This window comes from Prunus avium, chromosome 4 (assembly GCF_965620075.1).
Source record: "Prunus avium chromosome 4, drPruAviu1.hap1.1, whole genome shotgun sequence".
NCBI lineage: Eukaryota > Viridiplantae > Streptophyta > Magnoliopsida > Rosales > Rosaceae > Prunus > Prunus avium.
Window position 1 is genome coordinate 2,442,663 of NC_142287.1, and position 576,716 is coordinate 3,019,378.

Sequence of the window (576,716 nt, forward strand, 5' to 3'; positions counted from 1 at the left end):
TCCTAATCCGAGTGGTTGGTGTATCCCATAGTTCTAGAGATCGGATTTCACTCAAGACTAACCAAATGACTCCTCCCACCATATTATAATGTTGCCCAAGTTTTGAGCTCGATCTGAAATCAAAAGGTGTAAGAAAATGGACAAGTCAACTTCAAAGGCAGTTCGATCTTAATTGGAGTGGTTGGTGTTTTGGGTAGTTCTGGAGATCGAATTTCACTCAAACTTAACCAAATGACTCCTCCCACCATATTATGATGTTGCCCAAGTTTTGGGCTCGAACCGAAATAAATAGGTGTAAGAAATGGGACAATTCAAGTTCAAAGGCAGTTCGTTCCTAATTGGAGTGGTTGGTGTTTTGGTTAGTTCTAGAGATCGGATTTCACTCAAAACTAACCAAATGACTCCTCCCAGCAAATTATGATGTTGCCCAAGTTTTGGGCTCGATCCGTAATCAACAGGTGTAAGAAATTGAACAATTCAAGTTCAAAGGCAATTCGTTCCTAACTGGAGTGGTTGATGTTTTGGGTAGTTCTAGAGATTGGATTTCACTCAAACTTAACCAAAAGACTCCTCCCACCATATTAGGATGTTGCCCAAGTTTTGGGATCGATCCGAAATCAATAGGTGTAAGAAATTGGAGAATTCAAGTTCAAAGGCAGTTCGTTCCTAATTGGAGTGGTTGGTGTTTTGGGTAGTTCTAGGGATCGGATTTCCCTCAAACTTAACCAAATGACAACTCCCACCGTATATTATGATGTTGCCCAAGTTTTTGGCTTGATCCAAAATCAATAGGTGTAAGAAATTGGACAATTCAAGTTCAAAGGCAGTTCGTTCCTAATTGGAGGGGTTGGTGTTTTAGGTAGTTCTGGAGATCGGATTTCACTCAAACTTAACCAAATGACTCTTCCCACCATATTATGATGTGGCCCAGGTTTTGGGCTCGATCCGAAATCAATAGGTGTAAGAAATTGGACAATTCAAATTAAACCGCAGGTCGTTCCTAATTGGAGTGGTTGGTGTTTCGGCTAGTTCTAGAGATCGGATTTCACTCAAACTTAAACAAATGACTCCTCCCACCATTTTATGATGTTGCCCTAGTTTTGGGCTCGATCCAAAATCAATAGGCGTAAGAAATTGGACAATTCAAGTGCAAAGGCAGTTCGTTCCTAATAGGAGTGGTTGGTTTTTTGGGTAGTTCTAGAGATCGGATTTCACCCAAACTTAACCACATGACTTCTCCCACCTTATTATGATGTTGCCCCAGTTTTGGGCTTGATCCGAAATCAATAGGTGTAAGAAATTGGACAATTCAAGTTCAAAGGCTGTTCGTTCCTGATTGGAGTGGTTGGTGTTTTGGGTAGTTCTAGAGATCGGATTTCACTCAAACTTAGCCAAATGACTCTTCCCATCATATTATGATGTTGCCCAAGTTTTGGGCTCGATCCCAAATCAATAGGTGGAAGAAATTGGAGAATTCAAGTTCAAAGGCAGTTCGTTCCTAATAGGAGTGGTTGGTTTTTTGGGTAGTTCTAGAGATCGGATTTCACCCAAACTTAACCACATGACTTCTCCCACCTTATTATGATGTTGCCCCAGTTTTGTGCACGATCCGAAATCAATAGGTGTAAGAAATTGGACAATTCAAGTTCAAAGGCAGTTCGTTCCTAATTGGAGTTGTTGGTATTTTGGGTAGTTCTAGAGATCGGATTTCACTCAAACTTAACCAAATGACTCCTCCCACCATATTATGATGTTGCCCCAGTTTTGGGCTTGATCCGAAATCAATAGGTATAAGAAATCGGACAATTCAAGTTCAAAGGAAGTTCATTCCTAATCGGAGTGGTTGGTGTATTCCATAGTTCTAGAGATCGGATTGCACTGAAACTTAACCAAATGACTCCTCCCACCATATTATGATGTTGCCCAAGTTTTGGGCTCGATCCGAAATCAATATGTGTAAGAAATTGGTCAACTCAAGTGCAAAGGCAGTTCGTTCATAATAGGAGTGGTTGGTTTTTTGGGTAGTTCTAGGGATCGGATTTCCCTCAAACTTAACCAAATGACAACTCCCACCATATATTATGATGTTACCCAAGTTTTTGGCTTGATCCAAAATCAATAGGTGTAAGAAATTGGACAATTCAAGTTCAAAGGCAGTTCGTTCCTAATTGGAGTGGTTGGTGTTTTGGGTAGTTCTAGAGATCGGATTTCACTCAAACTTTACCAAATGACACCTCCCACCATATTATGATGTTGTCCAAGTTTTGGGCTCAATCCGAAATCAATAGGTGTAAGAAATTGGACAATTTTTGTTCAAAGGCAGTTCGTTCCTAATCGGAGTGGTTGGTGTATTCCATGGTTCTAGAGATCGGATTTCACTCAAAACTAACCAAATGACACCTTCCACCGTATTACGATTTTGCCCAAGTTTTGGGCTCGATCCTTATTCAATAGGTGTAAGAAATTGGACAAGTAAAGTTCAAAGGCAGTTCGTTCCTAATTGGAGTGGTTGGTGTTTTGGGTAGTTCTAGAGATCGGATTTCACTCAAACTTAACCAAACGACTCCTCCCACCATATTATGATGTTGCCCCAGGTTTGGGCTCGATCCAAAATCAATAGATGTAAGAAATTGGACAATTTATGGTCAAGGGCAGTTCGTTCCCAATCGGAGTGGTTGGTGTATTCCATAGTTCTAGGGATCGGATTTCACGCAAAACTAACCAAATGGCTCTCCCACCATATTATGATGTTGCCCAAGTTTTGGGCTCGATCCCAAATCAGTAGGTGTAAGAAATTGGACAATTCAAGTTCAAAGGCTGTTCGTTCCTAATTGGAGTGGTTGGTGTTTTGGGTAGTTCTAGAGATCGGATTTCACTCAAACTTAACCAAATGACTCTTCCCACCATATTATGTTGTTGCCCAAGTTTTGGGCTCGATCCGGAATCAATAGGTGTAAGAAATTGGAGAATTCAAGTTCAAAGGCAGTTCGTTCCTAATTGGAGTGGTTGGTGTTTTGGGTAGTTCTAGAGATCGGATTTCACTCAAACTTAACCAAATGACTCCTCCCACCATATTATGATGTTGCCCCAGTTTTGGGCTCGATCCAAAATCAATAGATGTAAGAAATTGGACAATTTATGGTCAAGGGCAGTTCGTTCCCAATCGGAGTGGTTGGTGTATTCCATAGTTCTAGGGATCGGATTTCACGCAAAACTAACCAAATGACTCTCCCACCATATTATGATGTTGCCCAAGTTTTGGGCTCGATCCCAAATCAATAGGTGTAAGAAATTGGAAAATTCAAGTTCAAAGGCTGTTCGTTCCTGATTGGAGTGGTTGGTGTTTTGGGTAGTTCTAGAGATCGGATTTCACTCAAACTTAGCCAAATGACTCTTCCCACCATATTATGATGTTGCCCAAGTTTTGGGCTCGATCCCAAATCAATAGGTGGAAGAAATTGGAGAATTCAAGTTCAAAGGCAGTTCGTTCCTAATTGGAGTGGTTGGTGTTTTGGGTAGTTCTAGGGATCGGATTTCCCTCAAACTTAACCAAATGACAACTCCCACCGTATATTATGATGTTGCCCAAGTTTTTGGCTTGATCCAAAATCAATAGGTGTAAGAAATTGGACAATTCAAGTTCAAAGGCAGTTCGTTCCTAATTGGAGGGGTTGGTGTTTTGGGTAGTTCTGGAGATCGGATTTCACTCAAACTTAACCAAATGACTCTTCCCACCATATTATGATGTGGCCGAGGTTTTGGGCTCGATCCGAAATCAATAGGTGTAAGAAATTGGACAATTCAAATTAAACCGCAGGTCGTTCCTAATTGGAGTGGTTGGTGTTTCGGCTAGTTCTAGAGATCGGATTTCACTCAAACTTAAACAAATGACTCCTCCCACCATTTTATGATGTTGCCCTAGTTTTGGGCTCGATCCAAAATCAATAGGCGTAAGAAATTGGACAATTCAAGTGCAAAGGCAGTTCGTTCCTAATAGGAGTGGTTGGTTTTTTGGGTAGTTCTAGAGATCGGATTTCACCCAAACTTAACCACATGACTTCTCCCACCTTATTATGATGTTGCCCCAGTTTTGTGCACGATCCGAAATCAATAGGTGTAAGAAATTGGACAATTCAAGTTCAAAGGCAGTTCGTTCCTAATTGGAGTTGTTGGTATTTTGGGTAGTTCTAGAGATCGGATTTCACTCAAACTTAACCAAATGACTCCTCCCACCATATTATGATGTTGCCCCAGTTTTGGGCTTGATCCGAAATCAATAGGTATAAGAAATCGGACAATTCAAGTTCAAAGGAAGTTCATTCCTAATCGGAGTGGTTGGTGTATTCCATAGTTCTAGAGATCGGATTGCACTGAAACTTAACCAAATGACTCCTCCCACCATATTATGATGTTGCCCAAGTTTTGGGCTCGATCCGAAATCAATATGTGTAAGAAATTGGTCAACTCAAGTGCAAAGGCAGTTCGTTCATAATAGGAGTGGTTGGTTTTTTGGGTAGTTGTAGTGATCGGATTTCACTCAAACTTAACCCTAAACCCTAAACCTTGCTAGTCCTCGAGCAAAACAACACAAAACAAAGTTAAAAACAAAACAAGAAGTTAACTAAACCACTTCCGCAGGTAACTCGATTGCATTGAGCATATGCAACAAGCCTTTAAACCTCTAGGCATCCCCAGTAGGAGGAGTTGTGTCTCCTGAGGGTTTAACAGAAACGATACCCACAAACGTTTTACTAACTCTACAAAACAAAGTGGTTAGAAAACTTTACTAAATTTGTTAGTTGTTGTGTGGATACAGCTGCACCAAAATGGATTCAGTTGCATCCTCAACTTGTGATACTCGCAAGTGCACGAGCCGTTCGGTAGTATAGCGTATGTAAGTGCGAGGTCGATCCCACGAGGATTGGTGATTGAATGATTCAATTCATTTTCCCTACACAAAACAGAAATGAAAAAGAAAGGAAATAAATAAAACAAGGAAGAAAGAAAATAACTAACTCAAGTAGATAAGTTCCCAAGTTCAATTTAGATTAATGGATTGATTCTAGCCAAAGTATGATTAAGCCATGGTGTGTGGTCATAACCTTGTGTTCCTAATTCCCTAATTTGATCATTTGTTGTCTAACCTAAAATTAAGCATTAGGAACCCATTAAGCATAGAAGAACATTTTAAACAACCAAGTATGTATCTAATCCCTGTTGTCGAATGTCCATACATACTCTTCCTATTCATAGTTCAATTCGAATTAAAGCATGGTGTATACTCTTAATTCAAACCAAGATAGCTAACATGCAAGCCTAAATGGTGATCAATCATTCAAACTAGCATATTAACTTATAAGCATAATGAATAAGAACAAAAACCATAATTGAAACTTGGAAACTAATTAAACTTGAAAACTTAAGAAAAGAATTTACATTACAAAGAAAAATAAATTACAACTAAGAAGCAAAAGGAAAGCTAGAATTGAGAACTAGAAAGCAAAATTAAGAGAATTTGAGGGAGAGAAGGGAAGGGAGCTCTAGAGAAGTGTTTGAGAGCTCCCCCCCTTGGGGTGTGTTTACAAGCTTAGAGAACCTCCCTATTTATAGGCCTAGGGGAAGTGAAAATCTGAATTCAATATGGCTAATGCATACAACACTTGTTTTATAAAATCTGAAATGGTTGATGCACTTGTATTAGAAAATCTAAATTGGGTGATGCACTTGTATTAGAAAATCTTGAATTGGTTGATGCACTTCACCAATAGATCCCACTAGCAGCCCTAGCTCATCTTCATGTTACCATGACCAAGCTTCCAACCAGAAATGATAGCTCATACCTAGCTCACCATGACCAAGCATCCAACCAGCACATGCTGAGGTCAGCATGACCAGCAACTTCAAGGGCTTAAAACTTGGGCTTCTCTTAATCAAATTAGGACTTTAAGCACTCGAAATTGAAGTTCAGAATGTCTTCTTTCCAGCCATATATCATTTGGGCCAATCCAAGGTCGGAGGAGGAAGTTAAGGCCAAAACAAATTGCTAACTCATTTTGCGCGCTGATAAAATCCATCCTGAGCATGGCTCTGTGTTTGCTAGGTAACAGACTCCATATTTATCCAATGGGGCTGACATTTGAATATGTTATAGTACACACCCATTGGAACAACTTTCATGAAGAATGCTGCCTCATCCGAGCTGTGTAGGTTGCTGAAACAAAGCTTGCAATATGACCTACGGAACTGGACTGGCAGGGGGCTGTAGCCAAAATGAGTTTGTCTTTTAAGCTCTTCATCCATTCATCCAAATTAGGCCTTAACATGCTTGAATTGCATGAATTATGCTCTCTTGCTCTATTTGCCTACAAAACACACAAAGGGAGGCAAATAACTTAGAAATCTAAGAAACTAAGCAAAAGAAGTAAGTAATTAGGGCATGTATATGTATGAAATTATGAGCTTAACATTAGTCCTTAAGCAAAATAAAACAAAAACAAACCTAGAAATGAACATTGTCCTCAATGTTTAAAAATTAGCCACAAGCAATGTCATAACAACAAATGAAGGTATTAAAGCAAATAAAAATAACAAAATACAAAAATAAAATAAAAGAAAATAATTACAAAAACAAAAACAAAAACAAAAACAAAAATAAAAGAAATAAAAATAAAACTCAAAACAATCTTTCCGAACATTTTCTGAAGAGAAATGACTCATGCACATGACTCAAAAGTTAAAACAAAATTTTAGACATTATTTACAAGGCGGCAAAGTTCAAAGCACAACATGCTCAAAGTGTATAGTGTGATAGCCAAATGCAACAAATTCTCCAAATCTTAGTTTTCACACAATTTCAAAAATCATACCAAACACAAATACAACTTCAAATCTCACCAAAGTTGTCCTCTCACAAATGAATCACTCAGAAGAGGGCTACAATGCAACACTCAGTTATAAACATGAGATTAGAGTTAAACCATAAGGGACTTAACTCAAAATAGGAAGATGAAAAACTTGCATTAATATGATCTCAAGAAGGATGCCAAACACTTAAAAGTAAGAAAATGCATGCAATTCAACCATATGACATTTAAGATCAATTTAGGTCTTTATTATAGGTTGTAATGGGGTTAAGGGTGTAAGGTGAGTGAGAAATGAAAGGTATGGATAATACAAAGTCCAAGGAACTCACAATGTAAGAGCATAAAAAAAAATTGTTTACAAGACTTCGAATCATCACGATTAGATTTTTTTTCTTTTACATGATCAAAACTCCTTATACCTTCATTTACAATGGTTTACACTCCTTTCCAAACATCAATGAAACCCAAAAACGAAATTTCAATCAACTACCATTTAATCACAACATTTTTTCTTTTCTTTTCTTTCACCAATTGAGTGAAGTTTCTTTTTTTTTTTTTTTTTTTTTTTTTTTTTTTTCTTTATGAAATATCCCTTCCCAAACTTAGCATGAAAAACACATCCGAATTAGAGCTCATGAGTTCCTTAGAAAGGTAAATATTTGTTTTTCAGGCTAAGGCGAGGAAATATAATTGGTAAAATGAAAGAAAAGGTTTACTTGTAGGCTCAAAATGGTTAACAATGGAAAGTCATGCTTAAGCATGCATAAGGTTAGCTTGAAAGGCACAAACGATCCAAAGAGGGCCTTAATATCATTTCTTAAATGTCATGAAATCAAATTGCATAAGAATGAATGACTTTTAAGTGTTCAACCAAATCAATGAATAATGAGATCAAACAACAACTTTGATGACAAGAAAATAAGAGTATGTGTATAACACTCATGAAATGAAGCACAAGGCTCAAAAGCTCACATTATATGGTTATATAAGTCTAATTTATGCTTGATACAATTCTTTGGGTCATGCAAATCCTTTAATTGGAAAATTATGAAACAAATGGCAAGTGCAAAGAAGGTTTCGAACATATCATGCTAGAACTATGCCAAATTTATTTTTATTTTTTTTTTCAATAAAAAATTTACAAGGAAAAAAATAATAAATAAAATAAAATTCAATTTCATTTAAGTCATGCAAACATTTATCACAATCTCATCATAAGTGTTCGGAAAGTGACTCAAAACAAAACAAGACTCAAAATAAAGAAAAAAGAAAAACAAGCAAGAAATTAATTAAAATTTTTTTTTTTTAAATTTTAAGAAAAACCAAATTTACTTGCTAAACTCCAATACCCCCAAACCTAGAAATGAACATTGTCCTCAATGTTTAAAAATTAGCCACAAGCAATGTCATAACAACAAATGAAGGTATTAAAGCAAATAAAAATAACAAAATACAAAAATAAAATAAAAGAAAATAATTACAAAATAAAAATTACAAAACAAACAAACAAATAAAAAGAAATGAAAACACTCAAAACAGTAAGCCCTAAACAGACAAAACAGTAAGCCCTAAACGGACAGTCTTACGCAAACCAAAACCCAAACGATTGAAAGCCCAACCCAAAAGAAGTTAACCCACCTTGAAACCTAACAACGGTGAAAACCCGACCCACAATGAAATCCGAAGCCCACATGTTAAATTTTATTTTTTTATTTTTAAGAGAACATGGGTCATGATGTCTCGGTTCAGTGTAAGGGACCAACTGACAGGGCGAGACACGTGTTGACGCGTAGAGGCGCCGCAGACTCCACAAGCAAAAATTACGGGCTTATGGAAAGGCGCGAAGACTTTACTGAACGCGTTCGTTCAGAAAAGACACGTCGTGATAAATGAGTTGGGTATGGTTGGAAGGCGAGAAGGTTGTGGGACTCAAGGAATGCTGGAGATTCAGAAAATGCTCAGATGCTGCAATGGCTAGGGTTTGTCAAAGACTAAGTCTATAAGAGGTAAAAAGAAAGGGTAAAAAAAAAACACAAACTCAGAAACACACAAAAGAGAAAAGAAAGAAAGAAGAAAAGCGAGTGAGAAATCAAATGGCCTCTAACTACCCATTTTCGTTGGATCTCAACCTAGCTCCACCGACTCAGACACGAGGCCAAGCAGCGGCACCAGTATGGATGCCCTACTTTTCTTCCGCACGGGGGCCTGTGACAGTAACTGACTCAATACTCCTGGACAACGCTGTTGCCATTGGAGTGGCTAGAAATTTAGTGACTCCTAAAGATATACGTGTTCTGGGGACAAGGGATGACAACCGGGTCGTGAGCGATGCCCTGGCACTAAGCGTGCAGAGTACGGCAACAGTCGCAAGTTTGGGTCATCGCCTACTTGCGAAGTCCCATGAGGTAGAGGTGCTAAAAGGTCAGTTGGCGGCGGAGCGAAGTATGGTTGAAGAGTGTCAGAGTGCTATAAAAAGCTTGAAAAGAGAGAGGGCAAGGATAGTGGAGGTGAATCGACACCAGCTAGAAGTATTACGGGACGAGAATAAAAACCTATCAAAGATGGTAGAGTTGTATTCTCGCGACATGCGAAAGCAGCTGGAGGACCTAGACCGACCGGGTAAACGCAAGCAAGCAGATCGCGAGATACGTTACGCTCAAGCTAAGATTGCGATCTTTGGGAGCTCAAGTGGTGAGCCCCAAGAGGCTGTGCATGAAGCCCAGGAAGAGGACAGCCAGAGGGCCAAACTCAAAGCTCCAATGGTCGAGACACCGAGCACTGTGAAGAAATGATTTCTACTGCTAATTGTTGTTTTTATTTTATTTTGTTGTTTTTGTTTTTGTTATTTTGGAAATAAAATAGTAAAGTTGCAGAAGGAAAAAGAAAACGGAAAAGAAAGCACACTTCCCAAACTTAAATCAAACAAAGACGACAAACGGAAAAGAAAGCACACTTCCCAAACTAAAATAAGATAAAGATGATAGCCGAAAGGGAAAAGCAAAAACACAAAGCTCCAGAAAATGAAAGTAATGGGCAAAAACATAAAACACCAGAAAACACGGAAAAAAGAAAAGTAAAGTGAAAGTAAAGGTGCTCCCCCTTGAAGCGATTAGGTCGAGCATGCCCGGGAAATCCGAAATGGCGTTGGCACCCTCATCAGCATATGTCTATTTAAAGCACGCCCTACAAGCGGATGATACCCTGCATTTCTTCCTGCAAACTCAAGGAAAAACATCAAAAAATCCAGAAACAAAAAAAATGGCATCCTCATGCACTCACCTTGATGACCTCAACCTTGAGTTGTCCCTTGCACCACCGAATGCCCAGACAAGGGCTCCTCCAACTCCTGTCTTTCCAAACTCCACATATCATCACGGCACGGCCTCAAACTTTGCTGAGGCAATACCAAACTTTGCTGAGGCAAGGCCGAACAGAGCAGTGCTGCTGGGAGGCATGATTGGCAGTAAGCTCACACCGGCAGATCATTGGCATATAGCACACAGGTCTGACAAGGTGGCAGTGGATGAGTCCCACACTTATACCGCGCTCCAAGCGGTCTCGGCCACAAATCTGGGCTTGCGCCTACTGGCGAGGACACGGGAGTGTACAGCTCTGAGTGAGGAGGTGGCTGCCTTGAAGGCTATGGTGGCGGACTTGCAGAAGCGGCTCTATTGTGCCACTCAGCATGTGGAAGCACTGCAGAGGAAAAATGATGACCATGTAGAGCTGCTGCAGATTCTACAAGTGCGAGACAATAGAGGCAAGCCATGATGATGATGAAGATGAAGATAAAGAAGATGAAGAAGAAGAAGAAGTTTTTGTTTTTAAATTTTACTTGAATGTGTTTTTTTTTTTATTGTTTTTTTTTTTTTTTTGTAATGTAGAGTTTGGAGTGAAAATAAAAATGTGTTTTAACACTCAGAAATAAACTAACTAACCATACCACATAAATAAATACATAAACTAACTTAACAAAACAAAAACAAAAACAAAGACTCAACAGAAAAGAAAACAAAGAAAATAAAAAATAAAAAACTTAATTTAAAAACACACGAATATACAAGCAACTCACGGATGACCAGTTAAGGGCCTCAGAAAACACAGCCAGGGGATCCGGGAAGGTTGGAGGGGTCACAATGGTCCCGCTTAAAACCCAAACTTCTTAGACACCGAAGGTGTCGCCTAAAGAACTCCTAGACACTGTATTGACAGAAGTGCTCACTGGGGTTACCATAAGTCAGCTCATATGAAAAATCTTTTTAAAATTTTTAAGATAAAAAAAACAAAAACAAATTAAGATAAAATGAAACAACAAACCATAAATGAAAATGAACTAAGTACTCTAAACAAACTCAAACAAACGAAATAAATTGTTGTACTAAAAGAAACAAACCAAGAAACCAAAGAAAAACACAAACAGCACTTTCTATCACCTATTTATCACCATTTGGACAGATTCGTTTCTCTGTTTTTCAGCTTCGACCTGTGTTCAGTTTTTAGGCCATAACTTTCCAACCGCAAGTCCAAATTTCACGTTCTTTATATGGTTGGATTCAGCACAGAAAAATAAAGAACCCAACGCGGACCAAAAGGCAAAAAACAATAACAGAAATAAACAGAATTAAAAGAAGAGAAAGGATTGAAATGCTCCCCCTTGAAGCGATTATGTCGAGCATGGATGCACTTGGAGGTCGACTTCTCCCATTGCTCCACACTTCCCATTCTTACGATTGAGGTTGCCATCTCTCTCCATTTTTATTAAGCTGTCATAAATTGCTAAAACCAACACACAGACTTGAAATGGAATTAAAAGGATTAGGAATGAACAATAGAGAACTAAGTAGACTTTAAACATTATAAATAAATAAAAAGTAGGAAAATCAAATAGAATCAAACAATGTTACCGATCCCCGGCAACGGCGCCAAAAACTTGTTGCTTCGATTCAGCTGCACCAAAATAGATTCAGCTGCATCCTCAACTTGTGATACTCGCAAGTGCACGAGCCGTTTGGTAGTATAGCATATGTAAGTGCGAGGTCGATCCCACGAGGATTGGTGATTGAATGATCCAATTTGTTTCCCCTACACAAAATAGAAATGGAAAAAGAAAATAAATAAAACAAGAAAGAAAGAAAAGAAAATAACTCAAGTAGATAAGTTCCCAAGTTCAATTTAGATTAATGGATTGATTCTAGCTAAAGTATGATTAAGCCATGGTGTTTGGTCATAACCTTGTGTTCCTAATTCCCTAATTTGATCATTTGTTGTCTAACCTAAAACTAAGCATTAGGAACCCATTAAGCATAGAAGAACAATTTAAACAACCAAGCATGTATCTAATCCCTGTTGTCGAATGTCCATACATACTCTTCCTATTCATAGTTCAATTCGAATTAAAGCATGGTGTCTACTCTTAATTCAAACCAAGATAGCTAACATGCAAGCCTAAATGGTGATCAATCATTCAAACTAGCATATTAACTTATAAGCATAATGAATAAGAACAAAAACCATAATTGAAACTTGGAAACTAATTAAACTTGAATACTTAAGAAAGAATGTACATTACAAATAAAAGTAAAGTAGAACTAAGAAAACTTGAAGGAAAATTTAGTAAACTCATTTTGTTACAACAATTGACAACTTGAAAGGAAACTAAGAGAATTTGAGGGAGAGAAGGGAAGGGAGCTCTAGAGAAGTGTTTGAGAGCTCCCCCCCTTGGGGTGTGATTTATGAAGCTTGAAGGCTTCTCTATTTATAGGGCTAAGAGGGAGGAACAACATGATGAAATCCAACACCACCATTCCTCTTTTAATACAACCCATAACTCACACTTCATCTTGTCTATGTTAGTGTGGTTGGAATCAATCTCATCCCATACTTCTTTTGCTGCACCTCAAGCTTTCTTCACATGGGATCAAAGGTGATCAATTGTGGCTGCCTTTTGCTGCCAACCCATGTGGTCTTCTTTTGGTTGTTGAACAAAAACGAGTCTTCTGAACCAGACTTGGTGTAGGAAGGCCAGAGGTTTCAAAACTTATCCAATGGGGCTCAAATTTGGATATGTTATAGTAGACACCCATTGGAACAACTTCTATGAAGAAAGTATTCCCATCGGAGTAGTAGAAGTATGCGTTTTGGGCCTTGCAATTTGGCTGCCGAACAGAGACTGGAATTGACTTCATTTCATTTATGCTTTACATGCATGCACATGCTTTCTCTATAATAACTCCAGCATGCACCAACTTGATCCTTTAGACTTTCATAGCTGGAATGCATCCCCACTTCACTCATTATGTTGGATCCAAAGTCAGTTGCAGCATGGGTGAGGCACATGGCTTAAAGGAGGAGACAAGGCTCAAAGCTGGCAGCTGCAAATCCTGCTGAGCAAGGTTGAGTGTTGGGCGGGCTGAGCACTCCACAAATGTCCAATTGGGCTGAAATTTGGATATGTTGTACTAGACACCCATTGGAACAAGTTTCATGAAGATCTTCACCTCATCCAAGCCCCATAGCATGCTGATCCAAGGCCAAGAAGCTGACCTACGAAATTGGGCTGGAAAGGAGCTGTAGCCAAAATGTGTTTGTCTTTAAGCTCATATTCCTCATATGCCAATCAGCCCTTAACATGCATGGATTGCATCATTTCCTATCCAAAGTCATCATTGTTACCTAAATGTCAATTAACTGAAAGATAAACACAAAAATGATTAAAAGCACAAGTTTAACTCAAAAACATAACCAAATCATAAGCTAGAAGGGTACAAAATGATATACAATTATGAACCGATCAGTTCGTTACTCATTGGAGTGGTTGAGGTGTTGGGTAGTTCTACAGATCGGATTTCACTCAAAGTTAACCAACCTACTCCTCCCCCCATATTATGATGTTGCCCAAGTTTTGGGCTCGATCCGAAATCAATAGGTGTAAGAAATTGGACAATTTATCTTCAAAGGTAGTTCGTTCCTAATCGGAGTGGTTGGTGTATTCCATAGTTCTAGAGATCAGATTTCACTCAAAACTAACCAAATGACTCCTGCCACCATATTATGATGTTGCCCCAGTTTTGGGCTCGATCCGAAATGAATAGGTGTAAGAAATTGGACAACTCAAGTTCAAAGGCAGTTCGTTCCTAATTGGAGTGGTTGGAGTTTTGGGTAGTTCTAGAGATCGGATTTCACTCAAACTTAACCAAATGATTCCTCCCACAATATTATGATGTTGCCCAGGTTTTGGGCTCGATCCGAAATCAATAGGTGTAAGAAATTGGACAATTCAAGTTCGAAGGCAGTTAGTTCCTAATTGGAGTGGTTGGTGTTTTGGGTAGTTTTAGAGATCGTATTCCACTAAAACTTCACCAAATGACTCCTCCCACCACTTTATGATGTTGCCCAAGTTTTGGGCTCGATCCGAAACCAATAGGTGTAAGAAATTGGACAATTCAAGTTCAAAGGCAGTTCATTCCGAATTGGAGTGGTTGGAGTTTTGGGTAGTTCTAGAGATCGGATTTCACTCAAACTTAACCAAATGACTCCTCCCACCATATTATGATGTTGGCCAAGTTTTGGGCTCGATCCGAAATCAATAGGTGTTCCAAATTGGACAATTCAAGTTCAACGGCAGTTCGTTCCTAATTGGAGTGGTTGGTGTATTCCATACTTCTAGCGATTTTAATTCACTCAAAACTCACCAAATGACTCCTTCCGCCATATTACGAAGTTGCCCAGGTTTTGGGCTAGATCCGAAATCAATCGTTGTGAGAAATTGGACAATTCAAGTTCAACGGCAGTTCGTTCCTAATTGGAATGGTTGGTGTATTCCATACCTGTAACAATTGGTTTTCACTCAAAACTCACCAAATGAGTCCGCCCACCATATTATGATGTTGCCCAAATTTTGGGCTCAATACGAAATCAATAGGTGTTCCAAATTGGACAATTCAAGTTCAACGGCAGTTCGTTTCTAATTGGAGTGGTTGGTGTATTCCATACTTCTAGCGATTGGATTTCACTCAAAACCCACCAAATGACTCCTCCCACCATATTATGATGTTGCCCAAGTTTTGGGCTATATCCGAACTCAATAAATGTGAGAAATTGGACAATTCAAGTTCAACGACAGTACGTTCTTAATTGAAGTGGTTGGTGTATTCCATATTTCTAGCGATTGAATTTCACTCAAAACTCACCAAGTTTTGGGTGTTCCAAATTGGACAATTCAAGTTCAACGGCAGTTCGTTCCTAATTGGAGTGGTTGGTGTATTCCACACTTCTAGCGATTGGATTTAACTCAAAACTCACCAAATGACTCCTCCCACCATATTATGATGTTGCCCAAGTTTTGGGCTCGATCCGAAATCAATAGATGTTCCAAATTGGACAATTCAAGTTCAACGGCAGTTCGTTCCTAATTGGAGTGGTTGGTGTATTCCATACTTCTCGCGATTGGATTTCACTCAAAACTGACCAAATGACTCCTCCCACCATATTATGATGTTGCCCAAGTTTTGGGCTCGATCCGAAATCAATAGGTGTTCCAAATTGGACAATTCAAGTTCAACGACAGTTCGTTCCTAATTGGAGTGGTTGGTGTATTCCATACTTCTAGCGATTGGATTTCACTCAAAACACATCAAATGACTCCTCCCACCATATTATGATGTTGCCCAAGTTTTGGGCTCGATCCGAAGTCAATAGGTGTTCCAAATTGGACAATTCAAGTTCAACGGCAGTTCGTTCCTATTTGGAGTGGTTGGTGTATTCCATACTTCTAGTGATTGTATTTCACTCAAAACTGACCAAATGACTCCTCCCACCATATTATGATGTTGCCCAAGTTTTGGGCTCGATCCGAAATCATTAGGTGTGAGAAATTGGACAATTCAAGTTCAACGGCAGTTCGTTCCTAATTGGAGTGGTTGGTGTATTCCATACTTCTAGGGATTGGATTTCACTCAAAACTCACCAAATGACTCCTCCCACCATATTATGATGTTGCCCAAGTTTTGGACTCTATCCGAAATCAATGGGTGTTCCAAATTGGACAATTCAAGTTCAACGGAAGTTCGTTCCCAATTGGAGTGGTTGGTGTATTCCATACTTCTAGCGATTGGATTTCACTCAAAACTCACGAAATGACTCCTCCCACCATATTATGATGTTGCCCAAGTTTTGGACTCGATCCGAAATCAATAGATGTTCTAAATTGGACAATTCAAGTTCAACGGCAGTTCGTTCCTAATTGGAGTGGTTGGTGTATTCCATACTTCTAGCGATTGGATTTCACTCAAAACTCACCAAATGACTCCTCCCGCCATATTTTGATGTTTCCCAAGTTTGGGGCTCGATCCGAAATCAATAGGTGTGAGAAATTGGACAATTCAAGTTCGACGGTAGTTCGTTCCTAATGGGAGTGTTTGGTGTATTCCATACTCCTAGCGATTGGATTTCACTCAAAACTCACCAAATGACGCCTCCCACCATATTATGATGTTGCCCAAGTTTTGGGATCGATCCGAAATCAATAGGTGTTCCAAATTGGACAATTGAAGTTCAACGGCAGTTCATTCCAAATTGGAGTGGCTGGTGTATTTCATACTTCTAGCGATTGGATTTCACTCAAAACTCACGAAATGACTCCTCCCACCATATTATGATGTTGCCCAAGTTTTGGACTCGATCCGAAATCAAGAGGTGTGAGAAATTGGACAATTCAAGTTCAACGACAGTTCGTTCCTAATTGGAGTGGTTGGTGTATTCCATACTTCTAGCGATTGGATTGCACTCAAAACTCATCAAATGACTCCTCCCACCATATTATGATGTTGCACAAGTTTTGGGCTCGATCCGAAATCAAAAGGTGTTCCAAATTGGACAATTCAAGTTCAACGGCAGTTCGTTCCTAATTCGAGTGGTTGGTGTATTCCATACTTCTAGCGATTGGATGCCACTCAAAACTAACCAAATGACTCCTCCCCCCGTATTATGATGTTGCCCAAGTTTTGGGCTCGGTCTGAGGACAATTCAAGTTCAACGGCAGTTCGTTCCTAATTGGAGTGGTTGGTGTATTCCATACTTCTAGCGATTGGATGTCACTCAAAGCTCACCAAATGACTCCTCCTACCATATTATGATGTTGCCCAAGTTTTGGGCTCGATCCGAAATCAATATGTGTTCCAAATTGGACAATTCAAGTTCAACGGCAGTTCGTTCCTAATTGGAGTGGTTGGTGTATTCCACACTTCTAGCGATTGGATTTCACTCAAAACTCACCAAATGACTCCTCCCACCATATTATGATGTTGCCCATGTTTTGGGCTCGATCCGAAATCAATAGGTGTTCCAAATTGGACAATTCAAGTTCAACGGCAGTTCGTACCATATTATGATGTTGCCCAAGTTTTGGGCTCGATCCGAAATCAATATGTGTTCCAAATTGGACAATTCAAGTTCAAAGGAAGTTCGTTCCTAATTGGAGTGGTTGGTGTATTCCACACTTCTAGCGATTAGATTTCACTCAAAACTCACCAAATGACTCCTCCCACCATATTATGATGTTGACCAAGTTTTGGGCTAGGTCCGAAATCAATAGGTGTGAGAAATTGGACAATTCAATTTCAACGGCAGTTCGTTCCTAATTGGAGTGGTTGGTGTATTCCATACTTCTAGCAATTGGATTTCACTCAAAACTCACCAAATGACTCCTCCCACCATATTATGATGTTGACCAAGTTTTGGGCTAGGTCCGAAATCAATAGGTGTGAGAAATTGGACAATTCAAGTTCAATGGCAGTTCGTTCCTAATTGGAGTGGTTGGTGTATTCCATACTTCTAGCGATTGGATTTCACTCCAAACTCACCAAATGACTCCTCCCACCATATTATGACGTTGCCCAAGTTTGGGGCTCGGTCCGAAATCAAAAGGTGTTCCAAATTGGACAATTCAAGTTCAACGGCAGTTCGTTCCTAATTCGAGTGGTTGGTGTATTCCATACTTCTAGCGATTGGATTCCACTCAAAACTAACCAAATGACTCCTCCCACCGTATTATGATGTTGCCCAAGTTTTGGGCTCGGTCCGAAATCAATAGGTGTTCCAAATTGGACAATTCAAGTTCAACGGCAGTTCGTTCCTAATTGGAGTGGTTGGTGTATTCCATACTTCTAGCGATTGGATGTCACTCAAAACTCACCAAATGACTCCTCCCACCATATTATGATGTTGCCCAAGTTTTGGGCTCGATCTGAAATCAATAGGTGTTCCAAATTGGACAATTGAAGTTCAACGGCAGTTCGTTCCTAATTGGAGTGGTTGGTGTATTCCACACTTCTAGCGATTGGATTTCACTCAAAACTCACCAAATGACTCCTCCCACCATATTATGATGTTGACCAAGTTTTGGGCTCGGTCCGAAATCAATAGGTGTGAGAAATTGGACAATTCAATTTCAACGGCAGTTCGTTCCTAATTGGAGTGGTTGGCTTATTCCATACTTCTAGCAATTGGATTTCACTCAAAACTCACAAAATGACTCCTCCCACCATATTATGATGTTGCCCAAGTTTTGGGCTCGATCCGAAATCAATAGGTGTTCCAAATTGGACAATTCAAGTTCAACGGCAGTTCGTTCCTAATTGGAGTGGTTGGTGTATTCCATACTTCTAGCGATTGGATTTCACTCAAAACACACGAAATGACTCCTACCACCATATTATGATGTTGCCCAAGTTTTGGGCTCGATCCGAAGTCAATAGGTGTTCGAAATTGGACAATTCAAGTTCAACGGCAGTTCGTTCCTGATTGGAGTGGTTGGTGTATTCCATACTTCTAGCGATTGGATTTCACTCAAAACTCACCAAATGACTCCTCCCACCATATTATGATGTTGCCCAAGTTTTGGGCTCGATCCGAAATCAATAGGTGTTCGAAATTGGACAATTCAAGTTCAACGGCAGTTCGTTCCTAATTGGAGTGGTTGGTGTATTCCATACTTCTAGCGATTGGATTTCAATCAAAACTCACCCACTGACTCCTCCCACCATATTATGATGTTGCCCAAGTTTTGGGCGCGATCCGAAATCAATAGGTGTTCCAAATTGGACAATTCAAGTTCAACGGCAGTTCGTTCCTAATTGGAGTGGTTGGTGTATTTCATACTTCTAGCGATTGGATTTCACTGAAAACTCACCAAATGACTCTTCCCACCATATTATGTTGTTGCCCAAGTTTTGGGCTCCATCCGAAATCAATAGGTGTGAGAAATTGGACAATTCAAGTTCAACGACAGTTCGTTCCTAATTGGAGTGGTTGGTGTATTCCACACTTCTAGCGAATGGATTTCACTCAAAACTCACCAAATGAATCCTCCCACCATATTATGATGTTGCACAAGTTTGGGGTTCGATCCGAAATTAATAGGTGTGAGAAATTGGACAATTCAAGTTCAACAACAATTCGTTCCTAATGGGAGTGGTTGGTGTATTCCATACTTCTTCTAGCGATTGGATTTCACTCAAAACTCACCAAATGACTCCTCCCACCATATTAGGATGTTGCCCAAGTTTTGGGCTCAATCTGAAATCAATAGGTGTTCGAAATTGGACAATTCAAGTTCAACGGCAGTTCGTTCCTAATTGGAGTGGTTGGTGTATTCCATACTTCTAGCGATTGGATTTCACTCAAAACTAACCAAATGACTCCTCCCACCATATTACGATGTTGCCCAAGTTTTGGGCTCGATCCGAAATCAATAGGTGTATGAAATTGGACAATTCAAGTTCAACGGCAGTTCGTTCCTAATTGGAGTGGTTGGTGTATTCCACACTTCTAGCGATTGGATTTCACTCAAAACTCACCAAACGACTCCTCCCACCATATTAGGATGTTGCCCAAGTTTTGGGCTCCATCCGAAATCAATAGGTGTGAGAAATTGGACAATTCAAGTTCAACGGCAGTTCGTTCCTAATTGGAGTGGGTGGTGTATTCCATACTTCTAGCGATTGGATTTCACTCAAAACTAACCAAATGACTCCTCCCACCATATTACGATGTTGCCCAAGTTTTGGGCTCGATCCGAAATCAATAGGTGTTCCAAATTGGACAATTCAAGTTCAACGGCAGTTCGTTCCTAATTGGAGTGGTTGGTGTATTCCATACTTCTAGCGATTGGATTCCACTCAAAACTAACCAAATGACTCCTCCCACCATATTATGATGTTGCCGAAGTTTTGGGCTCGATCCGAAATCAATAGGTGTTCCAAATTGGACAATTCAAGTTCAACGGCAGTTCGTTCCTAATTGGAGTGGTTGGTGTATTCCATACTTCCAGCGATTGGATTTCACTCAAAACCCACCAAATGACTCCTCCGACCATATTATGATGTTGCCCAAATTTTGGGCTCGATCCGAAATCAATAGGTGTTCTAAATTGGACAATTCAAGTTCAACGGCAGTTCGTTCCTAATTGGAGTAGTTGGTGTATTCCATACTTCTAGCGATTGGATTTCACTCAAAACTCACCACATGACTCCTCCCACCATATTATGATGTTGCCAAAGTTTTGGGCTCGATCCGAAATCAATAGGTGTTCTAAATTGGACAATTCAAGTTCAACGGCAGTTCGTTCCTAATTGGAGTAGTTGGTGTATTCCATACTTCTAGCGATTGGATTTCACTCAAAACTCACCACATGACTCCTCCCACCATATTATGATGTTGCCAAAGTTTTGGGCTCGATCCGAAATCAATAGGTGTTCGAAATTGGACAATTCAAGTTCAACGGCAGTTCGTTCCTAATTGGAGTGGTTGGTGTATTCCATACTTCGAGCGATTGGATTTCACTCAAAACTAACCAAATGACTCCTCCCACCATATTATGATGTTGCCCAAGTTTTGGGCTCGATCCGAAATCAATAGGTGTTCCAAAATGGACAATTCAAGTTCAACGGCAGTTCGTTCCTAATTGGAGTGGTTGGTGTATTCCATACTTCGAGCGATTGGATTTCACTCAAAACTAACCAAATGACTCCTCCCACCATATTATGATGTTGCCCAAGTTTTGGGCTCGATCCGAAATGAATAGGTGTTCCAAATTGGACAATTCAAGTTCAACGGCAGTTCGTTCCTAATTGGAGTGGTTGGTGTATTCCGTACTTCTAGCGGTTGGATTTCACTCAAAATTAACCAAATGACTCCACCCACCATATTATGATGTTGCCCAAGTTTTGGGCACGATCCCAAATCAATAGGTGTTCCAAATTGGACAATCAAGTTCGACAGCAGTTCGTTCCTAATTGGAGTGGTTGGTGTATTCCATACTTCTAGCGACTGGATTTCACTCCAAACTCACCAAATCACTCCTCCCACCATATTATGATGTTGCCCAAGTTTTGGGTTCGATCCGAAAACAATCGGTGTTCCAAATTGGACAATTCAAGTTCAACGGCAGTTCGTTCCTAATTGGAGTGGTTGGTGTATTCCATACTTCTAGCGATTGGATTTCACTCAAAACTCACCAAATGACTCCTCCCACCATATTATGATGTTGCCCAAGTTTTGGGCTCGATCCGAAATCAATAGGTGTGAGAAATTGGACAATTCAAGTTCAACGGCAGTTCGTTCCTAATTGGAGTGGTTGGTGTATTCCACACTTCTAGCGATTGGATTTCACTCAAAACTCACCAAATGACTCCATCCACCATATTATGATGTTGCCCAAGTTTTGGGCTCGATCCGAAATCAATAGGTGTTCCAAATTGGATAATTCAAGGTCAACGGCATTTCGTTCCTAATTGGAGTGGTTGGTGTATTCCATACTTCTAGCGATTGGATTTCACTCAAAACTAACCAAATGACTCCTCCCACCATATTAGGATGTTGCCCAAGTTTTGGGCTCAATCTGAAATCAATAGGTGTTCCAAATTGGACAATTCAAGTTCAACGGCAGTTCGTTCCTAATTGGAGTGGTTGGTGTATTCCATACTTCGAGCGATTGGATTTCACTCAAAACTAACCAAATGACTCCTCCCACCATATTATGGTGTTGCCCAAGTTTTGGGCTCGATCCGAAATCAATAGGTGTTCCAAAATGGACAATTCAAGTTCAACGGCAGTTCGTTCCTAATTGGAGTGGTTGGTGTATTCCATACTTCCAGCGATTGGATTTCACTCAAAACTCACCAAATGACTCCTCCCACCATATTATGATGTTGCCCAAGTTTTGGGCTCGATCCGAAATCAATAGGTGTTCCAAATTGGACAATTCAAGTTCAACGGCAGTTCGTTCCTAATTGGAGTGGTTGGTGTATTCCGTACTTGTAGCGGTTGGATTTCACTCAAAATTAACCAAATGACTCCTCCCACCATATTATGATGTTGCCCAAGTTTTGGGCTCGATCCCAAATCAATAGGTGTTCCAAATTGGACAATTAAGTTCGACAGCAGTTCGTTCCTAGTTGGAGTGGTTGGTGTATTCCATACTTCTAGCGACTGGATTTCACTCCAAACTCACCAAATCACTCCTCCCACCATATTATGATGTTGCCCAAGTTTTGGGCTCGATCCGAAATCAATCGGTGTTCCAAATTGGACAATTCAAGTTCAACGGCAGTTCGTTCCTAATTGGAGTGGTTGGTGTATTCCATACTTCTAGCGATTGGATTTCACTCAAAACTCACCAAATGACTCCATCCACCATATTATGATGTTGCCCAAGTTTTGGGCTCGATCCGAAATCAATAGGTGTTCCAAATTGGATAATTCAAGGTCAACGGCATTTCGTTCCTAATTGGAGTGGTTGGTGTATTCCATACTTCTAGCGATTGGATTTCACTCAAAACTCACCAAATGACTCTTCCCACCATATTATGATGTTGCCCATGTTTGGGGCTCGATCCGAAATCAATAGGTGTGAGGAATTGGACAATTCAAGATCAACGGCAGTTCGTTCCAAATTGTAGTGGTTGGTGTATTCTATACTTCTAGCGATTGGATTTCACTCAAAACTCACCAAATGACTCCTCCCACCATATTATGATGTTGCCCAAGTTATGGTCTCGATCCGAAATCAATAGGTTTTCCAAATTGGGTAATTCAAGTTCAATAGCAGTTCGTTCCTAATTGGAGTGGTTGGTGTATTCCATACTTCTAGCCTTTGGATTTCACTCAAAACTCACCAAATGACTCCTCCCACCATATTATGATGTTGCCCAAGTTTTGGGCTCGATCCGAAATCAATAGGTGTTCCAAATTGGACAATTCAAGTTCAACGGCACTTCGTTCCTAAAAGGAGTGGTTGGCGTATTCCATACTTCTAGCGATTGGATTTCACTCAAAACTCACCAAATGACTCCTCCCACCATAATATGATATTGCCCAAGTTTTGGGCTAGAACCGAAATCAATACGTGTGAGAAATTGGTCAATTCAATTTCAACGACAGTTCGTTCCTAATTGGAATGGTTGGTGTATTACATACTTCTAGCGATTGGATTTCACTCAAAACACACCAAATGACTCCTCCCACCGTATTATGATGTTGCCCAAGTTTTGGGCTCGATCCGAAATCAATAGGTGTGAGAAATTGGACAATTCAAGTTCAACGGCGGTTCGTTCCTAATTGGAGTGGTTGGTGTATTCCATACTTCTTGCGATTGGATTTCACTTAAAACTCACCAAATGACTCCTCCCACCATATTATGATGTTGCCCAAGTTTGGGACTCGATCCAAAATCAATAGGTGTGAGAAATTGGACAATTCAAGTTCAATAGCAGTTCGTTCCTAATTGGAGTGGTTGATGTATTCCATACTTCTAGCGATTGGATTTCACTCAAAACTCACCAAATGACTCCTCCCACCATATTATGATGTCGCCCAAGTTTTGGGCTCGATCTAAAATCAATAGGTGTTCCAAATTGGACAATTCAAGTTCAACGGCAGTTCGTTCCTAATTGGAGTGATTGGTGTATTCCATACTTCTAGCGATTGGATTTCTCTCAAAACTCACCAAATGACTCCTCCCACCATATTATGATGTTGCCCAAGTTTTGGGCTCGATCTGAAATCAATAGGTGTGAGAAATTGGACAATTCAAGTTCAACGGCTGTTCGTTCCTAATTGGAGTGGTTGGTGTATTCCATACTTCTAGCGATTGGATTTCACTCAAAACTCACCAAATGACTCCTCCCACCATATTATGTTGTTGCCCAAGTTTTGGGCTCGATCCGAAATCTATAGGTGTTCCAAATTGGACAATTCAAGTTCAACGGCAGTTCGTTCCTAATTGGAGTGGTTGGTGTATTCCATATATCTAGCTATTGGATTTCACTCAAAACTCACCAAATGACTCCTCTTACCATATTATGATGTTGCCCAAGTTTTGGGCTCGATCCGAAATCAATAGGTGTGAGAAATTGGTCAATTCAATTTCAACGACAGTTCGTTCCTAATTGGAGTTGTTGGTGTATTCCATACGTCTAGCGATTGGATTTCACTCAAAACTCTCCAAATGACTCCTCCCACCATATTATGATGTTGCCCAAGTTTTGGGCTCGATCCGAAATCAATAGGTGTGAGAAATTGGACAATTCAAGTTCAACGGCAGTTCGTTCCTAGTTGGAGTGGTTGGTGTATTCCATACTTCTAGCGATTGGATTTCACTCAAAACTCACCAAATGACTCGTCCCACCATATTATGATGTTGCCCAAGTTTTGGACTCTATCCGAAATCAATGGGTGTTCCAAATTGGACAATTCAAGTTCAACGGAAGTTCGTTCCCAATTGGAGTGGTTGGTGTATTCCGTACTTCTACCGATTGGATTTCACTCAAAACTCACGAAATGACTCCTCCCACCATATTATGATGTTGCCCAAGTTTTGGACTCGATCCGAAATCAATAGATGTTCTAAATTGGACAATTCAAGTTCAACGGCAGTTCGTTCCTAATTGGAGTGGTTGGTGTATTCCATACTTCTAGCGATTGGATTTCACTCAAAACTCACCAAATGACTCCTCCCACCATATTATGATGTTGCCCAAGTTTTGGGCTCGATCCGAAATCAATAGGTGTGAGAAATTGGACAATTCAAGTTCAACGGCAGTTCGTTCCTAATTGGAGTGGTTGGTGTATTCCATACTTCTAGCGATTGGATTTCACTCAAAACTCACCAAATGACTCCTCCCGCCATATTTTGATGTTTCCCAAGTTTGGGGCTCGATCCGAAATCAATAGGTGTGAGAAATTGGACAATTCAAGTTCGACGGCAGTTCGTTCCTAATGGGAGTGTTTGGTGTATTGCATACTCCTAGCGATTGGATTTCACTCAAAACTCACCAAATGACGCCTCCCACCATATTATGATGTTGCCCAAGTTTTGGGATCGATCCGAAATCAATAGGTGTTCCAAATTGGACAATTGAAGTTCAACGGCAGTTCGTTCCTAATTGGAGTGGCTGGTGTATTCCATACTTCTAGCGATTGGATTTCACTCAAAACTCACGAAATGACTCCTCCCACCATATTATGATGTTGCCCAAGTTTTGGACTCGATCCGAAATCAATAGGTGTGAGAAATTGGACAATTCAAGTTCAACGGCAGTTCGTTCCTAATTGGAGTGGCTGGTGTATTCCATACTTCTAGCGATTGGATTTCACTCAAAACTCACGAAATGACTCCTCCCACCATATTATGATGTTGCCCAAGTTTTGGACTCGATCCGAAATCAATAGGTGTGAGAAATTGGACAATTCAAGTTCAACGGCAGTTCGTTCCAAATTGGAGTGATTGGTGTATTCCATACTTCTAGCGATTGGATTTCACTCAAAACTCACCAAATGACTCCTCCCACCATATTATGATGTTGCCCAAGTTTTGGGCTCGATCCGAAATCAATAGGTGTGAGAAATTGGACAATTCAAGTTCAACGGCAGTTCGTTCCTAATTGGAGTGGTTGGTGTATTCCATACTTCTAGCGATTGGATTTCACTCAAAACTCACCAAATGACTCCTCCCACCATATTTTGATGTTGCCCAAGTTTGGGGCTCGATCCGAAATCAATAGGTGTGAGAAATTGGACAATTCAAGTTCAACGGCAGTTCGTTGCTAATGGGAGTGTTTGGTGTATTCCATACTCCTAGCGATTGCATTTCACTCAAAACTCACCAAATGACTCCTCCCACCATATTATGATGTTGCCCAAGTTTTGGGAAAGATCCGAAATCAATAGGTGTGAGAAATTGGACAATTCAAGTTCAACGGCGGTTCGTTCCTAATTGGAGTGGTTGGTGTATTCCATACTTCTAGCGATTGGATTTCACTCAAAACTCACCAAATGACTCCTCCCGCCATATTTTGATGTTGCCCAAGTTTTGGACTCGATCCGAAATCAATAGGTGTGAGAAATTGGACAATTCAAGTTCAACGGCAGTTCGTTCCTAATTGGAGTGGTTTGTGTATTCCATACTTCTAGCGATTGGATTTCACTCAAAACTCACTGAATGACTCCTCCCACCATATTTTGTTGTTGCCCAAGTTTTGGTCTCGATCCGAAATCAATAGGTGTTCAAAATTGGACAATTCAAGTTCAACGGCAGTTCGTTCCTAATTGGAGTGGTTGGTGTATTCCAAACTTCTAGCGATTGGATTTCACTCAAAACTCACCAAATGACTCCTCCCACCATATTTTGATGTTGCCCAAGTTTGGGACTCGATCCGAAATCAATAGGTGTGAGAAAGTGGACAACTCAAGTTCAACGGCAGTTCGTTCCTAATTGGAGTGGTTGGTGTATTCCATACTTCTAGCGATTGGATTTCACTCAAAACTCACCAAATGACTCCTCCCGCCATATTTTGATGTTGCCCAAGTTTGGGGCTCGATCCGAAATCAATAGGTGTGAGAAATTGGACAATTCAAGTTCAACGGCAGTTCGTTCCTAATGGGAGTGTTTGGTGTATTCCATACTCCTAGCGATTGGATTTCACTCAAAACTCACCAAATGACTCCTCCCACCATATTATGATGTTGCCCAAGTTCTGGGATCGATCCGAAATCAATAGGTGTTCCAAATTGGACAATTCAAGTTCGACGGCAGTTCGTTCCTAATTGGAGTGGCTGCTGTATTCCATACTTCTAGCGAATGGATTTCACTCAAAACTCACGAAATGACTCCGCCCACCATATTATGATGTTGCCCAAGTTTTGGACTCGATCCGAAATCAATAGGTGTGAGAAATTGGACAATTCAAGTTCAACGGCAGTTCGTTCCTAATTGGAGTGGTTGGTGTATTCCATACTTCTTGCGATTGGATTTCACTCAAAACTCACTAAATGACTCCTCCCACCATATTTTGTTGTTGCCCAAGTTTTGGTCTCGATCCGAAATCAATAGGTGTTCAAAATTGGACAATTCAAGTTCAACGGCAGTTCGTTCCTAATTGGAGTGGTTGGTGTATTCCAAACTTCTAGCGATTGGATTTCACTCAAAACTCACCAAATGACTCCTCCCACCATATTTTGATGTTGCCCAAGTTTGGGACTCGATCCGAAATCAATAGGTGTGAGAAAGTGGACAACTCAAGTTCAACGGCAGTTCGTTCCTAATTGGAGTGGTTGGTGTATTCCATACTTCTAGCGATTGGATTTCACTCAAAACTCACCAAATGACTCCTCCCACCATATTTTGATGTTGCCCAAGTTTGGGGCTCGATCCGCAATCAATAGGTGTGAGAAATTGGACAATTCAAGTTCAACGGCAGTTCGTTCCTAATGGGAGTGTTTGGTGTATTCCATACTCCTAGCGATTGGATTTCACTCAAAACTCACCAAATGACTCCTCCCACCATATTATGATGTTGCCCAAGTTTTGGGAAAGATCCGAAATCAATAGGTGTGAGAAATTGGACAATTCAAGTTCAACGGCGGTTCGTTCCTAATTGGAGTGGTTGGTGTATTCCATACTTCTAGCGATTGGATTTCACTTAAAACTCACCAAATGACTCCTCCCACCATATTATGATGTCGCCCAAGTTTTGGGCTCGATCTGAAATCAATAGGTGTTCCAAATTGGACAATTCAAGTTCAACGGTAGTTCGTTCCAAATTGGAGTGGTTGGTGTATTCCATACTTCTAGCGATTGGATTTCTCTCAAAACTCACCAAATGACTCCTCCCACCATATTATGATGTTGCCCAAGTTTTGGGCTCCATCTGAAATCAATAGGTGTGAGAAATTGGACAATTCAAGTTCAACGGCTGTTCGTTCCTAATTGGAGTGGTTGGTGTATTCCATATATCTAGCTATTGGATTTCACTCAAAACTCACCAAATGACTCCTCCCACCATATTATGATGTTGCCCAAGTTTTGGGCTCGATCTGAAATCAATAGGTGTGAGAAATTGGACAATTCAAGTTCAACGGCAGTTCGTTCCTAATTGGAGTGGTTTGTGTATTCCATACTTCTAGCGATTGGATTTAACTCAAAACTCACTAAATGACTTCTCCCACCATATTATGTTGTTGCCCAAGTTTTGGTCTCGATCCGAAATCAATAGGTGTTCCAAATTGGACAATTCAAGTTCAACGGCAGTTCGTTCCTAATTGGAGTGGTTGGGGTATTCCAAACTTCTAGCGATTGGATTTCACTCAAAACTCACCAAATGACTCCTCCCACCATATTTTGATGTTGCCCAAGTTTGGGGCTCGATCCGAAATCAACAGGTGTGAGAAATTAGACAATTCAAGTTCAACGGCAGTTCGTTCCAAATTGGAGTGGTTGGTGTATTCCGTACTTCTAGCGATTTGAGTTCACTCAAAACAATCCAAATGACTCCTACCACCATATTATGATGTTGCCCAAGTTTTGAGCTCGATCCGAAATCAATAGGTGTTCCAAATTGGACAATTCAAGTTCAACGGCAGTTCGTTCCTAATTGGAGTGGTTGGTGTATTCCACACTTCTAGCGATTGGATTTCACTCAAAACTCACCAAATGACTCCTCCCACCATATTATGATGTTGCCCAAGTTTTGGGATCGATCCGAAATCAATAGGTGTTCCAAATGGGACAATTCAAGTTCAACGGCAGTTCGTTCCTAATTGGAGTGGTTGGTGTATTCCAAACTTCTAGCGATTGGATTTCACTCAAAACTCACCAAATGACTCCTCCCACCATATTTTGATGTTGCCCAAGTTTGGGGCTCGATCCGAAATCAATAGGTGTGAGAAATTGGACAATTCAAGTTCAACGGCAGTTCGTTCCTAATTGGAGTGGTTGGTGTATTCCATACTTCTAGCGATTGGATTTCACTCAAAACTCACCAAATGACTCCTCCCACCATATTATGATGTTGCCCAAGTTTTGGGCTAGATCCGAAATCAATAGGTGTGAGAAATTGGACAATTCAAGTTCAACGGCAGTTCGTTCCTAATTGGAGTGGTTGGTGTATTCCACACTTCTAGCGAATGGATTTCACTCAAAACTCACCAAATGACTCCTCCCACCATATTATGACGTTGCCCAAGTTTTGGGCTCGATCCGAAATCAATTGGTGTGAGAAATTGGACAATTCAAGTTCAACGGCAGTTCGTTCCAAATTGGAGTGGTTGGTGTATTCCATACTTCTAGCGATTGGAGTTCACTCAAAACTCAGCAAATGACTCCTCCCACCATATTATGATGTTGCCCATCGTTTTTGGACTCGATCCGAAATCAATAGGTGTTCCAAATTGGACAATCCAAGTTCTACGGCAGTTCGTTCCTAATTGGAGTGGTTGGTGTATTCCATACTTCTAGCGATTGGATTTCACTCAAAACCCACTAAATGACTCCACCCACCATATTATGATGTTGCCCAAGTTTTGGTCTCGATCCGAAATCAATAGGTGTTCCAAATTGGACAATTCAAGTTCAACGACAGTTCGTTCCTAATTGGAGTGGTTGTCGTATTCCATACTTCTAGCGATTGGATTTCACTCAAAACTCACCAAATGACTCCTCCCACCATATTTTGATGTTGCCCAAGTTTTGGGCTCGATCCGAAATCAAAAGGTGTTCCAAATTGGACAATTCAAGTTCAACGGCAGTTCGTTCCTAAATGGAGTGGTTGGTGTATTCCATACTTCTAGCGATTGGATTTCACTCAAAACACACCAAACGACTCCTCCCACGATATTATGATGTTGCCCAAGTTTTGGGCTCGATCCGAAATCAATAGGTGTGAGAAATTGGACAATTCAAGTTCAACAGCAGTTCGTTCCTAATGGGAGTGTTTGGTGTATTCCATACTCCTAGCGATTGGATTTCACTCAAAACTCACCAAATGACTCCTCCCACCATATTATGATGTTGCCCAAGTTTTGGACTCGATCCGAAATCAATAGGTGTGAGAAATTGGACAATTAAAGTTCAACGGCAGTTCGTTCCTAATTGGAGTGGTTGGTGTATTCCATACTTCTAGCGATTGGATTTCACTCAAAACTCACTAAATGACTCCTCCCACCATATTATGTTGTTGCCCAAGTTTTGGTCTCGATCCGAAATCAATAGGTGTTCCAAATTGGACAATTCAAGTTCAACGGTAGTTCGTTCCTAATTGGAGTGGTTGGTGTATTCCAAACTTCTAGCGATTGGATTTCACTCAAAACTCACCAAATGACTCCTCCCACCATATTTTGATGTTGCCCAAGTTTGGGGCTCGATCCGAAATCAATAGGTGTGAGAAATTGGACAATTCAAGTTCAACGGCAGTTCGTTCCAAATTGGAGTGGTTGGTGTATTCCATACTTCTAGCGATTTGAGTTCACTCAAAACTCACCAAATGACTCCTACCACCATATTATGATGTTGCCCAAGTTTTGGGCTCGATCCGAAAACAATAGGTGTTCCAAATTGGACAATTCAAGTTCAACGGCAGTTCGTTCCTAATTGGAGTGGTTGGTGTATTCCACACTTCTAGCGATTGGATTTCACTCAAAACTCACCAAATGACTCCTCCCACCATATTATGATGTTGCCCAAGTTTTGGGATCGATCCGAAATCAATAGGTGTTCCAAATGGGACAATTCAAGTTCGACAGCAGTTCGTTCCTAATTGGAGTGGCTGGTGTATTCCATACTTCTAGCGAATGGATTTCACTCAAAACTCACGAAATGACTCCTCCCACCATATTATGATGTTGCCCAAGTTTTGGACTCGATCCGAAATCAATAGGTGTGACAAATTGGACAATTCAAGTTCAACGGCAGTTCGTTCCTAATTGGAGTGGTTGGTGTATTCCATACTTCTAGAGATTGGATTTCCCTCAAAACTCACCAAATGACTCCTCCCACCATATTATGATGTTGCCCAAGTTTTGGGCTCGATCCGAACTCAATAGGTGTTAGAAATTGGACAATTTAAGTTCAACGGCAGTTCGTTCCTAATTGCCGTGGTTGGTGTATTCCATACTTCTAGCGATTGGATTTCACTCAAAACTCACCAAATGACTCCTCCCACCATATTATGATGTTGCCCAAGTTTGGGGCTCGATCCGAAATCAATAGGTGTGAGAAATTGGACAATTCAAGTTCAACGGCAGTTCGTTCCTAATTGGAGTGGTTGGTGTATTCCATACTTCTAGCGATTGGATTTCACTCAAAACTCACTAAATGACTCCTCCCACCATATTTTGTTGTTGCCCAAGTTTTGGTCTCGATCCGAAATCAATAGGTGTTCAAAATTGGACAATTCAAGTTCAACGGCAGTTCGTTCCTAATTGGAGTGGTTGGTGTATTCCATACTCCTAGCGATTGGATTTCTCTCAAAACTCACCAAATGACTCCTCCCACCATATTATGATGTTGCCCATGTTTTGGGCTCGATCAGAAATCAATAGGTGTTCCAAATTGGACAATTCAAGTTCAACGGAAGTTCGTTCCTAATTGGAGTGGGTGGTGTATTCCATACTTGTAGCGATTGGATTTCACTCAAAATTCACCAAATGACTCCTCCCACCATATTATGATGTTACCCAAGTTTTGGGCTCGATCCGAACTCAATAGGTGTGAGAAATTGGACAATTCAAGTTCAACGGCAGTTCGTTCCTAATTGGAGTGGTTGGTGTATTCCACACTTCTAGCGATTGGATTTCACTCAAAACTCACCAAATGACTCCTCCCACCAAATTATGATGTTGCCCAAGTTTTGATCTCGATCTGAAATCAATAGGTGTTCCAAATTGGACAATTCAAGTTCAACGGCAGTTCGTTCCTAATTGGAGTGGTTGGTGTATTCCATACTTCTAGCGATTGGATTTCCCTCAAAACTCACCAAATGACTCCTCCCACCATATTATGATGTTGCCCAAGTTTTGGGCTCGATCCGAACTCAATAGGTGTGAGAAATTGGACAATTCAAGTTCAACGGCAGTTCGTTCCTAATTGGAGTGGTTGGTGTATTCCACACTTCTAGCGATTGGATTTCACTCAAAACTCACCAAATGACTCCTCCCACCAAATTATGATGTTGCCCAAGTTTTGATCTCGATCTGAAATCAATAGGTGTTCCAAGTTGGACAATTCAAGTTCAACGGCAGTTCGTTCCTAATTGGAGTGGTTGGTGTATTCCATACTTCTAGCGATTGGATTTCCCTCAAAACTCACCAAATGACTCCTCCCACCATATTATGATGTTGCCCAAGTTTTGGGCTCGATCCGAACTCAATAGGTGTTAGAAATTGGACAATTTAAGTTCAACGGCAGTTCGTTCCTAATTGCCGTGGTTGGTGTATTCCATACTTCTAGCGATTGGATTTCACTCAAAACTCACCAAATGACTCCTCCCACCATATTATGATGTTGCCCAAGTTTGGGGCTCGATCCGAAATCAATAGGTGTGAGAAATTGGACAATTCAAGTTCAACAGCAGTTCGTTCCTAATTGGAGTGGTTGGTGTATTCCATACTTCTAGCGATTGGATTTCACTCAAAACTCACCAAATGACTCCTCCCACCATATTTTGATGTTGCCCAACTTTTGGGCTCGATCCGAAATGAATAGGTGTTCCAAATTAGACAATTCAAGTTCAATGGCAGTTCGTTCCTAATTGGAGTGGTTGGTGTATTCCATACTTCTAGCGATTGGATTTCACTCAAAACTCACCAAATGACTCCTCCCACCATATTATGATGTTGCCCAAGTTTAGGGCTCGATCCGAAATCAATAGGTGTGAGAAATTGGACAATTCAAGTTCAACGGCAGTTCGTTCCTAATTGGGGTGGTTGGTGTATTCCATACTTCTAGCGATTGGATTTCACTCAAAACTCACCGAAAGACTCCTCCCACCATATTATGATGTTGCCCAAGTTTTGGGCTCGATCCGAAACCAATAGGTGTTCCAAATTGGACAATCCAAGTTCACGGCAGTGCGTTCCTAATTGGAGTGGTTGGTGTATTCCATTCTTCTAGCGATTGGATTTCACTCAAAACACATCGAAAGACTCCTCCCACCATATTATGATGTTGCCCAAGTTTTGGGCTCGATCCGAAACCAATAGGTGTGAGAAATTGGACAATCCAAGTTCACGGCAGTGCGTTCCTAATTGGAGTTGTTGGTGTATTCCATACTTCTAGCGATTGGATTTCACTCAAAACTCACCAAATGACTCCTCCCACCATATTATGATGTTGCCCAAGTTTTGGGCTCGATCCGAACTCAATAGGTGTTAGAAATTGTACAATTTAAGTTCAACGGCAGTTCGTTCCTAATTGGAGTGGTTGGTGTATTCCATACTTCTGGCGATTGGATTTCACTCAAAACTCACCAAATGACTCCTCCCACCATATTATGTTGTTGCACAAGTTTGGGGTTCCATCCGAAATCAATAGGTGTGAGAAATTGGACAATTCAAGTTCAACGACAGTTCGTTCCTAATTGGAGTGGTTGGTGTATTCCATACTTCTAGCGATTGGATTTCACTCAAAACTCACCAAATGACTCCTCCCACCATATTATGATGTTGCACAAGTTTGGGGTTCCATCCGAAATCAATAGGTGTGAGAAATTGGACAATTCAAGTTCAACGACAGTTCGTTCCTAATTGGAGTGGTTGGTGTATTCCATACTTCTAGCGATTGGATTTCACTCAAAACTCACCAAATGACTCCTCCCACCATATTATGATGTTGCCCAAGTTTTGGGCTTGATCCGAAATCAACAGGTGTTCCAAATTGGACAATTCAAGTTCAACGGAAGTTCGTTCCTAATTGGAGTGGTTGGTGTATTCTATACTTCTAGCGATTGGATTTCCCTCAAAACTCACCAAATGACTCCTCCAACCATATTATGATGTTGCCCAAGTTTGGGGCTCGATCCGAAATCAATAGGTGTGAGAAATTGGACAATTCAAGTTCAAGGGCAGTTCGTTCCTAATTGGAGTGGTTGGTGTATTCTATACTTCTAGTGTTTGGATTTCACTCAAAACTCACCAAATGACTCCTCCCACCATATTATGATGCTGCACAAGTTTTGGGCTCGATCCGAAATCAATAGGTGTGAGAAATTGGACAATTCAAGTTCAATGGCAGTTCGTTCCTAATTGGAGTGGTTGGTGTATTCCATACTTCTAGCGATTGGATTTCACTCAAAACTCACCAAATGACTCCTCCCACTATATTATGATGTTGCCCAAGTTTGGGGCTCGATCCGAAATCAATAGGTGTGAGAAATTGGACAATTCAAGTTCAAGGGCAGTTCGTTCCTAATTGGAGTGGTTGGTGTATTCTATACTTCTAGCGTTTGGATTTCACTCAAAACTCACCAAATGACTCCTCCCACCATATTATGATGTTGCCCAAGTTTTGGGCTCGATCCGAACTCAATAGGAGTGAGAAATTGGACAATTTAAGTTCAACGGGAGTTCGTTCCTAATTGTCGTGGTTGGTGTATTCCATACTTCTAGGGATTGGATTTCACTCAAAACTCACCAAATGACTCCTCCCAGCATATTATGATGTTGCACAAGTTTGGGGTTCCATCCGAAATCAATAGGTGTGAGAAATTGGACAATTCAAGTTCAACGACAGTTCGTTCCTAATTGGAGTGGTTGGTGTATTCCATACTTCTAGCGATTGGATTTCACTCAAAACTCACCAAATGACTCCTCCCACCATATTATGATGTTGCCCAAGTTTTGGACTCGATCCGAAATCAATAGGTGTTCCAAATTGGACAATTCAAGTTGAACGGCAGTTCGTTCCTAATTGGAGTGGTTGGTGTATTCCATACTTCTAGCGATTCGATTTCACTCAAAACTCACCAAATGACTCCTCCCAGCATATTATGATGTTGCACAAGTTTGGGGTTCCATCCGAAATCAATAGGTGTGAGAAATTGGACAATTCAAGTTCAACGACAGTTCGTTCCTAATTGGAGTGGTTGGTGTATTCCATACTTCTAGCGATTGGATTTCACTCAAAACTCACCAAATGACTCCTCCCACCATATTATGATGTTGCCCAAGTTTTCGGCTCGATCCGAAATCAATAGGTGTGAGAAATTGGACAATTCAAGTTCAACGGCAGTTCGTTCCTAATTGGAGTGGTTGGTGTATTCCATACTTCTAGCGATTGAATTTCACTCAAAACTCACCAAATGACTCCTCCCACCATATTATGATGTTGCCCAAGTTTTCGACTCGATCCGAAATCAATAGGTGTGAGAAATTGGACAATTCAAGTTCAACGGCAGTTCGTTCCTAACTGGAGTGGTTGGTGTATTCCATACTTCTAGCAATTGGATTTCACTCAAAACTGATCAAATGACTCCTCCCACCATATTATGATGTTGCCCAAGTTTTCGGCTCGATCCGAAATCAATAGGTGTGATAAATTGGACAATTCAAGTTCAACGGCAGTTCGTTCCTAATTGGAGTGGTCGTTGTATCCCATACTTCTAGCGATTGGATTTCACTCAAAACTCACCGAATGACTTCTCCCACCATATTATGATGTTGCCCAAGTTTTGGGCTCAATCCGAAATCAATAGGTGTGAGAAATTGGACAATTCAAGTTCAACGGCAGTTCGTTCCTAATTGGAGTGGTCGGTATATTCCATACTTCTAGCGATTGGATTTCACTCAAAACTCACCAAACAAATCCTCCCACCATATTATGATGTTGCGCAAGTTTTGGGCTCGATCCGAAATCAATAGGTGTGAGAAATTGGACAATTCAAGTTCCACGGCAGTTCGTTCCTAATTGGAGTGGTTGGGGTATTCCATACTTCTAGCGATTGGATTTCACTCCAAACTCCCCAAATGACTCCTCCCACCATATTATGATGTTGCCCAAGTTTGGGGCTCGATCCGAAATCAATAGGTGTGAGAAATTGGACAATTCAAGTTCAACGGGAGTTCGTTCCTAATTGGAGTGGTTGGTGTATTCCATACTTCTAGCGATTGGATTTCACTCAAAACTCACCGAATGACTCCTCCCACCGTATTATGATGTTGCCCAAGTTTTGGACTCGATCCGAAATCAATAGGTGTTCCAAATTGGACAATTCAAGTTGAACGGCAGTTCGTTCCTAATTGGAGTGGTTGGTGTATTCCATACTTCTAGCGATTGGATTTCACTCAAAACTCACCAAATGACTCCTCCCACCATATTATGATGTTGCCCAAGTTTTGGGCTCGATCCGAAATCAATAGATTTGAGAAATTGGACAATTCAAGTTCAACAGCAGTTCGTTCCTAATTGGAACGGTTGGTGTATTCCATACTTCTAGCGATTGGATTTCTCTCAAAACTCACCAAATGACTCCTCCCACCATATTATGATGTTGCCCAAGTTTTGGGCTCGATTCGAAATCAATAGGAGTTCCAAATTGGACAATTCAAGTTCAACGGCAGTTCGTTCCTAATTGGAGTGGTCGGTGTATTCCATACTTCTAGCGATTGGATTTCACTCAAAACTCACCAAATGACTCGTCCCACCATATTATGATGTTGCCCAAGTTTTGGGCTCGATCCGAAATCAATAGGAGTGAGAAATTGGACAATTCAAGTTCAACAGCAGTTCGTTCCTAATTGGAATGGTTGGCGTATTCCATACTTCTAGCGATTGGATTTCACTCAAAACTCACCAAATGACTCCTCCCAACATATTATGATTTTGCCCAAGTTTTGGGCTTGATCCGAAATCAATAGGAGTGAGAAATTGGACAATTCAAGTTCAACGGCAGTTCGTTCCTAATTGGAGTGGTTGGTGTATTCCATACTTCTAGCGATTGGATTTCACTCAAAACTCACCAAATGACTCCTCCCACCATATTATGATGTTGCCCAAGTTTTGGGCTCGATCCGAAATCAATAGGTGTGAGAAATTGGCTAATTCAAGTTCAACGGAGGTTCGTTCCTAATTGAAGTGGTTGGTATATTCCATACTTCTAGCGATTGGATTTCACTAAAAACTCACCAAATGACTCCTCCCACCATATTATGAAGTTGCCCAAGTTTTGGACTCGATCCGAAATCAATAGGTGTTCCGAATTGGACAATTCAAGTTCAACGGCAGTTCGTTCCAAATTGGAGTGGTTGGTGTATTCCCCACTTCTAGCGATTGGATTTCACTCAAAACTCACCAAATGACTCCTCCCACCATATTATGATGTTGCCCAAGTTTTGGGCTCGATCCGAAATCAATAGGTGTTCCAAATTGGACAATTCAAGTTCAACGGTAGTTCGTTCCTAATTGGAGTGGTTGGTGTATTCCATACTTCTAGCGATTGGATTTCTCTCAAAACTCACCAAATGACTCCTCCCACCATATTATGATGTTGCTCAAGTTTTGGGCTCGATCCGAAATCAATAGGTGTTCCAAATTGGACTATTCAAGTTCAACGGCAGTTCGTTCCTAATTGGAGTGGTTGGTGTATTCCATACTTCTAGCGATTGGATTTCACTCAAAACTCACCAAATCACTCCTCCCACCATATTATGACGTTGCCCAAGTTTTGGGCTCGATCTGAACTCAATCGGTGTGAGGAATTGGACAATTCAAGTTCAACGGCAGTTCGTTCCTAATTGGAGTTGTTGGTGTGTTCCATATTTCTAGCGATTGGATTTCACTCAAAACTAACCAATTGACTCCTCCCACCATATTATGATGTTGGCCAAGTTTTGGGCTCTATCCGAAATCAATAGGTGTTCCAAATTGGACAATTCAAGTTGAACGGCAGTTCGTTCCTAATTGGAGTGGTTGGTGTATTCCATACTTCTAGCGATTGGATTTCACTCAAAACTCACCAAATGATTCCTCCCACCATATTACGATGTTGCTCCAGTTTTGGGCTCGATCCGAAATCAATAGGTGTTCCAAATTGGACAATTCAAGTTCAACGGCAGTTCGTTCCTAATTGGAGTGGTTGGTGTATTCCATAGTACTTGCGATTGGATTTCACTCAAAACTCACCAAATGACTCCTCCCACCATATTATGATGTTGCCCAAGTTTGGGATTCGATCCGAAATCAATGGGTGTGAGAAATTGGACAATTCAAGTTCAACGGCAGTTCGTTCCTAATTGGAGTGGTTGGTGTATTCAATACTTCTAGAAATTGGATTTCACTCAAAACTCCCCAAATGACTCCTCCCACCATATTACGATGTTGCCCAAGTTTTGGGCTCGATCCGAAATCAATAGGTTTTCCAAATTGGACAATTCAAGTTCAACGGCAGTTCGTTCCTAATTGGAGTGGTTGGTGTATTCCATACTTCTAGCGATTGGAATTCACTCAAAACTCACCAATTGACTCCTCCCACCATATTACGATGTTGCCAAGTTTTGGGCTCGATCAGAAATCAATAGGTGTTCCAAATTGGACAATTCAAGTTCAACGACAGTTCGTTCCTAATTGGAATGGTTGGTGTATTCCATACTTCTAGCGATTGGATTTCACTCAAAACTCACCAATTGACTCCTCCCACCATATTACGATGTTGCCAAGTTTTGGGCTCGATCAGAAGTCAATAGGTGTTCCAAATTGGCCAATTCAAGTTCAACGGCAGTTCGTTCCTAATTGGAGTGGTTGGTGTATTCCATACTTTTAGCGATTTGATTTCACTCAAAACTCACCAAATGACTCCTCCCACCATATTATGATGTTGCCCAAGTTTTGGGCTCGATCCGAACTCAATCGATGTGAGGAATTGGACAATTCAAGTTCAACGGCAGTTCGTTCCTAATTGGAGTTGTTGGTGTGTTCCATATTTCTAGCGATTGGATTTCACTGAAAACTCAGCAAATGACTCCTCCCACCGTATTACGATGTTGCACAAGTTTCGGGTTCCATCCGAAATCAATAGGTGTTCCAAATAGGACAATTCAAGTTCAACGGCAGTTCGTTCCTAATTGGAGTGGTTGGTGTATTCCATACTTCTAGCGATTGGATTTCACACAAAACTCACCAAACGACTCCTCCCACCATATTATGTTGTTGCCCAAGTTTTGGGATCGATCCGAAATCAATAGGTGTTCCAAATTGGACAATTCAAGTTCAACGGCAGTTCGTTCCTAATTGGAGTGGTTGGTGTATTCCATACTTCTTACGATTGGATTTCACTCAAAACTCACCAAATGACTCCTCCCACCATATTATGATGTTGCCCAAGTTTGGGGCTCGATCCGAAATCAATAGGTGTGAGAAATTGGACAATTCAAGTTCAACGACAGTTCGTTCCTAATTGGAGTGGTTGGTGTATTCAATACTTCTAGAAATTGGATTTCACTCAAAACTCCCCAAATGACTCCTCCCACCATATTATGATGTTGCCCAAGTTTTGGGCTCGATCCGAAATCAATAGGTTTTCCAAATTGGACAATTCAAGTTCAACGGCAGTTCGTTCCTAATTGGTGTGGTTGGTGTATTCCATACTTCTAGCGATTGGATTTCACTCAAAACTCACCAATTGACTCCTCCCACCATATTACGATGTTGCCCAAGTTTTGGGCTCGATCAGAAATCAATAGGTGTTCCAAATTGGACAATTCAAGTTCAACGGCAGTTCGTTCCTAATTGGAGTGGTTGGTGTATTCCATACTTCTAGCGATTGGATTTCACTCAAAACTCAGCAATTGACTCCTCCCACCATATTATGTTGTTGCCCAAGTTTTGGGATCGATCCGAAATCAATAGGTGTGAGAAATTGGACAATTCAAGTTCAACGACAGTTCGTTCCTAATTGGAGTGGTTGGTGTATTCAATACTTCTAGAAATTGGATTTCACTCAAAACTCAGCAAATGACTCCTCCCACCGTATTACGATGTTGCACAAGTTTGGGGTTCCATCCGAAATCAATAGGTGTTCCAAATAGGACAATTCAAGTTCAACGGCAGTTCGTTCCTAATTGGAGTGGTTGGTGTATTCCATACTTCTAGCGATTGGATTTCACTCAAAACTCACCAAATGACTCCTCCCACCAAATTATGTTGTTGCCCAAGTTTTGGGATCGATCCGAAATCAATAGGTGTTCCAAATTGGACAATTCAAGTTCAACGGCAGTTCGTTCCTAATTGGAGTGGTTGGTGTATTCCATACTTCTTGCGATTGGATTGCACTCAAAACTCACCAAATGACTCCTCCCACCATATTATGATGTTGCCCAAGTTTGGGGCTCGATCCGAAATCAATAGGTGTGAGAAATTGGACAATTCAAGTTCAACGACAGTTCGTTCCTAATTGGAGTGGTTGGTGTATTCCATACTTCTTGCGATTGGATTTCACTCAAAACTCACCAAATGACTCCTCCCACCATATTATGATGTTGCCCAAGTTTGGGGCTCGATCCGAAATCAATAGGTGTGAGAAATTGGACAATTCAAGTTCAACGACAGTTCGTTCCTAATTGGAGTGGTTGGTGTATTCAATACTTCTAGAAATTGGATTTCACTCAAAACTCTCCAAATGACTCCTCCCACCATATTATGATGTTGCCCAAGTTTTGGGCTCGATCCGAAATCAATAGGTTTTCCAAATTGGACAATTCAAGTTCAACGGCAGTTCGTTCCTAATTGGTGTGGTTGGTGTATTCCATACTTCTAGCGATTGGATTTCACTCAAAACTCACCAATTGACTCCTCCCACCATATTACGATGTTGCCCAAGTTTTGGGCTCGATCAGAAATCAATAGGTGTTCCAAATTGGACAATTCAAGTTCAACGGCAGTTCGTTCCTAATTGGAGTGGTTGGTGTATTCCATACTTCTAGCGATTGGATTTCACTCAAAACTCACCAATTGACTCCTCCCACCATATTATGTTGTTGCCCAAGTTTTGGGATCGATCCGAAATCAATAGGTGTGAGAAATTGGACAATTCAAGTTCAACGACAGTTCGTTCCTAATTGGAGTGGTTGGTGTATTCAATACTTCTAGAAATTGGATTTCACTCAAAACTCAGCAAATGACTCCTCCCACCGTATTACGATGTTGCACAAGTTTGGGGTTCCATCCGAAATCAATAGGTGTTCCAAATAGGACAATTCAAGTTCAACGGCAGTTCGTTCCTAATTGGAGTGGTTGGTGTATTCCATACTTCTAGCGATTGGATTTCACTCAAAACTCACCAAATGACTCCTCCCACCATATTATGTTGTTGCCCAAGTTTTGGGATCGATCCGAAATCAATAGGTGTTCCAAATTGGACAATTCAAGTTCAACGGCAGTTCGTTCCTAATTGGAGTGGTTGGTGTATTCCATACTTCTTGCGATTGGATTGCACTCAAAACTCACCAAATGACTCCTCCCACCATATTATGATGTTGCCCAAGTTTGGGGCTCGATCCGAAATCAATAGGTGTGAGAAATTGGACAATTCAAGTTCAACGACAGTTCGTTCCTAATTGGAGTGGTTGGTGTATTCAATACTTCTAGAAATTGGATTTCACTCAAAACTCCCCAAATGACTCCTCCCACCATATTATGATGTTGCCCAAGTTTTGGGCTCGATCAGAAATCAATAGGTTTTCCAAATTGGACAATTCAAGTTCAACGGCAGTTTGTTCCTAATTGGAATGGTTGGTGTATTCCATACTTCTAGCGATTGGATTTCACTCAAAACTCACCAAATGACTCCTCCCACCAAATTATGTTGTTGCCCAAGTTTTGGGCTCGATCCGAAATCAATAGGTTTGAGAAATTGGACAATTCAAGTTCAACGGCAGTTCGTTCCTAATTGGAGTGGTTGGTGTATTCCATACTTCTAGCGATTGGATTTCCCTCAAAACTCACCATATGACTCCTCCCACCATATTATGATGTTGCCCAAGTTTTGGGCTTGATCCGAAATCAATAGGTGTTCCAAATTGGACAATTCAAGTTCAACGGCAGTTCGTTCCTAATTGGAGTGGTTGGTGTATTCCATACTTCTAGCGATTGGATTTCACTCAAAACTCACCAATTGACTCCTCCCACCATATTATGACGTTGCCCAAGTTTTGGGTTCAATCCGAAATCAATAGGTGTTCCAAATTGGACAATTCAAGTTCAACGGCAGTTCGTTCCTAATTGGAGTGGTTGGTGTATTCCATACTTCTAGCAATTGGATTTCACTCAAAACTCACCAAATGACTCCTCCCACCAAATTATGTTGTTGCCCAAGTTTTGGGCTCGATCCGAAATCAATAGGTGTGAGAAATTGGACAATTCAAGTTCAACGGCAGTTCGTTCCTAATTGGAGTGGTTGGTGTATTCCATACTTCTGGCGATTGGATTTCCCTCAAAACACACCAAATGACTCCTCCCACCAAATTATGATGTTGCCCAAGTTATGGGCTCGATCCGAAATCAATAGGTGTTCCAAATTGGACAATTCAAGTTCAACGGCAGTTCGTTCCTAATTGGAGTGGTTGGTGTATTCCATACTTCTAGCGATTCGATTTCACTCAAAACTCACCATATGACTCCTCCCACCATATTATGATGTTGCCCAAGTTTTGGGCTCGATCCGAAATCAATAGGTGTTCCAAATTGGACAATTCAAGTTCAACGGTAGTTCGTTCCTAATTGGAGTGGTTGGTGTATTCCATACTTCTAGCGATTGGATTTCACTCAAAACTCACCAATTGACTCCTCCCACCATATTATGATGTTGCCCAAGTTTTGGGTTCGATCCGAAATCAATAGGTGTTCCAAATTGGACAATTCAAGTTCAACGGCAGTTCGTTCCTAATTGGAGTGGTTGGTGTATTCCATACTTCTAGCGATTGGATTTCACTCAAAACTCACCAAATGACTCCTCCCACCATATTATGATGTTGCCCAAGTTCTGGGCTCGATCCCAAATCAATAGCTGTTCCAAATTGGACAATTCAAGTTCAACGACAGTTCGTTCCTAATTGGAGTGGTTGGTGTATTCCATACTTCTAGCGATTGGATTTCACTCAGAATTCACCAAATGACTCCTCCCACCACATTATGATGTTTCCCAAGTTTTGGGCTCGATCCAAAATCAATAGGTGTTCCAAATTGGACAATTCAAGTTCAACGGCAGTTCGTTCCTAATTGGGGTGGTTGGTGTATTCCATACTTCTAGCGATTGGATTTCACTCAAAACTCACCAAATGACTCCTCCCACCATATTATGATGTTGCCCAAGTTTGGGGCTCGATCCGAAATCAATAGGTGTGAGAAATTGGACAATTCAAGTTCAACGGCAGTTCGTTCCTAATTGGAGTGGTTGGTGTATTCCATACTTCTAGCGATTGGATTTCACTCAAAACTCACCAATTGACTCCTCCCACCATATTATGATGTTGCCCAAGTTTTGGGTTCAATCCGAAATCAATAGGTGTTCCAAATTGGACAATTCAAGTTCAACGGCAGTTCGTTCCTAATTGGAGTGGTTGGTGTATTCCATACTTCTAGCGATTGGATTTCACTCAAAACTCATCAAAAGACTCCTCCCACCATATTATGTTGTTGCCCAAGTTTTGGGCTCGATCCGAAATCAATAGGTGTGAGAAATTGGACAGTTCAAGTTCAATGGCAGTTAATTCCTAATTGGAGTGGTTGGTGCATTCCATACTCCTAGCGATTGGATTTCACTCAAAACACCCCAAATGACTCCTCCCACCGTATTATGATGTTGCACAAGTTTGGGGTTCGATCCGAAATCAATAGGTGTGAGAAATTGGACAATTCAAGTTCAACGGCAGTTCGTTACTAATTGGAGGGGTTGGTGAATTCCATACTTCTAGCGATTGGATTTCACTCAAAACTCATCAAAAGACTCCTCCCACCATATTATGTTGTTGCCCAAGTTTTGGGCTCGATCCGAAATCAATAGGTGTGAGAAATTGGACAGTTCAAGTTCAACGGCAGTTCGTTCCTAATTGGAGTGGTTGGTGTATTCCATACTTCTAGCGATTGGACTCAAAACTCACCAAATGACTCCTCCCACCATATTATGATGTTGCCCGGGTTTTAGGTTCGATCCGAAATCAATAGGTCTTCCAAATTGGACAATTCAAGTTCAACGGCAGTTCGTTCCTAATTAGAGTTGTTGGTGTATTCCATACTTCTAGCGATTGGATTTCACTCAAAACTCTCCAAATGACTCCTCCCACCATATTATGATGTTGCCCAAGTTTTCGGCTCGATCCTAAATCAATAGGTGTTCCAAATTGGACAATTCAAGTTCAACGGCAGTTCGTTCCTAATTGGAGTGGTTGGTGTATTCCATACTTCTAGCGATTGGATTTCACTCAAAACTCACCAAATGACTCCTCCCACCATAATATGATGTTGCCGAAATTTTGGGCTCGATCCGAAATCAATAGGTGTGAGAAATTGGACAATTCATGTTCAACGGCAGTTCGTTCCTAATTGGAGTGGTTGGTGTATTCCATACTTCTAGCGATTGGATTTCACTCAAAACTCACCAAATGACTCCTCCCACCATATTATGATGTTGCCCAGGTTTTGGGCTCGATCCGAAATCAATTGGTGTTCCAAATTGGACAATTCAAGTTCAACGGCAGTTCGTTCCTAATTGGAGTGGTTGGTGAATTCCATACTTCTAGCGATTGGATTTCACTCAAAACTCACCAAATGACTCCTCCCACCATATTATGATGTTGCCCAAGTTTTGGGCTCGATCCCAAAACAATAGGTGTTCCAAATTGGACAATTCAAGTTCAACGGCAGTTCGTTCCTAATTGGAGTGGTTGGTGAATTCCATACTTCTAGCGATTGGATTTCACTCAAAACTGACCAAATGACTCCTCCCACCATATTATGATGTTGCCCAGGTTTTGGGCTCGATCCGAAATCAATTGGTGTTCCAAATTGGACAATTCAAGTTCAACGGCAGTTCGTTCCTAATTGGAGTGGTTGGTGTATTCCACACTTATAGCAACTGGATTGCACTCAAAGCTCACCAAATGACTCCTCCCACCGTATTATGATGTTGCACAAGTTTGGGGTATGATCCGAAATCAATCGGTGTGAGAAATTGGACAATTCTAGTTCAACGGCAGTTCGTTCCTAATTGGAGTGGTTGGTGTATTCCATACTTCTAGCGATTGGATTTCACTCAAAACTCACCAAATGACTCCTCCCACGATATTATGATGTTGCCCAAGTTTTGGGCTCGATCCGAAATCAATAGGTGTGAGAAATTGGACAATTCAAGTTCAAAGGAAGTTCGTTCCAAATTGGAGTGGTTGGGGTAATTCATAGTTCTTTGGATTGGATTTCACTCAAAACTCACCAAATGACTCCTCCCACCATATTATGATGTTGCCCAAGTTTTGGTCTCGATCCGAAATCAATAGGTGCGAGAAATTGGACAATTCAAGTTCAAAGGCAATACGTTCCTAATTGGAGTGGTTGGTGTATTCCATAGTTCTAGTGATTGGATTTCACTCAAAACTCACCAAATTACTCCTCCCACCATAGTATGATGTTGCCCAAGTTTTGGGCTCGATCTGAAATCAGTAGGTGTGAGAAATTGGACAATTCAAGTTCAACGACACTTCGTTCCTAATTGGAGTGGTTGGTGTATTCCATATTCGAGTGATTGGGGTAATTCATAGTTCTGGCGATTGGATTTCACCCAAAACACACCAAATGACTCCTCCCACCATATTATGATGTTGCCCAAGTTTTGGGCTCGATCCGAAATCAATAGGTGTAAGAAATTGGACAATTCAAGTTGAAAGGCAGTTCGTTCCAAATTGCTGTGGTTGGGGTAATTCATAGTTTTGGCGATTGGATTTCACTCAAAACACACCAAATCCCTCCTCCCACCATATTATGATGTTGCCCAAGTTCTGGGCTCGATCCCAAATCAATAGCTGTTCCAAATTGGACAATTCAAGTTCAACGACAGTTCGTTCCTAATTGGAGTGGTTGGTGTATTCCATACTTCTAGCGATTGGATTTCACTCAGAATTCACCAAATGACTCCTCCCACCATATTATGATGTTTCCCAAGTTTTGGGCTCGATCCAAAAACAATAGGTGTTCCAAATTGGACAATTCAAGTTCAACGGCAGTTCGTTCCTAATTGGAGTGGTTGGTGTATTCCATACTTCTAGCGATTGGATTTCACTCAAAACTCACCAAATGACACCTCCCACCATAGTATGATGTTGACCAAGTTTTGGGCTCGATCCGAAATCAACAGGTGTAAGAAATTGGACAATTCAAGTTCAAAGGCAATACGTTCCAAATTGGAGAGGTTGGGGTAATTCATAGTTCTGGCGATTGGATTTCACTCAAAAGACACCAAATGACTCCTCCCCCCATATTATGATGTTGTCCAAGTTTGGGGCACGATCCGTAATCAATAGGTGTGAGAAATTGGACAATTCAAGTTCAACGGCAGTTCGTTCCTAATTGGAGTGGTTGGTGTATTCAATACTTCTAGCGACTGGATTTCACTCAAAACTCACCAAATGACTCCTCCCACCATATTATGATGTTGCCCAAGTTTTGGGATCTATTCGAAATCAATAGGTGTGAAAAATTGGACAATTCAAGTTCAACGGCAGTTCGTTCCTAACTGGAGGGGTTGGTGTATTCCAAACTTCTAGCGATTTAATTTCACTCAAAACTCACCAAATCACTCCTCCCACCATATTATGATGTTGCCCTAGTGTTGGGCTAGATCCGAAATCAATAGGTGTAAGAAATTGGACAATTCAAGTTCAACGGCAGTTCGTTCTTAATTGGAGTGGTTGGTGTATTCCATACTTCTAGCGATTGGATTTCACTCAAAACTAACCAAATGACACCTCCCACCATAGTATGATGTTGACCAAGTTTTGGGCTCGATCCGAAAAAAAACAGGTGTAAGAAATTGGACAACTCAATTTCAAAGGCAATTCGTTCCAAATTGGAGTGGTTGGGGTAATTCATAGTTCTGGCGATTGGATTTCACTCAAAACATACCAAATGACTCCTCCCACCATATTTTGATGTTGCCCAAGTTTGGAGCACGATCCAAAACCAATAGGTGTGAGAAATTGGACAATTCAAGTTCAACGGCAATTCGTTCCTAATTGGAGTGGTTATTGTTTTCCACACTTCTAGCGATTGGATTTCACTCAAAACTCACCAAATGACTCCTCTCACCATATTATGATGTTCCCCAAGTTTTGGGCTAGATCCGAAATGAATAGGTGTAAGAAATTGGACAATTCAAGTTCAACGGCAGTTCGTTCCTAATGGGAGTGGTTGGTGTACTCCATATTTCTGGCGATTGGATTTCACTCAAAACTCACCAAATGACTCCTCCCACCATATTATGATGTTGCTCAAGTTTTCGGCTCGATCCGAAATCAGTAGGTGAAAGAAATTGCACAATTCAAGTTCAACGGCAGTTCGTTCCTAATTGGAGTGGTTGGTGTATTCCATAGTTCAGGCGAGTGGATTTCACTCAAAACTCACCAAATGACTCCTCCCACCATATTATGATGTTGCCCAAGTTTTAGGCTCGATCCGAACTCAATAGGTGTAAGAAATTGGACAATTCAAGTTCAAAGGAAGTTCGTTCCAAATTCGAGTGGTTGGGTTAATTCATAGTTCTGGCAATTGGATTTCACCCAAAACACACCAAATGACTCCTCCCACCATATTATGATGTTTCCCAAGTTTTGGGCTGGATCCGAAATCAATAGGTGTGGGAAATTGGACAATTCAAGTTCAACGGCAGTTTGTTCCTAATTGGAGTGGTTGGTGTATTCCATACTTCTAGCGATTGGATTTCACTCAAAACTCACCAAATGACTCCGCCCACCATATTATGATGTTGCCCAAGTTTTGGGGTCGATCCGAAATCAACAGGTGTAAGAAATTGGAGAATTCAAGTTCAAAGGCAGTACGTTCCAAACTGGAGTGGTTGAGGTAATTCATAGTTCTGGCGATTGGATTTCACTCAAAACACACCAAACGACACCTCCCACCATATTATGTTGTTGCCCAAGTTTTGGGCTCGATTCGAAATCAATAGGTGTAAGAAATTGGACAATTCAAGTTCAACGACAGTTCGTTCCTAATTGGAGTTGTTGGTGTATTCCATAGTTCTGGCGATTGGATTTCACTCAAAACTCACCAAATGACTCCTCCCACCATATTATGATGTTGCCCAAGTTTTGGGCTCGATCCGAAATCAATAGGTGTTCCAAATTGGACAATTCAAGTTCAAAGGATGTTCGTTCCAAATTGGAGTGGTTGGGGTAATTCATAGTTCTTTGGATTGGATTTCACTCAAAACACACCAAATGACACCTCCCACCATATTATGTTGTTGCCCAAGTTTTGGGCTCGATCCGAAATCAATAGGTGTAAGAAACTGGAGAATTCAAATTCAACGACAGTTCGTTCCTAATTGGAGTTGTTGGTGTATTCCATAGTTCAGGCGATTGGATTTCACTCAAAACTCACCAAATGACTCCTCCCACCATATTATGACGTTGCCCAAGTTTTGGACTCGATCCGAAATCAATAGGTGTGAGAAATTGGACAATTCAAGTTCAACGGCAGTTCGTTCTAATTGGAGTGGTTGGTGTATTCCATAGTTCAGGCGATTGGATTTCACTCAAAACTCACCAAATGACTCCTCCCACCGTATTATGATGTTGCCCAAGTTTTAGGCTCGATTCGAACTCAATAGGTGTAAGAAATTGGACAATTCAAGTTCAAAGGCAGTTTGTTCCAAATTCGAGTGGTTGGGGTAATTCATAGTTCTATCAATTGTATTTCACCCAAAACTCACCAAATGACTCCTCCCACCATGTTTTGGGCTCGATCCGAAATCAATAGGTGTAAGAAATTGGACAATTCAAGTTCAACGGCAGTTCGTTCCTAATTGGAGTGGTTGGTGTATTCCAAACCTCTAGTGATTGGATTTCACTCAAAACTCACCAAATGACTCCTCCCACCATATTATGATGTTGCCCAAGTTTCGGGCTCGACCCGAAATCAATAGGTGTGAGAAATTGGACAATTTAAGTTCAAAGGAAGTTCGTTCCAAAATGGAGTGGTTGGGGTAATTCATAGTTCTGGGGATTGGATTTCACTCAAAACACACCAAATGACTCCTCCCACCATATTTTGATGTTGCCCAAGTTTTGGGCTCGATCCGAAATCAATAGGTGTAAGAAATTGGACATTTTAAATTCAACGGCAGTTCGTTCCTAATTGGAGTAGTTGGTGTATTCCATACTTCTAGCGATTGGATTTCACTCAAAACTGACCAAATGACTCCTCCCACCATATTATGATGTTCCCCATGTTTTGGGCTCGATCCGAAATCAATAGGTGTAAGAAATTGGACAATTCAAGTTCAACGGCAGTTCGTTCCTAATTGGAGTGGTTGGTGTATTCCATACTTCTAGCGATTGGATTTCACTCAAAACTCACCAAATGACTCCTCCCACCATGTTATGATGTTGCATAAGTTTTGGGCTCGATCCGAAATCAATAGGTGTAAGAAATTGGACAATTCAAGTTCAAAGGCAGTTCGTACCAGATTGGAGTGGTTAGGGTAATTCTTCGTTCTGGCGATTGGATTTCACTCAAAACTCACCAAATGACTCCTCCCAGCATATTATGAGGTTGCCCAAGTTTTGGGCTCGATCCGAAATAAATAGGTGTAAGAAATTGGACAATTCAATTTCAACGGAAGTTCGTTCCTAATGGGAGTGGTTGGTGTATTCCATACTTCTAACGATTGGATTTCACTCAAAACTCACTAAATGACTCCTCCCACCATATTATGATGTTGCCCAAGTTTGGGGTTCGATCCTAAATCAATAGGTGTGAGAAATTGGACAATTCAAGTTCAACGGCAGTTTGTTCCTAATTGGAGTGGTTGGTGTATTCCATACTTCTAGCGATTGGATTTCACTAAAAACTCACCAAATGACTCCTCCCACCATATTATGATGTTCCCCATGTTTTGGCCTCGATCCGAAATCAATAGGTGTAAGAAATTGGACAATTCAAGTTCAAAGGCAATTCGTTCCAAATTGGAGTGGTTGTGGTAATTCATTGTTCTGGGGATTGGAGTTCACTCAAAACAGACCAAATGAATCCTCCCACCATATTATGATGTTGCCTAAGTTTTGGGCTCGATACGAAATCAATAGGTGTAAGAAATTGGACAATTGAAGTTCAACGGCAGTTCATTCCTAATTGGAGTGGTTGGTGTGTTCCACAGTTCTGGGTATTGGATTTCACTCAAAACTGACCAAATGAGTCCTCCCACCATATTATGATGTTGCCCAAGTTTTGGGATCCATCCGAAATCAATAGGTGTAAGAAATTGGGCAATTCAAGTTGAATGGCATTTCGTTCCTAATTGGAGTGGTTCGTGTATTCCATAGTTCTGGGGATTGGATTTCACTCAAAACTGACCAAATGACTCCTCCCACCATATTATGATGTTCCCCAATTCTTGGGCTCGATCCGAAATCAATTGGTGTGAGAAATTGGACAATTCAAGTTCAACGGCAGTTCGTTCCTAATTGGAGTGGTTGGTGTATTCCACAGTTCTGGGGATTGGATTTCACTCAAAACTCACCAAATGACTCCTCCCACCATATTATGATGTTCCCCAAGTCTTGGGCTCGTCCGAAATCAATATGTGTGAGAAATTGGACAATTCAAGTTCAACGGCAGTTCGTTCCTAATTGGAGTGGTTGGTGTATTCCATACTTCTAAAGATTGGATTTCACTCAAAACTCACCAAATGTCTCCTCCCACCATATGATGATGTTGCCCAAGTTTTGGGCTCGATCCGAAATCAATAGGTGTGAGAAATTGGACAATTCAAGTTCAACGGCAGTTCGTTCTAATTGGAGTGGTTGGTGTATTCCATACTTCTAGCGATTGGATTTCACTCAAAACTCACCAAATGACTCCTCCCACCATATTATGATGTTGCCCAAGTTTTGGCCTCGATCAGAAATCAATAGGTGTCCGAAATTGGACAATTCAAGTTCAACGGCAGTTCGTTCCTAATTGGAGTGGTTGGTGTATTCCATACTTCTAGCGATTGGATTTCACTCAAAACCCACCAAATGACTCCTCCCACCATATTATAATGTTGCCCAGGTTTTGGGCTCGATCCGAAATCAATAGGTGTAAGAAATTGGACAATTCAACTTCAACGGCAGTTCGTTCCAAGTTGGAGTGGTTGAGGTAATTCTTCGTTCTGGCGATTGGATTTCACTCAAAACTCACCAAATGACTCCTCCGACCATATTATGATGTTGCCCAAGTTTGGGGCTCGATCCGAAATCAATAGGTGTTCCAAATTGGACAATTCAAGTTCAACGGCAGTTCGTTCCTAATTGGAGTGGTTGGTGTCTTCCATACTTCTAGCGATTGGATTTCACTCAAAACTCAGCAAATGACTCCTCCCACAATATTATCATGTTGCCCAAGTTTTGGGCTCGATCCGAAATCAATAGGTGTGAGAAATTGGACAATTCAAGTTCAACGGCAGTTCGTTCTAATTGGAGTGGTTGGTGTATTCCATACTTCTAGCGATTGGATTTCACTCAAAACTCACCAAATGACTCCTCCCACCATATTATGATGTTCCCCAAGTCTTGGGCTCGTCCGAAATCAATATGTGTGAGAAATTGGACAATTCAAGTTCAACGGCAGTTCGTTCCTAATTGGAGTGGTTGGTGTATTCCATACTTCTAAAGATTGGATTTCACTCAAAACTCACCAAATGTCTCCTCCCACCATATGATGATGTTGCCCAAGTTTTGGGCTCGATCCGAAATCAATAGGTGTGAGAAATTGGACAATTCAAGTTCAACGGCAGTTCGTTCCTAATTGGAGTGGTTAGTGTATTCAATACTTCTAGCGATTGGATTTCACTCAAAAGTCACCAAATGACTCCTCCCACCCAATTATGATGTTGCCCAAGTTTTGGGCTCAATCCGAAATCAACAGGTTTAAGAAATTGAACAATTCAAGTTCAACGGCAGTTCGTTCCTGATTGGAGTGGTTGGTGTATTCCGTACTTCTAGCGATTGGATTTCACTCAAAACTCACCGAATGACTCCTCCCACCATATTATGATGTTCCCCAAGTTTTGGGCTCGATCCTAAATCAATAGGTGTGAGAAATTGGACAATTCAAGTTCAACGGCAGTTTGTTCCAAATTGGAGTGGTTGGTGTAATTCCATACTTCTAGCGATTGGATTTCACTCAAAACTGACCAAATGACTCCTCCCACCATATTATGATGTTGCCCAAGTTTTGGGCTCGATCCGAAATCAATAGGTGTGAGAAATTGGACAATTCAAGTTCAACGGCAGTTCGTTCCTAATTGGAGTGGTTGGTGTATTCCATACTTCTAGCGATTGGATTTCTCTCAAAACTCACCAAATGACTCCTCCCACCATATTATGAGGTTGCCCAAGTTTTGGGCTCAGTCCGAAATAAATAGGTTTAAGAAATTGGACAATTCAAGTTCAAAGGCAGTTCGTTCCAGATTGGAGTGGTTAGGGTAATTCTTCGTTCTGGCGATTGGATTTCACTCAAAACATACCAAATCACTCCTCTCACCGTATTATGATGTTGCCCATATTTTGGCCACGATCCGAAATCAATAGGTGTGAGAAATTGGACAATTCAAGTTCAACGGCAGTTCGTTCCTAATTGGAGTGGTTGGTGTATTCCATACTTCAGGTGATTAGATTTCACTCAAAACTCACCAAATGACTCCTCCCACCATATTATGATGTTGCCGATGTTTTAGGCTCGATCCGAAATAAATAGGTGTAAGAAATTGGACAATTCAAGTTCAACGGCAGTTCGTTCCTAATGGGAGTGGTTGGTGTGTTCCACACTTCTAGCGATTGGATTTCACTCAAAACTCACCAAATGACTGCTCCCACCATATTATGATGTTGCCCATCTTTTGGGCTCGATCCAAAATCAATAGGTGTAAGAAATTGAACAATTCAAGTTCAACGGTTGTTCGTTCCTAATTGGAGTGATTGGTGTATTCCATACTTCTACCGATTGGATTTCACTCAAAACTCCCCAAATGACTCCTCCCACCATATTATGATGTTCCCCAACTTTTGGGCTCGATCCGAACTCAATAGATATAAGAAATTGGACAATTCAAGTTCAACGGCAGTTCGTTCCTAATTGGAGTGGTTGGTGTATTCCACGGTTCTAGCGATTGGATTTCACTCAAAACTCTCCAAATGACTCCTCCCACCATCTTATGATGTCGCCCAAGTTTTGGGCTCGATCCAAAATCAATAGATGTGAGAAATTGGACAATTCAAGTTCAACGGCAGTTCGTTCCTAATTGGCGTCGTAGGTGTATTCCATACTTCTAGCAATTGGATTTCACTCAAAACACACCAAATGACTCCTCCCACCATAATATGATGTTGCCCAAGTTTTGGGCTCGATCCGAAATCAATAGGTGTAAGAAATTGCACAATTCTGGTTCAACGGCAGTTCGTTCCGAATTGGAGTGGTTGGGGTAATTCATAGTTCTAGCGATCGGATTTCACTCAAAACACACCAAATGAATCCTCCCACCATATTACGATGTTGCCCAAGTTTTGGGCTCGATCCGAAATCAATAGGTGTGAGAAATTAGACAATTCAAGTTCAACGGCAGTTCCTAATTGGAGTGGTTGCTGTATTCCATACTTCTAGCGGTTGGATTTCACCCAAAACTCACCAAATGACTCCTCCCACCATATTATGATGTAGCCCAAGTTTTGGGCTCGATTCGAAATTAATAGGTATAAGAAATTGGACAATTTAAGTTCAAGGGCAGTTCGTTCCAAATTTGAGTGGTTGGGGAAATTCATAGTTCTAGCGAATGGATTTAATTCAAAACACCCCAAATGACTCCTCCCACCATATTATGATGTTGCCCAAGTTTGGGGCTCGATCCGAAATCAATAGGTGTAAGAAATTGGACAATTCAAGTTGAAAGGCAGTTCGTTCCAAATTGCTGTGGTTGGGGTAATTCATAGTTCTGGCGAATGGATTTCATTTTAAACACACCAAATGACTCCTCCCAACATATTATGATGTTGCCCAAGTTTTGGGCTCGATCCGAAATCAATAGTTGTGAGAAATTGGACAATTCAAGTTGAACGGCAGTTCATTCCTAATTGGAGTGGTTGGTGTATTCCATACTTCTAGCGATTCGATTTCACTCAAAACTCACCAAATGACTCCTCCCACCATATTATGACGTTGCCCAAGTTTTGGGCTCGATCCGAAATCAATAGGTGTTTGAAATTGGACAATTCAAGTTCAAAGGCAATTCGTTCCGAATTTGAGTGGTTGGGGTAATTCATAGTTCTAGCGAATGGATTTCATTCAAAACACACCAAATGACTCCTCCCACCATATTATGATGTTGCCCAAGTTTTGGGCTCGATCCGAAATCAATAGGTGTGAGAAATCGGACAATTCAAGTTCAACGGCAGTTCGTTCCTAATTGGAGTGGTTGTTGTAATTCATAGTTCTGGCGATTCGATTTCACTCAAAACTCACCAAATGACTCCTCCCACCATATTATGACGTTGCCCAAGTTTTGGGCTCGATCCGAAATCAATAGGTGTAAGAAATTGGACAATTCAAGTTCAACGGCAGTTCGTTCCTAATTGGAGTGGTTGGTGTATTCCAAACTTCTAGCGATTGGATTTCACTCAAAACTCATCAAATGACTACTTCTACCATATTATGATGTTGCCTAAGTTTTGGGTTCGATCCGAAATCAATAGGTGTGAGAAATCGGACAATTCAAGTTCAACGGCAGTTCGTTCCTAATTGGAGTGGTTGTTGTAATTCATAGTTCTGGCAATTGGATTTCACTCAAAACTTACCAAATGACTCCTCCCACCATATTATGATGTTGCCCAAGCTTTGGGCTCAATCCGAAATGAATAGGTGTAAGAAATTGGACAATTCAAGTTCAAAGGCAGTTCGTTCCAAATTGGAGTGGTTGGGGTAATTCATAGTTCTAGCGATTGGATTTCACTCAAAACATACCAAATGACTCCTAATACGATATTAAGTGGTTGCCAAGTTTTGGGCTCGATCCGAAATCAATAGGTGTAAGAAATTGGACAATTCAAGTTTAAAGCCAGTTCGTTCGAAATTGGAGTGGTTGGGGTAACTCATAGTTCTGGCGATTGGATTCAACACAAAACACACCAAATGACTCCTCCCACCATATTATGATGTTGCCCAAGTTTTGGGCTCGTTCCGAAATCAATAGGTGTGAGAAATTGGACAATTCAAGTTCAACGGCAGTTCGTTCCAAAGTTGAGTGGTAGGGGTAATTCATAGTTCTAGCGATCGGCTCAAAACACACCAAATGACTCCTCCCACCATATTATGATGTTGCCCAAGTTTTGGACTCGATCCGAAATCAATAGGTGTAAGAAATTGGACAATTCATGACAAGACCCGACCCAAATTCCACTTTGGAATCCGAGTCGAACCCTGTGTGTGTCCGACACCTGGCGGGTGTCAGGCACAAATGACTAATTTGCCCTTCTTACTAAAATCCAAATTCTTTTTAGGTTTGACATCCGCCGAAAATTTGGCAGAGTCTCCTCTGTAAACTGAATCTTTTCCCAAATTTTCACCTGTTGGAAAGCATACATATAAAAAAGAAAACATCACAACCGCCAGCATGCTTTCAACGTACATCCAAACAACTTAACCAACTAACCGGCCTGAGGCCATACAGAAGATCTTTGGGCAAATCTTCAGAGCAACTAATTCAGAATTTAAGATAACAGTATAAATACAAAAAGAACTCCTACGTAGCGGAGGAGATGGATGGAGGAAAGTGATGGCCCTGTGGTGATGTCCCCGTACACGACTACTGCCTGGGGGCGCAAAACATTGAAAAACGTGAGTGGACAAAAATAAAGTTTTAGAACATAAGGTATCAACATACTAACCCCTCTGTTAAAACATTTAGAAAATTTAATCATATCCATGTTCAATATCCGTATGAAAATTCAGGCATGCAAATCCTCATACATATAGCTGAGCATATATTCAGTGAAACATTAGCAAAATATCTGAGATTAATAAAGGGAAGCAATTTCCTTCCACCTAGGTGTACCCATCATAAATCCGTCAATTCCATAATTTCCGTCAATTCCTCCTAGCAGGTCTCGGTAGCATAAAGTTACTCGAGCCGCATTCCTTGCAAGACTCAGAGGACACTTGGTCCACCCGAGCCGCATTCCTAGCACCACAAAGTTTGAGCGTCCCCGAACTTGTGGGCAATTGTCAAACGCACGCTGACTCATCTGAAGGCAACTGGGATGTCCTTGGACATCATTATAATCGAAAGCAACAATTTATCTGAAGGCAACATTTTTGGGTACCTATGGTGGTTTAAAAACAAAATACATGCCCTTCCTGGAAATTACCATTTTATTCCTCAACCAATCATTCAATATGATTAAAACCTCATTTCTTACTTTCCAAGCCATTTGCATTTAAATATAATAACATATAATCGAGAACATATATATAATTTCATTATTCCTGCTCGGAAAGTAATAGCCATAAATAAATCCTTCAAGATCAAATATTGAAACTTTAATAACATAAAATCCATTTATAAAACAAAAGTCCACTCACTGTGCGTCCGAGTTGCTCTGACCCTTTGAGGGTCCCTCCTTTGAATCAGCTGGTACCCGAGTACCTATTTAAGCCATCATAAATATTAAATCAATAAAATTGCTCAACACAATCAGTAAGTCTTGAGGAGGTTCTGTCGGTTTTGGGATTATGATGGGTTTATGGGACTTCTGCAGAATAGAGAATATTTAGGGAATTTGTTGGGCTTATCAGATTTGGGGGCTCAACAATAACAGACGTGTCGGGAGAATAAAAAGAGATTTTTTTTCTGGTTTTCTAAAAACAATCTTTGAACTGTTTACAAGTTTGCCACCGGACAAATTCCTTCATCGCAACTTTTTCGTTACAACTCCGCTTCGAGCTCACTACGTGTCTAAGAACTCGTTTCGACGTGCTCTGCATAACGATCCAATCAAAATTTTCAAATTCCTTCCCGGTCAAAAAGTCAACTTTCATACCCGTTAAAATATTCCAGGGGCAAAATAGTATTTTTCTAGAATAAAATAATAATTGAAAATTAATTAAGGATCGAGTTGTTACAATTCAAGTTCAAAGGCAGTTCGTTCCTGATTGGAGTGGTTGGTGTATTCCATACTTCTAGCGAATGGATTTCACTCAAAACTCACCAAACGACTCCTCCCACCATATTATGATGTTGCCCAAGACTGGGGCTCGATCCGAAATCAATAGGTGTGAGAAATTGAACAATTCAAGTTCAACGGCAGTTCGTTCCTAATTGGAGTGGTTGGTGTATTCCATACTTCTAGCGATTGGATTTCACTCAAAACTCACAAAATGACTCCTCCCACCATATTATGATGTTGCCCAAGTTTTGGGCTCGATCTGAAATCAATAGGTGTGAGAAATTGGACAATTCAAGTTCAACGGCAGTTCGTTCCTAATTGGAGTGGTTGGCGTATTCCATACTTCTAGCGATTGGATTTCACTCAAAACTAACCAAATGACTCCTCCCACCATATTACGATGTTGCCCAAGTTTTGGGCTCGAACCGAAATCAATTGGTGTGAGAAATTGGACAATTCAAGTTCAACGGCAGTTCCTTCCTAATTGGAGTGGTTGGTGTATTCCATACTTCTAGCGATTGGATTTCACTCAAAACTCACCAAATGACTCCTCCCACCATATTATCATGTTGCCCCAGTTTTGGGTTCGATCGGAAATCAATAGGTGTGAGAAATTGGACAATTCAAGTTCAACGGCAGTTCGTTCCTAATGGGAGTGGTTGGCGTATTCCATACTTCTAGCGATTGGATTTCACTCAAAACTCACCGAATGACTCCTCCCACCATATTATGATGTTGCCCAAGACTGGGGCTCGATCCAAAATCAATAGGTGTGAGAAATTGAACAATTCAAGTTCAACGGCAGTTCGTTCCTAATTGGAGTGGTCGGTGAATTCCATACTTCTAGCGATTGGATTTCACTCAAAACTCACCAAATGACTCCTCCCACCATATTATGACGTTGCCCAAGTTTTGGGCTCGAACCGAAATCAATTGGTGTGAGAAATTGGACAATTCAAGTTCAACGGCAGTTCGTTCCTAATTGGAGTGGTTGGTGTATTCCATACTTCTAGCGATTGGATTTCACTCAAAACTCACCAAATGACTCCTCCCACCATATTATCATGTTGCCCCAGTTTTGGGTTCGATCGGAAATCAATAGGTGTGAGAAATTGGACAATTCAAGTTCAACGGCAGTTCGTTCCTAATTGGAGTGGTTGGTGTATTCCATACTTCTAGCGATTGGATTTCACTCAAAACTCACCAAATGACTCCTCCCACCATATTGTGATGTTGCCCAAGTTTGGGGCTCGATCCGAAATCAATAGGTGTGAGAAATTGGACAATTCAAGTTCAACGGCAGTTCGTTCCTAATTGGAGTGGTTGGTGAATTCCGTACTTCTAGCAATTTGATTTCACTCAAAACTCACCAAATGACTCCTCCCACCATATTATGATGTTGCAAAAGTTTTGGGCTCGATCAGAAATCAATAGGTGTGAGAAATTGGACAATTCAAGTTCAACGGCAGTTCGTTCCTAATTGGAGTGGTTGGTGTATTCCATACTTCTAGCGATTGGATTTCACTCAAAACTCACCAAATAACTGTTAAGCTCATAATTTCATACATATACATGCCCTATTTACTTACTTCTTTTGCTTAGTTTCTTAGATTTCTAAGTTATTTGCCTCCCTTTGTGTGTTTTGTAGGCAAATTGAGCAAGAGAGCATAATTCATGCAATTCAAGCGTGTTAAGGCCTAATTTGGATGAATGGATGAAGGGCTTAAAAGACAAACTCATTTTGGCTACAGCCCCCTGCCAGTCCAGTTCCGTAGGTCATATTGCAAGCTTTGTTTCAGCAACTTACACAGATCGGATGAGGCAGCATTCTTCATGAACGTTGTTCCAATAGGTGTGTACTATAACATATCCAAATTGCAGCCCCATTGGATAAATATGGAGTCTGTTACCTAGCAAACACAGAGCCATGCTCAGGATGGATTGTATCAGCGCGCAAAATGAGTTAGCAATTTGTTTTGGCCTTAACTTCCTCCTCCGACCTTGGATTGGCCCAAATGATATATGGATGGAAAGAAGACATTCTGAACTTCAAGTTTGAGTGCCTAAAGTCTTAATTTGCTTAAGGGAAGCCCAATTCGTAAGCCCTTGAAGTTGCTGGTCATGCTGACCTCAGGATGAGCTATTGTTTATGGTTGGAAGCTTGGTCATGGTGAGCTAGGCATGAGCTATTGAGCTGGTTGGAAGCTTGGTCATGGTGACATGAAGATGAGCTAGGGCTGCTGGTGGGATTTATTGGTGAAGTTCATCAACCAATTCAAATTTTCTAATACAAGTGCATCAACCATTTCAGATTTTATAAAACAAGTGTTGTATGCATTAGCCATATTGAATTCAGATTTTTCACTTCCTTAGGCCTATAAATAGGGAGGTTCTCTAAGCTTGTAAACACACCCCAAGGGGGGGAGCTCTCAAACACTTCTCTAGAGCTCCCTTCCCTTCTCTCCCTCAAATTCTCTTAGTTTCCCTTTCTAGTTTTCAATTGTTATAATGAGATCTTTGTGCTGAAATTTTCCTTTAAGTCTTTCCAAGTTCTACTTTAATTTTCATTGTTATGTAAATTCTTTTCTTTAGTTTCAAGTTTGATTAGTTTCCAAGTTTCAATTATGATTTTTGTTCTTATTCATTATGCTTATAAGTTAATATGCTAGTTTGAATGATTGATCACCATTTAGGCTTGCATGTTAGCTATCTTGGTTTGAATTAAGAGTAGACACCATACTTTAATTCGAATTGAACTATGAATAGGAAGAGTATGTATGGACATTCGACAACAGGGATTAGATACATGCTTGGTTGTTTAAATTGTTCTTCTATGCTTAATGGGTTCCTAATGCTTAATTTTAGGTTAGACAACAAATGATCAAATTAGGGAATTAGGAACACAAGGTTATGACCACACACCATGGCTTAATCATACATTAGCTAGAATCAATCCGTTAATCTAATTGAACTTGGGAACTTATCTGCTTGAGTTAGTTATTTTATTTCTTCCTTGTTTTATTTTTTTCCCTTTTTTTCATTTCTGTTTTGTGTAGGGAAAATGAATTGAATCATTCAATCAACAATCCTCGTGGGATCGACCTCGCACTTACATATGCTAAACTACCAACGGTTCGTGCACTTGCGAGTATCACAAGTTGAGGATGGAGCTTAATCCATTTTGGTGCAGCTGAAATCTACACAACAATAACTCCTCCCACCATGTTATGATGTTGCCCAAGTTTGGGGCTCGATCCGAAATCAATAGGTGTGGGAAATTGGACAATTCAAGTTCAACAGCAGTTCGTTCCAAATTGGAGTGGTTGGGGTAACTCATAGTTCTGGCGATTGGATTCAACACAAAACACACCAAATGACTCCTCCCACCATATTATGATGTTGCCCAAGTTTTGGGCTCGAACCGAAATCAATTGGTGTGAGAAATTGGACAATTCAAGTTCAACGGCAGTTCGTTCCTAATTGGAGTGGTTGGTGAATTCCGTACTTCTAGCTATTTGATTTCACTACAAACTCACCACATGACTCCTCCCACCATATTATGATGTTGCCCAAGTTTTGGAATTGATCCGAAATCAATAGGTGCGAGAAATTGGACAATTCAAGTTCAACGGCAGTTCGTTCCTAATTGGAGTGGTTGGTGTATTCCATACTTCTAGCGATTGGATTTCACTCAAAACTCACCAAATGACTCCTCCCACCATATTATGATGTTGCCCAAGTTTGGGGCTCGATCCGAAATCAATAGGTGTGGGAAATTGGACAATTCAAGTTCAACAGCAGTTCGTTCCAAATTGGAGTGGTTGGGGTAACTCATAGTTCTGGCGATTGGATTCAACACAAAACACACCAAATGACTCCTCCCACCATATTATGATGTTGCCCAAGTTTTGGGCTCGAACCGAAATCAATTGGTGTGAGAAATTGGACAATTCAAGTTCAACGGCAGTTCGTTCCTAATTGGAGTGGTTGGTGAATTCCGTACTTCTAGCTATTTGATTTCACTACAAACTCACCACATGACTCCTCCCACCATATTATGATGTTGCCCAAGTTTTGGAAATGATCCGAAATCAATAGGTGCGAGAAATTGGACAATTCAAGTTCAACGGCAGTTCGTTCCTAATTGGAGTGGTCGGTGAATTCCATACTTCTAGCGATTGGATTTCACTCAAAACTCACCAAATGACTCCTCCCACCATATTATGATGTTGCCCAAGTTTGGGGCTCGATCCGAAATCAATAGGTGTGGGAAATTGGACAATTCAGTTCAATAGCAGTTCGTTCCTAATTGGAGTGGTTGGTGAATTCCATACTTCTAGTGATTGGATTTCACTCAAAACTCACAAAATGACTCCTCCCACCATATTATGATGTTGCCCAAGTTTGGGGCTCGATCCGAAATCAATAGGTGTGAGAAATTGGACAATTCAAGTTCAACTGCACTGCGTTCCTAATTGGAGTGGTTGGTGTATTCCATACTTCTAGCGAATGGATTTCACTCAAAATTCACCAAATGACTCCCCCCACCATATTACGATGTTGCCCAAGACTGGGGCTCGATCCGAAATCAATAGGTGTGAGAAATTGGACAATTCAAGTTCAACGGCAGTTCGTTCCTAATTGGAGTGGTTGGCGTATTCCATACTTCTAGCGTTTGGATTTCACTCAAAACTAACCAAATGACTCCTCCCACCATATTACGATGTTGCCCAAGTTTTGGGCTCGAACCGAAATCAATTGGTGTGAGAAATTGGACAATTCAAGTTCAACGGCAGTTCGTTCCTAATTGGAGTGGTTGGTGAATTCCGTACTTCTAGCGATTTGATTTCACTAAAAACTCACCAAATGACTCCTCCCACCATATTATGATGTTGCCCAAGTTTTGGAATTGATCCGAAATCAATAGGTGAGAGAAATTGGACAATTCAAGTTCAACGGCAGTTCGTTCCTAATTGGAGTGGTTGGTGTATTCCATACTTTTAGCGATTGGATTTCACTCAAAAGTCACCAAATGACTCCTCCCACCATATTATGATGTTGCCCAAGTTTGGGGCTCGATCCGAAATCAATAGGTGTGAGAAATTGGACAATTCAAGTTCAACGGCAGTTCGTTCCTAATTGGAGTGGTTGGTGTATTCCATACTTCTAGCGATTGGATTTCACTCAAAACTCACCACATGACTCCTCCCACCATACTATGATGTTGCCCAAGACTGGGGCTCGATCCGAAATCAATAGGTGTGAGAAATTGGACAATTCAATTTCAACGGCAGTTCGTTCCTAATTGGAGTGGTTGGTGTATTCCATACTTCTAGCGATTGGATTTCACTCAAAACTCACCAAATGACTCCTCCCACCATATTATGATGTTGCCCAAGACTGGGGCTCTATCCGAAATCAATAGGTGTGAGAAATTGAACAATTCAAGTTCAACGGTAGTTCGTTCCTAATTGGAGTGGTCGGTGAATTCCATACATCTAGTGATTGGATTTCACTCAAAACTCACCAAATGACTCCTCCCACCATGTTATGATGTTGCCCAAGTTTGGGGCTCGATCTGAAATCAATAGGGGTGGGAAATTGGACAATTCAAGTTCAACAGCAGTTCATTCCTAATTGGAGTGGTCGGTGAATTTCATACTTCTAGCGATTGGATTTCACTCAAAACTCACCAAATGACTCCTCCCACCATATTATGATGTTGCCCAAGTTTTGGGCTCGATCCGAAATCAATAGGTGTGAGAAATTGGACAATTCAAGTTCAACGGCAGTTCGTTCCTAATTGGAGTGGTTGGTGTATTCCATACTTCTAGCGATTGGGTTTCACTCAAAAGTCACCAAAGGACTTGATCGGTTCATAATTGTATATCATTTTGTACCCTTCTAGCTTATGATTTGGTTATGTTTTTGAGTTAAACTTGTGCTTTTAATCCTTTTTGTGTTTATCTTTCAGTTCATTGAGCTTTAGGTAATAATGAGGGCTTTGGATAGTAAATGATGGAATCCATGCATGTTAGGGCCTAATTTGGATGAATGGATGAAGAGCTTAAAGACAAACTCAATTTTGGCTACAGTCAACTGCCAGCCCAGTTTCGTAGGTCATATTGCAAGCTTTGTTTCAGCAACCTACATAGCTCGGATGAGGCCACATTCTTCATGAAAGTTGTTCCAATGGGTGTATACTATAACATATCCAAAATTCAGCCCCATTGTATAAATATGGAGGCTGTTACCTAGCAAACACAGAACCATGCTCAGGATGGATTTTATCAGCGCGGAAAATGAGTTAGCAATTTGTTTTGGCCTTAACTTCCTCCTCCGACCTTGGATTGGCCCAAATGATATATGGCTGGAAAGAAGACATTCTGAACTTCAAGTTTGAGTGCTTAAAGTCTTAATTTGCTTAAGGGAAGCCCAATTCGTAAGCCCTTGAAGTTGCTGGTCATGCTGACCTCAGGATGAGCTATTATTTCTGGTTGGAAGCTTGGTCATGGTGACATGAAGATGAGCTAGGGCTGCTGGTGGGATTTATTAGTGAAGTGCATCAACTATTTCAGATTTTATAATGGAAGTGTTGTATGCATTAGTGAAGTGCATCAACCATTTCAGATTTTATAAAACAAGTGTTGTATGCATTAGCCATACTTAATTCAGATTTTCATCTTCCTTAGGCCTATATATAGTGAGGTTTCCCAAGCTTGTAAACACACCCCAAGGGGGGGAGCTCTCAAACACTTCTCTAGAGCTCCCTTCCCTTCTCTCCCTCAAATTCTCTTAGTTACATTTTCTAGTTTTCAATTGTTGTAATGAAATATTTGTGCTGAAATTCTCTTTAAGTCTTTCCAAGTTCTACTTTAATTTTCATTGTTATGTAAATTCTTTTCTTTAGTTTCAAGTTTGATTAGTTTCCAAGTTTCAATTATGGTTCATGTTCTTATTCATTATGCTTATAAGTTAATATGCTAGTTTGAATGATTGATCACCATTTAGGCTTGCATGTTAGCTATCTTGGTTTGAATTAAGAGTATACACCATGCTTTAATTCGAATTGAACTATGAATAGGAAGAGTATGTATGGACATTCGACAACAGGGATTAGATACATACTTGGTTGTTTAAATTGTTCTTCTATGCTTAATGGGTTCCTAATGCTTAATTTTAGGTTAGACAACAAATGATCAAATTAGGGAATTAGGAACACAAGGTTATGACCACACACCATGGCTTAATCATACTTTAGCTAGAATCAATCCGTTAATCTAATTGAACTTGGGAACTTATCTGCTTGAGTTAGTTATTTCTTTCTTCCTTGTTTTATTTATTTCCTTTCTTTTTCATTTCTGTTTTGTGTAGGGAAACTAAATTGGATCATTCAATCACCAATCCCTGTGGAATCGACCTCGCACTTACATACGCTATACTACCGAACGGCTCGTGCACTTGCGAGTATCACAAGTTGAGGATGCAACTGAATCCATTTTGGTGCAGCTGTATCTACGCAACAAGTTTTTGGCGCCGTTGCCGGGGATTGGCAACATAGTTTGGTTCTATTTCTTTTCCCTACTTGTTTTATTTTTATTTTTCATTTTCATGTTTTTCTAGACAATTTCAAGTTTTAAAGTTAATGACGTTAATGGACAAGTTGTGTTTGTAGTCCAACAGAAAAGGACAATTGCCCAACAAGCAAGAGAACTGGGTTTAAGTCCCAGCTTACACAACCCATTGGTGCTTGTTGCTTTGAAGCATGGAATTGGATGTGTGTTGATTTTCCTTTTCATTTTAGTTTTTATTTCCTAATCCTTTTAATTCCATTTCAAGTTTGTGTGTTTGTTTTAGCAATTTATGATAGCTTAATAAAAATGGAGAGAGATGGCAACCTCAATCATAAGAATGGGAAGTGTGGAGCAATGGGAGAAGTCGCGACCTCCAAGTGCATCACATTCGACCTAATCGCTTCAAGGGGGAGCATTTCAATCCTTTCTCTTCTTTGAATTATGTTTATTGCCGTCATTGTTTTTACCTTTTGGTCCGCGTTGAGTTCTTTGTTTTTCTGTGCTGAATCCAACCATATAAAGAACGTGAAATGTGGACTTACGGTTGGAAAGTTATAGCCTAAAAACTGAACAGAGGTCGAAGCTGAAAAACATAGAAACGAATCTGTCCAAATGGTGATAAACGGGTGATAGAAAGTGCTGTTTGTTTTTTTTTCTTTGGTTTCTTGGTTTGTTTCTTTTAGTACAACAATTTATGTTGTTTGTTTGAATTTGTTTACAGTACTTAGTTCATTTTTGTTTATGGTTTGTTGTTTCATTTTATCTTAATTTGTTTTTATTTCTTATCTTAAAAATTTTAAAATAAAAAAAAAGATTTTTCATATGAGCTGACTTATGGTAACTCCAGTGAGCACTTCCGTCAATACAGTGTCTAGGAGTTCTATAGGCGACACCTTCGGTGTCTAAGGAGTTTGGGTTTTAAGCGGGACCATTGTGACCCCTCCAACCTTCCCGGATCCCCTGGCTGTGTTTTCTGAGGCCCTTAACTGGTCATCCGTGAGTTGCTTGTATATTCGTGTGTTTTTAAATTAAGTTTATTTTTATTTTCTTTGTTTTCTTTTCTGTTGAGTCTTTGTTTTTGATTTGTTTTTGTTTTTGTTTCGTTAAGTTAGTTTATGTTTTTATTTACGTGGTTTGGTTGGTTAGTTTATTTCTGAGTGTTAAAACACATTTTTATTTCAAACATTGCATAAAAAAAAAAAAACATTAAAAAAAAAATAATAATAATAAAATAAAAAAAATAAAAAAACAACAAAACAACAAAAACAAAATAAAAACAAAAACAATAAAAAAAAACAAAACAAAACAAAACAAAACAAAAAAAGAAATATTCTTCATCTTCTTCATCATCATGGCTTGCCTCTATTTTCTCGCACTTGTAGAATCTGCAGCAGCTCCACATGATCCTCATTTTTTCTTTGCAGTGCTTCCACGTGCTGATTGGCACAGTAGAGCCGCTTCTGCAAGTCCGCCACCATAGCCTTCAAGGAAGCTATTTCCTCGCTCATCGCGGCACACTCCCTTGTCCTCGCTAGTAGGCGCATGCCCAAATTGGTAGCGGAGACCGCGTGGAGCACAGTTAAATTGTGGGACTCCTCTACCGCTGCCTTGTCAGACCTCTGTGCCACATGCAGATGATCTGTCGGAGTGAGCTTGCTGCTAATCATGCCTCCTAGCAGCACTGCTCTGTTCGGCAGTACCTCAGAAAAGTTCGGTATTGCCTCAGCAAAGTTTGAGGCCGTACCGTGATGATATGTGGAGTTTGGGAAGACACGGTTTGGAGGAGCCCTTATCTGGGCATTCGGAGGTGCAAGGGATAGCTCAAGGTCGAGATCATCAAGGTGAGTGCATGAGGATGCCATTTGTTTTGCTTCTGAATTTTTTGATGTTTTTCCTTGAGTTTGCAGGAAGAAATGCTGGGTATCATCCGCTTGCAGAGGTGTGGTTTAAATAGACATATGCTGATGAGAGAGAGCCAACACCATTTCGGATTTCCCGGGCATGCTCGACCTAATCGCTTCAAGGGGGAGCACATTAACTTTCACTTTACTTTTCTTTTTTCCGTGTTTTCTGGTGTTTTATTGTTTTGCCCGTTACTTTCATTTTCTAGAGCTTTGTGTTTTTGCCTTTCCCTTTCGGCTATCATCTTTATTTTATTTTAGTTAGGGAACTGTGCTTCCATTTCCGTTTGTCGTCTTCGTTTGATTTAAGTTTGGAAAGTGTGCTTTCTTTTCCGTTTTCTTTTTCCTTCTGCAAATTTACTCTTTTATTTCCAAAACAAAATAAAGACAAAAACAACCAAAAAAAATAAAATAAATTAAAATAAAAACATCAATAATGCAGTAGAAGTCATTTCTTCACAGTGCTCGGTGTCTCGACCATTGGAGCTTTGAGTTTGGCCCTCTGGCTGTCCTCTTCCTGGGCTTCATGCACAGCCTCTTGGGGCTCACCACTTGAGCTCCCAAAGATCGCAATCTTAGCTTGAGCGTAACTACTCTCACGATCTACTTGCTTGCGTTTACCCGGTCGGTCTAGGTCTTCCAGCTGTTTTCGCATGTCGCGAGAGTACAACTCTACCATCTTTGATAGGTTTCTATTCTCGTCCCGCAATACTTCTAGCTGGTGTCGATTCACCTCCACTATCCTTGACCTCTCCCTTTTCAAGCTTTTTATAGCAGTCTGGCACTCCTCAACCATACTTCGCTCCGCCGCCAACTGACCTTTCAGCACCTCTACCTCATGGGACTTCGCAAGTAGGCGATGACCCAAACTTGCGACTGTTGCCGTACTCTGCACGCTCAGTGCCAGGGCATCGCTCACGACCCGGTTGTCATCCCTTGTCCCCAGAACACGTATATCTTTAGGAGTCACTAAATTTCTAGCCACTCCAATGGCAACATCGTTGTCCAGGAGTATTGAGTCAGTTACTGTCACAGGCCCCCGTGCGGAAGCAAAGTAGGGCATCGATACTGGTGCCGCTGCTTGGCCTCGTGTCTGAGTCGGTGGAGCTAGGTTGAGATCCAACGAAAAGGGGTAGGAAGAGGCCATTTGATTTCTCACTCTCTTTTCTTCTTTCTTTCTTTTCTCTTTTGTGTGTTTCTGAGTTTGTGTTTTTTTACCCTTTCTTTTTACCTTTTATAGACTTAGTCTGCTAAACCCTAGCCGCTGCGGTTCTGAGTTCTGTGCGGCCCTTACTGCTTATCTCTATATGTCGCCGCACCCGTTTCCCAACCCCCTTAATTGCATTTTCACCTTTCACCACCTTCTAGTGTAAAAGTCGTCCCGCTTCACCCAAGAAGCCAATAATTCTGGCTTGGGGGATGTGACAGCTGCTTCTGCGCGGCGACACGTCCCTCACCCCTTTCACCCGTGACTTCCCAGGAACCAAGGCATCAAGGACCACACTTTTTCTGTTTCGTAAATACCCGCCTTCGCACTCCCAATTCACGTTTCATTAAATTAAAATAAATAAATAAAATAAATTAATAACATGTGGGCTTCGGACTTCATTGTGGGCTTCGGGTTTTCACCGTTGTTAGGTTTCAAAGTGTGTTAACTTCTTTTGGGTTGGGCTTTCAATCGTTTGGGTTTTGGTTTGTGTAAGACTGTTTGTTTTCTGTTTCGAGTGTTTTACTGTTTCGTTTTTTTATTTTTATTATTTTTGTTTGTTTGTATTTTTTATTTTGTAATTATTTTATTTCAATTCTTGTGTGTTTTGTGATTTTATATTTACTTTAGTACCTTTCATTTCTTGTTATGACATTGCTTGTTCCTAATTTTTAAACATTGAGGACAATGTTCATATCTAGGTTTGGGGGTATTGGAGTTTACCAAGTAAATTTAGTTTCTCTTATTAAAAAAATATATATATATTTCTTGGTTTTTTTTTTTTTTCTATATTTTGAGTCTTGTTTTGTTTTGAGTCACTTTCCGAACACATTTGATGAGATTGTGATAAATGTTTGCATGACTTAAATGAAAATTGAATTTTATTTATTTATTTATATATTTTTTTTTTTTGTTCCTTGTAAATTCTTCTTGTAAAATAAAATAAAATAAAATAATTCATTAATTAATTAATTTGGCATCGTTCTAGCATGATATGTTCGAAACCTTCTTTGCACTTGCCATTTGTTTCATAATTCTCCAATTAAAGGATTTGCATGACCCAAAGAATTGTATCAAGCATAAATTAGACTTATATAACCATAAATGTGAGCTTTTGAGCCTTGTGCTTCATTTCATGAGTGTTATACACATACTCTTATTTTCTTGTCATCAAAGTTGTTGTTTGATCTCATTATTCATTGATTTGGTTGAATACTTAAAAGTCATCCATTCTTTTGCAATTCGATTTCATGACATTTAAGAAATGATATTAAGGCCCTCTTTGGATCGTTTGTACCTTTCAAGCTAACCTTATGCATGCTTAAGCATGATTTTCCATTGTTAACCATTTTGAGCCTACATGTAAACCTTTTTCTTTCATTTACCAATTATATTTCCTCGCCTTAGCTTGAAAAACAAATATTTACCTTTCTAAGGAACTCATGAGCTTTAATTGGGATGTGTTTTTCATACTAAGTTTGGGAATTTCGAAGAAAAAAAAATCACACAATTGGTGAAAGAAAAGAGAAAAGTTGTGATTAAGTGGTGGTTGAATGAAATTTCATTTTTGGGTTTCATTTTTGGGCCTTCAAAATAAATTGGTGTTTAAGGAAAGGAGTTTAAATCATTGTAAATGAAGGTATAAGGAGTTTTGATCGTGTAAAAGAAAAAATCTAATCGTGATGATTCGAAGTCTTGTAAACAATTGTTTTATGCTCTTACATTTTGAGTTCCTTGGACTTTGTATTATCCATACCTTTCATTTCTCACTCACCTTACACCCTTGGCCCCATTACAACCTATAATAAAGACCTAAATTGATCTTAAATGTCATATGGTTGAATTGCATGCATTTTATTACTTTTAAGTGTTTGGCATCCTTCTTGAGATCATATTAATGCAAGTTCTTCATCTTCCTATTTTGAGTTAACTCCTTTATGGTTTAACTCTAATCCCATGTCTATAACTGAGTGTTGCATTGTAGCCCTCTTCTGAGTGATTCATTTGTGAGAGGACAACTTTGGTGAGATTTGAAGTTGCATTTGTGCTTGGTATGATTTTTGAAATTGTGTGGAAACTAAGATTGGGGAATTTGTTGCATTTGGCTATCACACTACTACACTTTGAGCATATTATGTTTTGAACTTTGCCGCTTTGTGAATAATGTCTAAAATTGAGCTTTTATTGTCAAAACGTTTAAGTCATGTGCATGAGTCATTTCTCTTCACAAAATGTTCGGAAAGATTGTTTTGAGTTTTTATTTTGATTTTGATTTTTTTTTGTTTTTTGTGTTTTGTGTTTTGTTTTTATTTTTATGTTTGTTTTTGGTTTTGGTTTTGCTTAAGAACTAACAAATCTAATAAGTTTTCTAACCATTTTGTTTTGTAGAGTTAGAAAAACGTTTGTGGGTATCGTAACTGTTAAACCCTCAGGAGACACAACTCCTCCTACTAGGGATGCCTAGAGGTTTAAAGGCTTGTCGCATTCGCTCAATGCAATCGAGTTACCTACGAAAGTGGTCTAGTTAACTTCTTGTTTTGTTTTTAACTTTGTTTTGTGTTGTTTTGCTCGAGGACTAGCAAAATCTAGGTTTGGGGGTATTTGATCGGTTCATAATTGTATATCATTTTGTACCCTTCTAGCTTATGATTTGGTTATGTTTTTGAGTTAAACTTGTGCTTTTAATCCTTTTTGTGTTTATCTTTCAGTTCATTGAGCTTTAGGTAATAATGAGGGCTTTGGATAGTAAATGATGGAATCCATGCATGTTAGGGCCTAATTTGGATGAATGGATGAAGAGCTTAAAGACAAACTCAATTTTGGCTACAATCCCCTGCCAGCCCAGTTTCGTAGGTCATATTGCAAGCTTTGTTTCAGCAACCTACATAGCTCGGATGAGGCTACATTCTTCATGAAAGTTGTTCCAATGGGTGTATACTATAACATATCCAAACTTTAGCCCCATTGGATAAATATGGAGTCTGTTACCTAGCAAACACAGAACCATGCTCAGGATGGATTTTATCAGCGCGCAAAATGAGTTAGCAATTCGTTTTGGCCTTAACTTCCTCCTCCGACCTTGGATTGGCCCAAATGATATATGGCTGGAAAGAAGACATTCTGAACTTCAAGTTTGAGTGCTTAAAGTCTTAATTTGCTTAAGGGAAGCCCAATTAGTAAGCCCTTGAAGTTGCTGGTCATGCTGACCTCAGGATGAGCTATTATTTCTGGTTGGAAGCTTGGTCATGGTGACATGAAGATGAGCTAGGGCTGCTGGTGGGATTTATTAGTGAAGTGCATCAACCATTTCAGATTTTATAATGGAAGTGTTGTATGCATTAGTGAAGTGCATCAACCATTTCAGATTTTATAAAACAAGTGTTGTATGCATTAGCCATACTTAATTCAGATTTTCAGCTTCCTTAGGCCTATATATAGTGAGGTTTCCCAAGCTTGTAAACACACCCCAAGGGGGGGAGCTCTCAAACACTTCTCTAGAGCTCCCTTCCCTTCTCTCCCTCAAATTCTCTTAGTTACATTTTCTAGTTTTCAATTGTTGTAATGAAATATTTGTGCTGAAATTCTCTTTAAGTCTTTCCAAGTTCTACTTTAATTTTCATTGTTATGTAAATTCTTTTCTTTAGTTTCAAGTTTGATTAGTTTCCAAGTTTCAATAATGGTTCATGTTCTTATTCATTATGCTTATAAGTTAATATGCTAGTTTGAATGATTGATCACCATTTAGGCTTGCATGTTAGCTATCTTGGTTTGAATTAAGAGTATACACCATGCTTTAATTCGAATTGAACTATGAATAGGAAGAGTATGTATGGACATTCGACAACAGGGATTAGATACATACTTGGTTGTTTAAATTGTTCTTCTATGCTTAATGGGTTCCTAATGCTTAATTTTAGGTTAGACAACAAATGATCAAATTAGGGAATTAGGAACACAAGGTTATGACCACACACCATGGCTTAATCATACTTTAGCTAGAATCAATCCGTTAATCTAATTGAACTTGGGAACTTATCTACTTGAGTTAGTTATTTCTTTCTTCCTTGTTTTATTTATTTCCTTTCTTTTTAATTTCTGTTTTGTGTAGGGAAACTAAATTGGATCATTCAATCACCAATCCCTGTGGAATCGACCTCGCACTTACATACGCTATACTATCGAACGGCTCGTGCACTTGCGAGTATCACAAGTTGAGGATGCAACTGAATCCATTTTGGTGCAGCTGTATCTACGCAACAGGACTCCTCCCACCATATTATGATGTTGCCCAAGTTTGGGAATCGATCCAAAATCAATAGGTGTGAGAAATTGGACAATTCAAGTTCAACGGCAGTTCGTTCCTAATTGGAGTGGTTGGTGTATTCCGTACTTCTAGCGATTGGATTTCACTCAAAAGTCACCAAATGACTCCTCCCACCATATTATGATGTTGCCCAAGTTTGGGGATCGATCCGAAATCAATTGGTGTGAGAAATTGGACAATTCAAGTTCAACGGCAGTTCGTTCCTAATTGGAGTGGTTGGTGTATTCTATACTTCTAGCGATTAGATTTCACTCAAAACTCACCAAATGACTCCTCCCACCATATTATGATGTTGCCCAAGACTGGGGCTCTATCCGAAACAAATAGGTGTGAGAAATTGAACAATTCAAGTTCAACGGCAGTTCGTTCCTAATTGGAGTGGTCGGTGAATTCCATACTTCTAGCGATTGGATTTCACTCAAAACTCACCAAATGACTCCTCCCACCATATTATGATGTTGCCCAAGTTTGGGGCTCGATCTGAAATCAATAGGTGTGGGAAATTGGACAATTCAAGTTCAACAGCAGTTCGTTCCTAATTGGAGTGGTTGGTGAATTCCTTACTTCTAGCGATTGGATTTCACTCAAAACTCACCAAATGACTCCTCCCACCATATTATGATGTTGCACAAGTTTGGGGCTCGATCTAAAATCAATAGGTGTGGGAAATTGGACAATTCAAGTTCAACAACAGTTCGTTCCTAATTGGAGTGGTTGGTGAATTCCTTACTTCTAGCGATTGGATTTCACTCAAAACTCACCAAATGACTCCTCCCACCATATTATGATGTTGCCCAAGTTTGGGGCTCGATCTAAAATCAATAGGTGTGGGAAATTGGACAATTCAAGTTCAACAGCAGTTCGTTCCTAATTGGAGTGGTTGGTGAATTCCTAACTTCTAGCGATTGGATTTCACTCAAAACTCACCAAATGACTCCTCCCACCGTATTACGATGTTGCCCAAGTTTGGGGCTCGATGCGAAATCAATAGGTGTGAGAAATTGGACAATTCAAGTTCAACGGCAGTTCGTTCCTAATTGGAGTGGTTGGTGTATTCCATACTTCTAGCGATTGGATTTCACTCAAAACTCACCACATGACACCATCCACCATATTATGATGTTGCCCAAGACTGGGGCTCGATCCGAAATCAATAGGTGTGAGAAATTGAACAATTCAAGTTCAACGGCAGTTCGTTCCTAATTGGAGTGGTCGGTGAATTCCATACTTCTAGCGATTGGATTTCACTTACAACTCACCAAATGACTCCTCCCACCATATTATGATGTTGCCCAAGTTTGGGGCTCGATCTGAAATCAATAGGTGTGGGAAATTGGACAATTCAAGTTCAACAGCAGTTCGTTCCTAATTGGAGTGGTTGGTGAATTCCTTACTTCTAGCGATTGGATTTCACTCGAAGCTCACCAAATGACTCCTCCCACCATATTATGATGTTGCCCAAGTTTTGGGCTCCATCCGATATCAATAGGTGTGAGAAATTGGACAATTCAAGTTCAACGGCAGTTCGTTCCTAATTGGAGTGGTTGGTGTATTCCATACTTCCAGCGATTGGATTTCACTGAAAACTCACCAAATGACTTCTCCCACCATATTATGATGTTGCCCAAGTTTGGGGCTCGATCCGAAAAGAATAGGTGTGAGAAATTGGACAATTCAAGTTCAACGGCAGTTCGTTCCTAAATGGAGTGGTTGGTGTATTCCTTACTTCTAGCGATTGGATTTCACTCAAAACTCACCAAATGACTCCTCCTTCCATATTATGATGTTGCCCAAGTTTGGGGCTCGATCTGAAATCAATAGGTGTGGGAAATTGGACAATTCAAGTTCAACAGCAGTTCGTACCTAATTGAAGTGGTTGGTGTATTCAATACTTTTAGCGATTGGATTTCACACAAAACTCGCCAAATGACTCTTCCCACCATATGATGATGTTGCCCAAGTTTGGGGCTCGATCCGAAATCAATAGGTGTGAGAAATTGGACAATTCAAGTTCAACGGCAGTTCGTTCCTAATTGGAGTGGTTGGTGTATTCCATACTTCTAGCGATTGGATTTCACTCAAAACTAACCAAATGACTCCTCCCACCATATTATGATGTTGCCCAAGACTGGGGCTCGATCCGAAATCAATAGGTGTGAGAAATTGGACAATTCAAGTTCAACGGCAGTTCGTTCCTAATTGGAGTGGTCGGTGAATTCCATACTTCTAGCGATTGGATTTCACTCAAAACTCCCCAAATGACTCCTCCCACCATATTACGATGTTGCCCAAGTTTTGGGCTCGATCTGAAATCAATAGGTGTGGGAAATTGGGCAATTCAAGTTCAACAGCAGTTCGTTCCTAATTGCAGTGGTTGGTGTATTCCATACTTCTAGCGATTGGATTTCACTCAAAACTCACCAAATGACTCCTCCAACCATATTATGATGTTGCCCAAGACTGGGGCTCTATCCGAAATCAATAGGTGTGAGAAATTGAACAATTCAAGTTCAACGGCAGTTCGTTCCTAATTGGAGTGGTCGGTGAATTCCATACTTCTAGCGATTGGATTTCACTCAAAACTCACCAAATGACTCCCTCCACCATATTATGATGTTGCCCAAGTTTGGGGCTCGATCTGAAATCAATAGGTGTGGGAAATTGGACAATTCAAGTTCAACAGCAGTTCGTTCCTAATTGGAGTGGTTGGTGAATTCCTTACTTCTAGCGATTGGATTTCACTCAAAGCTCACCAAATGACTACTCCCACCATATTCTGATGTTGCCCAAGTTTTGGGCTCGATCCGAAATCAACAGGTGTGAGAAATTGGACAATTCAAGTTCAACGGCAGTTCGTTCCTAATTGGAGTGGTTGGTGTATTCCATACTTCTAGCGATTGGATTTCACTCAAAACTCACCAAATGACTCCTCCCACCATATGATGATGTTGCCCAAGTTTGGGGCTCGATCCGAAATCAATAGGTGTGGGAAATTGGACAATTCAAGTTCAACAGCAGTTCGTTCCTAATTGGAGTGGTTGGTGAATTCCTTACTTCTAGCGATTGGATTTCACTCAAAGCTCACCAAATGACTACTCCCACCATATTCTGATGTTGCCCAAGTTTTGGGCTCGATCCGAAATCAACAGGTGTGAGAAATTGGACAATTCAAGTTCAACGGCAGTTCGTTCCTAATTGGAGTGGTTGGTGTATTCCATATTTCTAGCGATTGGATTTCACTCAAAACTGACCACATGACTCCTCCCACCATATTATGATGTTGCCCAAGACCGGGGCTCGATCCGAAATCAATAGGTGTGAGAAATTGAACAATTCAAGTTCAACGGCAGTTCGTTCCTAATTGGAGTGGTCGGTGAATTCCATACTTCTAGCGATTGGATTTCACTCAAAACTCACCAAATGACTCCTCCCACCATATTATGATGTTGCCCCAGAGTGGGGCTCGATCCGAAATCAATAGCTGTGAGAAATTGAACAATTCAAGTTCAACGGCAGTTCGTTCCTAATTGGAGTGGTCGGTGAATTCCATACTTCTAGCGATTGGATTTCACTTACAACTCACCGAATGACTCCTCCCACCATATTATGATGTTGCCCAAGTTTGGGGCTCGATCTGAAATCAATAGGTGTGGGAAATTGGACAATTCAAGTTCAACAGCAGTTCGTTCCTAATTGGAGTGGTTGGTGAATTCCTTACTTCTAGCGATGGGATTTCACTCAAAACTCACCAAATGACTCCTCCCACCATATTATGATGTCCCCCAAGTTTGGGGCTCGATCTAAAATCAATAGGTGTGGGAAATTGGACAATTCAAGTTCAACAGCAGTTCGTTCCTAATTGGAGTGGTTGGTGAATTCCTTACTTCTAGCGATTGGATTTCACTCAAAACTCACCAAATGACTCCTCCCACCATATTATGATGTTGCCCAAGTTTGGGGCTCGATCTAAAATCAATAGGTGTGGGAAATTGGACAATTCAAGTTCAACAGCAGTTCGTTCCTAATTGGAGTGGTTGGTGAATTCCTTACTTCTAGCGATTGGATTTCACTCAAAACTCACCAAATGACTCCTCCCACCATATTATGATGTTGCCCAAGTTTGGGGCTCGATCCGAAAAGAACAGGTGTGAGAAATTTGACAATTCAAGTTCAACGGCAGTTCGTTCCTAATTGGAGTGGTTGGTGAATTCCATACTTCTAGTGATTGGATTTCACTCAAAACTCACCAAAGGACTCCTCCCACCATATTATCATGTTGCCCAAGTTTTGGGCTCGATCCGAAATCAATAGGTGTGAGAAATTGGACAATTCAAATTCAACGGCATTTCATTCCTAATTGGAGTGGTTGGTGTATTCCATACTTGTAGCGATTGGATTTCACTCAAAACTCACCAGATGACTCCTCCCACCATAATACGAAGTTGCCCAAGTTTTGGGCCCGATCCGAAATCAATAGGTGTGAGAAATTGGACAATTCAAGTTCAACGGCAGTTCGTTCCTAATTGGAGTGGTTGGTGTATTCCATACTTCTAGCGATTGGATTTCACCAAAACCTCACCCTCCCACCATATTATCTTGTTGCCCAAGTTTTGGGGTCGATCCGAAATCAATTGGTGTGAGAAATTAGACAATTCATGTTCAACGGCAGTTCGTTCCTAATTGGAGTGGTTGGTGTAATCCATACTTCTAGCGATTGGATTTCACTCAAAACTCACCAAATGACTCCTCCCACCATATTATGATGTTGCCCAAGTTTTGGGCTCGATCCGAAATCAATAGTGTGAGAAATTGGACAATTCAAGTTCCACGGCAGTTCGTTCCTAATTCGAGTGGTTGGTGTATTCCATACTTTTAGCGATTGTATTTCACTCAAAACTCACCAAATGACTCCTCCCACCATATTATGATGTTGCCCAAGTTTTGGGCTCGATCCGAAATTAATAGTGTGAGAAATTGGACAATTCAAGTTCCACGGCAGTTCGTTCCTAATTCGAGTGGTTGGTGTATTCCATACTTTTAGCGATTGTATTTCACTCAAAACTCACAAAAAGACTCCTCCCACCATATTAAGATGTTGCCCAAGTTTTGGGTTCGATCCAAAATCAATAGGTGTGAGAAATTGGACAATTCAAGTTCAACGGCGGTTCGTTCCTAATTGGCGTGGTTGGTGTATTCCATACTTCTAGCGATTGGATTTCACTCCAAACTCACCAAATGACTCCTCCCACCATATTATGATGTTGCCCAAGTTTGGGGCTCGATCCGAAATCAATAGGTGTGAGAAATTGGACAATTCAAGTTCAACGGCAGCTTGTTCCTAATTGGAGTGGTTGGTGTATTCCATACTTCTAGCGATTGGATTTCACACAAAACTCACCAAATGACCCCTCCCACCATATTATCATGTTGCCCAAGTTTTGGGCTCGATCCGAAATCAATAGGTGTGAGAAATTGGACAATTCAAGTTCAACGACAGTTTGTTCCTAATTGTAGTGGTTGGTGAATTCCATACTTCTAGCGATTGGATTTCACTCAAAACTCACCAAATGACACCTCCCACCATATTACCATGATGCCCAAGTTTTGGGCTCGATCCGAAATCAATAGGTGTGAGAAATTGGACAATTCAAGTTCAACGGCATTTCATTCCTAATTGGAGTGGTTGGTGTATTCCATACTTGTAGCGATTGGATTTCACTCAAAACTCACCAAATGACTCCTCCCACCATATTACGAAGTTGCCCAAGTTTTGGGCCCGATCCGACATCAATAGGTGTGAGAAATTGGACAATTCAAGTTCAACGGCAGTTCGTTCCTAATTGGAGTGGTTGGTGTATTCCATACTTCTAGCGATTGGATTTCGCTCGAAACTCACCAAATGACTCCTCCCACCATATTATGATGTGGCCCAGGTTTGGGGCTCGATCCGAAATCAATTGGTGTGAGAAATTGGACAATTCAAGTTCAACGGCAGTTCGTTCCTAATTGGTGTGGTTGGTGTATTCCATACTTCTAGCTATTGGATTTCACTCAAAACTCACTAAATGACTCTTCCCACCATATTAGGAACACAAGGTTATGACCAAACACCATGGCTTAATCATACTTTAACTAGAATCAATCCGTTAATCTAATTGAACTTGGGAACTTATCTACTTGAGTTATTTTCTTTTCTTTCTTTCTTGTTTTCTTTATTTTCTTTCTTGTTCTTCTGTTTTGTGTAGGAAAACTGAATTGGATTATTCAATCACCAATCCCTATGGAATCGACCTCGCACTTACATATGTTATACTACCGAACGGCTCGTGCACTTGCGAGTATCACAAGTTGAAGATGCAGCTGAATCCATTTTGGTGCAGCTGAATCGACGCAACAAGTTTTTGGCGCCGTTTCTGGGGATCGGTAACATTGCTTGATTCTATTTGGTTTTCCTACTTTTTATTTATAATGTTTAAAGTCTACTTAGTTCTCTATTGTTCATTCCTAATCCTTTTAATTCCATTTCAAGTTTGTGTGTTGGTTTTAGCAATTTATGACAGTTTAATAAAAATGGAGAGAGATGGCAAGCTCAATCATAAGAATGGGAAGTGTGGAGCAATGGGAGAAGTCGCGACCTCCAAGTGCATCCATGCTCGACCTAATCGCTTCAAGGGGGAGCATTTCAATCCTTTATTTTCTTTGAATTCTGTTTATTTCCGTAGTTGTTTTTACGTTTTGGTCCGTGTTGAGTTCTTTGTTTTTCAGTGCTGAATCCAACCATATAAAGAACGTAACATTTGGACTTATGGTTGGAAAGTTATAGCCTAAAAACTGAACAAAGGTCGAAGCTGAAAAACATAGAAACGAATCTGTCCAAATGGTGATAAATAGGTGATAGAAAGTGCTGTTTGTGTTTTTCTTTGGTTTCTTGGTTTGTTTCTTTTAGTACAACAATTTATGTCGTTTGTTTGAATTTGTTTAGAGTACTTAGTTCATTTTCATTTATGGTTTGTTGTTTCATGTTATCTTAATTTGTTTTTCTCTTTTTCTTACGAGAATATCTTTAAAAAATTTATTAAAAAAATAAAAAAAAAAAAAATTTTCATATGAGCTGACTTATGGTAACTCCAGTAAGCACTTCCGTCAATACAGTGTCTAGGAGTTCTTTAGGCGACACCTTCGGTGTCTAAGAAGTTTGGGTTTTAAGCGGGACCATTGTGACCCCTCCAACCTTCCCGGATCCCCTGGCTGTGTTTTCCGAGGCCCTTAACTGGTCATCCGTGAGTTGCTTGTATATTCGTGTGTTTTTAAATTAAGTTATTTATTTATTTTTATTTTCTTTGTTTTCTTTTCTGTATAATCTTTGTTTTTGTTTCGTTAAGTTAGTTTATGTATTTATTTACGTGGTATGGTTAGTTAGTTTATTTCTGAGTGTTAAAAACACATTTTTATTTCATTTCAAACTCTGCATTACAAACAAAGAAAAAAAAAAGTTATAAAAATATTATTAAAAAAAAAAAAAAAAAACAACAACATCATCATCATCATCATCTTCTTCATCTTCATCCTCATCATCATGGCATGCCTCTATTTTCTCTTACTTGTAGAATCTGCAGCAGCTCTACATGGTCTTCATTTCTCTTTTGCAGCATTTCTACATGCTGGTTGGCATTGTAGAGCCGCTTCTGCAAGTCCGCCACCAAAGTCTTCAAGGAAGCTACTTCCTCAGTCAGCGCTGTGCACTCCCGCATCCTCGCCAGTAATCGCCTGCCCAAATTGGTAGCCGAGACCGCATGGAGGACAGTTAAAGAGTGGGACTCATCCACCGCCATCTTGTCAGACCTACGTGCCGCATGCAGATGATCTGCCGATGTGAGTTTACTGTCAATCATGCCTCCCAGCAGCACTGCTCTGTTCGGCATTGCCTCATAAAAGTTCGGTATTACCTCAGCAAAGTTTGAGGCCGTGCCGTGATGATATGTGGAGTTTGGGAAGACAGGAGTTGGAGGAGCCCTTATCTGGGCATTCGGTGGTGCAAGTGATAACTCAAGGTTGAGGTCATCAAGGTGAGCGCATGAGGATGCCATTTTTTGATGTTTTTCTTTGAGTTTGCAGGAAGAAATGCTGGGTATCATCCGCTTGCAGAGGCGTGCTTTAAATAGACATATGCTGATGAGGGTGCCAACGCCATTTCGGATTTCCCAGGCATGCTCGACCTAATTGCTTCAAGGGGAAGCACCTTTACTTTCACTTTACTTTTCTTTTTTCCGTGTTTTCTGGTGTTTTATGTTTTTGCCCGTTACTTTCATTTTCTAGTGCTTTGTGTTTTTGCCTTTCCCTTTCGGCTATCATCTTTGTCTTATTTTAGTTAGAGAATTGTGTTTTCTTTTCCGTTTGTCGTCTTTGTTTTATTTTAGTTGGGAAGTGGACCATAGGAGCTTTGAGTTTGGCCCTATGGCTGTCCTCTTCTGGATTTTCACGCACAGCCTCTTGGGGCTCATCACTTGAGCTCCCAAAGATCGCAATCTTAGCTTGAGCGAAATTACTCTCGCGATCTGCTTGCTTGCATTTACCCGGTCGGTCTAGGTCCTCCAGTTGCTTTCGCATGTCGCGAGAATACAACTCTACCATCTTTGATAGGTTTTTATTCTCGTCCCGCAATACTTCTAGCTGGTGTCGATTCACCTCCACTATCCTTGCCCTCTCCCTTTTCAAACTTTTTATAGCACTCTAACACTCTTCAACCATACTTCGCTCCGCCGCCAACTGACCCTTTAGCACCTCTACCTCATGGGACTTCGCAAGTAGGCGATGACCCAAACTTGCGACTATTGCCGTACTCTGCACGCTTAGTGCCAGGGCATCGCTCACGACCCGGTTGTCATCCCTTGTCCCCAGCACACGTATATCTTTGGGAGTCACTAAATTTCTAGCCACTCCAATGGCAACATCGTTGTCCAGGAGTATTGAGTCAGTTACTGTCACAGGCCCTCGTGCGGAGGCAAAGTAGGGCACCCATACTGGTGTTGCTGCTTGGCCCTGTGTCTGAGTCGGTGGAGCTAGGTTGAGATCCAACGAAAATGGGTAGGAAGAGGTGTTGTGTAGATACAGCTGCACCAAAATGGATTCAGTTGCATCCTCAACTTGTGATACTCGCAAGTGCACGAGCCGTTCGGTAGTATAGCGTATGTAAGTGCGAGGTCGATCCCACGAGGATTGGTGATTGAACGATCCAATTCATTTCTCCTACACAAAACAGAAATGAAAAAGAAAGGAAATAAATAAAACAAGGAAGAAAGAAAATAACTAACTCAAGTAGATAAGTTCACAAGTTCAATTAGATTAACGGATTGATTCTAGCTAATGTATGATTAAGCCATGGTGTTTGGTCATAACCTTGTGTTCCTAATTCCCTAATTTGATCATTTGTTGTCTAACCTAAAATTAAGCATTAGGAACCCATTAAGCATAGAAGAACAATTTAAACAACCAAGCATGTATCTAATCCCTGTTGTCGAATGTCCATATATACTCTTCCTATTCATAGTTCAATTCGAATTAAAGCATGGTGTATACTCTTAATTCAAACCAAGATAGCTAACATGCAAGCCTAAATGGTGATCAATCATTCAAACTAGCATATTAACTTATAAGCATAATGAATAAGAACAAAAACCATAATTGAAACTTGGAAACTAATCAAACTTGAAAACTTAAGAAAAGAATTTACATAACAATGAAAATTAAAGTAGAACTTGGAAAGACTTAAAGGAAAATTTAGTAAAAGGATTTTTGTTACAATCAATTGAGAACTAGAAAGGAAAACTAAGAGAATTTGAGGGAGAGAAGGGAAGGGAGCTCTAGAGAAGTGTTTGAGAGCTCCCCCCCTTGGGGTGTGTTTACAAGCTTAGAGAACATCCCTATTTATAGGCCTAAGGGAAGAGAAAATCTGAATTCAATATGGCTAATGCATACAACACTTGTATTATAAAATCTTGAATTGGTTGATGCACTTGTATTAGAAAATTTGAATTGGTTGCTGCACTTCACCAATAAATCCCACCAGCAGCCCTAGCTCATCTTCATGTCACCATGACCAAGCTTCCAACCAGCTACAATAGCTCATGCCTAGCTCACCATGACCAAGCTTCCAACCAGCTCATCCTGAGGTCAGCATGACCAGCAACTTCAAGGGCTTACAATTTGGGCTTCTCTTAAGCAAATGACGACTTTAAGTACTCCAAATTGAATTTCAGAATGTGTCTGATCCAACCACACAAGTATTGGCCCAATCGAAGCTCGGATGAAGAAGTTAAGGCCAAAACAAATTGTTAACTCGTTTTGCTCGCTGACAAAAATCCATCCTGGGCATGGTTCTGTGTTTGCTAGGTGACAGACTCCATATTTATCCAATGGGGCTGAATTTTGGATATGTTATAGTATACACCCATTGGAACAACGTTCATGAAGAATGCTGCCTCCACCGAGCTGTGTAGGTTGCTGAAACAAAGCTTGCAATATGACCTACGGAACTGGACTGGCAGGGGGCTGTAGCCAAAATGAGTTTGTCTTTAAGCTCTTCATCCATTCATCCAAATTAGGCCTTAACATGCTTGAATTGCATGAATTATGCTCTCTTGCTCTATTTGCCTACAAAACACACAAAGGAAGGCAAATAACTTAGAAATCTAGGAAACTAAGCAAAAGAAGTAAGTAAATAGGGCATGTATATGTATGAAATTATGAGCTTAACACTTAGCCCGAAAAATAAATATTTTACCTTTCTAAGGAACTCATGAACTCTAAGCAAGTTTTTGAAAATGGTTCCGTTGTGTACGGCGCCAAAAACTTGTTGTGTAGATACAGCTGCACTAAAATGGATTCAGCTGCATCCTCAACTTGTGATACTCGCAAGTGCACGAGCCGTTCGGTAGTATAGCGTATGTAAGTGCGAGGTCGATCCCACGAGGATTGGTGATTGAATGATTCAATTCATTTTCCCTACACAAAACAGAAATGAAAAAGAAGGGAAATAAATAAAACAAGGAAGAAAGAAAATAACTAACTCAAGCAGATAAGTTCCCAAGTTCAATTAGATTAACGGATTGATTCTAGCTAATGTATGATTAAGCCATGGTGTGTGGTGATAACCTTGTGTTCCTAATTCCCTAATTTGATCATTTGTTGTCTAACCTAAAATTAAGCATTAGGAACCCATTAAGCATAGAAGAACAATTTAAACAACCAAGCATGTATCTAATCCCTGTTGTCGAATGTCCATACATACTCTTCCTATTCATAGTTCAATTCGAATTAAAGCATGGTGTCTACTCTTAATTCAAACCAAGATAGCTAACATGCAAGCCTAAATGGTGATCAATCATTCAAACTAGCATATTAACTTATAAGCATAATGAATAAGAACAAAAATCATAATTGAAACTTGGAAACTAATCAAACTTGAAACTAAAGAAAAGAATTTACATAACAATGAAAATTAAGTAGAACTTGGAAAAACTTAAGGAGAATTTCAGCACAAAGATCTCATTATAACAATTGAAAACTAGAAAGAGATACTAAGAGAATTTGAGGGAGAGAAGGGAAGGGAGCTCTAGAGAAGTGTTTGAGAGCTCCCCCCCTTGGGGTGTGTTTACAAGCTTAGAGAACTTCCCTATTTATAGGCCTAGGGGAAGTGAAAATCTGAATTCAATATGGCTAATGCATACAACACTTGTTTTATAAAATCTGAAATGGTTGATGCACTTGTATTAGAAAATCTAAATTGGGTGATGCACTTGTATTAGAAAATCTTGAATTGGTTGATGCACTTCACCAATAGATCCCACCAGCAGCCCTAGCTCATCTTCATGTCACCATGACCAAGCTTCCAACCAGAAATGATAGCTCATACCTAGCTCACCATGACCAAGCATCCAACCAGCACATGCTGAGGTCAGCATGACCAGCAACTTCAAGGGCTTACAACTTGGGCTTCTCTTAATCAAATTAGGACTTTAAGCACTCGAAATTGAAGTTCCGAATGTCTTCTTTCCAGCCATATGTTATTTGGGCCAATCCAAGGTCGGAGGAAGAAGTTAAGGCCTAAACAAATTGCTAACTCATTTTCCGCGCTGATAAGATCCATCCTGAGCATGGTTCTGTGTTTGCTAGGTAACGGGCTCCAGATTTATCCAATGGGGCTGAATTTTGGATATGTTATAGTACACACCCATTGGAACAACTTGCATGAAGAATGTTGCCTCATCCGATCTATGTAGGTTGCTGAAACAAAGCTTGTAATATGACCTACGAAACTGGACTGGCAGGGGGCTGTAGCCAAAATTGAGTTTGTCTTTAAGCTCTTCTTCCCTTCATCCAAATTAGGCCTTAACATGCTTGAATTGCATGAATTATGCTCTCTTGCTCTATTTGCCTACAAAACACACAAAGGGAGGCAAATAACTTAGAAATCTAAGAAACTAAGCAAAAGAAGTAAGTAAATAGGGCATGTATATGTATGAAATTATGAGCTTAACACTTAGCCCGAAAAATAAATATTTTACCTTTCTAAGGAACTCATGAACTCTAATTCGGATGTGTTTTTCATGCTAAGTTTGGGAAGGGATATTACATAAAAAAATAAAAATAAAAAAATAAAAACTTCACTCAATTGGTGAAAGAAAAAAAAAAAAAAAAGTTGTGATTAAGTGGTGGTTGATTAAAAATTCATTTTTGGGCCTTCAAAATAAATTGGCATTTGGAAAGGAGTATGAATCATTGTAAATGAAGGTATAAAGAGTTTTGATCATGTAAAAGAAAAAATCTAATCATGATGATTCGAAGTCTTGTAAACTATTATTTTATGCTCTTACATTTTGAGTTCCTTGGACTTTGTATTATCCATACCTTTCATTTCTTACTCACCTTACACCATTGACCCCATTACAACCTATAATAAAGACCTAAATTGATCTTAAATGTCATATGGTTGAATTGCATGCATTTTCTTACTTTTAAGTGTTTGGCATCCTTCTTGAGATCATATTAATGCAAGTTCTTCATCTTCCTAATTTTGAGTTAAGTCCCTTATGATTTAACTCTAATCTCATGTTTATAACTGAGTGTTGCATTGTAGCCCTCTTCTGAGTGATTCATTTGTGAGAGGACAACTTTGGTGAGATTTGAAGTTGCATTTGTGTTTGGTATGATTTTTGAAATTGTGTGAAAACTAAGATTGGGGAATTTGTTGCATTTGGCTATCACACTACTACACTTTGAGCATGTTGTGTTTTGAACTTTGCCGCCTTGTAAATAATGTCTAAAATTGAGTTTTTATTGTTAAAACTTTTGAGTCATGTGCATGAGTCATTTCTCTTCAGAAAATGTTCGGAATGATTGTTTTGAGTTTTTATTTATTTATTTTTATTTTTATTTTTGTTTTGTTTTTGTAATTATTTTTGTTTTGGTTTTTGTTTTTTTCTTTTATTTTGCTTAAGGACTAACAAATCTAATAAGTTTTCTACCTACTTTGTTTTCTAGAATTAGTCAAGCGTTTGTGGGTATCGTTTCTGTTAAACCCTCAGGAGACACAACTCCTCCTACTAGGGATGCCTAGAGGTTTAAAGGCTTGTTGCATGTGCTCAATGCAATCGAGTTACCCGCGGAAGTGGTTTAGTTAACTTCTTGTTTTGTTTTTAACTTTGTTCTGTGTTGTTTTGCTCGAGGACTAGCAAAATCTAGGTTTGGGGGTATTTGATCGGTTCATAATTGTATATCATTTCGTACCCTTCTAGCTTATGATTTGGTTATGTTTTTGAGTTAAACTTGTGCTTTTAATCCTTTTTGTGTTTATCTTTCAGTTCATTGAGCTTTAGGTAACAATGATGGCTTTGGATAGGAAATGATGCAATCCATGCATGTTAAGGCCGGATTTGGGTGAATGGAAGAAGAGCTTAAAGACAAACTAAGTTGGGCCACACTTCTTGTCAGTCCAGTTTCGTAAGTCACCTTGCAGGTCTCATTTCAGCAATCTGCACAACTCGGATGAGGAGACATTCTTCATAGAAGTTGTTCAATTGGGTGTCGAGTATAACATATCCAAAATTCAGTCCAATTGAACATATGTGGAGTCCTTAGCCCGTCCAACACTGAACCATGCTCAGGAGGATTTGCAGCTGCCAGCTTTGAGCCTTGTCTCCTCCTTTAAGCCATGTGCCTCACCCATGCTGCAACTGACTTTGGATCCAACATAATGAGTGAAGTGGGGAGGTATTCCAGCTATGAAAGTCTAAAGGAGCAAGTTGGTACATGCTGGAGCTATTAAAGAGAAAGCATGTGCATGCATGTAAAGCATAAATGAAATGAAGTCAATTCCAGTCTCTGTTCGGCAGCCAAATTGCAAGGCTCAAAACGCACACTTCTACTGCTCCGATGGGAATACTTTCTTCATAGAAGTTGTTCCAATGGGTGTCTAGTATAACATATCCAAATTTCAGCCCCATTGGATACATATTGAAAGCTCAGGCCTTCCTACACCAAACCTGGTGCAGAAGAACCGTTTTTTCCAGCAAAGGTGAAGAAAACCCACATGGGTTGGCAGCAAAAGGCAGCCACAAATTGAACACCTTTGATAATCCCATGTGAAGAAAGCTTGGAGTGCAGCAAAAGAAGTATGGGATGGAATTGATTCCAACCACACTAACATAGACAAGATGAGGTGGGAGTTATGGGTTGTATTAAAGAAGGAATGGTGGTGTTGAATTTCATCATGTTGTTCCTCCCTCTTAGCCCTATAAATAGAGAAGCCTTCAAGCTTCAAAACACACCCCAAGGGGGGGAGCTCTCAAACACTTCTCTAGAGCTCCCTTCCCTTCTCTCCCTCAAATTCTCTTAGTTTCCTTTCAAGTTGTCAATTGTTGTAACAAAATGATTTTACTAAATTTTCCTTCAAGTTTTCTTATTAGTTCCACTTTACTTTTATTTGTAATGTACATTCTTTCTTAAGTATTCAAGTTTAATTAGTTTCCAAGTTTCAATTATGGTTTTTGTTCTTATTCATTATGCTTATAAGTTAATATGCTAGTTTGAATGATTGATCACCATTTAGGCTTGCATGTTAGCTATCTTGGTTTGAATTAAGAGTAGACACCATGCTTTAATTCGAATTGAACTATGAATAGGAAGAGTATGTATGGAGATTCGACAACAGGGATTAGATACATGCTTGGTTGTTTAAATTGTTCTTCTATGCTTAATGGGTTCCTAATGCTTAATTTTAGGTTAGACAACAAATGATCAAATTAGGGAATTAGGAACACAAGGTTATGACCAAACAGAATGGCTTAATCATACTTTAGCTAGAATCAATCCGTTAATCTAATTGAACTTGGGAACTTATCTACTTGAGTTATTTTCTTTTCATTCTTTCTTGTTTTCTTTATTTTCTTTCTTGTTCTTCTGTTTTGTGTAGGAAAACTGAATTGGATTATTCAATCACCAATCCCTGTGGAATCGACCTCGCACTTACATATGTTACCGAACGACTCGTGCACTTGCGAGTATCACAAGTTGAAGATGCAGCTGAATCCATTTGGGTGCAGTTGAATCGACGCAAGGTGTATTCGATACTTCTAGCGATTGGATTTCACTCAAAACCCACCAAATGACTCCTCCCACCATATTATGATGTTGCATAAGTTTGGGGCTCGATCCGAAATCAATAGGTGTGAGAAATTGGACAATTCAAGTTCAACGGCAGTTGGTTCCTAATTGGAGTGGTTGATGTATTCCATACTTCTAGCTATTGGATTTCACTCAAAACTCACCAAACGACTCCTCCCACCATATTATGACTAACCAAATGACTCCTCCCACCATATTATAATGTTGCCCAAGTTTTGGGCTCGATCCGAATTCAATAGGTGAAAGAAATTGGACAATTCAAGTTCAACGGTAGTTCGTTCCTAATTGGAGTGGTTGGTGTATTCCATACTTTTAGCTATTGGGTTTCACTCAAAACTCACCAAATGACTCCTCCCACCATATTATGATGTTGCCCAAGTTTTGGGCTCGATCTGAAATCAATAGGTGTGAGAAATTGGTCAATTCAAGTTCAACGGCAGTTCGTTCGTAATTGGAGTGGTGGGTGTATTCCATACTTCTAGCGATTGGATTTCACCCAAAACTCACCAAATGACCCCTCCCACCATATTATGTTGTTGTCCAAGTTTTGGGCTCGATCCGAAATCAATAGGTGTAAAAAATTGGACTATTCAAGTTCAACGGCAGTTCGTTCCTAATTGGAGTGGTTGGTGTATTCAATACTTCTAGAAATTGGATTTCACTCAAAACTCACCAAAGGACTCCTCCCACCATATTATGATGTTTCCCAAGTTTTGGGCTCGATCCGAAATTAATAGGTGTGAGAAATTGGACAATTCAAGTTCAACGGCAGTTTGTTCCTAATTGGAGTGGTTGGTGTATTCCATACTTCTAGCAATTGGATTTCACGAAAAACTCCCGAAATGACTACTCCCGCCATATTATAATGTTGCCCAAGTTTGGGGCTCGAGCCGAAATCAAAAGGTGTGCAAAATCGGACAATTCAAGTTCAACGGCAGTTCGTTCCTAATTGGAGTGGTTGGTGTATTCCATACTTCTAGCAATTGGATTTCACTCAAAACTCACCAAAGGACTCCTCCCACCATATTATGATGTTGCCCAAGTTTTGGGCTCGATCCGAAATTAATAGGTGTGAGAAATTGGACAATTCAAGTTCGACGGCAGTTTGTTCCTAATTGGAGTGGTTGGTGTATTCCATACTTCTAGCAATTGGATTTCACGAAAAACTCCCGAAATGACTACTCCCGCCATATTATGATGTTGCCCAAGTTTGGGGCTCGAGCCGAAATCAAAAGGTGTGCGAAATCGGACAATTCAAGTTCAACGGCAGTTCGTTCCTAATTGGAGTGGTTGGTGTATTCGATACTTCTAGCTATTGGATTTCACTCAAAACCCACCATATGACTCCTCCCACCATATTATGATGTTGCCCAAGTTTTGGGCTTGATCCGAAATCAATAGGTGTGAGAAAATGGACAATTCAAGTTCAACGGCAGTTCGTTCCTAATTGGAGTGGTGGGTGTATTCCATACTTCTAGCGACTGGATTTCGCTCAAAACACACCAAATGACTCCTCCCACCATATTATAATGTTGCCCATGTTTTGGGCTCAATCAGAAATCAATAGGTGAAAGAAATTGGACAATTCAAGTTCAACGGCAGTTCGTTCCTAATTGGAGTGGTTGGTGTATTCCATACTTTTAGCTATTGGGTTTCACTCAAAACTCACCAAATGACTCCTCCCACCATATTATGATGTTGCCCAAGTTTTGGGCTCGATCTGAAATCAATAGGTGTGAGAAATTGGTCAATTCAAGTTCAACGGCAGTTCGTTCGTAATTGGAGTGGTGGGTGTATTCCATACTTCTAGCGATTGGATTTCACCCAAAACTCACCAAATGACCCCTCCCACCATATTATGTTGTTGTCCAAGTTTTGGGCTCGATCCGAAATCAATAGGTGTAAAAAATTGGACTATTCAAGTTCAACGGCAGTTCGTTCCTAATTGGAGTGGTTGGTGTATTCAATACTTCTAGAAATTGGATTTCACTCAAAACTCACCAAAGGACTCCTCCCACCATATTATGATGTTTCCCAAGTTTTGGGCTCGATCCGAAATTAATAGGTGTGAGAAATTGGACAATTCAAGTTCAACGGCAGTTTGTTCCTAATTGGAGTGGTTGGTGTATTCCATACTTCTAGCAATTGGATTTCAAGAAAAACTCCCGAAATGACTACTCCCGCCATATTATAATGTTGCCCAAGTTTGGGGCTCGAGCCGAAATCAAAAGGTGTGCAAAATCGGACAATTCAAGTTCAACGGCAGTTCGTTCCTAATTGGAGTGGTTGGTGTATTCCATACTTCTAGCAATTGGATTTCACTCAAAACTCACCAAAGGACTCCTCCCACCATATTATGATGTTGCCCAAGTTTTGGGCTCGATCCGAAATTAATAGGTGTGAGAAATTGGACAATTCAAGTTCGACGGCAGTTTGTTCCTAATTGGAGTGGTTGGTGTATTCCATACTTCTAGCAATTGGATTTCACGAAAAACTCCCGAAATGACTACTCCCGCCATATTATGATGTTGCCCAAGTTTGGGGCTCGAGCCGAAATCAAAAGGTGTGCGAAATCGGACAATTCAAGTTCAACGGCAGTTCGTTCCTAATTGGAGTGGTTGGTGTATTCGATACTTCTAGCTATTGGATTTCACTCAAAACCCACCATATGACTCCTCCCACCATATTATGATGTTGCCCAAGTTTTGGGCTTGATCCGAAATCAATAGGTGTGAGAAAATGGACAATTCAAGTTCAACGGCAGTTCGTTCCTAATTGGAGTGGTGGGTGTATTCCATACTTCTAGCGACTGGATTTCGCTCAAAACACACCAAATGACTCCTCCCACCATATTATAATGTTGCCCATGTTTTGGGCTCAATCAGAAATCAATAGGTGAAAGAAATTGGACAATTCAAGTTCAACGGCAGTTCGTTCCTAATTGGAGTGGTTGGTGTATTCCATACTTCTAGCTATTGGATTTCACTTAAAACTCACCAAATGACTCCTCCCACCATATTATGATGTTGCCCAAGTTTTGGGCTCGATCTGAAATCAATAGGTGTGGGAAATTGGACAATTCAAGTTCAACGGCAGTTCGTTCCAAATTGGAGTGGTTGGTGTATTCCATACTTCTAGCGACTGGATTTCGCTCAAAACACACCAAATGACTCCTCCCACCATATTATAATGTTGCCCATGTTTTGGGCTCAATCAGAAATCAATAGGTGAAAGAAATTGGACAATTCAAGTTCAACGGCAGTTCGTTCCTAATTGAAGTGGTTGGTGTATTCCATACTTCTAGCTATTGGATTTCACTCAAAACTCACCAAATGACTCCTCGCACCATATTATGATGTTGCCCAAGTTTTGGGCTCGATTCGAAATCAATAGGTGTGAGAAATTGGTCAATTCAAGTTCAACGACAATTCGTTCGTAATTGGAGTGGTGGGTGTATTCCATACTTCTAGCGATTGGATTTCACCCAAAACTCACCAAATTACCCCTCCCACCATATTATGATGTTGCCCAAGTTTTCGGCTCGATCCGAAATCAATAGGTGTAAAAAATTGGACTATTCAAGTTCAACGGCAGTTCGTTCCTAATTGGAGTGGTTGGTGTATTCCACACTTCTAGCGATTGGATTTCACTCAAAACTCACCAAATGACTCCTCCCACCATATTATGAAGTTGCCCAAGTTTTGGGCCCGATCCGAAATCAATAGGTGTGAGAAATTGGACAATTCAAGTTCAACGGCAGTTCGTTCCTAATTGGAGTGGTTGGTGTATTCCATACTTCTTGCGATTGGATTTCGCCCAAAACTCACCAAATGACTCCTCCCACCATATTATGATGTTGCCCAAGTTTTGGGCCCGATCTGAAGTCAATAGGTGTGAGAAAGGGGACAATTCAAGTTCAACGGCAGTTCGCTCCTAATTGGAGTGGTTGGTGTATTCCATACTTCTAGCGATTGGATTTCACTCAAAACTGACCAAATGACTCCTCCCACCATATTATGATGTTGCCCAAGTTTTGGGCTCGATCCGAAATCAATAGGTGAAAGAAATTGGACAATTCAAGTTCGATGGCAGTTCGTTCCTAATTGGAGTGGTTGGTGTATTCCATACTTCTAGCTGTTGGATTTCACTCAAAACTGACCAAATGACTCCTCCCACCATATTATGATGTTGCCCAAGTTTTGGGCTCGATCCAAATTCAATAGGTGTGAGAAATTGGACAATTCAAGTTCAACGGCAGTTCGTTCCTAATTGGAGTGGTTGGTGTATTCCATACTTCTAGCGATTGGATTTCACTCAAAACTCACCAAATGACACCTCCCACCATATTATGATGTTGCCCAAGTTTTGTGCTCGATCCGAAATCAATAGGTGTGAGAAATTGGACAATTCAATTCAACGGCAGTTCGTTCCTAATTGGAGTGGTTGGTGTATTCTATACTTCTAGCGATTGGATTTCACCCAAAACTCACCAAACGACCCCTCCCACCATATTATCATGTTGCCCAAGTTTTGGGCTCGATCCGAAATTAATAGGTGTGAGAAATTGGACAATTCAGGTTCAACGGCAGTTCGTTCCTAATTGGAGTGCTTGGTGTATTCCATACTTCTAGCGAGTGGATTTTGCTTAAAACTCACCAAATGACTCCTCCCACAATATTATGATGTTGCCCAAGTTTGGGGCTCGATCCGAAATCAATAGGTGTGAGAAATTGGACAATTCAAGTTCAACGGCAGTTCGTTCCTAATTAGAGTGGTTGGTGAATTCCATACTTCTAGCGATTAGATTTCACTCAAAACTCTCCAAATGACTCCTCCCACCATATTATGATGTTGCCCAAGTTTGGGGCTCGATGCGAAATCAATAGGTGTGAGAAATTGGACAATTCAAGTTCAACGGCAGTTGGTTCCTAATTGGACTGGTTGGTGTATTCCATACTTCTAGCGATTGGATTTCACTCAAAACTCCCCAAATGACTCCTCCCACCATATTATGAAGTTGTCAAAGTTTTGGGCCCGATCCGAAATCAATAGGTGTGAGAAATTGGACAATTCAAGTTCAACGGCAGTTCGTTCCTAATTGGAGTGGTTGGTGTATTCCACACTTCTGGCGATTGGATTTTGCTTAAAACTCACCAAATGACTCCTCCCACCATATTATGATGTTGCCCAAGTTTGGGCCTCGATCCGAAATCAATAGGTGTTCCAAATTGGACAATTCAAGTTCAACGCCAGTTCGTTCCTAATTGGAGTGGTTGGTGAATTCCACACTTCTAGCGATTAGATTTCACTAAAATCTCACCAAATGACTCCTCCCACCATATTATGATGTTGCCCAAGTTTGGGGCTCGATCCGAAATCAATAGGTGTGAGAAATTGGACAATTCAAGTTCAACGGCAGTTCGTTCCTAATTGGAGTGGTTGGTGTATTCCATACTTCTAGCGATTGGATTTCACCCAAAACTCACCAAATGACCCCTCCCACCATATTATCTTGTTGCCCAGGTTTTGGGCTCAATCCGAAATCAACAGGTGTGAGAAATTGGACAATTCCAGTTCAACGGCAGTTCGTTCCTAATTGGACTGGTTGGTGTATCCCGTACTTCTAGCGATTGGATTTCACTCAAAACTCACAAAATGACTCCTCCCACCATATTAGGAAAACAATAGCTAAGCAAAGGGTACGGAGTTTGAATGGTGTAAACCGGGCGGCCGGAGCCGTGTGTGGTGGCCGGAGCCGTGTGGAGAAAATATGGAGAGTGGAGAGTGGAGAGGGAGAGAGAGCTTCGGGTATTTTCTCGGATTTTAGATGTACCTTGAATGATGAATAAACCCATATATTTATAGGAGTCTCGGGGCTAGGGTTTCGTAGAGATCGAGTCGGACTTGATAATATCTGAATTATCTCGTTAATTATAAGATAATATCTAATAATCAGGATATTATCCCTTTAATAAGATAATAACCAAATTATTGATATTATCTCATTAATTATAAGATAATATCCCTTTATTATGATAATATCCCAATTAATGATATTATCTTTATTAATTATGAGATAATACCATATAACTAAGATATTATCCTGATTAATTAATTATCCCAATAAATGGTTTAATTAATTAATTTAAGGGATAATCTTCTTTTCCACGTGGCGTGCTCTGATTGGAGACGAAAATATTTGCTCCCACAAATGCCCCCCAGCTTCTGCATGGCGCTTGTGTGGCATGTAGGAGATGAAATTATTTTTTGGACTCTCCAACTGTATCTGGGCTTTCTTCTGCGAGTTGCACTCCTTTTGCAGATCAGGTTCCCAATTAGAGTAGGCTTCTGACTGTTCTTGGAGTTGGATTCCCAGTAGGAATGAGCTTGCGATTCCTTTTTGACCCGGGTTGTCCAACTTGTATAAATACAGGGCTTCTCTTCACTCTTTCTCACATCGCAAACTTAACTTCTCTACCTTCTAGCTTGAGAAAGATCTTGGAGAGAGGAGTTGCCGTGCACAAAGTAAGTCGAGCAAGCAAATATATATTTTATATATATTTTTTCTGATTTTTGGCAGCAAGGTTGTGGTCCAGCATGAGTTGCAAATTCGTGGGCAATATTGACAAAGGCTGGAGAGTTCATGCTGGAGCATGAATTGCAGGTTCGTGGTGCATGCTGAAGCTTGGAGCGACCTGGTCTGGGCTGGAGCTGATGCGACGCAGGCTTGGTGCAGGTGCTGGGCTCGAAGAGAGCATGGAGGAGTTGATTCGTTGCCACCAATTCCTTTGGAAGTGAGGTTGGCAGAGGCTAAGAAAGCGAAAGAGTCATCTGCTCGGGCGAGAGGTTTTTCTGCAACGTCAGCGGCTGATCCCAAGGTGGACAAGTCCAGTCCTGCAGGGGATGTAGGCGTGTCTGATCTGCTCAAGACGTCTGACTTGAGGGCGATGATATCCGAGCTGAAGAGTTCCTTTGCTGAGAAGGATTCCGAGCTTAACTCTTCTGTTGCTGACTTGGCTAGTCGGAAAGATGCTTACTTCCATCTTGAGTGCAAGAATGCCGACATCTCTCACAGCTATGACAAGCTTTTGGCTACATTTCGTGCCTATCATGAGTCTGCTGAAGAATCCAGGTCTGAAGCTACCGTGGATGCGTACAAGCTGGGCTACATGGACTGCATAAATAGAAAAGATCCATTCTTTGCCATTGGAGATGAAGACATTGAGATGCTTTGTCCTGAGCAGGTTAATGCTGTGGACATGGAAGGAGTTGAAGAGCAGGTGGCTGAAGAGGCAATAGTCGATGGAGCAGGAGAGGATGCAGCCGATGAGGCAGTGGCAGACGTCATAGATCAGGCATGTGAAGCTGTTGAAAGCGTGGCTGATCAGGTGGACGCCGAAGAGGCTGCAGATCAAGGTTCCCCTACCGGCGCTTTGGAGTAGATGAAGACTCCTTTATTTCTTTTCAGCTTTTGTAGTCTGCTTTTTGTTTAGAACAACTGGTCTTGTTTGACCTATCTTCTTTTTTGTTTGAACTCGGCCGGTTGGTCACTTTGCTATGGAAATTTCAGTTATTATTTTTTCAACTTCAATTTGCATATTGACTTGAAATTTCAGTACCCTTGTGCAAATAATCTCGCGGGAGAATATTCGCTTCTAGATCCTTCAACCTTCGATCTTCCTTCTCTCTCCTTCTCGATTCCTATAAAAAAGACTGGAGTAAATAGACCACACCCGGGGGGTGTTGGCCAAAGGCCCTCCGATGCCTAAGTTAGTTCGAGTGTTTGTAGGAAAACAATAGCTAAGCACAGGGTACGGAGTTTGTATGGTGTAAACCGGGCGGCCGGAGCCGTGTGTGGTGGCCGGAGCCGTGTGGAGAAAATATGGAGAGTGGAGAGTGGAGAGGGAGAGAGAGCTTCGGGTATTTTCTCGGGTTTTAGATGTACCTTGAATGATGAATAAACCCATCTATTTATAGGAGCCTCGGGGCTAGGGTTTCGTAGAGATCGAGTCGGACTTGATAATATTTGAATTATCTCGTTAATTATAAGATAATATCTAATAATTAGGATATTATCCCTTTGATAAGATAATAACCAAATTATTGATATTATCTCATTAATTATAAGATAATATCCCTTTATTATGATAATATCCCAATTAATGATATTATCTTTATTAATTATGAGATAATACCATATAACTAAGATATTATCCTGATTAATTAATTATCCCAATAAATGGTTTAATTAATTAATTTAAGGGATAATCTTCTTTTCCACGTGGCGTGCTCTGATTGGAGACGAAAATATTTGCTCCCACAAATGCCCCCAGCTTCTGCATGGCGCTTGTGTGGCATGTAGGAGATGAAATTATTTTTCGGACTCTCCAACTGTATCTGGGCTTTCTTCTGCGAGTTGGATTCTTTTTCCAGATCAGGTTCCCAATTAGAGTAGGCTTCTGACTGTTCTTGGAGTTGGATTCCCAGCAGGAATGAGCTTGCGATTCCTTCTTGACCCGGGTTGTCCAACTTATATAAATACAGGGCTTCTCTTCACTCTTTCTCACATCGCAAACTTAACTTCTCTACTTTCTAGCTTGAGAAAGATCTTGGAGAATTTGTACTGCTTGTCGAAGAGAGGAGTTGCCGTGCATCCAAAGTAAGTCGAGCCCATAAAAATATATATTCGTATATATTTTTTGTCTTTTTTGGCAGCAAGGTTGTGGTCCAGCATGGGTTGGAGCTAACGCAATAAGGCCTGGTGCAAGTGCTGGGCTCAAGGAGAGAGCATGGAGGAGCTAAGCCCAAGGCAGAAAAATGGAGGCGCTGGGCTTCGGAGCAGTGGCCAAGAGGCGTTGGGCCTTGCGAGTCGTGGGCTTGAGCTGGGAAGCAGGCCACGCATGCGGGAGCTGGGCCAGGAGGCGCGTGCTGATGCCTCGCGCTGGCGTGTCGTGGGCCGCATGGGTGCGCCAGGTGGGCTGCGACGGTGCTGGGCCAAATGCACTGCTGGCGAGATGGGCTCGAGTTGGAGGGTGCGCTGGGCTGCTCCAAGCTGGGCCATTTCTTTTTTTTTCTTTTTCTGCCAGCTTTTATTTATTTCTTTTTTCTTTTTTCTTGTGTATTCTAACTTGTAGAATTTTCTTCTCTTCTTGCAGTTGTCTGTTGATCATGTCTTCTGAAGATGGTAGGAAGTCAAAGCTCCCTTCTGCTGAGAAGACCCGAGTAGGAGCTACTCTAGCGTCATCTGCAAGGGTCAAACATCTTGTTGGTGTAGATAGCAAGAAGAAAGGTGGTATGCACAACATTAAGGATGTCCCCCTTAAGCCTCTTGCTGATGAATGTGGAGATCGTGATCTGCTCCGTGAAATAGTCCGTGCGCGATCTAGTTCACCTGTTAAGAGGCAAAGAGATGCAGATGTTCATATCCGAAGTTCGGGTCGTTTGTCCCAGTCGAAGAGTGGAGGTCGATCTGGGAGGTCTGCTCATCCACCCAACCACCATGATCCTGCTGTTGAGTCACGAGCAGTCAAGCGTGGAGTTGATTCGTCGCCACCAATTCCTTTGGAAGTGAGGTTGGCAGAGGCTAAGAAAGCGAAAGAGTCATCTGCTCGGGCGAAAGGTTCTTCTGCAACATCCGCAGCTGATCCCCAGGTGGACAAGTCCAGCCCTGCAGGGGATGCAGGAGTGTCTGATCTGCTCAAGACGCATTTTCTATCAAGTCCATCCGCTTGTGCTGGGCTGTTTGATCAAATCCGTCAAGCTGGTGATCTTGGTACCTTTTCAAGTCTTTCCTTGGAAAAACAAAGGGAAGCCACACTTCATCTGCTTCAAAAAGGAGTTGTTTTTGCTGCTGAGACCATTCGGAATTCGTCTGTTGTTGCCCCCTCTTCTGCTCAGCTCAGTGAGTTGGAGAAGAAGAATGCCGAGCTAGTTTGCAAGCTTTCTGCCGAGCAGGCCCGCTATGAGAAGAAGACGTCTGATTTGAGGGCGATGATATCCGAGCTGAAGAGTTCCCTTGCTGAGAAGGATTCCGAGCTTAACTCTTCTATTGCTGACTTGGCTAGTCGGAAAAATGCTTACTTCCATCTTGAGCGCAAGAATGCCGACATCTCTCACAGCTATGACAAGCTTTTGGCTAGATTTCGTGCCTATCATGAGTCTGCTGAAGAATCTAGGTCTGAAGCTACCGTGGATGCGTACAAGTTGGGCTACCTGGACTGCACAAATAGAAAAGATCCATTCTTTGCCATTGGGGATGAAGACATTGAGACGCTTTGTCCTGAGCAGGTTAATGCTGTGGACATGGAAGGAGTTGAAGAGCAGGTGGCTGAAGAGGCAGTAGCCGAAGGAGCAGGAGAGGATGCAGCCGATGAGGCAGTGGCAGACGTCATAGATCAGGCATGTGAAGCTGTTGAGAGCGTGGCTGATCAGGTGGACGCCGAAGAGGCTGCATATCAAGGTTCCCCTACCGGCGCTTTGGAGTAGATGAAGACTCCTTTATTTCTTTTCAGCTTTTGTAGTCTGCTTTTTGTTTAGAACAACTGGTCTTGTTTGACCTATCTTCTTTTGTTTGAACTCGGCCGGTTGGTCACTTTGCTATGGAAATTTCAGTTATTATTTTTTCAACTTCAATTTGCATATTGACTTGTGAACTGCTTGAGTAACCGGCTAGTGTCTTGGCTGTACATTTCCCCTTAGGATTTTTGCAAAAGCCAGGGTCCCTCTTGAGGGATTCCGGGCGTCTTCTGCATTTTTCCGGAGAAAGCTTAGGACGCTTCTGGTCGTTGCCCTGCGTCTCCCTTAGGACGCTTTTTATGGGCAACGGTATGACTATCCTGCCTCCCTTAGGAAACGGATAGGAACCTGGATATCTCCCTTAGGAAATTCCTGGCGCACCCTGCGTCTCCCTTAGGACGCTTTTTTGTGGGTTGCGTCTCCCGAAGGACGCTTCTGATCGTTGCCCTGCGTCTCCCTTAGGACGCTGCTTATGGACAATTGTATGACTATCCTGCCCCCCCTTAGGAAACGGATAGGAACCTGGATACCTCCATTAGGAAATTCCTGGCGCACCCTGCAGCCCCCTTAGGATGCTGCTTTGCGGGCTGCGTCTCCCGAAGGACGCTTCTGGTCGTCGCCCTGCGTCTCCCTTAGGACGCTTTTTATGGGCAACTGTTTGGCTATCCTGCCCCCCTTAGGAAACGGATAGGAACCTGGATATTTCCCGCAGAAAGCATGGAGACCTCCTTTTAAGAAATTCCTGGCGCACCCTGCGTCTCCCTTAGGACGCTGCTTTGCGGGCTGCGTCTCCCGAAGGACGCTTCTGGTCGTCGCCCTGCGTCTCCCTTAGGACGCTTTTTATGGGCAACTGTGTGACTTATCCTGCCCCCCTTAGGGAACGGATAGGAACCTGGATACTTCCCTTAGGAAATTCCTGGCGCACCCTGCGTCTCCCTTAGGACGCTTTTTTACGGGCTGCGTCTCCCGAAGGACGCTTCTGGTTGTCGCCCTGCGTCTCCCTTAGGACGCTTTTTTACGGGCTGCGTCTCCCGAAGGACGCTGCTTATGGGCAACTGTCTTTTGTTGTGGCACATTTTGGAATTTGCAGTAGTTTGCTTCTCTTCTTCAGAAATGTGCTGGGTTCAGTCATCTGCTTGTCGATGAATAGTAAGCCATTGTCAGTAACTGGTGATTGTGGGCAGCCAAATCGGCAGATGATGTTTCTCCAGATGAATCGTTCCACGTCAGCTTCTTTAGTAGAGGATAGAGCTTCGGCCTCGATCCATTTAGTAAAGTAATCAGTGGCGACGATCATCATTTCTTTATTAGCTGGTGCTGTTGGCATGGGGCCCACTAAGTCGATAGCCCATTGCATGAAAGGCCACAGACTGTTCTGTGGATGGTAGACTTCGGCAGGCAGGTTAGGAACTGGTTTGTACCGTTGGCAGCGATCACATCTTTTGACATACTCGGTTGAGTCATGGCGCATGGTAGGCCAGAAATAGCCTATATTTAGAGCCTTCTGGGCGAGTGACCTGCCTCCAGAGTGGTTGCCACACTCGCCGTCGTGAATTTTGTAGAGGACCTCAAGTGTTCGAGGATATTTTATGCAGGTGAGATGAGGGCCGGAGTATGATCTGCGAATGAGCTTGGCGCCTTGCATGTAGTATCTCGCGGCTTTTTGCTGGACCTTCCTAGCCTCGGACTTATCCGACGGAAGATTTCCATTCACCAAGTAGTCGATGATGGGGTCTTGCCAGTTGGGGTCTTCATCGATCTGCATTGAGTCGATTGGCTCTACTTCTTCGATGCTTGGCCAGTCAAGGTGTTCTACCGGGATGGAGCGTTTGAACTGGGTGTCCAGCGCTGATCCTAGGCTTGCCAGCGCATCTGCATGGGTGTTCTCCGCCCGTGGAACTTGTTGGATGGTGAAAGTAGGGAATTCCTTCAAAAGTCCTTGGACTTTGTCGAGGTACTGGATCATTCTCGGATGTTTTGCCATGTACTCGCCTGAGGCTTGATTCGTGATCAGCTGGGAGTCTGAGTAGATGGCCAATCTCTTGATCGACAGTTCTTTTGCTAGGCGCAGTCCGGCGAGCAATGCCTCATACTCTGCCTCGTTGTTTGAAGCAGGAAAGCCTAGTGTGATGGCTTGTTCCAACAAAGTTCCATCTGGGGTGATTATGACGACGTCTGCCCCCGCTCCTTTGTGGTTTGACGCTCCGTCTACATGTAACTGCCACATGTCGTTAGGTGGGTTTGAATCGGTTGGGGAGGTATCGTCTGCTTTTTCCTTGATTTTCGTGACCAGCTTCTCTTTTTCGGCTGTCGGAGTAAACTCTACAACAAAATCTGCTAAAGCCTGAGCTTTTATAGCGGTTTTCGGCCGGTAGAGGAGGTCGTATTGACTGAGTTCGATAGCCCATTTCATGAGTCGCTGAGAGGCGTCGGGGCTATGGAGGATCGATCTCAAAGGAAATTCTGTCATGACAATTATCCGGTGCGCTTGATAGTAGGGCCTTAGCTTTCTTACGGAAACTACAAGCGAAAAAATGAGCTTCTCCATTTTCGGATAGCGAGTCTCTGCGTCGAGGAGAGCTTTTGAAGTGTAGAATACCGGATGTTGTGCCCCCAGCTCTTCTCGGACGAGAGCTGAGCTGACGGCTGAGTCGGACACCGCCAGGTAGATGTATAAGTCTTCGCCTAGTATCGGTTTTGAGAGTAGGGGAGGTGTAGTGAGATAGGTTTTCAAGTTTTGAAAAGCTACTTCGCACTCGTCATCCCACTTGTCCTTGTGTCCTTTCCTCAAGGCTTTGAAGAATGGCCTGCACTTGTCGGTAGATCTCGAGAGGAATCGGTTGAGAGCCGCTGCTCTACCCATTAGACTTTGTATCTCCTTTGTTGTGGCAGGTGACTTCATGTTGAGTATAGCCTTGATTTGATTCGGATGTGCCTCAATTCCTCTTTGGGTGACTAAGTAGCCTAGGAATCGGCCAGACGAGACTCCGAATGTGCATTTGCTCGGGTTCAACTTCATGTTGTATTTTCGGAGCAGGCTGAATGCCTCGGCGAGGTTTGTGATGTGGTCTGCTCGCTGGGGAGCTTTGACTAACATGTCGTCTACGTAGACCTCCATAGTTTTACCGATTTGCTCCTTGAAAATTTTGTTTACCAGCCTTTGGTAGGTTGCTCCGGCGTTCTTCAGCCCGAAGGGTATGACTTTGTAGCAGTATGTACCTCTTTCGATGATGAAAGAGGTCTTTGCTTTGTCGTCTTCATGCATCATGATTTGATTGTAGCCGGAGTAGGCGTCCATGAAGCTTAGCAGTTGATTGCCGGAAGTTGAATCAACGAGCTGATCAATTCGTGGCAATGGAAAGTTGTCTTTAGGGCATGCCTTATTGAGGTCGGTGTAGTCGACACACACTCTCCACAGGCCTTTATCTTTCTTTGCTACTAGAACAACGTTCGCCAGCCATTCTGCATAGGAGACTTCTTCAATGAAACCAGCAGCTAGGAGCTTGTCGATCTCGGCTGCAATGATGGCAACTCGCTCGGGGGCAAAGTTGCGTCTCTTCTGCGCTACAGGCTTGATTGCTGGGATGACGTGTAGGCGATGGCAGATGATCTGGGGATCGATGCCTGGCATGTCGGATGGCGACCATGCGAATACGTCTTTGTTGTTCTGGAGGAAGGCTGCAAGCTCTGCCTTTTCTCTCTGGCTTGTCAGGATCAAGGGGTACTAGCTCGACGTCCTCTTCGGGCTTCCATCCTTCTTCAGGAGAGACCTCCGGACGGATTCCCTCGACTTGGTCCTGATTCTTTGATTGCTATTGGGGAGTAGCTATTCCCTTTCCTTTCTGGTCTGCTCGACCGTCAGGAACGGGATTTGCCTTCTCCTCTGGTTGCTCTACTCCCCTCATATCTGCCTGATTTACAGGGAGGAATTGTGTTTGCTTGCTTCTCTTCAGCCCTTAAGCTGAGCATTTCCTCGCCATTGCTTGATCACTATTGATCTGACTGATACCGCCCCCAGGGATAGGGTAGCGGATTTTCTGATGTGTGGCGGAGGTGATGGCGTTGATCTTGCTGATCCATGGTCTGCCCAGAATCCCATTGTAGGGCGAGACTTCATCAATTACCATGAATGTTTGCGAGCTGATTACAGGTGGGGAGTAGACGTCGAGATCTATCGTGCCCACGGTAACCGTTGTTGCGCCATTGAAGCCGGTTAGTGACCTAGCTAATTTGTTGATCTTTGTCTCTAAGCCCATCTGCTGGATGACTGCCAATTGTAGGATATTGGCTGCACTGCCCTCGTCTGCATGGATTTGATCGACCATGGCCTGAGCGATTTGAATGCTAATGACAAGAGCGTCGTTGTGTGGCAGATCGAGGCCGACTAGATCTTTCTTTTGGAAGCCGATCACTGGATCGTCTTCCGCCGGTGGGAGACTAGTGGAGATCTGGGAGATGATAGTGGCCTGTTTGATTTTCCTCTTCTTTTCCTTGCTGGTCAGCCCAGACTCTTCGGAATGAGCCAGGATTGTGTTAATCCTTATGACTTTTTGAGGTGGCTCCTTGGCGGCATCGCGGTCCTCAATTCGTTGGATGGCCTGCTTCGCGATGAACTCCGTGCAGTGACCTTCTCTCACGAGTTCTTCTAGGTGCGCTTTCCAAGCAAAGCAATTATTCGTATTGTGCCCGTGTGTCGCATGGAAGGCGCAATACTTTCTGGTATTCCTCTTATCCGGATCTCCTTTCAAGGGTGGCGGTCTTTTTACCCAAGGTTTGTCCTTTACTTGGGCTAAAATTTGATGTATAGGGATGGAGAACTTGGTGAAGTTCTCCTTCGTCGTAACGTCTCCTTGTGGGCGCGACTTACGCTTGTCTTTTTCCCTGCTGCTAAACCTGTCGCTTTTTGGGCTTGCCCGCTTGGTCGGCTGATCTTCCCGCTCGGTGGACTTCTTCGCGGCGATTCGATCGTCATCCCAGAGCGCGTAGCGTTCCGCAGTCGCGAAGACCTCTGCCAGAGTCTGGCTGGGAGTGATAGTCAGCTCGCGGTATAAGTCGTGCTCAGCTGGAAGACCTTTCTTGAATGCAGAGGACGCGATTCGGTCATCGCATCCAACGATGTTAGCCTTTTCTGCTTTGAATCTCTTGATGTAATCTCGAAGAGATTCATTGGGCTTCTTGCGCAGGTTGTACAGGTGGTCAGGGTTCTTCTTGATCGTCCGATAAGAAGTGTACTCTTTGGTGAAGACATAAGCAAGCTCCTTGAAACTGTTGATCGACCCGAAGGGCAGAGTATGGAACCAGTCCTGAGCTGCTCCTCGCAAAGTTATTGCAAACACCTTGCACATTAGCGCGTCTTTGGCTTTGTAGAGGATCATAAGGCTCTTGAAATGCTTCAGATGGCTTTCGGGATCGGAATCCCCTTTGAAGCAGGTGAAAGAGGGCGCTGAGAATCGTTTCGGAGGAGTAGCCTGCTCGATTTCGGCAGTGAAAGGTGAGAAATTTGCTCGGTCTACTTCCATGCGTAGTGTATCTTCAAAATTTCCACCAATCTTTAAGTCTCGAAGTCGGTTATTTACAACCTTCTCAACGTCTTCCACACACATGGCCAGTCGGTCACGTGGGCGACCTCGGCGATTTGGACGACATTGATTGACTTCTTCGTTGGTTTGCAAGGGTTGAACTTCTCGGCTGCGCTGCCTAGGCGGTGTGTTGGTAGACTGCGCTTGCGAGGTATTCTCTGTAGCTTGGTGGTGAGAATTGGTTCTTCGAGAGCGAGCAGCGGAGCGCCTTTCTTCACGGTCCTCATTGTGAGGGTTATCTGGTTGACCTCCCTGAGAGCCTAGCATTTCGTGAACATTTCTTTGTGAGCAAGCAGAGGAGCGCCTTTCTTCACGATCCTCATTGCGATGGCCGTCGGGTTGACCTCTCTGGGAGCCTAGCCTTTCAAGAACGTTTCCCTGCGGGCCCAGGCGGGCGCGGATGTTAAGTCGTGGGCCCAGCCTTTCGCGCACGTTGGCCCTTAAATTCAGTCTGGATGGGAGACTTCGTCGGCTCTGAGTGTGGCTTGCAGATGCTTGCGACATGTCGACAAGATGATCGCGTTGTTGTCCATCTCCTTGTCTGCTTGCTCCTGCTCGACCTGCATGGTTCCCATCGAACTGCATATCGGCGTGTCCGTCCGTCATTCTCTCTTCACCCCGTTGTCTAAGGCCAAGGTTTTGTGCCAAGTTTATTTGGTTGAGGAGTTGCCTCATCAAATTGTTTTGGTCGTCCATTCTCTGAGTTAGCTGGTCAACCCTCAGATTAAGGTCTACTTGACTTCGTGGATCGGGAAGAGAGAAGTGTGTGGAGCCCAATTGCACACGGGCTAGGGCTTCATTAGAGATGTGAGTGGGAGCATGCGTCGAGCGCGGAGGCAATGGAGGGAATGGATGAAGTTGCTCCAAGATTGGGCCAAAGTCGGCGGTGGTAGTGAGCCCACCTTGATGGGAGGTTCCACCATGCTCGGCGACAGTGCTATGAAGGTGGCTAGATCCGGCCACGGGGCCTTGAGATGGTACGACGACGGCTAGTGCGGTGGTCCCAGCTGCGAGTCCGGTAGGTGGCACGGTGGTTTGTTGCGGGTTCATGGCGGCTAAAGGTGGTGGTGCCACCATGTCGATCGCGGGATCGTGGGAGGAGTAGCTTTGGGCCGTCACGGATTGAGCCATAGCGGCGGTCTTGCTCCTCGTGCGCTTGCTTCCAACCATGGTTGTTTGGAAGGCTTCGGTGGATTGGAAAATATGAGGAATGGATTCCTTGAGCACGCGTTGAGTATAACTCGTGCTCTCAATGAAAGCACCAAATGTTTATGCAAATAATCTCGCGGGAGAATATTCGCTTCTAGATCCTTCAACCTTCGATCTTCCTTCTCTCTCCTTCTCGATTCCTGTAAAAAAGACTGGAGTAAATAGACCACACCCGGGGGGGTGTTGGCCAAAGGCCCTCCGATGCCTAAGTTAGTTCGAGTGTTTGTAGGAAAACAATAGCTAAGCAAAGGGTACGGAGTTTGTATGGTGTAAACCGGGCGGCCGGAGCCGTGTGTGGTGGCCGGAGCCGTGTGGAGAAAATATGGAGAGTGGAGAGTGGAGAGGGAGAGAGAGCTTCGGGTATTTTCTCGGGTTTTAGATGTACCTTGAATGATGAATAAACCCATCTATTTATAGGAGCCTCGGGGCTAGGGTTTCGTAGAGATCGAGTCGGACTTGATAATATTTGAATTATCTCGTTAATTATAAGATAATATCTAATAATTAGGATATTATCCCTGTGATAAGATAATAACCAAATTATTGATATTATCTCATTAATTATAAGATAATATCCCTTTATTATGATAATATCCCAATTAATGATATTATCTTTATTAATTATGAGATAATACCATATAACTAAGATATTATCCTGATTAATTAATTATCCCAATAAATGGTTTAATTAATTAATTTAAGGGATAATCTTCTTTTCCACGTGGCGTGCTCTGATTGGAGACGAAAATATTTGCTCCCACAGTTGGTGTATTCCATACTTCTAGCGATTGGATTTCACCCAAAACTCACCAAATGACCCCTCCCACCATATTATCTTGTTGCCCAGGTTTTGGGCTCGATCCGAAATCAACAGGTGTGAGAAATTGGACAATTCCAGTTCAACGGCAGTTCGTTCCTAATTGGACTGGTTGGTGTATCCCATACTTCTAGCGATTGGATTTCACTCAAAACTCACAAAATGACTCCTCCCACCATATTATGATATTTCCCATGTTTTGGGCTCGGTCCGAAATCAATAGGTGTGAGAAATTGGACAATTCAAGTTCAACGGCATTTTGTTCCTAATTGGAGTGGTTGGTGTATTCCATACTTCGAGCGATTGGATTTCACTCAAAACTCACCAAATGACTCCTCCCACCATATTATGATGTTGCCAAAGTTTGGGGCTAGATCCGAAATCAGTAGGTGTGAGAAATTGGACAATTAAAGTTCAACGGCAGTTCGTTCCTAATAGGAGTGGTTGGTGTGTTCCATACTTCTAGCGATTGGATTTCACCCAAAACTCACCAAATGACCCCTCCCACCATATTATGATGTTGCCCAAGTTTTGGGCCCGATCCGAAATCAATAGGTGTGAGAAATTGGACAATTCAAGTTCAACGGCAGTTCGTTCCTAATTGGAGTGGTTGGTGTATTCCATATTTCTAGCGATTAGATTTCACTCAAAACTCACCAAATGACTCCTCCCACCATATTATGATGTTGCCCAAGTTTGGGGCTCGATCCGAAATCAATAGGTGTGCGAAATTGGACAATTCAAGTTCCACGGCAGTTCGTTCCTAATTGGAGTGGTTGGTGTATTCCACACTTCTAGCGATTGGATTTCACTCAAAACTCACCAAATGACTCCTCCCACCATATTATGAAGTTGCCAAAGTTTTGGGCCCGATCCGAAATCAATAGGTGTAAGAAAGTGGACAATTCAAGTTCAACGGCAGTTCGTTCCTAATTGGAGTGGTCGGTGTATTCCATACTTCTAGCGATTGGATTTTGCTCAAAACTCACCAAATGACTCCTCCCACCATATTATGATGTTGCCCAAGTTTGGGGCTCGATCCGAAATCAATAGGTGTGAGAAATTGGACAATTCAAGTTCAACGGCAGTTCGTTCCTAATTGGAGTGGTTGGTGAATTCCATACTTCTAGCGATTAGATTTCACTCAAAACTCACCAAATGACTCCTCCCACCATATTATGATGTTGCCCAAGTTTGGGGCTCGATGCGAAATCAATAGGTGTGAGAAATTGGACAATTCAAGTTCAACGGCAGTTGGTTCCTAATTGGACTGGTTGGTGTATTCCATACTTCTAGCGATTGGATTTCACTCAAAACTCACCAAATGACTCCTCCCACCAGATTATGATGTTGCCCAAGTTTTGGGCTCGATCCGAAATCAATAGGATTAAGAAATTGGATAATTCAAGTTCAACGGCAGTTCATTCCTAATTGGAGTGGTTAGTGTATTCCATACTTCTAGCGATTGGATTTCACTCAAAACTCACCAAATGACTCCTCCCACCATATTATGTTGTTGCCCAAGTTTTGGGCTCAGTCCGAAATCAATAGGTGTAACACATTGGATAATTCAAGTTCAACGGCATTTCGTTCCTAATTGGAGAGGTTGGTGTATTCCACACTTCTAGCGATTGGATTTCACTCAAAACTCACCAAATGACTCCTCCCACCATATTATGATGTTGCCCAAGTTTTGGGCTCAATCCGAAATCAATAGGTGTAAGACAATGGATAATTGAAGTTCAACGGCATTTCGTTCCTAATTGGAGTGGTTGGTGTATTCTATACTTCTAGCGATTGGATTTCACCCAAAACTAACCAAATGACTCCTCCCACCATATTAGGATGTTGCCCAAGTTTGGGGCTCGATGCGAAATCAATAGGTGTGAGAAATTGGACAATTCAAGTTCAACGGCAGTTCGTTCCTAATTGGAGTGGTTAGTGTATTCCATACTTCTAGCGATTGGATTTCACTCAAAACTCACCAAATGACTCCTCCCACCATATTATGTTGTTGCCCAAGTTTTGGGCTCGGTCCGAAATCAATAGGTGAAAGAAATTGGACAATTCAAGTTCAACGACAGTTCGTTCCTATTTGGAGTGGTTGGTGTATTCCATACTTCTAGCGGTTGGATTTCACTCAAAACTCACCAAATGACTCCTCCCACCATATTATGATGTTGCCCAAGTTTTGGGTTTGATCCGAAATCAATAGGTTTGAGAAATTGGACAATTCAAGTTCAACGGCAGTTCGTTCCTAATTGGAGTGGTTGGTGCATTCCAAAGTTCTAGCGATTGGATTTCACTCAAAACTCACCAAATGACTCCTCCCACCATATTATGATGTTGCCCAAGTTTTGGGCTCGATCCGAAATCAATAGGTGAAAGAAATTGGACAATTCAAGTTCAACGGCAGTTCGTTCGTAATTGGAGTGGTTGGTGTATTCCATACTTCTAGCGATTGGATTTCACTCAAGACTCACCAAATGACTCCTCCCACCATATTATGATGTTGCCCAAGTTTTGGGCTCAATCCGAAATCAATAGGTGTAAGACAATGGATAATTGAAGTTCAACGGCATTTCGTTCCTAATTGGAGTGGTTGGTGTATTCTATACTTCTAGCGATTGGATTTCACCCAAAACTAACCAAATGACTCCTCCCACCATATTATGATGTTGCCCAAGTTTGGGGCTCGATGCGAAATCAATAGGTGTGAGAAATTGGACAATTCAAGTTCAACGGCAGTTCGTTCCTAATTGGAGTGGTTAGTGTATTCCATACTTCTAGCGATTGGATTTCACTCAAAACTCACCAAATGACTCCTCCCACCATATTATGTTGTTGCCCAAGTTTTGGGCTCGATCCGAAATCAATAGGTGAAAGAAATTGGACAATTCAAGTTCAACGGCAGTTCGTTCGTAATTGGAGTGGTTGGTGTATTCCATACTTCTAGCGATTGGATTTCACTCAAGACTCACCAAATGACTCCTCCCACCATATTTTGATGTTGCCCAAGTTTTGTGCTCGATCCGAAATCAATAGGTGAAAGAAATTGGACAATTCAAGTTCAACGGCAGTTCGTTCCTAATTGGAGTGGTTGGTGTATTCCATACTTCTAAAGATTGGATTTCACTCAAAACTCACCAAATGACTCCTCCCACCATATTATGATGTTGCCCAAGTTTTGGGCTCAGTCCGAAATCAATAGGTGTAACACATTGGATAATTCAAGTTCAACGGCATTTCGTTCCTAATTGGAGTGGTTGGTGTATTCCACACTTCTAGCGATTGGATTTCACTCAAAACTCACCAAATGACTCCTCCCACCATATTATGATGTTGCCCATGTTTTGGGCTCAATCCGAAATCAATAGGTGTAAGACAATGGATAATTGAAGTTCAACGGCATTTCGTTCCTAATTGGAGTGGTTGGTGTATTCTATACTTCTAGCGATTGGATTTCACCCAAAACTAACCAAATGACCCTTCTCACCATATTATCATGTTGCCCAGGTTTTGGTCTCGATCCGAAATCAATAGGTGTGAGAAATTGGACAATTCAAGTTCAACGGCTGTTCGTTCCTAATTGGAGTTGTTGGTGTATTCCATACTTCAAGCGATTGGATTTCACTCAAAACTCACCAAATGACTCCTCCCACCATATTATGACGTTGCCCAAGTTTGGGGCTCGATCCGAAATCAATAGGTGTGAGAAATTGGACAATTCAAGTTCAACGGCAGATCGTTCCTAATTGGAGTGGTTGGTGTATTCCATACTTCTAGCGATTGGATTTCACTCAAAACTCACCAAATGACTCCTCCCACCATATTATGATGTTGCCCAAGTTTTGGGCTCGATCCGAAATCAATAGGTGTGAGAAATTGGACAATTCATGTTCAACGGCAGTTCGTTCCTAATTGGAGTGGTTGGTGTATTCCATATTTCTAGCGATTAGATTTCACTCAAAACTCACCAAATGACTCCTCCCACCATATTATGATGTTGCCCAAGTTTGGGGCTCGATCCGAAATCAATAGGTGTGCGAAATTGGACAATTCAAGTTCCACGGCAGTTCGTTCCTAATTGGAGTGGTTGGTGTATTCCACACTTCTAGCGATTGGATTTCACTCAAAACTCACCAAATGACTCCTCCCACCATATTATGAAGTTGCCAAAGTTTTGGGCCCGATCCGAAATCAATAGGTGTAAGAAAGTGGACAATTCAAGTTCAACGGCAGTTCGTTCCTAATTGGAGTGGTCGGTGTATTCCATACTTCTAGCGATTGGATTTTGCTCAAAACTCACCAAATGACTCCTCCCACCATATTATGATGTTGCCCAAGTTTGGGGCTCGATCCGAAATCAATAGGTGTGAGAAATTGGACAATTCAAGTTCAACGGCAGTTCGTTCCTAATTGGAGTGGTTGGTGAATTCCATACTTCTAGCGATTAGATTTCACTCAAAACTCACCAAATGACTCCTCCCACCATATTATGATGTTGCCCAAGTTTGGGGCTCGATGCGAAATCAATAGGTGTGAGAAATTGGACAATTCAAGTTCAACGGCAGTTGGTTCCTAATTGGACTGGTTGGTGTATTCCATACTTCTAGCGATTGGATTTCACTCAAAACTCACCAAATGACTCCTCCCACCAGATTATGATGTTGCCCAAGTTTTGGGCTCGATCCGAAATCAATAGGATTAAGAAATTGGATAATTCAAGTTCAACGGCAGTTCATTCCTAATTGGAGTGGTTAGTGTATTCCATACTTCTAGCGATTGGATTTCACTCAAAACTCACCAAATGACTCCTCCCACCATATTATGTTGTTGCCCAAGTTTTGGGCTCAGTCCGAAATCAATAGGTGTAACACATTGGATAATTCAAGTTCAACGGCATTTCGTTCCTAATTGGAGAGGTTGGTGTATTCCACACTTCTAGCGATTGGATTTCACTCAAAACTCACCAAATGACTCCTCCCACCATATTATGATGTTGCCCAAGTTTTGGGCTCAATCCGAAATCAATAGGTGTAAGACAATGGATAATTGAAGTTCAACGGCATTTCGTTCCTAATTGGAGTGGTTGGTGTATTCTATACTTCTAGCGATTGGATTTCACCCAAAACTAACCAAATGACTCCTCCCACCATATTAGGATGTTGCCCAAGTTTGGGGCTCGATGCGAAATCAATAGGTGTGAGAAATTGGACAATTCAAGTTCAACGGCAGTTCGTTCCTAATTGGAGTGGTTAGTGTATTCCATACTTCTAGCGATTGGATTTCACTCAAAACTCACCAAATGACTCCTCCCACCATATTATGTTGTTGCCCAAGTTTTGGGCTCGGTCCGAAATCAATAGGTGAAAGAAATTGGACAATTCAAGTTCAACGACAGTTCGTTCCTATTTGGAGTGGTTGGTGTATTCCATACTTCTAGCGGTTGGATTTCACTCAAAACTCACCAAATGACTCCTCCCACCATATTATGATGTTGCCCAAGTTTTGGGTTTGATCCGAAATCAATAGGTTTGAGAAATTGGACAATTCAAGTTCAACGGCAGTTCGTTCCTAATTGGAGTGGTTGGTGCATTCCAAAGTTCTAGCGATTGGATATCACTCAAAACTCACCAAATGACTCCTCCCACCATATTATGATGTTGCCCAAGTTTTGGGCTCGATCCGAAATCAATAGGTGAAAGAAATTGGACAATTCAAGTTCAACGGCAGTTCGTTCGTAATTGGAGTGGTTGGTGTATTCCATACTTCTAGCGATTGGATTTCACTCAAGACTCACCAAATGACTCCTCCCACCATATTTTGATGTTGCCCAAGTTTTGTGCTCGATCCGAAATCAATAGGTGAAAGAAATTGGACAATTCAAGTTCAACGGCAGTTCGTTCCTAATTGGAGTGGTTGGTGTATTCCATACTTCTAAAGATTGGATTTCACTCAAAACTCACCAAATGACTCCTCCCACCATATTATGATGTTGCCCAAGTTTTGGGCTCAGTCCGAAATCAATAGGTGTAACACATTGGATAATTCAAGTTCAACGGCATTTCGTTCCTAATTGGAGTGGTTGGTGTATTCCACACTTCTAGCGATTGGATTTCACTCAAAACTCACCAAATGACTCCTCCCACCATATTATGATGTTGCCCATGTTTTGGGCTCAATCCGAAATCAATAGGTGTAAGACAATGGATAATTGAAGTTCAACGGCATTTCGTTCCTAATTGGAGTGGTTGGTGTATTCTATACTTCTAGCGATTGGATTTCACCCAAAACTAACCAAATGACCCTTCTCACCATATTATCATGTTGCCCAGGTTTTGGTCTCGATCCGAAATCAATAGGTGTGAGAAATTGGACAATTCAAGTTCAACGGCTGTTCGTTCCTAATTGGAGTTGTTGGTGTATTCCATACTTCAAGCGATTGGATTTCACTCAAAACTCACCAAATGACTCCTCCCACCATATTATGACGTTGCCCAAGTTTGGGGCTCGATCCGAAATCAATAGGTGTGAGAAATTGGACAATTCAAGTTCAACGGCAGATCGTTCCTAATTGGAGTGGTTGGTGTATTCCATACTTCTAGCGATTGGATTTCACTCAAAACTCACCAAATGACTCCTCCCACCATATTATGATGTTGCCCAAGTTTTGGGCTCGATCCGAAATCAATAGGTGTGAGAAATTGGACAATTCATGTTCAACGGCAGTTCGTTCCTAATTGGAGTGGTTGGTGTATTCCATACTTCTAGCGATTGGATTTCTCTCAAAACCCACCAAATGACTCCTTGATCGGTTCATAATTGTATATCATTTTGTACCCTTCTAGCTTATGATTTTGTTATGTTATTGAGTTAAACTTGTGCTTTTTATCCATTTTCTGTTTTGATAAGTCCATAATTTCATACACTTGCTTGCCTTCTTTACTTAGTGATTTTGCTTAGTTTCTCTTTATTTTGAGTCACTTACCTCTGTTTGTGTGTTTTGTAGGTTAATATAGCAAGAGATCACATTTGATGCAATCCATGCATGTTAAGGGCTTATTGGGATAAGAGCAAGAGCTTAAAGACAAAACCAAAGTTGGGCCACACTTCTTGTCAGCCCAGTTTCGTAAGTCACCTTGCAGGTCTCATTTCAGCAATCTGTACAACTCGGATGAGGAGACGTTCTTCATAGAGGCTGTTCAATTGGGTGTCTAGTATAACATATCCAAAATTCAGTCCAATTGAACATATGTGGAGTCCTTAGCCCGTCCAACACTGAACCATGCTCAGGAGGATTTGCAGCTGCCAGCTTTGAGCCTTGTCTCCTCCTTTAAGCCATGTGCCTCACCCATGCTGCAACTGACTTTGGATCCAACATAATGAGTGCAGTGGGGAGGCATTCCAGCTATGAAAGTCTAAAGGATCAAGTTGGTACATGATGGAGCTATTAAAGAGAAAGCATGTGCATGCATGTAAAGCATAAATGAAATGAAGTCAATTCCAGTCTCTGTCGGCAGCCAAATTGCAAGGCCCAAAACGCATACTTCTACTGCTCCGATGGGAATACTTTCTTCGTAGAAGTTTTTCCAATGGGTGTCTACTATAACATATCCAAATTTGAGCCCCATTGGATAAGTTTTGAAACCTCTAGATTTCCTACACCAAGTCTGGTTCTGAAGACTCGTTTTTGTTCAACAACCAAAAGAAGACCACATGGGTTGGCAGCAAAAGGCAGCCACAATTGATCACCTTTGATCCCATGTGAAGAAAGCTTGAGGTGCAGCAAAAGAAGTATGTGATGAGATTGATTCCAACCACACTAACATAGACAAGATGAGGTGGGAGTTATGGGTTGTATTAAAGAAGGAATGGTGGTGTTGAATTTCATCATGATGTTCTTCCCTCTTAGCTATATAAATAGAGAAGTCTTCAAGCTTCATAAATCACACCCCAAGGGGGGGGAGCTCTCAAACACTTCTCTAGAGCTCCCTTCCCTTCTCTCCCTCAAATTCTTTTAGTTTCCTTTCAAGTTGTGAATTGTTGTAACAAAATGATTTTACTAAATTTTCCTTCAAGTTTTCAAGTTCTACTTTAATTTTATTTGTAATGTACATTCTTTCTTAAGTATTCAAGTTTAATTAGTTTCCAAGTTTCAATTATGGTTTTTGTTCTTATTCATTATGCTTATAAGTTAATATGCTAGTTTGAATGATTGATCACCATTTAGGCTTGCATGTTAGCTATCTTGGTTTGAATTAAGAGTAGACAACAGGGATTAGATACATGCTTGGTTGTTTAAATTGTTCTTCTATGCTTAATGGGTTCCTAATGCTTAATTTTAGGTTAGACAACAAATGATCAAATTAGGGAATTAGGAACACAAGGTTATGACCAAACACCATGGCTTAATCATACTTTAGCTAGAATCAATCCGTTAATCTAATTGAACTTGGGAACTTATCTACTTGAGTTATTTTCTTTTCTTTCTTTCTTGTTTTATTTATTTTCTTTATTGTTCTTCTGTTTTGTATAGGAAAACTGAATTGGATTATTCAATCACCAATCCCTGTGGAATCGACCTCGCAATTACATATGTTATACTACCGAACGGCTCGTGCACTTGCGAGTATCACAAGTTGAAGATGCAGCTGAATCCATTTTGGTGCAGCTGAATCGACGCAACACTCCTCCCACCATATTATGATGTTGCCCAAGTTTGGGGCTCGATCCGAAATCAATAGGTGAAAGAAATTGGACAATTCAAGTTCAACGGCAGTTCGTTCCTAATTGGAGTGGTTGGTGTATTCCACACTTCTAGCGATTGGATTTCACCCAAAACTAACCCAATGACCCCTCTCACCATATTATCATGTTGCCCAGGTTTTGGGCTCGATCCGAAATCAATAGGTGTGAGAAATTGGACAATTCAAGTTCAGCGGCAGTTCGTTCCTAATTGGAGTGGTTGGTGTATTCCATACTTCTAGCGATTGGATTTCACTCAAAACTCACCAAATGACTCCTCCCACCATATTATGAAGTTGCCCAAGTTTTGGGCTCGATCCGACATCAATAGGTGTGGGAAATTGGACAATTCAAGTTCAACGGCAGTTCGTTCCTAATTGGAGTGGTTGGTATATTCCATACTTCTAGCGATTGGATTTCACTCAAAACTCACCAAATGACTCCTCCCACCATATTATGATGTTGTCCAAGTTTTGGGCTCGATCCGAAATCAACAGGTGAAAGAAATTGGACAATTCAAGTTCAACGGCAGTTCGTTCCGAATTTGAGTGGTTGGTGTATTCCATGCTGCTAGCGATTGGATTTCACTCAAAACGCACCAAATGACTAGTCCCACCATATTATGAAGTTGCCCAAGTTTTGGGCTCGATCCGAAATCAATACGTGTGAGAAATTGGACAATTCGAGATCAACGGCAGTTCGTTCCTAATTGGAGTGGTTGGTGTATTCCAAACCTCTAGCGATTGGATTTCACTCAAAACTCACCAAATGACTCCTCCCAAAATATTATGAAGTTGCCCAAGTTTTGGGCTCGATCCGAAATCAATAGGTGTGAGAAATTGGACAATTCAACTTCAACGGCAGTTCGTTCCTAATGGGAGTGGTTGGTATATTCCATACTTCTAGCGATTGGATTTCACTCAAAACTCACCAAATGACTCCTCCCACCATATTATGATGTTACCCAAGTTTAGGGCTCGATCCGAAATCAATAGGTGAAAGAAATTGGACAATTCAAGTTCAACGGCAGTTTGTTCCTAATTGGAGTGGTTGGTGTATTCCATACTTCTAGCTATTGGATTTTGCTCAAAACTCACATAACGACTCCTCCCACCATATTGTGATGTTGCCCAAATTTTGGGCTCGATCCGAAATCAATAGGTGTGAGAAATTGGACACTTCAAGTTCAGCGGCAGTTCGTTCCTAATTGGAGTGGTTGGTGTATTCCCTACTTCTAGCGATTGGATTTCACCCAAAACTCACCAAGTGACTCCTCCCACCATATTATGATGTTGCCCAAGTTTTGGGCTCGATACGAAATCAATAGGTGTGAGAAATTGGATAATTCAAGTTCAACGGCAGTTCGTTCCTAATTGGAGTGGTTGGTGTATTCCATACTTCTGGCGATTGGATTTCACCCAAAACTAACCAAATTACCCCTCTCACCATATTATCATGTTGCCAAGGTTCTCGGCTCGATCCGAAATCAACAGGTGTGTGAAATTGGACAATTCAAGTTCAACGGCAGTTCGTTCCTAATTGGAGTGGTTGGTGCATTCCATACTTCTAGCGATTGGATTTCACTCAAAACTCACCAAATGACTCCTCCCACCATATTATGATGTTGCCCAAGTTTTGGGCTCGATCCGAAATCAATAGGGGAAAGAAATTGGACAATTTAAGTTCAACGGCAGTTCGTTCCTAATTGGAGTGGTTGGTGTATTCCATACTTCTAGCGATTGGATTTCACTCAAAACTCACATAACGACTCCTCCCACCATATTGTGATGTTGCCCAAATTTTGGGCTCGATCCGAAATCAATAGGTGTGAGAAATTGGACACTTCAAGTTCAGCGGCAGTTCGTTCCTAATTGGAGTGGTTGGTGTATTCCCTACTTCTAGCGATTGGATTTCACCCAAAACTCACCAAGTGACTCCTCCCACCATATTATGATGTTGCCCAAGTTTTGGGCTCGATACGAAATCAATAGGTGTGAGAAATTGGACAATTCAAGTTCAACGGCAGTTCGTTCCTAATTGGAGTGGTTGGTGTATTCCATACTTCTAGCGATTGGATTTCACCCAAAACTAACCAAATGACCCCTCTCACCATATTATCATGTTGCCCAGGTTTTGGGCTCGATCCGAAATCAACAGGTGTGAGAAATTGGACAATTCAAGTTCAACGGCAGTTCATTCCTAATTGGAGTGGTTGGTGTATTCCATACTTCTAGCGATTGGATTTCACCCAAAACTCACCAAATGACCCCTCCCACCATATTATCTTGTTGCCCAGGTTTTCGTCTCGATCCGAAATCAATAGTTGTGAGAAATTCGACAATTCCAGTTCAACGGCAGTTCGTTCCTAATTGGAGTTGTTGGTGTATTCCATACTTCTAACGATTGGATTTCACTCAAAACTCACCAAATGACTCCTCCCACCATATTATGATGTTGCCCAAGTTTTGGGCTCGATCCGAAATCAATAGGTGTAAGAAATTGGATAATTCAAGTTCAACCGTAGTTCGTTCCTAATTGGAGTGGTTGGTGTATTCCATACTTCTAGCGATTGGATTTCACCCAAAACTAACCAAATGACCCCTCTCACCATATTATGATGTTGCCCAGATTTTGGGCTCGATCCGAAATCAACAGGTGTGAGAAATTGGGCAATTCAAGTTCAACGGCAGTTCGTTCCTAATTGGAGTGGTTGGTGCTTTCCATACTTCTGGCGATTGGATTTCACTCAAAACTCACCAAATGACTCCTGACACCATATTATGATGTTGCCCAAGTTTGGGGTTCGATCTGAAATCAATAGGTGCGAGAAATTGGACAATTCAAGTTCAACGGCGGTTCGTTCCTAATTGGAGTGGTTGGTGTATTCCATACTTCTAGCTATTGGATTTTGCTCAAAACTCACCAAATGACTCCTCCCACCATATTATGATGTTGCCCAAGTTTTGGGCTCGATCCGAAATCAATTGGTGTGAGAAATTGGACAATTCAAGTTCAACGGCAGTTCGTTCCTAATTGTAGTGGTTGGTGTATTCCCTACTTCTAGCGATTGTATTTCACCCAAAACTCACCAAGTGACTCCTCCCACCATATTATGATGTTGCCCAAGTTTTGGGCTCGATACGAAATCAATAGGTGTGAGAAATTGGACAATTCAAGTTCAACGGCAGTTCGTTCCTAATTGGAATGGTTGGCGTATTCCATACTTCTAGCGATTGGAATTCACTCAAAACCCACCAAATGACTACTCCCACCATATTATGACGTTGCCCAAGTTTTGGGCACGATCCGAAATGAATAGGTGAAAGAAATTGGACAATTCAAGTTCAACGGCAGTTCGTTCCTAATTGGAGTGGTTGGTGTATTCCCTACTTCTAGCGATTGGATTTCACTCAAAACTCACAAAATGACTCCTCCCACAATATTGTGATGTTGCCCAAGTTTTGGGCTCGATCCGAAATCAATAGGTGTGAGAAATTGGACAATTCAAGTTCAACGGCAGTTCGTTCCTAGTTGATGTGGTTGGTGTATTCCATACTTCTACTGATTGTATTTCACTCAAAATTCCCCAAATGACTCCTCCCACCATATTATCATGTTGCCCAGGTTTTGGGCTCGATCCGAAATCAACAGGTGTGAGAAATTGGACAATTCAAGTTCAACGGCAGTTCATTCCTAATTGGAGTGGTTGGTGTATTCCATACTTCTAGCGATTGGATTTCACCCAAAACTCACCAAATGACCCCTCCCACCATATTATCTTGTTGCCCAGGTTTTCGGCTCGATCCGAAATCAATAGTTGTGAGAAATTCGACAATTCCAGTTCAACGGCAGTTCGTTCCTAATTGGAGTGGTTGGTGTATTCCATACTTCTAGCGATTGGATTTCACTCAAAACTCACCAAATGACTCCTCCCACCAGATTACGATGTTGCCCAAGTTTTGGGCTCGATCCGAAATCAATAGGTGAAAGAAATTGGACAATTCAAGTTCAACGGCAGTTCGTTCCTAATTGGAGTGGTTGGTGTATTCCATACTTCTAGCGATTGGATTTCACTCAAAACTCTCAAAATGACTCCTCCCACCATATTATGATGTTGCCCAAGTTTTGGGCTCGATCAGAAATCAATAGGTGTGAGAAATTGGACACTTCAACTTCAACGGCAGTTCGTTCCTAATTGGAGTGGTTGGTGTATTCCATACTTCTAGCGATTGGATTTCACTCAAAACTCACCGAATGACTCCTCCCTCTATATTACGAAGTTGCCCAAGTTTTGGGCCCGATCCGAAATCAATAGGTGTGAGAAATTCGACAATTCAAGTTCAACTGCAGTTCGTTCCTAATTGGAGTGGTTGGTGTATTCCATACTTCTAGCGATTGGATTTCACCCAAAACTAACCAAAAGACCCCTCTCACCATATTATCATGTTGCCCAGATTTTGGGCTCGATCCGAAATCAACAGGTGTGAGAAATTGGACAATTCAAGTTCAACGGCAGTTCATTCCTAATTGGAGTGGTTGGTGTATTCCATACTTCTAGCGATTGGATTTCACTCAAAACTCACAAAATGTCCCCTCCCACCATATTGTGATGTTGCCCAAGTTTTGGGCTCGATCCGAAATCAATAGGTGTGAGAAATTGGACAATTCAAGTTCAACGACAGTTCGTTCCGAATTGGAATGGTTGGTGTATTCCATACTTCTAGCGATTGGATTTCACTCAAAATTCACCAAATGACTCCTCCCACCGTATTATGATGTTGCCCAAGTTTTGGGCTCGATCCAAAATCAATAGGTGTGAGAAATTGGACAATTCAAGTTCAACGGCAGTTCGTTCCTAATTGGAGTGGTTGGTGTATTCCACACTTCTAGCGATAAATAGGTGATAAGATGGGTGATAAAATGACCCCTCCCTCCATATTATCATGTTGCCCAAGTTTTAGGCTCGATCCGAAATCAATATGTGTTCCAAATTGGACAATTCAAGTTCAACGGCAGTTCGTTCCTAATTGGAGTGGTTGGTGTATTCCATACTTCTAGCGATTGAATTTCACTCAAAACTCCCAAAATTACCCCTCCCAACATATTATGATGTTTTCCAAATTTTGGGCTCGATCCGAAATCAATAGGTGTGAGAAATTGGACAATTCAAGGTCAACGGCAGTTCGTTCCAAGTTGGAGTGGTTGGTGTATTCCATACTTCTAGCGATTGGATTTCACTCAAAATTCCCCAAATGACTCCTCCCACCATATTATGATGTTGCCCAAGTTTGGGGTCGATCCGAAATCAATAGGTGTTCCAAATTGGACAATTCAAGTTCAACGGCAGTTCGTTCCTAATTGGAGTGGTTGGTGTATTCCACACTTCTAGCGATTGGATTTCACTAAAAACTCAACAAATGACTCCTCCCACCATATTATGAAGTTGCCCAACTTTTGGGCCCGATCCGAAATCAATAGGTGTGAGAAATTGGACAATTCAAGTTCAACGGCAGTTCGTTCCTAATTGGAGTGGTTGGTGTATTCCATACTTGTAGCGATTGGATTTCACTCAAAACTCACCAACTGACTCCTCCCACCAAATTATGATGTTGCCCAAGTTTTGGGCTCGATCCGAAATCAGTAGGTGTTCCAAATTGGACAATTCAAGTTCAACGGCAGTTCGTTCCTACTTGGAGTGGTTGGTATATTCCACACTTCTAGCGATTGGATTTTACTCAAAACTCACCAAATGACTCCTCCCATCATATTATGATGTTGCCCAAGTTTTGGGCTCGATCCAAAATCAATTGGTGTGAGAAATTGGTCAATTCAAGTTCAACGGCAGGTCGTTCCTAATTGGGGTGGTTGGTGTATTCCATACTTCTAGCGATTGGATTTCACTCAAAACTCACCAAATGACTCCTCCCACCATATTATGATGTTGCCCAAGTTTTGGGCTCGATCCGAAATCAATAGGTGCTCCAAATTGGACAATTCAAGTTCAATGGCAGTTCGTTCCTAATTGGAGTGGTTGGTGTATTCCATACTTCTAGCAATTGGATTTCACTCAAAACTCACCAAATGACTCCTCCCACCATATTATGATGTTGCCCAAGTTTTGGGCTCGATCCGAAATCAATAGTTGTGAGAAATTGGACAATTCAAGTTCAACGGCAGTTCGTTCCTAGTTGATGTGGTTGGTGTATTCCATACTTCTACTGATTGTATTTCACTCAAAATTCCCCAAATGACTCCTCCCACCATATTATGATGTTGCCCAAGTTTGGGGCTCGATCCGAAATCAATAGCTGTTCCAAATTGGAAAATTCAAGTTCAACGGCAGTTCGTTCCTAATTGGAGTGGTTGGGGTATTCTATACTTCTGGGGATTGGATTTCACTCAAAACTCACCAAATGACTCCTCCCACCATATTATGATGTTGCCCAAGTTTTGGGCTCTATCCGAAATCAATAGGTGTTCCAAATTGGATAATTCAAGTTCAACGGCAGTTCGTTCCTAATTGGAGTGGTTCGTGTATTCCATACTTCTAGCGATTGGATTTCACTCAAAACTCACCAAATGACTCCTCCCACCATATTATGATGTTGCCCTAGTTTTCGGCTCGATCCGAAATCAGTAGGTGTGAGAAATTGGACAATTCAAGTTCAACGGCTGTTCGTTCCTAATTGGAGTGGTTGGTGTATTCCATACTTCTAGCGATAAATAGGTGATAAAATGGTGATAGAAAATGCTGTTGGTGTTTCTCTTTAGTTTTCTTGTGTTGTTCCATTTTTTTTACACTTCTTTACTCATTTGTAGTTTCCATTTTGCATTTGTGCATTTGTGGTGTGTTAAATAAGTCTTCTTTACGTACTCAAATTAGAACTTATAGCAAGCCGACAAGTTCTTCGTGGGATCGACCCCGTACTTACATAATCTATACTTCGATAGATTCGTGCACTTGCGGGTATTTTTAACTGGTTGTTTGCACATTAATTTGTGTCCTTTTAGGAATGCAACAATACTTCTAGCGATTGGATTTCACTCAAAACTCACCGAATGACTCCTCCCACCATATTATGATGTTGCCCAAGTTTTGGGCTCGATCCGAAATCAATAGGTGTTCCAAATTGGACAATTCAAGTTCAACGGCAGTTCGTTCCTAATTGGAGTGGTTGGTGTATTCTATACTTCTAGCGATTGGATTTCACTCAAAACTCACCAAATGACTCCTCCCAACATATTATGATGTTGCCCAAGTTTGGGGCTCGATCCGAAATCAATAGGTGTGAGAAATTGGACAATTCAAGTTCAACGGCAGTTCGTTCCTAATTGGAGTGGTTGGTGTATTCCATACTTCTAGCGATTGGATTTCACTCAAAACTCACCAAATGACTCCTCCCACCATATTACGATGTTGCCCAAGTTTGGGGCTCGGTCCGAAATCAATAGGTGTGAGAAATTGGACAATTCAAGTTCAACGGCAGTTCGTTCCTAATTGGAGTGGTTGGTGTATTCCATACTTATAGCGATTGGATTTCACTCAAAACTCACCAAATGACTCCTCCCACCATATTATGATGTTTCCCAAGTTTGGGGCTCGGTCCGAAATCAATAGGTCTGAGAAATTGGACAATTCAAGTTCAACGGCAGTTCGTTCCTAATTGGAGTCGTTGGTGTATTCCATACTTCTAGCGATTGGATTTCACTCAAAACTCACCAAAGGACTCCTCCCACCATATTATGTTGTTGCCCAAGTCTGGGGCTCGATCCGAAATCAACAGGTGTGAGAAATTGGACAATTCAATTTCAACGGAAGTTCGTTCCTAATTGGAGTGGTTGGTGTATTCCATACTTCTATCGATTGGATTTCACTCAAAACTCACCAAATGACTCCTCCCACCATATTATGATGTTGCCCAAGTTTTGGGCTCGATCCGAAATCAATAGTTGTTCCAAATTGGACAATTCAAGCTCAACGCCAGTTCGTTCCTAATTGGAGTGGTTGGTGTATTCCATACTTCTAGCGATTGGATTTCACTCAAAACTCACCAAATGACTCCTCCCACCATATTATGTTGTTGCCCAAGTCTGGGGCTCGATCCGAAATCAACAGGTGTGAGAAATTGGACAATTCAATTTCAACGGAAGTTCGTTCCTAATTGGAGTGGTTAGTGTATTCCATACTTCTAGCGATTGTATTTCACTCAAAAGTCACCAAATGACTCCTCCCACCATATTATGATGTTGCCCAAGTTTTGGGCTCGATCCGAAATCAATAGGTGTGAGAAATTGGTCCATTCAATTTCAACGACAGTTCGTTCCTAATTGTATTGGTTGGTGTATTCCATACTACTGGCGATTGGATTTCACTCAAAACTCACCAAATGACTCCTCCCACCATATTATGATGTTGCCCATGTTTTGGGCTCGATCCGAAATCAATAGGTGGGAGAAATTGGAGAATTCAAGTTCAACGGCAGTTCGTTCCTAATTGGAGTGGTTGGTGTATTCCATACTTCTAGCGATTGGATTTCACTCGAAACTCACCAAATGACTCCTCCCACCATATTATCATGTTGCCCAAGTTTGGGGCTCGATCCGAAATCAATAGGTGTAAGAAATTGGACAATTCAAGTTCAACGTCAGGTCGTTCCTAGTTGGAGTAGTTGGTGTATTCCATACTTCTAGCGATTGTATTTCACTCAAAACTCACCAAATGACTCCTCCCACCATATTATGATGTTGCCCAAGTTTTGGGCTCGATCCGAAATCAATAGGTGAAAGAAATTGGACAATTCAAGTTCAACGGCAGTTCGTTCCTAATTGGAGTGGTTGGTGTATTCCATACTTCTAGCGATTGGATTTCACTCAAAACTCACCAAGTGACTCCTCCCACCATATTATGATGTTTCCCAAGTTTTGGGCTCGATACGAGATCAATAGGTGTTCCAAATTGGACAATTCAAGTTCAACGGCGGTTCGTTCCTAATTGGAGTGGTTGGTGTATTCCATACTTCTAGCGATTGGATTTCACTCAAAACTCACCAAATGACTCCTCCCACCATATTATGATGTTGCCCAAGTTTTGGGCTCGATCCGAAATCAATAGGTGTTCCAAATTGGACAATTCAAGTTCAACGGCAGTTCGTTCCTAATTGGAGTGGTTGGTGTATTCCATACTTATAGCGATTGAATTTCACTCAAAACTCACCAAATGACTCCTCCCACCATATTATGATGTTGCCCAAGTTTGGGGCTCGGTCCGAAATCAATAGGTGTGAGAAATTGGACAATTCAAGTTCAACGGCAGTTCGTTCCTAATTGGAGTGGTTGGTGTATTCCGTACTTCTAGCGATTGGATTTCACTCAAAACTCACCAAATGACTCCTCCCACCATATTATGATGTTGCCCAAGTTTTGGGCTCGATCCGAAATCAATAGGTGTTCCAAATTGGACAATACAAGTTCAACGGCAGTTCGTTCCTAATTGGAGTGGTTGGTGTATTCCATACTTCTAGCGATTGGATTTCACTCAAAACTCACCAAATGACTCCTCCCACCATATTATGATGTTGCCCAAGTTTTGGGCTCGATCCGAAATCAATAGGTGTGATCGGTTCATAATTATATATCATTTTGTACCCTTCGACCTTATGATTTGGTTATGTTTTTGAGTTAAACTTGTGCTTTTAATCCTTTTTGTGTTTATCTTTCAGCTTTAGGTAACAATGATGGCTTTGGATAGGAAATGATGCAATCCATGCATGTTAAAGCCTGATTTGGATAAAGGGAAGAAGTGCTTAAAGACAAACTCATTTTGGCTACAGCTCCCTGCCAGTCCAGTTCCGTAGGTCATATTGCAAGCTTTGTTTTAGCAACCTACACAACTCGGATGAGGCCGCATTCTTCATGAAAGTTGTTCCAATGGGTGTGTACTATAACATATCCACAATACAGCCCCATTGGATAAATCTGGAGTCCGTAACCTGGCAAACCCTGAACCATGCTCAGGATGGATTTTTGTCTGCGAGCAAAACGAGTTAGCAATTTGTTTCGGCCTTAACTTCCTCCTCCGAGCTTGGATTGGGCCAATACTTGTGTGGTTGGATCATACACATTCTGAACTTCACAATGGACATCTTAAAGTCTTCATTTGATTCAGCCTAGCCCAATTTGTAAGCCCTTGAAGTTGCTGGTCATGCTGACCTCAGGATGAGCTATTGTTTTTGGTTGGAAACTTGGTCATGGTGACATGAAGATGAGCTAGGGCTGCTGGTGGGATTTATTGGTGAAGTGCATCAACCAATTCAGATTTTATAATACAAGTGTTGTATGCATTAGTCATATTGAATTCAGATTTTCACTTCCCCTAGGCCTATAAATAGAGAAGTTCTCTAAGCTTGTAAACACACCCCAAGGGGGGGAGCTCTCAAACACTTCTCTAGAGCTCCCTTCCCTTCTCTCCCTCAAATTCTCTTAATTTTGCTTTCTAGTTCTCAATTCTAGCTTTGCTTTTGCTTCTTAGTTGTAATTTATTTTTCATTATGTAAATTCTTTTCTTTAGTTTCAAGTTTGATTAGTTTCCAAGTTTCAATTATGGTTCATGTTCTTATTCATTATGCTTATAAGTTAATATGCTAGTTTGAATGATTGATCACCATTAAGGCTTGCATGTTAGCTATCTTGGTTTGAATTAAGAGTAGACACCATGCTTTAATTCGAATTGAACTATGAATAGGAAGAGTATGTATGGACATTCGACAACAGGGATTAGATACGTACTTGGTTGTTTAAAATGTTCTTCTATGCTTAATGGGTTCCTAATGCTTAATTTTAGGTTAGACAACAAATGATCAAATTAGGGAATTAGGAACACAAGGTTATGACCACACACCATGGCTTAATCATACTTTAGCTAGAATCAATCCATTAATCTAAATTGAACTTGGGAACTTATTTGCTTGAGTTACTTTCTTATTTTCTTCCTTCTTTCATGTTCTTTGTTTTTGTTTTTGTTTTGTGTAGGGAAAATGAATTGAATCATTCTATCACCAATCCTCGTGGGATCGACCTCGCACTTACATACGCTATACTACCGAACGGCTCGTGCACTTGCGAGTATCACAAGTTGAGGATGCAGCTTAATCCATTTTGGTGCAGCTGTATCTATACAACAAGTTTTTGGCGCCGTTGCCGGGGATCGGTAACATTGTTTGATTCTATTTGGCTTTCCTACTTTATTTTTTTTTCTTAATTGGACAATTTCTTGTTTTAAAGTTAATGACGTTAATGGACAAGTTGTGTTTGTAGTCCAACAGAAAAGGACAATTGCCCAACAAGCAAGAGAACTGGGTTTAAGTCCCAGCTTACACAACCCATTGGTGCTTGTTGCTTTGAAGCATGGAATTGGATGTGTGTTGATTTTCCTTTTCCTTTTAGTTTTTATTTCCTAATCCTTTTAATTCCATTTCAAGTTTGTGTGTTTTTTTTAGCAATTTATGACAGCTTAAGAGAGATGGCAACTTCAAAGATAGGAAGTGTGGAGTAGTGGGAGAAGTCGCGACCTCCAAATGCATCACGCTCGACCTAATCGCTTCAAGGGGAGCATTTCAATCCTTTCTCTTCTTTGAATTCTGTTTATTTCCGTAGTTGTTTTTGCCTTTTGGTCCGCGCTGAGTTCTTTGTTTTTCTATGTTGAATCCAACCATATAAAGAACGTAAAATTTGGACTTACGGTTGGAAAGTTATAGCCTAAAAACTGAACAGAGGTCGAAGCTGAAAAACATAGAAACGAATCTGTCCAAATGGTGATAAATAGGTGATAGAAAGTGCTGTTTGTTTTTTTTCTTTGGTTTCTTGGTTTGTTTCTTTTAGTACAATAATTTATATCGTTTGTTTGAGTTTGTTTAGAGTACTTAATTCATTTTCGTTTATGGTTTGTTGTTTCATGTTATCTTAATTTGTTTTTGTTTCTTTTTCTTACGAGAATATATTTTTTTAAAAATATTTAAAAAAAAATAATTTATTTTTCATATGAGCCGACTTATGGTAACCCCAGTGAGCACTTCCGTTAATACAGTGTCTAGGAGTTCTTTAGGCGACACCTTCGGTGTCTAAGAAGTTTGGGTTTTAAGCGGGACCATTGTGACCCCTCCAACCTTCCCGGATCCCCTGGCTGTGTTTTCTGAGGCCCTTAACTGGTCATCCGTGAGTTGCTTGTATATTGTGTGTTTTTAAATTAAGTTTTTTTTATTTTCTTTGTTTTCTTTTCTGTTGAGTCTTTGTTTTTGTTTTGTTTCTGTTTTTGTGTTGTTATGTTAGTTTATTTATTTATTTACGTGGTATGGTTAGTTAGTTTATTTCTGAGTGTTAAAACACATTTTTATTTCAAACATTGCATAAAAAAAAAAAACAAAAAAAAAAAAAAACAAAACAAAACAAAACAAAAAAACAAAACAAAACAAAACAAAACAAAAAAACATCATCATCATCATCATCATCTTCATCATCTTCTTCATCTTCTTCATCTCCATCATCATCATGGCTTGCCTCTATTTTCTCGCACTTGTAGAATCTGCAGCAGCTCCATATGGTCCTCATTTTTTCTCTGCAGTGCTTCCACGTGCTGATTGGCACAGTAGAGCCGCTTCTGCAAGTCCGCTACCATAGCCTTCAAGGAAGCTATTTCCTCGCTCATCGCGGCACACTCCCTTGTCCTCGCCAGTAATCGCATGCCCAAATTGGTAGCGGAGACCGCGTGGAGCACAGTTAAATTGTGGGACTCCTCTACCGCTGCCTTATCAGACCTCTGTGCCACATGCAGATGATCTGTCGGAGTGAGCTTGCTGCTAATCATGCCTCCTAGCAGCACTGCTCTGTTCGATAGTGCCTCAGAAAAGTTCGGTATTGCCTCAGCAAAGTTTGAGGCCGTGCCGTGATGATATGAAGAGTTTGGAAAGACAGTGTTTGGAGGAGCCCTTGTCTGGGCATTCGGTGGTGCAAGTGAGAGCTCAAGGTTGAGATCATCAAGGTGAGTGCATGAGGATGCCATTTGTTTTGCTTCTGAATTTTTTGATGTTTTTCCTTGAGTTTGCAGGAAGAAATGCTGGGTATCATCCGCTTGCAGAGGTGTGGTTTAAATAGACATATGCTGATGAGAGAGAGCCAACACCATTTCGGATTTCCCGGGCATGCTCGACCTAATCGCTTCAAGGGGGAGCACATTAACTTTCACTTTACTTTTCTTTTCTCCGTGTTTTCTGGTGTTTTATGTTTTTGCCCGTTACTTTCATTTTCTAGTGTTTTGTGTTTTTGCCTTTCCCTTTCGGCTATCATCTTTGTCTTATTTTAGTTAGAGAAATGTGTTTTCTTTTCCGTTTGTCGTCTTTGTTTTATTTTAGTTGGGAAGTGTGTTTTCTTTTTCTTTTTCTTTTTCTTTCTGCAACCTTACTCTTTTATTTCCGAAACAAAATAACGAAAATACAAAAACAACAAAATAAAATAAAAACAACAATAATGCAGTAGGAAATCATTTCTTCTCGGTGCTTGGTGTCTCGACCATTGGAGCTTTGAGTTTGGCCCTCTGGCTGTCCTCTTCCGGGGCTTCACGCACTGCTTCTTGGGGCTCATCACTTGAGCTCCCAAAGATCGCAATCTTAGCTTGAGCGTAACTACTCTCGCGATATGCTTGTTTGCGTTTACCCGGTCTGTCTAGGTCTTCCAGCTGTTTTCGCATGTCGCGAGAGTACAACTCTACCATCTTTGATAGGTTTCTATTCTCGTCCCGCAATACTTCTAGCTGGTGTCGATTCACCTCCACTATCCTTGACCTCTCCCTTTTCAAGCTTTTTATAGCAGTCTGACACTCCTCAACCATACTTCGCTCCGCCGCCAACTGACCCTTTAGCACCTCTACCTCATGGGACTTCGCAAGTAGGCGATGACCCAAACTTGCGACTGTTGCCGTACTCTGCACGCTCAGTGCCAGGGCATCGCTCACGACCCGGTTGTCATCCCTTGTCCCCAGAACACGTATATCTTTAGGAGTCACTAAATTTCTAGCCACTCCAATGGCAACATCGTTGTCCAGGAGTATTGAGTCAGTTACTGTCACAGGCCCCCGTGCGGAAGCAAAGTAGGGCATCCATACTGGTGCCGCTGCTTGGCCTCGTGTCTGAGTCGGTGGAGCTAGGTTGAGATCCAACGAAAATGGGTAGTTAGAGGCCATTTGATTTCTCACTCTCTTTTCTTCTTTCTTTCTTTTCTCTTTTGTGTGTTTCTGAGTTTGCGTTTTTTTCACCTTTTCTTATAGACTTAGTCTTTGACAAACCCTAGCCATTACAGCATCTGAGCATTTTCTGAATCTCCAGCATTCCTTGAGTCCCACAACCTTCTCGCCTTCCAACCATACCCAACTCATTTATCACGACGTGTCTTTTCTGAACGAACGCATTCAGTAAAGTCTTTGCGCCTTTCCATGAGCCCGTAATTTTTTCTTGTGGAGTCTGCGGCGCCTCTATGCGTCGACACGTGTCTCGCCCTGTCTGTTGGTCCCTTACACTGAACCGAGACATCATGACCCATGTTAAAATCCCGCTCTTTGTGTTGCTAATCACGGTTCGATAGTTTGTTTTTACAAAACTAAATAATAATAAAAAGCCGGAAATGAAAACAAATTGTGGGTCGGGTTTCACTTTAGTTTGGGTTTCAAAGTGGGTTAAATTCACCGTGGTTTGTGTTTCGAAATTGTGGGCTTTGGGCTTCAAAATTTTTTTGGGTTTCAGAATTGTGTGATTAGGGTTTACTGTTTCATTTTTTTTTTTTTGTTTGTTTGTGTTGTAATTTTTATTTTATAATTATTTTGTTTTTGTTTTCTTTTGTGATTTTGTGATTTTTTTATATTTGCTTTAATACCTTTCATTTGTTGTTATGACATTGTTTGTGGCTAATTTTTAAACATTGAGGACAATGTTCATTTCTAGGTTTGGGGGTATTGGAGTTTAGCAAGTAAACTTGGTTTTTCTTAAAATTTTAAAATATATATATATATAATTAATTTGGCATCGTTCTAGCATGATATGTTCGAAACCTTCTTTGCACTTGCCATTTGTTTCATAATTCTCCAATTAAAGGATTTGCATGACCCAAAGAATTGTATCAAGCACAAATTAGACTTATATAACCATACAATGTGAGCTTTTGAGCCTTGTGCTTCATTTCATGAGTGTTATACACATACTCTTATTTTCTTGTCATCAAAGTTGTTGTTTGATCTCATTATTCATTGATTTGGTTGAACACTTAAAAGTCATTCATTCTTATGAAATTTGATTTCATGACATTTAAGAAGTGATATTAAGGCCCTCTTTGGATCGTTTGTGCCTTTCAAGCTAACCTTATGCATGCTTAAGCATGATTTTCCATTGTTAACCATTTTGAGCCTACATGTAAACCTTTTCTTTCATTTTTACCAATTATATTTCCTCGCCTTAGCCCGAAAAACAAGAATTTACCTTTCTAAGGAACTCATGAGCTCTAATTCGGATGTGTTTTTCATGCTAAGTTTGGGAAGGGATATTACATAAAGAAAAAAAAAATTCACTCAATTGGTGAAAGAAAAGAAAAGAAAAGAGAAAAATTGTGATTAAGTGGTGGTTGAATGAAATTTCATTTTTGGGTTTCATTTTTGGGCCTTCTAAATAAATTGGTGTTTGTTCAATTCAAGGAAAGGAGTATGAATAATTGTAAATGAAGGTATAAGGAGTTTTGATCGTGTAAAAGAAAAAATCTAATCGTGATGATTCGAAGTCTTGTAAACAATTGTTTTATGCTCTTATATTTTGAGTTTCTTGGACTTTGTTTTATCCATACCCTTCATTTCTTACTCACCTTACACCCTTGGCCCCATTACAACCTATGCTAAAGACCTAAATTGATCTTAAATGTCATGTGGTTGAATTGCATTTATTTTTCTACTTTTAAGTGTTTGACATCCTTCTTGAGATCATATTAATGCAAGTTCTTCATCTTCCTATTTTGAGTTAAGTCCCTTATGGTTTAACTCTAATCTCATGTTTATAACTGAGTGTTGCATTGTAGCCCTCTTCCGAGTGATTCATTTGTGAGAGGACAATTTTGGTGAGATTTGAAGTTGAATTTGTGCTTTGTATGATTTTTGAAATTGTGTGAAAACTAAGATTGGGGAATTTGTTGCATTTGGCTATCACACTACCACACTTTGAGCATATTATGTTTTGAACTTTGCCGCTTTGTGAATAATGTTTAAAATTGAGCTTTTATTGTTAAAACTTTTGAGTCATGTGCATGAGTCATTTCTCTTCAGAAAATGTTCGGAAAGATTGTTTTGAGTTCTTTTTATTTTTGTAATTGTTTTTGTTTTTCTTTTGTTTTTGTTAATGTAATTATTTTTTGTTTTTGTTTTTGGTTTTGCTTCAGGACTAACAAATCTTTTAAGTTTTCTAATTACTTTGTTTTACAGAGTCAGTAAAACGTTTGTGGGTATCGTAACTGTTAAACCCTCAGGAGACACAACTCCTCCTACTAGGGATGCCTAGAGGTTTAAAGGCTTGTTGCATACGCTCAATGCAATCGAGTTACCACTAAAAACTCACCAAATGACTCGTCCCACCATATTATGAGGTTGCCCAAGTTTTGGGCTCGATCCGAAATCTATAGTTGTGAGAAATTGGACAATTCAAGTTCAACGGCAGTTCGTTCCTAATTGGAGTAGTTGGTGAATTCCATACTTCTAGCGATTGGATTTCACTCAAAACTCACCAAATGACTCCTCCCACCATATTGTGATGTTGCCCAAGTTTTGGGCTCGATCCGAAATCAATAGGTGTTCCAAATTGGACAATTCAAGTTCAACGGCAGTTCGTTCCTAATTGGATGGTTGGTGTATTCCATACTTATAGCAATTGGATTTCACTCAACACTCACCAAATGACTCCTCCCACCATATTACGATGTTGCCCAAGTTTTGGCCTCGATCCGAAATCAATAGGTGTGAGAAATTGGACAATTCAAGTTCAACGACAGTTCGTTCCTAAATGGAGTGGTTGGTGTATTCCATACTTTTGGCGATTGGATTTCACTGAAAACTCACCAAATGACTCGTCCCACCATATTATGATGTTGCCCAAGTTTTGGGCTTGATCCGAAACCAATAGGTGTGACCAATTGGACAATTCAAGTTCAACGGCAGTTCGTCCCTAATTGGAGTGGTTGGTGTATTCCATACTTCTAGCGATTGGATTTCACTCAAAACTCACCAACTGACTCCTCCCACCGTATTATGATGTTGCCCAAGATTTGGGCTCGATCCGAAATCAATAGGTGTGAGCAATTGGACAATTCAAGTTCAACGGCAGTTCGTCCCTAATTGGAGTGGTTGGTGTATTCCATACTTCTAGCGATTGGATTTCACTCAAAACTCCCCAACTGACTCCTCCCACCATATTATGATGTTGCCCAAATTTTAGGCTCGATCCGAAATCAATAGGTGTGACAAATTGGACAATTCAAGTTCAACGGCAGTTCGTTCCTAATTGGAGTGGTTGGGTATTCCATACTTCTAGCGATTGGATTTCACTGAAAACTCACCAAATGACTCCTCCCACCATATTATGTTGTTGCCCAAGTTTTGGGCTTGATCTGAAATCAATAGCTGTGAGAAATTGGACAATTCAAGTTCAACGGCAGTTCGTTCCTAATTGGAGTGGTTGGTGTATTCCATACTTCTAGCGATTGGATTTCACTCAAAACTCACCAACTGACACCTCCCACCATATTATGTTGTTGCCCAAATTTTGGGCTCGATCCGAAATCAATAGGTGTTCCAACTTGGACAATTCAAGTTCAACGGCAGTTCGTTCCTAATTGGAGTGGTTGGGTATTCCATACTTCTAGCGATTGGATTTCACTGAAAACTCACCAAATGACTCCTCCCACCATATTATGTTGTTGCCCAAGTTTTGGGCTCCATCCGAAATCAATAGGTGTTCCAAATTGGACAATTCAAGTTCAACTGCAGTTCGTTCCTAATTGATGTGGTTGGTGTATTCCATACTTCTAGCGATTGGATTTCACTCAAAACTCACCAAATGACTCCTCCCACCATATTATGATATTGCCCAAGTTTTGGGCTCGATCCGAAATCAATAGGTGTTCCAACTTGGACAATTCAAGTTCAACGGCAGTTCGTTCCTAATTGGAGGGGTTGGTGTATTCCATACTTCTAGCAATTGGATTTCACTCAAAACTCACCAAATGACTACTCCCACCATATTATGATGTTGCCCAAGTTTTGGCCTCGATCCGAAATCAATAGGTGTGAGAAATTGGACAATTCAAGTTCAACGGCAGTTCCTTCCTATATGGAGTGGTTGGTGTATTCCATACTTCTAGCGATTGGATTTCACTGAAAACTCACCAAATGACTCGTCCCACCATATTATGAGGTTGCCTAAGTTTTGGGCTCGATCCGAAATCAATAGTTGTGAGAAATTGGACAATTCAAGTTCAACGGCAGTTCGTTCCTAATTGGAGTGGTTGGTGTAATCCATACTTCTAGCAATTGGATTTCACTCGAAACTCACCAAATGACTCCTCCCACCATATTATGATGTTGCCCAAGTTTGGGGATCGATCCGAAATCAATAGGTGTTCCAACTTGGACAATTCAAGTTCAACGGCAGTTCGTTCCTAATTGGAGTGGTTGGTGTATTCCATACTTCTAGCGATTGGATTTCACTCAAAACTCACCAAAAGACTCCTCCCACCATATTATGATGTTGCCCAAGTTTTGGGCTCGATCCGAAATCAATAGGTGTGAGAAATTGGACAATTCAAGTTCACCGGCAGTTCGTTCCTAATTGGAGTGGTTGGTGTATTCCATACTTCTTGCGATTGGATTTCACTCAAAACTCACCAAATGACTCCTCGCACCATATTATGTTGTTGCCCAAGTTTTGGGCTCGATCCGAAATCAATAGGTCTTCCAAATTGGACAATTCAAGTTCAACTGCAGTTCGTTCCTAATTGATGTGGTTGGTGTATTCCATACTTCTAGCAATTGGATTTCACTCATAACACACCAAATGACTCCTCCCACCATATTATGTTGTTGCCCAAGTTTTGGGCTCGATCCGAAATCAATAGGTCTTCCAAATTGGACAATTCAAGTTCAACGGCAGTTCGTTCCTAACTGGAGTGGTTGGTGTATTCCATACTTCTAGCGATTGGATTTCACTCAAAACTCCCCAACTGACTCCTCCCACCATATTATGATGTTGCCCAAGTTTTGCGCTCGATCCAAAATCAATAGGTGTTCGAAATTGGACAATTCAAGTTCAACGGCAGTTCGTCCTTAATTGCAGTGGTTGGTGTATTCCATACCTCTAGCGATTGGATTTCACTCAAAACTCACCAAATGACTCCTCCCACCATATTATGATGTTGCCCAAGTTTTGGGCTCGTTCCGAAATCAATAGGTGTTCCAAGTTGGACAATTCAAGTTCAACGGCAGTTCGTTCCTAATTGGAGTGGTTGGTGTATTCCATACTTCTAGCGATTGGATTTCACTCATAACTCACCAAATGACTCCTCTCACCATATTATGATGTTGCCCAAGTTTGGGGCTCTGTCCGAAATCAATAGGTGTGAGAAATTGGACAATTCATGTACAACGGCAGTTCGTTCCTAATTGGAGTGGTTGGTGTATTCCATACTTCCAGCGATTGGATTTCACTCATAACTCACCAAATGACTCCTCCCACCATATTAAGATGTTGCCCAAATTTTCGGCTCGATCCGAAATCAATAGGTGTTCCAAATTGGACAATTCAAGTTTAACGGCAGTTCGTTCCTAATTGGAGTGGTTGGTGTATTGCATACTTCTAGCGATTGGATTTCACGTAAAACTAACCAAATGACTCCTCCCACCATATTATGATGTTGCCCAAGTTTTGGGCTCGATCCGAAATCAATAGGTGTTCGAAATTGGACAATTCAAGTTCAACGACAGTTCTTTCCTAATTGGAGTGGTTGGTGTATTCCGTACTTCTAGTGATTGGATTTCACGCAAAACTCACCAAATGGCTCCTCCCACCATATTACGATGTTGCCCAAGTTTTGGGCTCGATCCGAAATCAATAGGTCTTCCAAATTGGACAATTCAAGTTCAACGGCAGTTCGTTCCTAACTGGAGTGGTTGGTGTATTCCATACTTCTAGCGATTGGATTTCACTCAAAACTCCCCAACTGACTCCTCCCACCATATTATGATGTTGCCCAAGTTTTGGGCTCGATCCAAAATCAATAGGTGTTCGAAATTGGACAATTCAAGTTCAACGGCAGTTCGTCCCTAATTGCAGTGGTTGGTGTATTCCATACCTCTAGCGATTGGATTTCACTCAAAACTCACCAAATGACTCCTCGCACCATGTTAAGATGTTGCCCAAATTTTCGGCTCGATCCGAAATCAATAGGTGTTCCAAATTGGACAATTCAAGTTCAACGGCAGTTCGTTCCTAATTGGAGTAGTTGGTGTATTGCATACTTCTAGCGCTTGGATTTCACGTAAAACTAACCAAATGACTCCTCCCACCATATTATGATGTTGCCCAAGTTTTGGGCTCGATCCGAAATCAATAGGTGTAAGAAATTGGACAATTCACGTTCAAAGGCAGTTCGTTCCCAATTGGAGTGGTTGGTGTTTTGGGTAGTTGTAGAGATCGGATTTCACTCGAAACTCACCAAATGACTCCTCCCACCATATTATGATGTTGCCCAAGTTTGGGGATCGATCCGAAATCAATAGGTGTTCCAACTTGGACAATTCAAGTTCAACGGCAGTTCGTTCCTAATTGGAGTGGTTGGTGTATTCCATACTTCTAGCGATTGGATTTCACTCAAAACTCACCAAAAGACTCCTCCCACCATATTATGATGTTGCCCAAGTTTTGGGCTCGATCCGAAATCAATAGGTGTGAGAAATTGGACAATTCAAGTTCACCGGCAGTTCGTTCCTAATTGGAGTGGTTGGTGTATTCCATACTTCTTGCGATTGGATTTCACTCAAAACTCACCAAATGACTCCTCGCACCATATTATGTTGTTGCCCAAGTTTTGGGCTCGATCCGAAATCAATAGGTCTTCCAAATTGGACAATTCAAGTTCAACTGCAGTTCGTTCCTAATTGATGTGGTTGGTGTATTCCATACTTCTAGCAATTGGATTTCACTCATAACTCACCAAATGACTCCTCCCACCATATTATGTTGTTGCCCAAGTTTTGGGCTCGATCCGAAATCAATAGGTCTTCCAAATTGGACAATTCAAGTTCAACGGCAGTTCGTTCCTAACTGGAGTGGTTGGTGTATTCCATACTTCTAGCGATTGGATTTCACTCAAAACTCCCCAACTGACTCCTCCCACCATATTATGATGTTGCCCAAGTTTTGCGCTCGATCCAAAATCAATAGGTGTTCGAAATTGGACAATTCAAGTTCAACGGCAGTTCGTCCTTAATTGCAGTGGTTGGTGTATTCCATACCTCTAGCGATTGGATTTCACTCAAAACTCACCAAATGACTCCTCCCACCATATTATGATGTTGCCCAAGTTTTGGGCTCGTTCCGAAATCAATAGGTGTTCCAAGTTGGACAATTCAAGTTCAACGGCAGTTCGTTCCTAATTGGAGTGGTTGGTGTATTCCATACTTCTAGCGATTGGATTTCACTCATAACTCACCAAATGACTCCTCCCACCATATTATGATGTTGCCCAAGTTTGGGGCTCTGTCCGAAATCAATAGGTGTGAGAAATTGGACAATTCAAGTACAACGGCAGTTCGTTCCTAATTGGAGTGGTTGGTGTATTCCATACTTCCTGCGATTGGATTTCATTCATAACTCACCAAATGACTCCTCCCACCATATTAAGATGTTGCCCAAATTTTCGGCTCGATCCGAAATCAATAGGTGTTCCAAATTGGACAATTCAAGTTCAACGGCAGTTCGTTCCTAATTGGAGTGGTTGGTGTATTGCATACTTCTAGCGATTGGATTTCACGTAAAACTAACCAAATGACTCCTCCCACCATATTATGATGTTGCCCAAGTTTTGGGCTCGATCCGAAATCAATAGGTGTTCGAAATTGGACAATTCAAGTTCAACGACAGTTCTTTCCTAATTGGAGTGGTTGGTGTATTCCGTACTTCTAGCGATTGGATTTCACGCAAAACTCACCAAATGGCTCCTCCCACCATATTATGATGTTGCCCAAGTTTTGGGCTCGATCCGAAATCAATAGGTGTTCCAAATTGGACAATTCAAGTTCAACGGCAGTTCGTTCCTAATTGGAGTGGTTGGTGTATTCCATACTTCTAGCGATTGGATTTCACTCAAAACTCACCAAATGACTCCTCCCACCATATTATGATGTTGCCCAAGTTTTGGGCTCGATCCGAAATCAATAGGTCTTCCAAATTGGACAATTCAAGTTCAACGGCAGTTCGTTCCTAACTGGAGTGGTTGGTGTATTCCATACTTCTAGCGATTGGATTTCACTCAAAACTCCCCAACTGACTCCTCCCACCATATTATGATGTTGCCCAAGTTTTGGGCTCGATCCAAAATCAATAGGTGTTCGAAATTGGACAATTCAAGTTCAACGGCAGTTCGTCCCTAATTGCAGTGGTTGGTGTATTCCATACCTCTAGCGATTGGATTTCACTCAAAACTCACCAAATGACTCCTCGCACCATGTTAAGATGTTGCCCAAATTTTCGGCTCGATCCGAAATCAATAGGTGTTCCAAATTGGACAATTCAAGTTCAACGGCAGTTCGTTCCTAATTGGAGTAGTTGGTGTATTGCATACTTCTAGCGATTGGATTTCACGTAAAACTAACCAAATGACTCCTCCCACCATATTATGATGTTGCCCAAGTTTTGGGCTCGATCCGAAATCAATAGGTGTTCGAAATTGGACAATTCAAGTTCAACGACAGTTCTTTCCTAATTGGAGTGGTTGGTGTATTCCGTACTTCTAGCGATTGGATTTCACGCAAAACTCACCAAATGGCTCCTCCCACCATATTATGATGTTGCCCAAGTTTTGGGCTCGATCCGAAATCAATAGGTGTTCCAAATTGGACAATTCAAGTTCAACGGCAGTTCGTTCCTAATTGGAGTGGTTGGTGTATTCCTTACTTCTAGCGATTGGATTTCACTCAAAACTCACCAAATGACTCCTCCCACCATATTATGATGTTGCCCAAGTTTTGGGCTCGATCCGAAATCAATAGGTGTAAGAAATTGGACAATTCACGTTCAAAGGCAGTTCGTTCCCAATTGGAGTGGTTGGTGTTTTGGGTAGTTGTAGAGATCGGATTTCACTCAAAACTAACCAAATGACTCCTCCCATCATATTATGATGTTGCCCTTGGTTTGGGCTCGATCCGAAATCAATAGGTGTAAGAAATTGGACAATTCAAGTTCAAGGGCAGTTCGTTTCTAATTGGAGTGGTTGGTGTTTTGGGTAGTTCTGGAGATCGGATTTCACTCAAACAAAACCAAATGACTCCTCCCACCATATTATGGTGTTGTCCAGGTTTTGGGCTCGATCCCAAATAAATAGGTGTAAGAAATTGGACAATATATGTTCAAAGCCAGTAAATTCCTAATCGGAGCGGTTGGTGTATTCCATAGTTCTAGAGATCGGATTTCACTCAAAACTAACCAAATGACTCCTCCCACGATATTATGATGTTGCCCTTGGTTTGGGCTCGATCCGAAATCAATAGGTGTAAGAAATTGGATAATTCAAGTTCAGGGGCATTTCTCTTTCTAATTGGAGTGGTTGGTGTTTTGGGTAGTTCTGGAGATCGGATTTCACTAAAACAAAACCAAATGACTCCTCCCACCATATTATGGTGTTGTCCAGGTTTTGGGCTCGATCCGAAATCAATAGGTGTAAGAAATTGGATAATTCAAGTTCAAAGGCAGTTCGTTCCTATTCGGAGTGGTTGGTGTATTCGATAGTTCTCTAGATCGGATTTCACACAAAACTAACAAAATGACTCCTCCCACCATATTAGGATGTTGCCCAAGTTTTGGGCTCGATCCGAAATCGATAGGGGTAAGAAATGGGACAATTCAAGTTCTAAGGCAGTTCTTTCTTAATTGGAGTTGTTGGTGTTTTGGGTAGTACAAGAGATCGGATTTCACTCAACTTAAGCAAATGACTCCTCCCACCATATTATGATGTTGCCCAAGTTTTGGGCTCGATCCGAAATCAAGAGGTGTAAGAAATTGGACAATTCAAGTTCAAAGGCAGTTCGTTCCAAATTGGAGTGGTTGGGGTTTTGGGTAGTTCTAGAGATGGGATTTAACTCAAACTTAACCAAATGACTCCTCCCACCATATTATGATGTTCAATGGCAGTTCGTTCCAAATCGGAGTGGTTGGTGTATGCCATAGTTCTAGAGATCGGATTTCACTCAAACTTAACCAAATAACTCCTCCCACCATATTATGATGTTGCCCAAGTTTTGGGCTCGATCTGAAATCAATACGTGTAAGAAATGGGACAATTCAAGTTCAGAGGCAGTTCATTCCTAATTGGAGTGGTTGGTGTTTTGGGTAGTTCTAGAGATCGGATTTCACTCAAACTTAACCAAATGACTCCTCCCACCATATTGTGATGTTGCCCAAGTTTTGGGCTCTATCCGAAATCAATAGGTGTAAAAAATTGGACAATTTATGGTCGAAGGCAGTTCGTTCCTAATCGGAATGGTTGGTGTATTCCATAGTTCTAGAGATCGGATTTCACACAAAACTAACCAAATGACTCCTCCCACCATATTATGATGTTGGCCAAGTTTTGGGTTCGATCCGAAATCAATAGGTGTAAGAAATTGGACAATTAAAGTTCAAAGGCAGTTCGTTCCTAATTGGAGTGGTTGGTGTTTTGGGTAGTTCTAGAGATCTAATTTCACTCAAACTTAACCAAATGACTCCTCCTAGCATATTATAATGTTGCCCAAGTTTTGGGCTCGATCCGAAATCAATAGGTGTAAGAAATTGGACAATTCAGCTTCAAAGGCAGTTCGTTCCTAATTGGAGTGGTTGGTGTTTTGGGTAGTTCTAGAGATCAGATTTCACTCAAACTTAACCAAATGACTCCTCTCACCATATTATGATGTTGCCCAAGTTTTGGGCTCGATCTGGAATCAAAAGGTGTAAGAAATTGGACAATTTATGTTCAAAGGCAGTTCGTTCCTAATCGGAGTGGTTGGTGTATTCCATAGTTTTAGAGAACGGATTTCACTCAAAACTAACCAAATGACTCCTCCCACCATATTGTGATGTTGCCCAAGTGTTGGGCTCGATCCGAAATCAATAGGTGTAAGAAATTGGACAATTCAAGTTCAAAGGCAGTTCGTTCCTAGTTGGAGTGGTTGGTGTTTTGGGTAGTTCTAGAGATCGGATTTCACTCAAACTTAACCAAATGACTCCTCCCACCATATTATGTTGTTGCCCAAGTTTTGGGCTCGATCCGAAATCAATAGGTGTAAGAAATTGGACAATTCAGGTTCGAAGGCAGTTCGTTCCTAATTGGAGTGGTTGGTGTTTTGGGTAGTACTGGAGATCGGATTTCACTCAAACTTAAGCAAATGACTCCTCCCACCCTATTATGTTGTTGCCCAAGTTTTGGACTCGATCCGAAATCAATAGGTGTAAGAAATTGGACAATTCAAGTTCAAAGGCAGTTCGTTCCTAGTTGGAGTGGTTGGTGTTTTGGGTAGTTCTAGAGATCGGATTTCACTCAAACTTAACCAAATGACTCCTCCCACCATATTATGTTGTTGCCCAAGTTTTGGGCTCGATCCGAAATCAATAGGTTTAAGAAATTGGACAATTCAGGTTCGAAGGCAGTTCGTTCCTAATTGGAGTGGTTGGTGTTTTGGGTAGTTCTAGAGATCGGATTTCACTCAAACTTAACCAAATGACTCCTCCCACCATAGTATGATGTTGCCCAAGTTTTGTTCTCGATCCGAAATCAATAGGTGTAAGAAATTGGACAATTCAAGTTCAAAGGCAGTTCGTTCCTAATTGGAGTGGTTGGGGTTTTGGGTAGTTCTAGAGATCGGATTTCACTCAAACTTAACCAAATGACTCCTCCCACCATATTATGATGTTGCCCAAGTTTTGGGCTCAATCCGGAATCAATAGGTGTAAGAACTTGGACAATTTATGTTCAAAGGCAGTTCGTTCCTAATCGAAGTGGTTGGTGTATTCCATAGTTGTAGAGATCGGATTTCACTCAAAACTAACAAAATGACTGTTCCCACCATATTATGTTGTTGCCCAAGTGTTGGGCTCGATCCGTAATCAATAGGTGTAAGAAATTGGACAATTTATGTGCAAAGGCAATTCGTTCCTAATCGGAGTGGTTGGTGTATTCCATAGTTCTAAAGATCGGATTTCACTCAAACTTAACCACAGGACTGATCAGTTCATAATTGTATATCATTTTGTACCCCTCTAGCTTATGATTTGGTTATGTTATTGAGTTAAACTTGTGCTTTTAATCCCTTTTCTGTTTATCATTCAGTTCATTGGGCCTTAGATAGTAATTGTGGCTTTGGATAGGAAAAGATGCAAAATTGTGCAAAAACGAGCAGACTGAGTTAGCAATTTGTTTCGGCCTTAACTTCCTCCTCCTAACTTGTGTTGGCCCAACTAATATGTGGTTGGAAAGAAGAGATTCTTAATTGCAAGATGGATTGCTAAAACGTATCAATTGATGAAGCCAAGCCCAATCCATGGGCCCATCAAAATGCACACCATACATTCCAGTCTATTTTCGACAGTCAACTTGCAAGGCCCAAAACATACACTTATACTGCTCAGATGGGAATGCATTCTTCATCCAATTTGTTCCAATGGGTGTCTATTATGACATATCCAAATTTGAGCCCCATTGGATACATATTGAAATCTGAGGAATGGTGGTGTTGGATTTCATCATGATGTTCCTCCCTCATAGCCCTATAAATAGAGGAGTCTTCAAGCTACAAAATTCACTTCAGCCATCCTCCACACTTCCATCATTCCATCAACACATCCAGAAATCATCCTCATACATTCCCACAACCCCAAACACTCAAGCAATCAACCCAACACTCTAAACTGCCCCAAAATCACCAAAACAGCTCCAAAAAACCTCCCTTCCATTTCCCTACGAATTTCCTCTTTCTCAGCCATCAGCACTCACTCAAACTCATCCCAAATCACCTCCATATCCTTCATACATCCTTCTAGACGTGAGAAGCTCTTGGAGAAGCATTGGACACCACAAGAACTTCAGAAAAGGGTTTTTCTACTCTTATGGCATTCATTATGTTTTCCCATTTCTGTTTTAGTTTCTTTTCCATTATGAGTAGCTAAATCCATAACTAGGGCTTCGATGTAACCTAACATGAATATTCTGGGTTTATAAGTTTGAAGTTTGGAGTTTCAAGTTTGATTCATGATTCATGTTCTTACTCATTATGCTTATAAGTTAACATGCTTGTTTGAATGATTGATCACCATTAGAACTTGTTTGTTAACTATCTTGGTTTGAATTAAGAGTAGACACCATGCTTTAATTCGAATTGAACTATGAATAGGAAGAGTATGTATGGACATTCGACAACAGGGATTAGATACATGCTTGGTTGTTTAAATTGTTCTTCTATGCTTAATGGGTTCCTAATGCCTAATTTAGGTTAGACAACAAATTATCAAATTAGGGAATTAGGAACACAAGGTTAGAACCAAACACCATGGCCTAATCATACTTTAGCTAGAATCAATCTTTGAATAGGAATTAGACTTGTTACTTGACTCCTTATAACCCAGAATTGAATTGTTATGGTGATTCGAATGCCCTAGTCTCCAAATCTATTTTCCAACTCCTAAAACCACTCTTTGTTACATTTGTTTACTTGTTTTTGTTTGCAATTTCATTTTGCTTCTTTTATTCAACAATCACAACCACTCTTGTTTTAAATTCTGTTTTAGACATAACCTCCTACTTTCTTAAATTTGGTAATCTAAGTGCATAACTAGTTTTAACTTCTCAGTCTTCGTGGGTACGACCTCGCACTTGTCTTGCTATACAACTAATTGCCCCGTACAATTGCGAGTTAACATAATAATTAACAACAAAGACTCGTCCCACCATATTATGGTGTTGCCCAAGTTTTGGGCTCGATCTGAAATCAATAGGTGTAAGAAATTCGACAATTCAAGTTCAAAGGCAGTTCGTTTCTAATTGGAGTGGTTGGTGTTTTGGGCAGTTCTAGAGATCGGATTTCACTCAAACTTAACCAAATGACTCCTCCCACTATATTATGATGTTGCCCAAGTTTGGGGCTCGATCCGAAATCAATAGGTGTAAGAAATTGGACAATTCAAGTTCTAAGGCAGTACGTTCTTAATTGGAGTGGTTGGTGTTTTGGGTAGTTCTAGAGATCGGATTTCACTCAAACATAACCAAATGACTCCTCCCACCATATTATGTTGTTGCCCAAGTTTTGGGCTCGATCCGAAATCAATAGGTGTAAGAAATTGGACAATTCAGGTTCAAAGGCAGTTCGTTCCTAATTGGAGTGGTTGGGGTTTTGGGTAGTTCTAGAGATCGGATTTCACTGAAACTTAACCAAATGACTCCTCCCACCATATTATGATGTTGCCCAAGTTTTGGGCCCGATCCGGAATCAATAGGTGTAAGAAATTGGACAATTTATGTTCAAAGGCAGTTCGTTCCTAATCGGAGTGGTTGGTGTATTCCATAGTTCTAGAGATCGGATTTCACTTAAAACTAACCAATTGACTCCACCCACCCTATTATGATGTTGCCCAAGTGTTGGGCTCGATCCGAAATCAATAGGTGTAAGAAATTGGACAATTTATGTGCAAAGGCAAGTCGTTCCTAATCGGAGTGGTTGGCATATTCCATAGTTCTAAAGATCGGATATCACTCAAACTTAACCACAAGACTCGTCCCACCATATTATGGTGTTGCCCAAGTTTTGGGCTCGATCTGAAATCAATAGGTGTAAGAAATTGGACAATTCAATTTCAAAGGCAGTTCGTTCCTAATTCGAGTGGTTGGTGTTTTGGGTAGTTCTAGAGATCGGATTTCACAAAAACTTAACCAAATAACTCCTCCCACCATATTATGATGTTGCCCAAGTTTTGGGCTCGATCCGAAATCAATAGGTGTAAGAAATTGGACAATTTATGTTCTAAGGCAGTTCGTTCCTAATCGGAGTGGTTGGTGTATTCCATAGTTCTAGAGATCGGATTTCACTCAAAACTAACCAAATGACGACTCCGACCATATTATGATGTTGCACAGGTTTTGGGCTCGATCCGAAATTAATAGGTGTAAGAAATTGAACAATTCAAGTTCAAAGGCAGTTCGTTCCTAATTGGAGTGGCTGGTGTTTTGGGTAGTTCTAGAGATCGGATTTTACTCACACTTAACCAAATGACTCCTCCCACGATATTATGATGTTGCCCAAGTTTTGGGCTCGAACCGAAATCAATAGGTGTAAGAAATTGGACATTTCAAGTTCTAAGGCAGTTCATTCCTAATTGGAGTGGTTGGTTTTTTGGGTAGTTCAAGAGGTCAGATTTCACTCAAACTTAACCAAATGACTCCTCCCACCATATTATGATGTTGCCGAAGTTTTGGGCTCGATCCGAAATCAATAGGTGTAAGAAATTGGACAATTTATGTTCTAAGGCTGTTCGTTCCTAATCGGAGTGGTTGGTGATCGGTTCATAATTGTATATCATTTTGTACCCTTCTAGCTTATGATTTGGTTATGTTATTGAGTTAAACTTGTGCTTTTAATCCATTTTCTGTTTTGATAAGTCCATAATTTCATACACTTGCATGCCTTCTTTACTTAGTGATTTTGCTTAGTTTCTCTTTATTTTGAGTCACTTACCTCTATTTGTGTGTTTTGTAGGTTAAGATAGCAAGAGATCACATTTGATGCAATCCATGCATGTTAAGGTCTGATTGGCAAAGAGCAAGAGCTTAAAGACAAAACCAAAGTTGGGCCACACTTCTTGTCAGTCCAGTTTCGTAAGTCACCTTGCAGGTCTCATTTCAGCAATCTGGACAACTCGGATGAGGAGACATTATTCATAGAAGTTGTTCAATTGGGTGTCTAGTATAACATATCCAAAATTCAGCCCAATTGAACATATGTGGAGTCCTTAGCCCGTCCAACACTGAACCATGCTCAGGAGGATTTGCAGCTGCCCGCTTTGAGCCTTGTCTCCTCCTTTGAGCCATGTGCCTCACCCATGCTGCAACTGACTTTGGATCCAACATAATGAGTGAAGTGGGGAGACATTCCAGCTATGAAATTCTAAAGGATCAAGTTGGTACATGCTGGAGTTATTATAGAGAAAGCATGTGCATGCATGTAAAGCATAAATGAAATGAAGTCAACTCCAGTCTCTGTTCGGCAGCAAAATTGTAAGGCCCAAAACGCATACTTCGACTGCTCCGATGGGAATACTTTCTTCATAGAAGTTGTTCCAATGGGTGTCTACTATAACGTATCCAAATTTGAGCCCCATTGGATAAGTTTTGAAACCTCTGGCCTTCCTACACCAAGTCTGGTTCAGAAGACTCGTTTTTGTTCAACAACCAAAAGAAGACCACATGGGTTGGCAGCAAAAGGCAGCCACAATTAATCACCTTTGATCCCATGTGAAGAAAGCTTGAGGTGCAGCAAAAGAAGTATGGGATGGGATTGATTCCAACCACACTAACATAGACAAGATGAAGTGGGAGTTATGGGTTGTATTAAATGAGGAATGGTGGTGTTGGATTTCATCATGATGTTCCTCCCTCTTAGCCCTATAAATAGAGGAGTCTTCAAGCTACAAAATTCACTTCAGCCATCCTCCACACTTCCGTCATCCAGAAATCATCCTCATACATTCCCACAACCCCAAACACTCAAGCAATCAACCCAATACTCTAAACTGCCCCAAAATCACCAAAACAGCTCCAGAAAACCTCCCTTCCATTTCCCTACGAATTTCCTCTTTCTCAGCCATCACCACTCACTCAAGCTCATCTCAAATCACCTCCATATCCTTCATACATCCTTCTAGACGTGGAGAAGCTCTTGGAGAAGCATTGGACACTACAAGAACTTCAGAAAAGGGTTTTTCTACTCTTATGGCATTCATTATGTTTTCCCATTTCTATTTTAGTTTCTTTTCCATTATGAGTAGCTAAATCCATAACTAGGGCTTCGATGTAACCTAACATGAATATTCTGGGTTTATAAGTTTGGAGTTTCAAGTTTGATTCATGATTCATGTTCTTATTCATTATGCTTATAAGTTAACATGCTTGTTTGAATGATTGATCACCATTAGAACTTGTTTGTTAACTATATTGGTTTGAATTAAGAGTAGACACCATGCTTTAATTCGAATTGAACTATGAATAGGAAGAGTATGTATGGACATTCGACAACAGGGATTAGATACATGCTTGGTTGTTTAAATTGTTCTTCTATGCTTAATGGGTTCCTAATGCTTAATTTTAGGTTAGAAAACAAATGATCAAATTAGGGAATTAGGAACACAAGGTTAGGACCAAACACCATGGCCTAATCATACTTTAGCTAGAATCAATCTTTGAATTTGAATTAGACTTGTTACTTGACTCCATATAACCCAGAATTGAATTGTTATGGTGATTCGAATGCCCTAGTCTCCAAATCTGTTTTCCAACTCTTAAAACCACTCTTTGTTACACTTGTTTATTTGCTTTCATTTGCAATTTCAGTTTGCTCACTTCCTTTCACAATCACAATCACTCTCACTTTAATTTCTGTTTTAGACTTAACTTCCTAACTTCTTGAATTCGGTAATCTACGTACATAACTAATTTGAACTTCTCAGTCTTCGTGGGTACGACCTCGTACTTGTCTTGCTATACTACTAATTGCCCCGTACAATTGCGAGTTAACATAATAATTAACAACAGTTGGTGTATTCCATAGTTCTAGAGATCGGATTTCACTCAAAACTAACCAAATGACTACTGCCACCATATTATGATGTTGCCCAAGTTTTGGGCTCGATCCGAAAACAATAGGTGTAAGAAATTGGACAATTCAAGTTCAAAGGCAGTTTGTTCCTAATTGGAGTGGTTGGTGTTTTGGGTAGTTCTAGAGATCGGATTTTACTCAAACTTAACTAAATGACTCGTCCCACCCTGTTATGATGTTGCCCAAGTTTTCGGCTCGATCCGAAATCAATAGGTGTAAGAAATTGGACAATTCAAGTTCAAAGGCAGTTCGTTCCTGATTGGAGTGGTTGGTGTTTTGGGTCGTTCTAGAGGTTTGATTTCACTCAAACTTAAGCAAATGACTCCTCCCACCATATTATGATGATGCCAAGGTTTTGGGCTCAATCCGAAATCAATAGGTGTAAGAAATTGGACAATTTATGTTCAAAGTCAGTTCATTCCTAATCGGAGTGGTTGGTGTATTCCATAGTTCTAGAGATCGGATTTCACTCAAAACTAACCAAATGACTCCTCCCACCATATTATGATGTTGCCCAAGTTTTGGGCTCGATCCGAAATCAATATGTGTAAGAAATTGGACAATTCAAGTTCACAGGCAGTTCGTTCCTAATTGGAGTGGTTGGTGCTTTCAGTAGGTCTAGAGGTCGGATTTCACTGAAACTTAACCAAATGACTCCTCCCACCATATTATGATGTTGCCCAAGTTTTGGGCTCGATCCGAAATCAATAGGTGTAAGAAAGTGGACAATTTATGTGGAAAGGCAAGTCGTTCCTAATCGGAGTGGTTGGTATATTCCATAGTTCTAAAGATCGGTTATCACTCAAACTTAACCACAAGACTCGTCCCACCATATTATGGTGTTGCCCAAGTTTTGGGCTCGATCTGAAATCAATAGATGTAAGAAATTGGACAATTCAATTTCAAAGGCAGTTCGTTCCTAATTCGAGTGGTTGGTGTTTTGGGTAGTTCTAGAGATCGGATTTCACAAAAACTTAACCAAATAACTCCTCCCACCATATTATGATGTTGCCCAAGTTTTGGGCTCGATCCGAAATCAATAGGTGTAAGAAATTGGACAATTTATGTTCTAAGGCAGTTCGTTCCTAATCGGAGTGGTTGGTGTATTCCATAGTTCTAGAGATCGGATTTCACTCAAAACTAACCAAATGACGACTCCGACCATATTATGATGTTGCACAGGTTTTGGGCTCGATCCGAAATTAATAGGTGTAAGAAATTGGACAATTCAAGTACAAAGGCAGTTCGTTCCTAATTGGAGTGGTTGGTGTTTTGGTTAGTTCTGGAGATCGGATTTCACTTAAACTTAACCAAACGACTCCTCCCACCATATTATGATGTTGCCCAAGTTTTGGGCTCAATCCGAAATCACTAGGTGTAAGAAATTGGACAATTTATGTTCAAAGGCAGTTCGTTCCTAATCGGAGTGGTTGGTGTATTGGGTAGTTCTAGAGATCGGATTTCGTTCAAACTTAACCAACTGACTCCTCCCACTATACTATGATGTTGCCCCAGTTTTGGGATCGATCCGAAATCAATAGGTGTAACTAATTGGACAATTCAAGTTCAAAGGCAGATCGTTCCTAATTGGAGTGGTTGGTGTTTTGGGTAGTTCTAGAGATCGGATTTCACTCAAAATTAACCAAATGACTCCTCCCACCATATTATGACGTTGCCCAAGTTTTGCGCTCGATCCGAAATCAATAGGTGTAAGAAATTGGACAATTCAAGTTCAAAGGCAGTTCGTTCCAAATTGGAGTGGTTGGTGTTTTGGGTAGTTCAAGAGAACTTGATTACACTCCTCCCACCATATTATGATGATGCCAAGGTTTTGGGCTCAATCCGAAATCAATAGGTGTAAGAAATTGGACAATTTATGTTCAAAGTCAGTTCATTCCTAATCGGAGTGGTTGGTGTATTCCATAGTTCTAGAGATCGGATTTCACTCAAAACTAACCAAATGACTCCTCCCACCATATTATGATGTTGCCCAAGTTTTGGGCTCGATCCGAAATCAATATGTGTAAGAAATTGGACAATTCAAGTTCACAGGCAGTTCGTTCCTAATTGGAGTGGTTGGTGCTTTCAGTAGTTCTAGAGGTCGGATTTCACTGAAACTTAACCAAATGACTCCTCCCACCATATTATGATGTTGCCCAAGTTTTGGGCTCGATCCGAAATCAATAGGTGTAAGAAAGTGGACAATTTATGTGGAAAGGCAAGTCGTTCCTAATCGGAGTGGTTGGTATATTCCATAGTTCTAAAGATCGGTTATCACTCAAACTTAACCACAAGACTCGTCCCACCATATTATGGTGTTGCCCAAGTTTTGGGCTCGATCTGAAATCAATAGATGTAAGAAATTGGACAATTCAATTTCAAAGGCAGTTCGTTCCTAATTCGAGTGGTTGGTGTTTTGGGTAGTTCTAGAGATCGGATTTCACAAAAACTTAACCAAATAACTCCTCCCACCATATTATGATGTTGCCCAAGTTTTGGGCTCGATCCGAAATCAATAGGTGTAAGAAATTGGACAATTTATGTTCTAAGGCAGTTCGTTCCTAATCGGAGTGGTTGGTGTATTCCATAGTTCTAGAGATCGGATTTCACTCAAAACTAACCAAATGACGACTCCGACCATATTATGATGTTGCACAGGTTTTGGGCTCGATCCGAAATTAATAGGTGTAAGAAATTGGACAATTCAAGTACAAAGGCAGTTCGTTCCTAATTGGAGTGGTTGGTGTTTTGGTTAGTTCTGGAGATCGGATTTCACTTAAACTTAACCAAACGACTCCTCCCACCATATTATGATGTTGCCCAAGTTTTGGGCTCAATCCGAAATCACTAGGTGTAAGAAATTGGACAATTTATGTTCAAAGGCAGTTCGTTCCTAATCGGAGTGGTAGGTGTATTGGGTAGTTCTAGAGATCGGATTTCGTTCAAACTTAACCAACTGACTCCTCCCACTATACTATGATGTTGCCCCAGTTTTGGGATCGATCCGAAATCAATAGGTGTAACTAATTGGACAATTCAAGTTCAAAGGCAGATCGTTCCTAATTGGAGTGGTTGGTGTTTTGGGTAGTTCTAGAGATCGGATTTCACTCAAAATTAACCAAATGACTCCTCCCACCATATTATGACGTTGCCCAAGTTTTGCGCTCGATCCGAAATCAATAGGTGTAAGAAATTGGACAATTCAAGTTCAAAGGCAGTTCGTTCCAAATTGGAGTGGTTGGTGTTTTGGGTAGTTCAAGAGAACTTGATTACACTCAAACTTAACCAAATGACTCCTCCCACCCTATTATGATGTTGCCCAAGTTTTGGGCTCGATCCAAAATTAATGGGTGTAAGAAATTGGACAATTCAACTTGAAAGGCAGTTCGTTCCTGATTGGAGTGGTTGGTGTTTTGGGTAGTTCTAGAGGTCGGATTTCACTCAAACTTAACCAAATGACTCCTCCCACCATATCATGATGTTGCCCAAGTTTTGGGCTCGATCCGAAATCAATAGGTATCAGAAATTGGACAATTTATGTGCAAAGGCAGTTCGTTCCTAATCTTAGTGGTTGGTGTATTCCATAGTTCTAGAGATCGGATTTCACTCAAAACTAACCAAATGACTCCTCCCACCATATTATGGTGTTGCCCAAGTTTTGGGCTCGATCGGAAATCAATAGGTGTAAGAAATTGGACAATTCAAGTTCAGAGGCAGTTCGTTCCTAATTGGAGTGGTTGGTGTTTTGGGTAGTTCTAGAGATCGGATTTCACTCAAACTTTACCACATGACTCCACCCAGCATATTATAATGTTGCCCAAGTTTTGGGCTCGATCCGAAATCAATAGGTGTAAGAAATTGGACAATTCAGGTTCAAAGGCAGTTCGTTCCTAATTGGAGTGGTTGGTGTTTTGGGTAGTTCTAGAGATCGGATTTCACTCAGACTTTCCCAAATGACTCCTCCCAGCATATTATGACGTTGCCCCAGTTTTGGGCTAGATCCGAAATCAATAGGTGTAAGAAATTGGACAATTCATGTTCAAAGGCAATTCGTTCCTAATTGGAGTGGTTGGTGTTTTGGGTAGTTCTAGAGATCGGATTTCACTCAAACTTAACCAAATGACTCCTCCGACCATATTATGATGTTGCCCAAGTTTTGCGCTAGATCCGAAAACAATAGGTGTAAGAAATTGGACAATTCAAGTTTAGAGGCAGTTCGTTCCTTATTGGAGTGGTTGGTGTTCTGGGTAGTTCTAGAGATCGGATTTCACTCAAACTTGACCAAATGACTCCTCCCACCCGAGTATGATGTTGCCCAAGTTTTGGGCTCGATCCGAAATCAATAGGTGTAAGAAATTGGACAATTCAAGTTCAAAGGCAGTTCGTTCGTAATTGGAGTGTTTTGGGTTGTTCTAGAGATCGGATTTCACTCGAACTTAACCAAATGACTCCTCCCACCATATTATGGTGTTGCCCAGGTCTTGGGCTCGTTCCGAAATCAATAGGTGAAAGAACTTGGACAATTTATGTTCAAAGGCAGTTCGTTCCTAATCGGAGTGGTTGGTGTATTGCATAGTTCTACATATCAGATTTCGCTCAAAAGAAACCAAATGACTCCTCCCACCATATTACGATGTTGCCCAAGTTTTGGGCTCGATTTGAAATCAATAGGTGTAAGAAATTGGACAATTTATGTTCAAAGGCAGTTCGTTCCTAATTGGAGTGGTTGGTCTTTTGGGTAGTTCTAGAGATTGGATTGAAACTTAAGCAAATGACTCCTCCCGCCATATTATGATGTTGCCCCAGTTTTGGGCTCGATCCAAAATCAATAGGTGTAAGAAATTGGACAATTCAAGTTCAAAGGCAGTTCGTTCCTAATTGGAGTGGTTGGTGTTTTGGGTAGTTCTAGAGATCGGATTTCACTCAAGCTTAACCAAATGACTCCTCCCACCATATTATGATGTTGCCCCAGTTTTGGCCTCGATCCGAAATCAATAGGTGTAAGAAATCGGACAATTCAGGTTCAAAGGCAGTTCGTTCCTAATTGGAGTGGTTGGTGTTTTGGGTAGTTCTATAGATTGGATTTCACTCAAACTTAACCAAACGACTCCTCCCACCATATTATTACGTTTACCAAGTTTTGGGCTCGATCCGATATCAATAGGTGTAAGAAATTGGACAATTTATGTTCAAAGGCAGTTCGTTCCAAATCGGAGTGGTTGGTGTATTCCATACTTCTAAAGATCGGATTTCCCTCAAAACTATCCAAATGACTCCTCCCACCATATTATGAGGTTGCCGAAGTTTTCGGCTCGATCCGAAATTAATAGGTGTAAGAAATTGGACAATTCAAGTCCAAAGGCAGTTCGTTCCTAATTGGAGTGGTTGGTGTTTTTGGTAGTTCTAGAGATCGGAGTTCACTCAAACTTAACCAAATGACTCCTCCCACCATATTATGATGTTGCCCAAGTTTTGGGCTCGATATGAAATCAATAGGTGTAAGAAATTGGACAATTTATGTTCAGAGGCAGTTCGTTCCTAATTGGAGTGGTTGCTGTTTTGGGTAGTTCTAGAGATTGGATTTCGCTCAAACTTAAGCAAATGACTCCTCCCACCATATTATGATGTTGCCCCGGTTTTGGGCTCGATCCGAAATCAATAGGTGTAAGAAATTGGACAATTTATTTGCAAAGGCAGTTCATTCCTAATCTTAGTGGTTGGTGTATTCCATAGTTCTAGAGATCGGATTTCACTCAAAACTAACCACATGACTCCTCCCACCATATTATGATGTGGCCCAAGTTTTGGGCTCGAACCGAAATCAATAGGTGTAAGAAATTGTACAATTCAAGTTCAAAGGCAGTTCGTTCCTAATTGGAGTGGTTAATGTTTTGGGGAGTTCTAGATATCAGATTTCACTCACAACTAACCAAATGACTCCTCCCACCATATTATGTTGTTGCCCAAGTTTTGGGCTCGATCCGAAATCGATAGGTGTAAGAAATTGGACTATTCAGGTTCAAAAGCAGTTCGTTCCTAATTGGGGTGGTTGGTGTTTTGGGTAGTTCTAGAGATCGGATTTCACTCAAACTTAACCAAATGACTCCTCCCACCATATTATGATGTCGCCCAAGTTTTGGGCTCGATCCGAAATCAATAGGTGTAAAAAATTGGACAATTCAGGTTCTGTGGCAGTTCGTTCCTAATTGGAGTGGTTGGTGTTTTGGTTAGTTCTAAAGATCGAATTTCACTCAAACTTAACCCAATCACTCCTCCCACCATATTATGATGTTGCCCAAGTTTTGGGCTCGATCTGAAATTGATAGGTGTAAGAAATTGGACAATTCAAGTTCACAGGCAGTTCGTTCCTAATTGGAGTGGTTGGTGTTTTGTGTATTTCTAGAGATCGGATTTCACTCAAGCTTAACCAAATGACTCCTCCCACCATATTATGATGTTGTCCAAGTTTGGGGCTCGATCCGAAATCAATAGGTGTAAGAAATTGGACAATTTATGTGTTGCTTCGATTCAGCTGCACCAAAATAGATTCAGCTGCATCCTCAACTTGTGATACTCGCAAGTGCACGAGCCGTTTGGTAGTATAGCATATGTAAGTGCGAGGTCGATCCCACGAGGATTGGTGATTGAATGATCCAATTCATTTCCCCTACATAAAACAGAAATGAAAAAGAAAATAAATAAAACAAGAAAAAAGGAAATAACTCAAGCAAATAAGTTCCCAAGTTCAATTAGATTAACGGATTGATTCTAGCTAAAGTATGATTAAGCCATGGTGTTTGGTCAAAACCTTGTGTTCCTAATTCCCTAATTTGATCATTTGTTGTCTAACCTAAAATTAAGCATTAGGAACCCATTAAGCATAGAAGAACATTTTAAACAACCAAGTATGTATCTAATCCCTGTTGTCGAATGTCCATACATACTCTTCCTATCCATAGTTCAATTCGAATTAAAGCATGGTGTCTACTCTTAATTCAAACCAAGATAGCTAACATGCAAGCCTAAATGGTGATCAATCATTCAAACTAGCATATTAACTTATAAGCATAATGAATAAGAACAAAAACCATAGTTGAAACTTGGAAACTAATTAAACTTGAATACTTAAGAAAGAATGTACATTACAAATAAAAGTAAAGTGGAACTTGAAGGAAAATTTAGTAAACTCATTTTGTTACAACAATTGACAACTTGAAAGGAAACTAAGAGAATTTGAGGGAGAGAAGGGAAGGGAGCTCTAGAGAAGTGTTTGAGAGCTCCCCCCCTTGGGGTGTGTTTTGAAGCTTGAAGGCTTCTCTATTTATAGGGCTAAGAGGGAGGAACATCATGATGAACTCCCACACCATCCTTCATCATTTTCTGCACCTCAAGCTTTCTTCACATGGGTTCAAAGGTGATCAGCTGTGGCTGCTTTTGCTGCCAACCCATGTGGTCTTCTTTTGGTTGCTGAAAAACGAGTTTTCTGAACCAGACTTGGTGTAGGAAGGCCACAGCTGTGGCAACTTCAAATCTCACCAAAGTTGTCCTCTCACAAATGAATCACTCAGAAGAGGGCTACAATGCAACACTCAGTTATAAACATGATATTAGAGTTAAATCATAAAGGACTTAACTCAAAATAGGAAGATGAAGAACTTGCATTAATATGATCTCAAGAAGGATGCCAAACACTTAAAAGTAAGAAAATGCATGCAATTCAACCACATGACATTTAAGATCAATTTAGGTCTTTAAGATAGGTTGAAATGGGGCCAAGGGTGTAAGGTGAGTGAGAAATGAAGGGTATGGATAATACAAAGTCCAAGGAACTCAAAATGTAAGAGCATAAAATAATTGTTTACAAGACTTCGAATCATCATGATTAGATTTTTTTCTTTTACATGATCAAAACTCCTTATACCTTCATTTACATTGATTCACACTCCTTTCCAAACACCAATTTATTTTGAAGGCCCAAAAATGAATTTTTAATCAACAACCACTTAATCACAACTTTTTTTTTTTTTTCTTTCACCAATTGAGTGAAGTTTCTTTTTTTTTTTTTTTTTTTTTTTCTTTATGTAATATCCCTTCCCAAACTTAGCATGAAAAACACATCCGAATTAGAGCTCATGAGTTCCTTAGAAAGGTAAATATTTGTTTTTCGGGCTAAGGTGAGGAAATATAATTGGTAAAATGAAAGAAAAGGTTACATGTAGGCTCAAAATGGTTAACAATGGAAAATCATGCTTAAGCATGCATAAGGTTAGCTTGAAAGGCACAAACGATCCAAAGAGGGCCTTAATATCACTTCTTAAATGTCATGAAATCAAATTGCATAAGAATGAATGACTTTTAAGTGTTCAACCAAATCAATGAATAATGAGATCAAACAACAACTTTGATGACAAGAAAATAAGAGTATGTGTATAACACTCATGAAATGAAGCACAAGGCTCAAAAGCTCACATTATATGGTTATATAAGTTTAATTTATGCTTGATACAATTCTTTGGGTCATGCAAATCCTTTAATTGGAAAAATATGGAACAAATGGCAAGTGCAAAGAAGGTTTCAAACATATCATGCTAGAACGATGCCAAATTTATTTATTTAATTTTTTTTGAAATAAAAATTTACAAGGAAAAAAATAATAATAATAAAATTCAATTTTCATTTAAGTCATGCAAACATTTATCACAATCTCATCAACTGTGTTCGGAAAGTGACTCAAAACAAAACAAGACTCAAAATATAGAAAAAAAGAAAAACAAGCAAGAAATTAATTAAATTTTTATTTTATTTTATAATTTTAAGAAAAACCAAATTTACTTGCTAAACTCCAATACCCCCAAATCTAGAAATGAACATTGTCCTCAATGTTTAAAAATTAGGAACAAGTAATGTCATAACAAGAAATGAAAGGTACTAAAGTAAGTAAATATAAAATCACAAAACACACAAGAATTAAAATACAAAAATAAAATAATTACAAAATAAAAATTACAAAACAAACAAACAAATAAAAAAGAAACGAAACAGTAAAACACTCGAAACAAAAAGCCCTAAACAAACAATCTTACGCAAACCAAAACCCAAACGATTGAAAGCCCAACCCAAAAGAAGGTTAACTCACTTTGAAACCTAAACAACGGTGAAAACCCGACCCACAATGAAATCCGAAGCCCACATGTTAAATTTTATTTTTTTATTTTTAAGAGAACATGGGTCATGATGTCTCGGTTCAGTGTAAGGGACCAACTGACAGGGCGAGACACGTGTTGACGCGTAGAGGCGCCGCAGACTCCACAAGCAAAAATTACGGGCTTATGGAAAGGCGCGAAGACTTTACTGAACGCGTTCGTTCAGAAAAGACACGTCGTGATAAATGAGTTGGGTATGGTTGGAAGGCGAGAAGGTTGTGGGACTCAAGGAATGCTGGAGATTCAGAAAATGCTCAGATGCTGCAATGGCTAGGGTTTGTCAAAGACTAAGTCTATAAAAAGGTAAAAGAAAGGGTGAAAAACACAAACTCAGAAACACACAAAAGAGAAAAGAAAGAAAGAAGAAAAGAGAGTAAGAAATCAAATGGCCTCTAACTACCCATTTTCGTTGGATCTCAACCTAGCTCCACCGACTCAGACACGAGGCCAAGCAGCGGCACCAGTATGGATGCCCTACTTTGCTTCCGCACGGGGGCCTGTGACAGTAACTGACTCAATACTCCTGGACAACGATGTTGCCATTGGAGTGGCTAGAAATTTAGTGACTCCTAAAGATATACGTGTGCTGGGGACAAGGGATGACAACCGGGTCGTGAGCGATGCCCTGGCACTGAGCGTGCAGAGTACGGCAACAGTCGCAAGTTTGGGTCATCGCCTACTTGCAAAGTCCCATGAGGTAGAGGTGCTAAAAGGTCAGTTGGCGGCGGAGCGAAGTATGATTGAAGAGTGCCAGAGTGCTATAAAAAGCTTGAAAAGGGAGAGGGCAAGAATAGTGGAGGTGAATCGACACCAGCTAGAAGTATTGCGGGACGAGAATAAAAACCTATCAAAGATGGTAGAGTTGTACTCTCGCGACATGCGAAAACAGCTGGAGGACCTAGACCGACCGGGTAAACGCAAGCAAGCAGATCGCGAGAGTAGTTACGCTCAAGCTAAGATTGCGATTTTTGGGAGCTCAAGTGATGAGCCCCAAGAGGCTGTGCGTGAAGCCCCGGAAGAGGATAGCCAGAGGGCCAAACTCAAAGCTCCAATGGTCGAGACACCGAGCACTGTGAAGAAATGATTTCTACTGCTAATTGTTGTTTTTATTTTATTTTGGTTGTTTTTATTTTTGGTTATTTTGTTTCGGAAATAAAATAGTAAAGTTGCAGAAGGAAAAAGAAAACGGAAAAGAAAGCGCATCTCCCAAACTTAAATCAAACGAAGACGACAAACGGAAAAGAAAGCACAGTTCCCTAACTAAAATAAAATAAAGATGATAGCCGAAAGGAAAAAGCAGAAACACAAAGCTCTAGAAAATGAAAGTAACCGGCAAAAATATAAAACACCAGAAAACACGGAGGAAAAAAAAGTAAAGTGAAAGTTAATGTGCTCCCTCTTGAAGCGATTAGGTCGAGCATGCCCGGGAAATCCGAAATGGTGTTGGCTCTCTCTCATCAGCATATGTCTTTTTAAACCACACCTCTGCAAGCGGATGATACCCAGCATTTCTTCCTGCAAACTCAAGGAAAAACATCAAAAAATTCAGAAACAAAAAAAATGGCATCCTCATGCGCTCACCTTGATGATCTCAACCTTGAATTGTCCCTTGCACCACCGAATGCCCAGACAAGGGCTCCTCCAACTCCTGTCTTCCCAAACTCCACATATCATCATGGCACGGCCTCAAACTTTGCTGAGGCAATACCGAACTTTGCTGAGGCAATGCCGAACAGAGCAGTGCTGTTGGGTGGCATGATTGGCAGTATACTCACACCGGCAGATCATCTGCATGTGGCACGTAGGTCTGACAAGATGGCAGTGGATGAGTCCCACTCTTTATCTGTGCTCCATGCGGTCTCGGCTACCAATTTGGGCATGCGATTACGGGCGAGGATGCGGGAGTGCACAGCGCTGAACGAGGAAGTGGCTTCCTTGAAGGCTATGGTGGCAGATTTGCAGAAGCGGCTCTATTGTGCCACTCAGCATGTGGAAGCACTGCAGAGGAAAAATGATGACCATGTAGAGCTGCTGCAGATTCTACAAGTGCGAGACAATAGAGGCAAGCCATGATGAAGATGAAGATGAAGATGAAGAAGATGAAGAAGAAGAAGAAGTTTTTGTTTTTTGTTTTTTTTTTGTTTTTTTGTTTTTTTGTTTTTGTTTTTGTTTTTTTTTTGTTTTTAAGCAGCGTTTTGAAATAAAATAAAACTGTGTTTTAACACTCAGAAATAAACAAACTAACTTCACAAAACAAAAACAAAAACAAAGACTCAACAGAAAAGAAAACAAAGAAAAAAAAATTTAAAAAAAATTTAAAAAAACTTAATTTAAAAACACACGAATATACAAGCAACTCACGGATGACCAGTTAAGGGCCTCAGAAAACACAGCCAGGGGATCCGGGAAGGTTGGAGGGGTCACAATGGTCCCGCTTAAAACCCAAACTTCTTAGACACCGAAGGTGTCGCCTAAAGAACTCCTAGACACTGTATTGACAGAAGTGCTCACTGGGGTTACCATAAGTCAGCTCATATGAAAAATCTTTTTAAAAATTTTTAAGATAAAAAAAACAAAAACAAATTAAGATAAAATGAAACAACAAACCATAAATGAAAATGAACTAAGTACTCTAAACAAACTCAAACAAACGAAATAAATTGTTGTACTAAAAGAAACAAACCAAGAAACCAAAGAAAAACACAAACAGCACTTTCTATCACCTATTTATCACCATTTGGACAGATTCGTTTCTCTGTTTTTCAGCTTCGACCTGTATTCAGTTTTTAGGCCATAACTTTCCAACCGCAAGTCCAAATTTCACGTTCTTTATATGGTTGGATTCAGCACAGAAAAACAAAGAACCCAACGCGGACCAAAAGGCAAAAAACAATAACAGAAATAAACAGAATTCAAAGAAGAGAAAGGATTGAAATGCTCCCCCTTGAAGCGATTATGTCGAGCATGGATGCACTTGGAGGTCGACTTCTCCCATTGCTCCACACTTCCCATTCTTACGATTGAGGTTGCCATCTCTCTCCATTTTTATTAAGCTGTCATAAATTGCTAAAACCAACACACAAACTTGAAATGGAATTAAAAGGATTAGGAATGAACAATAGAGAACTAAGTAGACTTTAGACATTATAAATAAATAAAAAGTAGGAAAATCAAATAGAATCAAACAATGTTACCGATCCCCGGCAACGGCGCCAAAAACTTGTTGCTTCGATTCAGCTGCACCAAAATAGATTCAGCTGCATCCTCAACTTGTGATACTCGCAAGTGCACGAGCCGTTTGGTAGTATAGCATATGTAAGTGCGAGGTCGATCCCACGAGGATTGGTGATTGAATGATCCAATTCATTTCCCCTACATAAAACAGAAATGAAAAAGAAAATAAATAAAACAAGAAAAAAGGAAATAACTCAAGCAAATAAGTTCCCAAGTTCAATTAGATTAACGGATTGATTCTAGCTAAAGTATGATTAAGCCATGGTGTTTGGTCAAAACCTTGTGTTCCTAATTCCCTAATTTGATCATTTGTTGTCTAACCTAAAATTAAGCATTAGGAACCCATTAAGCATAGAAGAACATTTTAAACAACCAAGTATGTATCTAATCCCTGTTGTCGAATGTCCATACATACTCTTCCTATCCATAGTTCAATTCGAATTAAAGCATGGTGTCTACTCTTAATTCAAACCAAGATAGCTAACATGCAAGCCTAAATGGTGATCAATCATTCAAACTAGCATATTAACTTATAAGCATAATGAATAAGAACAAAAACCATAGTTGAAACTTGGAAACTAATTAAACTTGAATACTTAAGAAAGAATGTACATTACAAATAAAAGTAAAGTGGAACTTGAAGGAAAATTTAGTAAACTCATTTTGTTACAACAATTGACAACTTGAAAGGAAACTAAGAGAATTTGAGGGAGAGAAGGGAAGGGAGCTCTAGAGAAGTGTTTGAGAGCTCCCCCCCTTGGGGTGTGTTTTGAAGCTTGAAGGCTTCTCTATTTATAGGGCTAAGAGGGAGGAACATCATGATGAACTCCCACACCATCCTTCATCATTTTCTGCACCTCAAGCTTTCTTCACATGGGTTCAAAGGTGATCAGCTGTGGCTGCTTTTGCTGCCAACCCATGTGGTCTTCTTTTGGTTGCTGAAAAACGAGTTTTCTGAACCAGACTTGGTGTAGGAAGGCCACAGGTTTCAAAACGTATCCAATGGTGCTCAAATTTGGATATGTTATACTAGACACCCATTGGAACAACTTCTATGAAGAAAGTATTCCCATCGGAGCAGTAGAAGTGTGCGTTTTGGGCCTTGCAAGTTGGCAGCCGAACAGAGACTGGAATTGACTTCATTTTATTTCTTTGCTTTACATGCATGCACATGCTTTCTCTATAATAACTCCAGCATGTACCAACTTGCTCCTTTAGAATTTCATAGCTGGAATGCCTCCCCACTTCACTCATTATGTTGGATCCAAAGTCAGTTGCAGCATGGGTGAGGCACATGGCTTAAAGGAGGAGATAAGGCTCAAAGCTGGCAGCTGCAAATCCTGCTGAGCAAGGTTGGGTGTTGGACGGGCTGAGCACTCCACAAATGTCCAATTGGGCTGAAATTTGGATATGTTGTAGTAGACACCCATTGGAACAAGTTTCATGAAGATCTTCACCTCATTCGAGCCCCATAGCATGCTGATCCAAGGCCAAGAAGCTTACCTACGAAATTGGGCTGGAAAGGAGCCAAAATGTGTTTGTCTTTAAGCTCTTCTTCCATTCACCCAAATCAAGCCTTAACATGCATGGATTGCATCATTTCCTATCCAAAGTCATCATTGTTACCTAAATGTCAATTAACTGAAAGATAAACACAAAAAGGATTAAAAGCACAAGTTTAACTCGAAAACATAACCAAATCATAAGCTAGAAGGGTACAAAATGATATACAATTATGAACCGATCATTATGTTCAAAGGCAGTTCGTTCCTAATCGGAGTGGTTGGTGTATTCCATAGTTCTTGAGATAGGATTTCACTCAAAACTATCCAAATGACTCCTCCCACCATATTATGATGTTGCCCAAGTTTTGGGCTCGGTCCGAAATCAATAGGTGTAAGAAAGTGGACAATTCAAGTTCGAACGCAGTTTGTTCCTAATTGGAGTGGTTGGTGTTTTGAGTAGTTCTAGAGATCGGATTTCACTCAAACTTAACCAAATCACTCCTCCCACCATACTATGATGTTGCCCAAGTTTTGGGCTCGATCCGAAATCAATAGGTGCAAGAAATAGGACAATTTAAGTTCAAAGGCAGTTCGTTCCTAATTGGAGTGGTTGGTGTTTTGGGTAGTTCTAGAGATCGTTTTTCACTCAAACTTAAGCAAATGACTACTCCCACCCTATTATGATGTTGCCCAAGTTTTGGGCTCCATCCGAAATCAATAGGTGTAAGAAATTGGACAATCCAAGTTCAAAGGCAGTTCGTTCCTGATTTGAGTAGTTGGTGTTTTGGGTAGTTCTAGTGGTCGGATTTCACTCAAACTTAACCCAATGACTACTCCCACCATATTATGATGTTGCCCAAGTTTTGGGCTCGATCCAAAATCAACAGATGTAAGAAATTGGACAATTCCAGTTCAAAGGCAATTCGTTCCTAATTGGAGTGGTTGGTGTTCTTGGTAGTTCCAGAGATCGGATTTCACTCAAACTTAACCAAATGACTACTCCCACCATATTATGAGGTTGCCCAAGTTCTGGGATCGATCCGAAATCAATAGGTGTAAGAGATTGGACAATTTATGTTCAAAGGCAGTTCATAATTAATCGTAGTGGTTCGTGTATTCCATAGTTCTAGAGATCGGATTTCACTCAAAAGTAACGAAATCACTCCTCCCACCATATTATGATGTTGCCCAAGTTTTGGGGTTGATCCAAAATCAATAGGTGTAAGAAATTGGAGAATTCAAGTTCAATGGCAGTTCGTTCCTAATTGGGGTGGTTGGTGTATGGGGTAGTTCTAGAGATCCGATTGCACTCAAAATTGACCAAATGGCTACTCCCACCATATTATGATGTTGCCCAAGTTTTGGATTCGATCCCAAATCAATAGGTGTAAGAAATTGGACAAATCAAGTTCAAAGGCAGTTCGTTCCTAATTGTAGTGGTTTGTGTTTTGTGTAGTTCTAGAGATCGGATTTCACTCAAGCTTAACCAAATGACTACTCCCACCATATTATGATCTTGGCCAGGTTTTGGGCTCGATCCGAAATCAATAGGTGTAAGAAATTGGACAATTTATGTTCAAAGGCAGTTCGTTCCTAATCGGAGTGGTCGGTGTATTCCACAGTTCTAGAGATCGGATTTCCCACAAAACTAACCAAATGACTCCACCCACCACATTATGATGTTGCCCAAGTTTTGGGCTCGATCCGGAATCAATAGGTGTAAGAAATTGGACAATTCAAGTTCAAAGGCAGTTCGTTCCTAATTGGTGTGGTTCGTGTTTTGGGTAGTTCTAGAGATCGGATTTCACTCAAACTTAACCAAATGACTCCTCCCACCATATTATGTTGTTGCCCAAGTTTTGGGCTCGATACGAAATCAATAGGTGTAAGAAATTGGACAATTTATGTTCAAAGGCAGTTCGTTCCTAATCGGAGTGGTCGGTGTATTCCACAGTTCTAGAGATCGGATTTCCCACAAAACTAACCAAATGACTCCGCCCACCACATTATGATGTTGCCCAAGTTTTGGGCTCCATCCGAAATCAATAGGTGTAAGAAATTGGACAATTAAAGTTCAAAGGCAGTTCGTTCCTAATCGGAGTGGTTGGTGTATTCCGTAGTTCTAGAGATCGGATTTCACTGAAAACTAAGCAAATGACTCCTCAGACCATATTATGAGGTTGCACAAGTTTTGGGCTCGATCCGAAATCAATAGGTGTAAGAAATTGGACAATTCATGTTCAAAGGCAGTTCGTTCCTAATTGGAGTGGTTGGTGTTTTGGGTAGCTCGAGAGATCGGAGTTCACTCAAACTTAACCAAATGACTCCTCCCACCATATTATGATGTTGCCCAAGTTTTGGGCTCGATCCGAAATCAATAGGTGTAAGAAATTGGGCAATTTATGTGCAGAGGCAGTTCGTTCCTAATAGGAGTGGTTGGTGTATTCCATAGTTCTAGAGATCGGATTTCACTCAAAACTAACCAAATGACTCCTACCACTGTATTATGATGTTGCCCCAGTTTTGGGCTCGATCCGAAATCAATAGGTGTAAGAAATTGGACAATTCAAGTTCAAAGGCAGTTCGTTCCTAATTGGAGTGGTTGGTGTTTTGGGTAGTTCTAGAGTTCGGATTTCACTCAAGGTTAACCAAATGACTCCTCCCACCATATTATGATGTTGCCCCAGTTTTGGCCTCGATCCGAAATCAATAGGTGTATGAAATCGGACAATTCAGGTTCTAAGGCAGTTCGTTCCTAATTGGAGTGGGTGGTGTTTTGGGTAGTTCTAGGGATCAGACTTCAGTCAAACTTAAGCATATAACCAAATGACTTCTCCCACCATATTATGTTGTTGCCCAAGTTTTGGGCTCGATCCGAAATCAATAGGTGTAAGAACTTGGACAATTTAAGTTCAAAGGCAGTTTGTTCCTAATCGGAGTGGTTGGTGTATTCCGTAGTTCTAGAGATCGGATTTCACTCAAAACAAACCAAATGACTCCTCCCACTGTATTATGATGTTGCCCCAGTTTTGGGCTCGATCCGAAATCAATAGGTGTAAGAAATTGGACAATTCAAGTTCAAAGGCAGTTCGTTCCTTGTTGGAGTGCTTGGTGTTTTGGGTAGTTCTAGAGATCGGATTTCACTCAAACATAACCAAATGACTTCTCCCACCATAATATGTGGTTGCCCAAGTTTTGGGCTCGATCCGAAATCAATAGGTGTAAGAAATTGGACAATTTAAGTTCAGAGGCAGTTCGTTCCTAATTGGAGTGGTTGGTCTATTCCGTAGTTCTAGAGATCGGATTTCACTCAAAACTAACCAAATGACTCCTCCCACCATATTATGATGTTGCCAAAGTTTTGGGATCGATCCGAAATCAATAGGTGTAAGAAATTGGACAATTAAAGTTCAATGGAAGTTCGTTCCCAATTGGAGTGGCAGGTGTTTTGGGTAGTTCTAGAGATCGGATTTCACTCAAACTTAACCAAATGACTTCTCCCCCCATATTATGTTGTTGCCCAAGTTCTGGGCTCGATCCGAAATCAATAGGTATCAGAAATTGTACAATTTAAGTTCAAGGGCAGTTCGTTCCTAATAGGAGTGGTTGGTGTATTCCGTAGTTCTACAGATCGGATTTCACTCAAAACTTACCAAATGAATCCTCCCACTGTATTATGATGTTGCCCCAGTTTTGGGCTCGATCCGAAATCAATAGGTGTACGAAATTGGACAATTCAAGTTCAAAGGAAGTTCGTTCCGAATTGGAGTGGTTGGTGTTTTGGGTAGTTCTAGAGATCGAATTTCACTCAAACTTAACCAAATGACTTCTCCCACCATATTATGATGTTGCCCAAGTTTTGGGCTCGATACGGAATCAATAGGTGTAAGAAATTGGACAATTTATATTCAAAGGCAGTTCGTTCCTAATCGGAGTGGTTGGTGTTTTCCATAGTTCCAGAGGTCGGATTTCACTCAAAACTAAACAAATGACTCCTCCCACCATATTATGATGTTGCCCAAGTTTTAGACTCGATCCGAAATCAATAGGTGTAAGAAATTGGACAATTCAGGTTCAAAGGCAGTTCGTTCCTAATTGGAGTGGTTGGTGTTCTGGGTAGTTCTAGAGATCGGATTTCACTCAAACTTAACCAAATGACTACTCCCACCATATTATGATGTTGCCCAAGTTTTGGGCTCGATCCGAAATCAACAGGTGTAAGAAATTGGACAATTCAAGTTCAAAGGCAGTTCGTTCCTAATTGGAGTGGTTGGTGTTCTGGGTAGTTCTAGAGATCGGATTTCACTCAAACTTAACCAAATGACTACTCCCACCATATTATGAGGTTGCCCAAGTTCTGGGCATGAGCCGAAATGAATAGGTGTAAGAGATTGGACAATTTATGTTCAAAGGCAGTTCGTTCCTAATCGTAGTGGTTCGTGTATTCCATAGTTCTAGAGATCGGATTTCACTCAAAACTAACGAAATCACTCCTCCCAGCATATTATGATGTTGCCCAAGTTTTGCGGTTGATCCGAAATCAATAGGTGTAAGAAATTGGACAATTCAAGTTCAATGGTAGTTCGTTCCTAATTGGGGTGGTTGGTGTATTGGGTAGTTCTAGAGATCCGATTGAACTCAAAATGGACCAAATCGCTACTCCCACCATGTTATGATGTTGCCCAAGTTTTGGGCTCGATCCAAAATCAATAGGTGTAAGAAATTGGACAAATCAAGTTCAAAGGCAGTTCGTTCCTAATTGTAGTGGTTGGTGTTTTGGGTAGTTCTAGAGATCGGATTTCACTCAAACTTAACAAAATGACTCCTCCCACCATATTATGTTGTTGGCCAAGTTTTGGGCTCGATCCGAAATCAATAGGTGTAAGAAATTGGACAATTGAAGTTCAAAGGCAGTTCGTTCCTAATCGGAGTGGTTGGTGTGTTCCGTAGTTCTAGAGATCGGATTTCACTCAAAACTAACCAAATGACTCCTCCCACTGTATTATGATGTTGCCCCAGTTTTGGGCTCGATCCGAAATCAATAGGTGTAAGAAATTGGACAATTCAAGTTCAGAGGCAGTTCGTTCCTAATTGGAGTGCTGGTGTTTTGGGTAGTTCTAGAGATCGGATTTCACTCAAATTTAACCAAATGACTTCTCCCACCATATTATGTTGTTGCCCAAGTTTTGGGCTTGATCCGAAATCAATAGTGGTAAGAAATTGGACAATTCAAGTTCGAAGGCAGTTCGTTCCCAATTGGAGTGGTTGGTGTTTTGGGTAGTTCAAAAGATCGGATTTCACTCAAACTTAACCAAATGACTTCTCCCACCATATTATGTTGTTGCCCAAGTTTTGGGGTCGATCCGAAATCAATAGGTGTAAGAAATTGGACAATTTAAGTTCAAAGGCAGTTCGTTCCTAATCGTAGTGGTTCGTGTATTCCAAAGTTCTAGAGATCGGATTTCACTCAAAACTAACGAAATCACTCCTCCCAGCATATTATGATGTTGCCCAAGTTTTGGGGTTGATCCGAAATCAATAGGTGTAAAAAATTGGACAATTCAAGTTCAATGGCAGTTCGTTCCTAATTGCGGTGGTTGGTGTATTGGGTAGTTCTAGAGATCCGATTGCACTCAAAATTGACCAAATGGCTACTCCCACCATATTATGATGTTGCCCAAGTTTTGGGCTCGATTCGAAATCAATAGGTGTAAGAAATTGGACAAATCAAGTTCAAAGGCAGTTCGTTCCTAATTGTAGTGGTTGGTGTTTTGTGTAGTTCTAGAGATCGGATTCCACTCAAGCTTAACCAAATGACTCCTCCCACCATATTATGATCTTGGCCAGGTTTTGGGATCGATCCGAAATCAATAGGTGTAAGAAATTGGACAATTTATGTTCAAAGGCAATTCGTTCCAAATCGGAGTGGTTGGTGTATTCCATAGTTCTAGAGATCGGATTTCACTCAAAACTAAGCAAATGACTCCTCAGACCATATTATGAGGTTGCACAAGTTTTGGGCTCCATCCGAAATCAATAGGTGTAAGAAATTGGACAATTCAAGTTCAAAGGCAGTTCGTTCCTAATTGGAGTGGTTGGTGTTTTGGGTAGTTCTAGAGATCGGATTTCACTCAAACTTAACCAAATGAGTTCTCCCACCATATTATGTTGTTGCCCAAGTTTTGGGCTCGATCCGAAATAAATTGGTGTAAGAAATTGGACAATTCAAGTTGAAAGGCAGTTCGTTCCTAACTGGAGTGGTTGGTGTTTTGGGTAGTTCTAGAGATCGGAGTTCACTCAAACTTAACCAAATGACTCCTCCCACCATATTATGATGTTGCCCAAGTTTTGGGCTCGATATGAAATCAATAGGTGTAAGAAATTGGACAATTTATGTTCAGAGGCAGTTCGTTCCTAATTGGAGTGGTTGCTGTTTTGGGTAGTTCTAGAGATTGGATTTCGCTCAAACTTAAGCAAATGACTCCGCCCACCATATTATGATGTTGCCCCGGTTTTGGGCTCGATCCGAAATCAATAGGTGTAAGAAATTGGACAATTCAAGTTCAAAGGCAGTTCGTTCCTAATTGGAGTGGTTGGTGTTTTGGGTAGTTCTAGAGATCGGATTTCACTCAAAATTAACCAGATGACTCCTCCCACCATATTATGAGGTTGCGCAACTTCTGGGCTCGATCCGAAATCAATAGGTGTAAGAAATTGGACAATTCAAGTTCAAAGGCAGTTCGTTCCTAATTGGAGTGTTTGGTGGTTTGGGTAGTTCTAGAGATCGGATTTCACTCAAACTTAACCAAATGACTCCTCCCACCATAATATGTTGTTGCCCAAGTTTTTGGCTCGATCCGAAATCAATAGGTGTAAGAAATTGGACAATTTATGTTCAAAGGCAGTTCGTTCCAAATCGGAGTGGTTGGTGTATGCCATAGTTCTAGAGAACGGATTTCAATCAAACTTAACCAAATAACTCCTCCCACCATATTATGATGTTGCCCAAGTTTTGGGCTCGATCTGAAATCAATAGGTGTAAGAAATTGGACAATTCAGGTTCAGAGGCAGTTCGTTCCAAATTGGAGCGGTTGGTGTTTTGGATAGTTCTAGAGATCGGATTTCACTCAAACTTAACCAAATGACTCCTTGTTGTTAATTATTATGTTAACTCGCAATTGTACGGGGCAATTAGTAATATAGCAAGACAAGTACGAGGTCGTACCCACGAAGACTGTGAAGTTGAAATTAGTTATGTACGTAGATTACCGAATTCAAGAAGTTAGGAAGTTAAGTCTAAAACAGAAATTAAAGTGAGAGTGATTGTGATTGTGAAAGGAAGTGAGCAAACTGAAATTGCAAATGAAAGCAAATAAACAAGTGTAACAAAGAGTGGTTTTAAGAGTTGGAAAACAGATTTGGAGACTAGGGCATTCGAATCACCATAACAATTCAATTCTGGGTTATATGGAGTCAAGTAACAAGTCTAATTCAGATTCAAAGATTGATTCTAGCTAAAGTATGATTAGGCCATGGTGTTTGGTCCTAACCTTGTGTTCCTAATTCCCTAATTTGATCATTTGTTGTCTAACCTAAAATTAAGCATTAGGAACCCATTAAGCATAGAAGAACAATTTAAACAACCAAGCATGTGTCTAATCCTTGTTGTCGAATGTCCATACATACTCTTCCTATTCATAGTTCAATTCGAATTAAAGCATGGTGTCTACTCTTAATTCAAACCAAGATAGTTAACAAACAAGTTCTAATGGTGATCAATCATTCAAACAAGCATGTTAACTTATAAGCATAATGAATAAGAACATGAATCATGAATCAAACTTGAAACTCCAAACTTATAAACCCAGAATATTCATGTTAGGTTACATCGAAGCCCTAGTTATGGATTTAGCTACTCATAATGGAAAAGAAACTAAAATAGAAATGGGAAAACATAATGAATGCCATAAGAGTAGAAAAACCCTTTTCTGAAGTTCTTGTAGTGTCCAATGCTTCTCCAAGAGCTTCTCCACGTCTAGAAGGATGTATGAAGGATATGGAGGGTATTTGAGATGAGCTTGAGTGAGTGGTGATGGCTGAGAAAGAGGAAATTCGTAGGGAAATGGAAGGGAGGTTTTCTGGAGCTGTTTTGGTGATTTTGGGGCAGTTTAGAGTATTGGGTTGATTGCTTGAGTGTTTGGGGTTGTGGGAATGTATGAGGATGATTTCTGGATGATGGAAGTGTGGAGGATGGCTGAAGTGAATTTTGTAGCTTGAAGACTCCTCTATTTATAGGGCTAAGAGGGAGGAACATCATGATGAAATCCAACACCACCATTCCTCATTTAATACAACCCATAACTCCCACTTCATCTTGTCTATGTTAGTGTGGTTGGAATCAATCCCATCCCATACTTCTTTTGCTGCACCTCAAGCTTTCTTCACATGGGATCAAAGGTGATCAATTGTGGCTGCCTTTTGCTGCCAACCCATGTGGTCTTCTTTTGGTTGTTGAACAAAAACGAGTCTTCTGAACCAGACTTGGTGTAGGAAGGCCAGAGGTTTCAAAACTTATCCAATGGGGCTCAAATTTGGATATATTATAGTAGACACCCATTGGAACAAGTTTCATGAAGATCTTCACCTCATCCAAGCCCCATAGCATGCTGATCCAAGGCCAAGAAGCTGACCTACGAAATTGGGCTGGAAAGGAGTTGTAGCCAAAATGTGTTTGTCTTTAAGCCCTTCTTCCATTCACCCAAATCAAGCCTTAACATGCATGGATTGCATCATTTCCTATCCAAAGTCATCATTGTTACCTAAATGTCAATTAACTGAAAGATAAACACAAAAAGGATTAAAAGCACAAGTTTAACTCAAACACATAACCAAATCATAAGCTAGAAGGGTACAAAATGATATACAATTATGAACCGATCAAATACCCCCAAACCTAGATTTTGCTAGTCCTCGAGCAAAACAACACAAAACAAAGTTAAAAACAAAAAGTTAACTAAACCACTTTCGTAGGTAACTCGATTGCATTGAGCGTATGCAACAAGCCTTTAAACCTCTAGGCATCCCTAGTAGGAGGAGTTGTGTCTCCTGAGGGTTTAACAGAAACGATACCCACAAACGCATTACTAACTCTACAAAACAAAGTGGTTAGTAAAACTTGAAATCAACTAATGAGAACGAAATAAAACTTTAGTCATACCTCCAACACCGTAGAGTTGCCAAGATAGGTGATCAATCAGTGTGTAATGTGGAAGCTATAGCTCAAAGGCACACGGTTTCAAAGCAAGCACACTCAAACCTTGAATAAAGAACATGCTTCGACTCTAATTCTCACAGATAACACTCAATCACTCAGAACCAATGGTTTTATTCTCTCAAACAAGCTTAAGTGAGTATATGAAATAGAAGCACAATATTTGGTTAGATCTCATGAAGGGAATCAAATACTAAGAATAGAGATACACACATACCTACCAGCACCCATGAATACATCCTCAAAGATCAGCTAGGTCTTTCACAAGGTTTGTAATGAAAGGTAAGGTTAGGGGAAATGGAAGAATTGGAAGGAAAAACAGGTAACTTAAGAACATACCAAGGTTGCATTCTTCATTGATCTGCAAGGTAGCATTGACTTATAATGGCATGGCTGCAAACTTCATGGTACCACCTGGCATAGACTTTATTTATTTATTTATTTTTTTTTTTTTTTACACTTAGATCAAATCGAAACACTTTCATCTTCGTTGATTTGATCTGCATCTTCATTAACTTCATTGCACAGAATCACACCATCTTTCATTTAGGCACATGGCAGCAACTTCCTTGCTTCAAACTTTATCTTGGCACACCTTGGTATATTTCTAAGCTATAGGGTATGGCTACAATAGGTGAAGTATCTCAGATTGAGATACAAAGGTAGGGAAATGATGAGGGTGATAGAAGAAAAGGCTTTAAGTGTTTGGCTTCAAGAGGGTTGATGGAACACACATATAGGTAGGGTGAAAAGAAAGCACATCGAATGGTTTTGCACACATAGCCTAGCATCACTTCAATGAGTTCATTCATGAATGAGAGCAAGCACATGATATCTGCAAAAGAGAATCATCCTTAGTATTCAATCAAAATGGAATAATGAGATCATTTAGAGTGAAATGAAGAAAATAAATTGGGATGAGAAATAGAAACACTTTAAACCCTCTCAAGAAAGCAATTGGGCTCAAAATAGCTCACTAGGGTAGTCTCCACTATTCTCCTTCGAGAATTTGAGCATGGTACTTTAGCCACCAGAATTCTAGGAGCCAAAGCTTTGTGAAGTGCAAAATTCTGATATGAAAACCTCAATGGCAGCTCCATAGCATCGATTGTATGACATTAAAAAAAAAATTAGTGACAAATGAACGAAAATTGAAAACACAAATGAATGAAATTTGAAAACCTTCCCCCCAGACCTGAATTGAACATTGTCCTCAATGTTAAAGCAAAGTAAAGATGATTGAGAACAAGTAAATGATAAAGGGAAAAGTTAAGAAAAAGTTTAGAAGAAAAAAAAAAAAAAAAAAAAAAAAAAAAAAAAAAAAACACAAATATACAAGCAACTCACGGATGACCAGTTAGGGGCCTCAGAAAACACAGCCAGGGGATCCGGGAAGGTTGGAGGGGTCACAATGGTCCCGCTTAAAACCCAAACTTCTTAGACACCGAAGGTGTCGCCTAAAGAACTCCTAGACACTGTATTGACGGAGGTGCTCACTGGGGTTACCCAAAGTTAGCTCATATGAAAAAAAATTATTTAAAGAAACAGAAACTTAAAATGACTAAAATAAAAACAAAACAAGTAAAGAGAAAGGATAGAAATGCTCCCCCTTGATGCGATTAGGTCGATTGCTACCAAGCACCTTCTTCTTGAACACATGGGTTGCCTCCCAAGAAGCGCCTTAGTTACTGTCTTGGCAAGACATTATGTGATCAGCTAAGTTGATGGTACAAAGGGAAGTTGATCCACCACATGGCCTGTTTGAATGCCAGCTGAGATTCCCTCATAGAATGGCTTTAAACGTTGTCCATTTACTTTGAAAGTTGAGCCGTCTTTAGGGTTTTGAATCTCCACAGCTCCATAGGGAGAAACATTGACCACGGTGAATGGGCCTTGCCATCTAGACTTCAATTTTCCTGGAAAGAGACGCAATCGTGAGTTAAACAAAAGAACTGACATACCTTTGGAGAACTCTTTCCGTTGAATGTTTCTGTCATGGTAACTCTTGGTTCGTTCTTTGTAAAGCTTTGCATTCTCATAAGACTCATGTCTAATTTCTTCCAATTCATTGAGCTGAAACTTTCTTGCATGTCCTGCCTTGTCTAGATCAAAATTTAACTTCTTGATGGCCCAAAAAGCATTGTGTTCAAGCTCCATTGGCAGGTGACAAGCTTTCCCAAACACAAGACGATAAGGGCTCATCCCAATGGGAGTCTTATATGCAGTCCTATAAGCCCATAATGAATCATTGAGCTTGGCTGCCCAATCTTTCCTTGTATTGTTCACCACCTTCTCCAGGATGTGCTTAATTTCTCTATTGCTTATTTCCACTTGACCAGAAGTTTGCGGATGATATGGTGTAGAGACTCGATGGGTGATGTTGTACTTCTTCATGAGTGCTTCGAATGGCTTGTTACAGAAGTGGCTGCCTCCATCACTAATGACAGCCCTTGGAGTACCAAACCTTGTGAAAATATTATCCTTCAAGAACTTGAGCACCACCTTATGATCATTGGTTTTGGTGGCTATGGCTTCCACCCATTTAGACACATAATCAACAGCAACAAGTATGTAAGTACAACCAAAGGAAGATGGGAATGGTCCCATGAAATCAATACCCCACACATCGAAGAGCTCCACAACAAGTATGCTATTCAATGGCATTTCGTTCCTGCGACTTATGTTCCCCATCCTTTGACACCTATCACACTTAACACAAAAATTAAACGCATCTTTGAATAGAGTGGGCCAAAAGAAACCAGATTGGAGAATTTTAAGTGCTGTTTTCTTAGCTCCAAAGTGACCTCCACAAGCCAATTCGTGGCTATGCCTAAGTATGCTTTCTTGCTCTTCTTCTGGAACACATCTTCTGATGAGTTGATCCGGGCAATGCTTGAATAAGAAAGGTTCATCCCAGACATAATGTTTCACCATGGAAAAGAACTTCTTCTTGTCCTGAGAAGTTAGATCATTTCTAAGAACACCACAAGCAAGATAATTAACAAAATCAGCATACCATGGTTCTTTGACTTGGGCAGCAAATAGTTGTTCATCAGGGAAAGTCTCATTCAAGGGTAGCACAGCTTCTCCTTTTTCTTCAACCACAATTCTGCTCAAATGATCAGCTACCACATTCTCACATCCCTTCTTGTCTCGAATTTCCAAATCGAACTCTTGCAGCAAGAGAATCCATCTAATTAAGCGTGGTTTTGCGTCCTTCTTAGTGAGCAAATATCTAAGAGCTGCATGGTCAGAATAAACAATTACTTTAGAACCAACAAGATAAGAACGAAATTTTTCTAAAGCAAAAACCACAGCAAGGAACTCCTTCTCTGTTGTGGAGTAGTTGATTTGAGCATCATTCAAGGTCCGGCTAGCATAATGAATCACATGGGGGAGCTTGTTCTTCTTTGGACCTAAAACTGCACCAATAGCAAAGTCAGAGGCATCACACATTATTTCAAATGGTAAAGACCAATCTGGAGCTATGATAATAGGGGCTGAAGTTAGCTCCCTCTTCAAGGTAGTAAAGGCTTCCATGCAAGCTTCATTAAACTCAAAAACAGCATCCTTAGCAAGGAGATTACACAATGGCCTTGTAATGCTTGAGAAATTTTTGATGAACCTTCTATAGAATCCAGCATGACCTAGAAAGCTTCTAATTCCTTTCACAGAGGTAGGGGGTGGCAGATTTGAGATGAGATCGATCTTGGCTTTATCCACTTCAATTCCCTTGCTTGAAATCACATGGCCTAGCACAATGCCTTGTCTCACCATGAAGTGACACTTCTCCCAATTCAAAATCAGGTTTGTTTCCTGGCATCTTTTAAGCACTAGAGACAAGTGGTGAAGACAATTATCAAAAGAGGAACCAAAAACTGAAAAATCATCCATAAATACCTCAATGAATCGTTCCACCATATCTGAAAAGATAGACATCATGCATCTTTGGAAAGTTGCTGGGGCATTGCACAAACCGAATGGCATCCTTCTATAAGCAAACGTACCAAATGGGCATGTGAATGTGGTTTTCTCTTGGTCTTCCGGAGCAATGGGAATTTGATTATAACCTGAAAAACCATCAAGAAAACAATAGTAAGCATGGCCAGATAAACGTTCAAGCATTTGATCAATAAAAGGCAAGGGGAAATGATCTTTTCTAGTGGATGTGTTCAACTTCCTGTAATCAATGCAAACTCTCCAACCAGTGATAGTTCGTGTAGGAACTATCTCATTCTTCTCATTCTTCACAACGGTGATTCCGGACTTCTTCGGAACAACTTGTACAGGGCTCACCCACTTAGAATCTGAAATTGGGTAGATGATTCCTACATCGAGTAGCTTTAAAACTTCAGCTCTAACCACCTCTTTCATGTTGGGATTTAGCCTCCTTTGGGCATCACGGGATGGTTTGCTGTCTTCTTCCATTAGAATCCGGTGCATGCACATGCTTGGACTAATTCCTTTGATGTCTGCTATGGTCCACCCAATGGATGTTTTATGCTCTTTTAGAACCTTAATTAAGCTCTCTTCTTCATGTGAGGTGAGACCTGCAGCAATTATAACAGGGAGAGTTTCGTTAGCACCCAAATAAGTATATTTAAGATGATTGGGCAGTGGTTTAAGTTCTAGCTTTGGTGGGGTGATAATGGATGGCTCCAATTTCGTGGATGATGGTCCAAGAGGCTCGAGTGGTGGCCTAAAGGATGGTGGGTATGGTTGAAACACTTCTAAGGCAGCCACCACTTCTTGGAACTCCGGTTCACAAAGATCTTCCTCTTCTTGTGTTAAGACAGCTTCTAGAGCATCATTAGACTTTCTCTGCAAAATTTTGGAAGAAACCTCATGATCCACAACATCAATTGAAAAGCAAGAATCAAGAGAGATAGAAGGTTGAGATAGAGCATTAAGCATTTTAAATTCAACAGTTTCACCCAGAACAGTCATGGAAAGGGTGCTATCTTTCACTTTGATAACTGTGTCTGCAGTGGCCATGAATGGCCTGCCTAGGAGAATGCGATCAACATGATCTCCATTTGGATTGTCTTCCATGTCCATCACTACAAAATCAGCAGGGAGAATTAGTGTATTAACTTGAACTAAAATATCTTCTACAATACCTTTTGGATATTTTATAGAATGATCAGCTAGTTCAAGTCGTATTGAAGTCTTCTTCATCCCTTCTAAGCCAAGCTTTTGATACAATGAATATGGCATTAGGTTGACACTTGCTCCCAAGTCCAACATGGCTCTTCCAACCTTATTGCCTCCAATGTTAATGGGAATGTCAAAGCTGCCAGGATCAACTAGTTTTGGTGGAAGCTTCCTTTGCAACACAGCACTTACATTCTGGTCAAGCTTTACATCTTCATTTGGAGCGAAATTGAGCTTGTGAGTTTTCAAGTCCTTGATGAACTTTCCATATGCAGGAATCTGTTCAATAACATCAAGCAAAGGCAAATTGATATTAACTTTACTCAAAATATCATAAATCTCTTTAAAAGCCTTATCTTGCTTTGCTTTCTTAAGACGGCCTGGAAATGGAATCGGTGGAACATATGGAGCGGGTGGCACGTATCTATCTTCTTGAAGATGTGGTGGCACAAATTTGTCATCTCTCTTATGCAATTGGAATTGTTTGGATTCCTGAGAATCTGATTTGGCATTAGGAGCAGATTGAGAAGTTTTGAGATGTTCCCCTTCTGTAGCCGTGGTCTCCTCCTCTTCATCTTCTACAATCACAACATCATTTGAAAGATTAGAATCAACTTTACTATCAATGATCTTACCTGATCTGAGCACATGAATGGCCTTGGCTTCTTGGTTCTTTGGATTGATCTCGGTCTGGCTTGGCCATTTCCCAGGTGCTCTTTGAGTTATTTCAGCAGCTAATTGGCCTATTTGAACTTCCAATTTGGTAATGGTAGCTTGTGTAGTTTGCTGGAAATTGGATTGGTTGATTGCCATCTGCTTAACTATATCCTCCAATGATGATGTTTGTTGTGGCTTTTGGAATGAAGGGGGATTGGCTTGATTCTGAGTATTCCTCCATGAAAAGTTTGGATGATTCCTCCAACCTGGATTATAACTTTGAGAGTATGGATCATTTCTTGGACCTTGGTTGTAGGAATTTACCAACTTAGCTTTCTCTTGCACAAATTCTGGATATCCAGCCCCAAGTGGACAAGCTATGGTAGCATGGTCAGGAGTTTCGCAAATACTACACACTTCTTTCGGAGGGCTTCTTGAGTTTAATGCAAGAAGAGCATCTAGCTTTTGTTCCAGTTTTGAAATCTGCACACTAGAAGCATCATTAGAACCACTAATAACACGTTTACCTCTTGTATCCGTATGTTGGGTCTCCATTGCTATCTCCTCAAAGAGTTCGTATGTTTCTTCTGGAGTTTTGGTTTTAAAAGAACCACCTGCAAAATTGGTGACTATATTATGACTAGAAGGGGTTAGTCCTTTATAAAACATACGCATTTGAAGCTTCAATGGAATCCCATGATGAGGACATTGGTTGAGCAGCCCATTGAATCTCTCCCATGCTTCGCAAAACGATTCATCATCTTGCTGTGCAAATAACAAGATCTTATCCCTAAGCATGTCGGTCTTTTGCGTGGAGAAGTATTTCTCCAAGAACTTCTTTTGAATGGCAGCCCATGTAGTGAGTGAACCAGGCTTTAAAGAATTCAACCAATATTTCGCCTTATCCTTCAAAGTGTATGGAAACACTCTCATTCGAAGTTGATCTTCTGTCACACCTGTCAAGGGAAAAGAACTCACAACATTAAAAATATCCTTTATATGAGTTAATGGATCTTCATTAGGTAAACCATAAAAGGAAGGCAGCATATTAAGATGAGAAGATTTAAGCTCATAATTTCGAGCTACAGTGGGCAGCAAAATGCTTGAAGGAGATGCTGGAATTGTTGGGATATCAAGTTCTCCCATGAACTCATTGGCAGCCATCTCTTCTTCTTCTTCTTGGTCTGAACTTGCTTCCGAATTTGAAGGTGAAGAACCAGGAAGTTCAGTGTGGAGAGCAATACTTGTAAACGTGGCAAGAGCTTGCTCTTTTGCAGTTGACAACTCTCTTTCTAGACGATTATGAACTTCAGAGATCACCCGGTTGGGTTGCAACGATGGTCCTGCGTTCAAAGATCTGGAGCGTTGGAACGAAGACCTCACTTGTTCAAGGAACGGTCTTTTAGACATAAACTACCTGAAACAGAAAATTAGATTAATTAGAAACACTAAAAAAATAGGGTAACCTTGGGCACATAACCAGGGAAGAACTTTCGTTCAGTCCCCGGCAACGGCGCCAAAATTTGTTGTTAATTATTATGTTAACTCGCAATTGTACGGGGCAATTAGTAATATAGCAAGACAAGTACGAGGTCGTACCCACGAAGACTGTGAAGTTGAAATTAGTTATGTACGTAGATTACCGAATTCAAGAAGTTAGGAAGTTAAGTCTAAAACAGAAATTAAAGTGAGAGTGATTGTGATTGTAAAAGGAAGTGAGCAAACTGAAATTGCAAATGAAAGCAAATAAACAAGTGTAACAAAGAGTGGTTTTAAGAGTTGGAAAACAGATTTGGAGACTAGGGCATTCGAATCACCATAACAATTCAATTCTGGGTTATATGGAGTCAAGTAACAAGTCTAATTTAGATTCAAAGATTGATTCTAGCTAAAGTATGATTAGGCCATGGTGTTTGGTCCTAACCTTGTGTTCCTAATTCCCTAATTTGATCATTTGTTGTCTAACCTAAAATTAAGCATTAGGAACCCATTAAGCATAGAAGAACAATTTAAACAACCAAGCATGTATCTAATCCCTGTTGTCGAATGTCCATACATACTCTTCCTATTCATAGTTCAATTCGAATTAAAGCATGGTGTCTACTCTTAATTCAAACCAAGATAGTTAACAAACAAGTTCTAATGGTGATCAATCATTCAAACAAGCATGTTAACTTATAAGCATAATGAATAAGAACATGAATCATGAATCAAACTTGAAACTCCAAACTTATAAACCCAGAATATTCATGTTAGGTTACATCGAAGCCCTAGTTATGGATTTAGCTACTCATAATGGAAAAGAAACTAAAATAGAAATGGGAAAACATAATGAATGCCATAAGAGTAGAAAAACCCTTTTCTGAAGTTCTTGTAGTGTCCAATGCTTCTCCAAGAGCTTCTCCACGTCTAGAAGGATGTATGAAGGATATGGAGGGGATTTGAGATGAGCTTGAGTGAGTGGTGATGGCTGAGAAAGAGGAAATTCGTAGGGAAATGGAAGGGAGGTTTTCTGGAGCTGTTTTGGTGATTTTGGGGCAGTTTAGAGTATTGGGTTGATTGCTTGAGTGTTTGGGGTTGTGGGAATGTATGAGGATGATTTCTGGATGATGGAAGTGTGGAGGATGGCTGAAGTGAATTTTGTAGCTTGAAGACTCCTCTATTTATAGGGCTAAGAGGGAGGAACATCATGATGAAATCCAACACCACCATTCCTCATTTAATACAACCCATAACTCCCACTTCATCTTGTCTATGTTAGTGTGGTTGGAATCAATCCCATCCCATACTTCTTTTGCTGCACCTCAAGCTTTCTTCACATGGGATCAAAGGTGATCAATTGTGGCTGCCTTTTGCTGCCAACCCATGTGGTCTTCTTTTGGTTGTTGAACAAAAACGAGTCTTCTGAACCAGACTTGGTGTAGGAAGGCCAGAGGTTTCAAACCTTATCCAATGGGGCTCAAATTTGGATATATTATAGTAGACACCCATGGGAACAACTTCTATGAAGAAAGTATTCCCATCGGAGCAGTAGAAGTATGCGTTTTGGGCCTTGCAATTTGGCTGCCGAACAGAGACTGGAATTGACTTCATTTCATTTATGCTTTACATGCATGCACATGCTTTCTCAATAATAACTCCAGCATGTACCAACTTGATCCTTTAGACTTTCATAGCTGGAATGCCTCCCCACTTCACTCATTATGTTGGATCCAAAGTCAGTTGCAGCATGGGTGAGGCACATGGAGGCACATGACAAAGCTGGCAGCTGTAAATCCTCCTGAGCAGGGTTGAGTGTTGGGCGGCTGAGCACTCCACAAATGTCCAATTGGGCTGAAATTTGGATATGTTGTACTAGACACCCATTGGAACAAGTTTCATGAAGATCTTCACCTCATCCAAGCCCCATAGCATGCTGATCCAAGGCCAAGAAGCTGACCTACGAAATTGGGCTGGAAAGGAGTTGTAGCCAAAATGTGTTTGTCTTTAAGCCCTTCTTCCATTCACCCAAATCAAGCCTTAACATGCATGGATTGCATCATTTCCTATCCAAAGTCATCATTGTTACCTAAATGTCAATTAACTGAAAGATAAACACAAAAAGGATTAAAAGCACAAGTTTAACTCAAACACATAACCAAATCATAAGCTAGAAGGGTACAAAATGATATACAATTATGAACCGATCACTCCTCCCACCATATTATGATGTTGTCCAAGTTTTGGGCTCGATCCAGAATCAATAGGTGTAAGAAATTGGACAATTTATGTTCAAAGGCAGTTCGTTCCTAATCGGAGTGGTTGGTGTATTCCATAGTTCTAGAGATCGGATTTCACCCAAAACTAACCAAATCACTACTCCCACCATATTATGATGTTACCCAAATGTTGGGCTCGATCCGAAATCAATAGGTGTAAGAAATTGGACAATTTATGTGCAAAGGCAATTCGTTCCTAATCGGAACGGTTGGTATATTCCATAGTTCTAAAGATCGGATTTCACTCAAACTTAACCACAAGACTCGTCCCACCATGTTATGGTGTTGCCCAAGTTTTGGGCTCGATCTGAAATCAATAGGTGTAAGAAATTGGACAATTGAAGTTCAAAGGCAGTTCGTTCCTAATTGGAGTGGTTGGTGTTTTGGGTAGTTCTGTAGATCGGATTTCACTCAAACTTAACCACATGACTCCTCCCAGCATCTAATAATGTTGCCCATGTTTTGGGCTCGATCCGAAATCAAGAGGTGTAAGAAATTGGACAATTCAGGTTTGAAGGCAGTTCGTTCCTAATTGGAGTGGCTGGTGTTTTGGGTAGTTCTAGAGATCAGATTTAACAAAAACTTAACAAAACGACAACTCCCACTATATTAAGATGTTGCCCCAGTTTTGGGCTCGATCCAAAATCAATATGTGTAAGAAATTGGACAATACAGGTTCAAAGGCTGTTCGTTCCTAATTGGAGAGGTTGGTGTTTTGGGTAGTTCTAGAGATCGGATTTCACTCAAACTTAACCAAATGACTCCTCCCACCCTATTATCATGTTTCCCAAGTTTTGGGCTCGATCCGAAATCAATAGGTGTAAGAAATTGGACAATTATGTTCAAAGGCAGTTCGTTCCAAATCGGAGTGGTTGGTGTCTGCCATAGTTCTAGAGATTGGATTTCACTCAAAACTAACCAAATGACTCGGCCCACCATATTCTGATGTTGCCCAAGTGTTGGGCTCGATCCGAAATCAATAGGTGTAAGAAATTGGACAATTCAAGTTCAAAGGTAGTTCGTTACTAATTGGAGTGGTTTGTGTTTTGGGTAGTTCTTGAGATCGGATTTCGCACAAACTTAACAAAAGGACTCCTCCCACTATATTATGATGTTGGCCCAGTTTTGGGCTCGATCCGAAATCAATATGTGTAAGAAATTGGACAATACAGGTTCAAAGGCAGTTCGTTCCTAATTGGAGTGGTTGGTGGTTTGGGTAGTTCTACAGATGGGATTTCACTCAAACTTAACCAAATGACTCCTCCCACCATATTATGATGTTGCCCATGTTTTGGGCTCGATCCGAAATCAATAGGTGTAAGAAGTTGGACAATTTATGTTCAAAGGCAATTCCTTTCAAATCGGAGTGGTTGGTGTATGCCACAGTTCTAGAGATCGGATTTCACTCAAACTTAACCAAAGGACTCCTCGCACCATATTATGATGTTGCCCAAGTTTTGGGCTCGATCCGTAATCAATAGGTGCAAGAAATTGGACAATTCAGGTTCAAAGGCAGTTCGTTCCTAATTGGAGTGGTTGGTGTTTTGGGTAGTTCTAGAGATCGGATTTCACTCAAACTTAACCAAATGACTCCTCGCACCATATTATGATGTTGCCCAAGTTTTGGGCTTGATCCGGAATCAATAGGTGTAAGAACTTGGACAATTTATGTTCAAAGGCAGTTCGTTCCTAATCGGAGTGGTTGGTGTATTCCATAGTTTTGGAGATCAGATTTCACTCAAAACAAACCAAATGACTCCTCCCACCATATTATGATGTTTCCCAAGTTTTGGGCTCAATCCGAAATCAATAGGTGTAAGAAATTGGACAATTCAGGTTCAAAGGCTGTTCGTTCCTAATTGGAGAGGTTGGTTTTTTGGGTAGTTCCAGAGATCGGATTTCACCCAAACTTAACCAAATGACTCCTCCCACCATATTATGATGTTGCCCAAGTTTTGGGCTTGATCCGAAATAAAGAGGTGTAAGAAATTGGACAATTCAAGTTCAAAGGCAGTTCGTTCCTAATTGGAGTGGTTGGTGTTTTGGGTAGTTCTAGAGATTGGATTTCACTCAAACTTAACCAAATGACTCCTCCCACCACATTATGATGTTGCCCAAGTTTTGGGCTCGATCCGAAATCAATCGGTGTAAAAAATTGAACAATTTTTGTTCAGAGGCAGTTCGTACCAAATCGGAGTGGTTGGTGTATTCCACAGTTCTAGAGATCGGATTTCACACAAAACAAACCAAATGACTCCTCCCACCATATTATGATGTTGCCCAAGTTTTGGGCTCGATCCGAAATCAATAGGTGTAAGAAATTGGACAATTCAAGTTCAAAGGCAGTTCGTTCCTAATTGGAGTGGTTGGGGTTTTGGGAAGTTTTAGAGATCGGATTTCACTCAAAGTTAACCCCATGAATCCTCCCACCATATTACGATGTTGCCCATGTTTTGGGCCCGATCCGGAATCAATAGGTGTAAGAAATTTGGCAATTTATGTTCTATGGCAGTTCGTTCTTAATCGGAGTGGTTGGTGTATTCCATAGTTCTAGAGATCGGATTTCACTCAAAACTAACCAAATGACTTCTCCCACCATATTATGATGTTGCCCAAGTTTTGGGCTCGATCCGAAATCAATTGGTGTAAGAAATTGGACAATTCAAGTTCAAAGGCAGTTCGTTCCTAATTGGAGTGGTTGGGGTTTTGGGAAGTTCTAGGGATCGGATTTCACTCAAACTTAACCAAATGACTCCTCCCACCATATTATGTTGTTGCCCAAGTTTTGGGCTCGATCCGAAATCAAAAGGAGTAAGAAATTGGACAATTTATGTTCGAAGGCAGTTCGTTCCAAATCGGAGTGGTTGGTGTATGCCATAGTTCTAGTGATCAGATTTCACTCAAACTTAACCAAATGACTCCTCCCAGCATATTATATATTGTTGCCCATGTTTTGTGCTCGATCCGAAATCAATAGGTGTAAGAAATTGGACAATTTATGTTCAAAGGAAGTTCGTTACTAATTGGAGTGGTTTGTGTTTTGGGTAGTTCTAGAGATCGGATTTCACACAAACTTAACCAAATGACTCCTCCCACTATATTATGATGTTGCCCCAGTTTTGGGCTGGATCCGAAATCAATAGGTGTAAGAAATTGGACAATTTAAGTTCAAAAGCAGTTCGTTCCTAATTGGAGTGGTTGGGGTTTTGGGAAGTTTTAGAGATCGGATTTCACTCAAATTTAACCAAATGAATCCTCCCACCATATTACGATGTTGCCCATGTTTTGGGCTCGATCCGGAATCAATAGGTGTAAGAAATTTGGCATTTTATGTTCTAAGGCAGTACGTTCCTAATCGGAGTGGTTGGTGTATTCCATAGTTCTAGAGATCGGATTTCACTCAAAACTAACCAAATGACACCTCCCACCATATTACGATGTTGCCCAAGTTTTGGGCTCGATCCGAAATCAAAGGGTGTAAGAAATTGGACAATTCAAGTTCAAAGGAAGTTCGTTCCTAATTGGGGTGGTTGGTGTATTGGGTAGTTCTAGAGATCGGATTTCCCTCAAAATTAAAAAAATGACTCCTCCCACCATATTATGATGTTGTTCAAGTTTTGGGGTTGATCCGAAATCAATAGGTGAAAGAAATTGGACAATTCACGTTCAAAGGCAGTTCGTTCCTAATTGGGGTGGTTGGGGTTTTGGGTAGTTCTAGAGATTGGATTTCAATCAAAATTAACCAAATGACTCCTCCAACCATATTATGACGTTTCCCAAGTTTTGGGCTAGATCCGAAATCAATAGGTGTAAGAAATTGGACAATTTATGTTCTAAGGCAGTTCGTTCCCAATCGGAGTGGTTTGTGTATTCCATAGTTCTAAACATCGGATTTCACCCAAAACTAACCAAATGACTCCTCCCACCATCTTACGATGTCGCCCAAGTTTGGGGCTCGATCCGAAATCAATATGTGTAAGAAATTGGACAATTCAAGTTCAAAGGCAGTTCGTTCCTAATTGGAGTGGGTGGTGTTTTGGGTGGTTCTAAAAATTGGATTTCACTAAAACTTAACCAAATGGCTCCTCCCACCATATTGTGATGTTGCCCAAGTTTTGGGCTCGATCCGAAATCAATAGGTGTTAGAAATTGGACAGCTCAAGTTCAAAGGCAGTTCGTTCCTAGTTGGAGTGGTTGGTGTTTTGGGTAGTTCTAGCGATCGGATTTCACTAAAACGTAACCAAATGACTCCTTCCACCATATTATGATGTTACCCAAGTTTTGGGCTCCATCCGAAATCAATAGGTGTAAGAAATTGGAGAATTTATATTCAAAGGCAGTTCGTTCCTAATCGGAGTGGTTGGTGTATTCCGTAGTTCTAGAGATCGGATTTCACTCAAAACTAACCAAATGACTACTCCCACCATATTATGATGTTGCCCAAGTTTTGGGCTCGATCCGAAATCAATAGGTGTAAGAAATTGGACAATTCAAGTGCTAAGGCAGTTCGTTCTTAATTGGAGTGGTTGGTGTTTTGGGTAGTTCTAGAGATCGGATTTCACTCAAACTTAACCAAATGACTCCTCCCAACATATTATGATGTTGCCCAAGTTTTGGGCTCTGTCTGAAATCAATAGGTGTAAGAAATTGGACAATTCATGTTCAAGGGCAGTTCGTTCCTAATTGGGATGGTTGGTGTATTGGGTAGTTATGGAGATCAGATTTCACTCAAAATTAACCAAATGACTGCTACCACCATATTATGATGTTGAATAAGTTTTGGGCTCGATCCGAAATCAATAGGTGTAAGATGTTGGACAATTTATGTTCTAAGGCTGTTCGTTCCTAATCGGAGTGGTTGGTGTATTCCGTAGTTCTAGAGATCGGATTTCACTCAAAACTAACCAAATGAATCCTCCGACCATATTATGATGTTGCACAGGTTTTGGGCTCGATCCGAAATCAATAGGTGTAAGAATTTGGACAATTCAACTTCAAAGGCAATTTGTTCCAAATTGGAGTGGTTGGTGTTTTGGGTAGTTCTAGAGATCGGATTTCACTCAAACTCAACCAAATGACTCCTCCCACCGTATTATGTTGTTGCCCAAGTTTTGGGCCCGATCCGAAATCAATTGGTGTAAGAAATTGGACAATGCAGGTTCAAAGGCAGGTCGTTCCTGATTGGAGTGGTTGGTGTTTTGGGTAGTTCTAGGGGTCGGAATTCACTCAAACTTAGCCAAATGACTCCTCCCACCATATTGTGATGTTGCCTAAGGTTTGGGCTCGATCCGAAATCAATAGGTGTAAGAAATTGGACAATTCAAGTTCAAAGGCAGTTCGTTCCTAATTGGAGTGGTTGGTGGTTTGGGTAGTTCTGGAGATGGGATTTCACTCAAACTTAACCAAATGACTCCTCCCACCATATTATGATGTTGCCCAAGTTTTGGGCTCGATCCGAAATCAATAGGTGTAAGAAGTTGGACAATTTATGTTCAAAGGCAGTTCGTTTCAAATCGGAGTGGTTGGTGTATGCCATAGTTCTAGAGATTGGATTTCACTCAACGTTAACCAAATAACTCCTCCCACCATATTTTGATGTTGCCCAAGTTTTGGGCTCGATCTGAAATCAATAGGTGTAAGAAATTGGACAATTCAAGTTCAGAGGCAGTTCGTTCCTAATTGGAGTGGTTGGTATTTTGGGTAGTTCTAGAGATCGGATTTCACTCAAACTTAACCAAATGACTCCTCCCACCATATTATGATGTTGCCCAAGTGTTGGGCTGGATCCGAAATCAATAGGTGTAAGAAATTGGACAATTCAAGTTCAGAGGCAGTTCGTTCCTAATTGGAGTGGTTGGTATTTTGGGTAGTTCTAGAGATCGGATTTCACTCAAACTTAACCAAATGACTCCTCCCACCATATTATGATGTTGCCCAAGTGTTGGGCTGGATCCGAAATCAATAGGTGTAAAAAATTGGACAATTTATGTTCAAAGGCAGTTCGTTCGTAATCGGAGTGGTTGGAGTATTCCATAGTTCTAGAGATCGGATTTCACACAAAACTAACCAAATGACTCCTCCCACCATATTTTGATGTTGCCCAAGTTTTGGGCTCGATCCGAAATCAGTAGGTGTAAGAAATTGGACAATTCAAGTTCAAAGGCAGTTCGTTCCTAATTAGAGTGGTTGGTGTTTTGGGTAGTTCTAGAGATCGGATTTCACTCAAACTTAACCAAATGACTCCTCGCACCATATTATGATGTTGCCCAAGTTTTGGGCTCGATCCGTAATCAATAGGTGTAAGAAATTGGACAATTCAGGTTCAAAGGCAGTTCGTTCCTAATTGGAGTGGTTGGTGTTTTGGGTAGTTCTAGAGATCGGATTTCACTCAAACTTAACCAAATGACTCCTCCCACCATATTATGATGTTGTTCAAGTTTTGGGGTTGATCCGAAATCAATAGGTGAAAGAAATTGGACAATTCACGTTCAATGGCAGTTCATTCCTAATTGGGGTGGTTGGTATATTGGGTAGTTCTAGAGATCGGATTGCACTCAAAATTAACCAAATGACACCTCCCACCATATTATGATGTTGCCGAAGTTTTGGGCTCTGTCTGAAATCAATAGGTGTAAGAAATTGGACAATTCATGTTCAAGGGCAGTTCGTTCCTAATTGGGATGGTTGGTGTATTGGGTAGTTCTGGAGATCAGATTTCACTCAAAATTAACCAAATGACTGCTACCACCATATTATGATGTTGAATAAGTTTTGGGCTCGATCCGAAATCAATAGGTGTAAGAAGTTGGACAATTCAAGTTCAAAGGCAGTTCGTTCCTAATTGGAGTGGTTGGTGTTTTGGGTAGTTCTAGAGGTCGGATTTCACTCAAACTTAACCAAATGACTCCTCCCACTATATTTTGATGTTGCCCAAGTTTTGGGCTCGATCTGAAATCAATAGGTGTAAGAAATTGGACAATTCAAGTTCAAAGGCAGTTCGTTCCTAATTGGGGTGGTTGGTGTTTTGGGTAGTTCTAGAGATCGGATTTCAATCAAAATTAACCAAATGACTCCTCCAACCATATTATGATGTTTCCCAAGTTTTGGGCTAGATCCGAAATCAATAGGTGTAAGAAATTGGACAATTTATGTTCTAAGGCAGTTCGTTCGTAATCGGAGTGGTTGTGGTATTCCATAGTTCTAGAGATCGGATTTCACTCAAAACTAACCAAATGACTCCTCCCACCATATTACGATGTTGCCCAAGTTTTGGGCTCGATCCGAAATCAAAGGGTGTAAGAAATTGGAGAATTCAAGTTCAAAGGAAGTTCGTTCCTAATTGGGGTGGTTGGTGTACTGGGTAGTTCTAGAGATCGGATTTCCCTCAAAATTAACCAAATGACTCCTCCCACCATATTATGATGTTGTCCAAGTTTTGGGGTTGATCCGAAATCAATAGGTGAAAGAAATTGGACAATTCACGTTCAATGGCAGTTCATTCCTAACTGGGGTGGTTGGTATATTGGGTAGTTCTAGGGATCGGATTGCACTCAAAATTAACCAAATGACACCTCCCACCATATTATGATGTTGCCCAAGTTTTGGGCTCTGTCTGAAATCAATAGGTGTAAGAAATTGGACAATTCAAGTTCAAGGGCAGTTCGTTCCTAATTGGGATGGTTGGTGTATTGGGTAGTTCTGGAGATCGGATTTCACTCAAAATTAACCAAATGACTGCTCCCACCATATTATGATGTTGAATAAGTTTTGGGCTCGATCCGAAATCAATAGGTGTAAGAAGTTGGACAATTCAAGTTCAAAGGCAGTTCGTTCCTAATTGGAGTGGTTGGGGTTTTGGGTAGCTCTAGAGGTCGGATTTCACTCAAACTTAACCAAATGACTCCTCCGACCATATTATGATGTTGCACTGGTTTTGGGCTCGATCCGAAATCAATAGGTGTAAGAAATTGGACAGTTCAAGTTCAAAGGCAGTTCGTTCCTAATTGGAGTGGTTGGTGTTTTGGGTAGTTCTAGAGATCGGATTTCACTCAAACTCAACCAAATGACTCCTCCCACCGTATTATGATGTTGCCCAAGTTTTGGGCTCTATCCGAAATCAATTGGTGTAAGAAATTGGACAATGCAGGTTCGAAGGCTATTCGTTCCTAATTGGAGTGCTTGGTGTTTTGGGTAGTTCTAGAGATCGGATTTCACTCAAACTTAACCAAATGACTCCTCCCACTATATTATGATGTTGCCCCTGTTTTGGGCTCTATCTGAAGTCGATAGGTGTAAGAAATTGGACAATTCAAGTTCAAAGGCAGTTCGTTCCTAATTGGGGTGGTTGGTGTTTTGGGTAGTTCTAGAGATCGGATTTCACTCAAACTTAACCAAATGACTCCTCCCACAATATTATGATGTTGCCCAAGTTTTGCGCTAGATCCGAAATCAATAGGTGTAAGAAGTTGGACAATTCAAGTTCAATGGCAGTTCGTTCCTAATTGGAGTGGTTGGTGTTTTGGGTAGTTCTAGAGATCGGATTTCACTCAAACTTAACCAAATGACTCGTCCCACCCAATCATGTTGTTGCCCACGTTTTGGGCTCGATCCGAAATCAATAGGTGTAATAAATTGGACAATTCAAGTTCAAAGGCAGTTTGTTCCTGATTGGAGTGGTTGGTGTTTTGGGTAGTTCTAGGGGTCGGAATTCACTCAAACTTAGCCAAATGGCTCCTCCCACCATATTATGATGTTTCCCAAGTTTTGGGCTCGATCCGAAATCAATAGGTGTAAGAAATTGGACAATTCAAGTTCAAAGTTAGTTCGTTCCTAATTGGAGTGGTTGGTGTTTTGGGCAGTTCTAGAGATCGGATTTCACTCAAACTTAACCAAATGACTCCTCCCACAATATTGTGATGTTGCCTAAGTTTTGGGGTCGATCCGAAATCAATAGGTGTTAGAAATTGGACAATTCAAGTTCAAAGGCAGTTCGTTCCTAATTGGAGTGGTTGGTGTTTTGGGTAGTTCTAGAGATCGGATTTCACTCAAACTTAACCAAACGACTCCTACCACCATATTATGATGTTGCCCAAGTTTTGGGATCGATCCGAAATCAATAGGTGTAAGAAATTGGACAATTTAGGTTCAAAGGCAGTTCATTCCTAATTGGAGTGGTTGGTGTATTCCCCAGTTCTGGAGATCGGATTTCAGTCAAACCTAACCAAATGACTCCTCCCACCATATTATGATGTTGCCCAACTTTTGGGCTCGATCCGTAATCAATAGGTGTAAGAAGTTGGACAATTCAAGTTCAATGGCAGTTCGTTCCTAATTGGAGTGGTTGGTGTTTTGGGTAGTTCTAGAGATCAGATTTCACTCAAACTTAACCAAATGACTCGTCCCACGCAATCATGTTATTGCCCAAGTTTTGGGCTCGATCCGAAATCAATAGGTGTAAGAAATTGGACAATTCAAGTTCAAAGGCAGTTCGTTCCTGATTGGAGTGGTTGGTGTTTTGGGTAGTTCTAGGGGTCGGAATTCACTCAAACTTAGCCAAATGACTCTTCCCACCATATTATGATGTTTCCCAAGTTTTGGGCTCGCTCCGAAATCAATAGGTGTAAGAAATTCGACAATTCAAGTTCAAAGGTAGTTCGTTCCTAATTGGAGTGGTTGGGGTTTTGGGTAGTTCTAGAGATCGGATTTCACTCAAACTTAACCAAATGACTCCTCCCACAATATTGTGATGTTGCCTAAGTTTTGAGCTCGATCCGAAATCAATAGCTGTAAGAAATTGGACAATTCAAGTTCAAAGGCAGTTCGTTCCTCATTGGAGTGCTGGTGTTTTGGGTAGTTCTAGAGATCAGATTTCACTCAAACTTAACCAATTGACTCCTCCCACTAATCGGAGTGGTTCGTTCCTAATTGGGTGGGTTAGTGTATTGGGTGGTTATAGAGATCGGATTTCACTCAAACTTAACAAAATGACTCCTCCCACCATATTATGATGTTGCCCAAGTTTTGGGCTCGATCCGAAATCAATAGGTTTAAGAAATTGGACAATTTATGTTCAAACGCAGTTCGTTCCTAATTGGAGTGGTTGGTGTTTTGGGTAGTTCTAGCGATCGGATTTCACTCAAACTTAACCAAATGATTCCTCCCACCATATTATGATGTTTCCCAGGTTTGGGCTCGATCCGAAATCAATAGGTGGAAGAAATTGGACAATTCAAGTTCAAAGGCAGTTCATTCCTAATTGGAGTGGTTGGTGTTTTGGGTAGTTCTAGAGATTGGATTTCACTCAAACTTAACCAAATGACTCCTCCCACCATATTATGATGTTGCCCATGTCTTGGGCTCGATCCGAAATCAGTAGGTGCAAGAAACTGGACAATATATGTTCAAAGGCGGTTCGTTCCTAATCGGAGTGGTTGGCGTATTCCATAGTTCTAGAGATCGGATTTTGCCCAAAACTAACCAAATGGCTCCCCACACCATATTATGATGTTGCCCAAGTTTTGGGCTCGATCCGATATCAATTGGTGTAAGAAATTGGACAATTCAAGTTCAAAGGCAGTTCGTTCCTAATTGGGGTGGTTGGTGTTTTGGCCAGTTCTAGAGATCGGGTTTCACTCAAACTTAACCAAATGACTCCTACCACCAGATTTTGATGTTGCCCAGGTTTTGGGCTCGATCCGAAATCAATAGGTGTAAGAAATTGGACAATTTATTTTCAAAGGCAATTCGTTCCTCATCGGAGTGGTTGGTGTATTCCATAGTTCTAGAGATCGGATTTCACTCAAAACTAACCAAATGACTCCTCCAACCAGATTATGATGTTGCCCAAGTTTTGGGCTCGATCCGAAATCAATAGGTGTAAGAAATTGGACAATTCAAGTTCAAAGGCAGTTCGTTCCTAATTGGGGTGGTTGGTGTATTGGGTAGTTCTAGAGATCGGATTGCCCTGAAAATTAACCAAATAACTCCTCGCACCATATTATGGTGTTGCCCAAGTTTTGGGCTCTATCCGAAATCAATAGTTGTAAGAAATTGGACAAGTCGAGTTCAAAGGCAGTTCGTTCCTAATTTGGGTAGTTGGTGTATTGGGTAGTTCTAGAGATCGGATTTCCCTCAAACTTAACCAAATGACTCCTCCCACCACATTATGATGTTGCCCCAGTTTTGGGCTCGATCCGAAATCAATAGGTGCAAGAAATTGGACAATTCAAGTTCTATAGCAGTTCGTTCCAAATTGGGGTGGTTGTTGTATTGGGTAGTTCTAGAGATCCGATTGCACTCAAAATCAACCAAATGACTCCTCCCACCATATTATGATGTTGCCCAAGTTTTGGGCTCGATCCGAAATCAATTGGTGTAAGAAATTGGACAATTCAAGTTCAAAGGCAGTTTGTTCCTAATTGGAGTGGTTGGTTTTTTGGGTAGTTGTAGTGATCGGATTTCACTCAAACTTAACCAAATGACTCCTCCCACCATATTTTGATGTTGCCCCAGTTTTGGGCACGATCCGAAATCAATAGGTGTAAGAAATTGGACAATTCAAGTTCAAAGGCAGTTCGTTCCTAATTGGAATGGTTGGTGTTTTGGGAAGTTCTAGAGATCAGATTTCACTCAAACTTAACCAAATGACTCCTCCCACCATATTATGGAGTTGTCCCAGTTTTGGGCTCGATCCGAAATCAATAGTTGTAAGAAATTGGACAATTCAAGTTCAAAGGCAGTTCGTTCCAAATTGGAGTGGTTGGTGTTTTGGGTAGTTCTAAAGATCGGATTTCACTCAAACGTAACCAAATGACTCCTCCCACCATATTATGATGTTGTTTCAGTTTTGGGCTCGATCCGAAATCAACAGGTGTAAGAAATTGGACAATTCAAGTTCAAAGGCAGTTCGTTCCAAATCGGAGTGGTTGGTGTTTTGGGTAGTTCTAGAGATCTGGTTTCACTCAAACTTAACCAAATGACTCCTCCCTCCATATTATGATGTTGCCCAAGTTTTGGACTCGATCCGAAATCAATAGGTGTAAGAAATTGGACAATTCAAGTTCAAAGGCAGTTCGTTCCTAATTTGGGTAGTTGGTGTATTGGGTAGTTCTAGAGGTCGGATTTCACTCAAACTTAACCAAATGACTCCTCCCACCGTATTATGATGTTGCCCATGTTTTGGGCTCGATCCGAAATCAACAGGTGTAAGAAATTGGACAATTCAAGTTCAAAGGCGAGTCCTAATTGGGGTGGTTGGTGTTTTGGGTAGTTCTAGAGATTGGATTTCACTCAAACTTAACCAAATGACTCCTACCACTATATTATGATGTTGTCCAAGTTTTGGGCTCGATCCGAAATCAATAGGTGTAAGAAATTGGACAATTCAAGTTCAAATGCAGTTCGTTCCTAATTGGAGTGGTTGGTGTTTTGGGTAGTTCTAGATATTGGATTTCACTCAAACTTAACCAAATGACTCCTCCCACCATATTATGATGCTGCCCCAGTTTTGGGCTCGATCCGAAATCAATAGGTGTAAGAAATTGAACAATTCAAGTTCAAAGGCAGTTCGTTCCTAATTGGAGTGGTTGGTGTTTTGGGTAGTTCTAGAGATCGGATTTCACTCAAACTTAACCAAAAGACTCATCCCACCATATTTCACTCAAACTTAACCAAATGACTCCTCCCACCATATTATGATGTTGCCCAAATTTTGGGCTCAATACGAAATCAATAGGTGTTCCAAATTGGACAATTCAAGTTCAACGGCAGTTCGTTCCTAATTGGAGTGGTTGGTGTATTCCATACTTCCAGCGATTGGATTTCACTCAAAACTCACCAAATGACTCCTCCCACCATATTATGATGTTGGCCAAGTTTTGGGCTCGATTCGAAATCAATAGGTGTTCCAAATTGGACAATTCAAGTTCAACGGCAGTTCGTTCCTAATTGGAGTGGTTGGTGTATTCCATACTTCTAGCGATTTTATTTCACTCAAAACTCACCAAATGACTCCTCCCGCCATATTATGAAGTTGCCCAGGTTTTGGGCTCGATCCGAAATCAATCGTTGTGAGAAATTGGACAATTCAAGTTCAACGGCAGTTCGTTCCTAATTGGAATGGTTGGTGTATTCCATACCTGTAACAATTGGTTTTCACTCAAATCTCACCAAATGACTCCGCCCACCATATTATGATGTTGCCCAAATTTTGGGCTCAATACGAAATCAATAGGTGTTCCAAATTGGACAATTCAAGTTCAACGGCAGTTCGTTTCTAATTGCAGTGGTTGGTGTATTCCATACTTCTAGCGATTGGATTTCACTCAAAACCCACCAAATGACTCCTCCCACCATATTATGTTGTTGCCCAAGTTTTGGGCTATATCCGAACTCAATAGGTGTGAGAAATTGGACAATTCAAGTTCAACGACAGTTCGTTCTTAATTGAAGTGGTTGGTGTATTCCATATTTCTAGCGATTGAATTTCACTCAAAACTCACCAAGTTTTGGGTGTTCCAAATTGGACAATTCAAGTTCAACGGCAGTTCGTTCCTAGTTGGAGTGGTTGGTGTATTCCACACTTCCAGCGATTGGATTTCACTCAAAACTCACCAAATGACTCCTCCCACCATATTATGATGTTGCCCAAGTTTTGGGCTCGATCCGAAATCAATAGATGTTCCAAATTGGACAATTCAAGTTCAACGGCAGTTCGTTCCTAATTGGAGTGGTTGGTGTATTCCATACTTCTAGCGATTGGATTTCATTCAAAACTGACCAAATGACTCCTCCCACCATATTATGATGTTGCCCAAGTTTTGGGCTCGATCCGAACTCAATAGGTGTTCCAAATTGGACAATTCAAGTTCAACGGCAGTTCGTTCCTAATTGGAGTGGTTGGTGTATTCCATACTTCTAGCGATTGGATTCCACTCAAAACTCACCAAATGACTCCTCCCACCATATTATGATGTGGCCCAAGTTTTGGGCTCGATCCGAACTCAATAGGTGTTCAAAATTGGACAACTCAAGTCCAACGGCAGTTCGTTCCTAATTGAAGTGGTTGGTGTATTCCATACTTCTAGTGATTGGATTTCACTCAAAACTCCCCAAATGACTCCTCCCACCATATTATGCTGTTGCCCAAGTTTTGGGCTCGATCCGAAATCAATAGGTGTTCCAAATTGGACAATTCAAGTTCAACGGCAGTTCGTTCCTAATTGGAGTGGTTGGTGTATTCCATACTTCTAGCGATTGGATTCCACTCAAAACTCACCAAATGACTCCTCCCACCATATTATGATGTTGCCCAAGTTTTGGGCTCGATCCGAAATCAATAGGTGTGAGAAATTGGACAATTCAAGTTCAACGGCAGTTCGTTCCTAATTGGAGTGGTTGGTGTATTCCATACTTATAGTGATTGGATTTCACTCAAAACTCACCAAATGACTCCTCCCACCATATTATGATGTTGCCCAAGTTTTGGGCTCGATACAAAATCAATAGGTGTTCCAAATTGGACAATTCAAGTTCAACGGCAGTTCGTTCCTAATTGGAGTGGTTGGTGTATTCAGTACTTCTAGCGATTGGATTTCACTCAAAACTCACCAAACGACTCCTCTCACCATATTATGATGTTGCCCAAGTTTTGGGCTCGATCCGAAATCAATAGGTGATCAAAATTGGACAATTCAAGTTCAACGGCAGTTCGTTTCTAATTGGAGTAGTTGGTGTATTCCATACTTCTAGCGATTGAATTTCACTCAAAACTCACCAAATGACTCCTTTTATGATGTTGCCCAAGTCTTGGGCTCGATCCGAAATCAATAGGTGTTCCAAATTGGACAATTCAAGTTCAACGGCAGTTCGTTCCTAATTGGAGTGGTTGGTGTATTCCATACTTCAAGCGATTGGATTTCCCTCAAAACTCACCAAATGACTCCTCCCACCATATTATGATGTTGCCCAAGTTTTGGGCTCGATCCGAAATCAATAGGTGTTCCAAATTGGACAATTCAAGTTCAACGGCATTTCGTTCCTAATTGGAGTGGTTGGTGTATTCCACACTTCTAGCGATTGGATTTCGCTCAAAACTCACCAAATGACTCCTCCCACCATATTATGATATTGCCCAAGTTTTGGGCTCGATCCGAAATCAATAGGTGTGAGAAATTGGACAATTCAAGTTCAACGGCAGTTCGTTCCTAATTGGAGTGGTTGGTGTATTCCATACTTCTAGCGATTGGATTTCACTCAAAACTCACCAAATGACTCCTCCCACCATATTATGATGTGGCCCAAGTTTTGGGCTCGATCCGAACTCAATAGGTGTTCCAAATTGGACAACTCATGTCCAACGGCAGTTCGTTCCTAATTGAAGTGGTTGGTGTATTCCATACTTCTAGTGATTGGATTTCACTCAAAACTCCCCAAATGACTCCTCCCACCATATTATGCTGTTGCCCAAGTTTTGGGCTCGATCCGAAATCAATAGGTGTTCCAAATTGGACAATTCAAGTTCAACGGCAGTTCGTTCCAAATCGGAGTGGTTGGTGTTTTGGGTAGTTCTAGAGATCTGGTTTCACTCAAACTTAACCAAATGACTCCTCCCTCCATATTATGATGTTGCCCAAGTTTTGGACTCGATCCGAAATCAATAGGTGTAAGAAATTGGACAATTCAAGTTCAAAGGCAGTTCGTTCCTAATTTGGGTAGTTGGTGTATTGGGTAGTTCTAGAGGTCGGATTTCACTCAAACTTAACCAAATGACTCCTCCCACCGTATTATGATGTTGCCCATGTTTTGGGCTCGATCCGAAATCAACAGGTGTAAGAAATTGGACAATTCAAGTTCAAAGGCGAGTCCTAATTGGGGTGGTTGGTGTTTTGGGTAGTTCTAGAGATTGGATTTCACTCAAACTTAACCAAATGACTCCTACCACTATATTATGATGTTGTCCAAGTTTTGGGCTCGATCCGAAATCAATAGGTGTAAGAAATTGGACAATTCAAGTTCAAATGCAGTTCGTTCCTAATTGGAGTGGTTGGTGTTTTGGGTAGTTCTAGATATTGGATTTCACTCAAACTTAACCAAATGACTCCTCCCACCATATTATGATGCTGCCCCAGTTTTGGGCTCGATCCGAAATCAATAGGTGTAAGAAATTGAACAATTCAAGTTCAAAGGCAGTTCGTTCCTAATTGGAGTGGTTGGTGTTTTGGGTAGTTCTAGAGATCGGATTTCACTCAAACTTAACCAAAAGACTCATCCCACCATATTTCACTCAAACTTAACCAAATGACTCCTCCCACCATATTATGATGTTGCCCAAATTTTGGGCTCAATACGAAATCAATAGGTGTTCCAAATTGGACAATTCAAGTTCAACGGCAGTTCGTTCCTAATTGGAGTGGTTGGTGTATTCCATACTTCCAGCGATTGGATTTCACTCAAAACTCACCAAATGACTCCTCCCACCATATTATGATGTTGGCCAAGTTTTGGGCTCGATTCGAAATCAATAGGTGTTCCAAATTGGACAATTCAAGTTCAACGGCAGTTCGTTCCTAATTGGAGTGGTTGGTGTATTCCATACTTCTAGCGATTTTATTTCACTCAAAACTCACCAAATGACTCCTCCCGCCATATTATGAAGTTGCCCAGGTTTTGGGCTCGATCCGAAATCAATCGTTGTGAGAAATTGGACAATTCAAGTTCAACGGCAGTTCGTTCCTAATTGGAATGGTTGGTGTATTCCATACCTGTAACAATTGGTTTTCACTCAAATCTCACCAAATGACTCCGCCCACCATATTATGATGTTGCCCAAATTTTGGGCTCAATACGAAATCAATAGGTGTTCCAAATTGGACAATTCAAGTTCAACGGCAGTTCGTTTCTAATTGCAGTGGTTGGTGTATTCCATACTTCTAGCGATTGGATTTCACTCAAAACCCACCAAATGACTCCTCCCACCATATTATGTTGTTGCCCAAGTTTTGGGCTATATTCGAACTCAATAGGTGTGAGAAATTGGACAATTCAAGTTCAACGACAGTTCGTTCTTAATTGAAGTGGTTGGTGTATTCCATATTTCTAGCGATTGAATTTCACTCAAAACTCACCAAGTTTTGGGTGTTCCAAATTGGACAATTCAAGTTCAACGGCAGTTCGTTCCTAGTTGGAGTGGTTGGTGTATTCCACACTTCCAGCGATTGGATTTCACTCAAAACTCACCAAATGACTCCTCCCACCATATTATGATGTTGCCCAAGTTTTGGGCTCGATCCGAAATCAATAGATGTTCCAAATTGGACAATTCAAGTTCAACGGCAGTTCGTTCCTAATTGGAGTGGTTGGTGTATTCCATACTTCTAGCGATTGGATTTCATTCAAAACTGACCAAATGACTCCTCCCACCATATTATGATGTTGCCCAAGTTTTGGGCTCGATCCGAACTCAATAGGTGTTCCAAATTGGACAATTCAAGTTCAACGGCAGTTCGTTCCTAATTGGAGTGGTTGGTGTATTCCATACTTCTAGCGATTGGATTCCACTCAAAACTCACCAAATGACTCCTCCCACCATATTATGATGTGGCCCAAGTTTTGGGCTCGATCCGAACTCAATAGGTGTTCAAAATTGGACAACTCAAGTCCAACGGCAGTTCGTTCCTAATTGAAGTGGTTGGTGTATTCCATACTTCTAGTGATTGGATTTCACTCAAAACTCCCCAAATGACTCCTCCCACCATATTATGCTGTTGCCCAAGTTTTGGGCTCGATCCGAAATCAATAGGTGTTCCAAATTGGACAATTCAAGTTCAACGGCAGTTCGTTCCTAATTGGAGTGGTTGGTGTATTCCATACTTCTAGCGATTGGATTCCACTCAAAACTCACCAAATGACTCCTCCCACCATATTATGATGTTGCAGAAGTTTTGGGCTCGATCCGAAATCAATAGGTGTGAGAAATTGGACAATTCAAGTTCAACGGCAGTTCGTTCCTAATTGGAGTGGTTGGTGTATTCCATACTTATAGTGATTGGATTTCACTCAAAACTCACCAAATGACTCCTCCCACCATATTATGATGTTGCCCAAGTTTTGGGCTCGATACAAAATCAATAGGTGTTCCAAATTGGACAATTCAAGTTCAACGGCAGTTCGTTCCTAATTGGAGTGGTTGGTGTATTCAGTACTTCTAGCGATTGGATTTCACTCAAAACTCACCAAACGACTCCTCTCACCATATTATGATGTTGCCCAAGTTTTGGGCTCGATCCGAAATCAATAGGTGATCAAAATTGGACAATTCAAGTTCAACGGCAGTTCGTTTCTAATTGGAGTAGTTGGTGTATTCCATACTTCTAGCGATTGAATTTCACTCAAAACTCACCAAATGACTCCTTTTATGATGTTGCCCAAGTTTTGGGCTCGATCCGAAATCAATAGGTGTTCCAAATTGGACAATTCAAGTTCAACGGCAGTTCGTTCCTAATTGGAGTGGTTGGTGTATTCCATACTTCAAGCGATTGGATTTCCCTCAAAACTCACCAAATGACTCCTCCCACCATATTATGATGTTGCCCAAGTTTTGGGCTCGATCCGAAATCAATAGGTGTTCCAAATTGGACAATTCAAGTTCAACGGCATTTCGTTCCTAGTTGGAGTGGTTGGTGTATTCCACACTTCTAGCGATTGGATTTCGCTCAAAACTCACCAAATGACTCCTCCCACCATATTATGATATTGCCCAAGTTTTGGGCTCGATCCGAAATCAATAGGTGTGAGAAATTGGACAATTCAAGTTCAACGGCAGTTCGTTCCTAATTGGAGTGGTTGGTGTATTCCATACTTCTAGCGATTGGATTTCACTCAAAACTCACCAAATGACTCCTCCCACCATATTATGATGTGGCCCAAGTTTTGGGCTCGATCCGAACTCAATAGGTGTTCCAAATTGGACAACTCATGTCCAACGGCAGTTCGTTCCTAATTGAAGTGGTTGGTGTATTCCATACTTCTAGTGATTGGATTTCACTCAAAACTCACCAAATGACTCCTCCCACCATATTATGCTGTTGCCCAAGTTTTGGGCTCGATCCGAAATCAATAGGTGTTCCAAATTGGACAATTCAAGTTCAACGGCAGTTCGTTCCTAATTGGAGTGGTTGGTGTATTCCATACTTCTAGCGATTGGATTTCACTCAAAACTCACCAAATGACTCCTCCCACCATATTATGATGTTGCCCAAGTTTTGGGCTCGATCCGAGATCAATAGGTGTGAGAAATTGGACAATTCAAGTTCAACGGCAGTTCGTTCCTAATTGGAGTGGTTGGTGTATTCCATACTTCTAGCGATTGGATTTCACTCAAAACTCACCAAATGACTCCTCCCACCATATTATGATGTTGCCCAAGTTTTGGGCTCGATCCAAAATCAATAGGTGTTCCAAATTGGACAATTCAAGTTCAACGGCAGTTCGTTCCTAATTGGAGTGGTTGGTGTATTCCATACTTCTAGCGATTGGATTGCACTCAAAACTCACCAAATGACTCCTCCTACCATATTATGATGTTGTCCAAGTTTTGGGCTCAATCCGAAATCAATAGGTGTTCCAAATTGGACAATTCAAGTTCAACGGCAGTTCGTTCCTAATTGGAGTGGTTGGTGTATTCCATACTTCAAGCGATTGGATTTCACTCAAAACTCACCAAATGACTCCTCCCACCATATTATGATGTTGCCCAAGTTTTGGGCTCGATCCGAAATCAATAGGTGTTCCAAATTGGACAATTCAAGTTCAACGGCATTTCGTTCCTAATTGGAGTGGTTGGTGTATTCCACACTTCTAGCGATTGGATTTCGCTCAAAACTCACCAAATGACTCCTCCCACCATATTATGATATTGCCCAAGTTTTGGGCTCGATCCGAAATCAATAGGTGTGAGAAATTGGACAATTCAAGTTCAACGGCAGTTCGTTCCTAATTGGAGTGGTTGGTGTATTCCATACTTCTAGCGATTGGATTTCACTCAAAACTCACCAAATGACTCCTCCCACCATATTATGATGTGGCCCAAGTTTTGGGCTCGATCCGAACTCAATAGGTGTTCCAAATTGGACAACTCATGTCCAACGGCAGTTCGTTCCTAATTGAAGTGGTTGGTGTATTCCATACTTCTAGTGATTGGATTTCACTCAAAACTCACCAAATGACTCCTCCCACCATATTATGCTGTTGCCCAAGTTTTGGGCTCGATCCGAAATCAATAGGTGTTCCAAATTGGACAATTCAAGAACGGCAGTTCGTTCCTAATTGGAGTGGTTGGTGTATTCCATACTTCTAGCGATTGGATTTCACTCAAAACTCACCAAATGACTCCTCCCACCATATTATGATGTTGCCCAAGTTTTGGGCTCGATCCGAAATCAATAGGTGTGAGAAATTGGACAATTCAAGTTCAACGGCAGTTCGTTCCTAATTGGAGTGGTTGGTGTATTCCATACTTCTAGCGATTGGATTTCACTCAAAACTCACCAAATGACTCCTCCCACCATATTATGATGTTGTCCAAGTTTTGGGCTCAATCCGAAATCAATAGGTGTTCCAAATTGGACAATTCAAGTTCAACGGCAGTTCGTTCCTAATTGGAGTGGTTGGTGTATTCCATACTTCAAGCGATTGGATTTCACTCAAAACTCACCAAATGACTCCTCCCACCATATTATGATGTGGCCCAAGTTTTGGGCTCGATCCGAAATCAATAGGTGTTCCAAATTGGACAATTCAAGTTCAACGGCATTTCGTTCCTAATTGGAGTGGTTGGTGTATTCCACACTTCTAGTGATTGGATTTCGCTCAAAACTCACCAAATGACTCCTCCCACCATATTATGATATTGCCCAAGTTTTGGGCTCGATCCGAAATCAATAGGTGTGAGAAATTGGACAATTCAAGTTCAACGGCAGTTCGTTCCTAATTGGAGTGGTTGGTGTATTCCATACTTCTAGCGATTGGATTTCACTCAAAACTCACCAAATGACTCCTCCCACCATATTATGATGTGGCCCAAGTTTTGGGCTCGATCCGAACTCAATAGGTGTTCCAAATTGGACAACTCATTACCAACGGCAGTTCGTTCCTAATTGAAGTGGTTGGTGTATTCCATACTTCTAGTGATTGGATTTCACTCAAAACTCACCAAATGACTCCTCCCACCATATTATGCTGTTGCCCAAGTTTTGGGCTCGATCCGAAATCAATAGGTGTTCCAAATTGGACAATTCAAGTTCAACGGCAGTTCGTTCCTAATTGGAGTGGTTGGTGTATTCCATACTTCTAGCGATTGGATTTCACTCAAAACTCACCAAATGACTCCTCCCACCATATTATGATGTTGCCCAAGTTTTGGGCTCGATCCGAAATCAATAGGTGTGAGAAATTGGACAATTCAAGTTCAACGGCAGTTCGTTCCTAATTGGAGTGGTTGGTGTATTCCATACTTCTAGCGATTGGATTTCACTCAAAACTCACCAAATGACTCCTCCCACCATATTATGATGTTGCCCAAGTTTTGGGCTCGATCCAAAATCAATAGGTGTTCCAAATTGGACAATTCAAGTTCAACGGCAGTTCGTTCCTAATTGGAGTGGTTGGTGTATTCAGTACTTCTAGCGATTGGATTTCACTCAAAACTCACCAAATGACTCCTCTCACCATATTATGATGTTGCCCAAGTTTTGGGCTCGATCCGAAATAAATAGGTGTTCCAAATTGGACAATTCAAGTTCAACGGCAGTTCGTTCCTAATTGGAGTGGTTGGTGTATTCCATACTTCTAGCGATTGGATTCCACTCAAAACTCACCAAATGACTCCTCCTACCATATTATGATGTTGTCCAAGTTTTGGGCTCAATCCGAAATCAATAGGTGTTCCAAATTGGACAATTCAAGTTCAACGGCAGTTCGTTCCTAATTGGAGTGGTTGGTGTATTCCATACTTCTAGCGATTGGATTTCACTCAAAACTCACCAAATGACTCCTCCCACCATATTATGATGTTGCCCAAGTTTTGGGCTCGATCCGAAATCAATAGGTGTGAGAAATTGGACAATTCAAGTTCAACGGCAGTTCGTTCCTAATTGGAGTGGTTGGTGTATTCCGTACTTCTAGCGATTGGATTTCACTCAAAACTCACCAAATGAGTCCTCTCACCATATTATGATGTTGCCCAAGTTTTGGGCTCGATCCGAAATTAATAGGTGTGAGAAATTGGACAATTCAAGTTCGACGGCAGTTCGTTTCTAATGGAAGTGGTTGGTGTATTCCATACTTCTAGCGATTGGATTGCACTCAAAACTCACCAAATGACTCCTCCTACCAGATTATGATGTTGCCCAAGTTTTGGGCTCGATCCGAAATCAATAGGTGTTCCAAATTGGACAATTCAAGTTCAACGGCAGTTCGTTCCTAATTGGAGTGGTTGGTGTATTCCATACTTCTAGTGATTGGATTTCTCAAAACTCACCAAATGACTCCTCCCACCACATTATGATTTTGCCCAAGTTTTGGGCTCGATCCGAAATCAATAGGCGTTCGAAATTGGACAATTCAAGTTCAACGGTAGTTCGTTTCTAATTGGAGTGGTTGGTGTATTCCATACTTCTAGCGATTGAATTTTACTCAAAACTCGTCAAATGACTCCTCCCACCATATTATGATGTTGCCCAAGTTTTGGGCTCGATCCGAAATCAATAGGTGTTCCAAATTGGACAATTCAAGTTCAACGGCAGTTCGTTCCTAATTGGAGTGGTTGGTGTATTCCATACTTCTAGCGATTGGATTTCACTCAAAACTCACCAAATGACTCCTCTCACCATATTATGACGTTGCCCAAGTTTTGGGCTCGATCCGAAATCAATAGGTGTGAAAAATTGGACAATTCAAGTTCAACTGCAGTTCGTTCCTAATTGGAGTGGTTGGTGTATTCCATACTTCTAGCGATTGGATTTCACTCAAAACTCACCAAATGACTCCTCCCACCATATTATGATGTTGCCCAAGTTTTGGGCTCTATCCAAAATCAATAGGTGTGAGAAATTGGACAATTCAAGTTCAACGGCAGTTCGTTCCTAATTGGAGTGGTTGGTGTATTCCATACTTCTAGCGATTGGATTGCACTCAAAACTCACCAAATGACTCCTCCTACCATATTATGATGTTGCCCAAGTTTTGGGCTCGATCCGAAATCAATAGGTGTTCCAAATTGGACAATTCAAGTTCAACGGCAGTTCGTTCCTAATTGGAGTGGTTGGTGTATTCCATACTTCTAGCGATTGGATTTCACTCAAAACTCACCAAATGACTCCTCCCACCATATTATGATGTTGCCCAAGTTTTGGGCTCGATCCAAAATCAATAGGTGTGAGAAATTGGACAATTCAAGTTCAACGGCAGTTCGTTCCTAATTAGAGTGGTTGATGTATTCCGTACTTCTAGCGATTGGATTTCACTCAAAACTCACCAAATGACTCCTCTCACGATATTATGACGTTGCCCAAGTTTTGGGCTCCATCCGAAATTAATAGGTGTGAGAAATTGGACAATTCAAGTTTAACGGCAGTTCGTTTCTAATGGAAGTGGTTGGTGTATTCCATACTTCTAGCGATTGGATTTCACTCAAAACTCACCAAATGACTCCTCCCACCATATTATGTTGTTGCCCAAGTTTTGGGCTCGATCCGAAATCAATAGGTGTTCCAAATTGGACAATTCAAGTTCAACGGCAGTTTGTTCCTAATTGCTCGGTTGGTGTATTCCATACTTCTACCGATTGGATTTCACTCAAAACTCACCAAATGACTCCTCCCACCATATTATGATGTGGCCCAAGTTTTGGGCTCGATCCGATCTTAATAGGTGTTCAAAATTGGACAATTCAAGTTCAACGGCAGTTCGTTCCTAATTGGAGTGGTTGGTGTATTCCATACTTATAGTGATTGGATTGCACTCAAAACTCACCAAATGACTCCTCCCACCATATTATGATGTTGCCCAAGTTTTGGGCTCGATCCGAAATCAATAGGTGTTCCAAATTGGACAATTCAAGTTCAACGGCAGTTCGTTCCTAATTGGAGTGGTTGGTGTATTCCATACTTCTAGTGATTGGATTTCACTCAAAACTCACCAAATGACTCCTCCCACCATATTATGATGTTGCCCAAGTTTTGGGCTCGATCCGAAATCAATAGGTGTGAGAAATTGGACAATTCAAGTTCAACGGCAGTTCGTTCCTCATTGGAGTGGTTGGTGTATTCCATACTTCTAGCGATTGGATTGCACTCAAAACTCACCAAATGACTCCTCCCACCATATTATGATGTTGCCCAAGTTTTGGGCTCGATCCGAAATCAATAGGTGTGAGAAATTGGACAATTCAAGTTCAACGGCAGTTCGTTCCTAATTGGAGTGGTTGGTGTATTCCACACTTCTAGCGATTGGATTGCACTCAAAACTCACCAAATGACTCCTCCTACCATATTATGATGTTGCCCAAGTTTTGGGCTCGATCCGAAATCAATAGGTGTTCCAAATTGGACAATTCAAGTTCAACGGCAGTTCGTTCCTAATTGGAGTGGTTGGTGTATTCCATACTTCTAGTGATTAGATTTCTCAAAACTCACCGAATGACTCCTCCCACCTTATTATGATTTTGCCCAAGTTTTGGGCTCGATCCGAAATCAATAGGCGTTCGAAATTTGACAATTCAAGTTCAACGGCAGTTCGTTTCTAATTGGAGTGGTTGGTGTATTCCATACTTCTAGCGATTGAATTTCACTCAAAACTCACCAAATGAGTCCTCCCACCATATTATGTTGTTGCCCAAGTTTTGGGCTCGATCCGAAATCAATAGGTGCGAGAAATTGGACAATTCAAGTTCAACGGCAGTTCGTTCCTAATTGGAGTGGTTGGTGTATTCCATACTTCTAGTGATTAGATTTCTCAAAACTCACCAAATGACTCCTCCCACCATATTATGATTTTGCCCAAGTTTTGGGCTCGATCCGAAATCAATAGGCGTTCGGAATTGGACAATTCAAGTTCAACGGCAGTTCGTTCCTAATTGGAGTGGTTGGTGTATTCCATACTTCTAGCGATTGGATTGCACTCAAAACTCACCAAATGACTCCTCCTACCATATTATGATGTTGCCCAAGTTTTGGGCTCGATCCGAAATCAATAGGTGTTCCAAATTGGACAATTCAAGTTCAACGGCAGTTCGTTCCTAATTGGAGTGGTTGGTGTATTCCATACTTCTAGCGATTGGATTTCACTCAAAACTCACCAAATGACTCCTCCCACCATATTATGATGTTGCCCAAGTTTTGGGCTCGATCCAAAATCAATAGGTGTGAGAAATTGGACAATTCAAGTTCAACGGCAGTTCGTTCCTAATTGGAGTGGTTGATGTATTCCGTACTTGTAGCGATTGGATTTCACTCAAAACTCACCAAATGACTCCTCTCACGATATTATGACGTTGCCCAAGTTTTGGGCTCGATCCGAAATTAATAGGTGTGAGAAATTGGACAATTCAAGTTTAACGGCAGTTCGTTTCTAATGGAAGTGGTTGGTGTATTCCATACTTCTAGCGATTGGATTTCACTCAAAACTCACCAAATGACTCCTCCCACCATATTATGTTGTTGCCCAAGTTTTGGGCTCGATCCGAAATCAATAGGTGTTCCGAATTGGACAATTCAAGTTCAACGGCAGTTTGTTCCTAATTGCTCGGTTGGTGTATTCCATACTTCTACCGATTGGATTTCACTCAAAACTCACCAAATGACTCCTCCCACCATATTATGATGTGGCCCAAGTTTTGGGCTCGATCCGATCTTAATAGGTGTTCAAAATTGGACAATTCAAGTTCAACGGCAGTTCGTTCCTAATTGGAGTGGTTGGTGTATTCCATACTTCTAGTGATTGGATTGCACTCAAAACTCACCAAATGACTCCTCCCACCATATTATGATGTTGCCCAAGTTTTGGGCTCGATCCGAAATCAATAGGTGTGAGAAATTGGACAATTCAAGTTCAACGGCAGTTCGTTCCTCATTGGAGTGGTTGGTGGATTCCATACTGCTAGCAATTGGATTTCACTCAAAACTCACCAAATGACTCCTCCCACCATATTATGATGTTGCCCAAGTTTTGGGCTTGATCCGAAATCAATAGGTGTTCCAAATTGGACAATTCAAGTTCAACGACAGTTCCTTCCTAATTGGAGTGGTTGGTGTATTCCATACTTCTAGCGATTGGATTTCACTCAAAACTCTCCAAATGACTACTCCCACCATATAATGATGTTGCCCAAGTTTTGGGCTCGATCCGAAATCAATAGGTGTGAGAAATTGGACAATTCAAGTTCAACGGCAGTTCGTTCCTAATTGGAGTGGTTGGTGTATTCCATACTTCTAGCGATTGGATTTCACTCAAAACTCACCAAATGACTCCTCTCACCATATTATGATGTTGCCCAAGTTTTGGGCTCGATCCGAAATCAATAGGTGTGAGAAATTGGACAATTCAAGTTAACGACAGTTCGTTCCTAATTGGAGTGGTTGGTGTATTCCATACTTCTAGCGATTGGATTGCACTCAAAACTCACCAAATGACTCCTCCCACCATATTATGATGTTGCACAAGTTTTGGGCTCGATCCGAAATCAATAGGTGTTCCAAATTGGACAATTCAAGTTCAACTGCAGTTCGTTCCTCATTCGAGTGGTTGGTGTATTCCATACTTCTAGCGATTGGATTTCACTCAAAACTCACCAAATGAATCCTCCCACCATATTATGATGTTGCACAAGTTTGGGGTTCGATCCGAAATCAATAGGTGTGAGAAATTGGACAATTCAATTTCAACGGCAGTTCGTTCCTAATTGGAGTGGTTGGTGTATTCCATACTTCTAGCAATTGGATTTCACTCAAAACTCACCAAATGACTCCTCCCACCATATTATGATGTTGCCCATGTTTTGGGCTCGATCCGAAATCAATAGGTGGTCCAAATTGGACAATTCAAGTTCAACTGCAGTTCATTCCTAATTGGACTGGTTGGTGTATTCCACACTTCTAGCGATTGGATTTCACTCCAAACTCACCAAATGACTCCTCCCACCATATTATGATGTTGCCCAAGTTTGGGGCTCGGTCCGGAATCAAAAGGTGTTCGAAATTGGACATTTCAAGTTCAACGGCAGTTCGTTTCTAATTGGAGTGGTTGGAGTATTCCATACTTCTAGCGATTGGATTTCACTCAAAACTCACCACATGACTCCTCCCACCATATTACGATGTTGCCCAAGTATTGGGCTCGATCCGAAATCAATAGGTGTTCCAAATAGGACAATTCAAGTTCAACGGCAGTTCGTTCCTAATTGGAGTGGTTGGTGTATTTCATACTTCTAGCGATTGGATTTCACTCAAAACTCACCAAATGACTCTTCCCACCATATTATGCTGTTGCCCAAGTTTTGGGCTTCATCCGAAATCAATAGGTGTGAGAAATTGGACAATTCAAGTTCAACGGCAGTTCGTTCCTAATTGGAGTGGTTGGTGTATTCCGTATTTCTAGCGATTGGATTTCACTCAAAACTAACCAAATGACTCCTCCCACCAAATTACGACGTTGCCCAAGTTTTGGGCTCGATCCGAAATCAATAGGTGTGAGAAATTGGACAATTCAAGTTCAACGGCAGTTCGTTCCTAATTGGAGTGGTTGGTGTATTCCATACTTCTAGCGATTGGATTCCACTCAAAACTAACCAAATGACTCCTCCCACCGTATTATGATGTTGCCCAAGTTTTGGGCTCGATCCGAAATCAATAGGTTTTCCAAATTGTACAATTCAAGTTCAACGGCAGTTCGTTCCTAATTGGAGTGGTTGGTGTATTCCATAATTCAAGCGATTGGATTTCACTCAAAACTCACCAAATGACTCCTCCCACCATATTATGATGTTGCCCAAGTTTTGGGCTCGATCCGAAATCAATAGGTGTTCGAAATTGGACAACTCAAGTTCAACGAAAGTTCGTTCCTAATTGGAGTGGTTGGTGTATTCCATACTTCTAGCGATTGGATTTCACTCAAAACTCACGAAATGAATCCTCCCACCATATTATGATGTTGCACAAGTTTGGGGTTCGATCCGAAATCAATAGGTGTGAGAAATTGGACAATTCAAGTTCAACAACAGTTCGTTCCTAATGGGAGTGGTTGGTGTATTCCATACTTCTAGCGATTGGATTTCACTCAAAACTCACCAAATGACTCCTCCCACCATATTATGATGTTGCCCAAGTTTTGGGCTCGATCCGAAATCAATAGATGTTCTAAATTGGACAATTCAAGTTCAACGACAGTTCGTTCCTAATTGGAGTGGTTGGTGTATTCCATACTTCTAGCGATTGGATTTCACTCAAAACTCACCAAACGAATCCTCCCACCATATTATGATGTTGCACAAGTTTGGGGTTCGATCCGAAATCAATAGGTGTGAGAAATTGGACATTTCAAGTTCAACTACAGTTCGTTCCTAATGGGAGTGGTTGGTGTATTCCATACTTCTTCTAGCGATTGGATTTCACTCAAAACTCACCAAATGACTCGTCCCACCATATTATGATGTTGCCCAAGTTTTGGGCTCGATCCGAAATCAATATGTGTGAGAAATTGGACAATTCAAGTTCAACGGCAGTTCGTTCCTAATTGGAGTGGTTGGTGTATTCCACACTTCTAGCGATTGGATTTCACTCAAAACTCACCAAATGACTCCTCCCACCATATTAGGATGTTGCCCAAGTTTTGGGCTCAATCTGAAATCAATAGGTGTTCCAAATTGGACAATTCAAGTTCAACGACAGTTCGTTCCAAATTGGAGTGGTTGGTGTATTCCATACTTCTAGCGATTGGATTTCACTCAAAACTAACCAAATGACTCCTCCCACCATATTACGATGTTGCCCAAGTTTTGGGCTCGATCCGAAATCAATAGGTGTGAGAAATTGGACAATTCAAGTTCAACGGCAGTTCGTTCCTAATTGGAGTGGTTGGTGTATTCCATACTTCTAGCGATTGGAATTCACTCAAAACTCACCAAATGACTCCTCCCACCATATTATGATGTTGCCCAAGTTTTGGGCTCGATCCGAAATCAATAGGTGTTCCAAATTGGACAATTCAAGTTCAACGGTAGTTCGTTCCGAATTGGAGTGGTTGGTGTATTCCATAGTTCTAGCGATTGGTTTTCACTCAAAACTCACCAAATGACTCCTCCCACCATATTATGATGTTGCCCAAGTTTTGGGCTCGATCCGAAATCAATAGGTGTGAGAAATTGGACAATTCAAGTTCAACGGCAGTTCGTTCCTAATTGGAGTGGTTGGTGTATTCCACACTTCTAGCGATTGGATTTCACTCAAAACTCACCAAATGACTCCTCCCACCATATTAGGATGTTGCCCAAGTTTTGGGCTCAATCTGAAATCAATACGTGTTCCAAATTGGACAATTCAAGTTCAACGGCAGTTCGTTCCTAATTGGAGTGGTTGGTGTATTCCATACTTCTAGCGATTGGATTTCACTCAAAACTAACCAAATGACTCCTCCCACCATATTACGATGTTGCCCAAGTTTTGGGCTCGATCCGAAATCAATAGGTGTGAGAAATTGGACAATTCAAGTTCAACGGCAGTTCGTTCCTAATTGGAGTGGTTGGTGTATTCCATACTTCTAGCGATTGGATTTCACTCAAAACTCAACAAATGACTACTCCCACCATATTATGATGTTGCCCAAGTTTTGGGCTCGATCCGAAATCAATAGGTGTTCCAAATTGGACAATTCAAGTTCAACGGTAGTTCGTTCCGAATTGGAGTGGTTGGTGTATTCCATACTTCTAGCGATTGGTTTTCACTCAAAACTCACCAAATGACTCCTCCCACCATATTACGATGTTGCCCAAGTTTTGGGCTCGATCCGAAATCAATAGGTGTGAGAAATTGGACAATTCAAGTTCAACGGCAGTTCGTTCCTAATTCGAGTGGTTGGTGTATTCCATACTTCTAGCGATTGGATTTCACTCAAAACTCACCAAATGACTCCTCCCACCATATTATGATGATGCCCAAGTTTTGGGCTCGATCCGAAATCAATAGGTGTTCCAAATTGGACAATTCAAGTTCAACGGCAGTTCGTTCCTAATTGGAGTGGTTGGTGTATTCCATACTTCTAGCGATTGGATTTCACTCAAAACTCACCAAATGACTCCTCCGACCATATTATGATGTTCCCCAAGTTTTGGGCTCGATCCGAAATCAATAGGTGTTCCAAATTGGACAATTCAAGTTCAACGGCAGTTCGTTCCAAATTGGAGTGGTTGGTGTATTCCATACTTCTAGTGATTAGATTTCACTCAAAACTCACCAAATGACTCCTCCCACCGTATTATGATGTTGCCCAAGTTTTGGGCTCGATCCGAAATCAATAGGTGTTCCAAATTGGGCAACTCAAGTTTAACGGCTGTTCGTTCCTAATTGGAGTGGTTGGGGCATTCCATACTTTTAGCGATTGGATTTCACTCAAAACTCACCAAATGACTCCTCCCACCATATTATCATGTTGCCCAAGTTTTGGTCTCGATCCGAAATCAATAGGTGTTCCAAATTGGACAATTCAAGTTCAACGGCAGTTCGTTCCTAATTGGAATAGTTGGTGTATTCCATACTTCTAGCGATTGGATTTCACTCAAAACTCACCAAATGACTCCTCCCACCATATTATCATGTTGCCCAAGTTTTGGTCTCGATCCGAAATCAATAGGTGTTCCACATTGGACAATTCAAGTTCAACGGCAGTTCGTTCCTAGTTGGAGTGGTTGGTGCATTCCATACTTCTAGCGATTGGATTTCACTCAAAACTCAGCAAATGACGCCTCCCACCATATTATGATGTTGCCCAAGTTTTGGGCTCGATCCGAAATCAAGACGTGTTTCAAATTGGACAATTCGAGTTCAAAGGCAGTTCGTTCCTAATTGGAGTGGTTGGTGTATTCTATACTTCTAGCGATTGGATTTCACTCAAAACTCACCGAATGACTCCTCTCACCATATTATGATGTTGCCCAAGTTTTGCGCCCGATCCGAAATCAATAGGTGTTCCAAATTGGACAATTCAAGTTCAACGGCAGTTCGTTCCTAATTGGAGTGGTTGGTGTATTCCATAGTTCTAGCGATTGGTTTTCACTCAAAACTCACCAAATGACTCCTCCCACCATATTATGATGTTGCCCAACTTTTGGGCTCGATCTGAAATGAATAGGTGTTCCAAATTAGACAATTCAAGTTCAATGGAAGTTCGTTCCTAATTGGAGTAGTTGGTGTATTCCATACTTCTAGCGATTGGATTTCACTCAAAACTCACCAAATGACTCCTCCCATTATATTATAATGTTGCCCAAGTTTTGGGCTCGATCCGAAATCAATAGGTGTTCCAAATTGGACAATTCAAGTTCAACGGCAGTTCGTTCCTAATTGGAGTGGTTGGTGCATTCCATACTTCTAGCGGTTAGTTTCACTCAAAACAAACCAAATGACTCCTCCCACCATATTATGATGTTGCCCAAGTTTTGGGCTCGATCCGAAATCAATAGGTGTTCCATATTGGACAATCAAGTTCAACAGCAGTTCGTTCCTAATTGGAGTGGTTGGTGTATTCCATACTTCTAGCGATTGGATTTCACTCAAAACTCAGCAAATGACGCCTCCCACCATATTATGATGTTGCCCAAGTTTTGGGCTCGATCCGAAATCAATACGTGTTCCAAATTGGACAATTCGATTTCAAAGGCAGTTCGTTCATAATTGGAGTGGTTGGTGTATTCCATACTTCTAGCAATTGGATTTCACTCAAAACTCACCAAATGACTCCTCCCAACATATTATGATGTTGCCCAAGTTTTGGGCTCGATCCGAAATCAATAGGGGTTCCAAATTGGACAATTCAAGTTCAATGGCAGTTCGTTCCTAATTGGAGTAGTTGGTGTATTCCATACTTCTAGCGATTGGATTTCACTCAAAACTCACCAAATGACGCCTCCCACCATATTATGATGTTGCCCAAGTTTTGGGCTCGATCCGAAATCAATAGGTGTTCCATATTGGACAATCAAGTTCAACAGCAGTTCGTTCCTAATTGGAGTGGTTGGTGTATTCCATACTTCTAGCGATTGGATTTCACTCAAAACTCACCAAATGACTCCTCCCAACATATTATGATGTTGCCTAAGTTTTGAGCTCGATTCGAAATCAATAGGTATTCCAAATTGGACAACTCAAGTTCAACGGCAGTTCGTTCCTAATTGGAGTGGTTGGTGTATTCCATACTTCTAGTGATTCGATTTCACTCAAAACTCACCAAATGACTCCTCCCACCGTATTATGATGTTGCCCAAGTTTTGGGCTCGATCCGAAATCAATAGGTGTTCTAAATTGGACAATTCAAGTTCAACGGCAGTTCGTTCCTAATTGGAGTAGTTGGTGTATTCCATACTTCTAGCGATTGGATTTCACTCAAAACTCACCAAATGACTCCTCCCACCATATTATGATGTTGCCCAAGTTTTGGGCTCGATCCGAAATCAATACGTGTTTCAAATTGTACAATTCGAGTTCAAAGGCAGTTCGTTCCTAATTGGAGTGGTTGGTGTATTCCACACTACTAGCGATTGGATTTCACTCAAAACTCACCAAATGACTCCTCCCACCATCTTATGATGTTGCCCAAGTTTTGGGTTCGATCCGAAATCAATAGGTGTGAGAAATTGGACAATTCAAGTTCAACGGCAGTTCGTTCCTAATTGGAGTGGTTGGTGTATTCCATACTTCTAGCGATAGGATTTCACTCAAAACTCACCAAATGACTCCTCCCACCATATAATGAGGTTGCCCAAGTTTTGGGTTCGATCCGAAATTAATAGGTGTGAGAAATTGGACAATTCAAGTTCAACGGCAGTTTGTTCCTAATTATACTGGTTGTTGTATTCCATACTTCTAGCGATTGGATTTCACTCAAAACTCACTAAATGACTCCTCCCAACATATTATGATGTTGCCCAAGTTTTGGGCTCGATCCGAAATCAATAGGTGTGAGAAATTGGACAATTGAAGTTCAACGGCAGTTCGTTCCTAATTGGAGTGGTTGGTGTATTCCATACTTCTAAAGATTGGATTTCACTCAAAACTCAACAAATGACTCCTCCCGATATATTATGATGTTGCCCAAGTTTGGGGCTCGATCCGAAATCAATAGGTGTGAGAAATTGGACAATTCATGTTCAACGGCAGTTCGTTCCTAATTATACTGGTTGGTGTATTCCATACTTCTAGCGATTGGATTTCACTCAAAACTCACTAAATGACTCCTCCCACCATATTATGATGTTGCCCAAGTTTTGGTCTCGATCCGAAATCAATAGGTGTTCCAAATTGGACAACTCAAGTTCAACGGCAGTTCGTTCCTAATTGGAGTGGTTGGTGTATTCCATACTTCTAGCGATTGGATTTCACTGACAACACACCAAATGAGTCCTCCCAACATATTATGATGTTGCCCAAATTTTGGGCTCGATCCGAAATCAATAGGTGTGAGAAATTGGACAATTCAAGTTCCACGGCAGTTCGTTCCTAATTGGAGTGGTTGGTGTATTCCATACTTCTAGCGATTGGATTTCACTCAAAACTCACCAAATGACTCCTCCCACCATATTATGATGTTGCCCAAGTTTGGGGCTCGGTCCGAAATCAATTGGTGTGAGAAATTGGACAATTCAAGTTCAACGGCAGTTCGTTCCTAATTGGAGTGGTTGGTGTATTCCATACTTCTAGCAATTGGATTTCACCCAAAACTCACCAAATGACTCCTCCCACCATATTATGATGTTGCCCAGGTTTGGGGCTCGATCCGAAATCAATAGGTGTGAGAAATTGGACAATTCAATTTCAACGGCAGTTCATTCCTAATTGGAGTGGTTGGTGTATTCCCTATTTCTAGCGATTGGATTTCACTCAAAACTCATCAAATGACTCCTCCCACCATATTATGATGTTGCCCAAGTTTGGGGCTCGATCCGAAATCAATAGGTGTGAGAAATTGGACAATTCAAGTTCAACGACAGTTCGTTCCTAATTGGAGTGGTTGGTGTATTCCATACTTCTTGAGATTGGATTTAACCCAAAACTCACCAAATGACTCCTCCCACCATATTATGATGTTGCCCAAGTTTTGGGCTCGATCCGAAATCAATAGGTGTTCCAAATTGGACAATTCAAGTTCAACGGCAGTTCATTTAAAATTGGAGTGGTTGGTGTAGTCCATACTTCTAGCGATTGGATTTCACTCAAAACTCACCAAATGACTCCTCCCACCATATTATGATGTTGCCCAAGTTTTCGTCTCGATCCGAAATCAATAGGTGTTCCAAATTGGACAATTCAAGTTCAACGACAGTTCGTTCCTAATTGGAGCTGTTGGTGTATTCCATACTTCTAGCGATTGGATTTCACTCAAAACTCACCAAACAACTCCTCCCACCATATTATGATGTTGCCCAAGTTTTGGGCTCGATCCGAAATCAATAGGTGTGAGAAATTGGACAATTCAAGTTCCACGGCAGTTCGTTCCTAATTGGAGTGGTTGGTGTATTCCATACTTCTAGCGATTGGATTTCACTCAAAACTCAACAAATGACTCCTCCCACCATATTATGATGTTGCCCACGTTTTGGGCTCGATCCGAACCCAATAGGTGTGAGAAATTGGACAATTCAAGTTCAACGGCAGTTCGTTCCTAATTGGAGTGGTTGGTGTTTTCCAAACTTCTAGCGATTGGATTTCACTCCAAACTCACCAAATGACTCCTCCCACCATATTATGTTGTTGCCCAAGTTTTGGGCTCGATCCGAAATCAATAGGTGTGAGAAATTGGACAATTCAAGTTCCACGGCAGTTCGTTCCTAATTGGAGTGGTTGGTGTATTCCATACTTCTAGCGATTGGATTTCACTCAAAACTCACCAAATGACTCCTCCCACCATATTATGATGTTGCCCAAGTTTTTGGCTCGATTCGAAATCAATAGGTGTGAGAAATTGGACAATTCAAGTTCAACGGCAGTTCGTTCCTCATTGGAGTGGTTGGTGTATTCCATACTTCTAGCGATTGGATTTCACTCAAAACTCACCAAATGACTCCTCCCACCATATTATGATGTTGCCCAAGTTTTGGGCTCGATCCGAACTCAATAGGTGTGAGAAATTGGACAATTTAAGTTCAACGGCAGTTCGTTCCTAATTGGAGTGGTTGTTGTATCCCATACTTCTAGCGATTGTATTTCACTCAAAACTCACCAAATGACTCCTCCCACCATATTATGATGTTGCCCAAGTTTTGGGCTCGATCAGAAATCAATAGGTGTGAGAAATTGGACAATTCAAGTTCCACGGCAGTTCGTTCCTAATTGGAGCGGTTGGTGTATTCCATACTTCTAGCGATTGAATTTCACTCAAAACTCACCAAATGACTCCTCCCACCATATTATGATGTTGCCCAAGTTTTCGTCTCGATCCGAAATCAATAGGTGTTCCAAATTGGACAATTCAAGTTCAACGACAGTTCGTTCCTAATTGGAGCTGTTGGTGTATTCCATACTTCTAGCGATTGGATTTCACTCAAAACTCACCAAACAACTCCTCCCACCATATTATGATGTTGCCCAAGTTTTGGGCTCGATCCGAAATCAATAGGTGTTCCAAATTGGACAATTCAAGTTCCACGGCAGTTCGTTCCTAATTGGAGTGGTTGGTGTATTCCATAGTTCTAGCGATTGGATTTCACTCAAAACTCACCAAATGACTCCTCCCACCATATTATGATGTTGCACAAGTTTGGGGTTCGATCCGAAATCAATAGGTGTGAGAAATTGGACAATTCATGTTCAACGGCAGTTCGTTCCTAATTGGAGTGGTTGGTGTATTCCATACTTCTAGCGATTGGATTTCACTCAAAACTCACCAAATGACTCCTCCCACCATATTATGATGTTGCCCAAGTTTTGGGCTCGATCCGAAATCAATAGGTGTGAGAAATTGGACAATTCAAGTTCAACGGCAATTCGTTCCTAATTGGAGTGGTTCGTGTATTCCATACTTCTAGCTAACGGATTTCACTCAAAACTCACCATATGACTCCTCCCACCATATTATGATGTTGCCCAAGTTTTGGGCTCGTTCCGAAATCAATAGGTGTGAGAAATTGGACAATTCAAGTTCAACGGCAGTTCGTTCCTAATTGGAGTGGTCGGTCTATTCCATACTTCTAGCGATTGGATTTCACTCAAAACTCACCAAATGACTCCTCCCACCATATTATGATGTTGCCCAAGTTTTGGGCTCGATCCGAATTCAATAGGTGTGAGAAATTGGACAATTCAAGTTCAACGGCAGTTCGTTCCTAATTGGAGTGGTTGGTGTATTCCATACTTCTAGCTAACGGATTTCACTCAAAACTCACCATATGACTCCTCCCACCATATTATGATGTTGCCCAAGTTTTGGGCTCGATCAGAAATCAATAGGTGTTCCAAATTGGACAATTCAAGTTCATCGGCAGTTCGTTCCTAATTGGAGTGGTTGGTGTATTCCATACTTCTAGCGATTGGATTTCACTCAAAATTCACCAAATGACTCCTCCCACCATATTATGATGTTGCCCAAGTTTTGGGCTCGATCCGAAATCAATAGGTGTGAGAAATTGGACAATTCAAGTTCAACGGCAATTCGTTCCTAATTGGAGTGGTTCGTGTATTCCATACTTCTAGCTAACGGATTTCACTCAAAACTCACCATATGACTCCTCCCACCAGATTATGATGTTGCCCAAGTTTTGGGCTCGATCTGAAATCAATAGGTGTGAGAAATTGGACAATTCAAGTTCAACGGCAATTCGTTCCTAATTGGAGTGGTTCGTGTATTCCAAACTTCTAGCAAACGGATTTCACTCAAAACTCACCATATGACTCCTCCCACCATATTATGATGTTGCCCAAGTTTTGGGCTTGATCCGAAATCAATAGGTGTGAGAAATTGGACAATTCAAGTTCAACGGCAATTCGTTCTTAAGTGGAGTGGTTCGTGTATTCCATACTTCTAGCTAACGGATTTCACTCAAAACTCACCATATGACTCCTCCCACCATATTATGTTGTTGCCCAAGTTTTGGGCTCGTTCCGAAATCAATAGGTGTGAGAAATTGGACAATTCAAGTTCAACGGCAGTTCGTTCCTAATTGGAGTGGTCGGTCTATTCCATACTTCTAGCGATTGGATTTCACTCAAAACTCACCAAATGACTCCTCCCACCATATTATGATGTTGCCCAAGTTTTGGGCTCGATCCGAAATCAATAGGTGTTCCAAATTGGACGGTTCAAGTTCAACGGCAGTTCGTTCCTAATTGGAGTGATTGGTGTATTCAATACTTCTAACTATTGGATTTCACTCAAAACTCACCAAATGACTCCTCCCACCATATTATGATGTTGCCCAAGTTTTGGGCTCGATCCGAAATCAATAGGTGTGAGAAATTGGACAATTCAAGTTCAACGGCAGTTCGTTCCTAATTGGAGTGGTTGGTGTATTCCATACTTCTAGCTAACGGATTTTTACTGAAAACTCACCATATGACTCCTCCCACCATATTATGATGTTGCCCAAGTTTTGGGCTCGATCCGAAATCAATAAGTGTGCGAAATTGGACAATTCAAGTTCCACGGCAGTTCTTTCCTAATTGGAGTGGTTGGTGTATTCCATACTTCTAGCGATTGGATTTCACTCAAAACTCACCAAATGACTCCTCCCACCATATGATGATGTTGCCCAAGTTTTGGGCTCGATCCGAAATCAATAGGTGTTCCAAATTGGACAATTCAAGTTCCACGGTAGTTCGTTCCTAATTGGAGTGGTTGGTGTATTCCAAACTTCTAGCGATTGGATTTCACTCAAAACTCACCAAATGACTCTTCCCACCATATTATGATGTTGCCCAAGTTTTGGGCTCGATCCGAATTCAATAGGTGTGAGAAATTGGACAATTCAAGTTCCTCGGCAGTTCGTTACTAATTGGAGTGGTTGGTGTATTCCATACTTCTAGCGATTGGATTTCACTCAAAACTCACCAAATGACTCCTCCCACCATATTACGATGTTGCCCAAGTTTTGGGCTCGATCCGAAATCAATAGGTGTGAGAAATTGGACGATTCAAGTTCAACGGCAGTTCGTTCCTAATTGGAGTGGTCGGTGTATCCCATACTTCTAGCGATTGGATTTCACTCAAAACTCACCAAATGACTCCTCCCACCATATTATGATGTTGCCCAAGTTTTGGGCTCGATCCGAAATCAATAGGTGTTCCAAATTGGACAATTCAAGTTCAACGGCAGTTTGTTCCTAATTCGAGTGGTTGGTGTATTCCATACTTCTAGCGATTGGATTTCACTCAAAACTCACCAAATGACTCCTCCCACCATATTATGATGTTGCCCAAGTTTTGGGCTCTATCCGAAATCAATAGGTGTGAGAAATTGGACAATTCAAGTTCCACGGCAGTTCGTTTCTAATTGGAGTGGTTGGTGTATTCCATACTTCTAGCGATTGGATTTCACTCAAAACTCACCAAATGACTCCTCCCACCATCTTATGATGTTGCCCAAGTTTTGGGCTCGATCCGAAATCAATAGGTGTCAGAAATTGGACAATTCAAGTTCAACGGCAGTTCGTTCCTAATTCGAGTGGTTGTCGTATCCCATACTTCTAGCGATTGGATTTCACTCAAAACTCATCAAATGACTCCTCCCACCATATTATGATGTTGCCCAGGTTTTGGGCTCGATCCGAAATCAATAGGTGTTCCAAATTGGACAATTCAAGTTCAACGGCAGTTTGTTCCTAATTGGAGTGGTTGGTGTATTCCATACTTCTAGCGATTGGATTTCACTCAAAACTCACCAAATGACTCCTCCCACCATATTATGATGTTGACCAAGTTTTGGGCTCGATCCGAAATCAATAGGTGTGAGAAATTGGACAATTCAAGTTCAACGGCAATTCGTTCCTAATTGGAGTGGTTGGTGTATTCCACAATTCTAGCGATTGCATTTCACTCAAAACTCACCAAATGACTCCTCCCACCATATTATGATGTTGCCCAAGTTTTGGGCTCGATCTGAACTCAATAGGTGTGAGAAATTGGACAATTTAAGTTCATCGGCAGTTCGTTCCTAATTGGAGTTGTTGGTGTACGGCATACTTCTAGCGATTGGATTTCACTCAAAACTCACCAAATGACTCCTCCCACCATATTATGATGTTGCCCAAGTTTTGGGCTCGATCCGAAATCAATAGGTGTGAGAAATTGGACAATTCAAGTTCCACGGCAGTTCGTTCCTAATTGGAGTGGTTGGTGTATTCCATACTTCTAGCGATTGGATTTCACTCAAAACTCACCAAATGACTCCTCCCACCATATTATGATGTTGCCCAAGTTTTGGGCTCGATCCTAAATCAATAATTGTTCCAAATTGGACAATTCAAGTTCAACGGCAGTTCGTTCCTAATTGGAGTGGTTGGTGTATTCCACACTTCTAGCGATTGGATTTCACTCAAAACTCACCAAATGACTCCTCCCACCATATTATGATGTTGCCCAAGTTTTGGGCTCGATCCGAAATCAATAGGTGTGAGAAATTGGACAATTCAAGTTCAACGGCAGTTTGTTCCTAATTGGAGTGGTTGGTGTATTCCATACTTCTAGCGATTGGATTTCACTCAAAACTCACCAAATGACTCCTCCCACCATATTATGATGTTGCCCAAGTTTGAGGCTCGATCCGAAATCAATAGGTGTGAGAAATTGGGCAATTCAAGTTCAATGGCAGTTCTTTCCTAATTGGAGTGGTCGGTGTATTCCATACTTCTAGCGATTGGATTTCACTCAAAACTCACCAAATGACTCCTCCGACCATATTACGATGTTGCCCAAGTTTTGGGCTCGATCCGATATCAATAGGTGTGAGAAATTGGACAATTCAAGTTCAGCGGCAGTTCGTTCCTAATTGGAGTAGTTGGTGTATTCCATACTTCTAGCGATTGGATTTCACTCAAAACTCACCAAATGACTCCTCCCACCATATTATGATGTTGCCCAAGTTTTGGGCTCGATCCGAAATCAATAGGTGTGAGAAATTGGACAATTCAAGTTCAACGGCAGTTTGTTCCTAATTGGAGTGGTTGGTGTATTCCATACTTCTAGCGATTGCATTTCACTCAAAACTCACCAAATGACTCCTCCCACCATATTATGATGTTGCCCAAGTTTTGGGCTCGATCTGAACTCAATAGGTGTGAGAAATTGGACAATTTAAGTTCATCGGCAGTTCGTTCCTAATTGGAGTTGTTGGTGTACGGCATACTTCTAGCGATTGGATTTCACTCAAAACTAACCAAATGACTCCTCCCACCATATTATGATGTTGCACAAGTTTCGGGTTCCATCCGAAATCAATAGGTGTGAGAAATTGGCCAATTCAAGTTCAATGGCAGTTCGTTCCTAATTGGAGTGGTTGGTGTATTCCATACTTCTAGCGATTGGATTTCACTTAAAACTCACCAAATGACTCCTCCCACCATATTACGATGTTGCCCAAGTTTTGGGCTCGATCCGATATCAATTGGTGTGAGAAATTGGACAATTCAAGTTCAGCGGCAGTTCGTTCCTAATTGGAGTAGTTGGTGTATTCCATACTTCTAGCGATTGGATTTCACTCAAAACTCACCAAATGACTCCTCCCACCATTTTATGATGTTGCCCAAGTTTTGGGCTCGATCCGAAATCAATAGGTGTTCCAAATTGGACAATTCAAGTTCAACGGCAGTTTGTTCCTAATTGGAGTGGTTGGTGTATTCCATACTTCTAGCGATTGGATTTCTCTCAAAACTCACCAAATGACTCCTCCCACCATATTATGATGTCGCCCAAGTTTTAGGCTCGATCCGAAATCAACAGGTGTTCCAAATTGGACAATTCAAGTTCAACGGCAGTTTGTTCCTAATTGGAGTGGTTGGTGTATTCCATACTTCTAGCGATTGGATTTCACTCAAAACTCACCAAATAACGCCTCCCACCAAATTATGATGTTGCTCAAGTTTTGGGCTCGATCCGAAATCAATAGGTGTGAGAAATTGGACAATTCGAGTTCAACGGCAGTTCATTCCTAATTGAAGTGGTTGTTGTATTCCATACTTCTAGGGAGTGGATTTCACTCAAAACTCACCAAATGACTCCTCCCACCATATTATTATGTTGCCCAAGTTTTAGGCTCGATCCGAAATCAATAGGAGTTCCAAGTTTTGGACAATACAAGTTCAACCGCAATTTGTTCCTAATTGGAGTGGTTGGTGTATTCCATACTTCTAGCGATTGGATTTCACTCAAAACTCACCAAATGACGCCTCCCACCAAATTATAATGTTGCTCAAGTTTTGGGCTCGATCCGAAATCAATAGGTGTGAGAAATTGGACAATTCAAGTTCAACGGCAGTTCGTGTTGTTAATAATATGTTAACTCGCAATTGTACGGGGCAATTAGTAGTATAGCAAGACAAGTACGAGGTCGTACCCACGAAGACTGAGAAGTTCAAATTAGTAGTATAGCAAGACAAGTACGAGCTCGTACCCACCATATTATGATGTTGCCCAAGTTTTGGGCTCGACCCGAAATCAATAGTTGTGAGAAATTGGACAATTCAAGTTCAACGGCAGTTCGTTCCTAATTGGAGTGGTTGGTGTATTCCATACTTCTAGCGATTGGATTTCACTCAAAACTCACCAAATGACTCCTCCCACCATATTATAATGTTGCCCAAGTTTTGGGCTGGACCCGAAATCAATATGTGTGAGAAATTGGACAATTCAAGTTCAACGGCAGTTCATTCCTAATTGGAGTGGTTGGTGTATTCCATACTTCTAGCGATTGGATTTCACTCAAAACACACCGAATGACTCCTCCCACCATATTATGATGTTGCCCAAGTGTTGGGCTCGATCCTAAATCAACAGGTGTTCCAAATTGGAAAATTCAAGTTCAACGGCAGTTCGTTCCTAATTGGAGTGGTTGGTGTATTCCATACTTCTAGCGATTGGATTTCACTCAAAACTCACCAAACGACTCCACCCACCATATTATGATGTTGCCCAAGTTTTGGGCTCGACCCGAAATCAATAGGTGTTAGAAATTGGACAATTCAAGTTCAACGGCAGTTCGTTCCTAATTGGAGTGGTTGGTGTATTCCATACTTCTAGCGATTGGATTTCACTCAAAACTCACCAAATGACTCCTCCCACCATATTATGATGTTGCCCAAGTTTTGGGCTCTATCCGAAATCAATAGGTGTTCCAAATTGGACAATTCAAGTTCAACGGCAGTTCGTTCCTAATTGGAGTGGTTGGTGTATTCCATACTTCTAGCGATTGGATTTCACTCAAAACTCACCAAATGACTCCTCCCACCATATTATAATGTTGCCCAAGTTTTGGGCTGGACCCGAAATCAATATGTGTGAGAAATTGGACAATTCAAGTTCAACGGCAGTTCATTCCTAATTGGAGTGGTTGGTGTATTCCATACTTCTAGCGATTGGATTTCACTCAAAACACACCGAATGACTCCTCCCACCATATTATGATGTTGCCCAAGTGTTGGGCTCGATCCTAAATCAACAGGTGTTCCAAATTGGAAAATTCAAGTTCAACGGCAGTTCGTTCCTAATTGGAGTGGTTGGTGTATTCCATACTTCTAGCGATTGGATTTCACTCAAAACTCACCAAATGACTCCTCCCACCATATTATGATGTTGCCCAAGTTTTGGGCTCTATCCGAAATCAATAGGTGTTCCAAATTGGACAATTCAAGTTCAACGGCAGTTCGTTCCTAATTGGAGTGGTTGGTGTATTCCATACTTCTAGCGATTGGATTTCACTCAAAACTCACCAAATGACTCCTCCCACCATATTATGATGTTGCCCAAGTTTGGGGCTCGATCCGAAATCAATAGGTGTGAGAAATTGGACAATTCAAGTTCAACGGTAGTTCGTTCCTAATTGGAGTGGTTGATGTATTCCATACTTCTAGCGATTGGATTTCACTCAAAACTCACCAAATGACTCCTCCCACCATATTATGATGTTGCCCAAGTTTTGGGCTCGATCCGAAATCAGTAGGTGTTCCAAATTGGACAATTCAAGTTCAACGGCAGTTCGTTCCGAATTGGAGTGGTTGGTGTATTCCATACTTCTAGTGATTGGATTTCACTCAAAACTCACCAAATGACTCCTCCCACCAGATTACGATGTTGCCCAAGTTTTGGGCTCGATCCGAACTCAATAGGTGTGAGAAATTGGACAATTTAAGTTCAACGGCAGTTCGTTCCGAATTGGAGTTGTTGGTGTATTACATACTTCTAGCGATTGGATTTCACTCAAAACTCACCAAATGACTCCTCCCACCATATTACGTTGTTGCACAAGTTTGGGGTTCCATCCGAAATCAATAGGTTTGAGAAATTGGACAATTCAAGTTCAACGGCAGTTCGTTCCTAATTGGAGTGGTTGGTGTATTCCATACTTCTAGCGATTGGATTTCACTCAAAACTCACCAAATGACTCCTCCCACCATATTATGATGTTGCCCAAGTTTGGGGCTCGATCCGAAATCAATAGGTGTGAGAAATTGGACAATTCAAGTTCAACGGTAGTTCGTTCCTAATTGGAGTGGTTGGTGTATTCCATACTTCTAGCGATTGGATTTCACTCAAAACTCACCAAATGACTCCTCCCACCATATTATGATGTTGCCCAAGTTTTGGGCTCGATCCGAAATCAGTAGGTGTTCCAAATTGGACAATTCAAGTTCAACGGCAGTTCGTTACGAATTGGAGTGGTTGGTGTATTCCATACTTCTAGTGATTGGATTTCACTCAAAACTCACCAAATGACTCCTCCCACCAGATTACGATGTTGCCCAAGTTTTGGGCTCGATCCGAACTCAATAGGTGTGAGAAATTGGACAATTTAAGTTCAACGGCAGTTCGTTCCGAATTGGAGTTGTTGGTGTATTACATACTTCTAGCGATTGGATTTCACTCAAAACTCACCAAATGACTCCTCCCACCATATTACGTTGTTGCACAAGTTTGGGGTTCCATCCGAAATCAATAGGTTTGAGAAATTGGACAATTCAAGTTCAACGGCAGTTCGTTCCTAATTGGAGTGGTTGGTGTATTCCATACTTCTAGCGATTGGATTTCACTCAAAACTCACCAAATGACTCCTCCCACCATATTATGATGTTGCCCAAGTTTGGGGCTCGATCCGAAATCAATAGGTGTGAGAAATTGGACAATTCAAGTTCAACGGTAGTTCGTTCCTAATTGGAGTGGTTGGTGTATTCCATACTTCTAGCGATTGGATTTCACTCAAAACTCACCAAATGACTCCTCCCACCATATTATGATGTTGCCCAAGTTTTGGGCTCGATCCGAAATCAGTAGGTGTTCCAAATTGGACAATTCAAGTTCAACGGCAGTTCGTTACGAATTGGAGTGGTTGGTGTATTCCATACTTCTAGTGATTGGATTTCACTCAAAACTCACCAAATGACTCCTCCCACCAGATTACGATGTTGCCCAAGTTTTGGGCTCGATCCGAACTCAATAGGTGTGAGAAATTGGACAATTTAAGTTCAACGGCAGTTCGTTCCGAATTGGAGTTGTTGGTGTATTACATACTTCTAGCGATTGGATTTCACTCAAAACTCACCAAATGACTCCTCCCACCATATTACGTTGTTGCACAAGTTTGGGGTTCCATCCGAAATCAATAGGTTTGAGAAATTGGACAATTCAAGTTCAACGGCAGTTCGTTCCTAATTGGAGTGGTTGGTTTATTCCATACTTCTAGCGGTTGGATTTCACTCAAAACTCACCAAATGACTCCTCCCAACATATAACGATGTTGCCCAAGTTTTGGGCTCGATCCGAAATCAATAGGTGTAAGAAATTGGACAATTCAAGTTCAACGGCAGTTAGTTCCTAATTGGAGTGGTTGGTGTATTCCGTACTTCTAGCGATTGGATTTCACGCAAAACTCACCAAATGACACCTCCCACCATATTATGATGTTGCCCAAGTTTGGGGCCCGATCCGAAATCAATAGGTGTGAGAAATTGGACAATTCAAGTTCAACGGCAGTTACTTCTGAATTGGAGTCGTTGGTGTATTCCATACTTCTAGCGATTGGATTTCACTCAAAACTCGCCAAATGACTCCTCCCACCATATTACGATGTTGCCCAAGTTTTGGGCTCGATCCGAACTCAATAGGTGTGAGAAATTGGACAATTTAAGTTCAACGGCAGTTCGCTCCTAATTGGAGTTGTTGGTGTATTACATAATTCTAGCGATTGGATTTCACTCAAAACTCACCAAATGACTCCTCCCACCATACTATGAGGTTGCCCAAGTTTTGGGCTCGATCCGAACTCAATAGGTGTGAGAAATTGGACAATTTAAGTTCAACGGCAGTTCGTTCCTAATTGGAGTTGTTGGTGTATTACACAATTCTAGCGATTGGATTTCACTCAAAACTCACCAAATGACTCCTCCCACCATATTATGATGTTGCCCAAGTTTTGGGCTCGATCCGAAATCAGTAGGTATTCCAAATTTGACAATTCAAGTTCAACGGCAGTTCGTTCCGAGTTGGAGTGGTTGGTGTATTCCATACTTCTAGCGATTGGATTTCACTCAAAACTCACCAAATGACTCCTCCCACCATATTATGATGTTGCCAAAGTTTGGGGGTCGATCCGAAATCAATAGGTGTGAGAAATTGGACAATTCAAGTTCAATGGCAGTTCGTTCCTAATTGGAGTTGTTGGTGTATTACATACTTCTAGCGATTGGATTTCACTCAAAACTAACCAAATGACTCCTCCCACCATATTATGATGTTGCCCAAGTTTTGGGCTCGACCCGAAATCAATAGGTGTGAGAAATTGGACAATTCAAGTTCAACGGCAATTCGTTCCTAATTGGAGTGGTTGGTGTATTCTATATTTCTAGCGATTGAATTTCACTCTAAACTCACCAAATGACTCCTCCCACCATATTATGATGTTGCCCTAGTGTTGGGCTCGATCCGAAATCAACAGGTGTTCCAAATTGGAAAATTCAAGTTCAACGGCAGTTCGTTCCTAATTGGAGTGGTTGGTGTATTCTATACTTCTAGCGATTGGATTTCACTCAAAACTCACCAAATGACTCCTCCCACCATATTATGATGTTGCCCAAGTTTGGGGCTCGATCCGAAATCAATAGGTGTGAGAAATTGGACAATTTAAGTTCAACGGCAGTTCATTCCTAATTGGAGTTGTTGGTGTATTACATAATTCTAGCGATTGGATTTCACTCAAAACCCACCGAATGACTCCTCCCACCATATTATGATGTTGCCCTAGTTTTGGGCTCGATCCGAAATCAATAGGTGTGAGAAATTGGACAATTCAAGTTCAACGGCAGTTCGTTCCTAATTGGAGTGGTTGGTGTATTCCATACTTCTAGCGATTGGATTTCACTCAAAATTCACCAAACGACTCCACCCACCATATTATGATGTTGCCCAAGTTTTGGGCTCGACCCGAAATCAATAGGTGTTAGAAATTGGACAATTCAAGTTCAACGGCAGTTCGTTCCTAATTGGAGTGGTTGGTGTATTCCATACTTCTAGCGATTGGATTTCACTCAAAACACACCGAATGACTCCTCCCACCATATTATGATGTTGCCCTAGTGTTGGCTCGATCCGAAATCAATAGGTGTTCGAAATTGGAAAATTCAGGTTCAACGGCAGTTCGTTCCTAATTGGAGTGGTTGGTGTATTCTATACTTCTAGCGATTGGATTTCACTCAAAACTCACCAAATGACACCTCCATCCATATTATGATGTTGCCCAAGTTTTGGGCTCGACCCGAAATCAATAGCTGTGAGAAATTGGACAATTCAATTTCGACGGCAGTTCGTTCCTAGTTGGAGTGGTTGGTGTATTCCGTACTTCTAGCGATTTGATTTTACTCAAAACTTACCAAATGACTCCTCCCACCATATTATGATGTTGCCCAAGGTTTGGGCTCGATCCGAAATCAATAGGTGTTCCAAATTGGACAATTCAAGTTCAACGGAATTTCGTTCCTAATTGGAGTGGTTGGTGTATTCCATACTTCTAGCGATTGGATTTCACTCAAAACTCACCAAATGACTCCTCCCACCATATTATGATGTTGCCCAAGTTTTGGGCTCGATCCGAAATCAATAGGTGTTCCAAATTGGACAAATCAAGTTCAACGGCAGTTCGTTCCAAATTGGAGTGGTTGGTGTATTCCATACTTCTAGCGATTGGATTTCACTCAAAACTCACCAAATGACTCCTCCCACCATATTATGATGTTGCCCAAGTTTTGGGCTCGACCCGAAATCAATAGGTGTGAGAAATTGGACAATTCAAGTTCAACGGCAATTCGTTCCTAATTGGAGTGGTTGGTGTATTCTATACTTCTAGCGATTGAATTTCACTCAAAACTCACCAAATGACTCCTCCCACCATATTATGATGTTGCCCTAGTGTTGGGCTCGATCCGAAATCAACAGGTGTTCCAAATTGGAAAATTCAAGTTCAACGGCAGTTCATTCCTAATTGGAGTGGTTGGTGTATTCTATACTTCTAGCGATTGGATTTCACTCAAAACTCACCAAATGACTCCTCCCACCATATTATGATGTTGCCCAAGTTTGGGGCTCGATCCGAAATCAATAGGTGTGAGAAATTGGACAATTTAAGTTCAACGGCAGTTCGTTCCTAATTGGAGTTGTTGGTGTATTACATAATTCTAGCGATTGGATTTCACTCAAAACCCACCGAATGACTCCTCCCACCATATTATGATGTTGCCCTAGTTTTGGGCTCGATCCGAAATCAATAGGTGTGAGAAATTGGACAATTCAAGTTCAACGGCAGTTCGTTCCTAATTGGAGTGGTTGGTGTATTCCATACTTCTAGCGATTGGATTTCACTCAAAACTCACCAAACGACTCCACCCACCATATTATGATGTTGCCCAAGTTTTGGGCTCGACCCGAAATCAATAGGTGTTAGAAATTGGACAATTCAAGTTCAACGGCAGTTCGTTCCTAATTGGAGTGGTTGGTGTATTCCATACTTCTAGCGATTGGATTTCACTCAAAACACACCGAATGACTCCTCCCACCATATTATGATGTTGCCCTAGTGTTGGCTCGATCCGAAATCAATAGGTGTTCGAAATTGGAAAATTCAGGTTCAACGGCAGTTCGTTCCTAATTGGAGTGGTTGGTGTATTCTATACTTCTAGCGATTGGATTTCACTCAAAACTCACCAAATGACTCCTCCATCCATATTATGATGTTGCCCAAGTTTTGGGCTCGACCCGAAATCAATAGCTGTGAGAAATTGGACAATTCAATTTCGACGGCAGTTCGTTCCTAGTTGGAGTGGTTGGTGTATTCCGTACTTCTAGCGATCTGATTTTACTCAAAACTTACCAAATGACTCCTCCCACCATATTATGATGTTGCCCATGGTTTGGGCTCGATCCGAAATCAATAGGTGTTCCAAATTGGACAATTCAAGTTCAACGGAATTTCGTTCCTAATTGTAGTGGTTGGTGTATTCCATACTTCTAGCGATTGGATTTCACTCAAAACTCACCAAATGACTCCTCCCACCATATTATGATGTTGCCCAAGTTTTGGGCTCGATCCGAAATCAATAGGTGTTCCAAATTGGACAAATCAAGTTCAACGGCAGTTCGTTCCTAATTGGAGTGGTTGGTGTATTCCATACTTCTAGCGATTGGATTTCACTCAAAACTCACCAAATGACTCCTCCCACCATATTATGATGTTGCCCAAGTTTTGGGCTCGATCCGAAATCAATAGGTGTTCCAAATTGGACAATTCAAGTTCAACGGCAGTTCGTTCCTAATTGGAGTGGTTGGTGTATTCCATACTTCTAGCGATTGGATTTCACTCAAAACTCCCCAAATGACTCCTCCCATCATATTATGATGTTGTCCAAGTTTTGGGCTCAATCCGAAATCAATAGGTGTTCCAATTTGGATAATTCAAGTTCAACGGCAGTTCGTTCCTAATTGGAGTGGTTGGTGTATTCCATGCTTCTAGAGATTGGATTTCACTCAAAACTCACCAAACGACTCCTCCCACCATATAATGATGTTGCCCAAGTTTTGGGCTCGATCCGAAATCAATAGGTGTTCCAAATTGGACAAATCAAGTTCAACGGCAGTTCGTTCCAAATTGGAGTGGTTGGTGTATTCCATACTTCTAGCGATTGGATTTCACTCAAAACTCACCAAATGACTCCTCCCACCATATTATGATGTTGCCCAAGTTTTGGGCTCGATCCGAAATCAATAGGTGTTCCAAATTGGACAATTCAAGTTCAACGGCAGTTCGTTCCTAATTGGAGTGGTTGGTGTATTCCATACTTCTAGCGATTGGATTTCACTGAAAACTCCCCAAATGACTCCTCCCACCATATTATGATGTTGTCCAAGTTTTGGGCTCGATCTGAATATAGGTGTTCCAATTTGGACAATTCAAGTTCAACGGCAGTTCGTTCCTAATTGGAGTGGTTGGTGTATTCCATACTTCTAGCGATTGGATTTCACTCAAAACTCACCAAATGACTCCTCCCACCATATTATGATGTTGCCCAAGTTTTGGGCTCGATCCGAAATCAATAGGTGTTCCAAATTGGACAATTCAAGTTCAACGGCAGTTCGTTCCTAATTGGAGTGGTTGGTGTATTCCATACTTCTAGCGATTGGATTTCACTCAAAACTCCCCAAATGACTCCTCCCATCATATTATGATGTTGTCCAAGTTTTGGGCTCAATCCGAAATCAATAGGTGTTCCAATTTGGATAATTCAAGTTCAACGGCAGTTCGTTCCTAATTGGAGTGGTTGGTGTATTCCATACTTCTAGCGATTGGATTTCACTCAAAACTCACCAAACGACTCCTCCCACCATATTATGATGTTGCCCAAGTTTTGGGCTCGATCCGAAATCAATAGGTGTTCCAAATTGGACAAATCAAGTTCAACGGCAGTTCGTTCCTAATTGGAGTGGTTGGTGTATTCCATACTTCTAGCGATTGGATTTCACTCAAAACTCACCAAATGACTCCTCACACCATATTATGATATTGCCCAAGTTTTGGGCTCGATCCGAAATCAATAGGTGTGAGAAATTGGACAATTCAAGTTCAACGGCAGTTCGTTCCTAATTGGAGTTGTTGGTGTATTCCATACTTCTAGCAATTAGATTTCACTCAAAACTCACCAAATGACTCCTCCCACCATATTATGTTGTTGCCCAAGTTTTGGGCTCGATCCGAACTCAATAGGTGTGAGAAATTGGACAATTTAAGTTCAACGGCTGTTCGTTCCGAATTGGAGTTGTGGGTGTATTACATACTTCTAGCGATTGGATTTCACTCAAAACTCACCAAATGACTCCTCCCACCATATTATGTTGTTGCACAAGTTTGGGGTTCCATCCGAAATCAATAGGTTTGAGAAATTGGACAATTCAAGTTCAATGGCAGTTCGTTCCTAATTGGAGTGGTTGGTGTATTCCATACTTCTAGGGATTCGATTTCACTCAAAACTCACCGAACGACTCCTCCCACGATACTATGATGTTGCCCAAGTTTTGGGCCCGATCCGAAATCAATAGGTGTGAGAAATTGGACAATTCGAGCTCAACGGCAGTTCGTTCCTAATTGGAGTGGTTGGTGTATTCCATACTTCTAGCGATTGGATTTCACTCAAAACTCACCAAATGACTCCTCCCACCATATTATGTTGTTGCCCAAGTTTTGGGCTCGATCCGAACTCAATAGGTGTGAGAAATTGGACAATTTAAGTTCAACGGCAGTTCGTTCCGAATTGTAGTTGTTGGTGTATTACATACTTCTAGCGATTGGATTTCACTCAAAACTCACCAAACGACTCCTCCCACCATATTATGATGTTGCCCAAGTTTTGGGCCCGATCCGAAATCAATAGGTGTGAGAAACTGGACAATTCAAGTTCAACGGCAGTTCGTTCCTAATTGGAGTGGTTGGTGTATTCCATACTTCTAGCGATTGGATTTACTCAAAACTCACCAAATGACTCCTCCCATCATATTATGATGTTGCACAAGTTTGGGGTTCCATGATCGGTTCATAATTGTATATCATTTTGTACCCTTCTAGCTTATGATTTGGTTATGTTGTTGAGTTAAACTTGTGCTTTTAATTCATTTTCTATTTTGATAAGTCCATAATTTCATACACTTGCATGCCTTCTTTACTTAGTGATTTTGCTTAGTTTCTCTTTATTTTGAGTCACTTACCTATGTTTGTGTGTTTTGTAGGTTAAGATAGCAAGAGATAACATTTGATGCAATCCATGCATGTTAAGGGCTGATTGGCATATGAGGAATATGAGCTTAAAGACAAACACATTTTGGCTACAACCCCTTTCCAGCCCAATTTCGTAGGTCAACTTCTTGGCCTTAGATGAGCATGCTATGGGGCTCGAATGAGGTGAAGATCTTCATAGAAGTTGTTCCATTGGGTGTCTAGTATAACATATCCAAATTTGAGCACCATTGGATACGTTTTGAAACCTCTGGCCTTCCTACACCAAGACTGGTTCAGAAAACTCGTTTTTCAGCAACCAAAAGGCAACCACATGGGTTGGCAGCAAAGGCAGCCACAACTGATCACCTTTGAACCCATGTGAAGATGCTTGAGGTGCAGCAAAAGATGAAGGATGGTGTGGGAGTTCATCATGATGTTCCTCCCTCTTAGCCCTATAAATAAAGAAGCCTTCAAGCTTCAAAACACACCCCAAGGGGGGGAGCTCTCAAACACTTCTCTAGAGCTCCCTTCCCTTCTCTCCCTCAAATTCTCTTAGTTTCTCTTTCTAAGTTTTCAATTGTTGTAATGAAATTCTGAAATTCTGATTAAGTTTTTCTTAGTTTCACTTTACTTTTCATTGTAATGTACATTCTTTCTTAAGTTTCAAGTTTAATTAGTTTCCAAGTTTCAATTATGGTTTTTGTTCTTATTCATTATGCTTATAAGTTAATAGGCTAGTTTGAATGATTGATCACCATTTAGGCTTGCATGTTAGCTATCTTGGTTTGAATTAAGAGTAGACACCATGCTTTAATTCGAATTGAACTATGAATAAGAAGAGTATGTATGGACATTCGACAACAGGGATTAGATACATGCGTGGTTGTTTAAATTGTTCTTCTATGCTTAATGGGTTCCTAATGCTTAGTTTTAGGTTAGACAACAAATGATCAAATTAGGGAATTAGGAACACAAGGTTATGACCAAACACCATGGCTTAATCATAATTTAGCTAGAATCAATCCGTTAATCTAATTGAACTTGGGAACTTATTTGCTTGAGTTATTTCCTTTTTTTCTTGTTTTATTTATTTTCTTTTTCATTTCTGTTTTGTGTAGGGGAAATGAATTGGATCATTCAATCACCAATCCTCGTGGGATCGACCTCGCACTTACATATGCTATATTACCAAACGGCTCGTGCACTTGCGAGTATCACAAGTTGAGGATGCAGTTGAAACCATTTTGGTGCAGCTGAATCGAAGCAACATTCCATCCGAAATCAATAGGTGTGAGAAATTGGACAATTCAAGTTCAACGGCACTTCGTTCCTAATTGGAGTGGTTGGTGTATTCCATACTTCTAGCGATTGGATTTCACTCAAAACTCACCAAATGACTCCTCTCACCATATTATGATGTTGCCCAAGTTTGGGGCTCGATCCGAAATCAATAGGTGTGAGAAATTGGACAATTCAAGTTCAACGGCAGTTCGTTCCTAATTGGAGTGGTTGGTGTATTCCATACTTCTAGCGATTGGATTTCACTCAAAACTCACCAAATGAGTCCTCCCACCATATTATGAGGTTGCCCAAGTTTTGGGCCCGATCCGAAATCAATAGGTGTGAGAAATTGGACAATTCAAGTTCAACGGCAGTTCGTTCCTAATTGGAGTGGTTGGTGTATTCCATACTTCTAGCAATTGGATTTCACCCAAAAATCACCAAATGACTCCTCCCACCATATTATGATGTTGCCCAAGTTTTGGGCTCGATCCGAAATCAATAGGTGTTCCAAATTGGACAATTCAAGTTCAACGGCAGTTCGTTCCTAATTGGAGTGGTTGGTGTATTCCATACTTCTAGCGATTGGTTTTCACTCAAAACTCACCAAATGACTCCTCCCACCATATTATCATGTTGCCCAAGTTTTGGGCTCGATCCGAAATCAATAGGTGTGAGAAATTGGACAATTCAAGTTCAACGGCAGTTCGTTCCTAATTGGAGTGGTTGGTGTATTCCATACCTCGTGCGATTGGATTTCACTCAAAACTCACCAAATGACTCCCCCCACCATATTATGATGTTGCCCAAGTCTTGGGCTCGATCCGAAATCAATAGGTGTGAGAAATTGGACAATTCAAGTTTAATGGCAGTTCGTTCCTAATTGCAGAGGTCGGTGTATTCCATACTTCTAGCGATTGGATTTCACTCAAAACTCACCAAATGACTCCTCCCACCATATTATGATGTTGCCCAAGTTTTGGGCTCGATCCGAAATCAATAGGTGTGAGAAATTGGACAATTCAAGTTCAACGGCAGTTCGTTCCTAATTGGAGTGGTTGGTGTATTCCATACTTCTAGCGATTGGATTTCACTCAAAACTCACTAAATGTCTCCTCCCACCATATTATGATGTTGCCCAAGTTTTGGGCTCGATCCGAAATCAATAGGTGTTACAAATTGGACAATTCAAGTTCAACAGCAGTTCGTTCCTAATTGGAATGGTTGGTGTATTCCATACTTCTAGCGATTGGATTTCACTCAAAACTTACCAAATGACTCCTCCAACCATATTATGATGTTACCCAAGTTTTGGGCTCGATCCGAAATCAATAGGTGTGAGAAATTGGACAATTCAAGTTCAACGACAGTTCGTTCCTAATTGGAGTGGTTGTTGTATTCCATACTTCTAGCGATTTAATTTCACCCAAAACTCACCAAATGACTCCTCCCACTATATTATTATGTTGCCCAAGTTTTGGGCTCGATCCGAAATCAATAGGTGTTCCAAATTGGACAATTCAACGGCTGTTCGTTCCTAATTGGAGTGGTTGGTGTATTCCATATTTCTAGCGATTGGATTTCACTCAAAACTCACTAAATGACTCCTCCCACCATATTATGATGTTGCCCAAGTTTTGGGCTCGATCCGAAATCAATAGGTGTGAGAAATTGGACAATTCAAGTTCAACGGCAGTTCGTTCCTAATTGGAGTGGTTGGTGTATTCCATACTTCTAGCGATTGGATTTCACTCAAAACTCACCAAATCACTCCTCCCACCATATTATGATGTTGCCCAAGTTTTGGGCTCGATCCGAAATCAATAGGTGTTCCAAATTGGACAATTCAAGTTCAACGACAGTTCGTTCCTAATTGGAGTGGTTGGTGTATCCCATACTTCTAGGGATTGGATTTCACTCAAAACTCACCAGACGACTCCTCCCACCATATTAGGATGTTGCCCAAGTTTTGGGCCCGATCCGAAATCAATAGGTGTGAGAAATTAGACAATTCAAGTTCAACGGCAGTTCGTTCCTAAATGGAGTGCTTGGTGTATTCCATACCTCTTGCGATTGGATTTCACTCAAAACTCACCAAATGACTCCTCCCACCATATTATGATGTTGCCCAAGTCTTGGGCTCGATCCGAAATCAATAGGTGTGAGAAATTGGACAATTCAAGTTGAATGGCAGTTCGTTCCTAATTGGAGTGGTTGGTCTATTCCATACTTCTAGCGATTGGATTTCACTCAAAACTCACTAAATGACTCCTCCCACCATATTATGATGTTGCCCAAGTTTTGGGCTCGATCCGAAATCAATAGGTGTTACAAATTGGACAATTCAAGTTCAACAACAGTTCGTTCCTAATTGGAATGGTTGGTGTATTCCATACTTCTAGCGATTGGATTTCACTCAAAACTCACTGGACGACTCCTCCCACCATATTAGGATGTTGCCCAAGTTTTGGGCCCGATCCGAAATCAATAGGTGTGAGAAATTAGACAATTCAAGTTCAACGGCAGTTCGTTCCTAATTGGAGTGGTTGGAGTTCACTCAAAACTTACCAAATGACTCCTCCAACCATATTATGATGTTACCCAAGTTTTGGGCTCGATCCGAAATCAATTGGTGTGAGAAATTGGACAATTCAAGTTCAACGACAGTTCGTTCCTAATTGGAGTGGTTGTTGTATTCCATACTTCTAGCGATTGGATTTCACCCAAAACTCACCAAATGACTCCTCCCACTATATTATTATGTTGCCCAAGTTTTGGGCTCGATCCGAAATCAATAGGTGTTCCAAATTGGACAATTCAACGGCTGTTCGTTCCTAATTGGAGTGGTTGGTGTATTCCATACTTCTAGCGATTGGATTTCACTCAAAACTCACCAAATGACTCCTCCCACCATATTATGTTGTTGCCCAAGTTTTGGGCTCGCTCCGAAATCAATAGGTGTGAGAAATTGGACAATTCAAGTTCAACGGCAGTTCGTTCCTAATTGGAGTGGTTGGCGTATTCCATACTTCTAGCGATTGGATTTCACTCAAAACTCACCAAATGACTCCTTCCACCATATTATGATGTTGCCCAAGTTTGGGGCTCGATCTGAAATCAATAGGGGTGAGAAATTGGACAATTCAAGTTCAATGGCAGTTCGTTCCTAATTGGAGTGGTTGGTGTATTCTATTCTTCTAGCGATTGGATTTCACTCAAAACTCCCCAAAAGACTTCTCCCACCATATTATGATGTTGCCCAAGTTTTGGTCTCGCTCTTAAATCAATAGGCGTTCCAAATTGGACAATTCAAGTTCAACGGCAGTTCGTTCCTAATTGGAGGGGTTGATGTATTCCATACTTCTAGCGATTGGATTTCTCTCAAAACTCACCAAATGACTCCTCCCACCATATTATGATGTTGCCCAAGTTTTGGGCTCGATTCGATATCAATAGGTGTTCCAAATTGGACAATTCAAGTTCAACGGCAGTTCGTTCCTAATTGGAGTGGTTGGTGTATTCCATACTTCTAGCGATTGGATTTCACTCAAAACTCACCGAATGACTCCTCCCACCATATTATGATGTTGCCCAAGTTTTGGGCTCGATCCGAAATCAATAGGTGTTCCAAATTGGACAATTCAAGTTCAACGGCGGTTCGTTCCTAATTGGAGTGGTTGGTGTATTCCATACTTCTAGCGATTGGATTTCACTCAAAACTCACTAAATGTCTCCTCCCACCATATTATGATGTTGCCCAAGTTTTGGGCTCGATCCGAAATCAATAGGTGTTACAAATTGGACAATTCAAGTTCAACAGCAGTTCGTTCCTAGTTGGAATGGTTGGTGTATTCCATACTTCTAGCGATTGGATTTCACTCAAAACTTACCAAATGACTCCTCCAACCATATTATGATGTTACCCAAGTTTTGGGCTCGATCCGAAATCAATAGGTGTGAGAAATTGGACAATTCAAGTTCAACGACAGTTCGTTCCTAATTGGAGTGGTTGTTGTATTCCATACTTCTAGCGATTGGATTTCACTCAAAACCCTCCAAATGACTCCTCCCACTAAATTATTATGTTGCCCAAGTTTTGGGCTCGATCCGAAATCAATAGGTGTTCCAAATTGGACAATTCAACGGCTATTCGTTCCTAATTGGAGTGGTTGGTGTATTCCATACTTCTAGCGATTGGATTTCGCTCAAAACTCACCAAATGACTCCTCCCACCATATTATGATGTTGCCCAAGTTTTGGGCTCGCTCCGAAATCAATACGTGTGAGAAATTGGACAATTCAAGTTCAACGGCAGTTCGTTCCTAATTGGAGTGGTTGGCGTATTCCATACTTCTAGCGATTGGATTTCACTCAAAAGTCACCAAATGACTCCTTCCACCATATTATGAGGTTGCCCAAGTTTGGGGCTCGATCTGAAATCAATAGGGGTGAGAAATTGGACAATTCAAGTTCAACGGCAGTTCGTTCCTAATTGGAGTGGTTGGTGTATTCTATTCTTCTAGCGATTGGATTTCACTCAAAACTCCCCAAAAGACTTCTCCCACCATATTATGATGTTGCCCAAGTTTTGGTCTCGCTCTTAAATCAATAGGCGTTCCAAATTGGACAATTCAAGTTCAACGGCAGTTCGTTCCTAATTGGAGGGGTTGGTGTATTCCATACTTCTAGCGATTGGATTTCACTCAAAACTCACCAAATGACTCCTCCCACCATATTATGATGTTGCCCAAGTTTTGGGCTCGATTCGAAATCAATAGGTGTTCCAAATTGGACAATTCAAGTTCAACGGCAGTTCGTTCCTAATTGGAGTGGTTGGTGTATCCCATACTTCTAGCGATTGGATTTCACTCAAAACTCACCAAATGACTCCTCCCACCATATTATGATGTTGCCCAAGTTTTGGGCTCGATCCGAAATCAATAGGTGTTCCAAATTGGACAATTCAAGTTCAACGGCGGTTCGTTCCTAATTGGAGTGGTTGGTGTATTCCATACTTCTAGCGATTGGATTTCACTCAAAACTCACCAAATGACTCCTCCCACCATATTATGATGTTGCCCAAGTTTTGGGCTCGATCCGAAATTAATAGGTGTTCCAAATTGGACAATTCAAGTTCAACGGCGGTTCGTTCCTAATTGGAGTGGTTGGTTCATTCCATACTTCTAGCGATTGGATTTCACTCAAAACTCACCAAATGACTCCTAACACCATATTATGATGTCGCCCAAGGTTTGGGCTCGAGCCGAAATCAATAGGTGTTCCAAGTTGGACAATTCAAGTTCAACGGCAGTTCGTTCCTAATTGGAGTGGTTGGTGTATTCCATACTTCTAGCGATTCGATTTCACTCAAAACTCTCCAAATGACTCCTCCCACCATATTATGATGTTGCCCAAGTTTTGGGCTCGATCCGAACTTAATAGGTGTGAGAAATTGGACAATTTAAGTTCAACGGCAGTTCGTTCCTAATTGGAGCGGTTGGTGTATTCCACACTTCTAGCGATTGGATTTCACTCAAAACTTACCGAATGACTCCTCCCCCCATATTATGATGTTGTCTAAGTTTTGGACTCGATCCGAAATCAATAGGTGTGAGAAATTGGACAATTCAACGGCTGTTCGTTCCTAATTGGAGTGGTTGGTGTATTCCATACTTCTAGCGATTGGATTTCGCTCAAAACTCACCAAATGACTCCTCCCACCATATTATGATGTTGCCCAAGTTTTGGGCTCGCTCCGAAATCAATAGGTGTTCCAAATTGGACAATTCAAGTTCACCGGCAGTTCGTTCCTAATTGGAGTGGTTGGTGTATTCCATACTTCTAGCGATTGGATTTCACTCAAAACTCATCAAATGACTCCTCCCACCATATTATGATGTTGCCCAAGTTTTGGGCTCGATCCGAAATCAACAGGTGTTCCAAATTGGACAATTCAAGTTCAACGGCAGTTCGTTCCTAATTGGAGTGGTTGGTGTATTCCATACTTGTTGCGTCGATTCAGCTGCACCAAAATGGATTCAGCTGCATCCTCAACTTGTGATACTCGCAAGTGCACGAGCCGTTTGGTAGTATAGCATATGTAAGTGCGAGGTCGATCCCACGAGGATTGGTGATTGAATGATCCAATTCATTTCTCCTACACAAAATAGAAATGAAAAAGAAAATAAATAAAACAAGAACAAAGGAAATAACTCAAGCAAATAAGTTCCCAAGCTCAATTAGATTAATGGATTGATTCTAGCTAAAGTATGATTAAGCCATGGTGTGTGGTCATAACCTTGTGTTCCTAATTCCCTAATTTGATCATTTGTTGTCTAACCTAAAACTAAGCATTAGGAACCCATTAAGCATAGAAGAACAATTTAAACAACCAAGCATGTATCTAATCCCTGTTGTCGAATGTCCATACATACTCTTCTTATTCATAGTTCAATTCGAATTAAAGCATGGTGTCTACTCTTAATTCAAACCAAGATAGCTAACATGCAAGCCTAAATGGTGATCAATCATTCAAACTAGCCTATTAACTTATAAGCATAATGAATAAGAACAAAAACCATAATTGAAACTTGGAAACTAATTAAACTTGAAACTTAAGAAAGAATGTACATTACAATGAAAAGTAAAGTGAAACTAAGAAAAACTTAATCAGAATTTCAGAATTTCAGAATTTCATTACAACAATTGAAAATTTAGAAAGAGAAACTAAGAGAATTTGAGGGAGAGAAGGGAAGGGAGCTCTAGAGAAGTGTTTGAGAGCTCCCCCCCTTGGGGTGTGTTTTAAAGCTTGAAGGCTTCTCTATTTATAGGGCTAAGAGGGAGGAACAACATGATGAAATCCAACACCACCATTCCTCTTTTAATACAACCCATAACTCACACTTCATCTTGTCTATGTTAGTGTGGTTGGAATCAATCTCATCCCATACTTCTTTTGCTGCACCTCAAGCTTTCTTCACATGGGATCAAAGGTGATCAATTGTGGCTGCCTTTTGCTGCCAACCCATGTGGTCTTCTTTTGGTTGTTGAACAAAAACGAGTCTTCTGAACCAGTCTTGGTGTAGGAAGGCCAGAGGTTTCAAAACGTATCCAATGGTGCTCAAATTTGGATATGTTATACTAGACACCCATTGGAACAACTTCTATGAAGAAAGTATTCCCATCGGAGCAGTATAAGTGTGCGTTTTGGGCCTTGCAAGTTGGCAGCCGAACAGAGACTGGAATTGACTTCATTTCATTTCTTTGCTTTACATGCATGCACATGCTTTCTCTATAATAACTCCAGCATGTACCAACTTGCTCCTTTCGAATTTCATAGCTGGAATGCCTCCCCACTTCACTCATTATGTTGGATCCAAAGTCAGTTGCAGCATGGGTGAGGCACATGGCTTAAAGGAGGAGACAAGGCTCAAAGCTGGCAGCTGCAAATCCTGCTGAGCAAGGTTGGGTGTTGGACGGGCTGAGCACTCCACAAATATCCAATTGGGCTGAAATTTGGATATGTTGTAGTAGACACCCATTGGAACAAGTTTCATGAAGATCTTCACCTCATTCGAGCCCCATAGCATGCTGATCCAAGGCCAAGAAGTTGACCTACGAAATTGGGCTGGAAAGGGGTTGTAGCCAAAATGTGTTTGTCTTTAAGCTCATATTCCTCATATGCCAATCAGCCCTTAACATGCATGGATTGCATCAAATGTTATCTCTTGCTATCTTAACCTACAAAACACACAAACAGAGGTAAGTGACTCAAAATAAAGAGAAACTAAGCAAAATCACTAAGTAAAGAAGGCAAGCAAGTGTATGAAATTATGGACTTATCAAAACAGAAAATGGATTAAAAGCACAAGTTTAACTCAATAACATAACCAAATCATAAGCTAGAAGGGTACAAAATGATATACAATTATGAACCGATCAAATACCCCCAAACCTAGATTTTGCTAGTCCTCGAGCAAAACAAAAGGAAAACAAAGATAAAAACAAAACAAGAAGTTAACTAAACCACTTCCGCAGGTAACTCAATTGCATTGAGCATATGCAACAAGCCTTTAAACCTTTAGGCATCCCTAGTAGGAGGAGTTGTGTCTCCTGAGGGTTTAACAGAAACGATACCCACAAACGTTTTACTGACTCTGTAAAACAAAGTAATTAGAAAACTTAAAAAAAAATTGTGTTAGTCCTTTAAGCAAAACAAAAAAAAATAAAAATAAAAACAAAAACAAAAACAAAAATAGAAATAAAAATAAAACAAAAATAAGACTCAAAACAATCTTCCCGAACATTTTCTGAAGAGAAATGACTCATGCACATGACTCAAAAGTTTTAACAATAAAAGCTCTGTTTTTTGTTTTTTGTTTTTTTCAATATTTACAGGGTGGCAAAGTTCAAAACACAACATGCTTAAAGTGTAGTAGTGTGATAGCCAAATGCAACAAATTCCCCAATCTTAGTTTTCACACAATTTCAAAAATCATACAAAGCACAAGTTCAACTTCAAATCTCACCAAAGTTGTCCTCTCACAAATGAATCACTCAGAAGAGGGCTACAATGCATCACTCAGTTATAAACATGAGATTGGAGTTAAACCATAAAGGACTTAACTCAAAATAGGAAGATGAAGAACTTGCATTAATATGATCTCAAGAAGGATGCCAAACACTTAAAAGTAAGAAAATGCATGCAATTCAACCATATGACATTTAAGATCAATTTAGGTCTTTATTATAGGTTGTAATGGGGCCAAGGGTGTAAGGTGAGTAAGAAATGAAGGGTATGGATAATACAAAGTCCAAGGAACTCAAAATGTAAGAGCATAAAATAATTGTTTACAAGACTTCGAATCATCATGATTAGATTTTTTTCTTTTACATGATCAAAACTCCTTATACCTTCATTTACATTGATTCATACTCCTTTCCAAACACCAATTTATTTTGAAGGCCCAAAAATGAATTTTCAATCAACCACCACTTAATCACAACTTTTTTTTTTTTTTCTTTTCTTTCACCAATTGAGTGAAGTTTTTTTTTTCTTTATGTAATATCCCTTCCCAAACTTAGCATGAAAAACACATCCGAATTAGAGCTCATGAGTTCCTTAGAAAGGTAAATTCTTGTTTTTCGGGCTAAGGCGAGGAAATATAATTGGTAAAAGAAAGAAAAGGTTTACATGTAGGCTCAAAATGGTAAACAATGGAAAATCATGCTTAAGCATGCATAAGGTTAGCTTGAAAGGCACAAACGATCCAAAGAGGGCCTTAATATCACTTCTTAAATGTCATGAAATCAAATTGCAAAAGAATGAATGAATTTTAAGTGTTCAACCAAATCAATGAATAATGAGATCAAACAACAACTTTGATAACAAGAAAATAAGAGTATGTGTATAACACTCATGAAATGAAGCACAAGGCTCAAAAGCTCACATTATATGGTTATGTAAGTCTAATTTATGCTTGATACAATTCTTTGGGTCATGCAAATCCTTTAATTGGAAAATTATGAAACAAATGGCAAGTGCAAAGAAGGTTTCGAACATATCATGCTAGAACGATGCCAAATTATTATTATTATTATTATTATTTGAAATAAAAATTTACAAGGAAAAAAATAAATAAATAAAAAATAAATAAAATTCAATTTTCATTTAAGTCATGCAAACATTTATCACAATCTCATCAAATGTGTTCGGAAAGTGAATAAAATCAAAATCAAAATAAAATAAAAATAAAAGCAAGACTTAAACAAAATAAAATTAAAATAAAAACAAGCAAATAAAAAATAAATTAAATTAAATTAAGGAAAAACCAAATTTACATGCTAAACTCCAATACCCCCAAACCTAGAAATGAACATTATCCTCAATGTTTAAAATTTAGGCACAAGCAATGTCAAAAATAACAAATGAAGGTATTAAAGCAAATAATAAAAAAAATCACAAAACACACAAGAATTAAAATACAAAAAAAAATAATTACAAAATAAAAATTACAAAACAAACAAACAAATAAAAAAGAAACGAAACAGTAAAACACTCGAAACAAAAAGCCCTAAACAAACAGTCTTACGCAAACCAAAACCCAAACGTTTGAAAGCCCAACCCAAAAGAAGTTAACCCACCTTGAAACCTATACAACGGTGAAAACCCGACCCACAATGAAATCCGAAGCCCACACGTTTTTTTTATTTTTATTTTTTATTTTTAAGAGAACATGGGTCATGATGTCTCGGTTCAGTGTAAGGGACCAACTGACAGGGCGAGACACGTGTTGACGCGTAGAGGCGCCGCAGACTCCACAAGCAAAAATTACGGGCTCATGGAAAGGCGCGAAGACTTTACTGAACGCGTTCGTTCAGAAAAGACACGTCGTGATAAATGAGTTGGGTATGGTTGGAATGCGAGAAGGTTGTGGGACTCAAGGAATGCTGGAGATTCAGAAAATGCTCAGATGCTGCAATGGCTAGGGTTTGTCAAAGACTAAGTCTATAAGAGGTAAAAAGAAAGGGTAAAAAAAACACAAACTTAGAAACACACAAAAGAGAAAAGAAAGAAAGAAGAAAAGAGAGTGAGAAATCAAATGGCCTCTAACTATCCATTTTCGTTGGATCTCAACCTAGCTCCACCGACTCAGACACGAGGCCAAGCAGCGGCACAAGTATGGATGCCCTACTTTGCTTCCGCACGGGGGCCTGTGACAGTAACTGACTCAATACTCCTGGACAACGATGTTGCCATTGGAGTGGCTAGAAATTTAGTAACTCCTAAAGATATACGTGTGCTGGGGACAAGGGATGACAACCGGGTCGTGAGCGATGCCCTGGCACTGAGCGTGCAGAGTACAGCAACAGTCGCAAGTTTGGGTCATCGCCTACTTGCGAAGTCCCATGAGGTAGAGGTGCTAAAGGGTCAGTTGGCAGCGGAGCGAAGTATGGTTGAAGAGTGCCAGAGTGCTATAAAAAGCTTGAAAAGGGAGAGGGCAAGGATAGTGGAGGTGAATCGACACCAGCTAGAAGTATTGCGGGACGAGAATAAAAACCTATCAAAGATGGTAGAGTTGTATTCTCGCGACATGCGAAAGCAGCTGGAGGACCTAGACCGACCGGGTAAACGCAAGCAAGCAGATCGCGAGAGTAATTACGCTCAAGCTAAGATTGCGATCTTTGGGAGCTCGAGTGATGAGCCCCAAGAGGCTGTGCATGAAGCCCCGGAAGAGGACAGCCAGAGGGCCAAACTCAAAGCTCCAATGGTCGAGACACCAAGCACCGAGAAGAAATGATTTCCTACTGCATTATTGTTGTTTTTATTTTATTTTGTTGTTTTTGTAATTTCGTTATTTTATTTCGGAAATAAAAGTAAAGTTGCAGAAGGAAAAAGAAAACGGAAAAGAAAGCACAGTTCCCTAACTAAAATAAAATAAAGATGATAGCCGAAAGGGAAAAGCAAAAACACAAAGCTCTAGAAAATGAAAGTAACGGGCAAAAACAAAAAACACCAGAAAACACGGAAAAAAGAAAAGTAAAGTGAAAGTTAATGTGCTCCCCCTTGAAGCGATTAGGTCGAGCATGCCCGGGAAATCCGAAATGGTGTTGGCTCTCTCTCATCAGCATATGTCTATTTAAACCACACCTCTGCAAACGGATGATACCCAGCATTTCTTCCTGCAAACTCAAGGAAAAACATCAAAAAATTCAGAAGCAAAACAAATGGCATCCTCATGCACTCACCTTGATGATCTCAACCTTGAGCTCTCACTTGCACCTCCGAATGCCCAAATAAGGGCTCCTCCAACCCCTGTCTTCCCAAACTCTTCATATCATCACGGCACGGCCTCAAACTTTGCTGAGGCAATACCGAACTTTGCTGAGGCAATGCCGAACAGAGCAGTGCTACTGGGTGGCATGATTGGCAGTATACTCACACCGGCAGATCATCTGCATGTGGCACAGCGGTCGGACAAGGTGGCAGTGGAGGAGTCCCACACTTTATCTGTGCTCCATGCGGTCTCGGCTACCAATTTGGGCATGCGATTACTGGCGAGGACACGTGAATGTGCCGCGCTGAGCGAGGAAGTGGCTTCCTTGAAGGCTATGGTGGCAGACTTGCAGAAGCGGCTTTACTGTGCCAATCAGCATGTGGAAGCACTGCAGAGAAAGAATGAGGACCATGTAGAGCTGCTACAGATTCTACAAGTGCGAGACAATAGAGGCAAGCCATGATGATGATGAAGATGAAGATGAAGAAGAAGATGATGATCATGTTGTTTTTTATTTTTACTGTTTTTGTTTTTGTTTTTTTTTTAATGTAACGTTTGAAATAAAAAAAATGTTTTAACACTCAGAAATAAACTAACCAACCAAACCACGTAAATAAATACATAAACTAACTTAACAAAACAAAAACAAAAACAAAAACAAATCAAAAACAAAGACACAACAGAAAAGAAAACAAAGAAAATAAAAATAAACTTAATTTAAAAACACACGAATATACAAGCAACTCACAGATGACCAGTTAAGGGCCTCAGAAAACACAGCCAGGGGATCCGGGAAGGTTGGAGGGGTCACAATGGTCCCGCTTAAAACCCAAACTTCTTAGACACCGAAGGTGTCGCCTAAAGAACTCCTAGACACTGTATTGACGAAAGTGCTTACTGGAGTTACCAAAAGTTAGCTCATATGAAAAATAATTTTTTTTTATAAATTTTTTAAAGATGTTCTCGTAAGAAAAAGAAACAAAGAACTCAACGTGGACCAAAAGGCAAAAATAATTACAGAATTCAAAAAAAAAAAGAAAGGATTGAAATGCTCCCCCTTGAGGCGATTAGGTCGAGCGTGGATGCACTTGGAGGTCGCGACTTCTCCCATTGCTCCATACTTCCCATTCTTATGATTGAGGTTGCCATCTCTCTCCATTTTTATTAAGCTGTCATAAATTGCTAAAACAAACACACAGACTTGAAATGGAATTAAAAGGATTAGGAAATAAAAACTAAAATAAAAAGGAAAATCAACACCATCCAATTCCATGCTTCAAAGCAACAAGCACCAATGGGTTGTGTAAGCTGGGACTTAAACCCAGTTCTCTTGCTTGTTGGGAAATTGTCCTTTTCTGTTGGACTACAAACACAACTTGTCCATTAACGTCATTAACTTTAAAACAAGAAATTGTGCAGTTAAGAAAAAAAAAAAAAAAAAAAGTAGGAAAGGCAAATAGAATCAAACAATGTTACCGATCCCCGGCAACGGCGCCAAAAACTTGTTGCGTCGATTCAGCTGCACCAAAATGGATTCAGCTGCATCCTCAACTTGTGATACTCGCAAGTGCACGAGCCGTTTGGTAGTATAGCATATGTAAGTGCGAGGTCGATCCCACGAGGATTGGTGATTGAATGATCCAATTCATTTCTCCTACACAAAATAGAAATGAAAAAGAAAATAAATAAAACAAGAACAAAGGAAATAACTCAAGCAAATAAGTTCCCAAGCTCAATTAGATTAATGGATTGATTCTAGCTAAAGTATGATTAAGCCATGGTGTGTGGTCATAACCTTGTGTTCCTAATTCCCTAATTTGATCATTTGTTGTCTAACCTAAAACTAAGCATTAGGAACCCATTAAGCATAGAAGAACAATTTAAACAACCAAGCATGTATCTAATCCCTGTTGTCGAATGTCCATACATACTCTTCTTATTCATAGTTCAATTCGAATTAAAGCATGGTGTCTACTCTTAATTCAAACCAAGATAGCTAACATGCAAGCCTAAATGGTGATCAATCATTCAAACTAGCCTATTAACTTATAAGCATAATGAATAAGAACAAAAACCATAATTGAAACTTGGAAACTAATTAAACTTGAAACTTAAGAAAGAATGTACATTACAATGAAAAGTAAAGTGAAACTAAGAAAAACTTAATCAGAATTTCAGAATTTCAGAATTTCATTACAACAATTGAAAATTTAGAAAGAGAAACTAAGAGAATTTGAGGGAGAGAAGGGAAGGGAGCTCTAGAGAAGTGTTTGAGAGCTCCCCCCCTTGGGGTGTGTTTTAAAGCTTGAAGGCTTCTCTATTTATAGGGCTAAGAGGGAGGAACAACATGATGAAATCCAACACCACCATTCCTCTTTTAATACAACCCATAACTCACACTTCATCTTGTCTATGTTAGTGTGGTTGGAATCAATCTCATCCCATACTTCTTTTGCTGCACCTCAAGCTTTCTTCACATGGGATCAAAGGTGATCAATTGTGGCTGCCTTTTGCTGCCAACCCATGTGGTCTTCTTTTGGTTGTTGAACAAAAACGAGTCTTCTGAACCAGTCTTGGTGTAGGAAGGCCAGAGGTTTCAAAACGTATCCAATGGTGCTCAAATTTGGATATGTTATACTAGACACCCATTGGAACAACTTCTATGAAGAAAGTATTCCCATCGGAGCAGTATAAGTGTGCGTTTTGGGCCTTGCAAGTTGGCAGCCGAACAGAGACTGGAATTGACTTCATTTCATTTCTTTGCTTTACATGCATGCACATGCTTTCTCTATAATAACTCCAGCATGTACCAACTTGCTCCTTTCGAATTTCATAGCTGGAATGCCTCCCCACTTCACTCATTATGTTGGATCCAAAGTCAGTTGCAGCATGGGTGAGGCACATGGCTTAAAGGAGGAGACAAGGCTCAAAGCTGGCAGCTGCAAATCCTGCTGAGCAAGGTTGGGTGTTGGACGGGCTGAGCACTCCACAAATATCCAATTGGGCTGAAATTTGGATATGTTGTAGTAGACACCCATTGGAACAAGTTTCATGAAGATCTTCACCTCATTCGAGCCCCATAGCATGCTGATCCAAGGCCAAGAAGTTGACCTACGAAATTGGGCTGGAAAGGGGTTGTAGCCAAAATGTGTTTGTCTTTAAGCTCATATTCCTCATATGCCAATCAGCCCTTAACATGCATGGATTGCATCAAATGTTATCTCTTGCTATCTTAACCTACAAAACACACAAACAGAGGTAAGTGACTCAAAATAAAGAGAAACTAAGCAAAATCACTAAGTAAAGAAGGCAAGCAAGTGTATGAAATTATGGACTTATCAAAACAGAAAATGGATTAAAAGCACAAGTTTAACTCAATAACATAACCAAATCATAAGCTAGAAGGGTACAAAATGATATACAATTATGAACCGATCAAATACCCCCAAACCTAGATTTTGCTAGTCCTCGAGCAAAACAAAAGGAAAACAAAGATAAAAACAAAACAAGAAGTTAACTAAACCACTTCCGCAGGTAACTCAATTGCATTGAGCATATGCAACAAGCCTTTAAACCTTTAGGCATCCCTAGTAGGAGGAGTTGTGTCTCCTGAGGGTTTAACAGAAACGATACCCACAAACGTTTTACTGACTCTGTAAAACAAAGTAATTAGAAAACTTAAAAAAAAATTGTGTTAGTCCTTTAAGCAAAACAAAAAAAAATAAAAATAAAAACAAAAACAAAAACAAAAATAGAAATAAAAATAAAACAAAAATAAGACTCAAAACAATCTTCCCGAACATTTTCTGAAGAGAAATGACTCATGCACATGACTCAAAAGTTTTAACAATAAAAGCTCTGTTTTTTGTTTTTTGTTTTTTTCAATATTTACAGGGTGGCAAAGTTCAAAACACAACATGCTTAAAGTGTAGTAGTGTGATAGCCAAATGCAACAAATTCCCCAATCTTAGTTTTCACACAATTTCAAAAATCATACAAAGCACAAGTTCAACTTCAAATCTCACCAAAGTTGTCCTCTCACAAATGAATCACTCAGAAGAGGGCTACAATGCATCACTCAGTTATAAACATGAGATTGGAGTTAAACCATAAAGGACTTAACTCAAAATAGGAAGATGAAGAACTTGCATTAATATGATCTCAAGAAGGATGCCAAACACTTAAAAGTAAGAAAATGCATGCAATTCAACCATATGACATTTAAGATCAATTTAGGTCTTTATTATAGGTTGTAATGGGGCCAAGGGTGTAAGGTGAGTAAGAAATGAAGGGTATGGATAATACAAAGTCCAAGGAACTCAAAATGTAAGAGCATAAAATAATTGTTTACAAGACTTCGAATCATCATGATTAGATTTTTTTCTTTTACATGATCAAAACTCCTTATACCTTCATTTACATTGATTCATACTCCTTTCCAAACACCAATTTATTTTGAAGGCCCAAAAATGAATTTTCAATCAACCACCACTTAATCACAACTTTTTTTTTTTTTTCTTTTCTTTCACCAATTGAGTGAAGTTTTTTTTTTCTTTATGTAATATCCCTTCCCAAACTTAGCATGAAAAACACATCCGAATTAGAGCTCATGAGTTCCTTAGAAAGGTAAATTCTTGGAGTGGTTGGTGTATTCCATACTTCTAGCGATTGGATTTCCCTCAAAACTCACCAAATGACTCCTCCCACCATATTATGATGTCGCACAAGTTTGGGGTTCCATCCGAAATCAATGGCTGTGAGAAATTGGACAATTCAAGTTCATCGACAGTTCGTTCCTAATTGGAGTGGTTGGTGTATTCCATACTTCTAGCGATTGGATTTCACTCAAAACTCACCAAATGACACCTCCCACCATATTATGATGTTGCCCAAGTTTTATGCTCGATCCGAACTCAATAGGTGTTAGAAATTGGACAATTCAAGTTCAACGGCAGTTCGTTCCTAATTGGAGTGGTTGGTGTATTCCATACTTCTAGCGATTGGATTTCACTCAAAACTCACCAAATGACTCCTCCCACCATATTATGATGTTGCCCAAGTTTTGGACTCGATCCGAAATCAATAGGTGTTCCAAATTGGACAATTCAACTTGAACGGCAGTTCGTTCCTAATTGGAGTGGTTGGTGTATTCCATACTTCTAGCGATTGGATTTCACTCAAAACTCACCAAATGACACCTCCCACCATATTATGATGTTGCCCAAGTTTTGGGCTCGATCCGAAATCAATAGGTGTTCCAAATTGGACAATTCAAGTTCAACGGCAGTTCGTTCCTAATTGGAGTGGTTGGGGTATTCCATACTTCTATCGATTGGATTTCACTCAAAACTCACCAAATGACTCCTCCCACCATATTATGATGTTGCCCAAGTTTGGGGTTCCATCCGAAATCAATAGGTGTGAGAAATTGGACAATTCAAGTTCAACGACAGTTCGTTCCTAATTGGAGTGGTTGGTGTATTCCATACTTTTAGCGATTGGATTTCACTCAAAACTCACCAAATGACTCCTCCCACCATATTATGATGTTGCACAAGTTTGGGGTTCCATCCGAAATCAATAGGTGTGAGAAATTGGACAATTCAAGTTTAACGACAGTTCGTTCCTAATTGGAGTGGTTGGTGTATTCCATACTTCTAGCGATTGGATTTCACTCAAAACTCACCAAATGACTCCTCCCACCATATTATGATGTTGCACAAGTTTGGGGTTCCATCCGAAATCAATAGGTGTGAGAAATTGGACAATTCAAGTTCAACGACAGTTCGTTCCTAATTGGAGTGGTTGGTGTATTCCATACTTCTAGCGATTGGATTTCACTCAAAACTCACCAAATGACTCCTCCCACCATATTATGATGTTGCCCAAGTTTTGGGCTTGATCCGAAATCAACAGGTGTTCCAAATTGGACAATTCAAGTTCAATGGAAGTTCGTTCCCAATTGGAGTGGTTGGTGTATTCTATACTTCTAGCGATTGGATTTCCCTCAAAACTCACCAAATGACTCCTCCCACCATATTATGATGTTGCCCAAGTTTAGGGCTCGATCCGAAATCAATAGGTGTGAGAAATTGGACAATTCAAGTTCAACGGCAGTTCGTTCCTAATTGGAGTGGTTGGTGTATTCTATACTTCTAGCGATTGGATTTCACTGAAAACTCACCAAATGACTCCTCCCACCATATTATGATGTTGCCCAAGTTTTGGGCTCGATCCGAAATCAATAGGTGTGAGAAATTGGACAATTAAAGTTCAACGGCAGTTCGTTCCTAATTGGAGTGGTTGGTGTATTCCAAACTTCTAGCGATTGGATTTCACTCAAAACTCACCAAATGACTCCTCCCACCATATTATGATGTTGCCCAAGTTTAGGGCTCGATCCGAAATCAATAGGTGTGAGAAATTGGACAATTCAAGTTCAACGGCAGTTCGTTCCTAATTTGAGTGGTTGGTGTATTCTATACTTCTAGCGATTGGATTTCACTCAAAACTCACCAAATGACTCCTCCCACCATATTATGATGTTGCCCAAGTTTTGGGCTCGATCCGAAATCAATAGGTGTGAGAAATTGGACAATTAAAGTTCAACGGCAGTTCGTTCCTAATTGGAGTGGTTGGTGTATTCCATACTTCTAGCGATTGGATTTCACTCAAAACTCACCAAATGACTTCTCCCACCATATTATGATGTTGCCCAAGTTTTGGGCTCGATCCGAACTCAATAGGTGTTAGAAATTGGACAATTCAAGTTCAACGGCAGTTCGTTCCTAATTGGAGTAGTTGGTGTATTCCATACTTCTAGCGATTGGATTTCACTCAAAACTCACCAAATGACTCCTCCCACCATATTATGATGTCGCACAAGTTTGGGGTTCCATCCGAAATCAATGGGTGTGAGAAATTGGACAATTCAAGTTGAACGACAGTTCGTTCCTAGTTGGAGTGGTTGGTGTATTCCATTCTTCTAGCGATTGGATTTCACTCAAAACTCACCAAATGACTCCTCCCACCATATTATGATGTTGCCCAAGTTTTGGGCTCGTTCCGAACTCAATAGGTGTTAGAAATTGGACAATTTAAGTTCAACGGCAGTTCGTTCCTAATTGGAGTGGTTGGTGTATTCCATACTTCTAGCGATTGGATTTCACTCAAAACTCACCAAATGACTCCTCCCACCATATTATGATGTTGCCCAAGTTTTGGGCTCGTTCCGAACTCAATAGGTGTTAGAAATTGGACAATTTAAGTTCAACGGCAGTTCGTTCCTAATTGGAGTGGTTGGTGTATTCCATACTTCTAGCGATTGGATTTCACTCAAAACTCACCAAATGACTCCTCCCACCATATTATTATGTTGCCCAAGTTTTGGGCTCGATCCGAAATCAATAGGAGTTCCAAATTGGACAATTCAAGTTCAATGGCTGTTCGTTCCTAATTGGAGAGGTTGGTGTATTCCATACTTCTAGCGATTGGATTTCACTCAAAACTCGCCAAATGACTCCTCCCACCATATTATGATGTTGCCCAAGTTTTGGGCTCGATCCGAAATCAATAGGTGTTCCAAATTGGACAATTCAAGTTCAACGGCAGTTCGTTCCTAATTGGAGTGGTTGGTGTATTCCATACTTCTAGCGATTGGATTTCACTCAAAACTCATCAAATGACTCCTCCCACCATATTATGATGTTGCCCAAGTTTTGGGCTCGATCCGAAATCAATAGGTGTTCCAAATTGGACAATTCAAGTTCACCGGCAGTTCGTTCCTAATTGGAGTGGTTGGTGTATTCCATACTCCTAGAGATTGGATTTCACTCAAAACTCACCAAATGACTCCTCCCACCGTATTATGATGTTGCCCAAGTTTTGGGCTCAATCCGAAATCAATAGGTCTTAGAAATTGGACAATTCAAGTTCAACGGCAGTTCATTCCTAATTGGAGTGGTTGGTGTATTCCATACTTCTAGCGATTGGATTTCACTCAAAACTCACCAAATGACTCCTCCCACCATATTATGATGTTGCCCAAGTTTTGGGCTCGATCCGAAATCAATAGGTGTTACAAATTGGACAATTCAAGTTCAACGGCAGTTCGTTCCTAATTGGAGTGGTTGGTGTATTCCATACTTCTAGCGATTGGATTTTACTCAAAACTCACCAAATGACTCCTCCCACCATATTATGATGTTGCCCTAGTTTTGGTTTCGATCCGAACTCAATAGGTGTGAGAAATTGGACAATTCAAGTTCAACGGCAGTTCGTTCCTAATTGGAGTGGTCGGTGTATCCCATACTTCTAGCGATTGGATTTCACTCAAAACTCACCAAATGACTTCTCCCACCATATTATGATGTTGCCCAAGTTTTGGGCTCAATCCGAAATCAATAGGTGTGAGAAATTGGACAATTCAAGTTCAACGGCAGTTCGTTCCTAATTGGAGTGGTCGGTATATTCCATACTTCTAGCGATTGGATTTCACTCAAATCTCACCAAATGACTCATCCCACCATATTATTATGTTGCCCAAGTTTTGGGCTCGATCCGAAATCAATAGGAGTTCCAAATTGGACAATTCAAGTTCAATGGCTGTTCGTTCCTAATTGGAGTGGTTGGTGTATTCCATACTTCTAGCGATTGGATTTCACTCAAAACTCGCCAAATGACTCCTCCCACCATATTATGATGTTGCCCAAGTTTTGGTCTCGATCCGAAATCAATAGGTGTTCCAAATTGGACAATTCAAGTTCAACGGCAGTTCGTTCCTAATTGGAGTGGTTGGTGTATTCCATACTTCTAGCGATTGGATTTCACTCAAAACTCATCAAATGACTCCTCCCACCATATTATGATGTTGCCCAAGTTTTGGGCTCGATCCGAAATCAATAGGTGTTCCAAATTGGACAATTCAAGTTCACCGGCAGTTCGTTTCTAATTGGAGTGGTTGGTGTATTCCATACTCCTAGCGATTGGATTTCACTCAAAACTCACCAAATGACTCCTCCCACCGTATTATGATGTTGCCCAAGTTTTGGGCTCAATCCGAAATCAATAGGTGTGAGAAATTGGACAATTCAAGTTCAACGGCAGTTCATTCCTAATTGGAGTGGTTGGTGTATTCCATACTTCTAGCGATTGGATTTCACTCAAAACTCACCAAATGACTCCTCCCACCATATTATGATGTTGCCCAAGTTTTGGACTCGATCCGAAATCAATAGGTGTTCCAAATTGGACAATTCAAGTTCACCGGCAGTTCGTTCCTAATTGGAGTGGTTGGTGTATTCCATACTCCTAGCGATTGGATTTCACTCAAAACTCACCAAATGACTCCTCCCACCGTATTATGATGTTGCCCAAGTTTTGGGCTCAATCCGAAATCAATAGGTGTGAGAAATTGGACAATTCAAGTTCAACGGCAGTTCATTCCTAATTGGAGTGGTTGGTGTATTCCATACTTCTAGCAATTGGATTTCACTCAAAACTCACCAAATGACTCCTCCCACCATATTATGATGTTGCCCAAGTTTTGGACTCGATCCGAAATCAATAGGTGTTCCAAATTGGACAATTCAAGTTGAACGGCAGTTCGTTCCTAATTGGAGTGGTTGGTGTATTCCATACTTGTAGCGATTGGATTTCACTCAAAACTCACCAAATGACTCCTCCCACCATATTATGATGTTGCCCAAGTTTTGGGCTCGATCCGAAATCAATAGGTGTTCCAAATTGGACAATTCAAGTTCAACGGCAGTTCGTTCCTAATTGGAATGGTTGGGGTATTCCATACTTCTATCGATTGGATTTCACTCAAAACTCACCAAATGACTCCTCCCACCATATTATGATGTTGCCCAAGTTTTGGGCTCGATCCGAAATCAATCGGTGTGAGAAATTGGACAATTCAAGTTCAACGGCTGTTCGTTCCTAATTGGAGTGGTTGGTGTATTCCATACTTGTAGCGATTGGATTTCACTCAAAACTCACCAAATGACTCCTCCCACCATATTATGATGTTGCCCAAGTTTTGGGCTCGATCCGAAATCAATAGGTGTTCCAAATTGGACAATTCAAGTTCAGCGGCAGTTCGTTCCTAATTGGAGTGGTTGGTGTATTCCATACTTCTAGCGTTTGGATTTCACTCAAAACTCACCAAATGACTCCTCCCATCATGTTATGATGTTGCCCAAGTTTTGGGCTCGGTCCGAAATCAATAGGTGTGAGAAATTGGACAATTCAAGTTCAACGGCAGTTCGTGTTGTTAATGATATGTTAACTCGCAATTGTACGGGGCAATTAGTAGTATAGCAAGACAAGTACGAGGTCGTACCGACAAAGACTGGGAAGTTCAAATTAGTTATGTATTTTAGATTACCGAATTCAAGAAGTTAGGAAGTTAAATCTAAAATAGAATTTAGAGTGAGTTTGAAAACAAATGCAGCAAGATTAAAATGAACTTCGAAGTGAGAATGCTTGTGATTATAGAAAGAAATGAACAAACTGAAATTGCAACGGAAAGCAAGTAAACAAAAGTAACAAAGGGTGGTTTTGAAGGTTAAAACACAGGTTTGGAGACTAGGGCATTCGATTCACCATAACAATTCAATTCTGGGTTATAAAGATTCAAGTAACAAGTCTAATTCAGATTCAGAGATTGATTCTAGCTAAAGTATGATTAGGCCATGGTGTTTGGTCCTAACCTTGTGTTCCTAATTCCCTAATTTGATCATTTGTTGTCTAACCTAAAATTAAGCATTAGGAACCCATTAAGCATAGAAGAACATTTTAAACAACCAAGTATGTATCTAATCCCTGTTGTCGAATGTCCATACATACTCTTCCTATTCATAGTTCAATTCGAATTAAAGCATGGTGTATACTCTTAATTCAAACCAAGATAGTTAACAAACAAGTTCTAATGGTGATCAATCATTCAAACAAGCATGTTAACTTATAAGCATAATGAATAAGAACATGAATTATGAATCAAACTTGAAACTCCGAACTTATAAACCCAGAATATTCATGTTAGGTTACATCGAAGCCCTAGTTATGGATTTAGCTACTCATAATGGAAAAGAGACTTGAACAGAAATGAGAAAACATAATGAATGCAATAAGAGTAGAAAAACCCTTTTTCTGAAGTTCTTGTGGTGTCCAAGGCTTCTCCAAGTGCTTCTCCACTTCTAATGCTTCTCCAAGAGCTTCCCCACTTCTAGAAAGATGTATGAAGGATATGGAGGTGATTTGGGATGAGTTTGAGTGAGTGGTGATGGCTAAGGAAGATGAAATTCGTAGGGAAATGGAAGAGAAGAAAGCTGGAGTTGTTTTGGTGATTGTTGGAGTGTTTGGGATTGTGAGAGTGTTTGAGGATGGTTGGAGTGAATTGTGGAGTTGTGAATCTCAGGATTTGTTGTTTCTTGAATGTGGAATGGATGTGGTATTTATAGGGAGAGGGGAGTGATAAATCTGAATTCAATATGGCTAATGCATTCAACACTTGCATTATAAAATCTAAATTGGTTGATGCACTTCACTAATGCATACAACACTTGCATTATAAAATCTGAATTGGTTGATGCACTTCATCAATAAATCCCACCAGCAGCCCTAGCTCATCTTCATGTCACCATGACCAAGCTTCCAACCAGCAACTTCAAGGGCTTACGAATTGGGCTAGGCTGAATCAAATGAAGACTTTAAGATGTCCATTGTGAAGTTCAGAATGTGTATGATCCAACCACACAAATATTGGCCCAATCCAAGCTTGGAGGAGGAAGTTAAGGCCGAAACAAATTGTTAACTCGTTTTGCTCGCTGACAAAAATCCATCCTGAGCATGGGTCTGTGTATGCTAGGTGACGGACTCCAGATTTATCCAATGGGGCTGAATTTTGGATATGTTATAGTACACACCCATTGGAACACCTTTCATGAAGACTGCGGCCTCATCCGAGCTGTGTAGGTTGCTGAAACAGATCTTACAATGTGACCCACGAAACTGGACTGGCAAGGGGCTGTAGGAAAAATGAGTTTGTCTTTAAGCTCTTCTTCCATTCATCCAAATTAGGCCTTAACATGCTTGAATTGCAAGAATTATGCTCTCTTGCTCTTTTGGCCTACAAAACACACAAAGGGAGGCAAATAACTTATAAATCTAGGAAACTAAACAAAAGAAGTAAGTAAATAGGGCATGTATATGTATGAAATTATGAGCTTAACAGTTCGTTCCGAATTGGAGTGGTTGGTGTATTCCATACTTCTAGCGATTGGATTTCACTCAAAACTCACCAAATGACTCATCCCACCATATTATGATGTTGCCCAAGTTTGGGGCTCGATCCGAAATAAATAGGTTTGAGAAATTGGACAATTCAAGTTCAACGGCAGTTCGTTCCAAATTGGAGTGGTTGGTGTATTCCATACTTCTAGCGATTGGATTTCACTCAAAACTCAATAAATGACTCCTCCCACCATATTATGATGTTGCCCAAGTTTTAGTCTCGATCCGAAATCAATAGTTGTTTCAAATTGGACAATTCAAGTTCAACGGCAGTTCGTTCCTAATTGGAGTGGTTGGTGTATTCCATACTTCTAGCGATTGGATTTCACTCAAAACTCACCAAATGACTCCTCCCACCATATTATGATGTTGCCCAAGTTTTGGGTTCGATCCGAAATCAATAGGTGTGAGAAATTGGACAATTCAAGTTCAACGGCAGTTCGTTCCTAATTGGAGTGGTTGGTGTATTCCACACTTCTAGCGATTCGATTTCACTCAAAACTCACCAAATGACTCCTCCCACCATATTATGATGTTGCCCAAGTTTTGGGCTCGATCCTAAATGAATAGGTGTTCCAAATTGGACAATTCAAGTTCAACGGCAGTTCATTCCTAATTGGAGTGGTTGGTGTATTCCATACTTCTAGCGATTGGATTTCACTCAAAACTCACCAAATGACTCCTCCCACCATATTATGATGTTGCCCAAGTTTGGGGCTCGATCCGAAATCAATAGGTGTGAGAAATTGGACAATTCAAGTTCAACGGCAGTTCGTTCCTAATTGGAGTGGTTGGGGTATTCCATACTTCTAGCGATTGGATTTCACTCAAAACTCACCAAATGACTCCTCCCACCATATGTTGCCTAAGTTTGGGGCTCGATCCGAAATCAATAGGTGTGAGAAATTGGACAATTCAAGTTCAACGGCAGTTCGTTCCTAATTGGAGTGGTTGGTGTATTCCGTACTTCTAGCGATTGGATTTCACTCAAAACTCACCAAATGACTCCTCCCACCATATTATGATGTTGCCCAAGTTATGGTCTCGGTCCGAAATCAATAGGTGTTCCAAATTGGACAATTCAAGTTCAACGGCAGTTCGTTCCTAATTGGAGTGGTTGGTGTATTCCATACTTCTAGCGATTGGATTTCACTCAAAACACACCGAATGACTCCTCCCACCATATTATGATGTTGCGTTAGTTTTGGGCTCGATCCGAAATCAATAGGTGTGAGAAATTGGACAATTCAAGTTCAACGGCAGTTCGTTCCTAATTGGAGTGGTTGGTGTATTCCATACTTCTAGAGATAGGATTTCACTCAAAACTCACCAAATGACTCCTCCCACCATATTATGATGTTGCCCATGTTATGGTCTAGATCCGAAATCAATAGGTGTTCCAAATTGGACAATTCAAGTTCAACGGCACTTCGTTCCTAATTGGAGTGGTTGGTGTATTCCAAACTTCTAGCGATTGGATTTCACTCAAAACTCACCAAATGACTCCTCCCACCATATTATGATGTTGCCCAAGTTATGGTCTCGATCCGAAATCAATAGGTGTTCCGAATTGGACAATTCAAGTTCAACGGCAGTTCGTTCCTAATTGGAGTGGTTGGTGTAATCCAAACTTTTAGCGATTGGATTTCACTCAAAACTCACCAAGTGACTCCTCCCACCATATTGTGATGTTGCCCAAGTTTGGGGTTCGATCCGAAATCAATAGGTGCGAGAAATTGGACAATTCAAGTTCAACGGCAGTTCGTTCCTAATTGGAGTGGTTGGTGTATTCTATACTTCTAGCGTTTGGATTTCACTCAAAACTCACCAAATGACTCCTCCCACCATATTATGATGTTGCCCAAGTTATGGTCTCGATCCGAAATCAATAGGTGTTCCAAATTGGACAATTCAAGTTCAACGGCAGTTCGTTCCTAATTGGAGTGGTTGGTGTATTCCAAACTTCTAGGGATTGGTTTTCACTCAAAACTCACCAAATGACTCCTCCCACCATATTATGATGTTGCCCAAGTTTGGGGTTCGATCCGAAATCAATAGGTGTGAGAAATTGGACAATTCAAGTTCAACGGCAGTTCGTTCCTAATTGGAGTGGTTGGTGTATTCTATACTTCTAGCGATTGGATTTCACTCAAAACTCACCAAATGACTCCTCCCACCATATTATGATGTTGCCCAAGTTATGGTCTCGATCCGAAATCAATAGGTGTTCCAAATTGGACAATTCAAGTTCAACGGCAGTTCGTTCGTAATTGGAGTGGTTGGTGTATTCCAAACTTCTAGCGATTCGTTTTCACTCAAAACTCACCAAATGACTCCTCCCACCATATTATGATGTTGCCCAAGTTTGGGGTTCGATCCGAAATCAATAGGTGTGAGAAATTGGACAATTCAAGTTCAACGGCAGTTCGTTCCTAATTGGAGTGGTTGGTTTTTTCCAAACTTCTAGCGATTGGATTTCACTCAAAACTCACCAAATGACTCCTCCCACCGTATTATGATGTTGCCCAAGTTTGGAGCTCGATCCGAAATCAATAGGTGTGAGAAATTAGACAATTCAACTTCAACGGCAGTTCGTTCCTAATTGGAGTGGTTGGTGTATTCCATACTTCTAGCGATTGGATTTCACTCAAAACTCACCAAATGACTCCTCCTACCATATTATGATGTTGCCCAAGTTTTGGGCTCGATCCGAAATCAATAGGTGTTCCAAATTGGACAATTCAAGTTCAACGGCAGTTCGTTCCTAATTGGAGTGGTTGGTGTATTCCATACTTCTTGCGATTGGATTTCACTCAAAACTCACCAAATGACTCCTCCCACCATATTATGATGTTACCCATGTTTTGGGCTCGATCCGAAATCAATAGGTGTTCCAAATTGGATAATTCAAGTTCAACGGCAGTTCGTTCCTAATTGGAGTGGTTGGTGTATTCCATACGTCTAGCGATTGGATATCACTCAAAACTCCCCCAAATAATTCCTCCCACCATATTATGATGTTGCCCAAGTTTTGGGCTCAATCCGAAATCAGTTGGTGTGAGAAATTGGACAATTCAAGTTCAACCGCAGTTCGTTCCTAATTGGAGTGGTTGGTGTATTCCATACCTCTAGCGATTGGATTTCACTCAAAACCCACCAAATGACTCCTGCAACCATATTATGATGTTGCCCAAGTTATGGTCTCGATCCGAAATCAATAGGTGTTCCAAATTGGACAATTCAAGTTCAACGGCAGTTCGTTCGTAATTGGAGTGGTTGGTGTATTCCAAACTTCTAGCGATTCGTTTTCACTCAAAACTCACCAAATGACTCCTCCCACCATATTATGATGTTGCCCAAATTTTGGGCTCGATCCGAAATCAATAGGTGTTCCAAATTGGACAATTCAAGTTCAACGGCAGTTCGTTCCTAATTGGAGTGGTTGGTGTATTCCATACTTCCAGCGATTGGATTACACTCAAAACTCACCAAATGACTCCTCCTACCATATTATGATGTTGCCAAAGTTTTGGGCTCGATCCGAACTCAATAGGTGTGAGAAATTGGACAATTCAAGTTCAACGGCAGTTCGTTCCTAATTGGAGTGGTTGGTGTATTCCATACTTCTAGCAATTGGATTTCACTCAAAACTCACCAAATGACTCCTCCCACCATATTATGATGTTGCCCAAGTTTTGGGCTCGATCCGAAATCAATAGGTGTTCCAAATTGGACAATTCAAGTTCAACGGCAGTTCGTTCCTAATTGGAGTGGTTGGTGTATTCCATACTTCTAGCGATTGGATTTCACTCAAAACTCACCAAATGACTCCTCCCACCATATTATGATGTTGCCCAAGTTTTGGGCTCGATCCGAACTCAATAGGTGTGAGAAATTGGACAATTCAAGTTCAATGGCAGTTCTTTCCTAATTGGAGTGGTTGGTGTATTCCATACTTCTAGTGATTGGATTTCACTGAAAACTAACCAAATGACTCCTCCCACCATATTATGATGTTACAAAAGTTTTGGGCTCGATCCGAAATCAATAGGTGTTCCAAATTGGACAATTCAAGTTCAACGGCAGTTCGTTCCTAATTGGAGTGGTTGGTGTATTCCATACTTCTTGCGATTGGATTTCACTCAAAACTCACCAAATGACTCCTCCCACCATATTATGATGTTACCCAAGTTTTGGGCTCGATCCGAAATCAATAGGTGTTCCAAATTGGATAATTCAAGTTCAACGGCAGTTCGTTCCTAATTGGAGTGGTTGGTGTATTCCATACGTCTAGCGATTGGATATCACTCAAAACTCCCCCAAATAATTCCTCCCACCATATTATGATGTTGCCCAAGTTTTCGGCTCAATCCGAAATCAATTGGTGTGAGAAATTGGACAATTCAAGTTCAACCGCAGTTCGTTCCTAATTGGAGTGGTTGGTGTATTCCATACCTCTAGCGAGTGGATTTCACTCAAAACCCACCAAATGACTCCTGCAACCATATTATGATGTTGCCCAAGGTTTGGGCTCGATCCGAAATCAATAGGTATTCCAAATGTGACAATTCAAGTTCAACGGCCATTCGTTCCTAATTGGAGTGGTTGGTGTATTCCATACTTCCAGCGATTGGATTACACTCAAAACTCACCAAATGACTCCTCCCACCATATTATGATGTTGCCAATGTTTTGGGCTCGATCCGAACTCAATAGGTGTGAGAAATTGGACAATTCAAGTTCAACGGCAGTTCGTTCCTAATTGGAGTGGTTGGTGTATTTCATACTTCTAGCGATTGGATTTCACTCAAAACTCACCAAATGACTCCCCCCACCATATTATGATGTTGCCCAAGTTTTGGGCTCGATTCGAACTCAATAGGTATGAGAAATTGGACAATTCAAGTTCAATGGCAGTTCTTTCCTAATTGGAGTGGATGGTGTATTCCATACTTCTAGCGATTGGATTTCACTCAAAACTCACCAAATGACTCCTCCCACCATATTATGATGTTGCCCAAGTTTTGGGCTCGATCCGAACTCAATAGGTGTTCCAAATTGGACAATTCAAGTTCAACGGCAGTTCGTTCCTAATTGGAGTGGTTGGTGTATTCCATACTTCTAGCGATTGGATTTCACTCAAAACTCACCAAATGACTCCTCCCACCATATTATGATGTTGCCCAAGTTTTGGGCTCGATCCGAACTCAATAGGTGTGAGAAATTGGACAATTCAAGTTCAATGGCAGTTCTTTCCTAATTGGAGTGGTTGGTGTATTCCATACTTCTAGTGTTTGGATTACACTCAAAACTAACCAAATGACTCCTCCCACCATATTATGATGTTACAAAAGTTTTGGGCTCGATCCGAAATCAATAGGTGTTCCAAATTGGACAATTCAAGTTCAACGGCAGTTCGTTCCTAATTGGAGTGGTTGGTGTATTCCATACTTCTAGCGATTGGATTTCACTCAAAACTCACCAAATGACTCCTCCCACCATATTATGATGTTGCCCAAGTTTTGGGCTCGATCCGGAATCAATAGGTGTGAGAAATTGGACAATGCAAGTTCAACGGCAGTTCGTTCCTAATTGGAGTGGTTGGTGTATTCCATACTTCTAGTGATTGGATTTCACTGAAAACTCACCAAATGACTCCTCCCACCATATTATGATGTTACAAAAGTTTTGGGCTCGATCCGAAATCAATAGGTGTTCCAAATTGGACTATTCAAGTTCAACGGCAGTTCGTTCCTAATGGGAGTGGTTGGTATATTCCATACTTCTAGCGATTGGATTTCACATAGAACTCACCAAATGACTCCTTCCACCATATTATGATGTTACCCAAGTTTTGGGATCGATCCGAAATAAATAGGTGTCCCAAATTGGACAATTCAAGTTCAACGGCAGTTCGTTCCTAATTGGAGTGGTTGGTGTATTCCATACGTCTAGCGATTGGATATCACTCAAAACTCCCCCAAATAATTCCTCCCACCATATTATGATGTTGCCCAAGTTTTGGGCTGAATCCGAAATCAATTGGTGTGAGAAATTGGACAATTCAAATTCAACCGCAGTTCGTTCCTAATTCGAGTGGTTGGTGTATTCCATACCTCTAGTGATTGGATTGCACTCAAAACCCCCCAAATGACTCCTGCAACCATATTATGATGTTGCCAAAGTTTTGGGCTCGATCCGAAATCAATAGGTATTCCAAATTGGACAATTCAAGTTCAACGGCAGTTCGTTCCTAATTGGAGTGGTTGGTGTATTCCAAACCTCTAGCGATTGGATTTCACTCAAAACTCACCAAATGAATCCTCCCACCGTATTATGATGTTGCCAAAGTTTTGGGCTCGATCCGAACTCAATAGGTGTGAGAGATTGGACAATTCAAGTTCAACGGCAGTTTGTTCCTAATTGGAGTGGTTGGTGTATTCCATACTTCTAGCGATTGGATTTCACTCAAAACTCACCAAATGACTCCTCCCACCATATTACGATGTTGCCCAAGTGTTGGGCTCGATCCGAAATCAATAGGTGTGAGAAATTGGATAATTCAAGTTCAACGGCAGTTCGTTCCTAATTGGAGTAGTTGGTGTATTCCATACTTCTAGCGATTGGATTTCACTCAAAACTCACCAAATGACTCCTCCCACCACATTATGATGTTGCCCAAGTTTTGGGCTCGATCCGAAATCAATAGGTGTTCCAAATTGGACAATTCAAGTTCAACAGCAGTTCGTTCCTAATTGGAGTGGTTGGTGTATTCCATACTTCTAGCGATTGGATTTCACTCAAAACTCACCAAATGAGTCCCCCCACCATATTATGAAGTTGCCCAAGTTTTGGGCTCGATCCGAAATCAATAGATGTGAGACATTGGACAATTCATGTTCAACGGCAGTTCGTTCCTAATTGGAGTGGTTGGTGTATTCCATACTTCCAGCGATTGGATTTCACTCAAAACTCACCAAATGACTCCTCCCACCATATTATGATGTTGCCCAAGTTTTGAGCTCGATCCGAAATCAATAGGTGTTCCAAACTGGACAATTCAAGTTCAACTGCAGTTCGTTCCTAATTGGAGTGGTCGGTGTATTCCATACTTCTAGTGATTGGATTTCACTCAAAACTCACCAAATGACTCCTCCCACCGTATTATGATGTTGCCAAAGTTTTGGGCTCGATTCGAACTCAATAGGTGTGAGAAATTGGACAATTCAAGTTCAACGGCAGTTCGTTCCTAATTGGAGTGGTTGGTGTATTCCATACTTCTAGCGATTGGATTTCACTCAAAACTCACCAAATGACTCCTCCCACCATATTATGATGTTGCCCAAGTTTTGGGCTCGATCCGAAATCAATAGGTGTTCCAAATTGGACAATTCAAGTTCAACTGCAATTCGTTCCTAATTGGAGTGGTAGGTCTATTCCATACTTCTAGCGATTGGATTTCACTCAAAACTCATCAAATGACTCCTCCCACCATATTATGATGTTGCCCAAGTTTTGGGCTCGATCCGAAATCAATAGGTGTTCCAAATTGGACAATTCAAGTTCAACGGCAGTTCGTTCCTAATTGGAGCGGTTTGTGTATTCCATACTTCTAGCGATTGGATTTCGCTCAAAACTAACCAAATGACTCCTCCCACCATATTATGATGTTGCCCAAGTTTTGGGATTGATCCGAAATCAATAGGTGTTCCAAATTGGACAATTCAAGTTCAACTGCAATTCGTTCCTAATTGGAGTGGTCGGTCTATTCCATACTTCTAGCAATTGGATTTCACTCAAAACTCATCAAATGACTCCTCCCACCATATTATGATGTTGCCCAAGTTTTGGGCTCGATCCGAAATCAATAGGTGTTCCAAATTGGACAATTCAAGTTCAACGGCAGTTCGTTCCTAATTGGAGCGGTTTGTGTATTCCATACTTCTAGCGATTGGATTTCGCTCAAAACTAACCAAATGACTCCTCCCACCATATTATGATGTTGCCCAAGTTTTGGGATTGATCCGAAATCAAAAGGTGTGAGAAATTTGACAATTCAAGTTCAACGGCAGTTCGTTCCTAATTGGAGTGGTTGGTGTATTCCATACTTCTAGTGATTCGATTTCTCTCAAAACTCACCAAATGACTCCTCCCACCATATTATGATGTTGCCCAGGTTTTGGGCTCGATCCGAAATCAATAGGTGTTCCAAATTGGACAATTCAAGTTCAACGGCTGTTCGTTCCTAATTGGAGTGGTTGGGTCATTCTATACTTTTTGCGATTGGATTTCACTCAGAACTCACCAAATGACTCCTCTCACCATATTATGATGTTGCCCAAGTTTGGGGCTCGATCCGAAATCAATAGGTGTGAGAAATTGGACAATTCAAGTTCAACGGCAGTTCGTTCCTAAATGGACTGGTTGGTGTATTCCATACTTCTAGCGATTGGATTTCACTCAAAACTAACCAAATGACTCCCCCCACCATATTATGATGTTTCCGAAGTTTTGCCTTGATCCGAAATCAATGGGTGTGAGAAATTGGACAATTCAAGTTCGACGGCAGTTCGTTCCTAATTGGAGTGGTTGGTGTATTTCATACTTCTAGCGATTGGATTTCACGCAAAACTCCCCAAATGACTCCTCCCACCATATTATGATGTTGCCCAAGTTTTGGGCTCGATCCGAAATCAATAGGTGTTCCAAATTGGACAATTCACGTTCAACGGCAGTTCGTTCCTAATTGGAGTGGTTGGTATATTCCATACTTCTAGCGATTGGATTTCACTCAAAACTCACCAAATGACTCCTCCCACCACATTATGATGTTGCCCAAGTTTTGGGCTCGATCCGAAATCAATAGGTGTTCCAAATTGGACAATTCAAGTTCAACAGCAGTTCGTTCCTAATTGGAGTGGTTGGTGTATTCCATACTTCTAGCGATTGGATTTCACTCAAAACTCACCAAATGAGTCCCCCCACCATATTATGAAGTTGCCCAAGTTTTGGGCTCCATCCGAAATCAATAGGTGTGAGACATTGGACAATTCAAGTTCAACGGCAGTTCGTTCCTAATTGGAGTGGTTGGTGTATTCCATACTTCAAGCGATTGGATTTCACTCAAAACTCACCAAATGACTTCTCCCACCATATTATGATGTTGCCCAAGTTTTGGGCTCGATCCGAAATCAATAGGTTTTCCAAATTGGACAATTAAAGTTCAACGGCATTTAGTTCCTAATTGTAGTGGTTGGTGTATACCATACTTCTAGCGATTGGATTTCGCTCAAAACTCACCAAATGACTCCTCCCACCATATTATGATGTTGCCCAAGTTTTGGGCTCGATCCGAAATCAATAGGTGTGAGAAATTGGACAATTCATGTTCAACGGCAGTTCGTTCCTAATTGGAGTGGTCGGTGTATCCCATACTTCTAGCGATTGGATTTCACTCAAAACTCACCAAATGACTCCTCCCACGATATTATGATGTTGTCCAAGTTTTGGGCTCGATCCGAAATCATTAGGTGTTTGAAATTGGACAATTCAATTCCAACCGCAGTTCGTTCCTAATTGGTGTGGTTGGTGTATTCCATACTTCTAGCTATTGGATTTCACTCAAAACTCACCAAATGACTCCTCCCACCATATTATGATGTTGCCCAAGTTTGCGGCTCGGTCCGAAATCAATAGGTGTGAGAAATTGGACAATTCAAGTTCAACGGCAGTTCGTTCCTAATTGGAGTGGTTGGTGTATTCCATACTTCTAGCGATTGGATTTCACTCAAAACTCACCAAATGACCCCTCCCACCATATTATGATGTTGCCCAAGTTTTGGGCTCGATCCGAAATCAATTGGTGTGAGAAATTGGACAATTCAAGTTCAATGGAAGTTCGTTCCTAATTGGAGTAGTTTGTGTATTCCATACTTCTAGCGATTGGATTTCACTCAAAACTCACCGAATTACTCCTCGCACCATATTATGATGTTGCCCAAGTTTGGGGCTCGATCCGAAATTAATAGGTGTGAGAAATTGGACAATTCAAGTTCAACGGCAGATCGTTCCTAATTGGAGTGGTTGGTGTATTCCATACTTCTAGCGATTGGATTTCACTCAAGACTCACCAAATGACTCCTCCCACCATATTATGATGTTGCCCAAGTTTTGGTCTCGATTCGAAATCAATAGGTGTTCCAAATTGGACAATTCAAGTTCAACGGCAGTTCGTTCCTAATTGGAGTGGTTGGTGTATTCCATACTTCTAGCGATTGGATTTCACTCAAAACTCACCAAATGACTCCTCCCACCACATTATGATGTCGCCCAAGTTTTGGGCTCGAACCGAAATCAATAGGTGTTCCAAATTGGACAATTCAATTTCAAGGGCAGTTCGTTCCTAATTGGAGTGGTTGGTGTATTCCACACTTCTAGCGATTGGATTTCACTCAAAACTCACCAAATGACTCCTCCCATCATATTATGATGTTGCCCATATTTTGGGCTCGATCCGAAATCAATAGGTGTGAGAAATTGGACAATTCAAGTTCAACGGCAGTTCGTTCCTAATTGGAGTGGTTGGTGTATTCCATACTTCTAGCGATTGGATTTCACTCAAAACTCACCAAATGACTCTTCCCACCATATTATGATGTTGCCCAAGTTTGGGGCTCGATCAGAAATCAATTGGTGTGGGAAATTGGACAATTCAATTTCAACGGCAGTTCGTTCCTAATTGGAGTGGTTGGTGTATTCCACACTTCTAGCGATTGAATTTCACTCAAAACTCACCAAATGACTCCTCCCACCATATTATGATGTTGCACAAGTTTGGGGTTCCATCCGAAATCAATGGGTGTGAGAAATTGGACAATTCAAGTTCAACGGCAGTTCTTTCCTAATTGGAGAGGTTGGTGTATTCCACACTTCTAGCGATTGGATTTCACTCAAAACTCATCAAATGACTCCTCCCACCATATTATGATGTTGCCCAAGTTTTGGGCTCGATTCGAAATCAAAAGGTGTTCCAAATTGGACCATTCATGTTCAACGGCAGTTCGTTCCTAATTGGAGTGGTTGGTGTATTCCATACTTCTAGCGATTGGATTGCACTCAAAACTCACCAAATGACTCCTCCCACCGTATTATGATGTTGCCTAAGTTTTGGGCTCGATCCGAAATCAATAGGTGTTCCAAATTGGACAATTCAAGTTCAACGGCAGTTCGTTCCTAATTGGAGTGGTTGGTGTATTCCATACTTCTAGCGATTGGATTTCACTCAAAACTCACCAAATGATTCCTCCCACCATATTATGATGTTGCCCAAGTTTTGGGCTCCATCCGAAATCAATAGGTGTTCCAAATTGGACATTTCAAGTTCAACGGCAGTTCGTTCCTAATTGGAGTGGTTGGTCTATTCCACACTTCTAGCGATTGGATTTCACTCAAAACTCACCAAATGACTCCTCCCACCCTATTATGATGTTGCCCAGGTTCTGGGCTCGATCCGAAATCAATAGGTGTTCCAAATTGGACAATTCAAGTTCAACGGCAGTGCGTTCCTAATTGGAGTGGTTGGTGTACTCCATACTTCTAGCGATTGGATTTCACTCAAAACTCACCAAATGACTCCTCCCACCCTATTATGATGTTGCCCAGGTTCTGGGCTCGATCCGAAATCAATAGGTGTTCCAAATTGGACAATTCAAGTTCAACGGCAGTGCGTTCCTAATTGGAGTGGTTGGTGTACTCCATACTTCTAGCGATTGGATTTCACTCAAAACTCACCAAATGACTCCTCCCAACATATTATGAAGTTGCCCAAGTTTTGGGCTCAATCTGAAATCGATAGGTGTGAGAAATTGGACAATTCATGTTCAACGGCAGTTCGTTCCTAATTGGAGTGGTTGGTGCATTCCATACTTCTAGCGATTGGATTTCACTCAAAACTCACCAAATGACTCCTCCCACCATATTATGATGTTGCCCAAGTTTTGGGCTCGATCCGAAATCAATAGATGTTCGAAATTGGACAATTCAAGTTCAACGGCAGTGCATTCCTAATTGGTGTGGTTGGTGTATTCCATACTTCTAGCGATTGGATTTCACTCAAAACTCACCAAATGACTCCTCCCACCATATTATGATGTTGCCCAAGTTTTGGGCACGATACGAAATCAATAGGTGTTCGAAATTGGACAATTCAAGTTCAATGGCAGTTCGTTCCTAATTGGAGTGGTTGGTGTATTCCATACTTCTAAAGATTTGGTATCACTCAAAACTCACCAAATGACTCCTTCCAATATATCATGATGTTGCCCAAGTTTGGGGCGCGATCCGAAATCAATAGGTGTTCGAAATTGGACAATTCAAGTTCAACGGCAGTTCGTTCCTAATTGGAGTGGTTGGTGTATTCCATACTTCTAGCGATTGGATTTCACTCAAAACTGACCAAATGACTCCTCCCACCATATTATGATGTTGCCCTAGTTTTGGGCTCGATCCGAAATCAATAGGTGTGGGAAATTGGACAATTCAAGTTCAACGGCAGTTCGTTCCTAATTGGAGTGGTTGGTGTATTCCACACTTCTAGCGATTGAATTTCACTTAAAACTCACCAAATGACTCCTCCCACCATATTATGATGTTGCACAAGTTTGGGGTTCCATCCGAAATCAATGGGTGTGAGAAATTGGACAATTCAAGTTCAACGGCAGTTCTTTCCTAATTGGAGAGGTTGGTGTATTCCATACTTCTACCGATTGGATTTCACTCAAAACTCACCAAATGACTCCTCCGACCATTCTATGATGTTGCCCAAGTTTTGGGCACGATCCGAAATCAATAGCTGTTCCAAATTGGACAATTCAAGTTCAACGGCAATTCGTTCCTAATTGGAGTGGTTGGTGTATTCCATACTTCTAGCGATTGGATTTCACTCAAAACTCACCAAATGACTCCTCCCATCATATTATGATGTTGCCCAAGTTCTGGGATCGATCCGAAATCAATAGGTTTTCCTAATTGGACAATTCAAGTTCAACGGCAGTTCGTTCCAAATTGGAGTGGTTGGTGTATTCCATACTTTTAGCGATTGGATTTCACTCAAAACTCACCAAATGACTCCTCCCACCATATTATGATGTTGCCCAAGTTTTGGGCTCGATCCGAAATCAATAGGTGTGAGAAATTGGACAATTCAAGTTCAACGGCAGTTCATTCCTAATTGGAGTGGTTGGTGTATTCCCTATTTCTAGCGATTGGATTTCACTCAAAACTCATCAAATGACTCCTCCTACCATATTATGATGTTGCCCAAGTTTGGGGCTCGATCCGAAATCAATAGGTGTGAGAAATTGGACAATTCAAGTTCAACGGCAGTTCGTTCCTAATTGGAGTGGTTGGTGTATTCCACACTTCTAGCGATTGGATTTAACTCAAAACTCACCAAATGACTCCTCCCACCATATTATGATGTTGCCCAAGTTTTGGGCTCGATCCGAAATCAATACGTGTTCCAAATTGGACAATTCAAGTTCAACGGCAGTTTGTTCCTAATTGGAGTGGTTGGTGTATTCCATACTTCTAGCGATTGGATTTCACTCAAAACTCACCAAATGACTCCTCCCATCATATTATGATGTTGCCCAAGTTTTGGGATCGATCCGAAATCAATAGGTTTTCCAAATTGGACAATTCAAGTTCAACGGCAGTTCGTTCCTAATTGGAGTGGTTGGTGTATTCCATACTTCTAGCGATTGGATTTCACTCAAAACTCACCAAATGACTCCTCCCACCATATTATGATGTTGCCCAAGTTTTGGGCTCGATCCGAAAACAATAGGTGTGAGAAATTGGACAATTCAAGTTCAACGGCAGTTCATTCCTAATTGGAGTGGTTGGTGTATTCCCTATTTCTAGCGATTGGATTTCACTCAAAACTCATCAAATGACTCCTCCTACCATATTATGATGTTGCCCAAGTTTGGGGCTCGATCCGAAATCAATAGGTGTGAGAAATTGGACAATTCAAGTTCAACGGCAGTTCGTTCCTAATTGGAGTGGTTGGTGTATTCCATACTTCTAGCGATTGGATTTCACTCAAAACTCACCAAATGACTCCTCCCACCATGTTATGATGTTGCCCAAGCTTTGGGCTCGATCCGAAATCAATAGGAGTGAGAAATTGGACAATTCACGTTCAACGGCAGTTCGTTCCTAATTGGAGTGGTTGGTGTATTCCATACTTCTAGCGATTGGATTTCACTAAAAACTCACCAAATGACTCCTCCCACCATATTATGATGTTGCCCAAGTTTTGGGCTCGATCCGAAATCAATAGGTGTTCCAAATTGGACAATTCAAGTTCAACGGCAGTTCGTTCCTAATTGGAGTGGTTGGTGTATTCCATACTTCTAGCGATTGGATTTCACTCAAAACTCACCAAATGACTCCTCCCACCATATTATGATGTTGCCCAAGTTTTGGGCTCGATCCGAAATCAATTGGTGTTCCAAATTGGACAATTCAAGTTCAACGGCAATTCGTTCCTAATTGGAGTGGTTGGTGTATTCCATACTTCTAGCGATTGGATTTCATTCAAAACTCACCAAATGACTCCTCCAACCATATTATGATGTTGCCCAAGTTTTGGGATCGATCCGAAATCAATTGGTGTTCCAAATTGGACAATTCAAGTTCAACGGCAATTCGTTCCTAATTGGAGTGGTTGGTGTATTCCATGCTTCTAGCGATTGGATTTCACTCAAAACTCACCAAATGACTCCTCCCACTATATTATGATGTTGCCCAAGTTTTGGGCTCGATCCGAAATCAATAGGTGTGAGAAATTGGACAATTCAAGTTCAACGGCAGTTCGTTCCTAATTGGAGTGGTTGGTGTATTCCATACTTCTAGCGATTGGATTTCACACAAAACTCACCAAATGACTCCTCCCACCATATTATGATGTTGCCCAAGTTTTGGGCTCGATCCGAAATCAATAGGTGTGAGAAATTGGACAATTCAAGTTCAGCGGAAGTTCGTTCCTAATTGGAGTGGTTGGTGTATTCCATACTTCTAGCGATTGGATTTCACTCAAAACTCACCAAATGACTCCTCCCACCATGTTATGATGTTGCCCAAGCTTTGGGCTCGATCCGAAATCAATAGGAGTGAGAAATTGGACAATTCAAGTTCAACGGCAGTTCGTTCCTAATTGGAGTGGTTGGTGTATTCCACACTTCTGGCGATTGGATTTCACTCAAATCTCTCCAAATGACTCCTCCCACCATATTATGATGTTGCCCAAGTTTTGGGCTCGATCCGAAATCAATAGGTGTGAGAAATTGGACAATTCAAGTTCAGCGGAAGTTCGTTCCTAATTGGAGTGGTTGGTGTATTCCATAGTTCTAGCGATTGGATTTCACTCAAAACTCACCAAATGACTCCTCCCACCATGTTATGATGTTGCCCAAGCTTTGGGCTCGATCCGAAATCAATAAAAGTGAGAAATTGGACAATTCAAGTTCAACGGCAGTTCGTTCCTAATCGGAGTGGTTGGTGTATTCCACACTTCTAGCGATTGGATTTCACTCAAAACTCACCAAATGACTCCTCCCACCATATTATGATGTTGCCCAAGTTTTGGGCTCGATCCGAAATCAATAGGTGTGAGAAATTGGACAATTCAAGTTCAACGGCAGTTCGTTCCTAATTGGAGTGGTTGGTGTATTCCGTACTTCAAGCGATTGGATTTCACTCAAAACTCACCAAATGACTCCTCCCACCATATTATGATGTTGCCCAAGTTTTCGTCTCGATCCGAAATCAATAGGTGTGAGAAATTGGACAATTCAAGTTCAGCGGAAGTTCGTTCCTAATTGGAGTGGTTGGTGTATTCCATACTTCTAGCGATTGGATTTCACTCAAAACTCACCAAATGACTCCTCCCACCATGTTATGATGTTGCCCAAGCTTTGGGCTCGATCCGAAATCAATAGGAGTGAGAAATTGGACAATTCAAGTTCAACGGCAGTTCGTTCCTAATTGGAGTGGTTGGTGTATTCCACACTTCTAGCGATTGGATTTCACTCAAATCTCTCCAAATGACTCCTCCCACCATATTATGATGTTGCCCAAGTTTTGGGCTCGATCCGAAATCAATAGGTGTGAGAAATTGGACAATTCAAGTTCCACGGCAGTTCGTTCCTAATTGGAGTGGTTGGTGTATTCCATACTTCTAGCGATTGGATTTCACTCAAAACTCACCAAATGACTCCTCCCACCATATTATGATGTTGCCCAAGTTTTGGGCTCGATCCGAAATCAATAGGTGTGAGAAATTGGACAATTCAAGTTCAGCGGAAGTTCGTTCCTAATTGGAGTGGTTGGTGTATTCCATACTTCTAGCGATTGGATTTCACTCAAAACTCACCAAATGACTCCTCCCACCATGTTATGATGTTGCCCAAGCTTTGGGCTCGATCCGAAATCAATAAAAGTGAGAAATTGGACAATTCAAGTTCAACGGCAGTTCGTTCCTAATCGGAGTGGTTGGTGTATTCCACACTTCTAGCGATTGGATTTCACTCAAAACTCACCAAATGACTCCTCCCACCATATTATGATGTTGCCCAAGTTTTGGGCTCGATCCGAAATCAATAGGTGTGAGAAATTGGACAATTCAAGTTCAACGGCAGTTCGTTCCTAATTGGAGTGGTTGGTGTATTCCGTACTTCAAGCGATTGGATTTCACTCAAAACTCACCAAATGACTCCTCCCACCATATTATGATGTTGCCCAAGTTTTCGTCTCGATCCGAAATCAATAGGTGTGAGAAATTGGACAATTCAAGTTCAACGGCAGTTCGTTCCTAATTGGAGTGGTTGGTGTATTCCATACTTCTAGCGATTGGATTTCACTCAAAACTCAGCAAACGACTCCTCCCATCATATTATGATGTTGCCCAAGTTCTGGGCTCGATCCGAAATCAACAGGTGCTCCAAATTGGACAATTCAAGTTCAACGGCAGTTCGTTCCTAATTGGAGTGGTTGGTGTATTCCATACTTCTAGCAATTGGATTTCACTCAAAACTCACCAAATGACTCCTCCCACCATATTATGATGTTGCCCAAGATTTGGGCTCGATCCGAAATCAATAGGTGTTCCAAATTGGACAATTCAAGTTCAACGGCAGTTCGTTCCTAATTGGAGTGGTTGGTGTATTCCATACTTCTAGCGATTGGATTTCACTCAAAACTCACCAAATGACTCCTCCTACCATATTATGACGTTGCCCAAGTTTTGGGCTCGATCCGAAATCAATAGGTGTGAGAAATTGGACAATTCAAGTTCAACGGCAGTTCGTTCCTAATTGGAGTGGTCGTTGTATCCCATACTTCTAGCGATTGGATTTCACTCAAAACTCATCAAATGACTCCTCCCACCATATTATGATGTTGCCCAAGTTTTGGGCTCGATCCGTACTCAATAGGTGTGAGAAATTGGACAATTCAAGTTCAACGGCAGTTCGTTCCTAATTGGAGTGGTCGGTGTATTCCATACTTCTAGCGATCGGATTTCACTCAAAACTCACCAAATGACTCCTCCCACCATATTATGATGGTGCCCAAGTTTTGGGCTCGATCCGAAATCAATAGGTGTGAGAAATTGGACAATTCAAGTTCAACGGCAGTTCGTTCCTAATTGGAGTGGTCGGTCTATTCCATACTTCTAGCGATTGGATTTCACTCAAAACTCATCAAATGACTCCTCCCACCATATTATGATGTTGCCCAAGTTTTGGGCTCGATCCGAAATCAATAGTTGTGAGAAATTGGACAGTTCAAGTTCAACGGCAGTTCGTTCCTAATTGGAGTGGTTGGTGTATTCAATACTTATAGCAATTGGATTTCACTCAAAACTCACCAAATGACTCCTCCCACCATATTATGATGTTGCCCAAGTTTTGGGCTCCATCTGAAATCAATAGGTGTGAGAAATTGGACAATTCAAGTTCAACGGCAGTTCGTTCCTAATTGGAGTGGTTGGTGTATTCCATACTTCTAGCGATTGGATTTCACTCAAAACTCACCAAATAACTCCTCCCACCATATTATGGTGTTGCCCAAGTTTGGGGCTCGATACGAAATCAATAGGTGTTCCAAATTGGAGAATTCAAGTTCAACGGCAGTTCGTTCCTAATTGGAGTGGTTGGTGTATTCCACACTTCTAGCGATTGGATTTCACTCAAAACTCACCAAATGACTCCTCCCACCATATTATGATGTTGCCCAAGTTTTGGGCTCGATCCGAAATCAATAGGTGTTCCAAATTGGACAATTCAAGTTCAACGGCAGTTTGTTCCTAATTGGAGTGGTTGGTGTATTCCATACTTCTAGCAATTGGATTTCACTCAAAACTCACCAAATGACTCCTCCCACCATATTATGATGTTGCCCAAGTTTGAGGCTCGATCGAAAATCAATAGGTGTTCCAAATTGGACAATTCAAGTTCAACGGCAGTTTGTTCCTAATTGGAGTCGTTGGTGTATTCCATACTTCTAGCGATTGGATTTCACTCAAAACTCACCAAATAAATCCTCGCACCATATTATGACGTTGCCCAAGTTTGGGGCTCGATCCGAAATCAATAGGTATGAGAAATTGGACAATTCAAGTTCAACGGCAGTTCGTTCCTAATTGGAGTGGTTGGTGTATTCCATACTTCTAGCGATTGGATTTCACTCAAAACTCACCAAATGACTCCTCCCATCATATTATGATGTTGCACAAGTTTTGGGTTCCATCCGAAATCAATAGGTGTGAGAAATTGTTCAATTCAAGTTCAACGGCAATTCGTTCCTAATTGGAGTGGTTCGTGTATTCCATACTTCTAGCTAATGGATTTCACTCAAAACTCACCATATGACTCCTCCCACCATATTATGCTGTTGCCCAAGTTTTGGGCTGGATCCGAAATCAATAGGTGTTCCAAATTGGACAATTAAAGTTCAAAGGCAGTTCGTTCCTAATTGGAGTGGTTGGTGTATTCCATACTTCTAGCGATTGGATTTCACTCAAAACTCACCAAACGACTCCCCCCACCATATTATGATGTTGCCCAAGTTTTGGGATCGATCCGAAATCAATAGGTGTGAGAAATTGGACAATTCAAGTTCAACGGCAGTTCGTTCCTAATTGGAGTGGTTGGTGTATTCCATACATCTAGCGATTGGATTTCACTAAAAACTCACCAAATGACTCCTCCCACCATATTATGATGTTGCCCAAGTTTTGGGCTCGATCCGAAATCAATAGGTGTTCCAAATTGGACAATTAAAGTTCAACGACAGTTCGTTCCTAATTGGAGTGGTTGGTGTATTCCATACTTCTAGCGATTGGATTTCACTCAAAACTCACCAAACGACTCGCCCCACCATATTATGATGTTGCCCAACTTTTGGGCTCGATCCGAAATCAATAGGTGTGAGAAATTGGACAATTCAAGTTCAACGGCAGTTCGTTCCTAATTGGAGTGGTTGGTGTATTACATACTTCTAGCGATTGGATTTCACTCAAAACTCACCAAACGACTCCTCCCACGATATTATGTTGTTGCCCAAGTTTTGGGCCCGATCCGAAATCAACAGGTGTGAGAAATTAGACAATTCAAGTTCAACGGTAGTTCGTTCCTAATTGGAGTGGTTGGTGTATTCCATACCTCTTGCGATTGGATTTCACTCAAAACTCACCAAATGACTCCTCCCACCATATTATGATGTTGCCCAAGTCTTGGGCTCGATCCGAAATCAATAGGTGTGAGAAATTGGACAATTCAAGTTCAATGGCAGTTCGTTCCTAATTGGAGTGGTTGGTTTATTACATACTTCTAGCGATTGGATTTCACTCAAAACTCACCAAACGACTCCTCCCACGATATTATGTTGTTGCCCAAGTTTTGGGCCCGATACGAAATCAATAGGTGTGAGAAATTAGACAATTCAAGTTCAACGGCAGTTCGTTCCTAATTGGAGTGGTTGGTGTATTCCATACTTCTAGCGATTGGATTTCACTCAAAACTCACCAAATGACTCCTCCCACCATATTATGTTGTTGCCCAAGTGTTGTGCTCGATCCGAACTCAATAGGTGTGAGAAATTGGACAACTTAAGTTCAACGGCAGTTCGTTCCGAATTGGAGTTGTTGGTGTATTACATACTTCTAGCGATTGGATTTCACTCAAAACTCACCAAACGACTCCTCCCACCATATTATGATGTTGCCCAAGTTTTGGGCTCGATCCGAAATCAATAGGTGTGAGAAATTGGACAATTCAAGTTCAATGGCACTTCGTTCCTAACTGGAGTGGTTGGTGTATTCAATACTTCTAGCAATTGAATTTCACTCAAAACTCACCAAATGACTCCTCCCACCATATTATGTTGTTGCCCAAGTTTTGGGCTCGATCCAAAATCAATAGCTGTTCCAAATTGGACAATTCAAGTTCAACGGCAGTTCGTTCCTAATTGGAGTGGTTGGTGTATTCCATACTTCTAGCGATTGGATTTTACTCAAAACTCACCAAATGACTCCTCCCACCATATTATGATGTTGCCCAAGTTTTGGGGTCGATCAGAAATCAATAGGTGTTCCAAATTGGACAATTCAAGTTCAACGGCAGTTCGTTCCTAATTGGAGTGGTTGGTGTATTCCGTACTTCGAGCGATTGGATTTCACTCAAAACTCACCAAATGACTCCTCCCACCATGTTATGATGTTGCCCAAGTTTTGGGGTCGATCCGAACTGAATAGGTGTGAGAAATTGGACAATTTAAGTTCAACGGCAGTTCATTCCTAATTGGAGTGGTTGGTGTATTCCATACTTCTAGCGATTGGATTTCACCCAAAAGTCATCAAATGACTCCTCCCATCATATTATGATGTTGCCCAAGTTTTGGGCTCGATCAGAAATCAATAGGTGTTACAAATTGGACAATTCATGTTCAACGGCAATTCGTTCCTAATTGGAGTGGTTGGTGTATTCCATACTTCTAGCGATTGGATTTAACTCAAAACTCACCAAATGATTCCTCCCACCATATTATGTTGTTGCCCAAGTTTTGGGGTCGATCCGAACTGAATAGGTGTGAGAAATTGGACAGTTTAAGTTCAACGTCTGTTCGTTCCTAATTAGAGTGGTTGGTGTATTCCATACTTCTAGCGATTGGATTTCCCTCAAAACTCACCAAATGACTCCTCCCACCATATTATGATGTTTCCCAAGTTTGGGGTTCCATCCGAAATCAATAGGTGTGAGAAATTGGACAATTCAAGTTCAACGGCAGTTCGTTCCTAAGTGTAGTGGTTGGTGTATTCCATACTTCTAGCGATTCGATTTCACTCAAAACTCTCCAATTGACTCCTCCCACCGTATTATGATGTTGCCCAAGTTTTGGGCTCAATCCGAACTCAATAGGTGTGAGAAATTGGACAATTTAAGTTCAACGGCAGTTCGTTTCTAATTGGAGTGGTTGGTGTATTCCATACTTCTAGTGATTGGATTTCACTCAAAACTCACCAAATGGCTCCTCCCATCATATTATGATGTTGCACAAGTTTGGGTTTCCATCCGAAATCAATAGGTGTGAGAAATTGGACAATTCAAATTCAACGGCAGTTCGTTCCTAATTGGAGTGGTTGGTGTATTCCATACTTCTAGCGATTGGATTTCACTCAAAACTCACCAAATGACTCCTCCCACCATATTATGATGTTGCCTAAGTTTTGGGCTCGATCCGAAATCAATAGGTGTGAGAAATTGGACAATTCAAGTTCAACGGCAGTTCGTTCCTAATTGGAGTGGTTGGTGTATTCCATACTTCTAGCGATTGGATTTCACTCAAAACTCACCAAATGACTCCTCCCACCATATTATGATGTTGCCCAAGTTTTGGGCTCGATCCGAAATCAATAGGTGTGAGAAATTGGACAATTCAAGTTCAATGGCACTTCGTTCCTAACTGGAGTGGTTGGTGTATTCAATACTTCTAGCAATTGAATTTCACTCAAAACTCACCAAATGACTCCTCCCACCATATTATGATGTTGCCCAAGTTTTGGGCTCGATCCGAAATCAATAGGTGTTCCAAATTGGACAATTCATGTTCAACGGCAGTTCGTTCCTAAGTGGAGTGGTTGGTGTATTCCATACTTCTAGTGATTGGATTTCCCTCAAAACTCACCAAAGGACTCCTCCCATCATATTTTGATGTTGCACAAGTTTGGGTTTCCATCCGAAATCAATAGGTGTGACAAATTGGACAATTCAAGTTCAACGGCAGTTCGTTCCTAATTGGAGTGGTTGGTGTATTCCATACTTCTAGCGATTGGATTTCACTCAAAACTCACCAAATGACTCCTCCCACCATATTATGATGTTGCCCAAGTTTTGGGCTCGATCCGAAATCAATAGGTGTTCCAAATTGGACAATTCAAGTTCAACGGCAGTTCGTTCCTAATTGGAGTGGTTGGTGTATTCCATACTTCTAGCGGTTGGATTTCACTCAAAACTCACCAAATGACTCCTCCCACCATATTATGACGTTGCCCAAGTTATGGTCTCGATCCGAAATCAATAGGTGTTCCAAACTGGACAATTCAAGTTCAACGGCAGTTCGTTCCGAATTGGAGTGGTTGGTGTATTCCATACTTCTAGCGATTGGATTTCACTCAAAACTCACCAAATGACTCCTCCCACCATATTATGATGTCGCCCAAGTTTTGGGCTCGATCCGAAATCAATAGGTGTTCCAAATTGGACAATTCAAGTTCAACGGCAGTTCGTTCCTAATTGGAGTGGTTGGTGTATTCCGTACTTCTAGCGATCGGATTTCACTCAAAACTCACCAAATGACTCCTCCCACCACATTATGATGTTGCCCAAGTTTTGGTCTCGATCCGAAATCTATTGGTGTTCCAAATTGGACAATTCAAGTTCAACGGCAGTTCGTTCCTAGTTGGAGTGGTTGGTGTATTCCATACTTCTAGCGATTGGATTTCACTCAAAACTCACCAAATGACTTCTCCCGCCATATTATGATGTTGCCTAAGTTTTGGGCTCGATCCGAAATCAATAGGTGTTAGAAATTGGACAATTCATGTTCAATGGCAGTTCGTTCCTAATTGGGGTGGTTGGTGTATTCCATACTTCTAACGATTCGATTTCACTCAAAACTCACCAAATGACTCCTCCCACCATATTATGTTGTTGCACAAGTTTGGGGTTCCATTCGAAATCAATATGTGTGAGAAATTGGACAATTCAAGTCCAACGACAGTTCGGTCCTAGTTGGAGTGGTTGGTGTATTCCATACTTCTAGTGATTGGATTTCACTCAAAACTCCCCAAATGACTCCTCCCACCATATTATGATGTTGCCCAGGTTTTGGGCTCGATTCGAAATCAATAGGTATGAGAAATTGGACAATTCAAGTTCAACGGCAGTTCATTCCTAATTCTAGTGGTTGGTGTATTCCATACTTCTAGCGATTGGATTTCACTCAAAACTCACCAAGTGACTCCTCCCACCATATTATGATGTTGCCCAAGTTTTGGGCTCGATCCGAAATCAATAGGTGTGAGAAATTGGACAATTGAAGTTCAACGGCAGTTCGTTCCTAATTGGAGTGTTTGGTGTATTCCATACTCCTAGCGATTGGATTTCACTCAAAACTCACCAAATGACTCCTCCCACCATATTATGATGTTGCCCAAGTTTGGGACTCGATCCAAAATCAATAGGTGTGAGAAATTGGACAATTCAAGTTCAACGGCAGTTCGTTCCTAATGGGAGTGGTTGGTGTATTCCATACTTCTAGCGATTGGATTTCACTCAAAACTCACCAAATGACTCCTCCCACCATATTACGATGTTGCCCAAGTTTTGATCTCGATCCGAAATCAATTGGTGTTCCAAATTGGACAATTCAAGTTCAACGGCAGTTCGTTCCTAATTGGGGTGGTTGGTGTATTCCATACTTCTAGCGATTGAATTTCACTCAAAACTCACCAAATGACTCCTCCCACCATATTATGATGTTGCCCAAGTTTTGGGCTCGATCCGAAATCAATAGGTGTTCCAAATTGGACAATTCAAGTTCAATAGCAGTTCGTTCCTAATTGGAGTGGTTGGTGTATTCCATACTTCTAGCGATTGGATTTCACTCAAAACTCACCAAATGACTCCTCCCACCATATTATGATGTTGCCCAAGTTTTGGGCTCGATCCGAAATCAATAGGTGTTCCAAATTGGACAATTCAAGTTCAACGGCAGTTCGTTCCTAACTGGAGTGGTTGGTGTATTCCATACTTCTAGCCATTGGATTTCACTCAAAACTCACCAAATTACTCCTCCCACCATATTATGAGGTTGCCCAAGTTTTGGGCTCGATCCGAAATCAATAGGTGAGAGAAATTGGTCAATTCAATTTCAACGACAGTTTGTTCCTAATTGGAGTGGTTGGTGTATTCCATACGTCTAGCGCTTGGATTTCACTCAAAACTCACCAAATGACTCCTCCCACCATATTATGATGTTGCCCAAGTTTTGGGCTCGATCCGAAATCAATAGGTGTTCCAAATTGGACAATTCAAGTTCAACGGCAGTTCGTTCCTAATTGGAGTGGTTGGTGTATTCCATACTTCTAGCGGTTGGATTTCACTCAAAACTCACCAAATGACTCCTCCCACCATATTATGACGTTGCCCAAGTTATGGTCTCGATCCGAAATCAATAGGTGTTCCAAATTGGACAATTCAAGTTCAACGGCAGTTCGTTCCTAATTGGAGTGGTTGGTGTATTCCATACTTCTAGCGATTGGATTTCACTCAGAACTCACCAAATGACTCCTCCCACCATATTATGATGTTGCCCAAGTTTGTGGCTCGATCCGAAATCAATATGTGTGAGAAATTGGACAATTCAAGATCAACGGCAGTTCGTTCAAAATTATAGTGGTTGGTGTATTCTATACTTCTAGCCATTGGATTTCACTCAAAACTCACCAAATGACTCCTCCCACCATATTATGTTGTTGCCCAAGTTATGGTCTCGATCCGAAATCAATAGGTGTTCCAAATTGGAAATTCAAGTTCAACGGCAGTTCGTTACTAATTGGAGTGGTTGGTGTATTCTATACTTCTAGCGTTTGGATTTCACTCAAAACTCACCAAATGACTCCTCCCACCATATTATGATGTTGCCCAAGTTATGGTCTCGATCCGAAATCAATAGGTGTGAGAAATTGGTCAATTCAATTTCAACGACAGTTTGTTCCTAATTGGAGTGGTTGGTGTATTCCATACGTCTAGCGATTGGATTTCACTAAAAACTCACCAAATGACTCCTCCCACCATATTATGAGGTTGCCCAAGTTTTGGGCTCGATCCGAAATCAATAGGTGTGCGTAATTGGTCAATTCAATTTCAACGAGAGTTTGTTCCTAATTGGAGTGGTTGGTGTATTCCATACGTCTAGCGATTGGATTTCACTAAAAACTCACCAAATGACTCCTCCCACCATATTATGATGTTGCCCAAGTTTTGGGCTCGATCCGAAATCAATAGGTGTTCCAAATTGGACAATTCAAGTTCAATGGCAGTTCGTTCCTAATTGGAGTGGTTGGTGTATTCTATACTTCTAGCGTTTGGATTTCACTCAAAACTCACCAAATGACTCCTCCCACCATATTATGATGTTGCCCAAGTTATGGTCTCGATCCGAAATCTATAGGTGTTCCAAATTGGACAATTCAAGTTCAACGGCAGTTCGTTCCTAATTGGAGTGGTTGGTGTATTCCATACTTCTAGCGATTGGATTCCACTCAAAACTCACCAAATGACTCCAACCACCATATTATGATGTTGCCCAAGTTTTCGGCTCAATCCGAAATCAATAGGTGTTCCAAATTGGACAATTCAGGTTCAACGGCAGTTCGTTCCTAACTGGAGTGGTTGGTGTATTCCATACTTCTCGCGATTGGATTTCACTCAAAACTCACCAAATGACTCCTCCCACCACATTATGTTGTTGCCCAAGTTTTGGGCTCGATCCGAAGTCAGTAGGTGTTCAAAATTGGACAATTCAAGTTCAACGGCGGTTCGTTCCTAATTGGAGTGGTTGGTGTATTCCATAGTTCTAGCGATTGGATTTCACTCAAAACTCACCAAATGACTCCTCAAACCATGTTATGATGTTGCCCAAGTTTTGGGCTTGATCCGAAATCAATAAGTGTTCCAAATTGGACAATTCAAGTTCAACGGCAGTTCGTTCGTAATTGGAGTGGTTGGTGTATTCCATACTTCTAGCGATTGTATTTCACTCAAAACTCACCCAATGACTCCTCCCACCATATTATGAAGTTGCCCAAGTTTGGTCCCGATCCGAAATCAATAGGTGTGAGAAATTGGACAATTCAAGTTCAACGGCAGTTCGTTCCTAACTGGAGTGGTTGGTGTATTCCATACTTCTAGCGATTGGATTTCACTCAAAACTCACCAAATGACTCCTCCCACCATATTATGTTGTTGCCCAAGTGTTGGGCTCGATCCGAAACCAATAGGTGTTCCAAATTGGACAATTCAAGATCAACTGTAGTTCGTTCCGAATTGGTGTGGTTGGTGTATTCCATACTTCTAGCGATTGGATTTCACTCAAAACTCACCAAATGACTCCTCCCACCATATTACGATGTTGCCCAAGTTTGGGGTTCGATCCGAAATCAATTGGTGTTCCAAATTGGACAATTCAAGTTCAACGGCAGTTCGTTCCTAATGGGAGTGGTTGGTGTATTCCATACTTCTATGGATTGGATTTCACTCAAAACTCACCAAATGACTCCTCCCACCATATTATGATGTTGCCGAAATTTTGGGCTCGATCCGAAATCAATAGATGTTCCAAATTGGACAATACAAGTTCAATGGCAGTTCGTTCCTAATTGGAGTGGTTGGTGTATTCCATACTTCTAGCGATTGGATTTCACTCAAAACTCACCAAATGACTCCTCCCACCATATTATGATGTTGCACAAGTTTGGGGTTCGATGCGAAATCAATAGGTGTGAGAAATTGCACAATTCAAGTTCAACTGCAGTTCATTCCTAATTGTTGTGGTTGGTGTATTCCATACTTCTACCCACTGGATTTCACTCAAAACTCAACAAATGACTCCTACCACCATATTATGACGTTGCCCAAGTTTGGGGCTCGATCCGAAATCAATAGGTGTGAGAAATTGGACAATTCAAGTTCAACGGCAGTTCGTTCCTAATTGGAGTGGTTGGTGTATTCCATACTTCTAGCGATTGGATTTCAATCATAACTCACCCAATGACTCCTCCCACCATATTATGATGTTGCCCAAGTTTTGGGCCCGATCCGAAATCAATAGGTGTGAGAAATTGGACAATTCAAGTTCAACGGCAGTTCGTTCCTAATTGGAGTGGTTGGTGTATTCCATACCTCTTGCGATTGGATTTCACTCAAAACTCACCAAATGACTCCTCCCGCCATATTATGATGTTGCCCAAGTTTTGGGCTCGATCCGAAATCAATAGGTGTTCCAAATTGGACAATTCAAGTTCAACGGCAGTTCGTTCCTAATTGGAGTGGTTGGTGTATTCCACACTTCTAGCTATTGGATTTCAGTCAAAACTCACCAAATGACTCCTCCCACCATATTACGATGTTGCCCAAGTTTGGGGCTCGATCCGAAATCAATAGGTGTGAGAAATTGGACAATTCAAGTTCAACGGCAGTTCGTTCCTAATTGGAGTGGTTGGTGTATTCCATACCTCTTGCGATTGGATTTCACTCAAAACTCACCAAATGACTCCTCCCACCATATTATGATGTTGCCCAAGTTTGAGGCTCGATCGAAAATCAATAGGTGTTCCAAATTGGACAATTCAAGTTCAACGGCAGTTTGTTCCTAATTGGAGTCGTTGGTGTATTCCATACTTCTAGCGATTGGATTTCACTCAAAACTCACCAAATAAATCCTCGCACCATATTATGACGTTGCCCAAGTTTGGGGCTCGATCCGAAATCAATAGGTATGAGAAATTGGACAATTCAAGTTCAACGGCAGTTCGTTCCTAATTGGAGTGGTTGGTGTATTCCATACTTCTAGCGATTGGATTTCACTCAAAACTCACCAAATGACTCCTCCCATCATATTATGATGTTGCACAAGTTTTGGGTTCCATCCGAAATCAATAGGTGTGAGAAATTGTTCAATTCAAGTTCAACGGCAATTCGTTCCTAATTGGAGTGGTTCGTGTATTCCATACTTCTAGCTAATGGATTTCACTCAAAACTCACCATATGACTCCTCCCACCATATTATGCTGTTGCCCAAGTTTTGGGCTGGATCCGTAATCAATAGGTGTGAGAAATTGGACAATTAAAGTTCAAAGGCAGTTCGTTCCTAATTGGAGTGGTTGGTGTATTCCATACTTCTAGCGATTGGATTTCACTCAAAACTCACCAAACGACTCCCCCCACCATATTATGATGTTGCCCAAGTTTTGGGCTCGATCCGAAATCAATAGGTGTGAGAAATTGGACAATTCAAGTTCAACGGCAGTTCGTTCCTAATTGGAGTGGTTGGTGTATTCCATACATCTAGCGATTGGATTTCACTAAAAACTCACCAAATGACTCCTCCCACCATATTATGATGTTGCCCAAGTTTTGGGCTCGATCCGAAATCAATAGGTGTTCCAAATTGGACAATTAAAGTTCAACGACAGTTCGTTCCTAATTGGAGTGGTTGGTGTATTCCATACTTCTAGCGATTGGATTTCACTCAAAACTCACCAAACGACTCGCCCCACCATATTATGATGTTGCCCAACTTTTGGGCTCGATCCGAAATCAATAGGTGTGAGAAATTGGACAATTCAAGTTCAACGGCAGTTCGTTCCTAATTGGAGTGGTTGGTGTATTACATACTTCTAGCGATTGGATTTCACTCAAAACTCACCAAACGACTCCTCCCACGATATTATGTTGTTGCCCAAGTTTTGGGCCCGATCCGAAATCAACAGGTTTGAGAAATTAGACAATTCAAGTTCAACGGCAGTTCGTTCCTAATTGGAGTGGTTGGTGTATTCCATACCTCTTGCGATTGGATTTCACTCAAAACTCACCAAATGACTCCTCCCACCATATTATGATGTTGCCCAAGTCTTGGGCTCGATCCGAAATCAATAGGTGTGAGAAATTGGACAATTCAAGTTCAATGGCAGTTCGTTCCTAATTGGAGTGGTTGGTGTATTACATACTTCTAGCGATTGGATTTCACTCAAAACTCACCAAACGACTCCTCCCACGATATTATGTTGTTGCCCAAGTTTTGGGCCCGATCCGAAATCAATAGGTGTGAGAAATTAGACAATTCAAGTTCAACGGCAGTTCGTTCCTAATTGGAGTGGTTGGTGTATTCCATACTTCTAGCGATTGGATTTCACTCAAAACTCACCAAATGACTCCTCCCACCATATTATGTTGTTGCCCAAGTTTTGTGCTCGATCCGAACTCAATAGGTGTGAGAAATTGGACAACTTAAGTTCAACGGCAGTTCGTTCCGAATTGGAGTTGTTGGTGTATTACATACTTCTAGTGATTGGATTTCACTCAAAACTCACCAAACGACTCCTCCCACCATATTATGATGTTGCCCAAGTTTTGGGCTCGATCCGAAATCAATAGGTGTTCCAAATTGGACAATTAAAGTTCAACGACAATTCGTTCCTAATTGGAGTGGTTGGTGTATTCCATACTTCTAGCGATTGGATTTCCCTCAAAACTCACCAAATGACTCCTCCCATCATATTATGATGTTGCACAAGTTTGGGGTTCCATCCGAAATCAATAGGTGTGAGAAATTGGACAATTCAAATTCAACGGCACTTCGTTCCTAATTGGAGTGGTTGGTGTATTCCATACTTCTAGCGATTGGATTTCACTCAAAACTCACCAAATGACTCCTCCCATCATATTATGATGTTGCACAAGTTTGGGGTTCCATCCGAAATCAATAGGTGTGAGAAATTAAACAATTCAAGTTCAACGGCACTTCGTTCCTAATTGGAGTGGTTGGTGTATTCCATACTTCTAGCGATTGGATTTCACTCAAAACTCACCAAATGACTCCTCCCACCATATTATGATGTTGCCCAAGTTTTGGGCTCGATCCGAAATCAATAGGTGTGAGAAATTGGACAATTCAAGTTCAATGGCACTTCGTTCCTAACTGCAGTGGTTGGTGTATTCAATACTTCTAGCAATTGAATTTCACTCAAAACTCACCAAATGACTCCTCCCACCATATTATGTTGTTGCCCAAGTTTTGGGCTCGATCCAAAATCAATAGCTGTTCCAAATTGGACAATTCAAGTTCAACGGCAGTTCGTTCCTAATTGGAGTGGTTGGTGTATTCCATACTTCTAGCGATTGGATTTTACTCAAAACTCACCAAATGACTCCTCCCACCATATTATGATGTTGCCCAAGTTTTGGGCTCGATCAGAAATCAATAGGTGTTCCAAATTGGACAATTCAAGTTCAACGGCAGTTCGTTCCTAATTGGAGTGGTTGGTGTATTCCATACTTCGAGCGATTGGATTTCACTCAAAACTCACCAAATGACTCCTCCCACCATATTATGACGTTGCACAAGTTTGGGGTTCGATCCAAAATCAATACGTGTGAGAAATTGCACAATTCAAGTTCAACGGCAGTTCGTTCCTAATTGGAGTGGTTGGTGTATTCCGTACTTCTAGCGACTGGATTTCAATCAAAACTCACCAAATGACTCCTCCCACCATATTACGATGTTGCCCAAGTTTGGGGCTCGATCCGAAATCAATAGGTGTGAGAAATTGGACAATTCAATTTCAACGGCAGTTCGTTCCTAATTGGAGTGGTTGGTGTATTCCACACTTCTAGCGATTGGATTTTACTCAAAACTCACCAGATGACTCCTCAAACCATATTATGATGTTGCCCAAGTTTTGGGCTCGAACCGAAATCAATAGGTGTTCCAAATTGGACAATTCAAGATCAACGGTAGTTCGTTCCGAATTGGAGTGGTTGGTGTATTCCATACTTCTAGCGACTGGATTTTACTCAAAACTCACCAAATGACTACTCCCACCATATTTTGATGTTGCCCAAGTTTTGGGCTCGATCCGAAATCAATAGGTGTTCCGAATTGGACAATTCAAGTTCAACGGCAGGTCGTTCCTAATTGGAATGGTTGGTTTATTCCACACTTCTAGCGATTGGATTTGACTCAAAGCTCACCAAACGAGTCCTCCCACCATATTATGATGTTGCCCAAGTTTTGGACTCTATCCGAAATCAATATGTGTGAGAAATTGGACAATTCAAGTTCAACAGCAGTTCGTTCCTAATTGGAGTGGTTGGTGTATTCCATACTTCTAGCGATTGGATTTCACTCAAAACTCACTAAATGACTCCTCCCACCATATTATGTTGTTGCCCAAGTTTTGGTCTCGATCCGAAATCAATAGGTGTTCCAAATTGGACAATTCAAGTTCAACGGCAGTTCGTTCCTAATTGGAGTGGTTGGTGTATTCCATATTTCTAGCGATTGGATTTCACTCAAAACTCACCAAACGACTCCTCCCACCATATTTTGATGTTGCCCAAGTTTTGGGCTCGATCCGAAATCAATAGGTGTTCCAAATTGGACAATTCAAGTTCAACGGCAGTTCGTTCCTTATTGGAGTGGTTGGTGTATTCCATACTTCTAGCGATTGGATTTGACTCAAAACTCACCAAACGACTCCTCCCACCATATTATGATGTTGCCCAAGTTTTGGACTCGATCCGAAATCAATAGGTGTGAGAAATTGGACAATTCAAGTTCAACGGCAGTTCATTCCTAATTGGAGTGGTTGGTGTATTCCATACTTCTAGCGATTGGATTTCTCTCAAAACTCACTAAATGACTCCTACCACCATATTATGTTGTTCCCCAAGTTTTGGTCTCGATCCGAAATCAATAGGTGTTCAAAATTGGACAATTCAAGTTCAACGGCAGTTCGTTCCTAATTGGAGTGGTTGTTGTATTCCATACTTCTAGCGTTTGGAATTCACTCAAAACTCACCAAATGACTCCTCCCACCATATTATGATGTTGCCCAAGTTTTGGGCTCGATCCGAAATCAATAGGTGTTCCAAATTGGACAATTCAAGTTCAACGGCAGTTCGGTCCTAATTGGAGTGGTTGGTGTATTCCATACTTCTAGCGATTGGATTTCACTCAAAACTCACCAAATGACTCCTCCCACCACATTATGATGTTACCCAAGTTTTGGGCTCGATCCGAACTCAATAGGTGTGAGAAATTGGACAATTCAAGTTCAACGTCAGTTCGTTCCTAATTGGAGTTGTTGGTGTATTCCACACTTCTAGCGATTGGATTTCACTCAAAACTCACCAAATGACTCCTCCCACCACATTATGATGTTACCCAAGTTTTGGGCTCGATCCGAACTCAATAGGTGTGAGAAATTGGACAATTCAAGTTCAACGTCAGTTCGTTCCTAATTGGAGTTGTTGGTGTATTCCACACTTCTAGCGATTGGATTTCACTCAAAACTCACCAAATGACTCCTCCCACCATATTATGATGTTGCACAAGTTTGGGGTTTCATCCGAAATCAATAGGTGTTCCAAATTGGACAATTCAAGTTCAACGGCAGGTCGTTCCCAATTGGAATGGTTGTTGTATTCCATACTTCTAGCGATTGGATTTACTCAAAACTCACCAAATGACTCCTCCCACCATATTATGATGTTTCCCAAGTTTTGGGCTCGATCCGAAATCAAAAGGTGTTCCAAATTGGACAATTCAAGTTCAACGGCAGTTCGTTCCAAATTGGAGTGGTTGGTGTATTCCATACTTCTATTGATTGGATTTCACTCAAAACTCACCAAATGACTCCTCCCACCATATTATGATGTTGCCCAAGTTTTGGGCTCGATCCGAAATCAATAGGTGTTCCAAATTGGACAATTCAAGTTCAACGGCAGTTCGTTCCTAATTGGAGTGGTTGGTGTATTCCATACTTCTAGCGATTGAATTTCACTCAAAACTCACCAAATGACTCCTCCCACCATATTATGATGTTGCCCAAGTTTGGTGCTCGATCCGAAATCAATAGGTGTGAGAAATTGGACAATTCAAGTTCAACGGCAGTTCGTTCCTAATGGGAGTGTTTGGTGTATTCCATACTCCTAGCGATTGAATTTCACTCAAAACTCACCAAATGACTCCTCCCACCATATTGTGATGTTGCCCAAGTTTTGGGATCGATCCGAAATCAATAGGTGTGAGAAATTGGACAATTCAAGTTCAACGGCAGTTCGTTCCAAATTGGAGTGGTTGGTGTATTCCATACTTCTATTGATTGGATTTCACTCAAAACTCACCAAATGACTCCTCCCACCATATTATGAAGTTGCCCAAGTTTTGGGCTCGATCCGAAATCAATAGGTGTTCCAAATTGGACAATTCAAGTTCAACGGCAGTTCGTTCCTAATTGGAGTGGTTGGTGTATTCCATACTTCTAGCGATTGAATTTCACTCAAAACTCACCAAATGACTCCTCCCACCATATTATGATGTTGCCCAAGTTTGGTGCTCGATCCGAAATCAATTGGTGTGAGAAATTGGACAATTCAAGTTCAACGGCAGTTCGTTCCTAATGGGAGTGTTTGGTGTATTCCATACTCCTAGCGATTGAATTTCACTCAAAACTCACCAAATGACTCCTCCCACCATATTATGATGTTTCCCAAGTTTTGGGCTCGATCCGAAATCAATAGGTGTTCCAAATTGGACAATTCAAGTTCAACGGCAGTTCGTTCCTAATTGGAGTGGTTGGTGTATTCCATACTTCTAGCGATCGGATTTCACTCAAAACTCACCAAATGACTCCTCCCACCATATTATGATGTTGCCCAAGTTTTGGACTCGATCCGAAATCAATAGGTGTTCCAAATTGGACAATCCAAGTTCTACGGCAGTTCGTTCCTAATTGGAGTGGTTGGTGTATTCCATACTTCTAGCGATTGGATTTCACTCAAAACTCACTAAATGACTCCTCCCACCATGTTATGATGTTGCCCAAGTTTTGGAATCGATCCGAAATCAATAGGTGTGAGAAATTGGCCAATTCAAGTTCAACGGCAGTTCGTTCCTAATTGGAGTGGTTGGTGTATTCCATACTCCTAGCGATTGAATTTCACTCAAAACTCACCAAATGACTCCTCCCACCATATTATGATGTTGCCCAAGTTTTGGAATCGATCCGAAATCAATAGGTGTGAGAAATTGGACAATTCAAGTTCAACGGCAGTTCGTTCCTAATTGGAGTGGTTGGTGTATTCCATACTTCTAGCGATTGGATTTCACTCAAAACTCACCAAATGACTCCTCCCACCATATTTTGATGTTGCCCAAGTTTTGGGCTCAATCCGAAATCAATAGGTGATCCAAATTGGACAATTCAAGTTCAACGGCAGTTCATTCCTAATTGGAGTGGTTGGTGTATTCCATACTTCTAGCGATTGAATTTCACTCAAAACACACCAAATGACTCCTCCCACCATATTATGATGTTGCCCAAGTTTGGGGCTCGATCCGAAATCAATAGGTGTGAGAAATTGGACAATTCAAGTTCAACGGCAGTTCGTTCCTAATTGGAGTGTTTGGTGTATTCCATACTCCTAGCGATTGGATTTCACTCAAAACTCACCAAATGACTCCTCCCACCATATTATGATGTTGCCCAAGTTTTGGGCTCGATTCGAAGTCAATAGGTGTTCCAAACTGGACAATTCAGGTTGAACGGCAGTTCGTTCCTACTTGGAGTGGTTGGTGTATTCCATACTTCTAGCGATTGGGTTTCACTCAAAACTCACCAAATGACTCCTCCCACCATATTATGACGTTGCACAAGTTTTGGGCTCGATCCGAAATCAATAGGTGTGAGAAATTGGACAATTCAAGTTCATCGGCAGTTCGTTCCTAATTGGAGTTTTGGTGTATTCCACACTTCTAGCGATTGGATTTCACTCTAAACTCACCAAATGACTCCTCCCACCATATTATGATGTTGCACAAGTTTGGGGTTCCATCCGAAATCAATAGGTGTTCCAAATTGGACAATTCAAGTTCAACGGAAGTTCGTTCCTAATTGGAGTGGTTGGTGTATTCCATACTTCTAGCGAATGGATTTCACTCAAAACTCACCAAATGACACCTCCCACCATATTATGATGTTGCCCAAGTTTTGGGCTCGATCCGAAATCAATAGGTGTGAGAAATTGGACAATTCAAGTTCAACGGCAGTTCGTTCCAAATTGGAGTGGTTGGTGTATTCCATACTTCTAGCGATTCGAGTTCACTCAAAACTCACCAAATGACTCCTCCCACCATATTATGATGTTGCCCAAGTTTTGGACTCGATCCGAAATCAATAGGTGTTCCAAATTGGACAATCCAAGTTCTACGGCAGTTCGTTCCTAATTGGAGTGGTTGGTGTATTCCAAACTTCTAGCGATTGGATTTCACTCAAAACTCACTAAATGACTCCTCCCACCATATTATGATGTTGCCCAAGTTTTGGAATCGATCAGAAATCAATAGGTGTGAGAAATTGGCCAATTCAAGTTCAACGGCAGTTCGTTCCTAATTGGAGTGGTTGGTGTATTCCATACTCCTAGCGATTGGATTTCACTCAAAACTCACCAAATGACTCCTCCCACCATATTATGATGTTGCCCAAGTTTTGGGCTCGATCCGAAATCAATAGGTGTGAGAAATTGGACAATTCAAGTTCATCGGCAGTTCGTTCCTAATTGGAGTTTTGGTGTATTCCACACTTCTAGCGATTGGATTTCACTCTAAACTCACCAAATGGCTCCTCCCACCTTATTATGATGTTGCACAAGTTTGGGGTTCCATCCGAAATCAATAGGTGTTCCAAATTGGACAATTCAAGTTCAACGGCAGTTCGTTCCTAATTGGAGTGGTTGGTGTATTCCATACTTCTAGCGAATGGATTTCACTCAAAACTCACCAAATGACTCCTCCCACCATATTGTGATGTTGCCCAAGTTTTGGGCTCGATCCGAAATCAATCGGTGTGAGAAATTGGACAATTCAAGTTCAACGGCAGTTCGTTCCAAATTGGAGTGGTTGGTGTATTCCATAATTCTAGCGATTGGAGTTCACTCAAAACTCTCCAAATGACTCCTCCCACGATATTATGATGTTGCCCAAGTTTTGGACTCGATCCGAAATCAATAGGTGTTCCAAATTGGACAATCCAAGTTCTACGGCAGTTCGTTCCTAATTGGAGTGGTTGGTGTATTCCATACTTCTAGCGATTGGATTTCACTCAAAACTCACTAAATGACTCCTCCCACCATATTATGATGTTGCCCAAGTTGTGGAATCGATCCGAAATCAATAGGTGTGAGAAAATGGACAATTCAAGTTCAACGGCAGTTCGTTCCTAATTGGAGTGGTTGGTGTATTCCATACTCCTAGCGATTGGATTTCACTCAAAACTCACCAAATGACTCCTCCCACCATATTATGATGTTGCCCAAGTTTTGGGCTCGATCCGAAATCAATAAGTGTGAGAAATTGGACAATTCAAGTTCAACGGCAGTTCGTTCCTAATTGGAGTGGTTGTTGTATTCCATACTTCTAGCAATTGGATTTCACTCAAAACTCACCAAATGACTCCTCCCACCATATTATGACGTTGCCCAAATTTTGGGCTCGATCCGAAATCAATAGGTGTGCGAAATTGGACAATTCAAGTTCAACGGCAGTTCGTTCCTAATTGGAGTGGTTGGTGTATTCCATACTTCTAGCGATTGGATTTCACTCAAAACTCCCCAAATGACTCCTCCCACCATATTTTGACGTTGCCCAAGTCTTGGAATCGATCCGAAATCAATAGGTGTGAGAAATTGGACAATTCAAGTTCAACGGCAGTTCGTTCCTAATTGGAGTGGTTGGTGTATTCCATACTTCTAGCGATTGGATTTCACTCAAAACTCACTAAATGACTCCTACCACCATATTATGTTGTTCCCCAAGTTTTGGTCTCGATCCGAAATCAATAGGTGTTCAAAATTGGACAATTCAAGTTCAACGGCAGTTCGTTCCTAATTGGAGTGGTTGTTGTATTCCATACTTCTAGCGTTTGGATTTCACTCAAAACACACCAAATGACTCCTCCCACCATATTATGATGTTGTCCAAGTTTTGGGCTCGATCCGAAATCAATAGGTGTTCCAAATTGGACAATTCAAGTTCAACGGCAGTTCGTTCCTAATTGGAGTGGTTGGTGTATTCCATACTTCTAGCGATTGGATTTCACTCAAAACTCACCAAATGACTCCTCCCACCATATTATGATGTTACCCAAGTTTTGGGCTCGATCCGAACTCAATAGGTGTGAGAAATTGGACAATTCAAGTTCAACGTCAGTTCGTTCCTAATTGGAGTTGTTGGTGTATTCCACACTTCTAGCGATTGGATTTCACTCAAAACTCACCAAATGACTCCTCCCACCATATTATGTCGTTGCCCAAGTTTTGGACTCGATCCGAAATCAATAGGTGTTCCAAATTGGACAATTCAAGTTCAACGGCAGTTCGTTCCTAATTGGAGTGGTTGGTGTATTCCATACTTCTAGCGATTGGATTTCACTCAAAACTCACCAAATGACTCCTCCCACCATATTATGATGTTGCCCAAGTTTTGGGCTCGATCCGAAATCAATAGGTGTGCGAAATTGGACAATTCAGGTTCAACGGCAGTTCGTTCCTAATTGGAGTGGTTGGTGTATTCCATACTTCTAGCGATTGGATTTCACTCAAAACTCCACAAATGACTCCTCCCACCATATTTTGATGTTGCCCAACTTTTGGGCTCGATCCGAAATCAATAGGTGTTCCAAATTGGACAATTCAAGTTCAACGGCAGTTCGTTCCTAATTGGAGTGGTTGTATTATTCCATACTTCTAGCAATTGGATTTCACTCAAAACTCACCAAATGACTCCTCCCACCATATTATGATGTTGCCCAAGTTTTGGACTCGATCCGAAATCAATAGGTGTTCCAAATTGGACAATTCAAGTTCAACGGCAGTTCGTTCCTAATTGGAGTGGTTGGTGTATTCCATACTTCTAGCGATTGGATTTCACTCAAAACTCACCAAATGACTCCTCCCACCATATTATGATGTTGCCCAAGTTTTGGACTCGATCAAAAATCAATAGGTGTGAGAAATTGGACAATTCAAGTTCAACGGCAGTTCTTTCCTAATTGGAGTGGTTGGTGTATTCCGTACTTCTAGCGATTGGATTTCACTCAAAACTCACTAAATGACTCCTCCCACCATATTATATTGTTCCCCAAGTTTTGGTCTCGATCCGAAATCAATAGGTGTTCAAAATTGGACAATTCAAGTTCAACGGCAGTTCGTTCCTAATTGGAGTGGTTGTTGTATTCCATACTTCTAGCGTTTGGATTTCAGTCAAAACTCACCAAATGACTCCTCCCACCATATTATGATGTTGCCCAAGTTTTGGGCTCGATCCGAAATCAATAGGTGTTCCAAATTGGACAATTCAAGTTCAACAGCAGTTCGTTCCTAATTGGAGTGGTTGGTGTATTCCATACTTCTAGCGATTGGATTTCACTCAAAACTCACCAAATGACTCCTCCCACCATATTATGATGTTACCCAAGTTTTGGGCTCGATCCGAACTCAATAGGTGTGAGAAATTGGACAATTCAAGTTCAACGTCAGTTCGTTCCTAATTGGAGTTGTTGGTGTATTCCACACTTCTAGCGATTGGATTTCTCTCAAAACTCACCAAATGACTCCTCCCACCATATTATGATATTGCACTAGTTTGGGGTTCCATCCGAAATCAATAGGTGTTCCAAATTGGACAATTCAAGTTCAACGGCAGGTCGTTCCCAATTGGAATGGTTGTTGTATTCCATACTTCTAGCGATTGGATTTCACTCAAAACTCACCAAATGACTCCTCCCACCATATTATGATGTTGCCCAAGTTTTGGGCTCGATCTGAAATCAATAGGTGTTCCAAATTGGACAATTCAAGTTCAACGGCAGTTCGTTCCTAATTGGAGTGGTTGGTGTATTCCATACTTCTAGCGATTGGATTTGACTCAAAACTGACCAAATGACTCCTCCCACCATATTATGATGTTGCCCAAGTTTTGGACTCGATCCGAAATCAATAGGTGTGAGAAATTGGACAATTCAAGTTCAACGGCAGTTCTTTCCTAATTGGAGTGGTTGGTGTATTCCGTACTTCTAGCGATTGGATTTCACTCAAAACTCACTAAATGATTCCTCCCACCATATTATATTGTTCCCCAAGTTTTGGTCTCGATCCGAAATCAATAGGTGTTCCAAATTGGACAATTCATGTTCAACGGCAGTTCGTTCCTAATTGGAGTGGTTGGTGTATTCCATACTTCTAGCGATTGGATTTCACTCAAAACTCACTAAATGACTCCTACCACCATATTATGTTGTTCCCCAAGTTTTGGTCTCGATCCGAAATCAATAGGTGTTCAAAATTGGACAATTCAAGTTCAACGGCAGTTCGTTCCTAATTGGAGTGGTTGTTGTATTCCATACTTCTAGCGTTTGGATTTCACTCAAAACTCACCAAATGACTCCCCCCACCATGTTATGATGTTGCCCAAGTTTTGGGCTCGATCCGAAATCAATAGGTGTTCCAAATTGGACAATTCAAGTTCAACGGCAGTTCGTTCCTAATTGGAGTGGTTGGTGTATTCCATACTTCTAGCGATTGGATTTCACTCAAAATTCACCAAATGACTCCTCCCACCATATTATGATGTTACCCAAGTTTTGGGCTCGATCCGAACTCAATAGGTGTGAGAAATTGGACAATTCAAGTTCAACGTCAGTTCGTTCCTAATTGGAGTTGTTGGTGTATTCCGCACTTCTAGCGATTGGATTTCACTCAAAACTCACCAAATGACTCCTCCCACCATATTATGATGTTGCACAAGTTTGGGGTTCCATCCGAAATCAATAGGTGTTCCAAATTGGACAATTCAAGTTCAACGGCAGGTCGTTCCCAATTGGAATGGTTGTTGTATTCCATACTTCTAGCGATTGGATTTCACTCAAAACTCACCAAATGACTCCTCCCACCATATTATGATATTGCCCAAGTTTTGGGCTCGATCTGAAATCAATAGGTGTTCCAAATTGGACACTTCAAGTTCAACGGCAGTTCGTTCCTAATTGGAGTGGTTGGTGTATTCCATACTTCTAGCGATTGGATTTGACTAAAAACTCACCAAATGACTCCTCCCACCATATTATGATCTTGCCCAAGTTTTGGACTCGATCCGAAATCAATTGGTGTGAGAAATTGGACAATTCAAGTTCAACGGCAGTTCATTCCAAATTGGAGTGGTTGGTGTATTCCATACTTCTAGCGATTGGATTTCACTCAAAACTCACTAAATGACTCCTCCCACCATATTATATTGTTCCCCAAGTTTTGGTCTCGATCCGAAATCAATAGGTGTTCCAAATTGGACAATTCAAGTTAAACGGCAGTTCGTTCCTAATTGGAGGGGTTGTTGTATTCCATACTTCTAGCAATTGGATTTCACTCAAAACTCACCAAATGACTCCTCCCACCATATTTTGATGTTGCCCAAGTTTTGGGCTCGATCCGAAATCAATAGGTGTTCCAAATTGGACAATTCAAGTTCAACGGCAGTTCGTTCCTAATTGGAGTGGTTGGTGTATTCCATACTTCTATTGATTGGATTTCACTCAAAACTCACCAAATGACTCCTCCCACCATATTATGATGTTGCCCAAGTTTTTGGCTCGATCCGAAATCAATAGGTGTTCCAAATTGGACAATTCAAGTTCAACGGCAGTTCGTTCCTAATTGGAGTGGTTGGTGTATTCCATACTTCTAGCGATTGGATTTCACTCAAAACTCACCAAATGACTCCTCCCACCATATTATGATGTTGCCCAAGTTTTGGGCTCGATCCGAAATCAATAGGTGTGAGAAATTGGACAATTCAAGTTCAACGGCAGTTCGTTCCTAATTGGAGTGGTTGGTGTATTCCATACTTCTAGCGATTGGATTTCACAAAAAACTCCCCAAATGACTCCTCCCACCATATTTTGACGTTGCCCAAGTTTGGGGCTCGATCCGAAATCAATAGGTGTTCAAAATTGGACAATTCAAGTTCAACGGCAGTTCGTTCCTAATTGGAGTGGTTGTTGTATTCCATACTTCTAGCATTTGGATTTCACTCAAAACTCACCAAATGACTCCTCCCACCATATTATGATGTTGCACAAGTTTGGGGTTCCATCCGAAATCAATAGGTGTTCCAAATTGGACAATTCAAGTTCAACGGCAGGTCGTTCCCAATTGGAATGGTTGTTGTATTCCATACTTCTAGCAATTGGATGTCACTAAAAACTCACCAATTGACTCCTCCCACCATATTTTGATGTTGCCCAAGTTTTGGGCTCGATCCGAAATCAATAGGTGTTCCAAATTGGACAATTCAAGTTCAACGGCAGTTCGTTCCTAATTGGAGTGGTTGGTGTATTCCATACTTCTATTGATTGGATTTCACTCAAAACTCACCAAATGACTCCTCCCACCATATTATGATGTTGCCCAAGTTTGGGGCTCGATCCGAAATCAATAGGTGTGAGAAATTGGACAATTCAAGTTCAACGGCAGTTCGTTCCTAATGGGAGTGTTTGGTGTATTCCATACTCCTAGAGATTGGATTTCACTAAAAACTCACCAAATGACTCCTCCCACCATATTATGATGTTGCCCAAGTTTTGGGATAGATCCGAAATCAATAGGTGTTCCAAATTGGACAATTCAAGTTCAACGGCAGTTCGTTCGTAATTGGAGTGGTTGGTGTATTCCATACTTCTAGCGATTGGATTTCACTCAAAACTCACGAAATCACTCCTCCCACCATATTATGATGTTGCCCAAGTTTTGGACTCGATACGAAATCAATAGGTGTGAGAAATTGGACAATTCAAGTTCAACGACAGTTCGTTCCAAATTGGAGTGGTTGGTGTATTCCATACTTCTAGCGATTGGATTTCACTCAAAACTCACTAAATGACTCCTCCCACCATATTATGTTGTTGCCCATGTTTTGGTCTCGATCCGAAATCAATAGGTGTTCCAAATTGGACAATTCAAGTTCAACGGCAGTTCGTTCCTAATTGGAGTGGTTGGTGTATTCCAAACTTCTAGCAATTGGATTTCACTCAAAACTCACCAAACGACTCCTCCCACCATGTTATGATGTTGCCCAAGTTTTGGACTCGATCCGAAATCAATAGGTGTTCCAAATTGGACAATTCAAGTTCAACGGCAGTTCGTTCCTAATTGGAGTGGTTGGTGTATTCCATACTTCTAGCGATTGGATTTCACTCAAAACTCACCAAATGACACCTCCCACCATATTATGATGTTGCCCAAGTTTTGGGCTCGATCCGAAATCAATAGGTGTTCCAAATTGGACAATTCAAGTTCAACGGCAGTCCGTTCCTAATTGGAGTGGTTGGTGTATTTCATACTTCTAGCGATTGAATTTCACTCAAAACTCACCAAATGACTCCTCCCACCATATTATGATGTTGCCCAAGTTTTGGAATCGATGCGAAATCAATATGTGTGAGAAATTGGACAATTCAAGTTCAACGGCAGTTCGTTCCTAATTGGAGTGGTTGGTGTATTCCATACTTCTAGCGATTGGATTTCACTCAAAACTCACCAAATGACTCCTCCCACAATATTATGATGTTACCCAAGTTTTGGGCTCGATCCGAAATCAATAGGTGTTCCAAATTGGACAATTCAAGTTCAACGGCAGTTCGTTCCTAATTGGAGTGGGTGGTGTATTCCATACTTCTAGCGATTGAATTTCACTCAAAACTCACCAAATGACTCCTCCCACCATATTATGATGTTGCCCAAGTTTTGGAATCGATCCGAAATCAATAGGTGTGAAAAATTGGACAATTCAAGTTCATCGGCATTTCGTTCCTAATTGGAGTTTTGGTGTATTCCACACTTCTAGCGATTGGATTTCACTCTAAACTCACCAAATGACTCCTCCCACCATATTATGATGTTGCACAAGTTTGGGGATCCATCCGAAATCAATAGGTGTTCCAAATTGGACAATTCAAGTTCAACGGCAGTTCGTTCCTAATTAGAGTGGTTGGTGTATTCCATACTTCTAGCGATTGGATTTCACTCAAAACTCCCCAAATGACTCCTCCCACCATATTTTGATGTTGCCCAAGTTTTGGGCTCGATCCGAAATCAATAGGTGTTCCAAATTGGACAATTCAAGTTCAACGGCAGTTCGTTCCTAATTGGAGTGGTTGGTGTATTCCATACTTCTAGCGAATGGATTTCACTCAAAACTCACCAAATGATTCCTCCCACCATATTATGACGTTGCCCAAGTTTTGGGCTCGATCCGAAATCAATAGGTGTGAGAAATTGGACAATTCAAGTTCAACGGCAATTCGTTCCAAATTGGAGTGGTTGGTTCATTCCATACTTCTAGCGATTCGATTTCACTCAAAACTCACTAAATGACTCCTCCCACCATATTATGATGTTGCCCAAGTTTTGGAAACGATCCGAAATCAATAGGTGTGAGAAATTGGACAATTCAAGTTCAACGGCAGTTCGTTCCTAATTGGAGTGGTTGGTGTATTCCATACTCCTAGCGATTGGATTTCACTCAAAACTCACCAAATGACTCCTCCCACCATATTATGATGTTGGCCAAGTTTTGGGCTCGATCCGAAATCAATAGGTGTTCCAATCTGGACAATTCAAGTTGAACGGCAGTTCGTTCCTAATTGGAGTGGTTGGTGTATTCCATACTTCTAGCGATTGGATTTCACTCAAAACTCACCAAATGACTCCTCCCAACATATTATGATGTTGCCCAAGTTTTGGAATCGATCCGAAATCAATATGTGTGAGAAATTGGACAATTCAAGTTCAACGGCAGTTCGTTCCTAATTGGAGTGGTTGGTGTATTCCATACTTCTAGCGATTGAATTTCACCCAAAACTCACCAAATGACTCCTCCCACCATATTATGATGTTGCCCAAGTTTTGGAATCGATCCGAAATCAATAGGTGTGAGAAATTGGACAATTCAAGTTCAACGGCAGTTCGTTCCTAATTGGAGTGTTTGGTGTATTCCATACTCCTAACGATTGGATTTCACTCAAAACTCACCAAATGACTCCTCCCACCATATTATGATGTTGCCCAAGTTTTGGGCACGATCCGAAATCAATAGGTGTTCCAAATTGGACAATTCAAGTTCAACGGCAGTTCGTTCCTAATTGGAGTGGTTGGGGTATTCCACACTTCTAGCGATTGGATTTCACTCAAAACTTACCAAATGACTCCTCCCACGATATTATGATGTTGCACAAGTTTGGGGTTCCATCCGAAATCAATAGGTGTTCCAAATTGGACAATTCAAGGTCAACGGCAGGTCGTTCCTAATTGGAATGGTTGGTGTATTCCATACTTCTAGCGATTGGATTTCACTCAAAACTCACCAAACGACTCCTCCCACCATATTACGATGTTGCCCAAGTTTTGGGCTCGATCCGAAATCAATAGGTGTTCCAAATTGGACAATTCAAGTTCAACGGCAGTTCGTTCCTAATTGGAATGGTTGGTGTATTCCATACTTCTAGCGATTGGATTTCACTCAAATCTCACCAAATGACTCCTCCCACCATATTATGATGTTACCCAAGTTTTGGAATCGATCCGAAATCAATAGGTGTGAGAAATTGGACAATTCAAGTTCAACGGCAGTTCGTTCCAAATTGGAGTGGTTGGTGTATTCCATACTTCTAGCGATTGGAGTTCACTCAAAACTGACCAAATGACTCCTCCCACCATATTATGATGTTGCCCAAGTTTTGGACTCGATCCGAAATCAATAGGTGTTCCAAATTGGACAATCCAAGTTCTACGGCAGTTCGTTCCTAATTGGAGTGGTTGGTGTATTCCATACTTCTAGCGATTGGATTTCACTCAAAACTCACTAAATGACTACTCCCACCATATTATGATGTTGCCCAAGTTTTGGAATCGATCCGAAATCAATAGGTGTGAGAAATTGGACAATTCAAGTTCAACGGCAGTTCGTTCCTAATTGGAGTGGTTGGTGTATTCCATACTCCTAGCGATTGGATTTCACTCAAAACTCACCAAATGACTCCTCCCACCATATTATGATGTTGCCCAAGTTTTGGGCTCGATCCGAAATCAATAGGTGTGAGAAATTGGACAATTCAAGTTCATCGGCAGTTCGTTCCTAATTGGAGTTTTGGTGTATTCCGCACTTCTAGTGATTGGATTTCACTCTAAACTCACCAAATGACTCCTCCCACGTTATTATGATGTTGCACAAGTTTGGGGTTCCATCCGAAATCAATAGGTGTTCCAAATTGGACAATTCAAGTTCAACGGCAGTTCGTTCCTAATTGGAGTGGTTGGTGTATTCCATACTTCTAGCCAATGGATTTCAGTCAAAACTCACCAAATGACTCCTCCCACCATATTATGGTGTTGCCCAAGTTTTGGGCTCGATCCGAAATCAACAGGTGTGAGAAATTGGACAATTCAAGTTCAACGGGAGTTCGTTCCAAATTGGAGTGGTTGGTGTATTCCATACTTCTAGCAATTGGAGTTCACTCAAAACTCACCAAATGACTCCTCCCACGATATTATCATGTTGCCCAAGTTTTGGACTCGATCCGAAATCAATAGGTGTTCCAAATAGGACAATCCAAGTTCTACGGCAGTTCGTTCCTAATTGGAGTGGTTGTTGTATTCTATACTTCTAGCGATTGGATTTCACTCAAAACTCACTAAATGACTCCTCCCACCATATTATGATGTTGCCCAAGCTTTGGACTCGATCCGAAATCAATAGGTGTGAGAAATTGGACAATTCAAGTTCAACGGCAGTTCTTTCCTAATTGGAGTGGTTGGTGTATTGCATACTTCTAGCGATTGGATTTCACTCAAAACTCAATAAATGACTCCTCCCACCATATTATGTTGTTCCCCAAGTTTTGGTCTCGATCCGAAATCAATAGGTGTTCCAAATTGGACAATTCAAGTTCAACGGCAGTTCGTTCCTAATTGGAGTGGTTGTTGTATTCCATACTTCTAGCGATTGGATTTCACTCAAAATTCACCAAATGACTCCTCCCACCATATTATGATCTTGCCCAAGTTTTGGGCTCGATCCGAAATCAATAGGTGTGAGAAATTGGACAATTCAAGTTCAACGGCAGTTCGTTCCTAATTGGAGTGGTTGGTGTATTCCATACTTCTAGCGATTGGATTTCACTCAAAACTCACCAAATTACTCCTCCCACCATATTATGATGTTGCCCAAGTTTTGGGATCGATCCGAAATCAATAGGTGTGAGAAATTGGACAATTCAAGTTCAACGGCAGTTCGTTCCTAATTGGAGTGGTTGGTGTATTCCGTACTTCTAGCGATTGGATTTCACTCAACACTCACGAAATGACTCCTCCCACCGTATTATGATGTTGCCCAAGGTTTGGACTCGATCCGAAATCAATAGGTGTTCCAAATTGGACAATTCAAGTTCAACGGCAGTTCGTTCCTAATTGGAGTGGTTGGTGTATTCCATACTTCTAGCGATTGGATTTCACTCAAAACTCACCAAATGACTCCTCCCACCATATTATGATGTTACCCAAGTTTTGGGCTCGATCCGAACTCAATTGGTGTGAGAAATTGGACAATTCAAGTTCAACGGCAGTTCGTTCCTAATTGGAGTGGTTGGTGTATTCCAAACTTCTAGCGATTGGATTTCACTCAAAAGTCACCAAATGACTCCTCCCACCATATTATGATGTTGCCCAAGTTTTGGAATCGATCCGAAATCAATAGGTGTTCCAAATTGGACAATTCAAGTTCAACGGCAGGACGTTCCTAATTGGAGTGGTTGGTGTATTCCAGACTCCTAGCGATTGGATTTGACACAAAACTCACCAAACGACTCCTCCCACCGTATTATGTTGTTCCCCAAGTTTTGGTCTCGATCCGAAATCAATAGGTGTTCCAAATTGGACAATTCAAGTTCAACGGCAGTTCGTTCCAAATTGGAGTGGTTGGTGTATTCCATACTTCTAGCGATTGGATTTCACTCAAATCTCACCAAATGACTCCTACCACCATATTATGATGTTTCCCAAGTTTTGGGCTCGATCCCAACTCAATTGGTGTGACAAATTGGACAATTCAAGTTCAACGGCAGTTCGTTCCTAATTGGAGTGGTTGGTGTATTCCACACTTCTAGCGATTGGATTTCACTCAAAACTAACCAAATGACTCCGCCCACCATATTATGATGTCGCACAAGTTTGGGGTTCCATCCGAAATCAATAGGTGTTCCAAATTGGACAATTCAAGTTCAACGGCAGGTCGTTCCTAATTGGAATGGTTGGTGTATTCCATACTTCTAGCGATTGGATTTCACTCAAAACTCACCAAATGACTCCTCCCACCATATTATGATGTTGCCCAAGTTTTGGGCTCGATCCGAAATCAATAGGTGTTCCAAATTGGACAATTCAAGTTCAACGGCAGGTCGTTCCTAATTGGAATGGTTGGTGTATTCCATACTTCTAGCGATTGGATTTGACACAAAACTCACCAAACGACTCCTCCCACCATATTATGTTGTTCCCCAAGTTTTGGTCTCGATCCGAAATCAATAGGTGTTCCAAATTGGACAATTCAAGTTCAACGGCAGTTCGTTCCTAATTGGAGTGGTTGTTGTATTCCATACTTCTAGCGTTTGGATTTCAATCAAAACTCACCAAATGACTCCTCCCACCATATTATGATCTTGCCCAAGTTTTGGGCTCGATCAGAAATCAATAGGTGTGAGAAATTGGACAATTCAAGTTCAACGGCAGTTCGTTCCTAATTGGAGTGGTTGGTGTATTCCATACTTCTAGCGATTGGATTTCACTCAAAACTCACCAAATGACTCCTCCCACCATATTATGATGTTGCCCAAGTTTTGGGATCGATCCGAAATCAATAGGTGTGAGAAATTGGACAATTCAAGTTCAACGGCAGTTCGTTCCTAATTGGAGTGGTTGGTGTATTTCGTACTTCTAGCGATTGGATTTCACTCAACACTCACGAAATGACTCCTCCCACCGTATTATGATGTTGCCCAAGGTTTGGACTCGATCCGAAATCAATCGGTGTTCCAAATTGGACAATTCAAGTTCAACGGCAGTTCGTTCCTAATTGGAGTGGTTGGTGTATTCCATACTTCTAGCGATTGGATTTCACTCAAAACTCACCAAATGACTCCTCCCACCATATTATGATGTTACCCAAGTTTTGGGCTCGATCCGAACTCAATTGGTGTGAGAAATTGGACAATTCAAGTTCAACGGCAGGTCGTTCCTAATTGAAGTGGTTGGTGTATTCCATACTCCTAGCGATTGGATTTCACTCAAAACTCACCAAATGACTCCTCCCACCATATTATGATGTTGCACAAGTTTGGGGTTCCATCCGAAATCAATAGGTGTTCCAAATTGGACAATTCAAGTTCAACGGCAGGTCGTTCCTAATTGGAGTGGTTGGTGTATTCCATACTTCTAGCGATTGGATTTCACTCAAAACTCACCAAATGACTCGTCCCACCATATTATGATGTTGCCCAAGTTTCGGGCTCGATCCGAAATCAATAGGTGTTCCTAATTGGACAATTCAAGTTCAACGGCAGTTCGTTCCTAATTGGAGTGGTTGGTGTATTCCACACTTCTAGCGATTGGATTTCACTCAAAACTAACCAAATGACTCCGCCCACCATATTATGATGTCGCACAAGTTTGGGGTTCCATCCGAAATCAATAGGTGTTCCAAATTGGACAATTCAAGTTCAACGGCAGGTCGTTCCTAATTGGAATGGTTGGTGTATTCCATACTTCTAGCGATTGGATTTCACTCAAAACTCACCAAATGACTCCTCCCACCATATTATGATGTTGCCCAAGTTTTGGGCTCGATCCGAAATCAATAGGTGTTCCAAATTGGACAATTCAAGTTCAACGGCAGGTCGTTCCTAATTGGAATGGTTGGTGTATTCCATACTTCTAGCGATTGGATTTGACACAAAACTCACCAAACGACTCCTCCCACCATATTATGTTGTTCCCCAAGTTTTGGTCTCGATCCGAAATCAATAGGTGTTCCAAATTGGACAATTCAAGTTCAACGGCAGTTCGTTCCTAATTGGAGTGGTTGTTGTATTCCATACTTCTAGCGTTTGGATTTCACTCAAAACTCACCAAATGACTCCTCCCACCATATTATGATGTTGCCCAAGTTTTGGGCTCGATCCGAAATCAATAGGTGTTCCAAATTGGACAATTCAAGTTCAACGGCAATTCGTTCCTAATTGGAGTGGTTAGTGTATTCCATACATCTAGCGATTGGATTTCACTCAAAACTCACCAAATGACTCCTCCGACCATACTATGATGTTGCCCAAGTTTTGGGCACGATCCGAAATCAATAGGTGTTCCAAATTGGACAATTCAAGTTCAACGGCAGTTCGTTCCTAATTGGAGTGGTTGGTGTATTCCATACTTCTAGCGATTGGATTTCACTCAAAACTCACCAAATGACTCCTCCCACCATATTGTGATGTTGCCCAAGTTTGGGCTCGATCCGAAATCAATGGGTGTTCCAAATTGGACAATTCAAGTTCAACGGCAGTTCGTTCCTAATTGGAGTGGTTGGTGTATTCCATACTTCTAGCGATTGGATTTCACTCAAAACTAACTAAATGACTCCTCCCACCATATTATGTTGTTGCCCAAGTTTTGGTCTCGATCCGAAATCAATAGGTGTTCCAAATTGGACAACTCAAGTTCAACGGCAGTTCGTTCCTAATTGGAGTGGTCGGTGTATTCCATACTTCTAGCGATTGTATTTCACTCAAAACTCACCAATTGACTCCTCCCACCATACTATGATGTTGCCCAAGTTTTGGACTTGATCCGAAATCAATAGGTGTGGGAAATTGGACAATTGAAGTTCAACGGCAGTTCGTTCCTAATTGGAGTGGTTGGTGTATTCCATACTTCTAGCGATTGGATTTCACTCAAAACTCACTAAATGACTCCTCCCACCATATTATGTTGTTCCCCAAGTTTTGGTCTCGATCCGAAATCAATAGGTGCTCCAAATTGGACAATTCAAGTTCAACGGCAGTTCGTTCCAAATTGGAGTGGTTGGTGTATTCCATACTTCTAGCGATTGGATTTCACTCAAAACTCACCAACTGACTCCTCCCACCATATTATGACGTTGCCCAAGTTTTGGGCTCTATCCGAAATCAATAGGTGTTCCAAGTTGGACAATTCAAGTTCAACGGCAGTTCGTTCCTAATTGGAGTGTTTGGTGTATTCCATACTTCTAGCGATTGGATTTCACTCAAAACTCACCAAATGACTCCTCTCACCCTATTATGATGTTGCCCAACTTTTGGGCTCGAACCGAACTCAATAGGTGTGAGAAATTGGACAATTTAAGTTCAACGGCAGTTCGTTCCTAATTGGAGTGGCTGGTGTATTCCATACTCCTAGCGATTGGATTTCACTCAAAACTCACCAAATGACTCCTCCCACCATATTATGATGTTGCCCAAGTTTGGGGCTCGATCCGAAATCAATAGGTGTTCCAAGTTGGACAATTCAAGTTCAACGGCAGTTCATTCCTAATTGGAGTCGTTGTTGTATTCCATACTTCTAGCGATTGGATTTCACTCAAAACTCACCAAATGACTCCTCCCACCATATTATGATGTTGCCCCAGTTTCGGGCTCGATCCGAAATCAATAGGTGTTCCAAATTGGACAATTCAAGTTCATCGGCAGTTCGTTCCTAATTGGAGTGGTTGGTGTATTCCATATTTCTAGCGATTGGATTTCACTCAAAACTCACCAAATGACTCCTCCCACCATATTATGATGTTGCCCAAGTTTTGGGCTCGATCCGAAATCAATTGGTGTTCCAAATTGGACAATTCAAGTTCAACGGCAGTTCGTTCCTAATTGGAGTGTTTGGTGTATTCCATACTTCTAGCGATTGGATTTCACTCAAAACTCACCAAATGACTCCTCCCACCATATTATGATGTTGCCCAAGTTTTGGGCTCGATCCTAAATCAATAGGTGTTCCAAATTGGACAATTCAAGTTCAACGGCAGTTCATTCCTAATTGGAGTGGTTGGTGTATTCCATACTTCTAGCGATTGGATTTCACTCAAAACTCACCAAATGACTCCTCCCACCATATTATGATGTTGCCCAAGTTTTGGGCTCGATCCGAAATCAATAGGTGTGAGAAATTGGACAATTCAAGTTCAACGGCAGTTCGTTCCTAATTGGAGTGGTTGGTGTATTCCACACTTCTAGTGATTGGATTTCACTCAAAACTCAACAAATGACTCCTCCCACCATATTATGATGCTGCACAAGTTTGGGGTTCCATCCGAAATCAATAGGTGTTCCAAATTGGACAATTCAAGTTCAACGGCAGGTCGTTCCTAATTGGAATGGTTGGTGTATTCCATACTTCTAGCGATTGGATTTCACTCAAAACTCACCAAATGACTCCTCCCACCATATTATGATGTTGCCCAAGTTTTGGGCTCGATCCGAAATCAACAGGTGTTCCAAATTGGACAACTCAAGTTCAACGGCATTTCGTTCCTAATTGGAGTGGTTGGTGTATTCCATACTTCTAGCGATTGGATTTCACTCAAAACTCACCAAATGACTCCTCCTACCATACTATGATGTTGCCCAAGTTTTGGACTCGATCCGAAATCAATAGGTGTGAGAAATTGGACAATTCAAGTTCAACGGCAGTTCGTTCCTAATTGGAGTGGTTGGTGTATTCCATACTTCTAGCGATTGGATTTCACTCAAAACACACTAAAGGACTCCTCCCACCATATTATGTTGTTCCCCAAGTTTTGGTCTCGATCCGAAATCAATAGGTGTTCCAAATTGGATAATTCAAGTTCAACGGCAGTTCGTTCCTAATTGGAGTGGTTGTTGTATTCCATACTTCTAGCGATTGGATTTCACTCAAAACTCACTAAATGACTCCTCCCACCATATTATGTTGTTGCCCAAGTTTTGGTCTCGATCCGAAATCAATAGGTGTTCCAAATTGGACAATTCAAGTTCAACGGCAGTTCGTTCCTAACTGGAGTGGTTGGTGTATTCCATATTTCTAGCGATTGGATTTCACTGAAAACTCACCAAATGACTCCTCCCACCATATTATGATGTTGCCCAAGTTTTGGGCTCGATCCGAAATCAATAGGTGTTCCAAATTGGACAACTCAAGTTCAACGGCAGTTCGTTCCTAATTGGAGTGGTTGGTGTATTCCATACTTCTAGCGATTGGATTTCACTCAAAACTCACCAATTGACTCCTCCCACCATACTATGATGTTGTCCAAGTTTTGGACTTGATCCGAAATCAATAGGTGTGGGAAATTGGACAATTCAAGTTCAACGGCAGTTCGTTCCTAATTGGAGTGGTTGGTGTATTCCATACTTCTAGCGATTGGATTTCACTCAAAACTCACTAAATGACTCCTCCCACCATATTATGTTGTTCCCCAAGTTTTGGTCTCGATCCGAAATCAATAGGTGTTCCAAATTGGACAATTCAAGTTCAACGGCAGTTCGTTCCAAATTGGAGTGGTTGGTGTATTCCATACTTCTAGCGATTGGATTTCACTCAAAACTCCCCAAATGACTCCTCCCACCATATTATGATGTTGCCCAAGTTTTGGGCTCTATCCGAAATCAATAGGTGTGAGAAATTGGACAATTCAAGTTGAACGACAGTTCGTTCCTAATTGGAGTGGTTGGTGTATTCCACACTTCTAGCGATTGGATTTCACTCAAAACTCACCAAATGACTCCTCCCACCATATTATGATGTTGCCCAAGTTTTGGTCTCGATCCGAAATCAATAGGTGTTCCAAATCGGACAACTCAAGTTCAACGGCAGTTCGTTCCTAATTGGAGAGGTTGGTGTATTCCATACTTCTAGCGATTGGATTTCACTCAAAACTCACCAAATGACTCCTCCCACCATACTATGATGTTGCCCAAGTTTTGGGCTCGATCCGAAATCAATAGGTGTGAGAAATTGGACAATTCAAGTTCAACGGCAGTTCGTTCCTAATTGGAGTGGTTGGTGTACTCCATACTTCTAGCGATTGGATTTCACTCAAAACTCACCAAACGACTCCTCCCACCATATTATGAAGTTGCCCAAGTTTGGGGCTCGATCCGATATCAATAGTTGTGAGAAATTGGACAATTCAAGTTCAACGGCAGTTCGTTCTTAATTGGAGTGGTTGGTGTATTCCACACTTCTAGTGATTGGATTTCACTCAAAACTCAACAAATGACTCCTCCCACCATATTATGATGTTGCACAAGTTTCGGGTTCCATCCGAAATCAATAGTGTTCCAAATTGGACAATTCAAGTTCAACGGCAGGTCGTTCCTAATTGGAATGGTTGGTGTATTCCATACTTCTAGCGATTGGATTTCACTCAAAACTCACCAAATGACTCCTCCCACCATATTATGATGTTGCCCAAGTTTGGGGCTCGATCCGAAATCAATAGGTGTGAGAAATTGGACAATTGAAGTTCAACGGCAGTTCGTTCCTAATTGGAGTGTTTGGTGTATTCCATACTCCTAGCGATTGGATTTCACCCAAAACTCACCAAATGACTCCTCCCACCATATTATGATGTTGCCCAAGTTTTGGGCTCGATCCGAAATGAATAGCTGTGAGAAATTGGACAATTCAAGTTCAACGGCAGTTCGTTCCTAATTGGAGTGGTTGGTGTATTCCACACTTCTAGCGATTGGATTTCACTCTAAACTCACCAAATGACTCCTCCCACCATACTATGATGTTGCCCAAGTTTTGGGCTCGATCCGAAATGAATAGGTGTGAGAAATTGGACAATTCAAGTTCAACGGCAGTTCGTTCCTAATTGGAGTGGTTGGTGTATTCCACACTTCTAGTGATTGGATTTCACTCAAAACTCACCAAATGACTCCTCCCACCATATTATGATGTTGCCCAAGTTTTGGGCTCGATCCGAAATCAATAGGTGTTCCAAATTGGACAATTCAAGTTCAACGGCAGTTCGTTCCTAATTGGAGTGGTTGGTGTATTCCATACTTCTAGCGATTGGATTTCACTCAAAACTCACCAAATGACACCTCCCACCATATTATGATGTTGCCCAAGTTTTGGGCTCGATCCGAAATCAATAGGTGTTCCAAATTGGACAATTCAAGTTCAACGGCAGTTCGTTCCAAATTGGAGTGGTTGGTGTATTCCATACTTCTAGCGATTGGATTTCACTCAAAACTCACCAAATGACTCCTCCCACCATATTATGATGTTGCCCAAGTTTTGGGTTCGATCCGAAATCAATAGGTGTGAGAAATTGGACAATTCAAGTTCAACGGCAGTTCGTTCCTAATTGGAGTGGTTGGTGTATTCCATACTTCTAGCGATTGGATTTCACTCAAAACTCACCAAATGACACCTCCCACCATATTATGATGTTGCCCAAGTTTTGGGCTCGATCCGAAATCAATAGGTGTTCCAAATCGGACAACTCAAGTTCAACGGCAGTTCGTTCCTAATTGGAGAGGTTGGTGTATTCCATACTTCTAGCGATTGGATTTCACTCAAAACTCACCAAATGACTCCTCCCACCATATTATGATGTTGCCCAAGTTTTGGGCTCGATCCGAAATCAATATGTGTTCCAAATTGGACAATTCAAGTTCAACGGCAGTTCGTTCCTAATTGGAGTGGTTGGTGTATTCCATACTTCTAGCGATTGGATTTCACTCAAAACTCACCAAATGACACCTCCCACCATATTATGATGTTGCCCAAGTTTTGGGCTCGATCCGAAATCAATAGGTGTTCCAAATTGGACAATTCAAGTTCAACGGCAGTTCGTTCCAAATTGGAGTGGTTGGTGTATTCCATACTTCTAGCGATTGGATTTCACTCAAAACTCACCAAATGACTCCTCCCACCATATTATGATGTTGCCCAAGTTTTGGGTTCGATCCGAAATCAATAGGTGTGAGAAATTGGACAATTCAAGTTCAACGGCAGTTCGTTCCTAATTGGAGTGGTTGGTGTATTCCATACTTCTAGCGATTGGATTTCACTCAAAACTCACCAAATGACACCTCCCACCATATTATGATGTTGCCCAAGTTTTGGGCTCGATCCGAAATCAATAGGTGTTCCAAATCGGACAACTCAAGTTCAACGGCAGTTCGTTCCTAATTGGAGAGGTTGGTGTATTCCATACTTCTAGCGATTGGATTTCACTCAAAACTCACCAAATGACTCCTCCCACCATATTATGATGTTGCCCAAGTTTTGGGCTCGATCCGAAATCAATATGTGTTCCAAATTGGACAATTCAAGTTCAACGGCAGTTCGTTCCTAATTGGAGTGGTTGGTGTATTCCATACTTCTAGCGATTGGATTTCACTCAAAACTCACCAAATGACTCCTCCCACCATATTATGATGTTGCCCACGTTTTGGGCTCGATCCGAAATCAATAGGTCTGAGAAATTGGACAATTCAAGTTCAACGGCAGTTCGTTCCTAATTGGAGTGGTTGGTGTACTCCATACTTCTAGCGATTGGATTTCACTCAAAACTCACCAAATGACTCCTCCCACCATACAATGATGTTGCCCAAGTTTTGGGCTCGATCCGAAATCAATAGGTGTGAGAAATTGGACAATTCAAGTTCAACGGCAGTTCGTTCCTAATTGGAGTGGTTGGTGTACTCCATACTTCTAGCGATTGGATTTCACTCAAAACTCACCAAATGACTCCTCCCACCATATTATGAAGTTGCCCAAGTTTGGGGCTCGATCCGAAATCAATAGGTGTGAGAAATTGGACAATTCAAGTTCAACGGCAGTTCGTTCCTAATTGGAGTGGTTGGTGTATTCCACACTTCTAGTGATTGGATTTCACTCAAAACTCAACAAATGACTCCTCCCACCATATTATGATGTTGCACAAGTTTCGGGTTCCATCCGAAATCAATAGTGTTCCAAATTGGACAATTCAAGTTCAACGGCAGGTCGTTCCTAATTGGAATGGTTGGTGTATTCCATACTTTTAGCGATTGGATTTCACTCAAAACTCACCAAATGACTCCTCCCACCATATTATGATGTTGCCCAAGTTTGGGGCTCGATCCGAAATCAATAGGTGTGAGAAATTGGACAATTGAAGTTCAACGGCAGTTCGTTCCTAATTGGAGTGTTTGGTGTATTCCATACTCCTAGCGATTGGATTTCACTCAAAACTCACCAAATGACTCCTCCCACCATACTATGATGTTGCCCAAGTTTTGGGCTCGATCCGAAATCAATAGGTGTGAGAAATTGGACAATTCAAGTTCAACGGCAGTTCGTTCCTAATTGGAGTGGTTGGTGTACTCCATACTTCTAGCGATTGGATTTCACTCAAAACTCACCAAATGACTCCTCCCACCATATTATGAAGTTGCCCAAGTTTGGGGCTCGATCCGAAATCAATAGGTGTGAGAAATTGGACAATTCAAGTTCAACGGCAGTTCGTTCCAAATTGGAGTGGTTGGTGTATTCCATACTTCTAGCGATTGGATTTCACTCAAAACTCACCAAATGACTCCTCCCACCATATTATGATGTTGCCCAAGTTTTGGGCTCGATCCGAAATCAATAGGTGTTCCAAATTGGACAATTCAAGTTCAACGGCAGTTCGTTCCTAATTGGAGTGGTTGGTGTATTCCATACTTCTAGCGATTGGATTTCACTTAAAACTCACCAAATGACTCCTCCCACTATATTAAGATGTTGCCCAAGTTTTGGGCTCGATCCGAAATCAATAGGTGTTCCAAATTGGACAATTCAAGTTCAACGGCAGTTCGTTCCTAATTGGAGTGGTTGGTGTATTCCATACTTCTAGCGATTGGATTTCCCTCAAAACTCACCAAATGACTCCTCCCACCATATTATGATGTTGCCCAAGATTTGGGCTCGATCCGAAATCAGTAGGTGTTCCAAATTGGACAATTCAAGTTCAACGGCAGTTCGTTCCTAATTGGAGTGGTTGGTGTATTCCATACTTCTAGCGATTGGATTTCACTCAAAACTCACCAAATGACTCCTCCCACCATATTATGATGTTGCCCAAGTTTTGGGCTCGATCCGAAATCAATAGGTGTTCCAAATTGGACAATTCAAGTTCAACGGCAGTTCGTTCCTAATTGGAGTGGTTGGTGTATTCCATACTTCTAGCAATTGGATTTCACTCAAAACTCACAAAATGACTCCTCCCCACATATTGTGATGTTGCCCAAGTTTTGGGCTCGATCCGAAATCAAAAGGTGTTCCAAATTGGACAATTCAAGTTCAACGGCAGTTCGTTCCTAATTGGAGTGGTTGGTGTATTCCATACTTCTAGCGATTGGATTTCACTCAAAACTTACCAAATGACTCCTCCCACCATATTATGATGTCGCACAAGTTTGGGGTTCCATCCGAAATCAATGGGTGTGAGAAATTGGACAATTCAAGTTCAACGACAGTTCGTTGCTAATTGGAGTGGTTGGTATATTCCACACTTCTAGCGACTGGATTTCACTCAAAACTCACCAAATGACTCCTCCCACCATATTGTGATGTTGCCCAAGTTTTGGGCTCGATCCGAAATCAACAGGTGTTCCAAATTGGACAATTTCAAGTTCAACGCCAGTTCGTTCCTAATTGGAGTGGTTGGTGTATTACATACTTCTAGCAGTTGGATTTCACTCAAAACTCACCAAATGACTCCTCCCACCATATTATGATGTTGCCCAAGTTTTGGGCTCGATCCGAAATCAATAGGTGTGAAAAATTGGACAATTCAACTTCAACGGCAGTTCGTTCCTAATTGGAGTGGTTGGTGTATTCCATACTTCCAGCGATTGGATTTTACTCAAAAATCACCAAATGACTCCTCCCACCATATTATGATGTCGCACAAGTTTGGGGTTCCATCCGAAATCAATGGGTGTAAGAAATTGGACAATTCAAGTTCAACGACAGTTCGTTGCTAATTGGAGTGGTTGGTGTATTCCGTACTTCTAGCTATTGGATTTCCCTCAAAACTCACCAAATGACTCCTCCCACCATATTATGATGTTGCCCAAGTTTGGGGATCGATCCGAAATTAATAGGTGTGAGAAATTGGACAATTCAAGTTCAACGGCAGTTCGTTCCTAATTGGAGTGGTTGGTGTATTCCATACTTCTAGCGATTGGATTTTACTCAAAACTCACCAAATGACTCCTCCCACCATATTATGATGTCGCACAAGTTTGGGGTTCCATCCGAAATCAATGGGTGTGAGAAATTGGACAATTCACGTTCAACGACAGTTCGTTGCTAATTGGAGTGGTTGGTGTTTTCCATACTTCTAGCGATTGGATTTCACTCAAAACTCACCAAATCACTCCTCCCACCATTTTATGATGTTGCCCAAGTTTTGGGCTCGATCCGGAATCAATAGGTGTTCCAAATTGGACAATTCCAGTTCAACGGCAGTTCATTCGTAGTTGGAGTGGTTGGTGTATTCCATACTTCTAGCGATTGGATTTCACTCAAAACTCACCAAATGACTCCTCCCACCATACTATGATGTTGCCCAAGTTTTGGGCTCGATCCGAAATCAATAGGTGTGAGAAATTGGACAGTTCAAGTTCAACGGCAGTTCGTTCCTAATTGGAGTGGTTGGTGTACTCCATACTTCTAGCGATTGGATTTCACTCAAAACTCACCAAATGACTCCTCCCACCATATTATGAAGTTGCCCAAGTTTGGGGCTCGATCCGATATCAATAGTTGTGAGAAATTTGACAATTCAAGTTCAACGGCAGTTCGTTCCTAATTGGAGTGGTTGGTGTATTCCACACTTCTAGTGATTGGATTTCACTCAAAACTCAACAAATGACTCCTCCCACCATATTATGATGTTGCACAAGTTTCGGGTTCCATCCGAAATCAATAGTGTTCCAAATTGGACAATTCAAGTTCAACGGCAGGTCGTTCCTAATTGGAATGGTTGGTGTATTCCATACTTCTAGCGATTGGATTTCACTCAAAACTCACCAAATGACTCCTCCCACCATATTATGATGTTGCCCAAGTTTGGGGCTCGATCCGAAATCAATAGGTGTGAGAAATTGGACAATTCAAGTTCAACGGCAGTTCGTTCCTAATTGGAGTGTTTGGTGTATTCCATACTCCTAGCGATTGGATTTCACTCAAAACTCACCAAATGACTCCTCCCACCATATTATGATGTTGCCCAAGTTTTGGTCTCGATCCGAAATCAATAGGTGTTCCGAATTGGACAATTCAAGTTCAACGGCAATTCGTTCCTAATTGGAGTGGTTGGTGTATTCCATACTTCTAGCGATTGGATTTCTTTCAAAACTCACCAAATGACTTCTCCCACCATATTTTGATGTTGCCCAAGTTTTGGGCTCGATCCGAAATCAATAGGAGTGAGAAATTGGACAATTCAGGTTCAACGGCAGTTCGTTCCTAATTGGAGTGGTTGGTGTATTCCATACTTCTAGCGATTGGATTTCACTCAAAACTCACCAAATGACTCCTCCCACCATATTATGAAGTTGCCCAAGTTTGGGGCTCGATCCGATATCAATAGTTGTGAGAAATTGGACAATTCAAGTTCAACGGCAGTTCGTTCCTAATTGGAGTGGTTGGTGTATTCCACACTTCTAGTGATTGGATTTCACTCAAAACTCAACAAATGACTCCTCCCACCATATTATGATGTTGCACAAGTTTCGGGTTCCATCCGAAATCAATAGTGTTCCAAATTGGACAATTCAAGTTCAACGGCAGGTCGTTCCTAATTGGAATGGTTGGTGTATTCCATACTTCTAGCGATTGGATTTCACTCAAAACTCACCAAATGACTCCTCCCACCATATTATGATGTTGCCCAAGTTTGGGGCTCGATCCGAAATCAATAGGTGTGAGAAATTGGACAATTCAAGTTCAACGGCAGTTCGTTCCTAATTGGAGTGTTTGGTGTATTCCATACTCCTAGCGATTGGATTTCACTCAAAACTCACCAAATGACTCCTCCCACCATATTATGATGTTGCCCAAGTTTTGGTCTCGATCCGAAATCAATAGGTGTTCCGAATTGGACAATTCAAGTTCAACGGCAATTCGTTCCTAATTGGAGTGGTTGGTGTATTCCATACTTCTAGCGATTGGATTTCTTTCAAAACTCACCAAATGACTTCTCCCACCATATTTTGATGTTGCCCAAGTTTTGGGCTCGATCCGAAATCAATAGGAGTGAGAAATTGGACAATTCAGGTTCAACGGCAGTTCGTTCCTAATTGGAGTGGTTGGTGTATTCCATACTTCTAGCGATTGGATTTCACTCAAAACTCACCAAGTGACTCCTCCCACCTTATTATGATGTTTCCCATGTTTTGGGCTCGATCCGAAATCAATAGGTGTGAGAAATTGGACAATTCAAGTTCAACGGCAGTTCGTTCCAAATTGGAGTGGTTGGTGTATTCCATACTTCTAGCGATTGGATCTCACTCAAAACTCACCAAATGACTCCTCCCACCATATTATGATGTTGCCCAAGTTTGGGGCTCGATCCGAAATCAATAGGGGAGAGAAATTGGACAATTCAAGTTCAACGGCAGTTCGTTCCTAATTGGAGTGGTTGGTGTATTCCACACTTCTAGCGATTGGATTTCACTCTAAACACACCGAATGACTCCTCCCACCATATTATGATGTTGCCCAAGTGTTGGGCTCGATCCGAAATCAATAGTTGTTCCAAATTGGAAAATTCAAGTTCAACGGCAGTTCGTTCCTAATTGGAGTCGTTTGTGTATTCTATACTTCTAGCGATTGGATTTCACTCAAAACTCACCAAATGACCCCTCCCACCTTATTATGATGTTTCCCATGTTTTGGGCTCGATCCGAAATCAATAGGTGTGAGAAATTGGACAATTCAAGTTCAACGGCAGTTCGTTCCTAATTGGAGTGGTTGGTGTATTCCATACTTCTAGCGATTGGATTTCACTCAAAACTCACCAAATGACTCCTCCCACCATATTATGAAGTTGCCCAAGTTTGGGGCTCGATCCGAAATCAATAGGTGTGAGAAATTGGACAATTCAAGTTCAACGGCAGTTCGTTCCTAATTGGAGTGGTTGGTGTATTCCATAATTCTAGCGATTGGATTTCACTCAAAACTCACCAAATGACTCCTCCCACCATATTATGATGTTGCCCAAGTTTTGGGCTCGATCCGAAATCAATAGGTGTGAGAAATTGGACAATTCAAGTTCAACGGCAGTTCGTTCCTAATTGGAGTGGTTGGTGTATTCCATACTTCTAGCGATTGGATTTCACTCAAAACTCACCAAATGACTCCTCCCACCATATTATGATGTTGCCCAAGTTTTGGGCTCGATCCGAAATCAATAGGTGTGAGAAATTGGACAATTCAAGTTCAACGGCAGTTCGTTCCTAATTGGAGTGGTTGGGGTATTCCATACTTCTAGCGATTGGATTTCACTCAAAACTCACCAAATGACTCCACCCACCATATGTTGCCCAAGTTTGGGGCTCGATCCGAAATCAATCGGTGTGAGAAATTGGACAATTCGAGTTCAACGGCCGTTCGTTCCTAATTGGAGTGGTTGGTGTATTCTATATTTCTAGCGATTGGATTTCACTCAAAACTCACCAAATGACTCCTCCCACCATATTATGATGTTGCCCAAGTTTTGGGCTCGTCCCGAAATCAATAGGTGTGAGAAATTGGACAATTCAAGTTCAACGGCAGTTCGTTCCTAATTGGAGTGGTTGGAGTATTCCATACTTCTAGCGATTGGATTTCACTTAAAACTCATCAAATGACTCCTCCCACCATATTATGATGTTTCCCAAGTTTGGGGCTCGATCCGAAATCAATAGGTGTGAGAAATTGGACAATTCACGTTCAACGGCAGTTCGTTCCTAATTGGAGTGGTTGGTGTATTCTATACTTCTAGCGATTGGATTTCACTCAAAACTCACCAAATGACACCTCCCACCATATTATGATGTTGCCCAAGTTTGGGGTTCGATCCGAAATCAATAGGTGTGAGAAATTGGACAATTCAAGTTCAACGGCAATTCGTTCCTAATTGGAGTGGTTGGGATATTCCATACTTCTAGCGATTGGATTTCACTCAAAACTTACCAAATGACTCCTCCCACCATATGTTGCCTAAGTTTGGGGCTCGATCCGAAATCAATAGGTGTGAGAAATTGGACAATTCAAGTTCAACGGCAGTTCGTTCCTAATTGGAGTGGTTCGTGTATTCCATACTTCTAGCGATTGGATTTCACTCAAAACACACCGAATGACTCCTCCCACCATATTATGATGTTGCCTTAGTTTTGGGCTCGATCCGAAATCAATAGGTGTGAGAAATTGGACAATTCAAGTTCAACGGCAGTTCGTTCCTAATTGGAGTGGTTGGTGTATTCCATACTTCTAGAGATAGGATTTCAATCAAAACTCACCAAATGACTCCTCCTACCATATTATGATGTTGCCCATGTTATGGTCTCGATCCGAAATCAATAGGTGTTCCAAATTGGACAATTCAAGTTCAACGGCAGTTCGTTCCTAATTGGAGTGGTTGGTGTATTCCAATCTTCTAGCGATTGGATTTCACTCAAAACTCACCAAATGACTCCTCCCACCATATTATGATGTTACCCGAGTTATGGTCTTTATCCGAAATCAATAGGTGTTTCAAATTGGACAATTCAAGTTCAACGGCAGTTCGTTCCTAATTGGAGTGGTTGGTGTATTCCATACTTCTAGCGATTGGATTTCACTCAAAACTCACCGAATGACTCCGCCCACCATATTATGTTGTTGCCCTAGTTTTGGGCTCGATCCGAAATCAATAGGTGTGAGAAATTGGACAATTCAAGTTCAACGGCAGTTCGTTCCTAATTGGAGTGGTTGGTCTATTCCATACTTCTAGCGATTGGATTTCATTCAAAACTCACCAAATGACTCCTCCCACCATATTATGATGTTGCCCCAGTTTTGGGGTCGATCCGAAATCAATAGGTGTTCCAAATTGGACAATTCAAGTTCAACGGCAGTTCGTTCCTTATTGGAGTGGTTGGTGTATTCCATACTTCTAGCGATTGGAATTCTCTAAAAACTCAACCAATGACTCCTCCCACCATATTATGATGTTGCCCAAGTTTTGGTCTCGATCCGAAATCAATAGGTGTTCCAAATTGGACAATTCATGTTCAACGGCAGTTCGTTCCTAATTGGAGTGGTTGGTGTATTCCATACTTCTAGCGAATGGATTTCACTCAAAACTCACCAAATGACTCCTCCCACCATATAATGATGTTGCCCAAGTTTTGGGCTCGATCCGAAATCAATAGGTGTTCCAAATTGGACAATTCAAGTTCAATGGCAGTTCGTTCCTAATTGGAGTGGTTGGTGTATTCCATACTTCTAGCGATTGGATTTCACTCAAAACTCACCAAATGACTCCTCCCACCATATTATGATGTTGCCCAAGTTTTGGGCTCGACCCGAAATCAATAGGTGTGAGAAATTGGACAATTCAAGTTCAACGGCAGTTCGTTCCTAATTGGAGTGGTTGGTGTTTTCCATACTTCTAGCAATTGGATTTCACTCAAAACTCACCAAATGACTCCTCCCACCATATTATGATGTTGCCCTAGTTTTGGGCTCAACCCGAAATCAATAGGTGTGAGAAATTGGACAATTCAAGTTCAACGGCAGTTCGTTCCTAATTGGAGTGGTTGGTGTATTCCATACTTCTAGCGATTGGATTTCACTCAAAACTCACCGAATGACTCCTCCCACCATATTATGATGTTGCCCTAGTTTTGGGCTCGATCCGAAATCAATAGGTGTGAGAAATTGGACAATTCAAGTTCAACGGCAGTTCGTTCCTAATTGGAGTGGTTGGTGTATTCCACACTTCTAGCGATTGGATTTCACTCAAAACTCACCAAATGACTCCTCCCACCATATTATGATGTTGCCCAAGTTATGGTCTCGATCCGAAATCAATAGGTGTTCCAAATTGGACAATTCAAGTTCAACGGCAGTTCGTTCCTAATTGGAGTGGTTGGTGTATTCCATACTTCTAGCGATTGGATTTCACTTAAAACTCACCAAATGACTCCTCCCACCATATTATGATGTTGCCCATGTTATGGTCTCGATCTGAAATCAATAGGTTATCCAAATTGGACAATTCAAGTTCAACGGCAGTTCGTTCCTTATTGGAGTGGTTGGTGTTTTCCATACTTCTAGCGATTGGATTTCACTAAAAACTCACCAAATGACTCCTCCCACCATATTATGATGTTGCCCAAGTTTTGGTCTCGATCCGAAATCAATAGGTGTTCCAAATTGGACAATTCGAGTTCAACGGCAGTTCGTTCCTAATTGGATTGGTTGGTGTATTCCATACTTCTAGCGATTGGATTTCACTCAAAACTCACCAAATGACTCCTCCCACCATATTATTATGTTGCCCAAGTTTTGGGCTCGATCCGAAATCAATACGTGTTCCAAATTGGACAATTCAAGTTCAACGGCAGTTCGTTCCTAATTGGAGTGGTTGGTGTATTCCATACTTCTAGCAATTGGATTTCACTCAAAACTCACCAAATGACTCCTCCCACCATATTATGATGTTGCCCTAGTTTTTGGCTCGATCCGAAATCAATAGGTGTTCCAAACTGGACAATTCAAGTTTAACGGCAGTTCGTTCCTAATTGGAGTGGTCGGTGTATACCATACTTCTAGAGATAGGATTTCACTCAAAACTCACCAAATGACTCCTCCCACCATATTATAACGTTGCCCATGTTATGGTCTCGATCTGAAATCAATAGGTGCTCCAAATTGGACAATTCAAGTTCAACGGCAGTAAGTTCCTAATTGGAAAGGTTGGTGTATTCCATACTTCTAGCGATTGGATTTCACTCAAAACTCACCAAATGACTCCTCCCACCATATTATGATGTTGCCCAAGTTTGGGGCTCGATCCGAAATCAATAGTTGTGAGAAATTGGACAATTCAAGTTCAACGGCAGTTCGTTCCAAATTGGAGTGGTTGGTGTATTCCACACTTCTAGCGGTTGGATTTCACTCAAAACACACCAAATGACTCCTCCCACCATATTATGATGTTGCCCAAGTTTTGGGATCGATCCGAAATCAGTAGGTGTTCCAAATTGGACAATTCAAGTTCAACAGCAGTTCGTTCCTAATTGGAGTGGTTGGTGTATTCCATACTTCTAGCGATTGGATTTCACTCAAAACTCACCAAATGACTCCTCCCACCATATTATGATGTTTCCCAAGTTTTGGGCTCCATCCGAAATCAATAGGTGTTCGAAATAGGACAATTCAAGTTCAACGGCAGTTCGTTCCTTATTGGAGTGGTTGGTGTATTCCGTACTTCTTGCGATTGGATTTCACTCAAAACTAACCAAATGACTCCTCCCATCATATTATGATTTTGCCCAAGTTTTGGGCTCGATCCGAAATCAATAGGTGTGAGAAATTGGACAATTCAAGTTCAGCGGCAGTTCGTTCCTAATTGGAGTGGTTGGTGTATTCCATACTTCTAGCGATTGGATTTCACTCAAAACTCACCAAATGACTCCTCCCACCATATTATGATGTTGCCCAAGTTTTGGGCTCGATCCGAAATCAATAGGTTTTCGAAATTGGACAATTCAAGTTCAACGGCAGTTCATTCCTAATTGGAGTGGTTGCTGTATTCCATAGTTCTAGCGATTGGATTTCACTCAAACCTCACCAAATGAATCCTCCCACCATATTGTGATGTTGCACAAGTTTTGGGTTCGATCCGAAATCAATAGGTGTGAGAAATTGGACAATTCAAGTTCAACAACAGTTCGTTCCTAATGGAAGTGGTTGGTGTATTCCGTACTTCTAGCGATTGGATTTCACTCAAAACTCACCAAATGACTCCTCCCACCATATTATGATGTTGCCCAAGTTTTGGGCTCGATCCGAAATCAATAGGTGTGAGAAATTGGACAATTCAAGTTCCACGGCAGTTCTTTCCTAATTGGAGTGGTTGGTGTATTCCATACTTCTAGCGATTGGGTTTCACTCAAAACTCACCAAAGGACGCCATCCACCATATTATGATGTTGCCCAAGTTTTGGGCTCGATCCGAAATCAATAGGTGGTCGAAATTGGACAATTCAAGTTCAGCGGCAGTTCGTTCCTAATTGGAGTGGTTGGTGTATTCCATACTTCTAGCGATTGGATTTCACTCAAAACTCACCAAATGACTCCTCCCACCATATTATGATGTTTCCCAAGTTTTGGGCTCCATCCGAAATCAATAGGTGTTCGAAGTAGGACAATCCAAGTTCAACTGCAGTTCGTTCCTTATTGGAGTGGTTGGTGTATTCCGTACTTCTTGCGATTGGATTTCACTCAAAACTAACCAAATGACTCCTCCCATCATATTATGATGTTGCCCAAGTTTTGGGCTCGATCCGAAATCAATAGGTGTGAGAAATTGGACAATTCAAGTTCAGCGGCAGTTCGTTCCTAATTGGAGTGGTTGGTGTATTCCATACTTCTAGCGATTGGATTTCACTCAAAACTCACCAAATGACTCCTCCCACCATATTATGATGTTGCCCAAGTTTTGGGCTCGATCCGAAATCAATAGGTTTTCGAAATTGGACAATTCAAGTTCAACGGCAGTTCATTCCTAATTGGAGTGGTTGCTGTATTCCATAGTTCTAGCGATTGGATTTCACTCAAACCTCACCAAATGAATCCTCCCACCATATTGTGATGTTGCACAAGTTTTGGGTTCGATCCGAAATCAATAGGTGTGAGAAATTGGACAATTCAAGTTCAACAACAGTTCGTTCCTAATGGAAGTGGTTGGTGTATTCCGTACTTCTAGCGATTGGATTTCACTCAAAACTCACCGAATGACTCCTCCCACCATATTATGATGTTGCCCAAGTTTTGGGCTCGATCCGAAATCAATAGGTGTGAGAAATTGGACAATTCAAGTTCCACGGCAGTTCTTTCCTAATTGGAGTGGTTGGTGTATTCCATACTTCTAGCGATTGGGTTTCACTCAAAACTCACCAAAGGACGCCATCCACCATATTATGATGTTGCCCAAGTTTTGGGCTCGATCCGAAATCAATAGGTGGTCGAAATTGGACAATTCAAGTTCAGCGGCAGTTCGTTCCTAATTGGAGTGGTTGGTGTATTCCATACTTCTAGCGATTGGATTTCACTCAAAACTCACCAAATGACTCCTCCCACCATATTATGATGTTTCCCAAGTTTTGGGCTCCATCCGAAATCAATAGGTGTTCGAAATAGGACAATCCAAGTTCAACTGCAGTTCGTTCCTTATTGGAGTGGTTGGTGTATTCCGTACTTCTTGCGATTGGATTTCACTCAAAACTAACCAAATGACTCCTCCCATCATATTATGATGTTGCCCAAGTTTTGGGCTCGATCCGAAATCAATAGGTGTGAGAAATTGGACAATTCAAGTTCAGCGGCAGTTCGTTCCTAATTGGAGTGGTTGGTGTATTCCATACTTCTAGCGATTGGATTTCACTCAAAACTCACCAAATGACTCCTCCCACCATATTATGATGTTGCCCAAGTTTTGGGCTCGATCCGAAATCAATAGGTTTTCGAAATTGGACAATTCAAGTTCAACGGCAGTTCATTCCTAATTGGAGTGGTTGCTGTATTCCATAGTTCTAGCGATTGGATTTCACTCAAACCTCACCAAATGAATCCTCCCACCATATTGTGATGTTGCACAAGTTTAGGGTTCGATCCGAAATCAATAGGTGTGAGAAATTGGACAATTCAAGTTCAACAACAGTTCGTTCCTAATGGAAGTGGTTGGTGTATTCCGTACTTCTAGCGATTGGATTTCACTCAAAACTCACCAAATGACTCCTCCCACCATATTATGATGTTGCCCAAGTTTGGGGCTCGATCCGAAATCAATAGGTGTGAGAAATTGGACAATTCAAGTTCCACGGCAGATCTTTCCTAATTGGAGTGGTTGGTGTATTCCATACTTCTAGCGATTGGGTTTCACTCAAAACTCACCAAAGGACGCCATCCACCATATTATGATGTTGCCCAAGTTTTGGGCTCGATCCGAAATCAATAGGTGGTCGAAATTGGACAATTCAAGTTCAGCGGCAGTTCGTTCCTAATTGGAGTGGTTGGTGTATTCCATACTTCTAGCGATTGGATTTCACTCAAAACTCACCAAATGACTCCTCCCACCATATTATGATGTTTCCCAAGTTTTGGGCTCCATCCGAAATCAATAGGTGTTCGAAATAGGACAATTCAAGTTCAACTGCAGTTCGTTCCTAATGGAAGTGGTTGGTGTATTCCGTACTTCTAGCGATTGGATTTCACTCAAAACTCACCAAATGCCTCCTCCCACCATATTATGATGTTGCCCAAGTTTGGGGCTCGATCCGAAATCAATAGGTGTGAGAAATTGGACAATTCAAGTTCCACGGCAGATCTTTCCTAATTGGAGTGGTTGGTGTATTCCATACTTCTAGCGATTGGGTTTCACTCAAAACTCACCAAAGGACGCCATCCACCATATTATGATGTTGCCCAAGTTTTGGGCTCGATCCGAAATCAATAGGTGGTCGAAATTGGACAATTCAAGTTCAACGGCAGTTCGTTCCTAACTGGAGTGGTTGGTGTATTCCATACTTCTAGCGATTGGATTTCACTCAAAACTCACCAAATGAATCCTCCCACCATATTATGATGTTGCACAAGTTTGGGGTTCGTTCCGAAATCAATAGGTGTGAGAAATTGGACAATTCAAGTTGAACAACAGTTCGTTCCTAATGGGAGTGGTTGGTGTATTCCACACTTCTAGCGATTGGATTTCACTCAAAACTCACCAAATGACTCCTCCCACCATATTATGACGTTGCCCAACTTATGGTCTCGATCTGAAATCAATAGGTGTGACAAATTGGACAATTCAAGTTCAACGGCACTTCGTTCCTTATTGGATTGGTTGGTGTATTCCATACTTCTAGCGATTGGATTTCACTCAAAACTCACCAAATGACTCCTCCCACCATATTATTATATTGCCCAAGTTTTGGGCTCGATCCCAAATCAATAGGTGTGAGAAATTGGACAATTCAAGTTCCACGGCAGTTCTTTCCTAATTGGAGTGGTTGGTGTATTCCATACTTCTAGCGATTGGGTTTCACTCAAAACTCACCAAAGGACGCCATCCACCATATTATGATGTTGCCCAAGTTTTGGGCTCGATCCGAAATCAATAGGTGGTCGAAATTGGACAATTCAAGTGCAACGGCAGTTCGTTCCTAATTGGAGTGGTTGGTGTATTCCATACTTCTAGCGATTGGATTTCACTCAAAAATCACCAAATGAATCCTCCCACCATATTATGATGTTGCACAAGTTTGGGGTTCGTTCCCAAATCAATAGGTGTGAGAAATTGGACAATTCAAGTTCAACAACAGTTCGTTCCTAATGGAAGTGGTTGGTGTATTCCGTACTTCTAGCGATTGGATTTCACTCAAAACTCACCAAATGACTCCTCCCACCATATTATGACGTTGCCCAACTTATGGTCTCGATCTGAAATCAATAGTTGTGACAAATTGGACAATTCAAGTTCAACGGCAGTTCGTTCCTTATTGGAGTGGTTGGTGTTTTCCATACTTCTAGCGATTGGATTTCACTAAAAACTCACCAAACGACTCCTCCCACCATATTATGATGTTGCCCAAGTTTTGGTCTCGATCCGAAAACAATAGGTGTTCCAAATTGGACAATTCAAGTTCAATCGCAGTTCATTCCTAATTGGAGTGGTTGGTGTATTCCATACTTCTAGCGATTGGATTTCACACAAAACTCACCAAATGACTCCTCCCACCATATTATGATGTTGCCCAAGTTTTGGGCTCGATCTGAAATCAATAGGTGTGAGAAATTGGACAATTCAAGTTCAACGACAGCTCGTTCCTAATTGGAGTGGTTGGCATATTCCATACTTCTAGCGATTGGATTTCACTCAAAACTCACCAAATGTCTCCTCCCACCAAATTATGACGTTGCCCAAGTTTGGGGATCGGTCCGAAATCAATAGGTGTGAGAAATTGGACAATTCCAGTTCAACAGCGGTTCGTTCCTAATTGGAGTGGTTGGTGTATTCCATACTTCTAGCGATTGGATTTCACTCAAAACTCACCAAATGACTCCTCCCATCATATTATGATGTTGCCCAAGTTTTGGGCTCGATCCGAAATCAATAGGTGTTCCAAATTGGACAATTCAAGTTCTACGGCAGTTCGTTCCTAATTGGAGTGGTTGGTGTATTCCATACTTCTAAAGATTGGATTTCACTCAAAACTCACCAAATGACTCCTCCCACCATATTATGATGTTGCCCTAGTTTTGGGCTCGATCCGAAATCAATATATGTGGGAAATTGGACAATTCAAGTTCAATGGCAGTTCGTTCCTAATTGGAGTGGTTGGTGTATTCCATACTTCTAGCGATTGGATTTCACTCAAAACTCACCAAATGACTCCTCCCACCATATTATGATGTTGCCCAAGTTTTGGGCATGATCCGAAATCAATAGGTGTTCGAAATGGGACAATTCAAGTTCAACGGCAGTTCGTTCCTAATTGGAGTGGTTGGTGTATTCCGTACTTCTAGCGATTGGATTTCACTCAAAATTCACCAAATGACTCCTCCCACCACATTATGATGTCGCCCAAGTTTTGGGCTCGATCCGAAATCAATAGGTGTTCCAAATTGGACAATTCAAGTTCAACGGCAGTTCGTTCCGAATTGGAGTGGTTGGTGTATTCCATAATTCTAGCGATTGGATTTCACTCAAAACTCACCAAATGACTCGTCCCACCATATTACGATGTTGCCCAAGTTTTGGGCTCGATCCGAAATCAATAGGTGTGAGAAATTGGACAATTTAAGTTCAACGGCAGTTCGTTCCTAATTGGAGTTGTTGGTGTATTACATACTTCTAGCGATTGGATTTCACTCAAAACTCACCAAATGACTCCTCCCACCATATGATGTTGTTGCCCAAGTTTGGGGTTCCATCCCAAATCAATAGGTTTGAGAAATTGGGCAATTCAAGTTCAATGGCAATTCGTTCCTAATTGGAGTGGTTGGTGTATTCCATACATCTAGCGATTGGATTTCACTCAAAACTCACCAAACGACTCCTCCCACCATATTATGATGTTGCCCAAGTTTTGGGCCCGATCCGAAATCAGTAGGTGTGAGAAATTGGACAACTCAAGTTCAACGGCAGTTCGTTCCTAATTGGAGTGGTTGGTGTATTCCATACTTCTAGCGATTGGATTTGACTCAAAACTCCCCAAATGACTCCTCCCATCATATTATGATGTTGCACAAGTTTGGGGTTCCATCCGAAATCAATAGGTGTGAGAAATTGGACAATTCAAGTTCAACGGCACTTCGTTCCTAATTGGAGTGGTCGGTGTATTCCATACTTCTAGCGATTGGATTTCACTCAAAACTCACCAAATGACTCCTCCCACCATATTATGATGTTGCCCAAGTTTTGGGCTCGATACGAAATCAATAGGTGTTCCAAATTGGACAATTAAAGTTCAACGGCAGTTCGTTCCTAATTGGAGTGGTTGGTGTATTCCATACTTCTAGCGATTGGATTTCACTCAAAACGCACCAAATGACTCCTCCCACGAAATTATGATGTTGCACAAGTTTTGGGCTCGATCCGAAATCAATAGGTATGAGAAATTGGACAATTCAGGTTCAACGGCAGTTCGTTCCTAATTGGAGTGGTTGGTGTATTCCATACTTCTAGCGATTGGATTTCACTCAAAACTCACCAAATGACTCCTCCCACCTTATTATGATGTTGCCCAAGTTTTGGGCTCGATCCGAAATCAATAGGTGTTCCAAATTGGACAATTCAAGTTCAACGGCAGTTCGTTCCGAATTGGAGTGGTTGGTGTATTCCATAATTCTAGCGATTGGATTTCACTCAAAACTCACCAAATGACTCCTCCCACCATATTACGATGTTGCCCAAGTTTTGGGCTCGATCCGAACTCAATAGGTGTGAGAAATTGGACAATTTAAGTTCAACGGCAGTTCGTTCCTAATTGGAGTTGTTGGTGTATTACATACTTCTAGCGATTGGATTTCACTCAAAACTCACCAAATGACTCCGCCCACCATATGATGTTGTTGCCCAAGTTTGGGGTTCCATCCGAAATCAATAGGTTTGAGAAATTGGACAATTCAAGTTCAACGGCACTTCGTTCCTAATTGGAGTGGTTGGTGTATTCCATACTTCTAGCGATTGGATTTCACTCAAAACTCACCAAACGACTCCTCCCACCATATTATGATGTTGCCCAAGTTTTGGGCCCGATCCGAAATCAATAGGTGTGAGAAATTGGACAATTCAAGTTCAACGGCAGTTCGTTCCTAATTGGAGTGGTTGGTGTATTCCATACTTCTAGCGATTGGATTTCACTCAAAACTCACCAAATGACTCCTCCCACCAAATTATGATGTTGCACAAGTTTTGGGCTCGATCCGAAATCAAGAGGTATGAGAAATTGGACAATTCAAGTTCAACGGCAGTTCGTTCATAATTGGAGTGGTTGGTGTATTCCATACTTCTAGCGATTGGATTTCACTCAAAATTCACCAAATGACTCCTCCCACCTTATTATGATGTTGCCCAAGTTTTGGGCTCGATCCGAAATCAATAGGTGTTCCAAATTGGACAATTCAAGTTCAACGGCAGTTCGTTCCGAATTGGAGTGGTTGGTGTATTCCATAATTCTAGCGATTGGATTTCACTCAAAACTCACCAAATGACTCCTCCCACCATATTACGATGTTGCCCAAGTTTTGGGCTCGATCCGAAGTCAATAGGTGTGAGAAATTGGACAATTCAAGTTCAACGGCAGTTCATTCCTAATTGGAGTGGTTGGTGTATTCCATACTTCAAGCGATTGGATTTCACTCAAAACTCACCAAATGACTCCTCCCACCATATTATGATGTTGCCCAAGTTTGGGGCTCGATCCGAAATCAATAGGTGTGTGAAATTGGACAATTCAAGTTCAACGGCAGTTCGTTCCTAATTGGAGTGGTTGGTGTATTCCATACTTCTAGCGATTGGATTTCACTCAAAACTCAACAAATGACCCCTCCCACCATATTATGATGTTGCCCAAGTTTTGGGCTCGATCCGAACTCAATAGGTGTGAGAAATTGGACAATTTAAGTTCAACGGCAGTTCGTTCCTAATTGGAGTTGTTGGTGTATTACATACTTCTAGCGATTGGATTTCACTCAAAACTCCCCAAATGACTCCTCCCATCATATTATGATGTTGCACAAGTTTGGGGTTCCATCCGAAATCAATAGGTGTGAGAAATTGGACAATTCAAGTTCAACGGCACTTCGTTCCTAATTGGAGTGGTTGGTGTATTCCATACTTCTAGCGATTGGATTTCACTCAAAACTCACCAAATGACTCCTCCCACCATATTATGATGTTGCCCAAGTTTTGGGCTCGATACGAAATCAATAGGTGTTCCAAATTGGACAATTAAAGTTCAACGGCAGTTCGTTGCTAATTGGAGTGGTTGGTGTTTTCCATACTTCTAGCGATTGGATTTCACTCAAAACGCACCAAATGACTCCTCCCACCAAATTATGATGTTGCACAAGTTTTGGGCTCGATCCGAAACCAATAGGTATGAGAAATTGGACAATTCAGGTTCAACGGCAGTTCGTTCCTAATTGGAGTGGTTGGTGTATTCCATAATTCTAGCGATTGGATTTCACTCAAAACTCACCAAATGACTCCTCCCACCATATTACGATGTTGCCCAAGTCTTGGGCTCGATCCGAAATCAATAGGTGTGAGAAATTGGACAATTCAAGTTCAATGGCAGTTCGTTCCTAATTGGAGTGGTTGGTGTATTCCATACTTCTAGCGATTGGATTTCACTCAAAACTCACCAAATGACTCCCCCCACCACATTATGATGTTGCCCAAGTTTTGGGCTCGATCCGAACTCAATAGGTGTGAGAAATTGGACAATTTAAGTTCAACGGCAGTTCGTTCCTAATTGGAGTTGTTGGTGTATTACATACTTCTAGCGATTGGATTTCACTCAAAACTCACCAAATGACTCCTCCCACCATATTATGTTGTTGCAAAAGTTTGGGGTTCCATCCGAAATCAATAGGTTTGAGAAATTGGACAATTCAAGTTCAACGGCAGTTCGTTCCTAATTGGAGTGGTTGGTGTATTCCATACTTCTAGCGATTGGATTTCACTCAAAACTCACCAAACGACTCCTCCCACGATATTATGATGTTGCCCAAGTTTTGGGCCCGATCCGAAATCAATAGGTGTGAGAAATTGGACAATTCGAGTTCAACGGCAGTTCGTTCCTAATTGGAGTGGTTGGTGTATTCCATACTTCTAGCGATTGGATTTCACTCAAAACTCACCAAATGACTCCTCCCACCATATTATGATGTTGCCCAAGTTTTGGGCTCGATCCGAAATCAATAGGTGTTCCAAATTGGACAATTCAAGTTCAACGGCAGTTCGTTCCGAATTGGAGTGGTTGGTGTATTCCATAATTCTAGCGATTGGATTTCACTCAAAACTCACCAAATGACTCCTCCCACGATATTATGATGTTGCCCAAGTTTTGGGCTCGATCCGAAATCAATAGGTGTTCCAAATTGGACAATTCAAGTTCAACGGCAGTTCGTTCCGAATTGGAGTGGTTGGTGTATTCCATAATTCTAGCGATTGGATTTCACTCAAAACTCACCAAATGACTCCTCCCACCATATTACGATGTTGCCCAAGTTTTGGGCTCGATCCGAAATCAATAGGTGTGAGAAATTGGACAATTCAAGTTCAACGGCAGTTCATTCCTAATTGGAGTGGTTGGTGTATTCCATACTTCAAGCAATTGGATTTCACTCAAAACTCACCAAATGACTCCTCCCACCATATTATGATGTTGCCCAAGTTTGGGGCTCGATCCGAAATCAATAGGTGTGTGAAATTGGACAATTCAAGTTCAACGGCAGTTCGTTCCTAATTGGAGTGGTTGGTGTATTCGATACTTCTAGCGATTGGATTTCACTCAAAACTCAAGAAATGACTCCTCCCACCATATTATGATGTTGCCCAAGTTTTGGGCTCGATCCGAACTCAATAGGTGTGAGAAATTGGACAATTTAAGTTCAACGGCAGTTCGTTCCGAATTGGAGTTGTTGGTGTATTACATACTTCTAGCGATTGGATTTCACTCAAAACTCACCAAACGACTCCTCCCACCATATTATGATGTTGCCCAAGTTTTGGGCCCGATCCGAAATCAATAGGTGTTCCAAACTGGACAATTCAAGTTCAACGACAGTTCGTTCCGAATTGGAGTGGTTGGTGTATTCCATACTTCTAGCGATTGGATTTCACTCAAAACTCACCAAACGACTCCTCCCACGATATTATGATGTTGCCCAAGTTTTGGGCCCGATCCGAAATCAATAGGTGTGAGAAATTGGACAATTCAAGTTCAACGGCAGTTCGTTCCTAATTGGAGTGGTTGGTGTATTCCATACTTCTAGCGATTGGGTTTCACTCAAAACTCACTAAATGACTCCTCCCACCATATTATGATGTTGCCCAAGTTTTGGTCTCGATCCGAAATTAATAGGTGTTCCAATTGGACAATGCAAGTTCAACGGCAGTTCGTTCCTAATTGGAGTGGTTGGTGTATTCCGTACTTCTAGCGGTTGGATTTCACTCAAAACTAACCAAATGACTCCTCCCACCATATTATGATGTTGCCCAAATTTTGGGCCCGATCCGAAATCAATAGGTGTGAGAAATTGGACAATTCAAGTTCAATGGCAGTTCGTTCCTAATTGGAGTGGTTGGTGTATTCCATACTTCTAGCGATTGGATTTCACTCAAAACTCACCAAATGACTCCTCCCACCATGTTATGTTGTTGCCCAAGTTTGGGGCTGGATCCGAAATCAATAGGTGTGAGAAATTGGACAATTCAAGTTCAACGGCAGTTCGTTCCTAATTGGAGTGGTTGGTGTATTCCATACTTCTAGCGATTGGATTTCACTCAAAACTCACTAAATGACTCCTCCCCCCATATTATGATGTTGCCCAAGTTTTGGTCTCGATCCGAAATTAATAGGTGTTCCAATTGGACAATTCAAGTTCAACGGCAGTTCGTTCCTAATTGGAGTGGTTGGTGTATTTCGTACTTCTAGCGGTTGGATTTCACTCAAAACTCACCAAATGACTCCTCCCACCATATTATGTTGTTGCCCAAGTTTTGGGCTCGATCCGAACTCAATAGGTGTGAGAAATTGGACAATTTAAGTTCAACGGCAGTTCGTTCCGAATTGGAGTTGTTGGTGTATTACATACTTCTAGCGATTGGATTTCACTCAAAACTCACCAAACGACTCCTCCCACCATATTATGATGTTGCCCAAGTTTTGGGCCCGATCCGAAATCAATAGGTGTGAGAAATTGGACAATTCAAGTTCAACGGCAGTTCGTTCCTAATTGGAGTGGTTGGTGTTTTCCATACTTCTAGCGATTGGATTTCACTCAAAAGTCACCAAATGACTCCTCCCATCATATTATGATGTTGCACAAGTTTGGGGTTCCGTCCGAAATCAATAGGTGTAAGAAATTAGACAATTCAAATTCAACGGCACTTCGTTCCTAATTGGAGTGGTTGGTGTATTCCATACTTCTAGCGATTGGATTTCACTCAAAACTCACCAAATGACTCCTCCCACCATATTATGATGTTGCCCAAGTTTTGGGCTCGATGCGAAATCAATAGGTGTGAGAAATTGGACAATTCAAGTTCAATGGCAGTTCGTTCCTAATTGGAGTGGTTGGTGTATTCCATACTTCTAGCGATTGGATTTCACTCAAAACTCACCAAATGACTCCTCCCACCATATTATGATGTTGCCCAAGTTTTGGGCTCGATCCGAACTCAATAGGTGTGAGAAATTGGACAATTTAAGTTCAACGGCAGTTCGTTCCTAATTGGAGTGGTTGGTGTATTCCATACTTCTAGCGATTGGATTTCGCTCAAAACTCACCAAATGACTCCTCTCATCATATTATGATGTTGCACAAGTTTGGGGTTCCATCCGAAATCAATAGGTGTAAGAAATTAGACAATTCAAATTCAACGGCACTTCGTTCCTAATTGGAGTGGTTGGTGTATTCCATAATTCTAGCGATTGGATTTCCCTCAAAACTCACCAACTGACTCCTCCCATCATATTATGATGTTGCATAAGTTTGGGCTTCCATCCGAAATCAATAGGTGTGAGAAATTGGAAAATTCAAATTCAACGGCAGTTCGTTCCTAATTGGAGTGGTTGGTGTATTCCATACTTCTAGCGATTGGATTTCACTCAAAACTCACCAAATGACTCCTCCCACCATATTATGATGTTGCCTAAGTTTTGGGCTCGATCCGAAATCAATAGGTGTGAGAAATTGGACAATTCAAGTTCAACGGCAGTTCGTTCCTAATTGGAGTGGTTGGTGTATTCCATACTTCTAGCGATTGGGTTTCACTCAAAACTCACCGAATGACTCCTCCCACCATATTATGATGTTGCCCAAGTTTTGGGCTCGATCCGAAATCAATAGGTGTGAGAAATTGGACAATTCAAGTTCAATGGCACATCGTTCCTAACTGGAGTGGTTGGTGTATTCCATACTTCTAGCCATTGAATTTCACTCAAAACTCACCAAATGACTCCTCCCACCATATTATGATGTTGCCCAAGTTTTGGGCTCGATCCGAAATCAATAGGTGTTCAAAATTGGACAATTCAAGTTCAACGGCAGTTCGTTCCTAATTGGAGTGGTTGGTGTATTCCATACTTCTAGCGATTGGATTTCCCTCAAAACTCACCAAATGACTCCTCCCATCATATTTTGATGTTCCACAAGTTTGGGTTCCCATCCGAAATCAATAGGTGTGAGAAATTGGACAATTCAAGTTCAACGGCAGTTCGTTCCTAATTGGAGTGGTTGGTGTATTCCACAATTCTAGCGATTGGATTTCACTCAAAACTCACCAAATGACTCCTCCCACCATATTATGATGTTGCCCAAGTTTTGGGCTCGCTCCGAAATCAATAGGTGTGAGAAATTGGACAATCCAAGTTCTATGGCAGTTCGTTCCTAATTGGAGTGGTTGGTGTATTTCATACTTCTAGCGATTGGATTTCACTCAAAACTCACCAAATGACTCCTCCCACCATATTATGATGTTGCCCAAGTTTGGGGCTCGATCTGAAATCAATAGGGATGAGAAATTGGACAATTCAAGTTCAACGGCAGTTCGTTCCTAATTGGAGTGGTTGGTGTATTCTATACTTCTAGCGATTGGATTTCACTCAAAACTCCCCAAAAGACTTCTCCCACCATATTATGATGTTGCCCAAGTTTTGGTCTCGCTCTTAAATCAATAGGCGTTCCAAATTGGACAATTCAAGTTCAACGGCAGTTCGTTCCTAATTGGAGGGGTTGGTGTATTCCATACTTCTAGCGATTGGATTTCACTCAAAACTCACCAAATGACTCCTCCCACCATATTATGATGTTGCCCAAGTTTTGGGCTCGATCCGAAATCAATAGGTGTGAGAAATTGGACAATTCAAGTTCAATGGCAGTTCGTTCCTAATTGGAGTGGTTGGTGTATTCCATACTTCTAGCGATTGGATTTCACTCAAAACTCACCAAATGACTCCTCCCACCATATTATGATGTTGCCCAAGTTTTGGGCTCGATCCGAAATCAATAGGTGTTCCAAACTGGACAATTCAAGTTCAACGGCAGTTCGTTCCGAATTGGAGTGGTTGGTGTATTCCATACTTCTAGAGATTGGATTTCACTCAAAACTCACCAAATGACTCCTCCCACCATATTACGATGTTGCCCAAGTTTTGGGCTCGATCCGAAATCTATAGGTGTTCCAAATTGGACAATTCAAGTTCAACGGCAGTTCGTTCCGAATTGGAGTGGTTGGTGTATTCCATACTTCTAGAGATTGGATTTCACTCAAAACTCACCAAATGACTCCTCCCACCATATTACGATGTTGCCCAAGTTTTGGGCTCGATCCGAAATCTATAGGTGTTCCAAATTGGACAATTCAAGTTCAACGGCAGTTCGTTCCGAATTGGAGTGGTTGGTGTATTCCATACTTCTAGAGATTGGATTTCACTCAAAACTCACCAAATGACTCCTCCCACCATATTACGATGTTGCCCAAGTTTGGGGTTCCATCTGAAATCAATAGGTGTGAGAAATTGGACAATTCAAGTTCAACGGCAGTTCGTTCCTAAGTGGAGTGGTTGGTGTATTCCATACTTCTAGCGATTCGATTTCACTCAAAACTTTCCAAATGACTCCTCCCAACATATTATGATGTTGCCCAAGTTTTGGGCTCGATCCGAACTTAATAGGTGTGAGAAATTGGACAATTTAAGTTCAACGGCAGTTCGTTCCTAATTGGAGTGGTTGGTGTATTCCATACTTCTAGTGATTGGATTTCACTGAAAACTCACCAAATGGCTCCTCCCATCATATTATGATGTTGCATAAGTTTGGGTTTCCATCCGAAATCAATAGGTGTTCCAAATTGGACAATTCAAATTCAACGGCAGTTCGTTCCTAATTGGAGTGGTTGGTGTATTCCATACTTCTAGCGATTGGATTTCACTCAAAACTCACCAAATGACTCCTCCCACCATATTATGATGTTGCCTAAGTTTTGGGCTCGATCCGAAATCAATAGGTGTGAGAAATTGGACAATTCAAGTTCAACGGCAGTTCGTTCCTAATTGGAGTGGTTGGTGTATTCCACACTTCTAGCGATTGGATTTCACTCAAAACTCACCAAATGACTCCTCCCACCATATTATGATGTTGCCCAAGTTTTGGGCTCGCTCCGAAATCAATAGGTGTGAGAAATTGGACAATTCAAGTTCTATGGCAGTTCGTTCCTAATTGGAGTGGTTGGTGTATTTCATACTTCTAGCGATTGGATTTCACTCAAAACTCACCAAATGACTCCTCCCACCATATTATGATGTTGCCCAAGTTTGGGGCTCGATCTGAAATCAATAGGGATGAGAAATTGGACAATTCAAGTTCAACGGCAGTTCGTTCCTAATTGGAGTGGTTGGTGTATTCTATACTTCTAGCGATTGGATTTCACTCAAAACTCCCCAAAAGACTTCTCCCACCATATTATGATGTTGCCCAAGTTTTGGTCTCGCTCTTAAATCAATAGGCGTTCCAAATTGGACAATTCAAGTTCAACGGCAGTTCGTTCCTAATTGGAGGGGTTGGTGTATTCCATACTTCTAGCGATTGGATTTCACTCAAAACTCACCAAATGACTCCTCCCACCATATTATGATGTTGCCCAAGTTTTGGGCTCGATCCGAAATCAATAGGTGTGAGAAATTGGACAATTCAAGTTCAATGGCAGTTCGTTCCTAATTGGAGTGGTTGGTGTATTCCATACTTCTAGCGATTGGATTTCACTCAAAACTCACCAAATGACTCCTCCCACCATATTATGATGTTGCCCAAGTTTTGGGCTCGATCCGAAATCAATAGGTGTGAGAAATTGGACAATTTAAGTTCAATGGCAGTTCGTTCCTAATTGGAGTGGTTGGTGTATTCCATAATTCTAGCGATTGGATTTCCCTCAAAACTCACCAACTGACTCCTCCCATCATATTATGATGTTCCACGAGTTTGGGGTTCCATCTGAAATCAATAGGTGTGAGAAATTGGACAATTCAAGTTCAACGGCAGTTCGTTCCTAAGTGGAGTGGTTGGGGTATTCCATACTTCTAGCGATTCGATTTCACTCAAAACTCTCCAAATGACTCCTCCCACCATATTATGATGTTGCCCAAGTTTTGGGCTCGATCCGAACTCAATAGGTGTGAGAAATTGGACAATTTAAGTTCAACGGCAGTTCGTTCCTAATTGGAGTGGTTGGTGTATTCCATACTTCTAGCGATTGGATTTCACTCAAAACTCACCAAATGACTCCTCCCATCATATTATGATGTTGCACAAGTTTGGGGTTCCATCCGAAATCAATAGGTGTAAGAAATTAGACAATTCAAATTCAACGGCACTTCGTTCCTAATTGGAGTGGTTGGTGTATTCCGTACTTCTAGCGATTGGATTTCACTCAAAACTCACCAAATGACTCCTCCCACCATATTATGATGTTGCCCAAGTTTTGGGCTCGATCCGAAATCAATAGGTGTTCCAAACTGGACAATTCAAGTTCAACGGCAGTTCGTTCCGAATTGGAGTGGTTGGTGTATTCCATACTTCTAGAGATTGGATTTCACTCAAAACTCACCAAATGACTCCTCCCACCATATTACGATGTTGCCCAAGTTTTGGGCTCGATCCGAAATCTATAGGTGTTCCAAATTGGACAATTCAAGTTCAACGGCAGTTCGTTCCGAATTGGAGTGGTTGGTGTATTCCATACTTCTAGAGATTGGATTTCACTCAAAACTCACCAAATGACTCCTCCCACCATATTACGATGTTGCCCAAGTTTGGGGTTCCATCTGAAATCAATAGGTGTGAGAAATTGGACAATTCAAGTTCAACGGCAGTTCGTTCCTAAGTGGAGTGGTTGGTGTATTCCATACTTCTAGCGATTCGATTTCACTCAAAACTTTCCAAATGACTCCTCCCAACATATTATGATGTTGCCCAAGTTTTGGGCTCGATCCGAACTTAATAGGTGTGAGAAATTGGACAATTTAAGTTCAACGGCAGTTCGTTCCTAATTGGAGTGGTTGGTGTATTCCATACTTCTAGTGATTGGATTTCACTGAAAACTCACCAAATGGCTCCTCCCATCATATTATGATGTTGCATAAGTTTGGGTTTCCATCCGAAATCAATAGGTGTTCCAAATTGGACAATTCAAATTCAACGGCAGTTCGTTCCTAATTGGAGTGGTTGGTGTATTCCATACTTCTAGCGATTGGATTTCACTCAAAACTCACCAAATGACTCCTCCCACCATATTATGATGTTGCCTAAGTTTTGGGCTTGATCCGAAATCAATAGGTGTGAGAAATTGGACAATTCAAGTTCAACGGCAGTTCGTTCCTAATTGGAGTGGTTGGTGTATTCCACACTTCTAGCGATTGGATTTCACTCAAAACTCACCAAATGACTCCTCCCACCATATTATGATGTTGCCCAAGTTTTGGGCTCGCTCCGAAATCAATAGGTGTGAGAAATTGGACAATTCAAGTTCTATGGCAGTTCGTTCCTAATTGGAGTGGTTGGTGTATTTCATACTTCTAGCGATTGGATTTCACTCAAAACTCACCAAATGACTCCTCCCACCATATTATGATGTTGCCCAAGTTTGGGGCTCGATCTGAAATCAATAGGGATGAGAAATTGGACAATTCAAGTTCAACGGCAGTTCGTTCCTAATTGGAGTGGTTGGTGTATTCTATACTTCTAGCGATTGGATTTCACTCAAAACTCCCCAAAAGACTTCTCCCACCATATTATGATGTTGCCCAAGTTTTGGTCTCGCTCTTAAATCAATAGGCGTTCCAAATTGGACAATTCAAGTTCAACGGCAGTTCGTTCCTAATTGGAGGGGTTGGTGTATTCCATACTTCTAGCGATTGGATTTCACTCAAAACTCACCAAATGACTCCTCCCACCATATTATGATGTTGCCCAAGTTTTGGGCTCGATCCGAAATCAATAGGTGTGAGAAATTGGACAATTCAAGTTCAATGGCAGTTCGTTCCTAATTGGAGTGGTTGGTGTATTCCATACTTCTAGCGATTGGATTTCACTCAAAACTCACCAAATGACTCCTCCCACCATATTATGATGTTGCCCAAGTTTTGGGCTCGATCCGAAATCAATAGGTGTGAGAAATTGGACAATTTAAGTTCAATGGCAGTTCGTTCCTAATTGGAGTGGTTGGTGTATTCCATACTTCTAGCGATTGGATTTCACTCAAAACTCACCAAATGACTCCTCCCACCATATTATGATGTTGCCCAAGTTTTGGGCTCGATCCGAACTCAATAGGTGTGAGAAATTGGACAATTTAAGTTCAACGGCAGTTCGTTCCTAATTGGAGTGGTTGGTGTATTCCATACTTCTAGCGATTGGATTTCGCTCAAAACTCACCAAATGACTCCTCCCATCATATTATGATGTTGCACAAGTTTGGGGTTCCATCCGAAATCAATAGGTGTAAGAAATTAGACAATTCAAATTCAACGGCACTTCGTTCCTAATTGGAGTGGTTGGTGTATTCCATAATTCTAGCGATTGGATTTCCCTCAAAACTCACCAACTGACTCCTCCCATCATATTATGATGTTCCACGAGTTTGGGGTTCCATCTGAAATCAATAGGTGTGAGAAATTGGACAATTCAAGTTCAACGGCAGTTCGTTCATAAGTGGAGTGGTTGGGGTATTCCATACTTCTAGCGATTCGATTTCACTCAAAACTCTCCAAATGACTCCTCCCACCATATTATGATGTTGCCCAAGTTTTGGGCTCGATCCGAACTCAATAGGTGTGAGAAATTGGACAATTTAAGTTCAACGGCAGTTCGTTCCTAATTGGAGTGGTTGGTGTATTCCATACTTCTAGCGATTGGATTTCACTCAAAACTCACCAAATGACTCCTCCCATCATATTATGATGTTGCACAAGTTTGGGGTTCCATCCGAAATCAATAGGTGTAAGAAATTAGACAATTCAAATTCAACGGCACTTCGTTCCTAATTGGAGTGGTTGGTGTATTCCGTACTTCTAGCGATTGGATTTCACTCAAAACTCACCAAATGACTCCTCCCACCATATTATGATGTTGCCCAAGTTTTGGGCTCGATCCGAAATCAATAGGTGTGAGAAATTGGACAATTCAAGTTCAATGGCAGTTCGTTCCTAATTGGAGTGGTTGGTGTATTCCATACTTCTAGCGATTGGATTTCACTCAAAACTCACCAAATGACTCCTCCCACCATATTATGATGTTGCCCAAGTTTTGGGCTCGATCCGAAATCAATAGGTGTTCCAAACTGGACAATTCAAGTTCAACGGCAGTTCGTTCCGAATTGGAGTGGTTGGTGTATTCCATACTTCTAGAGATTGGATTTCACTCAAAACTCACCAAATGACTCCTCCCACCATATTACGATGTTGCCCAAGTTTTGGGCTCGATCCGAAATCTATAGGTGTTCCAAATTGGACAATTCAAGTTCAACGGCAGTTCGTTCCGAATTGGAGTGGTTGGTGTATTCCATACTTCTAGAGATTGGATTTCACTCAAAACTCACCAAATGACTCCTCCCACCATATTACGATGTTGCCCAAGTTTGGGGTTCCATCTGAAATCAATAGGTGTGAGAAATTGGACAATTCAAGTTCAACGGCAGTTCGTTCCTAAGTGGAGTGGTTCGTGTATTCCATACTTCTAGCGATTCGATTTCACTCAAAACAATCCAAATGACTCCTCCCAACATATTATGATGTTGCCCAAGTTTTGGGCTCGATCCGAACTTAATAGGTGTGAGAAATTGGACAATTTAAGTTCAACGGCAGTTCGTTCCTAATTGGAGTGGACGGTGTATTCCATACTTCTAGTGATTGGATTTCACTCAAAACTCACCAAATGGCTCCTCCCATCATATTATGATGTTGCATAAGTTTGGGTTTCCATCCGAAATCAATAGGTGTGAGAAATTGGACAATTCAAATTCAACGGCAGTTCGTTCCTAATTGGAGTGGTTGGTGTATTCCATACTTCTAGCGATTGGATTTCACTCAAAACTCACCAAATGACTCCTCCCACCATATTATGATGTTGCCTAAGTTTTGGGCTCGATCCGAAATCAATAGGTGTGAGAAATTGGACAATTCAAGTTCAACGGCAGTTCGTTCCTAATTGGAGTGGTTGGTGTATTCCATACTTCTAGCGATTGGATTTCACTCAAAACTCACCAAATGACTCCTCCCACCATATTATGATGTTGCCCAAGTTTTGGGCTCGATCCGAAATCAATGGGTGTGAGAAATTGGACAATTCAAGTTCAATGGCAGTTCGTTCCTAATTGGAGTGGTTGGTGTATTCCATACTTCTAGCGATTGGATTTCACTCAAAACTCACCAAATGACTCCTCCCACCATATTATGATGTTGCCCAAATTTTGGGCTCGATCCGAACTCAATAGGTGTGAGAAATTGGACAATTTAAGTTCAACGGCAGTTCGTTCCTAATTGGAGTGGTTGGTGTATTCCATACTTCTAGCGATTGGATTTCGCTCAAAACTCACCAAATGACTCCTCCCATCATATTATGATGTTGCCCAAGTTTTGGGCTCGATCCGAAATCAATAGGTGTGAGAAATTGGACAATTCAAGTTCAATGGCAGTTCGTTCCTAATTGGAGTGGTTGGTGTATTCCATACTTCTAGCGATTGGATTTCACTCAAAACTCACCAAATGACTCCTCCCACCATATTATGATGTTGCCCAAGTTTTGGGCTCGATCCGAAATCAATGGGTGTGAGAAATTGGACAATTCAAGTTCAATGGCAGTTCGTTCCTAATTGGAGTGGTTGGTGTATTCCATACTTCTAGCGATTGGATTTCACTCAAAACTCACCAAATGACTCCTCCCACCATATTATGATGTTGCCCAAGTTTTGGGCTCGATCCGAACTCAATAGGTGTGAGAAATTGGACAATTTAAGTTCAACGGCAGTTCGTTCCTAATTGGAGTGGTTGGTGTATTCCATACTTCTAGCGATTGGATTTCGCTCAAAACTCACCAAATGACTCCTCCCATCATATTATGATGTTGCACAAGTTTGGGGTTCCATCCGAAATCAATAGGTGTAAGAAATTAGACAATTCAAATTCAACGGCACTTCGTTCCTAATTGGAGTGGTTGGTGTATTCCATAATTCTAGCGATTGGATTTCCCTCAAAACTCACCAACTGACTCCTCCCATCATATTATGATGTTCCAAGAGTTTGGGGTTCCATCTGAAATCAATAGGTGTGAGAAATTGGACAATTCAAGTTCAACGGCAGTTCGTTCCTAAGTGGAGTGGTTGGGGTATTCCATACTTCTAGCGATTCGATTTCACTCAAAACTCACCAAATGACTCCTCCCACCATATTATGATGTTGCCTAAGTTTTGGGCTCGATCCGAAATCAAAAGGTGTTCCAAATTGGACAATTCAAATTCAACGGCAGTTCGTTCCTAATTGGAGTGGTTGGTGTATTCCATACTTCTAGCGATTGGATTTCACTCAAAACTCACCAAATGACTCCTCCCATCATATTATGATGTTGCACAAGTTTGGGGTTCCATCCGAAATCAATAGGTGTGAGAAATTGGACAATTCAAGTTCAACGGCAGTTCGTTCCTAATTGGAGTGGTTGGTGTATTCCACACTTCTAGCGATTGGATTTCACTCAAAACTCCCCAAATGACTCCTCCCACCATATTATGATGTTTCCCAAGTTTTGGGCTCGCTCCGAAATCAATAGGTGTGAGAAATTGGACAATTCAAGTTCTATGGCAGTTCGTTCCTAATTGGAGTGGTTGGTGTATTTCATACTTCTAGCGATTGGATTTCACTCAAAACTCACCAAATGACTCCTCCCACCATATTATGATGTTGCCCAAGTTTGGGGCTCGATCTGAAATCAATAGGGATGAGAAATTGGACAATTCAAGTTCAACGGCAGTTCGTTCCTAATTGGAGTGGTTGGTGTATTCTATACTTCTAGCGATTGGATTTCACTCAAAACTCCCCAAAAGACTTCTCCCACCATATTATGATGTTGCCCAAGTTTTGGTCTCGCTCTTAAATCAATAGGCGTTCCAAATTGGACAATTCAAGTTCAACGGCAGTTCGTTCCTAATTGGAGGGGTTGGTGTATTCCATACTTCTAGCGATTGGATTTCACTCAAAACTCACCAAATGACTCCTCCCACTATATTATGATGTTGCCCAAGTTTTGGGCTCGATCCGAAATCAATAGGTGTGAGAAATTGGACAATTCAAGTTCAACGGCAGTTCGTTCCTAATTGGAGTGGTTGGTGTATTCCACACTTCTAGCGATTGGATTTCACTCAAAACTCACCAAATGACTCCTCCCACCATATTATGATGTTGCCCAAGTTTTGGGCTCGCTCCGAAATCAATAGGTGTGAGAAATTGGACAATTCAAGTTCTATGGCAGTTCGTTCCTAATTGGAGTGGTTGGTGTATTTCATACTTCTAGCGATTGGATTTCACTCAAAACTCACCAAATGACTCCGCCCACCATATTATGATGTTGCCCAAGTTTGGGGCTCGATCTGAAATCAATAGGGATGAGAAATTGGACAATTCAAGTTCAACGACAGTTCGTTCCTAATTGGAGTGGTTGGTGTATTCTATACTTCTAGCGATTGGATTTCACTCAAAACTCCCCAAAAGACTTCTCCCACCATATTATGATGTTGCCCAAGTTTTGGTCTCGCTCTTAAATCAATAGGCGTTCCAAATTGGACAATTCAAGTTCAACGGCAGTTCGTTCCTAATTGGAGGGGTTGGTGTATTCCATACTTCTAGCGATTGGATTTCACTCAAAACTCACCAAATGACTCCTCCCACTATATTATGATGTTGCCCAAGTTTTGGGCTCGATCCGAAATCAATAGGTGTTCCAAATTGGACAATTCAAGTTCAACGGCAGTTCGTTCCGAATTGGAGTGGTTGGTGTATTCCATACTTCTAGCGATTGGATTTCACTTAAAACTCACCAAATGACTCCTCCCACCATATTATGATGTTGCCCAAGTTTGGGGCTCGATCTGAAATCAATAGGGATGAGAAATTGGACAATTCAAGTTCAACGGCAGTTCGTTCCTAATTGGAGTGGTTGGTGTATTCTATACTTCTAGCGATTGGATTTCACTCAAAACTCCCCAAAAGACTTCTCCCACCATATTATGATGTTGCCCAAGTTTTGGTCTCGCTCTTAAATCAATAGGCGTTCTGTTCGGTTCATTTTTACACATGATTTTTCATGTTATTCACCCACTATTTTGAGTTAGTTCTTGACATTTTATAGCTTTTTACTTCCTTTTTGTGTTTTCTTAGATTTTATCTTGGTTGGAATGAAAATGAGCTAAAAGTGCATTATTGGTTATAAATTCTGTTTTTGTTCATTTTCGTAGGTCAACTTCTTGGCCTGGGATCAACATGCTCTGGTGCTCGGATGAGGTCATGATCTTCATGAGACTTGTTCCAATGGATGTTAACTACAACATATCCAAATTTGAGCTCCATTGGACAAGTATTGCCTATCCATCCAATCCAACATGTTACCACAGCTCTGGAAATCCGGAATTGTCCAGCTTTTACCTCCATTGTGTCACTTGATTCTTCTTGTTGCCATAACACTTGGTAACAAGAATTCACCTTAGTAAAAGAGATATTTTCTGAAGCAATTGGCAACTTATTGAGGACAAAGCTTCATCATGGCAAGGGGACAATGGGCTAAGGCTTTATCAAAGGTGGTAGTTTAATATTTAAAGGTAAAAGCTGGAAAGGAGGAGAGAGGGAAGGAAAGGAATTGCAATCTGAAATGGGGAGAGGTTTTGAACGTGGGTAGCCAATTCATTCTATCATTCTACACATTGAGAGCAGATTTTGGAGAGTTTGGAGCTAGGAGAAAGCCAAGGTGCAGCCAAGCAAAGTGGAGAAGAAAGCTTCCACCATGGATGACCTTGAAGCTTTCACAATTTTCTCAAAATCTGTAAACTCTTTCTAATTTTATTTTGAGTTTGTATTTGGAATAAGTATGAGCAACTAAACTCCATAGCTAGGGCTTAGGTTGAAGCCCTAAACATGATTACCTTATTGTTTTGATACTTGAGTGTATGAATTTCTAGATATTGTTGATGAATTCCAATTCACCAAATTAATCTATCCTTGATGTGTGTTTTTCCTTGGTTGGCCATCTTTGAAAGCATGCTTCTTGAGATTGTTGGGATTATGTGTATCTTCATGTTATCCTAAGCAATAAATGGATGAAGTAAGAATCATCCATGTGAATTGGTTTCTTGAATACCTAATGTAAACACCATGCTATTAGGATTCTTGTGATGTTCATATTCTCTTTGAACTTAATGGGTTCTCCTTGTAATTGAATCGAAGTACGAACCATACCTAGGTTCGGTTATGGGGAGGGCACAAGTATTGTAGCACGAACCATGCACTTTACGTATATTAGAGAGAATCAATGCGTCTTGAGCCACGACCCATGGTCTTGATTGCGAACATCTTCATCAACACATTTAGAGTTCATCACTTGAGTATTCATGAACTTTGGTAGAATTGTTTAGGGTGGATTCCGAAACCCTAGTGTTTGTTACATTTTAATTTCACAATTTGATAATTCATCTCTGCTATTCTCATTTAAATTCAAAGTCCATTTACTTTCATGCAATAGAAATAGGTCACTTGAACCAAACCAAAACCCCTCCCCCCCAATGTGTGTGTGAGTTGTGTGTTTGATACGTTGTGTGTCTTGTTTACTGAATTCTGTTTATTTTCGTAACTGTTTTGGACTTTTGGTCCTCGTTGTGTTCTTCCATTTTCTGTGCTGATTCCAACCGTATAAAGAACGTGACATTTGGATAAACGGTTGGAAAGTTATAGGCAAAACACTGGACAGAGGTCGAAACTGGAAAAATAGAAAAACGAATCTGTCCAAATGGTGATAAAAGGGTGATAGAAAGTGCTGTTTGTGTTTTTCTCTAGTTTTCTTGTATTGTTTCATTTCTTTTACACTTCTTTACTCATTTTTAGTTTCCATTTTGCATTTGTGGTGTGTCAATTAAGTGTTCTTTACGTACTCAAATTAGAACTTATAGGAAGCCGACAAGTTCTTCGTGGGATCGACCCCGTACTTACATAATCTATACTTCGATAGATCCGTGCACTTGCGGGTATTTTTAATTGGTTGTTTGCACATTAATTTGTGTCCTCTTAGGAATGCAACAATTTTTGGCGCCGTTGCCGGGGAACTGGCACGGTTGCTTATCTGTTTTGTTTGAGTATGTTTAGAGTACTTAGTTTTATTTTTTTATTGATTGTTGTTTCATTTTATCTTGATTTGTTTTTGTTTCTTTTTCTTATAGGAACATCCGACGAGTCACCTCCACCATCTCCAATGGCAGCCGCAACTGAAATTGTGGAACTTACTATGTAAGAATACTCCAATAAATTTGTGATGGAGGAAGCAAATGTTTTTGGCTCATTTCATAATGAGTTGCCTATGAATGAATATTTCCGACAAACATACAATCCGGAGTGGAGAAATCATTCAAACTTCTGGTGGACCGACAATCCAAATTTTCAACAAGGGTCATATCAACCATATCAAGGCCAACATAATACTTGTCCACCTTATGGTCAACCCCAATATTATAATCCACCACCACTTAGTCAATCTCATCAACCACCTCAAGGACCAACTTTGGAAGAAATTGTTGCTTCAATGGTTAGAAACACAGATAATTTCATCATGCAGAGGAATGACACTCACATGCAGAGGAATGATACCCACATGCAGAAAATGAATAAGGCCATTGCCAATCTAGAAAATCAAGTGGGGCAAATTGCTATAGCTTTGAGTAAAAGGGAAGTTGGGATGATGCCTAACCAAACAGTGATACCAACCGAGCATGAGCATGTTCAAGCAGTTACCTTGAGAACTGGTAAGGTAATTGGTGAAATTGATGGTTCTAAAAATTTGATTCACAATGTTGATGACATGCAGGTTGAACAAGTGACTGAGCCTAAAGAAAAGGATGAAAGCAACAAAGAGAAAGATAAACAAGCAGCTTCTTCATCCGAATGGATCCCAAAGCATGAACTTGCAAGAAGGGCAAGAAAGGAGAAGGTAAGTCGTGAACCTACTGATGAAGAAATCTTACGTGCTCCTTTTCCTCACAAGCTTATGAGTTCCAAAAAAATTCAACATGCCAAGGACATATTGGAAACTTGTAGGAAGGTGCAAGTCAACATTCCTCTCTTGGAGGATCTTTGTACCAACAAGAGGAACTTCAAAGATGACGAAACTGTTGCATTAACGGAAGATGTTTCTGCTGTTTTGCAAAGGAAGCCCCCTCCTAAGTTACAAGATCCAGGAAGTTTTACAATTCCATGTGTCATTGGTGATAAATTGTTTGAAAAACCTTTAATTGATTTAGGTGCTTCAATTAATCTAATGCCTTATTCTGCTTTTGAAGTACTAGAGGATGACAAGCTGAACATCCATGTTCCAAGCACCAATCACATGTTCAATACCATCCTTTCTACTCAAGTGAAAAGGCTACCTAATCCTGAATATGTGCCTCCTCCATCTAATCCACGTATTGAAGAGCGCTTAAAATTGCATTTGAAATCTACTCATGCGCATAAAAAGAAAAGAATACGAAATGGGTTGATTAGATGGCAAAGAGATTTGAAGAAACTTCATGTTCGGCACAAGGAGGCGATTGAGCCAAAGCCCCCCAAGTGACCACAGTATGTTGGAAGTCCGGCAAAAGACTTTAAACTTAGCGCTTCTTGGGAGGCAACCCAAGGTGAATAGAAGAAGTTTGTTGTCGTCCTAATCGCTTCAAAGTGGAGTTTCTCTAGACTCAAACTTTCTTTTATTTTATTTTATTTATTTTATTTTTGTGTTAGGGTTACAATTTTCCAACCAAGGTAATTTCGAATTTCTTGTTGTTTCTCTTTGTTTTTCTTACTCTTTCTTTCTTTTATTTGTTTGTGTTTCTATTTTGTTAATAAGTTTGGGAAGTAGATTGCCTCATGATTGCACACTCTGAACTTTGGCTCAAATGCTTATTCATTTCATAACATGTGATTCTACACACAAACTTAAAAATAAAAAAATAAAAAAATAAAACAATAAATTTCTGAATCACTTGTTTCTTTTGCATTTTGAGCTACCCGAGGCTTCTGCTAATTGCCTCTGTCTGTTCTTGCTTGTAGGATCTGCAGCAGCTCTACATGATCTTCATTCCTTTTTTGCAGCATCTCTACATGCTGGTTGGCGCTGTAGAGCCGCTTCTGCAGGTCCGCCACCAGAGCTTTCAGGGCCGCCACCTCCTCACTCAGTGCCCCGCACTCTCGTGTTCTCGCCAGTAGGCGCATGCCCAAATTTGTGGCCGAGACCGCGTTGAGCACGGTTAGGTTGTGGGACTCGTCCACTGCCATCTGGTCAGACCTCTGTGCCACATGCAGATGATCTGCAACTGTAAGTCTGCTGACAGTCATGCCCTCCGGCATTACTGCCTTACGCGGCACCACCTCAGAGAAGTTTGAGGCCGAGCCATGGTGGTATGAGGAGTTTGGGAAGATATGGTTTGGAGGAGCCCGTGTCTGGCCATTTGGTGGTGCAAGGGACAACTCAAGGTTAAGGTCATCAACAAGCATATCTGGGGATGCCATTGATTTTTCTGTCTGGGCTTTTTGATGGTTTTTCTTGAGTTTGCAGGTGAAATGCAGGATGCTCCTTCTTTCAACCGAGAAGTGGTTTAAATAGCCATATGCTCATAAGGGAGCCGACACCACTTTGCAATTCCTGCGCAATTTGCGGTTGCGTCCGGTTTAAAGGGGAAGCATTTCTACTTTCGCTTTGCTTTCTTTTCCTCCCTGTTTTCTGGTGCATTATGTTTTGATTTCTTTTCAGTTTGTCGTTTTTGTTTTATTTCAGTTGGGGAAGTGTGATTTGTGTCTTTTTCGTTTGTCGCATTCCTTTTATTCCAGTTTGGGGAAGTGCGTTTTGTTTTTCTTCTTTGTCTTTTGCAACTTTCTTTTCTTTTTATTTCCGGAAACGAGAAGTTTAAAATTTATAAATAAAAAAAAACAAATACACGGAAAGGGCAAAGACAAACAGGCACTGTCACGTGCCCCCGTACAGAGGCAAAGTAGGGCATCCACACTGGTGCCACTGCTTGGCCCCGAGTCTGAGTCGGTGGAGCTAGGTTGAGATCCAGCGAGAATGGGTAGGAAGAAGCCATTTGAACTTTCTTTTCTTTTGTTCTTTCTTTTCTCTGTTGTGTGTTTCTGCGTTTGTGTGTTTTTCCCCAACTCTTTCTCTTCTTCTTTTATAGAGTTAGTTTCTACGTAACCCTAGACACGGCGCTTCTGCGTTTTGCGCGGCCCTTACGGCCTATCCCCTTAGGTCACCTCACCTGGTCCCCAACCCCTTTAATTTCAGTTCTGCCTTTCAGCGCTTTTGAGAAACGAAAGTCGTCACGCCTTCCTATGAAGCCAATAATTCTGGCTTTGGGACGTGAGAGAGACCGCTGCTTGTCGACACGTCTCTCACTTTGTATCCCGTGACTCACAGGTGCCGAGACTTCAGGGCCCACTTTTTCTATTTTACTGAGTCCTCGCTCTTTGTGCTTCTGACTTGGTTTCTTTGTTTTATTTACTTTCTTCGCTTTTGGGCTTTCGTCTGGGTTGGGCTTTCATTTGGTTTGTGCGTTTCTTTGGGTTGGATTTCTGCGTGCGTAGGGCTATTGTTAGGGCTTACTGTTTGGTTTTGTTTTGTTTTGTTTTGTTTTGTAACCGTGTTCTAGTTGTTTTTCTTGTTTGTTCTTATTTTTACTTGCTTTATTCCCTTTATTTCTTGTTATAACGTTGTTGATGCCTGAATTCTTTAACATTGAGGACAATGTTTGTTTCTAAGTTTGGGAAGGGATAGCAAGTCTTTTTCGTTTCACTTAAATTCTTACTTTATTTTATTTTATTTTCTTTTCTGTTTTGAGTCTTTTTTGTTCTTAAGTCACTTTCCGGACATATATGATGAGATTGTGATGAATGTTTAAATGACTTGATTGAAAATGCTAAAAAAAATAATAATAATTTGTTATTCACTAAATGGCATTGTTCTAGCATGATATGTTTGAAACCCTCTACGCACTTGCCTTTTGTTTCATAATTCTCTAGTTGAGGGACTTGCATGATCCAAAGAATTGTATCAAGCATGAATTAGACTTGTACAACCATATAATGTGAGCTTTGAGCCTTGTGCTTCAATTCATGAGTGTTATACACATATTCTTACTTTTCTTGTCATCTGAGTTGTTGTTTGATCTCATTATTCATTGATTTGGTTGAGCACTTAAAAGTCACTCATTCTTGTGCAATTTGATTACATGACATTTGAGAAATGATATTAAGGCCCTCTTTGGACCGTTTGTGCCTTTCAAGCTAACCCTATGCATGCTTAAGCATGATTTTCCATTGATAACCACCTTGAGCCTATATGTATGCCATTTCTTTCAAGTAACCAATTATTACTTCTAGCCTTAGCCTGAAAAACAAGAATTTACCTTTCTAAGGAACTCGTGAGCTTTAATTTAGATGTGTTTTTCATGCTAAGTTTGGGAAGTTTGTTATTACATTTCGAAAAAAAAAAAAAAAGAAAAAAAAAAAAAGAGTACCTCACTCAAAGGGTGAAAGAAAAGAGAAAAGTTGTGGTTATGTGGCAATGGTTTCAAATTCAATTCCATGTTTCTTGGTTGTTCGAATGGAAGGAAGGAGTGTGAATCATAATTAGTGGAGGTATAAGGCTTTGTGGTCTAATTGATCACATATAAAAAAAAAAAAAAAAAAAAAAAAAGATAAATAAATAAATGAGTGAAAATCTCAAGCGTGATGTTTCAAAGTCTTTTAGTCAACGATTATATGCTCTTACATTGTGAGTTCCTTGGACTTTGTTGTATCCATATCCTTCATTTCTTACTCACCTTACACCCTTAGCCCCATTACAACCTATAATAAAGACCTAAATTGATCCTAAATGTCATGTGGTTGATTTGCACACATTTTTCAGCTTTTAAGTGTTTAGCATCCTTCTTGAGATCATATTCATGCATGTTTTTCATCTTGCTAATTTTGAGTTAAGTCCCGTATGGTTTAACTCTATTCTCATATTTATTATTGAGTGATGCATTGTAACCCTCTTCCGAGTGATTCATTTGTGAGAGGACAACTTTGGTGAGATTTGAAGTTACATTTGTGCTTGGTATGATTTTTGAAGTTGTGTGAAAACTGAAATTGGAGAATGACTTCCATTTGGCCATCACACTACTACACTTGAGCATGTTGTGTTATGAATTTTGCCGCCTTGTGAATAATGTGTAAACTGAGTTTTTCTTGTGAAAACTTTTGAGTCGTTTGCATGAGTCGCTCTCTCCTTAGAAAGTGTTCGGAAAGATTTGTTTCGAGTCTTGTTTTAATTTCTGTCTTGCTCGAGGACTAGCAAAAGATAAGTTTGGGAAGTTTGTTCGGTTCATTTTTACACATGATTTTTCATGTTATTCACCCACTATTTTGAGTTAGTTCTTGACATTTTATAGCTTTTTACTTCCTTTTTGTGTTTTCTTAGATTTTATCTTGGTTGGAATGAAAATGAGCTAAAAGTGCATTATTGGTTATAAATTCTGTTTTTGTTCATTTTCGTAGGTCAACTTCTTGGCCTGGGATCAACATGCTCTGGTGCTCGGATGAGGTCATGATCTTCATGAGACTTGTTCCAATGGATGTTAACTACAACATATCCAAATTTGAGCTCCATTGGACAAGTATTGCCTATCCATCCAATCCAACATGTTACCACAGCTCTGGAAATCCGGAATTGTCCAGCTTTTACCTCCATTGTGTCACTTGATTCTTCTTGTTACCATAACACTTGGTAACAAGAATTCACCTTAGTAAAAGAGATATTTTCTGAAGCAATTGGCATCTTATTGAGGACAAAGCTTCATCATGGCAAGGGGACAATGGGCTAAGGCTTTATCAAAGGTGGTAGTTTAATATTAAAAGGTAAAAGCTGGAAAGGAGGAGAGAGGGAAGGAAAGGAATTGCAATCTGAAATGGGGAGAGGTTTTGAACGTGGGTAGCCAATTCATTCTATCATTCTACACATTGAGAGCAGATTTTGGAGAGTTTGGAGCTAGGAGAAAGTGTTAAGCTCATAATTTCATACATATACATGCCCAATTTACTTACTTCTTTTGCTTAGTTCCTATAATTCTAAGTTATTTCCCTCCCTTTGTGTGTTTTGTAGGCCAATAGAGCAAGAGAGCATAATTCATGCAATTCAAGCATGTTAAGGCCTAATTTGGATGAATGGAAGAAGAGCTTAAAAGACAAACTCATTTTGGCTACAGCCCCCTGCCAGTCCAGTTCCGTAGGTCATATTGCAAGCTTTGTTTCAGCAACCTACACAGCTCGGATGAGGCAGCATTCTTCATGAAAGTTGTTCCAATGGGTGTGTACTATAACATATCCAAAATTCAGCCCCATTGGATAAATATGGAGTCTGTTACCTAGCAAACACAGAGCCATGCTCAGGATGGATTTTATCAGCGCGCAAAATGCGTTAGAAATTTGTTTTGGCCTTAACTTCCTCCTCCGACCTTGGATTGGCCCAAATGATATATGGCTGGAAAGAAGACATTCTGAACTTCAATTTCGAGTGCTTAAAGTCCTAATTTGATTAAGAGAAGCCCAAGTTGTAAGCCCTTGAAGTTGCTGGTTATGCTGACCTCAGCATGTGCTGGTTGGATGCTTGGTCATGGTGAGCTAGGTATGAGCTATCATTTCTGGTTGGAAGCTTGGTCATGGTGACATGAAGATGAGCTAGGGCTGCTGGTGGGATCTATTGGTGAAGTGCATCAACCAATTCAGATTTTATAATGCAAGTGTTGTATGCATTAGTGAAGTGCATCAACCAATTCATCTTTTATAATGCAAGTGTTGTATGCATTAGCCATATTGAATTCAGATTTGTCACTCCCCTCTCCCTATAAATACCACATCCATTCCACATTCAAGACACAACAAATCCTGAGATTCACAACCCCCACAATTCACTCCAACCATCCTCAAACACTCTCAAAATCCCAAACACTCCAACAATCACCAAAACAACTCCAGCAAACCTCTCTTTCATTTCCCTAAGAATTTCATCTTCCTTAGCCATCACCACTCACTCAAACTCATCCCAAATCACCTCCATATCCTTCATACATCTTTCTAGAAGTGGGGAAGCTCTTGGAGAAGCATTAGAAGTGGAGAAGCACTTGGAGAAGCCTTGGACACCACAAGAACTTCAGAAAAAGGGTTTTTCTACTCTTATTGTATTCATTATGTTTTCTCATTTTTGTTCAAGTCTCTTTTCCATTATGAGTAGCTAAATCCATAACTAGGGCTTCGATGTAACCTAACATGAATATTCTGGGTTTATAAGTTTGGAGTTTCAAGTTTGATTCATGATTCATGTTCTTATTCATTATGCTTATAAGTTAACATGCTTGTTTGAATGATTGATCACCATTAGAACTTGTTTGTTAACTATCTTGGTTTGAATTAAGAGTATACACCATGCTTTAATTCGAATTGAACTATGAATAGGAAGAGTATGTATGGACATTCGACAACAGGGATTAGATACATACTTGGTTGTTTAAAATGTTCTTCTATGCTTAATGGGTTCCTAATGCTTAATTTTAGGTTAGACAACAAATGATCAAATTAGGGAATTAGGAACACAAGGTTAGGACCAAACACCATGGCCTAATCATACTTTAGCTAGAATCAATCTTTGAATCTGAATTAGACTTGTTACTTGAATCTTTATAACCCAGAATTGAATTGTTATGGTGATTCGAATGCCCTAGTCTCAAAATCTGTTTTCCAACTCTTAAAACCACTCTTTGTTACATTTGTTTACTTGTTTTTGTTTGCAATTTCATTTTGCTTCTTTTGTTCAACAATCACAACCACTCTTGTTTTAAATTCTGTTTTAGACATAACCTCCTACTTTCTTGAATTTGGTAATCTAAGTACATAACTAGTTTTAACTTCTCAGTCTTCGTGGGTACAACCTCGTACTTGTCTTGCTATACTACTAATTGCCCCGTACAATTGCGAGTTAACATAATATTAACAACAAATTTTGGCGCCGTTGCCGGGGACTGAACGAAAGTTCTTCCCTGGTTATGTGCCCAAGGTTACCCTATTCTTTTTAGTGTTTCTAATTAATCTAATTTTCTGTTTCAGGTAGTTTATGTCTAAAAATCCATTACTTGAACAAGTGAGGTCTTCGTTCCAACGTTCTAGATCTTTGAACGCAGGACCATCATTGCAACCCAGACGAGTGACCTCTGAAATTCAGAATCGTCTAGAAAGGGAGTTGTCAACTGCAAAAGAGCAAGCTCTTGCTACATTTACAAGTCTTGCTCTCCACACTGAACTTCCCGGTTCTTCACTTTCAAATTCGGAAGCAAGTTCAGACCAAGAAGAAGAAGAAATGATGGCTGCCATTGAGTTCATGGGAGAACTTGATATCCCAACAATTCCAGCATCTCCTTCAAGCATTTTGCTGCCCACTGTAGCTCGAAATTATGAGCTTAAATCTTCTCATCTTAATATGCTGCCTTCCTTTTATGGTTTACCTAATGAAGATCCATTGACTCATATAAAGGATATTTTTAATGTTGTGAGTTCTTTTCCCTTGACAGGTGTGACAGAAGATCAACTTCGAATGAGAGTGTTTCCATACACTTTAAAGGATAAGGCGAAGTATTGGTTGAATTCTTTGAAGCCTGGTTCACTCACTACATGGTCTGCCATTCAAAAGAAGTTCCTGGAAAAATACTTCTCCACGCAAAAGACCGACATGCTTAGGGACAAGATCTTGTTATTTGCACAGCAAGATGATGAATCGTTTTGTGAAGCATTGGAGAAATTCAATGGGTTGCTCAACTAATGTCCTCATCATGGGATTCCATTGAAGCTTCAAATGCGTATGTTTTATAAAGGACTAACCCCTTCTAGTCATAATATAGTCACCAATTTTGCAGGTGGTTCTTTTAAAACCAAAACTCCAGAAGAAACGTACGAACTCTTTGAGGAGATAGCAATGGAGACCCAACATACGGATACAAGAGGTAAACGTGTTATTAGTGGTTCTAATGATGCTTCTAGTGTGCAGATTTCAAAACTGGAACAAAAGCTAGATGCTCTTCTTGCATTAAACTCAAGAAGCCCTCCGAAGGAAGTGTGTAGCATTTGTGAATCTCATGACCATGCTACCACAGCTTGTCCACTTGGGGCTGGATATCCAGAATTTGTGCAAGAGCAAGCTAAGTTGGTAAATTCCTACAACCAAGGTCCAAGAAATGATCCATACTCTCAAAGTTATAATCCAGGTTGGAGGAATCATCCAAACTTTTCATGGAGAAATACCCAGAATCAAGCAAATCCCCCTTCATTCCAAAGGCCACAACAATCATCATCATCATTGGAAGATATAGTGAAGCAGATGGCAATCAACCAATCCAATTTTCAGCAAACTACACAAGCTGCCATCTCCAAATTGGAAGTCCAATTAGGCCAAATAGCTGCTGAAATAACTCAAAGAGTGCCTGGGAAATGGCCAAGCCAAACTGAGATCAATCCAAAGAACCCAGAAGCCAAGGCCATTCATGTGCTCAGATCAGGTAAGATCATTGATAATAAAGATGATTCTAATCTTTCAAATGATGTTGTGATTGTAGAAAATGAAGAGGAGGAGACCATGGCCACGGAAGGAGAACAACTCAAAACTTCTCAATCTGCTCCTAAGGCCAAATCAGATTCTCAGAAATCCGATCAATTCCAATTGCATAAAAGGGATGACAAATTTGTGCCACCACATCTTCAAGAAGATAGATACGTGCCACCCGCTCCATATGTTCCACAGATTCCATTTCCAGGCCGTCTTAAGAAAGCAAAGCAAGATAAGGCTTTTAAAGAGATTTATGATATTTTGAGTAAAGTTAATATCAATTTGCCTTTGCTTGATCTTATTGAACAGATTCCTGCATATGGAAAATTCATCAAGGACTTGAAAACTCACAAGCTCAATTTCGCTCCAAATGAAGGAGTAAAGCTCGACCAGAATGTAAGTGCTGTATTGCAAAGGAAGCTTCCACCAAAACTAGATGATCCTGACAGCTTTGACATTCCCATTAACATTGGAGGCAAGAAGGTTGGAAGAGCCATGTTGGACTTGGGAGCAAGCATCAATGTTTTGCCATATTCAGTTTATCAAGAGCTTGGCTTAGAAGGGATGAAGAAGACTTCAATGCGACTTGAACTAGCTGATCATTCTATAAAATATCCAAAAGGTATTGTAGAAGATATTCTAGTTCAAGTTAATACACTAATTCTCCCTGCTGATTTTGTAGTGATGGACATGGAAGACAATCCAAATGGAGATCGTGTTGATCCCATTCTCCTAGGCAGGCCATTCATGGCCACTGCAGACACAATCATCAAAGTGAAAGATAGCACTCTCTCCATGACTGTTTTGGGTGAAACTGTTGAATTTAAAATGCTTAATGCTCTATCTCAACCTTCTATCTCTCTTGATTCTTGCTTTTCAATTGATGTTGTGGATCATGAGGTTTCTTCCAAAATTTTGCAGAGAAAGTCTAATGATGCTCTAGAAGCTGTCTTAACACAAGAAGAGGAAGATCTTTGTGAACCGGAGTTCCAAGAAGTGGTGGCTGCCTTAGAAGTGTTTCCGCCATACCCACCATCCTTTAGGCCACCAATCGAGCCTCTTGGACCATCATCCACGAAATTGGAGCCATCCCTTGTCATCCCACCAAAGCTAGAACTTAAACCTCTTCCCAATAATCTTAAATATACATATTTGGGTGCTAACGAAACTCTCCCTGTTATAATTGCTGCAGGTCTCTCCTCACATGAAGAAGAGAGCTTAATTAAAGTTCTAAAAGAGCATAAAACAGCCATTGGGTGGACCATAGCAGACATCAAAGGAATTAGTCCAAGCATGTGCATGCACCGGATTTTAATGGAAGAAGACAGCAAACCATCTCGTGATGCCCAAAGGAGGCTAAATCCCAACATGAAAGAGGTGGTTAGAGCTGAAGTTTTAAAGCTACTCGATGTAGGAATCATCTACCCAATTTCAGATTCTAAGTGGGTGAGCCCTGTGCAAGTTGTTCCAAAGAAGTCCGGAATCACCGTTGTGAAGAATGAGAAGAATGAGCTAGTTCCTACACGAACTGTCACTGGTTGGAGAGTTTGCATTGATTACAGGAAGTTGAACACATCCACTAGAAAAGATCATTTCCCCTTACCTTTTATTGATCAAATGCTTGAACGTTTATCTGGCCATGCTTACTATTGTTTTCTTGATGGTTTTTCAGGTTATAATCAAATTCCCATTACTCCGGAAGACAAAGAGAAAACCACATTCACATGCCCATTTGGTACGTTTGCTTATAGAAGGATGCCATTCGGTTTATGCAATGCCCCAGCAACTTTCCAAAGATGCATGATGTCAATCTTTTCAGATATGGTGGAACGATTCATTGAGGTATTTATGGATGATTTTTCAGTTTTTGGTTCCTCTTTTGATAATTGTCTTCACCACTTGTCTCTAGTGCTTAAAAGATGCCAGGAAACAAATCTGATTTTGAATTGGGAGAAGTGTCACTTCATGGTGAGACAAGGCATTGTACTAGGCCATGTGATTTCAAGCAAGGGAATCGAAGTGGATAAAGCCAAGATCGACCTCATCTCAAATCTTCCACCCCCTACCTCTGTTAAAGGAATTAGAAGCTTTCTAGGTCATGCTGGATTCTATAGAAGGTTCATCAAAAATTTCTCAAGCATTACAAGGCCATTGTGTAATCTCCTTGCTAAGGATGCTGTTTTTGAGTTTAATGAAGCTTGCATGGAAGCTTTTTCTACCTTGAAGAGGGAGCTAACTTCAGCCCCTATTATCATAGCTCCGGATTGGTCTTTACCATTTGAAATAATGTGTGATGCCTCTGACTTTGCTATTGGTGCAGTTTTAGGTCAAAAGAAGAACAAGCTGCCCCATGTGATTCATTATGCTAGCCGGACCTTGAATGATGCTCAAATCAACTACTCCACAACAGAGAAGGAGTTGCTTGCTGTGGTTTTTGCTTTAGAAAAATTTCATTCTTACCTTGTTGGTTCTAAAGTAATTGTTTATTCTGACCATTCAGCCCTTAGATACTTGCTCACTAAGAAGGATGCCAAACCACGCTTGATTAGATGGATTCTCTTGCTGCAAGAATTCGATTTGGAGATTCGAGATAAGAAGGGATGTGAGAATGTGGTAGCTGATCATTTGAGCAGAATTGTGGTTGAAGAAAAAGGAGGAGCTGTGCTACCCTTGAATGAGACTTTCCCTGATGAACAACTATATGCTGCCCAAGTCAAAGAGCCATGGTATGCTGATTTTGTTAATTATCTTGCTTGTGGTGTTCTTAGAAATGATCTAACTTCTCAGGATAAGAAGAAGTTCTTTTCCATGGTGAAACATTATGTATGGGATGAACCTTTCTTATTCAAGCATTGCCCGGATCAACTCATCAGAAGATGTGTTCCAGAAGAAGAGCAAGAAAGCATACTTAGGCATAGCCACGAATTGGCCTGTGGAGGTCACTTTGGAGCTAAGAAAACAGCACTTAAAATTCTGCAATCTGGTTTCTTTTGGCCCACTCTATTTAAAGATGCATTTAATTTTTGTGTTAAGTGTGATAGGTGCCAAAGGATGGGGAACATAAGTCGCAGGAATGAAATGCCATTGAATAACATACTTGTTGTGGAGCTCTTCGATGTGTGGGGTATTGATTTCATGGGACCATTCCCATCTTCCTTTGGTTATACTTACATACTTGTTGCTGTTGATTATGTGTCTAAATGGGTGGAAGCCATAGCCACCAAAACCAATGATTATAAGGTGGTGCTGAAGTTCTTGAAGGATAATATTTTCACAAGGTTTGGTACTCCAAGGGCTGTCATTAGTGATGGAGGCAGCCACTTCTGTAACAAGCCATTCGAAGCACTCATGAAGAAGTACAACATCACCCATCGAGTCTCTACACCATATCATCCGCAAACTTCTGGTCAAGTGGAAATAAGCAATAGAGAAATTAAGCACATCCTGGAGAAGGTGGTGAACAATACAAGGAAAGATTAGGCAGCCAAGCTCAATGATGCATTATGGGCTTATAGGACAGCATATAAGACTCCCATTGGAATGAGCCCTTATCGTCTTGTGTTTGGGAAAGCTTGTCACCTGCCAATGGAGCTTGAACACAATGCTTTTTGGGGCATCAAGAAGTTAAATTTTGATCTAGACAAGGCAGGCCATGCAAGAAAGTTTCAGCTGAATGAATTGGAAGAAATTAGACATGAGTCTTATGAGAATGCAAAGCTTTACAAAGAACGAACCAAGAGTTACCATGACAGAAACATTCAACGGAAAGAGTTCTCCAAAGGTATGTCAGTTCTTTTGTTTAACTCACGTTTGCGTCTCTTTCCAGGAAAATTGAAGTCTAGATGGCAAGGCCCATTCACCGTGGTCAATGTTTCTCCCTATGGAGCTGTGGAGATTCAAAACCCTAAAGATGGCTCGACTTTCAAAGTAAATGGACAACGTTTAAAGCCATTCTATGAGGGAGTTTCAGCTGGCATCCAAACTGGCCATGTGGTAGATCAACTTCCCTTCGTACCATCAACTTAGCTGATTGCACAATGTCTTGCCAAGACAGTAACTAAGGCGCTTCTTGGGAGGCAACCCATGTGTTCAAGAAGAAGGTGCTTGGTAGCAATCGACCTAATCGCATCAAGGGGGAGCATTTCAATCCTTTCTCTTTACTTGTTATTATTTTAAATTTCTGTTTTTTTTTTTTTATAAAAATTTAAAAAAAATAAAAAAATTTAAAAATTTAAAAAGATTTTTCATATGAGCTAACTTATGGTAACTCCAGTGAGCACTTCCGTCAATACAGTGTCTAGGAGTTCTTTAGGCGACACCTTCGGTGTCTAAGAAGTTTGGGTTTTAAGCGGGACCATTGTGACCCCTCCAACCTTCCCGGATCCCCTGGCTGTGTTTTCTGAGGCCCTTAACTGGTCATCCATGAGTTGCTTATATATTCATTTTTTTTATTTTTTATTTTTCCTAAACCTTCTTCTAAACTTTTCCCTTTATCATTTGTTTGTTCTCAATCATCTTTTGTATGCTTTCACATTGAGGACAATGTTCAATTCAGGTCTGGGGGGAAGGTTTTCAATTTCAATTTTCTTATCCATTTGTGTTTTCAATTTTCGTTCTCTTGTCACTATTTTTTTTTTTTTTTTTTTTTTTTTTTTTTTTTTTTAATTTATTTAATTTTTTTAAAGAATGTCATACAATCAATGCTATGGAGCTGCTATTTGAGGTTTTCATATTAGAATTTTGCACTTCACAAAGCTTTTGCTCTTAGAATTCTGGTGGCTAAAGTACCACGCTCAAATTCTTGAAGGAAAATAGTGGAGACTACCCTAGTGAGCTATATCGAGCCTAATTGCTTTCTTGAGAGGATTTAAAGTGTTCTATTTCTCATCCATACTTATTTTCTTCAATTCACTCTAATTGATCTCATTATTCCATTTTGATTGAATACTAAGGATGATTCTCTTTTGCAGATATCATGTGCTTGCTCTCATTCATGAATGAACTCATTGAAGTGATGCTAGGCTATGTGTGCATAACCATTCTATGTGCTTTCTTTTCACCCTACCTATATGTGTGTTCCATCAACCCTCTTGAAGCCAAACACTTAAAGCCTTTTCTTCTATCACCCTCATCATTTCCCTACCTTTGTATCTCAATCTGAGATACTTGACCTATTGTAGCCATACCCTATAGCTTAGAAATATACCAAGGTGTGCCAAGATAAAGTTTGAAGCAAGGAAGTTGCAGCCATGTACCTAAATAAAGATGATGTGAATCTGTGCAATGAAGTTAATGAAGATGCAGATCAAATCAACGAAGATGAAAGTGTTTCGATTTGATCTAAGTGTGAAAAATAAAGTCTATGCCAGGAGATACCATGAAGTTTGCTGCCATGCCAATCTAAATCAATGATGCCTTGCAGATTAATGAAGCATGCAACCTTGGTATGTTCTTAAGTTATTTGTTTTTCCTTCCAATTCTTCCATTTCCCCTAAACCTTAGCCTTTCATTACAACATTGTGAAAGACCTAGCTGATCTTTGAGGATGTATTCATGGGTGCTGGTAAGTATGTGTGTATCTCTATTCTTAGTATTTAAAATGTTCTTCTATGCTTAATGGGTTCCTAATGCTTAATTTTAGGTTAGACAACAAATGATCAAATTAGGGAATTAGGAACACAAGGTTAGGACCAAACACCATGGCCTAATCATACTTTAGCTAGAATCAATCTTTGAATCTGAATTAGACTTGTTACTTGAATCTTTATAACCCAGAATTGAATTGTTATGGTGATTCGAATGCCCTAGTCTCAAAATCTGTTTTCCAACTCTTAAAACCACTCTTTGTTACATTTGTTTACTTGTTTTTGTTTGCAATTTCATTTTGCTTCTTTTGTTCAACAATCACAACCACTCTTGTTTTAAATTCTGTTTTAGACATAACCTCCTACTTTCTTGAATTTGGTAATCTAAGTACATAACTAGTTTTAACTTCTCAGTCTTCGTGGGTACGACCTCGTACTTGTCTTGCTATACTACTAATTGCCCCGTACAATTGCGAGTTAACATAATATTAACAACAGAAAGCCAAGGTGCAGCCAAGCAAAGTGGAGAAGAAAGCTTCCACCATTGATGACCTTGAAGCTTTCACAATTTTCTCAAAATCTGTAAACTCTTTCTAATTTTATTTTGAGTTTGTATTTGGAATAAGTATGAGCAACTAAACTCCATAGCTAGGGCTTAGGTTGAAGCCCTAAACATGATTACCTTATTGTTTTGATACTTGAGTGTATGAATTTTTAGATATTGTTGATGAATTCCAATTCACCAAATTAATCTATCCTTGATGTGTGTTTTTCCTTGGTTGGCCATCTTTGAAAGCATGCTTCTTGAGATTGTTGGGATTATGTGTATCTTCATGTTATCCTAAGCAATAAATGGATGAAGTAAGAATCATCCATGTGAATTGGTTTCTTGAATACCTAATGTAAACACCATGCTATTAGGATTCTTGTGATGTTCATATTCTCTTTGAACTTAATGGGTTCTCCTTGTAATTGAATCGAAGTACGAACCATACCTAGGTTCGGTTATGGGGAGGGCACAAGTATTGTAGCACGAACCATGCACTTTACGTATATTAGAGAGAATCAATGCGTCTTGAGCCACGACCCATGGTCTTGATTGCGAACATCTTCATCAACACATTTAGAGTTCATCACTTGAGTATTCATGAACTTTGGTAGAATTGTTTAGGGTGGATTCCGAAACCCTAGTGTTTGTTACATTTTAATTTCACAATTTGATAATTCATCTCTGCTATTCTCATTTAAATTCAAAGTCCATTTACTTTCATGCAATAGAAATAGGTCACTTGAACCAAACCAAAACCCCTCCCCCCCAATGTGTGTGTGAGTTGTGTGTTTGATACGTTGTGTGTCTTGTTTACTGAATTCTGTTTATTTTCGTAACTGTTTTGGACTTTTGGTCCCCGCTGTGTTCTTCCATTTTCTGTGCTGATTCCAACCGTATAAAGAACGTGACATTTGGATAAACGGTTGGAAAGTTATAGGCAAAACACTGGATAGAGGTCGAAACTGGAAAAATAGAAAAACGAATCTGTCCAAATGGTGATAAAAGGGTGATAGAAAGTGCTGTTTGTGTTTTTCTCTAGTTTTCTTGTATTGTTTCATTTCTTTTACACTTCTTTACTCATTTTTAGTTTCCATTTTGCATTTGTGGTGTGTCAATTAAGTGTTCTTTACGTACTCAAATTAGAACTTATAGGAAGCCGACAAGTTCTTCGTGGGATCGACCCCGTACTTACATAATCTATACTTCGATAGATCCGTGCACTTGCGGGTATTTTTAATTGGTTGTTTGCACATTAATTTGTGTCCTCTTAGGAATGCAACACGTTCCAAATTGGACAATTCAAGTTCAACGGCAGTTCGTTCCTAATTGGAGGGGTTGGTGTATTCCATACTTCTAGCGATTGGATTTAACTCAAAACTCACCAAATGACTCCTCCCACTATATTATGATGTTGCCCAAGTTTTGGGCTCGATCCGAAATCAATAGGTGTTCCAAATTGGACAATTCAAGTTCAACGGCAATTCGTTCCTAATTGGAGTGGTTGGTGTATTCCATACTTCTAGCGATTGGATTTCACTCAAAACTCACCAAATGACTGCTCCCACCATATTATGATGTTGCCCAAGTTTTGGGCTCGATCAGAAATCAATAGGTGTTCCAAATTGGACAATTCAAGTTCAACGGCAGTTCGTTCCTAATTGGAGTGGTTGGTGTATTCCATACTTCTAGCGATTGGATTTCCCTCAAAACTCACCAAATGACTCCTCCCATCATATTATGATGTTCCACAAGTTTGGGGTTCCATCTGAAATCAATAGGCGTGAGAAATTGGACAATTCAAGTTCAACGGCAGTTCGTTCCTAAGTGGAGTGGTTGGTGTATTCCATACTTCTAGCGATTCGATTTCACTCAAAACTCACCAATTGACTCCTCCCACCAAATTATGATGTTGCCCAAGTTTTGGGCTCGATCCGAAATCAATAGGTGTTCCAAATTGGACAATTCAAGTTCAACGGCAGTTCGTTCCTAATTGGAGTGGTTGGTGTATTCCATACTTCTAGCGATTGGATTTCACTCAAAACTCACCAAATGACTCCTCCCACCACATTATGATGTTGCCCAAGTTTTGGGCTCGATCCGAAATCAATAGGTGTGAGAAATTGGAAAATTCAAGTTCAACGGCAGTTCGTTCCTAATTGGAGTGGTTGGTGTATTCCATACTTCTAGCGATTCGATTTCACTCAAAACTCACCAAATGACTCCTCCCACCATATTATGATGTTGCCTAAGTTTTGGGCTCGATCCGAAATCAATAGGTGTGAGAAATTGGACAATTCAAGTTCAACGGCAGTTCGTTCCTAATTGGAGTGGTTGGTGTATTCCATACTTCTAGCGATTGGATTTCACTCAAAACTCACCAAATGACTCCTCCCACCATATTATGATGTTGCCCAAGTTTTGGGCTCGATCCGAAATCAATAGGTGTGAGAAATTGGACAATTCAAGTTCAATGGCACATCGTTCCTAACTGGAGTGGTTGGTGTATTCCATACTTCTAGCCATTGAATTTCACTCAAAACTCACCAAATGACTCCTCCCACCATATTATGATGTTGCCCAAGTTTTGGGCTCGATCCGAAATCAATAGGTGTTCCAAATTGGACAATTCAAGTTCAACGGCAGTTCGTTCCTAATTGGAGTGGTTGGTGTATTCCATACTTCTAGCGATTGGATTTCCCTCAAAACTCACCAAATGACTCCTCCCATCATATTTTGATGTTCCACAAGTTTGGGTTTCCATCCGAAATCAATAGGTGTGAGAAATTGGACAATTCAAGTTCAACGGCAGTTCGTTCCTAATTGGAGTGGTTGGTGTATTCTATACTTCTAGCGATTGGATTTCACTCAAAACTCACCAAATGGCTCCTCCCACCATATCATGATGTTGCCCAAGATATTTTCTCGATCCGAATTGAATAGGTGTTCCAAATTGAACAATTCAACGGCAGTTCGTTCCTAATTGGTGTGGTTGGTGTATTCCATACTTCTAGCGATTGGATTTCACTCAAAACTCACCAAATGACTCCTCCCACCATATTATGATGTTGCCCAAGTTTTGGGCTCGTTCCGAAATCAATAGGTGTTAAAAATTTGACAATTCAAGTTCAACGGCAGTTCGTTCCAAATTGGAGTGCTTGGTGTATTCCATACTTCTAGCGATTGTATTTCACTCAAAACTCACCAAATGACTCCTCCCACCATATTATGATGTTGCCCAAGTTATGACCTCGATCCGAAATCAATAGGTGTGAGAAATTGGACAATTCAAGATCAACGGCAGTTCATTCCAAATTGTAGTGGTTGGTGTATTCTATACTTCTAGCGATTGAATTTCACTCAAAACTCACCAAATGACTCCTCCCTCCATATTATGATGTTGCCCAAGTTATGGTCTCGATCCGAAATCAATAGGTGTTCCAAATTGAACAATTCAAGTTCAACGGCAGTTCGTTCCGAATTGGAGTGGTTGGTGTATTCCATACTTCTAGCGATTGGATTTCACTCAAAACTCACCAAATGACTCCTCCCACCATATTATGATGTCGCCCAAGTTTTGGGCTCGATCTGAAATCAATAGGTGTTCCAAATTGGACAATTCAAGTTCAACGGCAGTTCGTTCCTAATTGGAGTGGTTGGTGTATTCCATACTTCTAGCGATTGGATTTCACTCAAAACTCACCAATTGACTCCTCCCACCATATTATGATGTCGCCCAAGTTTTGGGCTTGATGTGAAATGAATAGGTTTTCCAAATTGGACAATTCAAGTTCAACGGCAGTTCGTTCCTAATTGGAGTGGTTGGTGTATTCCATACTTCTAGCGATTCGATTTCACTCAAAACTCACCAAATGACTCCTCCCACCATATTATGATGTTGCCCAAGTTTTGGGCTCGCTCCGAAATCAATTGGTGTGAGAAATTGGACAATTCATGTTCAACGGCAGTTCGTTCCTAATTGGAGTGGTTGGTGTATTCCATACTTCTAGCGATTGGATTTCACTCAAAACTCACCAAATGACTCCTCCCACCATATTACGATGTTGCCCAAGTTTTGGTCCTGATCCGAAATCAATTGGTGTTCCAAATTGGACAATTCAAGTTCAACGGCAGTTCGTTCCTAATTGGAGTGGTTGGTGTATTCCATACTTCTAGCGATTGGATTTCACTCAAAACTCACCAAATGACTCCCCCCACCATATTATGATGTTGCCTAAGTTTTGGGCTTGATCCGAAATCAATAGGTGTTATAAATTGGACAATTCAAGTTCAACGGCTGTTCGTTCCTAATTGGAGTGGTTGGTGTATTCCACACTTCTAGCGATTCGATTTCACTCAAAACTCACCAAATGACTCCTCCCACCATATTACGATGTTGCCCAAGTTTTGGTCTCGATCTGAAATCAATTGGTGTTCCAAATTGGACAATTCAAGTTCAACGGCAGTTCGTTCCTAATTGGAGTGGTTGGGGTATTCCATACTTCTAGCGATTGGATTTCACTCAAAACTCACCAAATGACTCCCCCCACCATATTATGATGTTGCCCATGTTTGGGGCTCGATCCGAAATCAATAGGTGTGAGAAATTGGACAATTCAAGTTCATTGGCAGTTCGTTCCTAATTGGAGTGGTTGGTCTATTCCATACTTCTAGCGATTGGATTTCACTCAAAACTCACCAATTGACTCCTCCCACCATATTATGATGTCGCCCAAGTTTTGGGCTTGATCTGAAATGAATAGGTCTTCCAAATTGGACAATTCAAGTTCAACGGCAGTTCGTTCCTAATTGGAGTGGTTGGTGTATTCCATACTTCTAGCGATCGGATTTCACTCAAAACTCACCAAATGACTCCTCCCACCATATTATGATGTTGCCCAAGTTTTGGGCTTGATCCGAAATCAATAGTTGTTCCAAATTGGACAATTCAAGTTCAACGGCAGTTCGTTCCTAATTGTATTGGTTGGTGTATTCCGCACTTCTAGCGATTGGATTTCACTCAAAACTCACCAAATGACTCCTCCCACCATATTACGATGTTGCCCAAGTTTTGGTCCTGATCCAAAATCAATTGGTGTTCCAAATTGGACAATTGAAGTTCAACGGCAGTTCGTTCCTAATTGGAGTGGTTGGTGTATTCCATACTTCTAGCGATTGGATTTCACTCAAAACTCACCAAATGACTCCCCCCACCATATTATGATGTTGCCCATGTTTGGGGCTCGATCCGAAATCAATAGGTGTGAGAAATTGGACAATTCAAGTTCATTGGCAGTTCGTTCCTAATTGGAGTGGTTCGTGTATTCCATACTTCTAGCGATTGGATTTCACTCAAAACTCACCAAATGACTCCTCCCACCATATTGTGATGTTGCCCAAGTTTTGGGCTCGATCCGAAATCAATAGTTGTGCGAAATTGGACAATTCATGTTCAACGGCAGTTCGTTCCTAATTGGAGTGGTTGGTGTATTCCATACTTCTAGCGATCGGATTTCACTCAAAACTCACCAAATGACTCCTCCCACCATATTATGGTGTTGCCCAAGTTTTGGGCTTGATCCGAAATCAATAGGTGTTCCAAATTGGACAATTCAAGTTCAACGGCAGTTCGTTCCTAATTGGAGTGGTTGGTGTATTCCACACTTCTAGCGATTGGATTTCACTCAAAACTCACCAAATGACTCCTCCCACCATATTACGATGTTGCCCAAGTTTTGGTCTCGATCCGAAATCAATTGGTGTTCCAAATTGGAGAATTCAAGTTCAACGGCAGTTCGTTCCTAATTGGAGTGGTTGGTGTATTCCATACTTCTAGCGATCGGATTTCACTCAAAACTCACCAAATGACTCCTCCCACCATATTACGATGTTGCCCAAGTTTTGGTCCTGATCCGAAATCAATTGGTGTTCCAAATTGGACAATTCAAGTTCAACGGCAGTTCGTTCCTAATTGGAGTGGTTGGTGTATTCCATACTTCTAGCGATTGGATTTCACTCAAAACTCACCAAATGACTCCTCCCACCATATTATGATGTTGCCCAAGTTTTGGGCTCGATCCGAAATCAATAGGTGTGAGAAATTGGACAATTCAAGTTCAACGGCAGTTCGGTTCTAATTGGAGTGGTTGGTGTATTCCATACTTCTAGCGATTGGATTTCACTCAAAACTCACCAAATGACTCCTCCCACCACATTATGTTGTTGCCCAAGTTTTGGGCTCGACCCGAAATCAATACGTGTTCCAAATTGGACAATTCAAGTTCAACGGCGGTTCGTTCCTAATTGGAGTGGTTGGTGTATTCCATACTTCTAGCGATTGGATTTCACGTAAAACTCACCAAATGACTCCTCCCACCATATTACGATGTTGCCCAAGTTTTCAGCTCGATCCGAAATCAATAGGTGTTCCAAATTGGACAATTCAAGTTCAAAGGCAGTTCGTTCCTAATTGGAGTGGTTGGCGTATTCCGTACTTCTCGCGATTGGATTTCACTCAAAACTCACCAAATGACTCCTCGCACCATATTACGATGTTGCCCAAGTTTTGGTCCTGATCCGAAATCAATTGGTGTTCCAAATTGGACAATTGAAGTTCAACGGCAGTTCGTTCCTAATTGGAGTGGTTGGTGTATTCCATACTTCTAGCGATTGGATTTCACTCAAAACTCACCAAATGACTCCCCCCACCATATTATGATGTTGCCCATGTTTGGGGCTCGATCCGAAATCAATAGGTGTGAGAAATTGGACGATTCAAGTTCAATGGCAGTTCGTTCCTAATTGGAGTGGTTCGTGTATTCCATACTTCTAGCGATTGGGTTTCACTCAAAACTCACCAAATGACTCCTCCCACCATATTATGATGTTGCCCAAGTTTTCGGCTCGATCCGAAATCAATAGGTGTTCCAAATTGGACAATTCATGTTCAATAGCAGTTCGTTCCTAATTGGAGTGGTTGGTGTATTCCATACTTCTAGAGATTGGATTTCACTCAAAACTCACCAAATGACTCCACCCACCATATTATGTTGTTGCCCAAGTTTTGGGCTCGATCCGAAATCAATAGGTGTTCCAAATTGGACAATTCAAGTTCAACGGCAGTTCGTTCCTAACTGGAGTGGTTGGTGTATTCCATACTTCTAGCGATTGGATTTCAGTCGAAACTCACCAAATGACTCCTCCCACCATATTATGAGGTTGCCCAAGTTTTGGGCTCGATCCGAAATCAATAGGTGTGAGAAATTGGTCAATTCAATTTCAACGACAGTTTGTTCCCAACTGGAGTGGTTGGTGTATTCCATACTTCTAGCGATTGGATTTCAGTCGAAACTCACCAAATGACTCCTCCCACCATATTATGATGTTGCCCAAGTTTGTGGCTCGATCCGAAATCAATAGGTTTGAGAAATTGGACAATTCAAGATCAACGGCAGTTCGTTCAAAATTGTAGTGGTTGGTGTATTCTATACTTCTAGCCATTGGATTTCACTCAAAACTCACCAAATGACTCCTCCCACCATATTATGATGTTGCCCATGTTTGGGGCTCGATCCGAAATCAATAGGTGTGAGAAATTGGACGATTCAAGTTCAATGGCAGTTCGTTCCTAATTGGAGTGGTTCGTGTATTCCATACTTCTAGCGATTGGATTTCACTCAAAACTCACCAAATGACTCCTCCCACCATATTATGATGTTGCCCAAGTTTTCGGCTCGATCCGAAATCAATAGGTGTTCCAAATTGGACAATTCATGTTCAATAGCAGTTCGTTCCTAATTGGAGTGGTTGGTGTATTCCATACTTCTAGCGATTGGATTTCACTCAAAACTCACCAAATGACTCCTCCCACCATATTATGATGTTGCCCAAGTTTTGGGGTCGATCCGAAATCAATAGGTGTTCCAAATTGGACAATTCAAGTTCAACGGCAGTTCGTTCCTAACTGGAGTGGTTGGTGTATTCCATACTTCTAGCGATTGGATTTCAGTCGAAACTCACCAAATGACTCCTCCCACCATATTATGAGGTTGCCCAAGTTTTGGTCTCGATCCGAAATCAATAGGTGTGAGAAATTGGTCAATTCAATTTCAACGACAGTTTGTTCCCAATTGGAGTGGTTGGTGTATTCCATACGTCTAGCGCTTGGATTTCACTCAAAACTTACCAATTGACTCCTCCCACCATATTATGATGTTGCCCAAGTTTTGGGCTCGATCCGAAATCAATAGGTGTTCCAAATTGGACAATTTAAGTTCAACGGTTGTTCGTTCCTAACAGGAGTGGTTGGTGTATTCCATACTTCTAGCGATTGGATTTCACTCAAAACTCACCAAATGACTCCTCCCACCATATTATGATGTTCCCCAAGTTTGTGGCTCGATCCGAAATCAATAGGTTTGAGAAATTGGACAATTCAAGATCAACGGCAGTTCGTTCAAAATTGTAGTGGTTGGTGTATTCTATACTTCTAGCCATTGGATTTCACTCAAAACTCACCAAATGACTCCTCCCACCATATTATGATGTTGCCCAAGTTTGGGGCTCGATCCGAAATCAATAGGTGTGAGAAATTGGACAATTCAAGATCAACGGCAGTTCGTTCCAAATTGTAGTGATTGGTGTATTCTATACTTGTAGCGATTGGATTTCACTCAAAACTCACCAAATGACTCCTCCCACCATATTATGATGTTGCCCAAGTTTTGGGCTTGATCCGAAATCAATAGGTGTTCCAAATTGGACAATTCAAGTTCAACGGCAGTTCGTTCCTAATTGGAGTGGTTGGTGTATTCCACACTTCTAGCGAATGGATTTCACTCAAAACTCACCAAATGACTCATCCCACCATATTATGATGTTGCCCAAGTTTGTGGCTCGATCCGAAATCAATAGGTTTGAGAAATTGGACAATTCAAGATCAACGGCAGTTCGTTCAAAATTGTAGTGGTTGGTGTATTCTATACTTCTAGCCATTGGATTTCACTCAAAACTCACCAAATGACTCCTCCCACCATATTATGATGTTGCCCATGTTTGGGGCTCGATCCGAAATCAATAGGTGTGAGAAATTGGACGATTCAAGTTCAATGGCAGTTCGTTCCCAATTGGAGTGGTTCGTGTATTCCATACTTCTAGCGAATGGATTTCACTCAAAACTCACCAAATGACTCCTCCCACCATATTATGATGTTGCCCAAGTTTGTGGCTCGATCCGAAATCAATAGGTTTGAGAAATTGGACAATTCAAGATCAACGGCAGTTCGTTCAAAATTGTAGTGGTTGGTGTATTCTATACTTCTAGCCATTGGATTTCACTCAAAACTCACCAAATGACTCCTCCCACCATATTATGATGTTGCCCATGTTTGGGGCTCGATCCGAAATCAATAGGTGTGAGAAATTGGACGATTCAAGTTCAATGGCAGTTCGTTCCCAATTGGAGTGGTTCGTGTATTCCATACTTCTAGCGATTGGATTTCACTCAAAACTCACCAAATGACTCCTCCCACCATATTATGATGTTGCCCAAGTTTTCGGCTCGATCCGAAATCAATAGGTGTTCCAAATTGGACAATTCAAGTTCAATAGCAGTTCGTTCCTAATTGGAGTGGTTGGTGTATTCCATACTTCTAGCGATTGGATTTCACTCAAAACTCACCAAATGACTCCTCCCACCATATTATGATGTTGCCCAAGTTTTGGGCTCGATCAGAAATCAATAGGTGTTCCAAATTGGACAATTCAAGTTCAACGGCAGTTCGTTCCGAATTGGAGTGGTTGGTGTATTCCATACTTCTAGCGATTAGATATCACTCAAAACTCACCAAATGACTCCTCCCACCATATTATGATGTCGCCCAAGTTTTGGGCTCGATCTGAAATCAATAGGTCTTCCAAATTAGACAATTCAAGTTCAACGGCAGTTCGTTCCTAATTGGAGTGGTTGGTGTATTCCATACTTCTAGCGATTGGATTTCACTCAAAACTCACCAAATGACTCCTCCCACCATATTATGATGTTGCCCAAGTTATGGTCTCGATCCGAAATTAATAGGTGTTCCAAATTGGACAATTCAAGTTCAACGGCAGTTCGTTCCTAATTGGAGTGGTTGGTGTATTCCATACTTCTAGCGATTGGATTTCACTCAAAACTCACCAAATGACTCCTCCCACCATATTATGATGTTGCCCAAGTTTTGGGCTCGATCCGAAATCAATAGGTGTGAGAAATTGGACAATTCAAGATCAACGGCAGTTCGTTCCAAATTGTAGTGATTGGTGTATTCTATACTTCTAGCGATTGGATTTCACTCAAAACTCACCAAATGACTCCTCCCACCATATTATGATGTTGCCCAAGTTATGGTCTCGATCCGAAATCAATAGGTGTTCCAAATTGGACAATTCAAGTTCAACGGCAGTTCGTTCCGAATTGGAGTGGTTGGTGTATTCCATACTTCTAGCGATTGGATATCACTCAAAACTCACCAAATGACTCCTCCCACCATATTATGATGTCGCCCAAGTTTTGGGCTCGATCTGAAATCAATAGGTCTTCCAAATTGGACAATTCAAGTTCAACGGCAGTTCGTTCCTAATTGGAGTGGTTGGTGTATTCCATACTTCTAGCGATTGGATTTCACTCAAAACTCACCAAATGACTCCTCCCACCATATTATGATGTTGCCCAAGTTATGGTCTCGATCCGAAATTAATAGGTGTTCCAAATTGGACAATTCAAGTTCAACGGCAGTTCGTTCCTAATTGGAGTGGTTGGTGTATTCCATACTTCTAGCGATTGGATTTCACTCAAAACTCACCAAATGACTCCCCCCACCATATTATGATGTTGCCCATGTTTGGGGCTCGATCCGAAATCAATAGGTGTGAGAAATTGGACAATTCAAGTTCATTGGCAGTTCGTTCCTAATTGGAGTGGTTCGTGTATTCCATACTTCTAGCGATTGGATTTCACTCAAAACTCCCCAAATGACTCCTCCCACCATATTGTGATGTTGCCCAAGTTTTGGGCTCGACCCGAAATCAATAGGTGTGCGAAATTGGACAATTCATGTTCAACGGCAGTTCGTTCCTAATTGGAGTGGTTGGTGTATTCCATACTTCTAGCGATCGGATTTCACTCAAGACTCACCAAATGACTCCTCCCACCATATTATGATGTTGCCCAAGTTTTGGGCTTGATCCGAAATCAATAGGTGTTCCAAATTGGACAATTCAAGTTCAACGGCAGTTCGTTCCTAATTGGAGTGGTTGGTGTATTCCACACTTCTAGCGAATGGATTTCACTCAAAACTCACCAAATGACTCCTCCCACCATATTATGATGTTGCCCAAGTTTGTGGCTCGATCCGAAATCAATAGGTTTGAGAAATTGGACAATTCAAGATCAACGGCAGTTCGTTCAAAATTGTAGTGGTTGGTGTATTCTATACTTCTAGCCATTGGATTTCACTCAAAACTCACCAAATGACTCCTCCCACCATATTATGATGTTGCCCATGTTTGGGGCTCGATCCGAAATCAATAGGTGTGAGAAATTGGACGATTCAAGTTCAATGGCAGTTCGTTCCCAATTGGAGTGGTTCGTGTATTCCATACTTCTAGCGATTGGATTTCACTCAAAACTCACCAAATGACTCCTCCCACCATATTATGATGTTGCCCAAGTTTTCGGCTCGATCCGAAATCAATAGGTGTTCCAAATTGGACAATTCAAGTTCAATAGCAGTTCGTTCCTAATTGGAGTGGTTGGTGTATTCCATACTTCTAGCGATTGGATTTCACTCAAAACTCACCAAATGACTCCTCCCACCATATTATGATGTTGCCCAAGTTTTGGGCTCGATCAGAAATCAATAGGTGTTCCAAATTGGACAATTCAAGTTCAACGGCAGTTCGTTCCGAATTGGAGTGGTTGGTGTATTCCATACTTCTAGCGATTGGATATCACTCAAAACTCACCAAATGACTCCTCCCACCATATTATGATGTCGCCCAAGTTTTGGGCTCGATCTGAAATCAATAGGTCTTCCAAATTGGACAATTCAAGTTCAACGGCAGTTCGTTCCTAATTGGAGTGGTTGGTGTATTCCATACTTCTAGCGATTGGATTTCACTCAAAACTCACCAAATGACTCCTCCCACCATATTATGATGTTGCCCAAGTTATGGTCTCGATCTGAAATTAATAGGTGTTCCAGATTGGACAATTCAAGTTCAACGGCAGTTCGTTCCTAATTGGAGTGGTTGGTGTATTCCATCCTTCTAGCGATTGGATTTCACTCAAAACTCACCAAATGACTCCTCCCACCATATTATGATGTTGCCCAAGTTTTGGGGTCGATCCGAAATCAATAGGTGTGAGAAATTGGACAATTCAAGTTCAACGGCAGTTCGTTCCTAATTGGAGTGGTTGGTGTATTCCATACTTCTAGCGATTGGATTTCACTCAAAACTCACCAAATGACTCCTCCCACCACATTAAGTTGTTGCCCAAGTTTTGGGCTCGACCCGAAATCAATACGTGTTCCAAATTGGACAATTCAAGTTCAACGGCGGTTCGTTCCTAATTGGAGTGGTTGGTGTATTCCATACTTCTAGCGATTGGATTTCACTTAAAACTCACCTAATGACTCCTCCTACCATATTATGATGTTGCCCAAGTTCTCGGCTCGATCCGAAATCAATAGGTGTTCCAAATTGGACAATTCAAGTTCAACGGCAGTTCGTTCCTAATTGGAGTGGTTGGTGTATTCCATACTTCTAGCGTTTGGATTTCACTCAAAACTCACCAAATGACTCCTCCCACCATATTATGATGTTGCCCAAGTTATGGTCTCGATCCGAAATCAATAGGTGTTCCAAATTGGACAATTCAAGTTCAACGGCAGTTCGTTCCTAATTGGAGTGGTTGGTGTATTCCATACTTCTAGCAATTGGATTTCACTCAAAACTCACCAAATGACTCCTCCCACCATATTATGATGTTGCCCAAGTTTTGGGCTCGATCCGAAATCAATAGGTGTGAGAAATTGGACAATTCAAGTTCAACGGCAGTTCGTTCCTAATTGGAGTGGTTGGTGTATTCCATACTTCTAGCGATTGGATTTCACTCAAAACTCACCAAATGACTCCTCCCACCACATTAAGTTGTTGCCCAAGTTTTGGGCTCGACCCGAAATCAATACGTGTTCCAAATTGGACAATTCAAGTTCAACGGCGGTTCGTTCCTAATTGGAGTGGTTGGTGTATTCCATACTTCTAGCGATTGGATTTCACTTAAAACTCACCTAATGACTCCTCCTACCATATTATGATGTTGCCCAAGTTCTCGGCTCGATCCGAAATCAATAGGTGTTCCAAATTGGACAATTCAAGTTCAACGGCAGTTCGTTCCTAATTGGAGTGGTTGGTGTATTCCATACTTCTAGCGATTGGATTTCACTCAAAACTCAACAAATGACTCCTCCCACCACATTATGTTGTTGCCCAGGTTTTGGGCTCGACTCGAAATCCATAGGTGTTCCAAATTGTACAATTCAAGTTCAACGGCAGTTCGTTCCTAATTGGAGTGGTTGGTGTATTCCATACTTCTAGCGATTGGATTTCACTCAAAAGTCACCAAATGACTCCTCCCACCATATTATGATGTTGCCCAAGTTTTGGGCTCGATCCGAAATCCATAGGTGTGAAAAATTGGACAATTCAAGTTCAACGGCAGTTCGTTCCTAATTGGAGTGGTTGGTGTATTCCATACTTCTAGCGATTGGATTTCACTCAAAACTCTCCAAATGACTCCTCCCACCATATTATGATTTTGCCCAAGTTTTGGGCTGAATCCGAAATCAATACGTGTGAGAAATTGGACAATTCAAGTTCAACGGCAGTTCGTTCCTAATTGGAGTGGTAGGTGTATTCCATACTTCTAGCGATTGGATTTCACTCAAAACTCAACAAATGACTCCTCCCACCACATTATGTTGTTGCCCAGGTTTTGGGCTCGACTCGAAATCCATAGGTGTTCCAAATTGTACAATTCAAGTTCAACGGCAGTTCGTTCCTAATTGGAGTGGTTGGTGTATTCCATACTTCTAGCGATTGGATTTCACTCAAAAGTCACCAAATGACTCCTCCCACCATATTATGATGTTGCCCAAGTTTTGGGCTCGATCCGAAATCCATAGGTGTGAAAAATTGGACAATTCAAGTTCAACGGCAGTTCGTTCCTAATTGGAGTGGTTGGTGTATTCCATACTTCTAGCGATTGGATTTCACTCAAAACTCTCCAAATGACTCCTCCCACCATATTATGATTTTGCCCAAGTTTTGGGCTGAATCCGAAATCAATACGTGTGAGAAATTGGACAATTCAAGTTCAACGGCAGTTCGTTCCTAATTGGAGTGGTAGGTGTATTCCATACTTCTAGCGATTGGATTTCACTCAAAACTCACCAAATGACTCCTCCCACCATATTATGATGTTGCCCAAGTTTTGGGCTCGATCCGAAATCAATAGGTGTGAGAAATTGGACAATTTAAGTTCAACGGCAGTTCGTTCCTAATTGGAGTGGTTGGTGTATTCCATACTTCTAGCGATTGGATTTCACTCAAAAGTCACCAAATGACTCCTCCCACCATATTATGATGTTGCCCAAGTTTTGGGCTCGATCCGAAATCAATAGGTGTGAGAAATTGGACAATTCAAGTTCAACGGCAGTTCGTTCCTAATTGGAGTGGTTGGTGTATTCCATACTTCTAGCGATTGGATTTCACTCAAAACTCACTAAATGACTCCTCCCACCATATTATGATGTTGCCCAAGTTTTGGTCTCGAACCGAAATCAATAGGTGTTCCAAATTGGACAATTCAAGTTCAACGGCAGTTCGTTCCTAACTGGAGTGGTAGGTGTATTCCATACTTCTAGCGATTGGATTTCACTCAAAACTCACCAAATGACTCCTCCCACCATATTATGATGTTGCCCAAGTTTTGGGATCGATCCGAAATCAATAGGTGTTCCAAATTGGACAATTCAAGTTCAACGGCAGTTCGTTCCTAATTGGAGTGGTTGGTGTATTCCATACTTCTAGCTATTGGATTTCACTCAGAACTCCCCAAATGACTCCTCCCACCATATTATGATGTTGCCCAAGTTTTGGGCTCGATCCGAAATCAATAGGTGATCCAAATTGGACAATTCAAGTTCAACGGCAGTTCGTTCCTAATTGGAGTGGTTGGTGTATTCCATACTTCTAGCGAATGGATTTCACTCAAAACTCACCAAATGACCCCTCCCACCATATTATGATGTTGCCCAAGTTTTGGGCTCGATCCGAAATCAATAGGTGTGAGAAATTGGACAAGTTAAGTTCAACGGCAGTTCGTTCCTAATTGGAGTGGTTGGTGTATTCCATACTTCTAGCGACTGGATTTCACTCAAAACTCACCAAATGACTCCTCCCACCCTATTATGATGTTGCCCAACTTTGGGGCTCGATCCGAAATCAATAGTTGTTCCAAATTGGACAATTCAAGTTCAACGGCAGTTCGATCCTAATTGGAGTGGTTGGTGTATTCCATACTTCTAGCGATTGGATTTCACTCAAAACTCACCAAATGACTCCTCCCACCACATTATGATGTCGCACAAGTTTGGGGTTCCATCCGAAATCAATGGGTGTGAGAAATTGGACAATTCAAGTTCAACGACAGTTCGTTGCTAATTGGAGTGGTTGGTATATTCCATACTTCTAGCGATTGGATTTCACTCAAAACTCACCAAATGACTCCTCCCACCATATTACGATGTTGCCCAAGTTTTGGGCTCGATCCGAAACCAATAGGTGTTCCAAATTGGACAATCCAAGTTTACGGCAGTGCGTTCCTAATTGGAGTGATTGGTGTATTCCATAATTCTAGCGATTGGATTTCACTCAAAACTCACCAAATGACTCCTCCCACCATATTATGATGTTGCCCAAGTTTGGGGCTCGATCCGAAATCCATAGGTGTGAAAAATTGGACAATTCAAGTTCAACGGCAGTTCGTTCCTAATTGGAGTGGTTGGTGTATTCCATACTTCTAGCGATTGGATTTCACTCAAAACTCACCAAATGACTCCTCCCACCATATTATGATTTTGCCCAAGTTTTGGGCTCAATCCGAAATCAATACGTGTGAGAAATTGGACAATTCAAGTTCAACGACAGTTCGTTCCTAATTGGAGTGGTAGGTGTATTCCATACTTCTAGCGATTGGATTTCACTCAAAACTCACCAAATGACTTCTCGCACCATATTATGATGTTGCACAAGTTTGGGGTTCCATCCGAAATCAATAGGTGTGAGAAATTGGACAATTCAAGTTCAACGGCAGTTCGTTCCTAATTGGAGTGGTTGGTGTCTTCCATACTTCTAGCGATTGGATTTCACTCAAAACTCACCAAATGACTCCTCCCACCATATTATGATGTTGCCCAAGTTTTGGGCTCGATCCGGAATCAATAGGTGTTCCAAATTGGACAATTCAAGTTCAACGGCAGTTCATTCCTAATTGGAGTGGTTGGTGTATTCCATACTTCTAGCGATTGGATTTCACTCAAAACTCACCAAATGACTCCTCCCACCATATTATGATGTTGCCCAGGTTTGGGGATCGATCCGAAATCAATAGGTGTGAGAAATTGGACAATTCAAGTTCAGCGGCAGTTCGTTCCTAGTTGGTGTGGTTGGTGTATTCCATACTTCTAGCGATTGGATTTCACTCAAAACTCACTAAATGACTCCTCCCACCATATTATGATGTTGCCCAAGTTTTGGTCTCGAACCGAAATCAATAGGTGTTCCAAATTGGACAATTCAAGTTCTACGGCAGTTCGTTCCTAATTGGAGTGGTAGGTGTATTCCATACTTCTAGCTATTGGATTTCACTCAAAACTCCCCAAATGACTCCTCCCACCATATTATGATGTTGCCCAAGTTTTGGGCTCGATCCGAAATCAATAGGTGTGAGAAATTGGACAAGTTAAGTTCAACGGCAGTTCGTTCCTAATTGGAGTGGTTGGTGTATTCCATACTTCTAGCGACTGGATTTCACTCAAAACTCACCAAATGACTCCTCCCACCCTATTATGATGTTACCCAACTTTGGGGCTCGATCCGAAATCAATAGGTGTGAGAAATTGGACAATTCAAGTTCAACGGCAGTTCGTTCCTAATTGGAGTGGTTGGTGTATTCCATACTTCTAGCGACTGGATTTCACTCAAAACTCACCAAATGACTCCTCCCACCCTATTATGATGTTGCCCAACTTTGGGGCTCGATCCGAAATCAATAGGTGTGAGAAATTGGACAATTCAAGTTCAACGGCAGTTCGTTCCTAATTGGAGTGGTTGGTGTATTCCATACTTCTAGGGATTGGATTTCACTCAAAACTCACCAAGTGACTCCTCCCACCATATTATGATGTTGCCCAAGTTTTGGGCTCGATCCGAAATCAATAGGTGTGAGAAATTGGACAAGTTAAGTTCAACGGCAGTTCGTTCCTAATTGGAGTGGTTGGTGTATTCCATACTTCTAGCGACTGGATTTCACTCAAAACTCACCAAATGACTCCTCCCACCCTGTTATGTTGTTGCCCAACTTTGGGGCTCGATCCGAAATCAATGGGTGTGAGAAATTGGACAATTCAAGTTCAACGACAGTTCGTTCCTAATTGGAGTGGTTGGTGTATTCCATACTTCTAGCGATTGGATTTCACTCAAAACTCACCAAATGACTCCCCCCACCATATTATGATGTTGCCCAAGTTTTGGGCTCGATCCGAAATCAATAGGTGTTAGAAATTGGACAATTTAAGTTCAACGGGTGTTTGTTCCTAATTGGAGTGGTTGGTGTATTCCATACTTCTAGCGATTGGATTTCACTCAAAACTCACCAAATGACTCCTCCCACCATATTATGATGTTGCCCAAGTTTTGGGCTCGATCCGAAATCAATAGGTGTGAGAAATTGGACAAGTTAAGTTCAACGGCAGTTCGTTCCTAATTGGAGTGGTTGGTGTATTCCATACTTCTAGCGACTGGATTTCACTCAAAACTCACCAAATGACTCCTCCCACCCTGTTATGTTGTTGCCCAACTTTGGGGCTCGATCCGAAATCAATGGGTGTGAGAAATTGGACAATTCAAGTTCAATGACAGTTCGTTCCTAATTGGAGTGGTTGGTGTATTCCACACTTCTAGCGATTGGATTTCACTCAAAACTCACCAAATGACTCCTCCCACCATATTATGACGTTGCCCAACTTATGGTCTCGATCTGAAATCAATAGGTGTGACAAAATGGACAATTCAAGTTCAACGGCAGTTCGTTCCTAATTGGAGTGGTTGGTGTATTCCATACTTCTAGCGATTGGATTTCACTCAAAACTCACCGAATGACTCCTCCCACCATATTATGATGTTGCCCTAGTTTTGGGCTCGATCCGAAATCAATAGGTGTGAGAAATTGGACAATTCAAATTCGACGGCAGTTCGTTCCTAATTGGAGTGGTTGGTGTATTCCATACTTCTAGAGATAGGATTTCACTCAAAACTCACCAAATGACTCCTCCCACCATATTATGATGTTTCCCATGTTATGGTCTCGATCCGAAATCAATAGGTGTTCCAAATTAGAGAATTCAAGTTCAACGGCAGTTCGTTCCTAATTGGAGTGGTTGGTGTATTCCATACTTCTAGCGATTGGATTTCACTCAAAACTCACCAAATGAATCCTCCCACCATATTATGATGTTGCACAAGTTTGGGGTTCGATCCGAAATCAATAGGTGTGAGAAATTGGACAATTCAAGTTGAACGATAGTTCGTTCCTAATTGGAGTGGTTGGTGTATTCCACACTTCTAGCGATTGGATTTCACTCAAAACTCACCAAATGACTCCTCCCACCATATTATGACGTTGCCCAACTTATGGTCTCGATCTGAAATCAATAGGTGTGACAAATTGGACAATTCAAGTTCAACGGCAGTTCGTTCCTTATTGGAGTGGTTGGTGTTTTCCATACTTCTAGCGATTGGATTTCACTAAAAACTCACCAAACGACTCCTCCCACCATATTATGATGTTGCCCAAGTTTTGGTCTCGATCCGAAATCAATAGGTGTTCCAAATTGGACAATTCAAGTTCAACGGCAGTTCGTTCCTAATTGAAGTGGTTGGTGTATTCCATACTTCTAGCGATTGGATTTCACTCAAAACTCACCAAATGTCTCCTCCCACCATATTATGATGTTACTCAAATTTTGGGCTCGACCCGAAATCAATAGGTGTGAGAAATTGGACAATTCAAGTTCAACGGCAGTTCGTTCCTAATTGGAGTGGTTGGTGTATTCCATACTTCTAGCGATTGGATTTCACTCAAAACTCACTGAATGGCTCCTCCCACCATATTATGATGTTGACCTAGTTTTGGGCTCGATCCGAAATCAATAGGTGTGAGAAATTGGACAATTCAAGTTCGACGGCAGTTCGTTCGTAATTGGAGTGGTTGGTGTATTCCATACTTCTAGAGATAGGATTTCACTCAAAACTCACCAAATGACTCCTCCCACCATATTATGATGTTGCCCATGTTATGGTCTCGATCCGAAATCAATAGGTGTTCCAAATTGGACAATTCAAGTTCAACGGCAGTTCGTTCCTAATTGGAGTGGTTGGTGTATTCCATACTTCTAGCGATTGGATTTCACTCAAAACACACCAAATGACTCCTCCCACCATATTATGATGTTGCCCAAGTTTTGGGGTCGACCCGAAATCAATAGGTGTGAGAAATCGGACAATTCAAATTCAACGGCAGTTCGTTCCTAATTGGAGTGGTTGGTGTATTCCATACTTCTAAAGATTGCATTTCACTCAAAACTCACCAAATGACTCCTCCCACCATATTATGATGTTGCCCCGGTTTTGGGCTCGATCCGAAATCAATAGGTGTGATAAATTGGACAATTCAAGTTCAACAACAGTTCGTTCCGAATGGGAGTGGTTGGTGTATTCCATACTTCTAGCGATTGGATTTCACTGAAAACTCACCAAAGCACTCCTCCCACCATATTATGATGTTGCCCAAGTTTTGGGCTCGATCCGAAATCAATAGGTGTTCGAAATTGGACAATTCAAGTTCAACGGCAGTTCGTTCCTAATTGGAGTGGTTGGTGTATTCCATACTTCTAGCGATTGGATTTCACTCAAAACTCACCGAATGACTCCTCCCACCATATTATGATGTTGCCCTAGTTTTGGGCTCGATCCGAAATCAATAGGTGTGAGAAATTGGACAATTCAAGTTCAACGGCACTTCGTTCCTAATTGGAGTGGTTGGTGTATTCCATACTTCTGGAGATAGGAGATACAGCTGCACCAAAATGGATTCAGTTGCATCCTCAACTTGTGATACTCGCAAGTGCACGAGCCGTTCGGTAGTATAGCGTATGTAAGTGCGAGGTCGATCCCACGAGGATTGGTGATTGAATGATCCAATTTAGTTTCCCTACACAAAATAGAAACAAAAACAAAGAACATAAAACAAGGAAGAAAGAAATAACTAACTCAAGCAGATAAGTTCCCAAGTTCAATTAGATTAACGGATTGATTCTAGCTAAAGTATGATTAAGCCATGGTGTTTGGTCATAACCTTGTGTTCCTAATTCCCTAATTTGATCATTTGTTGTCTAACCTAAAATTAAGCATTAGGAACCCATTAAGCATAGAAGAACAATTTAAACAACCAAGCATGTATCTAATCCCTGTTGTCGAATGTCCATACATACTCTTCCTATTCATAGTTCAATTCGAATTAAAGCATGGTGTCTACTCTTAATTCAAACCAAGATAGCTAACATGCAAGCCTAAATGGTGATCAATCATTCAAACTAGCATATTAACTTATAAGCATAATGAATAAGAACAAAAACCATAATTGAAACTTGGAAACTAATCAAACTTGAAACTAAAGAAAAGAATTTACATAATGAAAAGTAAAGTGGAACTAAGAAAAACTTAAGGAGAATTTCAGCACAAATATTTCATTACTACAATTGAAAACTAGAAAATGAAACTAAGAGAATTTGAGGAAGAGAAGGGAAGGGAGCTCTAGAGAAGTGTTTGAGAGCTCCCCCCCTTGGGGTGTGTTTACAAGCTTGGGAAACCTCACTATATATAGGCCTAAGGAAGCTGAAAATCTGAATTAAGTATGGCTAATGCATACAACACTTGTTTTATAAAATCTGAAATGGTTGATGCACTTCACTAATAAATCCCACCAGCAGCCCTAGCTCATCTTCATGTCACCATGACCAAGCTTCCAACCAGAAATAATAGCTCATCTTGAGGTCAGCATGACCAGAAACTTCAAGGGCTTACGAATTGGGCCTCCCTTAAGCAAATTAAGACTTTAAGTACTCAAACTTGAAGTTTAGAATGTCTTCTTTCCAGCCATATATCATTTGGGCCAATCCAAGGTCGGAGGAGGAAGTTAAGGCCAAAACAAATTGCTAACTCATTTTGCGCGCTGATAAAATCCATCCTGAGCATGGCTCTGTGTTTGCTAGGTAACAGACTCCATATTTATCCAATGGGGCTGAATTTTGGATATGTTATATTACACACCCATTGGAACAACTTGCATGAAGAATGTGGCCTCATCCGAGCTATGTAGGTTGCTGAAACAAAGCTTGCAATATGACCTACGAAACTGGGCTGGCAGGGGACTGTAGCCAAAATTGAGTTTGTCTTTAAGCTCTTCATCTATTCATCCAAATTAGGCCCTAACATGCATGGATTGCATCATTTACTATCCAAAGCCCTCATTATTACCTAAAGCTCAATGAACTGAAAGATAAACACAAAAAGGATTAAAAGCACAAGTTTAACTCAAAAACATAACCAAATCATAAGCTAGAAGGGTACAAAATAATATGTAAATATGCACCGATCAATAGGATTTCACTCAAAACTCACCAAATGACTCCTCCCACCATATTATGATGTTGCCCATGTTATGGTCTCGATCCGAAATCAATAGGTGTTCCAAATTGGACAATTCAAGTTCAACGGCAGTTCGTTCCTAATTGGAGTGGTTGGTGTATTCCATACTTCTAGCGATTGGATTTCACTCAAAACTCACCAAATGACTCCTCCCACCATATTATGATTTTGCCCAAGTTTTGGGGTCGACCCGAAATCAATAGGTGTGAGAAATTGGACAATTCAAATTCAACGGCAGTTCGTTCCTAATTGGAGTGCTTGGTGTATTCCATACTTCTAGCGATTGGATTTCACTGAAAACTCACCAAAGCACTCCTCCCACCATATTATGATGTTGCCCAAGTTTTGGGCTCGATCCGAAATCAATAGGTGTTCGAAATTGGACAATTCAAGTTCAACGGCAGTTCGTTCCTAATTGGAGTGGTTGGTGTATTCCATACTTCTAGCGATTGGATTTCACTCAAAACTCACCAAATGAGTCCTCCCACCATATTATGATGTTGTCCAAGTTTTGGGCTCGATCCGAAATCAATAGGTGTGAGAAATTGGACAATTTAAGTTCAATGGCAGTTCGTTCCTAATTGGAGTGGTTGGTGTATTCCATACTTCTACCGATTAGATTTCACTCAAAACTCACCAAATGACTCCTCCCACCATATGATGATGTTGCCCAAGTTTTGGGCTCGATCCGAAATCAATAGGTGTTCCAAATTGGACAATTCAACTTCAACGGCAGTTCGTTCCTAATTGGAGTGGTTGGTGTATTCCATACTTCTGGCGATTGGATTTCACTCAAAACTCACCAAATGACTCCTCCCACCATATTATGATGTTGCCCAAGTTTTGGGCTCCATCCGAAATCAATAGGTGTTCGAAATTGGACAATTCAAGTTCAACGGCAGTTCGTTCCTAATTGGTGTGGTTGGTGTATTCCGTACTTCTAGCGATTGGATTTCACTCAAAACTAACCAAATGACTCCTCCCACCATATTATGATGTTGCCCAAGTTTTAGGCTCGATCCGAATTCAGTAGGTGTGAGAAATTGGACAATTCAAGTTCAACGGCAGTTCGTTCCTAATTGGATTGGTTGGTGTATTCCATACTTCTAGCGCTTGGATTTCACTCAAAACTCACCAAATGACTCCTCCCACCATATTATGATGTTGCCCAAGTTTTGGGCTCGATCCGAAATAAATAGGTGTTAGAAATTGGACAATTCAAGTTCAACTGCAGTTCGTTCATAATTGGCGTGGTTGGTGTATTCCATACTTCTAGCGATCGGATTTCACTCAAAACTCACCAAATGACTCCTCCCACCATATTATGATGTTGCCCAAGTTTTGGGCTTGATCCGAAATCAATGGGTGTGAGAAATTGGACAATTCAAGTTCGACGGCAGTTCGTTCCTAATTGGAGTGGCTGGCGTATTCCATACTTCTAGCGATTGGATTTCACTCAAAACTCACCAAATGACTCCTCCCACCATATTATGACGTTGCCCAACTTATGGTCTCGATCTGAAATCAATAGGTGTGACAAAATGGACAATTCAAGTTCAACGGCAGGTCGTTCCTAATTGGAGTGGTTGGTGTATTCCATACTTCTAGCGATTGGATTTCACTCAAAACTCACCGAATGACTCCTCCCACCATATTATGATGTTGCCCAAGTTTTCGGCTCGATCCGAAATCAATAGGTGTTCGAAATTGGACAATTCAAGTTCAACGGCAGTTCGTTCCTAATTGGAGTGGTTGGTGTATTCCATACTTCTAGCGATTGGATTTCACTCAAAACTCACCAAATGAGTCCTCCCACCATATTATGATGTTGTCCAAGTTTTGGGCTCGGTCCGAAATCAATAGGTGTGAGAAACTGGACAATTCAAGTTCAACGGCAGTTCATTCCTAATTCGAGTGGTTGGTGTATTCCATACTTCTAGCGATTGGATTCCACTCAAAACTAACCAAATCACTCCTCCAACCGTATTATGATGTTCCCCAAGTTTTGGGCTCGATCCGAAATCAATAGGTGTTCCAAATTGGACAATTCAAGTTCAACGGCAGTTCGTTCCTAATTGGAGTGGTTGGTGTATTCCATACTTGTAGCGATTGGATTTCACTCAAAACTCACCAAATGACTCCTCCCACCATATTATGCTGTTGGCCAAGTTTTGGGCTCCATCCGAAATCAATAGGAGTGAGAAATTGGACAATTCAAGTTCAACGGCAGTTCGTTCCTAATTGAAGTGGTTGTAGTATTCCATACTTCTAGCGATTGGATTTCACTCAAAACTCACCACATGACTCCTCCCACCATATTATGATTTTGCCCAAGTTTTGGGCTCGATCAGAAATCAATTGGTGTTCCGAATTTGACAATTCAAGTTGAACGGCAGTTCGTTCCTAATTGGAGTGGTCGGTGTATTCCATACTTCCAGCGATTGGATTTCACTCAAAACTCACCAAATGACTCCTCCCACCATATTATGATGTTGGCCAAGTTTGGGGCTCGATCTGAAATCAATAGGTGTGAGAAATTGGACAATTCAAGTTCAACGGCAGTTCGTTCCTAATTGGAGTGGTTGGTGTATTCCATACTTCTAGCGATTGGATTTCACTCAAAACTCACCACATGAATCCTCCCACCATATTATGATTTTGCCCAAGTTTTGGGCTCGATCAGAAATCAATAGGTGTTCCAAATTGGACAATTCAAGTTCAACGGCAGGTCGTTCCTAATTGGAGTGGTTGGTGTATTCCATACTTCTAGCGCTTGGATTTCACTCAAAACTCACCAAATGACTCCTCCCACCATATTATGATGTTGCCCAAGTTTTGGGCTCGATCCGAAATAAATAGGTGTTAGAAATTGGACAATTCAAGTTCAACTGCAGTTCGTTCATAATTGGCGTGGTTGGTGTATTCCATACTTCTAGCGATCGGATTTCACTCAAAACGCACCAAATGACTCCTCCCACCATATTATGATGTTACTCAAGTTTTGGGCTCGATCCGAAATCAATAGGTGTTCCAAATTGGACAATTCAAGTTCAAAGGCAGTTCGTTCCTAATTGGAGTGGTTGGTGTAATCCATACTTCTAGCGATTGGATTTTACTCAAAACTAACCAAATGACTCCCCCCACCATATTATGATGTTGCCGAAGTTTTGGGCTTGATCCGAAATCAATGGGTGTGAGAAATTGGACAATTCAAGTTCGACGGCAGTTCGTTCCTAATTGGAGTGGTTGGCGTATTCCATACTTCTAGCGATTGGATTTCACTCAAAACTCACCAAATGACTCCCCCCACCATATTATGATGTTGACCAAGTTTTGGGCTCGATCCGAAATCAATAGGTGTGAGAAATTGGACAATTCAAGTTCAACGGCAGTTCGTTCCAAATTGGAGTGGTTGGTGTATTCCATACTTCTAAAGATTGGATTTCACTCAAAACTCACCAAATGACTCCTCCCAATATATTATGATGTTGCCCAAGTTTGGGGCTCGATTCGAAATCAATAGGTGTTCCAAATTGGACAATTCAAGTTCAACGACAGTTCGTTCCTAATTGGAGTGGTTGGTGTATTTCATACTTCTAGCGATTGGATTTCACTCAAAACTCACCAACTGACTCCTCCCACCATATTATGATGTTGCCCAAGTTTTGGGCTCGATCCGAAATCAATAGGTATTCCAAATTGGACAATTCACGTTCAACGGCAGTTCGTTCCAAATTGGAGTGGTTGGTGTATTCCATACTTCTAGGGATTGGATTTCACTCAAAACTCACCAAATGACTCCCCCCACCATATTACGATGTTGCCCAAGTTTTGGGCTCGATCCGAAATCAATAGGTGTGAGAAATTGGACAATTCAAGTTCAACGGCAGTTCGTTCCTAATTGGAGTGGTTGGTGTATTCCTTACTTCTAGCTATTGGATTTCACTAAAAACTCACCAAATGACTCCTCCCACCATATTATGATGTTGCCCAAGTTTTGGGCACGATCCGAAATCAATAGGTGTTCCAAATTGGACAATTCAAGTTCAAAGGCAGTTCGTTCCTATTTGGAGTGGTTGGTGTAATCCATACTTCTAGGGATTGGATTTTACTCAAAACTAACCAAATGACTCCCCCCACCATATTATGATGTTGCCGAAGTTTTGGGCTCGATCCGAAATCAATGGGTGTGAGAAATTGGACAATTCAAGTTCAACGGCAGTTCGTTTCTAATTGGAGTGGTTGGTGTATTCCACACTTCTTGTGATTGGATTTCACTCAAAACTCACCAACTGACTCCTCCCACCATATTATGATGTTGCCCAAGTTTTGGGCTCGATCCGAAATCAATAGGTGTTCCAAATTGGACAATTCACGTTCAACGGCAGTTAGTTCCTAATTGGAGTGGTTGGTGTATTCCATACTTCTAGGGATTGGATTTCACTCAAAACTCACCAAATGACTCCCCCCACCATATTACGATGTTGCCCAAGTTTTGGGCTCGATCCGAAATCAATAGGTGTGAGAAATTGGACAATTCAAGTTCAACGGCAGTTCGTTCCTACTTGGAGTGGTTGGTGTATTCTACACTTCTAGCGATTGGATTTCACTCAAAACTCACCAAATGACTCCCCCCACCATATTATGATGTTGCCCAAGTTTTTTGCTCGATCCGAAATCAATAGGTGTGAGAAACTGGACAATTCAAGTTCAACGGCAGTTCGTTCCTAATTGTAGTGGTTCGTGTATTCCATACTTCTAGCGATTGGATTTCATTCAAAACTCACCAAATGACTCCTCCCACCATATTATGATGTTGCCCAAGTTTTGGGCTCGATCCGAAATCAATAGGTGTTCCGAATTGGACAATTCAAGTTCAACTGCAGTTCGTTCCTAATTGGACTGGTTGGTGTATTCCATACTTCTAGTAATTGGATTTCACTTAAAACTCACCAAATGACTCCTCCCACCATATTATGATGTTGCCCAAGTTTTGGGCACGATCCGAAATCAATAAATGTTCCAAATTGGACAATTCAAGTTCAACGGCAGTTCGTTCCTAATTGGAGTGGTTTTTGTATTCCATACTTCTAGCGATTGGATTTCATTCAAAACTCACCAAATGACTCCTCCCACCATATTATGATGTTACTCAAGTTTTGGGCTCGATCCGAAATCAATAGGTGTTCCAAATTGGACAATTCAAGTTCAAAGGCAGTTCGTTCCTAATTGGAGTGGTTGGTGTAATCCATACTAATAGCGATTGTTTTTTACTCAAAACTAACCAAATGACTCCCCCCACCATATTATGATGTTGCGGAAGTTTTGGGCTTGATCCGAAATCAATGGGTGTGAGAAATTGGACAATTCAAGTTCAACGGCAGTTCGTTCCTAATTGGAGTGGTTGGTGTATTCCATACTTCTAGCGATTGGATTTCACTCAAAACTCACCAAATGACTCCTCCCACGATATTATGATGTTGCACAAGTATTGGGCTCGATCCGAAATCATTAGGTGTTCGAAATTGGACAATTCAATTCCAACGGCAGTTCGTTCCTAATTGGAGTGGTTGGTGTATTCCATACTTCTAGCGATTGGATTTCACTCAAAACTCACCAAATGACTCCTCCCACCATATTATGATGTTGCCCAAGTTTTGGGCTCGATCCGAAATCAATAGGTGTGAGAAATTGGACAATTGAAGTTCAACGACAGTTCGTTCCTAATTGGAGTGGTTGGTGTATTCCATACTTCTAAAGATTGGATTTCACTCAAAACTCACCAAATGACTCCTCCCATCATATTATGATGTTGCCCAAATTTTGGGATCAATCCGAAATCAATAGGTGTGACAAATTGGACAATTCAAGTTCAACGGCAGTTCGTTCCTAATTGGAGTGGTTGGTGTATTCCCTATTTCTAGCGATTGGATTTCACTCAAAACTCATCGAATGACTCCTCCCACCATATTATGATGTTGCCCAAGTTTGGGGCTCGATCCGAAATCAATAGGTGTGAGAAATTGGACAATTCAAGTTCAACGGCAGTTCGTTCCTAATTGGAGTGGTTGGTGTATTCCATACTTGTAGCGATTGGATTTCACTCAAAACTCACCAAATGACTCGTCCCACCATATTATGATGTTGCCCAAGTTTTGGGCACGATCCGAAATCATTAGGTGTTCGAAATTGGACAATTCAATTCCAACGGCAGTTCGTTCCTAATTGGAGTGGTTGGTGTATTCCATACTTCTAGCGATTGGATTTCACTCAAAACTCACCAAATGACTCCTCCCATCATATTATGATGTTGCCCAAATTTTGGGCTCGATCCGAAATCAATAGGTGTGAGAAATTGGACAATTCAAGTTCAACGGCAGTTCGTTCCCAATTGGAGTGGTTGGTGTATTCCATACTTCAAACGATTGGATTTCACTCAAAACTCACCAAATGACTCCTCCCACCATATTATGATGTTGCCCAAGTTTGGGGCTCGATCCGAAATCAATAGGTGTGAGTAATTGGACAATTCAAGTTCAACGGCAGTTCGTTCCTTATTGGAGTGGTTGGTGTATTCCATACTTCTAGCGATTGGATTTAACTCAAAACTCACCAAATGACTCCTCCCACCATATTATGATGTTGCCCAAGTTTTGGGCTCGATCCGAAATCAATAGGTGTTTCAAATTGGACAATTCAAGTTCAACGACAGTTCGTTCCTAATTGGAGTGGTTGGTGTATTCCATACTTCTAGCGATTGGATTTCACTCCAAACTCACCAAATGACTCCTCCCACCATATTATGACGTTGCCCAAGTTTTGGGCTCGATCCGAAATCAATTGGTGTTCCAAATTGGACAATTCAAGTTCAACGGCAATTCGTTCCTAATTGGAGTGGTTGGTGTATTCCATACTTCTAGCGATTGGATTTCACTCAAAACTCACCAAATGACACCTCCCACCATATTATGATGTTGCCCAAGTTTTGGGCTCGATCCGAAATTAATAGGTGTTTGAAAGTGGAGAATTCAAGTTCAACGGCAGTTCGTTCCTAATTGGAGTGGTTGGTGTATTCCACACTTCTAGCGATTGGATTTCACTCAAAACTCACCAAATGACTCCTCCCACCATATTATGATGTTGCCCAAGTTTGGGGCTCGGTCCGAAAACAATTGGTGTGAGAAATTGGACAATTCAAGTTCAACGGCAGTTCGTTCCTAATTGGAGTGGTTGGTGTATTCCATAGTTCTAGCGATTGGATTTCACTCAAAACTCACCAAATGACTACTCCCACCATATTATGATGTTGCCCAAGTTTTGGGCACGATCCGAAATCAATAGGTGTTCCAAATTGGACAATTCAAGTTCAATGGCAGATCGTTCCTAATTGGAGTGGTTGGTGTATTCCATACTTCTAGCAATTGGATTTCACTCAAAACTCACCAAATGACTCCCCCCACCATATTACGATGTTGCCCAAGTTTTGGGCTCGATCCGAAATCGATAGGTGTTCCAAATTGGACAATTCAAGTTCAATGGCATTTCGTTCCTAATTGGAGTGGTTGGTGTATTCCATACTTCTAGCGATTGGATTTCACTCAAAACTGACCAAATGACTACTCCCACCATATTATGATGTTGCCCAAGTTTTGGGCACGATCTGAAATCAATAGGTGTTCCAAATTGGACAATTCAGGTTCAACGGCAGTTCGTTTATAATTGGAGTGGTTGGTGTATTCCATACTTCTTGCGATTGGATTTCACTCAAAACTCACCAAATGACTCCTCCCACCGTATTAGGATGTTGCCCTAGTTTTGGGCTCGATCCGAAATCTATAGGTGTGGGAAATTGGACAATTCAAGTTCAACGGCAGTTCGTTCCTAATTGGAGTGGTTGGTGTATTCCATACTTCTAGCGATCGGATTTCACTCAAAACTTACTAAATGACTCCTCCCACCATATTATGATGTTGCCCAAGTTTTGGTCTCGATCCGAAATCAATAGGTGTTCCAAATTGGACAATTCAAGTTCAACGGCAGTTCGTTCCTAATTGGAGTGGTTGGTGTATTCCATACTTCTAGCGATTTTATTTCACTCAAAACACACCAAATGACTCCTCCCACCATATTATGATGTCGCCCAAGTTTTGGGCTCGATCCGAAATCAATAGGAGTTCCAAATTGGACAATTCAATTTCAAGGGCAGTTCGTTCCTAATTGGAGTGGTTGGTGTATTCCACACTTCTAGCGATTGGATTTCACTCAAAACTCACCAAATGACTCCTCCCATCATATTATGATGTTGCCCAAATTTTGGGCTCGATCCGAAATCAATAGGTGTGAGGAATTGGACAATTCAAGTTCAACGGCAGTTCGTTCCTAATTGGAGTGGTTGGTGTATTCCCTATTTCTAGCGATTGGATTTCACTCAAAACTCATCAAATGACTCCTCCCACCATATTATGATGTTGCCCTAGTTTGGGGCTCGATCCGAAATCAATAAGTGTGAGAAATTGGACAATTCAAGTTCAACGGCAGTTCGTTCCTTATTGGAGTGGTTGGTGTATTCCATACTTCTAGCGATTGGATTTAACTCAAAACTCACCAAATGACTCCTCCCACCATATTATAATGTTGCCCAAGTTTTGGGCTCGATCCGAAATCAATAGGTGTTCCAAATTGGACAATTCAAGTTCAACGACAGTTCGTTCCTAATTGGAGTGGTTGGTGTATTCCATACTTCTAGCGATTGGATTTCACTCGAAACTCACCAAATGACTCCTCCCACCATATTATGACGTTGCCCAAGTTTTGGGCTCGATCCGAAATCAATTGGTGTTCCAAATTGGACAATTCAAGTTCAACGGCAATTCGTTCCTAATTGGAGTGGTTGGTGTATTCCATACTTCTAGCGATTGGATTTCACTCAAAACTCACCAAATGACACCTCCCACCATATTATGATGTTGCCCAAGTTTTGGGCTCGATCCGAAATCAATAGGTGTTTGAAAGTGGAGAATTCAAGTTCAACGGCAGTTCGTTCCTAATTGGAGTGGTTGGTGTATTCCACACTTCTAGCGATTTGATTTCACTCAAAACTCACCAAATGACTCCTGCCACCATATTATGATGTTGCCCAAGTTTGGGGCTCGGTCCGAAAACAATTGGTGTGAGAAATTGGACAATTCAAGTTCAACGGCAGTTCGTTCCTAATTGGAGTGGTTGGTGTATTCCATACTTTTAGCGATTGGATTTCACTCAAAACTCACCAAATGACTACTCCCACCATATTATGATGTTGCCCAAGTTTTGGGCACGATCCGAAATCAATAGGTGTTCCAAATTGGACAATTCAAGTTCAATGGCAGATCGTTCCTAATTGGAGTGGTTGGTGTATTCCATACTTCTAGCGATTGGATTTCACTCAAAACTCACCAAATGACTCCCCCCACCATATTATGATGTTGCCCAAGTTTTGGGCTCGATCCGAAATCGATAGGAGTTCCAAATTGGACAATTCAAGTTCAATGGCAGATCGTTCCTAATTGGAGTGGTTGGTGTATTCCATACTTCTAGCGATTGGATTTCACTCAAAACTGACCAAATGACTACTCCCACCATATTATGATGTTGCCCAAGTTTTGGGCACGATCAGAAATCAATAGGTGTTCCAAATTGGACAATTCAGGTTCAACGGCAGTTCATTTATAATTGGAGTGGTTGGTGTATTCCATACTTCTTGCGATTGGATTTCACTCAAAACTCACCAAATGACTCCTCCCACCGTATTAGGATGTTGCCCTAGTTTTGGGCTCGATCCGAAATCTATAGGTGTGGGAAATTGGACAATTCAAGTTCAACGGCAGTTCGTTCCTAATTGGAGTGGTTGGTGTATTCCATACTTCTAGCGATCGGATTTCACTGAAAACTCACTAAATGACTCCTCCCACCATATTATGATGTTGCCCAAGTTTTGGTCTCGATCCGAAATCAATAGGAGTTCCAAATTGGACAATTCAATTTCAAGGGCAGTTCGTTCCTAATTGGAGTGGTTGGTGTATTCCACACTTCTAGCGATTGGATTTCACTCAAAACTCACCAAATGACTCCTCCCACCATATTATGATGTTGCACATGTTTGGGGTTCCATCCGAAATCAATAGGTGTTCCAAATTGGACAATTCAAGTTCAACGGCAGTTCGTTCCTAATTGGAGTGGTTGGTGTATTCCATACTTCTAGCGATTTTATTTCACTCAAAACACACCAAATGACTCCTCCCACCATATTATGATGTCGCCCAAGTTTTTGGCTCGATCCGAAATCAATAGGAGTTCCAAATTGGACAATTCAATTTCAAGGGCAGTTCGTTCCTAATTGGAGTGGTTGGTGTATTCCACACTTCTAGCGATTGGATTTCACTCAAAACTCACCAAATGACTCCTCCCATCATATTATGATGTTGCCCAAATTTTGGGCTAGATCCGAAATCAATAGGTGTTCCAAATTGGACAATTCAAGTTCAACGGCAGTTCGTTCCTAATTGGAGTGGTTGGTGTATTCCATACTTCTAAAGATTGGATTTCACTCAAAAATCACCAAATGACTCCTCCCATCATATTATGATGTTGCCCAAATTTTGGGCTCGATCCGAAATCAATAGTTGTGAGAAATTGGACAATTCAAGTTCAACGGCAATTCGTTCCTAATTGGAGTGGTTGGTGTATTCCATACTTCTAGCGATTGGATTTCACTCAAAACTCACCAAATGACACCTCCCACCATATTATGATGTTGCCCAAGTTTTGGGCTCGATCCGAAATCAATAGGTGTTTGAAAGTGGAGAATTCAAGTTCAACGGCAGTTCGTTCCTAATTGGAGTGGTTGGTGTATTCCACACTTCTAGCGATTGGATTTCACTCAAAACTCACCAAATGACTCTTCCCACCATATTATGATGTTGCCCAAGTTTTGGGCTCGATCCGAAATCATTAGGTGTTCGAAATTGGACAATTCAATTCCAACGGCAGTTCGTTCCTAATTGGAGTGGTTGGTTTATTCCTTACTTCTAGCGATTGGATTTCACTGAAAACTCACCAAATGACTCCTCCCACCATATTATGATGTTGCCCAAATTTTGGGCTCGATCCGAAATCAATAGGTGTTCCAAATTGGACAATTCAAGTTCAACGGCAGTTCGTTCCTAATTGGAGTGGTTGGTGTATTCCATACTTCTTGCGATTGGATTTCACTCAAAACTCACCAAATGACTCCTCCCACCGTATTAGGATGTTGCCCTAGTTTTGGGCTCGATCCGAAATCTATAGGTGTGGGAAATTGGACAATTCAAGTTCAACGGCAGTTCGTTCCTAATTGGAGTGGTTGGTGTATTCCATACTTCTAGCGATCGGATTTCACTCAAAACTCACTAAATGACTCCTCCCACCATATTATGATGTTGCCCAAGTTTTGGGCTCGATCCGAAATCAATAGGTGTTCCAAATTGGACAATTCAAGTTCAACGGCAGTTCGTTCCTAATTGGAGTGGTTGGTGTATTCCATACTTCTAAAGATTGGATTTCACTCAAAAATCACCAAATGACTCCTCCCATCATATTATGATGTTGCCCAAATTTTGGGCTCGATCCGAAATCAATAGGAGTTCCAAATTGGACAATTCAAGTTCAACGGCAGTTCGTTCCTAATTGGAGTGGTTGGTGTATTCCTTATTTCTAGCGATTGGATATCACTCAAAACTCATCAAATGACTCCTCCCACCATATTATGATGTTGCCCAAGTTTGGGGCTCGATCCGAAATCAATAGGTGTGAGAAATTGGACAATTCAAGTTCAACGGCAGTTCGTTCCGTATTGGAGTGGTTGGTGTATTCCATACTTCTAGCGATTGGATTTAACTCAAAACTCACCAAATGACTCCTCCCACCATATTATGATGTTGCCCAAGTTTTGGGCTCGATCCGAAATCAATAGGTGTTCCAAATTGGACAATTCAAGTTCAACGACAGTTCGTTCCTAATTGGAGTGGTTGGTGTATTCCATACTTCTAGCGATTGGATTTCACTCGAAACTCACCAAATGACTCCTCCCACCATATTATGACGTTGCCCAAGTTTTGGGCTCGATCCGAAATCAATTGGTGTTCCAAATTGGACAATTCAAGTTCAACGGCAATTCGTTCCTAATTGGAGTGGTTGGTGTATTCCATACTTCTAGCGATTGGATTTCACTCAAAACTCACCAAATGACACCTCCCACCATATTATGATGTTGCCCAAGTTTTGGGCTCGATCCGAAATCAATAGGTGTTTGAAAGTGGAGAATTCAAGTTCAACGGCAGTTCGTTCCTAATTGGAGTGGTTGGTGTATTCCACACTTCTAGCGATTGGATTTCACTCAAAACTCACCAAATGACTCTTCCCACCATATTATGATGTTGCCCAAGTTTTGGGCTCGATCCGAAATCATTAGGTGTTCGAAATTGGACAATTCAATTCCAACGGCAGTTCGTTCCTAATTGGAGTGGTTGGTGTATTCCTTACTTCTAGGGATTGGATTTCACTCAAAACTCACCAAATGACTCCTCCCACCATATTATGATGTTGCCCAAATTTTGGGCTCGATCCGAAATCAATAGGTGTTCCAAATTGGACAATTCAAGTTCAACGGCAGTTCGTTCCTAATTGGAGTGGTTGGTGTATTCCATACTTCTTGCGATTGGATTTCACTCAAAACTCACCAAATGACTCCTCCCACCGTATTAGGATGTTGCCCTAGTTTTGGGCTCGATCCGAAATCTATAGGTGTGGGAAATTGGACAATTCAAGTTCAACGGCAGTTCGTTCCTAATTGGAGTGGTTGGTGTATTCCATACTTCTAGCGATCGGATTTCACTCAAAACTCACTAAATGACTCCTCCCACCATATTGTGATGTTGCCCAAGTTTTGGTCTCGATCCGAAATCAATAGGTGTTCCAAATTGGACAATTCAAGTTCAACGGCAATTCGTTCCTAATTGGAGTGGTTGGGGTATTCCATACTTCTAGCGATCGGATTTCACTCAAAACTCACCAAATGACTCCTCCCACCATATTATGATGTTGCCCAAGTTTTGGTCTCGATCCGAAATCAATAGGTGTTCCAAATTGGACAATTCAAGTTCAACGGCAGTTCGTTCCTAATTGGAGTGGTTGGTGTATTCCATACTTCTAGCGATTGGATTTCACTCAAAACTAACCAAATGACTCCTCCCACCATATTATGATGTTGCCCAAGTTTTGGGCACGATCCGAAATCATTAGGTGTTCGAAATTGGACAATTCAATTCCAACGGCAGTTCGTTCCTAATTGGAGTGGTTGGTGTATTCCATACTTCTAGCGATTGGATTTCACTCAAAACTCACCAAATGACTCCTCCCACCATATTATGATGTTGCCCAAGTTTTAGGCTCGATCCGAAATCAGTAGGTGTGAGAAATTGGACAATTCAAGTTCAACGGCAGTTCGTTCCTAATTGGAGTGGTTTTTGTATTCCATACTTCTAGCGATTGGATTTCACTCAAAACTCCCCAAATGACTCCTCCCAACATATTATGATGTTGCCCAAGTTTTGGGCTCGATCCGAAATCAATAGGTGTGAGAAATTGGACAATTCAAGTTCAACGGCAGTTCGTTCCTAATTGGAGTGGTTGGTGTATTCCATAATTCTAGCGATCGGATTTCACTCAAAACTCACTAAATGACTCCTCCCACCATATTACGATGTTGCCCAAGTTTTGGTCTCGATCCAAAATCAATAGGTGTTCCAAATTGGACAATTCAAGTTCAACGGCAGTTCGTTCCAAATTGGAGTGGTTGGTGTATTCCATACTTCTAGCGATTTTATTTCACTCAAAACACACCAAATGACTCCTCCCACCATATTATGATGTCGCCCAAGTTTTGGGCTCGATCCGAAATCAATAGGAGTTCCAAATTGGACAATTCAAATTCAAGGGCAGTTCGTTCCTAATTGGAGTGGTTGGTGTATTCCACACTTCTAGCGATTGGATTTCCCTCAAAACTCACCAAATGACTCCTCCCATCATATTATGTTGTTGCCCAAATTTTGGGCTCGATCCGAAATCAATAGGTGTTCCAAATTGGACAATTCAAGTTCAACGGCAGTTCGTTCCTAATTGGAGTGGTTGGTGTATTCCATACTTCTAAAGATTGGATTTCACTCAAAACTCACCAAATGACTCCTCCCAATATATTATGATGTTGGCCAAGTTTGGGGCTCGGTCCGAAAACAATTGGTGTGAGAAATTGGACAATTCAAGTTCAACGGCAGTTCGTTCCTAATTGGAGTGGTTGGTGTATTCCATACTTCTAGCGATTGGATTTCACTCAAAACTCACCAAATGACTCCCCCCACCATATTATGATGTTGCCCAAGTTTTGGGCTCGATCCGAAATCGATAGGTGTTCCAAATTGGACAATTCAAGTTCAATGGCAGATCGTTCCTAATTGGAGTGGTTGGTGTATTCCATACTTCTAGCGATTGGATTTCACTCAAAACCCACCAAATGACTACTCCCACCATATTATGATGTTGCCCAAGTTTTGGGCACGATCCGAAATCAATAGGTGTTCCAAATTGGACAATTCAAGTTCAATGGCAGATCGTTCCTAATTGGAGTGGTTGGTGTATTCCTTACTTCTAGCGATTGGATTTCACTCAAAACTCACCAAACGACTCCCCCCACCATATTATGATGTTGCCCAAGTTTTGGGCTCGATCCGAAATCGATAGGTGTTCCAAATTGGACAATTCAAGTTCAATGGCAGATTGATCGGTTCATAATTGTATATCATTTTGTACCCTTCTAGCTTATGATTTGGTTATGTGTTTGAGTTAAACTTGTGCTTTTAATCCTTTTTGTGTTTATCTTTCAGTTAATTGACATTTAGGTAACAATGATGACTTTGGGTAGGAAATGATGCAATCCATGCATGTTAAGGCTTGATTTGGGTGAATGGAAGAAGGGCTTAAAGACAAACACATTTTGGCTACATCTCCTTTCCAGCCCAATTTCGTAGGTCAGCTTCTTGGCCTTGGATCAGCATGCTATGGGGCTTGGATGAAGTGAAGATCTTCATGAAACTTGTTCCAATGGGTGTCTAGTACAACATATCCAAATTGCAGCCCAATTGGACATTTGTGGAGTGCTCAGCCCGCCCAACACTCAACCCTGCTCAGGAGGATTTGCAGCTGCCAGCTTTGTCATGTGCCTCCATGTGCCTCACCCATGCTGCAACTGACTTTGGATCCAACATAATGAGTGAAGTGGGGAGGCATTCCAGCTATGAAAGTCTAAAGGATCAAGTTGGTACATGCTGGAGTTATTATTGAGAAAGCATGTGCATGCATGTAAAGCATAAATGAAATGAAGTCAATTCCAGTCTCTGTTCGGCAGCCAAATTGCAAGGCCCAAAACGAATACTTCTACTGCTCCGATGGGAATACTTTCTTCATAGCAGTTGTTCCAATGGGTGTCTACTATAACATATCCAAATTTGAGCCCCATTGGATAAGTTTTGAAACCTCTGGCCTTCCTACACCAAGTCTGGTTCAGAAGACTCGTTTTTGTTCAACAACCAAAAGAAGACCACATGGGTTGGCAGCAAAAGGCAGCCACAATTGATCACCTTTGATCCCATGTGAAGAAAGCTTGAGGTGCAGCAAAAGAAGTATGGGATGGGATTGATTCCAACCACACTACATAGACAAGATGAAGTGGGAGTTATGGGTTGTATTAAATGAGGAATGGTGGTGTTGGATTTCATCATGATGTTCCTCCCTCTTAGCCCTATAAATAGAGGAGTCTTCAAGCTACAAAATTCACTTCAGCCATCCTCCACACTTCCATCATCCAGAAATCATCCTCATACATTCCCACAACCCCAAACACTCAAGCAATCAACCCAATACTCTAAACTGCCCCAAAATCACCAAAACAGCTCCAGAAAACCTCCCTTCCATTTCCCTACGAATTTCCTCTTTCTCAGCCATCACCACTCACTCAAGATCATCTCAAATCACCTCCATATCCTTCATACATCCTTCTAGACGTGGAGAAGCTCTTGGAGAAGCATTGGACACTACAAGAACTTCAGAAAAGGGTTTTTCTACTCTTATGGCATTCATTATGTTTTCCCATTTCTATTTTAGTTTCTTTTCCATTATGAGTAGCTAAATCCATAACTAGGGCTTCGATGTAACCTAACATGAATATTCTGGGTTTATAAGTTTGGAGTTTCAAGTTTGATTCATGATTCATGTTCTTATTCATTATGCTTATAAGTTAACATGCTTGTTTGAATGATTGATCACCATTAGAACTTGTTTGTTAACTATATTGGTTTGAATTAAGAGTAGACACCATGCTTTAATTCGAATTGAACTATGAATAGGAAGAGTATGTATGGACATTCGACAACAGGGATTAGATACATGCTTGGTTGTTTAAATTGTTCTTCTATGCTTAATGGGTTCCTAATGCTTAATTTTAGGTTAGACAACAAATGATCAAATTAGGGAATTAGGAACACAAGGTTAGGACCAAACACCATGGCCTAATCATACTTTAGCTAGAATCAATCTTTGAATTTGAATTAGACTTGTTACTTGACTCCATATAACCCAGAATTGAATTGTTATGGTGATTCGAATGCCCTAGTCTCCAAATCTGTTTTCCAACTCTTAAAACCACTCTTTGTTACACTTGTTTATTTGCTTTCATTTGCAATTTCAGTTTGCTCACTTCCTTTCACAATCACAATCACTCTCACTTTAATTTCTGTTTTAGACTTAACTTCCTAACTTCTTGAATTCGGTAATCTACGTACATAACTAATTTGAACTTCTCAGTCTTCGTGGGTACGACCTCGTACTTGTCTTGCTATACTACTAATTGCCCCGTACAATTGCGAGTTAACATAATAATTAACAACAAATTTTGGCGCCGTTGCCGGGGACTGAACGAAAGTTCTTCCCTGGTTATGTGCCCAAGGTTACCCTATTCTTTTTAGTGTTTCTAATTAATCTAATTTTCTGTTTCAGGTAGTTTATGTCTAAAAGACCGTTCCTTGAACAAGTGAGGTCTTCGTTCCAACGCTCCAGATCTTTGAACGCAGGACCATCGTTGCAACCCAACCGGGTGATCTCTGAAGTTCATAATCGTCTAGAAAGAGAGTTGTCAACTGCAAAAGAGCAAGCTCTTGCCACATTTACAAGTATTGCTCTCCACACTGAACTTCCTGGTTCTTCACCTTCGAATTCGGAAGCAAGTTCAGACCAAGAAGAAGAAGAAGAAGAGATGGCTGCCAATGAGTTCATGGGAGAACTTGATATCCCAACAATTCCAGCATCTCCTTCAAGCATTTTGCTGCCCACTGTAGCTCGAAATTATGAGCTTAAATCTTCTCATCTTAATATGCTGCCTTCCTTTTATGGTTTACCTAATGAAGATCCATTAACTCATATAAAGGATATTTTTAATGTTGTGAGTTCTTTTCCCTTGACAGGTGTGACAGAAGATCAACTTCGAATGAGAGTGTTTCCATACACTTTGAAGGATAAGGCGAAATATTGGTTGAATTCTTTGAAGCCTGGTTCACTCACTACATGGGCTGCCATTCAAAAGAAGTTCTTGGAGAAATACTTCTCCACGCAAAAGACCGACATGCTTAGGGATAAGATCTTGTTATTTGCACAGCAAGATGATGAATCGTTTTGTGAAGCATGGGAGAGATTCAATGGGCTGCTCAACCAATGTCCTCATCATGGGATTCCATTGAAGCTTCAAATGCGTATGTTTTATAAAGGACTAACCCCTTCTAGTCATAATATAGTCACCAATTTTGCAGGTGGTTCTTTTAAAACCAAAACTCCAGAAGAAACATACGAACTCTTTGAGGAGATAGCAATGGAGACCCAACATACGGATACAAGAGGTAAACGTGTTATTAGTGGTTCTAATGATGCTTCTAGTGTGCAGATTTCAAAACTGGAACAAAAGCTAGATGCTCTTCTTGCATTAAACTCAAGAAGCCCTTCGAAGGAAGTGTGTAGTATTTGCGAAACTCCTGACCATGCTACCATAGCTTGTCCACTTGGGGCTGGATATCCAGAATTTGTGCAAGAGCAAGCTAAGTTGGTAAATTCCTATAACCAAGGTCCAAGAAATGATCCATACTCTCAAAGTTATAATCCAGGTTGGAGGAATCATCCAAACTTTTCATGGAGGAATACTCAGAATCAAGCCAATCCCCCTTCATTCCAAAAGCCACAACAAACATCATCATTGGAGGATATAGTTAAGCAGATGGCAGTCAACCAATCCAATTTCCAGCAAACTACACAAGCTGCCATTGCCAAATTGGAAGTTCAAATAGGCCAATTAGCTGCTGAAATAACTCAAAGAGCACCTGGGAAATGGCCAAGCCAAACCGAGATCAATCCAAAGAACCAAGAAGCCAAGGCCATTCATGTGCTCAGATCAGGTAAGATCATTGATAGCAAAGTTGATTCTAATCTTTCAAATGATGTTGTGATTGTAGAAGATGAAGAGGAGGAGACCACGGCTACAAAAGGGGAACATCTCAAAACTTCTCAATCTGCTCCTAATGCCAAATCAGATTCTCAGGAATCCAAACAATTCCAATTGCATAAGAGAGATGACAAATTTGTGCCACCACATCTTCAAGAAGATAGATACGTGCCACCCGCTCCATATGTTCCACCGATTCCATTTCCAGGCCGTCTTAAGAAAGCAAAGCAAGATAAGGCTTTTAAAGAGATTTATGATATTTTGAGTAAAGTTAATATCAATTTGCCTTTGCTTGATGTTATTGAACAGATTCCTGCATATGGAAAGTTCATCAAGGACTTGAAAACTCACAAGCTCAATTTCGCTCCAAATGAAGATGTAAAGCTTGACCAGAATGTAAGTGCTGTGTTGCAAAGGAAGCTTCCACCAAAACTAGTTGATCCTGGCAGCTTTGACATTCCCATTAACATTGGAGGCAATAAGGTTGGAAGAGCCATGTTGGACTTGGGAGCAAGTGTCAACCTAATGCCATATTCATTGTATCAAAAGCTTGGCTTAGAAGGGATGAAGAAGACTTCAATACGACTTGAACTAGCTGATCATTCTATAAAATATCCAAAAGGTATTGTAGAAGATATTTTAGTTCAAGTTAATACACTAATTCTCCCTGCTGATTTTGTAGTGATGGACATGGAAGACAATCCAAATGGAGATCATGTTGATCGCATTCTCCTAGGCAGGCCATTCATGGCCACTGCAGACACAGTTATCAAAGTGAAAGATAGCACCCTTTCCATGACTGTTCTGGGTGAAACTGTTGAATTTAAAATGCTTAATGCTCTATCTCAACCTTCTATCTCTCTTGATTCTTGCTTTTCAATTGATGTTGTGGATCATGAGGTTTCTTCCAAAATTTTGCAGAGAAAGTCTAATGATGCTCTAGAAGCTGTCTTAACACAAGAAGAGGAAGATCTTTGTGAACCGGAGTTCCAAGAAGTGGTGGCTGCCTTAGAAGTGTTTCAACCATACCCACCATCCTTTAGGCCACCACTCGAGCCTCTTGGACCATCATCCACGAAATTGGAGCCATCCATTATCACCCCACCAAAGCTAGAACTTAAACCACTGCCCAATCATCTTAAATATACTTATTTGGGTGCTAACGAAACTCTCCCTGTTATAATTGCTGCAGGTCTCACCTCACATGAAGAAGAGAGCTTAATTAAGGTTCTAAAAGAGCATAAAACAGCCATTGGGTGGACCATAGCAGACATCAAAGGAATTAGTCCAAGCATGTTGATCGGTTCATAATTGTATATTATTTCTTACCCTTCTAGCTTATGATTTGGTTATGTTTTTGAGTTAAACTTGTGCTTTTAATCCTTTTTGTGTTTATCTTTCAGTTAATTGAGCTTTAGGTAACAATGATGGCTTTGGAGAACATAATTCATGCAATTCAAGCATGTTAAGGCCTAATTTGGATGAATTGATGAAGAGCTTAAAGACAAATTCATTATGGCTACAGCCCCCTGCCAGTCCAGTTCCGTAGGTCATATTGCAAGCTTTGTTTCAGCAACCTACATAGCTCGGATGAGGCCACATTCTTCATGAAAGTTGCTCCAATTGGTGTGTACTATAACATATCCAAAATTCAGCCCCATTGGATAAATCTGGAGTCCGTTACCTAGCAAACACAGAACCATGCTCAGGATGGATCTTATCAGCGCGGAAAATGAGTTAGCAATTTGTTTCGGCCTTAACTTCTTCCTCCGACCTTGGATTGGCCCAAATAACATATGGCTGGAAAGAAGACATTCTGAACTTCAATTTAGAGTGCTTAAAGTCCTAATTTGATTAAGAGAAGCCCAAGTTGTAAGCCCTTGAAGTTGCTGGTCATGCTGACCTCAGCATGTGCTGGTTGGATGCTTGGTCATGGTGAGCTAGGTATGAGCTATCATTTCTGGTTGGAAGCTTGGTCATGGTGACATGAAGATGAGCTAGGGCTGCTGGTGGGATTTAGTGGTGAAGTGCATCAACCAATTCAAGATTTTCTAATACAAGTGCATCACCCATTTCAGATTTTCTAATACAAGTGCATCAACCATTTCAGATTTTATAATTCAAGTGTTGTATGCATTAGTCTTATTGAATTCTGATTTTCACTTCCCCTAGGCCTATAAATAGGGAAGTTCTCTAAGCTTGTAATAACACCCCAAGGGGGGGGGGAGCTCTCAAACACTTCTCTAGAGCTCCCTTCCCTTCTCTCCCTCAAATTCTCTTAGTTTCCCTTTGTAGTTCTCAATTGTTGTAATAAGATCATTCTATTAAATTTTCTTTGTACTAAATATCAAACACTTTTCCTTTCTCTTCTTCTAATTCTCTAAAGCTTTCAAACACATGTTCTTCCAAAATCCTCAAAGTTCTCAAACATCTCTCTACTTCCCTTCTCTTCCAAATTCCCCATGTCTTAAACACATTCCCTTCCAAAATCCTCAAAGCTCTCAAACACATGTTCTTCCAAAATTCTCTAAAGTTCCCAAACACTTTCTTCTCCCTCCTCAAAGTTCTCAAACACTTCCTTTCTTCCTCAAAGTTCTCTTAGTTTCCTTAATGTTTTCTTAGTTGTAATTTATTTTTCTTTGTTATGTAAATTCTTTTCTTAAGTTTTCAAGTTGAATTAGTTTCCAAGTTTCAATTATGGTTTTTGTTCTTATTCATTATGCTTATAAGTTAATATGCTAGTTTGAATGATTGATCACCATTTAGGCTTGCATGTTAGCTATCTTGGTTTGAATTAAGAGTATACACCATGCTTTAATTCGAATTGAACTATGAATAGGAAGAGTATGTATGGACATTCGACAACAGGGATTAGATACATACTTGGTTGTTTAAAATGTTCTTCTATGCTTAATGGGTTCCTAATGCTTAATTTTAGGTTAGACAACAAATGATCAAATTAGGGAATTAGGAACACAAGGTTATGACCACACACCATGGCTTAATCATACTTTAGCTAGAATCAATCCATTAATCTAAATTGAACTTGGGAACTTATTTGCTTGAGTTACTTATTTCTTTCTTCCTTGTTTTATGTTCTTTGTTTTTGTTTCTATTTTGTGTAGGGAAACTAAATTGGATCATTCAATCACCAATCCCTGTGGAATCGACCTCGCACTTACATATGCTATACTACCAACGGTTCGTGCACTTGCGAGTATCACAAGTTGAGGATGCAGCTTAATCCATTTTGGTGGAGCTAAATCTACGCAACACATGTGCATGCACCGGATTCTAATGGAAGAAGACAGCAAACCATCCCGTGATGCCCAAAGGAGGCTAAATCCCAACATGAAAGAGGTGGTTAGAGCTGAAGTTTTAAAGCTACTCGATGTAGGAATCATCTACCCAATTTCAGATTCTAAGTGGGTGAGCCCTGTACAAGTTGTTCCGAAGAAGTCCGGAATCACCGTTGTGAAGAATGAGAAGAATGAGATAGTTCCTACACGAACTATCACTGGTTGGAGAGTTTGCATTGATTACAGGAAGTTGAACACATCCACTAGAAAAGATCATTTCCCCTTGCCTTTTATTGATCAAATGCTTGAACGTTTATCTGGCCATGCTTACTATTGTTTTCTTGATGGTTTTTCAGGTTATAATCAAATTCCCATTGCTCCGGAAGACCAAGAGAAAACCACATTCACATGCCCATTTGGTACGTTTGCTTATAGAAGGATGCCATTCGGTTTGTGCAATGCCCCAGCAACTTTCCAAAGATGCATGATGTCAATCTTTTCAGATATGGTGGAACGATTCATTGAGGTATTTATGGATGATTTTTCAGTTTTTGGTTCCTCTTTTGATAATTGTCTTCACCACTTGTCTCTAGTGCTTAAAAGATGCCAGGAAACAAACCTGATTTTGAATTGGGAGAAGTGTCACTTCATGGTGAGACAAGGCATTGTGCTAGGCCATGTGATTTCAAGCAAGGGAATTGAAGTGGATAAAGCCAAGATCGATCTCATCTCAAATCTGCCACCCCCTACCTCTGTGAAAGGAATTAGAAGCTTTCTAGGTCATGCTGGATTCTATAGAAGGTTCATCAAAAATTTCTCAAGCATTACAAGGCCATTGTGTAATCTCCTTGCTAAGGATGCTGTTTTTGAGTTTAATGAAGCTTGCATGGAAGCCTTTACTACCTTGAAGAGGGAGCTAACTTCAGCCCCTATTATCATAGCTCCAGATTGGTCTTTACCATTTGAAATAATGTGTGATGCCTCTGACTTTGCTATTGGTGCAGTTTTAGGTCAAAAGAAGAACAAGCTCCCCCATGTGATTCATTATGCTAGCCGGACCTTGAATGATGCTCAAATCAACTACTCCACAACAGAGAAGGAGTTCCTTGCTGTGGTTTTTGCTTTAGAAAAATTTCGTTCTTATCTTGTTGGTTCTAAAGTAATTGTTTATTCTGACCATGCAGCTCTTAGATACTTGCTCACTAAGAAGGACGCAAAACCACGCTTGATTAGATGGATTCTCTTGCTGCAAGAGTTCGATTTGGAAATTCGAGACAAGAAGGGATGTGAGAATGTGGTAGCTGATCATTTGAGCAGAATTGTGGTTGAAGAAAAAGGAGAAGCTGTGCTACCCTTGAATGAGACTTTCCCTGATGAACAACTATATGCTGCCCAAGTCAAAGAACCATGGTATGCTGATTTTGTTAATTATCTTGCTTGTGGTGTTCTTAGAAATGATCTAACTTCTCAGGACAAGAAGAAGTTCTTTTCCATGGTGAAACATTATGTCTGGGATGAACCTTTCTTATTCAAGCATTGTCCGGATCAACTCATCAGAAGATGTGTTCCAGAAGAAGAGCAAGAAAGCATACTTAGGCGTAGCCACGAATTGGCTTGTGGAGGTCACTTTGGAGCTAAGAAAACAGCACTTAAAATTCTCCAATCTGGTTTCTTTTGGCCCACTCTATTCAAAGATGCGTTTAATTTTTGTGTTAAGTGTGATAGGTGTCAAAGGATGGGGAACATAAGTCGCAGGAACGAAATGCCATTGAATAGCATACTTGTTGTGGAGCTCTTCGATGTGTGGGGTATTGATTTCATGGGACCATTCCCATCTTCCTTTGGTTGTACTTACATACTTGTTGCTGTTGATTATGTGTCTAAATGGGTGGAAGCCATAGCCACCAAAACCAATGATCATAAGGTGGTGCTCAAGTTCTTGAAGGATAATATTTTCACAAGGTTTGGTACTCCAAGGGCTGTCATTAGTGATGGAGGCAGCCACTTCTGTAACAAGCCATTCGAAGCACTCATGAAGAAGTACAACATCACCCATTGAGTCTCTACACCATATCATCCGCAAACTTCTGGTCAAGTGGAAATAAGCAATAGAGAAATTAAGCACATCCTGGAGAAGGTGGTGAACAATACAAGGAAAGATTGGGCAGCCAAGCTCAATGATTCATTATGGGCTTATAGGACTGCATATAAGACTCCCATTGGGATGAGCCCTTATCGTCTTGTGTTTGGGAAAGCTTGTCACCTGCCAATGGAGCTTGAACACAATGCTTTTTGGGCCATCAAGAAGTTAAATTTTGATCTAGACAAGGCAGGCCATGCAAGAAAGTTTCAGCTCAATGAATTGGAAGAAATTAGACATGAGTCTTATGAGAATGCAAAGCTTTACAAAGAACGAACCAAGAGTTACCATGACAGAAACATTCAACGGAAAGAGTTCTCCAAAGGTATGTCAGTTCTTTTGTTTAACTCACGATTGCGTCTCTTTCCAGGAAAATTGAAGTCTAGATGGCAAGGCCCATTCACCGTGGTCAATGTTTCTCCCTATGGAGCTGTGGAGATTCAAAACCCTAAAGACGGCTCAACTTTCAAAGTAAATGGACAACGTTTAAAGCCATTCTATGAGGGAATCTCAGCTGGCATTCAAACAGGCCATGTGGTGGATCAACTTCCCTTTGTACCATCAACTTAGCTGATCACATAATGTCTTGCCAAGACAGTAACTAAGGCGCTTCTTGGGAGGCAACCCATGTGTTCAAGAAGAAGGTGCTTGGTAGCAATCGACCTAATCGCATCAAGGGGGAGCATTTCTATCCTTTCTCTTTACTTGTTTTGTTTTTATTTTAGTCATTTTAAGTTTCTGTTTCTTTAAATAATTTTTTTTTTTTTCATATGAGCTAACTTTTGGTAACCCCAGTGAGCACCTCCGTCAATACAGTGTCTAGGAGTTCTTTAGGCGACACCTTCGGTGTCTAAGAAGTTTGGGTTTTAAGCGGGACCATTGTGACCCCTCCAACCTTCCCGGATCCCCTGGCTGTGTTTTCTGAGGCCCTTAACTGGTCATCCGTGAGTTGCTTGTATATTTGTGTTTTTTTTTTTTTTTTTTTTTTTTTTTTTTTTTTTCTTCTAAACTTTTTCTAAACTTTTCCCTTTATCATTTACTTGTTCTCAATCATCTTTACTTTGCTTTAACATTGAGGACAATGTTCAATTCAGGTCTGGGGGGAAGGTTTTCAAATTTCATTCATTTGTGTTTTCAATTTTCGTTCATTTGTCACTAATTTTTTTTTTTTTTAATATCATACAATCGATGCTATGGAGCTGCCATTGAGGTTTTCATATCAGAATTTTGCACTTCACAAAGCTTTGGCTCCTAGAATTCTGGTGGCTAAAGTACCATGCTCAAATTCTCGAAGGAGAATAGTGGAGATTACCCTAGTGAGCTATATTGAGCCCAATTGCTTTCTTGAGAGGGTTTAAAGTGTTTCTATTTCTCATCCCAATTTATTTTCTTCATTTCACTCTAAATGATCTCATTATTCCATTTTGATTGAATACTAAGGATGATTCTCTTTTGCAGATATCATGTGCTTGCTCTCATTCATGAATGAACTCATTGAAGTGATGCTAGGCTATGTGTGCATAACCATTCGATGTGCTTTCTTTTCACCCTACCTATATGTGTGTTCCATCAACCCTCTTGAAGCCAAACACTTAAAGCCTTTTCTTCTATCACCCTCATCATTTCCCTACCTTTGTATCTCAATCTAAGATACTTCACCTATTGTAGCCATACCCTATAGCTTAGAAATATACCAAGGTGTGCCAAGATAAAGTTTGAAGCAAGGAAGTTGCTGCCATGTGCCTAAATGAAAGATGGTGTGATTCTGTGCAATGAAGTTAATGAAGATGCAGATCAAATCAACGAAGATGAAAGTGTTTCGATTTGATCTAAGTGTAAAAAAAAAAAATAAATAAATAAAGTCTATGCCAGGTGGTACCATGAAGTTTGCAACCATGCCATTATAAGTCAATGCTACCTTGCAGATCAATGAAGAATGCAACCTTGGTATGTTCTTAAGTTACCTGTTTTTCCTTCCAATTCTTCCATTTCCCCTAACCTTACCTTTCATTACAAACCTTGTGAAAGACCTAGCTGATCTTTGAGGATGTATTCATGGGTGTTGGTAGGTATGTGTGTATCTCTATTCTTAGTATTTGATTCCCTTCATGAGATCTAACCAAATATTGTGCTTCTATTTCATATACTCACTTAAGCTTGTTTGAGAGAATAAAACCATTGGTTCTGAGTGATTGAGTGTTATCTGTGAGAATTAGAGTCGAAGCATGTTCTTTATTCAAGGTTTGAGTGTGCTTGCTTTGAAACCGTGTGCCTTTGAGCTATAGCTTCCACATTACACACTGATTGATCACCTATCTTGGCAACTCTACGGTGTTGGAGGTATGACTAAAGTTTTCTTTCGTTCTCATTAGTTGATTTCAAGTTTTACTAACCACTTTGTTTTGTAGAGTTAGTAATGCGTTTGTGGGTATCGTTTCTGTTAAACCCTCAGGAGACACAACTCCTCCTACTAGGGATGCCTAGAGGTTTAAAGGCTTGTTGCATACGCTCAATGCAATCGAGTTACCTACGAAAGTGGTTTAGTTAACTTTTTGTTTTTAACTTTGTTTTGTGTTGTTTTGCTCGAGGACTAGCAAATTCTAGGTTTGTGGGTATTTGATCGGTTCATAATTGTATATCATTTTGTACCCTTCTAGCTTATGATTTGGTTATGTGTTTGAGTTAAACTTGTGCTTTTAATCCTTTTTGTGTTTATCTTTCAGTTAATTGACATTTAGGTAACAATGATGACTTTGGGTAGGAAATGATGCAATCCATGCATGTTAAGGCTTGATTTGGGTGAATGGAAGAAGGGCTTAAAGACAAACACATTTTGGCTACATCTCCTTTCCAGCCCAATTTCGTAGGTCAGCTTCTTGGCCTTGGATCAGCATGCTATGGGGCTTGGATGAAGTGAAGATCTTCATGAAACTTGTTCCAATGGGTGTCTAGTACAACATATCCAAATTGCAGCCCAATTGGACATTTGTGGAGTGCTCAGCCCGCCCAACACTCAACCCTGCTCAGGAGGATTTGCAGCTGCCAGCTTTGTCATGTGCCTCCATGTGCCTCACCCATGCTGCAACTGACTTTGGATCCAACATAATGAGTGAAGTGGGGAGGCATTCCAGCTATGAAAGTCTAAAGGATCAAGTTGGTACATGCTGGAGTTATTATTGAGAAAGCATGTGCATGCATGTAAAGCATAAATGAAATGAAGTCAATTCCAGTCTCTGTTCGGCAGCCAAATTGCAAGGCCCAAAACGAATACTTCTACTGCTCCGATGGGAATACTTTCTTCATAGAAGTTGTTCCAATGGGTGTCTACTATAACATATCCAAATTTGAGCCCCAGTGGATAAGTTTTGAAACCTCTGGCCTTCCTACACCAAGTCTGGTTCAGAAGACTCGTTTTTGTTCAACAACCAAAAGAAGACCACATGGGTTGGCAGCAAAAGGCAGCCACAATTGATCACCTTTGATCCCATGTGAAGAAAGCTTGAGGTGCAGCAAAAGAAGTATGGGATGGGATTGATTCCAACCACACTACATAGACAAGATGAAGTGGGAGTTATGGGTTGTATTAAATGAGGAATGGTGGTGTTGGATTTCATCATGATGTTCCTCCCTCTTAGCCCTATAAATAGAGGAGTCTTCAAGCTACAAAATTCACTTCAGCCATCCTCCACACTTCCATCATCCAGAAATCATCCTCATACATTCCCACAACCCCAAACACTCAAGCAATCAACCCAATACTCTAAACTGCCCCAAAATCACCAAAACAGCTCCAAAAAACCTCCCTTCCATTTCCCTACGAATTTCCTCTTTCTCAGCCATCACCACTCACTCAAGCTCATCTCAAATCACCTCCATATCCTTCATACATCCTTCTAGACGTGGAGAAGCTCTTGGAGAAGCACTGGACACTACAAGAACTTCAGAAAAGGGTTTTTCTACTCTTATGGCATTCATTATGTTTTCCCATTTCTATTTTAGTTTCTTTTCCATTATGAGTAGCTAAATCCATAACTAGGGCTTCGATGTAACCTAACATGAATATTCTGGGTTTATAAGTTTGGAGTTTCAAGTTTGATTCATGATTCATGTTCTTATTCATTATGCTTATAAGTTAACATGCTTGTTTGAATGATTGATCACCATTAGAACTTGTTTGTTAACTATATTGGTTTGAATTAAGAGTAGACACCATGCTTTAATTCGAATTGAACTATGAATAGGAAGAGTATGTATGGACATTCGACAACAGGGATTAGATACATGCTTGGTTGTTTAAATTGTTCTTCTATGCTTAATGGGTTCCTAATGCTTAATTTTAGGTTAGACAACAAACGATCAAATTAGGGAATTAGGAACACAAGGTTAGGACCAAACACCATGGCCTAATCATACTTTAGCTAGAATCAATCTTTGAATTTGAATTAGACTTGTTACTTAACTCCATATAACCCAGAATTGAATTGTTATGGTGATTCGAATGCCCTAGTCTCCAAATCTGTTTTCCAACTCTTAAAACCACTCTTTGTTACACTTGTTTATTTGCTTTCATTTGCAATTTCAGTTTGCTCACTTCCTTTCACAATCACAATCACTCTCACTTTAATTTCTGTTTTAGACTTAACTTCCTAACTTCTTGAATTCGGTAATCTACGTACATAACTAATTTGAACTTCTCAGTCTTCATGGGTACGACCTCGTACTTGTCTTGCTATACTACTAATTGCCCCGTACAATTGCGAGTTAACATAATAATTAACAACACAGATCGTTCCTAATTGGAGTGGTTGGTGTATTCCAAACTTCTAGCGATTGGATTTCACTCAAAACTCACCAAATGACTCCTTCCACCATATTATAATGTTGCCCAAGTTTTGGGCTCGATCCGAAATCAACAGGTGTGAGAAATTGGACAATTCAAGTTCCACGGCAGTTCGTTCCTAATTGGAGTGGTTGGTGTATTCCATACTTCTAGCGATTGGATTTCACTCAAAACTCACCAAATGACTCCTCCCACCATATTATGATGTTGCCCAAGTTTTGGGCTCGATCCGAAATCAATAGGTGTAAGAAATTGGACAATTCAAGTTCAACAGCAGTTCGTTCCTAATTGGAGTGGTTGGTGTATTCCATACTTCTAGCGATTGGATTTCACTCAAAACTCACCAAATGACTCCTCCCATCATATTATGATGTTGCCCAAGTTTTGGGATCGATCCGAAATCAATAGGTGTTCCAAATTGGACAATTCAAGTTCAACGGCAGTTCGTTCCTAATTGGAGTGGTTGGTGTATTCCATACTTCTAGCGATTGGATTTCACTCAAAACTCACCAAATGACTCCTCCCACCATATTATAATGTTGCCCAAGTTTTGGGCTCGATCGGAAATCAATAGGTGTGAGAAATTGGACAATTCAAGTTCCACGGCAGTTCGTTCCTAATTGGAGTGGTTGGTGTATTCCATACTTCTAGCGATTGGATTTCACTCAAAACTCACCAAATGACTCCTCCCACCATATTATAATGTTGCCCAAGTTTTGGGCTCGATCGGAAATCAATAGGTGTGAGAAATTGGACAATTCAAGTTCCACGGCAGTTCGTTCCTAATTGGAGTGGTTGGTGTATTCCATACTTCTAGCGATTGGATTTCACTCAAAACTCACCAAATGACTCGTCCCACCATATTATGATGTTGCCCAAGTTTTGGGCTCGATCCGAAATCAATAGGTGTGAGAAATTGGACAATTCAAGTTCAACGGAAGTTCGTTCCTAATTGGAGGGGTTGGTGTATTCCATACTTCTAGCGATTGGATTTCACTCAAAACTCACCAAACGACTCCTCCCATCATATTATGATGTTGCCCAAGTTTTGGGCTCGATCCGAAATCAACAGGTGTTCCACATTGGACAATTCAAGTTCAACGGCAGTTCGTTCCTAATTGGAGTGGTTGGTGTATTCCATACTTCTAGCAATTGGATTTCTCTCAAAACTCACCAAATGACTCCTCCCACCATATTATGATGTTGCCCATGTTTTGGGCTCGATCCGAAATCAATAGGTGTTCCAAATTGGACAATTCAAGTTCAACGGCAGTTCGTTCCTAATTGGAGTGGTTGGTGTATTCCATACTTCTAGCGATTGGATTTCACTCAAAACTCACCAAATGACTCCTCCCACCACATTATGATGTTGCCCAAGTTTTGGGCTCGATCCGAAATCAATAGGTGTGAGAAATTGGACAATTCAAGTTCAACGACAGTTCGTTCCTAGTTGGAGTGGTTGGTGTATTCCAAACTTCTAGCGATTGGATTTCACTCAAAACTCACCAAATGACTCCTCCCACCATATTATGATGTTGCCCAAGTTTTGGGCTCGATCCGAAATCAATAGGTGTGAGAAATTGGACAATTCAAGTTCCACGGCAGTTCGTTCCTAATTGGAGTGGTTGGTGTATTCCATACTTCTAGCGATTGGATTTCACTCAAAACTCACCAAATGACTCCTCCCACCAAATTATGATGTTGCCCAAGTTTTGGGCTCGATCCGAAATCAATAGGTGTTCCAAATTGAACAATTCAAGTTCCACGGCAGTTCGTTCCTAATTGGAGTGGTTGGTGTATTCCAAACTTCTAGCGATTGGATTTCACTCAAAACTCACCAAATGACTCCTTCCACCATATTATAATGTTGCCCAAGTTTTGGGCTCGATCCGAAATCAATAGGTCTGAGAAATTGGACAATTCAAGTTCCACGGCAGTTCGTTCCTAGTTGGAGTGGTTGGTGTATTCCATACTTCTAGCGATTGGATTTCACTCAAAACTCACCAAATGACTCCTCCCACCATATTATGATGTTGCCCAAGTTTTGGGCTCGATCCGCAATCAATGGGTGTGAGAAATTGGACAATTCAAGTTGAACGGCAGTTCGTTCCTAATTGGAGTGGTCGGTATATTCCATACTTCTAGCGATTGGATTTCACTCAAAACTCACCAAATAACTCCTCCCACCATATTATGATGTTGCCCAAGTTTTGGGCTCGATCCGAAATCAATAGGAGTGAGAAATTGGACAATTCAAGTTCAACGGCAGTTCGTTCCTAATTGGAGTGGTTGGTGTATTCCACACTTCTAGCGATTGGATTTCACTCAAAACTCACCAAATGACTCCTCCCACCATATTATGATGTTGCCCAAGTTTTTGGCTCGATCCGAAATCAATAGGTGTGAGAAATTGGACAATTCAAGTTCATCGGCAGTTCGTTCCTAATTGGAGTGGTTGGTGTATTCCATACCTCTAGCGATTGGATTTCACTCAAAACTCACCAAATGACTCCTCCCACCATATTATGAACAGCCCAAGTTTTCGTCTCGATCCAAAATCAATAGGTGTTCCAAATTGGACAATTCAAGTTCAACAGCAGTTCGTTCCTAATTGGAGAGGTTGGTGTATTCCATACTTCTAGCGATTGGATTTCACTCAAAACTCACCAAATGACTCCTCCCACCCTATTATGATGTTTCCCAGGTTTTGGGCTCGATCCGAAATCAATAGGTGTTCCAAATTGGACAATTCAATTTCAACGGCAGTGCGTTCCTAATTGGAGTGGTTGGTGTATTCCATACTTCTAGCGATTGGATTTCACTCAAAACTCACCAAATGACTCCTCCCAACATATTATGAAGTTGCCCAAGTTTTGGGCTCGATCCGAAATCAATAGGTGTGAGAAATTGGACAATTCAAGTTCAACGGCAGTTCGTTCCTAATTGGAGTGGTTGGTGTATTCCATACTTCTAGCGATTGGATTTCACTCAAAACTCACCAAATGACTCCTCCCACCATATTATGATGTTGCCTAAGTTTTGGGCTCGATCCGAAATCAATAGGTGTGAGAAATTGGACAATTCAAGTTCAACAGCAGTTCGTTCCTAATTGGAGAGGTTGGTGTATTCCATACTTCTAGCGATTGGATTTCACTCAAAACTCACCAAATGACTCCTCCCATTATATTATGATGTTGCCCAAGTTTTGGGATCGATACGAAATCAATAGGTGTGAGAAATTGGACAATTCAAGTTCAACAGCAGTTCGTTCCTAATTGGAGTGGTTGGTGTATTCCATACTTCTAGCGATTGGATTTCACTCAAAACTCATCAAATGACTCCTCCCATCATATTATGATGTTGCCCAAGTTTTGGGATCGATCCGAAATCAATAGGTGTTCCAAATTGGACAATTCAAGTTCAACGGCAGTTTGTTCCTAATTGGAGTGGTTGGTGTATTCCATACTTCTAGCGATTGGATTTCACTCAAAACTCACCAAATGACTCCTCCCACCATATTATGATGTTGCCCAAGTTTTGGGCTCGATCGGAAATCAATAGGTGTGAGAAATTGGACAATTCAAGTTCCACGGCAGTTCGTTCCTAATTGGAGTGGTTGGTGTATTCCATACTTCTAGCGATTGGATTTCACTCAAAACTCACCAAATGACTCGTCCCACCATATTATGATGTTGCCCAAGTTTTGGGCTCAATCCGAAATCAATAGGTGTGAGAAATTGGACAATTCAAGTTCATCGGCAGTTCGTTCCTAATTGGAGTGGTTGGTGTATTCCATACTTCTAGCGATTGGATTTCACTCAAAACTCACCAAATGACTCCTCCCACCATGTTATGATGTTGCCCAAGCTTTGGGCTCGATCCGAAATCAATAGGAGTGAGAAATTGGACAATTCAAGTTCAATGGCAGTTCGTTCCTAATTGGAGTGGTTGGTGTATTCCACACTTCTAGCGATTGGATTTCACCGAAAACTCACCAAATGACTCCTCCCACCATATTATGATGTTGCCCAAGTTTTGGGCTCGATCCGAAATCAATAGGTGTGAGAAATTGGACAATTCAAGTTCATCGGTAGTTCGTTCCTAATTGGAGTGGTTGGTGTATTCCATACTTCTAGCGATTGGATTTCACTCAAAACTCACCAAATGACTCCTCCCACCATATTATGAACAGCCCAAGTTTTCGTCTCGATCCAAAATCAATAGGTGTTCCAAATTGGACAATTCAAGTTCAACGACAGTTCGTTCCTAATTGGAGTGGTTGGTGTATTCCATACTTCAAGCGATTGGATTTCACTCAAAACTCACCAAACGACTCCTCCCATCATATTATGTTGTTGCCCAAGTTTTGGGCTCGATCCGAAATCAACAGGTGTTCCAAATTGGACAACTCAAGTTCAATGGCAGTTCGTTCTTAATTGGAGTGGTTGGTGTATTCCATACTTCTAGCAATTGGATTTCACTCAAAACTCACCAAATGACTCCTCCCACCATATTATGATGTTGCCCAAGTTTTGGGCTCGATCCGAAATCAATAGGTGTTCCAAATTGGACAATTCAAGTTCCACGGCAGTTCGTTCCTAATTGGAGTGGTTGGTGTATTCCAAACTTCTAGAGATTGGATTTCACTCAAAACTCACCAAATGACTCCTTCCACCATATTATAATGTTGCCCAAGTTTTGGGCTCGATCCGAAATCAATAGGTGTGAGAAATTGGACAATTCAAGTTCCACGGCTGTTCATTCCTAATTGGAGTGGTTGGTGTATTCCATACTTCCAGCGATTGGATTTCACTCAAAACTCACCAAATGACTCCTCCCACCATATTATGATGTTGCCCAAGTTTTGGGCTCGATCGGAAATCAATAGGTGTGAGAAATTGGACAATTCAAGTTCCACGGCAGTTCGTTCCTAATTGGAGTGGTTGGTGTATTCCATACTTCTAGCGATTGGATTTCACTCAAAACTCACCAAATGACTCCTCCCACCATATTATGATGTTGCCCAAGTTTTGGGCTCGATCCGAAATCAATAGGTGTGAGAAATTGGACAATTCAAGTTCATCGGCAGTTCGTTCCTAATTGGAGTGGTTGGTGTATTCCATACTTCTAGCGATTGGATTTCACTCAAAACTCACCAAATGACTCCTCCCACCATGTTATGATGTTGCCCAAGCTTTGGGCTCGATCCGAAATCAATAGGAGTGAGAAATTGGACAATTCAAGTTCAATGGCAGTTCGTTCCTAATTGGAGTGGTTGGTGTATTCCACACTTCTAGCGATTGGATTTCACTCAAAACTCACCAAATGACTCCTCCCACCATATTATGATGTTGCCCAAGTTTTGGGCTCGATCCGAAATCAATAGGTGTGAGAAATTGGACAATTCAAGTTCATCGGCAGTTCGTTCCTAATTGGAGTGGTTGGTGTATTCCATACTTCTAGCGATTGGATTTCACTCAAAACTCACCAAATGACTCCTCCCACCATGTTATGATGTTGCCCAAGCTTTGGGCTCGATCCGAAATCAATAGGAGTGAGAAATTGGACAATTCAAGTTCAATGGCAGTTCGTTCCTAATTGGAGTGGTTGGTGTATTCCACACTTCTAGCGATTGGATTTCACCGAAAACTCACCAAATGACTCCTCCCACCATATTATGATGTTGCCCAAGTTTTGGGCTCGATCCGAAATCAATAGGTGTGAGAAATTGGACAATTCAAGTTCATCGGTAGTTCGTTCCTAATTGGAGTGGTTGGTGTATTCCATACTTCTAGCGATTGGATTTCACTCAAAACTCACCAAATGACTCCTCCCACCATATTATGAACAGCCCAAGTTTTCGTCTCGATCCAAAATCAATAGGTGTTCCAAATTGGACAATTCAAGTTCAACGACAGTTCGTTCCTAATTGGAGTGGTTGGTGTATTCCATACTTCAAGCGATTGGATTTCACTCAAAACTCACCAAACGACTCCTCCCATCATATTATGTTGTTGCCCAAGTTTTGGGCTCGATCCGAAATCAACAGGTGTTCCAAATTGGACAACTCAAGTTCAATGGCAGTTCGTTCTTAATTGGAGTGGTTGGTGTATTCCATACTTCTAGCAATTGGATTTCACTCAAAACTCACCAAATGACTCCTCCCACCATATTATGATGTTGCCCAAGTTTTGGGCTCGATCCGAAATCAATAGGTGTTCCAAATTGGACAATTCAAGTTCCACGGCAGTTCGTTCCTAATTGGAGTGGTTGGTGTATTCCAAACTTCTAGAGATTGGATTTCACTCAAAACTCACCAAATGACTCCTTCCACCATATTATAATGTTGCCCAAGTTTTGGGCTCGATCCGAAATCAATAGGTGTGAGAAATTGGACAATTCAAGTTCCACGGCTGTTCATTCCTAATTGGAGTGGTTGGTGTATTCCATACTTCCAGCGATTGGATTTCACTCAAAACTCACCAAATGACTCCTCCCACCATATTATGATGTTGCCCAAGTTTTGGGCTCGATCGGAAATCAATAGGTGTGAGAAATTGGACAATTCAAGTTCCACGGCAGTTCGTTCCTAATTGGAGTGGTTGGTGTATTCCATACTTCTAGCGATTGGATTTCACTCAAAACTCACCAAATGACTCCTCCCACCATATTATGATGTTGCCCAAGTTTTGGGCTCGATCCGAAATCAATAGGTGTGAGAAATTGGACAATTCAAGTTCATCGGCAGTTCGTTCCTAATTGGAGTGGTTGGTGTATTCCATACTTCTAGCGATTGGATTTCACTCAAAACTCACCAAATGACTCCTCCCACCATGTTATGATGTTGCCCAAGCTTTGGGCTCGATCCGAAATCAATAGGAGTGAGAAATTGGACAATTCAAGTTCAATGGCAGTTCGTTCCTAATTGGAGTGGTTGGTGTATTCCACACTTCTAGCGATTGGATTTCACTCAAAACTCACCAAATGACTCCTCCCACCATATTATGATGTTGCCCAAGTTTTGGGCTCGATCCGAAATCAATAGGTGTGAGAAATTGGACAATTCAAGTTCATCGGCAGTTCGTTCCTAATTGGAGTGGTTGGTGTATTCCATACTTCTAGCGATTGGATTTCACTCAAAACTCACCAAATGACTCCTCCCACCATATTATGAACAGCCCAAGTTTTCGTCTCGATCCAAAATCAATAGGTGTTCCAAATTGGACAATTCAAGTTCAACGACAGTTCGTTCCTAATTGGAGTGGTTGGTGTATTCCATACTTCAAGCGATTGGATTTCACTCAAAACTCACCAAACGACTCCTCCCATCATATTATGATGTTGCCCAAGTTTTGGGCTCGATCCGAAATCAACAGGTGTTTCAAATTGGACAATTCAAGTTCAACGACAGTTCGTTCTTAATTGGAGTGGTTGGTGCATTCCATACTTCTAGCAATTGGATTTCACTCAAAACTCACCAAATGACTCCTCCCACCATATTATGATGTTGCCCAAGTTTTGGGCTTGATCCGAAATCAATAGGTGTTCCAAATTGGACAATTCAAGTTCAACGACAGTTCGTTCCTAATTGGATTGGTTTGGTGTATTCCATACTTCGAGCGATTTGATTTCACTCAAAACTCACCAAATGACTCCTCCCACCAAATTATGATGTTGCCCAAGTTTTCGTCTCCATCCGAAATCAATAGGTGTTCCAAATTGGACAATTCAAGTTCAACGGCAGTTCGTTCGTAATTGGAGTGGTTGGTGTATTCCATACTTCTAGCAATTGGATTTCACTCAAAACTCACCAATTGACTCCTCCCACCATATTATGATGTTGCCCAAGTTTTGGGCTCGATCCGGAATCAATAGGTGTGAGAAATTGGACAATTCAAGTTCAACGGAAGTTCGTTCCTAATTGGAGTGGTTGGTGTATTCCATACTTCTAGTGATTGGATTTCACTCAAAACTCACCAAATGACTCCTCCCACCATATTATGATGTTGCCCAAGTTTTTGGCTCGATCCGAAATCAATAGGTGTGAGAAATTGGACAATTCAAGTTCAACGGCAGTTCGTTCCTAATTGGAGTGGTCGGTATATTCCACACTTCTAGCGATTGGATTTCACTCAAAACTCACCAAATAACTCCTCCCACCATATTATGATGTTGCCCAAGCTTTGGTCTCGATCCGAAATCAATAGGAGTGAGAAATTGGACAATTCAAGTTCAACGGCAGTTCGTTCCTAATTGGAGTGGTTGGTGTATTCCACACTTCTAGCGATTGGATTTCACTCAAAACTCACCAAATGACTCCTCCCACCATATTATGATGTTGCCCAAGTTTTGGGCTCGATCCGAAATCAATAGGTGTGAGAAATTGGACAATTCAAGTTCAACGGCAGTTCGTTCCTAATTGGAGTGGTTGGTGTATTCCATACTTCTAGCGATTGGATTTCACTCAAAACTCACCAAATGACTCCTCCCACCATATTATGAACAGCCCAAGTTTTCGTCTCGATCCAAAGTCAATAGGTGTTCCAAATTGGACAATTCAAGTTCAACGGCGGTTCGTTCCTAATTGGAGTGGTTGGTGTATTCCATACTTCTAGCGATTGGATTTCACTCAAAACTCACCAAATGACTCCTCCCACCAAATTATGATGTTGCCCAAGTTTTCGTCTCGATCCGAAATCAATAGGTGTTCCAAATTGGACAGTTCAAGTTCAACGAGAGTTCGTTCCTAATTGGAGTGGTTGGTGTATTCCATACTTCAAGCGATTGGATTTCACTCAAAACTCACCAAACGACTCCTCCCATCATATTATGATGTTGCCCAAGTTTTGGGCTCGATCCGAAATCAATAGGTGTGAGAAATTGGACAATTCAAGTTCAACGGCAGTTCGTTCCTAATTGGAGTGGTCGGTGTATTCCATACTTCTAGCGATTGGATTTCACTCAAAACTCACCAAATGACTCCTCCCACCATATTATGATGTTGCCCATGTTTTGGGCTCGATCCGAAATCAATAGGTGTTCCAAATTGGACAATTCAAGTTCAACGGCATTTCGTTCCTAATTGGAGTGGTTGGTGTATTCCATACTTCTAGCGATTGGATTTCACTCAAAACTCACCAAATGACTCCTCCTACCATATTATGATGGTGCCCAAGTTTTGGGCTCGATCCGAAATCAATAGGTGTGAGAAATTGGACAATTCAAGTTCCACGGCAGTTCGTTCCGAATTGGAGTGGTTGGTGTATTCCATACTTCTGGCGATTGGATTTCACTCAAAACTCACCAAATGACTCCTCCCACCATATTACGATGTTGCCCAAGTGTTGGGCTCGATCCGAAATCAATAGGTGTGAGAAATTGGACAATTCAAGTTCAACGGCAGTTCGTTCCTAATTGGAGTGGTTGGTGTATTCCGTACTTCTAGGGATTGGATTTCACTCAAAACTCACCAAATGACTCCTCCCACCATATTATGTTGTTGCCCAAGTTTTGGGCTCGATCCGAAATCAATAGGTGTGAGAAATTGGACAATTCAAGTTCAACGGCAGTTCTTTCCTAATTGGAGTGGTCGGTGTATTCCATACTTCTAGCGATTGGATTTCACTCAAAACTCACCAAATGACTCCTCCCACCATATTATGATGTTGCCCAAGTTTTGGGCTCGATCCGAAATCAATAGGTGTGAGAAATTGGACAATTCAAGTTCAACGGAAGTTCGTTCCTAATTGGAGTGGTTGGTGTATTCCATACTTCTAGCGATTGGATTTCACTCAAAACTCTCCAAATGACTCCTCCCACCATGTTATGATGTTGCCCAAGCTTTGGGCTCGATCCGAAATCAATAGGAGTGAGAAATTGGACAATTCAAGTTCAACGGCAGTTCGTTCCTAATTGGAGTGGTTGGTGTATTCCATACTTCTAGCGATTGGATTTCACTGAAAACTCACCAAATGACTCCTCCCACCATATTGTGATGTTGCCCAAGTTTTGGGCTCGATCCGAAATCAATAGGTGTTCCAAATTTGACAATTCAAGTTCAACGGCAGTTTGTTCCTAATTGGAGTGGTTGGTGTATTCCATACTTCTAGCTATTTGATTTCACTCAAAACTCACCAAATGACTCCTCCCACCATATTATGATGTTGCCCAAGTTTGAGGCTCGATCCGAAATCAATAGGTGTGAGAAATTGGACAATTCAAGTTCAACAGCAGTTCGTTCCTAATTGGAGTGGTTGGTGTATTCCATACTTCTAGCGATTGGATTTCACTCAAAACTCACCAAATGACTCCTCCCACCATATTATGATGTTGCCCAAGTTTTGGGCTCGATCCGAAATCAATAGGTGTGAGAAATTGGACAATTCAAGTTCAACGGCAGTTTGTTCCTAATTGGAGTGGTTGGTGTATTCCATACTTCTAGCGATTGGATTTCACTCAAAACTCACCAAATGACTCCTCCCACCATATTATAAAGTTGCCCAAGTTTTGGGCTCGATCCGAAATCGATAGGTGTGAGACATTGGACAATTCAAGTTCAGTGGCAGTTCGTTCCTAATTGGAGTGGTTGGTGTATTCCATACTTCTAGCGATTGGATTTCACTGAAAACTCACCAAATGACTCCTCCCACCATATTATGATGTTGGCCAAGTTTTGGGCTCGATCCGAAGTCAATAGGTGTGAGACATTGGACAATTCAATTTCAACGGCAGTTCATTCCTAATTGGAGTGGTTGGTGTATTCCGTACTTCTTGCGATTGGATTTCACTCAAAACTCACCAAATGACTCCTCCCACCATATTATGATTTTGCCCAAGTTTTGGGCTCGATCCGAAATCAATAGGGGTGAGAAATTGGACAATTCAAGTTCAACGGCAGTTCGTTCCTAATTGGAGTGGTCGGTATATTCCATACTTCTAGCGATTGGATTTCACTCAAAACTCACCAAATAACTCCTCCCACCATATTATGATGTTGCCCAAGTTTTGGGCTCGATCTGAAGTCAATAGGTGTGAGAAATTGGACAATTCAAGTTCAACGGCAGTTCGTTCCTAATTGGAGTGGTTGGTGTATTCCATACTTCTAGCGATTGGATTTCACTCAAAACTCACCAAATGACTCCTCCCACCATATTATGATGTTGCCCAAGTTTTGGGCTCGATCCGAAATCAATAGGTGTGAGAAATTGGACAATTCAAGTTCCACGGCAGTTCGTTCCTAATTGGAGTGGTTGGTGTATTCCATACTTCTAGCGATTGGATTTCACTCAAAACTCACCAAATGACTCCTCCCACCAAATTATGATGTTGCCCAAGTTTTCGTTTCGATCCGAAATCAATAGGTGTTCCAAATTGGACAATTCAAGTTCAACGACAGTTCGTTCCTAATTGGAGTGGTTGGTGTATTCCATACTTCTAGCGATTGGATTTCACTCAAAACTCACCAAATGACTCCTCCCACAAAATTATGATGTTGCCCAAGTTTTCGTCTCGATCCGAAATCAATAGGTGTTCCAAATTGGACAATTCAAGTTCAACGACAGTTCGTTCCTAATTGGAGTGGTTGGTGTATTCCATACTTCAAGCGATTGGATTTCACTCAAAACTCACCAAATGACTCCGCCCACCATATTATGATGTTGCCCAAGTTTTGGTCTCGATCCGAAATCAATAGGTGTTTCAAATTGGACAATTCAAGTTCAACGGCAGTTCGTTCTTAATTGGAGTGGTCGGTGTATTCCATACTTCTAGCGATCGGATTTCACTCAAAACTCACCAAATGACTCCCCCCACCATATTATGATGTTGCCCAAGTTTTGGGCTCGATCCGAAATCAATAGGAGTCCCAAATTGGACAATTCAAGTTCAACGGCAGTTTGTTCCTAATTAGAGTGGTTGGTGTATTCCATACTTCTAGCGATTGGATTTCACTCAAAACTCACCAAATGACTCCTCCCACCGTATTATAAAGTTGCCCAAGTTTTGGGCTCGATCCGAAATCGATAGGTGTGAGACATTGGACAATGCAAGTTCAATGGCAGTTCGTTCCTAATTGGAGTGGTTGGTGTATTCCATACTTCTAGCGATTGGATTTCACTCAAAACTCACCAAATGACTCCTCCCACCATATTATGATGTTGCCCAAGTTTTGGGCTCGATCCGAAATCAATAGGTGTGAGAAATTAGACAATTCAAGTTCCACGGCAGTTCGTTCCTAATTGGAGTGGTTGGTGTATTCCATACTTCTAGCGATTGGATTTCACTCAAAACTCACCAAATGACTCCTCCCACCATATTATGATGTTGCCCAAGTTTTGGGCTCGATCCGAAATCAATAGGTGTAAGACATTGGACAATTCAAGTTCAACGGCAGTTCGTTCCTAATTGGAGTGGTTAGTGTATTCCGTACTTCTAGTGATTGTATTTCACTCAAAACTCACCAAATGACTCCTCCCACCATATTATGATGTTGCCCAAGTTTTGGGCACGATCCGAAATCAATAGGTGTTCCAAATTGGACAATTCAAGTTCAACGGCAGTGCGTTCCTAATTGGAATGGTTGGTGTATTCCATACTTCTAGCGATTGGATTTCACTCAAAACTCACCAAATGACTCCTCCCAACATATTATGAAGTTGCCCAAGTTTTGGGCTCGATCCGAAATCAATAGGTGTGAGAAATTGGACAATTCAAGTTCAACGGCAGTTCGTTCCTAATTGGAGTGGTTGGTGTATTCCACACTTCTAGAGATTGGATTTCACTCAAAACTCACCAAATGACTCCTCCCACCATATTATGATGTTGCCCAAGTTTTGGGCTCGATCCGAAATCAATAGGTGTGATAAATTAGACAATTCAAGTTCCACGGCAGTTCGTTCCTAATTGGAGTGGTTGGTGTATTCCATACTTCTAGCGATTGGATTTCACTCAAAACTCACGAAATGACTCCTCCCACCAAATTATGATGTTGCCCAAGTTTTCGTCTCGATCCGAAATCAATAGGTGTTCCAAATTGGACAATTCAAGTTCAACGACAGTTCGTTCCTACTTGGAGTGGTTGGTGTATTCCATACTTCAAGCGATTGGATTTCACTCAAAACACACCAAACGACTCCTCCCATCATATTATGATGTTGCCCAAGTTTTGGGCTCGATCCGAAATCAACAGGTGTTCCAAATTGGACAATTCAAGTTCAACGGCAGTTTGTTCCTAATTGGAGTGGTTGGTGTATTCCATACTTCTAGCAATTGGATTTCACTCAAAATTCACTAAATGACTCCTCCCAACATATTATGATGTTGCCCAAGTTTTGGGCTCGATCCGAAATCAATAGGTGTTCCAAATTGGACAATTCAAGTTCCACGGCAGTTCGTTCCTAATTGGAGTGGTTGGTGTATTCCAAACTTCTAGCGATTGGATTTCACTCAAAACTCACCAAATGACTCCTTCCACCATATTATAATGTTGCCCAAGGTTTGGGCTCGATCCGAAATCAATAGGTGTGAGAAATTGAACAATTCAAGTTCCACGGCAGTTCGTTCCTAATTGGAGTGGTTGGTGTATTCCATACTTCTAGCGATTGGATTTAACTCAAAACTCACCAAATGAATCCTCCCACCATATTATGATGTTGCCCAAGTTTTGGGCTCGATCCGAAATCAATAGGTGTTCCAAATTGGTCAATTCAAGTTCAACGGCAGTTCGTTCCTAATGGGAGTGGTTGGTGTATTCCATACTTCTAGCGATTGGATTTCACTCAAAACTCACCAAATGACTCCTCCCACCATATTATGAACAGCCCAAGTTTTCGTCTCAATCCAAAATCTATAGGTATTCCAAATTGGACAATTCAAGTTCAACGACAGTTCGTTCCTAATTGGAGTGGTTGGTGTATTCCATACTTCAAGCGATTGGATTTCACTCAAAACTCACCAAATGACTCCTCCCACCATATTATGATGTTGCCCATGTTTTGGGCTCGATCCGAAATCAATAGGTGTTCCAAATTGGACAATTCAAGTTCCACGGCAGTTCGTTCCTAATTGGAGTGGTTGGTGTATTCCAAACTTCTAGCGATTCGATTTCACTCAAAACTCACCAAATGACTCCTTCCACCATATTATATTGTTGCCCAAGTTTTGGGCTCGATCCGAAATCAATAGTTGTGAGAAATTGGACAATTCAAGTTCCACGGCAGTTCGTTCCTAATTGGAGTGGTTGGGGTATTCCATACTTCTCGCGATTGGATTTCACTCAAAACTCACCAAATGACTCCTCCCACCATATTATGATGTTGCCCAAGTTTGGGGCTCGATCCGAAATGAATAGGTGTGAGAAATTGGACAATTCAAGTTCAACGGCAGTTCGTTCCTAATTGGAGTGGTTGGTGTATTCCATACTTCTAGCGATTGGATTTCACTCAAAACTCACCAAATGACTCCTCCCACCATATTATGATGTTGCCCTAGTTTTGGGCTCGATCCGAATTCAATAGGTGTTCCAAATTGGACAATTCAAGTTCAACGACAGTTCGTTCCTAATTGGAGTGGTTGGTGTATTCCACACTTCAAGCGATTGGATTTCACTCAAAACTCACCAAACGCCTCCTCCCATCATATTATGATGTTGCCCAAGTTTTGGGCTCGATCCGAAATCAACAGGTGTTCCAAATTGGACAATTCAAGTTCAACGGCAGTTCGTTCCTAATTGGAGTGGTTGGTGTATTCCATACTTCTAGCAGTTGGATTTCACTCAAAACTCACCAAATGACTCCTCCCACCATATTATGATGTTGCCCAAGTTTTGGGCTCGATCCGAAATCAATAGGTGTGGGAAATTGGACAATTCAAGTTCAACGGCAGTTCGTTCCTAATTGGAGTGGTTGGTGTATTCCATACTTCTAGCGATTGGATTTCACTCAAAACTCGCTAAATCACTCCTCCCACCATATTATGATGTTGCCCAAGTTTTGGGCTCGATCCGAAATGAATAGGTGTTCCAAATTGGACAATTCAAGTTCAACGGCAGTTCGTTCCTAATTGGAGTGGTTGGTGTATTCCATACTTCTAGCAATTGGATTTCACTGAAAACTCACCAAATGACTCCTCCCACCATATTATGATGTTGCCCAAGTTTTGGGCTCGATCCGAAATCAATAGGTGTGAGAAATTGGACAATTCAAGTTCCACGGCAGTTCGTTCCTAATTGGAGTGGTTGGTGTATTCCATACTTCTAGCGATTGGATTTCACTCAAAACTCACCAAATAACTCCTCCCACCATATTATGATGTTGCCCAAGTTTGGGGCTCGATCCGAAATCAATAGGTGTGAGAAATTGGACAATTCAAGTTCAACGGCAGTTCGTTCCTAATTGGAGTGGTTGGTGTATTCCATACTTCTAGCGATTGGATTTCACTCAAAACTCAATAAATGACTCCTCCCACCATATTATGATGTTGCCCAAGTTTTGGTCTCGATCCGAAATCAATAGGTGTTTCAAATTGGACAATTCAAGTTCAACGGCAGTTCGTTCCTAATTGGAGTGGTTGGTGTATTCCATACTTCTAGCGATTGGATTTCACTCAAAACTCACCAAATGACTCCTCCCACCATATTGTGATGTTGCCCAAGTTTTGGGGTCGATCCGAAATCAATAGGTGTTCCAAATTGGACAATTCAAGTTCAACGGCAGTTCATTCCTAATTGTAGTGGTTGGTGTATTCCATACTTCTAGCGATTGGATTTCACTCAAAACTCCCCAAATGACTCCTCCCACCATATTATGATGTTGCCCAAGTTTGGGGCTCGACCCGAAATCAATAGGTGTGAGAAATTGGACAATTCAAGTTCAACGGCAGTTCGTTCCTAATTGGAGTGGTTGGTGTATTCCATACTTCTAGCGATAGGATTTCACTCAAAACCCACCGAATGACTCCTCCCACCATATTATGATGTTGCCCTAGTTTTGGGCTCGATCCGAAATCAATAGGTGTGAGAAATTGGACAATTCAAGTTCAACGGCAGTTCGTTCCTAATTGGAGTGGTTGGTGTATTCCATACTTCTAGCGATTGGATTTCACTCAAAACTCACCAAATGACTCCTCCCACCATATTATGATGTTTCCCAAGTTTCGGGCTCGATCCGAAATCAATAGGTGTGAGAAATTGGACAATTCAAGTTCAACGGCTGTTCGTTCCTAATTGGAGTCGTTGGTGTATTCCATACTTCTAGCGATTGGATTTCACTCAAAACTCACCAAATGACTCCTCCCACCATATTATGATGTTGCCCAAGTTTTGGGCTCGATCCGAAATCAATAGGTGTGAGAAATTGGACAATTCAAGTTCAACGGCAGTTCGTTCCTAATTGGAGTGGTTGGGGTATTCCATACTTCTCGCGATTGGATTTCACTCAAAACTCACCAAATGACTCCTCCCACCATATTATGATGTTGCCCAAGTTTGGGGCTCGATCCGAAATGAATAGGTGTGAGAAATTGGACAATTCAAGTTCAACGGCAGTTCGTTCCTAATTGGAGTGGTTGGTGTATTCCATACTTCTAGCGATTGGATTTCACTCAAAACTCACCAAATGACTCCTCCCACCATATTATGATGTTGCCCTAGTTTTGGGCTCGATCCGAATTCAATAGGTGTTCCAAGTTGGACAGTTCAAGTTCAACGGCAGTTCGTTCCTAATTGGAGTGGTTCGTGTATAACATACCTCTAGCGATTGGATTTCATTCAAAACTCACCAAATGACTCCTCCCACCCTATTATGATGTTGCCCAAGTTTGGGGCTCGATCCAAAATCAATAGGTGTTCCAAATTGGACAATTCATGTTCAACGGCAGTTCGTTCCTAATTGGAGTGGTTGGTGTATTCCATACTTCTAGCGATTGGTGTTGCGTAGATTCAGCTGCACCAAAATGGGTTCAACTGCATCCTCAACTTGTGATACTCGCAAGTGCACGAGCCGTTCGGTAGTATAGCATATGTAAGTGCGAGGTCGATTCCACAGGGATTGGTGATTGAATGATCCAATTCAATTTTCCTACACAAAACAAAAATGAAAACAAAAGAAACAAAACAAGAAGAAAGAATGTACATTACAAGAAAAATAAATTACAACTAAGAAAACATTAAGGAAACTAAGAGAACTTTGAGGAAGAAAGGAGAAGTGTTTGGGAAAAGTGTTTGAGGACATGGAGGCTTTTTGAAGAAGAAAGTAGAAGTAGAGAATTGTTTGAGAAAGAGTTTGGAGAATTTGATGAAGAAAGTGTTTGGAAACTTGGAGGATTTTGGAAGAGAAGGTTTGAGAACATTGGGAATTTGGAAGGGAAAGGAAGGTGTTTGGGAAGCTTGAGGATTTTGTGAACTTGGAGAATTTGAGAACTTAGGGAAGGGAGAGAAAGGTGTTTGTGAAGTGTTTGAGACATGGAGACTTTTGAAGAGAAGAAAGTGTTGTTTGAGAATTTGATGAAGGAATGAGAAGGTGTTTGAGAAAGAGAAGGGATGAGTGTTTGAGAACTTGGAGGATTTTGGAAGAGAAGGGAGAAGTGTTTGGGAACAAGGAGACTTTTGGAGAAGAAAGTAGAGAGATGTTTGAGAGCATGGAGAACTTTGAAAGGGAAGAGACATGTGTTTAGGGTTTGGAGAATGTTTGGAAGAGAATAGAGAAGTGTTTGGGAAGTGTTTGAGAACTTAGAGAATTTGGTGAATGAATGGGAGAAGTGTTTAAGAACATGGAGACTTTGAGAAGAGAATGTAGAAGTGTTTGGAAAGTGTTTGAAGATTTAGTAAAAGGATCATATTACAACAATTGAGAACTACAAAGGGAAACTAAGAGAATTTGAGGGAGATAAGGGAAGGGAGCTCTAGAGAAGTGCTTGAGAGCTCCCCCCCTTGGGGTGTTATTACAAACTTAGAGAACTTCCCTATTTATAGGCCTAAGGGAAGTGAAAAATCTGAATTATACAATTGAATTTTCTAAACACACTAACTTCACCTAACACACAACACTTAATTCACCAACTTAACCTAACACACAATTGCATTTGAAAACAATTCCTCTTGTCTTTAGGCTTAGTGTTCAGCTCCCACTTCATCATCTTTTGGCTGCTGCAAAATTCCACTCAAAATAGGTATTGAATATGCTTCACCAAACTTTCCCACAATCAACAACACTTCATCATGCATATGTCATGCATGACAATGCATTGCAGCCAGCTTGTGGGCTCGTTTTGGGCTTGTTCATCCAATCTGAAAAATCTGCAAAAATATGGATCTTCAAGCTCTTTGTCTTATCTTTCCAAGCATATGCAGCCCAGCTCAAGGAAAAAACGGAAAGGCCTTCAAATGTGATTTTTGGCCCAGTAACGCAGATGCTGCCGAATTTGACCTTAAGTTGCCAAAACATGTATAACTTTCTCTAGAAGACTCGGAATCATGAACCGTAACATTCTACAGAAACTAGACTTCCGTATCTTTCCAATGATATATGGCTCATCATCTGATTCTTCTTGAGTACGTACAGTCCAATCCGTGAAGTTGACTGATCTGCAGACACTGTTTTCAGCTAACTTATCTCCAAAATGCATTTATTGAGTCTCAAGCTTATTAAACTGAAACAAACCCAAAACAAATTAAAAGCACAAGTTTAACTCAAAAACATAACCAAATCATAAGTTAAAAGGGTACAAAATGATATGTAATTTATGCACCGATCAATTGGATTTCACTCAAAACTCACGAAATGACTCCTCCCACCATATTATGATGTTGCCCAAGTTTTGGGCTCGATCCAAAATCAATAGGTGTTCCAAATTGGACAATTCAAGTTCAACGGCAGTTAGTTCCTAATTGGAGTGGTTGGTGTATTCCATACTTCTAGCGATTGGATTTCATTCAAAACTCACCAAATGACTCCTCCCACCATATTATGATGTTGCCCAAGTTTTGGGATCGATCCGAAATCAATAGGTGTTCCAAATTGGACAATTCAAGTTCAACGGCAGTTCGTTCCAAATTGGAGTGGTTGGTGTATTCCATACTTCTAGCGATTGAATTTCACTCAAAACTCACCAAATGACTCCTCCCACCATATTATGATGTTGCCTAAGTTTATGGCTCGATCCGAAATCTATAGGTGTGCGAAATTGGACAATTCAAGTTCAACGACAGTTCGTTCCTAATTGGAGTGGTTGGTGTATTCCATACTTCTAGTGATTGGATTTCACTCAAAACTCACTAAATGACTACTCCCACCATTTTATGATGTTGCCCAACTTTTGGTCTCGATCCGAAATCAATAGGTGTTCCAAATTGGACAATTCAAGTTCAACGGCAGTTCGTTCCTAATTGGAGTGGTTGGTGTATTCCACACTTCTAGCGATTGGATTTCACTTAAAACTCACCAAATGACTCCTCCCACCATATTATGATGTTGCCCAAGTTTTGGGCTCGATCCGAAATCAATAGGTGTTCCAAATTGGACAATTCAAGTTCAACGGCAGTTCCTTCCTGATTTGAGTGGTTGAGGTATTCCATACTTCTAGCGATTGGATTTCACTCAAAACTCACCAAATGACTCCTCCCACCATATTATGATGTTGCCCAAGTTTTGGGATCGATCCGAAATCAATAGGTGTTCCAAATTGGACAATTCAAGTTCAACGGCAGTTCGTTCCAAATTGGAGTGGTTGGTGTATTCCATACTTCTAGCGATTGAATTTCACTCAAAACTCACCAAATGACTCCTCCCACCATATTATGATGTTGCCTAAGTTTATGGCTCGATCCGAAATCTATAGGTGTGCGAAATTGGACAATTCAAGTTCAACGACAGTTCGTTCCTAATTGGAGTGGTTGGTGTATTCCATACTTCTAGTGATTGGATTTCACTCAAAACTCACTAAATGACTACTCCCACCATTTTATGATGTTGCCCAACTTTTGGTCTCGATCCGAAATCAATAGGTGTTCCAAATTGGACAATTCAAGTTCAACGGCAGTTCGTTCCTAATTGGAGTGGTTGGTGTATTCCACACTTCTAGCGATTGGATTTCACTTAAAACTCACCAAATGACTCCTCCCACCATATTATGATGTTGCCCAAGTTTTGGGCTCGATCCGAAATCAATAGGTGTTCCAAATTGGACAATTCAAGTTCAACGGCAGTTCCTTCCTGATTTGAGTGGTTGAGGTATTCCATACTTCTAGCGATTGGATTTCACTCAAAACTCACCAAATGACTCCTCCCACCATATTATGATGTTGCCCAAGTTTTGGGCTCGATCCGAAATCAATAGGTGTGAGAAATTGGACAAGTGAAGTTCAACGGCAGTTCGATCCTAATTGGAGTGGTTGGTGTATTCCATACTTCTAGCGATTGGATTTCCCTCAAAACTCACCAGATGACTCCTCCCACCATATTATGATGTTGCCCAAGTTTGTGTCTCGATCCGAAATCAATAGATGTGAAAAATTGGACAATTCAAGTTCAACGGCAGTTCGTTCCTAATTGGAGTGGTTGGTGTATTCCATACTTCTAGCGATTGGATTTCACTCAAAACTCACCAAATGACTCCTCCCACCATATTATGATGTTGCCCAAGTTTGGGGCTCGATCCGAAATCAATAGGTGTGAGAAATTGGACAATTCAAGTTCAACGGCAGTTCGTTCCTAATTGGAGTGGTTGGTGTATTCCATACTTCTAGCGATTGGATTTCACTCAAAACTCACCAAATGACTCCTCCCACCATATTATGATGTTGCCCAAGTTTTGGGCTCGATCCGAAATCAATAGGTGTGAGAAATTGGACAAGTGACGTTCAACGGCAGTTCGATCCTAATTGGAGTGGTTGGTGTATTCCATACTTCTAGCGATTGGATTTCCCTCAAAACTCACCAGATGACTCCTCCCACCATATTATGATGTTGCCCAAGTTTGGGTCTCGATCCGAAATCAATAGATGTTCCAAATTGGACAATTCAAGTTCAACGGCAGTTCGTTCCTAATTGGAGTGGTTGGTGTATTCCATATTTCTCGCGATTGGATTTCACTCAAAACTCACCAAATGGCTCCTCCCACCATATCATGATGTTGCCCAAGTTTTGGGCTCGATCCGAAATCAATAGGTGTTCTAAATTGGACAATTCAAGTTCAACGGCAGTTCGTTCCTAATTGGAGTGGTTGGTGTATTCCATACTTCTAGCGATTGGATTTCACTCAAAACTCACCAAATGACTCCTCCCACCATATTATGATGTTGCCCAAGTTTTGGGCTCGATCCGAAATCAATTGGTGTTCCAAATTACACAATTCAAGTTCAACGGCAGTTCGTTCCTAATTGGAGTGGTTGGTGTATTCCGTACTTCTAGCGATTGAATTTCACTCAAAACTCACCAAATGACTCCTCCCACCATATTATGATGTTGCCCAAGTTTGGGGCTCGATCCGAAATCAATAGCTGTGAGAAATTGGACAATTCAAATTCAACGGCAGTTCGTTCCAAATTGGAGTGGGTGGTGTATTCCATACTTCTAGCGATTGGATTTCACTAAAAACTCACCAAATGACTCCTCCCACCACATTATGATGTTGCCCAAGTTTTGGACTCGACCCGAAATCAATAGGTGTTCCAAATTGGACAATTCAAGTTCAACGGCAGTTCGTTCCTAATTGGAGTGGTTGGTGTATTCCATACTTCTAGCGATTGGATTTCACTCAAAACTCACCAAATGACTCCTCCCACCGTATTATGATGGTTCCCAAGTTTTGGGCTCGATCCGAAATCAATAGGTGTTCCAAATTGGACAATTCAAGTTCAACGGCAGTTCGTTCCTAATTGGAGTGGTTGGTGTATTCCATACTTCTAGCGATTGGATTTCACTCAAAACTCACCAAATGACTCCTCCCACCATATTATGATGTTGCCCAAGTTTTGGGCTCGATCCGAAATCAATAGGTGTGAGAAATTGGACATGTGAAGTTCAACGGCAGTTCGATCCTAATTGGAGTGGTTGGTGTATTCCATACTTCTAGCGATTGGATTTCCCTCAAAACTCACCAAATGACTCCTCCCACCATATTATGATGTTGCCCAAGTTTGGGGCTCGATCCGAAATCAATAGGTGTGAAAAATTGGACAATTCAAGTTCAACGGCATTTCGTTCCTAATTGGAGTGGTTGGTGTATTCCATACTTCTAGCGATTGGATTTCACTCAAAACTCACCAAATGACTCCTCCCACCATATTATGATGTTGCCCAAGTTTGGGGCTCGATCCGAAATCAATAGGTGTGAGAAATTGGAAAATTCAAGTTCAACGGCAGTTCGTTCCTAATTGGTGTGGTTGGTGTATTCCATACTTCTAGGGATTGGATTTCACTCAAAACTCACCAAATGACTCCTCCCACCATATTATGATGTTGCCCAAGTTTTGGGCTCGATCCGAAATCAATAGGTGTTCCAAATTGGACAATTCAAGTTCAACGGCAGTTCGTTCCTAATTGGAGTGGTTGGTGTATTCCATATTTCTCGCGATTGGATTTCACTCAAAACTCACCAAATGACTCCTCCCACCATATCATGATGTTGCCCAAGTTTTGGGCTCGATCCGAAATCAATACGTGTTCCAAATTGGACAATTCAAGTTCAACGGCAGTTCGTTCCTAATTGGAGTGGTTGGTGTATTCCATACTTCTAGCGATTGGATTTCACTCAAAACTCACCAAATGACTCCTCCCACCATATTATGATGTTGCCCAAGTTTTGGGCTCGATCCGAAATCAATAGGAGTTCCAAATTGGACAATTCAAGTTCAATGGCAGTTCATTCCTAATTGGAGTGGTTGGTGTATTCCATACTTCTTCCGATTGGATTTCACTCAAAACTCACCAAATGACTCCTCCCACCATATTATGTTGTTGCCCAAGTTTTTGGCTCGATCCGAAATCAATAGGTGTTCCAAATTGGACAATTCAAGTTCAACGGCAGTTCGTTCCTAATTGGAGTGGTTGGTGTATTCCATACTTCTAGCGATTGGATTTCGCTCAAAAATCACCAAATGACTCCTCCCACCATATTATGATATTGCCCAAGTTTTGGGCTCGATCCGAAATCAATAGGACTTCTAAATTGGACAATTCAAGTTCGATGGAAGTTCGTTCCTAATTGGAGTGGTTGGTGTTGCGTAGATACAGTTGCACCAAAATGGATTCAGTTGCATCCTCAACTTGTGATACTCGCAAGTGCACAAACCGTTGGTAGTTTAGCGTATGTAAGTGCGAGGTCGATTCCACAGGGATTGGTGATTGAATGATCCAATTTAGTTTCCCTACACAAAACAGAAATGAAAAAGAAAGGAAATAAATAAAACAAGGAAGAAAGAAATAACTAACTCAAGCAGATAAGTTCCCAAGTTCAATTAGATTAACGGATCGATTCTAGCTAAAGTATGATTAAGCCATGGTGTTTGGTCATAACCTTGTGTTCCTAATTCCCTAATTTGATCATTTGTTGTCTAACCTAAAATTAAGCATTAGGAACTCATTAAGCATAGAAGAACAATTTAAACAACCAAGCATGTATCTAATCCCTGTTGTCGAATGTCCATACATACTCTTCCTATTCATAGTTCAATTCGAATTAAAGCATGGTGTCTACTCTTAATTCAAACCAAGATAGCTAACATGCAAGCCTAAATGGTGATCAATCATTCAAACTAGCATATTAACTTATAAGCATAATGAATAAGAACAAAAATCATAATTGAAACTTGGAAACTAATCAAACTTGAAACTAAAGAAAAGAATTTACATAACAATGAAAATTAAAGTAGAACTTTGAAAGACTTAAAGTAAAATTTAGTAAAAGGATTTTTTGTTACAATCAATTGAGAACTAGAAAGGAAAACTAAGAGAATTTGAGGGAGAGAAGGGAAGGGAGCTCTAGAGAAGTGTTTGAGAGCTCCCCCCCTTGGGGTGTGTTTACAAGCTTAGAGAACTTCCCTATTTATAGGTCTAGGGGAAGTGAAAATCTGAATTCAATATGGCTAATGCATACAACACTTGTATTAGAAAATCTAAATTGGGTGATGCACTTGTATTATAAAATCTTGAATTGGTTGATGCACTTCACCAATAGATCCCACCAGCAGCCCTAGCTCATCTTCATGTCACCATGACCAAGCTTCCAACCAGAAACGATAGCTCATACCTAGCTCACCATGACCAAGCATCCAACCAGCACATGCTGAGGTCAGCATGACCAGCAACTTCAAGGGCTTACAACTTGGGCTTCTCTTAATCGAATTAGGACTTTAAGCACTCGAAATTGAAGTTCAGAATGTCTTCGTTCCAGCCATATGTTATTTGGGCCAATCCAAGGTCGGAGGAAGAAGTTAAGGCCGAAACAAAATGCTAACTCATTTTCCGCGCTGATAAGATCCATCCTGAGCATGGTTCTGTGTTTGCTAGGTAACGGACTCCAGATTTATCCAATGGGGCTGAATTTTGGATATGTTATAGTACACACCAATTGGAACAACTTTCATGAAGAAGGTGGCCTCATTCGAGCTATTTAGGTTGTTGGAACAAAGCTTACAATATGACCTACGGAACTGGACTGGCAGGGGGCTGTAGCCAAAATGAGTTTGTCTTTAAGCTCTTCATCCATTCATCCAAATTAGGCCTAAACATGCTTGAATTGCATGAATTATGCTCTCTAAAGCCATCATTATTACCTAAAGCTCAATGAACTGAAAGATAAACACAAAAAGGATTAAAAGCACAAGTTTAACTAAAAAACATAACCAAATCATAAGCTAGAAGGGTACAAAATGATATACAATTATGAACCGATCAGTTGGTGTATTCCATACCTCTAGCGATTGGATTTCACTCAAAACTCACCAAATGACTCCTCCCACCATATTATGATGTTGCCCAAGTTTGGGGCTCGATCCGAAATCAATAGGTGTGAGAAATTGAACAATTCAAGTTCAACGGCAGTTCGTTCCAAATTGGAGTGGTTGGTGTATTCCATACTTCTAGCGATTGGATTTCACTAAAAACTCACCAAATGCCTCCTCCCACCATATTATGTTGTTGCCCAAGTTTTGGGCTCGATCCGAAATCAATAGGTGTGAGAAATTGGACAATTCAAGTTCAACGGCAGTTCGTTCCTAATTGGAGTGGTTGGTGTATTCCATACTTCTAGCGATTGGGTTTCACTCAAAACTCACCAAATGACTCCTCCCACCATATTATGATGTTGACCAAGTTTTGGGCTCGATCCGAAATCAATTGGAGTTCCAAATTGGACAATTCAAGTTCAATGGCAGTTCATTCCTAATTGGAGTGGTTGGTGTATTCCATACTTCTAGCGATTGGATTTCACTCAAAACTCACCAAATGACCCCTCCCACCATATTATGTTGTTGCCCAAGTTTTTGGCTCGATGCGAAATCAATAGGTGTTCCAAATTGGACAATTCAAGTTCAACGGCAGTTCGTTCCTAATTGGAGTGGTTGGTGTATTCCATACTTCTAGCGATTTGATTTCACTCAAAACTCACCAAATGACTCCTCCCACCATATTATGATGTTGCCCAAGTTTTGGGCACGATCCAAAATCAATAGGTGTTCCAAATTGGACAATTCAAGTTCAACAGCAGTTCCTTCCTAATTGGAGTGGTTGGTGTATTCCATACTTCTAGCGAATGGATTTCACTCAAAACTCACCAAATGACTACTCCCACCATATTATGATGTTGCCCAAGTTCGGGGTTCGATCCGAAATCAATAGGTGTGAGAAATTGGACAATTCAAGTTCAACGGCAGTTCATTCCTAATTTGAGTGGTTGGTGTATTCCATACTTCTAGGTTTTGGATTTCACTCAAAACTCACCAAATGACTCCTCCCACCATATTATGATGTTGCCCAAGTTTTGGGCTCGATCCGAACTCAATAGGTGTGAGAAATTGGACAATTCAAGTTCAACGGCAGTTCGTTCCTAATTGGAGTTGTTGGTGTATTCCATACTTCTAGCGATTGGATTTCACTCAAAACTCACCGAATGACTCCTCCCACCATTTTATAATGTTGCCCTAGTGTTGGCTCGATCCGAAATCAATAGGTGTTCCAAATTGGACAATTCAAGTTCAACAGCAGTTCGTTCCTAATTAGAGTGGTCGGTGTATTCCATACTTCTAGCGATTGGATTTCACTCAAAACTCACCAAATGACTCCTCCCACCATATTATGTTGTTGCCCAAGTTTGGGGCTCGATCCGAAATCAATAGGTGTTCCAAATTGGACAATTCAAGTTCAACGGCAGTTCGTTCCTAATTGGAGTGGTTGGTGTATTCCATACTTCTAGCGATTGGATTTCACTCAAAACTCACCAAATGACTCCTCCCACCGTATTATGATGTTGCCCAAGTTTTGGGCTCGATCGGAAATCAGTAGGACTTCCAAATTGGACAATTCAAGTTTAATGGCAGTTCGTTCCTAATTGGAGTGGTTGGTGTATTCCATACTCCTAGCAATTGGATTTCACTCAAAACTCACCAAATGACTCCTCCCACCATATTATGATGTTGCCCAAGTTTGGGGCTCGATCCGAAATCAATAGGTGTGAGAAATTGGACAATTCAAGTTCAACGGCAGTTCGTTCCTAATTGGAGTGGTTGGTGTATTCCACACTTCTAGCGATTGGATTTCACTCAAAACACACCAACTGACTCCTCCCACCATATTATGATGTTGCCCAAGTTTTGGGCTCGATTCGAAACAAATAGGTGTTCCAAATTACACAATTCATGTTCAACGGCAGTTCGTTCCTAATTGGAGTGGTTGGTGTATTCCATACTTCTAGCGATTGGATTTCACTCAAAACTCACCAAATGACTCCTCCCACCATATTATGTTGTTGCCCAAGTTTGGGGCTCGATCCGAAATCAATAGGTGTTCGAAATTGGACAATTCAAGTTCAACAGCAGTTCGTTCCTAATTGGAGTGGTTGGTGTATTCCATACTTCTAGCGAATTTATTTCACTCAAAACTCACCAAATGACTACTCCCACCATATTATGATGTTGCCCAAGTTTGGGGCTCGATCCGAAATCAATAGGTGTGAGAAATTGGACAATTCAAGTTCAACGGCAGTTCATTCCTAATTGGAGTGGTTGGTGTATTCCGTACTTCTAGCGATTGGATTTCACTCAAAACTCACCAAATGACTCCTCCCACCATATTATGATGTTGCCCAAGTTTTGGGCTCGATCCGAACTCAATAGGTGTGAGAAATTGGACAATTCAAGTTCAACGGCAGTTCGTTCCAAATTGGAGTTGTTGCTGTATTCCATACTTCTAGCGATTGGATTTCACTCAAAACTCACCGAATGACTCCTCCCACCATATTATGATGTTGCCCTAGTGTTGGCTCGATCCGAAATCAAAAGGTGTTCCAAATTGGACAATTCAAGTTCAACAGCAGTTCGTTCCTAATTAGAGTGGTCGGTGTATTCCATACTTCTAGCGATTGGATTTCACTCAAAACTCACCAAATGACTCCTCCCACCATATTATGTTGTTGCCCAAGTTTGGGGCTCGATCCGAAATCAATAGGTGTTCCAAATTGGACAATTCAAGTTCAACGGCAGTTCGTTCCTAATTGGAGTGGTTGGTGTATTCCATACTTCTAGCGATTGGATTTCACTCAAAACTCACCAAATGACTCCTCCCACCGTATTATGATGTTGCCCAAGTTTTGGGCTCGATCGGAAATCAGTAGGACTTCCAAATTGGACAATTCAAGTTTAATGGCAGTTCGTTCCTAATTGGAGTGGTTGGTGTATTCCATACTCCTAGCAATTGGATTTCACTCAAAACTCACCAAATGACTCCTCCCACCATATTATGATGTTGCCCAAGTTTGGGGCTCGATCCGAAATCAATAGGTGTGAGAAATTGGACAATTCAAGTTCAACGGCAGTTCGTTCCTAATTGGAGTGGTTGGTGTATTCCACACTTCTAGCGATTGGATTTCACTCAAAACACACCAACTGACTCCTCCCACCATATTATGATGTTGCCCAAGTTTTGGGCTCGATTCGAAACAAATAGGTGTTCCAAATTACACAATTCATGTTCAACGGCAGTTCGTTCCTAATTGGAGTGGTTGGTGTATTCCATACTTCTAGCGATTGGATTTCACTCAAAACTCACCAAATGACTCCTCCCACCATATTATGTTGTTGCCCAAGTTTGGGGCTCGATCCGAAATCAATAGGTGTTCGAAATTGGACAATTCAAGTTCAACAGCAGTTCGTTCCTAATTGGAGTGGTTGGTGTATTCCATACTTCTAGCGAATGTATTTCACTCAAAACTCACCAAATGACTACTCCCACCATATTATGATGTTGCCCAAGTTTGGGGCTCGATCCGAAATCAATAGGTGTGAGAAATTGGACAATTCAAGTTCAACGGCAGTTCATTCCTAATTGGAGTGGTTGGTGTATTCCGTACTTCTAGCGATTGGATTTCACTCAAAACTCACCAAATGACTCCTCCCACCATATTATGATGTTGCCCAAGTTTTGGGCTCGATCCGAACTCAATAGGTGTGAGAAATTGGACAATTCAAGTTCAACGGCAGTTCGTTCCAAATTGGAGTTGTTGCTGTATTCCATACTTCTAGCGATTGGATTTCACTCAAAACTCACCGAATGACTCCTCCCACCATATTATGATGTTGCCCTAGTGTTGGCTCGATCCGAAATCAAAAGGTGTTCCAAATTGGACAATTCAAGTTCAACAGCAGTTCGTTCCTAATTAGAGTGGTTGGTGTATTCCATAGTTCTAGCGATTGAATTTCACTCAAAACTCACCAAATGACTCCTCCCACCATATTATGTTGTTGCCCAAGTTTGGGGCTCGATCCGAAATCAATATGTGTTCCAAATTGGACAATTCAAGTTCAACGGCAGTTCGTTCCTAATTGGAGTGGTTGGTGTATTCCATACTTCTAGCGATTGGATTTCACTCAAAACTCACCAAATGACTCCTCCCACCGTATTATGATGTTGCCCAAGTTTTGGGCTCGATCGGAAATCAATAGGACTTCCAAATTGGACAATTCAAGTTTAAAGGCAGTTCGTTCCTAATTGGAGTGGTTGGTGTATTCCATACTTCTAGCGTTTGGATTTCACTCAAAACTCACGAAATGACTCCTCCCACCATATTATTATGTTGCACAGGTTCGGGGTTCCATCCGAAATAAATAGGTGTGAGAAATTGGACAATTCAAGTTCGACGGCAGTTCGTTCCTAATTGGAGTGGTTGGTGTATTCCATACTTCTAGCGATTGGATTTCACTCAAAACTCACCAAATGACTCCTCCCACCATATTATGATGTTGCCCAAGTTTTGGACTCGATCCGGAATCAATAGGTGTAAGAAATTGGACAATTCCAGTTCAAAGGCAGTTCGTTCCTAATTGGAGTGGTTGGTGTATTCCATACTTCTAGCGATTGGATTTCTCTCAAAACTCACCAAATGACTGCTCCCACCATATTATGATGTTGCCCAAGTTTGGGGCTCGATCCGAAATCAATAGGTGTGAGAAATTGGACAATTCAAGTTCAACGGCAGTTCGTTCCTAATTGGAGTGGTTGGTGTATTCCACACTTCTAGCGATTGGATTTCACTCAAAACACACCAACTGACTCCTCCCACCATATTATGATGTTGCCCAAGTTTTGGGCTCGATTCGAAACAAATAGGTGTTCCAAATTACACAATTCATGTTCAACGGCAGTTCGTTCCTAATTGGAGTGGTTGGTGTATTCCATACTTCTAGCGATTGGATTTCACTCAAAACTCACCAAATGACTCCTCCCACCATATTATGTTGTTGCCCAAGTTTGGGGCTCGATCCGAAATCAATAGGTGTTCGAAATTGGACAATTCAAGTTCAACAGCAGTTCGTTCCTAATTGGAGTGGTTGGTGTATTCCATACTTCTAGCGAATGTATTTCACTCAAAACTCACCAAATGACTACTCCCACCATATTATGATGTTGCCCAAGTTTGGGGCTCGATCCGAAATCAATAGGTGTGAGAAATTGGACAATTCAAGTTCAACGGCAGTTCATTCCTAATTGGAGTGGTTGGTGTATTCCGTACTTCTAGCGATTGGATTTCACTCAAAACTCACCAAATGACTCCTCCCACCATATTATGATGTTGCCCAAGTTTTGGGCTCGATCCGAACTCAATAGGTGTGAGAAATTGGACAATTCAAGTTCAACGGCAGTTCGTTCCAAATTGGAGTTGTTGCTGTATTCCATACTTCTAGCGATTGGATTTCACTCAAAACTCACCGAATGACTCCTCCCACCATATTATGATGTTGCCCTAGTGTTGGCTCGATCCGAAATCAAAAGGTGTTCCAAATTGGACAATTCAAGTTCAACAGCAGTTCGTTCCTAATTAGAGTGGTTGGTGTATTCCATAGTTCTAGCGATTGGATTTCACTCAAAACTCACCAAATGACTCCTCCCACCATATTATGTTGTTGCCCAAGTTTGGGGCTCGATCCGAAATCAATAGGTGTTCCAAATTGGACAATTCAAGTTCAACGGCAGTTCGTTCCTAATTGGAGTGGTTGGTGTATTCCATACTTCTAGCGATTGGATTTCACTCAAAACTCACCAAATGACTCCTCCCACCGTATTATGATGTTGCCCAAGTTTTGGGCTCGATCGGAAATCAATAGGACTTCCAAATTGGACAATTCAAGTTTAAAGGCAGTTCGTTCCTAATTGGAGTGGTTGGTGTATTCCATACTTCTAGCGTTTGGATTTCACTCAAAACTCACGAAATGACTCCTCCCACCATATTATTATGTTGCACAGGTTCGGGGTTCCATCCGAAATAAATAGGTGTGAGAAATTGGACAATTCAAGTTCGACGGCAGTTCGTTCCTAATTGGAGTGGTTGGTGTATTCCATACTTCTAGCGATTGGATTTCACTCAAAACTCACCAAATGACTCCTCCCACCATATTATGATGTTGCCCAAGTTTTGGACTCGATCCGAAATCAATAGGTGTAAGAAATTGGACAATTCCAGTTCAAAGGCAGTTCGTTCCTAATTGGAGTGGTTGGTGTATTCCATACTTCTAGCGATTGGATTTCACTAAAAACTCACCAAATGACTCCTCCCACCATATTATGATGTTGCCCACGTTTTGGGCTCGATCCGAAATCAATAGGTGTTCCAAATTGGACAATTCAAGTTCAACAGCAGTTCGTTCCTAATTGGACTGGTTGGTGTATTCCATACTTCTAGCAATTGGATTTCACCCAAAACTCACCAAATGACTCCTCCCACCATATTATGATGTTGCCCAAGTTTTGGGCTCGATTCGAAACCAATAGGTGTTCCAAATTGGACAATTCAAGTTCAACGGCAATTCGTTCCTAATTGGAGTGGTTGGTGTATTCCATACTTCTAGCGATTGGATTTCTCTCAAAACTCACCAAATGACTCCTCCCACCATATTATGATGTTGCCCAAGTTTGGGGGTCGATCCGAAATCAATAGGTGTTCGAAATTGGACAATTCAAGTTCAACGGCAGTTCGTTCCTAATTGGAGTGGTTGGTGTATTCAATACTTCTAGCGATTGGATTTCACTCAAAACTCACCAAATGACTCCTCCCACCATATTATGATGTTGCCCAAGTTTTGGGCTCTATCCGAACTCAATAGGTGTGAGAAATTGGATAATTCAAGTTCAACGGCAGTTCGTTCCTAATTGGAGTTGTTGGTGTATTCCATAATTCTAGCGATTGGATTTCACTCAAAACTCACCAAATGACTCCTCCCACCATATTATGATGTTGCACATGTTTGGGGTTCCATCCGAAATCAATAGGTGTTCCAAATTGGACAATTCAAGTTCAACGGCAGTTCGTTCCTAATTGGAGGGGTTGGTGTATTCCATACTTCTAGCGATTGGATTTCACTCAAAACTCACCAAATGACTCCTCCCACCATATTATGATGTTGTCCAAGTTTTGGGCTCGATCCGAAATCAATAGGTGTTCGAAATTGGACAATTCAAGTTCAACGGCAATTCGTTCCTAATTGGAGTGGTTGGTGTATTCCACACTTCTAGCGATTGGATTTCACTCAAAACTCACCAAATGACTCCTCCCACCATATTATGATGTTGCCCAAGTTTTGGGCTCGATCCAAAATCAATAGGTGTTCCAAATTGGACAATTCAAGCTCAACGGCAGTTCGTTCCTAATTGGGGTGGTTGGTGTATTCCATACTTCTAGCGATTGGATTTCACTCAAAACTCACCAAATGACTCCTCCCACCATATTATGATGTTGCCCAAGTTTGGGGCTCGATCCGAAATTAATAGGTGTTCCAAATTGGGCAATTCAAGTTCAACGGCAGTTCGTTCCTAATTGGAGTGGTTGGTGTATTCCATACTTCTAGCGATTGGATTTCACTCAAAACTCACCAAATGACTCCTCCCACCATATTATGATGTTGCCCAAGTTTGGGGTTCCATCCTAAATCAATAGGTGTTCCAAATTGGACAATTCAAGTTCAACGGCAGTTCGTTCCTAATTGGAGTGGTTGGTGTATTCCACACTTCTAGCGATTGGATTTCACTCAAAACACACCAACTGACTCCTCCCACCATATTATGATGTTGCCCAAGTTTTGGGCTCGATTCGAAACAAATAGGTGTTCCAAATTGGACAATTCAAGTTCAATGGCAGTTTGTTCCTAATTGGAGTGGTTGGTGTATTCCATACTTCTAGCGATTGGATTTCACTCAAAACTCACCAAATGACTCCTCCCACCATATTATGATGTTGCACAAGTTTGTGGTTCCATCCGAAATCAATAGGTGTGAGAAATTGGACAATTCAAGTTCAACAGCAGTTCGTTCCTAATTGGAGTGGTTGGTGTATTCAATACTTCTAGCGATTGGATTTCACTCAAAACTCACCAAATGACTCCTCCCACCATATTATGATGTTGCCCAAGTTTTGGGCTCGATCCGAAATCAATAGGTGTTCCAAGTTGGACATTTCAAGTTCAACGGCAGTTCGTTCCTAATTGGAGTGGTTGGTGTATTCCATACTTCTAGCGATTGGATTTCACTCAAAACTCACCAATTGAGTCCTCCGACCATATTACGATGTTGCCCAAGTTTTGGGCTCGATCAGAAATCAATAGGTGTTCCAAATTGGACAATTCAAGTTCAACGGCAGTTCGTTCCTAATTGGAGTGGTTGGTGTATTCCATACTTCTAGCGATTGGATTTCACTCAAAACTCACCAAATGACTCCTCCCACCATATTATGATGTTGCCCAAGTTTTGGGCTCGATCCGAAATCAATAGGTGTTCCAAATTGGACATTTCAAGTTCAACGGCAGTTCGTTACTAATTGGAGTGGTTGGTGTATTCCATACTTCTAGCGATTGGATTTCACTCAAAACTCACCAATTGAGTCCTCCGACCATATTACGATGTTGCCCAAGTTTTGGGCTCGATCAGAAATCAATAGGTGTTCCAAATTGGACAACTCAAGTTCAACGGCAGTTCGTTCCTAATTGGAGTGGTTGGTGTATTCCATACGTCGAAATTGGACAATTCAAGTTCAACGGCAGTTCGTTCCTAATTGGGGTGGTTGGTGTATTCCATACTTCTAGCGATTGGATTTCACTCAAAACTCACCAAATGACTCCTCCCACCATATTATGATGTTGCCCAAGTTTTGGGCTCGATCCAAAATCAATAGGTGTTCCAAATTGGACAATTCAAGCTCAACGGCAGTTCGTTCCTAATTGGGGTGGTTGGTGTATTCCATACTTCTAGCGATTGGATTTCACTCAAAACTCACCAAATGACTCCTCCCACCATATTATGATGTTGCCCAAGTTTGGGGCTCGATCCGAAATTAATAGGTGTTCCAAATTGGGCAATTCAAGTTCAACGGCAGTTCGTTCCTAATTGGAGTGGTTGGTGTATTCCATACTTCTAGCGATTGGATTTCACTCAAAACTCACCAACTGACTCCTCCCACCATATTATGATGTTGCCCAAGTTTTGGGCTCGATTCGAAACAAATAGGTGTTCCAAATTGGACAATTCAAGTTCAATGGCAGTTTGTTCCTAATTGGAGTGGTTGGTGTATTCCATACTTCTAGCGATTGGATTTCACTCAAAACTCACCAAATGACTCCTCCCACCATATTATGATGTTGCCCAAGTTTTGGGCTCGATCCGAAATCAATAGGTGTTCCAAATTGGACAATTCAAGTTCAACGGCAGTTCGTTCCTAATTGGAGTGGTTGGTGTATTCCATACTTCTAGCGATTGGATTTCATTCAAAACTCACCAAATGACTCCTCCCACCATATTTTGATGTTGCCCAAGTTTTGGGCTCGATCCGAACTCAATAGGTGTGAGAAATTGGACAATTCAAGTTCAACGGCAGTTCATTCCTAATTGGAGTTGTTGGTGTTTTCCATACTTCTAGCGATTGGATTTCACTCAAAACTCACCAAATGACTCCTCCCACCATATTATGATGTTGCCCAAGTTTTGGGCTCGATCCGAAATCAATAGGTGTTCCAAATTGGACAATTCAAGTTCAACGGCAGTTCGTTCCTAATTGGAGTGGTTGGTGTATTCCATACTTCTAGCGATTGGATTTCATTCAAAACTCACCAAATGACTCCTCCCACCATATTATGGTGTTGCCCAAGTTTTGGGCTCGATCCGAACTCAAGAGGTGTGAGAAATTGGACAATTCAAGTTCAACGATAGTTCGTTCCTAATTGGAGTGGTTGGTGTATTCCATACTTCTAGCGATTGGATTTCACTCAAAACTCACCAATTGAGTCCTCCGACCATATTACGATGTTGCCCAAGTTTTGGGCTCGATCAGAAATCAATAGGTGTTCCAAGTTGGACATTTCAAGTTCAACGACAGTTCGTTCCTAATTGGAGTGGTTGGTGTATTCCATACTTCTAGCGATTGGATTTCACTCAAAACCCACCAAATGACTCCTCCCACCATATTATGATGTTGCCCAAGTTTTGGGCTCGATCCGAAATCAATAGGTGTTCCAAATTGGACAATTCAAGTTCAACGGCAGTTCGTTCCTAATTGGAGTGGTTGGTGTATTCCATACTTCTAGCGATTGGATTTCACTCAAAACTCACCAAATGACTCCTCCCACCATATTATGATGTTGCCCAAGTTTTGGGCTCGATCCGAAATCAATAGGTGTTCCAAATTGGACATTTCAAGTTCAACGGCAGTTCGTTACTAATTGGAGTGGTTGGTGTATTCCATACTTCTAGCGATTGGATTTCACTCAAAACTCACCAATTGAGTCCTCCGACCATATTACGATGTTGCCCAAGTTTTGGGCTCGATCAGAAATCAATAGGTGTTCCAAATTGGACAACTCAAGTTCAACGGCAGTTCGTTCCTAATTGGAGTGGTTGGTGTATTCCATACGTCGAAATTGGACAATTCAAGTTCAACGGCAGTTCGTTCCTAATTGGGGTGGTTGGTGTATTCCATACTTCTAGCGATTGGATTTCACTCAAAACTCACCAAATGACTCCTCCCACCATATTATGATGTTGCCCAAGTTTTGGGCTCGATCCAAAATCAATAGGTGTTCCAAATTGGACAATTCAAGCTCAACGGCAGTTCGTTCCTAATTGGGGTGGTTGGTGTATTCCATACTTCTAGCGATTGGATTTCACTCAAAACTCACCAAATGACTCCTCCCACCATATTATGATGTTGCCCAAGTTTGGGGCTCGATCCGAAATTAATAGGTGTTCCAAATTGGGCAATTCAAGTTCAACGGCAGTTCGTTCCTAATTGGAGTGGTTGGTGTATTCCATACTTCTAGCGATTGGATTTCACTCAAAACTCACCAACTGACTCCTCCCACCATATTATGATGTTGCCCAAGTTTTGGGCTCGATTCGAAACAAATAGGTGTTCCAAATTGGACAATTCAAGTTCAATGGCAGTTTGTTCCTAATTGGAGTGGTTGGTGTATTCCATACTTCTAGCGATTGGATTTCACTCAAAACTCACCAAATGACTCCTCCCACCATATTATGATGTTGCCCAAGTTTTGGGCTCGATCCGAAATCAATAGGTGTTCCAAATTGGACAATTCAAGTTCAACGGCAGTTCGTTCCTAATTGGAGTGGTTGGTGTATTCCATACTTCTAGCGATTGGATTTCATTCAAAACTCACCAAATGACTCCTCCCACCATATTTTGATGTTGCCCAAGTTTTGGGCTCGATTCGAAACAAATAGGTGTTCCAAATTGGACAATTCAAGTTCAATGGCAGTTTGTTCCTAATTGGAGTGGTTGGTGTATTCCATACTTCTAGCGATTGGATTTCACTCAAAACTCACCAAATGACTCCTCCCACCATATTATGATGTTGCCCAAGTTTTGGGCTCGATCCGAAATCAATAGGTGTTCCAAATTGGACAATTCAAGTTCAACGGCAGTTCGTTCCTAATTGGAGTGGTTGGTGTATTCCATACTTCTAGCGATTGGATTTCATTCAAAACTCACCAAATGACTCCTCCCACCATATTTTGATGTTGCCCAAGTTTTGGGCTCGATCCGAACTCAATAGGTGTGAGAAATTGGACAATTCAAGTTAAACGACAGTTCGTTCCTAATTGGAGTGGTTGGTGTATTCCATACTTCTAGCGATTGGATTTCACTCAAAACCCACCAAATGACTCCTCCCACCATATTATGATGTTGCCCAAGTTTTGGGCTCGATCCGAAATCAATAGGTGTTCCAAATTGGACAATTCAAGTTCAACGGCAGTTCGTTCCTAATTGGAGTGGTTGGTGTATTCCCTACTTCTAGCGATTGGATTTCACTCAAAACTCACCAAATGACTCCTCCCACCATATTATGATGTAGCCCAATTTTTGGGCTCGATCCGAAATCAATAGGTGTTCCAAATTGGACAATTCAAGTTCAACGGCAGTTCGTTCCTAATTGGAGTGGTTGGTGTATTCCATACTTCTAGCGATTGGATTTCACTCAAAACTCACCAAATGACTCCTCCCACCATATTATGATGTTGCCCAAGTTTTGGGCTCGATCCGAACTCAATAGGTGTGAGAAATTGGACAATTCAAGTTAAACGACAGTTCGTTCCTAATTGGAGTGGTTGGTGTATTCCATACTTCTAGCGATTGGATTTCACTCAAAACTCACCAAATGACTCCTCCCACCATATTTTGATGTTGCCCAAGTTTTGGGCTCGATCCGAACTCAATAGGTGTGAGAAATTGGACAATTCAAGTTCAACGGCAGTTCATTCCTAATTGGAGTTGTTGGTGTATTCCATACTTCTAGCGATTGGATTTCACTCAAAACTCACCAAATGACTCCTCCCACCATATTATGATGTTGCCCAAGTTTTGGGCTCGATCCGAAATCAATAGGTGTTCCAAATTGGACAATTCAAGTTCAACGGCAGTTCGTTCCTAATTGAAGTGGTTGGTGTATTCCATACTTCTAGCGATTGGATTTCATTCAAAACTCACCAAATGACTCCTCCCACCATATTATGGTGTTGCCCAAGTTTTGGGCTCGATCCGAACTCAAGAGGTGTGAGAAATTGGACAATTCAAGTTCAACGACAGTTCGTTCCTAATTGGAGTGGTTGCTGTATTCCACACTTCTAGCGATTGGATTTCACTCAAAACTCACCAAATGACTCATCCCACCATATTATGATGTTGCCCAAGTTTTGGGCTCGATACGAAATCAATAGGTGTTCCAAATTGGACAATTCAAGTTCAACGACAGTTCGTTCCTAATTGGAGTGGTTGGTGTATTCCACACTTCGAGCGATTGGATTTCACTCAAAACTCACCAAATGACTCCTCCCACCATATTATGATGTTGCCCAAGTTTGGGGCTCGATCCGAAATTAATAGGTGTTCCAAATTGGGCAATTCAAGTTCAACGGCAGTTCGTTCCTAATTGGAGTGGTTGGTGTATTCCATACTTCTAGCGATTGGATTTCACTCAAAACTCACCAAATGACTCCTCCCACCATATTATGATGTTGCCCAAGTTTTGGGCTCGATCCGAACTCAATAGGTGTGAGAAATTGGACAATTCAAGTTCAACGGCAGTTCGTTCCTAATTGGAGTTGTTGGTGTATTCCATACTTCTAGCGATTGGATTTCACTCAAAACTCATCAAATGACTCCTCCCACCATATTATGATGTTGCCCAAGTTTTGGGCTCGATCCGAAATCAATAGGTGTTCCAAATTGGACAATTCAAGTTCAACGGCAGTTCGTTCCTAATTGGAGTGGTTGGTGTATTCCATACTTCTAGCGATTGGATTTCACTCAAAACTCACCAATTGAGTCCTCCGACCATATTACGATGTTGCCCAAGTTTTGGGCTCGATCAGAAATCAATAGGTGTTCCAAATTGGACAATTCAAGTTCAACGGCAGTTCGTTCCTAATTGGAGTGGTTGGTGTATTCCATACTTCGAGCGATTGGATTTCACTCAAAACTCACCAAATGACTCCTCCCACCATATTATGATGTTGCCCAAGTTTGGGGCTCGATCCGAAATTAATAGGTGTTCCAAATTGGGCAATTCAAGTTCAACGGCAGTTCGTTCCTAATTGGAGTGGTTGGTGTATTCCATACTTCTAGCGATTGGATTTCACTCAAAACTCACCAAATGACTCCTCCCACCATATTATGATGTTGCCCAAGTTTTGGGCTCGATCCGAACTCAATAGGTGTGAGAAATTGGACAATTCAAGTTAGACGACAGTTCGTTCCTAATTGGAGTGGTTGGTGTATTCCATACTTCTAGCGATTGGATTTCACTCAAAACTCACCAAATGACTCCTCCCACCATATTTTGATGTTCCCCAAGTTTTGGGCTCGATCCGAACTCAATAGGTGTGAGAAATTGGACAATTCAAGTTCAACGGCAGTTCGTTCCTAATTGGAGTTGTTGGTGTATTCCATACTTCTAGCGATTGGATTTCACTCAAAACTCACCAAATGACTCCTCCCACCATATTATGATGTTGCCCAAGTTTTGGGCTCGATCCGAAATCAATAGGTGTTCCAAATTGGACAATTCAAGTTCAACGGCAGTTCGTTCCTAATTGGAGTGGTTGGTGTATTCCATACTTCTAGCGATTGGATTTCATTCAAAACTCACCAAATGACTCCTCCCACCATATTATGGTGTTGCCCAAGTTTTGGGCTCGATCCGAACTCAAGAGGTGTGAGAAATTGGACAATTCAAGTTCAACGACAGTTCGTTCCTAATTGGAGTGGTTGCTGTATTCCACACTTCTAGCGATTGGATTTCACTCAAAACTCACCAAATGACTCCTCCCACCATATTATGATGTTGCCCAAGTTTTGGGCTCGATCCGAAATCAATAGGTGTTCCAAATTGGACAATTCAAGTTCAACGACAGTTCGTTCCTAATTGGAGTGGTTGGTGTATTCCATACTTCTAGCGATTGGATTTCACTCAAAACTCACCAATTGAGTCCTCCGACCATATTACGATGTTGCCCAAGTTTTGGGCTCGATCAGAAATCAATAGGTGTTCCAAATTGGACAATTCAAGTTCAACGGCAGTTCGTTCCTAATTGGAGTGGTTGGTGTATTCCATACTTCTAGCGATTGGATTTCACTCAAAAGTCACCAAATGACTCCTCCCACCATATTATGATGTTCCCCAAGTTTTGGGCTCGATCCGAAATCAATAGGTGTTCCAAATTGGACAATTCAAGTTCAACGGCAGTTCGTTCCTAATTGGAGTGGTTGGTGTATTCCATACTTCTAGCGATTGGATTTCACTCAAAACTCACCAGTTGAGTCCTCCGACCATATTACGATGTTGCCCAAGTTTTGGGCTCGATCAGAAATCCATAGGTGTTCCAAATTGGACAATTCAAGTTCAACGGCAGTTCGTTCCTAATTGGAGTGGTTGGTGTATTCCATACTTCTAGCGATTGGATTTCACTCAAAACTCACCAAATGACTCCTCCCACCATATTATGATGTTGCCCAAGTTTTGGGCTCGATCCGAACTCAATAGGTGTGAGAAATTGGACAATTCAAGTTCAACGGCAGTTCGTTCCTAATTGGAGTGGTTGGTGTATTCCATACTTCTAGCGATTGGATTTCACTCAAAACTCACCAAATGACTCCTCCCACCATATTATGATGTTGCCCAAGTTTTGGGCTCGATCCGAACTCAATAGGTGTGAGAAATTGGACAATTCAAGTTTAACGGCAGTTCGTTCCTAATTGGAGTTGTTGGTGTATTCCATACTTCTAGCGATTGGATTTCACTCAAAACTCACCAAATGACTCCTCCCACCATATTATGATGTTGCCCAAGTTTTGGGCTCGACCCGAAATCAATAGGTGTTCCAAATTGGACAATTCAAGTTCAACGGCAGTTCGTTCCTAACTGGAGTGGTTGGTGTATTCCATACTTCTAGCGATTGGATTTCATTCAAAACTCACCAAATGACTCCTCCCACCATATTATGGTGTTGCCCAAGTTTTGGGCTCGATCCGAACTCAAGAGGTGTGAGAAATTGGACAATTCAAGTTCAACGACAGTTCGTTCCTAATTGGAGTGGTTGGTGTATTCCACACTTCTAGCGATTCGATTTCACTCAAAACTCACCAATTGACTCCTCCCACCAAATTATGATGTTGCCCAAGTTTTGGGCTCGATCCGAAATCAATAGGTGTTCCAAATTGGACGATTCAAGTTCAACGGCAGTTCGTTCCTAATTGGAGTGGTTGGTGTATTCCATACTTCTAGCGATTGGATTTCACTCAAAACTCACCAAATGACTCCTCCCACCATATTATGATGTTGCCCAAGTTTTGGGCTCGATCCGAACTCAATAGGTGTGAGAAATTGGACAATTCAAGTTCAACGGCAGTTCGTTCCTAATTGGAGTTGTTGGTGTATTCCATACTTCTAGCGATTGGATTTCCTTCAAAACTCACCAAATGACTCCTCCCACCATATTATGGTGTTGCCCAAGTTTTGGGCTCAATCCGAACTCAATAGGTGTGAGAGATTGGACAATTCAAGTTCAACGACAGTTCGTTCCTAATTGGAGTGGTTGGTGTATTCCACACTGCTAGCGATTGGATTTCACTCAAAACTCACCGAATGACTCCTCCCACCATATTATGATGTTGCCCAAGTTTTGGGCTCGATCTGAAATCAATAGGTGTTCTAAATTGGACAATTCAAGTTCAACGGCAGTTCGTTCCTAATTGGAGTGGTTGGTGTATTCCGTACTTCTAGCGATTGGATTTCACTCAAAACTCACCAAATGACTCCTCCCACCATATTATGATGTTGCCCAAGTTTTGGGCTCGATCCAAAATCAATAGGTGTTCCAAATTGGACAATTCAAGTTCAACGGTAGTTCGTTCCTAATTGGGGTGGTTGGTGTATTCCATACTTCTAGCGATTGGATTTCACTCAAAACTCAACAAATGACTCCTCCCACCATATTATGATGTTGCCCAAGTTTTGGGCTCGATCCGAAATCAATAGGTGTTCCAAATTGGACAATTCAAGTTCAACGGCAGTTCGTTCCTAATTGGAGTGGTTGGTGTATTCCATACTTCTAGCGATTGGATTTCATTCAAAACTCACCAAATGAATCCTTCCACCATATTATGGTGTTGCCCAAGTTTTGGGCTCGATCCGAACTCAAGAGGTGTGAGAAATTGGACAATTCAAGTTCAACGACAGTTCGTTCCTAATTGGAGTGGTTGGTGTATTCCACACTTCTAGCGATTGGATTTCACTCAAAACTCACCAAATGACTCCTCCCACCATATTATGATGTTGCCCAAGTTTTGGGCTCGATCCGAAATCAACAGGTGTTCCAAATTGGACAATTCAAGTTCAACAGCAGTTCGTTCCTAATTCGAGTGGTTGGTGTATTCCATACTTCTAGCGATTGGATTTCACTCAAAACTCACCAAATGACTCCTCCCACCATATTATGATGTTGCCCAAGTTTTGGGCTCGATCCGAACTCAATAGGTGTGAGAAATTGGACAATTCAAGTTCAACGGCAGTTCGTTCCTAATTGGAGTTGTTGGTGTATTCCATACTTCTAGCGATTGGATTTCCTTCAAAACTCACCAAATGACTCCTCCCACCATATTATGGTGTTGCCCAAGTTTTGGGCTCAATCCGAACTCAATAGGTGTGAGAGATTGGACAATTCAAGTTCAACGACAGTTCGTTCCTAATTGGAGTGGTTGGTGTATTCCACACTTCTAGCGATTGGATTTCACTCAAAACTCACCGAATGACTCCTCCCACCATATTATGATGTTGCCCAAGTTTTGGGCTCGATCTGAAATCAATAGGTGTTCCAAATTGGACAATTCAAGTTCAACGGCAGTTCGTTCCTAATTGGAGTGGTTGGTGTATTCCGTACTTCTAGCGATTGGATTTCACTCAAAACTCACCAAATGACTCCTCCCACCATATTATGATGTTGCCCAAGTTTTGGGCTCGATCCAAAATCAATAGGTGTTCCAAATTGGACAATTCAAGTTCAACGGTAGTTCGTTCCTAATTGGGGTGGTTGGTGTATTCCATACTTCTAGCGATTGGATTTCACTCAAAACTCAACAAATGACTCCTCCCACCATATTATGATGTTGCCCAAGTTTTGGGCTCGATCCGAAATCAATAGGTGTTCCAAATTGGACAATTCAAGTTCAACGGCAGTTCGTTCCTAATTGGAGTGGTTGGTGTATTCCATACTTCTAGCGATTGGATTTCATTCAAAACTCACCAAATGAATCCTTCCACCATATTATGGTGTTGCCCAAGTTTTGGGCTCGATCCGAACTCAAGAGGTGTGAGAAATTGGACAATTCAAGTTCAACGACAGTTCGTTCCTAATTGGAGTGGTTGGTGTATTCCACACTTCTAGCGATTGGATTTCACTCAAAACTCACCAAATGACTCCTCCCACCATATTATGATGTTGCCCAAGTTTTGGGCTCGATCCGAAATCAACAGGTGTTCCAAATTGGACAATTCAAGTTCAACGGCAGTTCGTTCCTAATTGGAGTGGTTGGTGTATTCCATACTTCTAGCGATTGGATTTCATTCAAAACTCACCAAATGACTCCTCCCACCATATTATGATGTTGCCCAAGTTTTGGGCTCGATCCGAACTCAAGAGGTGTGAGAAATTGGACAATTCAAGTTCAACGACAGTTCGTTCCTAATTGGAGTGGTTGGTGTATTCCATACTTCTAGCGATTGGATTTCACTCAAAACTCACCAAATGACTCCTCCCACCATATTATGATGTTGCCCAAGTTTTGGGCTCGATCCGAACTCAATAGGTGTGAGAAATTGGACAATTCAAGTTCAACGGCAGTTCGTTCCTAATTGGAGTTGTTGGTGTATTCCATACTTCTAGCGATTGGATTTCACTCAAAACTCACCAAATGACTCCTCCCACCATATTATGATGTTGCCCAAGTTTTGGGCTCGATCCGAAATCAATAGGTGTTCCAAATTGGACAATTCAAGTTCAACGGCAGTTCGTTCCTAATTGGAGTGGTTGGTGTATTCCATACTTCTAGCGATTGGATTTCATTCAAAACTCACCAATTGACTCCTCCCACCATATTATGGTGTTGCCCAAGTTTTGGGCTCGATCCGAACTCAAGAGGTGTGAGAAATTGGACAATTCAAGTTCAACGACAGTTCGTTCCTAATTGGAGTGGTTGGTGTATTCCACACTTCTAGCGATTCGATTTCACTCAAAACTCACCAATTGACTCCTCCCACCAAATTATGATGTTGCCCAAGTTTTGGGCTCGATCCGAAATCAATAGGTGTTCCAAATTGGACGATTCAAGTTCAACGGCAGTTCGTTCCTAATTGGAGTGGTTGGTGTATTCCATACTTCTAGCGATTGGATTTCACTCAAAACTCACCAATTGACTCCTCCGACCATATTACGATGTTGCCCAAGTTTTGGACTCGATCAGAAATCAATAGGTGTTCCAAATTGAAAAATTCAAGTTCAACAGCAGTTCGTTCCTAATTCGAGTGGTTGGTGTATTCCATACTTCTAGCGATTGGATTTCACTCAAAACTCACCAAATGACTCCTCCCACCATATTATGATGTTGCCCAAGTTTTGGGCTCGATCCGAACTCAATAGGTGTGAGAAATTGCACAATTCAAGTTCAACGGCAGTTCGTTCCTAATTGGAGTTGTTGGTGTATTCCATACTTCTAGCGATTGGATTTCCTTCAAAACTCACCAAATGACTCCTCCCACCATATTATGGTGTTGCCCAAGTTTTGGGCTCATTCCGAACTCAATAGGTGTGAGAAATTGGACAATTCAAGTTCAACGACAGTTCGTTCCTAATTGGAGTGATTGGTGTATTCCACACTTCTAGCGATTGGATTTCACTCAAAACTCACCAAATGACTCCTCCCACCATATTCTGATGTTGCCCAAGTTTTGGGCTCGATCTGAAATCAATAGGTGTTCCAAATTGGACAATTCAAGTTCAACGGCAGTTCGTTCCTAATTGGAGTGGTTGGTGTATTCCGTACTTCGAGCGATTGGATTTCACTCAAAACTCACCAAATGACTCCTCCCACCATATTATGATGTTGCCCAAGTTTTGGGCTCGATCCAAAATCAATAGGTGTTCCAAATTGGACAATTCAAGTTCAACGGTAGTTCGTTCCTAATTGGGGTGGTTGGTGTATTCCATACTTCTAGCGATTGGATTTCACTCAAAACTCACCAAATGACTCCTCCCACCATATTATGATGTTGCCCAAGTTTTGGGCTCGATCCGAAATCAATAGGTGTTCCAAATTGGACAATTCAAGTTCAACGGCAGTTCGTTCCTAATTGGAGTGGTTGGTGTATTCCATACTTCAAGCGATTGGATTTCACTCAAAACTCACCAAATGACTCCTCCCACCACATTATGATGTTGCCCAAGTTTTGGGCTCGATCCAAAATCAATAGGTGTTCCAAATTGGACAATTCAAGTTCAACGGCAGTTCGTTCCTAATTGGAGTGGTTGGTGTATTCCATACTTCTAGCGATTTGATTTCACTCAAAACTCACCAAATGACTCCTCCCACCAAATTATGATGTTGCCCAAGTTTTGGGCTCGATCCGAAATCAATAGGTGTGAGAAATTGGACAATTCAAGTTCAACGACAGTTCGTTCCTAATTCGAGTGGTTGGTGTATTCCACACTTCTAGCGATTGGATTTCACTCAAAACTCACCAAATGACTCCTCCCACCATATTATGATGTTGCCCAAGTTTTGGGCTCGATCCGAACTCAATAGGTGTGAGAAATTGGACAATTCAAGTTCAACGGCAGTTCGTTCCTAATTGGAGTTGTTGGTGTATTCCATACTTCTAGCGATTGGATTTCATTCAAAACTCACCAAATGACTCCTCCCACCATATTATGGTGTTGCCCAAGTTTTGGGCTTGATCCGAACTCAATAGGTGTGAGAAATTGTATAATTCAAGTTCAACGACAGTTCGTTCCTAATTGGAGTGGTTGGTGTATTCCACACTTCTAGCGATTGGATTTCACTCAAAACTCACCAAATGACTCCTCCCACCATATTATGATGTTGCCCAAGTTTTGGGCTCGATCCGAAATCAATAGGTGTTCCAAATTGGACAATTCAAGTTCAACGGTAGTTCGTTCCTAATTGGGGTGGTTGGTGTATTCCATACTTCTAGCGATTGGATTTCATTCAAAACTCACCAAATGACTCCTCCCACCAAATTATGATGTTGCCCAAGTTTTGGGCTCGATCCGAAATCAATAGGTGTGAGAAATTGGACAATTCAAGTTCAACGACAGTTCGTTCCTAATTCGAGTGGTTGGTGTATTCCACACTTCTAGCGATTGGATTTCACTCAAAACTCACCAAATGACTCCTCCCACCATATTATGATGTTGCCCAAGTTTTGGGCTCGATCCGAACTCAATAGGTGTGAGAAATTGGACAATTCAAGTTCAACGGCAGTTCGTTCCTAATTGGAGTTGTTGGTGTATTCCATACTTCTAGCGATTGGATTTCATTCAAAACTCACCAAATGACTCCTCCCACCATATTATGGTGTTGCCCAAGTTTTGGGCTTGATCCGAACTCAATAGGTGTGAGAAATTGTATAATTCAAGTTCAACGACAGTTCGTTCCTAATTGGAGTGGTTGGTGTATTTCATACTTCTAGCGATTCGATTTCACTCAAAACTCACCAAATGACTCCTCCCACCAAATTATGCTGTTGCCCAAGTTTTGGGCTCGATCCGAAATCAATAGGTGTGAGAAATTGGACAATTCAAGTTCAACGGCAGTTTGTTCCTAATTGGAGTGGTTGGTGTATTCCATACTTCTAGCGATTGGATTTCACTCAAAACTCACCAATTGACTCCTCCGACCATATTACGATGTTGCCCAAGGTTTGGGCTTGATCAGAAATCAATAGGTGTTCCAAATTGGACAATTCAAGTTCAACGGCAGTTCGTTCCTAATTCGAGTGGTTGGTGTATTCCATACTTCTAGCGATTGGATTTCACTCAAAACTCACCAAATGACTCCTCCCACCATATTATGATGTTGCCGAAGTTTTGGGCTCGATCCGAACTCAATAGGTGTTCCAAATTGGACAATTCAAGTTCAACGGCAGTTCGTTCCTAATTGGGGTGGTTGGTGTATTCCATACTTCTAGCGATTGGATTTCACTCAAAACTCACCAAATGACACCTCCCACCATATTATGGTGTTCCCCAAGTTTTGGGCTCGATCCGAAATCAATAGATTTGAGAAATTGGACAATTCAAGTTCAACGGCAGTTCGTTCCTAATTGGAGTGGTTGGTGTATTCCACACTTCTAGCGATTGGATTTCACTCAAAACTCACCAAATGACTCCTCCCACCATATTATGATGTTGCCCAAGTTTTGGGCTCGATCCGAAATCAATAGGTGTTCCAAATTGGACAATTCAAGTTTAACGGCAGTTCGTTCCTAATTGGAGTGGTTGGTGTATTCCATACTTCGAGCGATTGGATTTCACTCAAAACTCACCAAATGACTCCTCCCACCATATTATGATGTTGCCCAAGTTTTGGGCTCGATCCAAAATCAATAGGTGTTCCAAATTGGACAATTCAAGTTCAACGGTAGTTCGTTCCTAATTGGGGTGGTTGGTGTATTCCATACCTCTAGCGATTGGATTTCACTCAAAACTCACCAATTGACTCCTCCCACCATATTATGATGTTGCCCAAGTTTTGGGCTCGATCCGAAATCAATAGGTGTTCCAAGTTGGACAATTCAAGTTCAACGGCAGTTCATTCCTAATTGGAGTGGTTGGTGTATTCCATACTTCAAGCGATTGGATTTCACTCAAAACTCACCAAATGACTCCTCCGACCATATTACGATGTTGCCCAAGTTCTGGGCTCGATCAGAAATCAATAGGTGTTCCAAATTGGACAATTCAAGTTCAACGGCAGTTTGTTCCTAATTCGAGTGGTTGGTGTATTCCACACTTCTAGCGATTGGATTTCGCTCAAAACTCACCAAATGACTCCTCCCACCATATTATGATGTTGCCCAAGTTTTGGTTTCGATCCGAACTCAATAGGTGTGAGAAATTGGACAATTCAAGTTCAACGGCAGTTCGTTCCTAATTGGAGTTGTTGGTGTATTCCATACTTCTAGCGATTGGATTTCATTCAAAACTCACCAAATGACTCCTCCCACCATATTATGGTGTTGCCCAAGTTTTGGGCTCGATCCGAACTCAATAGGTGTGAGAAATTGGATAATTCAAGTTCAACGACAGTTCGTTCCTAATTGGGGTGGTTGGTGTATTCCACACTTCTAGCGATTGGATTTCACTCAAAACTCACCAAATGACTCCTCCCACCATATTATGATGTTGCCCAAGTTTTGGGCTCGATCCGAACTCAATAGGTGTGAGAAATTGGACAATTCAAGTTCAACGGCAGTTCGTTCCTAATTGGAGTTGTTGGTGTATTCCATACTTCTAGCGATTGGATTTCATTCAAAACTCACCAAATGACTCCTCCCACCATATTATGGTGTTGCCCAAGTTTTGGGCTCGATCCGAACTCAATAGGTGTGAGAAATTGGATAATTCAAGTTCAACGACTGTTCGTTCCTAATTGGAGTGGTTGGTGTATTCCACACTTCTAGCGATTGGATTTCACTCAAAACTCACCAAATGACTCCTCCCACGATATTATGATGTTGCCCAAGTTTTGGGCTCGATCCGAACTCAATATGTGTTCCAAATTGGACAATTCAAGTTCAACGGCAGTTCGTTCCTAATTGGAGTTGTTGGTGTATTCCATACTTCTAGCGATTCGATTTCACTCAAAACTCACCAAATGACTCCTCCCACCAAATTATGCTGTTGCCCAAGTTTTGGGTTCGATCCGAAATCAATAGGTGTGAGAAATTGGACAATTCAAGTTCAACGGCAGTTCGTTCCTAATTGGAGTGGTTGGTGTATTCCATACTTCTAGCGATTGGATTTCACTCAAAACTCACCAATTGACTCCTCCCACCATATTATGATGTTGCCCAAATTTTGGGCTCGATCCGAAATCAATAGATGTTCCAAATTGGACAATTCAAGTTCAACGGCAGTTCGTTCCTAATTGGAGTGGTTGGTGTATTCCATACTTCTAGCGATTGGATTTCACTCAAAACTCACCAATTGACTCCTCCGACCATATTACGATGTTGCCCAAGTTTTGGGCTCGATCAGAAATCAATAGGTGTTCCAAATTGGACAATTCAAGTTCAACGGCAGTTCGTTCCTAATTCGAGTGGCTGGTGTATTCCATACTTCTAGCGATTGGATTTCACTCAAAACTCACCAAATGACTCCTCCCACCATATTATGATGTTGCCCAAGTTTTGGGCTCGATCCGAACTCAATAGGTGTTCCAAATTGGACAATTCAAGTTCAACGGCAGTTCGTTCCTAATTGGGGTGGTTGGTGTATTCCATACTTCTAGCGATTGGATTTCACTCAAAACTCACCAAATGACTCCTCCCACCATATTATGATGTTGCCCAAGTTTTGGGCTCGATCCAAAATCAATAGGTGTTCAAAATCGGACAATTCAAGTTCAACGGCTGTTCGTTCCTAATTGGGGTGGTTGGTGTATTCCATACTTCTAGCGATTGGATTTCACTCAAAACTCACCAAATGACACCTCCCACCATATTATGGTGTTCCCCAAGTTTTGGGCTCGATCCGAAATCAATAGATTTGAGAAATTGGACAATTCAAGTTCAACGGCAGTTCGTTCCTAATTGGAGTGGTTGGTGTATTCCACACTTCTAGCGATTGGATTTCACTCAAAACTCACCAAATGACTCCTCCCACCATATTATGATGTTGCCCAAGTTTTGGGCTCGATCCGAAATCAATAGGTGTTCCAAATTGGACAATTCAAGTTCAACGGCAGTTCGTTCCTAATTGGAGTGGTTGGTGTATTCCATACTTCGAGCGATTGGATTTCACTCAAAACTCACCAAATGACTCCTCCCACCATATTATGATGTTGCCCAAGTTTTGGGCTCGATCCAAAATCAATAGGTGTTCCAAATTGGACAATTCAAGTTCAATGGCAGTTCGTTCCTAATTGGAGTGGTTGGTGTATTCCATACTTCTAGCGATTCGATTTCACTCAAAACTCACCAAATGACTCCTCCCACCAAATTATGATGTTGCCCAAGTTTTGGGCTCGATCCGAAATCAATAGGTGTGAGAAATTGGACAATTCAAGTTCAACGGCAGTTCGTTCCTAATTGGAGTGGTTGGTGTATTCCATAGTTCTAGCGATTGGATTTCACTCAAAACTCACCAATTGACTCCTCCCACCATATTATGATGTTGCCCAAGTTTTGGGCTCTATCCGAAATCAATAGGTGTTCCAAATTGGACAATTCAAGTTCAACGGCAGTTCGTTCCTAATTGGAGTGGTTGGTGTATTCCATACTTCTAGCGATTGGATTTCACTCAAAACTCACCAAAGGAGTCCTCCCACCATATTATGATGTTGCTCCAGTTTTGGGCTCGATCCGAAATCAATAGGTGTTCCAAATTGGACAGTTCAAGTTCAACGGCAGTTCGTTCCTAATTGGAGTGGTTGGTGTATTCCATACTTTTAGCGATTGGATTTCACTCAAAACTCACCAAATGACTCCTCCCACCATATTATGATGTTGCCCAAGTTTTGGGCTCGATCCGAACTCAATCGGTGTGAGGAATTGGACAATTCAAGTTCAACGGCAGTTCGTTCCTAATTGGAGTTGTTGGTGTGTTCCATATTTCTAGCGATTGGATTTCACTCAAAACTCCGCAAATGACTCCTTCCACCGTCTTACGATGTTGCACAAGTTTGGGGTTCCATCCGAAATCAATAGGTGTTCCAAATTGGACAATTCAAGTTCAACGGCAGTTCGTTCCTAATTGGAGTGGTTGGTGTATTCCATACTTCTAGCGATTGGATTTCACTCAAAACTCACCAAATGACTCCTCCCACCATATTATGTTGTTGCCCAAGTTTTGGGATCGATCCGAAATCAATAGGTGTTCCAAATTGGACAATTCAAGTTCAACGGCAGTTCGTTCCTAATTGCAGTGGTTGGTGTATTCCATACTTCTTGCGATTGGATTTCACTCAAAACTCACCAAATGACTCCTCCCACCAAATTATGATGTTGCCCAAGTTATGGGCTCGATCCGAAATCAATAGGTGTTCCAAATTGGACAATTCAAGTTCAACGGCAGTTCGTTCCTAATTGGAGTGGTTGGTGTATTCCATACTTCTAGCGATTGGATTTCACTCAAAATTCACCAAATGACTCCTCCCACCATATTATGATGTTGCCCAAGTTTTGGGCTCGATCCAAAATCAATAGGTGTTCCAAATTGGACAATTCAAGTTCAACGGCAGTTCGTTCCTAATTGCAGTGGTTGGTGTATTCCATACTTCTAGCGATTGGATTTCACTCAAAACTCACCAAATGACTCCTCCCACCATATTATGTTGTTGCCCAAGTTTTGGGATCGATCCGAAATCAATAGGTGTTCCAAATTGGACAATTCAAGTTCAACGGCAGTTCGTTCCTAATTGCAGTGGTTGGTGTATTCCATACTTCTTGCGATTGGATTTCACTCAAAACTCACCAAATGACTCCTCCCACCATATTATGATGTTGCACAAGTTTGGGGTTCCATCCGAAATCAATAGGTGTGAGAAATTGGACAATTCAAGTTCAACGGCAGTTCGTTCCTAATTGGAGTGGTTGGTGTATTCCATACTTCTAGCGATTGGATTTCACTCAAAACTCACCAAATGACTCCTCCCACCATATTATGATGTTAAACAAGTTTTGGGCTCGATCCGAAATCAATAGGTGTTCCAAATTGGACAATTCAAGTTCAACGGCAGTTCGTTCCTAATTGGAGTGGTTGGTGTATTCCATACTTCTAGCGATTCGATTTCACTCAAAACTCACCAAATGACTCCTCCCACCAAATTATGATGTTGCCCAAGTTTTGGGCTCGATCCGAAATCAATAGGTGTGAGAAATTGGACAATTCAAGTTCAACGGCAGTTCGTTCCTAATTGGAGTGGTTGGTGTATTCCACACTTCTAGCGATTGGATTTCACTCAAAACTCACCAATTGACTCCTCCCACCATATTATGATGTTGCCCAAGTTTTGGGTTCAATCCGAAATGAATAGGTGTTCCAAATTGGACAATTCAAGTTCAACGGCAGTTCGTTCCTAATTGGAGTGGTTGGTGTATTCCATACTTCTTTCAATTGGATTTCACTCAAAATTCACCATATGACTCCTCCCACCATATTATGATGTTGCCCAAGTTTTGGGCTCGATCCAAAATCAATAGGTGTTCCAAATTGGACAATTGAAGTTCAACGGCAGTTCGTTCCTAATTGGGGTGGTTGGTGTATTCCATACTTCTAGCGATTGGATTTCACTCAAAACTCACCAAATGACTCCTCCCACCATATTATGATGTTGCCCAAGTTTGGGGCTCGATCCGAAATCAATAGGTGTGAGAAATTGGACAATTCAAGTTCAACGGCAGTTCGTTCCTAATTGGAGTGGTTGGTGTATTCCACACTTCTAGCGATTGGATTTCACTCAAAACTCACCAATTGACTCCTCCCACCATATTATGATGTTGCCCAAGTTTTGGGTTCAATCCGAAATGAATAGGTGTTCCAAATTGGACAATTCAAGTTCAACGGCAGTTCGTTCCTAATTGGAGTGGTTGGTGTATTCCATACTTCTTTCAATTGGATTTCACTCAAAATTCACCATATGACTCCTCCCACCATATTATGATGTTGCCCAAGTTTTGGGCTCGATCCGAAATCAATAGGTGTTCCAAATTGGACAATTCAAGTTCAACGACAGTTCGTTCCTAATTGGAGTGGTTGGTGTATTCCATACTTCTAGCGATTGGATTTCAATCAAAACTCACCAATTGACTCCTCCCACCATATTATGGTGTTACCCAAGTTTTGGGTTCGATCCGAAATCAATAGGTGTTCCAAATTGGACAATTCATGTTCAACGGCAGTTCGTTCCTAATTGGAGTGGTTGGTGTATTCAATACTTCTAGCAATTAGATTTCACTCAAAACTCACCAATTGACTCCTCCCACCAAATTATGATGTTGCCCAAGTTATGGGCTCGATCCGAAATCAATAGGTGTGAGAAATTGGACAATTCAAGCTCAACGGCAGTTCGTTCCTAATTGGAGTGGTTGGTGTATTCCATACTTCTAGCGATTCGATTTCACTCAAAACTCACCGTATGACTCCTCCCACCATATTATGATGTTGCCCAAGTTTTGGGCTCGATCCGAAATCAATAGGTGTTCCAAATTGGACAATTCAAGTTCAACGCCAGTTCGTTCCTAATTGGAGTGATTGGTGTATTCCATACTTCTAGCGATTGGATTTCACTCAAAACTCACCAAATGACTCCTCCCACCATATTATGATGTTGCACAAGTTTGGGGTTCGATCCGAAATCAATAGGTGTGAGAAATTGGACAATTCAAGTTCAACGGCAGTTCGTTCCAAATTGGAGTGGTTGGTGTATTCCATACTTCTAGCGATTGGATTTCACTCAAAACTCACCAAATGACTCCTCCCACCATATTATGATGTTGCCCAAGTTTTGGGCTCGATCCGAAATCAATAGGTGTTCCAAATTGGACAATTCAAGTTCAACGGCAGTTCGTTCCTAATTGGAGTGGTTGGTGTATTCCATACTTCTACCGATTGGATTTCACTCAAAGCTCACCAAATGACTCCTCCCACCATATTATGATGTTGCCCAAGTTTGGGGCTCGATCCGAAATCAATAGGTGTGAGAAATTGAACAATTCAAGTTGAACGACAGTTCGTTCCTAATTGGAGTGGTTGGTGTATTCCATACTTCTAGCGATTGGATTTCACTCAAAACTCACCAAATGACTCCTACCACCATATTATGATGTTGCCTAAGTTTTGGGCTCAATCCGAAATCAATAGGTGTTCCAAATTGGACAATTCAAGTTCAACGGCAGTTTGTTCCTAATTGGAGTGGATGGTGTATTCCATACTTCTAGCGATTGGATTTCACTCAAAACTCAACAATTGACTCCTCCCATCATATTACGATGTTGCCCAAGTTTTGGGCTCGATCAGAAATCAATAGGTGTTCCAAATTGGACAATTCAAGTTCAACGGCAGTTCGTTCCTAATTGGAGTGGTTGGTGTATTCCATACTTCTAGCGATTGGATTTCACTCAAAACTCACCAAATGACTCCTCCCACCATATTATGATGTTGCCCAAGTTTGGGGCTCGATCCGAAATCAATAGGTGTGAGAAATTGGACAATTCAAGTTCAACGGCAGTTCGTTCCTAATTGGAGTGGTTGGTGTATTCCATACTTCTAGCGATTCGATTTCACTCAAAACTCACCATATGACTCCTCCCACCATATTATGATGTTGCCCAAGTTTTAGGCTCGATCCGAAATCAATAGGTGTTCCAAATTGGACAATTCAAGTTCAACGGCAGTTCGTTCCTAATTGGAGTGGTTGGTGTATTCCATACTTCTAGCGATCGGATTTCACTCAAAGCTCACCAAATGACTCCTCCCACCATATTATGATGTCGCACAAGTTTGGGGTTCCATCCGAAATCAATGGGTGTGAGAAATTGGACAATTCAAGTTCAACGACAGTTCGTTCCTGATTGGAGTGGTTGGTGTATTCCATACTTCTAGCGATTGGATTTCACTCAAAACTCACCAAATGACTCCTCCCACCATATTATGGTGTTGCCCAAGTTTTGGGCTCGATCCGAACTCAATAGGTGTGAGAAATTGGACAATTCAAGTTCAACGACAGTTCGTTCCTAATTGGAGTGGTTGGTGTATTCCATACTTCTAGCGATTCGATTTCACTCAAAACTCACCAATTGACTCCTCCCACCATATTATGATGTTGCCCAAGTTTTGGGTTCGATCCGAAATCAATAGGTGTTCCAAATTGGACAATTCAAGTTCAACGACAGTTCGTTCCTAATTGGAGTGGTTGGTGTATTCCATACTTCCAGCAATTGGATTTCACTCAAAACTCACCAAATGACTCCTCCCACCAAATTATGATGTTGCCCAAGTTATGGGCTCGATCCGAAATCAATAGGTGTGAGAAATTGGACAATTCAAGTTCAACGGCAGTTCGTTCCTAATTGGAGTGGTTGGTGTATTCCATACTTCTAGCGATTCGATTTCACTCAAAACTCACCAAATGACTCCTCCCACCATATTGTGATGTTGCCCAAGTTTTGTGCTCGATCCGAAATCAATAGGTGCCTCAAATTGGACAATTCAAGTTCAACGGCAGTTCGTTCCTAACTGGAGTGGTTGGTGTATTCCACACTTCTAGCGATTGGATTTCACTCAAAACTCTCCTCCCACCATATTATGATGTTGCACAAGCTTGGGGTTCCATCCGGAATCAATAGGTGTGAGAAATTGGACAATCCAAGTTCAACAGCAGTTCATTCCTAATTGGAGTGGTTGGTGTATTCCACACTTATAGCAATTGGATTTCACTCAAAACTCACCAAATGACTCCTCCCACCGTATTATGATGTTGCACAAGTTTGGGGTTTGATCCGAAATCAATAGGTGTGAGAAATTGGACAGTTCAAGTTCAACTGCAGTTCGTTCCAAATTGGAGCGGTTGGTGTATTCCATACTTCTAGCGATTGGAGTTCACTCAAAACTCACCAAATGACTCCTCCCACCATATTATGATGTTGCCCAAGTTTTGGGCTCGATCCGAACTAAATAGGTGTGAGAAATTGGACAATTCAAGTTCGACGGCAGTTCGTTCCTAATTGGAGTGGTTGGTGTATTCCATACTTCTAGCGATGGGATTTCACTCAAAACTCACCAAAGGACTCCTCCCACCATATTATGATGTTGCCCAAATTTTGGGCTCGATCCGAAATCAATAGGTGTGAGAAATTGGACAATTTAAGTTCAACGGCAGTTCGTTCCTAATTGGAGTGGTTGGTGTATTCCATACTTCTAGTGATTGGATTTCACTCAAAACGCACCAAATGACTCCTCCCACCATATTATGATGTTGCCCAAGTTTTGGGCTCGATCCGAAATCAATTATTGTGAGAAAGTGGACAATTCAAGTTCAACTGCAGTTCGTTCCTAATTGGAGTGGTTGGTGTATTCCATACTTCTAGCGATTGGATTTCACTCAAAACTCACCAAATGACTCCTCCCACCATATTATGATGTTGCACTAGCTTGGGGTTCCATCCGGAATCAATAGGTGTGAGAAATTGGACAATCCAAGTTCAACAGCAGTTCGTTCCTAATTGGAGTGGTTGGTGTATTCCACACTTATAGCAATTGGATTTCACTCAAAACTCACCAAATGACTCCTCCCACCGTATTATGTTGTTGCACAAGTTTGGGGTTTGATTCGAAATCAATAGGTGTGAGAAATTGGACAATTCATGTTCAACTGCAGTTCGTTCCTAATTGGAGTGGTTAGTGTATTCCATACTTCTAGGGATTGGATTTCACTCAAAACACACCGAATGACTCCTCCCACCATATTATGATGTTGCCCAAGTTTTGGGCTCGATCCGAACTCAATAGGTGTTAGAAATTGGACAATTCAAGTTCAACGGCAGTTCGTTCCTAATTGGAGTGGTTGGTGTATTCCATACTTCTAGCGATTGGATTTCACTCAAAACTCACCAAATGACTCCTCCCACCATATTATGATGTTGGCCAGGTTTTGAGCTCGATCCGAAATCAATAGGTGTTCCAAATTGGACAATTCAAGTTCAACAGCAGTTCGTTCCTAATTGGAGTGGTTGGTGTATTCCATACTTCTAGCGATTGGATTTCACTCAAAACTCCCCAAATGACTCCTCCCACCATATTATGATGTTGTACAAGTTTGGGGTTCCATCCCGAATCAATAGGTGTGAGAAATTGGACAATCCAAGTTCAAAAGCAGTTCGTTCCTAATTGGAGTGGTTGGTGTATTCCACACTTATAGCAATTGGATTTCACTCAAAACTCACCAAATGACTCCTCGCACCAGATTATGATGTTGCCCAAGTTTTGGGCTCGATCCGAAATCAATAGGTGTTCCAAATTGGACAGTCCAAGTTCAGCGGCAGTGCGTTCCTAATTGGAGTTGTTGGTCTATTCCATACTCCTAGCGATTGGATTTCACTCAAAACACCCCAAATGACTCCTCCCACCGTATTATGATGTTGCACAAGTTTGGGGTTCGATCCGAAATCAATAGGTGTGAGAAATTGGACAATTCAAGTTCAACGGCAGTTCGTTCCTAATTGGAGTGGTTGGTGTATTCCTTACTTCTAGCGATTGGATTTCACTCAAAACTCACCAAATGACTCCTCCCACCATATTATGATGTTGCCCAAGTTTTGGGTTCGATCCGAACTCAATAGGTGTGAGAAATTGGACAGTTCAAGTTCAACGGCAGTTCGTTCCTAATTGGAGTGGTTGGTGTATTCCATACTTCTAGCGATTGGACTCAAAACTCACCAAATGACTCCTCCCACCATATTATGATGTTGCCCAGGTTTTAGGCTCGATCCGAAATCAATAGGTGTTCCAAATTGGACAATTCAAGTTCAACGGCAGTTCGTTCCTAATTGGAGTGGTTGGTGTATTCCATACTTCTATCGATTGGATTTCACTCAAAACTCACCAAATGACTCCTCCCACCGTATTATGATGTTGCACAAGTTTGGGGTTCCATCCGAAATCAATAGGTGTGAGAAATTGGACAATTCAAGTTCAATGGCAGTTCGTTCCTAATTGGAGTGGTTGGTGTATTCCATACTTCTAGCGATTGGATTTCACTCAAAACTCACCAAATGACTCCTCCGACCATATTATGATGTTGCCCAAATTTTGGGCTCGATCCGAAATCAATAGGTGTGAGAAATTGGACAATTTATGTTCAACGGCAGTTCGTTCCTAATTGGAGTGGTTGGTGTATTCCATGCTTCTAGCGATTGGATTTCACTCAAAACTCACCAAATGACTCCTCCCCCCGTATTATGACGTTGCACAAGTTTGGGGTTCCATCCGGAATCAATAGGTGTGAGAAATTGGACAATCCAGGTTCAACGGCAGTTCGTTCCTAATTGGAGGGGTTGGTGTATTCCACACTTATAGCAACTGGATTTCACTCAAAACTCACCAAATGACACCTCCCACCGTATTATGATGTTGCACAAGTTTGGGGTTTGATCCGAAATCAATCGGTGTGAGAAATTGGACAATTCAAGTTCAACGGCAGTTCGTTCCTAATTGGAGTGGTTGGTGTATTCCATACTTCTAGCGATTGGATTTCACTCAAAACTCACCAAATGACTCCTCCCACCATATTATGATGTTGCCCAAGTTTTCGGCTCGATCCCAAAACAATAGGTGTTCCAAATTGGACAATTCAAGTTCAACGGCAGTTCGTTCCTAATTGGAGTGGTTGGTGTATTCCATACTTCTAGCGATTGGATTTCACTCAAAATTCCCCAAATGACTCCTCCCACCGTATTATGATGTTGCACAAGTTTGGGGTTCCATCCGAAATCAATAGGTGTGAGAAATTGGACAATTCAAGTTCAACGACAGTTCGTTCCTAATTGGAGTGGGTGGTGTATTCCATACTTCTAGCGATTGGATTTCACTCAAAACTCACCAAATGACTCCTCCCACCATATTATGATGTTGCCGAAATTTTGGGCTCGATCCGAAATCAATAGGTGTGAGAGATTGGACAATTCAAGTTCAACGGCAGTTCGTCCCTAATTGGAGTGGTTGGTGTATTCCATACTTCTAGCGATTGGATTTCACTCAAAACTCACCAAATGACTCCTCCCACCATATTGTGATGTTGCCCAAATTTTGGGCTCGATCCGAAATCAACTGGTGTGAGAAATTGGACAATTTAAGTTCAACGGCAGTTCGTTCCTACTTGGAGTGGTTGGTGTATTCCACACTTCTAGCGATTGGATTTCACTCAAAACTCACCAAATGACTCCTCCCCCCATATTATGACGTTGCACAAGTTTGGGGTTCCGTCCGGAATCAATAGGTGTGAGAAATTGGACAATCCAAGTTCAACGGCAGTTCGTTCCTAATTGGAGTGGTTGGTGTATTCCACACTTATAGCAACTGGATTTCACTCAAAACTCACCAAATGACTCCTCCCACCGTATTATGATGTTGCACAAGTTTGGGGTTTGATCCGAAGTCAATCGGTGTGAGAAATTGGACAATTCTAGTTCAACGGCAGTTCGTTCCTAATTGGAGTGGTTGGTGTATTCATACTTCTAGCGATTGGATTTCACTCAAAACTCACCAAATGACTCCTCCCACCATATTATGATGTTGCCCAGGTTTTGGGCTCGATCCGAAATCAATAGGTGTTCCAAATTGGACAATTCAAGTTCAACGGCAGTTCGTTCCTAATTAGAGTGGTTGGTGTATTCCATACTTCTAGCGATTGGATTTCACTCAAAACTCACCAAATGACGCCTCCCACAATATTATGATGTTGCCCATGTTTTGGGCTCGATCCGAAATCAATAGGTGTGAGAAATTGGACAATTTATGTTCAACGGCAGTTCGTTCCTAATTGGAGTGGTTGGTGTATTCCCTGCTTCTAGCGATTGGATTTCACTCAAAACTCACCAAATGACTCCTCCCCCCATACTATGATGTTGCACAAATTTGGGGTTCCATCCGGAATCAATAGGTGTGAGAAATTGGACAATCCAAGTTCAACGGCAGTTCGTTCCTAGTTGGAGTGGTTGGTGTATTCCACACTTATAGCAACTGGATTTCACTCAAAACTCACCAAATGACTCCTCCCACCGTATTATGATGTTGCACAAGTTTGGGGTTTGATCCGAAATCAATCGGTGTGAGAAATTGGACAATTCTAGTTCAACGGCAGTTCGTTCCTAATTGGAGTGGTTGGTGTATTCCATACTTCTAGCGATTGGATTTCACTCAAAACTCACCAAATGACTCCTCCCACCATATTATTATGTTGCCCAAGTTTGGGGCTCGACCCGAAATCAATAGGTGTGAGGAATTGGACAATTCAAGTTCAACTGCAGTTCGTTCCTAATTGGAGTGGTTGGTGTATTCCATACTTCTAGCGATTGGATTTCACTCAAAACACACCAAATGACTCCTCCCACCATATTATGATGTTGCCCAAGTTTTGGGCTCAATCCGAAATCAATAGGTGTTCCAAATTGGACATTTCAAGTTCAACGGCAGTTCGTTCCTAATTGGAGTGGTTGGTGTATTCCATACTTCTAGCGATTGGATTTCACTCAAAACTCACCAAATGACTCCTTCCAACATATTATGTTGTTGCCCAAGTTTTGGGCTCGACCCGAAATCAATAGGTGTGAGAAATTGGACAATTCAACTTCAACGGCAGTTCGTTCCTAATTGGAGTGGTTGGTGTATTCCATACTTCTAGCGATTGGATTTCACTCAAAACTCACCAAATGACTCCTCCCACCATATTATGATGTTGCCCAAGTTTTGGGCTCGATCCGAAATCAATAGGTGTGAGAAATTGGACAATTCAAGTTCAACGGCAGTTCGTTCTTAATTGGAGTGGTTGGTGTATTACATACTTCTAGCGATTGGATTTCACTCAAAACTCACCAAATGACTCCTCCCAACATATTATAATGTTGCCCAAGTTTTGGGCTCGATCTGAAATCAATAGGTGTGAGAAATTGGACAATTGAAGTTCAACGGAAGTTCGTTCCTAATTGGAGTGGTTGGTGTTTTCCATACTTCTAAAGATTGGATTTCACTCAAAACTCACCAAATGACTTCTCCCAATATATTATGATGTTGGCCAAGTTTGGGGCTCGATCCGAAATCAATAGGTGTGAGAAATTGGACAATTCAAGTTCAACGGCAGTTCGTTCCTAATTGGAGTGGTTGGTGTATTCCATACTTCTAGCGATTGGATTTCACTCAAAACTCACCAAATGACTCCTCCCACCATATTATGATGTTGCCCAAGTTTTGGGCTCGATCCGAAATCAATAGGTGTGAGAAATTGGACAATTCAAGTTCAACGGCAGTTCGTTCTTAATTGGAGTGGTTGATGTATTCCATACTTCTAGCGATTGGATTTCACTCAAAACTCACCAAATGACTCCTCCCAACATATTATGATGTTGCCGAAGTTTTGGGCTCGATCCGAAGTCAATAGGTGTGAGAAATTGGACAATTGAAGTTCAACGGCAGTTCGTTCCTAATTGGAGTGGTTGGTGTATTCCATACTTCTAAAGATTGGGTTTCACTCAAAACTAACCAAATGACTCCTCCCAATATATTATGATGTTGCCCAAGTTTGGGGCTCGATCCGAAATCAATAGGTGTGAGAAATTGGACAATTCAAGTTCAACGGCAGTTCATTCCTAATTGGAGTGGTTGGTGTATTCCATACTTCTAGCGATTGGATTTCACTCAAAACTCACCAAATGACTCCTCCCACCATATTATGTTGTTGCCCAAGTTTTGGGCACGATCCGAAATCAACAGGTGTTCGAAATTGGACAATTCAAGTTCAACGGCAGTTCGTTCCTAATTGGAGTGGTTGGTGTATTCCGTACTTCTAGCGATTGGATTTGACTCAAAACTCACCAAATGACTCCTCCCACGATATTATGATGTTGCCCAAGTTTTGGGCTCGATCCGAAATCATTAGGTGTTCGAAATTGGACAATTCAATTCCAACGGTTGTTCGTTCCTAATTGGAGTGGTTGGTGTATTCCATACTTCTAGCGATTGGATTTCACTCAAAACTCCCCAAATGACTCCTCCCACCATATTATGATGTTGCCCAAGTTTTGGGCTTGATCCGAAATCAGTAGGTGTGAGAAATTGGACAATTGAAGTTCAACGGCAGTTCGTTCCTAATTGGAGTGGTTGGCATATTCCATACTTCTAGCGATTGGATTTCACTCAAAACATACCAAATGACTCCTCCCACCATATTATGATGTTGCCCAAGTTTGGGGCTCGGTCCGAAATCAATTGGTGTGAGAAATTGGACAATTCAAGTTCAACGGCAGTTCGTTCCTAATTGGAGTGGTTGGTGTATTCCATACTTCTAGCGATTGGATTTCACTCAAAACTCACCAAATGACTCCTCCCACCATATTATGATGTTGCCCAAGTTTTGGGCACGATCAGAAATCAATAGGTGTTCCAAATTGGACAATTCAAGTTCAACGGCAGTTCGTTCCTAATTGGAGTGGTTGGTGTATTCCATACTTCTTGCGATTGGATTTCACTCAAAACTCACCAAATGACTCCTCCCACCATATTATGATGTTGCCCAAGTTTTGGGCTCGATTCGAAATCAATAGTTGTTCCAAATTGGACCATTCATGTTCAACGGCAGTTCGTTCATAATTGGAGTGGTTGGTGTATTCCATACTTCTGGCGATTGGATTTCACTCAAAACTCACCAAATGACTCCTCCGACCATACTATGATGTTGCCCAAGTTTTGGGCACGATCCGAAATCAATAAGTGTTCCAAATTGGACAATTCAAGTTCAACGGCAGTTCGTTCCTAATTGGAGTGGTTGGTGAATTCCATAATTCTTGCGAATGGATTTCACTAAAAACTCACCAAATGACTCCTCCCACCATATTATGATGTTGCCCAAGTTTTGGGCTCGATCCGAACTCAATAGGTGTGAGAAATTGGACAATTTAAGTTCCACGGCAGTTCGTTCCTAATTGGAGTTGTTGGTGTATTCCATACTTCTAGCGATTGGATTTCACTCAAAACTCACCAAATGACTCCTCCCACCATATTATGATGTTGCACAAGTTTGGGGTTCCATCCGAAATCAATAGGTGTGAGAAATTGGACAATTCAAGTTCAACGGCAATTCGTTCCTAATTGCAGTGGTTGGTGTATTCCATACTTCTAGCGATTGGATTTCACTCAAAACTCACTAAATGACTCCTCCGACCATATTATGATGTTGCCCAAGTTTTGGTCTCGATCCGAAATCGATAGGTGTTTCAAATTGGACAATTCAAGTTCAACGGCAGTTCGTTCCTAATTGGAGTGGTTGGTGTATTCCATACTTCTAGCGATTGGATTTCACTCAAAACTCCCCAAATGACTCCTCCCACTATATTATTGTGTTGCCCAAGTTTTGGGCCCGATCCGAAATCAATAGGTGTTCCAAATTGGACAATTGAAGTTCAACGGCAGTTCGTTCCAAATTGGAGTGGTCAGTGTATTCCATACCTCTAGTGATTGGATTTCACTCAAAACTCACCAAATGACTCCTCCCACCATATTACGATGTTGCCCAAGTTTGGGGCTCGATCCGAAATCAATAGGTGTGAGAAATTGGACAATTCAAGTTCAACGGCAGTTCGTTCCTAATTGGAGTGGTTGGTGTATTCCATACTTCTAGCGATTGGATTTCACTCAAAACTCACCAAATGACTCCTCCCACCATATTATGATGTTGCCCAAGTTTTGGGCTCGATCCGAAATCAATTGGTGTTACAAATTGGACAATTCAAGTTCAAGAGCAGTTCGTTCCTAATTGGAATGGTTGTCGTATTCCATACTTCTAGCGATTGGATTTCACTCAAAACTTACCAAATGACTCCTCCAACCATATTATGATGTTACCCAAGTTTTGGGCTCGATCCGAAATCAATAGGTGTAAGAAATTGGACAATTCAAGTTCAACGGCCGTTCATTCCTAAGTGGAGTGGTTGGTGTATTCCATACTTCTGGCGATTGGATTTCACTCAAAACTCACCAAATGACTCCTCCCACTATATTATGATGTTGCCCAAGTTTTGGGCACGATCAGAAATCAATAGGTGTTCCAAATTGGACAATTCAAGTTCAACGGCAGTTCGTTCCTAATTGGAGTGGTTGGTGTATTCCATACTTCTTGCGATTGGATTTCACTCAAAACTCACCAAATGACTCCTCCCACCATATTATGATGTTGCCCAAGTTTTGGGCTCGATTCGAAATCAATAGTTGTTCCAAATTGGACCATTCATGTTCAACGGCAGTTCGTTCATAATTGGAGTGGTTGGTGTATTCCATACTTCTGGCGATTGGATTTCACTCAAAACTCACCAAATGACTCCTCCCACCATATTATGATGTTGCCCAAGTTTTGGGCTCGATCCGAAATCAATAGGTGTTCCAAATTGGACAATTCAAGTTCAACGGCAGTTCGTTCCTAACCGGAGTGGTTGGTGTATTCCATACTTCTAGCGATTGGATTTCACTCAAAACTCACCCAATGACTCCTCCCACCATATTATGATGTTGCCCAAGTTTTGGGCTCGATCCGAAATCAATAGGTGTTCCAAATTGGACAATTCAAGTTCAACGGCAGTTCGTTCCTAACCGGAGTGGTTTTTGTATTCCATACTTCTAGCGATTGGATTTCACCCAAAACTCACCAAATGACTCCTACCACCACATTATGTTGTTGCCCAAGTTTTGGGCTCGATCCGAAATCAATAGGTGTTCCAAATTGGACAATTCAAGTTCAACGGCAGTTCGTTCCTAATTGGAGTGGTTGGTATATTCCATACTTCTAGCGATTCGATTTCACTCAAAACTCACCAAATGACTCCTCCCACCATATTATGATGTTGCCCAAGTTTGGGGCTCGATCCGAAATCAATAGGTGTGAGAAATTGGACAATTCAAGATCAACGGCAGTTCGTTCCAAATTGTAGTGATTGGTGTATTCTATACTTCTAGCGATTGGATTTCACTTAAAACTCACCAAATGACTACTCCCACCATATTATGATGTTGCCCAAGTTATGGTCTCGATCCGAAATCAATAGGTGTTCCAAATTGGACAATTCAAGTTCAACGGCAGTTCGTTCCGAATTGGAGTGGTTGGTGTATTCCATACTTCTAGCGATTGGATTTCACTCAAAACTCACCAAATGACTCCTCCCACCATATTATGATGTTGCCCAAGTTTTGGGCTCGATCCGAAATCAATAGGTGTGAGAAATTGGACAATTCAAGTTGAACGGCACTTCGTTCCTAACTGGAGTGGTTGGTGTATTCCATACTTCTAGCGATTGGATTTCACTCAACACTCACCAATTGACTCCTCCCACCATATTATGATGTTGCCCAAGTTTTGGGCTCGATCCGAAATCAATAGGTGTGAGAAATTGGACAATTCAAGTTCAACGGCAGTTCGTTCCTAACTGGAGTGGTTGGTGTATTCCATACTTCTAGCGATTGGATTTCACTCAACACTCACCAAATGACTCCTCCCACCATATTATGTTGTTGCCCAAGTTTTGGAATCGATCCGAAATCAATAGGTGTTCCAAATTGGACAATTCAAGTTCAGCGGCAGTTCGTTCCTAATTGGAATGGTTGGTGTATTCCACACTTCTAGCGATTGGATTTCACTCAAAACTCACCAAATGACTCCTCCCACCATATTACGATGTTGCCCAAGTTTTGGGCTCGATCCGAAATCAATAGGTGTGAGAAATTGGACAATTCAAGTTCAACCGCAGTTCGTTCCTAATTGGAGTGGTTGGCGTATTCAATACTTCTCGCGATTGGATTTCTCTCAAAACTCACCGAATGACTCCTCCCACCACATTATGTTGTTGCCCAAGTTTTGGGCTCGATCCGAAGTCAGTAGGTGTTCAAAATTGGACAATTCAAGTTCAACGGCGGTTCGTTCCTAATTGGAGTGGTTGGTGTATTCCATACTTCTAGCGATTGGATTTCACTTAAAACTCACCAAATGACTCCTCCCACCATATTATGATGTTGCCCAAGTTTGGGACTCGATCCAAAATCAATAGGTGTGAGAAATTGGACAATTCAAGTTCAACGGCAGTTCGTTCCTAATTGGAGTGGTTGGTGTATTCCATACTTCTAGCGATTGGATTTCCCTCAAAACTCACTAAATGACTCCTCCCACCATATTGTGATGTTGCCCAAGTTTTGGGCTCGGTCCGAAATCAATACGTGTTCCAAATTGGACAATTCAAGTTCAACGGCAGTTCCTTCCTAATTGGAGTGGTTGGTGTATTCCATACTTCTAGCGATTGGATTTCTCTCAAAACTCACCAAATGACTCTTCCCACCATATTATGATGTTGCCCAAGTTTTGGGCTTGATCCGAAATCAATAGGTGTTCCAAATTGGACAATTCAAGTTCAGCGGCAGTTCGTTCCTAATTGGAATGGTTGGTGTATTCCACACTTCTAGCGATTGGATTTCACTCAAAACTCACCAAATGACTCCTCCCACCATATTACGATGTTGCCCAAGTTTTGGTCTCGATCCGAAATCAATTGGTGTTCCAAATTGGACAATTCAAGTTCAACGGCAGTTCATTCCTAATTGGAGTGGTTGGTGTATTCCATACTTCTAGCGATTGGATTTCACTCAAAACTCACCAAATGACTCCTCCCACCATATTATGATGTTTTCCATGTTTGGGGCTCGATCCGAAATCAATAGGAGTGAGAAATTGGACAATTCAAGTTCAATGGCAGTTCGTTCCTAATTGGAGTGGTTGGTGTATTCCATACGTCTAGCGATTGGATTTCACTAAAAACTCACCAAATGACTCCTCCCACCATATTATGATGTTGCCCAAGTTTTGGGCTCGATCCGAAATCAATAGGTGTTCCAAATTGGACAATTCAAGTTCAATAGCAGTTCGTTCCTAATTGGAGTGGTTGGTGTATTCCAAACTTCTAGCGATTGGATTTCACTCAAAACTCACCAAATGACTCCTCCCACCATATTATGATGTTGCCCAAGTTTTGGGCTCGTTCTAAAATCAATAGGTGTTCCAAATTGGACAATTCAAGTTCAACGGCAGTTCGTTCCTAACTGGAGTGGTTGGTGTATTCCATACTTCTAGCGATTGGATTTCACTCAAAACTCAACAAATGACTCCTCCCACCACATTATGTTGTTGCCCAGGTTTTGGGTTCGACCCGAAATCCATAGGTGTTCCAAATTGGACAATTCAAGTTCAACGGCGGTTCGTTCCTAATTGTAGTGGTTGGTGTACTCCATAATTCTAGCGATTGGATTTCACTTAAAACTCACCAAATGACTCCTCCCACCATATTATGATGTTGCCCAAGTTTGGGGCTCGATCCGAAATCAATAGGTGTTCCAAATTGGACAATTCAAGTTCAACGGCAGTTCGTTCCTAACTGGAGTGGTTGGTGTATTCCATACTTCTCGCGATTGGATTTCACTCAAAACTCACCAAATGACTCCTCCCACCACATTATGTTGTTGCCCAAGTTTTGGGCTCGATCCGAAGTCAGTAGGTGTTCAAAATTGGACAATTCAAGTTCAACGGCGGTTCGTTCCTAATTGGAGTGGTTGGTGTATTCCATACTTCTAGGGATTGGATTTCACTTAAAACTCACCAAATGACCCCTCCCACCATATTATGATGTTGCCCAAGTTTGGGACTCGATCCAAAATCCATAGGTGTGAGAAATTGGACAATTCAAGTTCAACGGCAGTTCGTTCCTAATTGAAGTGATTTGTGTATTCCATAGTTCTAGCGATTGGATTTCAGTCAAAACTCACCAAAAGACTCCTCAAACCATGTTATGATGTTGGCCAAGTTTTGGGCTTGATCCGAAATCAATAAGTGTTCCAAATTGGACAATTCAAGTTCAACGGCAGTTCGTTCGTAATTGGAGTGGTTGGTGTATTCCATACTTCTAGCGATTGTATTTCACTCAAAACTCACCCAATGACTCCTCCCACCATATTATGAAGTTGCCCAAGTTTGTTCCCGATCCGAAATCAATAGGTGTTCCAAATTGGACAATTCAAGTTCAACGGCAGTTCGTTCCTAACTGGAGTGGTTGGTGTATTCCATACTTCTAGCGATTGGATTTCACTCAAAACTCACCTAATGACTCCTCCCACCATATTATGTTGTTGCCCAAGTTTTGGAATCGATCCGAAATCAATAGGTGTTCCAAATTGGACAATTCAAGATCAACGGCAGTTCGTTCCGAATTGGAGTGGTTGGTGTATTCCATACTTCTAGCGATTGGATTTCACTCAAAACTCACCAAATGACTCCTCAAACCATATTATGATGTTGCCCAAGTTTTGGGCTCGATCCGAAATCAAGAGGTGTCAAAAATTGGACAATTAAAACTGAACGGCAGTTCGTTCCTAATTGGAGTGGTTGGTGTATTTCATACTTCTAGCGATTGGATTTCACTCAAAACTCACCAAATGACTCCTCCCACCATATTATCATGTTGCCCAAGTTTGGGGTTCGATCCTAAATCAATAGGTGTGAGAAATTGCACAATTCAAGTTCAACGGCAGTTCGTTCCTAATGGGAGCGGTTGGTGTATTCCATAGTTCTATGGATTGGATTTCACTCAAAACTGACCAAATGACTCCTCCCACCATATTATGATGTTGCCAAAATTTTGGGCTCGATCCGAAATCAATAGGTGTTCCAACTTGGACAATTCAAGTTCAATGGCAGTTTGTTCCTAATTGGAGTGGTTGGTGTATTCCATACTTCTAGCGATTGGATTTCACTCAAAACTCAACAAATGACTCCGACCACCATATTATGACGATGCCCAAGTTTGGGGCTCGATCCGAAATCAATAGGTGTGAGAAATTGGACAATTCAAGTTCAACGGCAGTTCGTTCCTAATTGGAGTGGTTGGTGTATTCCATACTTCTAGCGATTGGATTTCACTCAAAACTCACCAAATCACTCCTCCCACCATATTATGTTGTTGCCCAAGTTTTGTGCTCGATCCGAAATCAATAGGTGTTCCAAATTGGAGAATTCAAGTTCAACGGCAGTTCGTTCCTAATTGGAGTGGTTGGTGTATTCCACACTTTTAGCTATTGGATTTCAGTCAAAACTCACCAAATGACTCCTCCCACCATATTACGATGTTGCCCAAGTTTGGGGCTCGATCCGAAATCAATAGGTGTTCCAAATTGGACAATTCAAGTTCAATGGCAGTTCGTTCCTAATTGGAGTGGTTGGTGTATTCCATACTTCTACCCACTTGATTTCACTCAAAACTCAACAAATGACTCCTACCACCATATTATGACGTTGCCCAAGTTTGGGGCTCGATCCGAAATCAATAGGTGTGAAAAATTGGACAATTCAAGTTCAACGGCAGTTCGTTCCTAATTGGAGTGGTTGGTGTATTCCATACTTCTAGCGATTGGATTTCACTCAAAACTCACGAAATGACTCCTCCCACCATATTATGTTGTTGCCCAAGTTTTGGGCTCGATTCGAAATCAATAGGTGTTCCAAATTGGACAATTCAAATTCTACGGCAGTTCGTTCCAAATTGGAGTGGTTGGTGTATTCCATACTTCTAGCGATTGGATTTCACTCAAAACTCACGAAATGACTCCTCCCACCATATTATGATGTTGCCGAAGTTTTGGACTCGATCCGAAATCAATAGGTGTGAGAAATTGGACAATTCAAGTTCAACGGCAGTTCGTTCCTAATGGGAGTGTTTGGTGTATTCCATACTCCTAGCGATTGGATTTCACTCAAAACTCACCAAATGACTCCTCCCACCATATTATGATGTTACCCAAGTTTTGGGATCGATCCGAAATCAATAGGTGTTCCAAATTGGACAATTCAAGTTCAACGGCAGTTCGTTCCTAATTGGAGTGGTTGGTGTATTCCATACTTCTAGCGATTGGATTTAACTCAAAACTCACGAAATGACTCCTCCCGCCATGTTATGATGTTGCCCAAGTTTTGGAATCGATCCGAAATCAATAGGTGTGAGAAATTGGACAATTCAAGTTCAACGGCAGTTCGTTCCTAATTGGAGTGGTTGGTGTATTCCATACTCCTAGCGATTGGATTTCACTCAAAACTCACCAAATGACTCCTCCCACCATATTATGATGTTGCCCAAGTTTTGGGCTCGATCCGAAATCAATAGGTGTGAGAAATTGGACAATTCAAGTTCATCGGCAGTTCGTTCCTAATTGGAGTGGTTGTTGTATTCTATACTTCTAGCGATTGGATTTCACTCAAAACTCACCAAATGACTCCTCCCACCATATTATGATGTTACCGAAGTTTTGGGCTCGATCCGAACTCAATAGGTGTGAGAAATTGGACAATTCAAGTTCAACGTCAGTTCGTTCCTAATTGGAGTTGTTGGTGTATTCCACACTTCTAGCGATTGGATTTCACTCAAAACTCACCAAATGACTCCTCCCACCATATTATGATGTTGCACAAGTTTGGGGTTCCATCCGAAATCAATAGGTGTTCCAAATTGGACAATTCAAGTTCAACGGCATGTCGTTCCCAATTGGAATGGTTGTTGTATTCCATACTTCTATCGATTGGATTTCACTCAAAACTCACCAAATGACTCCTCCCACCATATTATGATGTTGCCCAAGTTTTGGACTCGATCCGAAATCAATAGGTGTGAGAAATTGGACAATTCAAGTTCAACGGCAGTTCTTTCCTAATTGGAGTGGTTGGTGTATGTTCGTACCACTTTTACAAAAATCAAAGGAGATAGTATCGTATAGTAGTGTAGCTCGGAAGTCCGAGTGTCGTATCCACAGAGAGCAGTGTAAAGAAAATAACAGAGATGAAAAAGAACAAGTGTGATTGAGAGGTAGATTTATGCAAGATTTGATTTGGAGAAAATTTAATTGATTAAAACACTAAGGCATTGGGTTTCCACTTTTAACATAAGCATGCAACTCTTAATAATTTGATCCACAAAATATTTTCCATTGTAGTTGTTCAAAATAATTAAAGCTCTTTTTAATTTCCTTTAGAAGTATTCTAAGCATAACTTGTACCATTGGCAACAAACTATCAAAAAATAATCTTCATCAAAATTCTATTAATCTTTAGTAATTCTCTTCTCTTTTAAAAGCATGAAAGTTTTTACTACACTATGGGAAAAACATGATTGAACCCATGAAATAGATTATCAAACATTCATCAATTAATTAAAAAGAAAACTACAAATTCCATTTGAACAAAAACTACAAATTCACATTAAAGCTTAAGTTTGGATCAAACTAATAAAAATTACACACTTATATTAAAAGTTTCCTCCCTAGCCCTAGCTAGGGAGTTAGTTCCCCATAATAAAATAAAACTAAAAACAGAATTTAAGACTTAGAAATATGGAGGGAAAAGAGAAAAAGCTCAAGATTGTGGAGCTTGGTGTAGTTTTACAATGCCGTAGCTCCATATATTTATAGGAGGATGGGAGCAATATTCATGAATTTAATATGTCTTCCACTTGCCATCAAACCAATTGCCAAGTTGCTTCCTTTAATTAATTCATTGTGATGATGACTCCTTATCTAAATTCTTCAAAACTTTCTTCCACTTGAACACTTTGTCATGCATTTCCATACTTTCCTTCTTCTCATTGTCGGGTATCACTCTTGAATTTCTCCACACCACTCTCCACTTGCTTCTTCACTCCAAGCTTTTATCATTTCAAATAAGTACCCATCATTTTCAAATATATTCCTTAATCTTGGCCTAGTTCCTTGACTTTGGTTTTCACAAAGATCTTTGAGTCTTCTTATCAATTGCTCCACTTGCTCATCTCCCGTATCTTCTCATAAAAAAAACTGCAGCAACTTAGTTCAAATTGTAGCTAGATAACAACTCAAGCATCATCATTCTTCTTTGCATTCATTGGTTGCAAGTAGTCAATTTGAACTTCTCCTTCATTGTTTATTCATTCTTTCTTTATTTTTTCAATGATGGAAGCTTGCATGCATGTCCTAGAGCATAGATGAAATTGATTGCTTCTTCTTTTCATTTGGCATTGGTGGAAAACACTTAATATCTACAAATAACCACTCATTAAATATAAAACAAGATTGGAAAGAAAACAATATAAATACTCTAATAGATTTACATAATACAAAAGAAAATACTAACAAATATAAATTTAAGGATAAAACTTGTATTAATTTTGTGCTCATCAAATACCCCCAAACCTATATTTTGCTAGTCCTCGAGCAAAAGAAAATAAAAACTAAGTAGAAAAGAGAACTAAGCCACTTTCGCAGGGATCTCGATTGCATTTAGCATGTGCAACAAGCCTTTAAACCCCTAGGTTACCCTAGTGGACGAGTATAGTCTCGTGAGGGCTTTCAGTGATGATACCCACAAACATCGAAATGAGAGTTTAAAAATTTATGCTACAACAAAATTTGAAAATTTAAACAAATGCTTAACCATCATCAAAAGCTATTTGGATTGAAAATTCATGAACAATTTTTAAAAGAGCAAACATGCTTCAAATTAATCCCCACATAAAGTTTTGATCACTTATAATCATTTAGTAAATTTTTCATTTGTTTCCTTTGGTGTTTAAGTGAACCAACACATTTTAGAGACAAAAGTTAATTTCAATCATAGTAACCTCATTATTTCAATCATTATCAAAATTCAGTGCAAATAACTAACCAAAGCATATATATACAATTTTTTTTTTTTTGTTTTTTTTTGTTTTTTTTTTTTATTGTGACTGTGCAATGTTTAGTTCCATTAAGCTTTCTAATTAACCCATGTAGCGAGATTTAGGCCAACGACTCTCAAACCAAAGGTTTTAAGGCATTAGGTGTAGAAACACCCCTAAGGGCTTATTAACTCGAGTTAAAAAGGCTACAGAACTAAACTAGTCACAAAATGTATTTACCCCAAAACTTTACCGTTTGACGCGAACACTCGCTGCTGTTTAGGCAAGAGGCCCGGTTACTAAGTAAAACTCTGGATAAATTAACATCATTATTATTATTTTATTTATTTACTTATTTATTTTTTTACGCCAAGGTCAATCAAGAGCAATGTCTTCTAACTCTACTTAAAACAACAAAGTTAACTATAATTGATCTTTTCTTTCATTCTCACTAAAGTGTTGATGTGCATGTGAGAGTTCAAAGTATAACTCATGAATTATCCACTAAATAGAAATAAGTGAAAAAAAACTAAAATTATGGGTTTAAAATTTAATAATATGTTTCCAATCGTAAAAATCATTCATGAGTGTTAAATCTGATTTGATGATAGTAAGCATAAAAATCTAGAGATAACACCATTTTTATTTTTTAATTTTTTTTTTAATTTTTGGGTGAAATAAAATAATTTAAAAAAAAAAAACAAAACTTCTAAACCTTACCCCCAAACCTAAATCAAACATTGTCCTCAATGTTGAAGAATGTAGGTATCAACAAAGTTATAACAAGAAATGAAATGGAGTAAAGCAATTAAATAAAAGAACAAAAAAGAATTAAAATTAAAATTTAGTTGCAAAAATAATAAAAAATAAAAATAAAAATAAAGGAAAACAAAAATAACCAAACAAAACAGTAAACCCTAACAAACAGTTCTACGCAAACCGAAACCCAAAAGACGAAGAAGTCCAGCCCATTGGAACCTCCAAATCAATTGAAAACCCAATCCAAACGAAAGCCCAAATTTTTTTTTTTTTTTTTTTCGGAAAGAAAATAAACTAAGTTATAAAAGAAAAAGAAAAATAAACACATTTCCAAAATTTTAAATATATATATATATATAGAAAAACAAAAACAAAAACTGGAAAGGGAAGGTCACGGATAAAAGAAGGAAGGGATGTGTCGGCGTGCAGAGACAGCGTTCAATAATTAAGCAGAAAACACGGAAAGTGAAAGTGAAAGTAAAAGTGAAAGTGAAAGTAAAAAACATGAAGGTAAAAGAAAAAAAATTGTCTCCCCTCTAAAAACACGCGGCTGCAAAACGTTAGGGAATCCGAGAGAAACAAACGCAGAAGCCGAAGTCTATTTAACCCGTCTCTGTGGAGTTGAGCTTGCGTCTGTGTTTCATCCTGAAAACTCAGAGTAAAACATCAATAAGCAAGAAACACAAATCACAATGGCAACCTCACCCACTTCCCTCGATGATTTGAATCTAGAGTTGGCCCTTGCGCCATCAGTGGCTCAAGTAAGTGCTCCTCCTCAATCTGTCTTCCCAAACTCCACATATCATCATGGCTCGGCCTCAAACTTTGCTGAGGCAATGCCGAGAAGAGTAGTGCTGCCAGGAGGGATGACTGTTAGGAGACTCACACCGGCAGATCATCTGTACATGACACAGAGGTCAGACAAGGCCGCGGTGGAGGAGTCTCATGATTTAACTGTTCTCCACGCAACCTCCTCCACGAATCTGGGCATAAGATTACTGGCGAGGACGCGAGAGTGCGCAGTTCTGACCGAGGAAGTAGCCTCTTTGAAGGCTCAGGTGGCGGATTTGCAAAAGCGGCTCTACTGTGCCAACCAGCAAGTAGAAGCACTGTGGAAGAGAAACAATGATCATGCAGAGCTTTTGCAGATTCTACAAATAAGAGAAAATAGAGGCAATTAGTATGATGCCTCAGGTGGCTCAATATCTGGGAAGAAACATGTGATTTTTAAATATATGTATGCATTTTCACGTCTATGTATGTAATCACATGTTTATGAAATGAATAAGTATTCGAGCCAAATTTCCGTGTGTGCAATCAAGAAGCAATCTACTTCCCAAACTTAACAACAAATTAAATACATAAACAAGTAAAAGAAAGAAAGAAAGAATTACAGTAATAAAAGCAAAGAGAAACAAGAAATTCAGAATTGCCTTAGTTGGAGATCGGGTTCCGATCTGTTTATTTATTTATTTATTATTTTTATTTTTATTTTTTTACAGTACTTAAATAGAAAGATAATACCTGGAAAATATGCGTGTCAATCCCTTTGGTATTTATCCCGTACAGAATGAAAGACAAAAATAATAAATAAATAAAATCCAAGCAAAAAGAAATAAAGACCAAAATAAAACACACAAAAAGAAAACTAAAATCTATACAAATACAAAATAAACAGTCATAAAAAAAATACAAAAATAACCACACAAAGAAATAAGCAAAAATTATATTGTTTTTTTTTTAATTATTTTTTTATTTTTAACACTTTGTAAAAAATAACTTATTTTAAAAACACAAATATACAAGCAACTCACGGATGACCAGTTAAGGGCCTCAGAAAACACAGCCAGGGGATCCGGGAAGGTTGGAGGGGTCACAATGGTCCCGCTTAAAACCCAAACTTCTTAAACACCAAAGGTGTCGCCTATAGAACTCCTAGACACTGTATTGACGAAGACACTCACTGGAGTTACCAAAAGTCAGCTCATATGAAAAATCTTTTTTTTTTTTTTTTTTTTTTTTTTTTGTGTGTGGGTAATTTCTACAGCTTATGAATATCTAAAAAAACATAAATAGCACAAATAAATAATAAATACGAAACTAAAGATAGTCTGAGAATTCAATCCTGATAAACAGGATTCTCCAAGTGAATCGTGTCATCCTGCATAACAAAATTATCCAAAAATGGTTTAAGACGTTGACCATTAACTTTAAAAACATTACCATTTTTTGGATCCTCAATCTCCACTGCTCCAAAAGGAAAAACTCTTGTGACCACAAATGGACCTGTCCATCTGGAACGAAGTTTACCAGGAAAAATATGCAATCTCGAATTATATAAGAGAACTTTCTGTGATGGTTCAAAGTTTTTCCTCAAAATATTTCTATCATGAAAAACCTTCATTTTCTCTTTGTAAATTCGAGAGTTTTCGTAAGCATCATTCCTTAATTCTGCCAACTCATTCAACTGAAGCTTCCTATTTGAACTTGCATCATTTAAACCAAAATTAAACATTTTAATTGCCCAATATGCCTTATGTTCAAGTTCAACTGGTAAATGACAAGCCTTACCGTAGACAAGTCTGTAAGGTGACATCCCTAAGGGGGATTTGTATGCTGTACGGTATGCCCATAAAGCATCAATTAATCTCAAAGACCAATCTTTACGGTTAGGACTCACAGTTTTTTCCAAAATTTGTTTTATCTCCCGATTAGCAAGTTCAACTTGACCGCTTGTTTGTGGGTGATATGGGGTAGCGACTTTATGAGTGACACCATATTTTTTCATTAAAGCCTCAAAAGGTTTATTACAAAAGTGTTTTCCCCCATCACTTATAATAGCTCGAGGTGTTCCAAATCTTGCGAAAATATTTTCTTTTAAAAACCGCAAAACAGTTTTATGATCATTATGTCGACAAGGAACAGCCTCTACCCATTTAGAAACATAATCAATACCGACCAAGATATAAAGATATCCAAAAGAAATAGGGAAAGGACCCATAAAATCAATGCCCCAACAATCAAATATTTCAATTACCAAAATTGGGTTCAAAGGCATCATGTTTCTACGGGTAATTGCCCCCAACTTTTGACAACGGTCACAAGTTCGACAAAAAGAATTAGTGTCTTTAAAAAGCGTAGGCCAATAGAATCCACACTGCAAAATTTTTGCAGCGGTTTTCTTTACAGAAAAATGACCGCCACATGCTTCATTATGACAAAAAGAAATTACTGCATGGATTTCATTATCAGGTACACACCTTCTAATGATCTGATCAGGGCAATATTTAAACAGATAAGGGTCATCCCAAAAGAAATTTCGAACCTCTGTAAGAAATTTCCTCTTGTCTTGAGCAGTCCAATCAGATGGAATTTTACCTGTAGCAAGAAAATTAACAATGTTAGCAAACCAAGGTAATTCTGAAATAGCAAATAATTGCTCATCTGGAAAAGAATCATTAATTGGCAATGTTTCAATGATATCCTCAAAACTCAATCTAGACAAATGATCAGCCACTACATTTTCTACTCCCTTTTTATCTTTGATTGTGATGTCAAATTCTTGAAGTAGTAGGATCCACCTAATCAGTCGAGCTTTAGCATCTTTTTTTTCAAAAAGGTATTTTAAAGCTGCATGGTCAGTGAAAATAACAATAGGTGATCCAACTATATAAGAACGAAACTTATCCAAAGCAAATACCACAGCAAGGAGTTCTTTTTCAGTTGTAGAATAATTTATCTGAGCACTGTTCAAGGTTCTGCTTGCATAATGTATGACATGTGGCTTCTTATCCTTTCTTTGCCCCAAAACAGCTCCAACCGCGTAATCACTAGCATCACACATAATTTCAAAAGGTAAAGTCCAGTCAGGTGGTTGCATAATTGGAGCAGATGTGAGCATTTTAATTAATTTCTCAAAAGCCTTTTGACATGAATCAGACCACTCAAATTTACAATCTTTTAATAGGAGATTACACAAGGGTCTAGATATTGCACTAAAATTCTGAATAAATCTCCTATAAAAACCAGCATGACCTAAAAATGATCTGACATCTTTAACAGTTTTTGGAACTGGCAATTTTGAAATCAATTCAATTTTAGCTTTATCCACTGCAATTCCTTTAGATGAAACAATATGACCAAGAACAATTCCAGAAGAAACCATAAAATGACACTTCTCCCAATTTAAAACAAAGTTTTTCTCTTGGCATCGAACCAATACTTTTTCCAAATTACTCAAGCAATTATCAAAAGAATCACCAAAAACAGATATATCATCCATGAAAACTTCAAGAAATTGCTCAACCATATCACTGAAAATACTGATCATGCATCTTTGAAAAGTAGCTGGAGCATTACATAATCCGAAAGGCATTCTACGAAAAGCAAAAGTACCAAAAGGACATGTAAAAGTAGTTTTTTCTTGATCTTCAATGGCAATTTCAATTTGATAATAACCTGAGTATCCATCTAAGAAGCAATAAAATTCATGACCGGCTACCCTTTCTAAGATTTGATCAATAAAAGGTAAAGGGAAATGGTCTTTTCTAGTTGCAGAATTCAGCTTTCTATAATCAATGCACATACGCCAACTTGAAACCACTCTAGTAGGTATCAATTCATTTTTATCATTTTCAACCACAGTTATGCCAGATTTCTTAGGTACAACTTGAGTAGGACTTACCCATTTACTATCAGAGATGGAATAAATAATACCTGCATCTATTAATTTTAACACCTCAGTTTTAACAACATCTTTCATGATTGGGTTTAACCTACGTTGTGCCTCCCTAGAAAACTTGGCTTCATCCTCTAAAAATATTTTATGAGTACAAACAAGAGGACTAATTCCCTTAATGTCAGCAAGAGTCCAACCAATGGCAGATCTGTGAGAATTCAACACATTAAGTAACTTACCTTCTTGCAAAGAGTCAAGTTCAGAAGATATTACCACTGGAAAAGTGTTGTTGGACCCCAAGAAGGCATGTTTAAGTCCCATGGGTAAAGGCTTCAATTCTAGATTAGGAACTTCCACATTTGATGGCAATGTCTTTTCCTTTCGAGGTGGAAGCTTCTCAAACCTTGGAGTCCATTTATCAGCCTGTAAGGAATTAAACAACGAATTAAGATAAGCAATTTCTGGCTCCTCAAGTAATTCGGATTCTTTAGAATTCAATAAAAGAGTCTCAAAAGGTTCAGAAATACTAGTCTTCTCAAATTGATCCTGTACAAGAACTTCAATCAAGTTCACCACTCCACATTCATCATCTTCATAAGGTTTCCTGAAAACATTAAAAATGTTAATTTCCAATGTCATGTTACCAAAACTGAGTTTCATTATCCCACTCCTACAACTGATGTGTGCATCACATGTAGCAAGGAAGGGACGTCCTAAAATGACAGGAATTTCATTTTCAGAATGCAAAACAGGTTGTGTATCCAAAACAACAAAGTCAACAGGGTAGTAAAATTTGTCCACTTGGACCAATACATCCTCAATTACCCCTCTCGGCACTCGTACAGAACGATCAGCAAGTTGCAACTTCATTGTTGTGGGCTTCAATTCACCAAGACCTAACTGCAAATACACTGAATATGGCAACAAATTTACACTAGCCCCCAAATCAAGCAAAGCACAATTGATGTAATTTTTTCCAATTACACATGAAAGAGTGGGACTTCCTGGATCTTTGTATTTAGGAGGGACCTTATGTTGCAACAATGCACTCACATGTTCAGTCAAAAATGCAGTTTTCTTCACCTGATGCTTTCTTTTAAATGTGCACAGATCTTTTAAAAATTTAGCATAAGAAGGAATCTGTTTAATAGCATCTAACAGAGGAATATTAACTTTGACTTCTTTAAAAACATCCAAAATTTCATGATTTTGATTCAATTTCTTTGGAGGATTTAAAGCTTGGGGAAAAGGAGCAGGAAAATTATTTTCATTTAATTCACTCAATTTGGACTTGTTTAGTTCATCATTATTCTTAGATTTTTCAACTTCCTTTGGTGAAGGTGTTGTATCAATTATTTTACCACTTTTAAGAGCAATGACAGACTTAGCATGTTCAATTGAGGTTTCACACAAATTAACATTTTTTGGATTTGGTTGAGTTTGAGAAGGAAATTTCCCTTTTTCATTTATTGCAAAAGAATTTGTCAATTTAGAAATTTGGCTTTTAATTTCTTTATTTTCATCAACCATTTGACCAAACAAGGTATCATACCTTTGATTTTGCTTCTGTTGTTCCTGCATAAATGCTTGAAGAGTATCGCTCAAAGATGGTCTAGCATTAAATGTATTAGTTGTAGGAAATTGATGATTGAAAGAATTTCTCTCACTTACCTGAGGTTGTGAATCATTGCTCCAACGAAAATTTGGATGATTCCTTGTCGCTGGATTGTAAGTGTTGGAAAAAGGAGAATATTGTTGTTTGAAGTTTCCAACAGCAGCACAACGCTCCTCATAAGCTCCTTTCATTTCCTGAAAAATTGGGCAATTTTTAACAGTATGACCAATCTCATAACAAGAATCACATACTTGATTAACATCAGCTTGAAAAACAGGTTGAGGCAAATTTGATTTTTCCGTTTTCAAAGCAGCTATCTCTTTAGTCAAAACCTCAAATTTTAATTTCCAATCATCTTCTTCTTTTAATTGATAAATTCCTTTATTAGTAGAAGATGTGGCAATTCTTGACCGATCAGTGGTCTCAACTGGACTGGGGACAGTCCATTGATGAGCTTTTTCAGCAATTTCATCCAAAAATTCTAGGGCATCATCAGGGTCTTTTTGCATAAAATTTCCATTACACATTGACTCAACAAATTGGCGATCACGAGGGAGAAGTCCCTCATAGATATAACTAGCAAGACGCCAATTTTCAAAACCATGGTGTGGGCACAAATTCAAAAGCTCTTTAAATTTTTCCCAAGTTTGATACAAAGTTTCATTTTCCTTTTGAGAGAAATTTGAGATTCTTTTCTTAAGAGCAATCGTCTTGTGATTAGGAAAATACTTGTTAAAAAATGCTTGAGTCATTTCCCCCCAAGAACCTATGGATCTAGCCCTTAATGAATACAACCAACTTTTAGCCTTTTCTTTTAAGGAAAAAGGAAAAAATTTCAACCTTATGAAATTAAGCCTATCAAGTTGAACATTGTAAAAAGTGCCAATAGCCTCTTCAAATTCCCTAACATGCACATAAGGATTTTCACTTTCCATGCCATGAAAAATGGGAAGCAGTTGAATCATTCCAGGTTTGAAATCATAATTTGGCATGTTAGGTGGAAACATGATGCATGACGGATTTGGTGCACGAATAGGATGCAAAAATGTCTCTAAAGTTCTAGGTGCAACTACTTCTCTCATTTCATTATTCTCAATCTCATTATTTTCAATATGAGCATTAATTTCTTGTTCATTATTCGCAATTTCTTGTTCATCATTCACAATTGCTGCCATGCTTTCAGATTTGTTGGAATTTTCAGTTGAAGAAGTTGAAGCAGAATGTTCTAAATTAACAGTTTCAGACTTTTTGACAAACCTTCCTAGATGATCTCTAGGTCGCATAAAGAAAATAAATAGATAAACAAAAAATACAAATACAAATATATATTAACAATGAGATAAGTTTGGAAAGAGTGTACCAGATGTGAAGAATTTCACATAACCAGCAAACCTTTGACCAAGGGGATCTCTGCACTCTTTGACAAGCCGCTCCCCGGCAACGGCGCCAATTTGTTCGTACCACTTTTACAAAAATCAAAGGAGATAGTATCGTATAGTAGTGTAGCTCGGAAGTCCGAGTGTCGTATCCACAGAGAGCAGTGTAAAGAAAATAACAGAGATGAAAAAGAACAAGTGTGATTGAGAGGTAGATTTATGCAAGATTTGATTTGGAGAAAATTTAATTGATTAAAACACTAAGGCATTGGGTTTCCACTTTTAACATAAGCATGCAACTCTTAATAATTTGATCCACAAAATATTTTCCATTGTAGTTGTTCAAAATAATTAAAGCTCTTTTTAATTTCCTTTAGAAGTATTCTAAGCATAACTTGTACCATTGGCAACAAACTATCAAAAAATAATCTTCATCAAAATTCTATTAATCTTTAGTAATTCTCTTCTCTTTTAAAAGCATGAAAGTTTTTACTACACTATGGGAAAAACATGATTGAACCCATGAAATAGATTATCAAACATTCATCAATTAATTAAAAAGAAAACTACAAATTCCATTTGAACAAAAACTACAAATTCACATTAAAGCTTAAGTTTGGATCAAACTAATAAAAATTACACACTTATATTAAAAGTTTCCTCCCTAGCCCTAGCTAGGGAGTTAGTTCCCCATAATAAAATAAAACTAAAAACAGAATTTAAGACTTAGAAATATGGAGGGAAAAGAGAAAAAGCTCAAGATTGTGGAGCTTGGTGTAGTTTTACAATGCCGTAGCTCCATATATTTATAGGAGGATGGGAGCAATATTCATGAATTTAATATGTCTTCCACTTGCCATCAAACCAATTGCCAAGTTGCTTCCTTTAATTAATTCATTGTGATGATGACTCCTTATCTAAATTCTTCAAAACTTTCTTCCACTTGAACACTTTGTCATGCATTTCCATACTTTCCTTCTTCTCATTGTCGGGTATCACTCTTGAATTTCTCCACACCACTCTCCACTTGCTTCTTCACTCCAAGCTTTTATCATTTCAAATAAGTACCCATCATTTTCAAATATATTCCTTAATCTTGGCCTAGTTCCTTGACTTTGGTTTTCACAAAGATCTTTGAGTCTTCTTATCAATTGCTCCACTTGCTCATCTCCCGTATCTTCTCATAAAAAAAACTGCAGCAACTTAGTTCAAATTGTAGCTAGATAACAACTCAAGCATCATCATTCTTCTTTGCATTCATTGGTTGCAAGTAGTCAATTTGAACTTCTCCTTCATTGTTTATTCATTCTTTCTTTATTTTTTCAATGATGGAAGCTTGCATGCATGTCCTAGAGCATAGATGAAATTGATTGCTTCTTCTTTTCATTTGGCATTGGTGGAAAACACTTAATATCTACAAATAACCACTCATTAAATATAAAACAAGATTGGAAAGAAAACAATATAAATACTCTAATAGATTTACATAATACAAAAGAAAATACTAACAAATATAAATTTAAGGATAAAACTTGTATTAATTTTGTGCTCATCAGTGTATTCCATACTTCTAGCGATTGGATTTCACTCAAAACTCACGAAATGACTCCTCCCACCATATTATGATGTTGCCCAAGTTTTGGATTCGATCCGAAATCAATAGGTGTTCCAAATTGGACAATTCAAGTTCAACGGCAGTTCATTCCTAATTGGAGTGGTTGGTGTATTCCATACTTCTAGCGATTGAATTTCACTCAAAACTCACCAAACGACTCCTCCCACCATATTATGATGTTGCCCAAGTTTTGGAATCGATCCGAAATCAATAAGTGTGAGAAATTGGACAATTCAAGTTCAACGGCAGTTCGTTCCTAATGGGAGTGGTTGGTGTATTCCATACTTCTAGCGATTGGATTGCACTCAAAACTCACCAAATGACTCCTCCCACCATAGTATGATGTTGCCCAAGTTGGGGGCTCGATCCGAAATCAATAGGTGTTCCAAATTGGACAATTCAAGTTCAACGGCAGTTCGTTCCTAATTGGAGTGGTTGGTGTATTCCATACTTCTAGCAATTGGATTTCACTCAAAACTCACCAAATGACTCCTCCCACCATATTATGATGTTTCCTAGGTTTTGGGCTCGATCCGAAATCAATAGGTTTTCCAAATTGGACAATTGAAGTTCAACGGCAGTTCGTTCCTAATTGGAGTGGTTGGTGTATTCCATACTTCTAGCGATTGGATTTCACTCACAACTCAACAAATGTCTCCTCCGACCATATTATGATATTGCCCAAGTTTGGGGCTCGATCCGAAATCAATTGGTGTTCCAAATTGGACAATTCAAGTTCAACGGCAGTTCGTTCCTAATTGGAGTGGTTGGTGTATTGTTGTTAATAATATGTTAACTCGCAATTGTACGGGGCAATTAGTAGTATAGCAAGACAAGTACGAGGTCGTACCCACGAAGACTGAGAAGTTCAAATTAGTTATGTACTTTAGATTACCAAATTCAAGAAGTTAGGAAGTTAAATCTAAAACAGAATTTAAAGCAAGAGTGAGTTTGAAAACAAATGCAGCAAGATTAAAATGAACTTTGAAGTGAGAATGCTTGTGATTATAGAAAGAAATGAACAAACTGAAATTGCAACGGAAAGCAAGTAAACAAAAGTAACAAAGGGTGGTTTTGAAGGTTAAAACACAGGTTTGGAGACTAGGGCATTCGATTCACCATAACAATTCAATTCTGGGTTATAAAGATTCAAGTAACAAGTCTAATTCAGATTCAAAGATTGATTCTAGCTAAAGTATGATTAGGCCATGGTGTTTGGTCCTAACCTTGTGTTCCTAATTCCCTAATTTGATCATTTGTTGTCTAACCTAAAATTAAGCATTAGGAACCCATTAAGCATAGAAGAACATTTTAAACAACCAAGTATGTATCTAATCCCTGTTGTCGAATGTCCATACATACTCTTCCTATTCATAGTTCAATTCGAATTAAAGCATGGTGTATACTCTTAATTTAAACCAAGATAGTTAACAAACAAGTTCTAATGGTGATCAATCATTCAAACAAGCATGTTAACTTATAAGCATAATGAATAAGAACATGAATCATGAATCAAACTTGAAACTCCAAACTTATAAACCCAGAATATTCATGTTAGGTTACATCGAAGCCCTAGTTATGGATTTAGCTACTCATAATGGAAAAGAGACTTGAACAGAAATGAGAAAACATAATGAATGCAATAAGAGTAGAAAAACCCTTTTTCTGAAGTTCTTGTGGTGTCCAAGGCTTCTCCAAGTGTTTCCACTTCTAATGCTTCTCCAAGAGCTTCCCCACTTCTAGAAAGATGTATGAAGGATATGGAGGTGATTTGGGATGAGTTTGAGTGAGTGGTGATGGCTAAGGAAGATGAAATTCGTAGGGAAATGGAAGAGAAGAAAGCTGGAGTTGTTTTGGTGATTGTTGGAGTGTTTGGGATTGTGAGAGTGTTTGAGGATGGATGGAGTGAATTGTGGGGTTGTGAATCCCAGGATTTGTTGTGTCTTGAATGTGGAATGGATGTGGTATTTATAGGGAGAGGGGAGTGATAAATCTGAATTCAATATGGCTAATGCATACAACACTTGCATTATAAAAGATGAATTGGTTGATGCACTTCACTAATACATACAACACTTGCATTATAAAATCTGAATTGGTTGATGCACTTCACCAATAAATCCCACCAGCAGCCCTAGCTCATCTTCATGTCACCATGACAAAGCTTCCAACCAGCTACAATAGCTCATGCCTAGCTCACCATGACCAAGCTTCCAACCAGCTCATCCTCATGTCAGCATGACCAGCAACTTCAAGGGCTTACAACTTGGGCTTCTCTTAAGATGTCCATTGTGAAGTTTAGAATGTGTATGATCCAACCACACAAGTATTGGCCCAATCCAAGCTCGGAGGAGGAAGTTAAGGCGCAAAAAAATTGCTAACTCGTTTTGCTCGCTGACAAAAATCCATCCTGAGCATGGTTCAGTGTTTGCTAGGTTACGGACTCCAGAGTTATCCAATGGGGCTGAATTTTGGATATGTGATAGTACACACCCATTGGCACAACTGTCATGAAGAATGCGGCCTCATCCGAGCTGTGTAAGTTGCTGAAACAGATCTTGCAATGTGACCCACGAAACTGGACTGGCAAGGGGCTGTAGGAAAAATGAGTTTGTCTTTAAGCTCATCTTCCATTCATCCAAATTAGGCCTTAACATGCTTGAATTGCATGAATTATGCTCTCTTTCTCTATTGGCCTACAAAACACACAAATAGAGGCAAATAACTCAGAATTATAGGAAACTAAGCAAAAGAAGAAAGTAAATTGGGCATGTATATGTATGAAATTATGAGCTTAACATGTATTCCATACTTCTAGCGATAGGATTTCACTCAAAACTCACCAAATGACTCCTCCCACCATATTATGATGTTGCCCAAGTTTTGGGCTCGATCCGAACTCAATAGGTGTGAGAAATTGGACAATTCAAGTTCAACGGCAGTTCTTTCCTAATTGGAGTGGTTGGTGTATTCCATACTTCTAGTGATTGGATTTCACTCAAAACTCACCAAATGACTCGTCCCACCACATTATGATGTTGCCCAAGTTTTGGGCTCGATCTGAAATCAATAGGTGTTCCAAATTGGACAATTCAAGTTCAACGGCAGTTCGTTCCTAACTGGAGTGGTTGGTGTATTCCATACGTCTAGCGATTGGATTTCACTCAAAACTCCCCAAATAATTCCTCCCACCATATTATGATGTTGCCCAAGTTTTGGGCTCAATCCGAAATCAATAGGTGTGAGAAATTGCACAATTCAAGTTCAACGGCAGTTCGTTCCTAATCGGAGTGGTTGGTGTATTCCATACCTCTAGCGATTGGATTTCACTCAAAACTCACCAAATGACTCCTCCCACCATATTATGATGTTGCCCAAGTTTTGGGCTCGATCCGAAATCAATAGGTGTTCCAAATTGGACAATTCAAGTTCAACGGCAGTTCGTTCCTAATTGGAGTGGTTGGTGTATTCCAAACCTCTAGCGATTGGATTTCACTCAAAACTCACCAAATGACTCCTCCCACCATATTATGATGTTGCCCAAATTTTGGGCTCGATCCGAAATCAATAGGTGTTCCAAATTGGACAATTCAAGTTCAACGGCAGTTCGTTCCTAATTGGAGTGGTTGGTGTATTCCATATTTCCAGCGATTGGATTTCACTCAAAACTCACCAAATGACTCCTCCCACCATATTATGATGTTGCCAAAGTTTTGGGCTCGATCCGAACTCAATAGGTGTGAGAAATTGGACAATTCAAGTTCAACGGCAGTTCTTTCCTAATTGGAGTGGTTGGTGTATTCCATACTTCTCGCGATTGGATTTCACTCAAAACTCACCAAATGACTCCTCCCACCATATTATGATGTTGCCCAAGTTTTGGGCTCGATCCGAAATCAATAGGTGTTCCAAATTGGACAATTCAAGTTCAACGGCAGTTCGTTCCTAATTGGAGTGGTTGGTGTATTCCAAACCTCTAGCGATTGGATTTCACTCAAAACTCACCAAATGACTCCTCCCACCATATTATGATGTTGCCCAAATTTTGGGCTCGATCCGAAATCGATAGGTGTTCCAAATTGGACAATTCAAGTTCAACGGCAGTTCGTTCCTAATTGGAGTGGTTGGTGTATTCCATATTTCCAGCGATTGGATTTCACTCAAAACTCACCAAATGACTCCTCCCACCATATTATGATGTTGCCAAAGTTTTGGGCTCGATCCGAACTCAATAGGTGTGAGAAATTGGACAATTCAAGTTCAACGGCAGTTCTTTCCTAATTGGAGTGGTTGGTGTATTCCATACTTCTCGCGATTGGATTTCACTCAAAACTCACCAAATGACTCCTCCCACCATATTATGATGTTGCCCAAGTTTTGGGCTCTATCCGAAATCAATAGGTGTTCCAAATTGGACAATTCAAGTTCAACGGCAGTTCGTTCCTAATTGGAGTGGTTGGTGTATTCCATACTTCTAGCGATTGGATTTCACTCAAAACTCACCAATTGACTCCTCCCACCATATTACGTTGTTGCCCAAGTTTTGGGCTCGATCCGAAATCAATAGGTGTTCCAAATTGGACAATTCAAGTTCAACGGCAGTTCGTTCCTAACTGGAGTGGTTGGTGTATTCCATACGTCTAGCGATTGGATTTCACTCAAAACTCCCCAAATAATTCCTCCCACCATATTATGATGTTGCCCAAGTTTTGGGCTCAATCCGAAATCAATAGGTGTGAGAAATTGCACAATTCAAGTTCAACGGCAGTTCGTTCCTAATCGGAGTGGTTGGTGTATTCCATACCTCTAGCGATTGGATTTCACTCAAAACTCACCAAATGACTCCTCCCACCATATTATGATGTTGCCCAAGTTTTGGGCTCGATCCGAAATCAATAGGTGTTCCAAATTGGACAATTCAAGTTCAACGGCAGTTCGTTCCTAATTGGAGTGGTTGGTGTATTCCAAACCTCTAGCGATTGGATTTCACTCAAAACTCACCAAATGACTCCTCCCACCATATTATGATGTTGTCCAAGTTTGGGGCTCAATCCGAAATCAATAGGTGTCAGAAATTAGACAATTCAAGTTCAACGGCAGTTCGTTCCTAATTGGAGTGGTTGGTGTATTCCATACTTCTAGCGATTGGATTTCACTCAAAACTGACCAAATGACTCCTCCCACCATATTATGATGTTGCCCAAGTTTTGGGCTCGATCCGAAATCAATAGGTGTGAGAAATTGGACAATTCAAGTTCAACGGCAGTTCGTTCCTAATTGGAGGGGTTGGTGTATTCCATACTTCTAGCGATTGGATTTCACTCAAAACTCACCAAATGAGTCGTCCCACCACATTATGATGTTGCCCAAGTTTTGGGCTCGATCCGAAATCAATAAGTGTGAGAAATTGGACAATTTAAGTTCAATGGCAGTTCGTTCTTAATTGGAGTGGTTGGTGTATTCCATACTTCTACCGATTGGATTTGACTCAAAACTCACCAAATGACTCCTCCCACCATATGATGATGTTGCCCAAGTTTTGGGCTCGATCCGAAATCAATAGGTGTTCCAAATTGGACAATTCAAGTTCAACGGCAGTTCGTTCCTAATTGGAGTGGTTGGTTTATTCCATACTTCTAGCGATTGGATTTCACTCAAAACTCGCCAAATGACTCCCCCCACCATATTATGATCTTTCCCTAGTTTTGGGCTCGATCCGAACTCAATAGGTGTGAGAAATTGGACAATTCAAGTTCAATTACAGTTCTTTCCTAATTGGAGTGGTTGGTGTATTCCATACTTCTAGTGATTGGATTTCACTGAAAACTCACCAAATGACTCCTCCCACCATATTATGATGTTACAAATGTTTTGGGCTTGATCCGAAATCAATAGGTGTTTCAAATTGGACAATTCAAGTTCAACGGCAGTTCGTTCCTAATTGGAGTGGTTGGTGTATTCAATACTTCTAGCGATTGGATTTCACTCAAAACTCTCCAAATGACTCCTCCCACCATATTATGATGTTGCCCAAGTTCAGGGCTCGATCCGAAATCAATAGGTGTGAGAAATTGGACAATTCAATTCCAACGGCAGTTCGTTCCTAATTGGTGTGGTTGGTGTATTCCATACTTCTAGCGATTGGATTTCACTCAAAACTCACCAAATGACTCCTCCCACCATATTATGATGTTGCCCAAGTTTTGGGCTCGATCCGAAATGAATAGGTGTTCCAAATTGGACAATTCAAGTTCAACGGCAGTTCGTTCTTAATTGGACTGGTTGGTGTATTCCATACTTCTAGCGATTGGATTTCAGTCAAAACTCACCAAATGACTCCTCCCACCATCTTATGATGTTGCCCAAGTTTTGGGCTCGATCCGAAATAAATAGGTGTGAGAAATAGGACTATTCAAGTTCAACGGCAGTTCGTTCCTAATTGGAGTGGTTGGTGTATTCCATACTTCGAGTTATTGGATTTCACTCAAAACTCACCGAATGACTCCTCCCACCATATTATGATGTTGCCCAAGTTTCGGGCGTGATCCGAAATCAATAGGTGTGAAAAATTGGACAATTCAAGTTCAACGGCAGTTCGTTCCTAATTGGAGTGGTTGGTGTATTCCATACTTCTAGCGAATGGATTTCACTCAAAACTCAACAAATGACTCCTCCCACCATATTATGATGTTGCCCAAGTTTTGGGCTCGATCCGAAATCAATAGGTGTGAGAAATTGGACAATTCAAGTTCAACGGCAGTTCGTTCCTAATTGGAGTGGTTGGTGTATTCCATACTTCTAGCGATTGGATTTCACTCAAAACTAACCAAAAGAATCCTCCCACCATATTATGATGTTGCCCAAGTTTTGGGCTCGATTCGAAATCAATAGGTGTGAGAAATTGGACAATTCAAGTTCAACGGCAGTTCGTTCCTAATTGGAATGGTTGGTGTATTCCATACTTCTAGCGATTGGATTTCACTCAAAACTCACCAAATGACTCCTCCCACCATATTATGATGTTGCCCAAGTTTTTGGCTCGATCCGAAATCAATAGGTGTTCCAAATTGGACAATTCAAGTTCAACGGCAGTTCGTTCCTAATTGGAGTGGTTGGTGTATTCCATACTTCTAGTGATTGGATTTCCCTCAAAACTCACCAAAGGACTCCTCCCACCATATTATGATGTTTCCCAAGTTTTGGGCTCGATCCGAAATCGATAGGTGTTCCAAATTGGACAATTCAAGTTCAACGGCAGTTCGTTCCTAATTGGAGTGGTTTTTGTATTCCAAACTTCTAGCGATTGGATTTCACTCAAAACTCACCAACTGACTCCTCCCACCATATTATGATGTTGCCCAAGTTTTGGGCTCGATCCGAAATCAATAGGTGTTCCAAATTGGACAATTCAAGATCAACGGCAGTTCGTTCCTAATTGGAGTGGTTGGTGTATTTCATACTTCTAGCGATTGGGTTTCACTCAAAACTCACCAAATGACTCCCCCCACCATATTATGATGTTGCCCAAGTTTTGGGCTCGATCCGAAATCAATAGGTGTGAGAAACTGGACAATTCAAGTTCAACGGCAGTTCGTTCCTAATTGGAGTGGTTGGTGTATTCCATACTTCTAGCGATTGGATTTCACTCAAAACTCACCAAATGACTCCTCCCACCATATTATGATGTTGCCCAAGTTTTGGGCTCGATCCGAAATCAATAGGTGTTCCAAATTGGACAATTCAAGTTCAACTGCAGTTCGTTCCTAATTGGACTGGTTGGTGTATTCCATACTTCTAGTAATTGGATTTCACTCAAAACTCACCAAATGACTCCTCCCACCATATTATGATGTTGCCCAAGTTTTGGGCACGATCCGAAATCAATAGGTGTTCCAAATTGGCCAATTCAAGTTCAACGGCAGTTCGTTCCTAATTGGAGTGGTTTTTGTATTCCATACTTCTAGCGATTGGATTTCAGTCAAAACTCACCAAATGACTCCTCCCACCATATTATGATGTTACTGAAGTTTTGGGCTCGATCCGAAATCAATAGGTGTTCCAAATTGGACAATTCAAGTTCAAAGGCAGTTCGTTCCTAATTGGTGTGGTTGGTGTAATCCATACTTCTAGCGATTGGATTTTACTCAAAACTAACCAAAAAACTCCCCCCACCATATTATGATGTTGCCGAAGTTTTGGGCGTGATCCGAAATCAATGGGTGTGAGAAATCGGACAATTCAAGTTCAACGGCAGTTCGTTCCTAATTGGAGTGGTTGGCGTATTCCATACTTCTAGCGATTGGATTTCACTCAAAACTCACCAAATGACTCCCCCCACCATATTATGATGTTGACCAAGTTTTGGGCTCGATCCGAAGTCAATAGGTGTGAGAAATTGGACAATTCAATTTCAACGGCAATTCGTTCCCAATTGGAGTGGTTGGTGTATTCCATACTTCTAAAGATTGGATTTCACTCAAAACTCACCAAATGACTCCACCCAATATATTATGATGTTGCCCAAGTTTGGGCTCGATCCGAAATCAATAGGTGTGACAAATTGGACAATTCAAGTTCAACGGCAGTTCGTTCCTAATTGGAATGGTTGGTGTATTCCATACTTCCAGCGATTGGATTTCACTGAAAACTCACCAAATGTCTCCTCCCACCATATTATGATGTTGCCCAAGTTTGGGGCTCGATTCGAAATCAATAGGTGTGAGAAATTGGACAATTCAAGTTCAACGGCAGATCGTTCCTAATTGGAGTGGTTGGTGTATTCCATACTTCTAGCGATTGGATTTCACTCAAAACTCACCAAATGACTCCTCCCACCATATTACGATGTTGCCCAAGTTTTGGGCACAATCCGAAATCAATAGGTGTTCGAAATTGGACAATTCAAGTTCAACGACAGTTCGTTCCTAATTGGACTGGTTGGCGTATTCCGTACTTCTAGCGATTGGATTTCACTCAAAACTCACCAAATGACTCCTCCCACGATATTATGATGTTGCCCAAGTTTTGGGCTCGATCCGAAATCATTAGGTGTTTGAAATTGGACAATTCAATTCCAACGGCAGTTCGTTCCTTATTGGTGTGGTTGGTGTATTCCATACTTCTAGCGATTGGATTTCACTCAAAACTCACCAAATGACTCCTCCCACCATATTATGATGTTGCCCAAGTTTTGGGCTCGATCCGAAATCAAAAGGTGTGAGAAATTGGACAATCCAAGTTCAACGACAGTTCGTTCCTAATTGGAGTGGTTGGTGTATTCCATACTTCTAGCGATTGGATTTCACTCAAAACTCACCAACTGACTCCTCCCACCATATTATGATGTTGCCCAAGTTTGGGGCTCGGTCCGAAATCAATAGGTGTGAGAAATTGGACAATTCAAGTTCAACGGCAGTTCGTTCCTAATTGGAGTGGTTGGTGTATTCCATACTTCTAGCGATTGGATTTCACTCAAAACTCACCAAATGACACCTCCCACCATATTATGATGTTGCCCAAGTTTTGGGCTCGATCCGAAATCAATAGGTGTTCGAAATTGGACAATTCAAGTTCAACGGCAGTTCGTTCCTAATTGGAGTGGTTGGTGTATTCCGTACTTCTAGCGATTGGATTTCACTCAAAACTCACCAAATGACTCCTCCCACGATATTATGATGTTGCCCAAGTCTTGGGCTCGATCCGAAATCATTAGGTGTTCGAAATTGGACAATTCAATTCCAACGGCAGTTCGTTCCTAATTGGAGTGGTTGGTGTATTCCATACTTCTAAAGATTGGATTTCACTCAAAACTCACCAAATGACTCCTCCCACCATGTTATGATGTTGCCCAAGTTTTGGGCTCGATCCGAAATCAATAGTTGTGAGAAATTGGACAGTTCAAGTTCAACGGCAGTTCGTTCCTAATTGGAGTGGTTGGCGTATTCCATACTTCTAGCGATTGGATTTCACTCAAAACTCACCAAATGACTCCTCCCAATATATTATGATGTTGCCCAAGTTTTGGGCTCGATCCGAAATCAATAGGTGTGAGAAATTGGACAATTGATGTTCAACGGCAGTTCGTTCCTAATTGGAGTGGTTGGTGTATGTTAAGCTCATAATTTCATACATATACATGCCCAATTTACTTACTTCTTTTGCTTAGTTTCTTATAATTTTGAGTTATTTGCCTCCCTTTGTGTGTTTTGTAGGCCAAAAGAGCAAGAGGGCATAATTCATGCAATTCATGCATGTTAAGGCCTAATTTGGATGAAGAGAAGAAGAGCTTAAAGACAAACTCATTTTAGCTACAGCCCCCTGCCAGTCCAGTTCCGTAGGTCATATTGCAAGCTTTGTTTCAGGAACCTACATAGCTCGGATGAGGCAACATTCTTCATGAAAGTTGTTCCAATGGGTGTGTACTATAACATATCCAAAATTCAGCCCCATTGGATAAATCTGGAGTCCGTCACCTAGCAAACACAGAACCATGCTCAGGATGGATTTTGTCAGCGAGCAAACTGAGTTAGCAATTTGTTTCGGCCTTAACTTCCTCCTCCGAACTTGGATTGGGCCAATACTTGTGTGGTTGGATCATACACATTCTGAACTTCACAATGGACATCTTAAAGTCTTCATTTGATTCAGCCTAGCCCAAGTTGTAAGCCCTTGAAGTTGCTGGTCATGCTGACCTCAGGATGAGCTGGTTGGAAGCTTGGTCATGGTGAGCTAGGCATGAGCTATTGTAGCTGGTTGGAAGCTTGGTCATGGTGACATGAAGATGAGCTAGGGCTGCTGGTGGGATTTATTGCTGAAGTGCATCAACCAATTCAGATTTTATAATGCAAGTGTTGTATGCATTAGTGAAGTGCATCAACCAATTCATCTTTTATAATGCAAGTGTTGTATGCATTAGCCATATTGAATTCAGATTTATCACTCCCCTCTCCCTATAAATACCACATCCATTCCACATTCAAGACACAACAAATCCTGAGGTTCACAACCCCCACAATTCACTCCAACCATCCTCAAACACTCTCACAATCCCAAACACTCCAACAATCACCAAAACAACTCCAGCAAACTTCTCTTCCATTTCCCTACGAATTTCATCTTCCTTAGCCATCACCACTCACTCAAACTCATCCCAAATCACCTCCATATCCTTCATACATCTTTCTAGAAGTGGGGAAGCTCTTGGAGAAGCATTAGAAGTGGAGAAGCACTTGGAGAAGCCTTGGACACCACAAGAACTTCAGAAAAAGGGTTTTTCTACTCTTATTGCATTCATTATGTTTTCTCATTTCTGTTCAAGTCTCTTTTCCATTATGAGTAGCTAAATCCATAACTAGGGCTTCGATGTAACCTAACATGAATATTCTGGGTTTATAAGTTTGGAGTTTCAAGTTTGATTCATGATTCATGTTCTTATTCATTATGCTTATAAGTTAACATGCTTGTTTGAATGATTGATCACCATTAGAACTTGTTTGTTAACTATCTTGGTTTGAATTAAGAGTATACACCATGCTTTAATTCGAATTGAACTATGAATAGGAAGAGTATGTATGGACATTCGACAACAGGGATTAGATACATACTTGGTTGTTTAAAATGTTCTTCTATGCTTAATGGGTTCCTAATGCTTAATTTTAGGTTAGACAACAAATGATCAAATTAGGGAATTAGGAACACAAGGTTAGGACCAAACACCATGGCCTAATCATACTTTAGCTAGAATCAATCTTTGAATCTGAATTAGACTTGTTACTTGAATCTTTATAACCCAGAATTGAATTGTTATGGTGAATCGAATGCCCTAGTCTCCAAACCTGTGTTTTAACTTTCAAAACCACCCTTTGTTACTTTTGTTTACTTGCTTTCCGTTGCAATTTCAGTTTGTTCATTTCTTTCTATAATCACAAGCATTCTCACTTCAAAGTTCATTTTAATCTTGCTGCATTTGTTTTCAAACTCACTCTTGCTTTAAATTCTGTTTTAGATTTAACTTCCTAACTTCTTGAATTTGGTAATCTAAAGTACATAACTAATTTGAACTTCTCAGTCTTCGTGGGTACGACCTCGTACTTGTCTTGCTATACTACTAATTGCCCCGTACAATTGCGAGTTAACATATTATTAACAACAGTGTATTCCATACTTCTAAAGATTGGATTTCACTCAAAACTCACCAAATGACTCCTCCCAATATATTATGATGTTGCCCAAGTTTGGGGCTCGATCCGAAATCAATAGGTGTGAGAAATTGGACAATTCAAGTTCAACGGCAGTTCGTTCCTAATTGGAGTGGTTGGTGTATTCCATGCTTCTAGCGATTAGATTTCACTCAAAACTCACCAAATGACTCCTCCCACCATATTATGATGTTGCCCAAGTTTTGGGCATGATCCGAAATCAATAGGTGTTCAAAATTGGACAATTCAAGTTCAACGGCAGTTCGTTCCTAATTGGAGTGGTTGGTGTATTCCGTACTTCTAGGGATTGGATTTCACTCAAAACTCACCAAATGACTCCTCCCACGATATTATGGTGTTGCCCAAGTTTTGGGCTTGATCCGAAATCATTAGGTGTTCAAAATTGGACAATTCAATTCCAACGGCAGTTCGTTCCTAATTGGAGTGGTTGGTGTATTCCATACTTCTAGCGATTGGATTTCACTCAAAACTCACCAAATGACTCCTCCAACCATATTATGATGTTGCCCAAGTTTTGGGCTCGATCTGAAATAAATAGGTGTTCCAAATTGGACAATTCAAGTTCAACGGCAGTTTGTTCCTAATTGAAGTGGTTGGTGTATTCAATACTTCTAGCGATTGGATTTCACTCAAAACTCACCAAATGACTCCTCCCACCATATTATGATGTTCCCCAAGTTTTGGGCTCGATCCGAAATCAATAGGTGTGAGAAATTGGACAATTCAAGTTCAACGGCAGTTCGTTCCTAATTGGAGTGGTTGCTGTATTACATACTTCTACTGATTGGATTTCACTCAAAACCAACCAAATGACTCCTCCCACCATATTATCATGTTGCCAAAGTTTTGGGCTCGATCCGAAATCAATAGGTGTTCCAAATTGGACAATTTAAGTTCAACGGCAGTTCGTTCCTAATTGGAGTGGTTGGTGTATTCCATACTTCTAGCGATTGGATTTCACTCAAAACTCACCAAATGACTCCTCCCACCATATTATGATGTTGCCCTAGTTTTGGGCTCGATCCGAACTCAATAGGTGTGAGAAATTGGACAATTTAAGTTCAACGGCAGTTCGTTCCTAATTGCCGTGGTTGGTGTATTCCATACTTCTAGCGATTGGATTTCACTCAAAACTCCCCAAATGACTCCTCCCACCATATTATGATGTTGCCCAAGTTTGGGGGATGTTGCCCAAGTTTGGGGCTCGATCCGAAATCAATAGGTGTCAGAAATTGGACAATTCAAGTTCAACGGGAGTTCGTTCCTAATTGGAGTGGTTGGTGTATTCCATACTTCTAGCGATTGGATTGCACTCAAAACTCACCAAACGACTCCTCCCACCATATTATGATGTTGTCCAAGTTTTGGGCTCGATCCGAAATCAATAGGTGTGAGAAATTGGACAATTCAAGTTCAACGGCAGTTCGTTTCTAATTGGAGTGGTTGGAGTTTTCCATACTTCTAGCGATTGGATTTCACTCAAAACTCACCAAATGACTCCTCCCACCATATTATGATGTTGCCCAAGTTTTGGGCTCGACCCGAAATCAATAGGTGTGAGAAATTGGACAATTCAAAAATCAACTGCAGTTAGTTCCTAATTGGAGTGGTTGGTGTATTCCATACTTCTAGCGATTGGATTTCACTCAAAACTCACCAAATGACTCCTCCCACCATATTACGATGTTGCCCAAGTTTTGGGCACGATCCGAAATCAATAGGTGTTCGAAATTGGACAATTCAAGTTCAACGACAGTTCGTTCCTAATTGGAGTGGTTGGTGTATTCCATACTTCTAGCGATTGGATTTCACTCAAAACTCACCAAATGACTCCTCCCACGATATTATGATGTTGCCCAAGTTTTGGGCTCGATCCGAAATCATTAGGTGTTTGAAATTGGACAATTCAATTCCAACGGCAGTTCGTTCCTTATTGGTGTGGTTGGTGTATTCCATACTTCTAGCGATTGGATTTCACTCAAAACTCACCAAATGACTCCTCCCACCATATTATGATGTTGCCCAAGTTTTGGGCTCGATCCGAAATCAATAGGTGTGAGAAATTGGACAATCCAAGTTCAACGACAGTTCGTTTCTAATTGGAGTGGTTGGTGTATTCCATACTTCTAGCGATTGGATTTCACTCAAAACTCACCAAATGACTCCTCCCACCATATTATGATGTTGCCCAAGTTTGGGGCTCGGTCCGAAATCAATAGGTGTGAGAAATTGGACAATTCAAGTTCAACGGCAGTTCGTTCCTAATTGGAGTGGTTGGTGTATTCCATACTTCTAGCGATTGGATTTCACTCAAAACTCACCAAATGACTCCTCCCACCATATTATGATGTTGCCCAAGTTTTGGGCTCGATCCGAAATGAATAGGTGTTCGAAATTGGACAATTCAAGTTCAACGGCAGTTCGTTCCTAATTGGAGTGGTTGGTGTATTCCGTACTTCTAGCGATTGGATTTCACTCAAAACTCACCAAATGACTCCTCCCACGATATTATGATGTTGCCCAAGTTTTGGGCTCGATCCGAAATCATTAGGTGTTCGAAATTGGACAATTCAATTCCAACGGCAGTTCGTTCCTAATTGGAGTGGTTGGTGTATTCCATACTTCTAAAGATTGGATTTCACTCAAAACTCACCAAATGACTCCTCCCACCATATTATGATGTTGCCCAATTTTTGGGCTCGATCCGAAATCAATTGTTGTGAGAAATTGGACAATTCAAGTTCAACGGCAGTTCGTTCCTAATTGGAGTGGTTGGCGTATTCCATACTTCTAGCGATTGGATTTCACTCAAAACTCACCAAATGACTCCTCCCAACATATTATGATGTTGCCCAAGTTTTGGGCTCGATCCGAAATCAATAGGTGTGAGAAATTGGACAATTGATGTTCAACGGCAGTTCGTTCCTAATTGGAGTGGTTGGTGTATTCCATACTTCTAAAGATTGGATTTCACTCAAAACTCACCAAATGACTCCTCCCAATATATTATGATGTTGCCCAAGTTTGGGGCTCGATCCGAAATAAATAGGTGTGAGAAATTGGACAATTCAAAAATCATCGGCAGTTCGTTCCTAATTGGAGTGGTTGGTGTATTCCATACTTCTAGCGATTGGATTTCACTCAAAACTCACCAAATGACTCCTCCCAATATATTATGATGTTGCCCAAGTTTGGGGCTCTATCCGAAATCAATAGGTGTGAGAAATTGGACAATTCAAAAATCATCGGCAGTTCGTTCCTAATTGGAGTGGTTGGTGTATTCCATACTTCTAGCGATTGGATTTCACTCAAAACTCACCAAATGACTCCCCCCACCAAATTATGATGTTGCCCAAGTTTTGGGCTCGATCCGAAATCAATAGGTGTTCCAAATTCGACAAGTCAAGTTCAACGGCAGTTCGTTCCTAATTGGAGTGGTTGGTGTATTCCATACTTCTAGCGATTGGATTTCACTCAAAACTCACCAAATGACTCCTCCCACCATATTATGATGTTGCCCAAGTTTGGGGCTCGATCCGAAATCAATAGGTGTGAGACATTGGACAATTCAAGTTCAACGGCAGTTTGTTCCTAATTGGAGTGGTTGGTGTATTCCATAGTTCTAGCGATTGGATTGCACTCAAAACTCACCAAATGACCCCTATCACCATATTATGATGTTGCCTAGGTTTTGGGCTCGATCCGAAATCAATAGGTGTTCGAAATTGGACAATTCAAGTTCAACGGCAGTTCGTTCCTAATTGGAGTGGTTGGTGTATTCCGTACGTCTAGCGATTGGATTTCACTCAAAACTCACCAAATGACTCCTCCCAGCATATTATGATGTTACCCAAGTTTGGGGCTCGGTCCGAACTCAATAGGTGTGAGAAATTGGACAATTCAAGTTCAACGGCAGTTCGTTCCTAATCGGAGTGGTTGGTGTATTCCATACTTCTAGCGATTGGATTTCACTCAAAACTCACCAAATGACTCCTCCCACGATATTATGATGTTGCCCAAGTTTTGGGCTCGATCCGAAATCAATAGGTGTTCCAAATTGGACAATTCAAGTTCAACGGCACTTCGTTCCTAATTCGAGTGGTTGGTGTATTCCACACTTCGAGCGATTGGATTTCACTCAAAACTCACCAAATGACTCCTCCCACCATATTATGATGTTGCCCAAGTTTTGGGCTCGATCCGAAATCAATAGGTGTGAGAAATTGGACATTTCAAATTCAACGGCAGTTCGTTCCTAATTGGAGTGGTTGGTGTATTCCATACATCTAGCGATTGGATTTCGCTCAAAACTCCCCAAATGACTCCTCCCACCATATTATGATGTTGCCCAAGTTTGGGGGATGTTGCCCAAGTTTGGGGCTCGATCCGAAATCAATAGGTGTGAGAAATTGGACAATTCAAAAATCATCGGCAGTTCGTTCCTAATTGGAGTGGTTGGTGTATTCCATACTTCTAGCAATTGCATTTCACTCAAAACTCACCAAATGACACCTCCCACCATATTATGTTGTTGCCCCGGTTTTGGGCTCGATCCGAAATCAATAGGTGTGAGAAATTGGACAATTCAAGTTCAACAACAGTTCGTTCCTAATGGGAGTGGTTGGTGTATTCCATACTTCTAGCGATTGGATTTCACTCAAAACTCACCAAATGACTACCCCCACCATATTATGATGTTGCCCAAGTTTTGGGCTCGATCCGAAATCAATAGGTGTGAGAAATTGGACAAGTCAAGTTCAACGGCAGTTCGTTCCTAATTGGAGTGGTTGGTGTATTCCATACTTCTAGCGATTGGATTTCACTCAAAACTCACCAAATGACTCCTCCCACCATATTATGATGTTGTCCAAGTTTTGGGCTCGATCCGAAATCAATAAGTGTTCGAAATTGGACAATTCAAGTTCAACGGCAGTTCGTTTCAAATTGGAGTGGTTGGAGTTTTCCATACTTCTAGCGATTGGATTTCACTCAAAACTCACCAAATGACTCCTCCCACCATATTATGATGTTGCCCAAGTTTTGGGCTCGATCCTAAATCAATAGGTGTGAGAAATTGGACAAGTCAAGTTCAACGGCAGTTCGTTCCTAGTAGGAGTGGTTGGTGTATTCCATACTTCTAGCGATTGGATTTCACTCAAAACTCACCAAATGACCCCTCTCACCATATTATGATGTTGCCCAGGTTTTGGGATCGGTTTTGGGCTCGATCCGAAATCAATAGGTGTTCGAAATTGGACAATTCAAGTTCAACGGCAGTTCGTTCCCAATTGGAGTGGTTGGTGTATTCCGTACTTCTAGCGATTGGATTTCACTCAAACCTCACCAAATGACTCCTCCCACCATATTATGGTGTTGCCCAAGTTTGGGGCTCGGTCCGAAATCAATAGGTGTGAGAAATTGGACAATTCAAGTTCAACGGCAGTTCGTTCCTAATTGGAGTGGTTGGTGTATTCAATATTTCCAGCGATTGGATTTCACTCAAAACTCACCAAATGACTCCTCACACCATATTATGATGTTGCCAAAGTTTTGGGCTCGATCCGAACTCAACAGGTGTGAGAAATTGGACAATTCAAGTTCAACGGCAGTTCGTTCCTAATTGGAGTGGTAGGTGTATTCCATACTTCTAGCGATTGGATTTCACTCAAAACACACCAAATGACTCCTCCCATCATATTATGAAGTTGCCCAAGATTTGGGCTCGATCTGAAATCAATAGGTTTTCCAAATTGGACAATTCAAGTTCAACGGCAGTTCGTCCCTAACTGGAGTGGTTTCTGTATTCCACACTTCTAGCGATTGGATTTTACTCAAAACTCACCAAATGACTCCCCACACCAAATTATGATGTTGCCCAAGTTTTGGGCTCGATCCGAAATCAATAGGTGTTAGAAATTGGTCAATTCAATTTCAACGACAGTTCGTTCCTAATTGGAGTCGTTGGGGTATTCCATACTTCTAGCGATTGGATTTCACTCAAAACTCTCCAAATGACTCCTCCCAACATATTATGATGTTGCCCAAGTTTTGGGCTCGATCCGAAATCAATAGCTCTTCCAAATTGGACAATTCAAGTGCAACGGCAGTTCGTTCCTAATTGGAGTGGTTGGTGTATTCCATACTTCTAGCGATTGGATTTCACTCAAAACTCACCAAATGACTCCTCCCACCATATTATGAGGTTGCCCAAGTTTTGGGCTCGATCCGAACTCAATAGGTGTGAGAAATTGGACAATTCAAGTTCAACGGCAGTTCGTTCCTAATTGGAGTGGTTGGTGTATTCCACACTTCGAGCGATTGGATTTCACTCAAAACTCACCAAATGACTCCTCCCACAATATTATGATGTTGCCCAAGTTTCGGGTGCGATCCGAAATCAGTAGGTGTGAAAAATTGGACAATTCAAGTTCAACGGCAGTTCGTTACTAATTGGAGTAGTTGGTGTATTCCATACTTCTAGCGAATGGATTTCACTAAAAGCTCACCAAATGACTCCTCCCACCATATTATGATGTTGCCCAAGTTTTGGGCTCGATCCGAAATCAATAGGTGTGAGAAATTGGATAATTCAAGTTCAACAGCAGTTCGTTCCAAATTGGAGTGGTTGGTGTATTCCATACTTCTAGCGATTGGATTTCACTCAAAACTCACCAAATGACTTCTCCCACCATATTATGATGTTGCCCAAGTTTTGGGCTCGATCCAAAATCAATAGGTTTTCCAAAAAGACAATTCAAGTTCAACGGCATTTAGTTTCTAATTGTAGTGGTTGGTGTATACCATACTTCTAGCGATTGGATTTCACTCAAAACTCACCAAATGACTCCTCCCACCATATTATGATGTTACTCAAGTTTTGGGCTCGATCCGAAATCAATAGGTGTTCGAAATTGGACAATTCAAGTTCAACGGCTGTTCGTTCCTAATTGGAGTGGTTGGTGTATTCCATACTTCTAGCGATTGGATTTCACTCAAAACTCACCAAATGACTCCTCCCACCATATTATGATGTTGCCCAAGTTTTGGGCTCGATCCGAAATCAATAGGTGTTCCAAATTGGACAATTCAAGTTCAACGGCAGTTCGTTCCTAATTGGAGTGGTTGGTGTATTCCATACTTCTAGCGATTGGATTTCACTCAAAACTCACCAAATGACTCCTCCCACCATATTATGATGTTACTCAAGTTTTGGGCTCGATCCGAAATCAATAGGTGTTCCAAATTGGACAATTCAAGTTCAGAGGCAGTTCGTTCCTAATTGGAGTGGTTGGTGTATTCCATACTTCTAGCGATTGGATTTCACTCAAAACTCATCAAATGACTCCTCCCACCACATTATGATGTTACTCAAGTTTTGGGCTCGATCCGAAATCAATAGGTGTTCCAAATTGGACAATTCAAGTTCAAAGGCAGTTCGTTCGTAATTGGAGTGGTTGGTGTATTCCATACTTCTAGCGATTGGATTTCACTCAAAACTCACCAAATGACTCCTCCCACCACGTTATGGTGTTGCCCAAGTTTTGGGCTCGATCCGAAATCAATAGGTGTTCCAAATTGGACAATTCAAGTTCAACGGCAGTTCGTTCCTAATTGGAGTGGTTGGTGTATTCCATACTTCTAGCGATTGGATTTCACTCAAAACTAACCAAATGACTCCTCCCACCATATTATCATGTTGCCCAAGTTTTGGGCTCGATCCGAAATCAATAGGTGTTCGAAATTGGACAATTCAAGTTCAACGGCTGTTCGTTCCTAATTGGAGTGGTTAGTGTATTCCATACTTCTAGCGATTGGATTTCACTCAAAACTCACCAACTGACTCCTCCCACCATATTATGATGTTGCCCAAGTTTTGGGCTCGATCCGAAATCAATAGGTGTTCGAAATTGGACAATTCAAGTTCAACGGCAGTTCGTTCCTAATTGGAGTGGTTGGTGTATTCCATACTTCTAGCGATTGGATTTCACTCAAAACTCACCAAATGACTCCTCCCACCATATTATGATGTTACTCAAGTTTTGGGCTCGATCCGAAATCAATAGGTGTTCCAAATTGGACAATTCAAGTTCAGAGGCAGTTCGTTCCTAATTGGAGTGGTTGGTGTAATCCATACTTCTAGCGATTGGATTTTACTCAAAACTAACCAAATGACTCCCCCCACCATATTATGATGTTGCCGAAGTTTTGGGCTTGATCCGAAATCAATGGGTGTGAGAAATTGGACAATTCAAGTTCGACGGCAGTTCGTTCCTCATTGGAGTGGTTGGCGTATTCCATACATCTAGCGATTGGATTTCACTCAAAACTCACCAAATGACTCCCCCCACCATATTATGATGTTGCCCAAGTTTTGGGCTCGATCCGAAATGAATAGGTGTGAGAAATTGGACAATTCAAGTTCAACGGCAGTTCGTTCCCAATTGGAGTGGTTGGTGTATTCCATACTTCTAAAGATTGGATTTCACTCAAAACTCACCAAATGACTCCTCCCAATATATTATGATTTTGCCCAAGTTTGGGGGTCGATTCGAAATCAATAGGTGTTCCAAATTGGACAATTCAAGTTCAACGGCAGTTCGTTCCTAATTGGAGTGGTTGGTGTATTCCATACTTCTAGCGATTGGATTTCACTCAAAATTCACCAAATGACTCCTCCCACCATGTTATGGTGTTGCCCAAGTTTTGGGCTCGATCCGAAATCAATAGGTGTTCGAAATTGGACAATTCAAGTTCAACGGCAGTTCGTTCCTAATTGGAGTGGTTGGTGTATTCCATACTTCTAGTGATTGGATTTCACTCAAAACTCACCAAATGACTCCTCCCACAATGTTATGATGTTACTCAAGTTTTGGGCTCGATCCGAAATCAATAGGTGTTCCAAATTGGACAATTCAAGTTCAAAGGCAGTTCGTTCCTAATTGGAGTGGTTGGTGTAATCCATACTTCTAGCGATTGGATTTTACTCAAAACTAACCAAATGACTCCCCCCACCATATTATGGTGTTGCCGAAGTTTTGGGCTCGATCCGAAATCAATGGGTGTGAGAAATTGGACAATTCAAGTTCAACGGCAGTTCGTTCCTAATTGGAGTGGTTGGTGTATTCCAAACTTCTAGCGATTGGATTTCACTCAAAACTCACCAACTGACTCCTCCCACCATATTATGATGTTGCCCAAGTTTTGGGCTCGATCCGAAATCAATAGGTGTTCCAAATTGGACAATTCAAGTTCAACGGCAGTTCGTTCCTAATTGGAGTGGTTGGTGTATTTAATACTTCTAGCGATTGGATTTCACGCAAAACTCACCAAATGACTCCTCCCACCATATTATGACGTTGCCCAAGTTTTGGGCTCGATCCGAAATCAATAGGTGTTCCAAATTGGACAATTCACGTTCAACGGCAGTTCGTTCCTAATTGAAGTGGTTGGTGTATTCCATACTTCTAGCGATTGGATTTCACTCAAAACTCACCAAATGACTCCCCCCACCATATTACGATGTTGCCCAAGTTTTGGGCTCGATCCGAAATCAATAGGTGTGAGAAATTGGACAATTCAAGTTCAACGGCAGTTCGTTCCTAATTGGAGTGGTTGGTGTATTCCAAACTTATAGCGATTGGATTTCACTCAAAACTCACCAAATGACTCCCCCCACCATATTATGATGCTGACCAAGTTTGGGGCTCGATCCGAAATCAATAGGTGTGAGAAATTGGACAATTGAAGTTCAACGGCAGTTCGTTCCCAATTGGAGTGGTTGGTGTATTCCATACTTCTAAAGATTGGACTTCACTCAAAACTCACCAAATGACTCCTCCCAATATATTATGATGTTGCCCAAGTTTGGGGCTCGATTCGAAATCAATAGGTGTTCCAAATTGGACAATTCAAGTTCAACGGCAGTTCGTTCCTAATTGGAGTGGTTGGTGTATTCCATACTTCTAGCGATTGGATTTCACTCAAAACTCACCAAATGACTCCTCCCACAAAATTATGATGTTACTCAAGTTTTGGGCTCGATCCGAAATCAATAGGTGTTCCAAATTGGACAATTCAAGTTCAAAGGCAGTTCGTTCCTAATTGGAGTGGTTGGTGTAATCCATACTTCTAGCGATTGGATTTTACTCAAAACTAACCAAATGACTCCCCCCACCATATTATGATGTTGCCGAAGTTTTGGGCTCGATCCGAAATCAATGGGTGTGAGAAATTGGACAATTCAAGTTCAACGGCAGTTCGTTCCTAATTGGAGTGGTTGGTGTATTCCAAACTTCTAGCGATTGGATTTCACTCAAAACTCACCAACTGACTCCTCCCACCATATTATGATGTTGCCCAAGTTTTGGGCTCGATCCTAAATCAATAAGTGTTCCAAATTGGACAATTCAAGTTCAACGGCAGTTCGTTCCTAATTGGAGTGGTTGGTGTATTTCATACTTCTAGCGATTGGATTTCACGCAAAACTCACCAAATGACTACTCCCACCATGTTATGATGTTGCCCAAGTTTTGGGCTCGATCCGAAATCAATAGGTGTTCCAAATTGGACAATTCACGTTCAACGGCAGTTCGTTCCTAATTGGAGTGGTTGGTGTATTCCATACTTCTAGCGATTGGATTTCATTCAAAACTCACCAAATGACTCCCCCCACCATATTATGATGTTGCCCAAGTTTTGGGCTCGATCCGAAATCAATAGGTGTGAGAAACTGGACAATTCAAGTTCAACGGCAGTTCGTTCCTAATTGGAGTGGTTGGTGTATTCCATTCTTCTAGCGATTGGATTTCACTCAAAACTCACCAAATGACTCCTCCCACCATATTATGATGTTGCCCAAGTTTTGGGCTCGATCCGAAATCAATAGGTGTTCCATATTGGAGAATTCAAGTTCAACGGCAGTTCGTTCCTAATTGGAGTGGTTGGTGTATTCCATACTTCTAGCGATTGGATTTCACTCAAAACTCACCAAATGACTCCTCCCACCATATTATGATGTTACTCAAGTTTTGGGCTCGATCCGAAATCAATAGGTGTTCCAAATTGGACATTTCAAGTTCAAAGGCAGTTCGTTCCTAATTGAAGTGGTTGGTGTAATCCATACTTCTAGCGATTGGATTTTACTCAAAACTAACCAAATGACTCCCCCCACCATATTATGATGTTGCCGAAGTTTTGGGCTTGATCCGAAATCAATGGGTGTGAGAAATTGGACAATTCAAGTTCAACGGCAGTTCGTTCCTAATTGGAGTGGTTGGCGTATTCCATACTTCTAGCGATTGGATTTCACTCAAAACTCACCAAATGACTCCCCCCACCATATTATGATGTTGCCCAAGTTTTGGGCTCGATCGGAAATCAATAGGTGTGAGAAATTGGACAATTCAAGTTCAACGGCAGTTCGTTCCCAATTGGAGGGGTTGGGGTATTCCATACTTCTAAAGATTGGATTTCACTCAAAACTCACCAAATGACTCCTCCCAATATATTATGATGTTGCCCAAGTTTGGGGCTCGGTTCGAAATCAATAGGTGTGAGAAATTGGACAATTCAAGTTCAACGGCAGTTCGTTCCTAATTGGAGTGGTTGGTGTATTCCATACTTCTAGCGATTGGATTTCACTCAAAACTCCCCAAATGACTCCTCCCACCATATTATGATGTTGCCCAAGTTTTGGGCACGATCCGAAGTCAATAGGTGTTCGAAATTGGACAATTCAAGTTCAACGGCAGTTCGTTCCTAGTTGGAGTGGTTGGTGTATTCCGTACTTCTAGCGATTGGATTTCACTCAAAACTCACCAAATGACTCCTCCCACCATATTACGATGTTTCCCAAGTTTTGGGCTCGATCCGAAATCAATAGGTGTGAGAAATTGGACAATTCAAGTTCAACGGCAGTTCGTTCCCAATTGGAGTGGTTGGTGTATTCCATACTTCTAGTGATTGGATTTCACTCAAAACTCACCAAATGACTCCTCCCACAATGTTATGATGTTACTCAAGTTTTGGGCTCGATCCGAAATCAATAGGTGTTCCAAATTGGACAATTCAAGTTCAAAGGCAGTTCGTTCCTAATTGGAGTGGTTGGTGTAATCCATACTTCTAGCGATTGGATTTTACTCAAAACTAACCAAATGACTCCCCCCACCATATTATGATGTTGCCGAAGTTTTGGGCTCGATCCGAAATCAATGGGTGTGAGAAATTGGACAATTCAAGTTCAACGGCAGTTCGTTCCTAATTGGAGTGGTTGGTGTATTCCAAACTTCTAGCGATTGGATTTCACTCAAAACTCACCAACTGACTCCTCCCACCATATTATGATGTTGCCCAAGTTTTGGGCTCGATCCGAAATCAATAGGTGTTCCAAATTGGACAATTCAAGTTCAACGGCAGTTCGTTCCTAATTGGAGTGGTTGGTGTATTTAATACTTCTAGCGATTGGATTTCACGCAAAACTCACCAAATGACTCCTCCCACCATATTATGATGTTGCCCAAGTTTTGGGCTCGATCCGAAATCAATAGGTGTTCCAAATTGGACAATTCATGTTCAACGGCAGTTCGTTCCTAATTGAAGTGGTTGGTGTATTCCATACTTCTAGCGATTGGATTTCACTCAAAACTCACCAAATGACTCCCCCCACCATATTACGATGTTGCCCAAGTTTTGGGCTCGATCCGAAATCAATAGGTGTGAGAAATTGGACAATTCAAGTTCAACGGCAGTTCGTTCCTAATTGGAGTGGTTGGTGTATTCCAAACTTATAGCGATTGGATTTCACTCAAAACTCACCAAATGACTCCCCCCACCATATTATGATGCTGACCAAGTTTGGGGCTCGATCCGAAATCAATAGGTGTGAGAAATTGGACAATTCAAGTTCAACGGCAGTTCGTTCCCAATTGGAGTGGTTGGTGTATTCCATACTTCTAAAGATTGGACTTCACTCAAAACTCACCAAATGACTCCTCCCAATATATTATGATGTTGCCCAAGTTTAGGGCTCGATTCGAAATCAATAGGTGTTCCAAATTGGACAATTCAAGTTCAACGGCAGTTCGTTCCTAATTGGAGTGGTTGGTGTATTCCATACTTCTAGCGATTGGATTTCACTCAAAACTCACCAAATGACTCCTCCCACAAAATTATGATGTTACTCAAGTTTTGGGCTCGATCCGAAATCAATAGGTGTTCCAAATTGGACAATTCAAGTTCAAAGGCAGTTCGTTCCTAATTGGAGTGGTTGGTGTAATCCATACTTCTAGCGATTGGATTTTACTCAAAACTAACCAAATGACTCCCCCCACCATATTATGATGTTGCCGAAGTTTTGGGCTCGATCCGAAATCAATGGGTGTGAGAAATTGGACAATTCAAGTTCAACGGCAGTTCGTTCCTAATTGGAGTGGTTGGTGTATTCCAAACTTCTAGCGATTGGATTTCACTCAAAACTCACCAACTGACTCCTCCCACCATATTATGATGTTGCCCAAGTTTTGGGCTCGATCCTAAATCAATAAGTGTTCCAAATTGGACAATTCAAGTTCAACGGCAGTTCGTTCCTAATTGGAGTGGTTGGTGTATTCCATACTTCTAGCGATTGGATTTCACTCAAAACTCACCAAATGACTCCTCCCACCATATTATGATGTTACTCAAGTTTTGGGCTCGATCCGAAATCAATAGGTGTTCCAAATTGGACATTTCAAGTTCAAAGGCAGTTCGTTCCTAATTGAAGTGGTTGGTGTAATCCATACTTCTAGCGATTGGATTTTACTCAAAACTAACCAAATGACTCCCCCCACCATATTATGATGTTGCCGAAGTTTTGGGCTTGATCCGAAATCAATGGGTGTGAGAAATTGGACAATTCAAGTTCAACGGCAGTTCGTTCCTAATTGGAGTGGTTGGCGTATTCCATACTTCTAGCGATTGGATTTCACTCAAAACTCACCAAATGACTTCCCCCACCATATTATGATGTTGCCCAAGTTTTGGGCTCGATCGGAAATCAATAGGTGTGAGAAATTGGACAATTCAAGTTCAACGGCAGTTCGTTCCCAATTGGAGGGGTTGGGGTATTCCATACTTCTAAAGATTGGATTTCACTCAAAACTCACCAAATGACTCCTCCCAATATATTATAATGTTGCCCAAGTTTGGGGCTCGGTTCGAAATCAATAGGTGTGAGAAATTGGACAATTCAAGTTCAACGGCAGTTCGTTCCTAATTGGAGTGGTTGGTGTATTCCATACTTCTAGCGATTGGATTTCACTCAAAACTCCCCAAATGACTCCTCCCACCATATTATGATGTTGCCCAAGTTTTGGGCACGATCCGAAGTCAATAGGTGTTCGAAATTGGACAATTCAAGTTCAACGGCAGTTCGTTCCTAGTTGGAGTGGTTGGTGTATTCCGTACTTCTAGCGATTGGATTTCACTCAAAACTCACCAAATGACTCCTCCCACCATATTACGATGTTTCCCAAGTTTTGGGCTCGATCCGAAATCATTAGGTGTTTGAAATTGGACAATTCAATTCCAACGGCAGTTCGTTCCTAATTGGTGTGGTTGGTGTATTCCATACTTCTAGCGATTGGATTTCACTCAAAACTCACCAAATGACTCCTCCCACCATATTATGATGTTGCCCAAGTTTGGGGCTCGATCCGAAATCAATAGGTTTGAGAAATTGGACAATTCAAGTTCAACGGCAGTTCGTTCCTAATTGGAGTGGTTGGTGTATTCCATACTTCTAGCGATTGGATTTCACTCAAAACTCACCAAATGACTCCTCCCACCATATTATGATTTTGCCCAAGTTTTGGGCACGATCCGAAATCAATAGGTGTTCGAAATTGGACAATTCAAGTACAACGGCAGTTCGTTCCTAATTGGAGTGGTTGGTGTATTCCGTACTTCTAGCGATTGGATTTCACTCAAAACTCACCAAATGACTCCTCCCACGATATTATGATGTTGCCCAAGTTTTGGGCTCGATCCAAAATCATTAGGTGTTCGAAATTGGACAATTCAAGTTCAACGACAGTCCGTTCCTAATTGGAGTGGTTGGTGTATTCCATACTTCTAGCGATTGGATTTCACTCAAAACTCACCAAACGACTCCTCCCACCATATTATGATGTTGCCCAAGTTTTGAGCTCGATCCGAAATCAATAGGTGTGAGAAATTGGACAATTCAAGTTCCACGGCAGTTCGTTCCTAATTGGAGTGGTTGGTGTATTCCATATTTCTAGCGATTGGATTTCACTCAAAACTCACCAAATGACTCCTCCCACCATATTATGATGTTGCCCAAGTTTTGGGCTCGATCCGAAATCAATAGGTGTGAGAAATGGGACAATTCAAGTTGAACGGCAGTTCGTTCCTAATTGGAGTGGTTGGTGTATTCCATACTTCTAGCGATTGGATTTCACTCAAAACTCACCAAATGACTCCTCCCACCATATTATGATGTTGCCCAAGTTTTGGGCTCGATCCGAAATGAATAGGTGTGAGAAAATGGACAATCCAAGTTCAACGACAGTTCGTTCCTAATTGGAGTGGTTGGTGTATTCCATACTTCTAGCGATTGGATTTCACTCAAAACTCACCAAATGACTCCTCCCACCATATTACGATGTTGCCCAAGTTTTGGGCTCGATCCGAAATCATTAGGTGTTTGAAATTGGACAATTCAATTCCAACGGCAGTTCGTTCCTAATTGGTGTGGTTGGTGTATTCCATACTTCTAGCGATTGGATTTCACTCAAAACTCACCAAATGACTCCTCCCACCATATTATGATGTTGCCCAACTTTTGGGCTCGATCCGAAATCAATAGGTGTGAGAAATTGGACAATTCAAGTTCAACGGCAGTTCGTTCCTAATTGGAGTGGTTGGTGAATTCCATACTTCTAGCGATTGGATTTCACTCAAAACTCACTAAATGACTCCTCCCACCATATTATGATGTTGCCCAAGTTTTGGTCTCGATCCGAAATCAATAGGTGTTCCAAATTGGACAATTCAAGTTCAATGGCAGTTCATTCCTAATTGGAGTGGTTGGTGTATTCCATACTTCTAGAGATTGGATTTCACTCCAAACTCACCAAATGACTCCTCCCACCATATTATTATGTCGCCCAAGTTTTGGGCTCGATCCGAAATCAATGGCTGTGAGAAATTGGACAATTCAAGTTCAACGGCAGTTCGTTCCTAATTGGAGTGGTTGGTGTATTCCACACTTCTAGCGATTGGACTTCACTCAAAACTCACCAAATGACTCCTCCCACCATATTATGAAGTTGCCCAAGTTTTAGGCTCGATCCGAAATCAATAGGTGTTCCAAATTGGACAATTCAAGTTCAATGGAAGTTCGTTCCTAATTGGAGTGGTTGGTGTATTCCATACTTCTAGTGATTGGATTTCACTCAAAACTCACCGAATGACTCCTCGCACCATCTTATGATGTTGCCCAAGTTTGGGGCTCGATCCGAAATTAATAGGTGTGAGAAATTGGACAATTCAAGTTCAACGGCAGTTCGTTCCTAATTGGAGTGGTTGGTGTATTCCATACTTCTAGCGATTGGATTTCACTCAAAACTCACCAAATGACTCCTCCCACCAAATTATGATGTTGCCCAAGTTTTGGGCTTGATCCGAAATCAATAGGTCTGAGAAATTGGACAATTCAAGTTCAACGGCACTTCGTTCCTAATTGGAGTGGTTGGTGTATTCCATACTTCTAGTGATTGGATTTCACTCTAAACTCACCAAATGACTCTTCCCACCATATTATGATGTTGCCCAAGTTTGGGGCTCGATCCGAAATCAATGGGTGTGAGAAATTGGACAATTCAAGTTCAACGGCAGTTCGTTCCTACTTGGAGTGGTTGGTGTATTCCATACTTCTAGCGATTGGATTTCACTCAAAACTCACCAAATGACTCCTCCCACCATATTATGATGTTGCCCAAGTTTTGGGCTCGATCCGAAATCAATAGGTGTGAGAAATTGGACAATTCAAGTTCAATGGAAGTTCGTTCCTAATTGGAGTAGTTAGTGTATTCCATACTTCTAGCGATTGGATTTCACTCAAAACTCACCGAATGACTCCTCGCACCATATTACGATGTTGCCCAAGTTTGGGGCTCGATCCGAAATTAATAGGTGTGAGAAATTGGACAATTCAAGTTCAACGGCAGTTCGTTCCTAATTGGAGTGCTTGGTGTATTCCATACTTCTAGCGATTGGATTTCACTCAAAACTCACCAAATGACTCCTCCCACCATATTATGATGTTGCCCAAGTTTGGGGCTCGATCCGAAATCAATAGGTGTGAGAAATTGGACAATTCAAGTTCAACGGCAGTTCGTTCCTAATTGGAGTGGTTGGTGAATTCCATACTTCTAGCGATTGGATTTCACTCAAAACTCACTAAATGACTCCTCCCACCATATTATGATGTTGCCCAAGTTTTGGTCTCGATCCGAAATCAATAGGTGTTCCAAATTGGACAATTCAAGTTCAATGGCAGTTCATTCCTAATTGGAGTGGTTGGTGTATTCCGTACTTCTAGACATTGGATTTCACTCCAAACTCACCAAATGACTCCTCCCACCATATTATGATGTCGCCCAAGTTTTGGGCTCGATCCGAAATCAATGGCTGTGAGAAATTGGACAATTCAAGTTCAACGGCAGTTCGTTCCTAATCGGAGTGGTTGGTGTATTACACACTTCTAGCGATTGGACTTCACTCAAAACTCACCAAATGACTCCTCCCACCATATTATGATGTTGCCCATGTTTTGGGCTCGATCCGAAATCAATAGGTGTTCCAAATTGGACAATTCAAGTTCAACGGCAGTTCGTTCCTAATTGGAGTAATTCATGTATTCCATACTTCTAGCGATTGGATTTCACTCAAAACTCACCGAATGACTCCTCGCACCATCTTATGATGTTGCCCAAGTTTGGGGCTCGATCCGAAATTAATAGGTGTGAGAAATTGGACAATTCAAGTTCAACGGCAGTTCGTTCCTAATTGGAGTGGTTGGTGTATTCCATACTTCTAGCGATTGGATTTCACTCAAAACTCACCAAATGACTCCTCCCACCATATTATGATGTTGCCCAAGTTTTGGGCTTGATCCGAAATCAATAGGTGTGAGAAATTGGACAATTCAAGTTCAACGGCACTTCGTTCCTAATTGGAGTGGTTGGTGTATTCCACACTTCTAGTGATTGGATTTCACTCAAAACTCACCAAATGACTCTTCCCACCATATTATGATGTTGCCCAATTTTGGGGCTCGATCCGAAATCAATGGGTGTGAGAAATTGGACAATTCAAGTTCAACGGCAGTTCGTTCCTACTTGGAGTGGTTGGTGTATTCCATACTTCTAGCGATTGGATTTCACCCAAAACTCACCAAATGACTCCTCCCACCATATTATGATGTTGCACAAGTTTGGGGTTCCCTCCGAAATCAATGGGTGTGAGAAATTGGACAATTCAAGTTCAACGGAAGTTCGTTCCTAATTGGAGAGGTTGGTGTATTCCATACTTCTAGCGATTGGATTTCACTCAAAACTCACCAAATGACTCCTCCGACCATATTATGATGTTGCCCAAGTTTTGGGCTCGATCCGAAATCAATAGGTGTTCCAAATTGGACAATTCAAGTTCAACGGCAGTTCGTTCCTAATTGGAGTGCTTGGTGTATTCCATACTTCTGGCGATTGGATTTCACTCAAAACTCCCCAAAAGACTCCTCCGACCATATTATGATGTTGCCCAAGTTTTGGGCACGATCCGAAATCAATAGGTGTTCCAAATTGGACAATTCAAGTTCAACGGCAGTTCGTTCCTAATTGGAGTGGTTGGTGTATTCCGTACTTCTAGCGATTGGATTTCACTCAAAACTCACCAAATGACTCCTCCCACCATATTATGATGTTGCCCAAGTTTTGGGCTCGATCCGAAATCATTAGGTGTTTGAAATTGGACAATTCAATTCCAACGGCAGTTCGTTCCTAATTGGTGTGGTTGGTGTATTGCATACTTCTAGCGATTGGATTTCACTCAAAACTCACTCAATGACTCCTCCCACCATATTATGATGTTGCCCAAGTTTTGGGCTCGATCCGAAATCAATCGGTGTGAGAAATTGGACAATTCAAGTTCAACGGCAGTTCGTTCCTAATTGGAGTGGTCGGTGTATTCCATACTTCTAGCGATTGGATTTCACTCAAAACTCACCAAACGACTCCCCCCACCATATTATGATGTTGCCCAAGTTTTGGGCTCTATCCGAAATCAATAGGTGTTCGAAATTGGACAATTCAAGTTCAACGGCAGTTCGTTCCCAATTGGAGTGGTTGGTGTATTCCATACTTCAAGCGATTGGATTTCACTCAAAACTCACCAAATTACTCCTCCCACCATATTATGATGTTGCCCAAGTTTTGGGCTCGATCCGAAATAAATAGGTGTGAGAAATTGGACAATTCAAGTTCAACGGCAGTTCGTTCCTAATTGGAGTGGTTGGTGTATTCCATACTTCTAGCGATTGGATTTCACTCAAAACTCACCAAATGACTCCTCCCACCATATTATGATGTTGCCCAAGTTTTGGGCTCGATCCGAAATCAATAGGTGTGAGACTTTGGACAATTCAAGTTCAACGGCAGTTCGTTCCTAATTGGAGTGGTTGGTGTATTCCGTACTTCTAGAGATTGGATTTCACTCAACACTCACCAAATGACTCCTCCCACCATATTATGATGTTGCCCAAGTTTTGGGCTCGATCCGAAATTAATATGTGTGAGAAATTGGACAATTCAAGTTCAACGGCAGTTCGTTCCAAATTGGAGTGGTTGGTGTATTCCATACTTCTAGCGATTGGATTTCACTGAAAACTCACCAAATGTCTCCTCCCACCATATTATGATGTTGCCCAAGTTTTGGGCTCGATCCGAAATCAATAGGTGTTCCAAATTGGACAATTCAAGTTCAACGGCAGTTTGTTCCTAATTGGAGTGGTTGGTGTATTCCATACTTCTAGCAATTGGATTTCACTTAAAACTCACCAAATGACTCCTCCCACCATATTATGATGTTGCCCAAGTTTGAGGCTCGATCCAAAATCAATAGGTGTTCCAAATTGGACCATTCAAGTTCAACGGCAGTTTGTTCCTAATTGGAATGGTTGGTGTATTCCATAATTCTAGCGATTGGATTTCACTCAAAAGTCACCAAATTACTCCTCCCACCATATTATGTTGTTGCCCAAGTTTTGGGCTCGATCCGAACTCAATACGTGTGAGAAATTGGACAATTTAAGTTCAACGGCAGTTCGTTCCTAATTGGAGTTGTTGGTGTATTGCATACTTCTAGCGATTGGATTTCACTCAAAACTCACCAAATGACTCCTCCCACCATATTATGATGTTGCACAAGTTTGGGGTTCCATCCGAAATCAATAGGTGTGAGAAATTGGACAATTCAAGTTCAACGGCAATTCGTTCCTAATTGGAGTGGTTCGTGTATTCCATACTTCTAGCTAATGGATTTCACTCAAAACTCACCATATGACTCCTCCCACCATATTATGATGTTGCCCAAGTTTTGGGCTCGATCCGAAATCAATAGGTGTTCCAAATTGGACAACTCAAGTTCAACGGCAGTTTGTTCCTAATTGGAGTGGTTGGTGTATTCCATACTTCTAGCAATTGGATTTCACTCAAAACTCACCAAATGACTCCTCCCACCATATTATGATGTTGCCCAAGTTTTGGGCTCGATCCGAAATCAATCGGTGTGAGAAATTGGACAATTCAAGTTCAACGGCAGTTCGTTCCTAATTGGAGTGGTCGGTGTATTCCATACTTCTAGCGATTGGATTTCACTCAAAACTCACCAAACGACTCCCCCCACCATATTATGATGTTGCCCAAGTTTTGGGCTCTATCCGAAATCAATAGGTGTTCAAAATTGGACAATTCAAGTTCAACGGCAGTTCGTTCCCAATTGGAGTGGTTGGTGTATTCCATACTTCAAGCAATTGGATTTCACTCAAAACTCACCAAATTACTCCTCCCACCATATTATGATGTTGCCCAAGTTTTGGGCTCGATCCGAAATAAATAGGTGTGAGAAATTGGACAATTCAAGTTCAACGGCAGTTCGTTCCTAATTGGAGTGGTTGGTGTATTCCATACTTCTAGCGATTGGATTTCACTCAAAACTCACCAAATGACTCCTCCCACCATATTATGATGTTGCCCAAGTTTTGGGCTCGATCCGAAATCAATAGGTGTGAGACTTTGGACAATTCAAGTTCAACGGCAGTTCGTTCCTAATTGGAGTGGTTGGTGTATTCCGTACTTCTAGAGATTGGATTTCACTCAACACTCACCAAATGACTCCTCCCACCATATTATGATGTTGCCCAAGTTTTGGGCTCGATCCGAAATTAATATGTGTGAGAAATTGGACAATTCAAGTTCAACGGCAGTTCGTTCCAAATTGGAGTGGTTGGTGTATTCCATACTTCTAGCGATTGGATTTCACTCAAAACTCACCAAATGACTCCTCCCACCATATTATGATGTCGCCCAAGTTTTGGGCTCGATCTGAAATCAATAGGTCTTCCAAATTGGACAATTCAAGTTCAACGGCAGTTCGTTCCTAATTGGAGTGGTTGGTGTATTCCAAACCTCTAGCGATTGGATTTCACTCAAAACTCACCAATTGACTCCTCCCACCATATTATGATGTCGCCCAAGTTTTGGGCTCGATCTGAAATCAATAGGTCTTCCAAATTGGACAATTCAAGTTCAACGGCAGTTCGTTCCTAATTGGAGTGGTTGGTGTATTCCATACTTTTAGCGATTGGATTTCACTCAAAACTCACCAAATGACTCCTCCCACCATTTTATGATGTTGCCCAAGTTTTGGGCTCGATCCGAAATCAATAGGTGTTCCAAACTTGACAATTCAAGTTCAACGGCAGTTCGTTCTGAATTGGAATGGTTGGTGTATTCCACACTTCTAGCGATTGGATTTCACTCAAAACTCACCAAATGACTCCTCCCACCATATTATGATGTTGCCCAAGTTTTGGGCTCGATCCGAAATCAATAGGTGTGAGAAATTGGACAATTCAAGTTCAACGGCAGTTCGTTCCTAATTGGAGTGGTTGGTGTATTCCATACTTCTAGCGATTGGATTTCCATCAAAACTCACCAAATGACTCCTCCCACCACATTATGTTGTTGCCCAAGTTTTGGGCTCGATCCGAAATCAATAGGTGTTCCAAACTTGACAATTCAAGTTCAACGGCAGTTCGTTCTGAATTGGAATGGTTGGTGTATTCCATACTTCTAGCGATTGGATTTCACTTAAAACTCACCAAATGACTCCTCCCACCATATTATGATGTTGCCCAAGTTTGGGGCTCGATCCGAAATCAATAGTTGTTCCAAATTGGACAATTCAAATTCAACGGCATTTCGTTCCTAACTGGAGTGGTTGGTGTATTCCATACTTCTAGCGATTGGATTTCACTCAAAACTCACCAAATGACTCCTCCCACCACATTATGTTGTTGCCCAAGTTTTGGGCTCGATCCGAAGTCAGTAGGTGTTCCAAATTGGACAATTCAAGTTCAAAGGCAGTTCGTTCCTAATTGGAGTGGTTGGTGTATTCCATACTTCTCGCGATTGGATTTCACTCAAAACTCACCAAATGACTCCTCCCACCACATTATGTTGTTGCCCAAGTTTTGGGCTCGATCCGAAATCAATAGGTGTTCCAAATTGGACAATTCAAATTCAACGGCAGTTCGTTCCTAATTGGAGTGGTTGGTGTATTCCATACTTCTAGCGATTGGATTTCACTCAAAACTCACCAAATGACTCCTCCCACCATATTACGATGTCGCCCAAGTTTTGGGCTCGATCCGAAGTCAGCAGGTGTTCAAAATTGGACAATTCAAGTTCAACGGCAGTTCGTTCCTAATTGGAGTGGTTGGTGTATTCCATACTTCTAGTGATTGGATTTCACTCAAAACTCACCAAATGACCCCTCCCACCATATTATGATGTTGCCCAAGTTTTGGGCTCGATCCGAAATCAATAGGTGTGAGAAATTGGACAATTCAAGTTCAACGGCAGTTCGTTCCTAATTGGAGTGGTTGGTGTATTCCATACTTCTAGCGATTGGATTTCACTCAAAATTGACCAAATGACTCCTCCCACCAAATTATGTTGTTGCCCAAGTTTTGGGCTCGACCCGAAATCAATACGTGTTCCAAATTATACAATTCAAGTTCAACGGCGGTTCGTTCCTAATTGGAGTGGTTGGTGTATTCCATACTTCTAGCGATTGGATTTCACTCAAAACTCACCAAACGACTCCTCCCACCATATTGTGATGTTGCCCAAGTTTTGGGCTCGATCCGAAATCCATAGGTGTTCCAAATTGGACAATTCAAGTTCAACGGCAGTTCGTTCCTAATTCGAGTGGTTGGTGTATTCCATACTTCTAGCGATTGGATTTCACTCAAAACTCACCAAATGACTCCTCCCACCATATTGTGATGTTGCCCAAGTTTTGGGCTCGATCCGAAATCCATAGGTGTTCCAAATTGGACAATTCAAGTTCAACGGCAGTTCGTTCCTAATTGGAGTGGTTGGTGTATTCCATACTTCTAGCAATTGAATTTCACTCAAAACTCACCAATGACTCCTCCCACCATATTATGATGTTGCCCAAGTTTTGGGCTCGATCCGAAATCAATAGGTGTTCCAAATTGGACAATTCAAGTTCAACGGCAGTTCGTTCCTAATTGGAGTGGTTGGTGTATTCCATACTTCTTGCGATTGGATTTCACTCAAAACTCATCAAATGACTCCTCCCGCCATATTATGATGTTGCCTAAGTTTTGGGCTCGATCCGAAATCAATAGGTGTTCCAAATTGGACAATTCAAGTTCAATGGCAGTTCGTTCCTAATTGGGGTGGTTGGTGTATTCCATACTTCTAACGATTGGATTTCACTCAAAACTCACCAAATGACTCCTCCCACCATATTATGTTGTTGCACAAGTTTGGGGTTCCATCCGAAATCAATATGTGTGAGAAATTGGACAATTCAAGTTCAACGACAGTTCGGTCCTAATTGGAGTGGTTGGTGTATTCCATACTTCTAGTGATTGGATTTCACTCAAAACTCCCCAAATGACTCCTCCCACCATATTATGATGTTGCCCAGGTTTTGGGCTCGATTCGAAATCAATAGGTATGAGAAATTGGACAATTCAAGTTCAACGGCAGTTCATTCCTAATTGGAGTGGTTGGTGTATTCCATACTTCTAGAGATTGGATTTCACTCAAAACTCACCAAGTGACTCCTCCCACCATATTATGATGTTGCCCAAGTTTTGGGCTCGATCCGAAGTCAATAGGTGTTCCAAATTGGACAATTCAAGTTCAACGGCAGTTCGTTCCTAATTGGAGTGGTTGGTGTATTCCATACTTCTAGCGATTGGATTTCACTCAAAACTCACCAAATGACTCCTCCCGCCATATTATGATGTTGCCTAAGTTTTGGGCTCGATCCGAAATCAATAGGTGTTCCAAATTGGACAATTCAAGTTCAATGGCAGTTCGTTCCTAATTGGGGTGGTTGGTGTATTCCATACTTCTAACGATTGGATTTCACTCAAAACTCACCAAATGACCCCTCCCACCATATTATGATGTTGCACAAGTTTGGGTTCCATCCGAAATCAATATGTGTGAGAAATTGGACAATTCAAGTTCAACGACAGTTCGGTCCTAATTGGAGTGGTTGGTGTATTCCATACTTCTAGGGATTGGATTTCACTCAAAAATCCCCAAATGACTCCTCCCACCATATTATGATGTTGCCCAAGTTTTGGGCCTGATCCGAAATCAATAGGTGTTCCAAATTGGACAATTCAAGTTCAACGGCAGTTCGTTCTTAATTGTATTGGTTGGTGTATTCCACACTTCTAGCGATTGGATTTCACTCAAAACTCACCAAATGACTCCTCCCACCATATTACGATGTTGCCCAAGTTTTGGTCTTGATCCGAAATCAATTGGTGTTCCAAATTGGACAATTCAAGTTCAACGGCAGTTCGTTCCTAATTGGAGTGGTTGGTGTATTCCATACTTCTAGCGATTGGATTTCACTCAAAACTCACAAAATGACTCCCCCCACCATATTATGATGTTGCCCATGTTTGGGGCTCGATCCGAAATCAATAGGTGTGAGGAATTGGACAATTCAAGTTCAATGGCAGTTCGTTCCTAATTGGAGTGGTTCGTGTATTCCATACTTCTAGCGATTGGATTTCACTCAAAACTCACCAAATGACTCCTCCCACCATATTATGATGTTGCCCAAGGTTTGGGCTCGATCCGAAATCAATAGGTGTTCCAAATTGGACAATTCAAGTCCAATAGCAGTTCGTTCCTAATTGGAGTGGTTGGTGTATTCCATACTTCTAGTGATTGGATTTCACTCAAAACTCACAAAATGACTCCTCCCACCATATTATGATGTTGCCCAAGTTTTGGGCTCGATCCGAAATCAATAGGTGTTCCGAATTGGACAATTCAAGTTCAACGGCAGTTCGTTCCTAACTGGAGTGGTTGGTGTATTCCATACTTCTAGCGATTGGATTTCACTCAAAACTCACCAAATGACTACTCCCACCATATTATGAGGTTGCCCACGTTTTGGGCTCGATCCGAAATCAATAGGTGTGAGAAATTGGTCAATTCAATTTCAACGACAGTTTGTTCCTAATTGGAGTGGTTGGTGTATTCCATACGTCTAGCGATTGGATTTCACTAAAAACTCACCAAATGACTCCTCCCACCATGTTATGATGTTGCCCAAGTTTTGGGCTTGATCCGAAATCAATAGGTGTTCCAAATTGGACAATTCAAGTTCAACGGCAGTTCGTTCCTAACCGGCGTGGTTGGTGTATTCCATACTTCTAGCGATTGGATTTCACTCGAAACTCACCAAATGACTCCTCCCACCATATTATGATGTTGCCCAAGTTTTGGGCTCGATCCGAAATCAATAGGTGTTCCAAATTGGACAATTCAAGTTCAACGGCTGTTCATTCCTAACCGGAGTGGTTGGTGTATTCCATACTTCTAGCGATTGGATTTCACTCAAAACTCACCAAATGACTCCTCCCACCATATTATGATGTTGCCCAAGTTTGTGGCTCGATCCGAAATCAATAGGTGTGAGAAATTGGACAATTCAAGATCAACAGCAGTTCGTTCAAAATTGTATTGGTTGGTGTATTCTATACTTCTAGCCATTGGATTTCACTCAAAACTCACCAAATGACTCCTCCCACCATATTACGATGTCGCCCAAGTTTTGGGCTCGATCCGAAGTCAGTAGGTGTTCAAAATTGGACAATTCAAGTTCAACGGCAGTTCGTTCCTAATTGGAATGGTTGGTGTATTCCATACTTCTAGCTATTGGATTTCACTCAAAACTCACCAAATGACTCCTCCCACCATATTGTGATGTTGCCCAAGTTTTGGGCTCGATCCGAAATCAATAGGTGTGAGAAATTGGACAATTCAAGTTCAACGGAAGTTCGTTCCTAATTGGAGTGGTTGGTGTATTCTATACTTCTAGCGTTTGGATTTCACTCAAAACTCACCAAATGACTCCTCCCACCATATTATGATGTTGCCCAAGTTATGGTCTCGATCCGAAATCAATAGGAGTTCCAAATTGGACAATTCAAGTTCAACGGCAGTTCGTTCCGAATTGGAGTGGTTGGTGTATTCCATACTTCTAGGGATTGGATTTCACTCAAAACTCACCAAGTGACTCCTCCCACCACATTATATTGTTGCCCAAGTTTTGGGCTCGATCCGAAGTCTGTAGGTGTTCGAAATTGGACAATTCAAGTTCAACGGCGGTTCGTTCCTAATTGGAGTGGTTGGTGTATTCCATACTTCTAGCGATTGGATTTCACTTAAAACTCATCAAATGACTCCTCCCACCATATTATGATGTTGCCCAAGTTTGGGACTCGATCCAAAATCAATAGGTGTGAGAAATTGGACAATTCAAGTTCAACGGCAGTTCGTTCCTAATTGGAGTGGTTGGTGTATTCCATACTTCTAGCGATTGGATTTCACTCAAAACTCACCAAATGACTCCTCCCACCATATTGTGATGTTGCCCAAGTTTTGGGCTCGATCCGAAATCAATAGGTGTGCGAAATTAGACAATTCAAGTTCAACGACAGTTCGTTCCTAATTGGAGTGGTTGGTGTATTCCATACTTCTAGCGATTGGATTTCACTCAAAAATCCCCAAATGACTCCTCCCACCATATTATGATGTTGCCCAAGTTTTGGGCTTGATCCGAAATCAATAGGTGTTCCAAATTGGACAATTCAAGTTCAACGGGAGTTCGTTCCTAATTATATTGGTTGGTGTATTCCACACTTCTAGCGATTGGATTTCACTCAAAACTCACCAAATGACTCCTCCCACCATATTACGACGTTGCCCAAGTTTTGGTCCCGATCCGAAATCAATTGGTGTGAGAAATTGGTCAATTCAATTTCAACGACAGTTTGTTCCTAATTGGAGTGGTTGGTGTATTCCATACGTCCAGCGATTGGATTTCACTAAAAACTCACCAAATGACTCCTCCCACCATATTATGATGTTGCCCAAGTTTTGGGCTCGATCCGAAATCAATAGGTGTTCCAAATTGGACAATTCAAGTTCAACGGCAGTTCGTTCCAAACCGGAGTGGTTGGTGTATTCCATACTTCTAGCGATTGGATTTCACTCAAAACTCACGAAATGACTCCTCCCACCACATTATGTTGTTGCCCAAGTTTTGGGCTCGATCCGAAATCAATAGGTGTTCCAAATTGGACAATTCAAGTTCAACGGCAGTCCGTTCCTAATTGGAGTGGTTGGTGTATTCCATACTTCTAGCGATTGGATTTCACTCAAAACTCACCAAATGACTCCTCCCACCACATTATGTTGTTGCCTAAGTTTTGGGCTCGACCCGAAATCAATACGTGTTCCAAATTGGACAATTCAAGTTCAACGGCGGTTCGTTCCTAATTGGAGTGGTTGGTGTATTCCATACTTCTAGCGATTGGATTTCACTCAAAACTCACCAAATGACTCCTCCCACCATATTATGATGTTGCCCAAGTTTTGGACTCGATCCGAAATCAATAGGTGTGAGAAATTGGACAATTCAAGTTCAACGGCAGTTCGTTCCTAATTGGAGTGGTTGGCGTATTCCATACTTCTCGCGATTGGATTTCACTCAAAACTCACCAAATGACTCCTCCCACCACATTACGTTGTTGCCCAAGTTTTGGGCTCGATCCGAAATCAATAGGTGTGCGAAATTGGACAATTCAAGTTCAATGGCAGTTCGTTCCTAATTGGAGTGGTTGGTGTATTCCATACGTCTAGCGAGTGGATTTCACTCAAAACTCACCAAATGACTCCTCACACCATATTATGATGTTGCCCAAGTTTTGGGCTCGATCCGAAATCAATAGGTGTTCCAAATTGGACAATTCAAGTTCAATAGCAGTTCGTTCCTAATTGGAGTGGTTGGTGTATTCCATACTTCTAGCGATTGGATTTCACTCAAAACTCACCAAATGACTCCTCCCACCATATTATGATGTTGCCCAAGTTTTGGGCTCGTTCTAAAATCAATAGGTGTTCCAAATTGGACAATTCAAGTTCAACGGCAGTTCGTTCCTAACTGGAGTGGTTGGTGTATTCCATACTTCTAGCGATTGGATTTCACTCAAAACTCAACAAATGACTCCTCCCACCACATTATGTTGTTGCCCAGGTTTTGGGCTCGACCCGAAATCCATACGTGTTCCAAATTGGACAATTCAAGTTCAACGGCGGTTCGTTCCTAATTGGAGTGGTTGGTGTACTCCATACTTCTAGCGATTGGGTTTCACTTAAAACTCACCAAACGACTCCTCCCACCATATTATGATGTTGCCCAAGTTTGGGGCTCGATCCGAAATCAATAGGTGTTCCAAATTGGACAATTCAAGTTCAACGGCTGTTCGTTCCTAACTGGAGTGGTTGGTGTATTCCATACTTCTCGCGATTGGATTTCACTCAAAACTCACCAAATGACTCCTCTCACCACATTATGTTGTTGCCCAAGTTTTGGGCTCGATCCGAAGTCAGTAGGTGTTCAAAATTGGACAATTCAAGTTCAACGGCGGTTCGTTCCTAATTGGAGTGGTTGGTGTATTCCATACTTCTAGCGATTGGATTTCACTTAAAACTCACCAAATGACTCCTCCCACCATATTATGATGTTGCCCAAGTTTGGGACTCGATCCAAAATCAATAGGTGTTCCAAATTGGACAATTCAAGTTCAACGGCAGTTCGTTCGTAATTGGAGTGGTTGGTGTATTCCATACTTCTAGCGATTGTATTTCACTCAAAACTCACCCAATGACTCCTCCCACCATATTATGATGTTGCCCAAGTTTTGGGCTCGATCCGAAATCAATAGGTGTCAAAAATTGGACAATTCAAACTGAACGGCAGTTCGTTCCTAATTGGAGTGGTTGGTGTACTTCATACTTCTAGCGATTAGATTTCACTCAAAACTCACCAAATGACTCCTCCCACCATATTATCATGTTGCCAAAGTTTTGGGCTCGATCCGAATTCAATAGGTGTTCCAAATTGGACAATTCAAGTTCAATGGCAGTTCGTTCCTAATTGGAGTGGTTGGTGTATTCCATACTTCTAGCGATTGGATTTCCCTCAAAACTCACTAAATGACTCCTCCCACCATATTGTGATGTTGCCCAAGTTTTGGGCTCGATCCGAAATCAATAGGTGTGCGAAATTGGACAATTCAAGTTCAATGGCAGTTCGTTCCTAATGGGAGTGGTTGGTGTATTCCATACTTCTAGCGATTGGATTTCACTCAAAACTCACCAAATGACTCCTCCCACCACATTATGTTGTTGCCTAAGTTTTGGGCTCGACCCGAAATCAATACGTGTTCCAAATTGGACAATTCAAGTTCAACGGCGGTTCGTTCCTAATTGGAGTGGTTGGTGTATTCCATACTTCTAGTGATTGGATTTCACTCAAAACTCACCAAATGACTCCTCCCACCATATTATGATGTTGCCCAAGTTTTGGACTCGATCCGAAATCAATAGGTGTGAGAAATTGGACAATTCAAGTTCAACGGCAGTTCGTTCCTAACTGGAGTGGTTGGTGGATTCCATACTTCTAGCGAGTGGATTTCACTCAAAACTCACCAAATGACTCCTCCCACCATATTGTGACGTTGCCCAAGTTTTGGGCTCGATCCGAAATCAATAGGTGTGCGAAATTGGACAATTTAAGTTCAATGGCAGTTCGTTCCTAATTGGAGTGGTTGGTGTATTCCATACGTCTAGCGATTGGATTTCACTAAAAACTCACCAAATGACTCCTCCCACCATATTATGATGTTGCCCAAGTTTTGGGCTCGATCCGAAATCAATAGGTGTTCCAAATTGGACAATTCAAGTTCAATAGCAGTTCGTTCCTAATTGGAGTGGTTGGTGTATTCCATACTTCTAGCGATTAGATTTCACTCAAAACTCACCAAATGACTCCTCCCACCATATTGTGATGTTGCCCAAGTTTTGGGCTCGATCCGAAATCAATAGGTGTGCGAAATTGGACAATTCAAGTTCAATGGCAGTTCGTTCCTAACTGGAGTGGTTGGTGTATTCCATACTTCTAGCGATTGGATTTCACTCAAAACTCACCAAATGACTCCTCCCACCATATTACGATGTTGCCCAAGTTTTTGTCTCGATCCGAAATCAATTGGTGTTCCAAATTGGACAATTCAAGTTCAACGGCAGTTCGTTCCTAATTGGAGTGGTTGGTGTATTCCATACTTCTAGCGATTGGATTTCACTCAAAACTCACCAAATGACTCCTCCCACCATGTTATGATGTTGCCCATGTTTGGGGCTCGATCCGAAATCAATAGGTGTGAGAAATTGGACAATTCAAGTTCAATGGCAGTTCGTTCCTAATTGGAGTGGTTGGTGTATTCCATACGTCTAGCGATTGGATTTCACTAAAAACTCACCAAATGACTCCTCCCACCATATTATGATGTTGCCCAAGTTTTGGGCTCGATCCGAAGTCAATAGGTGTTCCAAATTGGACAATTCAAGTTCAATAGCAGTTCGTTCCTAATTGGAGTGGTTGGTGTATTCCATACTTCTAGCGATTGGATTTCACTCAAAACTCACCGAATGACTCCTCCCACCATATTATGATGTTGCCGAAGTTTTGGGCTCGTTCTAAAATCAATAGGTGTTCCAAATTGGACAATTGAAGTTCAACGGCAGTTCGTTCCTAACTGGAGTGGTTGGTGTATTCCATACTTCTAGCGATTGGATTTCACTCAAAACTCAAGAAATGACTCCTCCCACCTCATTATGTTGTTGCCCAGGTTTTGGGCTCGACCCGAAATCCATAGGTGTTCCAAATTGGACAATTCAAGTTCAACGGCTGTTCGTTCCTAACAGGAGTGGTTGGTGTATTCCATACTTCTAGCGATTGGATTTCACTCAAAACTCACCAAATGACTCCTCCCACCATATTATGATGTTGCCCAAGTTTGTGGCTCGATCCGAAATCAATAGGTGTGAGAAATTGGACAATTCAAGATCAACAGCAGTTCGTTCAAAATTGTTGTGGTTGGTGTATTCTATACTTCTAGCCATTGGATTTCACTCAAAACTCACCAAACGACTCCTCCCACCATATTATGATGTTGCCCAAGTTATGGCCTCGATCCGAAATCAAAAGGTGTTCCAAATTGGACAATTCAAGTTCAACGGCAGTTCGTTCCGAATTGGAGTGGTTGGTGTATTCCATACTTCTAGCGATTGGATTTCACTCAAAACTCACCAAATGACTCCTCCCACCATATTATCATGTTGCCCAAGTTTGGGGTTCGATCCGAAATCAATAGGTGTGAGAAATTGCACAATTCAAGTTCAACGCCAGTTCGTTCCTAATGGGAGTGGTTGGTGTATTCCATACTTCTATGGATTGGATTTCACTCAAAACTCACCAAATGACTCCTCCCACCATATTATGATGTTGCCAAAGTTTTGGGCTCGATCCGAATTCAATAGGTGTTCCAAATTGGACAATTCAAGTTCAATGGCAGTTCGTTCCTAATGGGAGTGGTTGGTGTATTCCATACTTCTAGCGATTGGATTTCACTCAAAACTCACGAAATGACTCCTCCCACCATATTATGATGTTGCCCAAGTTTTGGACTCGATCCGAAATCAATAGGTGTGAGAAATTGGACAATTCAAGTTCAACGGCAGTTCGTTCCTAATGGGAGTGTTTGGTGTATTCCATACTCCTAGCGATTGGATTTCACTCAAAACTCACCAAATGACTCCTCCCACCATATTATGATGTTGCCCAAGTTTTGGGATCGATCCGAAATCAATAGGTGTTCCAAATTGGACAATTCAAGTTCAACGGCAGTTCGTTCCTAATTGGAGTGGTTGGTGTATTCCATACTTCTAGCGATTGGATTTCACTCAAAACTCACGAAATGACTCCTCCCACCATATTATGATGTTGCCCAAGGTTTGGACTCGATCCGAAATCAATAGGTGTGAGAAATTGGACAATTCAAGTTCAACGGCAGTTCGTTCCTAATTGGTGTGGTTGATGTATTCCATACTTCTAGCGATTGGATTGCACTCAAAACTCACTAAATGACTCCTCCGACCATATTTTGTTGTTGCCCAAGTTTTGGGCTCGATCCGAAATCAATAGGTGTTCCAAATTGCACAATTCAAGTTCAACGGCAGTTCGTTCCTAATTGGAGTGGTTGGTGTATTCCATACTTCTAGCGATTGGATTTCACTCAAAACTCACCAAATGACTCCTCCCACCATATTATGATGTTGCCCAAGTTTTCGTCTCGATCCGAAATCAGTAGGTGTTCCAATTTGGACAATTCAAGTTCAACGACAGTTCGTTCCCAATTGGAGTGGTTGGTGTATTCCATACTTCTAGGGATTGGATTTCACTCAAAACTCACCAAACGACTCCTCCCACCATATTATGATGTTGCCCAAGTTTTGGGCTCGATCCGAAATCAATAGGTGTGAGAAACTGGACAATTCAAGTTCCACGGCAGTTCGTTCCTAATTGGAGTGGTTGGTGTATTCCATACTTCTAGCGATTGGATTTCACTCAAAACTCACCAAATGACTCCTCCCACCTTATTATGATGTTGCCCAAGTTTTGGGCTCGATCCGAAATCAATAGGTGTGAGAAATTGGACAATTCAAGTTCAACGGCAGTTTGTTCCGAATTGGAGTGGTTGGTGTATTCCACACTTCTAGCGATTGGATTTCACTCAAAACACACCAAATGACTCCTCCCACCATATTATGATGTTGCCCAAGTTTTGGGCTCGATCCGAAATCAATAGGTATGAGAAATTGGACAATTCACGTTCAACGGCAGTTCGTTCCTAATTGGAGTGGTTGGTGTATTCCATACTTCTAGCGATTGGATTTCACTCAAAACTCACCAAGTGACTCCTCCCACCATACTATGATGTTGCCCAAGTTTTGGGCTCGATCCGAAATGAATAGGTGTTCCAAATTGGACATTTCAATTTCAACGGCAGTTCGTTCCTAATTGGAGTGGTTGGTGTATTCCATACTTCTAGCGATTGGATTTCACTCAAAATTCACCAAATGACTCCTCCCACCATATTATGATGTTGCCCAAGTTTGGGGCTCGATCCGAAATCAATAGGTGTGAGAAATTGGACAATTCAAGTTCAACGGCAGTTCGTTCCTAATTGGAGTGGTTGGTGTATCCTATACTTCTAGCGATTGGATTTCACTCAAAACTCACCAAATGACTCCTCCCACCATATTATGATGTTGCCCAAGTTTTGGGCTCGATCCGAAATCAATAGGTGTTCCAAATTGGACAATTCAAGTTCAACGGCAGTTCGTTCCTAATTGGAGTGGTCGGTGTATTCCATACTTCTAGCGATTGCATTTCACTCAAAACTCACCAAATGACTCCTCCCACCATATTATGATGTTGCCCAAGTTTGGGGCTCGATCCGAAATCAATAGGTGTGAGAAATTGGACAATTCAAGTTCAACGGCGGTTCACTCCTAATTGGAGTGGTTGGTGTATTCCATACTTCTAGCGATTGGATTTCACTCAAAACTCACCAAATGACTCCTCCCACCATATTATGATGTTGCCCAAGTTTTGAGCTCGATCTGAAATCAATAGGTGTGAGAAATTGGACAATTCAAGTTCAACGGCAGTTCGTTCCTAATTGGAGTGGTTGGTGTATTCCATACTTCTAGCAATTGGATTTCACTCAAAACTCACCAAATGACTCCTCCCACCATATTATGAAGTTGCCCAAGTTTGGGGCTCGATCCGAAATCAATAGGTGTGAGAAATTGGACAATTCAATTTCAACGGCAGTTCGTTCCTAATTGGAGTGGTTGGGGTATTCCATACTTCTAGCGATTGGATTTCACTCAAAACACACCAAATGACTCATCCCACCATATTATGATGTTGCACAAGTTTTGGGCTCGATCCGAAATCAATAGGTGTGAGAAATTGGACAATTCAAGTTCAACGGCAGTTCGTTCCTAATTGGAGTGGTTCGTGTATTCCATACTTCTAGCTATTGGATTTCACTCAAAACTCACCAAATGACTCCTTCCACCATATTATGATGTTGCCCAAGTTTTGGGTTCGATCCGAACTCAATAGGTGTGAGAAATTGGACAATTCAAGTTCAACGGCAGTTCGTTCCTAATTGAAGCGGTTGGTGTATTCCATACTTCTAGCGATTGGATTTCACTCAAAACTCACCAAATGACTCCTCCCACCATATTATGATGTTGCCCAAGTTTTGGGCTCGATCCGAAATGAATAGGTGTTCCAAATTGGACAATTCAAGTTCAACGGCAGTTCGTTCCTAATTGGAGTGGTTGGTGTATTCCATACTTCTAGCGATTGGATTTCACTCAAAACTCACCAAGTGACTCCTCCCACCATATTATGATGTTGCCCAAGTTTGGGGCTCGATCCGAAATCAATAGGTCGGAGAAATTGGACAATTCAAGTTCAACGGCAGTTCGTTCCTAATTGGAGTGGTTGGTGTATTCTATACTTCTAGCGATTGGATTTCACTCAAAACTCACCAAATGACTCCTCCCACCATATTATGTTGTTGCCCAAGTTTGGGGCTCGATCCGAAATCAATAGGTGTGAGAAATTGGACAATTCCAGTTCAACGGCAGTTCTTTCCTAATAGGAGTGGTTGGTGTATTCTATACTTCTAGCGATTGGATTTCACTCAAAACTCACCGAATGACTCCTCCCACCATATTATGATGTTGCCCACGTTTTGGGCTCGACCCGAAATCAATAGGTGTGAGAAATTGGACAATTCAAGTTCAACGGCAATTCGTTCCAAATTGGAGTGCTAGGTGTATTCCATACTTCTAGTGATTGGATTTCACTCAAAACCCACCGAATGAATCCTCCCACCATATTGTGATGTTGCCCTAGTTTTGGGCTCGATCCGAATTGAATAGGTGTGAGAAATTAGACAATTCAAGTTCAACGGCAGTTCGTTCCTAATTGGAGTGGTTGGTGTATTCCATACTTCTAGCGATTGGATTTCCCTCAAAACTCACCAAGTGACTCCTCCCACCATATTATGATGTTGCCCAAGTTTTGGGCTCGATCCGAAATGAATAGGTGTTCCAAATTGGACATTTCAAGTTCAACGGCAGTTCGTTCCTAATTGGAGTGGTTGGTGTATTCCATACTTCTAGCGATTGGATTTCACTCAAAACTCACCAAATGACTCCTCCCACCATATTATGATGTTGCCCAAGTTTGGGGCTCGATCCGAAATCAATAGGTGTGAGAAATTGGACAATTCAAGTTCAACGGCAGTTCGTTCCTAATTGGAGTGGTTGGTGTATTCTTTACTTCTAGCAATTGGATTTCACTCAAAACTCACCAAATGACTCCACCCACCATATTATGATGTTGCCCAAGTTTTGGGCTCGATCCGAAATCAATAGGTGTTCCAAATTGGACAATTCAAGTTCAACGGCAGTTCGTTCCTAATTGGAGTGGTTGGTGTATTCCATACTTCTAGCGATTGGATTTCACTCAAAACTCACCAAATGACTCCTCCCACAATATGTTGCCTAACTTTGGGGCTCGATCCGAAATCAATAGGTGTGAGAAATTGGACAATTCAAGTTCAACGGCAGTTCGTAAATAATTGGAGTGGTTGGTGTATTCTATACTTCTAGCTATTGGATTTCACTCAAAACTCACCAAATGACTCCTCCCACCATATTATGATGTTGCCCAAGTTTTGGGCTCGTCCCAAAATCAATAGGTGTGAGAAATTGGACAATTCAAGTTCAACGGCAGTTCGTTCCTAATTGGAGTGGATGGTGTATTCCATACTTCTAGCGATTGGATTTCACTTAAAACTAACCAAATGACTCCTCCCACCATATTATGATGTTTCCCAAGTTTGGGGCTCGATCCGAAATCAATAGGTGTGAGAAATTGGACAATTCAAGTTCAACGGCAGTTCGTTTCTAATTGGAGTGGTTGGTGTATTCTATACTTCTAGCGATTGGATTTCACTCAAAACTCACCAAATGACTCCTCCCACCATATTACGATGTTGCCCAAGTTTGGGGCTCGATCCGAAATCAATAGGTGTGAGAAATTCGACAATTCCAGTTCAACGCCAGTTCGTTCCTAGTAGGAGTGGTTGGTGTGTTCTATACTTCTAGCGATTGGATTTCACTCAAAACTCACCAAATGACTCCTCCATCCATATTATGATGTTGCCCAAGTTTTGGGCTCGACCCGAAATCAATAGGTGTTAGAAATTGGACAATTCAAGTTCAACGGCAGTTCGTTCCTAATTGGAGTGGTTGGTGTATTCTATACTTCTAGCGATTGGATTTCACTAAAAACTCACCAAATGACTCCTCCCACCATATTATGATGTTGCCCAAGTTTGGGGCTCGATCCGAAATCAATAGGTGTGAGAAATTGGACAATTTCAGTTCAACGGCAGTTCGTTCCTAATTGGAGTGGTTGGTGTATTCTATACTTCTAGCGATTGCATTTCACTCAAAACTAACCAAATGACTCCTCCCACCATATTATGATGTTGCCCAAGTTTTGGGCTCTACCCGAAATCAATAGGTGTGAGAAATTGGACAATTCAAGTTCATCGGCAGTTCGTTCCTAATTGGAGTGGTTGGTGTATTCCATACTTCTAGCGATAGGATTTCATTCAAAACCCACCGAATGACTCCTCCCACCATATTATGATGTTGCCCTGGTTTTAGGCTCGATCCGAAATCAATAGGTGTGAGAAATTGGACAATTCAAGTTCAACGACAGTTCGTTCCTAATTGGAGTGGTTGGTGTATTCCATACTTCTAGCGATTGGATTTCACTCAAAACTCACCAAATGACTCCTCCCACCATATTATGATGTTTCCCAAGTTTCGGGCTCGATCCGAAATCAATAGGTGTGAGAAATTGGACAATTCAAGTTCAACGGCTGTTCGTTCCTAATTGGAGTGGTTGGTGTATTCCATACTTCTAGCGATTGGATTTCACTCAAAACTCACCAAATGACTCCTCCCACCATATTATGATGTTGCCCAAGTTTTGGGCTCGATCCGAAATCAATAGGTGTGAGAAATTGGACAATTCAAGTTCAACGGCAGTTCGTTCCAAATTGGAGTGGTTGGTGTATTCCATACTTCTAGCGATTGGATTTCACTCAAAACACACCGAATGACTCCTCCCACCATATTATGATGTTGCCCTAGTGTTGGCTCGATCCGAAATCAATAGGTGTTCCAAATTGCAAAATTCAAGTTCAACGGCAGTTCGTTCCTAATTGGAGTGGTTGGTGTATTCTATACTTCTAGCGATTGGATTTCACTCAAAACTCACCAAATGACTCCTCCCACCATATTATGATGTTGCCCAAGTTTGGGGCTCGATCCGAAATCAATAGGTGTGAGAAATTGGACAATTCCAGTTCAACGGCAGTTCGTTCCTAATTGGAGTGGTTGGTGTATTCCATACTTCTAGCGATTGCATTTCACTCAAAACTCACCAAATGACTCCTCCCACCATATTATGATGTTGCCCAAGTTTTGGGCTCTAACCGAAATCAATAGGTGTGAGAAATTGGACAATTCAAGTTCAACGGCAGTTCGTTCCTAATTGGAGTGGTTGGTGTATTCCATACTTCTAGCGATAGGATTTCACTCAAAACCCCCCGAATGACTCCTCCCACCATATTATGATGTTGCCCTAGTTTTGGGCTCGATCCGAAATCAATAGGTGTGAGAAATTGGACAATTCAAGTTCAACGACAGTTTGTTCCTAATTGGAGTGGTTGGTGTATTCCATACTTCTAGCGATTGGATTTCACTCAAAACTCACCAAATGACTCCTCCCACCATATTATGATGTTTCCCAAGTTTCGGGCTCGATCCGAAATCAATAGGTGTGAGAAATTGGACAATTCAAGTTCAACGGCTGTTCGTTCCTAATTGGAGTGGTTGGTGTATTCCATACTTCTAGCGATTGGATTTCACTCAAAACTCACCAAATGACTCCTCCCACCATATTATGATGTTGCCCAAGTTTTGGGCTCGATCCGAAATCAATAGGTGTGAGAAATTGGACAATTCAAGTTCAACGGCAGTTCGTTCCTAATTGGAGTGGTTGGGGTATTCCATACTTCTCGCGATTGGATTTCACTCAAAACTCACCAAATGACTCCTCCCACCATATTATGATGTTGCCCAAGTTTGGGGCTCGATCCGAAATCAATAGGTGTGAGAAATTGGACAATTCAAGTTCAACGGCAGTTCGTTCCTAATTGGAGTGGTTGGTGTATTCCATACTTCTAGCGATTGGATTTCACTCAAAACTCACCAAATGACTCCTCCCACCATATTATGATGTTGCCCAAGTTTTGGGCTCGATCCAAATTCAATAGGTGTTCCAAGTTGGACAGTTCAAGTTCAACGGCAGTTCGTTCCTAATTGGAGTGGTTCGTGTATAACATACCTCTAGCGATTGGATTTCATTCAAAACTCACCAAATGACTCCTCCCACCCTATTATGATGTTGCCCAAGTTTGGGGCTCGATCCAAAATCAATAGGTGTTCCAAATTGGACAATTCATGTTCAACGGTAGTTCGTTCCTAATTGGAGTGGTTGGTGTATTCCATACTTCTAGCGATTGGTGTTGCGTAGATTCAGCTGCACCAAAATGGGTTCAACTGCATCCTCAACTTGTGATACTCGCAAGTGCACGAGCCGTTCGGTAGTATAGCATATGTAAGTGCGAGGTCGATTCCACAGGGATTGGTGATTGAATGATCCAATTCAATTTTCCTACACAAAACAAAAATGAAAACAAAAGAAACAAAACAAGAAGAAAGAATGTACATTACAAGAAAAATAAATTACAACTAAGAAAACATTATGGAAACTAAGAGAACTTTGAGGAAGAAAGGAGAAGTGTTTGGGAAAAGTGTTTGAGGACATGGAGGCTTTTTGAAGAAGAAAGTAGAAGTAGAGAATTGTTTGAGAAAGAGTTTGGAGAATTTGATGAAGAAAGTGTTTGGAAACTTGGAGGATTTTGGAAGAGAAGGTTTGAGAACATTGGGAATTTGGAAGGGAAAGGAAGGTGTTTGGGAAGCTTGAGGATTTTGTGAACTTGGAGAATTTGAGAACTTAGGGAAGGGAGAGAAAGGTGTTTGTGAAGTGTTTGAGACATGGAGACTTTTGAAGAGAAGAAAGTGGTGTTTGAGAATTTGATGAAGGAATGAGAAGGTGTTTGAGAAAGAGAAGGGATGAGTGTTTGAGAACTTGGAGGATTTTGGAAGAGAAGGGAGAAGTGTTTGGGAACAAGGAGACTTTTGGAGAAGAAAGTAGAGAGATGTTTGAGAGCATGGAGAACTTTGAAAGGGAAGAGACATGTGTTTAGGGTTTGGAGAATGTTTGGAAGAGAATAGAGAAGTGTTTGGGAAGTGTTTGAGAACTTAGAGAATTTGGTGAATGAATGGGAGAAGTGTTTAAGAACATGGAGACTTTGAGAAGAGAATGTAGAAGTGTTTGGGAAGTGTTTGAAGATTTAGTAAAAGGATCATATTACAACAATTGAGAACTACAAAGGGAAACTAAGAGAATTTGAGGGAGATAAGGGAAGGGAGCTCTAGAGAAGTGCTTGAGAGCTCCCCCCCTTGGGGTGTTATTACAAACTTAGAGAACTTCCCTATTTATAGGCCTAAGGGAAGTGAAAAATCTGAATTATACAATTGAATTTTCTAAACACACTAACTTCACCTAACACACAACACTTAATTCACCAACTTAACCTAACACACAATTGCATTTGAAAACAATTCCTCTTGTCTTTAGGCTTAGTGTTCAGCTCCCACTTCATCATCTTTTGGCTGCTGCAAAATTCCACTCAAAATAGGTATTGAATATGCTTCACCAAACTTTCCCACAATCAACAACACTTCATCATGCATATGTCATGCATGACAATGCATTGCAGCCAGCTTGTGGGCTCGTTTTGGGCTTGTTCATCCAATCTGAAAAATCTGCAAAAATATGGATCTTCAAGCTCTTTGTCTTATCTTTCCAAGCATATGCAGCCCAGCTCAAGGAAAAAACGGAAAGGCCTTCAAATGTGATTTTTGGCCCAGTAACGCAGATGCTGCCGAATTTGACCTTAAGTTGCCAAAACATGTATAACTTTCTCTAGAAGACTCGGAATCATGAACCGTAACATTCTACAGAAACTAGACTTCCGTATCTTTCCAATGATATATGGCTCATCATCTGATTATTCTTGAGTAAGTACAGTCCAATCCGTGAAGTTGACTGATCTGCAGACACTGTTTTCAGCTAACTTGTCTCCAAAATGCAATTATTGAGTCTCAAGCTTATTAAACTGAAACAAACCCAAAACAAATTAAAAGCACAAGTTTAACTCAAAAACATAACCAAATCATAAGTTAAAAGGGTACAAAATGATATGTAATTTATGCACCGATCAATTGGATTTCACTCAAAACTCACGAAATGACTCCTCCCACCATATTATGATGTTGCCCAAGTTTGGGGCTCGATCCAAAATCAATAGGTGTTCCAAATTGGACAATTCAAGTTCAACGGCAGTTAGTTCCTAATTGGAGTGGTTGGTGTATTCCATACTTCTAGCGATTGGATTTCATTCAAAACTCACCAAATGACTCCTCCCACCATATTATGATGTTGCCCAAGTTTTGGGATCGATCCGAAATCAATAGGTGTTCCAAATTGGACAATTCAAGTTCAACGCCAGTTCGTTCCAAATTGGAGTGGTTGGTGTATTCCATACTTCTAGCGATTGAATTTCACTCAAAACTCACCAAATGACTCCTCCCACCATATTATGATGTTGCCTAAGTTTATGGCTCGATCCGAAATCTATAGGTGTGCGAAATTGGACAATTCAAGTTCAACGGAAGTTCGTTCCTAATTGGAGTGGTTGGTGTATTCCATACTTCTAGTGATTGGATTTCACTCAAAACTCAATAAATGACTACTCCCACCATTATATGATGTTGCCCAACTTTTGGTCTCGATCCGAAATCAATAGGTGTTCCAAATTGGACAATTCAAGTTCAACGGCAGTTCGTTCCTAATTGGAGTGGTTGGTGTATTCCACACTTCTAGCGATTGGATTTCACTTAAAACTCACCAAATGACTCCTCCCACCATATTATGATGTTGCCCAAGTTTTGGGCTCGATCCGAAATCAATAGGTGTTCCAAATTGGACAATTCAAGTTCAACGGCAGTTCGTTCCTGATTGGAGTGGTTGGTGTATTCCATACTTCTAGCGATTGGATTTCACTCAAAACTCACCAAATGACTCCTCCCACAATATTATGATGTTGCCCAAGTTTTGGGCTCGATCCGAAATCAATAGGTGTGAGAAATTGGACATGTGAAGTTCAACGGCAGTTCGATCCTAATTGAAGTGGTTGGTGTATTCCATACTTCTAGCGATTGGATTTCCCTCAAAACTCACCAAATGACTCCTCCCACCATATTATGATGTTGCCCAAGTTTGGGGCTCGATCCGAAATCAATAGGTGTTCCAAATTGGACAATTCAAGTTCAACGGCAGTTCGTTCCTAATTGGAGTGGTTGGTGTATTCCATACTTCTAGCGATTGGATTTCACTCAAAACTCACCAAATGACTCCTCCCACCATATTATGATGTTGCCCAAGTTTGGGGCTCGATCCGAAATCAATAGGTGTGAGAAATTGGACAATTCAAGTTCAACGGCAGTTCGTTCCTAATTGGAGTGGTTGGTGTATTCCATACTTCTAGCGATTGGATTTCACTCAAAACTCACCAAATGACTCCTCCCACCATATTATGATGTTGCCCAAGTTTGGAGCTCGATCCGAAATCAATAGGTGTGAGAAATTGGAAAATTCAAGTTCAACGGCAGTTCGTTCCTAATTGGAGTGGTTGGTGTATTCCATACTTCTAGCGATTGGATTTCACTCAAAACTCACCAAATGACTCCTCCCACCATATTATGATGTTGCCCAAGTTTTGGGCTCGATCCGAAATCAATAGGTGTTCCAAATTGGACAATTCAAGTTCAACGGCAGTGCGTTCCTAATTGGAGTGGTTGGTGTATTCCATATTTCTCGCGATTGGATTTCACTCAAAACTCACCAAACGACTCCTCCCACCATATCATGATGTTGCCCAAGTTTTGGGCTCGATCCGAAATCAATAGGTGTTCCAAATTGGACAATTCAAGTTCAACGGCAGTTTGTTCCTAATTGGAGTGGTTGGTGTATTCCATACTTCTAGCGATCGGATTTCACTCAAAACTCACCAAATGACTCCTCCCACCATATTATGATGTTGCCCAAGTTTTGGGCTCGATCCGAAATCAATAGGTGTTCCAAATTGGACAATTCAAGTTCAACGGCAGTTCGTTCCTAATTGGAGTGGTTGGTGTATTCCATATTTCTCGAGATTGGATTTCACTCAAAACTCCCCAAATGACTAATCCCACCATATTATGATGTTGCCCAAGTTTTGGGCTCGATCCGAAATCAATAGGTGTGAGAAATTGGACAATTCAAGTTCAACGGCAGTTCGTTCCTAATTGGAGTGGTTGGTGTATTTCATACTTCTAGCGATTGGATTTCTCTTACAACTCACCAAATGACTCCTCCCACGATATTATGATGTTGCCCAAGTTTTGGGCTCGATCCGAAATCAATAGGTGTGAGAAATTGGACAATTCAAGTTTAACGGCAGTTCGTTACTAATTGGAGTGGTTGGTGTATTCCATATTTCTAGCGATTGGATTTCAGTCAAAACTCACCAAATGACTACTCCCACCGTATTATGATGTTGCACAAGTTTGGGGTTCGATCCGAAATCAAAAGGTGTGAGAAATTGGACAATTCAAGTTCAACGGCAGTTCATTCCTAATTGTAGTGGTTGGTGTATTCCATACTTCTAGCGATTGGATTTCACTCAAAACTCACCAAATGAGTCCTCCCACCATATTATGATGTTGCCCAAGTTTTGGGCTCGATCCGAAATCAATAGGTGTTCCAAATTGGACAATTCAAGTTCAACGGCAGTTCGTTCCTAATTGGAGTGGTTGGTGTATTCCATACTTCTAGCTATTGGATTTCACTCAAAACTCACCAAATGACTCCTCCCACCATATTATGATGTTGCCCAAGTTTTGGGCTCGATCCGAAATCAATTGGTGTTCCAAATTGGACAATTCAAGTTCAACGGCAGTTCGTTCCTAATTGGAGTGGTTGGTGTATTCCATATTTCTCGCGATTGGATTTCACTCAAAACTCACCAAATGACTCCTCCCACCATATCATGATGTTGCCCAAGTTTTGGGCTCGATCCGAAATCAATAGGTGTTCTAAATTGGACAATTCAAGTTCAACGGCAATTCGTTCCTAACTGGAGTGGTTGGTGTATTCCATACTTCTAGCGATTGGATTTCACTCAAAACTCACCAAATGACTCCTCCCACCGTATTATGATGTTGCCCAAGTTTTGGGCTCGATCGGAAATCAATAGGACTTCCAAATTGGACAATTCAAGTTTAATGGCAGTTCGTTCCTAATTGGAGTGGTTGGTGTATTCCATACTTCTAGCGATTGGATTTCACTCAAAACTCACCAAATGACTCCTCCCACCATATTATTATGTTGCACAGGTTCGGGGTTCCATCCGAAATAAATAGGTGTGAGAAATTGGACAATTCAAGTTCAACGGCAGTTCGTTCCTAATTGGAGTGGTTGGTGTATTCCATACTTCTAGCGATTGGATTTCACTCAAAACTCACCAAATGACTCCTCCGACCATATTATGATGTTGGCCAAGTTTTGGACTCGATCCGGAATCCATAGGTGTAAGAAATTGGACAATTCCAGTTCAAAGGCAATTCGTTCCTAATTGGAGGGGTTGGTGTATTCCATACTTCTAGCGATTGGATTTCACTCAAAACTCACCAAATGACTGCTCCCACCATATTATGATGTTGACCAAGTTTGGGGCTCGATCCGAAATCAATAGGTGTGAGAAATTGGACAATTCAAGTTCAACGGCAGTTCGTTCCTAATTGGAGTGGTTGGTTTATTCCACACTTCTAGCGATTGGATTTCACTCAAAACTCACCAAATGACTCCTCCCACCATATTATGATGTTGCCCAAGTTTTGGGCTCGATCCGAACTCAATAGGTGTGAGAAATTGGACAATTTAAGTTCAACGGCAGTGCGTTCCTAATTGAAGTGGTTGGTGTATTCCATACTTCTAGCGATTGGATTTCACTAAAAACTCAGCAAATGACTCCTCCCACCATATTATGATGTTGCCCAAGTTTTGGACTCGATCCGAAATCAATAGGTGTTCCAAATTGGACAATTCATGTTCAACGGCAGTGCGTTCCTAATTGGAGTGGTTGGTGTATTCCATACTTCTAGCGATTGGATTTCACTCAAAACTCACCAAATGACTCCTCCCACCATATTATGAAGTTGCCCAAGTTTTGGGCTCGATCCGAAATCAATAGGTGTTCCAAATTGGACAATTCAAGTTCAACGGCAGTTCGTTCCTAATTGGAGTGGTTGGTGTATTCCATACTTCTAGCGATTGAATTTCTCTCAAAACTCACCAAATGACTCCTCCCACCGTATTATGATGTTGCACAAGTTTGGGGATCGATCCGAAATCATTAGGTGTGAGAAATTGGATAATTCAAGTTCAACGGCAGTTCGTTCCTAATTGGAGTTGTCGGTGTATTCCATACTTCTAGCGATTGGATTTCAGTCAAAACTCACCAAATGACTCCTCCCACCGTATTATGATGTTGCACAAGTTTGGGGATCGATCCGAAATCATTAGGTGTGAGAAATTGGACAATTCAAGTTCAACGGCAGTTCGTTCCTAATTGGATTGGTTGGTGTATTCTATACTTCTAGCGATTGGATTTCACTCAAAACTCACCAAATGACTCCTCCCACCATATTATAATGTTGCCCAAGTTTTGGGCTCGTTCCGAAATCAATAGGTGTTCCAAATTGGACAATTCAGGTTCAACAGCAGGTCGTTCCAAATTGGAGTGGTTGGTGTATTCCATACTTCTAGCGATTGGATTTCACTCAAAACTCACCAAATGACTCCTCCCACCATATTATGATGTTGCCCAAGTTTTGGACTCGATCCGAAATCAATAGGTGTTCCAAATTGGACAATTCATGTTCAACGGCAGGTCGTTCCAAATTGGAGTGGTTGGTGTATTCCATACTTCTAGCGATTGGATTTCACTCAAAACTCACCAAATGACTCCTCCCACCATATTATGATGTTGCCCAAGTTTTGGACTCGATCCGAAATCAATAGGTGTTCCAAATTGGACAATTCATGTTCAACGGCAGTGCGTTCCTAATTGGAGTGGTTGGTGTATTCCATACTTCTAGCAATTGGATTTCACCCAAAACTCACCAAATGACTCCTCCCACCATATTATGATGTTGCCCAAGTTTTGGGCTCGATTCGAAACCAATAGGTGTTCCAAATTGGACAATTCAAGTTCAACGGCAGTTCGTTCCTAATTGGAGTGGTTGGTGTATTCCATACTTCTAGCGGTTGGATTTCTCTCAAAACTCACTAAATGACTCCTCCCACCATATTATGATGTTGCCCAAGTTTGGGGCTCGATCCGAAATCAATAGGTGTTCGAAATTGGACAATTCAAGTTCAACGGCAGTTCGTTCCTAATTGGAGTGGTTGGTGTATTCAATACTTCTAGTGATTGGATTTCACTCAAAACTCACCAAATGACTCCTCCCACCATATTATGTTGTTGCCCAAGTTTTGGGCTCTATCCGAACTCAATAGGTGTGAGAAATTGGACAATTCAAGTTCAACGGCAGTTCGTTCCTAATTGGAGTTGTTGGTGTATTCCATACTTCTAGCGATTGGGTTTCACTCAAAACTCACCAAATGACTCCTCCCACCATATTATGATGTTGCACATGTTTGGGGTTCCATCCGAAATCAATAGGTGTTCCAAATTGGACAATTCAAGTTCAACGGCAGTTCGTTCCTAATTGGAGGGGTTGGTGTATTCCATACTTCTAGCGATTGGATTTCACTCAAAACTCACCAAATGACTCCTCCCACCGTATTATGATGTTGTCCAAGTTTTTTGCTCGATCCCAAATCAATAGGTGTTCGAAATTGGACAATTCAAGTTCAACGGCAGTTCGTTCCTAATGGGAGTGGTTGGTGTATTCCATACTTCTAGCAATTGGATTTCACTCAAAATTGACCAAATGACTCCTCCCACCATATTATGATGTTGCCCAAGTTTGGGGTTCCATCCTAAATCAATAGGTGTTCGAAATTGGACAATTCAAGTTCAACGGCAGTTCGTTCCTAATTGGAGTGGTTGGTGTATTCCATACTTCTAGCGATTGGATTTCACTCAAAACTCACCAAATGACTCCTCCCACCATATTATGATGTTGCCCAAGTTTTGGGCTCGATCCGAACTCAATAGGTGTGAGAAATTGGACAATTCAAGTTCAACGGCAGTTCGTTCCTAATTGGAGTGGTTGGTGTATTCCATACTTCGAGCGATTGGATTTCACTCAAAACTCACCAAATAACTCCTCCCACCATATTATGATGTTGCCCAAGTTTTGGGCTCGATTCAAAATCAATAGGTGTTCCAAATTGGACAATTCAAGTTCAACAGCAGTTCGTTCCTAATTGGAGTGGTTGGTGTATTCCATACTTCTAGCGATTCCATTTCAGTCAAAACTCACCGAATGACTCCGCCCACCAAATTATGATGTTGCCCAAGTTTTGGGCTCGATCCGAAATCAATAGGTGTGAGAAATTGGACAATTCAAGTTCAACGGCAGTTCGTTCCTAATTGGAGTGGTTGGTGTATTCAATACTTCTAGAAATTGAATTTCACTCAAAACTCACCAAATGACTCCTCCCACCATATTATGATGTTGCCCAAGTTTTGGGCTCGATCCGAAATCAATAGGTTTTCCAAATTCGACAATTAAAGTTCAATGGCAGTTCGTTCCTAATTGGAGTGGTTGGTGTATTCCATACTTCTAGCGATTCGATTTCACTCAAAACTCACCAATTGACTCCTCCCACCATATTACGATGTTGCCCAAGTTTTGGGCTCGATCAGAAATCAATAGGTGTTCCAAATTGGACAATTCAAGTTCAACGGCAGTTCGTTCCTAATTGGAATGGTTGGTGTATTCCATACTTCTAGCGATTGGATTTCACTCAAAACTCACCAAATGACTCCTCCCACCAAATTATGATGTTGCCCAAGTTTTGGGCTCGATCCGAAATCAATAGGTTTGAGAAATTGGACAATTCAAGTTCAACGGCAGTTCGTTCCTAATTGGAGTGGTTGGTGTATTCCATACTTCTAGCGATTGGATTTCGCTCAAAACTGACCATATGACTCCTCCCACCATATTATGATGTTGCCCAAGTTTTGGGCTTGATCCGAAATCAATAGGTGTTCCAAATTGGACAATTCAAGTTCAACGGCAGTTCGTTCCTAATTGGAGTGGTTGGTGTATTCCATACTTCTAGCGATTGGATTTCACTCAAAACTCACCAATTGACTCCTCCCACCATATTACGATGTTGCCCAAGTTTTGGGCTCGATCAGAAATCAATAGGTGTTCCAAATTGGACAATTCAAGTTCAACGGCAGTTCGTTCCTAATTGGAGTGGTTGGTGTATTCCATACTTCTAGCGATTGGATTTCACTCAAAACTCACCAAATGACTCCTCCCGCCATATTATGATGTTGCCCAAGTTTTGGGCTCGATCCGAACTCAATAGTTGTGAGAAATTGGACAATTCAAGTTCAACGACAGTTCGTTCCTAACTGGAGTGGTTGGTGTATTCCATACTTCTAGCGATTGGATTTCACTCAAAACTCACCAAATGACTCCTCCCACCATATTATGATGTTGCCCAAGTTCTGGGCTCGATCCCAAATCAATAGCTGTTCCAAATTGGACAATTCAAGTTCAACGGCAGTTCGTTCCTAATTGGAGTGGTTGGTGTATTCCATACTTCTAGCGATTGGATTTCACTCAAAATTCACCAAATGACTCCTCCCACCATATTATGATGTTGCCCAAGTTTTGGGCTCGATCCAAAATCAATAGGTGTTCCAAATTGGACAATTCAAGTTCAACGGCAGTTCGTTCCTAATTGGGGTGGTTGGTGTATTCCATACTTCTAGCGATTGGATTTCACTCAAAACTCACCAAATGACTCCTCCAACCATATTATGATTTTGCCCAAGTTTGGGGCTCGATCCGAAATCAATAGGTGTGAGAAATTGGACAATTCAAGTTCAACGGCAGTTCGTTCCTAATTGGAGTGGTTGGTGTATTCCACACTTCTAGCGATTGGATTTCACTCAAAACTCACCAATTGACTCCTCCCACCATATTATGATGTTGCCCAAGTTTTGGGTTCAATCCGAAATGAACAGGTGTTCCAAATTGGACAATTCAAGTTCAACGGCAGTTCGTTCCTAATTGGAGTGGTTGGTGTATTCCATACTTCTTTCAATTGGATTTCACTCAAAATTCACCAAATGACTCCTCCCACCAAATTATGATGTTGCCCAAGTTATGGGCTCGATCCGAAATCAATAGGTGTGAGAAATTGGACAATTCAAGTTCAACGGCAGTTCGTTCCTAATTGGAGTGGTTGGTGTATTCCATACTTCTAGCGATTCGATTTCACTCAAAACTCACCATATCACTCCTCCCACCATATTATGGTGTTGCCCAAGTTTTGGGCTCGATCCGAAATCAATAGGTACTCCAAATTGGACAATTCAAGTTCAACGGCAGTTCGTTCCTAATTGGAGTGGTTGGTGTATTCCATACTTCTAGCGATTGGATTTCACTCAAAACTCACCAATTGACTCCTCCCACCATATTACGATGTTGCCCAAGTTTTGGGCTCGATCAGAAATCAATAGGTGTTCCAAATTGGACAATTCAAGTTCAACGGCAGTTCGTTCCTAATTGGGGTGGTTGGTGTATTCCATACTTCTAGCGATTGGATTTCGCTCAAAACTCACCAAATGACTCCTCCCACCATATTATGATGTTGCCCAAGTTTGGGGCTCGATCCGAAATCAATAGGTGTGAGAAATTGGACAATTCAAGTTCAACGGCAGTTCGTTCCTAATTGGAGTGGTTGGTGTATTCCACACTTCTAGCGATTGGATTTCACTCAAAACTCACCAATTGACTCCTCCCACCATATTATGATGTTGCCCAAGTTTTGGGTTCAATCCGAAATGAATAGGTGTTCCAAATTGGACAATTCAAGTTCAACGGCAGTTCGTTCCTAATTGGAGTGGTTGGTGTATTCCATACTTCTTTCAATTGGATTTCACTCAAAACTAACCAAATGACTCCTCCCACCATATTATGATGTTGCCCAAGTTTTGGGCTCGATCCAAAATCAATAGGTGTTCCAAATTGGACAATTCAAGTTCAACGGCAGTTCGTTCCTAATTGGAGTGGTTGGTGTATTCCATACTTCTTTCGATTGGATTTCACTCAAAATTCACCAAATGACTCCTCCCACCAAATTATGATGTTGCCCAAGTTATGGGCTCGATCCGAAATCAATAGGTGTGAGAAATTGGACAATTCAAGTTCAACGGCAGTTCGTTCCTAATTGGAGTGGTTGGTGTATTCCATACTTCTAGCGATTGGATTTCACTCAAAACTCACCACATGACTCCTCCCACCATATTATGAGGTTGCCCAAGTTTTGGGCTCGATCCGAAATCAATAGGTGCTCCGAATTGGACAATTCAAGTTCAACGGCAGTTCGTTCCTAATTGGAGTGGTTGGTGTATTCCATACTTCTAGCGATTGGATTTCACTCAAAACTCACCAGTTGACTCCTCCCACCATATTATGATGTTGCCCAAGTTTTCCATTCGATCCGAAATCAATAGGTGTTCCAAATTGGACAATTCAAGTTCAACGGTAGTTCGTTCCTAATTGGAGTGGTTGGTGTATTCCATACTTCTAGTTATTGGATTTCACTCAAAACTCACCAAATGACTCCTCCCACCATATTATGATGTTGCACAACTTTGGGGTTCCATCCGAAATCAATAGGTGTGAGAAATTGGACAATTCAAGTTCAACGGCAGTTCGTTCCTAATTTGAGTGGTTGGTGTATTCCATACTTCTAGCGATTGGATTTCACTCAAAACTCACCAAATGACTCCTCCCACCATATTATGATGTTGCCCAAGTTTTGGGCTCGATCCGAAATCAATAGGTGTTCCAAATTGGACAATTCAAGTTCAACGGCAGTTTGTTCCTAACTGGAGTGGTTGGTGTATTCCATACTTCTAGCGATTGGATTTCACTCAAAATTCACCAAATGACTCCTCCCACCATATTATGATGTTGCCCAAGTTTTGGGCTCGATCCAAAATCAATAGTTCTTCCAAATTAGACAATTCAAGTTCAACGGCAGTTCGTTCCTAATTGGGGTGGTTGGTGTATTCCATACTTCAAGCGATTGGATTTCACTCAAAACTCACCAAATGACTCCTCCCACCATATTATGATGTTGCCCAAGTTTGGGGATCGATCCGAAATCAATAGGTGTCAGAAATTGGACAATTCAAGTTCAACGGCAATTCGTTCCTAATTGGGGTGGTTGGTGTATTCCATACTTCTAGCGATTGGATTTCACTCAAAACTCACCAAATGACTCCTCCCACCATATTATGTTGTTGCCCAAGTTTGGGGCTCGATCCGAAATCAAAAGGTGTGAGAAATTGGACAATTCAAGTTCAACGGCACTTCGTTCCTAATTGGAGTGGTTGCTGTATTCCATACTTCTAGCGATTGGATTTAACTTAAAACTCACCAATTGACTCCTCCCACCATATTATGATGTTGCCCAAGTTTTGGGTTCGATCCGAAATCAATAGGTGTTCCAAATTGGACAATTCAAGTTCAACGGCAGTTCGTTCCTAATTGGAGTGGTTGGTGTATTCCATACTTCTAGCGATTCGATTTCACTCAAAACTCACCAATTGACTCCTCCCACCATATTATGATGTTGCCCAAGTTTTGGGTTCGATCCGAAATCAATAGGTGTTCCAAATTGGACAATTCAAGTTCAACGGCAGTTCGTTCCTAATTGGAGTGGTTGGTGTATTCCATACTTCCAGCTATTGGATTTCACTCAAAACTCACCAAATGACTCCTCCCACCAAATTATGATGTTGCCCAAGTTATGGGCTCGATCCGAAATCAATAGGTGTGAGAAATTGGACAATTCAAGTTCAACGGTAGTTCGTTCCTAATTGGAGTGGTTGGTGTATTCCATACTTCTAGCGATTCGATTTCACTCAAAACTTTCCAAATGACTCCTCCCACCATATGATGATGTTGCCCAAGTTTTGGGCTCGATTCGAAATCAATAGGTGTTCCAAATTGGACAATTCAAGTTCAACGGCAGTTTGTTCCTAATTGGAGTGGTTGGTGTATTCCATACTTCTAGCGATTGGATTTCACTCAAAACTCACCAAATGACTCCTCCCACCATATTATGATGTTGCCCAAGTTTTGGGCTCGATCCGAAATCAATAGGTGTTCCAAATTGGACAATTCAAGTTCAACGGCAGTTCGTTCCTAATTGGAGTGGTTGGTGTATTCCATACTTCTAGCGATTGGATTTCACTCAAAACTCACCAATTGACTCCTCCCACCATATTACGTTGTTGCCCAAGTTTTGGGCTCGATCAGAAATCAATAGGTGTTCCAAATTGGACAATTCATGTTCAACGGCAGTTCGTTCCTAATTGGAGTGGTTGGTGTATTCCATACTTCTAACGATTGGATTTCACTCAAAACTCACCAAATGACTCCTCCCACCATATTATGATGTTGCCCAAGTTTTGGGCTCGATCCGAACTCAATAGGTGTGAGAAATTGGACAATTCAAGTTCAACAACAGTTCGTTCCTAATTGGAGTGGTTGGTGCATTCCATACTTCTAGCGATTGGATTACACTCAAAACTCACCAAATGACTCCTCCCACCATATTATGATGTTGCCCAAGTTTTGGGTTCGATCCGAAATCAATAGGTGTTCCAAATTGGACAATTCAAGTTCAACGGCAGTTCGTTCCTAATTGGAGTGGTTGGTGTATTCCATACTTCTAGCGATCGGATTTCACTCAAAATTCACCAAATGACTCCTCCCACCATATTATCATGTTGCCAAGTTTTGGGCTCGATCCAAAATTAATAGGTGTTCCAAATTGGACAATTCAAGTTCAACGGCAGTTCGTTCCGAATTGGAGTGGTTGGTGTATTCCATACTTCTAGCGATTGGATTTCACTCAAAGCTCACCAAATGACTCCTCCCACCATATTATGATGTCGCACAAGTTTGGGGTTCCATCCGAAATCAATGGGTGTGAGAAATTGGACAATTCAAGTTCAACGACAGTTCGTTCCTGATTGGAGTGGTTGGTGTATTCCATACTTCTAGCGATTGGATTTCACTCAAAACTCACCAAATGACTCCTCCCACCATATTATGATGTTCCCCAAGTTTTGGGCTCGATCCGAACTCAATAGGTGTGAGAAATTGGACAATTCAAGTTCAACGGCAGTTCGTTCCTAATTGGAGTGGTTGGTGTATTCCATACTTCTAACGATTGGATTTCACTCAAAACTCACCAAATGAGTCCTCCCACCATATTATGATGTTGCCCAAGTTTTGGGCTCGATCCGAACTCAATAGGTGTGAGAAATTGGACAATTCAAGTTCAACGGCAGTTCGTTCCTAATTTGAGTGGTTGGTGTATTCCATACTTCTAGCGATTGGATTTCACTCAAAACTCACCAAATGACTCCTCCCACCATATTATGATGTTGCCCAAGTTTTGGGCTCGATCCGAAATCAATAGGTGTTCCAAATTGGACAATTAAAGTTCAACGGCAGTTCGTTCCTAACTGGAGTGGTTGGTGTATTCCATACTTCTAGCGATCGGATTTCACTCAAAATTCACCAAATGAATCCTCCCACCATATTATGATGTTGCCCAAGTTTTGGGCTCGATCCGAAATCAATAGTTGTTCCAAATTGGACAATTCAAGTTCAACGGCAGTTTGTTCCTAATTGGAGTGGTTGGTGTATTCCATACTTCTAGCGATTGGATTTCACTCAAAACTCACCAATTGACTCCTCCCACCATATTACGATGTTGCCCAAGTTTTGTGCCCGATCAGAAATCAATAGGTGTTCCAAATTGGACAATTCAAGTTCAACGGCAGTTCGTTCCTAATTGGAGTGGTTGGTGTACTCCATACTTCTAGCGATTGAATTTCACTCAAAACTCACCAAATGACTCCTCCCACCATATTATGATGTTGCCCAAGTTTGGGGCTCGATCCGAAATCAATAGGTGTGAGAAATTGGACAATTCAAGTTCAACGGCAGTTCGTTCCTAATTGGAGTGGTTGGTGTATTCCATACTTCTAGCGATTGGATTTCACTCAAAACTCACCAAATGACTCCTCCCACCATATTATGATGTTGCCCAAGTTTTGGGCTCGATCCGAACTCAATAGGTGTGAGAAATTGGACAATTCAAGTTCAACGACAGTTCGTTCCTAATTGGAGTGGTTGGTGTATTCCATATTTCTCGCGATTGGATTTCACTCAAAACTCACCAAATGACTCCTCCCACCATATCATGATGTTGCCCAAGTTTTGGGCTCGATCCGAAATCAATAGGTGTTCTAAATTGGACAATTCAAGTTCAACGGCAGTTCGTTCCTAATTGGAGTGGTTGGTGTATTCCATACTTCTAGCGATTGGATTTCACTCAAAACTCACCAAATGACTCCTCCCACCGTATTATGATGTTGCCCAAGTTTTGGGCTCGATCCGAAATCAATAGGTGTGAGAAATTGGACAATTCAAGTTCAACGGCAGTTCGTTCCTAATTGGAGTGGTTGGTGTATTCCATACTTCTAGCGATTGGATTTCACTCAAAACTCACCAAATGACTCCTCCCACCATATTATGATGTTGCCCAAGTTTGGAGCTCGATCCGAAATCAATAGGTGTGAGAAATTGGAAAATTCAAGTTCAACGGCAGTTCGTTCCTAATTGGAGTGGTTGGTGTATTCCATACTTCTAGCGATTGGATTTCACTCAAAACTCACCAAATGACTCCTCCCACCATATTATGATGTTGCCCAAGTTTTGGGCTCGATCCGAAATCAATAGGTGTTCCAAATTGGAGAATTCAAGTTCAACGGCAGTGCGTTCCTAATTGGAGTGGTTGGTGTATTCCATATTTCTCGCGATTGGATTTCACTCAAAACTCACCAAACGACTCCTCCCACCATATCATGATGTTGCCCAAGTTTTGGGCTCGATCCGAAATCAATAGGTGTTCCAAATTGGACAATTCAAGTTCAACGGCAGTTTGTTCCTAATTGGAGTGGTTGGTGTATTCCATACTTCTAGCGATCTGATTTCACTCAAAACCCACCAAATGACTCCTCCCACCATATTATGATGTTGCCCAAGTTTTGGGCTCGATCCGAAATCAATAGGTGTTCCAAATTGGACAATTCAAGTTCAACGGCAGTTCGTTCCTAATTGGAGTGGTTGGTGTATTCCATATTTCTCGAGATTGGATTTCACTCAAAACTCCCCAAATGACTAATCCCACCATATTATGATGTTGCCCAAGTTTTGGGCTCGATCCGAAATCAATAGGTGTGAGAAATTGGACAATTCAAGTTCAACGGCAGTTCGTTCCTAATTGGAGTGGTTGGTGTATTTCATACTTCTAGCGATTGGATTTCTCTTACAACTCACCAAATGACTCCTCCCACGATATTATGATGTTGCCCAAGTTTTGGGCTCGATCCGAAATCAATAGGTGTGAGAAATTGGACAATTCAAGTTTAACGGCAGTTCGTTACTAATTGGAGTGGTTGGTGTATTCCATATTTCTAGCGATTGGATTTCAGTCAAAACTCACCAAATGACTACTCCCACCGTATTATGATGTTGCACAAGTTTGGGGTTCGATCCGAAATCAAAAGGTGTGAGAAATTGGACAATTCAAGTTCAACGGCAGTTCATTCCTAATTGTAGTGGTTGGTGTATTCCATACTTCTAGCGATTGGATTTCACTCAAAACTCACCAAATGAGTCCTCCCACCACATTATTATGTTGCCCAAGTTTTGGGCTCGATCCGAAATCAATAGGTGTTCCAAATTGGACAATTCAAGTTCAACGGCAGTTCGTTCCTAATTGGAGTGGTTGGTGTATTCCATACTTCTAGCTATTGGATTTCACTCAAAACTCACCAAATGACTCCTCCCACGATATTATGATGTTGCCCAAGTTTTGGGCTCGATCCGAAATCAATTGGTGTTCCAAATTGGACAATTCAAGTTCAACGGCAGTTCGTTCCTAATTGGAGTGGTTGGTGTATTCCATATTTCTCGCGATTGGATTTCACTCAAAACTCACCAAATGACTCCTCCCACCATATCATGATGTTGCCCAAGTTTTGGGCTCGATCCGAAATCAATAGGTGTTCTAAATTGGACAATTCAACTTCAACGGCAGTTCGTTCCTAATTGGAGTGGTTGGTGTATTCCATACTTCTAGCGATTGGATTTCACTCAAAACTCACCAAATGACTCCTCCCACCGTATTATGATGTTGCCCAAGTTTTGGGCTCGATCGGAAATCAATAGGACTTCCAAATTGGACAATTCAAGTTTAATGGCAGTTCGTTCCTAATTGGAGTGGTTGGTGTATTCCATACTTCTAGCGATTGGATTTCACTCAAAACTCACCAAATGACTCCTCCCACCACTTTATTATGTTGCACAGGTTCGGGGTTCCATCCGAAATAAATAGGTGTGAGAAATTGGACAATTCAAGTTCAACGGCAGTTCGTTCCTAATTGGAGTGGTTGGTGTATTCCATACTTCTAGCGATTGGATTTCACTCAAAACTCACCAAATGACTCCTCCCACCATATTATGATGTTGGCCAAGTTTTGGACTCGATCCGGAATCCATAGGTGTAAGAAATTGGACAATTCCAGTTCAAAGGCAATTCGTTCCTAATTGGAGTGGTTGGTGTATTCCATACTTCTAGCGATTGGATTTCACTCAAAACTCACCAAATGACTGCTCCCACCATATTATGATGTTGACCAAGTTTGGGGCTCGATCCGAAATCAATAGGTGTGAGAAATTGGACAATTCAAGTTCAACGGCAGTTCGTTCCTAATTGGAGTGGTTGGTTTATTCCACACTTCTAGCGATTGGATTTCACTCAAAACTCACCAAATGACTCCTCCCACCATATTATGATGTTGCCCAAGTTTTGGGCTCGATCCGAACTCAATAGGTGTGAGAAATTGGACAATTTAAGTTCAACGGCAGTGCGTTCCTAATTGAAGTGGTTGGTGTATTCCATACTTCTAGCGATTGGATTTCACTCAAAACTCACCAAATGACTCCTCCCACCATATTATGATGTTGCCCAAGTTTTGGACTCGATCCGAAATCAATAGGTGTTCCAAATTGGACAATTCATGTTCAACGGCAGTGCGTTCCTAATTGGAGTGGTTGGTGTATTCCATACTTCTAGCGATTGGATTTCACTCAAAACTCACCAAATGACTCCTCCCACCATATTATGAAGTTGCCCAAGTTTTGGGCTCGATCCGAAATCAATAGGTGTTCCAAATTGGACAATTCAAGTTCAACGGCAGTTCGTTCCTAATTGGAGTGGTTGGTGTATTCCATACTTCTAGCGATTGAATTTCTCTCAAAACTCACCAAATGACTCCTCCCACCGTATTATGATGTTGCACAAGTTTGGGGATCGATCCGAAATCATTAGGTGTGAGAAATTGGATAATTCAAGTTCAACGGCAGTTCGTTCCTAATTGGAGTTGTCGGTGTATTCCATACTTCTAGCGATTGGATTTCAGTCAAAACTCACCAAATGACTCCTCCCACCGTATTATGATGTTGCACAAGTTTGGGGATCGATCCGAAATCATTAGGTGTTCGAAATTGGACAATTCAAGTTCAACGGCAGTTCGTTCCTAATTGGATTGGTTGGTGTATTCTATACTTCGAGCGATTGGATTTCACTCAAAACTCCCCAAATGACTCCTCCCACCATATTATGATGTTGCCCAAGTTTTGGGCTCGTTCCGAAATCAATAGGTGTTCCAAATTGGACAATTCAGGTTCAACGGCAGGTCGTTCCAAATTGGAGTGGTTGGTGTATTCCATACTTCTAGCGATTGGATTTCACTCAAAACTCACCAAATGACTCCTCCCACCATATTATGATGTTGCCCAAGTTTTGGACTCGATCCGAAATCAATAGGTGTTCCAAATTGGACAATTCATGTTCAACGGCAGGTCGTTCCAAATTGGAGTGGTTGGTGTATTCCATACTTCTAGCGATTGGATTTCACTCAAAACTCACCAAATGACTCCTCCCACCATATTATGATGTTGCCCAAGTTTTGGACTCGATCCGAAATCAATAGGTGTTCCAAATTGGACAATTCATGTTCAACGGCAGTGCGTTCCTAATTGGAGTGGTTGGTGTATTCCATACTTCTAGCAATTGGATTTCACCCAAAACTCACCAAATGACTCCTCCCACCATATTATGATGTTGCCCAAGTTTTGGGCTCGATTCGAAACCAATAGGTGTTCCAAATTGGACAATTCAAGTTCAACGGCAGTTCGTTCCTAATTGGAGTGGTTGGTGTATTCCATACTTCTAGCGGTTGGATTTCTCTCAAAACTCACTAAATGACTCCTCCCACCATATTATGATGTTGCCCAAGTTTGGGGCTCGATCCGAAATCAATAGGTGTTCGAAATTGGACAATTCAAGTTCAACGGCAGTTCGTTCCTAATTGGAGTGGTTGGTGTATTCAATACTTCTAGTGATTGGATTTCACTCAAAACTCACCAAATGACTCCTCCCACCATATTATGATGTTGCCCAAGTTTTGGGCTCTATCCGAACTCAATAGGTGTGAGAAATTGGACAATTCAAGTTCAACGGCAGTTCGTTCCTAATTGGAGTGGTTGGTGTATTCCATACTTCTAGCTATTGGATTTCACTCAAAACTCACCAAATGACTCCTCCCACGATATTATGATGTTGCCCAAGTTTTGGGCTCGATCCGAAATCAATTGGTGTTCCAAATTGGACAATTCAAGTTCAACGGCAGTTCGTTCCTAATTGGAGTGGTTGGTGTATTCCATATTTCTCGCGATTGGATTTCACTCAAAACTCACCAAATGACTCCTCCCACCATATCATGATGTTGCCCAAGTTTTGGGCTCGATCCGAAATCAATAGGTGTTCTAAATTGGACAATTCAACTTCAACGGCAGTTCGTTCCTAATTGGAGTGGTTGGTGTATTCCATACTTCTAGCGATTGGATTTCACTCAAAACTCACCAAATGACTCCTCCCACCGTATTATGATGTTGCCCAAGTTTTGGGCTCGATCGGAAATCAATAGGACTTCCAAATTGGACAATTCAAGTTTAATGGCAGTTCGTTCCTAATTGGAGTGGTTGGTGTATTCCATACTTCTAGCGATTGGATTTCACTCAAAACTCACCAAATGACTCCTCCCACCACTTTATTATGTTGCACAGGTTCGGGGTTCCATCCGAAATAAATAGGTGTGAGAAATTGGACAATTCAAGTTCAACGGCAGTTCGTTCCTAATTGGAGTGGTTGGTGTATTCCATACTTCTAGCGATTGGATTTCACTCAAAACTCACCAAATGACTCCTCCCACCATATTATGATGTTGGCCAAGTTTTGGACTCGATACGGAATCCATAGGTGTAAGAAATTGGACAATTCCAGTTCAAAGGCAATTCGTTCCTAATTGGAGTGGTTGGTGTATTCCATACTTCTAGCGATTGGATTTCACTCAAAACTCACCAAATGACTGCTCCCACCATATTATGATGTTGACCAAGTTTGGGGCTCGATCCGAAATCAATAGGTGTGAGAAATTGGACAATTCAAGTTCAACGGCAGTTCGTTCCTAATTGGAGTGGTTGGTTTATTCCACACTTCTAGCGATTGGATTTCACTCAAAACTCACCAAATGACTCCTCCCACCATATTATGATGTTGCCCAAGTTTTGGGCTCGATCCGAACTCAATAGGTGTGAGAAATTGGACAATTTAAGGTCAACGGCAGTGCGTTCCTAATTGAAGTGGTTGGTGTATTCCATACTTCTAGCGATTGGATTTCACTCAAAACTCACCAAATGACTCCTCCCACCATATTATGATGTTGCCCAAGTTTTGGACTCGATCCGAAATCAATAGGTGTTCCAAATTGGACAATTCATGTTCAACGGCAGTGCGTTCCTAATTGGAGTGGTTGGTGTATTCCATACTTCTAGCGAATGATTTCACTCAAAACTCACCAAATGACTCCTCCCACCATATTATGAAGTTGCCCAAGTTTTGGGCTCGATCCGAAATCAATAGGTGTTCCAAATTGGACAATTCAAGTTCAACGGCAGTTCGTTCCTAATTGGAGTGGTTGGTGTATTCCATACTTCTAGCGATTGAATTTCTCTCAAAACTCACCAAATGACTCCTCCCACCGTATTATGATGTTGCACAAGTTTGGGGATCGATCCGAAATCATTAGGTGTGAGAAATTGGATAATTCAAGTTCAACGGCAGTTCGTTCCAAATTGGAGTTGTCGGTGTATTCCATACTTCTAGCGATTGGATTTCAGTCAAAACTCACCAAATGACTCCTCCCACCGTATTATGATGTTGCAGAAGTTTGGGGATCGATCCGAAATCATTAGGTGTTCGAAATTGGACAATTCAAGTTCAACGGCAGTTCGTTCCTAATTGGGTTGGTTGGTGTATTCTATACTTCTAGCGATTGGATTTCACTCAAAACTCACCAAATGACTCCTCCCACCATATTATGATGTTGCCCAAGTTTTGGGCTCGTTCCGAAATCAATAGGTGTTCCAAATTGGACAATTCAGGTTCAACGGCAGGTCGTTCCAAATTGGAGTGGTTGGTGTATTCCATACTTCTAGCGATTGGATTTCACTCAAAACTCACCAAATGACTCCTCCCACCATATTATGATGTTGCCCAAGTTTTGGGCTCGTTCCGAAATCAATAGGTGTTCCAAATTGGACAATTCAGGTTCAACGGCAGGTCGTTCCAAATTGGAGTGGTTGGTGTATTCCATACTTCTAGCGATTGGATTTCACTCAAAACTCACCAAATGACTCCTCCCACCATATTATGATGTTGCCCAAGTTTTGGACTCGATCCGAAATCAATAGGTGTTCCAAATTGGACAATTCATGTTCAACGGCAGGTCGTTCCAAATTGGAGTGGTTGGTGTATTCCATACTTCTAGCGATTGGATTTCACTCAAAACTCACCAAATGACTCCTCCCACCATATTATGATGTTGCCCAAGTTTTGGACTCGATCCGAAATCAATAGGTGTTCCAAATTGGACAATTCTTGTTCAACGGCAGTGCGTTCCTAATTGGAGTGGTTGGTGTATTCCATACTTCTAGCAATTGGATTTCACCCAAAACTCACCAAATGACTCCTCCCACCATATTATGATGTTGCCCAAGTTTTGGGCTCGATTCGAAACGAATAGGTGTTCCAAATTGGACAATTCAAGTTCAACGGCAGTTCGTTCCTAATTGGAGTGGTTGGTGTATTCCATACTTCTAGCGGTTGGATTTCTCTCAAAACTCACTAAATGACTCCTCCCACCATATTATGATGTTGCCCAAGTTTGGGGCTCGATCCGAAATCAATAGGTGTTCGAAATTGGACAATTCAAGTTCAACGGCAGTTCGTTCCTAATTGGAGTGGTTGGTGTATTCAATACTTCTAGTGATTGGATTTCACTCAAAATTGACCAAATGACTCCTCCCACCATATTATGATGTTGCCCAAGTTTGGGGTTCCATCCTAAATCAATAGGTGTTCGAAATTGGACAATTCAAGTTCAACGGCAGTTCGTTCCTAATTGGAGTGGTTGGTGTATTCCATACTTCTAGCGATTGGATTTCACTCAAAACTCACCAAATGACTCCTCCCACCATATTATGATGTTGCCCAAGTTTTGGGCTCGATCCGAACTCAATAGGTGTGAGAAATTGGACAATTCAAGTTCAACGGCAGTTCGTTCCTAATTGGAGTGGTTGGTGTATTCCACACTTCGAGCGATTGGATTTCACTCAAAACTCACCAAATAACTCCTCCCACCATATTATGATGTTGCCCAAGTTTTGGGCTCGATCCAAAATCAATAGGTGTTCCAAATTGGACAATTCAAGTTCAACAGCAGTTCGTTCCTAATTGGAGTGGTTGGTGTATTCCATACTTCTAGCGATTCCATTTCACTCAAAACTCACCGAATGACTCCGCCCACCAAATTATGATGTTGCCCAAGTTTTGGGCTCGATCCGAAATCAATAGGTGTGAGAAATTGGACAATTCAAGTTCAACGGCAGTTCGATCCTAATTGGAGTGGTTGGTGTATTCCATACTTCTAGCGATTGGATTTCACTCAAAATTCACCAAATGACTCCTCCCACCATATTATGATGTTGCCCAAGTTTTGGGCTCGATCCGAAATCAATAGGTGTTCCAAATTGGACAATTCAAGTTCAACGGCAGTTCGTTCCTAATTGGGGTGGTTGGTGTATTCCATACTTCTAGCGATTGGATTTCACTCAAAACTCACCAAATGACTCCTCCAACCATATTATGATGTTGCCCAAGTTTGGGGCTCGATCCGAAATCAATAGGTGTGAGAAATTGGACAATTCAAGTTCAACGGCAGTTCGTTCCTAATTGGAGTGGTTGGTGTATTCCACACTTCTAGCGATTGGATTTCACTCAAAACTCACCAATTGACTCCTCCCACCATATTATGATGTTGCCCAAGTTTTGGGTTCAATCCGAAATGAACAGGTGTTCCAAATTGGACAATTCAAGTTCAACGGTAGTTCGTTCCTAATTGGAGTGGTTGGTGTATTCCATACTTCTTTCAATTGGATTTCACTCAAAATTCACCAAATGACTCCTCCCACCAAATTATGATGTTGCCCAAGTTATGGGCTCGATCCGAAATCAATAGGTGTGAGAAATTGGACAATTCAAGTTCAACGGCAGTTCGTTCCTAATTGGAGTGGTTGGTGTATTCCATACTTCTAGCGATTCGATTTCACTCAAAACTCACCATATCACTCCTCCCACCATATTATGGTGTTGCCCAAGTTTTTGGCTCGATCCGAAATCAATAGGTACTCCAAATTGGACAATTCAAGTTCAACGGCAGTTCGTTCCTAATTGGAGTGGTTGGTGTATTCCATACTTCTAGCGATTGGATTTCACTCAAAACTCACCAGTTGACTCCTCCCACCATATTATGATGTTGCCCAAGTTTTCCGTTCGATCCGAAATCAATAGGTGTTCCAAATTGGACAATTCAAGTTCAACGGCAGTTCGTTCCTAATTGGAGTGGTTGGTGTATTCCATACTTCTAGCAATTGGATTTCACTCAAAACTCACCAAATGACTCCTCCCACCAAATTATGATGTTGCCCAAGTTATGGGCTCGATCCGAAATCAATAGGTGTGAGAAATTGGACAATTCAAGTTCAACGGCAGTTCGTTCCTAATTGGAGTGGTTGGTGTATTCCATACTTCTAGCGATTCGATTTCACTCAAAACTCACCGTATGACTCCTCCCACCATACTATGATGTTGCCCAAGTTTTGGGATCGATCCGAAATCAATAGCTGTTCCAAATTGGACAATTCAAGTTCAACGGCAGTTCGTTCCTAATTGGAGTGGTTGGTGTATTCCATACTTCTAGTTATTGGATTTCACTCAAAACCCACCAAATGACTCCTCCCACCATATTATGATGTTGCACAAGTTTGGGGTTCCATCCGAAATCAATAGGTGTGAGAAATTGGACAATTCAAGTTCAACGGCAGTTCGTTCCTAATTTGAGTGGTTGGTGTATTCCATACTTCTAGCGATTGGATTTCACTCAAAACTCACCAAATGACTCCTCCCACCATATTATGATGTTGCCCAAGTTTTGGGCTCGATCCGAAATCAATAGGTGTTCCAAATTGGACAATTCAAGTTCAACGGCAGTTCGTTCCTAACTGGAGTGGTTGGTGCATTCCATACTTCTAGCGATTGGATTTCACTCAAAATTCACCAAATGACTCCTCCCACCATATTATGATGTTGCCCAAGTTTTGGGCTCGATCCAAAATCAATAGTTCTTCCAAATTAGACAATTCAAGTTCGACGGCAGTTCGTTCCTAATTGGGGTGGTTGGTGTATTCCATACTTCAAGCGATTGGATTTCACTCAAAACTCACCAAATGACTCCTCCCACCATATTATGATGTTGCCCAAGTTTGGGGATCGATCCGAAATCAATAGGTGTCAGAAATTGGACAATTCAAGTTCAACGGCAATTCGTTCCTAATTGGGGTGGTTGGTGTATTCCATACTTCTAGCGATTGGATTTCACTCAAAACTCACCAAATGACTCCTCCCACCATATTATGATGTTGCCCAAGTTTGGGGCTCGATCCGAAATCAAAAGGTGTGAGAAATTGGACAATTCAAGTTCAACGGCACTTCGTTCCTAATTGGAGTGGTTGCTGTATTCCATACTTCTAGCGATTGGATTTAACTTAAAACTCACCAATTGACTCCTCCCACCATATTATGATGTTGCCCAAGTTTTGGGTTCGATCCGAAATCAATAGGTGTTCCAAATTGGACAATTCAAGTTCAACGGCAGTTCGTTCCTAATTGGAGTGGTTGGTGTATTCCATACTTCAAGCGATTCGATTTCACTCAAAACTCACCAATTGACTCCTCCCACCATATTATGATGTTGCCCAAGTTTTGGGCTCGATTCGAAATCAATAGGTGTTCCAAATTGGACAATTCAAGTTCAACGGCAGTTTGTTCCTAATTGGAGTGGTTGGTGTATTCCATACTTCTAGCGATTGGATTTCACTCAAAACTCACCAATTGACTCCTCCCACCATATTACGTTGTTGCCCAAGTTTTGGGCTCGATCAGAAATCCTTAGGTGTTCCAAATTGGACAATTCAAGTTCAACGGCAGTTCGTTCCTAATTGGAGTGGTTGGTGTATTCCATACTTCTAACGATTGGATTTCACTCAAAACTCACCAAATGACTCCTCCCACCATATTATGATGTTGCCCAAGTTTTGGGCTCGATCCGAACTCAATAGGTGTGAGAAATTGGACAATTCAAGTTCAACAACAGTTCGTTCCTAATTGGAGTGGTTGGTGCATTCCATACTTCTAGCGATTGGATTTCACTCAAAACTCACCAAATGACTCCTCCCACCATATTATGATGTTGCCCAAGTTTTGGGTTCGATCCGAAATCAATAGGTGTTCCAAATTGGACAATTCAAGTTCAACGGCAGTTCGTTCCTAATTGGAGTGGTTGGTGTATTCCATACTTCTAGCGATCGGATTTCACTCAAAATTCACCAAATGACTCCTCCCACCATATTATGATGTTGCCCAAGTTTTGGGCTCGATCCAAAATTAATAGGTGTTCCAAATTGGACAATTCAAGTTCAACGGCAGTTCGTTCCGAATTGGAGTGGTTGGTGTATTCCATACTTCTAGCGATTGGATTTCACTCAAAGCTCACCAAATGACTCCTCCCACCATATTATGATGTCGCACAAGTTTGGGGTTCCATCCGAAATCAATGGGTGTGAGAAATTGGACAATTCAAGTTCAACGACAGTTCGTTCCTGATTGGAGTGGTTGGTGTATTCCATACTTCTAGCGATTGGATTTCACTCAAAACTCACCAAATGACTCCTCCCACCATATTATGATGTTGCCCAAGTTTTGGGCTCGATCCGAACTCAATAGGTGTGAGAAATTGGACAATTCAAGTTCAACGGCAGTTCGTTCCTAATTGGAGTGGTTGGTGTATTCCATACTTCTAACGATTGGATTTCACTCAAAACTCACCAAATGACTCCTCCCACCATATTATGATGTTGCCCAAGTTTTGGGCTCGATCCGAACTCAATAGGTGTGAGAAATTGGACAATTCAAGTTCAACGGCAGTTCGTTCCTAATTTGAGTGGTTGGTGTATTCCATACTTCTAGCGATTGGATTTCACTCAAAACTCACCAAATGACTCCTCCCACCATATTATGATGTTGCCCAAGTTTTGGGCTCGATCCGAAATCAATAGGTGTTCCAAATTGGACAATTCAAGTTCAACGGCAGTTCGTTCCTAACTGGAGTGGTTGGTGTATTCCATACTTCTAGCGATCGGATTTCACTCAAAATTCACCAAATGACTCCTCCCACCATATTATGATGTTGCCCAAGTTTTGGGCTCGATCCGAAATCAATAGGTGTTCCAAATTGGACAATTCAAGTTCAACGGCAGTTTGTTCCTAATTGGAGTGGTTGGTGTATTCCATACTTCTAGCGATTGGATTTCACTCAAAACTCACCAATTGACTCCTCCCACCATATTACGATGTTGCCCAAGTTTTATGCCCGATCAGAAATCAATAGGTGTTCCAAATTGGACAATTCAAGTTCAACGGCAGTTCGTTCCTAATTGGAGTGGTTGGTGTACTCCATACTTCTAGCGATTGGATTTCACTCAAAACTCACCAAATGACTCCTCCCACCATATTATGATGTTGCCCAAGTTTGGGGCTCGATCCGAAATCATTAGGTGTGAGAAATTGGACAATTCAAGTTCAACGGCAGTTCGTTCCTAATTGGAGTGGTTGGTGTATTCCATACTTCTAGCGATTGGATTTCACTCAAAACTCACCATATGACTCCTCCCACCATATTATGATGTTGCCCAAGTTTTGGGCTCGATCCGAAATGAATAGGTGTTCCAAATTGGACAATTCAAGTTCAACGGCAGTTCGTTCCGAATTGGAGTGGTTGGTGTATTCCATACTTCTGGCGATTGGATTTCACTCAAAGCTCACCAAATGACTCCTCCCACCATATTATGATGTCGCACAAGTTTGGGGTTCCATCCGAAATCAATGGGTGTGAGAAATTGGACAATTCAAGTTACACGACAGTTCGTTCCTGATTGGAGTGGTTGGTGTATTCCATACTTCTAGCGATTGGATTTCACTCAAAACTCACCAAATGACTCCTCCCACCATATTA

The 576,716-nt window shown here is 41.0% G+C and overlaps 1 long non-coding RNA gene and 4 other non-coding genes across 5 annotated transcripts; 2 read left to right on the top strand and 3 right to left on the bottom strand.

Moving 5' to 3' along the window:
- Positions 1 to 55,972: 55,972 nt before the first annotated feature.
- Positions 55,973 to 57,115, bottom strand: LOC148294697 (uncharacterized). Its single transcript, XR_015835013.1, has 2 exons — positions 57,016 to 57,115; positions 55,973 to 56,246 (listed from the first exon to the last, which is right to left on the bottom strand). It is a non-coding gene; the product is annotated as an uncharacterized LOC148294697 (long non-coding RNA).
- Positions 57,116 to 177,045: 119,930 nt separating this feature from the next.
- On the top strand, positions 177,046 to 177,152 carry LOC148294698 (small nucleolar RNA R71). Its single transcript, XR_015835535.1, has one exon. It is a non-coding gene; the product is annotated as a small nucleolar RNA R71 (small nucleolar RNA).
- Positions 177,153 to 356,745: 179,593 nt separating this feature from the next.
- LOC148294699 (small nucleolar RNA R71) lies at positions 356,746 to 356,852 on the bottom strand. Its single transcript, XR_015835541.1, has one exon. It is a non-coding gene; the product is annotated as a small nucleolar RNA R71 (small nucleolar RNA).
- A 46,727-nt stretch (positions 356,853 to 403,579) lies between these two features.
- LOC148294700 (small nucleolar RNA R71) lies at positions 403,580 to 403,686 on the bottom strand. The gene has a single exon (XR_015835603.1). It is a non-coding gene; the product is annotated as a small nucleolar RNA R71 (small nucleolar RNA).
- A 91,139-nt stretch (positions 403,687 to 494,825) lies between these two features.
- LOC148294701 (small nucleolar RNA R71) lies at positions 494,826 to 494,932 on the top strand. The gene has a single exon (XR_015835551.1). It is a non-coding gene; the product is annotated as a small nucleolar RNA R71 (small nucleolar RNA).
- Positions 494,933 to 576,716: the final 81,784 nt, after the last annotated feature.